Source organism: Taudactylus pleione, unplaced genomic scaffold, assembly GCF_031769625.1.
Source record: "Taudactylus pleione unplaced genomic scaffold, aTauple2 ptg000978l, whole genome shotgun sequence".
In the NCBI taxonomy this organism is placed as follows: Eukaryota; Metazoa; Chordata; class Amphibia; order Anura; family Myobatrachidae; genus Taudactylus; species Taudactylus pleione.
Window position 1 is genome coordinate 86034 of NW_028285379.1, and position 536467 is coordinate 622500.

The window sequence follows — 536467 nt, forward strand, 5'->3', positions numbered from 1 at the left end:
TGCATGCCTATGTTCTGTGTGTGTAACTGCGGGTGTATCTGCATGCCTATATTCTGTGTGTGACTGCGGGTGTATCTGCATGCCTATATTCTGTGTGTGACTGCTGGTGTATCTGCTCGCCTATATTCTGTGTGTGACTGCCGGTGTATCTGCACGCCTATATTCTGTGTGTGACTGCGGGTGTATCTGCATGCCTATATTCTGTGTGTGTGACTGCGGGTGTATCTGCATGCCTATATTCTGTGTGTGTGACTGCGGGTGTATCTGCATGCCTATATTCTGTGTGTGTGACTGCGGGTGTATCTGCAAGCCTATATTCTGTGTGTGTGACCGCGGGTGTATCTGCAAGCCTATATTCTGTGTGTGTGACTGCGGGTGTATCTGCACGCCTATATTCTGTGTGTGACTGCGGGTGTATCTGCATGCCTATATTCTGTGTGTGACTGTGGGAGTATCTGCACACCTATATTCTGTGTGTGACTGTGGGAGTATCTGCATGCCTATATTCTGTGTGTGTCTGTGGGAGTATCTGCTCGCCTATATTCTGTGTGTGACTGCGGGTGTATCTGCTCGCCTATATTCTGTGTGTGACTGCGGGTGTATCTGCATGCCTATATTCTGTGTGTGACTGCTGGTGTATCTGCTCGCCTATATTCTGTGTGTGACTGCCGGTGTATCTGCACGCCTATATTCTGTGTGTGACTGCGGGTGTATCTGCATGCCTATATTCTGTGTGTGTGACTGCGGGTGTATCTGCATGCCTATATTCTGTGTGTGTGACTGCGGGTGTATCTGCATGCCTATATTCTGTGTGTGTGACTGCGGGTGTATCTGCAAGCCTATATTCTGTGTGTGTGACCGCGGGTGTATCTGCAAGCCTATATTCTGTGTGTGTGACTGCGGGTGTATCTGCACGCCTATATTCTGTGTGTGACTGCGGGTGTATCTGCACGCCTATATTCTGTGTGTGACTGTGGGAGTATCTGCACACCTATATTCTGTGTGTGACTGTGGGAGTATCTGCATGCCTATATTCTGTGTGTGTAACTGTGGGTGTATCTGCACGCCTATATTCTGTGTGTGTGACTGCGGGTGTATCTGCACGCCTATATTCTGTGTGTGTGACTGCGGGTGTATCTGCACGCCTATATTCTGTGTGTGACTGCGGGTGTATCTGCATGCCTATATTCTGTGTGTGACTGCGGGTGTATCTGCATGCCTATATTCTGTGTGTTTGACTGCGGGTGTATCTGCATGCCTATATTCTGTGTGTGTGACTGCGGGTGTATCTGCATGCCTATATTCTGTGTGTGTGACTGCGGGTGTAACTGCAAGCCTATATTCTGTGTGTGTGACTGCGGGTGTATCTGCATGCCTATATTCTGTGTGTGACTGCGGGTGTATCTGCATGCCTATATTCTGTGTGTGTGACTACGGGTGTATCTGCATGCCTATATTTTGTGTGTGTGACTGCGGGTGTATCTGCATGCCTATATTCTGTGTGTGACTGCGGCTGTATCTGCATGCCTATGTTCTGTGTGTGACTGCAGGTGTAACTGCATGTCTATATTCTGTGTGTGACTGCGGGTGTTTCTGCATGTCTATATTCTGTCTGTGACTGTGGGTGTGTCTGCATGCCTTTGTTCTGTGTGTGTAACTGCGTGTGTATCTGCATGCCTATATTCTGTGTGTGTGACTGCGGGTGTATCTGCATGCCTATATTCTGTGTGTGACTGCGGGTGTTTCTGCACGCCTATATTCGGTGTGTGACTGCGGGTGTATCTGCATGCCTATATTCTGTGTGTGACTGCGGGTGTATCTGCATGCCTATATTCTGTGTGTGTGACTGCGGGTGTATCTGCATGCCTGTATTCTGTGTTTGTGACTGCACGTGTATCTGCATGCCTATATTCTCTGTGTGACTGCGGGTGTATCTGCACACCTATATTCTCTGTGTGCGACTGCAGGTGTATCAGCATGCCTGTATTCTGTGTGTGACTGCAGGTGTGTCTGCATGCCTATATTCTGTGTGTGTGACTGCGGGTGTATCTGCATGCCTGTATTCTGTGTGTGTGACTGCGTGTGTATCTGCATGCCTGTATTCTGTGTGTGTGACTGCAGGTGTATCTGCATGCCTGTATTCTGTGTGTGTGACTGCGGGTGTATCTGCATGCCTGTATTCTGTGTTTGTGACTGCGGGTGTATCTGCATGCCTGTATACTGTGTGTGTGACTGTGGGTGTATTTGCATGCCTGCATTCTGTTTGTGTGACTGTGGGTGTATCTGCATGCCTATATTCTGTGTGTGTAACTGCGGGTGTACCTGCATGCCTATATTCTGTGTTTCTGACTGCGGGTGTATCTGCATGCCTATATTCTGTGTGTGTGACTGCTGGTGTATCTTCATGTCTATATTCTGTGTGTGTGAGTGCAGCTGTAACTGCATGCCTATATTCTGTGTGTGTAACTGCGGGTGTATCTGCATGCCTATATTCTGTGTGTGTAACTGCGAGTGTATCTGCATGCCTATATTCAGTGTGTTTGACTGCGGGTATATCTGCATGCCTATATTCTGTGTGTGTGACTGCGGGTGTATCTGCATGCCTATATTCTGTGTGTGTGACTGCTGGTGTATCTGCATGCCTATATTCTGTGTTTGTGACTGAACGTGTATCTGCATGCCTATATTCTCTGTGTGACTGCGGGTGTATCTGCACAACTATATTCTCTGTGTGTGACTGCTGGTGTATCTGCATGCCTGTATTCTGTGTGTGACTGCAGGTGTATCTGCATGCCTATATTCTGTTTGTGTGACTGCGGGTGTATCTGCATGCCTATATTCTGTGTGTGTGCCTGCCGGTGTATCTGCATGCCTGTATTCTGTGTGTGACTGGGGGTATATCTGCATGCCTATATTCTGTGTGTGACTGCGGGTGTATCTGCATGCCTGTATTCTGTGTGTGTGACTGCGGGTGTATCTGCATGCCTGTATTCTGTGTGTGTGACTGCGGGTGTATCTGCATGCCTGTATTCTGTGTGACTGCGGGAGTATCTGCATGCCTGTATTCTGTGTGACTGCAGCTGTATCTGTATGCCTATGTTCTGTGTGTGTGACTGCGGGTGTATCTGCATGCCTATATTCTGTGTGTGTGACTGCGGGTGTATCTGCATGCCTATATTCTGTGTGTGTGACTGCGGGTGTATCTGCATGCCTGTATTCTGTGTGTGTGACTGCGGGTGTATCTGCATGCCTGTATTCTGTGTGACTGCGGGTGTATCTGCATGCCTGTATTCTGTGTGACTGCAGCTGTATCTGCATGCCTATATTCTGTGTGTGACTGCAGGTGTATCTGCATGCCTATATTCTGTGTGTGCAACTGCGGGTGTATCTGCATGCCTATATTCTGTGTGTGTAACTGCGTGTGTATCTGCATTCCTATATTCTGTGTGTGTGACTGCGGGTGTATCTGCATGCCTATATTCTGTGTGTGACTGCGGGTGTATCTGCATGTCTATATTCTGTGTGTGTAAATGCGGGTGTATCTGCACGCCTATGTTCTGTGTGTGTAACTGCGGGTGTATCTGCATGCCTATGTTCTGTGTGTGTGACTGCTGGTGTATCTGCACGCCTATATTCTGTGTGTGACTGCGGGTGTATCTGCATGCCTATATTCTGTGTGTGACTGTGGGAGTATCTGCATGCCTATATTCTGTGTGTGTGACTGCGGGTGTATCTGTATGCCTATATTCTGTGTGTGTAACTGCGTGTGTATCTGCATTCCTATATTCTGTGTGTGTGACTGCGGGTGTATCTGCATGCCTATATTCTGTGTGTGACTGCGGGTGTATCTGCATGCCTATATTCTGTGTGTGACTGCGGGTGTATCTGCATATCTATATTCTGTGTGTGTAACTGCGGGTGTATCTGCATGCCTGTATTCTGTGTGTGTGACTGCGGGTGTATCTGCATGCCTATATTCTGTGTGTGTGACTGCGGGTGTATCTGCACGCCTATATTCTGTGTGTGACTGCGGGTGTATCTGCATGCCTATATTCTGTGTGTGACTGCGGGTGTATCTGCATGCCTATATTCTGTGTGTTTGACTGCGGGTGTATCTGCATGCCTATATTCTGTGTGTGTGACTGCGGGTGTATCTGCATGCCTAAATTCTGTGTGTGTGACTGCGGGTGTATCTGCAAGCCTATATTCTGTGTGTGTGACTGCGGGTGTATCTGCATGCCTATATTCTGTGTGTGACTGCGGGTGTATCTGCATGCCTATATTCTGTGTGTGTGACTGCGTGTGTATCTGCATGCCTATATTTTGTGTGTGTGACTGCGGGTGTATCTGCATGCCTATATACTGTGTGTGACTGCGGCTGTATCTGCATGCCTATGTTCTGTGTTTGACTGCAGGTGTAACTGCATGTCTATATTCTGTGTCTGACTGCGGGTGTTTCTGCATGTCTATATTCTGTCTGTGACTGTGGGTGTGTCTGCATGCCTATGTTCTGTGTGTGTAACTGCGGGTGTATCTGCATGCCTATATTCTGTGTGTGTGACTGCGGGTGTATCTGCATGCCTATATTCTGTGTGTGACTGCGGGTGTATCTGCTCGCCTATATTCTGTGTGTGACTGCGGGTGTATCTGCATGCCTATATTCTGTGTGTGACTGCGGGTGTATCTGCATGCCTGTATTCTGTGTGTGTGACTGCGGGTGTATCTGCATGCCTGTATTCTGTGTGTGTGACTGCGGGTGTATCTGCATGCCTGTATTCTGTGTGACTGCGGGAGTATCTGCATGCCTGTATTCTGTGTGACTGCAGCTGTATCTGTATGCCTATGTTCTGTGTGTGTGACTGCGGGTGTATCTGCATGCCTATATTCTGTGTGTGTGACTGCGGGTGTATCTGCATGTCTATATTCTGTGTGTGTGACTGCGGGTGTATCTGCATGCCTGTATTCTGTGTGTGTGACTGCGGGTGTATCTGCATGCCTGTATTCTGTGTGACTGCGGGTGTATCTGCATGCCTGTATTCTGTGTGACTGCAGCTGTATCTGCATGCCTATATTCTGTGTGTGACTGCAGGTGTATCTGCATGCCTATATTCTGTGTGTGCAACTGCGGGTGTATCTGCATGCCTATATTCTGTGTGTGTAACTGCGTGTGTATCTGCATTCCTATATTCTGTGTGTGTGACTGCGGGTGTATCTGCATGCCTATATTCTGTGTGTGACTGCGGGTGTATCTGCATGTCTATATTCTGTGTGTGTAAATGCGGGTGTATCTGCACGCCTATGTTCTGTGTGTGTAACTGCGGGTGTATCTGCATGCCTATGTTCTGTGTGTGTGACTGCTGGTGTATCTGCACGCCTATATTCTGTGTGTGACTGCGGGTGTATCTGCATGCCTATATTCTGTATGTGACTGTGGGAGTATCTGCATGCCTATATTCTGTGTGTGTGACTGCGGGTGTATCTGTATGCCTATATTCTGTGTGTGTAACTGCGTGTGTATCTGCATTCCTATATTCTGTGTGTGTGACTGCGGGTGTATCTGCATGCCTATATTCTGTGTGTGACTGCGGGTGTATCTGCATGCCTATATTCTGTGTGTGACTGCGGGTGTATCTGCATATCTATATTCTGTGTGTGTAACTGCGGGTGTATCTGCATGCCTGTATTCTGTGTGTGTGACTGCGGGTGTATCTGCAAGCCTATATTCTGTGTGTGTGACTGCGGGTGTATCTGCATGCCTATATTCTGTGTGTGACTGCGGGTGTATCTGCATGCCTATATTCTGTGTGTGTGACTGCGTGTGTATCTGCATGCCTATATTTTGTGTGTGTGACTGCGGGTGTATCTGCATGCCTATATTCTGTGTGTGACTGCGGCTGTATCTGCATGCCTATGTTCTGTTTTTGACTGCAGGTGTAACTGCATGTCTATATTCTGTGTGTGTGACTGCGGGTGTATCTGCATGCCTATATTCTGTGTGTGTGACTGCGTGTGTATCTGCATGCCTATATTTTGTGTGTGTGACTGCGGGTGTATCTGCATGCCTATATTCTGTGTGTGACTGCGGCTGTATCTGCATGCCTATGTTCTGTTTTTGACTGCAGGTGTAACTGCATGTCTATATTCTGTGTGTGACTGCGGGTGTATCTGCATGCCTATATTCTGTGTGTGACTGCTGGTGTATCTGCTCGCCTATATTCTGTGTGTGACTGCGGGTGTATCTGCACGCCTATATTCTGTATGTGACTGCGGGTGTATCTGCATGCCTATATTCTGTGTGTGTGACTGCGGGTGTATCTTCATGCCTATATTCTGTGTGTGTGACTGCGGGTGTATCTGCAAGTCTATATTCTGTGTGTGTGACTGCGGGTGTATCTGCAAGCCTATATTCTGTGTGTGTGACTGCGGGTGTATCTGCACGCCTATATTCTGTGTGTAACTGCAGGTGTATCTGCATGCCTATATTCTCTGTGTGACTGTGGTAGTATCTGCATGCCTGTATTCTGTGTGTGTGACTGCGGGTGTATCTGTATGCCTATATTCTGTGTGATTGACTGCAAGTGTATCTGCATGACTATATTCTGTTTGTGACTGCGGGTGTATCTGCATGTCTATATTCTGTGTGTGTAACTGCGGGTGTATCTGCACGCCTATATTCTGTGTGTGTGACTGCGGGTGTATCTGCACGCCTATATTCTGTGTGTGTGACTGCGGGTGTATCTGCACGCCTATATTCTGTGTGTGACTGCGGGTGTATCTGCATGCCTATATTCTGTGTGTGACTGCGGGTGTATCTGCATGCCTATATTATGTGTGTTTGACTGCGGGTGTATCTGCATGCCTATATTCTGTGTGTGTGACTGCGGGTGTATCTGCATGCCTATATTCTGTGTGTGTGACTGCGGGTGTATCTGCAAGCCTATATTCTGTGTGTGTGACTGCGGGTGTATCTGCATGCCTATATTCTGTGTGTGACTGCGGGTGTATCTGCATGCCTATATTCTGTGTGTGTGACTACGGGTGTATCTGCATGCCTATATTTTGTGTGTGTGACTGCGGGTGTATCTGCATGCCTATATTCTGTGTGTGACTGCGGCTGTATCTGCATGCCTATGTTCTGTGTGTGACTGCAGGTGTAACTGCATGTCTATATTCTGTGTGTGACTGCGGGTGTTTCTGCATGTCTATATTCTGTCTGTGACTGTGTCTGCATGCCTTTGTTCTGTGTGTGTAACTGCGGGTGTATCTGCATGCCTGTATTCTGTGTGTGTGACTGCGGGTGTATCTGCATGCCTATATTCTGTGTGTGACTGCGGGTGTATCTGCACGCCTATATTCGGTGTGTGACTGCGGGTGTATCTGCACGCCTATATTCTGTGTGTGACTGCGGGTGTATCTGCATGCCTATATTCTGTGTGTGTGACTGCGGGTGTATCTGCATGCCTATATTCTGTGTGTGTGACTGCGGGTGTATCTGCATGCCTATATTCTGTGTGTGTGACTGTGGGTGTATCTGCAAGCCTGTATTCTGTGTGTGTGACTGCGGGTGTATCTGCATGCCTATATTCTGTGTGTGACTGCGGGTGTATCTGTATGCCTATATTCTGTGTGTGTGACTTCGGGTGTATCTGCATGCCTATATTTTGTGTGTGTGACTGCGGCTATATCTGCATGCCTATGTTCTGTGTGTGACTGCAGGTGTAACTGCATGTCTATAATCTGTGTGTGACTGCGGGTGTTTCTGCATGTCTGTATTCTGTCTGTGACTGTGGGTGTGTCTGCATGCCTATGTTCTGTGTGTGTAACTGCGGGTGTATCTGCATGCCTATATTCTGTGTGTGTGACTGCGGGTGTATCTGCATGCCTGTATTCTGTGTTTGTGACTGCACGTGTATCTGCATGCCTATATTCTCTGTGTTACTGCGGGTGTATCTGCACACCTATATTCTCTGTGTGCGACTGCAGGTGTATCGGCATGCCTGTATTCTGTGTGTGACTGCAGGTGTGTCTGCATGCCTATATTCTGTGTGTGTGACTGCGGGTGTATCTGCATGCCTGTATTCTGTGTGTGTGACTGCGTGTGTATCTGCATGCCTGTATTCTGTGTGTGTGACTGCAGGTGTATCTGCATGCCTGTATTCTGTGTGTGTGACTGCGGGTGTATCTGCATGCCTGTATTCTGTGTTTGTGACTGCGGGTGTATCTGCATGCCTGTATACTGTGTGTGTGACTGTGGGTGTATCTGCATGCCTGCATTCTGTTTGTGTGACTGTGGGTGTATCTGCATGCCTATATTCTGTGTGTGTAACTGCGGGTGTACCTGCATGCCTATATTCTGTGTTTCTGACTGCGGGTGTATCTGCATGCCTATATTCTGTGTGTGTGACTGCGGGTGTATCTTCATGCCTATATTCTATGTGTGTGAGTGCAGCTGTAACTGCATGCCTATATTCTGTGTGTGTAACTGCGGGTGTATCTGCATGCCTATATTCTGTGTGTGTAACTGCGAGTGTATCTGCATGCCTATATTCAGTGTGTTTGACTGCGGGTATATCTGCATGCCTATATTCTGTGTGTGTGACTGCGGGTGTATCTGCATGCCTATATTCTGTGTGTGTGACTGCTGGTGTATCTGCATGCCTATATTCTGTGTTTGTGACTGAACGTGTATCTGCATGCCTATATTCTCTGTGTGACTGCGGGTGTATCTGCACAACTATATTCTCTGTGTGTGACTGCGGGTGTATCTGCATGCCTGTATTCTGTGTGTGACTGCAGGTGTATCTGCATGCCTATATTCTGTTTGTGTGACTGCGGGTGTATCTGCATGCCTATATTCTGTGTGTGTGACTGCGGGTGTATCTGCATGCCTGTATTCTGTGTGTGACTGGGGGTATATCTGCATGCCTATATTCTGTGTGTGACTGCGGGTGTATTTGCATGCCTGTATTCTGTGTGTGTGACTGCGGGTGTATCTGCATGCCTGTATTCTGTGTGTGTGACTGCGGGTGTATCTGCATGCCTGTATTCTGTGTGACTGCGGGTGTATCTGCATGCCTGTATTCTGTGTGACTGCAGCTGTATCTGTATGCCTATGTTCTGTGTGTGTGACTGCGGGTGTATCTGCATGCCTATATTCTGTGTGTGTGACTGCGGGTGTATCTGCATGCCTATATTCTGTGTGTGTGACTGCGGGTGTATCTGCATGCCTGTATTCTGTGTGTGTGACTGCGGGTGTATCTGCATGCCTGTATTCTGTGTGACTGCGGGTGTATCTGCATGCCTGTATTCTGTGTGACTGCAGCTGTATCTGCATGCCTATATTCTGTGTGTGCAACTGCGGGTGTATCTGCATGCCTATATTCTGTGTGTGTAACTGCGTGTGTATCTGCATTCCTATATTCTGTGTGTGTGACTGCGGGTGTATCTGCATGCCTATATTCTGTGTGTGTAACTGCGTGTGTATCTGCATTCCTATATTCTGTGTGTGTGACTGCGGGTGTATCTGCATGCCTATATTCTGTGTGTGACTGCGGGTGTATCTGCATGTCTATATTCTGTGTGTGTAAATGCGGGTGTATCTGCACGCCTATGTTCTGTGTGTGTAACTGCGGGTGTATCTGCATGCCTATGTTCTGTGTGTGTGACTGCTGGTGTATCTGCACGCCTATATTCTGTGTGTGACTGCGGGTGTATCTGCATGCCTATATTCTGTGTGTGACTGTGGGAGTATCTGCATGCCTATATTCTGTGTGTGTGACTGCGGGTGTATCTGTATGCCTATATTCTGTGTGTGTAACTGCGTGTGTATCTGCATTCCTATATTCTGTGTGTGTGACTGCGGGTGTATCTGCATGCCTATATTCTGTGTGTGACTGCGGGTGTATCTGCATGCCTATATTCTGTGTGTGACTGCGGGTGTATCTGCATATCTATATTCTGTGTGTGTAACTGCGGGTGTATCTGCATGCCTGTATTCTGTGTGTGTGACTGCGGGTGTATCTGCATGCCTATATTCTGTGTGTGTGACTGCGGGTGTATCTGCACGCCTATATTCTGTGTGTGACTGCGGGTGTATCTGCATGCCTATATTCTGTGTGTGACTGCGGGTGTATCTGCATGCCTATATTCTGTGTGTTTGACTGCGGGTGTATCTGCATGCCTATATTCTGTGTGTGTGACTGCGGGTGTATCTGCATGCCTATATTCTGTGTGTGTGACTGCGGGTGTATCTGCAAGCCTATATTCTGTGTGTGTGACTGCGGGTGTATCTGCATGCCTATATTCTGTGTGTGACTGCGGGTGTATCTGCATGCCTATATTCTGTGTGTGTGACTGCGGGTGTATCTGCATGCCTATATTTTGTGTGTGTGACTGCGGGTGTATCTGCATGCCTATATTCTGTGTGTGACTGCGGCTGTATCTGCATGCCTATGTTCTGTGTTTGACTGCAGGTGTAACTGCATGTCTATATTCTGTGTGTGACTGCGGGTGTTTCTGCATGTCTATATTCTGGCTGTGACTGTGGGTGTGTCTGCATGCCTTTGTTCTGTGGGTGTAACTGCGGGTGTATCTGCATGCCTATATTCTGTGTGTGTGACTGCGGGTGTATCTGCATGCCTATATTCTGTGTGTGACTGCGGGTGTATCTGCACGCCTATATTCTGTGTGTGACTGCGGGTGTATCTGCACGCCTATATTCTGTGTGTGACTGCGGGTGTATCTGCATGCCTATATTCTGTGTGTGTGACTGCGGGTGTATCTGCATGCCTATATTCTGTGTGTGTGACTGCGGGTGTATCTGCATGCCTATATTCTGTGTGTGTGACTGCGGGTGTATCTGCAAGCCTGTATTCTGTGTGTGTGACTGCGGGTGTATCTGCATGCCTATATTCTGTGTTTGACTGCGGGTGTATCTGCATGCCTATATTCTGTGTGTGTGACTTCGGGTGTATCTGCATGCCTATATTTTGTGTGTGTGACTGCGGGTGTATCTGCATGCCTATATTCTGTGTTTGACTGCGGCTATATCTGCATGCCTATGTTCTGTGTGTGACTGCAGGTGTAACTGCATGTCTATATTCTGTCTGTGACTGTGGGTGTGTCTGCATGCCTATGTTCTGTGTGTGTAACTACGGGTGTATCTGCATGCCTATGTTCTGTGTGTGTGACTGCAGGTGTATCTGCATGCCTATGTTCTGTGTGTGTGACTGCGGGTGTATCTGCACGCCTATATTCTGTGTGTGACTGCGGGTGTATCTGCATGCCTATATTTTGTGTGTGACTGTGGGTGTATCTGCATGCCTATATTCTGTGTGTGTGACTGCGGGTGTATCTGCATGCCTGTATTCTGTGTTTGTGACTGCACGTGTATCTGCATGCCTATATTCTCTGTGTGACTGCAGGTGTATCTGCACACCTATATTCTCTGTGTGCGACTGCAGGTGTATCGGCATGCCTGTATTCTCTGTGTGACTGCAGGTGTGTCTGCATGCCTATATTCTGTGTGTGTGACTGCGGGTGTATCTGCATGCCTGTATTCTGTGTGTGTGACTGCGTGTGTATCTGCATGCCTATATTCTGTGTGTGTGACTGCAGGTGTATCTGCATGCCTGTATTCTGTGTGTGTGACTGCGGGTGTATCTGCATGCCTGTATTCTGTGTGTGTGACTGCGGGTGTATCTGCATGCCTGTATACTGTGTGTGTGACTGTGGGTGTATCTGCATGCCTGCATTCTGTTTGTGTGACTGTGGGTGTATCTGCATGCCTATATTCTGTGTGTGTAACTGCGGGTGTACCTGCATGCCTATATTCTGTGTTTCTGACTGCGGGTGTATCTGCATGCCTATATTCTGTGTGTGTGACTGTGGGTGTATCTTCATGCCTATATTCTGTGTGTGAGTGCGGCTGTAACTGCATGCCTATATTCTGTGTGTGTAATTGCGGGTGTATCTGCATGCCTATATTCTGTGTGTGTGACTGCGGGTGTATCTGCATGCCTATGTTCTGTGTGTGTGACTGCAGGTGTATCTGCATGCCTATATTCTGTGTGTGACTGCAGGTGTATCTGCATGCCTATATTCTGTGTGTGCAACTGCGGGTGTATCTGCATGCCTATATTCTGTGTGTGTAACTGCGTGTGTATCTGCATTCCTATATTCTATGTGTGTGACTGCGGGTGTATCTGCATGCCTATATTCTGTGTGTGACTGCGGGTGTATCTGCACGTCTATATTCTGTGTGTGTAAATGCGGGTGTATCTGCACGCCTATGTTCTGTGTGTGTAACTGCGGGTGTATCTGCATGCCTATGTTCTGTGTGTGTGACTGCTGGTGTATCTGCACGCCTATATTCTGTGTGTGACTGCGGGTGTATCTGCATGCCTATATTCTGTGTGTGACTGTGGGAGTATCTGCATGCCTATATTCTGTGTGTGTGACTGCGGGTGTATCTGTATGCCTATATTCTGTGTGTGTAACTGCGTGTGTATCTGCATTCCTATATTCTGTGTGTGTGACTGCGGGTGTATCTGCATGCCTATATTCTGTGTGTGACTGCGGGTGTATCTGCATGCCTATATTCTGTGTGTGACTGCGGGTGTATCTGCATATCTATATTCTGTGTGTGTAACTGCGGGTGTATCTGCATGCCTGTATTCTGTGTGTGTGACTGCGGGTGTATCTGCATGCCTATATTCTGTGTTTGACTGCGGCTATATCTGCATGCCTATGTTCTGTGTGTGACTGCAGGTGTAACTGCATGTCTATATTCTGTCTGTGACTGTGGGTGTGTCTGCATGCCTATGTTCTGTGTGTGTAACTACGGGTGTATCTGCATGCCTATGTTCTGTGTGTGTGACTGCAGGTGTATCTGCATGCCTATGTTCTGTGTGTGTGACTGCGGGTGTATCTGCACGCCTATATTCTGTGTGTGACTGCGGGTGTATCTGCATGCCTATATTTTGTGTGTGACTGTGGGTGTATCTGCATGCCTATATTCTGTGTGTGTGACTGCGGGTGTATCTGCATGCCTGTATTCTGTGTTTGTGACTGCACGTGTATCTGCATGCCTATATTCTCTGTGTGACTGCGGGTGTATCTGCACACCTATATTCTCTGTGTGCGACTGCAGGTGTATCGGCATGCCTGTATTCTCTGTGTGACTGCAGGTGTGTCTGCATGCCTATATTCTGTGTGTGTGACTGCGGGTGTATCTGCATGCCTGTATTCTGTGTGTGTGACTGCGTGTGTATCTGCATGCCTATATTCTGTGTGTGTGACTGCAGGTGTATCTGCATGCCTGTATTCTGTGTGTGTGACTGCGGGTGTATCTGCATGCCTGTATTCTGTGTGTGTGACTGCGGGTGTATCTGCATGCCTGTATACTGTGTGTGTGACTGTGGGTGTATCTGCATGCCTGCATTCTGTTTGTGTGACTGTGGGTGTATCTGCATGCCTATATTCTGTGTGTGTAACTGCGGGTGTACCTGCATGCCTATATTCTGTGTTTCTGACTGCGGGTGTATCTGCATGCCTATATTCTGTGTGTGTGACTGCGGGTGTATCTTCATGCCTATATTCTGTGTGTGAGTGCGGCTGTAACTGCATGCCTATATTCTGTGTGTGTAACTGCGGGTGTATCTGCATGCCTATATTCTGTGTGTGTGACTGTGGGTGTATCTGCATGCCTATGTTCTGTGTGTGTGACTGCAGGTGTATCTGCATGCTTATATTCTGTGTGTGACTGCAGGTGTATCTGCATGCCTATATTCTGTGTGTGCAACTGCGGGTGTATCTGCATGCCTATATTCTGTGTGTGTAACTGCGTGTGTATCTGCATTCCTATATTCTATGTGTGTGACTGCGGCTGTATCTGCATGCCTATATTCTGTGTGTGACGGCGGGTGTATCTGCACGTCTATATTCTGTGTGTGTAAATGCGGGTGTATCTGCACGCCTATGTTCTGTGTGTGTAACTGCGGGTGTATCTGCATGCCTATGTTCTGTGTGTGTGACTGCTGGTGTATCTGCACGCCTATATTCTGTGTGTGACTGCGGGTGTATCTGCATGCCTATATTCTGTGTGTGACTGTGGGAGTATCTGCATGCCTATATTCTGTGTGTGTGACTGCGGGTGTATCTGTATGCCTATATTCTGTGTGTGTAACTGCGTGTGTATCTGCATTCCTATATTCTGTGTGTGTGACTGCGGGTGTATCTGCATGCCTATATTCTGTGTGTGACTGCGGGTGTATCTGCATGCCTATATTCTGTGTGTGACTGCGGGTGTATCTGCATATCTATATTCTGTGTGTGTAACTGCGGGTGTATCTGCATGCCTGTATTCTGTGTGTGTGACTGCGGGTGTATCTGCATGCCTATATTCTGTGTGTGTGACTGCGGGTGTATCTGCACGCCTATATTCTGTGTGTGACTGTGGGTGTATCTGCATGCCTATATTCTGTGTGTGACTGCGGGTGTATCTGCATGCCTATATTCTGTGTGTTTGACTGCGGGTGTATCTGCATGCCTATATTCTGTGTGTGTGACTGCGGGTGTGTCTGCATGCCTATATTCTGTGTGTGTGACTGCGGGTGTATCTGCAAGCCTATATTCTGTGTGTGTGACTGCGGGTGTATCTGCATGCCTATATTCTGTGTGTGACTGCGGGTGTATCTGCATGCCTATATTCTGTGTGTGTGACTGCGGGTGTATCTGCATGCCTATATTTTGTGTGTGTGACTGCGGGTGTATCTGCATGCCTATATTCTGTGTGTGACTGCGGCTGTATCTGCATGCCTATGTTCTGTGTGTGACTGCAGGTGTAACTGCATGTCTATATTCTGTGTCTGACTGCGGGTGTTTCTGCATGTCTATATTCTGTCTGTGACTGTGGGTGTGTCTGCATGCCTATGTTCTGTGTGTGTAACTGCGGGTGTATCTGCATGCCTATATTCTGTGTGTGTGACTGCGGGTGTATCTGCATGCCTATATTCTGTGTGTGACTGCGGGTGTATCTGCTCGCCTATATTCTGTGTGTGACTGCGGGTGTATCTGCATGCCTATATTCTGTGTGTGACTGCTGGTGTATCTGCTCGCCTATATTCTGTGTGTGACTGCGGGTGTATCTGCACGCCTATATTCTGTGTGTGACTGCAGGTGTATCTGCATGCCTATATTCTGTGTGTGTGACTGCGGGTGTATCTGCATGCCTATATTCTGTGTGTGTGACTGCGGGTGTATCTGCATGCCTATATTCTGTGTGTGTGACTGCGGGTGTATCTGCAAGTCTATATTCTGTGTGTGTGACTGCGGGTGTATCTGCAAGCCTATATTCTGTGTGTGTGACTGCGGGTGTATCTGCACGCCTATATTCTGTGTGTAACTGCAGGTGTATCTGCATGCCTATATTCTGTGTGTGACTGTGGGAGTATCTGCATGCCTGTATTCTGTGTGTGTGACTGCGGGTGTATCTGTATGCCTATATTCTGTGTGATTGACTGCAAGTGTATCTGCATGACTATATTCTGTTTGTGACTGCGGGTGTATCTGCATGTCTATATTCTGTGTGTGTAACTGCGGGTGTATCTGCACGCCTATATTCTGTGTGTGTGACTGCGGGTGTATCTGCACGCCTATATTCTGTGTGTGTGACTGCGGGTGTATCTGCACGCCTATATTCTGTGTGTGACTGCGGGTGTATCTGCATGTCTATATTCTGTGTGTGACTGCGGGTGTATCTGCATGCCTATATTCTGTGTGTTTGACTGCGGGTGTATCTGCATGCCTATATTCTGTGTGTGTGACTGCGGGTGTATCTGCATGCCTATATTCTGTGTGTGTGACTGCGGGTGTATCTGCAAGCCTATATTCTGTGTGTGTGACTGCCGGTGTATCTGCATGCCTATATTCTGTGTGTGACTGCGGGTGTATCTGCATGCCTATATTCTGTGTGTGTGACTACGGGTGTATCTGCATGCCTATATTTTGTGTGTGTGACTGCGGGTGTATCTGCATGCCTATATTCTGTGTGTGACTGCGGCTGTATCTGCATGCCTATGTTCTGTGTGTGACAGCAGGTGTAACTGCATGTCTATATTCTGTGTGTGACTGCGGGTGTTTCTGCATATCTATATTCTGTCTGTGACTGTGGGTGTGTCTGCATGCCTTTGTTCTGTGTGTGTAACTGCGGGTGTATCTGCATGCCTGTATTCTGTGTGTGTGACTGCGGGTGTATCTGCATGCCTATATTCTGTGTGTGACTGCGGGTGTATCTGCACGCCTATATTCTGTGTGTGACTGCGGGTGTATCTGCATGCCTATATTCTGTGTGTGTGACTGCGGGTGTATCTGCATGCCTATATTCTGTGTGTGTGACTGCGGGTGTATCTGCATGCCTATATTCTGTGTGTGTGACTGTGTGTGTATCTGCAAGCCTGTATTCTGTGTGTGTGACTGCGGGTGTATCTGCATGCCTATATTCTGTGTGTGACTGCGGGTGTATCTGTATGCCTATATTCTGTGTGTGTGACTTCGGGTGTATCTGCATGCCTATATTTTGTGTGTGTGACTGCGGGTGTATCTGCATGCCTATATTCTGTGTGTGACTGCGGCTATATCTGCATGCCTATGTTCTGTGTGTGACTGCAGGTGTAACTGCATGTCTATAATCTGTGTGTGACTGCGGGTGTTTCTGCATGTCTGTATTCTGTCTGTGACTGTGGGTGTGTCTGCATGCCTATGTTCTGTGTGTGTAACTGCGGGTGTGTCTGCATGCCTATATTCTGTGTGTGTGACTGCGGGTGTATCTGCATGCCTGTATTCTGTGTTTGTGACTGCACGTGTATCTGCATGCCTATATTCTCTGTGTGACTGCGGGTGTATCTGCACACCTATATTCTCTGTGTGTGACTGCAGGTGTATCGGCATGCCTGTATTCTGTGTGTGACTGCAGGTGTGTCTGCATGCCTATATTCTGTGTGTGTGACTGCGGGTGTATCTGCATGCCTGTATTCTGTGTGTGTGACTGCGTGTGTATCTGCATGCCTGTATTCTGTGTGTGTGACTGCAGGTGTATCTGCATGCCTGTATTCTGTGTGTGTGACTGCGGGTGTATCTGCATGCCTGTATTCTGTGTTTGTGACTGCGGGTGTAGCTGCATGCCTGTATACTGTGTTTGTGACTGTGGGTGTATCTGCATGCCTGCATTCTGTTTGTGTGACTGTGGGTGTATCTGCATGCCTATATTCTGTGTGTGTAACTGCGGGTGTACCTGCATGCCTATATTCTGTGTTTCTGACTGCGGGTGTATCTGCATGCCTATATTCTGTGTGTGTGACTGCGGGTGTATCTTCATGCCTATATTCTGTGTGTGTGTGTGCAGCTGTAACTGCATGCCTATATTCTGTGTGTGTAACTGCGGGTGTATCTGCATGCCTATATTCTGTGTGTGTAACTGCGAGTGTATCTGCATGCCTATATTCAGTGTGTTTGACTGCGGGTATATCTGCATGCCTATATTCTGTGTGTGTGACTGCGGGTGTATCTGCATGCCTATATTCTGTGTGTGTGACTGCTGGTGTATCTGCATGCCTATATTCTGTGTTTGTGACTGAACGTGTATCTGCATGCCTATATTCTCTGTGTGACTGCGGGTGTATCTGCACAACTATATTCTCTGTGTGTGACTGCGGGTGTATCTGCATGCCTGTATACTGTGTGTGACTGCAGGTGTATCTGCATGCCTATATTCTGTTTGTGTGACTGCGGGTGTATCTGCATGCCTATATTCTGTGTGTGTGACTGCGGGTGTATCTGCATGCCTGTATTCTGTGTGTGACTGGGGGTATATCTGCATGCCTATATTCTGTGTGTGACTGCGGGTGTATCTGCATGCCTGTATTCTGTGTGTGTGACTGCGGGTGTATCTGCATGCCTGTATTCTGTGTGTGTGACTGCGGGTGTATCTGCATGCCTGTATTCTGTGTGACTGCGGGTGTATCTGCATGCCTGTATTCTGTGTGACTGCAGCTGTATCTGTATGCCTATGTTCTGTGTGTGTGACTGCGGGTGTATCTGCATGCCTATATTCTGTGTGTGTGACTGCGGGTGTATCTGCATGCCTATATTCTGTGTGTGTGACTGCGGGTGTATCTGCATGCCTGTATTCTGTGTGTGTGACTGCGGGTGTATCTGCATGCCTGTATTCTGTGTGACTGCGGGTGTATCTGCATGCCTGTATTCTGTGTGACTGCAGCTGTATCTGCATGCCTATGTTCTGTGTGTGTGACTGCAGGTGTATCTGCATGCCTATATTCTGTGTGTGACTGCAGGTGTATCTGCATGCCTATTTTCTGTGTGTGCAACTGCGGGTGTATCTGCATGCCTATATTCTGTGTGTGTAACTGCGTGTGTATCTGCATTCCTATTTTCTGTGTGTGTGACTGCGGGTGTATCTGCATGCCTATATTCTGTGTGTGACTGCGGGTGTATCTGCATGTCTATATTCTGTGTGTGTAAATGCGGGTGTATCTGCACGCCTATGTTCTGTGTGTGTAAATGCGGGTGTATCTGCACGCCTATGTTCTGTGTGTGTAACTGCGGGTGTATCTGCATGCCTATGTTCTGTGTGTGTGACTGCGGGTGTATCTGCATGCCTATATTCTGTGTGTGACTGCGGGTGTATCTGCATGCCTATATTCTGTGTGTTTGAGTGCGGGTGTATCTGCATGCCTATATTCTGTGTGTGTGACTGCGGGTGTATCTGCATGCCTATATTCTGTGTGTGTGACTGCGGGTGTATCTGCAAGCCTATATTCTGTGTGTGTGACTGCGGGTGTATCTGCATGCCTATATTCTGTGTGTGACTGCGGGTGTATCTGCATGCCTATATTCTGTGTGTGTGACTGCGGGTGTATCTGCATGCCTATATTTTGTGTGTGTGACTGCAGGTGTATCTGCATGCCTATATTCTGTGAGTGACTGCGGCTGTATCTGCATGCCTATGTTCTGTGTGTGACTGCAGGTGTAACTGCATGTCTATATTCTGTGTCTGACTGCGGGTGTTTCTGCATGTCTATATTCTGTCTGTGACTGTGGGTGTGTCTGCATGCCTATGTTCTGTGTGTGTAACTGCGGGTGTATCTGCATGCCTATATTCTGTGTGTGACTGCGGGTGTATCTGCATGCCTATATTCTGTGTGTGACTGCTGGTGTATCTGCTCGCCTATATTCTGTGTGTGACTGCCGGTGTATCTGCACGCCTATATTCTGTGTGTGACTGCGGGTGTATCTGCATGCCTATATTCTGTGTGTGTGACTGCGGGTGTATCTGCATGCCTATATTCTGTGTGTGTGACTGCGGGTGTATCTGCATGCCTATATTCTGTGTGTGTGACTGCGGGTGTATCTGCAAGCCTATATTCTGTGTGTGTGACCGCGGGTGTATCTGCAAGCCTATATTCTGTGTGTGTGACTGCGGGTGTATCTGCACGCCTATATTCTGTGTGTGACTGCGGGTGTATCTGCATGCCTATATTCTGTGTGTGACTGTGGGAGTATCTGCACACCTATATTCTGTGTGTGACTGTGGGAGTATCTGCATGCCTATATTCTGTGTGTGTCTGTGGGAGTATCTGCTCGCCTATATTCTGTGTGTGACTGCGGGTGTATCTGCTCGCCTATATTCTGTGTGTGACTGCGGGTGTATCTGCATGCCTATATTCTGTGTGTGACTGCTGGTGTATCTGCTCGCCTATATTCTGTGTGTGACTGCCGGTGTATCTGCACGCCTATATTCTGTGTGTGACTGCGGGTGTATCTGCATGCCTATATTCTGTGTGTGTGACTGCGGGTGTATCTGCATGCCTATATTCTGTGTGTGTGACTGCGGGTGTATCTGCATGCCTATATTCTGTGTGTGTGACTGCGGGTGTATCTGCAAGCCTATATTCTGTGTGTGTGACCGCGGGTGTATCTGCAAGCCTATATTCTGTGTGTGTGACTGCGGGTGTATCTGCACGCCTATATTCTGTGTGTGACTGCGGGTGTATCTGCACGCCTATATTCTGTGTGTGACTGTGGGAGTATCTGCACACCTATATTCTGTGTGTGACTGTGGGAGTATCTGCATGCCTATATTCTGTGTGTGTAACTGTGGGTGTATCTGCACGCCTATATTCTGTGTGTGTGACTGCGGGTGTATCTGCACGCCTATATTCTGTGTGTGTGACTGCGGGTGTATCTGCACGCCTATATTCTGTGTGTGACTGCGGGTGTATCTGCATGCCTATATTCTGTGTGTGACTGCGGGTGTATCTGCATGCCTATATTCTGTGTGTTTGACTGCGGGTGTATCTGCATGCCTATATTCTGTGTGTGTGACTGCGGGTGTATCTGCATGCCTATATTCTGTGTGTGTGACTGCGGGTGTAACTGCAAGCCTATATTCTGTGTGTGTGACTGCGGGTGTATCTGCATGCCTATATTCTGTGTGTGACTGCGGGTGTATCTGCATGCCTATATTCTGTGTGTGTGACTACGGGTGTATCTGCATGCTTATATTTTGTGTGTGTGACTGCGGGTGTATCTGCATGCCTATATTCTGTGTGTGACTGCGGCTGTATCTGCATGCCTATGTTCTGTGTGTGACTGCAGGTGTAACTGCATGTCTATATTCTGTGTGTGACTGCGGGTGTTTCTGCATGTCTATATTCTGTCTGTGACTGTGGGTGTGTCTGCATGCCTTTGTTCTGTGTGTGTAACTGCGTGTGTATCTGCATGCCTATATTCTGTGTGTGTGACTGCGGGTGTATCTGCATGCCTATATTCTGTGTGTGACTGCGGGTGTTTCTGCACGCCTATATTCGGTGTGTGACTGCGGGTGTATCTGCATGCCTATATTCTGTGTGTGACTGCGGGTGTATCTGCATGCCTATATTCTGTGTGTGTGACTGCGGGTGTATCTGCATGCCTGTATTCTGCGTTTGTGACTGCACGTGTATCTGCATGCCTATATTCTCTGTGTGACTGCGGGTGTATCTGCACACCTATATTCTCTGTGTGCGACTGCAGGTGTATCAGCATGCCTGTATTCTGTGTGTGACTGCAGGTGTGTCTGCATGCCTATATTCTGTGTGTGTGACTGCGGGTGTATCTGCATGCCTGTATTCTGTGTGTGTGACTGCGTGTGTATCTGCATGCCTGTATTCTGTGTGTGTGACTGCAGGTGTATCTGCATGCCTGTATTCTGTGTGTGTGACTGCGGGTGTATCTGCATGCCTGTATTCTGTGTTTGTGACTGCGGGTGTATCTGCATGCCTGTATACTGTGTGTGTGACTGTGGGTGTATCTGCATGCCTGCATTCTGTTTGTGTGACTGTGGGTGTATCTGCATGCCTATATTCTGTGTGTGTAACTGCGGGTGTACCTGCATGCCTATATTCTGTGTTTCTGACTGCGGGTGTATCTGCATGCCTATATTCTGTGTGTGTGACTGCTGGTGTATCTTCATGTCTATATTCTGTGTGTGTGAGTGCAGCTGTAACTGCATGCCTATATTCTGTGTGTGTAACTGCGGGTGTATCTGCATGCCTATATTCTGTGTGTGTAACTGCGAGTGTATCTGCATGCCTATATTCAGTGTGTTTGACTGCGGGTATATCTGCATGCCTATATTCTGTGTGTGTGACTGCGGGTGTATCTGCATGCCTATATTCTGTGTGTGTGACTGCTGGTGTATCTGCATGCCTATATTCTGTGTTTGTGACTGAACGTGTATCTGCATGCCTATATTCTCTGTGTGACTGCGGGTGTATCTGCACAACTATATTCTCTGTGTGTGACTGCTGGTGTATCTGCATGCCTGTATTCTGTGTGTGACTGCAGGTGTATCTGCATGCCTATATTCTGTTTGTGTGACTGCGGGTGTATCTGCATGCCTATATTCTGTGTGTGTGCCTGCCGGTGTATCTGCATGCCTGTATTCTGTGTGTGACTGGGGGTATATCTGCATGCCTATATTCTGTGTGTGACTGCGGGTGTATCTGCATGCCTGTATTCTGTGTGTGTGACTGCGGGTGTATCTGCATGCCTGTATTCTGTGTGTGTGACTGCGGGTGTATCTGCATGCCTGTATTCTGTGTGACTGCGGGAGTATCTGCATGCCTGTATTCTGTGTGACTGCAGCTGTATCTGTATGCCTATGTTCTGTGTGTGTGACTGCGGGTGTATCTGCATGCCTATATTCTGTGTGTGTGACTGCGGGTGTATCTGCATGCCTATATTCTGTGTGTGTGACTGCGGGTGTATCTGCATGCCTGTATTCTGTGTGTGTGACTGCGGGTGTATCTGCATGCCTGTATTCTGTGTGACTGCGGGTGTATCTGCATGCCTGTATTCTGTGTGACTGCAGCTGTATCTGCATGCCTATATTCTGTGTGTGACTGCAGGTGTATCTGCATGCCTATATTCTGTGTGTGCAACTGCGGGTGTATCTGCATGCCTATATTCTGTGTGTGTAACTGCGTGTGTATCTGCATTCCTATATTCTGTGTGTGTGACTGCGGGTGTATCTGCATGCCTATATTCTGTGTGTGACTGCGGGTGTATATGCATGTCTATATTCTGTGTGTGTAAATGCGGGTGTATCTGCACGCCTATGTTCTGTGTGTGTAACTGCGGGTGTATCTGCATGCCTATGTTCTGTGTGTGTGACTGCTGGTGTATCTGCACGCCTATATTCTGTGTGTGACTGCGGGTGTATCTGCATGCCTATATTCTGTGTGTGACTGTGGGAGTATCTGCATGCCTATATTCTGTGTGTGTGACTGCGGGTGTATCTGTATGCCTATATTCTGTGTGTGTAACTGCGTGTGTATCTGCATTCCTATATTCTGTGTGTGTGACTGCGGGTGTATCTGCATGCCTATATTCTGTGTGTGACTGCGGGTGTATCTGCATGCCTATATTCTGTGTGTGACTGCGGGTGTATCTGCATATCTATATTCTGTGTGTGTAACTGCGGGTGTATCTGCATGCCTGTATTCTGTGTGTGTGACTGCGGGTGTATCTGCATGCCTATATTCTGTGTGTGTGACTGCGGGTGTATCTGCACGCCTATATTCTGTGTGTGACTGCGGGTGTATCTGCATGCCTATATTCTGTGTGTGACTGCGGGTGTATCTGCATGCCTATATTCTGTGTGTTTGACTGCGGGTGTATCTGCATGCCTATATTCTGTGTGTGTGACTGCGGGTGTATCTGCATGCCTATATTCTGTGTGTGTGACTGCGGGTGTATCTGCAAGCCTATATTCTGTGTGTGTGACTGCGGGTGTATCTGCATGCCTATATTCTGTGTGTGACTGCGGGTGTATCTGCATGCCTATATTCTGTGTGTGTGACTGCGTGTGTATCTGCATGCCTATATTTTGTGTGTGTGACTGCGGGTGTATCTGCATGCCTATATTCTGTGTGTGACTGCGGCTGTATCTGCATGCCTATGTTCTGTGTTTGACTGCAGGTGTAACTGCATGTCTATATTCTGTGTCTGACTGCGGGTGTTTCTGCATGTCTATATTCTGTCTGTGACTGTGGGTGTGTCTGCATGCCTATGTTCTGTGTGTGTAACTGCGGGTGTATCTGCATGCCTATATTCTGTGTGTGTGACTGCGGGTGTATCTGCATGCCTATATTCTGTGTGTGACTGCGGGTGTATCTGCTCGCCTATATTCTGTGTGTGACTGCGGGTGTATCTGCATGCCTATATTCTGTGTGTGACTGCTGGTGTATCTGCTCGCCTATATTCTGTGTGTGACTGCGGGTGTATCTGCACGCCTATATTCTGTATGTGACTGCGGGTGTATCTGCATGCCTATATTCTGTGTGTGTGACTGCGGGTGTATCTGCATGCCTATATTCTGTGTGTGTGACTGCGGGTGTATCTGCAAGTCTATATTCTGTGTGTGTGACTGCGGGTGTATCTGCAAGCCTATATTCTGTGTGTGTGACTGCGGGTGTATCTGCACGCCTATATTCTGTGTGTAACTGCAGGTGTATCTGCATGCCTATATTCTCTGTGTGACTGTGGTAGTATCTGCATGCCTGTATTCTGTGTGTGTGACTGCGGGTGTATCTGTATGCCTATATTCTGTGTGATTGACTGCAAGTGTATCTGCATGACTATATTCTGTTTGTGACTGCGGGTGTATCTGCATGTCTATATTCTGTGTGTGTAACTGCGGGTGTATCTGCACGCCTATATTCTGTGTGTGTGACTGCGGGTGTATCTGCATGCCTATATTCTGTGTGTGTGACTGCGGGTGTATCTGCACGCCTATATTCTGTGTGTGACTGCGGGTGTATCTGCATGCCTATATTCTGTGTGTGACTGCGGGTGTATCTGCATGCCTATATTCTGTGTGTTTGACTGCGGGTGTATCTGCATGCCTATATTCTGTGTGTGTGACTGCGGGTGTATCTGCATGCCTATATTCTGTGTGTGTGACTGCGGGTGTATCTGCAAGCCTATATTCTGTGTGTGTGACTGCGGGTGTATCTGCATGCCTATATTCTGTGTGTGACTGCGGGTGTATCTGCATGCCTATATTCTGTGTGTGTGACTACGGGTGTATCTGCATGCCTATATTTTGTGTGTGTGACTGCGGGTGTATCTGCATGCCTATATTCTGTGTGTGACTGCGGCTGTATCTGCAAGCCTATGTTCTGTGTGTGACTGCAGGTGTAACTGCATGTCTATATTCTGTGTGTGACTGCGGGTGTTTCTGCATGTCTATATTCTGTCTGTGACTGTGTCTGCATGCCTTTGTTCTGTGTGTGTAACTGCGGGTGTATCTGCATGCCTGTATTCTGTGTGTGTGACTGCGGGTGTATCTGCATGCCTATATTCTGTGTGTGACTGCGGGTGTATCTGCACGCCTATATTCGGTGTGTGACTGCGGGTGTATCTGCACGCCTATATTCTGTGTGTGACTGCGGGTGTATCTGCATGCCTATATTCTGTGTGTGTGACTGCGGGTGTATCTGCATGCCTATATTCTGTGTGTGTGACTGCGGGTGTATCTGCATGCCTATATTCTGTGTGTGTGACTGTGGGTGTATCTGCAAGCCTGTATTCTGTGTGTGTGACTGCGGGTGTATCTGCATGCCTATATTCTGTGTGTGACTGCGGGTGTATCTGTATGCCTATATTCTGTGTGTGTGACTTCGGGTGTATCTGCATGCCTATATTTTGTGTGTGTGACTGCGGCTATATCTGCATGCCTATGTTCTGTGTGTGACTGCAGGTGTAACTGCATGTCTATAATCTGTGTGTGACTGCGGGTGTTTCTGCATGTCTGTTTTCTGTCTGTGACTGTGGGTGTGTCTGCATGCCTATGTTCTGTGTGTGTAACTGCGGGTGTATCTGCATGCCTATATTCTGTGTGTGTGACTGCGGGTGTATCTGCATGCCTGTATTCTGTGTTTGTGACTGCACGTGTATCTGCATGCCTATATTCTCTGTGTTACTGCGGGTGTATCTGCACACCTATATTCTCTGTGTGCGACTGCAGGTGTATCGGCATGCCTGTATTCTGTGTGTGACTGCAGGTGTGTCTGCATGCCTATATTCTGTGTGTGTGACTGCGGGTGTATCTGCATGCCTGTATTCTGTGTGTGTGACTGCGTGTGTATCTGCATGCCTGTATTCTGTGTGTGTGACTGCAGGTGTATCTGCATGCCTGTATTCTGTGTGTGTGACTGCGGGTGTATCTGCATGCCTGTATTCTGTGTTTGTGACTGCGGGTGTATCTGCATGCCTGTATACTGTGTGTGTGACTGTGGGTGTATCTGCATGCCTGCATTCTGTTTGTGTGACTGTGGGTGTATCTGCATGCCTATATTCTGTGTGTGTAACTGCGGGTGTACCTGCATGCCTATATTCTGTGTTTCTGACTGCGGGTGTATCTGCATGCCTATATTCTGTGTGTGTGACTGCGGGTGTATCTTCATGCCTATATTCTATGTGTGTGAGTGCAGCTGTAACTGCATGCCTATATTCTGTGTGTGTAACTGCGGGTGTATCTGCATGCCTATATTCTGTGTGTGTAACTGCGAGTGTATCTGCATGCCTATATTCAGTGTGTTTGACTGCGGGTATATCTGCATGCCTATATTCTGTGTGTGTGACTGCGGGTGTATCTGCATGCCTATATTCTGTGTGTGTGACTGCTGGTGTATCTGCATGCCTATATTCTGTGTTTGTGACTGAACGTGTATCTGCATGCCTATATTCTCTGTGTGACTGCGGGTGTATCTGCACAACTATATTCTCTGTGTGTGACTGCGGGTGTATCTGCATGCCTGTATTCTGTGTGTGACTGCAGGTGTATCTGCATGCCTATATTCTGTTTGTGTGACTGCGGGTGTATCTGCATGCCTATATTCTGTGTGTGTGACTGCGGGTGTATCTGCATGCCTGTATTCTGTGTGTGACTGGGGGTATATCTGCATGCCTATATTCTGTGTGTGACTGCGGGTGTATCTGCATGCCTGTATTCTGTGTGTGTGACTGCGGGTGTATCTGCATGCCTGTATTCTGTGTGTGTGACTGCGGGTGTATCTGCATGCCTGTATTCTGTGTGACTGCGGGTGTATCTGCATGCCTGTATTCTGTGTGACTGCAGCTGTATCTGTATGCCTATGTTCTGTGTGTGTGACTGCGGGTGTATCTGCATGCCTATATTCTGTGTGTGTGACTGCGGGTGTATCTGCATGCCTATATTCTGTGTGTGTGACTGCGGGTGTATCTGCATGCCTGTATTCTGTGTGTGTGACTGCGGGTGTATCTGCATGCCTGTATTCTGTGTGACTGCGGGTGTATCTGCATGCCTGTATTCTGTGTGACTGCAGCTGTATCTGCATGCCTATATTCTGTGTGTGACTGCAGGTGTATCTGCATGCCTATATTCTGTGTGTGCAACTGCGGGTGTATCTGCATGCCTATATTCTGTGTGTGTAACTGCGTGTGTATCTGCATTCCTATATTCTGTGTGTGTGACTGCGGGTGTATCTGCATGCCTATATTCTGTGTGTGACTGCGGGTGTATCTGCATGTCTATATTCTGTGTGTGTAAATGCGGGTGTATCTGCACGCCTATGTTCTGTGTGTGTAACTGCGGGTGTATCTGCATGCCTATGTTCTGTGTGTGTGACTGCTGGTGTATCTGCACGCCTATATTCTGTGTGTGACTGCGGGTGTATCTGCATGCCTATATTCTGTGTGTGACTGTGGGAGTATCTGTATGCCTATATTCTGTGTGTGTAACTGCGTGTGTATCTGCATTCCTATATTCTGTGTGTGTGACTGCGGGTGTATCTGCATGCCTATATTCTGTGTGTGACTGCGGGTGTATCTGCATGCCTATATTCTGTGTGTGACTGCAGGTGTATCTGCATATCTATATTCTGTGTGTGTAACTGCGGGTGTATCTGCATGCCTGTATTCTGTGTGTGTGACTGCGGGTGTATCTGCATGCCTATATTCTGTGTGTGTGACTGCGGGTGTATCTGCACGCCTATATTCTGTGTGTGACTGCGGGTGTATCTGCATGCCTATATTCTGTGTGTGACTGCGGGTGTATCTGCATGCCTATATTCTGTGTGTTTGACTGCGGGTGTATCTGCATGCCTATATTCTGTGTGTGTGACTGCGGGTGTATCTGCATGCCTATATTCTGTGTGTGTGACTGCGGGTGTATCTGCAAGCCTATATTCTGTGTGTGTGACTGCGGGTGTATCTGCATGCCTATATTCTGTGTATGACTGCGGGTGTATCTGCATGCCTATATTCTGTGTGTGTGACTGCGGGTGTATCTGCATGCCTATATTTTGTGTGTGTGACTGCGGGTGTATCTGCATGCCTATATTCTGTGTGTGACTGCGGCTGTATCTGCATGCCTATGTTCTGTGTTTGACTGCAGGTGTAACTGCATGTCTATATTCTGTGTCTGACTGCGGGTGTTTCTGCATGTCTATATTCTGTCTGTGACTGTGGGTGTGTCTGCATGCCTATGTTCTGTGTGTGTAACTGCGGGTGTATCTGCATGCCTATATTCTGTGTGTGTGACTGCGGGTGTATCTGCATGCCTATATTCTGTGTGTGACTGCGGGTGTATCTGCTCGCCTATATTCTGTGTGTGACTGCGGGTGTATCTGCATGCCTATATTCTGTGTGTGACTGCTGGTGTATCTGCTCGCCTATATTCTGTGTGTGACTGCGGGTGTATCTGCACGCCTATATTCTGTGTGTGACTGCGGGTGTATCTGCATGCCTATATTCTGTGTGTGTGACTGTGGGTGTATCTGCATGCCTATATTCTGTGTGTGTGACTGCGGGTGTATCTGCAAGTCTATATTCTGTGTGTGTGACTGCGGGTGTATCTGCAAGCCTATATTCTGTGTGTGTGACTGCGGGTGTATCTGCACGCCTATATTCTGTGTGTAACTGCAAGTGTATCTGCATGCCTATATTCTCTGTGTGACTGTGGTAGTATCTGCATGCCTGTATTCTGTGTGTGTGACTGCGGGTGTATCTGTATGCCTATATTCTGTGTGATTGACTGCAAGTGTATCTGCATGACTATATTCTGTTTGTGACTGCGGGTGTATCTGCATGTCTATATTCTGTGTGTGTAACTGCGGGTGTATCTGCACGCCTATATTCTGTGTGTGTGACTGCGGGTGTATCTGCACGCCTATATTCTGTGTGTGTGACTGCGGGTGTATCTGCACGCCTATATTCTGTGTGTGACTGCGGGTGTATCTGCATGCCTATATTCTGTGTGTGACTGCGGGTGTATCTGCATGCCTATATTCTGTGTGTTTGACTGCGGGTGTATCTGCATGCCTATATTCTGTGTGTGTGACTGCGGGTGTATCTGCATGCCTATATTCTGTGTGTGTGACTGCGGGTGTATCTGCAAGCCTATATTCTGTGTGTGTGACTGCGGGTGTATCTGCATGCCTATATTCTGTGTGTGACTGCGGGTGTATCTGCATGCCTATATTCTGTGTGTGTGACTACGGGTGTATCTGCATGCCTATATTTTGTGTGTGTGACTGCGGGTGTATCTGCATGCCTATATTCTGTGTGTGACTGCGGCTGTATCTGCATGCCTATGTTCTGTGTGTGACTGCAGGTGTAACTGCATGTCTGTATTCTGTGTGTGACTGCGGGTGTTTCTGCATGTCTATATTCTGTCTGTGACTGTGTCTGCATGCCTTTGTTCTGTGTGTGTAACTGCGGGTGTATCTGCATGCCTGTATTCTGTGTGTGTGACTCCGGGTGTATCTGCATGCCTATATTCTGTGTGTGACTGCGGGTGTATCTGCACGCCTATATTCGGTGTGTGACTGCGGGTGTATCTGCACGCCTATATTCTGTGTGTGACTGCGGGTGTATCTGCATGCCTATATTCTGTGTGTGTGACTGCGGGTGTATCTGCATGCCTATATTCTGTGTGTGTGACTGCGGGTGTATCTGCATGCCTATATTCTGTGTGTGTGACTGTGGGTGTATCTGCAAGCCTGTATTCTGTGTGTGTGACTGCGGGTGTATCTGCATGCCTATATTCTGTGTGTGACTGCGGGTGTATCTGTATGCCTATATTCTGTGTGTGTGACTTCGGGTGTATCTGCATGCCTATATTTTGTGTGTGTGACTGCGGGTGTATCTGCATGCCTATATTCTGTGTGTGACTGCGGCTATATCTGCATGCCTATGTTCTGTGTGTGACTGCAGGTGTAACTGCATGTCTATAATCTGTGTGTGACTGCGGGTGTTTCTGCATGTCTGTATTCTGTCTGTGACTGTGGGTGTGTCTGCATGCCTATGTTCTGTGTGTGTAACTGCGGGTGTATCTGCATGCCTATATTCTGTGTGTGTGACTGCGGGTGTATCTGCATGCCTGTATTCTGTGTTTGTGACTGCACGTGTATCTGCATGCCTATATTCTCTGTGTGACTGCGGGTGTATCTGCACACCTATATTCTCTGTGTGCGACTGCAGGTGTATCGGCATGCCTGTATTCTCTGTGTGACTGCAGGTGTGTCTGCATGCCTATATTCTGTGTGTGACTGCGGGTGTATCTGCATGCCTGTATTCTGTGTGTGTGACTGCGTGTGTATCTGCATGCCTGTATTCTGTGTGTGTGACTGCAGGTGTATCTGCATGCCTGTATTCTGTGTGTGTGACTGCGGGTGTATCTGCATGCCTGTATTCTGTGTTTGTGACTGCGGGTGTATCTGCATGCCTGTATACTGTGTGTGTGACTGTGGGTGTATCTGCATGCCTGCATTCTGTTTGTGTGACTGTGGGTGTATCTGCATGCCTATATTCTGTGTGTGTAACTGCGGGTGTACCTGCATGCCTGTATTCTGTGTTTCTGACTGCGGGTTTATCTGCATGCCTATATTCTGTGTGTGTGACTGCGGGTGTATCTTCATGCCTATATTCTATGTGTGTGAGTGCAGCTGTAACTGCATGCCTATATTCTGTGTGTGTAACTGCGGGTGTATCTGCATGCCTATATTCTGTGTGTGTAACTGCGAGTGTATCTGCATGCCTATATTCAGTGTGTTTGACTGCGGGTATATCTGCATGCCTATATTCTGTGTGTGTGACTGCGGGTGTATCTGCATGCCTATATTCTGTGTGTGTGACTGCTGGTGTATCTGCATGCCTATATTCTGTGTTTGTGACTGAACGTGTATCTGCATGCCTATATTCTCTGTGTGACTGCGGGTGTATCTGCACAACTATATTCTCTGTGTGTGACTGCGGGTGTATCTGCATGCCTGTATTCTGTGTGTGACTGCAGGTGTATCTGCATGCCTATATTCTGTTTGTGTGACTGTGGGTGTATCTGCATGCCTATATTCTGTGTGTGTGACTGCGGGTGTATCTGCATGCCTGTATTCTGTGTGTGACTGGGGGTATATCTGCATTCCTATATTCTGTGTGTGACTGCGGGTGTATCTGCATGCCTGTATTCTGTGTGTGTGACTGCGGGTGTATCTGCATGCCTGTATTCTGTGTGTGTGACTGCGGGTGTATCTGCATGCCTGTATTCTGTGTGACTGCGGGTGTATCTGCATGCCTGTATTCTGTGTGACTGCAGCTGTATCTGTATGCCTATGTTCTGTGTGTGTGACTGCGGGTGTATCTGCATGCCTATATTCTGTGTGTGTGACTGCGGGTGTATCTGCATGCCTATATTCTGTGTGTGTGACTGCGGGTGTATCTGCATGCCTGTATTCTGTGTGTGTGACTGCGGGTGTATCTGCATGCCTGTATTCTGTGTGACTGCGGGTGTATCTGCATGCCTGTATTCTGTGTGACTGCAGCTGTATCTGCATGCCTATATTCTGTGTGTGACTGCAGGTGTATCTGCATGCCTATATTCTGTGTGTGCAACTGCGGGTGTATCTGCATGCCTATATTCTGTGTGTGTAACTGCGTGTGTATCTGCATTCCTATATTCTGTGTGTGTGACTGCGGGTGTATCTGCATGCCTATATTCTGTGTGTGACTGCGGGTGTATCTGCATGTCTATATTCTGTGTGTGTAAATGCGGGTGTATCTGCACGCCTATGTTCTGTGTGTGTAACTGCGGGTGTATCTGCATGCCTATGTTCTGTGTGTGTGACTGCTGGTGTATCTGCACGCCTATATTCTGTGTGTGACTGCGGGTGTATCTGCATGCCTATATTCTGTGTGTGACTGTGGGAGTATCTGCATGCCTATATTCTGTGTGTGTGACTGCGGGTGTATCTGTATGCCTATATTCTGTGTGTGTAACTGCGTGTGTATCTGCATTCCTATATTCTGTGTGTGTGACTGCGGGTGTATCTGCATGCCTATATTCTGTGTGTGACTGCGGGTGTATCTGCATGCCTATATTCTGTGTGTGACTGCGGGTGTATCTGCATATCTGTATTCTGTGTGTGTAACTGCGGGTGTATCTGCATGCCTGTATTCTGTGTGTGTGACTGCGGGTGTATCTGCATGCCTATATTCTGTGTGTGTGACTGCGGGTGTATCTGCACGCCTATATTCTGTGTGTGACTGCTGGTGTATCTGCATGCCTATATTCTGTGTGTGACTGCGGGTGTATCTGCATGCCTATATTCTGTGTGTTTGACTGCGGGTGTATCTGCATGCCTATATTCTGTGTGTGTGACTGCGGGTGTATCTGCATGCCTATATTCTGTGTGTGTGACTGCGGGTGTATCTGCAAGCCTATATTCTGTGTGTGTGACTGCGGGTGTATCTGCATGCCTATATTCTGTGTGTGACTGCGGGTGTATCTGCATGCCTATATTCTGTGTGTGACTGCGGGTGTATCTGCATGCCTATATTTTGTGTGTGTGACTGCGGGTGTATCTGCATGCCTATATTCTGTGTGTGACTGCGGCTGTATCTGCATGCCTATGTTCTGTGTTTGACTGCAGGTGTAACTGCATGTCTATATTCTGTATCTGACTGCGGGTGTTTCTGCATGTCTATATTCTGTCTGTGACTGTGGGTGTGTCTGCATGCCTATGTTCTGTGTGTGTAACTGCGGGTGTATCTGCATGCCTATATTCTGTGTGTGTGACTGCGGGTGTATCTGCATGCCTATATTCTGTGTGTGACTGCGGGTGTATCTGCTCGCCTATATTCTGTGTGTGACTGCGGGTGTATCTGCATGCCTATATTCTGTGTGTGACTGCTGGTGTATCTGCTCGCCTATATTCTGTGTGTGACTGCGGGTGTATCTGCACGCCTATATTCTGTGTGTGACTGCGGGTGTATCTGCATGCCTATATTCTGTGTGTGTGACTGCGGGTGTATCTGCATGCCTATATTCTGTGTGTGTGACTGCGGGTGTATCTGCAAGTCTATATTCTGTGTGTGTGACTGCGGGTGTATCTGCAAGCCTATATTCTGTGTGTGTGACTGCGGGTGTATCTGCACGCCTATATTCTGTGTGTAACTGCAGGTGTATCTGCATGCCTATATTCTCTGTGTGACTGTGGTAGTATCTGCATGCCTGTATTCTGTGTGTGTGACTGCGGGTGTATCTGTATGCCTATATTCTGTGTGATTGACTGCAAGTGTATCTGCATGACTATATTCTGTTTGTGACTGCGGGTGTATCTGCATGTCTATATTCTGTGTGTGTAACTGCGGGTGTATCTGCACGCCTATATTCTGTGTGTGTGACTGCGGGTGTATCTGCACGCCTATATTCTGTGTGTGTGACTGCGGGTGTATCTGCACGCCTATATTCTGTGTGTGACTGCGGGTGTATCTGCATGCCTATATTCTGTGTGTGACTGCGGGTGTATCTGCATGCCTATATTCTGTGTGTTTGACTGCGGGTGTATCTGCATGCCTATATTCTGTGTGTGTGACTGCGGGTGTATCTGCATGCCTATATTCTGTGTGTGTGACTGCGGGTGTATCTGCAAGCCTATATTCTGTGTGTGTGACTGCGGGTGTATCTGCATGCCTATATTCTGTGTGTGACTGCGGGTGTATCTGCATGCCTATATTCTGTGTGTGTGACTACGGGTGTATCTGCATGCCTATATTTTGTGTGTGTGACTGCGGGTGTATCTGCATGCCTATATTCTGTGTGTGACTGCGGCTGTATCTGCATGCCTATGTTCTGTGTGTGACTGCAGGTGTAACTGCATGTCTATATTCTGTGTGTGACTGCGGGTGTTTCTGCATGTCTATATTCTGTCTGTGACTGTGTCTGCATGCCTTTGTTCTGTGTGTGTAACTGCGGGTGTATCTGCATGCCTGTATTCTGTGTGTGTGACTGCGGGTGTATCTGCATGCCTATATTCTGTGTGTGACTGCGGGTGTATCTGCACGCCTATATTCGGTGTGTGACTGCGGGTGTATCTGCACGCCTATATTCTGTGTGTGACTGCGGGTGTATCTGCATGCCTATATTCTGTGTGTGTGACTGCGGGTGTATCTGCATGCCTATATTCTGTGTGTGTGACTGCGGGTGTATCTGCATGCCTATATTCTGTGTGTGTGACTGTGGGTGTATCTGCAAGCCTGTATTCTGTGTGTGTGACTGCGGGTGTATCTGCATGCCTATATTCTGTGTGTGACTGCGGGTGTATCTGTATGCCTATATTCTGTGTGTGTGACTTCGGGTGTATCTGCATGCCTATATTTTGTGTGTGTGACTGCGGGTGTATCTGCATGCCTATATTCTGTGTGTGACTGCGGCTATATCTGCATGCCTATGTTCTGTGTGTGACTGCAGGTGTAACTGCATGTCTATAATCTGTGTGTGACTGCGGGTGTTTCTGCATGTCTGTATTCTGTCTGTGACTGTGGGTGTGTCTGCATGCCTATGTTCTGTGTGTGTAACTGCGGGTGTATCTGCATGCCTATATTCTGTGTGTGTGACTGCGGGTGTATCTGCATGCCTGTATTCTGTGTTTGTGACTGCACGTGTATCTGCATGCCTATATTCTCTGTGTGACTGCGGGTGTATCTGCACACCTATATTCTCTGTGTGCGACTGCAGGTGTATCGGCATGCCTGTATTCTGTGTGTGACTGCAGGTGTGTCTGCATGCCTATATTCTGTGTGTGTGACTGCGGGTGTATCTGCATGCCTGTATTCTGTGTGTGTGACTGCGTGTGTATCTGCATGCCTGTATTCTGTGTGTGTGACTGCAGGTGTATCTGCATGCCTGTATTCTGTGTGTGTGACTGCGGGTGTATCTGCATGCCTGTATTCTGTGTTTGTGACTGCGGGTGTATCTGCATGCCTGTATACTGTGTGTGTGACTGTGGGTGTATCTGCATGCCTGCATTCTGTTTGTGTGACTGTGGGTGTATCTGCATGCCTATATTCTGTGTGTGTAACTGCGGGTGTACCTGCATGCCTATATTCTGTGTTTCTGACTGCGGGTGTATCTGCATGCCTATATTCTGTGTGTGTGACTGCGGGTGTATCTTCATGCCTATATTCTATGTGTGTGAGTGCAGCTGTAACTGCATGCCTATATTCTGTGTGTGTAACTGCGGGTGTATCTGCATGCCTATATTCTGTGTGTGTAACTGCGAGTGTATCTGCATGCCTATATTCAGTGTGTTTGACTGCGGGTATATCTGCATGCCTATATTCTGTGTGTGTGACTGCGGGTGTATCTGCATGCCTATATTCTGTGTGTGTGACTGCTGGTGTATCTGCATGCCTATATTCTGTGTTTGTGACTGAACGTGTATCTGCATCCTTATATTCTCTGTGTGACTGCGGGTGTATCTGCACAACTATATTCTCTGTGTGTGACTGCGGGTGTATCTGCATGCCTGTATTCTGTGTGTGACTGCAGGTGTATCTGCATGCCTATATTCTGTTTGTGTGACTGCGGGTGTATCTGCATGCCTATATTCTGTGTGTGTGACTGCGGGTGTATCTGCATGCCTGTATTCTGTGTGTGACTGGGGGTATATCTTCATGCCTGTATTCTGTGTGTGTGACTGCGGGTGTATCTGCATGCCTGTATTCTGTGTGTGTGACTGTGGGTGTATCTGCATGCCTGTATTCTGTGTGACTGCGGGTGTATCTGCATGCCTGTATTCTGTGTGACTGCAGCTGTATCTGTATGCCTATGTTCTGTGTGTGTGACTGCGGGTGTATCTGCATGCCTATATTCTGTGTGTGTGACTGCGGGTGTATCTGCATGCCTATATTCTGTGTGTGTGACTGCGGGTGTATCTGCATGCCTGTATTCTGTGTGTGTGACTGCGGGTGTATCTGCATGCCTGTATTCTGTGTGACTGCGGGTGTATCTGCATGCCTGTATTCTGTGTGACTGCAGCTGTATCTGCATGCCTATGTTCTGTGTGTGTGACTGCAGGTGTATCTGCATGCCTATATTCTGTGTGTGACTGCAGGTGTATCTGCTTGCCTATTTTCTGTGTGTGCAACTGCGTGTGTATCTGCATTCCTATTTTCTGTGTGTGTGACTGCGGGTGTATCTGCATGCCTATATTCTGTGTGTGACTGCGGGTGTATCTGCATGTCTATATTCTGTGTGTGTAAATGCGGGTGTATCTGCACGCCTATGTTCTGTGTGTGTAACTGCGGGTGTATCTGCATGCCTATGTTCTGTGTGTGTGACTGCGGGTGTATCTGCACGCCTATATTCTGTGTGTGACTGCGGGTGTATCTGCATGCCTATATTCTGTGTGTGACTGTGGGAGTATCTGCATGCCTATATTCTGTGTGTGTGACTGCGGGTGTATCTGTATGCCTATATTCTGTGTGATTGACTGCGGGTGTATCTGCATGCCTATATTCTGTGTGTGACTGCGGGTGTATCTGCATATCTATATTCTGTGTGTGTAACTGCGGGTGTATCTGCATGCCTATATTCTGTGTGTGTGACTGCAGGTGTATCTGCATGCCTATATTCTGTGTGTGTGACTGCGGGTGTATCTGCACGCCTATATTCTGTGTGTGACTGCGGGTGTATCTGCATGCCTATATTCTGTGTGTGACTGCGGGTGTATCTGCATGCCTATATTCTGTGTGTTTGACTGCGGGTGTATCTGCATGCCTATATTCTGTGTGTGTGACTGCGGGTGTATCTGCATGCCTATATTCTGTGTGTGTGACTGCGGGTGTATCTGCAAGCCTATATTCTGTGTGTGTGACTGCGGGTGTATCTGCATGCCTATATTCTGTGTGTGACTGCGGGTGTATCTGCATGCCTATATTCTGTGTGTGTGACTGCGGGTGTATCTGCATGCCTATATTTTGTGTGTGTGACTGCGGGTGTATCTGCATGCCTATATTCTGTGAGTGACTGCGGCTGTATCTGCATGCCTATGTTCTGTGTGTGACTGCAGGTGTAACTGCATGTCTATATTCTGTGTCTGACTGCGGGTGTTTCTGCATGTCTATATTCTGTCTGTGACTGTGGGTGTGTCTGCATGCCTATGTTCTGTGTGTGTAACTGCGGGTGTATCTGCATGCCTATATTCTGTGTGTGTGACTGCGGGTGTATCTGCATGCCTATATTCTGTGTGTGACTGCGGGTGTATCTGCTCGCCTATATTCTGTGTGTGACTGCGGGTGTATCTGCATGCCTATATTCTGTGTGTGACTGCTGGTGTATCTGCTCGCCTATATTCTGTGTGTGACTGCGGGTGTATCTGCACGCCTATATTCTGTGTGTGACTGCGGGTGTATCTGCATGCCTATATTCTGTGTGTGTGACTGCGGGTGTATCTGCATGCCTATATTCTGTGTGTGTTACTGCGGGTGTATCTGCATGCCTATATTCTGTGTGTGTGACTGCGGGTGTATCTGCAAGCCTATATTCTGTGTGTGTGACCGCGGGTGTATCTGCAAGCCTATATTCTGTGTGTGTGACTGCGGGTGTATCTGCATGCCTATATTCTGTGTGTGACTGCGGGTGTATCTGCATGCCTATATTCTGTGTGTGACTGTGGGAGTATCTGCACACCTATATTCTGTGTGTGACTGTGGGAGTATCTGCATGCCTATATTCTGTGTGTGTAACTGTGGGTGTATCTGCACGCCTATATTCTGTGTGTGTGACTGCGGGTGTATCTGCACGCCTATATTCTGTGTGTGTGACTGCGGGTGTATCTGCACGCCTATATTCTGTGTGTGACTGCGGGTGTATCTGCATGCCTATATTCTGTGTGTGACTGCGGGTGTATCTGCATGCCTATATTCTGTGTGTTTGACTGCGGGTGTATCTGCATGCCTATATTCTGTGTGTGTGACTGCGGGTGTATCTGCATGCCTATATTCTGTGTGTGTGACTGCGGGTGTATCTGCAAGCCTATATTCTGTGTGTGTGACTGCGGGTGTATCTGCATGCCTATATTCTGTGTGTGACTGCGGGTGTATCTGCATGCCTATATTCTGTGTGTGTGACTGCGGGTGTATCTGCATGCCTATATTTTGTGTGTGTGACTGCGGGTGTATCTGCATGCCTATATTCTGTGTGTGACTGCGGCTGTATCTGCATGCCTATGTTCTGTGTGTGACTGCAGGTGTAACTGCATGTCTATATTCTGTGTCTGACTGCGGGTGTTTCTGCATGTCTATATTCTGTCTGTGACTGTGGGTGTGTCTGCATGCCTATGTTCTGTGTGTGTAACTGCGGGTGTATCTGCATGCCTATATTCTGTGTGTGTGACTGCGGGTGTATCTGCATGCCTATATTCTGTGTGTGACTGCGGGTGTATCTGCTCGCCTATATTCTGTGTGTGACTGCGGGTGTATCTGCATGCCTATATTCTGTGTGTGACTGGGGGTATATCTTCATGCCTGTATTCTGTGTGTGTGACTGCGGGTGTATCTGCATGCCTGTATTCTGTGTGTGTGACTGTGGGTGTATCTGCATGCCTGTATTCTGTGTGACTGCGGGTGTATCTGCATGCCTGTATTCTGTGTGACTGCAGCTGTATCTGTATGCCTATGTTCTGTGTGTGTGACTGCGGGTGTATCTGCATGCCTATATTCTGTGTGTGTGACTGCGGGTGTATCTGCATGCCTATATTCTGTGTGTGTGACTGCGGGTGTATCTGCATGCCTGTATTCTGTGTGTGTGACTGCGGGTGTATCTGCATGCCTGTATTCTGTGTGACTGCGGGTGTATCTGCATGCCTGTATTCTGTGTGACTGCAGCTGTATCTGCATGCCTATGTTCTGTGTGTGTGACTGCAGGTGTATCTGCATGCCTATATTCTGTGTGTGACTGCAGGTGTATCTGCTTGCCTATTTTCTGTGTGTGCAACTGCGTGTGTATCTGCATTCCTATTTTCTGTGTGTGTGACTGCGGGTGTATCTGCATGCCTATATTCTGTGTGTGACTGCGGGTGTATCTGCATGTCTATATTCTGTGTGTGTAAATGCGGGTGTATCTGCACGCCTATGTTCTGTGTGTGTAACTGCGGGTGTATCTGCATGCCTATGTTCTGTGTGTGTGACTGCGGGTGTATCTGCACGCCTATATTCTGTGTGTGACTGCGGGTGTATCTGCATGCCTATATTCTGTGTGTGACTGTGGGAGTATCTGCATGCCTATATTCTGTGTGTGTGACTGCGGGTGTATCTGTATGCCTATATTCTGTGTGATTGACTGCGGGTGTATCTGCATGCCTATATTCTGTGTGTGACTGCGGGTGTATCTGCATATCTATATTCTGTGTGTGTAACTGCGGGTGTATCTGCATGCCTATATTCTGTGTGTGTGACTGCAGGTGTATCTGCATGCCTATATTCTGTGTGTGTGACTGCGGGTGTATCTGCACGCCTATATTCTGTGTGTGACTGCGGGTGTATCTGCATGCCTATATTCTGTGTGTGACTGCGGGTGTATCTGCATGCCTATATTCTGTGTGTTTGACTGCGGGTGTATCTGCATGCCTATATTCTGTGTGTGTGACTGCGGGTGTATCTGCATGCCTATATTCTGTGTGTGTGACTGCGGGTGTATCTGCAAGCCTATATTCTGTGTGTGTGACTGCGGGTGTATCTGCATGCCTATATTCTGTGTGTGACTGCGGGTGTATCTGCATGCCTATATTCTGTGTGTGTGACTGCGGGTGTATCTGCATGCCTATATTTTGTGTGTGTGACTGCGGGTGTATCTGCATGCCTATATTCTGTGAGTGACTGCGGCTGTATCTGCATGCCTATGTTCTGTGTGTGACTGCAGGTGTAACTGCATGTCTATATTCTGTGTCTGACTGCGGGTGTTTCTGCATGTCTATATTCTGTCTGTGACTGTGGGTGTGTCTGCATGCCTATGTTCTGTGTGTGTAACTGCGGGTGTATCTGCATGCCTATATTCTGTGTGTGTGACTGCGGGTGTATCTGCATGCCTATATTCTGTGTGTGACTGCGGGTGTATCTGCTCGCCTATATTCTGTGTGTGACTGCGGGTGTATCTGCATGCCTATATTCTGTGTGTGACTGCTGGTGTATCTGCTCGCCTATATTCTGTGTGTGACTGCGGGTGTATCTGCACGCCTATATTCTGTGTGTGACTGCGGGTGTATCTGCATGCCTATATTCTGTGTGTGTGACTGCGGGTGTATCTGCATGCCTATATTCTGTGTGTGTTACTGCGGGTGTATCTGCATGCCTATATTCTGTGTGTGTGACTGCGGGTGTATCTGCAAGCCTATATTCTGTGTGTGTGACCGCGGGTGTATCTGCAAGCCTATATTCTGTGTGTGTGACTGCGGGTGTATCTGCATGCCTATATTCTGTGTGTGACTGCGGGTGTATCTGCATGCCTATATTCTGTGTGTGACTGTGGGAGTATCTGCACACCTATATTCTGTGTGTGACTGTGGGAGTATCTGCATGCCTATATTCTGTGTGTGTAACTGTGGGTGTATCTGCACGCCTATATTCTGTGTGTGTGACTGCGGGTGTATCTGCACGCCTATATTCTGTGTGTGTGACTGCGGGTGTATCTGCACGCCTATATTCTGTGTGTGACTGCGGGTGTATCTGCATGCCTATATTCTGTGTGTGACTGCGGGTGTATCTGCATGCCTATATTCTGTGTGTTTGACTGCGGGTGTATCTGCATGCCTATATTCTGTGTGTGTGACTGCGGGTGTATCTGCATGCCTATATTCTGTGTGTGTGACTGCGGGTGTATCTGCAAGCCTATATTCTGTGTGTGTGACTGCGGGTGTATCTGCATGCCTATATTCTGTGTGTGACTGCGGGTGTATCTGCATGCCTATATTCTGTGTGTGTGACTGCGGGTGTATCTGCATGCCTATATTTTGTGTGTGTGACTGCGGGTGTATCTGCATGCCTATATTCTGTGTGTGACTGCGGCTGTATCTGCATGCCTATGTTCTGTGTGTGACTGCAGGTGTAACTGCATGTCTATATTCTGTGTCTGACTGCGGGTGTTTCTGCATGTCTATATTCTGTCTGTGACTGTGGGTGTGTCTGCATGCCTATGTTCTGTGTGTGTAACTGCGGGTGTATCTGCATGCCTATATTCTGTGTGTGTGACTGCGGGTGTATCTGCATGCCTATATTCTGTGTGTGACTGCGGGTGTATCTGCTCGCCTATATTCTGTGTGTGACTGCGGGTGTATCTGCATGCCTATATTCTGTGTGTGACTGCTGGTGTATCTGCACGCCTATATTCTGTGTGTGACTGCGGGTGTATCTGCATGCCTATATTCTGTGTGTGTGACTGCGGGTGTATCTGCATGCCTATATTCTGTGTGTGTGACTGCGGGTGTATCTGCAAGTCTATATTCTGTGTGTGTGACTGCGGGTGTATCTGCAAGCCTATATTCTGTGTGTGTGACTGCGGGTGTATCTGCACGCCTATATTCTGTGTGTAACTGCAGGTGTATCTGCATGCCTATATTCTCTGTGTGACTGTGGGAGTATCTGCATGCCTGTATTCTGTGTGTGTGACTGCGGGTGTATCTGTATGCCTATATTCTGTGTGATTGACTGCAAGTGTATCTGCATGACTATATTCTGTTTGTGACTGCGGGTGTATCTGCATGTCTATATTCTGTGTGTGTAACTGCGAGTGTATCTGCACGCCTATATTCTGTGTGTGTGACTGCGGGTGTATCTGCACGCCTATATTCTGTGTGTGTGACTGCGGGTGTATCTGCACGCCTATATTCTGTGTGTGACTGCGGGTGTATCTGCATGCCTATATTCTGTGTGTGACTGCGGGTGTATCTGCATGCCTATATTCTGTGTGTTTGACTGCGGGTGTATCTGCATGCCTATATTCTGTGTGTGTGACTGCGGGTGTATCTGCATGCCTATATTCTGTGTGTGTGACTGCGGGTGTATCTGCAAGCCTATATTCTGTGTGTGTGACTGCGGGTGTATCTGCATGCCTATATTCTGTGTGTGACTGCGGGTGTATCTGCATGCCTATATTCTGTGTGTGTGACTACGGGTGTATCTGCATGCCTATATTTTGTGTGTGTGACTGCGGGTGTATCTGCATGCCTATATTCTGTGTGTGACTGCGGCTGTATCTGCATGCCTATGTTCTGTGTGTGACTGCAGGTGTAACTGCATGTCTATATTCTGTGTGTGACTGCGGGTGTTTCTGCATGTCTATATTCTGTCTGTGACTGTGGGTGTGTCTGCATGCCTTTGTTCTGTGTGTGTAACTGCGGGTGTATCTGCATGCCTGTATTCTGTGTGTGTGACTGCGGGTGTATCTGCATGCCTATATTCTGTGTGTGACTGCGGGTGTATCTGCACGCCTATATTCGGTGTGTGACTGCGGGTGTATCTGCACGCCTATATTCTGTGTGTGACTGCGGGTGTATCTGCATGCCTATATTCTGTGTGTGTGACTGCGGGTGTATCTGCATGCCTATATTCTGTGTGTGTGACTGCGGGTGTATCTGCATGCCTATATTCTGTGTGTGACTGCGGCTGTATCTGCATGCCTATGTTCTGTGTGTGACTGCAGGTGTAACTGCATGTCTATATTCTGTGTCTGACTGCGGGTGTTTCTGCATGTCTATATTCTGTCTGTGACTGTGGGTGTGTCTGCATGCCTATGTTCTGTGTGTGTAACTGCGGGTGTATCTGCATGCCTATATTCTGTGTGTGTGACTGCGGGTGTATCTGCATGCCTATATTCTGTGTGTGACTGCGGGTGTATCTGCTCGCCTATATTCTGTGTGTGACTGCGGGTGTATCTGCATGCCTATATTCTGTGTGTGACTGCTGGTGTATCTGCTCGCCTATATTCTGTGTGTGACTGCGGGTGTATCTGCATGCCTATATTCTGTGTGTGACTGCGGGTGTATCTGCATGCCTATATTCTGTGTGTGTGACTGCGGGTGTATCTGCATGCCTATATTCTGTGTGTGTGACTGTGGGTGTATCTGCATGCCTATATTCTGTGTGTGTGACTGCGGGTGTATCTGCAAGTCTATATTCTGTGTGTGTGACTGCGGGTGTATCTGCAAGCCTATATTCTGTGTGTGTGACTGCGGGTGTATCTGCACGCCTATATTCTGTGTGTGACTGCAGGTGTATCTGCATGCCTATATTCTGTGTGTAACTGTGGGAGTATCTGCATGCCTGTATTCTGTGTGTGTGACTGCGGGTGTATCTGTATGCCTATATTCTGTGGGATTGACTGCAAGTGTATCTGCATGCCTATATTCTGTTTGTGACTGCGGGTGTATCTGCATGTCTATATTCTGTGTGTGTAACTGCGGGTGTATCTGCACGCCTATATTCTGTGTGTGTGACTGCGGGTGTATCTGCACGCCTATATTCTGTGTGTGTGACTGCGGGTGTATCTGCACGCCTATATTCTGTGTGTGACTGCGGGTGTATCTGCATGCCTATATTCTGTGTGTGACTGCGGGTGTATCTGCATGCCTATTTTCTGTGTGTTTGACTGCGGGTGTATCTGCATGCCTATATTCTGTGTGTGTGACTGCGGGTGTATCTGCATGCCTATATTCTGTGTGTGTGACTGCGGGTGTATCTGCAAGCCTATATTCTGTGTGTGTGACTGCGGGTGTATCTGCATGCCTATATTCTGTGTGTGACTGCGGGTGTATCTGCATGCTTATATTCTGTGTGTGTGACTACGGGTGTATCTGCATGCCTATATTTTGTGTGTGTGACTGCGGGTGTATCTGCATGCCTATATTCTGTGTGTGACTGCGGCTGTATCTGCATGCCTATGTTCTGTGTGTGACTGCAGGTGTAGCTGCATGTCTATATTCTGTGTGTGACTGCGGGTGTTTCTGCATGTCTATATTCTGTCTGTGACTGTGGGTGTGTCTGCATGCCTTTGTTCTGTGTGTGTAACTGCGGGTGTATCTGCATGCCTATATTTGTGTGTGACTGCGGGTGTATCTGCATGCCTATATTCTGTGTGTGTGACTGCGGGTGTATCTGCATGCCTATATTCTGTGTGTGTGACTTCGGGTGTATCTGCATGCCTATATTTTGTGTGTGTGACTGCGGGTGTATCTGCATGCCTATATTCTGTGTGTGACTGCGGCTATATCTGCATGCCTATGTTCTGTGTGTGACTGCAGGTGTAACTGCATGTCTATAATCTGTGTGTGACTGCGGGTGTTTCTGCATGTCTGTATTCTGTCTGTGACTGTGGGTGTGTCTGCATGCCTATGTTCTGTGTATGTAACTGCGGGTGTATCTGCATGCCTATATTCTGTGTGTGTGACTGCGGGTGTATCTGCATGCCTGTGTTCTGTGTTTGTGACTGCACGTGTATCTGCATGCCTATATTCTCTTTGTGACTGCGGGTGTATCTGCACACCTATATTCTCTGTGTGCGACTGCAGGTGTATCGGCATGCCTGTATTCTGTGTGTGACTGCAGGTGTGTCTGCATGCCTATATTCTGTGTGTGTGACTGCGGGTGTATCTGCATGCCTGTATTCTGTGTATGTGACTGCGTGTGTATCTGCATGCCTGTATTCTGTGTGTGTGACTGCAGGTGTATCTGCATGCCTGTATTCTGTGTGTGTGACTGCGGGTGTATCTGCATGCCTGTATTCTGTGTTTGTGACTGCGGGTGTATCTGCATGCCTGTATACTGTGTGTGTGACTGTGGGTGTATCTGCATGCCTGCATTCTGTTTGTGTGACTGTGGGTGTATCTGCATGCCTATATTCTGTGTGTGTAACTGCGGGTGTACCTGCATGCCTATATTCTGTGTTTCTGACTGCGGGTGTATCTGCATGCCTATATTCTGTGTGTGTGACTGCGGGTGTATCTTCATGCCTATATTCTGTGTGTGTGAGTGCAGCTGTAACTGCATGCCTATATTCTGTGTGTGTAACTGCGGGTGTATCTGCATGCCTATATTCTGTGTGTGTAACTGCGAGTGTATCTGCATGCCTATATTCAGTGTGTTTGACTGCGGGTATATCTGCATGCCTATATTCTGTGTGTGACTGCGGGTGTATCTGCATGCCTATATTCTGTGTGTGTGACTGCTGGTGTATCTGCATGCCTATATTCTGTGTTTGTGACTGAACGTGTATCTGCATGCCTATATTCTCTGTGTGACTGCGGGTGTATCTGCACAACTATATTCTCTGTGTGTGACTGCGGGTGTATCTGCATGCCTGTATTCTGTGTGTGACTGCAGGTGTATCTGCATGCCTATATTCTGTTTGTGTGACTGCGGGTGTATCTGCATGCCTATATTCTGTGTGTGTGACTGCGGGTGTATCTGCATGCCTGTATTCTGTGTGTGACTGGGGGTATATCTGCATGCCTATATTCTGTGTTTGACTGCGGGTGTATCTGCATGCCTATATTCTGTGTGTGTGACTGCGGGTGTATCTGCATGCCTATATTCTGTGTGTGTGACTGCGGGTGTATCTGCAAGCCTATATTCTGTGTGTGTGACTGCGGGTGTATCTGCATGCCTATATTCTGTGTGTGACTGCGGCTGTATCTGCATGCCTATGTTCTGTGTGTGACTGCAGGTGTAACTGCATGTCTATATTCTGTGTCTGACTGCGGGTGTTTCTGCATGTCTATATTCTGTCTGTGACTGTGGGTGTGTCTGCATGCCTATGTTCTGTGTGTGTAACTGCGGGTGTATCTGCATGCCTATATTCTGTGTGTGTGACTGCGGGTGTATCTGCATGCCTATATTCTGTGTGTGACTGCGGGTTTATCTGCTCGCCTATATTCTGTGTGTGACTGCGGGTGTATCTGCATGCCTATATTCTGTGTGTGACTGCTGGTGTATCTGCTCGCCTATATTCTGTGTGTGACTGCGGGTGTATCTGCACGCCTATATTCTGTGTGTGACTGCGGGTGTATCTGCATGCCTATATTCTGTGTGTGTGACTGCGGGTGTATCTGCATGCCTATATTCTGTGTGTGTGACTGTGGGTGTATCTGCATGCCTATATTCTGTGTGTGTGACTGCGGGTGTATCTGCAAGTCTATATTCTGTGTGTGTGACTGCGGGTGTATCTGCAAGCCTATATTCTGTGTGTGTGACTGCGGGTGTATCTGCACGCCTATATTCTGTGTGTGACTGCAGGTGTATCTGCATGCCTATATTCTGTGTGTGACTGTGGGAGTATCTGCATGCCTGTATTCTGTGTGTGTGACTGCGGGTGTATCTGTATGCCTATATTCTGTGGGATTGACTGCAAGTGTATCTGCATGCCTATATTCTGTTTGTGACTGCGGGTGTATCTGCATGTCTATATTCTGTGTGTGTAACTGCGGGTGTATCTGCACGCCTATATTCTGTGTGTGTGACTGCGGGTGTATCTGCACGCCTATATTCTGTGTGTGTGACTGCGGGTGTATCTGCACGCCTATATTCTGTGTGTGACTGCGGGTGTATCTGCATGCCTATATTCTGTGTGTGACTGCGGGTGTATCTGCAAGCCTATATTCTGTGTGTGTGACTGCGGGTGTATCTGCATGCCTATATTCTGTGTGTGACTGCGGGTGTATCTGCATGCTTATATTCTGTGTGTGTGACTACGGGTGTATCTGCATGCCTATATTCTGTTTGTGTGACTGCGGGTGTATCTGCATGCCTATATTCTGTGTGTGTGACTGCGGGTGTATCTGCATGCCTGTATTCTGTGTGTGACTGGGGGTATATCTGCATGCCTATATTCTGTGTGTGACTGCGGGTGTATCTGCATGCCTATATTCTGTGTGTGTGACTGCGGGTGTATCTGCATGCCTATATTCTGTGTGTGTGACTGCGGGTGTATCTGCAAGCCTATATTCTGTGTGTGTGACTGCGGGTGTATCTGCATGCCTATATTCTGTGTGTGACTGCGGCTGTATCTGCATGCCTATGTTCTGTGTGTGACTGCAGGTGTAACTGCATGTCTATATTCTGTGTCTGACTGCGGGTGTTTCTGCATGTCTATATTCTGTCTGTGACTGTGGGTGTGTCTGCATGCCTATGTTCTGTGTGTGTAACTGCGGGTGTATCTGCATGCCTATATTCTGTGTGTGTGACTGCGGGTGTATCTGCATGCCTATATTCTGTGTGTGACTGCGGGTGTATCTGCTCGCCAATATTCTGTGTGTGACTGCGGGTGTATCTGCATGCCTATATTCTGTGTGTGACTGCGGGTGTATCTGCTCGCCTATATTCTGTGTGTGACTGCGGGTGTATCTGCACGCCTATATTCTGTGTGTGACTGCGGGTGTATCTGCATGCCTATATTCTGTGTGTGTGACTGCGGGTGTATCTGCATGCCTATATTCTGTGTGTGTGACTGTGGGTGTATCTGCATGCCTATATTCTGTGTGTGTGACTGCGGGTGTATCTGCAAGTCTATATTCTGTGTGTGTGACTGCGGGTGTATCTGCAAGCCTATATTCTGTGTGTGTGACTGCGGGTGTATCTGCAAGCCTATATTCTGTGTGTGACTGCAGGGGTATCTGCATGCCTATATTCTGTGTGTGACTGTGGGAGTATCTGCATGCCTGTATTCTGTGTGTGTGACTGCGGGTGTATCTGTATGCCTATATTCTGTGGGATTGACTGCAAGTGTATCTGCATGCCTATATTCTGTTTGTGACTGCGGGTGTATCTGCATGTCTATATTCTGTGTGTGTAACTGCGGGTGTATCTGCACGCCTATATTCTGTGTGTGTGACTGCGGGTGTATCTGCACGCCTATATTCTGTGTGTGTGACTGCGGGTGTATCTGCACGCCTATATTCTGTGTGTGACTGCGGGTGTATCTGCATGCCTATATTCTGTGTGTGACTGCGGGTGTATCTGCATGCCTATTTTCTGTGTGTTTGACTGCGGGTGTATCTGCATGCCTATATTCTGTGTGTGTGACTGCGGGTGTATCTGCATGCCTATATTCTGTGTGTGTGACTGCGGGTGTATCTGCAAGCCTATATTCTGTGTGTGTGACTGCGGGTGTATCTGCATGCCTATATTCTGTGTGTGACTGCGGGTGTATCTGCATGCTTATATTCTGTGTGTGTGACTACGGGTGTATCTGCATGCCTATATTTTGTGTGTGTGACTGCGGGTGTATCTGCATGCCTATATTCTGTGTGTGACTGCGGCTGTATCTGCATGCCTATGTTCTGTGTGTGACTGCAGGTGTAGCTGCATGTCTATATTCTGTGTGTGACTGCGGGTGTTTCTGCATGTCTATATTCTGTCTGTGACTGTGGGTGTGTCTGCATGCCTTTGTTCTGTGTGTGTAACTGCGGGTGTATCTGCATGCCTATATTTGTGTGTGACTGCGGGTGTATCTGCATGCCTATATTCTGTGTGTGTGACTGCGGGTGTATCTGCATGCCTATATTCTGTGTGTGACTGCGGGTGTATCTGCACGCCTATATTCGGTGTGTGACTGCGGGTGTATCTGCACGCCTATATTCTGTGTGTGACTGCGGGTGTATCTGCATGCCTATATTCTGTGTGTGTGACTGCGGGTGTATCTGCATGCCTATATTCTGTGTGTGTGACTGCGGGTGTATCTGCATGCCTATATTCTGTGTGTGTGACTGTGGGTGTATCTGCAAGCCTGTATTCTGTGTGTGTGACTGCGGGTGTATCTGCATGCCTATATTCTGTGTGTGACTGCGGGTGTATCTGTATGCCTATATTCTGTGTGTGTGACTTCGGGTGTATCTGCATGCCTATATTTTGTGTGTGTGACTGCGGGTGTATCTGCATGCCTATATTCTGTGTGTGACTGCGGCTATATCTGCATGCCTATGTTCTGTGTGTGACTGCAGGTGTAACTGCATGTCTATAATCTGTGTGTGACTGCGGGTGTTTCTGCATGTCTGTATTCTGTCTGTGACTGTGGGTGTGTCTGCATGCCTATGTTCTGTGTGTGTAACTGCGGGTGTATCTGCATGCCTATATTCTGTGTGTGTGACTGCGGGTGTATCTGCATGCCTGTATTCTGTGTTTGTGACTGCACGTGTATCTGCATGCCTATATTCTCTGTGTGACTGCGGGTGTATCTGCACACCTATATTCTCTGTGTGCGACTGCAGGTGTATCGGCATGCCTGTATTCTGTGTGTGACTGCAGGTGTGTCTGCATGCCTATATTCTGTGTGTGTGACTGCGGGTGTATCTGCATGCCTGTATTCTGTGTATGTGACTGCGTGTGTATCTGCATGCCTGTATTCTGTGTGTGTGACTGCAGGTGTATCTGCATGCCTGTATTCTGTGTGTGTGACTGCGGGTGTATCTGCATGCCTGTATTCTGTGTTTGTGACTGCGGGTGTATCTGCATGCCTGTATACTGTGTGTGTGACTGTGGGTGTATCTGCATGCCTGCATTCTGTTTGTGTGACTGTGGGTGTATCTGCATGCCTATATTCTGTGTGTGTAACTGCGGGTGTACCTGCATGCCTATATTCTGTGTTTCTGACTGCGGGTGTATCTGCATGCCTATATTCTGTGTGTGTGACTGCGGGTGTATCTTCATGCCTATATTCTGTGTGTGTGAGTGCAGCTGTAACTGCATGCCTATATTCTGTGTGTGTAACTGCGGGTGTATCTGCATGCCTATATTCTGTGTGTGTAACTGCGAGTGTATCTGCATGCCTATATTCAGTGTGTTTGACTGCGGGTATATCTGCATGCCTATATTCTGTGTGTGTGACTGCGGGTGTATCTGCATGCCTATATTCTGTGTGTGTGACTGCTGGTGTATCTGCATGCCTATATTCTGTGTTTGTGACTGAACGTGTATCTGCATGCCTATATTCTCTGTGTGACTGCGGGTGTATCTGCACAACTATATTCTCTGTGTGTGACTGCGGGTGTATCTGCATGCCTGTATTCTGTGTGTGACTGCAGGTGTATCTGCATGCCTATATTCTGTTTGTGTGACTGCGGGTGTATCTGCATGCCTATATTCTGTGTGTGTGACTGCGGGTGTATCTGCATGCCTGTATTCTGTGTGTGACTGGGGGTATATCTGCATGCCTATATTCTGTGTTTGACTGCGGGTGTATCTGCATGCCTTTATTCTGTGTGTGTGACTGCGGGTGTATCTGCATGCCTATATTCTGTGTGTGTGACTGCGGGTGTATCTGCAAGCCTATATTCTGTGTGTGTGACTGCGGGTGTATCTGCATGCCTATATTCTGTGTGTGACTGCGGGTGTATCTGCATGCCTATATTCTGTGTGTGTGACTACGGGTGTATCTGCATGCCTATATTTTGTGTGTGTGACTGCGGGTGTATCTGCATGCCTATATTCTGTGTGTGACTGCGGCTGTATCTGCATGCCTATGTTCTGTGTGTGACTGCAGGTGTAACTGCATGTCTATATTCTGTGTGTGACTGCGGGTGTTTCTGCATGTCTATATTCTGTCTGTGACTGTGGGTGTGTCTGCATGCCTTTGTTCTGTGTGTGTAACTGCGGGTGTATCTGCATGCCTATATTCTGTGTGTGTGACTGCTGGTGTATCTGCATGCCTATATTCTGTGTGTGACTGCGGGTGTATCTGCACGCCTATATTCTGTGTGTGACTGCGGGTGTATCTGCATGCCTATATTCTGTGTGTGACTGTGGGAGTATCTGCATGCCTATATTCTGTGTGTGTGACTGCGGGTGTATCTGTATGCCTATATTCTGTGTGTGTAACTGCGTGTGTATCTGCATTCCTATATTCTGTGTGTGTGACTGCGGGTGTATCTGCATGCCTATATTCTGTGTGTGACTGCGGGTGTATCTGCATATCTATATTCTGTGTGTGTAACTGCGTGTGTATCTGCATTCCTATATTCTGTGTGTGTGACTGCGGGTGTATCTGCATGCCTATATTCTGTGTGTGACTGCGGGTGTATCTGCATATCTATATTCTGTGTGTGTAACTGCGGGTGTATCTGCATGCCTGTATTCTGTGTGTGTGACTGCGGGTGTATCTGCATGCCTATATTCTGTGTGTGTGACTGCGGGTGTATCTGCACGCCTATATTCTGTGTGTGACTGCGGGTGTATCTGCATGCCTATATTCTGTGTGTGACTGCGGGTGTATCTGCATGCCTATATTCTGTGTGTTTGACTGCGGGTGTATCTGCATGCCTATATTCTGTGTGTGTGACTGCGGGTGTATCTGCATGCCTATATTCTGTGTGTGTGACTGCGGGTGTATCTGCAAGCCTATATTCTGTGTGTGTGACTGCGGGTGTATCTGCATGCCTATATTCTGTGTGTGACTGCGGGTGTATCTGCATGCCTATATTCTGTGTGTGTGACTGCGGGTGTATCTGCATGCCTATATTTTGTGTGTGTGACTGCGGGTGTATCTGCATACCTATATTCTGTGTGTGACTGCGGCTGTATCTGCATGCCTATGTTCTGTGTGTGACTGCAGGTGTAACTGCATGTCTATATTCTGTGTCTGACTGCGGGTGTTTCTGCATGTCTATATTCTGTCTGTGACTGTGGGTGTGTCTGCATGCCTATGTTCTGTGTGTGTAACTGCGGGTGTATCTGCATGCCTATATTCTGTGTGTGTGACTGCGGGTGTATCTGCATGCCTATATTCTGTGTGTGACTGCGGGTGTATCTGCTCGCCTATATTCTGTGTGTGACTGCGGGTGTATCTGCATGCCTATATTCTGTGTGTGACTGCTGGTGTATCTGCTCGCCTATATTCTGTGTGTGACTGCAGGTGTATCTGCACGCCTATATTCTGTGTGTGACTGCGGGTGTATCTGCATGCCTATATTCTGTGTGTGTGACTGCGGGTGTATCTGCATGCCTATATTCTGTGTGTGTGACTGTGGGTGTATCTGCATGCCTATATTCTGTGTGTGTGACTGCGGGTGTATCTGCAAGTCTATATTCTGTGTGTGTGACTGCGGGTGTATCTGCAAGCCTATATTCTGTGTGTGTGACTGCGGGTGTATCTGCACGCCTATATTCTGTGTGTGACTGCAGGTGTATCTGCATGCCTATATTCTGTGTGTGACTGTGGGAGTATCTGCATGCCTGTATTCTGTGTGTGTGACTGCGGGTGTATCTGTATGCCTATATTCTGTGGGATTGACTGCAAGTGTATCTGCATGCCTATATTCTGTTTGTGACTGCGGGTGTATCTGCATGTCTATATTCTGTGTGTGTAACTGCGGGTGTATCTGCACGCCTATATTCTGTGTGTGTGACTGCGGGTGTATCTGCACGCCTATATTCTGTGTGTGTGACTGCGGGTGTATCTGCACGCCTATATTCTGTGTGTGACTGCGGGTGTATCTGCATGCCTATATTCTGTGTGTGACTGAGGGTGTATCTGCATGCCTATTTTCCGTGTGTTTGACTGCGGGTGTATCTGCATGCCTATATTCTGTGTGTGTGACTGCGGGTGTATCTGCATGCCTATATTCTGTGTGTGTGACTGCGGGTGTATCTGCAAGCCTATATTCTGTGTGTGTGACTGCGGGTGTATCTGCATGCCTATATTCTGTGTGTGACTGCGGGTGTATCTGCATGCTTATATTCTGTGTGTGTGACTACGGGTGTATCTGCATGCCTATATTTTGTGTGTGTGACTGCGGGTGTATCTGCATGCCTATATTCTGTGTGTGACTGCGGCTGTATCTGCATGCCTATGTTCTGTGTGTGACTGCAGGTGTAGCTGCATGTCTATATTCTGTGTGTGACTGCGGGTGTTTCTGCATGTCTATATTCTGTCTGTGACTGTGGGTGTGTCTGCATGCCTTTGTTCTGTGTGTGTAACTGCGGGTGTATCTGCATGCCTATATTCTGTGTGTGTGACTGCGGGTGTATCTGCATGCCTGTATTCTGTGTGTGTGACTGCGGGTGTATCTGCATGCCTATATTCTGTGTGTGACTGCGGGTGTATCTGCACGCCTATATTCGGTGTGTGACTGCGGGTGTATCTGCACTCCTATATTCTGTGTGTGACTGCGGGTGTATCTGCATGCCTATATTCTGTGTGTGTGACTGCGGGTGTATCTGCATGCCTATATTCTGTGTGTGTGACTGCGGGTGTATCTGCATGCCTATATTCTGTGTGTGTGACTGTGGGTGTATCTGCAAGCCTGTATTCTGTGTGTGTGACTGCGGGCGTATCTGCATGCCTATATTCTGTGTGTGACTGCGGGTGTATCTGTATGCCTATATTCTGTGTGTGTGACTTCGGGTGTATCTGCATGCCTATATTTTGTGTGTGTGACTGCGGGTGTATCTGCATGCCTATATTCTGTGTGTGACTGCGGCTATATCTGCATGCCTATGTTCTGTGTGTGACTGCAGGTGTAACTGCATGTCTATAATCTGTGTGTGACTGCGGGTGTTTCTGCATGTCTGTATTCTGTCTGTGACTGTGGGTGTGTCTGCATGCCTATGTTCTGTGTGTGTAACTGCGGGTGTATCTGCATGCCTATATTCTGTGTGTGTGACTGCAGGTGTATCTGCATGCCTGTATTCTGTGTTTGTGACTGCACGTGTATCTGCATGCCTATATTCTCTGTGTGACTGCGGGTGTATCTGCACACCTATATTCTCTGTGTGCGACTGCAGGTGTATCGGCATGCCTGTATTCTGTGTGTGACTGCAGGTGTGTCTGCATGCCTATATTCTGTGTGTGTGACTGCGGGTGTATCTGCATGCCTGTATTCTGTGTATGTGACTGCGTGTGTATCTGCATGCCTGTATTCTGTGTGTGTGACTGCAGGTGTATCTGCATGCCTGTATTCTGTGTGTGTGACTGCGGGTGTATCTGCATGCCTGTATTCTGTGTTTGTGACTGCGGGTGTATCTGCATGCCTGTATACTGTGTGTGTGACTGTGGGTGTATCTGCATGCCTGCATTCTGTTTGTGTGACTGTGGGTGTATCTGCATGCCTATATTCTGTGTGTGTAACTGCGGGTGTACCTGCATGCCTATATTCTGTGTTTCTGACTGCGGGTGTATCTGCATGCCTATATTCTGTGTGTGTGACTGCGGGTGTATCTTCATGCCTATATTCTGTGTGTGTGAGTGCAGCTGTAACTGCATGCCTATATTCTGTGTGTGTAACTGCGGGTGTATCTGCATGCCTATATTCTGTGTGTGTAACTGCGAGTGTATCTGCATGCCTATATTCAGTGTGTTTGACTGCGGGTATATCTGCATGCCTATATTCTGTGTGTGTGACTGCGGGTGTATCTGCATGCCTATATTCTGTGTGTGTGACTGCTGGTGTATCTGCATGCCTATATTCTGTGTTTGTGACTGAACGTGTATCTGCATGCCTATATTCTCTGTGTGACTGCGGGTGTATCTGCACAACTATATTCTCTGTGTGTGACTGCGGGTGTATCTGCATGCCTGTATTCTGTGTGTGTTACTGCAGGTGTATCTGCATGCCTATATTCTGTTTGTGTGACTGCGGGTGTATCTGCATGCCTATATTCTGTGTGTGTGACTGCGGGTGTATCTGCATGCCTGTATTCTGTGTGTGACTGGGGGTATATCTGCATGCCTATATTCTGTGTTTGACTGCGGGTGTATCTGCATGCCTATATTCTGTGTGTGTGACTGCGGGTGTATCTGCATGCCTATATTCTGTGTGTGTGACTGCGGGTGTATCTGCAAGCCTATATTCTGTGTGTGTGACTGCGGGTGTATCTGCATGCCTATATTCTGTGTGTGACTGCGGGTGTATCTGCATGCCTATATTCTGTGTGTGTGACTACGGGTGTATCTGCATACCTATATTTTGTGTGTGTGACTGCGGGTGTATCTGCATGCCTATATTCTGTGTGTGACTGCGGCTGTATCTGCATGCCTATGTTCTGTGTGTGACTGCAGGTGTAACTGCATGTCTATATTCTGTGTGTGACTGCGGGTGTTTCTGCATGTCTATATTCTGTCTGTGACTGTGGGTGTGTCTGCATGCCTTTGTTCTGTGTGTGTAACTGCGGGTGTATCTGCATGCCTATATTCTGTGTGTGTGACTGCGGGTGTATCTGCATGCCTATATTCTGTGTGTGACTGCGGGTGTATCTGCACGCCTATATTCGGTGTGTGACTGCGGGTGTATCTGCACGCCTATATTCTGTGTGTGACTGCGGGTGTATCTGCATGCCTATATTCTGTGTGTGTGACTGTGGGTGTATCTGCATGCCTATATTCTGTGTGTGTGACTGCGGGTGTATCTGCATGCCTATATTCTGTGTGTGTGACTGTGGGTGTATCTGCAAGCCTGTATTCTGTGTGTGTGACTGCGGGTGTATCTGCATGCCTATATTCTGTGTGTGACTGCGGGTGTATCTGTATGCCTATATTCTGTGTGTGTGACTTCGGGTGTATCTGCATGCCTATATTTTGTGTGTGTGACTGCGGGTGTATCTGCATGCCTATATTCTGTGTGTGACTGCGGCTATATCTGCATGCCTATGTTCTGTGTGTGACTGCAGGTGTAACTGCATGTCTATAATCTGTGTGTGACTGCGGGTGTTTCTGCATGTCTGTATTCTGTCTGTGACTGCGGGTGTATCTGCATGCCTATATTCTGTGTGTGTGACTGCGGGTGTATCTGCAAGCCTATATTCTGTGTGTGTGACTGCGGGTGTATCTGCATGCCTATATTCTGTGTGTGACTGCGGGTGTATCTGCATGCCTATATTCTGTGTGTGTGACTACGGGTGTATCTGCATGCCTATATTTTGTGTGTGTGACTGCGGGTGTATCTGCATGCCTATATTCTGTGTGTGACTGCGGCTGTATCTGCATGCCTATGTTCTGTGTGTGACTGCAGGTGTAACTGCATGTCTATATTCTGTGTGTGACTGCGGGTGTTTCTGCATGTCTATATTCTGTCTGTGACTGTGGGTGTGTCTGCATGCCTTTGTTCTGTGTGTGTAACTGCGGGTGTATCTGCATGCCTATATTCTGTGTGTGTGACTGCGGGTGTATCTGCATGCCTATATTCTGTGTGTGACTGCGGGTGTATCTGCACGCCTATATTCGGTGTGTGACTGCGGGTGTATCTGCACGCCTATATTCTGTGTGTGACTGCGGGTGTATCTGCATGCCTATATTCTGTGTGTGTGACTGCGGGTGTATCTGCATGCCTATATTCTGTGTGTGTGACTGCGGGTGTATCTGCATGCCTATATTCTGTGTGTGTGACTGTGGGTGTATCTGCAAGCCTGTATTCTGTGTGTGTGACTGTGGGTGTATCTGCATGCCTATATTCTGTGTGTGACTGCGGGTGTATCTGTATGCCTATATTCTGTGTGTGTGACTTCGGGTGTATCTGCATGCCTATATTTTGTGTGTGTGACTGCGGGTGTATCTGCATGCCTATATTCTGTGTGTGACTGCGGCTATATCTGCATGCCTATGTTCTGTGTGTGACTGCAGGTGTAACTGCATGTCTATAATCTGTGTGTGACTGCGGGTGTTTCTGCATGTCTGTATTCTGTCTGTGACTGTGGGTGTGTCTGCATGCCTATATTCTGTGTGTGTGACTGCGGGTGTATCTGCAAGCCTATATTCTGTGTGTGTGACTGCGGGTGTATCTGCATGCCTATATTCTGTGTGTGACTGCGGGTGTATCTGCATGCCTATATTCTGTGTGTGTGACTACGGGTGTATCTGCATGCCTATATTTTGTGTGTGTGACTGCGGGTGTATCTGCATGCCTATATTCTGTGTGTGACTGCGGCTGTATCTGCATGCCTATGTTCTGTGTGTGACTGCAGGTGTAACTGCATGTCTATATTCTGTGTGTGACTGCGGGTGTTTCTGCATGTCTATATTCTGTCTGTGACTGTGGCTGTGTCTGCATGCCTTTGTTCTGTGTGTGTAACTGCGGGTGTATCTGCATGCCTATATTCTGTGTGTGTGACTGCGGGTGTATCTGCATGCCTATATTCTGTGTGTGACTGCGGGTGTATCTGCACGCCTATATTCGGTGTGTGACTGCGGGTGTATCTGCACGCCTATATTCTGTGTGTGACTGCGGGTGTATCTGCATGCCTATATTCTGTGTGTGTGACTGCGGGTGTATCTGCATGCCTATATTCTGTGTGTGTGACTGCGGGTGTATCTGCATGCCTATATTCTGTGTGTGTGACTGTGGGTGTATCTGCAAGCCTGTATTCTGTGTGTGTGACTGCGGGTGTATCTGCATGCCTATATTCTGTGTGTGACTGCGGGTGTATCTGTATGCCTATATTCTGTGTGTGTGACTTCGGGTGTATCTGCATGCCTATATTTTGTGTGTGTGACTGCGGGTGTATCTGCATGCCTATATTCTGTGTGTGACTGCGGCTATATCTGCATGCCTATGTTCTGTGTGTGACTGCAGGTGTAACTGCATGTCTATAATCTGTGTGTGACTGCGGGTGTTTCTGCATGTCTGTATTCTGTCTGTGACTGTGGGTGTGTCTGCATGCCTATGTTCTGTGTGTGTAACTGCGGGTGTATCTGCATGCCTATATTCTGTGTGTGTGACTGCGGGTGTATCTGCATGCCTGTATTCTGTGTTTGTGACTGCACGTGTATCTGCATGCCTATATTCTCTGTGTGACTGCGGGTGTATCTGCACACCTATATTCTCTGTGTGCGACTGCAGGTGTATCGGCATGCCTGTATTCTGTGTGTGACTGCAGGTGTGTCTGCATGCCTATATTTTGTGTGTGTGACTGCGGGTGTATCTGCATGCCTGTATTCTGTGTGTGTGACTGCGTGTGTATCTGCATGCCTGTATTCTGTGTGTGTGACTGCAGGTGTATCTGCATGCCTGTATTCTGTGTGTGTGACTGCGGGTGTATCTGCATGCCTGTATTCTGTGTTTGTGACTGCGGGTGTATCTGCATGCCTGTATACTGTGTGTGTGACTGTGGGTGTATCTGCATGCCTGCATTCTGTTTGTGTGACTGTGGGTGTATCTGCATGCCTATATTCTGTGTGTGTAACTGCGGGTGTACCTGCATGCCTATATTCTGTGTTTCTGACTGCGGGTGTATCTGCATGCCTATATTCTGTGTGTGTGACTGCGGGTGTATCTTCATGCCTATATTCTGTGTGTGTGAGTGCAGCTGTAACTGCATGCCTATATTCTGTGTGTGTAACTGCGGGTGTATCTGCATGCCTATATTCTGTGTGTGTAACTGCGAGTGTATCTGCATGCCTATATTCAGTGTGTTTGACTGCGGGTATATCTGCATGCCTATATTCTGTGTGTGTGACTGCGGGTGTATCTGCATGCCTATATTCTGTGTGTGTGACTGCTGGTGTATCTGCATGCCTATATTCTGTGTTTGTGACTGAACGTGTATCTGCATGCCTATATTCTCTGTGTGACTGCGGGTGTATCTGCACAACTATATTCTCTGTGTGTGACTGCGGGTGTATCTGCATGCCTGTATTCTGTGTGTGACTGCAGGTGTATCTGCATGCCTATATTCTGTTTGTGTGACTGCGGGTGTATCTGCATGCCTATATTCTGTGTGTGTGACTGCGGGTGTATCTGCATGCCTGTATTCTGTGTGTGACTGGGGGTATTTCTGCATGCCTATATTCTGTGTGTGACTGCGGGTGTATCTGCATGCCTGTATTCTGTGTGTGTGACTGCGGGTGTATCTGCATGCCTGTATTCTGTGTGTGTGACTGCGGGTGTATCTGCATGCCTGTATTCTGTGTGACTGCGGGTGTATCTGCATGCCTGTATTCTGTGTGACTGCAGCTGTATCTGTATGCCTATGTTCTGTGTGTGTGACTGCGGGTGTATCTGCATGCCTATATTCTGTGTGTGTGACTGCGGGTGTATCTGCATGCCTATATTCTGTGTGTTTGTGACTGCGGGTGTATCTGCATGCCTGTATTCTGTGTGTGTGACTGCGGGTGTATCTGCATGCCTGTATTCTGTGTGACTGCAGCTGTAATTGCATGCCTATGTTCTGTGTGTGTGACTGCAGGTGTATCTGCATGCCTATATTCTGTGTGTGACTGCAGGTGTATCTGCATGCCTATATTCTCTGTGTGACTGCGGGTGTATCTGCACACCTATATTCTGTGTGTGTAACTTCGGGTGTATCTGCATGCCTATATTCTGTGTGTGTGACTGCGGGTGTATCTGCATGCCTATATTCTGTGTGTGACTGCGGGTGTATCTGCACGCCTATATTCTGTGTGTGTGACTGTGGGTGTATCTGCACGCCTATGTTCTGTGTGTGTGACTGCAGGTGTATCTGCACGCCTATATTCTGTGTGGGACTGCGGGTGTATCTGCACGCCTATATTCTGTGTGAGACTGGGGGTTTATCTGCATGCCTATATTCTGTGTGTGACTGTGGGTGTATCTGCATGCCTATATTCTGTGTGTGTGACTGCGGGTGTATCTGCATGCCTATATTCTGTGTGATTGACTGCGGGTGTATCTGCATGCCTATATTCTGTGTGTGACTGCGGATGTATCTGCCTGTCTATATTCTGTGTGTGTAACTGCGGGTGTATCTGCATGCCTATATTCTGTGTGTGTAACTGCCTGTGTATCTGCATGCCTATATTCTGTGTGTGTGACTGCTGGTGTATCTGCATGCCTATATTCTGTGTGTGACTGCGGGTGTATCTGCATGCCTATATTCTGTGTGTGTGACTGTGGGTGTATCTGCACGCCTATGTTCTGTGTGTGTGACTGCGGGTGTATCTGCACGCCTATATTCTGTGTGTGACTGCGGGTGTATCTGCATGCCTATATTCTGTGTGAGACTGCGGGTTTATCTGCATGCCTATATTCTGTGTGTGACTGTGGGTGTATCTGCATGCCTATATTCTGTGTGTGTGACTGCGGGTGTATCTGCATGCCTATATTCTGTGTGATTGACTGCGGGTGTATCTGCATGCCTATATTCTGTGTGTGACTGGGGATGTATATGCATGCCTATATTCTGTTTGTGTGACTGCGGGTGTATCTGCATGCCAATATTCTGTGTGTGACTGCGGGTGTATCAGCATGCCTATATTCTGTGTGTGACTGCGGGTGTATCTGCATGCCTATATTCTGTGTGTGACTGCGGGTGTATCTGCATGCCTATATTCGGTGTGTGACTGCGGGTGTATCTGCACGCCTATATTCTGTGTGTGACTGCGGGTGTATCTGCATGCCTATATTCTGTGTGTGTGACTGCGGGTGTATCTGCATGCCTATATTCTGTGTGTGTGACTGCGGGTGTATCTGCATGCCTATATTCTGTGTGTGTGACTGTGGGTGTATCTGCAAGCCTGTATTCTGTGTGTGTGACTGCGGGTGTATCTGCATGCCTATATTCTGTGTGTGACTGCGGGTGTATCTGTATGCCTATATTCTGTGTGTGTGACTTCGGGTGTATCTGCATGCCTATATTTTGTGTGTGTGACTGCGGGTGTATCTGCATGCCTATATTCTGTGTGTGACTGCGGCTATATCTGCATGCCTATGTTCTGTGTGTGACTGCAGGTGTAACTGCATGTCTATAATCTGTGTGTGACTGCGGGTGTTTCTGCATGTCTGTATTCTGTCTGTGACTGTGGGTGTGTCTGCATGCCTATGTTCTGTGTGTGTAACTGCGGGTGTATCTGCATGCCTATATTCTGTGTGTGTGACTGCGGGTGTATCTGCATGCCTGTATTCTGTGTATGTGACTGCGTGTGTATCTGCATGCCTGTATTCTGTGTGTGTGACTGCAGGTGTATCTGCATGCCTGTATTCTGTGTGTGTGACTGCGGGTGTATCTGCATGCCTGTATTCTGTGTTTGTGACTGCGGGTGTATCTGCATGCCTGTATACTGTGTGTGTGACTGTGGGTGTATCTGCATGCCTGCATTCTGTTTGTGTGACTGTGGGTGTATCTGCATGCCTATATTCTGTGTGTGTAACTGCGAGTGTATCTGCATGCCTATATTCAGTGTGTTTGACTGCGGGTATATCTGCATGCCTATATTCTGTGTGTGTGACTGCGGGTGTATCTGCATGCCTATATTCTGTGTGTGTGACTGCTGGTGTATCTGCATGCCTATATTCTGTGTTTGTGACTGAACGTGTATCTGCATGCCTATATTCTCTGTGTGACTGCGGGTGTATCTGCACAACTATATTCTCTGTGTGTGACTGCGGGTGTATCTGCATGCCTGTATTCTGTGTGTGACTGCAGGTGTATCTGCATGCCTATATTCTGTTTGTGTGACTGCGGGTGTATCTGCATGCCTATATTCTGTGTGTGTGACTGCGGGTGTATCTGCATGCCTGTATTCTGTGTGTGACTGCAGGTGTATCTGCATGCCTATATTCTGTTTGTGTGACTGCGGGTGTATCTGCATGCCTATATTCTGTGTGTGTGACTGCGGGTGTATCTGCATGCCTGTATTCTGTGTGTGACTGGGGGTATATCTGCATGCCTATATTCTGTGTTTGACTGCGGGTGTATCTGCATGCCTATATTCTGTGTGTGTGACTGCGGGTGTATCTGCATGCCTATATTCTGTGTGTGTGACTGCGGGTGTATCTGCAAGCCTATATTCTGTGTGTGTGACTGCGGGTGTATCTGCATGCCTATATTCTGTGTGTGACTGCGGGTGTATCTGCATGCCTATATTCTGTGTGTGTGACTACGGGTGTATCTGCATGCCTATATTTTGTGTGTGTGACTGCGGGTGTATCTGCATGCCTATATTCTGTGTGTGACTGCGGCTGTATCTGCATGCCTATGTTCTGTGTGTGACTGCAGGTGTAACTGCATGTCTATATTCTGTGTGTGACTGCGGGTGTTTCTGCATGTCTATATTCTGTCTGTGACTGTGGGTGTGTCTGCATGCCTTTGTTCTGTGTGTGTAACTGCGGGTGTATCTGCATGCCTATATTCTGTGTGTGTGACTGCTGGTGTATCTGCATGCCTATATTCTGTGTGTGACTGCGGGTGTATCTGCACGCCTATATTCTGTGTGTGACTGCGGGTGTATCTGCATGCCTTTATTCTGTGTGTGACTGTGGGAGTATCTGCATGCCTATATTCTGTGTGTGTGACTGCGGGTGTATCTGTATGCCTATATTCTGTGTGTGTAACTGCGTGTGTATCTGCATTCCTATATTCTGTGTGTGTGACTGCGGGTGTATCTGCATGCCTATATTCTGTGTGTGACTGCGGGTGTATCTGCATATCTATATTCTGTGTGTGTAACTGCGTGTGTATCTGCATTCCTATATTCTGTGTGTGTGACTGCGGGTGTATCTGCATGCCTATATTCTGTGTGTGACTGCGGGTGTATCTGCATATCTATATTCTGTGTGTGTAACTGCGGGTGTATCTGCATGCCTGTATTCTGTGTGTGTGACTGCGGGTGTATCTGCATGCCTATATTCTGTGTGTGTGACTGCGGGTGTATCTGCACGCCTATATTCTGTGTGTGACTGCGGGTGTATCTGCATGCCTATATTCTGTGTGTGACTGCGGGTGTATCTGCATGCCTATATTCTGTGTGTTTGACTGCGGGTGTATCTGCATGCCTATATTCTGTGTGTGTGACTGCGGGTGTATCTGCATGCCTATATTCTGTGTGTGTGACTGCGGGTGTATCTGCAAGCCTATATTCTGTGTGTGTGACTGCGGGTGTATCTGCATGCCTATATTCTGTGTGTGACTGCGGGTGTATCTGCATGCCTATATTCTGTGTGTGTGACTGCGGGTGTATCTGCATGCCTATATTTTGTGTGTGTGACTGCGGGTGTATCTGCATACCTATATTCTGTGTGTGACTGCGGCTGTATCTGCATGCCTATGTTCTGTGTGTGACTGCAGGTGTAACTGCATGTCTATATTCTGTGTCTGACTGCGGGTGTTTCTGCATGTCTATATTCTGTCTGTGACTGTGGGTGTGTCTGCATGCCTATGTTCTGTGTGTGTAACTGCGGGTGTATCTGCATGCCTATATTCTGTGTGTGTGACTGCGGGTGTATCTGCATGCCTATATTCTGTGTGTGACTGCGGGTGTATCTGCTCGCCTATATTCTGTGTGTGACTGCGGGTGTATCTGCATGCCTATATTCTGTGTGTGACTGCTGGTGTATCTGCTCGCCTATATTCTGTGTGTGACTGCAGGTGTATCTGCACGCCTATATTCTGTGTGTGACTGCGGGTGTATCTGCATGCCTATATTCTGTGTGTGTGACTGCGGGTGTATCTGCATGCCTATATTCTGTGTGTGTGACTGTGGGTGTATCTGCATGCCTATATTCTGTGTGTGTGACTGCGGGTGTATCTGCAAGTCTATATTCTGTGTGTGTGACTGCGGGTGTATCTGCAAGCCTATATTCTGTGTGTGTGACTGCGGGTGTATCTGCACGCCTATATTCTGTGTGTGACTGCAGGTGTATCTGCATGCCTATATTCTGTGTGTGTGACTGCGGGTGTATCTGCATGCCTGTATTCTGTGTGTGTGACTGCGGGTGTATCTGTATGCCTATATTCTGTGGGATTGACTGCAAGTGTATCTGCATGCCTATATTCTGTTTGTGACTGCGGGTGTATCTGCATGTCTATATTCTGTGTGTGTAACTGCGGGTGTATCTGCACGCCTATATTCTGTGTGTGTGACTGCGGGTGTATCTGCACGCCTATATTCTGTGTGTGTGACTGCGGGTGTATCTGCACGCCTATATTCTGTGTGTGACTGCGGGTGTATCTGCATGCCTATATTCTGTGTGTGACTGAGGGTGTATCTGCATGCCTATTTTCCGTGTGTTTGACTGCGGGTGTATCTGCATGCCTATATTCTCTGTGTGTGACTGCGGGTGTATCTGCATGCCTATATTCTGTGTGTGTGACTGCGGGTGTATCTGCAAGCCTATATTCTGTGTGTGTGACTGCGGGTGTATCTGCATGCCTATATTCTGTGTGTGACTGCGGGTGTATCTGCATGCTTATATTCTGTGTGTGTGACTACGGGTGTATCTGCATGCCTATATTTTGTGTGTGTGACTGCGGGTGTATCTGCATGCCTATATTCTGTGTGTGACTGCGGCTGTATCTGCATGCCTATGTTCTGTGTGTGACTGCAGGTGTAGCTGCATGTCTATATTCTGTGTGTGACTGCGGGTGTTTCTGCATGTCTATATTCTGTCTGTGACTGTGGGTGTGTCTGCATGCCTTTGTTCTGTGTGTGTAACTGCGGGTGTATCTGCATGCCTATATTCTGTGTGTGTGACTGCGGGTGTATCTGCATGCCTGTATTCTGTGTGTGTGACTGCGGGTGTATCTGCATGCCTATATTCTGTGTGTGACTGCGGGTGTATCTGCACGCCTATATTCGGTGTGTGACTGCGGGTGTATCTGCACGCCTATATTCTGTGTGTGACTGCGGGTGTATCTGCATGCCTATATTCTGTGTGTGTGACTGCGGGTGTATCTGCATGCCTATATTCTGTGTGTGTGACTGCGGGTGTATCTGCATGCCTATATTCTGTGTGTGTGACTGTGGGTGTATCTGCAAGCCTGTATTCTGTGTGTGTGACTGCGGGCGTATCTGCATGCCTATATTCTGTGTGTGACTGCGGGTGTATCTGTATGCCTATATTCTGTGTGTGTGACTTCGGGTGTATCTGCATGCCTATATTTTGTGTGTGTGACTGCGGGTGTATCTGCATGCCTATATTCTGTGTGTGACTGCGGCTATATCTGCATGCCTATGTTCTGTGTGTGACTGCAGGTGTAACTGCATGTCTATAATCTGTGTGTGACTGCGGGTGTTTCTGCATGTCTGTATTCTGTCTGTGACTGTGGGTGTGTCTGCATGCCTATGTTCTGTGTGTGTAACTGCGGGTGTATCTGCATGCCTATATTCTGTGTGTGTGACTGCAGGTGTATCTGCATGCCTGTATTCTGTGTTTGTGACTGCACGTGTATCTGCATGCCTATATTCTCTGTGTGACTGCGGGTGTATCTGCACACCTATATTCTCTGTGTGCGACTGCAGGTGTATCGGCATGCCTGTATTCTGTGTGTGACTGCAGGTGTGTCTGCATGCCTATATTCTGTGTGTGTGACTGCGGGTGTATCTGCATGCCTGTATTCTGTGTATGTGACTGCGTGTGTATCTGCATGCCTGTATTCTGTGTGTGTGACTGCAGGTGTATCTGCATGCCTGTATTCTGTGTGTGTGACTGCGGGTGTATCTGCATGCCTGTATTCTGTGTTTGTGACTGCGGGTGTATCTGCATGCCTGTATACTGTGTGTGTGACTGTGGGTGTATCTGCATGCCTGCATTCTGTTTGTGTGACTGTGGGTGTATCTGCATGCCTATATTCTGTGTGTGTAACTGCGGGTGTACCTGCATGCCTATATTCTGTGTTTCTGACTGCGGGTGTATCTGCATGCCTATATTCTGTGTGTGTGACTGCGGGTGTATCTTCATGCCTATATTCTGTGTGTGTGAGTGCAGCTGTAACTGCATGCCTATATTCTGTGTGTGTAACTGCGGGTGTATCTGCATGCCTATATTCTGTGTGTGTAACTGCGAGTGTATCTGCATGCCTATATTCAGTGTGTTTGACTGCGGGTATATCTGCATGCCTATATTCTGTGTGTGTGACTGCGGGTGTATCTGCATGCCTATATTCTGTGTGTGTGACTGCTGGTGTATCTGCATGCCTATATTCTGTGTTTGTGACTGAACGTGTATCTGCATGCCTATATTCTCTGTGTGACTGCGGGTGTATCTGCACAACTATATTCTCTGTGTGTGACTGCGGGTGTATCTGCATGCCTGTATTCTGTGTGTGTTACTGCAGGTGTATCTGCATGCCTATATTCTGTTTGTGTGACTGCGGGTGTATCTGCATGCCTATATTCTGTGTGTGTGACTGCGGGTGTATCTGCATGCCTGTATTCTGTGTGTGACTGGGGGTATATCTGCATGCCTATATTCTGTGTTTGACTGCGGGTGTATCTGCATGCCTATATTCTGTGTGTGTGACTGCGGGTGTATCTGCATGCCTATATTCTGTGTGTGTGACTGCGGGTGTATCTGCAAGCCTATATTCTGTGTGTGTGACTGCGGGTGTATCTGCATGCCTATATTCTGTGTGTGACTGCGGGTGTATCTGCATGCCTATATTCTGTGTGTGTGACTACGGGTGTATCTGCATGCCTATATTTTGTGTGTGTGACTGCGGGTGTATCTGCATGCCTATATTCTGTGTGTGACTGCGGCTGTATCTGCATGCCTATGTTCTGTGTGTGACTGCAGGTGTAACTGCATGTCTATATTCTGTGTGTGACTGCGGGTGTTTCTGCATGTCTATATTCTGTCTGTGACTGTGGGTGTGTCTGCATGCCTTTGTTCTGTGTGTGTAACTGCGGGTGTATCTGCATGCCTATATTCTGTGTGTGTGACTGCGGGTGTATCTGCATGCCTATATTCTGTGTGTGACTGCGGGTGTATCTGCACGCCTATATTCGGTGTGTGACTGCGGGTGTATCTGCACGCCTATATTCTGTGTGTGACTGCGGGTGTATCTGCATGCCTATATTCTGTGTGTGTGACTGCGGGTGTATCTGCATGCCTATATTCTGTGTGTGTGACTGCGGGTGTATCTGCATGCCTATATTCTGTGTGTGTGACTGTGGGTGTATCTGCAAGCCTGTATTCTGTGTGTGTGACTGCGGGTGTATCTGCATGCCTATATTCTGTGTGTGACTGCGGGTGTATCTGTATGCCTATATTCTGTGTGTGTGACTTCGGGTGTATCTGCATGCCTATATTTTGTGTGTGTGACTGCGGGTGTATCTGCATGCCTATATTCTGTGTGTGACTGCGGCTATATCTGCATGCCTATGTTCTGTGTGTGACTGCAGGTGTAACTGCATGTCTATAATCTGTGTGTGACTGCGGGTGTTTCTGCATGTCTGTATTCTGTCTGTGACTGCGGGTGTATCTGCATGCCTATATTCTGTGTGTGTGACTGCGGGTGTATCTGCAAGCCTATATTCTGTGTGTGTGACTGCGGGTGTATCTGCATGCCTATATTCTGTGTGTGACTGCGGGTGTATCTGCATGCCTATATTCTGTGTGTGTGACTACGGGTGTATCTGCATGCCTATATTTTGTGTGTGTGACTGCGGGTGTATCTGCATGCCTATATTCTGTGTGTGACTGCGGCTGTATCTGCATGCCTATGTTCTGTGTGTGACTGCAGGTGTAACTGCATGTCTATATTCTGTGTGTGACTGCGGGTGTTTCTGCATGTCTATATTCTGTCTGTGACTGTGGGTGTGTCTGCATGCCTTTGTTCTGTGTGTGTAACTGCGGGTGTATCTGCATGCCTATATTCTGTGTGTGTGACTGCGGGTGTATCTGCATGCCTATATTCTGTGTGTGACTGCGGGTGTATCTGCACGCCTATATTCGGTGTGTGACTGCGGGTGTATCTGCACGCCTATATTCTGTGTGTGACTGCGGGTGTATCTGCATGCCTATATTCTGTGTGTGTGACTGCGGGTGTATCTGCATGCCTATATTCTGTGTGTGTGACTGCGGGTGTATCTGCATGCCTATATTCTGTGTGTGTGACTGTGGGTGTATCTGCAAGCCTGTATTCTGTGTGTGTGACTGCGGGTGTATCTGCATGCCTATATTCTGTGTGTGACTGCGGGTGTATCTGTATGCCTATATTCTGTGTGTGTGACTTCGGGTGTATCTGCATGCCTATATTTTGTGTGTGTGACTGCGGGTGTATCTGCATGCCTATATTCTGTGTGTGACTGCGGCTATATCTGCATGCCTATGTTCTGTGTGTGACTGCAGGTGTAACTGCATGTCTATAATCTGTGTGTGACTGCGGGTGTTTCTGCATGTCTGTATTCTGTCTGTGACTGTGGGTGTGTCTGCATGCCTATATTCTGTGTGTGTGACTGCGGGTGTATCTGCAAGCCTATATTCTGTGTGTGTGACTGCGGGTGTATCTGCATGCCTATATTCTGTGTGTGACTGCGGGTGTATCTGCATGCCTATATTCTGTGTGTGTGACTACGGGTGTATCTGCATGCCTATATTTTGTGTGTGTGACTGCGGGTGTATCTGCATGCCTATATTCTGTGTGTGACTGCGGCTGTATCTGCATGCCTATGTTCTGTGTGTGACTGCAGGTGTAACTGCATGTCTATATTCTGTGTGTGACTGCGGGTGTTTCTGCATGTCTATATTCTGTCTGTGACTGTGGCTGTGTCTGCATGCCTTTGTTCTGTGTGTGTAACTGCGGGTGTATCTGCATGCCTATATTCTGTGTGTGTGACTGCGGGTGTATCTGCATGCCTATATTCTGTGTGTGACTGCGGGTGTATCTGCACGCCTATATTCGGTGTGTGACTGCGGGTGTATCTGCACGCCTATATTCTGTGTGTGACTGCGGGTGTATCTGCATGCCTATATTCTGTGTGTGTGACTGCGGGTGTATCTGCATGCCTATATTCTGTGTGTGTGACTGCGGGTGTATCTGCATGCCTATATTCTGTGTGTGTGACTGTGGGTGTATCTGCAAGCCTGTATTCTGTGTGTGTGACTGCGGGTGTATCTGCATGCCTATATTCTGTGTGTGACTGCGGGTGTATCTGTATGCCTATATTCTGTGTGTGTGACTTCGGGTGTATCTGCATGCCTATATTTTGTGTGTGTGACTGCGGGTGTATCTGCATGCCTATATTCTGTGTGTGACTGCGGCTATATCTGCATGCCTATGTTCTGTGTGTGACTGCAGGTGTAACTGCATGTCTATAATCTGTGTGTGACTGCGGGTGTTTCTGCATGTCTGTATTCTGTCTGTGACTGTGGGTGTGTCTGCATGCCTATGTTCTGTGTGTGTAACTGCGGGTGTATCTGCATGCCTATATTCTGTGTGTGTGACTGCGGGTGTATCTGCATGCCTGTATTCTGTGTTTGTGACTGCACGTGTATCTGCATGCCTATATTCTCTGTGTGACTGCGGGTGTATCTGCACACCTATATTCTCTGTGTGCGACTGCAGGTGTATCGGCATGCCTGTATTCTGTGTGTGACTGCAGGTGTGTCTGCATGCCTATATTTTGTGTGTGTGACTGCGGGTGTATCTGCATGCCTGTATTCTGTGTGTGTGACTGCGTGTGTATCTGCATGCCTGTATTCTGTGTGTGTGACTGCAGGTGTATCTGCATGCCTGTATTCTGTGTGTGTGACTGCGGGTGTATCTGCATGCCTGTATTCTGTGTTTGTGACTGCGGGTGTATCTGCATGCCTGTATACTGTGTGTGTGACTGTGGGTGTATCTGCATGCCTGCATTCTGTTTGTGTGACTGTGGGTGTATCTGCATGCCTATATTCTGTGTGTGTAACTGCGGGTGTACCTGCATGCCTATATTCTGTGTTTCTGACTGCGGGTGTATCTGCATGCCTATATTCTGTGTGTGTGACTGCGGGTGTATCTTCATGCCTATATTCTGTGTGTGTGAGTGCAGCTGTAACTGCATGCCTATATTCTGTGTGTGTAACTGCGGGTGTATCTGCATGCCTATATTCTGTGTGTGTAACTGCGAGTGTATCTGCATGCCTATATTCAGTGTGTTTGACTGCGGGTATATCTGCATGCCTATATTCTGTGTGTGTGACTGCGGGTGTATCTGCATGCCTATATTCTGTGTGTGTGACTGCTGGTGTATCTGCATGCCTATATTCTGTGTTTGTGACTGAACGTGTATCTGCATGCCTATATTCTCTGTGTGACTGCGGGTGTATCTGCACAACTATATTCTCTGTGTGTGACTGCGGGTGTATCTGCATGCCTGTATTCTGTGTGTGACTGCAGGTGTATCTGCATGCCTATATTCTGTTTGTGTGACTGCGGGTGTATCTGCATGCCTATATTCTGTGTGTGTGACTGCGGGTGTATCTGCATGCCTGTATTCTGTGTGTGACTGGGGGTATATCTGCATGCCTATATTCTGTGTGTGACTGCGGGTGTATCTGCATGCCTGTATTCTGTGTGTGTGACTGCGGGTGTATCTGCATGCCTGTATTCTGTGTGTGTGACTGCGGGTGTATCTGCATGCCTGTATTCTGTGTGACTGCGGGTGTATCTGCATGCCTGTATTCTGTGTGACTGCAGCTGTATCTGTATGCCTATGTTCTGTGTGTGTGACTGCGGGTGTATCTGCATGCCTATATTCTGTGTGTGTGACTGCGGGTGTATCTGCATGCCTATATTCTGTGTGTTTGTGACTGCGGGTGTATCTGCATGCCTGTATTCTGTGTGTGTGACTGCGGGTGTATCTGCATGCCTGTATTCTGTGTGACTGCAGCTGTAATTGCATGCCTATGTTCTGTGTGTGTGACTGCAGGTGTATCTGCATGCCTATATTCTGTGTGTGACTGCAGGTGTATCTGCATGCCTATATTCTCTGTGTGACTGCGGGTGTATCTGCACACCTATATTCTGTGTGTGTAACTTCGGGTGTATCTGCATGCCTATATTCTGTGTGTGTGACTGCGGGTGTATCTGCATGCCTATATTCTGTGTGTGACTGCGGGTGTATCTGCACGCCTATATTCTGTGTGTGTGACTGTGGGTGTATCTGCACGCCTATGTTCTGTGTGTGTGACTGCAGGTGTATCTGCACGCCTATATTCTGTGTGGGACTGCGGGTGTATCTGCACGCCTATATTCTGTGTGAGACTGGGGGTTTATCTGCATGCCTATATTCTGTGTGTGACTGTGGGTGTATCTGCATGCCTATATTCTGTGTGTGTGACTGCGGGTGTATCTGCATGCCTATATTCTGTGTGATTGACTGCGGGTGTATCTGCATGCCTATATTCTGTGTGTGACTGCGGATGTATCTGCCTGTCTATATTCTGTGTGTGTAACTGCGGGTGTATCTGCATGCCTATATTCTGTGTGTGTAACTGCCTGTGTATCTGCATGCCTATATTCTGTGTGTGTGACTGCTGGTGTATCTGCATGCCTATATTCTGTGTGTGACTGCGGGTGTATCTGCATGCCTATATTCTGTGTGTGTGACTGTGGGTGTATCTGCACGCCTATGTTCTGTGTGTGTGACTGCGGGTGTATCTGCACGCCTATATTCTGTGTGTGACTGCGGGTGTATCTGCATGCCTATATTCTGTGTGAGACTGCGGGTTTATCTGCATGCCTATATTCTGTGTGTGACTGTGGGTGTATCTGCATGCCTATATTCTGTGTGTGTGACTGCGGGTGTATCTGCATGCCTATATTCTGTGTGATTGACTGCGGGTGTATCTGCATGCCTATATTCTGTGTGTGACTGGGGATGTATATGCATGCCTATATTCTGTTTGTGTGACTGCGGGTGTATCTGCATGCCAATATTCTGTGTGTGACTGCGGGTGTATCAGCATGCCTATATTCTGTGTGTGACTGCGGGTGTATCTGCATGCCTATATTCTGTGTGTGACTGCGGGTGTATCTGCACGCCTATATTCGGTGTGTGACTGCGGGTGTATCTGCACGCCTATATTCTGTGTGTGACTGCGGGTGTATCTGCATGCCTATATTCTGTGTGTGTGACTGCGGGTGTATCTGCATGCCTATATTCTGTGTGTGTGACTGCGGGTGTATCTGCATGCCTATATTCTGTGTGTGTGACTGTGGGTGTATCTGCAAGCCTGTATTCTGTGTGTGTGACTGCGGGTGTATCTGCATGCCTATATTCTGTGTGTGACTGCGGGTGTATCTGTATGCCTATATTCTGTGTGTGTGACTTCGGGTGTATCTGCATGCCTATATTTTGTGTGTGTGACTGCGGGTGTATCTGCATGCCTATATTCTGTGTGTGACTGAGGCTATATCTGCATGCCTATGTTCTGTGTGTGACTGCAGGTGTAACTGCATGTCTATAATCTGTGTGTGACTGCGGGTGTTTCTGCATGTCTGTATTCTGTCTGTGACTGTGGGTGTGTCTGCATGCCTATGTTCTGTGTGTGTAACTGCGGGTGTATCTGCATGCCTATATTCTGTGTGTGTGACTGCGGGTGTATCTGCATGCCTGTATTCTGTGTTTGTGACTGCACGTGTATCTGCATGCCTATATTCTCTGTGTGACTGCGGGTGTATCTGCACACCTATATTCTCTGTGTGCGACTGCAGGTGTATCGGCATGCCTGTATTCTGTGTGTGACTGCAGGTGTGTCTGCATGCCTATATTCTGTGTGTGTGACTGCGGGTGTATCTGCATGCCTGTATTCTGTGTGTGTGACTGCGTGTGTATCTGCATGCCTGTATTCTGTGTGTGTGACTGCAGGTGTATCTGCATGCCTGTATTCTGTGTGTGTGACTGCGGGTGTATCTGCATGCCTGTATTCTGTGTTTGTGACTGCGGGTGTATCTGCATGCCTGTATACTGTGTGTGTGACTGTGGGTGTATCTGCATGCCTGCATTCTGTTTGTGTGACTGTGGGTGTATCTGCATGCCTATATTCTGTGTGTGTAACTGCGGGTGTACCTGCATGCCTATATTCTGTGTTTCTGACTGCGGGTGTATCTGCATGCCTATATTCTGTGTGTGTGACTGCGGGTGTATCTTCATGCCTATATTCTGTGTGTGTGAGTGCAGCTGTAACTGCATGCCTATATTCTGTGTGTGTAACTGCGGGTGTATCTGCATGCCTATATTCTGTGTGTGTAACTGCGAGTGTATCTGCATGCCTATATTCAGTGTGTTTGACTGCGGGTATATCTGCATGCCTATATTCTGTGTGTGTGACTGCGGGTGTATCTGCATGCCTATATTCTGTGTGTGTGACTGCTGGTGTATCTGCATGCCTATATTCTGTGTTTGTGACTGAACGTGTATCTGCATGCCTATATTCTCTGTGTGACTGCGGGTGTATCTGCACAACTATATTCTCTGTGTGTGACTGCGGGTGTATCTGCATGCCTGTATTCTGTGTGTGACTGCAGGTGTATCTGCATGCCTATATTCTGTTTGTGTGACTGCGGGTGTATCTGCATGCCTATATTCTGTGTGTGTGACTGCGGGTGTATCTGCATGCCTGTATTCTGTGTGTGACTGGGGGTATATCTGCATGCCTATATTCTGTGTGTGACTGCTGGTGTATCTGCATGCCTGTATTCTGTGTGTGTGACTGCGGGTGTATCTGCATGCCTGTATTCTGTGTGTGTGACTGCGGGTGTATCTGCATGCCTGTATTCTGTGTGACTGCGGGTGTATCTGCATGCCTGTATTCTGTGTGACTGCAGCTGTATCTGTATGCCTATGTTCTGTGTGTGTGACTGCGGGTGTATCTGCATGCCTATATTCTGTGTGTGTGACTGCGGGTGTATCTGCATGCCTATATTCTGTGTGTTTGTGACTGCGGGTGTATCTGCATGCCTGTATTCTGTGTGTGTGACCGCGGGTGTATCTGCATGCCTGTATTCTGTGTGACTGCAGCTGTAATTGCATGCCTATGTTCTGTGTGTGTGACTGCAGGTGTATCTGCATGCCTATATTCTGTGTGTGACTGCAGGTGTATCTGCATGCCTATATTCTCTGTGTGACTGCGGGTGTATCTGCACACCTATATTCTGTGTGTGCAACTTCGGGTGTATCTGCATGCCTATATTCTGTGTGTGTGACTGCGGGTGTATCTGCATGCCTATATTCTGTGTGTTACTGCGGGTGTATCTGCACGCCTATATTCTGTGTGTGTGACTGTGGGTGTATCTGCACGCCTATGTTCTGTGTGTGTGACTGCAGGTGTATCTGCACGCCTATATTCTGTGTGGGACTGCGGGTGTATCTGCACGCCTATATTCTGTGTGAGACTGCGGGTTTATCTGCATGCCTATATTCTGTGTGTGACTGTGGGTGTATCTGCATGCCTATATTCTGTGTGTGTGACTGCGGGTGTATCTGCATGCCTATATTCTGTGTGATTGACTGCGGGTGTATCTGCATGCCTATATTCTGTGTGTGACTGCGGATGTATCTGCCTGTCTATATTCTGTGTGTGTAACTGCGGGTGTATCTGCATGCCTATATTCTGTGTGTGTAACTGCGGGTGTATCTGCATGCCTATATTCTGTGTGTGTGACTGCGGGTGTATCTGCATGCCTATATTCTGTGTGTGACTGCGGGTGTATCTGCACGCCTATATTCTGTGTGTGTGACTGTGGGTGTATCTGCACGCCTATGTTCTGTGTGTGTGACTGCGGGTGTATCTGCACGCCTATATTCTGTGTGTGACTGCGGGTGTATCTGCACGCCTATATTCTGTGTGAGACTGCGGGTTTATCTGCATGCCTATATTCTGTGTGTGACTGTGGGTGTATCTGCATGCCTATATTCTGTGTGTGTGACTGCGGGTGTATCTGCATGCCTATATTCTGTGTGATTGACTGCGGGTGTATCTGCATGCCTATATTCTGTGTGTGACTGGGGATGTATCTGCCTGTCTATATTCTGTGTGTGTAACTGCGGGTGTATCTGCATGCCTATATTCTGTGTGTGTGACTGCGGGTGTATCTGCATGCCTATATTCTGTGTGTGTGACTGCGGGTGTATCTGCATGCCTAAATTCTGTTGACTGCGGGTGTATCTGCACGCCTATATTCTGTGTGTGACTGCTTGTGTATCTGCATGCCTGTATTCTGTGTGTGTGACTGCGGGTGTATCTGCATGCCTATATTCTGTGTGACTGCGGGTGTATCTGCATGCCTATATTCTGTGTGTGTGACTGCGGGTGTATCTGCATGCCTATATTCTGTGTGTGACTGCGGGTGTATCTGCATGCCTATATTCTGTGTGTGTGACTGCGGGTGTATCTGCATGCCTATATTCTGTGTGATTGACTGCGGGTGTATCTGCATGCCTATATTCTGTGTGTGACTGGGGATGTATCTGCCTGTCTATATTCTGTGTGTGTGACTGCGGGTGTATCTGCATGCCTATATTCTGTGTGTGACTGCGGGTGTATCTGCATGCCTATATTCTGTGTGTGACTGGGGATGTATCTGCCTGTCTATATTCTGTGTGTGTAACTGCGGGTGTATCTGCATGCCTATATTCTGTGTGTGACTGGGGATGTATCTGCCTGTCTATATTCTGTGTGTGTAACTGCGGGTGTATCTGCATGCCTATATTCTGTGTGTGACTGCGGGTGTATCTGCACGCCTATATTCTGTGTGTGTGACTGCGGGTGTATCTGCATGCCTATATTCTGTGTGTGACTGCGGGTGTATCTGCATGCCTATATTTTGTGTGTGTGACTGTGGGTGTATCTGCATGCCTATATTCTGTGTGTGTGACTGCGGGTGTATCTGCATGCCTATATTCTGTGTGTGTGACTGCGGGTGTATCTGCATGCCTATATTCTGTGTGTGTGACTGCGGGTGTATCTGCAAGCCTATATTCTGTGTGTGTGACTGCGGGTGTATCTGCATGCCTATTTTCTGTGTGTGACTGCGGGTGTATCTGCATGCCTATATTCTGTGTGTGACTGCGGGTGTTTCTGCATGTCTATATTCTGTCTGTGACTGTGGGTGTGTCTGCAGGCCTATGTTCTGTGTGTGTAACTGCGGGTGTATCTGCATGCCTATGTTCTGTGTGTGTGACTGCTGGTGTATCTGGATGCCTATGTTCTGTGTGTGTGACTGCGGGTGTATCTGCACGCCTATGTTCTGTGTGTGACTGCGGGTGTATCTGCATGCCTATATTCTGTGTGTGACTGCAGGTGTATCTGCATGCCTATATTCTGTGTGTGTGACTGCTGGTGTATCTGCATGCCTATAATCTGAGTGTGTGACTGCGGGTGTATCTGCATGCCTGTATTCTTTGTGTGTGACTGCGGGTGTATCTGCATGCCTGTATTCTGTGTGACTGCAGCTGTATCTGCATGCCTATGTTCTGTGTGTGTGACAGCGGGTGAATCTGCATGACTATATTCTGTGTGTGTGACTGCGGGTGTATCTGCATGCCTATAATCTGAGTGTGTGACTGCGGGTGTATCTGCATGCCTGTATTCTGTGTGACTGCGGGTGTATCTGCATGCCTGTATTCTGTGTGACTGCAGCTGTATCTGCATGCCTATGTTCTGTGTGTGTGACTGCAGGTGTATCTGCATGCCTATATTCTGTGTGTGACTGCGGGTGTATCTGCATGCCTATATTCTGTGTGTGCAACTGCGGGTGTATCTGCATGCCTATATTCTGTGTGTGTAACTGTGGGTGTATCTGCATGCCTATATTATGTGTGTGTGACTGCGGGTGTATCTGCATGCCTATATTCTGTGTGTGACTGCGGGTGTATCTGCATGTCTATATTCTGTGTGTGTAACTGCGGGTGTATCTGCATGCCTATGTTCTGTGTGTGTAACTGCGGGTGTATCTGCATGCCTATGTTCTGTGTGTGTGACAGCTGGTGAATCTGCATGACTATATTCTGTGTGTGTGACTGCGGGTGTATCTGCATGCCTATAATCTGAGTGTGTGACTGCGGGTGTATCTGCATGCCTGTATTCTGTGTGACTGCGGGTGTATCTGCATGCCTGTATTCTGTGTGACTGCAGCTGTATCTGCATGCCTATGTTCTGTGTGTGTGACTGCAGGTGTATCTGCATGCCTATATTCTGTGTGTGACTGCGGGTGTATCTGCATGCCTATATTCTGTGTGTGCAACTGCGGGTGTATCTGCACGCCTATATTCTGTGTGTGACTGCGGGGGTATCTGCACGCCTATATTCTGTGTGTGACTGCGGGTGTATCTGCATGCCTATATTCTGTGTGTGACTGTGGGTGTATCTGCATGCCTATATCCTGTGTGTGTGACTGCGGGCGTATCTGCATGCCTTAATTCTGTGTGATTGACTGCGGGTGTATCTGCATGCCTATATTCTGTGTGTGACTGCGGGTGTATCTGCATGTCTATATTCTGTGTGTGTAACTGCGGGTGTATCTGCATGCCTAAATTCTGTGTGTGTGACTGCGGGTGTATCTGCATGCCTATATTCTGTGCGTCTGCGGGTGTATCTGCATACCTATATTCTGTGCGGGACTGCGGGTGTATCTGCATGCCTATATTCTGTGTGTGTGACTGCGGGTGTATCTGCAAGCCTATATTCTGTGTGTGTGACAGCGGGTGTATCTGCATGCCTATATTCTGTGTGTGACTGCGGGTGTATCTGCATGCCTATATTCTGTGTGTGTGACTGCGGGTGTATCTGCATGCCTGTATTTTGTGTGTGTGACTGCGGGTGTATGTGCATGCCTATATTCTGTGTGTGACTGCGGCTGTATCTGCATGCCTATGTTCTGTGTGTGACTGCAGGTGTAACTGCATGTCTATATTCTGTGTGTGACTGCGGGTGTTTCTGCATGTCTATATTCTGTCTGTGACTGTGGGTGTTTCTGCATGCCTATGTTCTGTGTGTGTAACTGCGAGTGTATCTGCATGCCTATGTTCTGTGTGTGTGACTGCGCGTGTATCTGCATGCCTTTGTTCTGTGTGTGTGACTGCGGGTGTATCTGCATGCCTTTATTCTGTGTGTGACTGCGGGTGTATCTGCACGCCTATATTCTGTGTGTGACTGCGGGTGTATCTGCATGCCTATATTCTGTGTGTGTAACTGCGGGTGTATCTGCATGCCTATATTCTGTGTGTGTGACTGCGGGTGTATCTGCATGCCTATATTCTGTGTGTGTGACTGCGGGTGTATCTGCATGCCTATATTCTGTGTGACTGCGGGTGTATCTGCATGCCTATATTCTGTGTGTGACTGCTTGTGTATCTGCATGCCTATATTCTGTGTGTGTGACTGCGGGTGTATCTGCATGCCTATATTCTGTGTGACTGCGGGTGTATCTGCATGCCTATATTCTGTGTGTGTGACTGCGGGTGTATCTGCATGCCTATATTATGTGTGTGTGACTGCGGGAGTATCTGCAAGCCTATATTCTGTGTGTGTGACTGCAGGTGTATCTGCATGCCTATATTCTGTGTGTGACTGCGGGTGTATCTGCATGCCTATATTCTGTGTGTGTGACTGCGGGTGTATCTGCATGCCTATATTTTGTGTGTGTGACTGTGGGTGTATCTGCATGCCTATATTCTGTGTGTGACTGCGGGTGTATCTGCATGCCTATATTCTGTGTGTGTGACTGCGGGTGTATCTGCATGCCTATATTCTGTGTGTGTGACTGCGGGTGTATCTGCAAGCCTATACTCTGTGTGTGTGACTGCGGGTGTATCTGCATGCCTATATTCTGTGTGTGACTGCGGGTGTATCTGCATGCCTATATTCTGTGTGTGTGACTGCGGGTGTATCTGCATGCCTATATTTTGTGTGTGTGACTGCGGGTGTATCTGCATGCCTATATTCTGTTTGTGACTGCGGCTGTATCTGCATGCCTATGTTGTGTGTGTGACTGCAGGTGTTTCTGCATGTCTATATTCTGTCTGTGACTGTGGGTGTGTCTGCAAACCTATGTTCTGTGTGTGTAACTGCGGGTGTATCTGCATGCCTATGTTCTGTGTGTGTGACTGCTGGTGTAACTGCATGCCTATGTTCTGTGTGTGTTACTGCAGGTGTATCTGCACGCCTATGTTCTGTGTGTGACTGCGGGTGTATCTGCATGCCTATATTCTGTGTGTGACTGTGGGTGTATCTGCATGCTTATATTCTGTGTGTGTGACTGCTGGTGTATCTGCATGCCTATAATCTGAGTGTGTGACTGCGGGTGTATCTGCATGCCTGTATTCTGTGTGTGTGACTGCGGGTGTATCTGCATGCCTGTATTCTGTGTGACTGCAGCTGTATCTGCATGCCTATGTTCTGTGTGTGTGACTGCGGGTGAATCTGCATGACTATATTCTGTGTGTGTGACTGCGGCTGTATCTGCATGCCTATAATCTGAGTGTGTGACTGCGGGTGTATCTGCATGCCTGTATTCTGTGTGACTGCGGGTGTATCTGCATGCCTGTATTCTGTGTGACTGCAGCTGTATCTGCATGCCTATGTTCTGTGTGTGTGACTGCAGGTGTATCTGCATGCCTATATTCTGTGTGTGACTGCGGGTGTATCTGCATGTCTATATTCTGTGTGTGTAACTGTGGGTGTATCTGCATGCCTATGTTCTGTGTGTGTAACTGCGGGTGTATCTGCACACCTATGTTCTGTGTGTGTGACTGCGGGTGTATCTGCACGCCTATATTCTGTGTGTGACTGCGGGTGTATCTGCACGCCTATATTCTGTGTGTGACTGCGGGTGTATCTGCATGCCTATATTCTGTGTGTGACTGTGGGTCTATCTGCATGCCTATATTCTGTGTGTGTGACTGCGGGTGTATCTGCATGCCTTAATTCTGTGTGATTGACTGCGGGTGTATCTGCATGCCTATATTCTGTGTGTGACTGCGGGTGTATCTGCATGTCTATATTCTGTGTGTGTAACTGCGGGTGTATCTGCATGCCTATATTCTGTGTGTGTTACTGCGGGTGTATCTGCATGCCTATATTCTGTGTGTGACTGCGGGTGTATCTGCATGCCTATATTCTGTGCTTGACTGCGGGTGTATCTGCATGCCTATATTCTCTGTGTGTGACTGCGGGTGTATCTGCAAGCCTATATTCTGTGTGTGTGACTGCGGGTGTATCTGCATGCCTATATTCTGTGTGTGACTGCGGGTGTATCTGCATGCCTTTATTCTGTGTGTGTGACTGCGGGTGTATCTGCATGCCTATATTTTGTGTGTGTGACTGCGGGTGTATGTGCATGCCTATATTCTGTGTGTGACTGCGGCTGTATCTGCATGCCTATGTTCTGTGTGTGACTGCAGGTGTAACTGCATGTCTATATTCTGTGTGTGTAACTGCGGGTGTATCTGCATGCCTATATTCTGTGTGTGTGACTGCGGGTGTATCTGCATGCCTATATTCTGTGTGTGACTGCGGGTGTATCTGCATACCTATATTCTGTGCTTGACTGCGGGTGTATCTGCATGCCTATATTCTGTGTGTGTGACTGCGGGTGTATCTGCAAGCCTATGTTCTGTGTGTGTGACTACGGGTGTATCTGCATGCCTATATTCTGTGTGTGACTGCGGGTGTATCTGCATGCCTATATTCTGTGTGTGTGACTGCGGGTGTATCTGCATGCCTATATTTTGTGTGTGTGACTGCGGGTGTATGTGCATGCCTATATTCTGTGTGTGACTGCGGCTGTATCTGCATGCCTATGTTCTGTGTGTGACTGCAGGTGTAACTGCATGTCTATATTCTGTGTGTGACTGCGGGTGTTTCTGCATGTCTATATTCTGTCTGTGACTGTGGGTGTGTCTGCATGCCTATGTTCTGTGTGTGTAACTGCGAGTGTATCTGCATGCCTATGTTCTGTGTGTGACTGCGGGTGTATCTGTATGCCTATGTTCTGTGTGTGTGACTGCGGGTGTATCTGCACACCTTTATTCTGTGTGTGACTGCGGGTGTATCTGCACGCCTATATTCTGTGTGTGACTGCGGGTGTATCTGCATGCCTATATTCTGTGTGTGACTGCGGGTGTATCTGCATGCCTATATTCTGTGTGTGTGACTGCGGGTGTATCTGCATGCCTATATTCTGTGTGTGTGACTGCGGGTGTATCTGCATGCCTATATTCTGTGTGTGACTGCGGGTGTATCTGCATGTCTATATTCTGTGTGTGTAACTGCGGGTGTATCTGCATGCCTATATTCTGTGTGTGTGACTGCGGGTGTATCTGCATGCCTATATCCTGTGTGTGTGACTGCGGGTTTATCTGCACGCCTATATTCTGTGTGTGACTGCAGGTGTATCTGCACGCCTATATTCTGTGTGTGACTGCGGGTGTATCTGCATGCCTATATTCTGTGTGTGTGACTGAGGGTGTATCTGCATGCCTATATTCTGTGTGTGACTACGGGTGTATCTGTATGCCTATATTCTGTGTGTGTGACTGCGGGTGTATCGGTATGCCTATATTCTGTGTGTGTGACTGCGGGTGTATCTGCCTGCCTATATTCTGTGTGTGTGACTGCGGGTGTATCTGCATGTCTACATTCTGTTTGTGTGACTGCAGGTGTATCTGCATGCCTATATTCTGTGTGTGTGACTGCAGGTGTATCTGCATGCCTATATTCTGTGTGTGACTGCGGGTGTGTCTGCATGCCTATATTCTGTGTGTGTGACTGCGGGTGTATCTGTATGCCTTAATTCTGTGTAATTGACTGCGGGTGTATCTGCATGCCTATATTCTGTGTGTTACTGCGGGTGTATCTGCATGTCTATATTCTGTGTGTGTAACTGCGGGTGTATCTGCATGCCTATATTCTGTGTGTGTGACTGCGGGTGTATCTGCATGCCTATATTCTGTGTGTGACTGCGCGTGTATCTGCATGCCTATATTCTGTGTGTGTGACTGCGGGTGTATCTGCATGCCTATATTCTGTGTGTGTGACTGCGGGTGTATCTGCAAGCCTATATTCTGTGTGTGTGACTGCGGGTGTATCTGCATGCCTATATTCTGTGTGTGACTGCGGGTGTATCTGCATGCCTATATTCTGTGTGTGTGACTGCGGGTGTATCTGCATGCCTATATTTTGTGTGTGTGACTGCGGCTTTATCTGCATGCCTATATTCTGTGTGTGACTGCCGCTGTATCTGCATGCCTATGTTCTGTGTGTGACTGCAGGTGTAACTGCATGTCTATGTTCTATGTGTGACTGCGGGTGTTTCTGCATGTCTATATTCTATCTGTGACTGTGGGTGTGCCTGTATGCCTATGTTCTGTGTGTGTAACTGCGGGTGTATCTGCATGCCTATGTTCTGTGTGTGTGACTGCGGGTGTATCTGCATGCCTATGTTCTGTGTGTGTGACTGCGGGTGTATCTGCATGCCTATATTCTGTGTGTGACTGCGGGTGTATCTGCACGCCTATATTCTGTGTGTGACTGCGGGTGTATCTGCATGCCTATATTCTGTGTGTGACTGCAGGTGTATCTGCATGCCTATATTCTGTGTGTGTGACTGCGGGTGTATCTGCGTGCCTATATTCTGTGTGTGTGGCTGCAGGTGTATCTGCATGCCTATATTCTGTGTGTGTGACTGCGGGTGTATCGTCATGCCTATATTCTGTGTGACTGTGGGTGTATCTGCATGCCTATATTCTGTGTGTGTGACTGCGGGTGTATCTGCATGCCTATATTCTGTGTGTGTGACTGCGGGTGTATCTGCAAGCCTATATTCTGTGTGTGTGACTGCGGGTGTATCTGCATGCCTATATTCTGTGTGTGACTGCGGGTGTATCTGCATGCCTATATTCTGTGTGTGTGACTGCGGGTGTATCTGCATGCCTATATTTTGTGTGTGTGACTGCGGCTGTATCTGCATGCCTATATTCTGTGTGTGACTGCGGCTGTATCTGCATCCCTATGTTCTGTGTGTGACTGCAGGTGTAACTGCATGTCTATGTTCTGTGTGTGACTGCGGGTGTTTCTGCATGTCTATATTCTATCTGTGACTGTGGGTGTGTCTGTATGCCTATGTTCTGTGTGTGTAACTGCGGGTGTATCTGCATGCCTATGTTCTGTGTGTGTGACTGCGTGTGTATCTGCATGCCTATGTTCTGTGTGTGTGACTGCGGGTGTATCTGCATGCCTATATTCTGTGTGTGACTGCGGGTGTATCTGTACGCCTATATTCTGTGTGTGACTGCGGGTGTATCTGCATGCCTATATTCTGTGTGTGACTGCAGGTGTATCTGCATGCCTATATTCTGTATGTGTGACTGCGGGTGTATCTGCGTGCCTATATTCTGTGTGTGTGACTGCAGGTGTATCTGCATGCCTATATTCTGTGTGTGTGACTGCGGGTGTATCTTCATGCCTATATTCTGTGTGACTGCGGGTGTATCTGCATGCCTATATTCTGTGTGTGTGACTGCGGGTGTATCTGCATGCCTATATTTTGTGTGTGTGACTGCGGGTGTATCTGCATGCCTATATTTTGTGTGTGTGACTGCGGGTGTATCTGCATGCCTATATTCTGTGTGTGTGACTGCGGGTGTATCTGCATGCCTGTATTTTGTGTGTGTGACTGCGGGTGTATCTGCATGCCTGTATTCTCTGTGTGACTGCGGGTGTATCTGCATGCCTATATTCTGTGTGTGACTGCGGGTGTATCTGCATGCCTATATTCTGTGTGTGTGACTGTGGGTGTATCTGCATGCCTATGTTCTGTGTGTGTGACTGCGGGTGTATCTGACGCCTATATTCTGTGTGTGACTGCGGGTGTATCTGCACGCCTATATTCTGTGTGTGACTGCGGGTGTATCTGCATGCCTATATTCTGTGTGTGACTGTGGGTGTATCTGCATGCCTATATTCTGTGTGTGTCACTGCGGGTGTATCTGCATGCCTGTATTCTGTGTGTGTGACTGCGGGTGTATCTGCATGCCTATATTCTGTGTGTGACTGCGGGTGTATCTGCATGCCTTAATTCTGTGAGATTGACTGCGGGTGTATCTGCATGCCTAAATCTGTGTGTGACTGCGGGTGTATCTGCATGTCTATATTCTGTGTGTGTAACTGCGGGTGTATCTGCATGCCTATATTCTGTGTGTGTGACTGCGGATGTATCTACATGCCTATATTCTGTGTGTGACTGCGGATGTATCTGCATGCCTATATTCTGTGCGTGACTGCGGGTGTATCTGCATGCCTATATTCTGTGTGTGTGACTACTGGTGTATCTGCAAGCCTATATTCTGTGTGTGTGACTGCGGGTGTATCTGCATGCCTATATTCTGTGTGTGACTGCGGGTGTATCTGCATGCCTATATTCTGTGTGTGTGACTACGGGTGTATCTGCATGCCTATATTTTGTGTGTGTGACTGCGGGTGTATGTGCATGCCTATATTCTGTGTGTGACTGCGGCTGTATCTGCTTGCCTATGTTCTGTGTGTGAATGCAGGTGTAACTGCATGTCTATATTCTGTGTGTGACTGCAGGTGTTTCTGCATGTCTATATTCTGTCTGTGACTGTGGGTGTGTCTGCATGCCTATGTTCTGTGTGTGTAACTGCGAGTGTATCTGCATGCCTATGTTCTGTGTGTGTGACTGCGGGTTTATCTGCATGCCTATGTTCTGTGTGTGTGACTGCGGGTGTATCTGCATGCCTTTATTCTGTGTGTGACTGCGGGTGTATCTGCATGCACACCTATATTCTGTGTGTGACTTCGGGTGTATCTGCATGCCTATATTCTGTGTGTGTGACTGAGGGTGTATCTGCATGCCTATATTCTGTGTGTGACTACGGGTGTATCTGTATGCCTATATTCTGTGTGTGTGACTGCGGGTGTATCTGTATGCCTTTATTCTGTGGGTGTGACTGCAGGTGTATCTGCCTGCCTATATTCTGTGTGTGTGACTGCGGGTGTATCTGCATGCCTATATTCTGTGTGTGACTGCGGGTGTATCTGCATGCCTATATTCTGTGTGTGTGACTGCGGGTGTATCTGCATGCCTTAATTCTGTGTAATTGACTGCGGGTGTATCTGCATGCCTATATTCTGTGTGTTACTGCTGGTGTATCTGCATGTCTATATTCTGTGTGTGTAACTGCGGGTGTATCTGCATGCCTATATTCTGTGTGTGTGACTGCGGGTGTATCTGCATGCCTATATTCAGTGTGTGACTGCGGGTGTATCTGCATGCCTATATTCTGTGTGTGTGACTGCGGGTGTATCTGCATGCCTATATTCTGTGTGTGTGACTGCGGGTGTATCTGCAAGCCTATATTCTGTGTGTGTGACTGCGGGTGTATCTGCATGCCTATATTCTGTGTGTGACTGCGGGTGTATCTGCATGCCTATATTCTGTGTGTGTGACTGCGGGTGTATCTGCATGCCTATATTTTGTGTGTGTGACTGCGGCTGTATCTGCATGCCTATATTCTGTGTGTGACTGCGGCTGTATCTGCATGCCTATGTTCTGTGTGTGACTGCAGGTGTAACTGCATGTCTATGTTCTGTGTGTGACTGCGGGTGTTTCTGCATGTCTATATTCTGTCTGTGACTGTGGGTGTGTCTGCATGCCTATGTTCTGTGTGTGTAACTGCGGGTGTATCTGCATGCCTATGTTCTGTGTGTGTGACTGCGGGTGTATCTGCATGCCTATGTTCTGTGTGTGTGACTGCGGGTGTATCTGCATGCCTATATTCTGTGTGTGACTGCGGGTGTATCTGCACGCCTATATTCTGTGTGTGACTGCGGGTGTATCTGCATGCCTATATTCTGTGTGTGACTGCAGGTGTATCTGCATGCCTATATTCTGTGTGTGTGACTGCGGGTGTATCTGCGTGCCTATATTCTGTGTGTGTGACTGCAGGTGTATCTGCATGCCTATATTCTGTGTGTGTGACTGCGGGTGTATCTTCATGCCTATATTCTGTGTGACTGCGGGTGTATCTGCATGCCTATATTCTGTGTGTGTGACTGCGGGTGTATCTGCATGCCTATATTTTGTGTGTGTGACTGCGGGTGTATCTGCATGCCTATATTTTGTGTGTGTGACTGCGGGTGTATCTGCATGCCTATATTCTGTGTGTGTGACTGCGTGTGTATCTGCATGCCTGTATTTTGTGTGTGTGACTGCGGGTGTATCTGCATGCCTGTATTCTCTGTGTGACTGCGGGTGTATCTGCATGCCTATATTCTGTATGTGACTGCGGGTGTATCTGCATGCCTATATTCTGTGTGTGTGACTGCGGGTGTATCTGCATGCCTATATTCTGTGTGTGTGACTGCGGGTGTATCTGCATGTCTATATTCTGTTTGTGTGACTGCGGGTGTATCTGCATGCCTATATTCTGTGTGTGTGACTGCGGGTGTATCTGCATGCCTATATTCTGTGTGTGACTGCGGGTGTATCTGCATGCCTATATTCTGTGTGTGTGACAGTGGGTGTATCTGCATGCCTATATTTTGTGTGTGTGACTGCGGGTGTATCTGCATGCCTATATTTTGTGTGTGTGACTGCGGGTGTATCTGCATGCCTATATTCTGTGTGTGTGACTGCGGTTGTATCTGCATGCCTATATTTTGTGTGTGTGACTTCAGGTGTATCTGCATGCCTATATTTTGTGTGTGTGATTGCGGGTGTATCTGCTTGTCTATATTCTGTGTGACTGCGGGTGTATCTGCATGCCTATATTCTTTGTGTGTGACTGCGGGTGTATCTGCATGCCTATATTTTATGTGTGTGACTGCCTATATTTTGTGTGTGACTGCGGGTGTATCTGCATGCCTATATTCTGTGTGTGTGACTGCGGGTGTATCTGCACGCCTATATTCTGTGTGTGACTGCGGGTGTATCTGCATGCCTATATTCTGTGTGTGTGACTGCGGGTGTATCTGCATGCCTATTTTCTGTGTGTGACTGCGGGTGTATCTGATTGCCTATATTTTGTGTGTGTGACTGCGGGTGTATCTGCATGCCTATATTCTGTGTGTGTGACAGCGGGTGTATCTGCATGCCTATATTATGTGTGTGTGACTGCGGCTGTATCTGCATGCCTATATTCTGTGTGTGTGACTGCGTTTGTATCTGCATGCCTATATTCTGTGTGTGACTGCGGGTGTATCTGCATGCCTATATTCTGTGTGTGTGACTGCGGGTGTATCTGCACGCCTATATTCTGTGTGTGACTGCGGGTGTATCTGCACGCCTATATTCTGTGTGTGACTGCGGGTGTATCTGCATGCCTATATTCTGTGTGTGACTGCGGGTGTATCTGCATGCCTATTTTCTGTGTGTGACTGCGGGTGTATCTGCATGCCTATATTCTGTGTGTGACTGCGGGTGTATCTGCATGCCTATATTCTGTGTGTGTGACTGCGGGTGTATCTGCATGCCTATATTTTGTGTGTGTGACTGCGGGTGTATCTGCATGCCTATATTCTGTGTGTGTGACTGCGGGTGTATCTGCATGCCTATATTATGTGTGTGTGACTGCGTCTGTATCTGCATGCCTATATTCTGTGTGTGTGACTGCGGTTGTATCTGCATGCCTATATTCTGTGTGTGACTGCGGATGTATCTGCATGCCTATATTCTGTGTGTGTGACTGCGGGTGTATCTGCATGCCTATATTTTGTGTGTGTGACTGCGGGTGTATCTGCATGCCTGTATTCTGTGTGTGACTGCGGGTGTATCTGCATGCCTATATTCTGTGTGTGACTGCGGGTGTATCTGCATGCCTATATTCTGTTTGTGTGACTGCGGGTGTATCTGCATGCCTATATTCTGTGTGTGACTGCGGGTGTATCTGCATGCCTATATTCTGTGTGTGACTGCGGGTGTATCTGCATGCCTATATTCTGTGTGTGTGACTGCGGGTGTATCTGCATGCCTATATTTTGTGTGTGTGACTGCGGGTGTATCTGCATGCCTATATTCTGTGTGTGACTGCGGGTGTATCTGCATGCCTATATTCTGTGTGTGTGACTGCGGGTGTATCTGCATGCCTGTATTTTGTGTGTGTGTGACTGCGGGTGTATCTGCATGCCTATATTCTCTGTGTGACTGCGGGTGTATCTGCATGCCTACATTCTGTGTGTGACTGCGGGTGTATCTGCATTCCTATATTCTGTGTGTGACTGCGGGTGTATCTGCATGCCTGTATTCTGTGTGTGTGACTGCGGGTGTATCTGCATGCCTATATTCTGTGTGTGTGACTGCGGGTGTATCTGCAAGCCTATATTCTATGTGTGTGACTGCGGCTGTATCTGCATGCCTATGTTCTGTGTGTGACTGCAGGTGTAACTGCATGTCTATGTTCTGTGTGTGACTGCGGGTGTTTCTGCATGTCTATATTCTATCTGTGACTGTAGGTGTGCCTGTATGCCTATGTTCTGTGTGTGTAACTGCGGGTGTATCTGCACGCCTATATTCTGTGTTTGACTGCGGGTGTATCTGCACGCCTATATTCTGTGTGTGACTGCGGGTGTATCTGCATGCCTATATTCTGTGTGTGACTGCAGGTGTTTCTGCATGTCTATATTCTATCTGTGACTGTGGGTGTGCCTGTATGCCTATGTTCTGTGTGTGTAACTGCGGGTGTATCTGCATGCCTATGTTCTGTGTGTGTGACTGCGGGTGTATCTGCATGCCTATGTTCTGTGTGTGTGACTGCGGGTGTATCTGCATGCCTATATTCTGTGTGTGACTGTGGGTGTATCTGCACGCCTATATTCTGTGTGTGACTGCGGGTGTATCTGCATGCCTATATTCTGTGTGTGACTGCAGGTGTATCTGCATGCCTATATTCTGTGTGTGTGACTGCGGGTGTATCTGCGTGCCTATATTCTGTGTGTGTGACTGCAGGTGTATCTGCATGCCTATATTCTGTGTGTGTGACTGCAGGTGTATCTTCATGCCTATATTCTGTGTGACTGCGGGTGTATCTGCATGCCTATATTCTGTGTGTGTGACTGCGGGTGTATCTGCACGCCTATATTCTGTGTGTGACTGCGGGTGTATCTGCATGCCTATATTCTGTGTGTGTGACTGCGGGTGTATCTGCATGCCTATTTTCTGTGTGTGACTGCGGGTGTATCTGATTGCCTATATTTTGTGTGTGTGACTGCGGGTGTATCTGCATGCCTATATTCTGTGTGTGTGACTGCGGGTGTATCTGCATGCCTATATTATGTGTGTGTGACTGCGGCTGTATCCGCATGCCTATATTCTGTGTGTGTGACTGCGGTTGTATCTGCATGCCTATATTCTGTGTGTGACTGCAGGTGTTTCTGCATGTCTATATTCTATCTGTGACTGTGGGTGTGCCTGTATGCCTATGTTCTGTGTGTGTAACTGCGGGTGTATCTGCATGCCTATGTTCTGTGTGTGTGACTGCGGGTGTATCTGCATGCCTATGTTCTGTGTGTGTGACTGCGGGTGTATCTGCATGCCTATATTCTGTGTGTGACTGTGGGTGTATCTGCACGCCTATATTCTGTGTGTGACTGCGGGTGTATCTGCATGCCTATATTCTGTGTGTGACTGCAGGTGTATCTGCATGCCTATATTCTGTGTGTGTGACTGCGGGTGTATCTGCGTGCCTATATTCTGTGTGTGTGACTGCAGGTGTATCTGCATGCCTATATTCTGTGTGTGTGACTGCAGGTGTATCTTCATGCCTATATTCTGTGTGACTGCGGGTGTATCTGCATGCCTATATTCTGTGTGTGTGACTGCGGGTGTATCTGCACGCCTATATTCTGTGTGTGACTGCGGGTGTATCTGCATGCCTATATTCTGTGTGTGTGACTGCGGGTGTATCTGCATGCCTATTTTCTGTGTGTGACTGCGGGTGTATCTGATTGCCTATATTTTGTGTGTGTGACTGCGGGTGTATCTGCATGCCTATATTCTGTGTGTGTGACTGCGGGTGTATCCGCATGCCTATATTATGTGTGTGTGACTGCGGCTGTATCCGCATGCCTATATTCTGTGTGTGTGACTGCGGTTGTATCTGCATGCCTATATTCTGTGTGTGACTGCGGGTGTATCTCCATGCCTATATTCTGTGTGTGTGACTGCGGGTGTATCTGCATGCCTATATTCTGTGTGTGACTGTGGGTGTATCTGCACGCCTATATTCTGTGTGTGACTGCGGGTGTATCTGCATGCCTATATTCTGTGTGTGACTGCGGGTGTATCTGCATGCCTATTTTCTGTGTGTGACTGCGGGTGTATCTGATTGCCTATATTTTGTGTGTGTGACTGCGGGTGTATCTGCATGCCTATATTCTGTGTGTGTGACTGTGGGTGTATCTGCATGCCTATATTATGTGTGTGTGACTGCGTCTGTATCTGCATGCCTATATTCTGTGTGTGTGACTGCGGTTGTATCTGCATGCCTATATTCTGTGTGTGACTGCGGATGTATCTGCATGCCTATATTCTGTGTGTGTGACTGCGGGTGTATCTGCATGCCTATATTTTGTGTGTGTGACTGCGGGTGTATCTGCATGCCTGTATTCTGTGTGTGACTACGGGTGTATCTGCATGCCTATATTCTGTGTGTGACTGCGGGTGTATATGCATGCCTATATTCTGTTTGTGTGACTGCGGGTGTATCTGCATGCCTATATTCTGTGTGTGACTGCGGGTGTATCTGCATGCCTATATTCTGTGTGTGACTGCGGGTGTATCTGCATGCCTATATTCTCTGTGTGACTGCGGGTGTATCTGCATGCCTACATTCTGTGTGTGACTGCGGGTGTATCTGATTGCCTATATTTTGTGTGTGTGACTGCGGGTGTATCTGCATGCCTATATTCTGTGTGTGTGACTGCGGGTGTATCTGCATGCCTATATTATGTGTGTGTGACTGCGGCTGTATCCGCATGCCTATATTCTGTGTGTGTGACTGCGGTTGTATCTGCATGCCTATATTCTGTGTGTGACTGCGGGTGTATCTGCATGCCTATATTCTGTGTGTGTGACTGCGGGTGTATCTGCATGCCTATATTCTGTGTGTGACTGCGGGTGTATCTGCACGCCTATATTCTGTGTGTGACTGCGGGTGTATCTGCATGCCTATATTCTGTGTGTGACTGTTGGTGTATCTGCATGCCTATTTTCTGTGTGTGACTGCGGGTGTATCTGATTGCCTATATTTTGTGTGTGTGACTGCGGGTGTATCTGCATGCCTATATTCTGTGTGTGTGACTGTGGGTGTATCTGCATGCCTATATTATGTGTGTGTGACTGCGTCTGTATCTGCATGCCTATATTCTGTGTGTGTGACTGCGGTTGTATCTGCATGCCTATATTCTGTGTGTGACTGCGGATGTATCTGCATGCCTATATTCTGTGTGTGTGACTGCGGGTGTATCTGCATGCCTATATTTTGTGTGTGTGACTGCGGGTGTATCTGCATGCCTGTATTCTGTGTGTGACTGCGGGTGTATCTGCATGCCTATATTCTGTGTGTGACTGCGGGTGTATATGCATGCCTATATTCTGTTTGTGTGACTGCGGGTGTATCTGCATGCCTATATTCTGTGTGTGACTGCGGGTGTATCTGCATGCCTATATTCTGTGTGTGACTGCGGGTGTATCTGCATGCCTATATTCTCTGTGTGACTGCGGGTGTATCTGCATGCCTACATTCTGTGTGTGACTGCGGGTGTATCTGCATGCCTATATTCTGTGTGTGACTGCGGGTGTATCTGCATGCCTATATTCTCTGTGTGACTGCGGGTGTATCTGCATGCCTACATTCTGTGTGTGACTGCGGGTGTATCTGCATTCCTATATTCTGTGTGTGACTGCGGGTGTATCTGCATGCCTGTATTCTGTGTGTGTGACTGCGGGTGTATTTGCATGCCTATATTCTGTGTGTGTGACTGCGGGTGTATCTGCAAGCCTATATTCTGTGTGTGTGACTGCGGGTGTATCTGCATGCCTATATTCTGTGTGTGACTGCGGGTGTATCTGCATGCCTATATTCTGTGTGTGTGACTGCGGGTGTATCTGCATGCCTATATTTTGTGTGTGTGACTGCGGGTGTATCTGCATGCCTATATTCTGTGTGTGTGACTGCGGGTGTATCTGCATGCCTATATTCTGTGTGTGTGACTGCGGTTGTATCTGCATGCCTATATTCTGTGTGTGACTGCGGATGTATCTGCATGCCTATATTCTGTGTGTGACTGCGGGTGTATCTGCATGCCTATATTCTGTGTGTGTGACTGCGGGTGTATCTGCATGCCTGTATTTTGTGTGTGTGTGACTGCGGGTGTATCTGCATGCCTATATTCTCTGTGTGACTGCGGGTGTATCTGCATGCCTACATTCTGTGTGTGACTGCGGGTGTATCTGCATTCCTATATTCTGTGTGTGACTGCGGGTGTATCTGCATGCCTGTATTCTGTGTGTGTGACTGCGGGTGTATCTGCATGCCTATATTCTGTGTGTGACTGCGGGTGTATCTGCAAGCCTATATTCTGTGTGTGTGACTGCGGGTGTATCTGCATGCCTATATTCTGTGTGTGACTGCGGGTGTATCTGCATGCCTATATTCTGTGTGTGTGACTGCGGGTGTATCTGCATGCCTATATTTTGTGTGTGTGACTGCGGCTGTATCTGCATGCCTATATTCTGTGTGTGACTGCGGCTGTATCTGCATGTCTATGTTCTGTGTGTGACTGCGGGTGTATCTGCACGCCTATATTCTGTGTGTGACTGCGGGTGTATCTGCATGCCTATATTCTGTGTGTGTGACTGCGGGTGTATCTGCATGCCTATTTTCTGTGTGTGACTGCGGGTGTATCTGATTGCCTATATTTTGTGTGTGTGACTGCGGGTGTATCTGCATGCCTATATTCTGTGTGTGTGACTGCGGGTGTATCTGCATGCCTATATTATGTGTGTGTGACTGCGGCTGTATCCGCATGCCTATATTCTGTGTGTGTGACTGCGGTTGTATCTGCATGCCTATATTCTGTGTGTGACTGCGGGTGTATCTGCATGCCTATATTCTGTGTGTGTGACTGCGGGTGTATCTGCATGCCTATATTCTGTGTGTGACTGCGGGTGTATCTGCACGCCTATATTCTGTGTGTGACTGCGGGTGTATCTGCATGCCTATATTCTGTGTGTGACTGTTGGTGTATCTGCATGCCTATTTTCTGTGTGTGACTGCGGGTGTATCTGATTGCCTATATTTTGTGTGTGTGACTGCGGGTGTATCTGCATGCCTATATTCTGTGTGTGTGACTGTGGGTGTATCTGCATGCCTATATTATGTGTGTGTGACTGCGTCTGTATCTGCATGCCTATATTCTGTGTGTGTGACTGCGGTTGTATCTGCATGCCTATATTCTGTGTGTGACTGCGGATGTATCTGCATGCCTATATTCTGTGTGTGTGACTGCGGGTGTATCTGCATGCCTATATTTTGTGTGTGTGACTGCGGGTGTATCTGCATGCCTGTATTCTGTGTGTGACTGCGGGTGTATCTGCATGCCTATATTCTGTGTGACTGCGGGTGTATATGCATGCCTATATTCTGTTTGTGTGACTGCGGGTGTATCTGCATGCCTATATTCTGTGTGTGACTGCGGGTGTATCTGCATGCCTATATTCTGTGTGTGACTGCGGGTGTATCTGCATGCCTACATTCTGTGTGTGACTGCGGGTGTATCTGCATTCCTATATTCTGTGTGTGACTGCGGGTGTATCTGCATGCCTGTATTCTGTGTGTGTGACTGCGGGTGTATTTGCATGCCTATATTCTGTGTGTGTGACTGCGGGTGTATCTGCAAGCCTATATTCTGTGTGTGTGACTGCGGGTGTATCTGCATGCCTATATTCTGTGTGTGACTGCGGGTGTATCTGCATGCCTATATTCTGTGTGTGTGACTGCGGGTGTATCTGCATGCCTATATTTTGTGTGTGTGACTGCGGGTGTATCTGCATGCCTATATTCTGTGTGTGTGACTGCGGGTGTATCTGCATGCCTATATTCTGTGTGTGACTGCGGTTGTATCTGCATGCCTATATTCTGTGTGTGACTGCGGATGTATCTGCATGCCTATATTCTGTGTGTGACTGCGGGTGTATCTGCATGCCTATATTCTGTGTGTGTGACTGCGGGTGTATCTGCATGCCTGTATTTTGTGTGTGTGTGACTGCGGGTGTATCTGCATGCCTATATTCTCTGTGTGACTGCGGGTGTATCTGCATGCCTACATTCTGTGTGTGACTGCGGGTGTATCTGCATTCCTATATTCTGTGTGTGACTGCGGGTGTATCTGCATGCCTGTATTCTGTGTGTGTGACTGCGGGTGTATCTGCATGCCTATATTCTGTGTGTGACTGCGGGTGTATCTGCAAGCCTATATTCTGTGTGTGTGACTGCGGGTGTATCTGCATGCCTATATTCTGTGTGTGACTGCGGGTGTATCTGCATGCCTATATTCTGTGTGTGTGACTGCGGGTGTATCTGCATGCCTATATTTTGTGTGTGTGACTGCGGCTGTATCTGCATGCCTATATTCTGTGTGTGACTGCGGCTGTATCTGCATGTCTATGTTCTGTGTGTGACTGCAGGTGTAACTGCATGTCTATATTCTGTCTGTGACTGTGGGTGTGCCTGTATGCCTATCAGGGCCGGATTAACAATGGGGCGGGTGGAGCTTCAGCTCCAGGCTGCCCATTAAAACAGGCCCATCATCACCTCACTGCTGTAGTGTGCTGATATATAGATAAAACAATTCCTGCTACAGCAGCTGTGTGCCGATGGCCGTCTGAGGCTTCGCCCCCAAACACATGCCCCTGCCGCGGGTCGCGATCCCCCTCCCCACAGTGATCATTGATACCTGATGCCAGATAATGAGAAGCAGGGAGTGTTGGCCCCATGTCTCCTGCATGTCGCTCCTCTCAGGTCTCCCCCTGGATAAGCTCCACTACAGATGCTCGGCCCCCAGCTCTCCTCTCCTGCTCCCCCTGGCCGGGCATAGTGTGGACTTGTACTGCACACAGAAGATGGCAATGTGGGTGAGACAGCGCTGCCATACACAGAGGTGGCCAAGGCCTTCTCTCCTGCCCCATCGCCCATTCCGACCTCTTCCCCCTCCCCATATATGAGCTTCTGCCCTCTCCTCTGTTGTTGTGCTCGTTACCATCTTTTCTTTGCCCCTTCCCCATATATGTGCCACTGCTGCTTCCCATTGCTATCACGAGGTGTTTTGGGTATTATTTTTAAACCTTACTTATTATAAGAAGAAATGGAATAATTCACACCAATACCAACTTTAAAATAAATGACAATGTTTTACTTAAAAAGCAAATTAATTATACATGTATTATTGTATTACTGACAAAGCAGAATGACAACATAAACAACAAGTTCAGTAGCAGTGACAAAATGATTATTTGCAATACCTAGCCTAGACCCACAAGGTGACAGTCAGCCATGTTTATACTTACACCCCAGCGCCCCGCGACTCTCTCCACCTACGATCTCTCCTGCTCAACCCGACTGACCGACCCCTCCCCATTTTTTATCAATCTTTTATACTTTTTTCCTCTCTGCTACTGACATATTCTAAAATGGCGAATATTAATTAATTCAATATTCATACGCACTAAACATTTCACTGATAATATATTTTAATCATAACAAAACCTATAATCTCCTTTCTATGTTCTCAAAATACTGGTGACCGCATATAGGCCAAGGCTGTCCTGATTATCTCCCTCCTTGTTTATATGGATCTGGGACCTACTGTCTCCTAGTCTGTTCATACTCAACTAACCCATTATCCTGTCTTGCTAGTGAATAGATGAGTTTTCCACAATTCTGATTTATACCTATTCCTGTAATAACACTTACACCTATTCCTGTAATAACACTTATACCTATTCCTGTAGTAACACTTATACCTATTCCTGTAATAACACTTATACCTAATCCTGTAATAACATTTATACCTATTCCTGTAATAACACTTATACCTATTTCTGTAATAACACTTACACCTATTTCTGTAATAACACTTACACCTATTTCTGTAATAACACTTACACCTATTCCTGTAATAACACTTACACCTATTCCTGTAATAACACTTACACCTATTTCTGTAATAACACTTACACCTATTTCTGTAATAACACTTACACCTATTTCTGTAATAACACTTACACCTTTTTCTGTAATAACACTTACACCTTTTTCTGTAATAACACTTACACCTATTTCTGTAATAACACTTACACCTATTCCTGTAATAACACTTACACCTATTTCTGTAATAACACTTACACCTATTCCTGTAATAACACTTACACCTATTCCTGTAATAACACTTACACCTATTCCTGTAATAACACTTACACCTATTTCTGTAATAACACTTACACCTATTTCTGTAATAACACTTACACCTATTCCTGTAATAACACATACCTATTTCTGTAATAACACTTACACCTATTCCCGTAATAACACTTATACCTATTCCTGTAATAACACTGATACCTTTTTCTGTAATAACACGTATACCTAATCCTGTAATAACACTTACACCTATTCCTGTAATAACACATTTACCTATTCCTGTAATAACACTTATACCTATTCCTGTAATAACACATACCTTTTTCTGTAATAACACTTATACCTATTCCTGTAATAACACTTATACCTATTCCTGTAATAACACTGATACCTTTTTCTGTAATAACACTTACACCTATTCCTGTAATAACACTTACACCTAATCCTGTAATAACACTTACACCTATTCCTGTAATAACACTTACACCTATTCCTGTAATAACACATTTACCTATTCCTGTAATAACACTTATACCTATTCCTGTAATAACACTTATACCTTTTTCTGTAATAACACTTACACCTATTCCTGTAATAACACTTACACCTAATCCTGTAATAACACTTACACCTATTCCTGTAATAACACATTTACCTATTCCTGTAATAACACTTATACCTATTCCTGTAATAACACTTATACCTATTCCTGTAATAACACTGATACCTTTTTCTGTAATAACACTGATACCTATTCCTGTAATAACACTGATACCTTTTTCTGTAATAACACTGATACCTATTCCTGTAATAACACATTTACCTATTCCTGTAATAACACTTATACCTATTCCTGTAATAACACTTATACCTATTCCTGTAATAACACTGATACCTTTTTCTGTAATAACACTTACACCTATTCCTGTAATAACACTTACACCTATTCCTGTAATAACACTTACACCTAATCCTGTAATAACACTTACACCTATTCCTGTAATAACACATTTACCTATTCCTGTAATAACACTTACACCTATTCCTGTAATAACACTTACACCTATTCCTGTAATAACACATTTACCTATTCCTGTAATAACACTTACACCTATTCCTGTAATAACACTTACACCTATTCCTGTAATAACACTTATACCTATTCCTGTAATAACACTGATACCTTTTTCTGTAATAACACTTATACCTATTCCTGTAATAACACTGATACCTATTTCTGTAATAACACTTATACCTATTCCTGTAATAACACTTATACCTTTTTCTGTAATAACACTTACACCTATTTCTGTAATAACACTTATACCTAATCCTGTAATAACACTTATACCTTTTAGATTAAACAATATTAAACAATAATAACTGCTGCGTCAGACACACACCTGCCTACTTTAGAGAGAGGGTAAACCTCATCTCTAGGCTTGAGGCCATTCCACATATGACGGTCTCCGCAACTTTCAACTAATATATATCCGGAATCATTTCTATATACTCTTAATTGCAATGAAAAATAATCAAATATATTTGTGAATTGCTGAAGGAATATGTACGGTCACATATTCCGGCGTTATCAGTTCCATCCTCATGAAATTTGAGGGGTTATAACTCCGAAAAAAGTTCATATCTCTCATAGATCGCGTCGTCTGATTTCTTCTTAATGCACTGGAAAATCTTCTTGAAGCATTTCACTAATATATAGAAAATCAACAACATCATCATGACAAAAAATATTACTCTTCCCAATGTGGACATAACATTGCTAAACCAATTTCCAACCCATGCAAACCACGTGCTGGGGTTCAACCAGGTGACCAGCTGTCAGGAATCGTACCATCATGTTTATTTATTCAACAAATTAATTTTTAACCTGAGTAATTTCATTTAACCTTTATTTTATTTCTTCATAAGAATTGGGAAGCATGTACAACACTTTAACTCATATACTGTTTGTAATGTGACACAATATCCAGAGTCACAGCTGTAAGTAGTGTGAGCTGCATTTTCATTCAGTGTTTTATTGCTTGAAACTCTCTTACCACAATGTCTGCGATAGTGTTTATTAATTCCCTATGTACCAAATCCTAAACCAACCTTATAACTTTGGGACAGTGTAAAGAGGTGCTTGTACTTTTCCATATACCATTTATATTTCTATTTACCATTCTTACACAGTAATTATTTCATGTTTCTTTTAGATTTTTCTGTTGTTACCTTTGCATCAGGTAGCAATGTTCTCATAAGACCCATTTCGAAAGAATTCACCGGTAACCATCTATAAGCCTTATGCCCACACATACAATATAACCCCCGTGGTAGTGCCATGGTTTATTAGACAATGTGTTAGAAAAGCATTATAAGGAACATTACAACGGGCGCCATTATCATCCACGCTTTCTTCTTGCTTGTTCCATTCTGCGATATGATGTCTGTATGTTTTATTGTACCCCAACATTCCTTCTGTTATTACACAGTTTATTAATGCACTCACATATAATACATTCTTATTAGGTTTTGTGTATTTAATAATTTCTAAAAGATCCCCAAACAAGTTTAATTCAGTAAGATTGTGTTACAAACACTGGTTCCCAAATAAGTACCTTCAGCTCCTGTACCATTTTGGTAATACACATGATATTGTTCTGATCATACCCTGGATACCTTGTTAATTTTAAACGTAGGGAACCTGTGACATAAGGTTCAAGTGTGAGAGTTCCTCATAGTGAGTGAAGTGTTGTTTGATTTGAGTGCAATGAGATAGACATTAGCACAACATCCCCTGAATGACATGGTGACTACATCCCCAACAATCAGCTATATTGTTCTTTCTATAAGCTCATGATAAGTTTCCAGGGAAGAAGTGTCAGTGTGTATAGAGGTGCTGTCTTTGCACCATTGTATACCCCTTTTCTGAATTTAAACCACAGTATTTACATATACACCTTGGAATCGTGAGACAACCCTTCACACCTTTACCTTACTGTAATGGCTCTTTTTCTCCTGATACTTCATCAGATGTATCTTGTACCTAGTACCAGTATGAGACCTTATTTACCTGTATTTTGTTACTTTAATGTATTTCTTTTTCAAACATTTTAATTATTTTGATATATGAGTTATTAAGAATTTTCCACCTTGGCCTTTTGACCATCCTCCGATGCGTACCTGTACCTGGGAGTATCAGTAGTAACATGAGTGTGTGCGTCTTTTATGACTCTTAATGTGATTAAAACCATATCCCTTATGATCATGAGTTTTAAAATAGGAGAGGAGTCTACCAATATGACCCCAGCAGTACCCCTAGGATAACTCTCCACACCGTCCTCACCAGTCACCACTAGGATAACTCTCCACACCGTCCTCATCAGTCACCCCTAGGATAACTCTCCACACCATCCTCACCAGTCACCACTAGGATAACTCTCCACACCGTCCTCATCAGTCACCCCTAGGATAACTCTCCACACCATCCTCACCAGTCACCACTAGGATAACTCTCCACACCGTCCTCATCAGTCACCCCTAGGATAACTCTCCACACCGTCCTCATCGGTCGCCACTAGGATAACTCTCCACACCGTCCTCATCAGTCACCAGTAGGATAACTCTCCACACCGTCCTCATCAGTCACCCCTAGGATAACTCTCCACACCGTCCTCACCAGTCACCACTAGGATAACTCTCCACACCGTCCTCACCAGTCACCCCTAGAGCCAAAATCACTCCGGAGCTTGCGGTTGAAAACCTCAACCACAGGCTCCGGCTCGCAAATTCGATGGTCGCGATGGTCTCGACCATCGCGACCATCACAATGCACGCTCGTATAGCCTGTGGGTGGTGACCCACAGCTATACGAGCGTCCAGGAGGACGCTCCATGAAAATGGAGCCCGGCCCTCATTCAGAGCGTGCGCTCTGCTCAGAGCGTACGGCTCTGAATGAGGGCCTAAGACAAAATGATTGTTGCTTTCAAAGCCTCCAAAACAGATTGGTTAAATGTGCCAGCCATGGGGAAATGACCAGAGGTCCATCCGGTCATCCCACCCCACCCTGCAACAAACCTCACACTCTCATCTCCGTACCTGTCTGTCATAACTACATACATACTGGTCATTCCTAATCACATATGCTTTTGTTTTATTATTATTCCTAGATCCCAGATTACGCTACCCTGATTCCCCATCCTCTGTTGCATAACTCTAAACATATATATATATTTTTTTAAATAACTACTCTCGTAACTCTTGGCAACTCACTCGATGCCATATTATAAAAATGTCTCTCTCTCGTTCTGCTGCAAAAATAAAACTGCATTTTTTTTTTCTCAAACAGCCAATCTCTATGACCTTCAAACGGGAACACTCTTCCAGCTCCTCAAATAAGCTTTTACACTTGCGATGAGAAACATTAATTCTTTCTTAAGTACAAGTTTTGTTAGTGGGATACTTATGCAATTTCATGGTAAACTACCCTGGCTTCAGATTTCCGTTTCACCAAACCAATTCCTTCTCACCTTCATTCAAACAACCATTACCATCCAGGTGCGTCACGCGCCATTCTCCCCATACTCTGTAGCTTATCAAGCTACAATCAACCTCTTCACCCTCAAATCACTTACTCTTACCTTCTATATATCACTTACAAGAACCACCTCCAATCCCATACAAGTACTGAGATAATGTTGCCTTTTAAAAATCAAATGATTAACTGATTCTTTCACTTTAAAATTGTGACACGTCTGCCAATATGAAAACTCAAAAAACTCCCCTAATCGTGTTTCCTGCCCTTCATTATCAGGCCAAACACATCTCAGGTACGATCTGACCTCGTTAACAGATTCAGTACTTCAATTATCTTGTGCCCCCTTTATTAGGGTTCTGGACATCTTTTGCATCACTTGTAACTACACAAATCTATTTATATACCTGTCTTCGTTATCAGGTATCTGTAAATTTATATCTAACCACGTGGATTTCTCTCTTTGTTTGCAATATTACCCCGCAATTCACATAACCAGATTCATGCTTCTCTACTCCACTTCTCATATAAGGCATACTACAGGGGAAAATGGGAAAAGCCAGCTCACCAAATGCCTCCCGTCCTAACCCCTTGCTGACATTTAATTTTTATAACCACAAAACCAACCACCAAAAAAACACAACAATACTGCCCCTAATATCTGGGGAAAAAAATTACTCAAATACAATTTAAAATTTCTGGAAACCAGAAAAAAAAAAACAATTCTAATGAAATGCTTCCATCGGAACCCAAGTCCAAAAACCGAATCAAATGACAAATCACTCTCTAACAACACTATTGGATCGAAATACTCAAACCTCAATTTCCCCCCCAAAAAAACAACAACATTGCATATGTCATAGAATATTAGGAAAAACCCATCTTTAGTAACCAAATCCTTTACTAAATTTAACACAGCAACACAAGCACAATTAAGACACATCAGGGGTCCCTATCAATGAAAGAGAAAGACAGAAGAATGAGGAAAGGTAATCGACAGTATGCACAACCTTTTTTTTTTTAAGAAAAAAGTTATAGTTCACTCACACAAGTTGCATACACTGCTGTCTACGTTTTTTTTTTATAGTGTCTTTTTTTCTTTTTGACACAAGACCCTAATCTAACCCCAGCTCCAAGCGGAAGCCGTAAGCGATACTTGGGTGGGCTTCTTACCAGACCCTGCTGCCGTGAAGGTCAGCTAAATATCCAAACACGTCATTCAACCAATCATACGTCACTCTTTCATACCGAGCAAGGAAGGAAGAAAAATGAAAAAGGAAAAAAAAAAACTGGTTTGCGCAAAAAATTTTTTAATGTCTCAGAGTGAGCAGAAAAAGAAAATAGAAGATATCAATAAAACCTCTTAAAAAAAACATCAGTCTACCAATAATTTTGGAAATCGATATATCAACTAACAAAAAATTCCAAGAAAATCACTTAACTTGCAAATTTAAAAATCCTCTCTATTCTACACTCAACATATTTCAGTGCACGGGGAAGGAGAAAAAAACCCCTCAGCAAATACCATTTACTTTATCTATTGGGCACACTGCCCAGACCAGAAAAGGAGGGGAGAATCCCTCCTCCTAACACCATTTCTCCAAAATACAAAACTTTCTTATACAAAACTACACAATGGAGAAAAACCTTATTTTTAAGAAACAAATCCTACCAACACAAAACAAATCCAAAACAATCAATACAGCACAATTTAACTTAACCACCATATCATAGACTGAGAGAGAGAGAAAAACAAAAACTGCACGTTTAAAAATAAAAATTATCTAATGAGCAAAATAACTCACTGCCGTGCACTTTCTCTAATTCACCGATACGGCAGGCATGAACAGGTGTATCTCGCTGGGGCCTCCATGATTGATATCACGAGGTGTTTTGGATATTATTTTTAAACCTTACTTATTATAAGAAGAAATGGAATAATTCACACCAATACCAACTTTAAAATAAATGACAATGTTTTACTTAAAAAGCAAATTAATTATACATGTATTATTGTATTACTGACAAAGCAGAATGACAACATAAACAACAAGTTCAGTAACAGTGACAAAATGATTATTTGCAATACCTAGCCTAGACCCACAAGGTGACAGTCAGCCATGTTTATACTTACACCCCAGCGCCCCGCGACTCTCTCCACCTACGATCTCTCCTGCTCAACCCGACTGACCGACCCCTCCCCATTTTTTATCAATCTTTTATACTTTTTTCCTCTCTGCTACTGACATATTCTAAAATGGCGAATATTAATTAATTCAATATTCATGCGCACTAAACATTTCACTGATAATATATTTTAATGATAACAAAACCTATAATCTCCTTTCTATGTTCTCAAAATACTGGTGACCGCATATAGGCCAAGGCTATCCTGATCAGCTCCCTCCTTGTTTATATGGATCTGGGACCTACTGTCTCCTAGTCTGTTCATACTCAACTAACCCATTATCCTGTCTTGCTAGTGAATAGATGAGTTTTCCACAATTCTGATTTATACCTATTTCTGTAATAACACTTATACCTATTCCTGTAATAACACTTATACCTATTCCTGTAATAACACTTACACCTATTTCTGTAATAACACTTACACCTATTTCTGTAATAACATTTATACCTATTCCTGTAATAACACTTATACCTATTCCTGTAATAACACTTACACCTATTTCTGTAATAACACTTACACCTATTCCTGTAATAACACTTATACCTAATCCTGTAATAACACTGATACCTAATCCTGTAATAACACTTATACCTATTTCTGTAATAACATTTATACCTATTCCTGTAATAACACTTATACCTATTTCTGTAATAACACTTATACCTATTTCTGTAATAACACTTATACCTATTTCTGTAATAACACTTATACCTATTTCTGTAATAACACACACCTATTTCTGTAATAACACATACCTATTCCTGTAATAACACTTATACCTATTTCTGTAATAACACTTATACCTATTTCTGTAATAACACTTATACCTATTCCTGTAATAACACTTACACCTATTCCTGTAATAACACTTACACCTATTTCTGTAATAACACTTACACCTATTCCTGTAATAACACTTATACCTATTCCTGTAATAACACATACCTATTTCTGTAATAACACTTATACCTTTTTCTGTAATAACACTTACACCTATTCCTGTAATAACACATACCTATTTCTGTAATAACACTTATACCTATTCCTGTAGTAACACTGATACCTTTTTCTGTAGTAACACTTATACCTATTCCTGTAATAACACATACCTATTTCTGTAATAACACTTACACCTATTCCTGTAATAACACATACCTATTCCTGTAATAACACTGATACCTATTCCTGTAATAACACTTACACCTTTTTCTGTAATAACACTTACACCTATTTCTGTAATAACACTTACACCTATTTCTGTAATAACACTTACACCTATTCCTGTAATAACACTTACACCTATTTCTGTAATAACACTTACACCTATTTCTGTAATAACACTTACACCTTTTTCTGTAATAACACTTACACCTATTTCTGTAATAACACTTACACCTTTTTCTGTAATAACACTTACACCTATTCCTGTAATAACACTTACACCTATTTCTGTAATAACACTTACACCTATTCCTGTAATAACACTTACACCTATTTCTGTAATAACACTTACACCTTTTTCTGTAATAACACTTACACCTATTCCTGTAATAACACTTACACCTATTTCTGTAATAACACTTACACCTATTTCTGTAATAACACTTACACCTATTTCTGTAATAACACTTACACCTATTCCTGTAATAACACATACCTATTTCTGTAATAACACTTACACCTATTCCTGTAATAACACATACCTATTTCTGTAATAACACTTATACCTATTCCTGTAATAACACTGATACCTTTTTCTGTAATAACACGTATACCTAATCCTGTAATAACACTTACACCTATTCCTGTAATAACACATTTACCTATTCCTGTAATAACACTTATACCTATTCCTGTAATAACACTTATACCTATTCCTGTAATAACACTTATACCTATTCCTGTAATAACACTTATACCTTTTTCTGTAATAACACTTATACCTATTCCTGTAATAACACTTATACCTATTCCTGTAATAACACTTATACCTATTCCTGTAATAACACTTATACCTATTCCTGTAATAACACTTATACCTATTCCTGTAATAACACATACCTATTCCTGTAATAACACTTATACCTATTCCTGTAATAACACTTATACCTATTCCTGTAATAACACTTATACCTATTCCTGTAATAACACATACCTATTCCTGTAATAACACTTACACCTATTCCTGTAATAACACTTACACCTATTCCTGTAATAACACTTACACCTATTTCTGTAATAACACTTACACCTATTCCTGTAATAACACTTACACCTATTCCTGTAATAACACTTACACCTATTCCTGTATAAAACACTTACACCTATTCCTGTAATAACACTTACACCTATTCCTGTAATAACACTTACACCTATTCCTGTAATAACACTTATACCTATTCCTGTAATAACACTTATACCTATTCCTGTAATATCACATACCTATTCCTGTAATAACACTTATACCTATTCCTGTAATAACACTTATACCTATTTCTGTAATAACACTTACACCTATTCCTGTAATAACACTTATACCTATTCCTGTAATAACACATACCTATTCCTGTAATAACACTTACACCTATTCCTGTAATAACACTTACACCTATTCCTGTAATAACACTTACACCTATTCCTGTAAGAACACTTATACCTATTCCTGTAATAACACAAACCTATTCCTGTAATAACACTTATACCTATTCCTGTAATAACACTTATACCTATTTCTGTAATAACACTTATACCTATTCCTGTAATAACACTTATACCTATTCCTGTAATAACACTTATACCTTTTAGGTTAAACAATAATAACTGCTGCGTCAGACACACACCTGCCTACTTTAGAGAGAGGGTAAACCTCATCTCTAGGTCTGAGGCCATTCCACATATGACGGTCCTCCGCAACTTACAACTAATATATATCCTGTATCATCTCTATATACTCTTAATTGCAATGAAAATAATAAAAGACATAATCATGCATATATTTGTGAATTGCTGAAGGAACATGTACGGTCACATATTCCGGCGTTATCACCATATCTGTGCCTCACTCACACTACCATATTTTTGTCTTTGCCCCTCCTTATATGTGCTTTACTGCCCCGTCCCCATACCTGTGCCTTTGCCCCATCCTCATATCTTTGCTTCTGCCCCCCCTCCTTTATATCTGTCCCTCTGTCCCCCTCTATGTATACTCCTGTTCCCTTTTCCCCTATGTGCCTCTTCCTATGTGTGCCTCTTCCCATGTGTGCCTCTGCCCCCTCACACAATAGCTGCTGGCTGCCGATCAGAAGAGACAAGATGGAACATAGAAGTGACCGCCAGGTAAGCACAATTTTCAATTATTAAGGATTATTCTCCATATAAAAGGAATGTTTTATTTCTTTTTAATTATTAAAAGTTTGAAAATATTTTTTTATCCACGTGCCAGCTCCTCTGCCCCCGCAGCTCCTCTGCCCCCGCAGCTCCACGCCCAATTTATCCCGATCACTGCCGGCTACAGTGGCCAAGCAGCCTAGCAACTCCCAGCAGCCACAGCTCCGCCCCTACTCACTGCTGGCCACAGTGATTGGACAGTGTTTGTGGGATGTACTCAGGAAGCCGACGGTCGAAATGCCGACCGCCAGCTTCCCGACAGTGAAAGCCTGGCATGGGACTAATGATAGGCGTCTAAATACTGACACCTATCGTTAGCCCAGGGACGTATCTATAATGGGTGCAGGGTGTGCAGTGCACACGGGCCCCAGGGTCCAGAGAGACCCTGCACCGCACACCCCGCACCGCACACCCTGCACCCATATTATCTAAACCTCACCCATCCATGGTCCCAAGTCGGGTGTCAGCACTGCACAGAACACTGGAAAATGGCCGCCGCAGCCATTTTTGCGGCGTTCTGCGCATGCGCGGTAGACTCTGGGCACACTTTAGTGCCCAGAGTCTACTGACTCTGCGGTGGCGGGCTAGCCACATCGGGTCCCCTCCCCTCTTAAGACACCCCTGCATTAGCCCCACGCCGAAATCCCAACACCCGGCATACCAAACGTAGGTAAGCTGGGCGCCGGGAGCTTATAGCCACAGGGGGGAGGGTTAGATTTAGGGACTCCCAGGGGGACAGTTAGGGTTAGGCTAGGGGAAGGGGGAGTTAGGGTTAGGCACCACCGGGGGGGAGGTTAAGTTTAGGCACGCCCCCGGGAGGGTTAGGTTTAGAGTGCGGGGAGGGGGTTAGGTTTAGGCACCCCTAAGGGAAGGTTAGGGTTAGTGGGGGGAAAGGGGAGGGTTATGGTAGTTACTCACCTCAGTTGGGAATCTTCATCTGCCGGCATTCCGGCGTCGGCATTTCATCCGCCAGGCTGAGGTCTGGTGGTCATATATACCGATTCATATATATGTATATACACACGCACTGGGTATGTATATATGTATACACGGTCATACTGTGGGTGTATGTGTACTGTGTCTATATACAGCGTTTATCCCTGCCCCCCATTCTGCCCTCCACACTGTCCTGCCGTGCCCCACCCACTATGCCACAACTCCACCCCGCCAACCCCCATCCTCGCCCCGCCTGGTCCACACTTCGTCTCTAATACAGTAAAGTTTTTTTTTTTTTTTTTTAAATATCGCATTATACAATAATAGCCATTTAAACTTGATTTTGTCTTTTTGTTAAAAAAAAAATATTGAATCAGGTTTAAATAGCTTCTTTTTACATCATTTGATTAAAAAAAAATCGACAATTTGGGGGATATTTTTGGAAAAATTTTAGCCAGTTAAATGGTTACATACTTTATCTGTTTATTTTTGGTGTGTGCGTGCATGCATATATATATATTATATTTTATTATATGTGTGTGTGTGTGTGTGTGTGCACCAAACCCCCAGAGCACTGGTCACACCCCCATCATGCTGGTCATGCCTCCTGCAGAAGTACACAATAGGCCCTTCATAAATTTCAGCTCCAGGCCCGTTTGGACCTTAATCTGGTACTGATGCCTATATTCTGTGTGTGTGACTGCGGGTGTATCTGCATGCCTATATTCTGTGTGTGACTGCGGGTGTATCTGCATGCCTATATTCTGTGTGTGACTGCGGGTGTGTCTGCATGCCTATATTCTGTGTGTGTGACTGCGGGTGTATCTGCATGCCTATATTCTGTGTGTGTGACTGCGGGTGTATCTGCATGCCTATATTCTGTGTGTGACTGCGGGTGTATCTGCATGCCTATATTCTGTGTGTGTGACTGCGGGTGTATCTGCATGCCTATATTCTGTATGTGACAGCGGCTGTATCTGCATGCGTATAGTCTGTGTGTGTGACTGTGGGTGTATCTGCATGCCTATATTCTGTGTGTGTGACTGCAGGTGTATCTGCATACCTATATTCTGTGTGTGTGACTGCGGGTGTATCTGCATGCCTATATTCTGTGTGTGACTGTGGGTGTATCTGCATGCCTGTATTCTGTGTGTATGACTGCGGGTGTATCTACATGCCTATATTCTGTGTGTGACTGCAGGTGTTTCTGCATGCCTGTATTATGTGACTGTGGGTGTATCTGCATGCCTATATTCTGTGTGTGTGACTGCGGGTGTATCTGCATGCCTATATTCTGTGTGTGACTGTGGGTGTATCTGCATGCCTGTATTCTGTGTGTATGACTGCGGGTGTATCTACATGCCTATATTCTGTGTGACTGCAGGTGTATCTGCATGCCTGTATTATGTGACTGTGGGTGTATCTGCATGCCTATATTCTGTGTGTGACTGCGGGTGTATCAGCATGCCTGAATTCTGTGTGTGACTACGGGTGTATCGGCATGCCTATATCCTGTGTGTGTGACTGCGGGTGTATCTGCATGCCTATATTCTGTGTGTGTGACTGCGGGTGTATCTGCATGCCTGTATTCTGTGTGTGACTGCGGGTGTATCTGCATGCCTATATTCTGTGTGTGACTGCGGGTGTGTCTGCATGTCTATATTCTGTGTGTGTGACTGCATGCCTATATTCTGTGTGTGTGACTGCGGGTGTATCTGCATGCCTATATTCTGTGTGTGACTGCGGGTGTACCTGCATGCCTGTATTCTGTGTGTGTGACTGCGGGTGTATCTGCATGCCTATATTCTGTGTGTGTGTCTGCGGGTGTATCTGCATGCCTATATTCTGTGTGTGTGACTGCAGGTGTATCTGCAAGCCTATATTCTGTGTGTGTGACTGCGGGTGTATCTGCATGCCTATATTCTGTGTGTGTGACTGCGGGTGTATCTGCATGCCTATATTCTGTGTGTGTGACTGCGGGTGTATCTGCATGCCTAAATTCTGTGTGTGACTGTGGGTGTATCTGCATGGCTATATTCTGTGTGTGTGCGACTGCGGGTGTATCTGCATGCCTGTATTCTGTGTGTGTGACTGCGGGTGTATCTGCATGCCTATATTCTGTGTGTGACTGTGGGTGTATCTGCATGCCTATATTCTGTGTGACTGTGGGTGTATCTGCATGCCTATATTCTGTGTGTGACTGTGGGTGTATCTGCATGCCTATATTCTGTGTGTGACTGCGGGTGTATATCTGCATACGTATAGTCTGTGTGTGTGACTGCGGGTGTATCTGCATGCCTATATTCTGTGTGTGTGACTGCGGGTGTACCTGCAAGCCTATATTCTGTGTGTGTGACTGCGGGTGTATCTGCATGCCTATATTCTGTGTGTGTGACTGCGGGTGTATCTGCATGCCTATATTCTGTGTGTGTGACTGCGGGTGTATCTGCATGCCTATATTCTGTGTGTGTGACTGCGGGTGTATCTGCATGCCTATATTCTGTGTGTGACTGTGGGTGTATCTGCATGCCTATATTCTGTGTGTGACTGCGGGTGTATCTGCATGCCTATATTCTGTGTGTGTGACTGCAGGTGTATCTGCATGCCTATATTCTGTGTGTGACTGTGGGTGTATCTGCATGCCTATATTCTGTGTGTGACTGTGGGTGCATCTGCATGGCTATATTCTGTGTGTGTGACTGCGGGTGTATCTGCATGCCTATATTCTGTGTGTGACTGCGGGTGTATCTGCATGCCTATATTCTGTGTGTGTGACTGCGGGTGTGTCTGCATGCCTGTATTCTGTGTGTGTGACTGCGGGTGACTCTGGGAGGCCCCATTTGCTCAGTAGGAGTTGAAAACCTCTTGGTGTAGAGACCATTCCCGGGATGCACGTCGTGACGGCTGAGGAAGTCTGCTTCCCAATTGAGAACTTCCGGAATGAACATGGCAGAGATGGCCAGGAGGTGACCGTCAGTCCATGTCAGAATGCATGCTACTTCTGTCAATGCTGCCTGACTTCGAGTGCCTCCTTGATGGTTGATGTAAGCCACTATTGTGGCATTGTCGGACTGTACCTGTACAGGTTTTCTTTGAAGTATGTCCTGGGCCAGTATGAGGACCCTGTAGACAGCTCGAAGTTCCAATATGTTGAGTGGCAGGGTTGATTCGACCGATATCCAACGGCCCTAAAAGGAGTGTGGACCAGTCACTGCACCTCAACCACGGAGACTGGCATCCATTGTTAGGAGTACCCAGTCCGGGATCCAAAAGGGGCGACCCATGGTTAGATGTATGTAGCCACCAAGATAGGGACAGACACACCTCCGGAGAGAGTACCATCATCTGAGCTTTGATCTGATGGACTAACCCATTCCACCTGGAGAGGATCAGCCTTTGCAAAAATCTGGAGTGAAACTGAGCATACTCCACCATGTCGAAGGTTGACACCATGGATCCCAGAACATGCATTGCTGAAGTGTGGAGATCTTGTCTGATGTCAGGAACATTCTCTGATCCTGAGAATCCAGCAGGGTTTCCAAATGAATCATTCTCTGTGAGGGAGTCAGGGAGGACTTTCTCCAGTTGATTAACCATCCGTGCTTGTGAAGGAAAGCAATGGTTAGCTGCAGATGGTGGTGAAGCACTTCTGGGGATCCTGCTGAAGAGCTGAAGAAGTCGGCCTCCAACGCTGGGATCCCCCAGAGGGAATCCTGTCCCGTCAGGTTGAGGGCTTATCCTTGGGCTTTGAAGCAGGGCGTCTGGTGGTCCAGGCCTGCTTGGTCCTGGGCTTGGCGGCCCTAGTGGAAGCCGACTGCCTAGGAAAAGACTGACCTTTAGGCTTTCCTTGAGGATGAAAGGATTTAAAAGATGTAGTCCGAGGCTTTGTAGCAGTAGTTGCTGAAGGCAGAAAAGCAGTTTTTGATGCCGACAACGTGGTTACAATCTTGTCAAGGTCTGGGCCAAACAAGATCTCCCCATTGTAGGGTAGCACTTCTAGGCCTTTCTTAGAATCCGCATCTGCCTTCCATGAGCGTAGCCACAGGGTACGGCGGGCAGACACTGCCGCGGCCGAGACTCTGGAGGTTAGGAGACTGGCATCCAACGTCGCTTCTCCAATATAGGAAGCTGCATCTCGTATGTGAGTGATGAAAGACATCTGATCCCTAGAAGCATCTGAGGGAAAAGAGTCTTCAAGTGCGTCAGCCCAGCTCTCTACAGCTTTAGCCACCCATGTAATAGCGATGGTCGGACGGGCAACAGCTCCTGAAAGAGAGTATATTGATTTAAGGCAAGATCCACCTTTCTATCCGTAAGACCCTTCAAAGAGGTTACTGTATGGATAGGTAACGTAGCGCTTTTAATTAGACGCGTAACATGTGACTCCACCGCAGGGAGAGTCTCCAATTTTGAACAATGAGCCAAAGGAAATGGATAAAAGGAGGTCAGACGTTTTTTGGGACTGAAACCACTTACCAGGCGACTGCCAGGCTACAGCCATGTGTTCAGCTAGATGATCCGATAGAGGGAATTCTGCTGAAGCCTCTTTCTGTCCTTTAAACAGTGGGTGTTTAGATTTAGGGGCTGGCTCGTCATCTTCTATGAGTAAGATGGATCTAACAGCTCGCACCAAGGCAGGAATATTTATTTTAGACTGATTCTCGTCCTCTCCCAGAGGGGAGTCAGCGTTAAGGGGCCTATCCATTAGCAGATAAATTTTAACAAAATATCGTTCAGTCGTTCAATTTATCTGTCATGGATAGGCCCTGAACAATGACAGATGCGCACTCCCGCCCCGACAAATTGTGTCTTTCATCTCTCCAACATGTTGGTCAATTATCGCTGACAGATATTAGAAATATCTGTCAGTTTATAAGCGGTAAACGCCGAACGATATTTTTAATGAAAATAGAAATGTAAAAAAAATCCACTCCCGGAATGATGTCATTCAATATCGTTCGTCATTTGCAAAAATCTGTCATGTACATGGCAGATATCTGTCACCGCAGCCCCAGGGATTTTCAAGGGATAAATCTTTTGTCTTTCATCGTAGAGAAAGATCTGCTAATGCACAGGTACTCAAACTCGGTCCTCACGACCCCAAACAGTGCATGTTTTCCAGGTCTCCTCACAGAATCACAAGTTAAATAATTATCTCCATCTGTAGATCTTTTTAAATGTGTCAGTGAGTAATGAATACACCTGTGCACCTGCTGGGTGACCAGCAAAACGTGAACTGTGTGGGGTCCTGAGGAACGCGTTTGAGAAGCACTGTGCTAATGGATAGGCCCCATTAGAGAGATCAGCATCTTCTGCCTCCTCAGATGACAGAGAGCTGCGTGGACTGTGATGATAACACAGGACACTTAGAAGGCTTACTGGATAGGGGCTTCTGACCTTGCAACATAGGGCCTGATTCAGAGCCGCTCGTAAGCGGCCGCTCATTCGCTCTGAGCGATGTTCGCACAACTGCGCATGCGTATGGGTCGCAATGTGCATGCGCAAACCAGTCATTGCGGTCGGAAATCGTGCGCTCGTAAAACAGCGAGGGGCTGCTAATTTGATTGACAGAATGTACCGTTTGTGGGTGGTAACAGGGGAAGGTGCTTGAAAACGGGGGAGTGGCGATCCGAACGCAGGCGTTCCAAATGGTGAGAAGGGCGTTTAATGGGAGTGCATAATTAGTAAAGCAGCGTCATCGGCCACGTCACTTGGTTGTCTTTTAGCCTGAACTGCTCGCAGTAATAGCGGTAAGAAAAACCTACCACAAGCACTGCGAGCAGTTCAGATGCCTTTCGATGTTCCCGATTAATCTAATAAATACCGGAGATGACATGTGATGCGAACGGCAAAGGGGCGTATTTACAGACTAGCGAGCGCATTTTTCGTTCGCTCGCTCGCTCAGACATATAGGCGTCAACAAACCTCAAAGAGCGAGCGCTCAATTTAAATAGCCGGCCCCTTTTTTGGAACGACCGTCCGCAAATAGTGTCCGGGTCTGAATCAGGCCCATAGTTTGAAAGGCTGTAGAGGTAGCCTTGTGGAGTATATATCAAATCCTCCTCACTTAAGCCTGCAGCACATAATGATAGCAGTATGGGTGCAGATTCTCGTTACCCTTGCCTTTGCTAGACATAGCTGTAGAGTAATATAGCACACAATATGGCACTGGGTATAATGCAACCACTGGGTATGTAGGATACAAGTAGGAATGCAATATACTGATCCTGTCTTATGCTTGGGCAAGCTGCAGGAGCGCACAGCACAAATATGGCACAGTGCAGTAACCAACTGTATGTGACAACCCTCACAAACACAAGAAATGTGAGGCACAGGAAACCCTGAATACACCTGTATGTTAGGGCAAAGATAAGAAAAAATGGACAGATATATACTGACAGTGTAGAGAAATATACAGACAGGCAGCGCTAGCATAAGTCACATACAATGCAGGAATACAATATAACTGCAGAATGGCGCTACAATCACCTACACAGATTCTGTGGTCAGAGACTCAGCGTCTGGTAAGCTATAGCGCTACATAACCTGACTCCAGGGAGATGTATATAGGGGGACCAGACCCTGCGTTTCCCTGTGAGAGCTCTGGCTGAGCCTGGAGAAAATGGCCGCCGGAGACCTCTGAGGAGGCGTGGTCAGAGAGCAGCTCAGGGAAGCGAGACTTCAGAGGAATGGCGCCCTGAGCTGAGGGGCCTCTTTAATGGGGAAAGCGGACCGCCCCATGCTGAATTTTAACCACCGGGACGCTGGATTCCCGCACCATATGTACCCTGGTGGTCTAGTGGATCACAATGGACGGAGCCTGTGTTCACACTCAGCGCCTCCAGTCTGTCCCCTGAGACCGGAGGTATGACTGCCAATGCGTGGTTCACCGCAAGCGATGACCCGCCTTACCTGTACACTTGCGTCCGGGCTGCAGTCTGGGCCCGCCAAAATCCCCAGCCGAAGCTGGCATTGCAGTGCCCGGAGGGGTGATGGAGCGGCAGCGCAGACGTCTTGTGGGCAAGAAAATCTAAAATAAACAAATCATAAAATAAAAGCTATTTGGGCTGCCTAAGCAGCGTAATGGTGACCCGACTCCGACGAAACTGAGGTGCCTCTGGCTCAGGGGTATAGGGAGATGAACCGATGCATCCTGGGAGCTGAAAGCTTTACCTGCATGGTGCCCTGTCCTCATCCACCACCTACACCCCAAGATCTCCCTGTGGAGCCCTATGGACCCTGAAGAAGAAATAATAATATCACTATCAGTATGATATACAGATAATATAATAATATCACTATCAGTATGATATACAGATAATATAATAATATCACTATCAGTATGATATACAGATAATATAATAATATCACTATCATATACAGATAATATAATAATATCACTATCATATACAGATCATATAATAATATCACTATCAGTATGATATACAGATAATATAATAATATCACTATCAGTATGATATACAGATAATATAATAATATCACTATCAGTATGATATACAGATAATATAATAATATCACTATCATATACAGATCATATAATAATATCACTATCAGTATGATATACAGATCATATAAAAATATCACTATCAGTATGATATACAGATAATATAATATCACTATCAGTATGATATACAGATAATATAATAATATCACTATCATATACAGATAATATAATAATATCACTATCAGTATGATATACAGATAATATAATAATATCACTATCAGTATGATATACAGATAATATAATAATATCACTATCATATACAGATCATATAATAATATCACTATCAGTATGATATACAGATCATATAATAATATCACTATCATATACAGATCATATAATAATATCACTATCAGTATGATATACAGATCATATAATAATATCACTATCAGTATGATATACAGATCATATAATAATATCACTATCAGTATGATATACAGATCATATAATAATATCACTATCATATACAGATAATATAATAATATCACTATCAGTATGATATACAGATAATATAATAATATCACTATCAGTATGATATACAGATCATATAATAATATCACTATCATATACAGATCATATAATAATATCACTATCAGTATGATATACAGATAATATAATAATATCACTATCAGTATGATATACAGATAATATAATATCACTATCATATACAGATAATATAATAATATCACTATCAGTATGATATACAGATGATATAATAATATCACTATCATATACAGATCATATAATAATATCACTATCAGTATGATATACAGATAATATAATAATATCACTATCAGTATGATATACAGATAATATAATATCACTATCATATACAGATAATATAATAATATCACTATCAGTATGATATACAGATAATATAATAATATCACTATCATATACAGATCATATAATAATATCACTATCAGTATGATACACAGATAATATAATAATATCACTATCAGTATGATATACAGATAATATAATAATACCACTATCAGTATGATATACAGATAATATAATATCACTATCATATACAGATCATATAATAATATCACTATCAGTATGATATACAGATAATATAATAATAACACTATCAGTATCATATACAGATCATATAATAATATCACTATCAGTATAATATACAGATATAATATCAGTAATGTATAATATACAGATATTGTGACCGGGCGCCTTTCACCTAGGCCGTCCCTGGTCACGGGTTAGCGCTTTCGGACTCCCACTCACCGTCAGTGACTGCCTGTCACTGACTCCGCCCACTGCGCCGTGGGCGTGTAACGATGCTGCCACCACCAAACTCTACCATCGGCGTTTGGAACCGCTTTTTACGTACAGTCAGGCTCCTGCCTAGGCACCTGGAACCACTTCTGCTGTGTATGCGTTTGACTAACTGCGGACACACCTCCTGTTTGGTGTTGGCTGTTCCCACCTGATCCCTCGCAATGGACTAGGGGCCTAATTCAGAGCTGCTCGTAAGCGGCCGCTCGTTCGTTCCGAGCAATGTTCGCACAACTGCGCATGCGTACGGATTGTAATACGCATGCGCGAACCAGTCAGTGCGGCCGAAAATCGTGTGCTCGCTAAATAGCGAATGCCTGCTAATTTGAGTGACAGAATGAGGCGATTGTGGGAGGTAACAGGGGAAGGTGCTTGAAAACGGGGAGTGGAGATCCGAACGCAGGCGTGCTTAAAGGTCAAAACGGGCGTTTTAAGGGTGTGCATAATTAATAAAGCAGCGTCTTCTACCACGTCACTTGGTTGTTTTATAGTCAGAACTGCTCGCATGATTGTGGTAGGAAAAACCAACCACAAGAATAGCGAGCAGTTCATATGCCGTCCGATGTACTCGATTAATCTAATAAATAGCGGACATGACGTATGATGCGAGCGGCCAGGGAGCTTTTTTTTTCAAAATTACGTTCGCATGTTTTGTTCGCTAGTTCAGACATAGAGGCGTGAACAGACCGCAAAGAGCGAACGGTTAATTTAAATAGCCAGCCCCTTTTTCTGGACGAGCGAGAGCAAATAGCGTCCGGCTCTGAATCAGGCCCTAGGTCTGCACGGTAGCTGGCAGAGGGCTTGAACTTGGAGACACAGAGCTCTTACCCAGAATAGCAGGAGAACGGAATAGCGTTTTGCGCAATTCTGTTGGTCGCAGGATACAGATATAGTAGAATTTAAAGGCAAAGGTGTTTATTGCTCTCAGTCTTAAAAAAGACCCTCCCTTCGGATTGAAGGGGAATAATCAGCATACAAGATGTTACAGGAATCATACAGCTGGTCTCCTCCACACAGGATTGTCAAAGATACAGGGCTCACAGGCCCTCTTTTTATGCCACTCTAACACACATTACCACAGGGGGTAAGCCCACCCTGTGGTTTCCAACCAATCATCATAAGTGCATGACCTGTGCATGTGCTGGCCACAGGCACGTTTATCATTGTCCCCTATGGACAGTGGGGAGTGGTCACTCCCCTGAGCCTGAGACTACATGGGGTTTTGGTCGCCACCCAGGAGTCGGCTCGTCTAGGGCCGGGGGAAGGTTTCCCTCCAAAACCCTACTTCCAGGAATCTGCTAAGGGACCAAGCTTCCTACTTCTGCCTGAATCTGAGCTCCAGAGGTGGGCAAGCAGGGTCCCCGGGCACGGTTTCCTGACCATGGAAGGGAAGCGATTTGAAGCTCCCTAAACCCACTTAGCTGGCTGCCTTAGCCAGCTCCCTATGCACCCCCTCATACCACTTCCAGGCATGAGGCTGCACAGGAGAACATTTTATTCCCCTAGGGAGGAGGCTGGGGGCCCCAGCGGCCCACAGAGAGCTCCGGATCCCCTTGGACCTCCACAGACCACAGGTAAGTGCACTTTTCTTAAATTATACATTAATCATATACATTTTATGTTAATACATATACACCAAGCCTGTGCCCTGCATCAGGCAGTTACACACTGCAGCACTGTAGTCCAGGGGGACTGCTGTCCTGGCTCAGTGCTGCACAAATCATTTTGAATGCATTTATTTTTATTTATTTCTTACACTGCCCAGCGCTCAGCGCTGGGCTCCCTTAGCCCTGCAGTCCTGGACTGCTGGGGATCTCTGCTGTATCCTACTCACAGCGCTGGGGGTCCAGGGAGCTGGCTCTCCCTGTCCCCCAGCGTGCAGCCACTTGGCCATGCTGCTGGGGCCCCCGGGAGCTAGGCTCCCTGTCCCCAGCGCACCCTCTAACGCTGCACAGGGAGCCGGCTAGCCCGGTCCCCCTGTGCGCCCTATCTTGGCCAGTCACGATGTGCTGGGAGCCGGCTTCTCCGGTCTCCCCGTGTGTGGCCTCTCCTCCGAGCACTGGGGTACCAGGAGCTAGTGCTCCTGACCCCCAGCATGCAGCTATGGCGGTTCTCCCCGAGGGTTAACTGCCAGCCCCGCTGCGTTGTACAGCTGGGGCGCCGGTCCCCAGCGATCAGCACCACCTGTGGGAGCCGGCTAGCCCGGTCCCCGCCCCTTGAGCCACTTAGCCCTGCAGTCCGGGACGATCGTATCCCGGCTGCAGTGGCTCCCTGCTGCCCTGGGCGCCAGGAGCTCTGCTCCTGGTCCCCAGCGGTCAGCATCCCGCCCTGCCCTCCGCTGCCTGGCCGCAGTAAGCAGCCGCCATGGAGGGACCAGCGGCATCCCTGTGGACCTGGGACGCCGGGAGTCACACTCCCGGGTCCCAGCGTGGAGCGCAGAGCGGCTCCCTGCCCTCCGTTCTCCCCCGGTGTGGCACACCGGGGGCTACCTCATCCCTGCCGCGGCCGCCAGAGCAGGGCTGGACCGCGGCAGGAAAATACATAAATTGAAACATTTAACTTAAAACCCTCGGCGCCTAGCGCCGTAAATACATTTTAAATATGGCGCCCAGCGCCTGTTGTCCAATTAAAAATGGCGCCGCAGCCTCCGGCCACAGATATAATATCACTCAGCATAATATAATAATATCACTATCAGTATAATATACAGATCATATAACATCACTATCAGTATAATATACAGATGATATAATAACATCACTATCAGTATAATATACAGATGATATAATAACATCACTATCGGTATAATATACAGATATAATAACATCACTATCGGTATAATATACAGATCATATAACATCACTATCAGTATAATATACAGATGATATAATAACATCACTATCGGTATAATATACAGATCATATAATAATATCACTATCTGTATGAGATACAGATCATAACAAGAGATATGGTAAGAACTTACCTTTGTTATCTCTGGGCCTGATTCAGACCCGGTCGCAAGCGCTGAGCGGTCGCAACCGGGTCGATGGTGGCCCAGAGCTCATGCGCATGATGGAGCCGGCTCCGTCGTGCGCATGCGCGAGACCCGGACAGCGACGGGCAATCCGTCGCTCCAGGTCTCACACCAAAGGGGGCGTGCTGTCGATGTTGAGTGACAGCACGCCCCCTTTGGTGGACGGGCCAGGGGGGTGGCTGCCCAGACGGAGGCGTTCCCATGAGAACGCCCACCACAAGTGATGTCAGTGGGAGAGCTTTCGGCTCTCTTTAAGCCGAAAGCTCTCTAGGGCTCTGTCCTGGTGAAAAATCAGAAAAGGGGGACGACAGGAAAGCACCTCCAATTCTGACACCCTTCTGGCTGAAGCAATTACCAGGAGAAAAACAGTCTTAAATGTCAACCACTTGAGTTCCACCGACTCAAGAGGCTCAAAAGGAGGACACTGCAAGGCCCAAATAACCACCGCTAAGTCCCAAGGAGCCACTGGAGGCACAAAGGGAGGCTGGATTCGAAGAACACCTTGGGAAAAGGTGTGAACATCAGGCAGTGTAGCGATCCGACGTTGGAACCATACAGACAGAGCCGATACATGAACCTTCAGGGAAGCAAGACGTAAGCCCAGGTCAAGACCTGACTGCAGAAAAGCCAAAATCCTAGAAACCCTGAACACCTGAGGATCAAAGTTTCTGGACTCACACTACTGAAAGTAAGTGTGCCACACTCTGTGGTAAATCCGTGCAGAGGCAGGCTTACGCGCCCTCAACATGGTACTGATGACAGAGTTAGAAAAACCCCGGGACCTTAAGACGGCTGTCTCAAGAGCCACGCCGTCAAAGACAGCCGACCCAGATCCGGGTAAAGGCAGGGCCCCTGAGACAGCAGGTCCCGACGCTGAGGTAAAAGGTACGGCACGTCGATGGACAAGCTCCTGAGATCGGAGTACCAAGGATGTCTGGGCCACGCTGGAGCCACCAGCAGAGACGTGCCTCCGTCCTGCTTGATCTTGCTTAGTACCCGAGGCAGCAGGGAGATCGGAGGAAACAGGTACGCTAGGTGATATGTCCACTTCACCGACAGCGCGTCCACCAGACTTGTGCCTGCGTCCCTTGTCCTTGAGCCGTAAACGGGCAACTTGTAGTTGTGACGGGAGGCCATCAGGTCCAACTCCGGCAGTCACCATCTGTCCACGAAAAGTTGAAACACCTCTGGGTGGAGCGACCATTCCCCTGGATGCACGTCGTGACGGCTGAGGAAGTCTGCCTCCCAATTGAGGACTCCCGGGATGAAGACTGCCGAAATTGCTAGAAGATGGCACTCCGCCCAAGCCAGGATCTGAGACACCTCCAACATCGCCGCTCGACTGCTAGTTCCTCCCTGGTGATTGATGTAGGCCACCGTGGTGGCGTTGTCAGATTGCACCTGAACCGCCCTTCCGTGAAGAGCGGTGCCTGAGGACAGCAGAGCTTTGTACATGGCCCGCAGCTCCAGAACGTTTATGGGAAAGACCGCTTCCTCCACCGACCAACGGCCCTGAAGAGACAACGAGCCGGTCACTGCCCCCCAACCCCAGAGACTGGCATCTGTCGTAAGCAGAACCCAGTCCGGGATCCAAAAGGGGCGACCCTCGATGAGATGAGCTGGCAGAAGCCACCACGCCAGAGACCGGCGCACTTCCGGGAACAAAACCAGCATCCGGTGAGGTAACCCATTCCACTCCGATAGAATCTGCCCCTGCAGGGGCCTGGAATGGAACCGGGCAAAATCCACCATGTCGAATGCCGACACCATGGACCCCAGGACTCTCATTGCCGAATGAACCGACTCCCTGTGACTGCTCAGACAACTGTGTATCCTCAGTTGTAGGGAGGACACCTTTTCCGGAGTCAAGAAAATCCTTTGTTGACAAGAATCCAGAAGGGCTCCCAGATGGACCATCCGTTGTGATGGGATCAGGAATGACTTCATCCAATTTATTAACCACCCGTGTGCTTGAAGACAAGCAATGGTCAGGTGCAGATGCCGAAGAAGTACCTCCGGGGAGCTTGCCAGCAGCAGAAGATCATCCAGGTACAGTAGCAGCCGTATACCCTGGTCCCGAAGGTGGGCAGCCATCACCTTGGTGAACACCCTCGGAGCCGTGGAAAGGCCAAAAGGCAACGCCCGAAACTGGTAATGACTTTGCAGGATAGCAAATCTCAGATATCGCTGATGTGCCGGTGCTATGGGTACATGGAGATAGGCGTCCTGGATGTCCAGGGAAACCATGCAATCTCCTGGCTCCATTGCCAGAATGATGAAACGTAACATTTCCTTCCTGAATTTGGGAACTCTGAGGAATTTGTTCAGAGACTTCAAATTCAGGATAGGGCAATGAGAACCATTTGGCTTCTGTACCAGAAACAGAGTAGAATAGTACCCCTTCCCGCGTTGAGACTGCGGAACGGGAACAATGACTCCTGCTTGTAGCAAGGAGTCTATAGCCACCTGAATCTGAGACGTTTTGGTCTTGTCCAGAGAAGGACTTATGCAAAAAAACTGCTGGGGCGGCCTGAACCGAAAAGACAGGGCGTACCCCTGAGAGACTACTTCTCGAACCCAGGCATCCGTGGTGGTATTGTGCCAGCACTGGGCGAATTTGAGAAGTTGGCCTCCCACTCTGAGGTCCCCCAGAGGGAGGCCCGTCCCATCAGGCAGCAGGTTTATCCTCCTGCTTGGAAGAAGGGCGCCGAGCACTCCATGCCTGCTTCTTGGGCTTGGGTGCGGATTTGGTTGCCGAATGTCTCGGGCAGGACTGACCCTTGGCCTTAACCTGAACCCAAAAGGACCGAAAGGCAGAGCTCCTCACCTTAGCCGGCGCTGAACCCGAAGGAAGGAAGGCCGACTTGGATTTAGCCAAGGTATCCACTATTTTGTCCAAGTCCGGACCAAATAGTAACTCACCATTAAAAGGCAATGCCTCCAGACCCTCTTTAGAGTCCGCATCTGCTCGCCAAGACCTCAGCCACAAGGACCGACGAGCAGACACAGCTGCAGCCGAAACCCTAGAGGTCAGCAGACTAGCATCCAATGAAGCTTCCCCGACATAGGAAGCGGCATCCCTCATTTGTCCAATTAACGCTCTTTGGATATTCGGAGCATCCTCTGGAAAAGTATCCTCCAAAGCGTTAGCCCAGCTCTCAATGGCCTTAGCCACCCATGAGATGGCCATGGACGGGCGCGCCACCGCCCCTGAAAGGGAGTAAATGGATTTCAAACAGATCTCGACCTTCCTATCTGTGGGATCCTTCAAAGAGGAGATAGACGGCAATGGGAGCGTAGCGCTCTTAGCCAAGCGGGTGAAATGAGAATCCACCGCCGGTGGAGTTTCCCACTTCCTGCAATGCGCTTCAGGAAAAGGATAATTAGATGCCAACCTCTTTTGTGGCTGGAATCTCTTACTGAGCAACTGCCAGGCCCCCGCCATATGATCCGTCAACTGGTCAGACAAGGGAAAGACACTCGACGTAACCTTAGCCTTTTTAAAGTTAGGGTACTTAGACTTCGGGGGCCGGTGCATCATCCTCTATATGAAGGATAGCGCGCACCGCCCTAACCGATGCCGGCACATTAATGGAGGACTTAGTCTCCATCTCCTGGGCCATGGCGTCTGAGTCAGTGTCCTCATGAACTTCTCCATCATCCGAAGACACATCCGAGTCTGACAGCTGCGCTGTTAGAGAACTCACAGCCTGACGCTTGGGCGCCTTAGGGGGCAAAAAAAGCCCTAAAAGGCACTGCAGCCGGCACTGCTAAACGGTCCGCACCTGGGAAAACATCGCTCAAGGAGGATCCTGCGATATAGGGGGTATAGAGGGGCCAGGTACCAGATGGCACCGCCCGTACAGACCATCCTGAGATAAATCCTCCCTATCAACTCCAGCAGAACAGCGTCTGCAGGAAAACAACACAGGAGCCACAGAGAGCTCAGTCTCCTCGTCAGACATGATACAGTAAATACTCAATCAATACGTATCACCAGAGGAATTACTGTGAAAAAAACACCCCCGCGCTCACAGCATGCAACACAAACAGCCCACAATATGGAACTGTGCAGCACACAACTGTATGTGACCGACCTCGCAAATACTTGATTTATACAAGCGAGGTCCACAGAAAAAAGCCCTTCCCCCACACACCTGTCGGGCCGTATGGAAAAGGAAAGGGATATGTACAAGCTGACAGTAAGTTAAAAATAAGTCACAGACAGCAGCACTAGCAAAAGTCACATACAATGCAGTAAGGATTTGACTCACTGCACATTCCGCTACAATCAACCTCCCAGATTCAGTGTCTGGGAGGGCTATAGCGCTGAATACACTGTCCCTTTGCAGAGGAGAGGTACACATGGGGACCCGTCCACGCACCGCCTGGGAGTCTTCGTTACAGCCTAGAAGATGGCCGCCGGAGGGCTCTGAGGAGGAGTGGCCGCATGAAGAACAGCTCAGCGACGCCAGCACACGAGAGAAGGCGCACTGAGCTGAGGGGAGGAGCCGCTAAACCAGGGAAGGCTGCCTCCCCTGGCTAGTGATTAATCCCAGGGACGCTGGTTCCCCTCTAGCTATTATTCCCTGGTGGTCCAGCGGACGCGCGGGGTATGCGGGGGATGGTACCCCCGGCGGGGTCCAGCCCGCCGCCGCTACTAGTGCCGCCGCCGCTACTAGTGCCGCGCTGATAGCGCTGCACGCGGCTTACCTTAATCCCCGTGAGCCCGGCAGCAGTCAGTGGGAGGTCCCGGAGCCACGCTAGTACTGACTCCGGGGTCCCGCTGCGATCCCCAGATCAGTACTGGTGTCGCAGCGCCAGCGGGGTTGTTGGAGCGGCAGCATGGACGTCCAGCTCTGAAGAGTAAAAAATTAAATAATAAAATCTATCTTCAAAAAAATAAAGCTTAGGGGCTGCTAAAAACAGCCCCACTGCAACAGGGTGACCAGACTCCGGGGTCACCCTGTATATTGTATATTATACTGATATCACTATCAGTATAATATACAGATGATAATATAATATCACTATCAGTATAATACACAGATAATATAATATCACTATCAGTATAATATACAGATAATAATATCACTATAATATACAGATAATATAATATCACTATCAGTATAATATACAGATGATAATATAATATCACTATCAGTATAACATACAGATAATATCACTATCAGTATAATATACAGATGATAATATAATATCACTATCCGTATAATACACAGATAATATAATATCACTATCAGTATAATATACAGATAATATAATATCACTATCAGTATAATATACAGATAATAATATCACTATAATATACAGATAATATAATATCACTATCAGTATAATATACAGATAATATCACTATCAGTATAATATACAGATGATAATATAATATCACTATCAGTATAACATACAGATAATATCACTATCAGTATAATATACAGATGATAATATAATATCACTATCAGTATAATATACAGATGATAATATAATATCACTATCAGTATAATATACAGATAATATCACTATCAGTATAATATACAGCTAATATAATATCACTATCAGTATAATATACAGATGATAATATAATATCACTATCAGTATAATATACAGATAATATAATATCACTATCAGTATAATATACAGATAATATCACTATCAGTATAATATACAGATGATAATATAATAATATCACTATCAGTATAATATACAGATAATATAATATCACTATCAGTATAATATACAGATAATATAATATCACTATCAGTATAATATACAGATGATAATATAATATCACTATCAGTATAATATACAGATAATATAATATCACTATCAGTATAATATACAGATAATATAATATCACTATCAGTATAATATACAGATAATATAATAATATCACTATCAGTATAATATACAGATAATATAATAATATCACTATCAGTATAATACACAGATAATATAATAATATCACTATCAGTATAATATACAGATAATATAATAATATCACTATCAGTATAATATACAGATAATATAATAATATCACTATCAGTATAATATACAGATAATATAATAATATCACTATCAGTATAATATACAGATAATATAATAATATCACTATCAGTATAATACACAGATAATATAATAATATCACTATCAGTATAATACACAGATAATATAATAATATCACTATCAGTATAATATACAGATAATATAATAATATCACTATCAGTATAATATACAGATAATATAATAATATCACTATCAGTATAATACACAGATAATATAATAATATCACTATCAGTATAATATACAGATAATATAATAATATCACTATCAGTATAATATACAGATAATATAATAATATCACTATCAGTATAATATACAGATAATATAATAATATCACTATCAGTATAATACACAGATAATATAATAATATCACTATCAGTATAATATACAGATAATATAATAATATCACTATCAGTATAATACACAGATAATATAATAATATCACTATCAGTATAATATACAGATAATATCACCACAGAGCAGCTGTTGCTGCTGTACTAAGTAACTGGCTGATGAAAGCTGACATCTGATTGGCTGCCCTGAGAGTGAAGCGTCAGATGACACACAGGACGTCACGTGATATTGGCACCCTCCTGCCCACACGAAGTCGTCACTTCCTTATCTTTTTTTTCCCTTTCTCTCGTACTGGTGCTTTCTGTCCTCATTTCGTCTCTATGGTCAAGTCTAGCCCAATCTCTCTCTATGATTAGTCTTCTCTATCCCTGTTTTGGCTTTCTATGGTTCGTTTTTTTATTCTCCTAATAAGCTTTATTGGCACGAACAAACACAGCTGAGTGTAACTGTAATAGTCATTACATAGAAATAGATGGAGTTGCTACTGTTCTCTGTGATCAGTCCCTGCAGTTGGTACCAGGGAACCCACTGAGACCCAGGACCAGGGAACCCACTGAGACCCAGGACCAGGGAACCCACTGAGACCCAGGACCAGGGACCACAGTGAGATTCAGGACCAGGGGACCCACTGAGACCCAGGACCAGGGAACCCACTGAACCAGGGACCACACTAAGACCCAGGACCAGGGGACCCACTGAGACTCAGGACCAGGGACCACACTGAGAGCCAGGACCAGGGAACACACTGAACCAGGGACCACACTGAGAGCCAGGACCAGGGACCACAATGAGAGCCAGGACCAGGGACCACACTGAGAGCCAGGACCAGGGACCACACTGAGAGCCAGGACCAGGGACCACACTGAGAGCCAGGACCAGGGACCACACTGAGAGCCAGGACCAGGGACCACACTGAGAGCCAGGACCAGGGAACACACTGAGACCCAGGACCAGGTATCACACTGAGACCCAGGACCAGGGACCACACTGATATCCAGGACCAGGAACCACACTGATATGTAGGACCAGGGACCACACTAATATCCAGGACCAGGGAACCCACTGAGACCCAGGACCAGGGAACACGCTGAGACCCAAGACCAGAGACCACACTGAGACCCAGGTCCAGGGACCACACTGAGACCCAGGTCCAGGGACCACACTGAGACCCAGGTCCAGGGACCACGCTGAGACCCAGGTCCAGGGACCACGCTGAGACCCAGGTCCAGGGACCACGCTGAGACCCAGGTCCAGGGACCACGCTGAGACCCAGCACCAGGGACCACGCTGAGATCCAGCACCAGGGACCACGCTGAGATCCAGGACCAGGGACCACGCTGAGATCCAGGACCAGGGACCACGCTGAGATCAAGGACAAGGGAACACACTGAGACCCAGGTCCAGGGAACACACTGAGACCCAGGACCAGGGAACACTGAGACCCAGGACCAGGGCATACATTGAGATTTAGAACCAGGGCCCAGAGAACACACTGAGATCCAGAACTAGGGACCAGAAAATACACTGAGATCCAGAACCAGAGAACACACTGAGATCCAGGACCAGGGAACACACTGAGATCCAAAACCAGGGACCAGAGAATACACTGAGATCTAAAACCAGGGACCAGATAACACACTGGGATCCAGGACCAGGGACCAGATAACACACTGAGATCCAGAACCAGGAATCAGAGAATACACACTGAGATCTGGGACAGGGGACTAGAGATTACACTAAGATCCAGGACCAGGGACCAGAGAACTCATTGACATCCAAGACCAGAGAAAGCACTGAGATCCAGAACCAGGGACCAGAGAACACAATGAGATCCTGGACCAGGGATCAGAGACTACACTGATATCCAGGACCAGGGATCCCTGAGATCCAGGACCAGGAACCAGAGACTGCATTGAGATCCAAGTCCAGGGACCGGATATTACACTGAGACCCAGGACCAGGGATCACACTGAGATCCAGGACCAGGAACCAGAGACTGCATTGAGACCCAGGACCAGGGACCAGAGAATACACTGAAATCCAGGACCAGGAAACACACTAAGATCCAGGACCAGGGACCAGAGATTACACTGAGATCCAGGACCAGTGACTACACTGTGATCCAGGACAAGGGACCAGAGACTAACTAAAATCCAGGAACAGGAACCAGAAAATACATTTTGATCCAGGACCAGGAACTAGAGAATACACTGAGATTGGAGACCATGAACCAGAGAATATACTGAAATCCAGGACTAGGGGACACACTTGGATCCAGGACCAGGGACCAGAGATTACACTGAGATCCAGGACCAGGGGAAACACCAAGATCCAGGACCAGGGACCAGAAAATATTTTAAACCAGGGCCAAGGACCAGAGAAAACACTGAGATTTAGGAACTGGGACCAGAAACTACACTGAGATCCGGGAACCACAGAATACACTGCGATCCGGGAACCAGAGAACAAATTGAGATCCAAAACCAGGAACCAGAGAACACACTGAGATTGGAGAACAACATAATACACTGCGATTCGGGTACCACAGAATACACTGCGATCCAGGAACCACAGAATACACTGCGATCCAGGAACCACAGAACACACTGCGATCCGGGAACCACAGAATACACTGCGATCCGGGAACCACAGAATACACTGCGATTCGGGAACCACAGAATACACTGCGATCCGGGAACCACAGAATACACTGCGATCCGGGAACCACAGAATACACTGCGATCCGGGAACCACAGAATACACTGCGATCCGGGGACCACAGAATACACTGAGATCCGGGAACCACAGAATACACTGAGATCCGGGAACCACAGAATACACTGAGATCCGGGAACCTCAGAATACACTGAGAACCAGAAAATTGACCAAATCTGAGCAGGAATGTGCAATCCTATATAAAGTGTAAAAGCCAAGACCTTGACTACAGCCTGACCTATTGTGGATGCAGGATCACCCAGGTGAGTTCTCAGGTCATAGTAATAATAATAAATTGCTAATAATAATAATATAAAGGTGAAGTCCGTATAGGAGTTAATGGTGTAGGATCCCTATTTCATGTGCCTGCAGATATCATACTTTGAAGTGTAAATATTCAAAGAATAATTTCATGGCGGGGTCAGCTCTCATTATTCTATCTCTGGAAACAGATTGAATAGAACATTTATCAATAGTTCCAGAGCCCTAATTTCTGCCACTATTGCAGATAAGCAATGAATTACCTGACATTTACATTCGTTATTTACTACTACTCAGGGTCTGCTAATCAGTCTCTACCCCTTTCACACTGCCAGCAAATAACCTGGGTTACTGTGTACTGTGAAAGGTTATACTGTCTGTGTTAGTTATAGAGCCAGTTATGGAGTGACTGTGGCGTATAGTACACAGGTAATCTCAGGGTCTGCTCATTAGTCTGTGTTAGTTATAGAGCCAGTTATGGAGTGACTGTGGCGTATAGTACACAGGTAATCTCAGGGTCTGCTCATTATTCTGTGTTAGTTATAGAGCCAGTTATGGAGTGACTGTGGCGTATAGTACACAGGTAATCTCAGGGTCTGCTCATTATTCTGTGTTAGTTATAGAGCCAGTTATGGAGTGACTGTGGCGTATATAGTACACAGGTAATCTCAGGGTCTGCTCATTAGTCTGTGTTAGTTATAGAGCCAGTTATGGAGTCACTGTGGCATATAGTACACAACTAATCTCAGGGTCTGCTCATTAGTCTGTGTTAGTTATAGAGCCAGTTATGGAGTGACTGTGGCGTATAGTACACAGATAATCTCAGGGTCTGCTCATTAGTCTATGTTAGTTATAGAGACAGTTATGGAGTGACTGTGGCGTATACTACACAGGTAATCTCAGGGTCCGCTCATTAGTCTGTGTTAGTTATAGAGCCAGTTATGGAGTGACTGTGGCGTATACTACACAGGTAACCTCAGGTTCCGCTCATTAGTCTGTGTTAGTTATAGAGCCAGTTATGGAGTGACTGTGGCGTATACTACACAGGTAATCTCAGGGTCCGCTCATTAGTCTGTGTTAGTGATAGAGCCAGTTATGGAGTGACTGTGGCATATAGTACACAGGTAATCTCAGGGTCTGCTCATTAGTCTGTGTTAGTAATAGAGCCAGTTATGGAGTGACTGTGGAGTGTAGTACACAGGTAATCTCAGGGTCTGCTCATTAGTCTGTGTTAGTTATAGAGCCAGTTATGGAGTGACTGTGGAGTATAGTACACAGGTAATCTCAGGGTCTGCTCATTAGTCTGTGTTAGTTATAGAGCTAGTTATGTAGTGACTGTGGCGTATAGTACACAGGTAATCTCAGGGTCTGCTCATTAGTCTGTTAGTTATAGAGCCAGTTATGGAGTGACTGTGGAGTATAGTACACAGGTAATCTCAGGGTCTGCTCATTAGTCTGGGTTGGTTATAGAGCCAGTTATGGAGTGACTGTGGCGTATAGTACACAGGTAAACTCAGGGTCTGCTCATTAGTCTGTGTTAGTTATAGAGCCAGTTACGGAGTGTCTGTGGCGTATAGTACACAAGTAATCTCAGGGTCTGCTCATTAGTCTGTGTTAGTTATAGAGCCAGTTATTGGGTGTCTGTGGCGTATAGTACACAGGTAATGTCAGGGTCTGCTCATTAGTCTGTGTTAGTTATAGAGCCAGTTATGGAGTGACTGTGGCGTATAGTACACAGGTAATCTCAGGGTCTGCTCATTAGTCTGTGTTAGTTATAGAGCCAGTTATGGAGTGACTGTGGCGTATAGTACACAGGTAATAATTTCCGGGTCTGCTCATTAGTCTGTGTTAGTTATAGAGCCAGTTATGGAGTAACTGTGGCGTATAGTACACCGGTAATAATTTCCGGGTCTGCTCATTAGTCTGTGTTAGTTATAGAGCCAGTTATGGAGTGACTGTGGCGTATAGTACACAGGAAATCTCATGGTCTGTTCATTAGTCTTTGTTAGTTATAGAGCCAGTTATGGAGTGACTGTGGCGTATAGTACACAGGTAATCTCAGGATCTGCTCATTAGTCTGTGTTAGTTATAGAGCCAGTTATGGAGTGACTGTGGCGTATAGTACACAGGTAATCTCAGGGTCTGCTCATTAGTCTGTGTTAGTTATAGAGCCAGTTATGGGGTGTCTGTAGCGTATCGTACACAGGTAATCTCATGGTCTGCTCATTAGTCTTTGTTAGTTATAGAGCCAGTTATGGAGTGACTGTGGCGTATAGTACATAGGTAATCTCATGGTCTGCTCATTAGTCTTTGTTAGTTATAGAGCCAGTTATGGAGTGACTGTGGCGTATAGTACACAGGTAATAATTTCCGGGTCTGCTCATTAGTCTGTGTTAGTTATAGAGCCAGTTATGGAGTGACTGTGGCGTATAGTACATAGGTAATCTCATGGTCTGCTCATTAGTCTTTGTTAGTTATAGAGCCAGTTATGGAGTGACTGTGGCGTATAGTACACTGGTAGTAATTTCCGGGTCTGCTCATTAGTCTGTGTTAGTTATAGAGCCAGTTATGGAGTGACTGTGGCGTATAGTACACAGGTAATCTCAGGGTCTGCTCATTAGTCTGTGTTAGTTATAGAGCCAGTTATGGAGTGACTGTGGCGTATAGTACACAGGTAATCTCAGGATCTGCTCATTAGTCTGTGTTAGTTATAGAGCCAGTTATGGAGTGACTGTGGCGTATAGTACACAGGTAATCTCAGGGTCTGCTCATTAGTCTGTGTTAGTTATAGAGCCAGTTATGGGGTGTCTGTAGCGTATCGTACACAGGTAATCTCATGGTCTGCTCATTAGTCTTTGTTAGTTATAGAGCCAGTTATGGAGTGACTGTGGCGTATAGTACACAGGTAATAATTTCCGGGTCTGCTCATTAGTCTGTGTTAGTTATAGAGCCAGTTATGGAGTGACTGTGGCTATAGTACACAGGTAATCTCAGGGTCCGCTCATTAGTCTGTGTTAGTTATAGAGCCAGTTATGTGGTGACTGTGCCGTATAGTACACAGGTAATCTCATGGTCTGCTCATTAGTCTGTGTTAGTTATAGAGCCAGTTATGGAGTGACTGTGGCGTATAGTACACAGGTAATAATTTCCGGGTCTGCTCATTAGTCTGTGTTAGTTATAGAGCCAGTTATGGAGTGACTGTGGCGTATAGTACACAGGTAATCTCAGGGTCTGCTCATTAGTCTGTGTTAGTTATAGAGCCAGTTATGGAGTGACTGTGGCGTATAGTACACAGGTAATAATCTCATGGTCTGCTCATTAGTCTTTGTTAGTTATAGAGCCAGTTATGGAGTGACTGTGGCGTATAGTACACAGGTAATCTCAGGGTCTGCTCATTTGTCTGTGTTTGTTATAGAGCCAGTTATGGAGTTACTGTGGCGTATAGTACATAGGTAATCTCAGGGTCTGCTCATTAGTCTCTGTTTGTTATAGAGCCAGTTAAGGAGTGACTGTGGCGTATAGTACACAGGTAATCTCAGGGTCTGCTCATTAGTCTGTGTTAGTTATAGAGCCAGTTATGGAGTGACTGTGGCGTATAGTACACAGGTAATCTCAGGGTCTGCTCATTAGTCTGTGTTAGTTATAGAGCCAGTTATGGAGTGACTGTGGCGTATAGTACATAGGTAATCTCAGGGTCTGCTCATTAGTCTGTGTTAGTTATAGAGCCAGTTATGGAGTGACTGTGGCGTATAGTACACAGGTAAGCTCAGGGTCTGCTCATTAGTCTGTGTTAGTTATAGAGCCAGTTATGGAGTGACTGTGGTGTATAGTACACAGGTAATCTCAGGGTATGCTCATTAGTCTGTGTTAGTTATAGAGCCAGTTATGGAGTGACTGTGGCGTATAGTACACAGGTAATCTCAGGGTCTGCTCTTTAGTCTGTGTTAGTTATAGAGCCAGTTATGGAGTGACTGTGACGTATAGTACACAGATAATCTCAGGGTCTGCTCATTAGTCTTTGTTAGTTATAGAGCCAGTTATGGAGTGACTGTGGCGTATGGTTCAATGGTAATAATTTCCGGGTCTGCTCATTAGTCTGTGTTAGTTATAGAGCCAGTTATGGAATGACTGTGGCGTATAGTACACAGGTAAACTCAGGGTCTGCTCATTAGTCTGTGTTAGTTAAAGAGCCAGTTATGGAGTGACTGTAGCGTATGGTACACAGATAATGTCAGGGTCTGCTCATTAGTCTGTGTTAGTTATAGAGCCAGTTATGGAGTGACTGTGGCGTATAGTACTCAGGTAATCTCAGGGTCTGCTTATTAGTCTGTGTTAGTTATAGAGCCAGTTATGGAGTGACTGTGGCGTATAGTACACAGGTAATCTCAGGGTCTGCTCATTATTCTGTGTTAGTTATAGAGCCAGTTATGGAGTGACTGTGGCGTATATAGTACACAGGTAATCTCAGGGTCTGCTCATTAGTCTGTGTTAGTTATAGAGCCAGTTATGGAGTGACTGTGGCATATAGTACACAGGTAATCTCATGGTCTGCTCATTAGTCTTTGTTAGTTATAGAGCCAGTTATGGAGTGACTGTGGTGTATAGTACACAGGTAACCTCAGGGTCTGCTCATTAGTCTGTGTTTGTTATAGAGCCAGTTATGGAGTGACTGTGGCGTATAGTACACAGGTAATCTCAGGGTCTGCTCATTAGTCTGTGTTAGTTATAGAGCCAGTTATGGAGTGAGTGTGGCATATAGTACACAGGTAATCTCAGGGTCTCCTCATTAGTCTGTGTTAGTTATAGAGCCAGTTATGGAGTGAGTGTGGCATATAGTACACAGGTAATCTCAGGGTCTGCTCATTAGTCTGTGTTAGTTATAGAGCCAGTTATGGAGTGAGTGTGGCATATAGTACACAGGTAATCTCAGGGTCCGCTCATTAGTCTATGTTAGTTACAGAGCCAGTTATGGAGTGACTGTGGCGTATAGTACACAGGTAATCTCAGGTTCTGCTCATTAGTCTGTGTTAGTAATAGAGACAGTTATGGAGTGACTGTGGCATATAGTACACAGATAATCTCAGGGTCTGCTCATTAGTCTGTGTTAGTTATAGAGCCAGTTATGGAATGACTGTGGCGTATAGTTCAAAGGTAATCTCAGGGTCTGCTCATTAGTCTGTGTTAGTTATAGAGCCAGTTATGGAGTGACTGTGGCGTATAGTACACAGGTAATCTCAGGGTCTGCTCATTAGTCTGTGTTAGTTATAGAGCCAGTTATGGAGTGACTGTGGCGTATAGTACACAAGTAATCTCAGGGTCTGCTCATTAGTCTGTGTTAACTATAGAGCCAGTTATGGAATGACTGTGGCGTATAGTTCAAAGGTAATCTCAGGGTCTGCTCATTAGTCTGTGTTAGTTATAGAGCCAGTTATGGAGTGACTGTGGCGTATAGTACACAGGTAATCTCAGGGTCTGCTCATTAGTCTGTGTTAGTTATAGAGCCAGTTATGGAGTGACTGTGGCGTATAGTACACAAGTAATCTCAGGGTCTGCTCATTAGTCTGTGTTAGTTATAGAGCCAGTAATGGAGTGACTGTCGCATATAGTACACAGGTAATCTCAGGGTCTGCTCATTAGTCTGTGTTAGTTATAGAGCCAGTTATGGTATGACTGTGGCATATAGTACACAGGTAATCTCAGGGTCTGCTCATTAGTCTGTGTTAGTTATAGAGCCAGTTATGGAGTGACTGTGGCGTATAGTACACAGGTAATCTCAGGGTCTGCTCATTAGTCTGTGTTAGTTATAGAGACAGTTATGGAGTGACTGTGGCGTATAGTACACAGGTAATCTCAGGGTCTGCTCATTAGTCTGTGTTAGTTATAGAGACAGTTATGGAGTGACTGTGGCGTATAGTACACAGGTAATCCCAGGGTCTGCTCATTAGTCTATGTTAGTTATAGAGCCAGTTATGGAGTGACTGTGGCGTATAGTACACAGGTAATCTCAGGGTCTGCTCATTAGTCTGTGTTAGTTATAGAGACAGTTATGGAGTGACTGTGGCATATAGTACACAGATAATCTCAGGGTCTGCTCATTAGTCTGTGTTAGTTATAGAGCCAGTTATGGAGTGACTGTGGCATATAGTTCAAAGGTAATTATTTCCGGGTCTTCTCATTAGTCTGTGTTAGTTATAGAGCCAGTTATGGAGTGACTGTGGCGTATAGTACACAGGTAATCTTAGGGTCTGGTCATTAGTCTGTGTTAGTTATAGAGCCAGTTATGGAGTGACTGTGGCGTATAGTAAATAGGTAATCTCAGGGTCTGCTCATTAGTCTGTGTTAGTTATAGATCCAGTTATGGAGTGAGTGTGGCGTATAGTAAACAGGTAATCTCAGGGTGTGCTCATTAGTGTGTGTTAGTTATAGATCCAGTTATGGAGTGAGTGTGGCGTATAGTACACAGGTAATCTCAGTGTCTGCTCATTAGTCTGTGTTAGTTATAGAGCCAGTTATGGTGTGACTGTGGCGTATAGTACACAGGTAATCTCAGGGTCTGCTCATTAGTCTGTGTTAGTTATAGAGCCAGTTATGGAGTTACTGTGGCGTATAGTAAATAGGTAATCTCAGGGTCTGCTCATTAGTCTGTGTTAGTTATAGATCCAGTTATGGAGTGACTGTAGCTTATAGTACACAGGTAATCTCAGGGTGTGCTCATTAGTCTGTGTTAGTTATAGCGTCTGTTATGGAGTGACTGTGGCGTATAGTACACAGGTAATCTCAGGGTCTGCTCATTATTCTGTGTTTGTTATAGAGCCAGTTATGGAGTGACTGTGGCGTATAGTACACAGGTAATCTCAGGGTCTGCTCATTAGTCTGTGTTAGTTATAGAGCCAGTTATGGAGTGACTGTGGCATATAGTACACAGATAATCTCAGGGTCTGCTCATTAGTCTGTGTTAGTTATAGAGCCAGTTATGGAGTGACTGTGGCGTATAGTACACAGGTAATCTCAGGGTCTGCTCATTAGTCTGTTAGTTATACAGCCAGTTATGGAGTGACTGTGGCGTATAGTACACAGGTAATCTCAGGGTTTGCTTATTAGTTTGTGTTAGTTATAGAGCCAGTTATGGAGTGACTGTGACGTATAGTACACAGGTAATCTTAGGGTCTGCTCATTAGTCTATGTTAGTTATAGAGCCAGTTATGGAGTGACTGTGGCGTATAGTACACAGGTAATCTCAGGGTCTGCTAATTAGTCTGTGTTATAGAGCCAGTTATGGAGTTACTGTGACGAATAGTACACACGTAGTCTCAGTGTCTGCTCATTAGTCTGTGTTAGTTATAGAGCCAGTTATGGAGCGACTGTGGCGTATAGTACACAGATAATCTCAGGGTCTGCTCATTAGTCGGTGTTAGTTATAGAGACAGTTATGGAGTGACTGTGGCGTATAGTTCAAAGGTAATCTCTGGGTCCGCTCATTAGTCTGTGTTAGTTATAGAGCCAGTTATGGAGTGACTGTGGCATATAGTACACAGGTAATCTCAGGGTCTGCTCATTAGTCTGTGTTAGTTATAGAGCCAGTTATGTAGTGACTGTGGCGTATAGTACACAGGTAATCTCAGGGTCTGCTCATTAGTCTGTGTTAGTTATAGAGCCAGTTATGTAGTGACTGTGGTGTATAGTACACAGGTAATCTCAGGGTCTGCTCATTAGTCTGTGTTAGTTATAGAGCCAGTTATAGAGTGACTGTAGCGTATGGTACACAGGTAATCTCAGGGTCTGCTCATTAGTCTGTGTTAGTTATAGAGCCAGTTATGGAGTGACTGTGGCGTATAGTACTCAGATAATCTCAGGGTCTGCTCATTAGTCTGTGTTAGTTATAGAGCCAGTTATGGAGTGACTGTGGCGTATAGTACACAGGTAATCTCAGGGTCTGCTCATTAGTCTGTGTTAGTTATAGAGCCAGTTATGGAGTGACTGTAGCGTATGGTACACAGATAATCTCAGGGTCTGCTCATTAGTCTGTGTTAGTTATAGAGCCAGTTATGGAGTGACTGTGGCGTATAGTACTCAGGTAATCTCAGGGTCTGCTCATTAGTCTGTGTTAGTTATAGAGCCAGTTATGGAGTGACTGTGGCGTATAGTACACAGGTAATCTCAGAGTCTGCTCATTAGTCTGTGTTAGTTATAGAGCCAGTTATGGAGTGACTGTGGCGTATAGAGTACACAGGTATTCTCAGGGTCTGCTCATTAGTCTGTGTTAGTTATAGAGCCAGTTATGGGGTGTCTGTAGCGTATCGTACACAGGTAATCTCATGGTCTGCTCATTAGTCTTTGTTAGTTTTAGAGCCAGTTATGGAGTAACTGTGGCGTATAGTACACCGGTAATAATTTCCGGGTCTGCTCATTAGTCTGTGTTAGTTATAGAGCCAGTTATGGAGTGACTGTGGCGTATAGTACACAGGTAATCTCAGGGTCTGCTCATTATTCTGTGTTTGTTATAGAGCCAGTTATGGAGTTACTGTGGCGTATAGTAAATAGGTAATCTCAGGGTCTGCTCATTAGTCTGTGTTAGTTATAGAGCCAGTTATGGAGTGACTGTGGCGTATAGTACACAGGTAATCTCAGGGTCTGCTCATTAGTCTGTGTTAGTTATAGAGACAGTTATGGAGTGACTGTGGCATATAGTACCCAGGTAATCTCAGGGTCTGCTCATTAGTCTGTGTTAGTTATAGAGCCAGTTATGGAGTGACTGTGGCGTATAGTACACAGGTAATCTCAGGGTCTGCTCATTAGTCTGTGTTAGTTATAGAGCCAGTTATGTGGTGACTGTGGCGTATAGTAGACAGGTAATCTCAGGGTCTGCTCATTAGTCTGTGTTAGCTATAGAGCCAGTTATGTGGTGACTGTGGCGTATAGTAGACAGGTAATCTCAGGGTCTGCTCATTAGTCTGTGTTAGCTATAGAGCCAGTTATGGAGTGACTGTGGTGTATAGTACACAGGTAATCTCAGGGTCTGCTCATTATTCTGTGTTTGTTATAGAGCCAGTTATGGAGTGACTGTGGCGTATAGTAAATAGGTAATCTCAGGGTCTGCTCATTAGTCTGTGTTAGTTATAGAGCCAGTTATGGAGTGACTGTGGCGTATAGTACACAGGTAATCTCAGGGTCTGCTCATTAGTCTGTGTTAGTTATAGAGCCAGTTATGGAGTGACTGTGGCGTATAGTACACAGGTAATCTCAGGGTCTGCTCATTAGTCTGTGTTAGTTATAGAGCCAGTTATGGAGTGACTGTGGCGTATAGTACACAGGTAATATCAGTGTCTGCTCATTAGTCTGTGTTAGTTATAGAGCCAGTTATGGAGTGACTGTGGCATATAGTACCCAGGTAATCTCAGGGTCTGCTCATTAGTCTGTGTTAGTTATAGAGCCAGTTATGGAGTGACTGTGGTGTATAGTACACAGGTAATCTCAGGGTGTGCTCATTAGTCTGTGTTAGTTATAGAGCCAGTTATGGAGTGACTGTGGCGTATAGTACACAAGTAATCTCAGGGTCTGCTCATTAGTCTGTGTTAATTATAGAGTCAGTTATGGAGTGACTGTGGCGTATAGTACACAGGTAATATCAGTGTCTGCTCATTAGTCTGTGTTAGTTATAGAGCCAGTTATCTAGTGACTGTGGCGTATAGTACACAGGTAATCTCAGGGTCTGCTCATTAGTCTGTGTTAGTTATAGAGCCAGTTATGGAGTGACTGTGGCGTATAGTACACAGGTAATCTCAGGGTCTGCTCATTAGTCTGTGTTAGTTATAGAGCCAGTTTTGGAGTGACTGTGGCGTATAGTACACACGTAGTCTCAGTGTCTGCTCATTAGTCTGTGTTAGTTATAGAGCCAGTTATGGAGTGACTGTGGCGTATAGTACACACGTAGTCTCAGTGTCTGCTCATTAGTCTGTGTTAGTTATAGAGCCAGTTATGGAGTGACTGTGGCGTATAGTACACAGGTAATCTCAGGGTCTGCTCATTAGTCTGTGTTAGTTATAGAGCCAGTTATGGAGTGACTGTGGCGTATAGTACACAGGTAATCTCAGGGTCTGCTCATTAGTCTGTGTTAGTTATAGAGCCAGTTATGGAGTGACTGTGGCGTATAGTACACAGGTAATCTCAGGGTCTGCTCATTAGTCTGTGTTAGTTATAGAGCCAGTTATGGAGTGACTGTGGCGTATAGTACACAGGTAATCTCAGGGTCTGCTCATTAGTCGGTGTTAGTTATAGAGACAGTTATGGAGTGACTGTGGCATATAGTACACAGGTAATCTCAGGGTCTGCTCATTAGTCTGTGTTAGTTATAGAGACAGTTATGGAGTGACTGTGGCATATAGTACACAGATAATCTCAGGGTCTGCTCATTAGTCTGTGTTAGTTATAGAGCCAGTTATGGAGTGACTGTGGCATATAGTTCAAAGGTAATTATTTCCGGGTCTTCTCATTAGTCTGTGTTAGTTATAGAGCCAGTTATGGAGTGACTGTGGCGTATAGTACACAGGTAATCTCAGGGTCTGCTCATTAGTCTGTGTTAGTTATAGAGCCAGTTATGTAGTGACTGTGGCGTATAGTACTCAGGTAATCTCAGGGTCTGCTCATTAGTCTGTGTTAGTTATAGAGCCAGTTATAGAGTGACTGTAGCGTATGGTACACAGATAATGTCAGGGTCTGCTCATTAGTCTGTGTTAGTTATAGAGCCAGTTATGGAGTGACTGTGGCGTATAGTACACAGGTAATCTCAGGGTCTGCTCATTAGTCTGTGTTAGTTATAGAGCTAGTTATGGAGTGACTGTGGCGTATAGTACACAGGTAATCTCAGGGTCTGCTCATTAGTCTGTGTTAGTTATAGAGCCAGTTATGGAGTTACTGTGGCGTATAGTAAATAGGTAATCTCAGGGTCTGCTCATTATTCTGTGTTTCTTATAGAGCCAGTTATGGAGTGACTGTGGCGTATAGTACACAGGTAATCTCAGGGTCTGCTCATTAGTCGGTGTTAGTTATAGAGATAGTTATGGAGTGACTGTGGCATATAGTACACAGATAATCTCAGGGTCTGCTCATTAGTCGGTGTTAGTTATAGAGACAGTTATGGAGTGACTGTGGCGTATAGTACACAGGTAATCTCAGGGTCTGGTCATTAGTCTGTTAGTTATAGAGGCAGTTATGGAGTGACTGTGGCGTACAGTACACAGGTAATATCAGGGTCTGCTCATTAGTCTGTGTTAATTATAGAGTCAGTTATGGAGTGACTGTGGCGTATAGTACACAGGTAATCTTAGGGTCTGCTCATTAGTCTATGTTAGTTATAGAGACAGTTATGGAGTGACTGTGGCGTATAGTACACAGGTAATCTCAGGGTCTGCTAATTAGTCTGTGTTATAGAGCCAGTTTTGGAGTGACTGTGGAGTATAGTACACAAGTAATCTCAGGGTCTGCTCAATTAGTCTGTGTTAGTTATAGAGCCAGTTGTGGAGTGACTGTGGCGTATAGTACACACGTAGTCTCAGTGTCTGCTCATTAGTCTGTGTTAGTTATAGAGCCAGTTATGGAGTGACTGTGGCGTATAGTACACAGGTAATAATCTCAGGATCTGCTCATTAGTCTGTGTTAGTTATAGAGCCAGTTATGGAGTGACTGTGGCGTATAGTACACAGGTAATCCCAGGGTCTGCTCATTAGTCTATGTTAGTTATAGAGCCAGTTATGGAGTGACTGTGGCGTATAGTACACAGGTAATCTCAGGGTCTGCTCATTATTCTGTGTTTGTTATAGAGCCAGTTATGGAGTTACTGTGGCGTATAGTAAATAGGTAATCTCAGGGTCTGCTCATTAGTCTGTGTTAGTTATAGAGCCAGTTATGGAGTGACTGTGGCGTATAGTACACAGGTAATCTCAGAGTCTGCTCATTAGTCTGTGTTACTTATAGAGACAGTTATGGAGTGACTGTGGCATATAGTACCCAGGTAATTTCAGGGTCTGCTCATTAGTCGGTGTTAGTTATAGAGCCAGTTATGGAGTGACTGTGGCGTATAGTACACAGGTAATCTCAGGGTCTGCTCATTAGTCGGTGTTAGTTATAGAGCCAGTTATGGAGTGACTGTGGCATACAGTACACAGGTAATCTCAGGGTTTGCTCATTATTCTGTGTTTGTTATAGAGCCAGTTATGGAGTTACTGTGGCGTATAGTAAATAGGTAATCTCAGGGTCTGCTCATTAGTCTGTGTTAGTTATAGAGCCAGTTATGGAGTGACTGTGGCGTATAGTACACAGGTAATCTCAGGATTTGCTCATTAGTCTGTGTTAGTTATAGAGACAGTTATGGAGTGACTGTGGCATATAGTACACAGGTAATCTCAGGGTCTGCTCATTAGTCGGTGTTAGTTATAGAGCCAGTTATGGAGTGACTGTGGCGTATAGTTCAAAGGTAATAATTTCCGGGTCTGCTCATTAGTCTGTGTTAGTTATAGAGCCAGTTATGGAGTGACTGTGGCGTATAGTACACAGGTAATCTCAGGGTCTGCTCATTAGTCTGTGTTAGTTATAGAGCCAGTTATAGAGTGACTGTAGCGTATGGTACACAGGTAATCTCAGGGTCTGCTCATTAGTCTGTGTTAGTTATAGAGCCAGTTATGGAGTGACTGTGGCGTATAGTACTCAGATAATCTCAGGGTCTGCTCATTAGTCTGTGTTAGTTATAGAGCCAGTTATGGAGTGACTGTGGCGTATAGTACACAGGTAATCTCAGGGTCTGCTCATTAGTCTGTGTTAGTTATAGAGCCAGTTATGGAGTGACTGTAGCGTATGGTACACAGATAATCTCAGGGTCTGCTCATTAGTCTGTGTTAGTTATAGAGCCAGTTATGGAGTGACTGTGGCGTATAGTACTCAGGTAATCTCAGGGTCTGCTCATTAGTCTGTGTTAGTTATAGAGCCAGTTATGGAGTGACTGTGGCGTATAGTACACAGGTAATCTCAGAGTCTGCTCATTAGTCTGTGTTAGTTATAGAGCCAGTTATGGAGTGACTGTGGCGTATAGAGTACACAGGTATTCTCAGGGTCTGCTCATTAGTCTTTGTTAGTTATAGAGCCAGTTATGGGGTGTCTGTAGCGTATCGTACACAGGTAATCTCATGGTCTGCTCATTAGTCTTTGTTAGTTTTAGAGCCAGTTATGGAGTAACTGTGGCGTATAGTACACCGGTAATAATTTCCGGGTCTGCTCATTAGTCTGTGTTAGTTATAGAGCCAGTTATGGAGTGACTGTGGCGTATAGTACACAGGTAATCTCAGGGTCTGCTCATTATTCTGTGTTTGTTATAGAGCCAGTTATGGAGTTACTGTGGCGTATAGTAAATAGGTAATCTCAGGGTCTGCTCATTAGTCTGTGTTAGTTATAGAGCCAGTTATGGAGTGACTGTGGCGTATAGTACACAGGTAATCTCAGGGTCTGCTCATTAGTCTGTGTTAGTTATAGAGACAGTTATGGAGTGACTGTGGCATATAGTACCCAGGTAATCTCAGGGTCTGCTCATTAGTCTGTGTTAGTTATAGAGCCAGTTATGGAGTGACTGTGGCGTATAGTACACAGGTAATCTCAGGGTCTGCTCATTAGTCTGTGTTAGTTATAGAGCCAGTTATGTGGTGACTGTGGCGTATAGTACACAGGTAATCTCAGGGTCTGCTCATTAGTCTGTGTTAGCTATAGAGCCAGTTATGGAGTGACTGTGGTGTATAGTACACAGGTAATCTCAGGGTCTGCTCATTATTCTGTGTTTGTTATAGAGCCAGTTATGGAGTGACTGTGGCGTATAGTAAATAGGTAATCTCAGGGTCTGCTCATTAGTCTGTGTTAGTTATAGAGCCAGTTATGGAGTGACTGTGGCGTATAGTACACAGGTAATCTCAGGGTCTGCTCATTAGTCTGTGTTAGTTATAGAGCCAGTTATGGAGTGACTGTGGCGTATAGTACACAGGTAATCTCAGGGTCTGCTCATTAGTCTGTGTTAGTTATAGAGCCAGTTATGGAGTGACTGTGGCGTATAGTACACAGGTAATATCAGTGTCTGCTCATTAGTCTGTGTTAGTTATAGAGCCAGTTATGGAGTGACTGTGGCATATAGTACCCAGGTAATCTCAGGGTCTGCTCATTAGTCTGTGTTAGTTATAGAGCCAGTTATGGAGTGACTGTGGTGTATAGTACACAGGTAATCTCAGGGTGTGCTCATTAGTCTGTGTTAGTTATAGAGCCAGTTATGGAGTGACTGTGGCGTATAGTACACAAGTCATCTCAGGGTCTGCTCATTAGTCTGTGTTAATTATAGAGTCAGTTATGGAGTGACTGTGGCGTATAGTACACAGGTAATATCAGTGTCTGCTCATTAGTCTGTGTTAGTTATAGAGCCAGTTATGGAGTGACTGTGGCGTATAGTACACAGGTAATCTCAGGGTCTGCTCATTAGTCTGTGTTAGTTATAGAGCCAGTTATGGAGTGACTGTGGCGTATAGTACACAGGTAATCTCAGGGTCTGCTCATTAGTCTGTGTTAGTTATAGAGCCAGTTTTGGAGTGACTGTGGCGTATAGTACACACGTAGTCTCAGTGTCTGCTCATTAGTCTGTGTTAGTTATAGAGCCAGTTATGGAGTGACTGTGGCGTATAGTACACACGTAGTCTCAGTGTCTGCTCATTAGTCTGTGTTAGTTATAGAGCCAGTTATGGAGTGACTGTGGCGTATAGTACACAGGTAATCTCAGGGTCTGCTCATTAGTCTGTGTTAGTTATAGAGCCAGTTATGGAGTGACTGTGGCGTATAGTACACAGGTAATCTCAGGGTCTGCTCATTAGTCTGTGTTAGTTATAGAGCCAGTTATGGAGTGACTGTGGCGTATAGTACACAGGTAATCTCAGGGTCTGCTCATTAGTCTGTGTTAGTTATAGAGCCAGTTTTGGAGTGACTGTGGCGTATAGTACACACGTAGTCTCAGTGTCTGCTCATTAGTCTGTGTTAGTTATAGAGCCAGTTATGGAGTGACTGTGGCGTATAGTACACACGTAGTCTCAGTGTCTGCTCATTAGTCTGTGTTAGTTATAGAGCCAGTTATGTAGTGACTGTAGCGTATAGTACACAGGTAATCTCAGAGTCTGCTCATTAGTCTGTGTTAGTTATAGAGCCAGTTATGGAGTGACTGTGGCGTATAGTACACAGGTAATCTCAGGGTCTGCTAATTAGTCTGTGTTAGTTATAGAGCCAGGTATGGAGTGACTGTGGCATATAGTACACAGATAATCTCAGGTTCTGCTCATTAGTCTGTGTTATAGAGCCAGTTATGGAGTGACTGTGGCGTATAGTACACAGGTAATCTCAGGGTCTGCTCATTAGTCGGTGTTAGTTATAGAGACAGTTATGGAGTGACTGTGGCATATAGTACACAGGTAATCTCAGGGTCTGCTCATTAGTCTGTGTTAGTTATAGAGACAGTTATGGAGTGACTGTGGCATATAGTACACAGATAATCTCAGGGTCTGCTCATTAGTCTGTGTTAGTTATAGAGCCAGTTATGGAGTGACTGTGGCATATAGTTCAAAGGTATTTATTTCCGGGTCTTCTCATTAGTCTGTGTTAGTTATAGAGCCAGTTATGGAGTGACTGTGGCGTATAGTACACAGGTAATCTCAGGGTCTGCTCATTAGTCTGTGTTAGTTATAGAGCCAGTTATGTAGTGACTGTGGCGTATAGTACTCAGGTAATCTCAGGGTCTGCTCATTAGTCTGTGTTAGTTATAGAGCCAGTTATAGAGTGACTGTAGCGTATGGTACACAGATAATGTCAGGGTCTGCTCATTAGTCTGTGTTAGTTATAGAGCCAGTTATGGAGTGACTGTGGCGTATAGTACACAGGTAATCTCAGGGTCTGCTCATTAGTCTGTGTTAGTTATAGAGCTAGTTATGGAGTGACTGTGGCGTATAGTACACAGGTAATCTCAGGGTCTGCTCATTAGTCTGTGTTAGTTATAGAGCCAGTTATGGAGTTACTGTGGCGTATAGTAAATAGGTAATCTCAGGGTCTGCTCATTATTCTGTGTTTCTTATAGAGCCAGTTATGGAGTGACTGTGGCGTATAGTACACAGGTAATCTCAGGGTCTGCTCATTAGTCGGTGTTAGTTATAGAGATAGTTATGGAGTGACTGTGGCATATAGTACACAGATAATCTCAGGGTCTGCTCATTAGTCGGTGTTAGTTATAGAGACAGTTATGGAGTGACTGTGGCGTATAGTACACAGGTAATCTCAGGGTCTGGTCATTAGTCTGTTAGTTATAGAGGCAGTTATGGAGTGACTGTGGCGTACAGTACACAGGTAATATCAGGGTCTGCTCATTAGTCTGTGTTAATTATAGAGTCAGTTATGGAGTGACTGTGGCGTATAGTACACAGGTAATCTTAGGGTCTGCTCATTAGTCTATGTTAGTTATAGAGACAGTTATGGAGTGACTGTGGCGTATAGTACACAGGTAATCTCAGGGTCTGCTAATTAGTCTGTGTTATAGAGCCAGTTTTGGAGTGACTGTGGCGTATAGTACACAAGTAATCTCAGGGTCTGCTCAATTAGTCTGTGTTAGTTATAGAGCCAGTTGTGGAGTGACTGTGGCATATAGTACACACGTAGTCTCAGTGTCTGCTCATTAGTCTGTGTTAGTTATAGAGCCAGTTATGGAGTGACTGTGGCGTATAGTACACAGGTAATAATCTCAGGATCTGCTCATTAGTCTGTGTTAGTTATAGAGCCAGTTATGGAGTGACTGTGGCGTATAGTACACAGGTAATCCCAGGGTCTGCTCATTAGTCTATGTTAGTTATAGAGCCAGTTATGGAGTGACTGTGGCGTATAGTACACAGGTAATCTCAGGGTCTGCTCATTATTCTGTGTTTGTTATAGAGCCAGTTATGGAGTTACTGTGGCGTATAGTAAATAGGTAATCTCAGGGTCTGCTCATTAGTCTGTGTTAGTTATAGAGCCAGTTATGGAGTGACTGTGGCGTATAGTACACAGGTAATCTCAGAGTCTGCTCATTAGTCTGTGTTACTTATAGAGACAGTTATGGAGTGACTGTGGCATATAGTACCCAGGTAATTTCAGGGTCTGCTCATTAGTCGGTGTTAGTTATAGAGCCAGTTATGGAGTGACTGTGGCGTATAGTACACAGGTAATCTCAGGGTCTGCTCATTAGTCGGTGTTAGTTATAGAGCCAGTTATGGAGTGACTGTGGCATACAGTACACAGGTAATCTCAGGGTTTGCTCATTATTCTGTGTTTGTTATAGAGCCAGTTATGGAGTTACTGTGGCGTATAGTAAATAGGTAATCTCAGGGTCTGCTCATTAGTCTGTGTTAGTTATAGAGCCAGTTATGGAGTGACTGTGGCGTATAGTACACAGGTAATCTCAGGATTTGCTCATTAGTCTGTGTTAGTTATAGAGACAGTTATGGAGTGACTGTGGCGTATAGTACACAGGTAATCTCAGGGTCTGCTCATTAGTCGGTGTTAGTTATAGAGCCAGTTATGGAGTGACTGTGGCGTATAGTTCAAAGGTAATAATTTCCGGGTCTGCTCATTAGTCTGTGTTAGTTATAGAGCCAGTTATGGAGTGACTGTGGCGTATCGTACACAGGTAATCTCAGGGTCTGCTCCTTAGTCTGTGTTAGTTATAGAGCCAGTTATGGAGTGACTGTGGCGTATAGTACACAGGTAATCTCAGGGTCTGCTCATTAGTCCGTGTTAGTTATAGAGCCAGTAATGGAGTGACTGTAGCGTATGGTACACAGATAATGTCAGGGTCTGCTCATTAGTCTGTGTTAGTTATAGAGCCAGTTATGGAGTGACTGTGGCGTATAGTACTCAGGTAATCTCAGGGTCTGCTCATTAGTCTGTGTTAGTTATAGAGCCAGTTATGGAGTGACTGTGGCGTATAGTACACAGGTAACTCAGAGTCTGCTCATTAGTCTGTGTTACTTATAGAGCCAGTTATGGAGTGACTGTGGCGTATATAGTACACAGGTAATCTCAGGGTCTGCTCATTAGTCTGTGTTAGTTATAGAGCCAGTTATGGGGTGTCTGTAGCGTATCGTACACAGGTAATCTCATGGTCTGCTCATTAGTCTTTGTTAGTTATAGAGCCAGTTATGGAGTAACTGTGGCGTATAGTACACCGGTAATAATTTCCGGGTCTGCTCATTAGTCTGTGTTAGTTATAGAGCCAGTTATGGAGTGACTGTGGCGTATAGTACACAGGTAATCTCAGCGTCTGCTCATTATTCTGTGTTTGTTATAGAGCCAGTTATGGAGTTACTGTGGCGTATAGTAAATAGGTAATCTCAGGGTCTGCTCATTAGTCTGTGTTAGTTATAGAGCCAGTTATGGAGTGACTGTGGCGTATAGTACACAGGTAATCTCAGGGTCTGCTCATTAGTCTGTGTTAGTTATAGAGACAGTTATGGAGTGACTGTGGCATATAGTACCCAGGTAATTTCAGGGTCTGCTCATTAGTCGGTGTTAGTTATAGAGCCAGTTATGGAGTGAATGTGGCATATAGTACCCAGGTAATCTCAGGGTCTGCTCATTAGTCTGTGTTAGTTATAGCGTCTGTTATGGAGTGACTGTGGCGTATAGTACACAGGTAATCTCAGGGTCTGCTCATTATTCTGTGTTTGTTATAGAGCCAGTTATGGAGTTACTGTGGCGTATAGTAAATAGGTAATCTCAGGGTCTGCTCATTAGTCTGTGTTAGTTATAGAGCCAGTTATGGAGTGACTGTGGCGTATAGTACACAGGTAATCTCAGGGTCTGCTCATTAGTCTGTGTTAGTTATAGAGACAGTTATGGAGTGACTGTGGCATATAGTACCCAGGTAATTTCAGGGTCTGCTCATTAGTCGGTGTTAGTTATAGAGCCAGTTATGGAGTGACTGTGGCGTATAGTACACAGGTAATCTCAGGGTCTGCTCATTAGTCGGTGTTAGTTATAGAGCCAGTTATGGAGTGACTGTGGCATACAGTACACAGGTAATCTCAGGGTTTGCTCATTCTGTGTTTGTTATAGAGCCAGTTATGGATTTACTGTGGCGTATAGTAAATAGGTAACCTCAGGGTCTGCTCATTAGTCTGTGTTAGTTATAGAGCCAGTTATGGAGTGACTGTGGCGTATAGTACACAGGTAATCTCAGGATTTGCTCATTAGTCTGTGTTAGTTATAGAGACAGTTATGGAGTGACTGTGGCGTATAGTACACAGGTAATCTCAGGGTCTGCTCATTAGTCGGTGTTAGTTATAGAGCCAGTTATGGAGTGACTGTGGCGTATAGTTCAAAGGTAATAATTTCCGGGTCTGCTCATTAGTCTGTGTTAGTTATAGAGCCAGTTATGGAGTGACTGTGGCGTATCGTACACAGGTAATCTCAGGGTCTGCTCATTAGTCTGTGTTAGTTATAGAGCCAGTTATGGAGTGACTGTGGCGTATAGTACACAGGTAATCTCATGGTCTGCTCATTAGTCTGTGTTAGCTATAGAGACAGTTATGGAGTGACTGTGGCGTATAGTACACAGGTAATCTCAGGGTCTGCTCATTAGTCTGTGTTAGTTATAGAGCCAGTTATGTAGTGACTGTGGCGTATAGTACACAGATAATCTCAGGGTCTGCTCATTAGTCTGTGTTAGTTATAGAGCCAGTTATGGAGTGACTGTGGCGTATAGTACACAGGTAATCTCATGGTCTGCTCATTAGTCTGTGTTAGCTATAGAGACAGTTATGGAGTGACTGTGGCGTATAGTACATAGTTAATCTCAGGGTCTGCTCATTAGTCTGTTAGTTATAGAGCCATTTATGGAGTGACTGTGGCGTATAGTACACAAGTAATCTCAGGGTCTGCTCATTAGTCTGTGTTAATTATAGAGTCAGTTATGGAGTGACTGTGGCGTATAGTACACAGATAATCTCGGAGTCTTCTCATTAGTCTGTGTTAGTTATAGGCCAGTTATGGATTGACTTTGGCGTATAGTACACAGGTAATCTCAGGGTCTGCTCATTAGTCTGTGTTATAGAGCCAGTTATGGAGTGACTGTGGCATATACTACACAGGTAATTATCTCAGGATCTGCTCATTAGTCTGTGTTAGTTATAGAGCCAGTTATGGAGTGACTGTGGCGTATAGTACACAGGTAATAATATCAGGGTCTGATCATTAGTCTGTGTTAGTTATAGAGCCAGTTATGGAGTGACTGTGGCGTATAGTACACAGGTAATCTCAGGGTCTGCTCATTAGTCTGTTAGTTATAGAGCCATTTATGGAGTGACTGTGGCGTATAGTACACAAGTAATCTCAGGGTCTGCTCATTAGTCTGTGTTAATTATAGAGTCAGTTATGGAGTGACTGTGTCGTATAGTACACAGATAATCTCAGGGTCTGCTCATTAGTCTGTGTTAGTTATAGGCCAGTTATGGAGTGACTGTGGCGTATAGTACACAGGTAATCTCAGGTTCTGCTCATTAGTCTGTGTTATAGAGCCAGTTATGGAGTGACTGTGGCATATAGTACACAGGTCATAATCTCAGGATCTGCTCATTAGTCTGTGTTAGTTATAGAGCCAGTTATGGAGTGACTGTGGCGTATAGTACACAGGTAATAATATCAGGGTCTGATCATTAGTCTGTGTTAGTTATAGAGCCAGTTATGGAGTGACTGTGGCGTATAGTACACAGGTAATCTCAGGGTCTGCTCATTAGTCTGTGTTAGTTATAGAGCCAGTTATGGAGTGACTGTGGCGTATAGTACACAGGTAATCTCAGGGTCTGCTCATTAGTCTGTGTTAGTTATAGAGCCAGTTATGGAGTGACTGTGGCGTATAGTACACAGGTAATCTCAGGATCTGCTAATTAGTCTGTGTTAGTTATAGAGCCAGTTATGGAGTGACTGTGGCGTATAGTACACAGGTAATCTCAGGGTCTGCTCATTAGTCTGTGTTAGTTGTAGAGCCAGTTATGGAGTGACTGTGGCGTTTAGTACACAGGTAATCTCAGGGTCTGCTCATTAGTCTGTGTTAGTTATAGAGACAGTTATGTAGTGACTGTGGCGTATAGTACACAGGTAATCTTAGGGTCTGCTCATTAGTCTGTGTTAGTTATAGAGCCAGTTATGGAATGACTGTGGCGTATAGTACACAGGTAATCTCAGGGTCTGCTCATTAGTCTGTGTTAGTTATAGAGCCAGTTATGGAGTGACTGTGGCGTATAGTACACAGGTAATCTCAGGGTCTGCTCATTAGTCTGTGTTAGTTGTAGAGCCAGTTATGGAGTGACTGTGGTATAGTGCACAGGTAATCTCAGGGTCTGCTCATTAGTCTGTGTTAGTTATAGAGCCAGTTAAGGAGTGACTGTGGCGTTTAGTACAAAGGTAATCTCAGGGTCTGCTCATTAGTCTGTGTTAGTTATAGAGCCAGTTATGGAGTGACTGTGGCGTATAGTACACAGGTAATCTCAGGGTCTGCTCATTAGTCTGTGTTAGTTATAGAGCCAGTTATGGAGTGACTGTGGCGTATAGTACACAGATAATCTCAGGGTCTGCTCATTAGTCTGTGTTAGTTATAGAGCCAGTTATGGAGTGACTGTGGCGTATAGTACACAGGTAATCTCAGGGTCTGCCCATTAGTCTGTGTTAGTTATAGAACCAGTTATGGAGTGACTGTGGCGTATAGTTCAAAGGTCATAATTTCCGGGTCTTCTCATTAGTCTGTGTTAGTCATAGAGCCAGTTATAGAGTGACTGTAGCATATGGTACACCGATAATGTCAGGGTCTGCTCATTAGTCTGTGTTAGTTATAGAGCCAGTTATGGAGTGACTGTGGCGTATAGTACTCAGATAATGTCAGGGTCTGCTCATTAGTCTGTGTTAGTTATAGAGCCAGTTATGGAGTGACTGTGGCGTATAGTACACAGGTAATCTCAGGGTCTGCTCATTAGTCTGTGTTACTTATAGAGCCAGTTATGGAGTGACTGTAGTGTATGGTACACAGATAATGTCAGGGTCTGCTCATTAGTCTGTGTTAGTTATAGAGCCAGTTATGGAGTGACTGTAGCGTATGGTACACAGATAATCTCAGGGTCTGCTCATTAGTCTGTGTTAGTTATAGAGCCAGTTATGGAGTGACTGTGGCGTATATTACTCAGGTAATCTCAGGGTCTGCTCATTAGTCTGTGTTAGTTATAGAGCCAGTTATGGAGTGACTGTGGCGTATAGTACACAGGTAATCTCAGAGTCTGCTCATTAGTCTGTGTTAGTTATAGAGCCAGTTATGGAGTGACTGTGGCGTATAGAGTACACAGGTATTCTCAGGGTCTGCTCATTAGTCTGTGTTAGTTATAGAGCCAGTTATGGGGTGTCTGTAGCGTATCGTACACAGGTAATCTCATGGTCTGCTCATTAGTCTTTGTTAGTTTTAGAGCCAGTTATGGAGTAACTGTGGCGTATAGTATACCGGTAATAATTTCCGGGTCTGCTCATTAGTCTGTGTTAGTTATAGAGCCAGTTATGGAGTGACTGTGGCGTATAGTACACAGGTAATCTCAGGGTCTGCTCATTATTCTGTGTTTGTTATAGAGCCAGTTATGGAGTTACTGTGGCGTATAGTAAATAGGTAATCTCAGGGTCTGCTCATTAGTCTGTGTTAGTTATAGAGCCAGTTATGGAGTGACTGTGGCGTATAGTACACAGGTAATCTCAGGGTCTGCTCATTAGTCTGTGTTAGTTATAGAGACAGTTATGGAGTGACTGTGGCGTATAGTACACAGGTAATCTCAGGGTCTGCTCATTAGTCTGTGTTAGTTATAGAGCCAGTTATGTGGTGACTGTGGCGTATAGTACACAGGTAATCTCAGGGTCTGCTCATTCGTCTGTGTTAGCTATAGAGCCAGTTATGGAGTGACTGTGGCGTATAGTACACAGGTAATCTCAGGGTCTGCTCATTATTCTGTGTTTGTTATAGAGCCAGTTATGGAGTGACTGTGGCGTATAGTAAATAGGTAATCTCAGGGTCTGCTCATTAGTCTGTGTTAGTTATAGAGCCAGTTATGGAGTGACTGTGGCGTATAGTACACATGTAATCTCAGGGTCTGCTCATTAGTCTGTGTTAGTTATAGAGACAGTTATGGAGTGACTGTGGCATATAGTACCCAGGTAATCTCAGGGTCTGCTCATTTGTCTGTGTTAGTTATAGAGCCAGTTATGGAGTGACTGTGGCGTATAGTACACAGGTAATCTCAGGGTCTGCTCATTAGTCTGTGTTAGTTATAGAGCCAGTTATGGAGTGACTGTGGCGTATAGTACACAGGTAATATCAGTGTCTGCTCATTAGTCTGTGTTAGTTATAGAGCCAGTTATGGAGTGACTGTGGCATATAGTACCCAGGTAATCTCAGGGTCTGCTAATTAGTCTGTGTTAGTTATAGAGCCAGTTATGGAGTGACTGTGGCGTATAGTACACAGGTAATCTCAGGGTGTGCTCATTAGTCTGTGTTAGTTATAGAGCCAGTTATGGAGTGACTTTGGCGTATAGTACACAGATAATCTCAGGGTCTGCTCATTAGTCTGTGTTAATTATAGAGTCAGTTATGGAGTGACTGTGGCGTATAGTACACAGGTAATATCAGTGTCTGCTCATTAGTCTGTGTTAGTTATAGAGCCAGTTATGGAGTGACTGTGGCGTATAGTACACACGTAGTCTCAGTGTCTGCTCATTAGTCTGTGTTAGTTATAGAGCCAGTTATGTAGTGACTGTAGCGTATAGTACACAGGTAATCTCAGAGTCTGCTCATTAGTCTGTGTTAGTTATAGAGCCAGTTATGGAGTGACTGTGGCGTATAGTACACAGGTAATCCCAGGGTCTGCTCATTAGTCTATGTTAGTTATAGAGCCAGTTATGGAGTGACTGTGGCGTATAGTACACACGTAATCTCAGGGTCTGCTCATTAGTCTGTGTTAGTTATAGAGCCAGGTATGGAGTGACTGTGGCATATAGTACACAGATAATCTCAGGGTCTGCTCATTAGTCTGTGTTAGTTATAGAGACAGTTATGGAGTGACTATGGCATATAGTACACAGGTAATCTCAGGGTCTGCTCATTAGTCGGTATTAGTTATAGAGACAGTTATGGAGTGACTGTGGCATATAGTACACAGGTAATCTCAGGGTCTGCTCATTAGTCTGTGTTAGTTATAGAGACAGTTATGGAGTGACTGTGGCATATAGTACACAGATAATCTCAGGGTCTGCTCATTAGTCTGTGTTAGTTATAGAGCCAGTTATGGAGTGACTGTGGCATATAGTTCAAAGGTAATTATTTCCGGGTCTTCTCATTAGTCTGTGTTAGTTATAGAGCCAGTTATGGAGTGACTGTGGCGTATAGTACACAGGTAATCTCAGGGTCTGCTCATTAGTCTGTGTTAGTTATAGAGCCAGTTATGTAGTGACTGTGGCGTATAGTACTCAGGTAATCTCAGGGTCTGCTCATTAGTCTGTGTTAGTTATAGAGCCAGTTATAGAGTGACTGTAGCGTATGGTACACAGATAATGTCAGGGTCTGCTCATTAGTCTGTGTTAGTTATAGAGCCAGTTATGGAGTGACTGTGGCGTATAGTACACAGGTAATCTCAGGGTCTGCTCATTAGTCTGTGTTAGTTATAGAGCTAGTTATGGAGTGACTGTGGCGTATAGTACACAGGTAATCTCAGGGTCTGCTCATTAGTCGGTGTTAGTTATAGAGTCAGTTATGGAGTGACTGTGGCGTATAGTACACAGGTAATAATCCCAGGGTCTGCTCATTAGTCTGTGTTAGTTATAGAGCCAGTTATGGAGTGACTGTGGCGTATAGTACACAGGTAATCTTAGGGTCTGGTCATTAGTCTGTGTTAGTTATAGAGCCAGTTATGGAGTTACTGTGGCGTATAGTAAATAGGTAATCTCAGGGTCTGCTCATTATTCTGTGTTTCTTATAGAGCCAGTTATGGAGTGACTGTGGCGTATAGTACACAGGTAATCTCAGGGTCTGCTCATTAGTCAGTGTTAGTTATAGAGATAGTTATGGAGTGACTGTGGCATATAGTACACAGATAATCTCAGGGTCTGCTCATTAGTCGGTGTTAGTTATAGAGACAGTTATGGAGTGACTGTGGCGTATAGTACACAGGTAATCTCAGGGTCTGGTCATTAGTCTATGTTAGTTATAGAGGCAGTTATGGAGTGACTGTGGCGTACAGTCCACAGGTAATATCAGGGTCTGCTCATTAGTCTGTGTTAATTATAGAGTCAGTTATGGAGTGACTGTGGCGTATAGTACACAGGTAATCTTAGGGTCTGCTCATTAGTCTATGTTAGTTATAGAGACAGTTATGGAGTGACTGTGGCGTATAGTACACAGGTAATCTCAGGGTCTGCTAATTAGTCTGTGTTATAGAGCCAGTTTTGGAGTGACTGTGGCGTATAGTACACAAGTAATCTCAGGGTCTGCTCAATTAGTCTGTGTTAGTTATAGAGCCAGTTGTGGAGTGACTGTGGCGTATAGTACACAAGTAATCTCAGTGTCTGCTCATTAGTCTGTGTTAGTTATAGAGCCAGTTATGGAGTGACTGTGGCGTATAGTACACAGGTAATAATCTCAGGATCTGCTCATTAGTCTGTGTTAGTTATAGAGCCAGTTATGGAGTGACTGTGGCGTATAGTACACAGGTAATCCCAGGGTCTGCTCATTAGTCTATGTTAGTTATAGAGCCAGTTATGGAGTGACTGTGGCGTATAGTACACAGGTAATCTCAGGGTCTGCTCATTAGTCTGTGTTAGTTATAGAGCCAGTTATAGAGTGACTGTAGCGTATGGTACACAGATAATGTCAGGGTCTGCTCATTAGTCTGTGTTAGTTATAGAGCCAGTTATGGAGTGACTGTGGCGTATAGTACACAGGTAATTTCAGGGTCTGCTCATTAGTCTGTGTTAGTTATAGAGCTAGTTATGGAGTGACTGTGGCGTATAGTACACAGGTAATCTCAGGGTCTGCTCATTAGTCTGTGTTAGTTATAGAGTCAGTTATGGAGTGACTGTGGCGTATAGTACACAGGTAATATCAGGGTCTGCTCATTAGTCTGTGTTAGTTATAGAGCCAGTTATGGAGTGACTGTGGCGTATAGTACACAGGTAATAATCCCAGGGTCTGCTCATTAGTCTGTGTTAGTTATAGAGCCAGTTATGGAGTGACTGTGGCGTATAGTACACAGGTAATCTTAGGGTCTGGTCATTAGTCTGTGTTAGTTATAGAGCCAGTTATGGAATGATTGTAGCGTATAGTACACAGGTAATCTCACTGTCTGCTCATTAGTGTGTGTTAGTTATAGAGCCAGTAATGGAATTACTGTGGCGTATAGTAAATAGGTAATCTCAGGGTCTGCTCATTATTCTGTGTTTGTTATAGAGCCAGTTATGGAGTGACTGTGGCGTATAGTACACAGGTAATCTCAGGGTCTGCTCATTAGTCGGTGTTAGTTATAGAGACAGTTATGGAGTGACTGTGGCATATAGTACACAGATAATCTCAGGGTCTGCTCATTAGTCGGTGTTAGTTATAGAGACAGTTATGGAGTGACTGTGGCGTATAGTACACAGGTAATCTCAGGGTCTGCTCATTAGTCTGTGTTAGTTATAGAGGCAGTTATGGAGTCACTGTGGTGTATAGTACACAGGTAGTCTCAGGGTCTGCTCATTAGTGTGTGTTAGTTATAGAGCCAGTTATGGAGTGACTGTGGCGTATAGTACACAGGTAATCTCAGTGTCTGCTCATTAGTCTGTGTTAGTTATAGAGCCAGTTATGGAGTGACTGTGGCGTATAGTACACAGGTAATCTCAGGGTCCGCTCATTAGTCTGTGTTAGTTACAGAGCCAGTTATGGAGTGACTGTGGCATACAGTACACAGGTAATCTCAGGGTCTGCTCATTAGTCTGTGTTAGTTGTAGAGCCAGTTATGGAGTGACTGTGGTGTATAGTACACAGGTAATCTCAGTGTCTGCTCATTAGTCTGTGTTAGTTATAGAGCCAGTTATGGAGTGACTGTGGCGTATAGTACACAGGTAATCTCAGGGTCCGCTCATTAGTCTGTGTTAGTTACAGAGCCAGTTATGGAGTGACTGTGGCATACAGTACACAGGTAATCTCAGGGTCTGCTCATTAGTCTGTGTTAGTTGTAGAGCCAGTTATGGGGTGACTGTGGCGTATAGTACACAGGTAATCTCAGGGTCTGCTCATTAGTCTGTGTTAGTTATAGAGCCAGTTATGGAGTGACTGTGGCGTTTAGTACACAGGTAATCTCAGGGTCTGCTCATTAGTCTGTGTTAGTTATAGAGCCAGTTATGGAGTGACTGTGGTCTATAGTACACAGGTAATCTCAGGGTGTGCTCATTAGTCTGTGTTAGTTATAGAGCCAGTTATGTAGTGACTGTGGCGTATAGTACACAGGTAATCTCAGGATCTGCTCATTAGTGTGTGTTAGTTATAGAGCCAGTTATGGAGTGACTGTGGCGTATAGTACATAGGTAATCTCAGGGTCTGCTCATTAGTCTGTGTTAGTTATAGAGCTAGTTATGGAGTGACTGTGGCGTATAGTACACAGGTAATCTCAGGGTCTGCTCATTCGTCTGTGTTAGTTATAGAGCCAGTTATGGAGTGACTGTGGCGTATAGTACATAGGTAATCTCAGGGTCTGCTCATTAGTCTGTTAGTTATAGAGCCAGTTATGGAGTGACTGTGGCATATAGTACACAGGTAATCTCAGGGTCTGGTCATTAGTCGGTGTTAGTTATAGAGACAGTTATGGAGTGACTGTGGCATATAGTACACAGGTAAGCTCAGGGTCTGCTCATTAGTCTGTGTTAGTTATAGAGCCAGTTATGGAGTGACTGTGGCGTATACTACATAGGTAATCTCAGGGTTTGCTCATTTGTCTGTGTTAGTTATAGAGACAGTTATGGAGTGACTGTGGCGTATAGTACACAGGTAATCTCAGGGTTTGCTCATTTTTCTGTGTTAGTTATAGAGACAGTTATGGAGTGACTGTGGCGTATAGTACACAGGTAATCTCAGGGTCTGCTCATTTGTCTCTGTTAGTTATAGAGACAGTTATGGAGTGACTGTGGCGTATAGTACACAGGTAATCTCAGGGTTTGCTCATTTGTCTGTGTTAGTTATAGAGACAGTTATGGAGTGACTGTGGCGTATAGTACACAGGTAATCTCAGGGTTTGCTCATTTGTCTGTGTTAGTTATAGAGACAGTTATGGAGTGACTGTGGCGTATAGTACACAGGTAATCGCAGGGTCTGCTCATTAGTCTGTGTTAGTTATAGAGCCAGTTTTGGAGTGACTGTGGCGTATAGTACACAGGTAATCTCAGGGTCTGCTCATTAGTCTTATGTTAGTTATAGAGGCAGTTATGGAGTCACTGTGGTGTATAGTACACAGGTAGTCTCAGGGTCTGCTCATTAGTGTGTGTTAGTTATAGAGCCAGTTATGGAGTGACTGTGGTGTATAGTACACAGGTAATCTCAGGGTCTGCTCATTAGTCTGTGTTAGTAATAGAGCCAGTTATGGAGTGACTGTGGCGTATAGAACACAGGTAATCTCTGGGTCTGCTCATTAGTCTGTGTTAGTTATAGAGCCAGTTATGGATTGACTGTGGCGTATAGTACACAGGTAATCTCAGGGTCCGCTCATTAGTCTGTGTTAGTTACAGAGCCAGTTATGGAGTGACTGTGGCATAGAGTACACAGGTAATCTCTGGGTCTGTTCATTAGTCTGTGTTAGTTGTAGAGCCAGTTATGGAGTGACTGTGGCGTATAGTACACAGGTAATCTCAGGGTCTGCGCATTAGTCTGTGTTAGTTATAGAGCCAGTTATGGAGTGACTGTGGCGTTTAGTACACAGGTAATCTCAGGGTCTGCTCATTAGTCTGTGTTAGTTATAGAGCCAGTTATGGAGTGCCTGTGGCGTATAGTACACAGGTAATCTCAGGGTGTGCTCATTAGTCTCTGTTAGTTATAGAGCCAGTTATGTAGTGACTGTGGCGTATAGTACACAGGTAATCTCAGGGTCTGCTCATTAGTGTGTGTTAGTTATAGAGCCAGTTATGGAGTGACTGTGGCGTATAGTACATAGGTAATCTCAGGGTCTGCTCATTAGTCTGTGTTAGTTATAGAGCTAGTTATGGAGTGACTGTGGCGTATAGTACACAGGTAATCTCAGGGTCTGCTCATTAGTCTGTGTTAGTTATAGAGCCAGTTTTGGAGTGACTGTGGCATATAGTACACAGGTAATCTCAGGGTATTCTCATTAGTCTGTGTTAGTTATAGAGCCAGTTATGGAGTGACTGTGGCGAATAGTACACAGGTAATCTTAGGGTCTGCTCATTTGTCTCTGTTAGTTATAGAGACAGTTATGGAGTGACTGTGGTGTATAGTACACAGGTAATCTCAGGGTTTGCTCATTTGTCTGTGTTAGTTATAGAGACAGTTATGGAGTGACTATGGCGTATAGTACACAGGTAATCTCAGGGTTTGCTCATTTGTCTGTGTTAGTTATAGAGACAGTTATGGAGTGACTGTGGCGTATAGTACACAGGTAATCGCAGGGTCTGCTCATTAGTCTGTGTTAGTTATAGAGCCAGTTTTGGAGTGACTGTGGCGTATAGTACACAGGTAATCTCAGGGTGTGCTCATTAGTCTGTGTTAGTTATAGAGCCAGTTATGTAGTGACTGTGGCGTATAGTACACAGGTAATCTCAGGGTCTTCTCATTAGTGTGTGTTAGTTATAGAACCAGTTATGGAGTGACTGTGGCGTATAGTACATAGGTAATCTCAGGGTCTGCTCATTAGTCTGTGTTAGTTATAGAGCTAGTTATGGAGTGACTGTGGCGTATAGTACACAGATAATCTCAGGGTCTGCTCATTAGTCTGTGTTAGTTATAGAGCCAGTTATGGAGTGACTGTGGCGTATAGTACACAGGTAATCTCAGGGTCTGCTCATTAGTCTGTGTTAGTTATAGAGCCAGTTATGTAGTGACTGTGGCGTATAGTACACAGGTAATCTCAGGGTCTGCTCATTAGTCTGTGTTAGTTATAGAGCCAGTTATGGAGTGACTGTAGCGTATGGTACACAGATAATGTCAGGGTCTGCTCATTAGTCTGTGTTAGTTATAGAGCCAGTTATGGAGTGACTGTAGCATATGGTACACAGATAATGTCAGGGTCTGCTCATTAGTCTGTGTTAGTTATAGAGCCAGTTATGGAGTGACTGTGGCGTATAGTACTCAGGTAATCTCAGGGTCTGCTCATTAGTCTGTGTTAGTTATAGAGCCAGTTATGGAGTGACTGTGGCGTATAGTACACAGGTAAGAATCTCAGGGTCTGCTCATTAGTCTGTGTTAGTGATAGAGCCAGTTATGGAGTGACTGTGGCGTATAGTACACAGGTAATCTCAGGGTCTGCTCATTAGTCTGTGTTAGTTATAGAGCTAGTTATGTAGTGACTGTGGCGTATAGTACACAGGTAATCTCAGGGTCTGCTCATTAGTCTCTGTTAGTTATAGAGCCAGTTATGGAGTGACTGTGGCATATAGTACACAGATAATCTCAGGGTCTGCTCATTAGTCTGTTAGTTATAGAGCCAGTTATGGAGTGACTGTGGCGTATAGTACACAGGTAATCTCAGGGTCTGCTCATTAGTCTGTGTTAGTAATAGAGACAGTTATGGAGTGACTGTGGCGTATAGTACATAGGTAATCTCGGGGTCTGCTCATTAGTCTGTTAGTTATAGAGCCAGTTATGGAGTGACTGTGGCATATAGTACACAGGTAACCTCAGGGTCTGCTCATTAGTGTGTGTTAGTTATAGAGCCAGTTATGGAGTGACTGTGGCGTATAGTACATAGGTAATCTCAGGGTCTGCTCATTAGTCTGTGTTAGTTATAGAGCCAGTTATGGAGTGACTGTGGCGTATAGTACACAGGTAATCTCATGGTCTGCTCATTAGTCTGTGTTAGTTATAGAGCCAGTTATGGAGTGACTGTGGCGTATAGTACACAGGTAATCTCAGGGTCTGCTCATTAGTCTGTGTTAGTTATAGAGCCAGTTATGGAGTGACTGTGGCGTATAGTACACAGGTAATCTCAGTGTCTGCTCATTAGTCTGTGTTAGTTATAGAGCCAGTTATGGAGTGTCTGTGGCGTATGGTACACAGGTAACCTCAGGGTCTGCTCGTTAGTCTGTGTTAGTTATAGAGCCAGTTATGGAGTGACTGTAGCGTATTGTACACAGGTAATCTCGGTCTGCTCATTTGTCTGTGTCAGTTATAGAGCCAGTTATGGAGTGACTGTGGCGTATAGTACACAGGTAATCTCAAGGTCTGCTCATTAGTCTGTGTTAGTTATAGAGCCAGTTATGGAGTGACTGTGGCGTATAGTACACAGGTAATAATCTCAGGGTCTGCTCATTAGGCTGTGTTAGTGATAGAGCCAGTTATGGAGTGACTGTAGCGTATAGTACACAGGTAATCTCAGGGTCTGCTCATTAGTCTGTGTTAGTTATAGAGCCAGTTATGCAGTGACTGTGGCTTATAGTACACAGGTAATCTCAGGGTCTGCTCGTTAGTCTGTGTTAGTTATAGAGCCAGTTATGTAGTGACTGTGGCGTATGGTACACAGGTAACCTCAGGGTCTGCTCATTAGTCTGTGTTAGTTATAGAGCCAGTTATGGAGTGACTGTAGCGTATGGTACACAGATAATGTCAGGGTCTGCTCAATAGTCTGTGGTAGTTACAGAGCCAGTTATGGAGTAACTGTGGCTTATAGTACACCGGTAATAATTTCCGGGTCTGCTCATTAGTCTGTGTTAGTTATAGAGCCAGTTATGGAGTTACTGTGGCGTATAGTACATAGGTAATCTCAGGGTGTGCTCATTAGTCTGTGTTAGTTATAGAGCCAGTTCTGGAGTGACTGTGGCGTATAGTACACAGGTAATCTCAGGGTCTGCTCATTAGTCTGTGTTAGTTATAGCGTCTGTTAAGGAGTGACTGTGGCGTATAGTACACAGGTAATCTCAGGGTCTGCTCATTAGTCTGTGTTAGTTATAGAGACAGTTATGGAGTGACTGTGGCATATAGTACACAGATAATCTCAGGGTCTGGTCATTAGTCTGTGTTAGTTATAGAGCCAGTTATGGAGTGACTGTGGCGTATAGTACACAGGTAATCTCAGGGTCTTCTCATTAGTGTGTGTTAGTTATAGAACCAGTTATGGAGTGACTGTGGCGTATAGTACATAGGTAATCTCAGGGTCTGCTCATTAGTCTGTGTTAGTTATAGAGCTAGTTATGGAGTGACTGTGGCGTATAGTACACAGATAATCTCAGGGTCTGCTCATTAGTCTGTGTTAGTTATAGAGCCAGTTATGGAGTGACTGTAGCGTATGGTACACAGATAATGTCAGGGTCTGCTCATTAGTCTGTGTTAGTTATAGAGCCAGTTATGGAGTGACTGTAGCATATGGTACACAGATAATGTCAGGGTCTGCTCATTAGTCTGTGTTAGTTATAGAGCCAGTTATGGAGTGACTGTGGCGTATAGTACTCAGGTAATCTCAGGGTCTGCTCATTAGTCTGTGTTAGTTATAGAGCCAGTTATGGAGTGACTGTGGCGTATAGTACACAGGTAAGAATCTCAGGGTCTGCTCATTAGTCTGTGTTAGTGATAGAGCCAGTTATGGAGTGACTGTGGCGTATAGTACACAGGTAATCTCAGGGTCTGCTCATTAGTCTGTGTTAGTTATAGAGCTAGTTATGTAGTGACTGTGGCGTATAGTACACAGGTAATCTCAGGGTCTGCTCATTAGTCTCTGTTAGTTATAGAGCCAGTTATGGAGTGACTGTGGCATATAGTACACAGATAATCTCAGGGTCTGCTCATTAGTCTGTTAGTTATAGAGCCAGTTATGGAGTGACTGTGGCGTATAGTACACAGGTAATCTCAGGGTCTGCTCATTAGTCTGTGTTAGTAATAGAGACAGTTATGGAGTGACTGTGGCGTATAGTACATAGGTAATCTCGGGGTCTGCTCATTAGTCTGTTAGTTATAGAGCCAGTTATGGAGTGACTGTGGCATATAGTACACAGGTAACCTCAGGGTCTGCTCATTAGTGTGTGTTAGTTATAGAGCCAGTTATGGAGTGACTGTGGCGTATAGTACATAGGTAATCTCAGGGTCTGCTCATTAGTCTGTGTTAGTTATAGAGCCAGTTATGGAGTGACTGTGGCGTATAGTACACAGGTAATCTCATGGTCTGCTCATTAGTCTGTGTTAGTTATAGAGCCAGTTATGGAGTGACTGTGGCGTATAGTACACAGGTAATCTCAGGGTCTGCTCATTAGTCTGTGTTAGTTATAGAGCCAGTTATGGAGTGACTGTGGCGTATAGTACACAGGTAATCTCAGTGTCTGCTCATTAGTCTGTGTTAGTTATAGAGCCAGTTATGGAGTGTCTGTGGCGTATGGTACACAGGTAACCTCAGGGTCTGCTCGTTAGTCTGTGTTAGTTATAGAGCCAGTTATGGAGTGACTGTAGCGTATTGTACACAGGTAATCTCGGTCTGCTCATTTGTCTGTGTCAGTTATAGAGCCAGTTATGGAGTGACTGTGGCGTATAGTACACAGGTAATCTCAAGGTCTGCTCATTAGTCTGTGTTAGTTATAGAGCCAGTTATGGAGTGACTGTGGCGTATAGTACACAGGTAATAATCTCAGGGTCTGCTCATTAGGCTGTGTTAGTGATAGAGCCAGTTATGGAGTGACTGTAGCGTATAGTACACAGGTAATCTCAGGGTCTGCTCATTAGTCTGTGTTAGTTATAGAGCCAGTTATGCAGTGACTGTGGCTTATAGTACACAGGTAATCTCAGGGTCTGCTCGTTAGTCTGTGTTAGTTATAGAGCCAGTTATGTAGTGACTGTGGCGTATGGTACACAGGTAATCTCAGGGTCTGCTCATTAGTCTGTGTTAGTTATAGAGCCAGTTATGGAGTGACTGTAGCGTATGGTACACAGATAATGTCAGGGTCTGCTCAATAGTCTGTGGTAGTTACAGAGCCAGTTATGGAGTAACTGTGGCTTATAGTACACCGGTAATAATTTCCGGGTCTGCTCATTAGTCTGTGTTAGTTATAGAGCCAGTTATGGAGTTACTGTGGCGTATAGTACATAGGTAATCTCAGGGTGTGCTCATTAGTCTGTGTTAGTTATAGAGCCAGTTCTGGAGTGACTGTGGCGTATAGTACACAGGTAATCTCAGGGTCTGCTCATTAGTCTGTGTTAGTTATAGCGTCTGTTAAGGAGTGACTGTGGCGTATAGTACACAGGTAATCTCAGGGTCTGCTCATTAGTCTGTGTTAGTTATAGAGACAGTTATGGAGTGACTGTGGCATATAGTACACAGATAATCTCAGGGTCTGGTCATTAGTCTGTGTTAGTTATAGAGCCAGTTATGGAGTGACTGTGGCGTATACTACACAGGTAATCTCAGGGTCTGCTCATTAGTCTGTGTTAGTTATAGAGCCAGTTATGGAGTGACTGTGGCGTATAGTACACAGGTAATCTCAGGGTCTGCTCATTAGTCTGTGTTAGTTATAGAGACAGTTATGGAGTGACTGTGGCATATAGTACACAGATAATCTCAGGGTCTGGTCATTAGTCTGTGTTAGTTATAGAGCCAGTTATGGAGTGACTGTGGTGTATACTACACAGGTAATCTCAGGGTCTGCTCATTAGTCTGTGTTAGTTATAGAGCCTGTTATTGAGTGACTGGCGTATAGTACACAGGTAATCTCAGGATCTGCTCATTAGTCTGTGTTAGTTATAGAGCCACTTATGTAGTGACTGTGGTGTATAGTACACAGGTAATCTCAGAGTCTGCTCATTAGTCTGTGTTAGTTATAGAGCCAGTTATGGAGTGTGTGTGGCGTATGGTACACAGGTAATCTCAGGGTCTGCTCATTAGTCTGTGTTAGTTATAGAGCCAGTTATGGAGTGACTGTAGCGTATTGTACACAGGTAATCTCTGTCTGCTCATTTGTCTGTGTCAGTTATAGAGCCAGTTATGGAGTGACTGTGGCGTATAGTACACAGGTAATCTCAGGGTCTGCTCATTAGTCTGTGTTAGTAATAGAGCCAGTTATGGAGTGACTGTGGCGTATAGTACACAGGTAAGAATCTCAGGATCTGCTCATTAGTCTGTGTTAGTGATAGAGCCAGTTATGGAGTGACTGTGGCGTATAGTACACAGGTATTCTCAGGGTCTGCTCATTAGTCTGTTAGTTATAGAGCCAGTTACGGAGTGACTGTGGTTTATAGTACACAGGTAATCTCAGGGTGTGCTCATTAGTCTGTGTTAGTTATAGAGCCAGTTATGTAGTGACTGTGGCGTATAGTACACAGGTAATCTCAGGGTCTGCTCATTAGTGTGTGTTAGTTATAGAGCCAGTTATGGAGTGACTGTGGCGTATAGTACATAGGTAATCTCAGGGTCTGCTCATTAGTCTTATGTTAGTTATAGAGGCAGTTATGGAGTCACTGTGGTGTATAGTACACAGGTAGTCTCAGGGTCTGCTCATTAGTGTGTGTTAGTTATAGAGCCAGTTATGGAGTGACTGTGGCGTATAGTACACAGTTAATCTCAGGGTCTGCTCATTAGTCTGTGTTAGTTATAGAGCCAGTTTTGGAGTGACTGTGGCGTATAGTACACAGGTAATCTCAGGGTCTGCTCATTAGTCTTATGTTAGTTATAGAGGCAGTTATGGAGTCACTGTGGTGTATAGTACACAGGTAGTCTCAGGGTCTGCTCATTAGTGTGTGTTAGTTATAGAGCCAGTTATGGAGTGACTGTGGCGTATAGTACACAGGTAATCTCAGGGTCTGCTCATTAGTCTGTGTTAGTTATAGAGCCAGTTATGGATTGACTGTGGCGTATAGTACACAGGTAATCTCAGGGTCCGCTCATTAGTCTGTGTTAGTTACAGAGCCAGTTATGGAGTGACTGTGGCATAGAGTACACAGGTAATCTCTGGGTCTGCTCATTAGTCTGTGTTAGTTGTAGAGCCAGTTATGGAGTGACTGTGGCGTATAGTACACAGGTAATCTCAGGGTCTGCGCATTAGTCTGTGTTAGTTATAGAGCCAGTTATGGAGTGACTGTGGCGTTTAGTACACAGGTAATCTCAGGGTCTGCTCATTAGTCTGTGTTAGTTATAGAGCCAGTTATGGAGTGCCTGTGGCGTATAGTACACAGGTAATCTCAGGGTGTGCTCATTAGTCTGTGTTAGTTATAGAGCCAGTTATGTAGTGACTGTGGCGTATAGTACACAGGTAATCTCAGGGTCTGCTCATTAGTCTGTGTTAGTTATAGAGACAGTTATGGAGTGACTGTGGCGTATAGTACATAGGTAATCTCAGGGTCTGCTCATTAGTCTGTGTTAGTTATAGAGCTAGTTATGGAGTGACTGTGGCGTATTGTACACAGGTAATCTCAGGGTCTGCTCATTAGTCTGTGTTAGTTATAGAGCCAGTTTTGGAGTGACTGTGGCATATATAGTACACAGGTAATCTCAGGGTATGCTCATTAGTCTGTGTTAGTTATAGAGACAGTTATGGAGTGACTGTGGCGAATAGTACACAGGTAATCTTAGGGTCTGCTCATTTGTCTCTGTTAGTTATAGAGACAGTTATGTAGTGACTGTGGCGTATAGTACACAGGTAATCTCAGGGTTTGCTCATTTGTCTGTGTTAGTTATAGAGACAGTTATGGAGTGACTATGGCGTATAGTACACAGGTAATCTCAGGGTTTGCTCATTTGTCTGTGTTAGTTATAGAGACAGTTATGGAGTGACTGTGGCGTATAGTACACAGGTAATCGCAGGGTCTGCTCATTAGTCTGTGTTAGTTATAGAGCCAGTTTTGGAGTGACTGTGGCGTATAGTACACAGGTAATCTCAGGGTCTGCTCATTAGTCTTATGTTAGTTATAGAGGCAGTTATGGAGTCACTGTGGTGTATAGTACACAGGTAGTCTCAGGGTCTGCTCATTAGTGTGTGTTAGTTATAGAGCCAGTTATGGAGTGACTGTGGCGTATAGTACACAGGTAATCTCAGGGTCCGCTCATTAGTCTGTGCTAGTTACAGAGCCAGTTATGGAGTGACTGTGGCATACAGTACACAGGTAATCTCAGGGTCTGCTCATTAGTCTGTGTTAGTTGTAGAGCCAGTTATGGGGTGACTGTGGCGTATAGTACACAGGTAATCTCAGGGTCTGCTCATTAGTCTGTGTTAGTTATAGAGCCAGTTATGGAGTGACTGTGGCGTTTAGTACACAGGTAATCTCAGGGTCTGCTCATTAGTCTGTGTTAGTTATAGAGCCAGTTATGGAGTGACTGTGGTCTATAGTACACAGGTAATCTCAGGGTGTGCTCATTAGTCTGTGTTAGTTATAGAGCCAGTTATGTAGTGACTGTGGCGTATAGTACACAGGTAATCTCAGGGTCTGCTCATTAGTGTGTGTTAGTTATAGAGCCAGTTATGGAGTGACTGTGGCGTATAGTACATAGGTAATCTCAGGGTCTGCTCATTAGTCTGTGTTAGTTATAGAGCTAGTTATGGAGTGACTGTGGCGTATAGTACACAGGTAATCTCAGGGTCTGCTCATTCGTCTGTGTTAGTTATAGAGCCAATTATGGAGTGACTGTGGCGTATAGTACATAGGTAATCTCAGGGTCTGCTCATTAGTCTGTTAGTTATAGAGCCAGTTATGGAGTGACTGTGGCATATAGTACACAGGTAATCTCAGGGTCTGGTCATTAGTCGGTGTTAGTTATAGAGACAGTTATGGAGTGACTGTGGCATATAGTACACAGGTAAGCTCAGGGTCTGCTCATTAGTCTGTGTTAGTTATAGAGCCAGTTATGGAGTGACTGTGGCGTATACTACATAGGTAATCTCAGGGTTTGCTCATTTGTCTGTGTTAGTTATAGAGACTGTTATGGAGTGACTGTGGCGTATAGTACACAGGTAATCTCAGGGTTTGCTCATTTGTCTGTGTTAGTTATAGAGACAGTTATGGAGTGACTGTGGCGTATAGTACACAGGTAATCTCAGGGTTTGCTCATTTGTCTGTGTTAGTTATAGAGACAGTTATGGAGTGACTGTGGCGTATAGTACACAGGTAATCGCAGGGTCTGCTCATTAGTCTGTGTTAGTTATAGAGCCAGTTTTGGAGTGACTGTGGCGTATAGTACACAGGTAATCTCAGGGTCTGCTCATTAGTCTTATGTTAGTTATAGAGGCAGTTATGGAGTCACTGTGGTGTATAGTACACAGGTAGTCTCAGGGTCTGCTCATTAGTGTGTGTTAGTTATAGAGCCAGTTATGGAGTGACTGTGGTGTATAGTACACAGGTAATCTCAGGGTCTGCTCATTAGTCTGTGTTAGTAATAGAGCCATTTATGGAGTGACTGTGGCGTATAGTACACAGGTAATCTCAGGGTCTGCTCTTTAGTCTGTGTTAGTTATAGAGCCAGTTATGGATTGACTGTGGCGTATAGTACACAGGTAATCTCAGGGTCCGCTCATTAGTCTGTGTTAGTTACAGAGCCAGTTATGGAGTGACTGTGGCGTATAGTACACAGGTAATCTCAGGGTCTGCGCATTAGTCTGTGTTAGTTATAGAGCCAGTTATGGAGTGACTGTGGCGTATAGTACACAGGTAATCTCAGGGTCTGCGCATTAGTCTGTGTTAGTTATAGAGCCAGTTATGGAGTGACTGTGGCGTTTAGTACACAGGTAATCTCAGGGTCTGCTCATTAGTCTGTGTTAGTTATAGAGCTAGTTATGGAGTGACTGTGGTGTATAGTACACAGGTAATCTCAGGGTCTGCTCATTAGTCTGTGTTAGTTATAGAGCCAGTTTTGGAGTGACTGTGGCGTATAGTACACAGGTAATCTCAGGGTCTTCTCATTAGTCTGTGTTAGTTATAGAGCCAGTTATGGAGTGACTGTGGCGTATAGTACACAGGTAATAATCCCAGGGTCTGCTCATTAGTCTGTGTTAGTTATACAGCCAGTTATGGAGTGACTGTGGCGTATAGTACACAGGTAATCTTAGGGTCTGGTCATTAGTCTGTGTTAGTTATAGAGCCAGTAATGGAGTGACTGTGGCGTATAGTACACAGGTAATCTCAGGGTCTGCTCATTAGTCTGTATTAGTTATAGAGTCAGTTATGGAGTGACTGTGGCGTATAGTACACAGGTAATAATCCCAGGGTCTGCTCATTAGTCTGTGTTAGTTATAGAGCCAGTTATGGAGTGACTGTGGCGTATAGTACACAGGTAATGTTAGGGTCTGGTCATTAGTCTGTGTTAGTTATAGAGCCAGTTATGGAGTGACTGTAGCGTATAGTACAGAGGTAATGTCAGGGTCTGCTCATTAGTCTGTGTTAGTTATAGAGCCAGTTATGGAGTGACTGTGGCGTATAGTCCACAGGTAATCTCATGGTCTGCTCATTAGTCTTTGTTAGTTATTGAGCCAGTTATGGAGTGACTGTGGCGAATAGTACACAGGTAATCTCAGGGTCTGCTCATTTGTCTCTGTTAGTTATAGAGACAGTTATGGAGTGACTGTGGCGTATAGTACACAGGTAATCTCAGGGTTTGCTCATTTGTCTGTGTTAGTTATAGAGACAGTTATGGAGTGACTGTGGCGTATAGTACACAGGTAATCTCAGGGTTTGCTCATTTGTCTGTGTTAGTTATAGAGACAGTTATGGAGTGACTGGCGTATAGTACACAGGTAATCGCAGGGTCTGCTCATTAGTCTGTGTTAGTTATAGAGCCAGTTTTGGAGTGACTGTGGCGTATAGTACACAGGTAATCTCAGGGTCTGCTCATTAGTCTTATGTTAGTTATAGAGGCAGTTATGGAGTCACTGTGGTGTATAGTACACAGGTAGTCTCAGGGTCTGCTCATTAGTGTGTGTTAGTTATAGAGCCAGTTATGGAGTGACTGTGGCGTATAGTACACAGGTAATCTCAGGGTCTGCTCATTAGTCTGTGTTAGTTATAGAGCCAGTTATGGAGTGACTGTGGCGTATAGTACACAGGTAATCTCAGGGTCCGCTCATTAGTCTGTGTTAGTTACAGAGCCAGTTATGGAGTGACTGTGGCATACAGTACACAGGTAATCTCAGGGTCTGCTCATTAGTCTGTGTTAGTTGTAGAGCCAGTAATGGAGTGACTGTGGTGTATAGTACACAGGTAATCTCAGTGTCTGCTCATTAGTCTGTGTTAGTTATAGAGCCAGTTATGGAGTGACTGTGGCGTATAGTACACAGGTAATCTCAGGGTCCGCTCATTAGTCTGTGCTAGTTACAGAGCCAGTTATGGAGTGACTGTGGCATACAGTACACAGGTAATCTCAGGGTCTGCTCATTAGTCTGTGTTAGTTGTAGAGCCAGTTATGGGGTGACTGTGGCGTATAGTACACAGGTAATCTCAGGGTCTGCTCATTAGTCTGTGTTAGTTATAGAGCCAGTTATGGAGTGACTGTGGCGTTTAGTACACAGGTAATCTCAGGGTCTGCTCATTAGTCTGTGTTAGTTATAGAGCCAGTTATGGAGTGACTGTGGTCTATAGTACACAGGTAATCTCAGGGTGTGCTCATTAGTCTGTGTTAGTTATAGAGCCAGTTATGTAGTGACTGTGGCGTATAGTACACAGGTAATCTCAGGGTCTGCTCATTAGTGTGTGTTAGTTATAGAGCCAGTTATGGAGTGACTGTGGCGTATAGTACATAGGTAATCTCAGGGTCTGCTCATTAGTCTGTGTTAGTTATAGAGCTAGTTATGGAGTGACTGTGGCGTATAGTACACAGGTAATCTCAGGGTCTGCTCATTCGTCTGTGTTAGTTATAGAGCCAGTTATGGAGTGACTGTGGCGTATAGTACATAGGTAATCTCAGGGTCTGCTCATTAGTCTGTTAGTTATAGAGCCAGTTGTGGAGTGACTGTGGCATATAGTACACAGGTAATCTCAGGGTCTGGTCATTAGTCGGTGTTAGTTATAGAGACAGTTATGGAGTGACTGTGGCATATAGTACACAGGTAAGCTCAGGGTCTGCTCATTAGTCTGTGTTAGTTATAGAGCCAGTTATGGAGTGACTGTGGCGTATACTACATAGGTAATCTCAGGGTTTGCTCATTTGTCTGTGTTAGTTATAGAGACTGTTATGGAGTGACTGTGGCGTATAGTACACAGGTAATCTCAGGGTTTGCTCATTTGTCTGTGTTAGTTATAGAGACAGTTATGGAGTGACTGTGGCGTATAGTACACAGGTAATCTCAGGGTCTGCTCATTTGTCTCTGTTAGTTATAGAGACAGTTATGGAGTGACTGTGGCGTATAGTGCACAGGTAATCTCAGGGTTTGCTCATTTGTCTGTGTTAGTTATAGAGACAGTTATGGAGTGACTGTGGCGTATAGTACACAGGTAATCTCAGGGTTTGCTCATTTGTCTGTGTTAATTATAGAGACAGTTATGGAGTGACTGTGGCGTATAGTACACAGGTAATCGCAGGGTCTGCTCATTAGTCTGTGTTAGTTATAGAGCCAGTTTTGGAGTGACTGTGGCGTATAGTACACAGGTAATCTCAGGGTCTGCTCATTAGTCTTATGTTAGTTATAGAGGCAGTTATGGAGTCACTGTGGTGTATAGTACACAGGTAGTCTCAGGGTCTGCTCATTAGTGTGTGTTAGTTATAGAGCCAGTTATGGAGTGACTGTGGTGTATAGTACACAGGTAATCTCAGGGTCTGCTCATTAGTCTGTGTTAGTAATAGAGCCATTTATGGAGTGACTGTGGCGTATAGTACACAGGTAATCTCAGGGTCTGCTCATTAGTCTGTGTTAGTTATAGAGCCAGTTATGGATTGACTGTGGCGTATAGTACACAGGTAATCTCAGGGTCCGCTCATTAGTCTGTGTTAGTTACATAGCCAGTTATGGAGTGACTGTGGCATAGAGTACACAGGTAATCTCTGGGTCTGCTCATTAGTCTGTGTTAGTTGTAGAGCCAGTTATGGAGTGACTGTGGCGTATAGTACACAGGTAATCTCAGGGTCTGCGCATTAGTCTGTGTTAGTTATAGAGCCAGTTATGGAGTGACTGTGGCGTTTAGTACACAGGTAATCTCAGGGTCTGCTCATTAGTCTGTGTTAGTTATAGAGCTAGTTATGGAGTGACTGTGGCGTATAGTACACAGGTAATCTCAGGGTCTGCTCATTAGTCTGTGTTAGTTATAGAGCCAGTTTTGGAGTGACTGTGGCATATAGTACACAGGTAATCTCAGGGTATGCTCATTAGTCTGTGTTAGTTATAGAGCCAGTTATGGAGTGACTGTGGCGAATAGTACACAGGTAATCTTAGGGTCTGCTCATTTGTCTCTGTTAGTTATAGAGACAGTTATGGAGTGACTGTGGTGTATAGTACACAGGTAATCTCAGGGTTTGCTCATTTGTCTGTGTTAGTTATAGAGACAGTTATGGAGTGACTATGGCGTATAGTACACAGGTAATCTCAGGGTTTGCTCATTTGTCTGTGTTAGTTATAGAGACAGTTATGGAGTGACTGTGGCGTATAGTACACAGGTAATCGCAGGGTCTGCTCATTAGTCTGTGTTAGTTATACAGCCAGTTATGGAGTGACTGTGGCGTATAGTACACAGGTAATCTCAGGGTCCCCTTATTAGTCTGTGTTAGTTATAGAGCCAGTTATGGAGTGACTGTGGTGTATAGTACACAGGTAATCTCAGGGTCTGCTCATTAGTCTGTATTAGTTATAGAGTCAGTTGTGGAGTGACTGTGGTGTATAGTACACAGGTAATCTCAGGGTCTGCTCATTAGTCTGTGTTAGTTATAGAGCCAGTTATGGAGTGACTGTGGCGTATAGTACACAGGTAATCTCAGGGTCCCCTTATTAGTCTGTGTTAGTTATAGAGCCAGTTATGGAGTGACTGTGGTGTATAGTACACAGGTAATCTCAGGGTCTGCTCATTAGTCTGTATTAGTTATAGAGTCAGTTATGGAGTGACTGTGGCGTATAGTACACAGGTAATCTCAGGGTCTTCTCATTAGTCTGTGTTAGTTATAGAGCCAGTTATGGAGTGACTGTGGCGTATAGTACACAGGTAATAATCCCAGGGTCTGCTCATTAGTCTGTGTTAGTTATACAGCCAGTTATGGAGTGACTGTGGCGTATAGTACACAGGTAATCTTAGGGTCTGGTCATTAGTCTGTGTTAGTTATAGAGCCAGTAATGGAGTGACTGTGGCGTATAGTACACAGGTAATCTCAGGGTCTGCTCATTAGTCTGTATTAGTTATAGAGTCAGTTATGGAGTGACTGTGGCGTATAGTACACAGGTAATCTCAGAGTCTGCTCATTAGTCTGTGTTAGTTATAGAGCCAGTTATGGAGTGACTGTGGCATATAGTACACAGTTAATAATCTCAGGGTCTGCTCATTAGTCTGTGTTAGTTATAGAGCCAGTTATGGTGTAACTGTGGCGTGTAGTACACAGGTAATCTTAGGGTCTGCTCATTAGTCTGTGTTAGTTATAGAGACAGTTATGGAGTGACTGTGGCGTATAGTACACAGGTAATAATCTCAGGATCTGCTCATTAGTCTGTGTTTGTTATAGAGCCAGTTATGGAGTGACTGTGGCGTTTAGTACACAGGTAATCTCAGGGTCTGCTCATTAGTCTGTGTTAGTTATAGAGCCAGTTATGGAGTGACTGTGGTCTATAGTACACAGGTAATCTCAGGGTGTGCTCATTAGTCTGTGTTAGTTATAGAGCCAGTTATGTAGTGACTGTGGCGTATATAGTACACAGGTAATCTCAGGGTCTTCTCATTAGTGTGTGTTAGTTATAGAGCCAGTTATGGAGTGACTGTGGCGTATAGTACATAGGTAATCTCAGGGTCTGCTCATTAGTCTGTGTTAGTTATTGAGCTAGTTATGGAGTGACTGTGGCGTATAGTACACAGGTAATCTCAGGGTCTGCTCATTCGTCTGGGTTAGTTGTAGAGCCAGTTATGGAGTGACTGTGGCGTATAGTACATAGGTAATCTCAGGGTCTGTTAGTTATAGAGCCAGTTATGGAGTGACTGTGGCATATAGTACACAGGTAATCTCAGGGTCTGGTCATTAGTCGGTGTTAGTTATAGAGACAGTTATGGAGTGACTGTGGCATATAGTACACAGGTAATCTCAGGGTCTGCTCATTAGTCTGTGTTAGTTATAGAGCCAGTTATGGAATGACTGTGGCTTATAGTACACAGGTAATCTCAGGGTCTGCTCATTAGTCTGTGTTAGTTATAGAGCCAGTTATGGAGTGACTGTGGCGTATAGTACACAGGTAATCTCAGGGTCTGCTCATTAGTCTGTGTTATAGAGCCAGTTATGGAGTGACTGTGGCGTATAGTACACAGGTAATCTCGGGGTCTGCTCTTTAGTCTGTGTTAGTTATAGAGCCAGTTATGGAGTGACTGTGGCGTATAGTACACAGGTAATCTCAGGGTCTGCTCATTAGTCTGTGTTAGTTATAGAGCCAGTTATGGAGTGTCTGTGGGGTATAGTACACAGGTAATCTCAGGGTCTGCTCATTAGTCTGTGTTAGTTACAGAGCCAGTTATGGAGTGACTGTGGCATACAGTACACAGGTAATATCGGGGTCTGCTCATTAGTCTGTGTTAGTTATAGAGCCAGTTATGGAGTGACTGTGGCGTATAGTACACAGGTAATCTCAGGGTTTGCTTATTAGTCTGTGTTAGTTATAGAGCCAGTTATGGATTGACTGTGGCGTATAGTACACAGGTAATCTCAGTGTCTGCACATTAGTCTGTGTTAGTTATAGAGCCAGTTATGGAGTGACTGTGGCATACAGTACACAGGTAATCTCAGGGTCTGCTCATTAGTCTGTGCTAGTTGTAGAGCCAGTTATGGAGTGACTGTGGCGTTTAGTACACAGGTAATCTCAGGGTCTGCTCATTAGTCTGTGTTAGTTATAGAGCCAGTTATGGAGTGACTGTGGCGTATAGTACGCAGGTAATCTCAGGGTCTGCTCATTAGTCTGTGTTAGTTATAGAGCCAGTTATGGAGTGACTGTGGCGTATAGTACGCAGGTAATCTCTGGGTCTGCTCATTCGTCTGTGTTAGTTATAGAGCCAGTTATGGAGTGACTGTGGCGTATAGTACATAGGTAATCTCAGGGTCTGCTCATTAGTCTGTTAGTTATAGAGCCAGTTATGGAGTGACTGTGGCGTATAGTTCAAAGGTAATCTCAGGGTCTGCTCATTAGTCTGTGTTAGTTATAGAGCCAGTTATGGAATGACTGTGGCTTATAGTACACAGGTAATCTCAGGGTCTGCTCATTAGTCTGTGTTAGTTATAGAGCCAGTTATGGAGTGACTGTGTCTTATAGTACACAGGTAATAATATCAGGGTCTGCTCATTAGTCTATTAGTTATAGAGTCAGTTATGGAGTGACTGTGGCATATAGTACACAAGTAATCTCAGGGTCTGCTCATTAGTCTATGTTAGTTATAGAGACAGTTATGGAGTGACTGTGTCTTATAGTACACAGGTAATCTCAGGGTTTGCTCGTTAGTCTGTGTTAGTTATAGAGCCAGTTATGGAGTGACTGTGGGGTATAGTACACAAGTAATCTCAGGGTCTGCTCATTAGTCTATGTTAGTTATAGAGACAGTTATGGAGTGACTGTGTCTTATAGTACACAGGTAATCTCAGGGTTTGCTCGTTAGTCTGTGTTAGTTATAGAGCCAGTTATGGAGTGACTGTGGGGTATAGTACACAGGTACTCTCATTAGTCTGCTCATTAGTCTGTATTAGTTATAGAGCCAGTTATAGAGTGACTGTGGCGTATAGTACACAGGTAATCTGAGGGTCTGCTCATTAATCTGTTAGTAATAGAGCCAGTTATGGTGTGACTGTGGCGTATAGTACACAGGTAATCTCAGAGTCTGCTCATTAGTCTGTGTTAGTTATAGAGCCAGTTATGTAGTGACTGTGGCGAATAGTACACATTTAATCTCATGGTCTGCTCATTAGTCTGTGTTAGTTATAGAGCCAGCTATGGAGTGACTGTGGCATATAGTACACAGGTAATCTCAGGGTCTGCTCATTAGTCTGTTAGTTATAGAGCCAGTTATGGAGTGACCGTGGCATATAGTACACAGGTAATAATCCCAGGGTCTGCTCATTAGTCTGTGTTAGTGATAGAGCCAGTTATGGAGTGACTGTGGCATATAGTACACAGGTAATCTCAGGGTCTGCTCATTAGTCTCTGTTAGTTATAGAGCCAGTTATGGAGTGACTGTGGCATATAGTACACAGGTAATCTCAGGGTCTGCTCATTAGTCTCTGTTAGTTATAGAGCCAGTTATGGATTGACTGTGGCGTATAGTACACAGGTAATCTCAGGGTCTGCTCATTAGTCTGTGTTAGTTATAGAACCAGTTATGGAGTTACTGTGACGTATAGTACACAGGTAATCTCAGGGTCTGCTTATTAGTCTCTGTTAGTTATAGAGCCAGTTATGGAGTGACTGTGGCATATAGTATACAGGTAATCTCAGGGTCTGCTCATTAGTCTGTGTTAGTTATAGAGCCAGTTATGGAGTGACTGTAGCGTATAGTACACAGGTAATCTCAGGATTTGCTCATTAGTCTGTGTTAGTTATAGAGCCAGTTATGGAGTGTCTGTAGCGTATAGTACACAGGTAATCTTAGGGTCTGCTCATTAGTCTGTGTTAGTTATAGAGCCAGATATGGAGTGTCTGTAGCGTATAGTACACAGGTAATAATCTCAGGGTCTGCTCATTAGTCTGTGTTAGTTATAGAGCCAGTTATGGATTGACTGTGGCGTATAGTACACAATTAATAATCTCAGGGTCTGCTCATTAGTCTTTGTTAGTTATAGAGCCAGTTATGGAGTGACTGTAGCGTATAGTACACAGGTAATCTCAGGATTTGCTCATTAGTCTGTGTTAGTTATAGAGCCAGTTATGGAGTGTCTGTAGCGTATAGTACACAGGTAATCTTAGGGTCTGCTCATTAGTCTGTGTTAGTTATAGAGCCAGATATGGAGTGACTGAGGCGTATAGTACACAGGTAATAATCTCAGGATCTGCTCATTAGTCTGTGTTAGTTATAGAGCCAGTTATGGAGTGACTGTGGCGTATAGTACACAGGTAATCTCAGGGTCTGCTCATTTGTCTGTGTTAGTTATAGAGCCAGTTATGGAATGACTGTGGCGTATAGTACACAGGTAATCTCAGGGTCTGCTCATTAGTCTGTGTTAGTTATAGAGCCAGTTATGGAGTGACTGAGGCGTATAGTACACAGGTAATAATCTCAGGATCTGCTCATTAGTCTGTGTTAGTTATAGAGCCAGTTATGGAATGACTGTGGCGTATAGTACACAGGTAATCTCAGGGTCTGCTCATTAGTCTGTGTTAGTTATAGAGCCACTTATGGAGTGACTGTGGCGTACAGTACACATGTAATCTCAGGGTCTGCTCATTAGTCTGTGTTAGTTATAGAGCTAGTTTTGGAGTGACTGTGGCGTATAGTACACAGGTAATCTCAGGGTCTGCTCATTAGTCTGTGTTAGTTATAGAGACAGTTATGGAGTGACTGTGGCGTATAGTACACAGGTAATCTCAGGTTTTGCTCATTAGTCTGTGTTAGTTATAGAGCCTGTTATGGAGTGACTGTGGCGTATAGTACACAGGTAATCTCAGGGTCTGCTCATTCGTCTGTGTTAGTTATAGAGACAGTTATGGTGTGACTGTGTCTTATAGTACACAGTTAATCTCAGGGTCTGCTCATTAGTCTGTGTTAGTTATAGAGCCAGTTATGGAGTGACTGTGGCGTATAGTACACAGGTAATCTCAGTGTCTGCTCATTAGTCTGTGTTAGTTATAGAGCCAGTTATGGAGTGACTGTGGCATATAGTACACAGGTAATCTCAGGGTCTGCTCATTAGTCTGTGTTAGTTATAGAGCCAGTTATGGAGTGACTGTGGCGTATAGTACGCAGGTAATCTCAGGGTCTGCTCATTAGTCTGTGTTAGTTATAGAGCCAGTTATGGAGTGACTGTGGCGTATAGTACACAGGTAATCTCAGGGTCTGCTCATTAGTCTGTGTTAGTTATAGAGCCAGTTATGGAGTGACTGTGTCTTATAGTACACAGGTAATCTCAGGTTTTGCTCATTAGTCTGTGTTAGTTATAGAGCCAGTTATGGAGTGACTGTGGCGTATAGTACACAGGTAATCTCAGGTCTTCTCATTAGTCTGTGTTGGTTATAAAGCTAGTTATGGAGTGACTGTGGCGTATAGTACACAGGTAATCTCAGGGTCTGCTCATTAGTCTGTGTTATAGAGCCAGTTATGGATTGACTGTGGCGTATAGTACACAGGTAATCTCGGGGTCTGCTCATTAGTCTGTGTTAGTTATAGAGCCAGTTATGGAGAGACTGTGGCGTATAGTACACAGGTAATCTCAGGGTCTGCTCATTAATCTGTTAGTTATAGCGTCTGTTATGGAGGGACTGTGGGGTATAGTACACAGGTAATAATCTCAGGGTCTGCTCATTAGTCTGTGTTAGTTATAGAGCCAGTTATGGAGTGACTGTGGCATATACTACACAGGTAATCTCAGGGTCTGCTCATTAGTCTGTGTTAGTTATAGAGCCAGTTATGGAGTGACTGTGGCGTATAGTACACAGGTAATCTCAGGGTCTGCTCATTAGTCTGTGTTAGTTATAGAGCCAGTTATGGAGTGACTGTGGCGTATAGTACGCAGGTAATCTCAGGGTCTGCTCATTAGTCTGTGTTAGTTATAGAGCCAGTTATGGAGTGACTGTGGCGTATAGTACACAGGTAATCTCAGGGTCTGCTCATTCATCTGTGTTAGTTATAGAGCCAGTTATGGAGTGACTGTGGCATATAGTACACAGGTAATAATCTCAGGATCTGCTCATTAGTCTGTGTTAGTTATAGAGCCAGTTATGTGGTGACTGTGGCGTATAGTACACAGGTAATCTCAGGGTCAGCACATTAGTCTGTGTTAGTTACAGAGCCAGTTATGGAGTGACTGTGGCGTATAGTACACAGGTAATCTCAGGGTCTGCTCATTAGTCTGTGTTATAGAGCCAGTTATGGATTGACTGTGGCGTATAGTACACAGGTAATCTCGGGGTCTGCTCATTAGTCTGTGTTAGTTATAGAGCCAGTTATGGAGTGACTGTGGCGTATAGTACACAGGTAATCTCAGGGTCTGCTCATTAATCTGTTAGTTATAGCGTCTGTTATGGAGGGACTGTGGGGTATAGTACACAGGTAATAATCTCAGGGTCTGCTCATTAGTCTGTGTTAGTTATAGAGCCAGTTATGGAGTGACTGTGGCGTATAGTACACAGGTAATCTCAGGGTCTGCTCATTAGTCGGTGTTAGTTATAGAGACAGTTATGGAGTGACTGTGGCATATAGTACACAGATAATCTCAGGGTCTGGTCATTAGTCTGTGTTAGTTATAGAGCCAGTTATGGAGTGACTGTGGCGTATAGTACACAGGTAATCTCAGGGTCTGCTCATTAGTCTGTGTTAGTTATAGAGCCAGTTATGGAGTGACTGTGGCGTATAGTACACAGGTAATAATCTCAGGGTCTGCTCATTAGTCTGTGTTAGTTATAGAGACAGTTATGGAGTGACTGTGGCATATACTACACAGGTAATCTCAGGGTCTGCTCATTAGTCTGTGTTAGTTATAGAGCCAGTTATGGAGTGACTGTGGCGTATAGTACACAGGTAATCTCAGGGTCTGCTCATTAGTCTGTGTTAGTTATAGAACCTGTTATTGAGTGACTGGCGTATAGTACACAGGTAATCTCAGGATCTGCTCATTAGTCTGTGTTAGTTATAGAGCCAGTTATGGAGTGACTGTGGCGTATAGCACACAGGTAATCTCAGGGTCTGCTCATTAGTCTGTGTTAGTTATACAGCCAGTTATGGAGTGACTGTGGCGTATAGTACACAGGTAATCTCAGGGTCCGCTCATTAGTCTGTGTTAGTTATAGAGCCAGTTATGGAGTGACTGTGGCGTATAGTACACAGGTAATCTCAGGGTCTGCTCATTAGTCTGTGTTAGTTATAGAGCCAGTTATGGAGTGACTGTGTCTTATAGTACACAGGTAATCTCAGGTTTTGCTCATTAGTCTGTGTTAGTTATAGAGCCAGTTATGGAGTGACTGTGGCGTATAGTACACAGGTAATCTCAGGTTTTGCTCATTAGTCTGTGTTAGTTATAGAGACAGTTATGGAGTGACTGTGGCGTATAGTACACAGGTAATCTCAGGGTCTGCTCATTCGTCTGTGTTAGTTATAGAGACAGTTATGTAGTGACTGTGTCTTATAGTACACAGTTAATCTCAGGGTCTGCTCATTAGTCTGTGTTAGTTATAGAGCCAGTTATGGAGTGACTGTGGCGTATAGTACACAGGTAATCTCAGTATCTGCTCATTAGTCTGTGTTAGTTATAGAGCCAGTTATGGAGTGACTGTGGCGCATAGTACACAGGTAATCTCAGGGTCTGCTCATTAGTCTGTGTTAGTTATAGAGCCAGTTATGGAGTGACTGTGGCGTATAGTACACAGGTAATCTCAGGGTCTGCTCATTAGTCTGTGTTAGTTATAGAGGCAGTTATGGAGTGACTGTGGCGTATAGTACACAGGTAAACTCAGGTTTTGCTCATTAGTCTGTGTTAGTTATAGAGCCAGTTATGGAGTGACTGTGGCGTATAGTACACAGGTAATCTCAGGGTCTGCTCATTAGTCTGTGTTATAGAGCCAGTTATGGAGTGACTGTGGCATATAGTACACAGGTAATCTCAGGGTCTGCTCATTAGTCTGTGTTAGTTATAGACCCAGTTATGGAGTGACTGTGGCGTATAGTACACAGGTAATCTCAGGGTCTGCTCATTAGTCTGTGTTAGTTATAGAGCCAGTTATGGAGTGACTGTGGCGTATAGTACGCAGGTAATCTCAGGGTCTGCTCATTAGTCTGTGTTAGTTATAGAGCCAGTTATGGAGTGACTGTGGCGTATAGTACACAGGTAATCTCAGGGTCTGCTCATTCATCTGTGTTAGTTATAGAGCCAGTTATGGAGTGACTGTGGCATATAGTACACAGGTAATAATCTCAGGATCTGCTCATTAGTCTGTGTTAGTTATAGAGCCAGTTATGGAGTGACTGTGGCGTATAGTACACAGGTAATCTCAGGGTCAGAACATTAGTCTGTGTTAGTTACAAAGCCAGTTATGGAGTGACTGTGGCGTATAGTACACAGGTAATCTCAGGGTCTGCTCATTAGTCTGTGTTATAGAGCCAGTTATGGATTGACTGTGGCGTATAGTACACAGGTAATCTCGGGGTCTGCTCATTAGTCTGTGTTAGTTATAGAGCCAGTTATGGAGTGACTGTGGCGTATAGTACACAGGTAATCTCAGGGTCTGCTCATTAATCTGTTAGTTATAGCGTCTGTTATGGAGGGACTGTGGGGTATAGTACACAGGTAATAATCTCAGGGTCTGCTCATTAGTCTGTGTTAGTTATAGAGCCAGTTATGGAGTGACTGTGGCGTATAGTACACAGGTAATCTCAGGGTCTGCTCATTAGTCGGTGTTAGTTATAGAGACAGTTATGGAGTGACTGTGGCATATAGTACACAGATAATCTCAGGGTCTGGTCATTAGTCTGTGTTAGTTATAGAGCCAGTTATGGAGTGACTGTGGCGTATAGTACACAGGTAATCTCAGGGTCTGCTCATTAGTCTGTGTTAGTTATAGAGCCAGTTATGGAGTGACTGTGGCGTATAGTACACAGGTAATCTCAGGGTCTGCTCATTAGTCTGTGTTAGTTATAGAACCTGTTATTGAGTGACTGGCGTATAGTACACAGGTAATCTCAGGATCTGCTCATTAGTCTGTGTTAGTTATAGAGCCAGTTATGTAGTGACTGTGGCGTATAGTACACAGGTAATCTCAGGGTGTGCTCATTAGTCTGTGTTAGTTATAGAGCCAGTTATGGAGTGACTGTGGCGTATAGTACGCAGGTAATCTCAGTGTCTGCTCATTAGTCTGTGTTAGTTATAGAGCCAGTTATGGAGTGACTGTGGCGTATAGTACACAGGTAATCTCAGGGTGTGCTCATTAGTCTGTGTTAGTTATAGAGCCAGTTATGGAGTGACTGTGGCGTATAGTACGCAGGTAATCTCAGGGTCTGCTCATTAGTCTGTGTTAGTTATAGAGCCAGTTATGGAGTGATTGTAGCGTATAGTACACAGGTAATCTCACTGTCTGCTCATTAGTGTGTGTTAGTTATAGAGCCAGTTATGCAATGACTGTAGCGTATAGTACAGAGGTAATGTCAGGGTCTGCTCATTAGTCTGTGTTAGTTATAGAGCCAGTTATGGGGTGTCTGTAGCGTATCGTACACAGGTAATGTCATGGTCTGCTCATTAGTCTTTGTTAGTTATAGAGCCAGTTATGGAGTGACTGTGGCGTATAGTACACAGGTAATCTCAGGGTCTGCTCATTAGTCTGTGTTAGTTATAGAGCCAGTTATGGAGTGACTGTGGCGTATAGTACACAGGTAATCTCAGGGTCTGCTCATTCATCTGTGTTAGTTATAGAGCCAGTTATGGAGTGACTGTGGCATATAGTACACAGGTAATAATCTCAGGATCTGCTCATTAGTCTGTGTTAGTTATAGAGCCAGTTATGGAGTGACTGTGGCGTATATTACGCAGGTAATCTCAGGGTCTGCTCATTAGTCTGTGTTAGTTATAGAGCCAGTTATGGAGTGACTGTGGCGCATAGTACACAGGTAATCTCAGGGTCTGCTCATTAGTCTGTGTTAGTTATAGAGCCAGTTATGGAGTGACTGTGGCGTATAGTACACAGGTAATCTAAGAGTCTGCTCATTAGTCTGTGTTATAGAGCCAGTTATGGAGTGACTGTGGCATATAGTACACAGGTAATCTCAGGGTCTGCTCATTAGTTTGTGTTAGTTATAGAGCCAGTTATGGAGTGACTGTGGCGTATAGTACACAGGTAATCTCAGGGTCTGCTCATTAGTCTGTGTTAGTTATAGAGCCAGTTATGGAGTGACTGTGGCGTATAGTACGCAGGTAATCTCAGGGTCTGCTCATTAGTCTGTGTTAGTTATAGAGCCAGTTATGGAGTGATTGTGGCGTATAGTACACAGGTAATCTCAGGGTCTGCTCATTCATCTGTGTTAGTTATAGAGCCAGTTATGGAGTGACTTTGGCGTATAGTACACAGGTAATAATCTCAGGATCTGCTCATTAGTCTGTGTTAGTTATAGAGCCAGTTATGTGGTGACTGTGGCGTATAGTACACAGGTAATCTCAGGGTCAGCACATTAGTCTGTGTTAGTTACAGAGCCAGTTATGGAGTGACTGTGGCGTATAGTACACAGGTAATCTCAGGGTCTGCTCATTAGTCTGTGTTATAGAGCCAGTTATGGATTGACTGTGGCGTATAGTACACAGGTAATCTCGGGGTCTGCTCATTAGTCTGTGTTAGTTATAGAGCCAGTTATGGAGTGACTGTGGCGTATAGTACACAGGTAATCTCAGGTCTTCTCATTAGTCTGTGTTGGTTATAAAGCTAGTTATGGAGTGACTGTGGCGTATAGTACACAGGTAATCTCAGGGTCTGCTCATTCGTCTGTGTTAGTTATAGAGACAGTTATGTAGTGACTGTGTCTTATAGTACACAGTTAATCTCAGGGTCTGCTCATTAGTCTGTGTTAGTTATAGAGCCAGTTATGGAGTGACTGTGGCGTATAGTACACAGGTAATCTCAGTGTCTGCTCATTAGTCTGTGTTAGTTATAGAGCCAGTTATGGAGTGACTGTGGCGCATAGTACACAGGTAATCTCAGGGTCTGCTCATTAGTCTGTGTTAGTTATAGAGCCAGTTATGGAGTGACTGTGGTGTATAGTACACAGGTAATCTCAGGGTCTGCTCATTAGTCTGTGTTAGTTATAGAGCCAGTTATGGAGTGACTGTGGCGTATAGTACACAAGTAATCTCAGGTTTTGCTCATTAGTCTGTGTTAGTTATAGAGCCAGTTATGGAGTGACTGTGGCGTATAGTACACAGGTAATCTCAGGTTTTGCTCATTAGTCTGTGTTAGTTATAGAGCCAGTTATGGAGTGACTGTGGCGTATAGTACACAGGTAATCTCAGGGTCTGCTCATTAGTCTGTGTTATAGAGCCAGTTATGGAGTGACTGTGGCATATAGTACACAGGTAATCTCAGGGTCTGCTCATTAGTCTGTGTTAGTTATAGAGCCAGTTATGGAGTGACTGTGGCGTATAGTACACAGGTAATCTCAGGGTCTGCTCATTAGTCTGTGTTAGTTATAGAGCCAGTTATGGAGTGACTGTGGCGTATAGTACGCAGGTAATCTCAGGGTCTGCTCATTATTCTGTGTTAGTTATAGAGCCAGTTATGGAGTGACTGTGGCGTATAGTACACAGGTAATCTCAGGGTCTGCTCATTCATCTGTGTTAGTTATAGAGCCAGTTATGGAGTGACTGTGGCATATAGTACACAGGTAATAATCTCAGGATCTGCTCATTAGTCTGTTAGTTATAGAGCCAGTTATGTGGTGACTGTGGCGTATAGTACACAGGTAATCTCAGGGTCAGCACATTAGTCTGTGTTAGTTACAGAGCCAGTTATGGAGTGACTGTGGCGTATAGTACACAGGTAATCTCAGGGTCTGCTCATTAGTCTGTGTTATAGAGCCAGTTATGGATTGACTGTGGCGTATAGTACACAGGTAATCTCGGGGTCTGCTCATTAGTCTGTGTTAGTTATAGAGCCAGTTATGGAGTGACTGTGGCGTATAGTACACAGGTAATCTCAGGGTCTGCTCATTAGTCGGTGTTAGTTATAGAGACAGTTATGGAGTGACTGTGGCATATAGTACACAGATAATCTCAGGGTCTGCTCGTTAGTCTGTGTTAGTTATAGAGCCAGTTATGGAGTGACTGTGGCGTATAGTACACAGGTAATAATCTCAGGGTCTGCTCATTAGTCTGTGTTAGTTATAGAGACAGTTATGGAGTGACTGTGGCGTATAGTACACAGGTAATCTCAGGGTCTGCTCATTAGTCTGTGTTAGTTATAGAACCTGTTATTGAGTGACTGGCGTATAGTACACAGGTAATCTCAGGGTCCGCTCATTAGTCTGTGTTAGTTATAGAGCCAGTTATGCAATGACTGTAGCGTATAGTACAGAGGTAATGTCAGGGTCTGCTCATTAGTCTGTGTTAGTTATAGAGCCAGTTATGGAGTGACTGTGGCGTATTGTACACAGGTAATCTCAGGGTCTGCTCATTAGTCTTTGTTAGTTATTGAGCCAGTTATGGAGTGACTGTGGCGTATAGTACACAGGTAATCTCAGGGTCTGCTCATTAGTCTGTGTTAGTTATAGAGCCAGTTATGGAGTGACTGTGGCGTATAGTACACAGGTAATCTCAGGGTCTGCTCATTCATCTGTGTTAGTTATACAGCCAGTTATGGAGTGACTGTGGCATATAGTACACAGGTAATAATCTCAGGATCTGCTCATTAGTCTGTGTTAGTTATAGAGCCAGTTATGGAGTGACTGTGGCGTATAGTACACAGGTAATCTCAGGGTCAGCACATTAGTCTGTGTTAGTTACAGAGCCAGTTATGGAGTGACTGTGGCGTATAGTACACAGGTAATCTCAGGCTCTGCTCATTAGTCTGTGTTATAGAGCCAGTTATGGATTGACTGTGGCGTATAGTACACAGGTAATCTCGGTGTCTGCTCATTAGTCTGTGTTAGTTATAGAGCCAGTTATGGAGTGACTGTGGCGTATAGTACACAGGTAATCTCAGGGTCTGCTCATTAATCTGTTAGTTATAGCGTCTGTTATGGAGGGACTGTGGGGTATAGTACACAGGTAATAATCTCAGGGTCTGCTCATTAGTCTGTGTTAGTTATAGAGCCAGTTATGGAGTGACTGTGGCGTATAGTACACAGGTAATCTCAGGGTCTGCTCATTAGTCGGTGTTAGTTATAGAGACAGTTATGGAGTGACTGTGGCATATAGTACACAGATAATCTCAGGGTCTGGTCATTAGTCTGTGTTAGTTATAGAGCCAGTTATGGAGTGACTGTGGCGTATAGTACACAGGTAATAATCTCAGGGTCTGCTCATTAGTCTGTGTTAGTTATAGAGACAGTTATGGAGTGACTGTGGCGTATAGTACACAGGTAATCTCAGGGTCTGCTCATTAGTCTGTGTTAGTTATAGAGCCAGTTATGGAGTGACTGTGGCGTATAGTACACAGGTAATCTCAGGGTCTGCTCATTAGTCTGTGTTAGTTATAGAGCCAGTTATGGAGTGACTGTGGCGTATAGTACACAGGTAATCTCAGGATCTGCTCATTAGTCTGTGTTAGTTATAGAGCCAGTTATGGAGTGACTGTGGCGTATAGCACACAGGTAATCTCAGGGTCTGCTCATTAGTCTGTGTTAGTTATACAGTCAGTTATTAAGTGACTGTGGCGTATAGTACACAGGTAATCTCAGGGTCTGCTCATTAGTCTGTGTTAGTTATAGAGCCAGTTATGGAGTGACTGTGGCGTATAGTACACAGGTAATCTCAGGGTCTGCTCATTAGTCTGTGTTAGTTATAGAGCCAGTTATGGAGTGACTGTGTCTTATAGTACACAGGTAATCTCAGGTTTTGCTCATTAGTCTGTGTTAGTTATAGAGCCAGTTATGGAGTGACTGTGGCGTATAGTACACAGGTAATCTCAGGTCTTCTCATTAGTCTGTGTTGGTTATAAAGCTAGTTATGGAGTGACTGTGGCGTATAGTACACAGGTAATCTCAGTGTCTGCTCATTAGTCTGTGTTAGTTATAGAGCCAGTTATGGAGTGACTGTGGCGCATAGTACACAGGTAATCTCAGGGTCTGCTCATTAGTCTGTGTTAGTTATAGAGCCAGTTATGGAGTGACTGTGGCGTATAGTACACAGGTAATCTCAGGGTCTGCTCATTAGTCTGTGTTAGTTATAGAGCCAGTTATGGAGTGACTGTGGCGTATAGTACACAGGTAATCTCAGAGTCTGCTCATTAGTCTGTGTTATAGAGCCAGTTATGGAGTGACTGTGGCATATAGTACACAGGTAATCTCAGGGTCTGCTCATTAGTCTGTGTTAGTTATAGAGCCAGTTATGGAGTGACTGTGGCGTATAGTACACAGGTAATCTCAGGGTCTGCTCATTAGTCTGTGTTAGTTATAGAGCCAGTTATGGAGTGACTGTGGCGTATAGTACGCAGGTAATCTCAGGGTCTGCTCATTAGTCTGTGTTAGTTATAGAGCCAGTTATGGAGTGACTGTGGCGTATAGTACACAGGTAATCTCAGGGTCTGCTTATTCATCTGTGTTAGTTATAGAGCCAGTTATGGAGTGACTGTGGCATATAGTACACAGGTAATAATCTCAGGATCTGCTCATTAGTCTGTGTTAGTTATAGAGCCAGTTATGTGGTGACTGTGGCGTATAGTACACAGGTAATCTCAGGGTCAGCACATTAGTCTGTGTTAGTTACAGAGCCAGTTATGGAGTGACTGTGGCGTATAGTACACAGGTAATCTCAGGGTCTGCTCATTAGTCTGTGTTATAGAGCCAGTTATGGATTGACTGTGGCGTATAGTACACAGGTAATCTCGGGGTCTGCTCATTAGTCTGTGTTAGTTATAGAGCCAGTTATGGAGTGACTGTGGCGTATAGTACACAGGTAATCTCAGGGTCTGCTCATTAATCTCTTAGTTATAGCGTCTGTTATGGAGGGACTGTGGGGTATAGTACACAGGTAATAATCTCAGGGTCTGCTCATTAGTCTGTGTTAGTTATAGAGCCAGTTATGGAGTGACTGTGGCGTATAGTACACAGGTAATCTCAGGGTCTGCTCATTAGTCGGTGTTAGTTATAGAGACAGTTATGGAGTGACTGTGGCGTATAGTACACAGGTAATCTCAGGGTCTGCTCATTAGTCTGTGTTAGTTATAGAGCCAGTTATGGAGTGACTGTGGCGTATAGTACACAGGTAATCTCAGGGTCCGCTCATTAGTCTGTGTTAGTTATAGAGCCAGTTATGGAGTGACTGTGGCGTATAGTACACAGGTAATCTCAGGGTCTGCTCATTAGTCTGTGTTAGTTATAGAGCCAGTTATGGAGTGACTGTGGCGTATAGTACACAGGTAATCTCAGGGTCTGCTCATTAGTCTGTGTTAGTTATAGAGCCAGTTATGGAGTGACTGTGGCGTATAGTACACAGGTAATCTCAGGGTCCGCTCATTAGTCTGTGTTAGTTATAGAGCCAGTTATGGAGTGACTGTGGCGTATAGTACACAGGTAATCTCAGGGTCTGCTCATTAGTCTGTGTTAGTTATAGAGCCAGTAATGGAGTGTCTGTGGCGTATAGTACACAGGTAATAATATCAGGGTCTGATCATTAGTTTGTGTTAGTTATAGAGCCAGTTATGGAGTGACTGTGGCGTATAGTACACAGGTAATCTCAGTGTCTGCTCATTAGTCTGTGTTAGTTATAGAGCCAGTTATGGAGTGACTGTGGCGTATAGTACACAGGTAATCTCAGGGTGTGCTCATTAGTCTGTGTTAGTTATAGAGCCAGTTATGGAGTGATTGTAGCGTATAGTACACAGGTAATCTCAGGGTCTGCTCATTAGTCTGTGTTAGTTATAGAGCCAGTTATGGAGTGACTGTGGCGTATAGTACACAGGTAATCTCAGGGTCTGCTCATTAGTCTGTGTTAGTTATACAGCCAGTTATGGAGTGACTGTGGCATATAGTACAGAGGTAATGTCAGGGTCTGCTCATTAGTCTGTTTTAGTTATAGAGCCAGTTATGGGGTGTCTGTAGCGTATCGTACACAGTCAATCTCATGGTCTGCTCATTAGTCTTTGTTAGTTATTGAGCCAGTTATGGAGTGACTGTGGCGTATAGTTCAAAGGTAATCTCAGGGTCTGCTCATTAGTCTGTGTTAGTTATAGATCCAGTTATGGAGTGACTGTGGCGTATAGTTCAAAGGTAATCTCAGGGTCTGCTCATTAGTCTGTGTTAGTTATAGAGCCAGTTATGGAGTGACTGTGGCGTATAGTTCAAAGGTAATCTCAGGGTCTGCTCATTAGTCTGTGTTAGTTATAGAGCCAGTTATGGAGTGACTGTGGCGTATAGTTCAAAGGTAATCTCAGGGTCTGCTCATTAGTCTGTGTTAGTTATAGAGCCAGTTATGGAGTGACTGTGGTGTATAGTTCACAGGTAATCTCAGGGTCTGCTCATTAGTCTGTGTTAGTTATAGAGCCAGTAATGGAGTGTCTGTGGCGTATAGTACACAGGTAATAATATCAGGGTCTGATCATTAGTTTGTGTTAGTTATAGAGCCAGTTATGGAGTGACTGTGGCGTATAGTACACAGGTAATCTCAGGGTCTGCTCATTAGTCTGTGTTAGTTATAGAGCCAGTTATGGAGTGACTGTGGCGTATAGTTCACAGGTAATCTCAGGGTCTGCTCATTAGTCTATGTTTGTTATAAAGGCAGTTATGGAGTGACTGTGGCGTATAGTACACAGGTAATGTCAGGGTCTGCTCACTAGTCTGTGTTAGCTATAGAGACAGTTATGGAGTGACTGTGGCGTATAATACATAGGTAATCTCAGGGTATGCTCATTAGTCTGTGTTAGTTATAGAGCCAGTTATGGAGTGACTGTGGCGAATAGTACACAGGTAATCTTAGGGTCTGCTCATTAGTCTGTGTTAGTTATAGAGCCAGTTTTGGAGTGACTGTGGCATATAGTATACAGGTAATCTCAGGGTATGCTCATTTGTCTGTGTTAGTTATAGAGCCATTTATGGAGTGACTGTGGCGTATAGTACACAGGTATTCTCAGGGTTTGCTCATTTGTCTGTGTTAGTTATAGAGACAGTTGTGGAGTGACTGTGGCGTATAGTACACAGGTAATCGCAGGGTCTGCTCATTAGTCTGTGTTAGTTATAGAGCCAGTTATGGAGTGACTGTGGCGTATAGTTCACAGGTAATCTCAGGGTCTGCTCATTAGTCTATGTTTGTTATAAAGGCAGTTATGGAGTGACTGTGGCGTATAGTACACAGGTAATGTCAGGGTCTGCTCACTAGTCTGTGTTAGCTATAGAGACAGTTATGGAGTGACTGTGGCGTATAATACATAGGTAATCTCAGGGTATGCTCATTAGTCTGTGTTAGTTATAGAGCCAGTTATGGAGTGACTGTGGCGAATAGTACACAGGTAATCTTAGGGTCTGCTCATTAGTCTGTGTTAGTTATAGAGCCAGTTATGGAGTGACTGTGGCGTATAGTACACAGGTAATCTCAGGGTGTGCTCATTAGTCTGTGTTAGTTATAGAGCCAGTTATGGAGTGATTGTAGCGTATAGTACACAGGTAATCTCAGGGTCTGCTCATTAGTCTGTGTTAGTTATAGAGCCAGTTATGGAGTGACTGTGGCGTATAGTACACAGGTAATCTCAGGGTCTGCTCATTAGTCTGTGTTAGTTATACAGCCAGTTATGGAGTGACTGTGGCATATAGTACAGAGGTAATCTCAGGGTGTGCTCATTAGTCTGTGTTAGTTATAGAGCCAGTTATGGAGTGATTGTAGCGTATAGTACACAGGTAATCTCAGGGTCTGCTCATTAGTCTGTGTTAGTTATAGAGCCAGTTATGGAGTGACTGTGGCGTATAGTACACAGGTAATCTCAGGGTCTGCTCATTAGTCTGTGTTAGTTATACAGCCAGTTATGGAGTGACTGTGGCATATAGTACAGAGGTAATGTCAGGGTCTGCTCATTAGTCTGTTTTAGTTATAGAGCCAGTTATGGGGTGTCTGTAGCGTATCGTACACAGTCAATCTCATGGTCTGCTCATTAGTCTTTGTTAGTTATTGAGCCAGTTATGGAGTGACTGTGGCGTATAGTTCAAAGGTAATCTCAGGGTCTGCTCATTAGTCTGTGTTAGTTATAGAGCCAGTTATGGAGTGACTGTGGCGTATAGTACACAGGTAATCTCAGGGTCCGCTCATTAGTCTGTGTTAGTTATAGAGCCAGTTATGGAGTGACTGTGGCGTATAGTACACAGGTAATCTCAGGGTCTGCTCATTAGTCTGTGTTAGTTATAGAGCCAGTTATGGAGTGACTGTGGCGTATAGTACACAGGTAATCTCAGGGTCTGCTCATTAGTCTGTGTTAGTTATAGAGCCAGTTATGGAGTGACTGTGGCGTATAGTACACAGGTAATCTCAGGGTCCGCTCATTAGTCTGTGTTAGTTATAGAGCCAGTTATGGAGTGACTGTGGCGTATAGTACACAGGTAATCTCAGGGTCTGCTCATTAGTCTGTGTTAGTTATAGAGCCAGTAATGGAGTGTCTGTGGCGTATAGTACACAGGTAATAATATCAGGGTCTGATCATTAGTTTGTGTTAGTTATAGAGCCAGTTATGGAGTGACTGTGGCGTATAGTACACAGGTAATCTCAGTGTCTGCTCATTAGTCTGTGTTAGTTATAGAGCCAGTTATGGAGTGACTGTGGCGTATAGTACACAGGTAATCTCAGGGTGTGCTCATTAGTCTGTGTTAGTTATAGAGCCAGTTATGGAGTGATTGTAGCGTATAGTACACAGGTAATCTCAGGGTCTGCTCATTAGTCTGTGTTAGTTATAGAGCCAGTTATGGAGTGACTGTGGCGTATAGTACACAGGTAATCTCAGGGTCTGCTCATTAGTCTGTGTTAGTTATACAGCCAGTTATGGAGTGACTGTGGCATATAGTACAGAGGTAATGTCAGGGTCTGCTCATTAGTCTGTTTTAGTTATAGAGCCAGTTATGGGGTGTCTGTAGCGTATCGTACACAGTCAATCTCATGGTCTGCTCATTAGTCTTTGTTAGTTATTGAGCCAGTTATGGAGTGACTGTGGCGTATAGTTCAAAGGTAATCTCAGGGTCTGCTCATTAGTCTGTGTTAGTTATAGATCCAGTTATGGAGTGACTGTGGCGTATAGTTCAAAGGTAATCTCAGGGTCTGCTCATTAGTCTGTGTTAGTTATAGAGCCAGTTATGGAGTGACTGTGGCGTATAGTTCAAAGGTAATCTCAGGGTCTGCTCATTAGTCTGTGTTAGTTATAGAGCCAGTTATGGAGTGACTGTGGCGTATAGTTCAAAGGTAATCTCAGGGTCTGCTCATTAGTCTGTGTTAGTTATAGAGCCAGTTATGGAGTGACTGTGGCGTATAGTTCACAGGTAATCTCAGGGTCTGCTCATTAGTCGGTGTTAGTTATAGAGACAGTTATGGAGTGACTGTGGCGTATAGTACACAGGTAATCTCAGGGTCTGCTCATTAGTCTGTGTTAGTTATAGAGCCAGTTATGGAGTGACTGTGGCGTATAGTTAAAAGGTAATCTCAGGGTCTGCTCATTAGTCTGTGTTAGTTATAGAGCCAGTTATGGAGTGACTGTGGCGTATAGTTCACAGGTAATCTCAGGGTCTGCTCATTAGTCTATGTTTGTTATAAAGGCAGTTATGGAGTGACTGTGGCGTATAGTACACAGGTAATGTCAGGGTCTGCTCACTAGTCTGTGTTAGCTATAGAGACAGTTATGGAGTGACTGTGGCGTATAATACATAGGTAATCTCAGGGTATGCTCATTAGTCTGTGTTAGTTATAGAGCCAGTTATGGAGTGACTGTGGCGAATAGTACACAGGTAATCTTAGGGTCTGCTCATTAGTCTGTGTTAGTTATAGAGCCAGTTTTGGAGTGACTGTGGCATATAGTATACAGGTAATCTCAGGGTATGCTCATTTGTCTGTGTTAGTTATAGAGCCATTTATGGAGTGACTGTGGCGTATAGTACACAGGTATTCTCAGGGTTTGCTCATTTGTCTGTGTTAGTTATAGAGACAGTTGTGGAGTGACTGTGGCGTATAGTACACAGGTAATCGCAGGGTCTGCTCATTAGTCTGTGTTAGTTATAGAGCCAGTTATGGAGTGACTGTGGCGTATAGTTCACAGGTAATCTCAGGGTCTGCTCATTAGTCTATGTTTGTTATAAAGGCAGTTATGGAGTGACTGTGGCGTATAGTACACAGGTAATGTCAGGGTCTGCTCACTAGTCTGTGTTAGCTATAGAGACAGTTATGGAGTGACTGTGGCGTATAATACATAGGTAATCTCAGGGTATGCTCATTAGTCTGTGTTAGTTATAGAGCCAGTTATGGAGTGACTGTGGCGAATAGTACACAGGTAATCTTAGGGTCTGCTCATTAGTCTGTGTTAGTTATAGAGCCAGTTTTGGAGTGACTGTGGCGTATAGTACACAGGTAATCTCAGGGTTTGCTCATTTGTCTGTGTTAGTTATAGAGCCATTTATGGAGTGACTGTGGCGTATAGTACACAGGTATTCTCAGGGTGTGCTCATTAGTCTGTGTTAGTTATAGAGCCAGTTATGGAGTGACTGTGGCGTATAGTTCACAGGTAATCTCAGGGTCTGCTCATTAGTCGGTGTTAGTTATAGAGACAGTTATGGAGTGACTGTGGCGTATAGTTAAAAGGTAATCTCAGGGTCTGCTCATTAGTCTGTGTTAGTTATAGAGCCAGTTATGGAGTGACTGTGGCGTATAGTTCACAGGTAATCTCAGGGTCTGCTCATTAGTCTATGTTTGTTATAAAGGCAGTTATGGAGTGACTGTGGCGTATAGTACACAGGTAATGTCAGGGTCTGCTCACTAGTCTGTGTTAGCTATAGAGACAGTTATGGAGTGACTGTGGCGTATAATACATAGGTAATCTCAGGGTATGCTCATTAGTCTGTGTTAGTTATAGAGCCAGTTATGGAGTGACTGTGGCGAATAGTACACAGGTAATCTTAGGGTCTGCTCATTAGTCTGTGTTAGTTATAGAGCCAGTTTTGGAGTGACTGTGGCATATAGTATACAGGTAATCTCAGGGTATGCTCATTTGTCTGTGTTAGTTATAGAGCCATTTATGGAGTGACTGTGGCGTATAGTACACAGGTATTCTAAGGGTTTGCTCATTTGTCTGTGTTAGTTATAGAGACAATTGTGGAGTGACTGTGGCGTATAGTACACAGGTAATCGCAGGGTCTGCTCATTAGTCTGTGTTAGTTATAGAGCCAGTTATGGAGTGACTGTGGCGTATAGTTCACAGGTAATCTCAGGGTCTGCTCATTAGTCTATGTTTGTTATAAAGGCAGTTATGGAGTGAGTGTGGCGTATAGTACACAGGTAATGTCAGGGTCTGCTCACTAGTCTGTGTTAGCTATAGAGACAGTTATGGAGTGACTGTGGCGTATAATACATAGGTAATCTCAGGGTATGCTCATTAGTCTGTGTTAGTTATAGAGCCAGTTATGGAGTGACTGTGGCGAATAGTACACAGGTAATCTTAGGGTCTGCTCATTAGTCTGTGTTAGTTATAGAGCCAGTTTTGGAGTGACTGTGGCGTATAGTACACAGGTAATCTCAGGGTTTGCTCATTTGTCTGTGTTAGTTATAGAGCCATTTATGGAGAGACTGTGGCGTATAGTACACAGGTATTCTCAGGGTGTGCTCATTAGTCTGTGTTAGTTATAGAGCCAGTTATGGAGTGACTGTGGCGTATAGTACACAGGTAATCGCAGGGTCTGCTCATTAGTCTGTGTTAGTTATAGAGACAGTTATGGAGTGACTGTGGCGTATAGTACATAGGTAATCTCAGGGTCTGCTCATTAGTCTGTGTTAGTTATAGAGCCAGTTATGGAGTGACTGTGGCGTATAGTACACAGGTAATCTCAGGGTATGCTCATTAGTCTGTGTTAGTTATAGAGACAGTTATGGAGTGACTGTGGCGTATAGTACACAGGTAATCTCAGGGTATGCTCATTTGTCTGTGTTAGTTATAGAGCCATTTATGGAGTGACTGTGGCGTATAGTACACAGGTAATCGCAGGGTCTGCTCATTAGTCTGTGTTAGTTATAGAGACAGTTATGGAGTGACTGTGGCGTATAGTACACAGGTAATCTCAGGGTCTGCTCATTAGTCTTATGTTAGTTATAGAGGCAGTTATGGAGTCACTGTGGTGTATAGTACACAGGTAGTCTCAGGGTCTGCTCATTAGTGTGTGTTAGTTATAGAGCCAGTTATGGAGTGACTGTGGCGTATAGTACACAGGTAATCGCAGGGTCTGCTCATTAGTCTGTGTTAGTTATAGAGACAGTTATGGAGTGACTGTGGCGTATAGTACACAGGTAATCTCAGGGTCTGCTCATTAGTCTTATGTTAGTTATAGAGGCAGTTATGGAGTCACTGTGGTGTATAGTACACAGGTAGTCTCAGGGTCTGCTCATTAGTCTGTGTTAGTTATAGAGCCAGTTATGGAGTGACTGTGGCGTATGGTACACAGGTAATCTCAGGGTTTGCTTATTAGTCTGTGTTAGTTATAGAGCCAGTTATGGATTGACTGTGGCGTATAGTACACAGGTAATCTCAGGGTCCGCTCATTAGTCTGTGTTAGTTACAGAGCCAGTTATGGAGTGACTGTGGCGTATAGTACACAGGTAGTCTCAGGGTCTGCTCATTAGTCTGTGTTATTTATAGAGCCAGTTATGGAGTGACTGTGGCATATAGTACACAGGTAATCTCAGGGTCTGCTCATTAGTGTGTGTTAGTTATAGAGCCAGTTATGGAGTGACTGTGGCGTATAGTACACAGGTAATCTCAGGGTGTGCTCATTAGTCTGTGTTAGTTGTAGGGCCAGTTATGGAGTGACTGTGGCGTATAGTACACAGGTAGTCTCAGGGTCTGCTCATTAGTGTGTGTTATTTATAGAGCCAGTTATGGAGTGACTGTGGCATATAGTACACAGGTAATCTCAGGGTCTGCTCATTAGTCTGTGTTAGTTATAGAGCCAGTTATGTAGTGACTGTGGCGTATAGTACAGAGGTAATGTCAGGGTCTGCTCATTAGTGTGTGTTAGTTATAGAGCCAGTTATGGAGTGACTGTGGCGTATAGTACACAGGTAATCTCAGGGTGTGCTCATTAGTCTGTGTTAGTTGTAGGGCCAGTTATGGAGTGACTGTGGCGTATAGTACACAGGTAGTCTCAGGGTCTGCTCATTAGTGTGTGTTAGTTATAGAGCCAGTTATGGAGTGACTGTGGCGTATAGTACACAGGTAATCTCAGGGTTTTCTTATTAGTCTGTGTTAGTTATAGAGCCAGTTATGGATTGACTGTGGCGTATAGTACACAGGTAATCTCAGGGTCTGCTCATTAGTCTGTGTTAGTTGTAGGGCCAGTTATGGAGTGACTGTGGAGTATAGTACGCAGGTAATCTCAGGGTCTGCTCATTAGTCTGTGTTAGTTATAGAGCCAGTTATGGAGTGACTGTGGCGTATAGTACACAGGTAATCTCAGGGTCTGCTCATTAGTCTGTGTTAGTTATAGAGCCAGTTATGGAGTGACTGTGGCGTATAGTACACAGGTAATCTCAGGGTCTGCTCATTAGTCTGTGTTAGTTATAGAGCTAGTTATGGAGTGACTGTGGCGTATAGTACTCAGGTAATCTCAGGGTCTGCTCATTCGTCTGTGTTAGTTATAGAGCCAGTTATGGAGTGACTGTGGCGTATAGTACATAGGTAATCTCAGGGTCTGCTTATTAGTCTGTTAGTTATAGAGACAGTTATGGAGTGACTGTGGCATATAGTACACAGGTAATCTCAGGGTCTGGTCATTAGTCGGTGTTAGTTATAGAGACAGTTATGGAGTGACTGTGGCATATAGTACACAGGTAATATCAGGGTCTGCTCATTAGTCTGTGTTAGTTATAGAGCCAGTTATGGAGTGACTGTGGCATATAGTACACAGGTAATCTCAGGGTCTGCTCTTTAGTCTGTGTTTGTTATAGAGCCAGTTATGGAGTGACTGTGGCGTATAGTACAAAGGTAATAATTTCCGGGTCTGCTCATTAGTCTGTGTTATTTATAGAGCCAGTTATGGAATGACTGTGGTTTATAGTACACAGGTAATCTCAGCGTGTGCTCATTAGTCTGTGTTAGTTATAGAGCCAGTTATGGAGTGACTGTGGCGTATAGTACACAGGTAATAATTTCCGGGTCTGCTCATTAGTCTGTGTTAGTTATAGAGCCAGTTATGGAGTGACTGTGGCGTATAGTACACAGGTAATCTCAGGGTCTGCTCATTAGTCTGTGTTATAGAGCCAGTTATGGATTGACTGTGGCGTATAGTACACAGGTAATCTCAGGGTCTGCTCATTAGTCTGTGTTAGTTATAGAGCCAGTTATGGAGTGACTGTGGCGTATAGTACACAGGTAATCTCAGGATCTGCTCATTAGTCTGTGTTAGTTATAGAACCAGTTATGGAGTGACTGTGGCGTATAGTACACAGGTAATCTCAGGGTCTGCTCATTAGTCTGTGTTAGTTATAGAACCAGTTATGGAGTGACTGTGGCGTATAGTTCAAAGGTAATAATTTCCGGGTCTTCTCATTAGTCTGTGTTAGTTATAGAGCCAGTTATGGAGTGACTGTGGCATATAGTACACAGGTAATCTCAGGATCTGCTCATTAGTCTGTGTTAGTTATAGAGCCAGTTATGGAGTGACTGTGGCGTATACTACACAGGTAATCTCAGGGTCTGCTCATTAGTCTGTGTTAGTTATAGAGCCAGTTATTGAGTGACTGTGGCGTATAGTACACAGGTAATAATCTCAGGGTCTGCTCATTAGTCTGTGTTAGTTATAGAGCCAGTTATGGAGTGACTGTGGCGTATAGTACACAGGTAATCTCAGGATCTGCTCATTAGTCTGTGTTAGTTATAGAGCCGTTTATGGAGTGACTGTGGCGTATAGTACACAGGAAATCTCAGGGTCTGCTCATTAGTCTGTGTTAGTTATAGAGACAGTTATGGAGTGACTGTGTCTTATAGTACACAGGTAATCTCAGGTTTTGCTCATTAGTCTGTGTTTGTTATAGAGCCAGTTATGGAGTGACTGTGGCGTATAGTACACAGGTAATCTCAGGGTCTGCTCATTAGTCTGTGTTGGTTATAGAGCTAGTTATGGAGTGACTGTGGCGTATACTACACAGGTAATCTCAGGGTCTGCTCATTCGTCTGTGTTAGTTATAGAGCCAGTTATGTAGTGACTGTGTCTTATAGTACACAGTTAATCTCAGGGTCTGCTCATTAGTCTGTGTTAGTTATAGAGCCAGTTATGGAGTGACTGTGGCATATAGTACATAGGTAATCTCAGGTTTTCTCATTAGTCTGTGTTAGTTATAGAGCCAGTTATGGAGTGACTGTGGCGTATAGTACACAGGTAATCTCAGGGTCTGCTCATTAGTCTGTGTTATAGAGCCAGTTATGGAGTGACTGTGGCGTATAGTACACAGGTAATCTCAGGGTCTGCTCATTAGTCTGTGTTAGTAATAGAGCCAGTTATGGAGTGACTGTGGCGTATAGTACACAGGTAATCTCAGGGTCTGCTCATTAGTCTGTGTTAGTTAAAGAGCCAGTTATGGAGTGTCTGTGGGGTATAGTACACAGGTAATCTCAGGGTCCGCTCATTAGTCTGTGTTAGTTACAGAGCCAGTTATGGAGTGACTGTGGCATACAGTACACAGGTAATCTCGGGGTCTGCTCATTAGTCTGTGTTAGTTATAGAGCCAGTTATGGAGTGACTGTGGCGTATAGTACACAGGTAATCTCAGGGTTTGCTTATTAGTTTGTGTTAGTTATAGAGCCAGTTATGGATTGACTGTGGCGTATAGTACACAGGTAATCTCAGGGTCTGCTCATTAGTCTGTGTTAGTTATAGAGCCAGTTATGGAGGGACTGTGGCATACAGTACACAGGTAATCTCAGGGTCTGCTCATTAGTCTGTGTTAGTTGTAGAGCCAGTTATGGAGTGACTGTGGCGTTTAGTACACAGGTAATCTCAGGGTCTGCTCATTAGTCTGTGTTAGTTATAGAGCCAGTTATGGAGTGACTGTGGCGTATAGTACACAGGTAATCTCGGGGTCTGCTCATTAGTCTGTGTTAGTTATAGAGCCAGTTATGGAGTGACTGTGGCGTATAGTACACAGGTAATCTCGGGGTCTGCTCATTAGTCTGTGTTAGTTATAGAGCCAGTTATGGAGTGACTGTGGCGTATAGTACACAGGTAATCTCAGGGTCTGCTCATTAGTCTGTGTTAGTTATAGAGCCAGTAATGGAGTGTCTGTGGCGTATAGTTCAAAGGTAATAATTTCCGGGTCTTCTCATTAGTCTGTGTTAGTTATAGAGCCAGTTATGGAGTGACTGTGGCGTATAGTTCAAAGGTAATAATTTCCGGGTCTTCTCATTAGTCTGTGTTAGTTATAGAGCCAGTTATGGAGTGACTGTGGCGTATAGTACACAGGTAATCTCAGGATCTGCTCATTAGTCTGTATTAGTTATAGAGCCAGTTATGGAGTGACTGTGGCGTATAGTACACAGGTAATCTCAGGGTCTGCTCATTAGTCTTATGTTAGTTATAGAGGCAGTTATGGAGTCACTGTGGTGTATAGTACACAGGTAGTCTCAGGGTCTGCTCATTAGTGTGTGTTAGTTATAGAGCCAGTTATGGAGTGACTGTGGCGTATGGTACACAGGTAATCTCAGGGTTTGCTTATTAGTCTGTGTTAGTTATAGAGCCAGTTATGGATTGACTGTGGCGTATAGTACACAGGTAATCTCAGGGTCCGCTCATTAGTCTGTGTTAGTTATAGAGCCAGTTATGGAGTGACTGTGGCTTATAGTACACAGGTAATCTCAGGGTCTGCTCATTAGTGTGTGTTAGTTATAGAGCCAGTTATGGAGTGACTGTGGCGTATAGTACACAGGTAATCTCAGGGTGTGCTCATTAGTCTGTGTTAGTTGTAGGGCCAGTTATGGAGTGACTGTGGCGTATAGTACACAGGTAGTCCCAGGGTCTGCTCATTAGTGTGTGTTATTTATAGAGCCAGTTATGGAGTGACTGTGGCGTATAGTACACAGGTAATCTCAGGGTTTGCTTATTAGTCTGTGTTAGTTATAGAGCCAGTTATGGATTGACTGTGGCGTATAGTACACAGGTAATCTCAGGGTCCGCTCATTAGTCTGTGTTAGTTACAGAGCCAGTTATGGAGTGACTGTGGCATACAGTACACAGGTAATCTCAGGGTCTGCTCATTAGTCTGTGTTAGTTGTAGGGCCAGTTATGGAGTGACTGTGGCGTATAGTACACAGGTAATCTCAGGGTCTGCTCATTAGTCTGTGTTATTTATAGAGCCAGCTATGGAGTGACTGTGGCGTATAGTACACAGGTAATCTCAGGGTCTGCTCATTAGTCTGTGTTAGTTATAGAGCCAGTTATGTAGTGACTGTGGCGTATAGTACACAGGTAATCTCAGGGTCTGCTCATTAGTGTGTGTTAGTTATAGAGCCAGTTATGGAGTGACTGTGGCGTATAGTACACAGGTAATCTCAGGGTGTGCTCATTAGTCTGTGTTAGTTATAGAGCCAGTTATGGAGTGACTGTAGCGTATAGTACACAGGTAATAATCTCAGGGTCTGCTCATTAGTCTGTGTTAGTTATAGAGCCAGTTATGGAGTGACTGTGGCGTATAGTACACAGGTAATCTCAGGGTCTGCTCATTCGTCTGTGTTAGTTATAGAGCCAGTTATGGAGTGACTGTGGCGTATAGTACATAGGTAATCTCAGGGTCTGGTCATTAGTCGGTGTTAGTTATAGAGACAGTTATGGAGTGACTGTGGCATATAGTACACAGGTAATCTCATGGTCTGCTCTTTAGTCTGTGTTTGTTATAGAGCCAGTTATGGAGTGACTGTGGCGTATAGTACAAAGGTAATAATTTCTGGGTCTGCTCATTAGTCTGTGTTATTTATAGAGCCAGTTATGGAATGACTGTGGTTTATAGTACACAGGTAATCTCAGCGTGTGCTCATTAGTCTGTGTTAGTTATAGAGCCAGTTATGGAGTGACTGTGGCGTATAGTACACAGGTAATAATTTCCGGGTCTGCTCATTAGTCTGTGTTAGTTATAGAGCCAGTTATGGAGTGACTGTGGCGTATAGTACACAGGTAATCTCAGGGTCTGCTCATTAGTCTGTGTTATAGAGCCAGTTATGGATTGACTGTGGCGTATAGTACACAGGTTATCTCAGGGTCTGCTCATTAGTCTGTGTTAGTTATAGAGCCAGTTATGGAGTGACTGTGGCGTATAGTACACAGGTAATCTCGGGGTCTGCTCATTAGTCTGTGTTAGTTATAGAGCCAGTTATGGAGTGACTGTGGCGTATAGTACACAGGTAATCTCAGGGTCTGCTCATTAGTCTGTGTTAGTTATAGAACCAGTTATGGAGTGACTGTGGCGTATAGTTCAAAGGTAATAATTTCCGGGTCTTCTCATTAGTCTGTGTTAGTTATAGAGCCAGTTATGGAGTGACTGTGGCGTATAGTACACAGGTAATCTCTGGATCTGCTCATTAGTCTGTGTTAGTTATAGAGCCAGTTATGGAGTGACTGTGGCGTATACTACACAGGTAATCTCAGGGTCTGCTCATTAGTCTGTGTTAGTTATAGAGCCAGTTATTGAGTGACTGTGGCGTATAGTACACAGGTAATAATCTCAGGGTCTGCTCATTAGTCTGTGTTAGTTATAGAGCCAGTTATGGAGTGACTGTGGCGTATAGTACACAGGTAATCTCAGGGTCTGCTCATTAGTCTGTGTTAGTTATAGAGTCAGTTATGGAGTGACTGTGGCGTATAGTACTCAGGTAATCTCAGGGTCTGCTCATTAGTCTGTTAGTAATAGAGCCAGTTATGGAGTGACTGTGTCGTATAGTACACAGGTAATCTCAGGGTCTGCTCATTAGTCTGTGTTAGTTATAGAGCCAGTTATGGAGTGACTGTGGCGTATAGTACACAGGTAATCTCAGGGTCTGCTCATTAGTCTGTGTTATAGAGCCAGTTATGGATTGACTGTGGCGTATAGTACACAGGTAATAATCTCAGGGTCTGCTCATTAGTCTGTGTTAGTTATAGAGCCAGTTATGGAGTGACTGTGGCGTATAGTACACAGGAAATCTCAGGGTCTGCTCATTAGTCTGTGTTAGTTATAGAGCCAGTTATGGAGTGACTGTAGCGTATAGTACACAGGTAATAATCTCAGGATCTGCTCATTAGTCTGTGTTAGTTATAGAGCCGTTTATGGAGTGACTGTGGCGTATAGTACACAGGAAATCTCAGGGTCTGCTCATTAGTCTGTGTTAGTTATAGAGACAGTTATGGAGTGACTGTGTCTTATAGTACACAGGTAATCTCAGGTTTTGCTCATTAGTCTGTGTTAGTTATAGAGCCAGTTATGGAGTGACTGTGGCGTATAGTACACAGGTAATCTCAGGGTCTGCTCATTCGTCTGTGTTAGTTATAGAGCCAGTTATGGAGTGACTGTGGCGTATAGTACATAGGTAATCTCAGGGTCTGCTCATTAGTCTGTTAGTTATAGAGCCAGTTATGGAGTGACTGTGGCATATAGTACACAGGTAATCTCAGGGTCTGGTCATTAGTCAGTGTTAGTTATAGAGACAGTTATGGAGTGACTGTGGCATATAGTACACAGGTAATCTCATGGTCTGCTCTTTAGTCTGTGTTTGTTATAGAGCCAGTTATGGAGTGACTGTGGCGTATAGTACAAAGGTAATAATTTCCGGGTCTGCTCATTAGTCTGTGTTATTTATAGAGCCAGTTATGGAATGACTGTGGTTTATAGTACACAGGTAATCTCAGCGTGTGCTCATTAGTCTGTGTTAGTTATAGAGCCAGTTATGGAGTGACTGTGGCGTATAGTACACAGGTAATAATTTCCGGGTCTGCTCATTAGTCTGTGTTAGTTATAGAGCCAGTTATGGAGTGACTGTGGCGTATAGTACACAGGTAATCTCAGGGTCTGCTCATTAGTCTGTGTTAGTTATAGAGCCAGTTATGGAGTGACTGTGGCGTATAGTACACAGGTAATCTCAGGGTCTGCTCATTAGTCTGTGTTAGTTATAGAGCCAGTTATGGAGTGACTGTGGCGTATAGTACACAGGTAATCTCGGGGTCTGCTCATTAGTCTGTGTTAGTTATAGAGCCAGTTATGGAGTGACTGTGGCGTATAGTACACAGGTAATCTCAGGGTTTGCTCATTAGTCTGTGTTAGTTATAGAACCAGTTATGGAGTGACTGTGGCGTATAGTTCAAAGGTAATAATTTCCGGGTCTTCTCATTAGTCTGTGTTAGTTATAGAGCCAGTTATGGAGTGACTGTTGCGTATAGTACACAGGTAATCTCTGGATCTGCTCATTAGTCTGTGTTAGTTATAGAGCCAGTTATGGAGTGACTGTGGCGTATACTACACAGCTAATCTCAGGGTCTGCTCATTAGTCTGTGTTAGTTATAGAGCCAGTTATTGAGTGACTGTGGCGTATAGTACACAGGTAATAATCTCAGTGTCTGCTCATTAGTCTGTGTTAGTTATAGAGCCAGTTATGGAGTGACTGTGGCGTATAGTACACAGGTAATCTCAGGGTCTGCTCATTAGTCTGTGTTAGTTATAGAGTCAGTTATGGAGTGACTGTGGCGTATAGTACTCAGGTAATCTCAGGGTCTGCTCATTAGTCTGTTAGTAATAGAGCCAGTTATGGAGTGACTGTGTCGTATAGTACACAGGTAATCTCAGGGTCTGCTCATTAGTCTGTGTTAGTTATAGAGCCAGTTATGGAATGACTATGGCGTATAGTACACAAGAAATCTCAGGGTCTGCTCATTAGTCTGTGTTAGTTATAGAGCCAGTTATGGAGTGACTGTGGCATATAGTACACAGGTAATCTCAGGGTCTGCTCATTAGTCTGTGTTAGTTATAGAGCCAGTTATGGAATGACTATGGCGTATAGTACACAAGAAATCTCAGGGTCTGCTCATTAGTCTGTGTTAGTTATAGAGACAGTTATGGAGTGACTGTGGCATATAGTACACAGGTAATAATCTCAGGGTCTGCTCATTAGTCTGTGTTAGTTATAGAGCCAGTTATGGAGTGACTGTGGCGTATAGTACACAGGAAATCTTAGGGTCTGCTCATTAGTCTGTGTTAGTTATAGAGCCAGTTATGGAGTGACTGTAGCGTATAGTACACAGGTAATAATCTCAGGATCTGCTCATTAGTCTGTGTTAGTTATAGAGCCGTTTATGGAGTGACTGTGGCGTATAGTACACAGGAAATCTCAGGGTCTGCTCATTAGTCTGTGTTAGTTATAGAGACAGTTATGGAGTGACTGTGTCTTATAGTACACAGGTAATCTCAGGTTTTGCTCATTAGTCTGTGTTAGTTATAGAGCCAGTTATGGAGTGACTGTGGCGTATAGTACACAGGTAATCTCAGGGTCTGCTCATTAGTCTGTGTTGGTTATAGAGCTAGTTATGGAGTGACTGTGGCGTATAGTACACAGGTAATCTCAGGGTCTGCTCATTCGTCTGTGTTAGTTATAGAGCCAGTTATGTAGTGACTGTGTCTTATAGTACACAGTTAATCTCTGGGTCTGCTCATTAGTCTGTGTTAGTTATAGAGCCAGTTATGGAGTGACTGTGGCATATAGTACATAGGTAATCTCAGGTTTTCTCATTAGTCTGTGTTAGTTATAGAGCCAGTTATGGAGTGACTGTGGCGTATAGTACACAGGTAATCTCAGGGTCTGCTCATTAGTCTGTGTTATAGAGCCAGTTATGGAGTGACTGTGGCGTATAGTACACAGGTAATCTCAGGCTCTGCTCATTAGTCTGTGTTAGTTATAGAGCCAGTTATGGAGTGACTGTGGCGTATAGTACACAGGTAATCTCAGGGTCTGCTCATTAGTCTGTGTTAGTTAAAGAGCCAGTTATGGAGTGTCTGTGGGGTATAGTACACAGGTAATCTCAGGGTCCGCTCATTAGTCTGTGTTAGTTACAGAGCCAGTTATGGAGTGACTGTGGCATACAGTACACAGGTAATCTCGGGGTCTGCTCATTAGTCTGTGTTAGTTATAGAGCCAGTTATGGAGTGACTGTGGCGTATAGTACACAGGTAATCTCAGGGTTTGCTTATTAGTTTGTGTTAGTTATAGAGCCAGTTATGGATTGACTGTGGCGTATAGTACACAGGTAATCTCAGGGTCTGCTCATTAGTCTGTGTTAGTTATAGAGCCAGTTATGGAGGGACTGTGGCATACAGTACACAGGTAATCTCAGGGTCTGCTCATTAGTCTGTGTTAGTTGTAGAGCCAGTTATGGAGTGACTGTGGCGTTTAGTACACAGGTAATCTCAGGGTCTGCTCATTAGTCTGTGTTAGTTATAGAGCCAGTTATGGAGTGACTGTGGCGTATAGTACACAGGTAATCTCGGGGTCTGCTCATTAGTCTGTGTTAGTTATAGAGCCAGTTATGGAGTGACTGTGGCGTATAGTACACAGGTAATCTCAGGGTCTGCTCATTAGTCTGTGTTAGTTATAGAACCAGTTATGGAGTGACTGTGGCGTATAGTTCAAAGGTAATAATTTCCGGGTCTTCTCATTAGTCTGTGTTAGTTATAGAGCCAGTTATGGAGTGACTGTGGCGTATAGTACACAGGTAATCTCAGGATCTGCTCATTAGTCTGTGTTAGTTATAGAGCCAGTTATGGAGTGACTGTGGCGTATACTACACAGGTAATCTCAGGGTCTGCTCATTAGTCTGTGTTAGTTATAGAGCCAGTTATTGAGTGACTGTGGCGCATAGTACACAGGTAATAATCTCAGGGTCTGCTCATTAGTCTGTGTTAGTTATAGAGCCAGTTATGGAGTGACTGTGGCGTATAGTACACAGGTAATCTCAGGGTCTGCTCATTAGTCTGTGTTAGTTATAGAGTCAGTTATGGAGTGACTGTGGCGTATAGTACTCAGGTAATCTCAGGGTCTGCTCATTAGTCTGTTAGTAATAGAGCCAGTTATGGAGTGACTGTGTCGTATAGTACACAGGTAATCTCAGGGTCTGCTCATTAGTCTGTGTTAGTTATAGAGCCAGTTATGGAATGACTATGGCGTATAGTACACAAGAAATATCAGGGTCTGCTCATTAGTCTGTGTTAGTTATAGAGCCAGTTATGGAGTGACTGTGGCGTATAGTACACAGGTAATCTCAGGGTCTGCTCATCAGTCTGTGTTAGTTATAGAGCCAGTTATGGAATGACTATGGCGTATAGTACACAAGAAATCTCAGGGTCTGCTCATTAGTCTGTGTTAGTTATAGAGACAGTTATGGAGTGACTGTGGCATATAGTACACAGGTAATAATCTCAGGGTCTGCTCATTAGTCTGTGTTAGTTATAGAGCCAGTTATGGAGTGACTGTGGCGTATAGTACACAGGAAATCTTAGGGTCTGCTCATTAGTCTGTGTTAGTTATAGAGCCAGTTATGGAGTGACTGTAGCGTATAGTACACAGGTAATAATCTCAGGATCTGCTCATTAGTCTGTGTTAGTTATAGAGCCGTTTATGGAGTGACTGTGGCGTATAGTACACAGGAAATCTCAGGGTCTGCTCATTAGTCTGTGTTAGTTAAAGAGACAGTTATGGAGTGACTGTGTCTTATAGTACACAGGTAATCTCAGGTTTTGCTCATTAGTCTGTGTTAGTTATAGAGCCAGTTATGGAGTGACTGTGGCGTATAGTACACAGGTAATCTCAGGGTCTGCTCATTAGTCTGTGTTGGTTATAGAGCTAGTTATGGAGTGACTGTGGCGTATAGTACACAGGTAATCTCAGGGTCTGCTCATTCGTCTGTGTTAGTTATAGAGCCAGTTATGTAGTGACTGTGTCTTATAGTACACAGTTAATCTCAGGGTCTGCTCATTAGTCTGTGTTAGTTATAGAGCCAGTTATGGAGTGACTGTGGCATATAGTACATAGGTAATCTCAGGTTTTCTCATTAGTCTGTGTTAGTTATAGAGCCAGTTATGGAGTGACTGTGGCGTATAGTACACAGGTAATCTCAGGGTCTGCTCATTAGTCTGTGTTATAGAGCCAGTTATGGAGTGACTGTGGCGTATAGTACACAGGTAATCTCAGGGTCTGCTCATTAGTCTGTGTTAGTTATAGAGCCAGTTATGGAGTGACTGTGGCGTATAGTACACAGGTAATCTCAGGGTCTGCTCATTAGACTGTGTTAGTTAAAGAGACAGTTATGGAGTGTCTGTGGGGTATAGTACACAGGTAATCTCAGGGTCCGCTCATTAGTCTGTGTTAGTTACAGAGCCAGTTATGGAGTGACTGTGGCATACAGTACACAGGTAATCTCGGGGTCTGCTCATTAGTCTGTGTTAGTTATAGAGCCAGTTATGGAGTGACTGTGGCGTATAGTACACAGGTAATCTCAGGGTTTGCTTATTAGTTTGTGTTAGTTATAGATCCAGTTATGGATTGACTGTGGCGTATAGTACACAGGTAATCTCAGGGTCTGCTCATTAGTCTGTGTTAGTTATAGAGCCAGTTATGGAGGGACTGTGGCATACAGTACACAGGTAATCTCAGGGTCTGCTCATTAGTCTGTGTTAGTTGTAGAGCCAGTTATGGAGTGACTGTGGCGTTTAGTACACAGGTAATCTCAGGGTCTGCTCATTAGTCTGTGTTAGTTATAGAGCCAGTTATGGAGTGACTGTGGCGTATAGTACACAGGAAATCTTAGGGTCTGCTCATTAGTCTGTGTTAGTTATAGAGCTAGTTATGGAGGGACTGTGGCATACAGTACACAGGTAATCTCAGGGTCTGCTCATTAGTCTGTGTTAGTTGTAGAGCCAGTTATGGAGTGACTGTGGCGTTTAGTACACAGGTAATCTCAGGGTCTGCTCATTAGTCTGTGTTAGTTATAGAGCCAGTTATGGAGTGACTGTGGCGTATAGTACATAGGTAATCTCAGGGTCTGCTCATTAGTCTGTGTTAGTTATAGAGCTAGTTATGGAGTGACTGTGGCGTATAGTACACAGGTAATCTCAGGGTCTGCTCATTCGTCTGTGTTAGTTATAGAGCCAGTTATGGAGTGACTGTGGCGTATAGTACATAGGTAATCTCAGGGTCTGCTCATTAGTCTGTTAGTTATAGAGCCAGTTATGGAGTGACTGTGGCATATAGTACACAGGTAATCTCAGGGTCTGGTCATTAGTCGGTGTTAGTTATAGAGACAGTTATGGAGTGACTGTGGCGTATAGTACACAGGTAATCTCAGGGTCTGCTCATTAGTCTGTGTTAGTTATAGAGCCAGTTATGGAGTGACTGTGGCGTATAGTACACAGGTAATCTCGGGGTCTGCTCATTAGTCTGTGTTAGTTATAGAGCCAGTTATGGAGTGACTGTGGCGTATAGTACACAGGTAATCTCGGGGTCTGCTCATTAGTCTGTGTTAGTTATAGAGCCAGTTATGGAGTGACTGTGGCGTATAGTACACAGGTAATCTCAGGGTCTGCTCATTAGTCTGTGTTAGATATAGAACCAGTTATGGAGTGACTGTGGCGTATAGTTCAAAGGTAATAATTTCCGGGTCTTCTCATTAGTCTGTGTTAGTTATAGAGCCAGTTATGGAGTGACTGTGGCGTATAGTACACAGGTAATCTCAGAATCTGCTCATTAGTCTGTGTTAGTTATAGAGCCAGTTATGGAGTGACTGTGGCGTATAGTACACAGGTAATCTCAGGGTCTGCTCATTAGTCTTATGTTAGTTATAGAGGCAGTTATGGAGTCACTGTGGTGTATAGTACACAGGTAGTCTCAGGGTCTGCTCATTAGTGTGTGTTAGTTATAGAGCCAGTTATGGAGTGACTGTGGCGTATGGTACACAGGTAATCTCATGGTTTGCTTATTAGTCTGTGTTAGTTATAGAGCCAGTTATGGATTGACTGTGGCGTATAGTACACAGGTAATCTCAGGGTCCGCTCATTAGTCTGTGTTAGTTATAGAGCCAGTTATGGAGTGACTGTGGCATATAGTACACAGGTAATCTCAGGGTCTGCTCATTAGTGTGTGTTAGTTATAGAGCCAGTTATGGAGTGACTGTGGCGTATAGTACACAGGTAATCTCAGGGTGTGCTCATTAGTCTGTGTTAGTTGTAGGGCCAGTTATGGAGTGACTGTGGCGTATAGTACACAGGTAGTCTCAGGGTCTGCTCATTAGTGTGTGTTATTTGTAGAGCCAGTTATGGAGTGACTGTGGCATATAGTACACAGGTAATCTCAGGGTCTGCTCATTAGTCTGTGTTAGTTATAGAGCCAGTTATGTAGTAACTGTGGCGTATAGTACACAGGTAATCTCAGGGTCTGCTCATTAGTGTGTGTTAGTTATAGAGCCAGTTATGGAGTGACTGTGGCGTATAGTACACAGGTAATCTCAGGGTCTGCTCATTAGTCTGTGTTAGTTGTAGGGCCAGTTATGGAGTGACTGTGGCGTATAGTACACAGGTAGTCTCAGGGTCTGCTCATTAGTGTGTGTTAGTTATAGAGCCAGTTATGGAGTGACTGTGGCGTGTAGTACACAGGTAATCTCAGGGTTTGCTTATTAGTCTGTGTTAGTTATAGAGCCAGTTATGGATTGACTGTGGCGTATAGTACACAGGTAATCTCAGGGTCCGCTCATTAGTCTGTGTTAGTTACAGAGCCAGTTATGGAGTGACTGTGGCATACAGTACACAGGTAATCTCAGGGTCTGCTCATTAGTCTGTGTTAGTTGTAGGGCCAGTTATGGAGTGACTGTGGCGTATAGTACACAGGTAATCTCAGGGTCTGCTCATTAGTCTGTGTTATTTATAGAGCCAGTTATGGAGTGACTGTGGCGTATAGTACACAGGTAATCTGCTCATTAGTCTGTGTTAGTTATAGAGCCAGTTATGTAGTGACTGTGGCGTATAGTACACAGGTAATCTCAGGGTCTGCTCATTAGTGTGTGTTAGTTATAGAGCCAGTTATGGAGTGACTGTGGCGTATAGTACACAGGTAATCTCAGGGTGTGCTCATTAGTCTGTGTTAGTTATAGAGCCAGTTATGGAGTGACTGTAGCGTATAGTACACAGGTAATAATCTCAGGGCCTGCTCATCAGTCTGTGTTAGTTATAGAGCCAGTTATGGAGTGACTGTGGCGTATAGTACACAGGTAATCTCAGGGTCTGCTCATTAGCCTGTGTTAGTTATAGAGCTAGTTATGGAGTGACTGTGGCGTATAGTACACAGGTAATCTCAGGGTCTGCTCATTCGTCTGTGTTAGTTATAGAGCCAGTTATGGAGTGACTGTGGCGTATAGTACATAGGTAATCTCAGGGTCTGCTCATTAGTCTGTTAGTTATAGAGCCAGTTATGGAGTGACTGTGGCATATAGTACACAGGTAATCTCAGGGTCTGGTCATTAGTCGGTGTTAGTTATAGAGACAGTTATGGAGTGACTGTTGCATATAGTACACAGGTAATCTCAGGGTCTGCTCTTTAGTCTGTGTTTGTTATAGAGCCAGTTATGGAGTGACTGTGGCGTATAGTACAAAGGTAATAATTTCCGGGTCTGCTCATTAGTCTGTGTTATTTATAGAGCCAGTTATGGAATGACTGTGGTTTATAGTACACAGGTAATCTCAGCGTGTGCTCAGTCTGTGTTAGTTATAGAGCCAGTTATGGAGTGACTGTGGCGTATAGTACACAGGTAATCTCAGGGTCTGCTCATTAGTCTGTGTTATAGAGCCAGTTATGGATTGACTGTGGCATATAGTACACAGGTAATCTCAGGGTCTGCTCATTAGTCTGTGTTTGTTATAGAGCCAGTTATGGAGTGACTGTGGCGTATAGTACACAGGTAATCTCGGGGTCTGCTCATTAGTCTGTGTTAGTTATAGAGCCAGTTATGGAGTGACTGTGGCGTATAGTACACAGGTAATCTCAGGGTCTGCTCATTAGTCTGTGTTAGTTATAGAGTCAGTTATGGAGTGACTGTGGCGTATAGTACTCAGGTAATCTCAGGGTCTGCTCATTAGTCTGTTAGTAATAGAGCCAGTTATGGAGTGACTGTGTCGTATAGTACACAGGTAATCTCAGGGTCTGCTCATTAGTCTGTGTTAGTTATAGAGCCAGTTATGGAATGACTATGGCGTATAGTACACAAGAAATCTCAGGGTCTGCTCATTAGTCTGTGTTAGTTATAGAGCCAGTTATGGAGTGACTGTGGCATATAGTACACAGGTAATCTCAGGGTCTGCTCATTAGTCTGTGTTAGTTATAGAGCCAGTTATGGAATGACTATGGCGTATAGTACACAAGAAATCTCAGGGTCTGCTCATTAGTCTGTGTTAGTTATAGAGACAGTTATGGAGTGACTGTGGCATATAGTACACAGGTAATAATCTCAGGGTCTGCTCATTAGTCTGTGTTAGTTATAGAGCCAGTTATGGAGTGACTGTGGCGTATAGTACACAGGAAATCTTAGGGTCTGCTCATTAGTCTGTGTTAGTTATAGAGCCAGTTATGGAGTGACTGTAGCGTATAGTACACAGGTAATAATCTCAGGATCTGCTCATTAGTCTGTGTTAGTTATAGAGCCGTTTATGGAGTGACTGTGGCGTATAGTACACAGGAAATCTCAGGGTCTGCTCATTAGTCTGTGTTAGTTATAGAGACAGTTATGGAGTGACTGTGTCTTATAGTACACAGGTAATCTCAGGTTTTGCTCATTAGTCTGTGTTAGTTATAGAGCCAGTTATGGAGTGACTGTGGCGTATAGTACACAGGTAATCTCAGGGTCTGCTCATTAGTCTGTGTTGGTTATAGAGCTAGTTATGGAGTGACTGTGGCGTATAGTACACAGGTAATCTCAGGGTCTGCTCATTCGTCTGTGTTAGTTATAGAGCCAGTTATGTAGTGACTGTGTCTTATAGTACACAGTTAATCTCTGGGTCTGCTCATTAGTCTGTGTTAGTTATAGAGCCAGTTATGGAGTGACTGTGGCATATAGTACATAGGTAATCTCAGGTTTTCTCATTAGTCTGTGTTAGTTATAGAGCCAGTTATGGAGTGACTGTGGCGTATAGTACACAGGTAATCTCAGGGTCTGCTCATTAGTCTGTGTTATAGAGCCAGTTATGGAGTGACTGTGGCGTATAGTACACAGGTAATCTCAGGCTCTGCTCATTAGTCTGTGTTAGTTATAGAGCCAGTTATGGAGTGACTGTGGCGTATAGTACACAGGTAATCTCAGGGTCTGCTCATTAGTCTGTGTTAGTTAAAGAGCCAGTTATGGAGTGTCTGTGGGGTATAGTACACAGGTAATCTCAGGGTCCGCTCATTAGTCTGTGTTAGTTACAGAGCCAGTTATGGAGTGACTGTGGCATACAGTACACAGGTAATCTCGGGGTCTGCTCATTAGTCTGTGTTAGTTATAGAGCCAGTTATGGAGTGACTGTGGCGTATAGTACACAGGTAATCTCAGGGTTTGCTTATTAGTTTGTGTTAGTTATAGAGCCAGTTATGGATTGACTGTGGCGTATAGTACACAGGTAATCTCAGGGTCTGCTCATTAGTCTGTGTTAGTTATAGAGCCAGTTATGGAGGGACTGTGGCATACAGTACACAGGTAATCTCAGGGTCTGCTCATTAGTCTGTGTTAGTTGTAGAGCCAGTTATGGAGTGACTGTGGCGTTTAGTACACAGGTAATCTCAGGGTCTGCTCATTAGTCTGTGTTAGTTATAGAGCCAGTTATGGAGTGACTGTGGCGTATAGTACACAGGTAATCTCGGGGTCTGCTCATTAGTCTGTGTTAGTTATAGAGCCAGTTATGGAGTGACTGTGGCGTATAGTACACAGGTAATCTCAGGGTCTGCTCATTAGTCTGTGTTAGTTATAGAACCAGTTATGGAGTGACTGTGGCGTATAGTTCAAAGGTAATAATTTCCGGGTCTTCTCATTAGTCTGTGTTAGTTATAGAGCCAGTTATGGAGTGACTGTGGCGTATAGTACACAGGTAATCTCAGGATCTGCTCATTAGTCTGTGTTAGTTATAGAGCCAGTTATGGAGTGACTGTGGCGTATACTACACAGGTAATCTCAGGGTCTGCTCATTAGTCTGTGTTAGTTATAGAGCCAGTTATTGAGTGACTGTGGCGCATAGTACACAGGTAATAATCTCAGGGTCTGCTCATTAGTCTGTGTTAGTTATAGAGCCAGTTATGGAGTGACTGTGGCGTATAGTACACAGGTAATCTCAGGGTCTGCTCATTAGTCTGTGTTAGTTATAGAGTCAGTTATGGAGTGACTGTGGCGTATAGTACTCAGGTAATCTCAGGGTCTGCTCATTAGTCTGTTAGTAATAGAGCCAGTTATGGAGTGACTGTGTCGTATAGTACACAGGTAATCTCAGGGTCTGCTCATTAGTCTGTGTTAGTTATAGAGCCAGTTATGGAATGACTATGGCGTATAGTACACAAGAAATATCAGGGTCTGCTCATTAGTCTGTGTTAGTTATAGAGCCAGTTATGGAGTGACTGTGGCGTATAGTACACAGGTAATCTCAGGGTCTGCTCATTAGTCTGTGTTAGTTATAGAGCCAGTTATGGAATGACTATGGCGTATAGTACACAAGAAATCTCAGGGTCTGCTCATTAGTCTGTGTTAGTTATAGAGACAGTTATGGAGTGACTGTGGCATATAGTACACAGGTAATAATCTCAGGGTCTGCTCATTAGTCTGTGTTAGTTATAGAGCCAGTTATGGAGTGACTGTGGCGTATAGTACACAGGAAATCTTAGGGTCTGCTCATTAGTCTGTGTTAGTTATAGAGCCAGTTATGGAGTGACTGTAGCGTATAGTACACAGGTAATAATCTCAGGATCTGCTCATTAGTCTGTGTTAGTTATAGAGCCGTTTATGGAGTGACTGTGGCGTATAGTACACAGGAAATCTCAGGGTCTGCTCATTAGTCTGTGTTAGTTAAAGAGACAGTTATGGAGTGACTGTGTCTTATAGTACACAGGTAATCTCAGGTTTTGCTCATTAGTCTGTGTTAGTTATAGAGCCAGTTATGGAGTGACTGTGGCGTATAGTACACAGGTAATCTCAGGGTCTGCTCATTAGTCTGTGTTGGTTATAGAGCTAGTTATGGAGTGACTGTGGCGTATAGTACACAGGTAATCTCAGGGTCTGCTCATTCGTCTGTGTTAGTTATAGAGCCAGTTATGTAGTGACTGTGTCTTATAGTACACAGTTAATCTCAGGGTCTGCTCATTAGTCTGTGTTAGTTATAGAGCCAGTTATGGAGTGACTGTGGCATATAGTACATAGGTAATCTCAGGTTTTCTCATTAGTCTGTGTTAGTTATAGAGCCAGTTATGGAGTGACTGTGGCGTATAGTACACAGGTAATCTCAGGGTCTGCTCATTAGTCTGTGTTATAGAGCCAGTTATGGAGTGACTGTGGCGTATAGTACACAGGTAATCTCAGGGTCTGCTCATTAGTCTGTGTTAGTTATAGAGCCAGTTATGGAGTGACTGTGGCGTATAGTACACAGGTAATCTCAGGGTCTGCTCATTAGACTGTGTTAGTTAAAGAGACAGTTATGGAGTGTCTGTGGGGTATAGTACACAGGTAATCTCAGGGTCCGCTCATTAGTCTGTGTTAGTTACAGAGCCAGTTATGGAGTGACTGTGGCATACAGTACACAGGTAATCTCGGGGTCTGCTCATTAGTCTGTGTTAGTTATAGAGCCAGTTATGGAGTGACTGTGGCGTATAGTACACAGGTAATCTCAGGGTTTGCTTATTAGTTTGTGTTAGTTATAGATCCAGTTATGGATTGACTGTGGCGTATAGTACACAGGTAATCTCAGGGTCTGCTCATTAGTCTGTGTTAGTTATAGAGCCAGTTATGGAGGGACTGTGGCATACAGTACACAGGTAATCTCAGGGTCTGCTCATTAGTCTGTGTTAGTTGTAGAGCCAGTTATGGAGTGACTGTGGCGTTTAGTACACAGGTAATCTCAGGGTCTGCTCATTAGTCTGTGTTAGTTATAGAGCCAGTTATGGAGTGACTGTGGCGTATAGTACACAGGAAATCTTAGGGTCTGCTCATTAGTCTGTGTTAGTTATAGAGCTAGTTATGGAGGGACTGTGGCATACAGTACACAGGTAATCTCAGGGTCTGCTCATTAGTCTGTGTTAGTTGTAGAGCCAGTTATGGAGTGACTGTGGCGTTTAGTACACAGGTAATCTCAGGGTCTGCTCATTAGTCTGTGTTAGTTATAGAGCCAGTTATGGAGTGACTGTGGCGTATAGTACATAGGTAATCTCAGGGTCTGCTCATTAGTCTGTGTTAGTTATAGAGCTAGTTATGGAGTGACTGTGGCGTATAGTACACAGGTAATCTCAGGGTCTGCTCATTCGTCTGTGTTAGTTATAGAGCCAGTTATGGAGTGACTGTGGCGTATAGTACATAGGTAATCTCAGGGTCTGCTCATTAGTCTGTTAGTTATAGAGCCAGTTATGGAGTGACTGTGGCATATAGTACACAGGTAATCTCAGGGTCTGGTCATTAGTCGGTGTTAGTTATAGAGACAGTTATGGAGTGACTGTGGCGTATAGTACACAGGTAATCTCAGGGTCTGCTCATTAGTCTGTGTTAGTTATAGAGCCAGTTATGGAGTGACTGTGGCGTATAGTACACAGGTAATCTCGGGGTCTGCTCATTAGTCTGTGTTAGTTATAGAGCCAGTTATGGAGTGACTGTGGCGTATAGTACACAGGTAATCTCGGGGTCTGCTCATTAGTCTGTGTTAGTTATAGAGCCAGTTATGGAGTGACTGTGGCGTATAGTACACAGGTAATCTCAGGGTCTGCTCATTAGTCTGTGTTAGATATAGAACCAGTTATGGAGTGACTGTGGCGTATAGTTCAAAGGTAATAATTTCCGGGTCTTCTCATTAGTCTGTGTTAGTTATAGAGCCAGTTATGGAGTGACTGTGGCGTATAGTACACAGGTAATCTCAGGATCTGCTCATTAGTCTGTGTTAGTTATAGAGCCAGTTATGGAGTGACTGTGGCGTATAGTACACAGGTAATCTCAGGGTCTGCTCATTAGTCTTATGTTAGTTATAGAGGCAGTTATGGAGTCACTGTGGTGTATAGTACACAGGTAGTCTCAGGGTCTGCTCATTAGTGTGTGTTAGTTATAGAGCCAGTTATGGAGTGACTGTGGCGTATGGTACACAGGTAATCTCATGGTTTGCTTATTAGTCTGTGTTAGTTATAGAGCCAGTTATGGATTGACTGTGGCGTATAGTACACAGGTAATCTCAGGGTCCGCTCATTAGTCTGTGTTAGTTATAGAGCCAGTTATGGAGTGACTGTGGCATATAGTACACAGGTAATCTCAGGGTCTGCTCATTAGTGTGTGTTAGTTATAGAGCCAGTTATGGAGTGACTGTGGCGTATAGTACACAGGTAATCTCAGGGTGTGCTCATTAGTCTGTGTTAGTTGTAGGGCCAGTTATGGAGTGACTGTGGCGTATAGTACACAGGTAGTCTCAGGGTCTGCTCATTAGTGTGTGTTATTTGTAGAGCCAGTTATGGAGTGACTGTGGCATATAGTACACAGGTAATCTCAGGGTCTGCTCATTAGTCTGTGTTAGTTATAGAGCCAGTTATGTAGTAACTGTGGCGTATAGTACACAGGTAATCTCAGGGTCTGCTCATTAGTGTGTGTTAGTTATAGAGCCAGTTATGGAGTGACTGTGGCGTATAGTACACAGGTAATCTCAGGGTGTGCTCATTAGTCTGTGTTAGTTGTAGGGCCAGTTATGGAGTGACTGTGGCGTATAGTACACAGGTAGTCTCAGGGTCTGCTCATTAGTGTGTGTTAGTTATAGAGCCAGTTATGGAGTGACTGTGGCGTATAGTACACAGGTAATCTCAGGGTTTGCTTATTAGTCTGTGTTAGTTATAGAGCCAGTTATGGATTGACTGTGGCGTATAGTACACAGGTAATCTCAGGGTCCGCTCATTAGTCTGTGTTAGTTACAGAGCCAGTTATGGAGTGACTGTGGCATACAGTACACAGGTAATCTCAGGGTCTGCTCATTAGTCTGTGTTAGTTGTAGGGCCAGTTATGGAGTGACTGTGGCGTATAGTACACAGGTAATCTCAGGGTCTGCTCATTAGTCTGTGTTATTTATAGAGCCAGTTATGGAGTGACTGTGGCGTATAGTACACAGGTAATCTGCTCATTAGTCTGTGTTAGTTATAGAGCCAGTTATGTAGTGACTGTGGCGTATAGTACACAGGTAATCTCAGGGTCTGCTCATTAGTGTGTGTTAGTTATAGAGCCAGTTATGGAGTGACTGTGGCGTATAGTACACAGGTAATCTCAGGGTGTGCTCATTAGTCTGTGTTAGTTATAGAGCCAGTTATGGAGTGACTGTAGCGTATAGTACACAGGTAATAATCTCAGGGCCTGCTCATCAGTCTGTGTTAGTTATAGAGCCAGTTATGGAGTGACTGTGGCGTATAGTACACAGGTAATCTCAGGGTCTGCTCATTAGCCTGTGTTAGTTATAGAGCTAGTTATGGAGTGACTGTGGCGTATAGTACACAGGTAATCTCAGGGTCTGCTCATTCGTCTGTGTTAGTTATAGAGCCAGTTATGGAGTGACTGTGGCGTATAGTACATAGGTAATCTCAGGGTCTGCTCATTAGTCTGTTAGTTATAGAGCCAGTTATGGAGTGACTGTGGCATATAGTACACAGGTAATCTCAGGGTCTGGTCATTAGTCGGTGTTAGTTATAGAGACAGTTATGGAGTGACTGTTGCATATAGTACACAGGTAATCTCAGGGTCTGCTCTTTAGTCTGTGTTTGTTATAGAGCCAGTTATGGAGTGACTGTGGCGTATAGTACAAAGGTAATAATTTCCGGGTCTGCTCATTAGTCTGTGTTATTTATAGAGCCAGTTATGGAATGACTGTGGTTTATAGTACACAGGTAATCTCAGCGTGTGCTCAGTCTGTGTTAGTTATAGAGCCAGTTATGGAGTGACTGTGGCGTATAGTACACAGGTAATCTCAGGGTCTGCTCATTAGTCTGTGTTATAGAGCCAGTTATGGATTGACTGTGGCATATAGTACACAGGTAATCTCAGGGTCTGCTCATTAGTCTGTGTTTGTTATAGAGCCAGTTATGGAGTGACTGTGGCGTATAGTACACAGGTAATCTCGGGGTCTGCTCATTAGTCTGTGTTAGTTATAGAGCCAGTTATGGAGTGACTGTGGCGTATAGTACACAGGTAATCTCAGGGTCTGCTCATTAGTCTGTGTTAGTTATAGAACCAGTTATGGAGTGACTGTGGCGTATAGTTCAAAGGTAATAATTTCCGGGTCTTCTCATTAGTCTGTGTTAGTTATAGAGCCAGTTATGGAGTGACTGTGGCGTATAGTACACAGGTAATCTCTGGATCTGCTCATTAGTCTGTGTTAGTTATAGAGCCAGTTATGGAGTGACTGTGGCGTATACTACACAGGTAATCTCAGGGTCTGCTCATTAGTCTGTGTTAGTTATAGAGACAGTTATTGAGTGACTGTGGCGTATAGTACACAGGTAATAATCTCAGGGTCTGCTCATTAGTCTGTGTTAGTTATAGAGCCAGTTATGGAGTGACTGTGGCGTATAGTACACAGGTAATCTCAGGGTCTGCTCATTAGTCTGTATTAGTTATAGAGTCAGTTATGGAGTGACTGTGGCGTATAGTACTCAGGTAATCTCAGGGTCTGCTCATTAGTCTGTTAGTAATAGAGCCAGTTATGGAGTGACTGTGTCGTATAGTACACAGGTAATCTCAGGGTCTGCTCATTAGTCTGTGTTAGTTATAGAGTAGTTATGGAATGACTATGGCGTATAGTACACAAGAAATCTCAGGGTCTGCTCATTAGTCTGTGTTAGTTATAGAGCCAGTTATGGAGTGACTGTGGCGTATAGTACACAGGTAATCTCAGGGTCTGCTCATTAGTCTGTGTTAGTTATAGAGCCAGTTATGGAATGACTATGGCGTATAGTACACAAGAAATCTCAGGGTCTGCTCATTAGTCTGTGTTAGTTATAGAGACAGTTATGGAGTGACTGTGGCATATAGTACACAGGTAATAATCTCAGGGTCTGCTCATTAGTCTGTGTTAGTTATAGAGCCAGTTATGGAGTGACTGTGGCGTATAGTACACAGGAAATCTTAGGGTCTGCTCCTTAGTCTGTGTTAGTTATAGAGCCAGTTATGGAGTGACTGTAGCGTATAGTACACAGGTAATAATCTCAGGATCTGCTCATTAGTCTGTGTTAGTTATAGAGCCGTTTATGGAGTGACTGTGGCGTATAGTACACAGGAAATCTCAGGGTCTGCTCATTAGTCTGTATTAGTTATAGAGCCACTTATGGAGTGACTGTGGCGTATAGTACACAGGTAATCTCAGGGTCTGCTCATTAGTCTGTGTTGGTTATAGAGCTAGTTATGGAGTGACTGTGGCGTATAGTACACAGGTAATCTCAGGGTCTGCTCATTCGTCTGTGTTAGTTATAGAGCCAGTTATGTAGTGACTGTGTCTTATAGTACACAGTTAATCTCTGGGTCTGCTCATTAGTCTGTGTTAGTTATAGAGCCAGTTATGGAGTGACTGTGGCATATAGTACATAGGTAATCTCAGGTTTTCTCATTAGTCTGTGTTAGTTATAGAGCCAGTTATGGAGTGACTGTGGCGTATAGTACACAGGTAATCTCAGGGTCTGCTCATTAGTCTGTGTTATAGAGCCAGTTATGGAGTGACTGTGGCGTATAGTACACAGGTAATCTCAGGGTCTGCTCATTAGTCTGTGTTAGTTATAGAGCCAGTTATGGAGTGACTGTGGCGTATAGTACACAGGTAATCTCAGGGTCTGCTCATTAGTCTGTGTTAGTTAAAGAGCCAGTTATGGAGTGTCTGTGGGGTATAGTACACAGGTAATCTCAGGGTTCGCTCATTAGTCTGTGTTAGTTACAGAGCCAGTTATGGAGTGACTGTGGCATACAGTACACAGGTAATCTCGGGGTCTGCTCATTAGTCTGTGTTAGTTATAGAGACAGTTATGGAGTGACTGTGGCGTATAGTACACAGGTAATCTCAGGGTTTGCTTATTAGTTTGTGTTAGTTATAGAGCCAGTTATGGATTGACTGTGGCGTATAGTACACAGGTAATCTCAGGGTCTGCTCATTAGTCTGTGTTAGTTATAGAGCCAGTTATGGAGGGACTGTGGCATACAGTACACAGGTAATCTCAGGGTCTGCTCATTAGTCTGTGTTAGTTGTAGAGCCAGTTATGGAGTGACTGTGGCGTTTAGTACACAGGTAATCTCAGGGTCTGCTCATTAGTCTGTTTTAGTTATAGAGCCAGTTATGGAGTGACTGTGGCGTATAGTACACAGGTAATCTCGGGGTCTTCTCATTAGTCTGTGTTAGTTATAGAGCCAGTTATGGAGTGACTGTGGCGTATAGTACACAGGTAATCTCGGGGTCTGCTCATTAGTCTGTGTTAGTTATAGAGCCAGTTATGGAGTGACTGTGGCGTATAGTACACAGGTAATCTCAGGGTCTGCTCATTAGTCTGTGTTAGTTATAGAACCAGTTATGGAGTGACTGTGGCGTATAGTTCAAAGGTAATAATTTCCGGGTCTTCTCATTAGTCTGTGTTAGTTATAGAGCCAGTTATGGAGTGACTGTGGCGTATAGTACACAGGTAATCTCAGGATCTGCTCATTAGTCTGTGTTAGTTATAGAGCCAGTTATGGAGTGACTGTGGCGTATTCTACACAGGTAATCTCAGGGTCTGCTCATTAGTCTGTGTTAGTTATAGAGCCAGTTATTGAGTGACTGTGGCGTATAGTACACAGGTAATAATCTCAGGGTCTGCTCATTAGTCTGTGTTAGTTATAGAGCCAGTTATGGAGTGACTGTGGCGTATAGTACACAGGTAATCTCAGGGTCTGCTCATTAGTCTGTGTTAGTTATAGAGTCAGTTATGGAGTGACTGTGGCGTATAGTACTCAGGTAATCTCAGGGTCTGCTCATTAGTCTGTTAGTAATAGAGCCAGTTATGGAGTGACTGTGTCGTATAGTACACAGGTAATCTCAGGGTCTGCTCATTAGTCTGTGTTAGTTATAGAGCCAGTTATGGAATGACTATGGCGTATAGTACACAAGAAATCTCAGGGTCTGCTCATTAGTCTGTGTTAGTTATAGAGCCAGTTATGGAGTGACTGTGGCGTATAGTACACAGGTAATCTCAGGGTCTGCTCATTAGTCTGTGTTAGTTATAGAGCCAGTTATGGAATGACTATGGCGTATAGTACACAAGAAATCTCAGGGTCTGCTCATTAGTCTGTGTTAGTTATAGAGACAGTTATGGAGTGACTGTGGCATATAGTACACAGGTAATAATCTCAGGGTCTGCTCATTAGTCTGTGTTAGTTATAGAGCCAGTTATGGAGTGACTGTGGCGTATAGTACACAGGAAATCTTAGGGTCTGCTCATTAGTCTGTGTTAGTTATAGAGCCAGTTATGGAGTGACTGTAGCGTATAGTACACAGGTAATAATCTCAGGATCTGCTCATTAGTCTGTGTTAGTTATAGAACCGTTTATGGAGTGACTGTGGCGTATAGTACACAGAAAATCTCAGGGTCTGCTCATTAGTCTGTGTTAGTTATAGAGACAGTTATGGAGTGTCTGTGTCTTATAGTACACAGGTAATCTCAGGTTTTGCTCATTAGTCTGTGTTAGTTATAGAGCCAGTTATGGAGTGACTGTGGCGTATAGTACACAGGTAATCTCAGGGTCTGCTCATTAGTCTGTGTTGGTTATAGAGCTAGTTATGGAGTGACTGTGGCGTATAGTACACAGGTAATCTCAGGGTCTGCTCATTCGTCTGTGTTAGTTATAGAGCCAGTTATGGAGTGACTGTGTCTTATAGTACACAGTTAATCTCAGGGTCTGCTCATTAGTCTGTGTTAGTTATAGAGCCAGTTATGGAGTGACTGTGGCATATAGTACATAGGTAATCTCAGGTTTTCTCATTAGTCTGTGTTAGTTATAGAGCCAGTTATGGAGTGACTGTGGCGTATAGTACACAGGTAATCTCAGGGTCTGCTCATTAGTCTGTGTTATAGAGCCAGTTATGGAGTGACTGTGGCGTATAGTACACAGGTAATCTCAGGGTCTGCTCATTAGTCTGTGTTAGTTATAGAGCCAGTTATGGAGTGACTGTGGCGTATAGTACACAGGTAATCTCAGGGTCTGCTCATTAGTCTGTGTTAGTTAAAGAGCCAGTTATGGAGTGTCTGTGGGGTATAGTACACAGGTAATCTCAGGGTCCGCTCATTAGTCTGTGTTAGTTACAGAGCCAGTTATGGAGTGACTGTGGCATACAGTACACAGGTAATCTCGGGGTCTGCTCATTAGTCTGTGTTAGTTATAGAGCCAGTTATGGAGTGACTGTGGCGTATAGTACACAGGTAATCTCAGGGTTTGCTTATTAGTTTGTGTTAGTTATAGAGCCAGTTATGGATTGACTGTGGCGTATAGTACACAGGTAATCTCAGGGTCTGCTCATTAGTCTGTGTTAGTTATAGAGCCAGTTATGGAGGGACTGTGGCATACAGTACACAGGTAATCTCAGGGTCTGCTCATTAGTCTGTGTTAGTTGTAGAGCCAGTTATGGAGTGACTGTGGCGTTTAGTACACAGGTAATCTCAGGGTCTGCTCATTAGTCTGTGTTAGTTATAGAGCCAGTTATGGAGTGACTGTGGCGTATAGTACACAGGTAATCTCAGGGTCTGCTCATTAGTCTGTGTTAGTTATAGAGCTAGTTATGGAGTGACTGTGGCGTATAGTACACAGGTAATCTCAGGGTCTGCTCATTCGTCTGTGTTAGTTATAGAGCCAGTTATGGAGTGACTGTGGCGTATAGTACATAGGTAATCTCAGGGTCTGCTCATTAGTCTGTTAGTTATAGAGCCAGTTATGGAGTGACTGTGGCATATAGTACACAGGTAATCTCAGGGTCTGGTCATTAGTCGGTGTTAGTTATAGAGACAGTTATGGAGTGACTGTGGCATATAGTACAAAGGTAATCTCAGGGTCCGCTCATTAGTCTGTGTTAGTTATAGAGCCAGTTATGGAGTGACTGTGGCATATAGTACACAGTTAATAATCTCAGGGTCTGCTCATTAGTCTGTGTTAGTTATAGAGCCAGATATGGAGTGACTGTGGCGTGTAGTACACAGGTAATCTTAGGGTCTTCTCATTAGTCTGTATTAGTTATAGAGCCAGTTATGGAGTGACTGTGGCGTGTAGTACACAGGTAATCTTAGGGTCTTCTCATTAGTCTGTGTTAGTTATAGAGCCAGTTATGGAGTGACTGGGGTCTAGTACACAGGTAATAATCTCAGGATCTGCTCATTAGTCTGTGTTAGTTATAGAGCCAGTTATGGTGTCACTGTGGCGTATAGTACACAGGTAATCTCAGGGTCTGCTCATTTGACGGTGTTAGTTATAGAGCCAGTTATGGAGTGACTGTGGCGTATAGTACATAGGTAATCTCAGGGTCTGCTCATTAGTCTGTTAGTTATAGAGCCAGTTATGGAGTGACTGTGGCATATAGTACACAGGTAATCTCAGGGTCTGGTCATTAGTCGGTGTTAGTTATAGAGACAGTTATGGAGTGACTATGGCATATAGTACACAGGTAATCTCAGCGTCCGCTCATTAGTCTGTGTTAGTTATAGAGCCAGTTATGGAGTGACTGTGGCATATAGTACACAGTTAATAATCTCAGGGTCTGCTCATTACTCTGTGTTAGTTATAGAGCCAGTTATGGTGTGACTGTGGCGTGTAGTACACAGGTAATCTTAGGGTCTGCTCATTAGTCTGTGTTAGTTATAGAGCCAGTTATGGAGTGACTGGGGTATAGTACACAAGTAATAATCTCAGGATCTGCTCATTAGTCTGTGTTAGTTATAGAGCCAGTTATGGTGTGACTGTGGCGTATAGTACACAGGTAATCTCAGGGTCTGCTCATTAGTCGGTGTTAGTTATAGAGCCAGTTATGGAGTGACTGTGGCGTATATTACACAGGTAATAATATCAGGGTCTGCTCATTAGTCTCTGTTAGTTATAGAGCCAGTTATGGAGTGACTCTGGCGTATAGTACAGAAGTAATAATCTCAGGGTCTGCTCATTAGTCGGTGTTAGTTATAGAGACAGTTATGGAGTGACTGTGGCATATAGTACACAGGTAATCTCAGGGTCCGCTCATTAGTCTGTGTTAGTTATAGAGCCAGTTATGGAGTGACTGTGGCGTATAGTACACAGGTAATCTCAGGGTCTGCTCATTAGTCTGTGTTATTTATAGAGCCAGTTATGGAGTGACTGTGGCGTATAGTACACAGGTAATCTCAGGGTTTGCTTATTAGTTTGTGTTAGTTATAGAGCCAGTTATGGATTGACTGTGGCGTATAGTACACAGGTAATCTCAGGGTCTGCTCATTAGTCTGTGTTAGTTATAGAGCCAGTTATGGAGGGACTGTGGCATACAGTACACAGGTAATCTCAAGGTCTGCTCATTAGTCTGTGTTAGTTGTAGAGCCAGTTATGGAGTGACTGTGGCATACAGTACACAGGTAATCTCGGGGTCTGCTCATTAGTCTGTGTTAGTTATAGAGCCAGTTATGGAGTGACTGTGGCGTATAGTACACAGGTAATCTCAGGGTTTGCTTATTAGTTTGTGTTAGTTATAGAGCCAGTTATGGATTGACTGTGGCGTATAGTACACAGGTAATCTCAGGGTCTGCTCATTAGTCTGTGTTAGTTATAGAGCCAGTTATGGAGGGACTGTGGCATACAGTACACAGGTAATCTCAGGGTCTGCTCATTAGTCTGTGTTAGTTGTAGAGCCAGTTATGGAGTGACTGTGGCGTTTAGTACACAGGTAATCTCAGGGTCTGCTCATTAGTCTGTGTTAGTTATAGAGCCAGTTATGGAGTGACTGTGGCGTATAGTACATAGGTAATCTCAGGGTCTGCTCATTAGTCTGTGTTAGTTATAGAGCTAGTTATGGAGTGACTGTGGCGTATAGTACACAGGTAATCTCAGGGTCTGCTCATTCGTCTGTGTTAGTTATAGAGCCAGTTATGGAGTGACTGTGGCGTATAGTACATAGGTAATCTCAGGGTCTGCTCATTAGTCTGTTAGTTATAGAGCCAGTTATGGAGTGACTGTGGCATATAGTACACAGGTAATCTCAGGGTCTGGTCATTAGTCGGTGTTAGTTATAGAGACAGTTATGGAGTGACTGTGGCATATAGTACAGAGATAATCTCAGGGTCCGCTCATTAGTCTGTGTTAGTTATAGAGCCAGTTATGGAGTGACTGTGGCATATAGTACACAGTTAATAATCTCAGGGTCTGCTCATTAGTCTGTGTTAGTTATAGAGCCAGTTATGGTGTGACTGTGGCGTGTAGTACACAGGTAATCTTAGGGTCTGCTCATTAGTCTGTGTTAGTTATAGAGCCAGTTATGGAGTGACTGGGGTATAGTACACAGGTAATAATCTTAGGATCTGCTCATTAGTCTGTGTTAGTTATAGAGCCAGTTATGGTGTGACTGTGGCGTATAGTACACAGGTAATCTCAGGGTCTGCTCATTAGTCGGTGTTAGTTATAGAGCCAGTTATGGAGTGACTGTGGCGTATAGTACATAGGTAATCTCAGGGTCTGCTCATTAGTCTGTTAGTTATAGAGCCAGTTATGGAGTGACTGTGGCATATAGTACACAGGTAATCTCAGGGTCTGGTCATTAGTCGGTGTTAGTTATAGAGACAGTTATGGAGTGACTGTGGCATATAGTACACAGGTAATCTCAGGGTCCGCTCATTAGTCTGTGTTAGTTATAGAGCCAGTTATGGAGTGACTGTGGCATATAGTACACAGTTAATAATCTCAGGGTCTGCTCATTACTCTGTGTTAGTTATAGAGCCAGTTATGGTGTGACTGTGGCGTGTAGTACACAGGTAATCTTAGGGTCTGCTCATTAGTCTGTGTTAGTTATAGAGCCAGTTATGGAGTGACTGGGGTATAGTACACAGGTAATAATCTCAGGATCTGCTCATTAGTCTGTGTTAGTTATAGAGCCAGTTATGGTGTGACTGTGGCGTATAGTACACAGGTAATCTCAGGGTCTGCTCATTAGTCGGTGTTAGTTATAGAGCCAGTTATGGAGTGAATGTGGCGTATATTACACAGGTAATAATATCAGGGTCTGCTCATTAGTCTCTGTTAGTTATAGAGCCAGTTATGGAGTGACTCTGGCGTATAGTACAGAAGTAATAATCTCAGGGTCTGCTCATTAGTCTGTGTTAGTTTTAGAGCCAGTTATGGAGTGACTGTGGCGTATATTACACAGGTAATAATATCAGGGTCTGCTCATTAGTCTGTGTTAGTTATAGAGCCAGTTATGGAGTGACTCTGGCATATAGTACAGAAGTAATAATCTCAGGATCTGCTCATTAGTGTGTTAGTTATAGAGTCAGTTATGGAGTGACTGTGGTGTATAGTACACAGGTAATCTCAGTGTCTGCTCATTAGTCTGTGTTAGTTATAGAGCCAGTTATGGAGTGACTGTGTCTTATAGTACACAGGTAATAATATCAGGGTCTGCTCATTAGTCTATTAGTTATAGAGCCAGTTATGGAGTGACTGTGGCATATAGTACACAAGTAATCTCAGGGTCTGCTCATTAGTCTGTGTTAGTTATAGAGCCAGTTATGGAGTGACTGTGGCGTATATTACACAGGTAATAATATCAGGGTCTGCTCATTAGTCTGTATTAGTTATAGAGCCAGTTATGGAGTGACTGTGGGTATAGTACACAGGTAATCTGAGGGTCTGCTCATTAGTCTGTTAGTAATAGAGCCAGTTATGGTGTGACTGTGGCGTATAGTACACAAGTAATCTCAGAGTCTGCTCATTAGTCTGTGTTAGTTATAGAGCCAGTTATGGAGTGACCGTGGCATATAGTACACAGGTAATAATCCCAGGGTCTGCTCATTAGTCTGTGTTAGTTATAGAGCCAGTTATGGATTGACTGTGGCGTATAGTACACAGGTAATCTCATGGTCTGCTCATTAGTCTGTGTTAGTTATAGAGCCAGCTATGGAGTGACTGTGGAATATAGTACACAGGTAATCTCAGGGTCTGCTCATTAGTCTGTTAGTAATAGAGCCAGTTATGCAGTGACTGTGGCGTATAGTACACAGGTAATCTCAGGGTCTGCTCATTAGTCTGTGTTAGTGATAGAGCCAGTTATGGAGTGACTGTGGCGTATAGTACACAGGTAATCTCAGGGTCTGCTCATTAGTCTGTGTTAGTGATAGAGCCAGTTATGGAGTGACTGTGGCGTATACTACACAGGTAATCTCAGGGTCTGCTCATTAGTCTGTGTTAGTTATAGAGCCAGTTATGGAGTGTCTGTGGGGTATAGTACACAGGTAATCTCAGGGTCCGCTCATTAGTCTGTGTTAGTTATAGAGCCAGTTATGGAGTGACTGTGGCATATAGTACACAGTTAATAATCTCAGGGTCTGCTCATTAGTCTGTGTTAGTTATAGAGCCAGTTATGGTGTGACTGTGGCGTGTAGTACACAGGTAATCTTAGGGTCTGCTCATTAGTCTGTGTTAGTTATAGAGCCAGTTATGGAGTGACTTGGGTATAGTACACAGGTAATAATCTCAGGATCTGCTCATTAGTCTGTGTTAGTTATAGAGCCAGTTATGGTGTGACTGTGGCGTATAGTACACAGGTAATCTCAGGGTCTGCTCATTAGTCGGTGTTAGTTATAGAGCCAGTTATGGAGTGACTGGGGCGTATATTACACAGGTAATAATATCAGGGTCTGCTCATTAGTCTCTGTTAGTTATAGAGCCAGTTATGGAGTGACTCTGGCGTATAGTACAGAAGTAATAATCTCAGGGTCTGCTCATTAGTCTGTGTTAGTTATAGAGCCAGTTATGGAGTGACTGTGGCGTATATTACACAGGTAATAATATCAGGGTCTGCTCATTAGTCTGTGTTAGTTATAGAGCCAGTTATGGAGTGACTCTGGCATATAGTACAGAAGTAATAATCTCAGGATCTGCTCATTAGTGTGTTAGTTATAGAGTCAGTTATGGAGTGACTGTGGTGTATAGTACACAGGTAATCTCAGTGTCTGCTCATTAGTCTGTGTTAGTTATAGAGCCAGTTATGGAGTGACTGTGTCTTATAGTACACAGGTAATAATATCAGGGTCTGCTCATTAGTCTATTAGTTATAGAGCCAGTTATGGAGTGACTGTGGCATATAGTACACAAGTAATCTCAGGGTCTGCTCATTAGTCTGTGTTAGTTATAGAGCCAGTTATGGAGTGACTGTGGCGTATATTACACAGGTAATAATATCAGGGTCTGCTCATTAGTCTGTATTAGTTATAGAGCCAGTTATGGAGTGACTGTGGGTATAGTACACAGGTAATCTGAGGGTCTGCTCATTAGTCTGTTAGTAATAGAGCCAGTTATGGTGTGACTGTGGCGTGTAGTACACAGGTAATCTTAGGGTCTGCTCATTAGTCTGTGTTAGTTATAGAGCCAGTTATGGAGTGACTGGGGTATAGTACACAAGTAATAATCTCAGGATCTGCTCATTAGTCTGTGTTAGTTATAGAGCCAGTTATGGTGTGACTGTGGCGTATAGTACACAGGTAATCTCAGGGTCTGCTCATTAGTCGGTGTTAGTTATAGAGCCAGTTATGGAGTGACTGTGGCGTATATTACACAGGTAATAATATCAGGGTCTGCTCATTAGTCTCTGTTAGTTATAGAGCCAGTTATGGAGTGACTCTGGCGTATAGTACAGAAGTAATAATCTCAGGGTCTGCTCATTAGTCGGTGTTAGTTATAGAGACAGTTATGGAGTGACTGTGGCATATAGTACACAGGTAATCTCAGGGTCCGCTCATTAGTCTGTGTTAGTTATAGAGCCAGTTATGGAGTGACTGTGGCGTATAGTACACAGGTAATCTCAGGGTCTGCTCATTAGTCTGTGTTATTTATAGAGCCAGTTATGGAGTGACTGTGGCGTATAGTACACAGGTAATCTCAGGGTTTGCTTATTAGTTTGTGTTAGTTATAGAGCCAGTTATGGATTGACTGTGGCGTATAGTACACAGGTAATCTCAGGGTCTGCTCATTAGTCTGTGGTAGTTATAGAGCCAGTTATGGAGGGACTGTGGCATACAGTACACAGGTAATCTCAAGGTCTGCTCATTAGTCTGTGTTAGTTGTAGAGCCAGTTATGGAGTGACTGTGGCATACAGTACACAGGTAATCTCGGGGTCTGCTCATTAGTCTGTGTTAGTTATAGAGCCAGTTATGGAGTGACTGTGGCGTATAGTACACAGGTAATCTCAGGGTTTGCTTATTAGTTTGTGTTAGTTATAGAGCCAGTTATGGATTGACTGTGGCGTATAGTACACAGGTAATCTCAGGGTCTGCTCATTAGTCTGTGTTAGTTATAGAGCCAGTTATGGAGGGACTGTGGCATACAGTACACAGGTAATCTCAGGGTCTGCTCATTAGTCTGTGTTAGTTGTAGAGCCAGTTATGGAGTGACTGTGGCGTTTAGTACACAGGTAATCTCAGGGTCTGCTCATTAGTCTGTGTTAGTTATAGAGCCAGTTATGGAGTGACTGTGGCGTATAGTACATAGGTAATCTCAGGGTCTGCTCATTAGTCTGTGTTAGTTATAGAGCTAGTTATGGAGTGACTGTGGCGTATAGTACACAGGTAATCTCAGGGTCTGCTCATTCGTCTGTGTTAGTTATAGAGCCAGTTATGGAGTGACTGTGGCGTATAGTACATAGGTAATCTCAGGGTCTGCTCATTAGTCTGTTAGTTATAGAGCCAGTTATGGAGTGACTGTGGCATATAGTACACAGGTAATCTCAGGGTCTGGTCATTAGTCGGTGTTAGTTATAGAGACAGTTATGGAGTGACTGTGGCATATAGTACAGAGGTAATCTCAGGGTACGCTCATTAGTCTGTGTTAGTTATAGAGCCAGTTATGGAGTGACTGTGGCATATAGTACACAGTTAATAATCTCAGGGTCTGCTCATTAGTCTGTGTTAGTTATAGAGCCAGTTATGGTGTGACTGTGGCGTGTAGTACACAGGTAATCTTAGGGTCTGCTCATTAGTCTGTGTTAGTTATAGAGCCAGTTATGGAGTGACTGGGGTATAGTACACAGGTAATAATCTCAGGATCTGCTCATTAGTCTGTGTTAGTTATAGAGCCAGTTATGGTGTGACTGTGGCGTATAGTACACAGGTAATCTCAGGGTCTGCTCATTAGTCGGTGTTAGTTATAGAGCCAGTTATGGAGTGACTGTGGCGTATAGTACATAGGTAATCTCAGGGTCTGCTCATTAGTCTGTTAGTTATAGAGCCAGTTATGGAGTGACTGTGGCATATAGTACACAGGTAATCTCAGGGTCTGGTCATTAGTCGGTGTTAGTTATAGAGACAGTTATGGAGTGACTGTGGCATATAGTACACAGGTAATCTCAGGGTCCGCTCATTAGTCTGTGTTAGTTATAGAGCCAGTTATGGAGTGACTGTGGCATATAGTACACAGTTAATAATCTCAGGGTCTGCTCATTACTCTGTGTTAGTTATAGAGCCAGTTATGGTGTGACTGTGGCGTGTAGTACACAGGTAATCTTAGGGTCTGCTCATTAGTCTGTGTTAGTTATAGAGCCAGTTATGGAGTGACTGGGGTATAGTACACAGGTAATAATCTCAGGATCTGCTCATTAGTCTGTGTTAGTTATAGAGCCAGTTATGGTGTGACTGTGGCGTATAGTACACAGGTAATCTCAGGGTCTGCTCATTAGTCGGTGTTAGTTATAGAGCCAGTTATGGAGTGAATGTGGCGTATATTACACAGGTAATAATATCAGGGTCTGCTCATTAGTCTCTGTTAGTTATAGAGCCAGTTATGGAGTGACTCTGGCGTATAGTACAGAAGTAATAATCTCAGGGTCTGCTCATTAGTCTGTGTTAGTTATAGAGCCAGTTATGGAGTGACTCTGGCATATAGTACAGAAGTAATAATCTCAGGATCTGCTCATTAGTGTGTTAGTTATAGAGTCAGTTATGGAGTGACTGTGGTGTATAGTACACAGGTAATCTCAGTGTCTGCTCATTAGTCTGTGTTAGTTATAGAGCCAGTTATGGAGTGACTGTGTCTTATAGTACACAGGTAATAATATCAGGGTCTGCTCATTAGTCTATTAGTTATAGAGCCAGTTATGGAGTGACTGTGGCATATAGTACACAAGTAATCTCAGGGTCTGCTCATTAGTCTGTGTTAGTTATAGAGCCAGTTATGGAGTGACTGTGGCGTATATTACACAGGTAATAATATCAGGGTCTGCTCATTAGTCTGTATTAGTTATAGAGCCAGTTATGGAGTGACTGTGGGTATAGTACACAGGTAATCTGAGGGTCTGCTCATTAGTCTGTTAGTAATAGAGCCAGTTATGGTGTGACTGTGGCGTATAGTACACAAGTAATCTCAGAGTCTGCTCATTAGTCTGTGTTAGTTATAGAGCCAGTTATGGAGTGACCGTGGCATATAGTACACAGGTAATAATCCCAGGGTCTGCTCATTAGTCTGTGTTAGTTATAGAGCCAGTTATGGATTGACTGTGGCGTATAGTACACAGGTAATCTCATGGTCTGCTCATTAGTCTGTGTTAGTTATAGAGCCAGCTATGGAGTGACTGTGGAATATAGTACACAGGTAATCTCAGGGTCTGCTCATTAGTCTGTTAGTAATAGAGCCAGTTATGCAGTGACTGTGGCGTATAGTACACAGGTAATCTCAGGGTCTGCTCATTAGTCTGTGTTAGTGATAGAGCCAGTTATGGAGTGACTGTGGCGTATAGTACACAGGTAATCTCAGGGTCTGCTCATTAGTCTGTGTTAGTGATAGAGCCAGTTATGGAGTGACTGTGGCGTATACTACACAGGTAATCTCAGGGTCTGCTCATTAGTCTGTGTTAGTTATAGAGCCAGTTATGGAGTGTCTGTGGGGTATAGTACACAGGTAATCTCAGGGTCCGCTCATTAGTCTGTGTTAGTTATAGAGCCAGTTATGGAGTGACTGTGGCATATAGTACACAGTTAATAATCTCAGGGTCTGCTCATTAGTCTGTGTTAGTTATAGAGCCAGTTATGGTGTGACTGTGGCGTGTAGTACACAGGTAATCTTAGGGTCTGCTCATTAGTCTGTGTTAGTTATAGAGCCAGTTATGGAGTGACTTGGGTATAGTACACAGGTAATAATCTCAGGATCTGCTCATTAGTCTGTGTTAGTTATAGAGCCAGTTATGGTGTGACTGTGGCGTATAGTACACAGGTAATCTCAGGGTCTGCTCATTAGTCGGTGTTAGTTATAGAGCCAGTTATGGAGTGACTGGGGCGTATATTACACAGGTAATAATATCAGGGTCTGCTCATTAGTCTCTGTTAGTTATAGAGCCAGTTATGGAGTGACTCTGGCGTATAGTACAGAAGTAATAATCTCAGGGTCTGCTCATTAGTCTGTGTTAGTTATAGAGCCAGTTATGGAGTGACTGTGGCGTATATTACACAGGTAATAATATCAGGGTCTGCTCATTAGTCTGTGTTAGTTATAGAGCCAGTTATGGAGTGACTCTGGCATATAGTACAGAAGTAATAATCTCAGGATCTGCTCATTAGTGTGTTAGTTATAGAGTCAGTTATGGAGTGACTGTGGTGTATAGTACACAGGTAATCTCAGTGTCTGCTCATTAGTCTGTGTTAGTTATAGAGCCAGTTATGGAGTGACTGTGTCTTATAGTACACAGGTAATAATATCAGGGTCTGCTCATTAGTCTATTAGTTATAGAGCCAGTTATGGAGTGACTGTGGCATATAGTACACAAGTAATCTCAGGGTCTGCTCATTAGTCTGTGTTAGTTATAGAGCCAGTTATGGAGTGACTGTGGCGTATATTACACAGGTAATAATATCAGGGTCTGCTCATTAGTCTGTATTAGTTATAGAGCCAGTTATGGAGTGACTGTGGGTATAGTACACAGGTAATCTGAGGGTCTGCTCATTAGTCTGTTAGTAATAGAGCCAGTTATGGTGTGACTGTGGCGTATAGTACACAAGTAATCTCAGAGTCTGCTCATTAGTCTGTGTTAGTGATAGAGCCAGTTATGGAGTGACTGTGGCGTATACTACACAGGTAATCTCAGGGTCTGCTCATTAGTCTGTGTTAGTTATAGAGCCAGTTATGGAGTGTCTGTGGGGTATAGTACACAGGTAATCTCTTGGTCCGCTCATTAGTCTGTGTTAGTTATAGAGCCAGTTATGGAGTGACTGTGGCATATAGTACACAGTTAATAATCTCAGGGTCTGCTCATTAGTCTGTGTTAGTTATAGAGCCAGTTATGGTGTGACTGTGGCGTGTAGTACACAGGTAATCTTAGGGTCTGCTCATTAGTCTGTGTTAGTTATAGAGCCAGTTATGGAGTGACTTGGGTATAGTACACAGGTAATAATCTCAGGATCTGCTCATTAGTCTGTGTTAGTTATAGAGCCAGTTATGGTGTGACTGTGGCGTATAGTACACAGGTAATCTCAGGGTCTGCTCATTTAGTCGGTGTTAGTTATAGAGCCAGTTATGGAGTGACTGTGGCGTATATTACACAGGTAATAATATCAGGGTCTGCTCATTAGTCTCTGTTAGTTATAGAGCCAGTTATGGAGTGACTCTGGCGTATAGTACAGAAGTAATAATCTCAGGGTCTGCTCATTAGTCTGTGTTAGTTATAGAGCCAGTTATGGAGTGACTGTGGCGTATATTACACAGGTAATAATATCAGGGTCTGCTCATTAGTCTGTGTTAGTTATAGAGCCAGTTATGGAGTGACTCTGGCATATAGTACAGAAGTAATAATCTCAGGATCTGCTCATTAGTGTGTTAGTTATAGAGTCAGTTATGGAGTGACTGTGGTGTATAGTACACAGGTAATCTCAGTGTCTGCTCATTAGTCTGTGTTAGTTATAGAGCCAGTTATGGAGTGACTGTGTCTTATAGTACACAGGTAATAATATCAGGGTCTGCTCATTAGTCTATTAGTTATAGAGCCAGTTATGGAGTGACTGTGGCATATAGTACACAAGTAATCTCAGGGTCTGCTCATTAGTCTGTGTTAGTTATAGAGCCAGTTATGGAGTGACTGTGGCGTATATTACACAGGTAATAATATCAGGGTCTGCTCATTAGTCTGTATTAGTTATAGAGCCAGTTATGGAGTGACTGTGGGTATAGTACACAGGTAATCTGAGGGTCTGCTCATTAGTCTGTTAGTAATAGAGCCAGTTATGGTGTGACTGTGGCGTATAGTACACAAGTAATCTCAGAGTCTGCTCATTAGTCTGTGTTAGTTATAGAGCCAGTTATGGAGTGACCGTGGCATATAGTACACAGGTAATAATCCCAGGGTCTGCTCATTAGTCTGTGTTAGTTATAGAGCCAGTTATGGATTGACTGTGGCGTATAGTACACAGGTAATCTCATGGTCTGCTCATTAGTCTGTGTTAGTTATAGAGCCAGCTATGGAGTGACTGTGGAATATAGTACACAGGTAATCTCAGGGTCTGCTCATTAGTCTGTTAGTAATAGAGCCAGTTATGCAGTGACTGTGGCGTATAGTACACAGGTAATCTCAGGGTCTGCTCATTAGTCTGTGTTAGTGATAGAGCCAGTTATGGAGTGACTGTGGCGTATAGTACACAGGTAATCTCAGGGTCTGCTCATTAGTCTGTGTTAGTGATAGAGCCAGTTATGGAGTGACTGTGGCGTATACTACACAGGTAATCTCAGGGTCTGCTCATTAGTCTGTGTTAGTTATAGAGCCAGTTATGGAGTGTCTGTGGGGTATAGTACACAGGTAATCTCAGGGTCCGCTCATTAGTCTGTGTTAGTTATAGAGCCAGTTATGGAGTGACTGTGGCATATAGTACACAGTTAATAATCTCAGGGTCTGCTCATTAGTCTGTGTTAGTTATAGAGCCAGTTATGGTGTGACTGTGGCGTGTAGTACACAGGTAATCTTAGGGTCTGCTCATTAGTCTGTGTTAGTTATAGAGCCAGTTATGGAGTGACTTGGGTATAGTACACAGGTAATAATCTCAGGATCTGCTCATTAGTCTGTGTTAGTTATAGAGCCAGTTATGGTGTGACTGTGGCGTATAGTACACAGGTAATCTCAGGGTCTGCTCATTAGTCGGTGTTAGTTATAGAGCCAGTTATGGAGTGACTGGGGCGTATATTACACAGGTAATAATATCAGGGTCTGCTCATTAGTCTCTGTTAGTTATAGAGCCAGTTATGGAGTGACTCTGGCGTATAGTACAGAAGTAATAATCTCAGGGTCTGCTCATTAGTCTGTGTTAGTTATAGAGCCAGTTATGGAGTGACTGTGGCGTATATTACACAGGTAATAATATCAGGGTCTGCTCATTAGTCTGTGTTAGTTATAGAGCCAGTTATGGAGTGACTCTGGCATATAGTACAGAAGTAATAATCTCAGGATCTGCTCATTAGTGTGTTAGTTATAGAGCCAGTTATGGAGTGACTGTGGCATATAGTATACAGGTAATAATATCAGGGTCTGCTCATTAGTCTATTAGTTATAGAGCCAGTTATGGAGTGACTGTGGCATATAGTATACAGGTAATAATATCAGGGTCTGATCATTAGTTTGTGTTAGTTATAGAGCCAGTTATGGAGAGACTGTGGCATATAGTACACAAGTAATCTCAGGGTCTGCTCATTAGTCTGTGTTAGTTATAGAGCCAGTTATGGAGTTACTGTGGCGTATATTACACAGGTAATAATATCAGGGTCTGCTCATTAGTCTGTATTAGTTATAGAGCCAGTTATGGAGTGACTGTGGGTATAGTACACAGGTAATCTGAGAGTCTGCTCATTAGTCTGTTAGTAATAGAGCCAGTTATGGTGTGACTGTGGCGTATAGTACACAAGTAATCTCAGAGTCTGCTCATTAGTCTGTGTTAGTTATAGAGCCAGTTATGGAGTGACCGTGGCATATAGTACACAGGTAATAATCCCAGGGTCTGCTCATTAGTCTGTGTTAGTTATAGAGCCAGTTATGGATTGACTGTGGCGTATAGTACACAGGTAATCTCATGGTCTGCTCATTAGTCTGTGTTAGTTATAGAGCCAGCTATGGAGTGACTGTGGAATATAGTACACAGGTAATCTCAGGGTCTGCTCATTAGTCTGTGTTAGTTATAGAGCCAGTTATGGAGTGACTGTGGCCTATAGTACACAGGTAATCTCAGGGTCTGCTCATTAGTCTGTGTTAGTTATAGAGCCAGTTATGGAGTGACTGTGGCCTATAGTACACAGGTAATCTCAGGGTCTGCTCATTAGTCTCTGTTAGTTATAGAGCCAGTTATGGAGTGACTGTGGGGTATAGTATACAGGTAATCTCAGGGTCTGCTCATTAGTCTGTGTTAGTTATAGAGCCAGTTATGGATTGACTGTGGCGTATAGTACACAATTAATAATCTCAGGGTCTGTTCATTAGTCTGTGTTAGTTATAGCGCCAGTTATGGAGTGTCTGTAGCGTATAGTACACAGGTAATCTCAGGATTTGCTCATTAGTCTGTGTTAGTTATAGAGCCAGTTATGGAGTGTCTGTAGCGTATTGTACACAGGTAATCTTAGGGTCTGCTCATTAGTCTGTGTTAGTTATAGAGCCAGATATGGAGTGACTCTGGCGTATAGTACACAAGTAATCTCAGGGTCTGCTCATTAGTCTGTGTTAGTTATAGAGCCAGTTATGGAGTGACTGTGGCGTATAGTACACAGGTAATAATCTCAGGATCTGCTCATTAGTTTGTGTTAGTTATAGAGCCAGTTATGGAATGACTGTGGCGTATAGTACACAAGTAATCTCAGGGTCTGCTTATTAGTCTGTGTTAGTTATAGAGCCAGTTATGGAGTGACTGTGGCGTATAGTACACAGGTAATCTCTGGGTCTGCTCATTAGTTTGTGTTAGTTATAGAGCCAGTTATGGAGTGACTGTGGCGTATAGTACACCTGTAATCTCAGGGTCTGCTCATTAGTCTGTGTTAGTTATAGAGCCAGATATGGAGTGTCTGTAGCGTATAGTACACAGGTAATCTTAGGGTCTGCTCATTAGTCTGTGTTAGTTATAGAGCCAGATATGGAGTGTCTGTAGCGTATAGTACACAGGTAATAATCTCAGGATCTGCTCATTAGTTTGTGTTAGTTATAGAGCCAGTTATGGAATGACTGTGGCGTATAGTACACAAGTAATCTCAGGGTCTGCTCATTAGTCTGTGTTAGTTATAGAGCCAGTTATGGAGTGACTGTGGCGTATAGTACACAGGTAATAATCTCTGGGTCTGCTCATTAGTCTGTGTTAGTTATAGAGCCAGTTATGGAGTGACTGTGGCGTATAGTACACAATTAATCTCAGGGTCTGCTCATTAGCCTGTGTTCGTTATAGAGCCAGTTATGGAGTGACTGTGGCGTATAGTACACAGGTAATCTCAGGGTCTGCTCATTAGTCTGTGTTAGTTATAGAGCCACTTATGGAGTGACTGTGGCGTATAGTACACAGGTAATCTCAGTGTCTGCTCATTAGTCTGTGTTAGTTATAGAGCCAGTTATGGAGTGACTGTGGCGTATAGTACACAGGTAATCTCAGGGTCTGCTCATTAGTCTGTGTTAGTTATAGAGCCAGTTATGGAGTTACTGTGGCGTATAGTACACAGGTAATAATCTCAGGGTCTGCTCATTAGTCTGTGTTAGTTATAGAGCCAGTTATGGAGTGACTGTGACGTATAGTACACAGGTAATCTCATGGTCTGCTCATTAGTCTGTGTTAGTTATAGAGCCAGTTATGGAGTGACTGTGGCGTATAGTACACAGGTAATCTCAGTGTCTGCTCATTAGTCTGTGTTAGTTACAGAGCCAGTTATGGAGTGACTGTGGCGTATAGTACACAGGTATTCTCAGGGTCTGCTCATTAGTCTGCGTTAGTTATAGAGTCAGTTATGGAGTGACTGTGGCGTATAGTACACAGGTATTCTCAGGGTCTGCTCATTAGTCTGTGTTAGTTATAGAGCTAGTTATGGAGTGACTGTGGCCTATAGTACACAGGTAATCTCAGGGTCTGCTCATTAGTCTCTGTTAGTTATAGAGCCAGTTATGGAGTGACTGTGGGGTATAGCATACAGGTAATCTCAGGGTCTGCTCATTAGTCTGTGTTAGTTATAGAGCCAGTTATGGATTGACTGTGGCGTATAGTACACAATTAATAATCTCAGGGTCTGCTCATTAGTCTGTGTTAGTTATAGAGCCAGTTATGGAGTGACTGTAGCGTATAGTACACAGGTAATCTCAGGATTTGCTCATTAGTCTGTGTTAGTTATAGAGCCAGTTATGGAGTGTCTGTAGCGTATTGTACACAGGTAATCTTAGGGTCTGCTCATTAGTCTGTGTTAGTTATAGAGCCAGATATGGAGTGTCTGTAGCGTATAGTACACAGGTAATAATCTCAGGATCTGCTCATTAGTTTGTGTTAGTTATAGAGCCAGTTATGGAATGACTGTGGCGTATTGTACACAAGTAATCTCAGGGTATGCTCATTAGTCTGTGTTAGTTATAGAGCCAGTTATGGAGTGACTGTAGCGTATAGTACACAGGTAATAATCTCAGGATCTGCTCATTAGTTTGTGTTAGTTATAGAGCCAGTTATGGAATGACTGTGGCGTATAGTACACAAGTAATCTCAGGGTATGCTCATTCGTCTGTGTTAGTTATAGAGCCAGTTATGGAGTGACTGTGGCGTATAGTACACAGGTAATATTCTCTTGGTCTGCTCATTAGTCTGTGTTAGTTATAGAGCCAGTTATGGAGTGACTGTGGCGTATAGTACACAGGTAATCTCAGGGTCTGCTCATTAGTCTGTGTTCGTTATAGAGCCAGTTATGGAGTGACTGTGGCGTATAGTACACAGGTAATCTCAGGGTCTGCTCATTAGTCTGTGTTAGTTATAGAGCCACTTATGGAGTGACTGTGGCGTATAGTACACATGTAATCTCAGGGTCTGCTCATTAGTCTGTGTTAGTTATAGAGCCAGTTATGGAGTGACTGTGGCGTATAGTACACAGGTAATCTCAGTGTCTGCTCATTAGTCTGTGTTAGTTATAGAGCCAGTTATGGAGTGACTGTGGCGTATAGTACACAGGTAATCTCAGGGTCTGCTCATTAGTCTGTGTTAGTTACAGAGCCAGTTATGGAGTGACTGTGGCGTATAGTACACAGGTAATCTCAGGGTCTGCTCATTAGTTTGTGTTAGTTATAGAGCCACTTATGGAGTGACTGTGGCGTATAGTACACCTGTAATCTCAGGGTCTGCTCATTAGTCTGTGTTAGTTATAGAGCCAGATATGGAGTGTCTGTAGCGTATAGTACACAGGTAATCTTAGGGTCTGCTCATTAGTCTGTGTTAGTTATAGAGCCAGATATGGAGTGTCTGTAGCGTATAGTACACAGGTAATAATCTCAGGATCTGCTCATTAGTTTGTGTTAGTTATAGAGCCAGTTATGGAATGACTGTGGCGTATAGTACACAAGTAATCTCAGGGTATGCTCATTAGTCTGTGTTAGTTATAGAGCCAGTTATGGAGTGACTGTGGCGTATAGTACACAGGTAATAATCTCTGGGTCTGCTCATTAGTCTGTGTTAGTTATAGAGCCAGTTATGGAGTGACTGTGGCGTATAGTACACAGGTAATCTCAGTGTCTGCTCATTAGTCTGTGTTCGTTATAGAGCCAGTTATGGAGTGACTGTGGCGTATAGTACACAGGTAATCTCAGGGTCTGCTCATTAGTCTGTGTTAGTTATAGAGCCACTTATGGAGTGACTGTGGCGTATAGTACACAGGTAATCTCAGTGTCTGCTCATTAGTCTGTGTTAGTTATAGAGCCACTTATGGAGTGACTGTGGCGTATAGTACACAGGTAATCTCAGGGTCTGCTCATTAGTCTGTGTTAGTTATAGAGCCAGTTATGGAGTTACTGTGGCGTATAGTACACAGGTAATAATCTCAGGGTCTGCTCATTAGTCTGTGTTAGTTATAGAGCCAGTTATGGAGTGACTGTGACGTATAGTACACAGGTAATCTCATGGTCTGCTCATTAGTCTGTGTTAGTTATAGAGCCAGTTATGGAGTGACTGTGGCGTATAGTACACAGGTAATCTCAGTGTCTGCTCATTAGTCTGTGTTAGTTACAGAGCCAGTTATGGAGTGACTGTGGCGTATAGTACACAGGTATTCTCAGGGTCTGCTCATTAGTCTGTGTTAGTTATAGAGTCAGTTATGGAGTGACTGTGGCGTATAGTACACAGGTATTCTCAGGGTCTGCTCATTAGTCTGTGTTAGTTATAGAGCTAGTTATGGAGTGACTGTGGCCTATAGTACACAGGTAATCTCAGGGTCTGCTCATTAGTCTCTGTTAGTTATAGAGCCAGTTATGGAGTGACTGTGGGGTATAGCATACAGGTAATCTCAGGGTCTGCTCATTAGTCTGTGTTAGTTATAGAGCCAGTTATGGATTGACTGTGGCGTATAGTACACAATTAATAATCTCAGGGTCTGCTCATTAGTCTGTGTTAGTTATAGAGCCAGTTATGGAGTGACTGTAGCGTATAGTACACAGGTAATCTCAGGATTTGCTCATTAGTCTGTGTTAGTTATAGAGCCAGTTATGGAGTGTCTGTAGCGTATTGTACACAGGTAATCTTAGGGTCTGCTCATTAGTCTGTGTTAGTTATAGAGCCAGATATGGAGTGTCTGTAGCGTATAGTACACAGGTAATAATCTCAGGATCTGCTCATTAGTTTGTGTTAGTTATAGAGCCAGTTATGGAATGACTGTGGCGTATTGTACACAAGTAATCTCAGGGTCTGCTCATTAGTCTGTGTTAGTTATAGAGCCAGTTATGGAGTGACTGTGGCGTATAGTACACAGGTAATCTCAGGGTCTGCTCATTAGTCTGTGTTAGTTATAGAGCCAGTTATGGAGTGACTGTAGCGTATAGTACACAGGTAATAATCTCTGGGTCTGCTCATTAGTCTGTGTTAGTTATAGAGCCAGTTATGGAGTGACTGTGGCGTATAGTACACAGGTAATCTCAGAGTCTGCTGATTAGTCTGTGTTCGTTATAGATCCAGTTATGGAGTGACTGTGGCGTATAGTACACAGGTAATCTCAGGGTCTGCTCATTAGTCTGTGTTAGTTATAGAGCCAGTTATGGAGTGACTGTGGCGTATAGTACACATGTAATCTCAGGGTCTGCTCATTAGTCTGTGTTAGTTATAGAGTCAGTTATGGAGTGACTGTGGCGTATAGTACACAGGTAATCTCAGGGTCTGCTCATTAGTCTGTGTTAGTTATAGAGTCAGTTATGGAGTGACTGTGGCGTATAGTACACAGGTAATAATCTCAGGATCTGCTCATTAGTTTGTGTTAGTTATAGAGCCAGTTATGGAATGACTGTGGCGTATAGTACACAAGTAATCTCAGGGTATGCTCATTCGTCTGTGTTAGTTATAGAGCCAGTTATGGAGTGACTGTGGCGTATAGTACACAGGTAATAATCTCTTGGTCTGCTCATTAGTCTGTGTTAGTTATAGAGCCAGTTATGGAGTGACTGTGGCGTATAGTACACAGGTAATCTCAGGGTCTGCTCATTAGTCTGTGTTCGTTATAGAGCCCGTTATGTAGTGACTGTGCGTATAGTACACAGGTAATCTCAGGGTCTGCTCATTAGTCTGTGTTAGTTATAGAGCCACTTATGGAGTGACTGTGGCGTATAGTACACATGTAATCTCAGGGTCTGCTCATTAGTCTGTGTTAGTTATAGAGCCAGTTATGGAGTGACTGTGGCGTATAGTACACAGGTAATCTCAGTGTCTGCTCATTAGTCTGTGTTAGTTATAGAGCCAGTTATGGAGTGACTGTGGCGTATAGTACACAGGTAATCTCAGGGTCTGCTCATTAGTCTGTGTTAGTTATAGAGCCAGTTATGGAGTTACTGTGGCGTATAGTACACAGGTATTCTCAGGGTCTGCTCATTAGTCTGTGTTAGTTATAGAGTCAGTTATGGAGTGACTGTGGCATATAGTACTCAGGTAATCTCAGGGTCTGCTCATTAGTCTGTTAGTTATAGAGACAGTTATGGAGTGACTGTGGCGTATAGTACACAGGTATTCTCAGGGTCTGCTCATTAGTCTGTGTTAGTTATAGAGTCAGTTATGGAGTGACTGGCGTATAGTACACAGGTAATCTCAGGGTCTGCTCATTAGTCTGTGTTAGTTATAGAGCCAGTTATGAAGTGACTGGCGTATAGTACACATGAAATCTCAGGGTCTGCACATTAGTCTGTGTTAGTTATAGAGCCAGTTATGGAGTAACTGTGGCGTATAGTACACTGGAAATCTTAGGGTCTGCTCATTAGTCTGTGTTAGTTATAGAGCCAGATATGGAGTGACTGTAGCGTATAGTACACAGGTAATAATCTCAGGATCTGCTCATTAGTCTGTGTTAGTTATAGAGCCATTTATGGAGTGACTGTGGCGTATAGTACACAGGAAATCTCAGGGTCTGCTCATTAGTCTGTGTTAGTTATAGAGACAGTTATGGAGTGACTGTGTCTTATAGTACACAGGTAATCTCAGGGTCTGCTCATTAGTCTGTGTTAGTTATAGAGCCAGTTATGGAGTGACTGTGGCGTATAGTACACAGGTAATCTCAGGGTCTGCTCATTAGTCTGTGTTAGTTATAGAGCCAGTTATGGAGTGACTGTGGCGTATAGTACACACGTAATCTCAGGTTTTGCTCATTAGTCTGTGTTAGTTATAGAGCCAGTTATGAAGTGACTGTGGCGTATAGTACACAGGTAATCTCAGGGTCTTCTCATTAGTCTGCTTTAGTTATAGAGACAGTTATGTAGTGACTGTGTCTTATAGTACACAGGTAATCTCAGGGTCTGCTCATTAGTCTGTGTTAGTTATAGAGCCAGTTATGGTGTGACTGTGGCGTATAGTACACAGGTAATCTCAGGGTCTGCTTATTAGTCTGTGTTAGTTATAGAGCCAGTTATGGAGTGACTGTGGCGTATATTACACAGGTAATAATATCAGGGTCTGCTCATTAGTCTGTGTTAGTTATAGAGCCAGTTATGGAGTGACTCTGGCGTATAGTACAGAAGTAATAATCTCAGGGTCTGCTCATTAGTCTGTGTTAGTTATAGAGCAAGTTATGGAGTGACTGTGGTGTATATTACACAGGTAATAATATCAGGGTCTGCTCATTAGTCTGTGTTAGTTATAGAGCCAGTTATGGAGTGACTGTGGCGTATAGTACACAGGTAATAATATCAGGGTCTGCTCATTAGTCTATTAGTTATAGAGCCAGTTATGGAGTGACTGTGGCGTATAGTACATAGGTAATCTCAGGGTCTTCTCATTAGTCTATTAGTTATAGAGCCAGTTATGGAGTGACTGTGGCATATAGTACAGAAGTAATAATATCAGGGTCTGATCATTAGTTTGTGTTAGTTATAGAGCCAGTTATGGAGAGACTGTGGCGTATAGTACACAGGTAATCTCAGGGTCTGCTCATTAGTCTGTGTTAGTTATAGAGCCAGTTATGGAGTGACTGTGGCGTATAGTACACAGGTAATCTCAGAGTCTGCTCATTAGTCTGTGTTAGTTATAGAGCCAGTTATGGAGTGACCGTGGCATATAGTACACAGGTAATAATCCCAGGGTCTGCTCATTAGTCTGTGTTAGTTATAGAGCCAGTTATGGATTGACTGTGGCGTATAGTACACAGGTAATCTTAGGGTCTGCTCATTAGTCTATGTTAGTTATAGAGACAGTTATGGAGTGTCTGTAGCGTATAGTACACAAGTAATCTGAGGGTCTGCTCATTAGTCTGTTAGTAATAGAGCCAGTTATGGAGTGACCGTGGCATATAGTACACAGGTAATAATCCCAGGGTCTGCTCATTAGTCTATGTTAGTTATAGAGCCAGTTATGGAGTGACTGTGGAATATAGTACACAGGTAATCTCAGGGTCTGCTCATTAGTCTGTTAGTAATAGAGCCAGTTATGCAGTGACTGTGGCGTAAAGTACACAGGTAATCTCAGGGTCTGCTCGTTAGTCTGTGTTAGTGATAGAGCCAGTTATGGAGTGACTGTGGCGTATAGTACACAGGTAATCTCAGGGTCTTCTCATTAGTCTGTGTTAGTGATAGAGCCAGTTATGGAGTGACTGTGGCGTATACTAAACAGGTAATCTCAGGGTCTGCTCATTAGTCTGTGTTAGTTATAGAGCCAGTTATGGAGTGTCTGTGGGGTATAGTACACAGGTAATATCAGGGTCTGCTCATTAGTCTGTGTTAGTGATAGAGCCAGTTATGGAGTGACTGTGGCGTATACTACACAGGTAATCTCAGGGTCTGCTCATTAGTCTGTGTTAGTTATAGAGCCAGTTATGGAGTGTCTGTGGCGTATAGTACACAGGTAATAATATCAGGGTCTGCTCATTAGTCTATTAGTTATAGAGCCAGTTATGGAGTGACTGTGGCATATAGTATACAGGTAATCTCATGGTCTGCTCATTAGTCTGTGTTAGTTATAGAGCCAGTTATGGTGTGACTGTGGCGTATAGTACACAGGTAATCTCAGAGTCTGCTCATTAGTCTGTGTTAGTTATAGAGCCAGTTATGGAGTGACTGTGGCGTATATTACACAGGTAATAATATCAGGGTCTGCTCATTAGTCTGTGTTAGTTATAGAGCCAGTTATGGAGTGACTCTGGCGTATAGTACAGAAGTAATAATCTCAGGATCTGCTCATTAGTGTGTTAGTTATAGAGTCAGTTATGGAGTGACTGTGGCGTATAGTACAAAGGTAATCTCAGGGTCTGCTCATTAGTCTGTGTTAGTTATAGAGCCAGTTATGTAGTGACTGTGGCGTATAGTACACAGGTAATCTCAGTGTCTGCTCATTAGTCTGTGTTAGTTATAGAGCCAGTTATGGAGTGACTGTGGCTTATAGTACACAGGTAATCTCACTGTCTGCTCATTAGTCTGTGTTAGATAGAGAGACTGTTATGGAGTGACTGTGTCTTATAGTACACAGGTAATCTCAGGGTTTGCTCATTAGTCTGTGTTAGTTATAGAGCCAGTTATGGAGTGACTGTGGCATATAGTACACAGGTAATCTCAGGGTCTGCTCATTAGTCTGTGTTAGTTATAGAGCCAGTTATGGAGTGACTGTGGGGTATAGTACACAGGTAATCTCAGGGTCTGCTCATTAGTCTGTATTAGTTATAGAGCCAGTTATGGAGTGACTGTGGCGTATAGTACACAGGTAATCTGAGGGTCTGCTCATTAGTCTGTTAGTAATAGAGCCAGTTATGGTGTGACTGTGGCGTATAGTACACAGGTAATCTCAGAGTCTGCTCATTAGTCTGTGTTAGTTATAGAGCCAGTTATGGAGTGACCGTGGCATATAGTACACAGGTAATAATCCCAGGGTCTGCTCATTAGTCTGTGTTAGTTATAGAGCCAGTTATGGATTGACTGTGGCGTATAGTACACATTTAATCTCATGGTCTGCTCATTAGTCTGTGTTAGTTATAGAGCCAGCTATGGAGTGACTGTGGAATGTAGTACACAGGTAATCTCAGGGTCTGCTCATTAGTCTGTTAGTAATAGAGCCAGTTATGCAGTGACTGTGGCGTATAGTACACAGGTAATCTCAGGGTCTGCTCGTTTGTCTGTGTTAGTGATAGAGCCAGTTATGGAGTGCCTGTGGCGTATAGTACACAGGTAATCTCAGGGTCTTCTCATTAGTCTGTGTTAGTGATAGAGCCAGTTATGGAGTGACTGTGGCGTATACTACACAGGTAATCTCAGGGTCTGCTCATTAGTCTGTGTTAGTTATAGAGCCAGTTATGGAGTGTCTGTGGGGTATAGTACACAGGTAATATCAGGATCTGCTCATTAGTCTGTGTTAGTTATAGAGCCAGTTATGGAGTGACTATGGCCTATAGTACACAGGTAATCTCAGGGTCTGCTCATTAGTCTGTGTTAGTTATAGAGCCAGTTATGGAGTGACTGTGGCCTATAGTACACAGGTAATCTCAGGGTCTGCTCATTAGTCTGTGTTAGTTATAGAGCCAGTTATGGAGTGACTGTGGCGTATAGTACACAGGTAATCTTAGGGTCTGCTCATTAGTCTGTGTTAGTTATAGAACCAGTTATGGAGTGACTGTGGCGTATAGTACACAGGTCATCTCAGGGTCTGCTTATTAGTCTCTGTTAGTTATAGAGCCAGTTATGGAGTGACTGTGGGGTATAGTATACAGGTAATCTCAGGGTCTGCTCATTAGTCTGTCTTAGTTATAGAGCCAGTTATGGATTGACTGTGGCGTATAGTACACAATTAATAATCTCAGGGTCTGCTCAATAGTCTGTGTTAGTTATAGAGCCAGTTATGGAGTGACTGTGGCGTATAGTACACAGGAAATCTCTGGATTTGCTCATTAGTCTGTGTTAGTTATAGAGCCAGTTATGGAGTGTCTGTAGCGTATAGTACACAGGTAATCTTAGGGTCTGCTCATTAGTCTGTGTTAGTTATAGAGCCAGATATGGAGTGTCTGTAGCGTATAGTACACAGGTAATAATCTCAGGATCTGCTCATTAGTCTGTGTTCGTTATAGAGCCAGTTATGGAGTGACTGTGGCGTATAGTACACAGGTAATCTCAGGGTCTGCTCATTAGTCTGTGTTCGTTATAGAGCCAGTTATGGAGTGACTGTGGCGTATAGTACACAGGTAATCTCAGGGTCTGCTCATTAGTCTGTGTTAGTTATAGAGCCACTTATGGAGTGACTGTGGCGTATAGTACACAGGTAATCTCAGGGTCTGCTCATTAGTCTTATGTTAGTTATAGAGGCAGTTATGGAGTGACTGTGGCGTATAGTACACAGGTAATAATCTTAGGGTCTGCTCATTAGTCTGTGTTAGTTATAGAGCCACTTATGGAGTGACTGTGGCGTATAGTACACAGGTAATCTCAGGGTCTGCTCATTAGTCTTATGTTAGTTATAGAGGCAGTTATGGAGTGACTGTGGCGTATAGTAGACAGGTAATAATCTCAGGGTCTGCTCATTAGTCTTATGTTAGTTATAGAGCCACTTATGGAGTCACTGTGGCGTATAGTACACAGGTAATCTCAGGGTCTGCTCATTAGTCTTATGTTAGTTATAGAGCTAGTTTTGGAGTGACTGTGGCATATAGTACACAGGTAATCTCAGGGTCTGCTCATTAGTCTGTGTTAGTTATAGAGCCAGTTATGTAGTGACTGTGGCGTATAGTACATAGGTAATCTCGGGGTCTGCTCATTAGTCTGTGTTAGTTATAGAGCCAGTTATGGAGTGACTGTGGCGTATAGTACACAGGTAATCTCAGGGTCTGCTCATTAGTCTGTTAGTAATAGAGCCAGTTATGGAGTGACTGTGTCGTATAGTACACAGGTAATCTCAGGGTCTGCTCATTAGTCTGTGTTCGTTATAGAGCCAGTTATGGAGTGACTGTGGCGTATAGTACACAGGTATTCTCAGGGTCTGCTCATTAGTCTGTGTTAGTTATAGAGCCAGTTATGGAGTGACTGTGTCGTATAGTACACAGGTAATCTCAGGGTCTGCTCATTAGTCTGTGTTAGTTATAGAGCCAGTTATGGAGTGACTGTGTCGTATAGTACACAGGTAATCTCAGGGTCTGCTCATTAGTCTGTGTTAGTTATAGATCCAGTTATGGAGTGACTGTGGCGTATAGTACACAGGTAATCTCAGGGTCTGCTCATTAGTCTGTGTTAGTTATAGAGCCAGTTATGGAGTGACTGTGTCGTATAGTACACAGGTAATCTCAGGGTCTGCTCATTAGTCTGTGTTAGTTATAGATCCAGTTAGGGAGTGACTGTGGCGTATAGTACACAGGTAATAATCTCAGGATCTGCTCATTAGTCTGTGTTGGTTATAGAGCCAGTTATGGAGTGACTGTGGCGTATACTAAACAGGTAATCTCAGGGTCTGCTCATTAGTCTGTGTTAGTTATAGAGCCAGTTATGGAGTGTCTGTGGGGTATAGTACACAGGTAATATCAGGGTCTGCTCATTAGTCTGTGTTAGTGATAGAGCCAGTTATGGAGTGACTGTGGCGTATACTACACAGGTAATCTCAGGGTCTGCTCATTAGTCTGTGTTAGTTATAGAGCCAGTTATGGAGTGTCTGTGGCGTATAGTACACAGGTAATAATATCAGGGTCTGCTCATTAGTCTATTAGTTATAGAGCCAGTTATGGAGTGACTGTGGCATATAGTATACAGGTAATCTCATGGTCTGCTCATTAGTCTGTGTTAGTTATAGAGCCAGTTATGGTGTGACTGTGGCGTATAGTACACAGGTAATCTCAGAGTCTGCTCATTAGTCTGTGTTAGTTATAGAGCCAGTTATGGAGTGACTGTGGCGTATATTACACAGGTAATAATATCAGGGTCTGCTCATTAGTCTGTGTTAGTTATAGAGCCAGTTATGGAGTGACTCTGGCGTATAGTACAGAAGTAATAATCTCAGGATCTGCTCATTAGTGTGTTAGTTATAGAGTCAGTTATGGAGTGACTGTGGCGTATAGTACAAAGGTAATCTCAGGGTCTGCTCATTAGTCTGTGTTAGTTATAGAGCCAGTTATGTAGTGACTGTGGCGTATAGTACACAGGTAATCTCAGTGTCTGCTCATTAGTCTGTGTTAGTTATAGAGCCAGTTATGGAGTGACTGTGGCTTATAGTACACAGGTAATCTCACTGTCTGCTCATTAGTCTGTGTTAGATAGAGAGACTGTTATGGAGTGACTGTGTCTTATAGTACACAGGTAATCTCAGGGTTTGCTCATTAGTCTGTGTTAGTTATAGAGCCAGTTATGGAGTGACTGTGGCATATAGTACACAGGTAATCTCAGGGTCTGCTCATTAGTCTGTGTTAGTTATAGAGCCAGTTATGGAGTGACTGTGGGGTATAGTACACAGGTAATCTCAGGGTCTGCTCATTAGTCTGTATTAGTTATAGAGCCAGTTATGGAGTGACTGTGGCGTATAGTACACAGGTAATCTGAGGGTCTGCTCATTAGTCTGTTAGTAATAGAGCCAGTTATGGTGTGACTGTGGCGTATAGTACACAGGTAATCTCAGAGTCTGCTCATTAGTCTGTGTTAGTTATAGAGCCAGTTATGGAGTGACCGTGGCATATAGTACACAGGTAATAATCCCAGGGTCTGCTCATTAGTCTGTGTTAGTTATAGAGCCAGTTATGGATTGACTGTGGCGTATAGTACACATTTAATCTCATGGTCTGCTCATTAGTCTGTGTTAGTTATAGAGCCAGCTATGGAGTGACTGTGGAATGTAGTACACAGGTAATCTCAGGGTCTGCTCATTAGTCTGTTAGTAATAGAGCCAGTTATGCAGTGACTGTGGCGTATAGTACACAGGTAATCTCAGGGTCTGCTCGTTAGTCTGTGTTAGTGATAGAGCCAGTTATGGAGTGACTGTGGCGTATAGTACACAGGTAATCTCAGGGTCTTCTCATTAGTCTGTGTTAGTGATAGAGCCAGTTATGGAGTGACTGTGGCGTATACTACACAGGTAATCTCAGGGTCTGCTCATTAGTCTGTGTTAGTTATAGAGCCAGTTATGGAGTGTCTGTGGGGTATAGTACACAGGTAATATCAGGGTCTGCTCATTAGTCTGTGTTAGTTATAGAGCCAGTTATGGAGTGACTATGGCCTATAGTACACAGGTAATCTCAGGGTCTGCTCATTAGTCTGTGTTAGTTATAGAGCCAGTTATGGAGTGACTGTGGCCTATAGTACACAGGTAATCTCAGGGTCTGCTCATTAGTCTCTGTTAGTTATAGAGCCAGTTATGGAGTGACTGTGGCGTATAGTACACAGGTAATCTTAGGGTCTGCTCATTAGTCTGTGTTAGTTATAGAACCAGTTATGGAGTGACTGTGGCGTATAGTACACAGGTCATCTCAGGGTCTGCTTATTAGTCTCTGTTAGTTATAGAGCCAGTTATGGAGTGACTGTGGGGTATAGTATACAGGTAATCTCAGGGTCTGCTCATTAGTCTGTCTTAGTTATAGAGCCAGTTATGGATTGACTGTGGCGTATAGTACACAATTAATAATCTCAGGGTCTGCTCAATAGTCTGTGTTAGTTATAGAGCCAGTTATGGAGTGACTGTGGCGTATAGTACACAGGAAATCTCTGGATTTGCTCATTAGTCTGTGTTAGTTATAGAGCCAGTTATGGAGTGTCTGTAGCGTATAGTACACAGGTAATCTTAGGGTCTGCTCATTAGTCTGTGTTAGTTATAGAGCCAGATATGGAGTGTCTGTAGCGTATAGTACACAGGTAATAATCTCAGGATCTGCTCATTAGTCTGTGTTCGTTATAGAGCCAGTTATGGAGTGACTGTGGCGTATAGTACACAGGTAATCTCAGGGTCTGCTCATTAGTCTGTGTTCGTTATAGAGCCAGTTATGGAGTGACTGTGGCGTATAGTACACAGGTAATCTCAGGGTCTGCTCATTAGTCTGTGTTAGTTATAGAGCCACTTATGGAGTGACTGTGGCGTATAGTACACAGGTAATCTCAGGGTCTGCTCATTAGTCTTATGTTAGTTATAGAGGCAGTTATGGAGTGACTGTGGCGTATAGTACACAGGTAATAATCTTAGGGTCTGCTCATTAGTCTGTGTTAGTTATAGAGCCACTTATGGAGTGACTGTGGCGTATAGTACACAGGTAATCTCAGGGTCTGCTCATTAGTCTTATGTTAGTTATAGAGGCAGTTATGGAGTGACTGTGGCGTATAGTAGACAGGTAATAATCTCAGGGTCTGCTCATTAGTCTTATGTTAGTTATAGAGCCACTTATGGAGTCACTGTGGCGTATAGTACACAGGTAATCTCAGGGTCTGCTCATTAGTCTTATGTTAGTTATAGAGCTAGTTTTGGAGTGACTGTGGCATATAGTACACAGGTAATCTCAGGGTCTGCTCATTAGTCTGTGTTAGTTATAGAGCCAGTTATGTAGTGACTGTGGCGTATAGTACATAGGTAATCTCGGGGTCTGCTCATTAGTCTGTGTTAGTTATAGAGCCAGTTATGGAGTGACTGTGGCGTATAGTACACAGGTAATCTCAGGGTCTGCTCATTAGTCTGTTAGTAATAGAGCCAGTTATGGAGTGACTGTGTCGTATAGTACACAGGTAATCTCAGGGTCTGCTCATTAGTCTGTGTTCGTTATAGAGCCAGTTATGGAGTGACTGTGGCGTATAGTACACAGGTATTCTCAGGGTCTGCTCATTAGTCTGTGTTAGTTATAGAGCCAGTTATGGAGTGACTGTGTCGTATAGTACACAGGTAATCTCAGGGTCTGCTCATTAGGCTGTGTTAGTTATAGAGCCAGTTATGGAGTGACTGTGTCGTATAGTACACAGGTAATCTCAGGGTCTGCTCATTAGTCTGTGTTAGTTATAGATCCAGTTATGGAGTGACTGTGGCGTATAGTACACAGGTAATCTCAGGGTCTGCTCATTAGTCTGTGTTAGTTATAGAGCCAGTTATGGAGTGACTGTGTCGTATAGTACACAGGTAATCTCAGGGTCTGCTCATTAGTCTGTGTTAGTTATAGATCCAGTTAGGGAGTGACTGTGGCGTATAGTACACAGGTAATAATCTCAGGATCTGCTCATTAGTCTGTGTTGGTTATAGAGCCAGTTATGGAGTGACTGTGGCGTATAGTACACAGGTAATAATCTTAGGATCTGCTCATTAGTCTGTGTTAGTTATAGAGCCAGTTATGGAGTGACTGTGGCGTATAGTACACAGGAAATCTCAGGGTCTGCTCATTAGTCTGTGTTAGTTATAGAGCCAGTTATGGAGTGACTGTAGCGTATAGTACACAGGTAATAATCTCAGGATCTGCTCATTAGTCTGTGTTAGTTATAGAGCCAGTTATGGTGTGACTGTGGCGTATAGTACACAGGTAATCTCAGTGTCTGCTCATTAGTCTGTGTTAGTTATAGAGCCAGTTATGGAGTGACTGTGGCGTATAGTACACAGGCAATCTCAGGGTCTGCTCATTAGTCTGTGTTAGTTATAGAGCCAGTTATGGAGTGACTGTGGCGTATAGTACACAGGTAATCTCAGGGTCTGCTCATTAGTCTGTGTTAGTTATAGAGCCAGTTATGGAGTGACTGTGGCGTATAGTACACAGGTAATCTCAGGTTTTGCTCATTAGTCTGTGTTAGTTATAGAGCCAGTTATGGAGTGACTGTGGCGTATAGTACACAGGTAATCTCAAGGTCTGCTCATTAGTCTGTGTTATAGAGCCAGTTATGGAGTGACTGTGGCGTATAGTACACAGGTAATCTCAGGGTCTGCTCATTAGTCTGTGTTAGTTATAGAGCCAGTTATGGAGTGACTGTGGCGTATAGTACACAGGTAATCTCAGGGTCTGCTCATTAGTCTGTGTTAGTTATAGAGCCAGTTATGGTGTGACTGTGGCGTATAGTACGCAGGTAATCTCAGGGTCTGCTCATTAGTCTGTGTTAGTTATAGAGCCAGTTATGGAGTGACTGTGGCGTATAGTACACAGGTAATCTCAGGGTCTGCTCATTCATCTGTGTTAGTTTTAGAGCCAGTTATGGAGTGACTGTGGCATATAGTACACAGGTAATAATCTCAGGATCTGCTCATTAGTCTGTGTTAGTTACAGAGCCAGTTATGGAGTGACTGTGGCGTATAGTACACAGGTAATCTCAGGGTCTGCTCATTAGTCTGTGTTATAGAGCCAGTTATGGATTGACTGTGGCGTATAGTACACAGGTAATCTCGGGGTCTGCTCATTAGTCTGTGTTAGTTATAGAGCCAGTTATGGAGTGACTGTGGCGTATAGTACACAGGTAATCTCAGGGTCTGCTCATTAGTCTGTGTTAGTTATAGAGCCAGTTATGGAGTGTCTGTGGGGTATAGTACACAGGTAATCTCAGGGTCCGCTCATTAGTCTGTGTTAGTTACAGAGCCAGTTATGGAGTGACTGTGGCGTATAGTACACAGGTAATCTCAGGGTCCGCTCATTAGTCTGTGTTAGTTATAGAGCCAGTTATGGAGTGACTGTGGCATACAGTACACAGGTAATCTCGGGGTCTGCTCTTTAGTCTGTGTTAGTTATAGAGCCAGTTATGGAGTGACTGTGGCGTATAGTACACAGGTAATCTCAGGGTTTGCTTATTAGTCTGTGTTAGTTATAGAGCCAGTTATGGATTGACTGTGGCGTATAGTACACAGGTAATCTCAGGGTCCGCTCATTAGTCTGTGTTAGTTATAGAGCCAGTTATGGAGTGACTGTGGCGTATAGTACACAGGTAATCTCGTGGTTTGCTTATTAGTCTGTGTTAGTTATAGAGCCAGTTATGGATTGACTGTGGCGTATAGTACACAGGTAATCTCAGGGTCTGCTCATTAGTCTGTGTTAGTTATAGAGCCAGTTATGGAGTGACTGTGGCATACAGTACACAGGTAATCTCAGGGTCTGCTCATTAGTCTCTGTTAGTTATAGAGCCAGTTATGGAGTGACTGTGGCGTTTAGTACACAGGTAATCTCAGGGTCTGCTCATTAGTCTGTGTTAGTTATAGAGCCAGTTATGGAGTGACTGTGGCGTATAGTACATAGGTAATCTCAGGGTCTGCTCATTAGTCTGTGTTTGTTATAGAGCTAGTTATGGAGTGACTGTGGCGTATAGTACACAGGTAATCTCAGGGTCTGCTCATTCGTCTGTGTTTGTTATAGAGCCAGTTATGGAGTGACTGTGACATATAGTACACTGGTAATCTCAGGGTCTGGTCATTAGTCTGTGTTAGTTATAGAGACAGTTATGGAGTGACTGTGGCGTATAGTACACAGGTAATCTCAGGGTCTGCTCATTAGTCTGTGTTAGTTATAGAGCCAGTTATGGAGTGACTGTGGCGTATAGTTCAAAGGTAATAATTTCCGGGTCTGCTCATTAGTCTGTGTTAGTTATAGAGCCAGTTATGGAATGACTGTGGCTTATAGTACACAGGTAATCTCAGGGTCTGCTCATTAGTCTGTGTTAGTTATAGAGCCAGTTATGGAGTGACTGTGGCGTATAGTACACAGGTAATCTCAGGGTCTGCTCATTAGTCTGTGTTAGTTATAGAGCCAGTTATGGAGTGACTGTGGCGTATAGTACACAGGTAATCTCAGGGTCTGCTCATTAGTCTGTGTTAGTTATAGAGCTAGTTATGGAGAGACTGTGGCGTATAGTACACACGTAATCTCAGGGTCTGCTCATTAGTCTGTGTTAATTATAGAGTCAATTATGGAGTGACTGTGTCTTATAGTACACAGGTAATATCAGAGTCTCCTCATTAGTCTGTGTTAGTTATAGAGCCAGTTATGGAGTGACTGTGGCGTATAGTACACAGGTAATCTCAGGGTCTGCTTATTAGTCTGTGTTAGTTATAGAGCCAGTTATGGAGTGACTGTGGCATATAGTACACAGTTAATAATCTCAGGGTCTGCTCATTAGTCTGTGTTAATTATAGAGCCAGTTATGGTGTGACTGAGGCGTGTAGTACACAGGTAATCTTAGGGTCTGCTCATTAGTCTGTGTTAGTTATAGAGCCAGTTATGGAGTGACTGTGGTATAGTGCACAGGTAATAATCTCAGGATCTGCTCATTAGTCTGTGTTAGTTATAGAGCCAGTTATGGAGTGACTGTGGCGTATAGTACACAGGTAATCTCGGTGTCTGCTCATTAGTCTGTGTTAGTTATAGAGCCAGTTATGGAGTGACTGTGGGGTATAGTACACAGATAATAATCTCAGGGTCTGCTCATTAGTCTGTATTAGTTATAGAGCCAGTTATGGAGTGACAGTGGCGTATAGTACACAGGTAATCTGAGGGTCTGCTCATTAGTCTGTTAGTAATAGAGCCAGTTATGGTGTGACTGTGGCGTATAGTACACAGGTAATCTCAGAGTCTGCTCATTAGTCTGTGTTAGTTATAGAGCCAGTTATGGAGTGACTGTGGCGTATAGCACACAGGTAATAATCCCAGGGTCTGCTCATTAGTCTGTGTTAGTTATAGAGCCAGTTATGGAGTGACTGTGGCGTATAGTACACATTTAATCTCAGGGTCTGCTCATTAGTCTGTGTTAGTTATAGAACCAGTTATGGAGTGACTGTGGCGTATAGTACACAGGTAATCTCAGGGTCTGCTCATTAGTCTCTGTTAGTTATAGAGCCAGTTATGGAGTGACTGTAGCGTATAGTACACAGGTAATCTCAGGGTCTGCTCATTAGTCTGTGTTAGTTATAGAGCCAGTTATGGAGTGACTGTAGCGTATAGTACACAGGTAATCTCAGGATTTGCTCATTAGTCTGTGTTAGTTATAGAGCCAGTTATGGAGTGTCTGTAGCGTATAGTACACAGGTAATCTTAGGGTCTGCTCATTAGTCTGTGTTAGTTATAGAGCCAGATATGGAGTGTCTGTAGCGTATAGTACACAGGTAATAATCTCAGGATCTGCTCATTAGTCTGTGTTAGTTATAGAGCCAGTTATGGAGTGACTGAGGCGTATAGTAAACAGGTAATAATCTCAGGATATGCTCATTAGTCTTTGTTAGTTATAGAGCCAGTTATGGAGTGACTGTGGCGTATAGTACACAGGTAATCTCAGGGTCTGCTCATTAGTCTGTGTTAGTTATAGAGCCAGTTATGGGTGACTGTGGCGTATAGTACACAGGTAATCTCAGGGTATGCTCATTAGTCTGTGTTAGTTATAGAGCCAGTTATGGAGTGACTGTGGCGTATAGTACACAGGTAATCTCAGGGTCTGCTCATTAGTCTGTGTTAGTTATAGAGCCAGTTATGGAGTGACTGTGGCGTATAGTACACAGGTAATAATCTCTGGATCTGCTCATTAGTCTGTGTTAGTTATAGAGCCAGTTATGGAGTGACTGTGGCGTATAGTACACAGGTAATCTCAGGGTCTGCTCATTCGTCTGTGTTAGTTATAGAGCCAGTTATGTAGTGACTGTAGCGTATAGTACACAGGTAATAATCTCAGGATCTGCTCATTAGTCTGTGTTAGTTATAGAGCCAGTTATGTGGTGACTGTGGCGTATAGTACACAGGTAATCTCAGGGTCTGCTCATTAGTCTGTGTTAGTTACAGAGCCAGTTATGGAGTGACTGTGGCGTATAGTACACAGGTAATCTCAGGGTCTGCTCATTAGTCTGTGTTATAGAGCCAGTTATGGATTGACTGTGGCGTATAGTACACAGGCAATCTCGGGGTCTGCTCATTAGTCTGTGTTAGTTATAGAGCCAGTTATGGAGTGACTGTGTCTTATAGTACACAGGTAATAATCTCAGGATCTGCTCATTAGTCTGTGTTAGTTATAGAGCCAGTTATGGAGTGACTGTGGCGTATATTACACAGGTAATAATATCAGGGTCTGCTCATTAGTCTGTGTTAGTTATAGAGCCAGTTATGGAGTGACTCTGGCGTATAGTACAGAAGTAATAATCTCAGGATCTGCTCATTAGTGTGTTAGTTATAGAGTCAGTTATGGAGTGACTGTGGCGTATAGTACAAAGGTAATCTCAGGGTCTGCTCATTAGTCTGTGTTAGTTATAGAGCCAGTTATGTAGTGACTGTGGCGTATAGTACACAGGTAATCTCAGTGTCTGCTCATTAGTCTGTGTTAGTTATAGAGCCAGTTATGGAGTGACTGTGGCTTATAGTACACAGGTAATCTCACTGTCTGCTCATTAGTCTGTGTTAGTTATAGAGACTGTTATGGAGTGACTGTGTCTTATAGTACACAGGTAATCTCAGGGTTTGCTCATTAGTCTGTGTTAGTTATAGAGCCAGTTATGGAGTGACTGTGGCGTATAGTACACAGGTAATCTCAGGGTCTGCTCATTAGTCTGTGTTAGTTATAGAGCCAGTTATGGAGTGACTGTGGGGTATAGTACACAGGTAATCTCAGGGTCTGCTCATTAGTCTGTATTAGTTATAGAGCCAGTTATGGAGTGACTGTGGCGTATAGTACACAGGTAATCTGAGGGTCTGCTCATTAGTCTGTTAGTAATAGAGCCAGTTATGGTGTGACTGTGGCGTATAGTACACAGGTAATCTCAGAGTCTGCTCATTAGTCTGTGTTAGTTATAGAGCCAGTTATGGAGTGACCGTGGCATATAGTACACAGGTAATAATCCCAGGGTCTGCTCATTAGTCTGTGTTAGTTATAGAGCCAGTTATGGATTGACTGTGGCGTATAGTACACATTTAATCTCATGGTCTGCTCATTAGTCTGTGTTAGTTACAGAGCCAGCTATGGAGTGACTGTGGAATATAGTACACAGGTAATCTCAGGGTCTGCTCATTAGTCTGTTAGTAATAGAGCCAGTTATGCAGTGACTGTGGCGTATAGTACACAGGTAATCTCAGGGTCTGCTCGTTAGTCTGTGTTAGTGATAGAGCCAGTTATGGAGTGACTGTGGCGTATAGTACACAGGTAATCTCAGGGTCTTCTCATTAGTCTGTGTTAGTTATAGAGCCAGTTATGGAGTGACTGTGGGGTATAGTACACAGATAATAATCTCAGGGTCTGCTCATTAGTCTGTATTAGTTATAGAGCCAGTTATGGAGTGACAGTGGCGTATAGTACACAGGTAATCTGAGGGTCTGCTCATTAGTCTGTTAGTAATAGAGCCAGTTATGGTGTGACTGTGGCGTATAGTACACAGGTAATCTCAGAGTCTGCTCATTAGTCTGTGTTAGTTATAGAGCCAGTTATGGAGTGACTGTGGCGTATAGCACACAGGTAATAATCCCAGGGTCTGCTCATTAGTCTGTGTTAGTTATAGAGCCAGTTATGGAGTGACTGTGGCGTATAGTACACATTTAATCTCAGGGTCTGCTCATTAGTCTGTGTTAGTTATAGAACCAGTTATGGAGTGACTGTGGCGTATAGTACACAGGTAATCTCAGGGTCTGCTCATTAGTCTCTGTTAGTTATAGAGCCAGTTATGGAGTGACTGTAGCGTATAGTACACAGGTAATCTCAGGGTCTGCTCATTAGTCTGTGTTAGTTATAGAGCCAGTTATGGAGTGACTGTAGCGTATAGTACACAGGTAATCTCAGGATTTGCTCATTAGTCTGTGTTAGTTATAGAGCCAGTTATGGAGTGTCTGTAGCGTATAGTACACAGGTAATCTTAGGGTCTGCTCATTAGTCTGTGTTAGTTATAGAGCCAGATATGGAGTGTCTGTAGCGTATAGTACACAGGTAATAATCTCAGGATCTGCTCATTAGTCTGTGTTAGTTATAGAGCCAGTTATGGAGTGACTGAGGCGTATAGTAAACAGGTAATAATCTCAGGATATGCTCATTAGTCTTTGTTAGTTATAGAGCCAGTTATGGAGTGACTGTGGCGTATAGTACACAGGTAATCTCAGGGTCTGCTCATTAGTCTGTGTTAGTTATAGAGCCAGTTATGGGTGACTGTGGCGTATAGTACACAGGTAATCTCAGGGTATGCTCATTAGTCTGTGTTAGTTATAGAGCCAGTTATGGAGTGACTGTGGCGTATAGTACACAGGTAATCTCAGGGTCTGCTCATTAGTCTGTGTTAGTTATAGAGCCAGTTATGGAGTGACTGTGGCGTATAGTACACAGGTAATAATCTCTGGATCTGCTCATTAGTCTGTGTTAGTTATAGAGCCAGTTATGGAGTGACTGTGGCGTATAGTACACAGGTAATCTCAGGGTCTGCTCATTCGTCTGTGTTAGTTATAGAGCCAGTTATGTAGTGACTGTAGCGTATAGTACACAGGTAATAATCTCAGGATCTGCTCATTAGTCTGTGTTAGTTATAGAGCCAGTTATGTGGTGACTGTGGCGTATAGTACACAGGTAATCTCAGGGTCTGCTCATTAGTCTGTGTTAGTTACAGAGCCAGTTATGGAGTGACTGTGGCGTATAGTACACAGGTAATCTCAGGGTCTGCTCATTAGTCTGTGTTATAGAGCCAGTTATGGATTGACTGTGGCGTATAGTACACAGGCAATCTCGGGGTCTGCTCATTAGTCTGTGTTAGTTATAGAGCCAGTTATGGAGTGACTGTGTCTTATAGTACACAGGTAATAATCTCAGGATCTGCTCATTAGTCTGTGTTAGTTATAGAGCCAGTTATGGAGTGACTGTGGCGTATATTACACAGGTAATAATATCAGGGTCTGCTCATTAGTCTGTGTTAGTTATAGAGCCAGTTATGGAGTGACTCTGGCGTATAGTACAGAAGTAATAATCTCAGGATCTGCTCATTAGTGTGTTAGTTATAGAGTCAGTTATGGAGTGACTGTGGCGTATAGTACAAAGGTAATCTCAGGGTCTGCTCATTAGTCTGTGTTAGTTATAGAGCCAGTTATGTAGTGACTGTGGCGTATAGTACACAGGTAATCTCAGTGTCTGCTCATTAGTCTGTGTTAGTTATAGAGCCAGTTATGGAGTGACTGTGGCTTATAGTACACAGGTAATCTCACTGTCTGCTCATTAGTCTGTGTTAGTTATAGAGACTGTTATGGAGTGACTGTGTCTTATAGTACACAGGTAATCTCAGGGTTTGCTCATTAGTCTGTGTTAGTTATAGAGCCAGTTATGGAGTGACTGTGGCGTATAGTACACAGGTAATCTCAGGGTCTGCTCATTAGTCTGTGTTAGTTATAGAGCCAGTTATGGAGTGACTGTGGGGTATAGTACACAGGTAATCTCAGGGTCTGCTCATTAGTCTGTATTAGTTATAGAGCCAGTTATGGAGTGACTGTGGCGTATAGTACACAGGTAATCTGAGGGTCTGCTCATTAGTCTGTTAGTAATAGAGCCAGTTATGGTGTGACTGTGGCGTATAGTACACAGGTAATCTCAGAGTCTGCTCATTAGTCTGTGTTAGTTATAGAGCCAGTTATGGAGTGACCGTGGCATATAGTACACAGGTAATAATCCCAGGGTCTGCTCATTAGTCTGTGTTAGTTATAGAGCCAGTTATGGATTGACTGTGGCGTATAGTACACATTTAATCTCATGGTCTGCTCATTAGTCTGTGTTAGTTACAGAGCCAGCTATGGAGTGACTGTGGAATATAGTACACAGGTAATCTCAGGGTCTGCTCATTAGTCTGTTAGTAATAGAGCCAGTTATGCAGTGACTGTGGCGTATAGTACACAGGTAATCTCAGGGTCTGCTCGTTAGTCTGTGTTAGTGATAGAGCCAGTTATGGAGTGACTGTGGCGTATAGTACACAGGTAATCTCAGGGTCTTCTCATTAGTCTGTGTTAGTTATAGAGCCGTTTATGGAGTGACTGTGGCGTATAGTACACAGGAAATCTCAGGGTCTGCTCATTAGTCTGTGTTAGTTATAGAGACAGTTATGGAGTGACTGTGTCTTATAGTACACAGGTAATCTCAGGTTTTGCTCATTAGTCTGTGTTAGTTATAGAGCCAGTTATGGAGTGACTGTGGCGTATAGTACACAGGTAATCTCAGGGTCTGCTCATTAGTCTGTGTTGGTTATAGAGCTAGTTATGGAGTGACTGTGGCGTATAGTACACAGGTAATCTCAGGGTCTGCTCATTCGTCTGTGTTAGTTATAGAGCCAGTTATGTAGTGACTGTGTCTTATAGTACACAGTTAATCTCTGGGTCTGCTCATTAGTCTGTGTTAGTTATAGAGCCAGTTATGGAGTGACTGTGGCATATAGTACATAGGTAATCTCAGGTTTTCTCATTAGTCTGTGTTAGTTATAGAGCCAGTTATGGAGTGACTGTGGCGTATAGTACACAGGTAATCTCAGGGTCTGCTCATTAGTCTGTGTTATAGAGCCAGTTATGGAGTGACTGTGGCGTATAGTACACAGGTAATCTCAGGCTCTGCTCATTAGTCTGTGTTAGTTATAGAGCCAGTTATGGAGTGACTGTGGCGTATAGTACACAGGTAATCTCAGGGTCTGCTCATTAGTCTGTGTTAGTTAAAGAGCCAGTTATGGAGTGTCTGTGGGGTATAGTACACAGGTAATCTCAGGGTCCGCTCATTAGTCTGTGTTAGTTACAGAGCCAGTTATGGAGTGACTGTGGCATACAGTACACAGGTAATCTCGGGGTCTGCTCATTAGTCTGTGTTAGTTATAGAGCCAGTTATGGAGTGACTGTGGCGTATAGTACACAGGTAATCTCAGGGTTTGCTTATTAGTTTGTGTTAGTTATAGAGCCAGTTATGGATTGACTGTGGCGTATAGTACACAGGTAATCTCAGGGTCTGCTCATTAGTCTGTGTTAGTTATAGAGCCAGTTATGGAGGGACTGTGGCATACAGTACACAGGTAATCTCAGGGTCTGCTCATTAGTCTGTGTTAGTTGTAGAGCCAGTTATGGAGTGACTGTGGCGTTTAGTACACAGGTAATCTCAGGGTCTGCTCATTAGTCTGTGTTAGTTATAGAGCCAGTTATGGAGTGACTGTGGCGTATAGTACACAGGTAATCTCGGGGTCTGCTCATTAGTCTGTGTTAGTTATAGAGCCAGTTATGGAGTGACTGTGGCGTATAGTACACAGGTAATCTCAGGGTCTGCTCATTAGTCTGTGTTAGTTATAGAACCAGTTATGGAGTGACTGTGGCGTATAGTTCAAAGGTAATAATTTCCGGGTCTTCTCATTAGTCTGTGTTAGTTATAGAGCCAGTTATGGAGTGACTGTGGCGTATAGTACACAGGTAATCTCAGGATCTGCTCATTAGTCTGTGTTAGTTATAGAGCCAGTTATGGAGTGACTGTGGCGTATACTACACAGGTAATCTCAGGGTCTGCTCATTAGTCTGTGTTAGTTATAGAGCCAGTTATTGAGTGACTGTGGCGCATAGTACACAGGTAATAATCTCAGGGTCTGCTCATTAGTCTGTGTTAGTTATAGAGCCAGTTATGGAGTGACTGTGGCGTATAGTACACAGGTAATCTCAGGGTCTGCTCATTAGTCTGTGTTAGTTATAGAGTCAGTTATGGAGTGACTGTGGCGTATAGTACTCAGGTAATCTCAGGGTCTGCTCATTAGTCTGTTAGTAATAGAGCCAGTTATGGAGTGACTGTGTCGTATAGTACACAGGTAATCTCAGGGTCTGCTCATTAGTCTGTGTTAGTTATAGAGCCAGTTATGGAATGACTATGGCGTATAGTACACAAGAAATATCAGGGTCTGCTCATTAGTCTGTGTTAGTTATAGAGCCAGTTATGGAGTGACTGTGGCGTATAGTACACAGGTAATCTCAGGGTCTGCTCATTAGTCTGTGTTAGTTATAGAGCCAGTTATGGAATGACTATGGCGTATAGTACACAAGAAATCTCAGGGTCTGCTCATTAGTCTGTGTTAGTTATAGAGACAGTTATGGAGTGACTGTGGCATATAGTACACAGGTAATAATCTCAGGGTCTGCTCATTAGTCTGTGTTAGTTATAGAGCCAGTTATGGAGTGACTGTGGCGTATAGTACACAGGAAATCTTAGGGTCTGCTCATTAGTCTGTGTTAGTTATAGAGCCAGTTATGGAGTGACTGTAGCGTATAGTACACAGGTAATAATCTCAGGATCTGCTCATTAGTCTGTGTTAGTTATAGAGCCGTTTATGGAGTGACTGTGGCGTATAGTACACAGGAAATCTCAGGGTCTGCTCATTAGTCTGTGTTAGTTAAAGAGACAGTTATGGAGTGACTGTGTCTTATAGTACACAGGTAATCTCAGGTTTTGCTCATTAGTCTGTGTTAGTTATAGAGCCAGTTATGGAGTGACTGTGGCGTATAGTACACAGGTAATCTCAGGGTCTGCTCATTAGTCTGTGTTGGTTATAGAGCTAGTTATGGAGTGACTGTGGCGTATAGTACACAGGTAATCTCAGGGTCTGCTCATTCGTCTGTGTTAGTTATAGAGCCAGTTATGTAGTGACTGTGTCTTATAGTACACAGTTAATCTCAGGGTCTGCTCATTAGTCTGTGTTAGTTATAGAGCCAGTTATGGAGTGACTGTGGCATATAGTACATAGGTAATCTCAGGTTTTCTCATTAGTCTGTGTTAGTTATAGAGCCAGTTATGGAGTGACTGTGGCGTATAGTACACAGGTAATCTCAGGGTCTGCTCATTAGTCTGTGTTATAGAGCCAGTTATGGAGTGACTGTGGCGTATAGTACACAGGTAATCTCAGGGTCTGCTCATTAGTCTGTGTTAGTTATAGAGCCAGTTATGGAGTGACTGTGGCGTATAGTACACAGGTAATCTCAGGGTCTGCTCATTAGACTGTGTTAGTTAAAGAGACAGTTATGGAGTGTCTGTGGGGTATAGTACACAGGTAATCTCAGGGTCCGCTCATTAGTCTGTGTTAGTTACAGAGCCAGTTATGGAGTGACTGTGGCATACAGTACACAGGTAATCTCGGGGTCTGCTCATTAGTCTGTGTTAGTTATAGAGCCAGTTATGGAGTGACTGTGGCGTATAGTACACAGGTAATCTCAGGGTTTGCTTATTAGTTTGTGTTAGTTATAGATCCAGTTATGGATTGACTGTGGCGTATAGTACACAGGTAATCTCAGGGTCTGCTCATTAGTCTGTGTTAGTTATAGAGCCAGTTATGGAGGGACTGTGGCATACAGTACACAGGTAATCTCAGGGTCTGCTCATTAGTCTGTGTTAGTTGTAGAGCCAGTTATGGAGTGACTGTGGCGTTTAGTACACAGGTAATCTCAGGGTCTGCTCATTAGTCTGTGTTAGTTATAGAGCCAGTTATGGAGTGACTGTGGCGTATAGTACACAGGAAATCTTAGGGTCTGCTCATTAGTCTGTGTTAGTTATAGAGCTAGTTATGGAGGGACTGTGGCATACAGTACACAGGTAATCTCAGGGTCTGCTCATTAGTCTGTGTTAGTTGTAGAGCCAGTTATGGAGTGACTGTGGCGTTTAGTACACAGGTAATCTCAGGGTCTGCTCATTAGTCTGTGTTAGTTATAGAGCCAGTTATGGAGTGACTGTGGCGTATAGTACATAGGTAATCTCAGGGTCTGCTCATTAGTCTGTGTTAGTTATAGAGCTAGTTATGGAGTGACTGTGGCGTATAGTACACAGGTAATCTCAGGGTCTGCTCATTCGTCTGTGTTAGTTATAGAGCCAGTTATGGAGTGACTGTGGCGTATAGTACATAGGTAATCTCAGGGTCTGCTCATTAGTCTGTTAGTTATAGAGCCAGTTATGGAGTGACTGTGGCATATAGTACACAGGTAATCTCAGGGTCTGGTCATTAGTCGGTGTTAGTTATAGAGACAGTTATGGAGTGACTGTGGCGTATAGTACACAGGTAATCTCAGGGTCTGCTCATTAGTCTGTGTTAGTTATAGAGCCAGTTATGGAGTGACTGTGGCGTATAGTACACAGGTAATCTCAGGGTCTGCTCATTAGTCTGTGTTATAGAGCCAGTTATGGATTGACTGTGGCATATAGTACACAGGTAATCTCAGGGTCTGCTCATTAGTCTGTGTTTGTTATAGAGCCAGTTATGGAGTGACTGTGGCGTATAGTACACAGGTAATCTCGGGGTCTGCTCATTAGTCTGTGTTAGTTATAGAGCCAGTTATGGAGTGACTGTGGCGTATAGTACACAGGTAATCTCAGGGTCTGCTCATTAGTCTGTGTTAGTTATAGAACCAGTTATGGAGTGACTGTGGCGTATAGTTCAAAGGTAATAATTTCCGGGTCTTCTCATTAGTCTGTGTTAGTTATAGAGCCAGTTATGGAGTGACTGTGGCGTATAGTACACAGGTAATCTCTGGATCTGCTCATTAGTCTGTGTTAGTTATAGAGCCAGTTATGGAGTGACTGTGGCGTATACTACACAGGTAATCTCAGGGTCTGCTCATTAGTCTGTGTTAGTTATAGAGACAGTTATTGAGTGACTGTGGCGTATAGTACACAGGTAATAATCTCAGGGTCTGCTCATTAGTCTGTGTTAGTTATAGAGCCAGTTATGGAGTGACTGTGGCGTATAGTACACAGGTAATCTCAGGGTCTGCTCATTAGTCTGTATTAGTTATAGAGTCAGTTATGGAGTGACTGTGGCGTATAGTACTCAGGTAATCTCAGGGTCTGCTCATTAGTCTGTTAGTAATAGAGCCAGTTATGGAGTGACTGTGTCGTATAGTACACAGGTAATCTCAGGGTCTGCTCATTAGTCTGTGTTAGTTATAGAGTAGTTATGGAATGACTATGGCGTATAGTACACAAGAAATCTCAGGGTCTGCTCATTAGTCTGTGTTAGTTATAGAGCCAGTTATGGAGTGACTGTGGCGTATAGTACACAGGTAATCTCAGGGTCTGCTCATTAGTCTGTGTTAGTTATAGAGCCAGTTATGGAATGACTATGGCGTATAGTACACAAGAAATCTCAGGGTCTGCTCATTAGTCTGTGTTAGATATAGAACCAGTTATGGAGTGACTGTGGCGTATAGTTCAAAGGTAATAATTTCCGGGTCTTCTCATTAGTCTGTGTTAGTTATAGAGCCAGTTATGGAGTGACTGTGGCGTATAGTACACAGGTAATCTCAGGATCTGCTCATTAGTCTGTGTTAGTTATAGAGCCAGTTATGGAGTGACTGTGGCGTATAGTACACAGGTAATCTCAGGGTCTGCTCATTAGTCTTATGTTAGTTATAGAGGCAGTTATGGAGTCACTGTGGTGTATAGTACACAGGTAGTCTCAGGGTCTGCTCATTAGTGTGTGTTAGTTATAGAGCCAGTTATGGAGTGACTGTGGCGTATGGTACACAGGTAATCTCATGGTTTGCTTATTAGTCTGTGTTAGTTATAGAGCCAGTTATGGATTGACTGTGGCGTATAGTACACAGGTAATCTCAGGGTCCGCTCATTAGTCTGTGTTAGTTATAGAGCCAGTTATGGAGTGACTGTGGCATATAGTACACAGGTAATCTCAGGGTCTGCTCATTAGTGTGTGTTAGTTATAGAGCCAGTTATGGAGTGACTGTGGCGTATAGTACACAGGTAATCTCAGGGTGTGCTCATTAGTCTGTGTTAGTTGTAGGGCCAGTTATGGAGTGACTGTGGCGTATAGTACACAGGTAGTCTCAGGGTCTGCTCATTAGTGTGTGTTATTTGTAGAGCCAGTTATGGAGTGACTGTGGCATATAGTACACAGGTAATCTCAGGGTCTGCTCATTAGTCTGTGTTAGTTATAGAGCCAGTTATGTAGTAACTGTGGCGTATAGTACACAGGTAATCTCAGGGTCTGCTCATTAGTGTGTGTTAGTTATAGAGCCAGTTATGGAGTGACTGTGGCGTATAGTACACAGGTAATCTCAGGGTGTGCTCATTAGTCTGTGTTAGTTGTAGGGCCAGTTATGGAGTGACTGTGGCGTATAGTACACAGGTAGTCTCAGGGTCTGCTCATTAGTGTGTGTTAGTTATAGAGCCAGTTATGGAGTGACTGTGGCGTATAGTACACAGGTAATCTCAGGGTTTGCTTATTAGTCTGTGTTAGTTATAGAGCCAGTTATGGATTGACTGTGGTTTATAGTACACAGGTAATCTCAGGGTCCGCTCATTAGTCTGTGTTAGTTACAGAGCCAGTTATGGAGTGACTGTGGCATACAGTACACAGGTAATCTCAGGGTCTGCTCATTAGTCTGTGTTAGTTGTAGGGCCAGTTATGGAGTGACTGTGGCGTATAGTACACAGGTAATCTCAGGGTCTGCTCATTAGTCTGTGTTATTTATAGAGCCAGTTATGGAGTGACTGTGGCGTATAGTACACAGGTAATCTGCTCATTAGTCTGTGTTAGTTATAGAGCCAGTTATGTAGTGACTGTGGCGTATAGTACACAGGTAATCTCAGGGTCTGCTCATTAGTGTGTGTTAGTTATAGAGCCAGTTATGGAGTGACTGTGGCGTATAGTACACAGGTAATCTCAGGGTGTGCTCATTAGTCTGTGTTAGTTATAGAGCCAGTTATGGAGTGACTGTAGCGTATAGTACACAGGTAATAATCTCAGGGCCTGCTCATCAGTCTGTGTTAGTTATAGAGCCAGTTATGGAGTGACTGTGGCGTATAGTACACAGGTAATCTCAGGGTCTGCTCATTAGCCTGTGTTAGTTATAGAGCTAGTTATGGAGTGACTGTGGCGTATAGTACACAGGTAATCTCAGGGTCTGCTCATTCGTCTGTGTTAGTTATAGAGCCAGTTATGGAGTGACTGTGGCGTATAGTACATAGGTAATCTCAGGGTCTGCTCATTAGTCTGTTAGTTATAGAGCCAGTTATGGAGTGACTGTGGCATATAGTACACAGGTAATCTCAGGGTCTGGTCATTAGTCGGTGTTAGTTATAGAGACAGTTATGGAGTGACTGTTGCATATAGTACACAGGTAATCTCAGGGTCTGCTCTTTAGTCTGTGTTTGTTATAGAGCCAGTTATGGAGTGACTGTGGCGTATAGTACAAAGGTAATAATTTCCGGGTCTGCTCATTAGTCTGTGTTATTTATAGAGCCAGTTATGGAATGACTGTGGTTTATAGTACACAGGTAATCTCAGCGTGTGCTCAGTCTGTGTTAGTTATAGAGCCAGTTATGGAGTGACTGTGGCGTATAGTACACAGGTAATCTCAGGGTCTGCTCATTAGTCTGTGTTATAGAGCCAGTTATGGATTGACTGTGGCATATAGTACACAGGTAATCTCAGGGTCTGCTCATTAGTCTGTGTTTGTTATAGAGCCAGTTATGGAGTGACTGTGGCGTATAGTACACAGGTAATCTCGGGGTCTGCTCATTAGTCTGTGTTAGTTATAGAGCCAGTTATGGAGTGACTGTGGCGTATAGTACACAGGTAATCTCAGGGTCTGCTCATTAGTCTGTGTTAGTTATAGAACCAGTTATGGAGTGACTGTGGCGTATAGTTCAAAGGTAATAATTTCCGGGTCTTCTCATTAGTCTGTGTTAGTTATAGAGCCAGTTATGGAGTGACTGTGGCGTATAGTACACAGGTAATCTCTGGATCTGCTCATTAGTCTGTGTTAGTTATAGAGCCAGTTATGGAGTGACTGTGGCGTATACTACACAGGTAATCTCAGGGTCTGCTTATTAGTCTGTGTTAGTTATAGAGACAGTTATTGAGTGACTGTGGCGTATAGTACACAGGTAATAATCTCAGGGTCTGCTCATTAGTCTGTGTTAGTTATAGAGCCAGTTATGGAGTGATTGTGGCGTATAGTACACAGGTAATCTCAGGGTCTGCTCATTAGTCTGTATTAGTTATAGAGTCAGTTATGGAGTGACTGTGGCGTATAGTACTCAGGTAATCTCAGGGTCTGCTCATTAGTCTGTTAGTAATAGAGCCAGTTATGGAGTGACTGTGTCGTATAGTACACAGGTAATCTCAGGGTCTGCTCATTAGTCTGTGTTAGTTATAGAGTAGTTATGGAATGACTATGGCGTATAGTACACAAGAAATCTCAGGGTCTGCTCATTAGTCTGTGTTAGTTATAGAGCCAGTTATGGAGTGACTGTGGCGTATAGTACACAGGTAATCTCAGGGTCTGCTCATTAGTCTGTGTTAGTTATAGAGCCAGTTATGGAATGACTATGGCGTATAGTACACAAGAAATCTCAGGGTCTGCTCATTAGTCTGTGTTAGTTATAGAGACAGTTATGGAGTGACTGTGGCATATAGTACACAGGTAATAATCTCAGGGTCTGCTCATTAGTCTGTGTTAGTTATAGAGCCAGTTATGGAGTGACTGTGGCGTATAGTACACAGGAAATCTTAGGGTCTGCTCCTTAGTCTGTGTTAGTTATAGAGCCAGTTATGGAGTGACTGTAGCGTATAGTACACAGGTAATAATCTCAGGATCTGCTCATTAGTCTGTGTTAGTTATAGAGCCGTTTATGGAGTGACTGTGGCGTATAGTACACAGGAAATCTCAGGGTCTGCTCATTAGTCTGTATTAGTTATAGAGCCACTTATGGAGTGACTGTGGCGTATAGTACACAGGTAATCTCAGGGTCTGCTCATTAGTCTGTGTTGGTTATAGAGCTAGTTATGGAGTGACTGTGGCGTATAGTACACAGGTAATCTCAGGGTCTGCTCATTCGTCTGTGTTAGTTATAGAGCCAGTTATGTAGTGACTGTGTCTTATAGTACACAGTTAATCTCTGGGTCTGCTCATTAGTCTGTGTTAGTTATAGAGCCAGTTATGGAGTGACTGTGGCATATAGTACATAGGTAATCTCAGGTTTTCTCATTAGTCTGTGTTAGTTATAGAGCCAGTTATGGAGTGACTGTGGCGTATAGTACACAGGTAATCTCAGGGTCTGCTCATTAGTCTGTGTTATAGAGCCAGTTATGGAGTGACTGTGGCGTATAGTACACAGGTAATCTCAGGGTCTGCTCATTAGTCTGTGTTAGTTATAGAGCCAGTTATGGAGTGACTGTGGCGTATAGTACACAGGTAATCTCAGGGTCTGCTCATTAGTCTGTGTTAGTTAAAGAGCCAGTTATGGAGTGTCTGTGGGGTATAGTACACAGTTAATCTCAGGGTCTGCTCATTAGTCTGTGTTAGTTATAGAGCCAGTTATGGAGTGACTGTGGCATATAGTACATAGGTAATCTCAGGTTTTCTCATTAGTCTGTGTTAGTTATAGAGCCAGTTATGGAGTGACTGTGGCGTATAGTACACAGGTAATCTCAGGGTCTGCTCATTAGTCTGTGTTATAGAGCCAGTTATGGAGTGACTGTGGCGTATAGTACACAGGTAATCTCAGGGTCTGCTCATTAGTCTGTGTTAGTTATAGAGCCAGTTATGGAGTGACTGTGGCGTATAGTACACAGGTAATCTCAGGGTCTGCTCTTTAGTCTGTGTTAGTTAAAGAGCCAGTTATGGAGTGTCTGTGGGGTATAGTACACAGGTAATCTCAGGGTCCGCTCATTAGTCTGTGTTAGTTACAGAGCCAGTTATGGAGTGACTGTGGCATACAGTACACAGGTAATCTCGGGGTCTGCTCATTAGTCTGTGTTAGTTATAGAGCCAGTTATGGAGTGACTGTGGCGTATAGTACACAGGTAATCTCAGGGTTTGCTTATTAGTTTGTGTTAGTTATAGAGCCAGTTATGGATTGACTGTGGCGTATAGTACACAGGTAATCTCAGGGTCTGCTCATTAGTCTGTGTTAGTTATAGAGCCAGTTATGGAGGGACTGTGGCATACAGTACACAGGTAATCTCAGGGTCTGCTCATTAGTCTGTGTTAGTTGTAGAGCCAGTTATGGAGTGACTGTGGCGTTTAGTACACAGGTAATCTCAGGGTCTGCTCATTAGTCTGTGTTAGTTATAGAGCCAGTTATGGAGTGACTGTGGCGTATAGTACACAGGTAATCTCAGGGTCTGCTCATTAGTCTGTGTTAGTTATAGAGCTAGTTATGGAGTGACTGTGGCGTATAGTACACAGGTAATCTCAGGGTCTGCTCATTCGTCTGTGTTAGTTATAGAGCCAGTTATGGAGTGACTGTGGCGTATAGTACATAGGTAATCTCAGGGTCTGCTCATTAGTCTGTTAGTTATAGAGCCAGTTATGGAGTGACTGTGGCATATAGTACACAGGTAATCTCAGGGTCTGGTCATTAGTCGGTGTTAGTTATAGAGACAGTTATGGAGTGACTGTGGCATATAGTACAAAGGTAATCTCAGGGTCCGCTCATTAGTCTGTGTTAGTTATAGAGCCAGTTATGGAGTGACTGTGGCATATAGTACACAGTTAATAATCTCAGGGTCTGCTCATTAGTCTGTGTTAGTTATAGAGCCAGATATGGAGTGACTGTGGCGTGTAGTACACAGGTAATCTTAGGGTCTTCTCATTAGTCTGTATTAGTTATAGAGCCAGTTATGGAGTGACTGTGGCGTGTAGTACACAGGTAATCTTAGGGTCTTCTCATTAGTCTGTGTTAGTTATAGAGCCAGTTATGGAGTGACTGGGGTCTAGTACACAGGTAATAATCTCAGGATCTGCTCATTAGTCTGTGTTAGTTATAGAGCCAGTTATGGTGTGACTGTGGCGTATAGTACACAGGTAATCTCAGGGTCTGCTCATTTGACGGTGTTAGTTATAGAGCCAGTTATGGAGTGACTGTGGCGTATAGTACATAGGTAATCTCAGGGTCTGCTCATTAGTCTGTTAGTTATAGAGCCAGTTATGGAGTGACTGTGGCATATAGTACACAGGTAATCTCAGGGTCTGGTCATTAGTCGGTGTTAGTTATAGAGACAGTTATGGAGTGACTATGGCATATAGTACACAGGTAATCTCAGCGTCCGCTCATTAGTCTGTGTTAGTTATAGAGCCAGTTATGGAGTGACTGTGGCATATAGTACACAGTTAATAATCTCAGGGTCTGCTCATTACTCTGTGTTAGTTATAGAGCCAGTTATGGTGTGACTGTGGCGTGTAGTACACAGGTAATCTTAGGGTCTGCTCATTAGTCTGTGTTAGTTATAGAGCCAGTTATGGAGTGACTGGGGTATAGTACACAAGTAATAATCTCAGGATCTGCTCATTAGTCTGTGTTAGTTATAGAGCCAGTTATGGTGTGACTGTGGCGTATAGTACACAGGTAATCTCAGGGTCTGCTCATTAGTCGGTGTTAGTTATAGAGCCAGTTATGGAGTGACTGTGGCGTATATTACACAGGTAATAATATCAGGGTCTGCTCATTAGTCTCTGTTAGTTATAGAGCCAGTTATGGAGTGACTCTGGCGTATAGTACAGAAGTAATAATCTCAGGGTCTGCTCATTAGTCGGTGTTAGTTATAGAGACAGTTATGGAGTGACTGTGGCATATAGTACACAGGTAATCTCAGGGTCCGCTCATTAGTCTGTGTTAGTTATAGAGCCAGTTATGGAGTGACTGTGGCGTATAGTACACAGGTAATCTCAGGGTCTGCTCATTAGTCTGTGTTATTTATAGAGCCAGTTATGGAGTGACTGTGGCGTATAGTACACAGGTAATCTCAGGGTTTGCTTATTAGTTTGTGTTAGTTATAGAGCCAGTTATGGATTGACTGTGGCGTATAGTACACAGGTAATCTCAGGGTCTGCTCATTAGTCTGTGTTAGTTATAGAGCCAGTTATGGAGGGACTGTGGCATACAGTACACAGGTAATCTCAAGGTCTGCTCATTAGTCTGTGTTAGTTGTAGAGCCAGTTATGGAGTGACTGTGGCATACAGTACACAGGTAATCTCGGGGTCTGCTCATTAGTCTGTGTTAGTTATAGAGCCAGTTATGGAGTGACTGTGGCGTATAGTACACAGGTAATCTCAGGGTTTGCTTATTAGTTTGTGTTAGTTATAGAGCCAGTTATGGATTGACTGTGGCGTATAGTACACAGGTAATCTCAGGGTCTGCTCATTAGTCTGTGTTAGTTATAGAGCCAGTTATGGAGGGACTGTGGCATACAGTACACAGGTAATCTCAGGGTCTGCTCATTAGTCTGTGTTAGTTGTAGAGCCAGTTATGGAGTGACTGTGGCGTTTAGTACACAGGTAATCTCAGGGTCTGCTCATTAGTCTGTGTTAGTTATAGAGCCAGTTATGGAGTGACTGTGGCGTATAGTACATAGGTAATCTCAGGGTCTGCTCATTAGTCTGTGTTAGTTATAGAGCTAGTTATGGAGTGACTGTGGCGTATAGTACACAGGTAATCTCAGGGTCTGCTCATTCGTCTGTGTTAGTTATAGAGCCAGTTATGGAGTGACTGTGGCGTATAGTACATAGGTAATCTCAGGGTCTGCTCATTAGTCTGTTAGTTATAGAGCCAGTTATGGAGTGACTGTGGCATATAGTACACAGGTAATCTCAGGGTCTGGTCATTAGTCGGTGTTAGTTATAGAGACAGTTATGGAGTGACTGTGGCATATAGTACAGAGATAATCTCAGGGTCCGCTCATTAGTCTGTGTTAGTTATAGAGCCAGTTATGGAGTGACTGTGGCATATAGTACACAGTTAATAATCTCAGGGTCTGCTCATTAGTCTGTGTTAGTTATAGAGCCAGTTATGGTGTGACTGTGGCGTGTAGTACACAGGTAATCTTAGGGTCTGCTCATTAGTCTGTGTTAGTTATAGAGCCAGTTATGGAGTGACTGGGGTATAGTACACAGGTAATAATCTTAGGATCTGCTCATTAGTCTGTGTTAGTTATAGAGCCAGTTATGGTGTGACTGTGGCGTATAGTACACAGGTAATCTCAGGGTCTGCTCATTAGTCGGTGTTAGTTATAGAGCCAGTTATGGAGTGACTGTGGCGTATAGTACATAGGTAATCTCAGGGTCTGCTCATTAGTCTGTTAGTTATAGAGCCAGTTATGGAGTGACTGTGGCATATAGTACACAGGTAATCTCAGGGTCTGGTCATTAGTCGGTGTTAGTTATAGAGACAGTTATGGAGTGACTGTGGCATATAGTACACAGGTAATCTCAGGGTCCGCTCATTAGTCTGTGTTAGTTATAGAGCCAGTTATGGAGTGACTGTGGCATATAGTACACAGTTAATAATCTCAGGGTCTGCTCATTACTCTGTGTTAGTTATAGAGCCAGTTATGGTGTGACTGTGGCGTGTAGTACACAGGTAATCTTAGGGTCTGCTCATTAGTCTGTGTTAGTTATAGAGCCAGTTATGGAGTGACTGGGGTATAGTACACAGGTAATAATCTCAGGATCTGCTCATTAGTCTGTGTTAGTTATAGAGCCAGTTATGGTGTGACTGTGGCGTATAGTACACAGGTAATCTCAGGGTCTGCTCATTAGTCGGTGTTAGTTATAGAGCCAGTTATGGAGTGAATGTGGCGTATATTACACAGGTAATAATATCAGGGTCTGCTCATTAGTCTCTGTTAGTTATAGAGCCAGTTATGGAGTGACTCTGGCGTATAGTACAGAAGTAATAATCTCAGGGTCTGCTCATTAGTCTGTGTTAGTTTTAGAGCCAGTTATGGAGTGACTGTGGCGTATATTACACAGGTAATAATATCAGGGTCTGCTCATTAGTCTGTGTTAGTTATAGAGCCAGTTATGGAGTGACTCTGGCATATAGTACAGAAGTAATAATCTCAGGATCTGCTCATTAGTGTGTTAGTTATAGAGTCAGTTATGGAGTGACTGTGGTGTATAGTACACAGGTAATCTCAGTGTCTGCTCATTAGTCTGTGTTAGTTATAGAGCCAGTTATGGAGTGACTGTGTCTTATAGTACACAGGTAATAATATCAGGGTCTGCTCATTAGTCTATTAGTTATAGAGCCAGTTATGGAGTGACTGTGGCATATAGTACACAAGTAATCTCAGGGTCTGCTCATTAGTCTGTGTTAGTTATAGAGCCAGTTATGGAGTGACTGTGGCGTATATTACACAGGTAATAATATCAGGGTCTGCTCATTAGTCTGTATTAGTTATAGAGCCAGTTATGGAGTGACTGTGGGTATAGTACACAGGTAATCTGAGGGTCTGCTCATTAGTCTGTTAGTAATAGAGCCAGTTATGGTGTGACTGTGGCGTATAGTACACAAGTAATCTCAGAGTCTGCTCATTAGTCTGTGTTAGTTATAGAGCCAGTTATGGAGTGACCGTGGCATATAGTACACAGGTAATAATCCCAGGGTCTGCTCATTAGTCTGTGTTAGTTATAGAGCCAGTTATGGATTGACTGTGGCGTATAGTACACAGGTAATCTCATGGTCTGCTCATTAGTCTGTGTTAGTTATAGAGCCAGCTATGGAGTGACTGTGGAATATAGTACACAGGTAATCTCAGGGTCTGCTCATTAGTCTGTTAGTAATAGAGCCAGTTATGCAGTGACTGTGGCGTATAGTACACAGGTAATCTCAGGGTCTGCTCATTAGTCTGTGTTAGTGATAGAGCCAGTTATGGAGTGACTGTGGCGTATAGTACACAGGTAATCTCAGGGTCTGCTCATTAGTCTGTGTTAGTGATAGAGCCAGTTATGGAGTGACTGTGGCGTATACTACACAGGTAATCTCAGGGTCTGCTCATTAGTCTGTGTTAGTTATAGAGCCAGTTATGGAGTGTCTGTGGGGTATAGTACACAGGTAATCTCAGGGTCCGCTCATTAGTCTGTGTTAGTTATAGAGCCAGTTATGGAGTGACTGTGGCATATAGTACACAGTTAATAATCTCAGGGTCTGCTCATTAGTCTGTGTTAGTTATAGAGCCAGTTATGGTGTGACTGTGGCGTGTAGTACACAGGTAATCTTAGGGTCTGCTCATTAGTCTGTGTTAGTTATAGAGCCAGTTATGGAGTGACTTGGGTATAGTACACAGGTAATAATCTCAGGATCTGCTCATTAGTCTGTGTTAGTTATAGAGCCAGTTATGGTGTGACTGTGGCGTATAGTACACAGGTAATCTCAGGGTCTGCTCATTAGTCGGTGTTAGTTATAGAGCCAGTTATGGAGTGACTGGGGCGTATATTACACAGGTAATAATATCAGGGTCTGCTCATTAGTCTCTGTTAGTTATAGAGCCAGTTATGGAGTGACTCTGGCGTATAGTACAGAAGTAATAATCTCAGGGTCTGCTCATTAGTCTGTGTTAGTTATAGAGCCAGTTATGGAGTGACTGTGGCGTATATTACACAGGTAATAATATCAGGGTCTGCTCATTAGTCTGTGTTAGTTATAGAGCCAGTTATGGAGTGACTCTGGCATATAGTACAGAAGTAATAATCTCAGGATCTGCTCATTAGTGTGTTAGTTATAGAGTCAGTTATGGAGTGACTGTGGTGTATAGTACACAGGTAATCTCAGTGTCTGCTCATTAGTCTGTGTTAGTTATAGAGCCAGTTATGGAGTGACTGTGTCTTATAGTACACAGGTAATAATATCAGGGTCTGCTCATTAGTCTATTAGTTATAGAGCCAGTTATGGAGTGACTGTGGCATATAGTACACAAGTAATCTCAGGGTCTGCTCATTAGTCTGTGTTAGTTATAGAGCCAGTTATGGAGTGACTGTGGCGTATATTACACAGGTAATAATATCAGGGTCTGCTCATTAGTCTGTATTAGTTATAGAGCCAGTTATGGAGTGACTGTGGGTATAGTACACAGGTAATCTGAGGGTCTGCTCATTAGTCTGTTAGTAATAGAGCCAGTTATGGTGTGACTGTGGCGTGTAGTACACAGGTAATCTTAGGGTCTGCTCATTAGTCTGTGTTAGTTATAGAGCCAGTTATGGAGTGACTGGGGTATAGTACACAAGTAATAATCTCAGGATCTGCTCATTAGTCTGTGTTAGTTATAGAGCCAGTTATGGTGTGACTGTGGCGTATAGTACACAGGTAATCTCAGGGTCTGCTCATTAGTCGGTGTTAGTTATAGAGCCAGTTATGGAGTGACTGTGGCGTATATTACACAGGTAATAATATCAGGGTCTGCTCATTAGTCTCTGTTAGTTATAGAGCCAGTTATGGAGTGACTCTGGCGTATAGTACAGAAGTAATAATCTCAGGGTCTGCTCATTAGTCGGTGTTAGTTATAGAGACAGTTATGGAGTGACTGTGGCATATAGTACACAGGTAATCTCAGGGTCCGCTCATTAGTCTGTGTTAGTTATAGAGCCAGTTATGGAGTGACTGTGGCGTATAGTACACAGGTAATCTCAGGGTCTGCTCATTAGTCTGTGTTATTTATAGAGCCAGTTATGGAGTGACTGTGGCGTATAGTACACAGGTAATCTCAGGGTTTGCTTATTAGTTTGTGTTAGTTATAGAGCCAGTTATGGATTGACTGTGGCGTATAGTACACAGGTAATCTCAGGGTCTGCTCATTAGTCTGTGGTAGTTATAGAGCCAGTTATGGAGGGACTGTGGCATACAGTACACAGGTAATCTCAAGGTCTGCTCATTAGTCTGTGTTAGTTGTAGAGCCAGTTATGGAGTGACTGTGGCATACAGTACACAGGTAATCTCGGGGTCTGCTCATTAGTCTGTGTTAGTTATAGAGCCAGTTATGGAGTGACTGTGGCGTATAGTACACAGGTAATCTCAGGGTTTGCTTATTAGTTTGTGTTAGTTATAGAGCCAGTTATGGATTGACTGTGGCGTATAGTACACAGGTAATCTCAGGGTCTGCTCATTAGTCTGTGTTAGTTATAGAGCCAGTTATGGAGGGACTGTGGCATACAGTACACAGGTAATCTCAGGGTCTGCTCATTAGTCTGTGTTAGTTGTAGAGCCAGTTATGGAGTGACTGTGGCGTTTAGTACACAGGTAATCTCAGGGTCTGCTCATTAGTCTGTGTTAGTTATAGAGCCAGTTATGGAGTGACTGTGGCGTATAGTACATAGGTAATCTCAGGGTCTGCTCATTAGTCTGTGTTAGTTATAGAGCTAGTTATGGAGTGACTGTGGCGTATAGTACACAGGTAATCTCAGGGTCTGCTCATTCGTCTGTGTTAGTTATAGAGCCAGTTATGGAGTGACTGTGGCGTATAGTACATAGGTAATCTCAGGGTCTGCTCATTAGTCTGTTAGTTATAGAGCCAGTTATGGAGTGACTGTGGCATATAGTACACAGGTAATCTCAGGGTCTGGTCATTAGTCGGTGTTAGTTATAGAGACAGTTATGGAGTGACTGTGGCATATAGTACAGAGGTAATCTCAGGGTACGCTCATTAGTCTGTGTTAGTTATAGAGCCAGTTATGGAGTGACTGTGGCATATAGTACACAGTTAATAATCTCAGGGTCTGCTCATTAGTCTGTGTTAGTTATAGAGCCAGTTATGGTGTGACTGTGGCGTGTAGTACACAGGTAATCTTAGGGTCTGCTCATTAGTCTGTGTTAGTTATAGAGCCAGTTATGGAGTGACTGGGGTATAGTACACAGGTAATAATCTCAGGATCTGCTCATTAGTCTGTGTTAGTTATAGAGCCAGTTATGGTGTGACTGTGGCGTATAGTACACAGGTAATCTCAGGGTCTGCTCATTAGTCGGTGTTAGTTATAGAGCCAGTTATGGAGTGACTGTGGCGTATAGTACATAGGTAATCTCAGGGTCTGCTCATTAGTCTGTTAGTTATAGAGCCAGTTATGGAGTGACTGTGGCATATAGTACACAGGTAATCTCAGGGTCTGGTCATTAGTCGGTGTTAGTTATAGAGACAGTTATGGAGTGACTGTGGCATATAGTACACAGGTAATCTCAGGGTCCGCTCATTAGTCTGTGTTAGTTATAGAGCCAGTTATGGAGTGACTGTGGCATATAGTACACAGTTAATAATCTCAGGGTCTGCTCATTACTCTGTGTTAGTTATAGAGCCAGTTATGGTGTGACTGTGGCGTGTAGTACACAGGTAATCTTAGGGTCTGCTCATTAGTCTGTGTTAGTTATAGAGCCAGTTATGGAGTGACTGGGGTATAGTACACAGGTAATAATCTCAGGATCTGCTCATTAGTCTGTGTTAGTTATAGAGCCAGTTATGGTGTGACTGTGGCGTATAGTACACAGGTAATCTCAGGGTCTGCTCATTAGTCGGTGTTAGTTATAGAGCCAGTTATGGAGTGACTGTGGCGTATATTACACAGGTAATAATATCAGGGTCTGCTCATTAGTCTCTGTTAGTTATAGAGCCAGTTATGGAGTGACTCTGGCGTATAGTACAGAAGTAATAATCTCAGGGTCTGCTCATTAGTCTGTGTTAGTTATAGAGCCAGTTATGGAGTGACTCTGGCATATAGTACAGAAGTAATAATCTCAGGATCTGCTCATTAGTGTGTTAGTTATAGAGTCAGTTATGGAGTGACTGTGGTGTATAGTACACAGGTAATCTCAGTGTCTGCTCATTAGTCTGTGTTAGTTATAGAGCCAGTTATGGAGTGACTGTGTCTTATAGTACACAGGTAATAATATCAGGGTCTGCTCATTAGTCTATTAGTTATAGAGCCAGTTATGGAGTGACTGTGGCATATAGTACACAAGTAATCTCAGGGTCTGCTCATTAGTCTGTGTTAGTTATAGAGCCAGTTATGGAGTGACTGTGGCGTATATTACACAGGTAATAATATCAGGGTCTGCTCATTAGTCTGTATTAGTTATAGAGCCAGTTATGGAGTGACTGTGGGTATAGTACACAGGTAATCTGAGGGTCTGCTCATTAGTCTGTTAGTAATAGAGCCAGTTATGGTGTGACTGTGGCGTATAGTACACAAGTAATCTCAGAGTCTGCTCATTAGTCTGTGTTAGTTATAGAGCCAGTTATGGAGTGACCGTGGCATATAGTACACAGGTAATAATCCCAGGGTCTGCTCATTAGTCTGTGTTAGTTATAGAGCCAGTTATGGATTGACTGTGGCGTATAGTACACAGGTAATCTCATGGTCTGCTCATTAGTCTGTGTTAGTTATAGAGCCAGCTATGGAGTGACTGTGGAATATAGTACACAGGTAATCTCAGGGTCTGCTCATTAGTCTGTTAGTAATAGAGCCAGTTATGCAGTGACTGTGGCGTATAGTACACAGGTAATCTCAGGGTCTGCTCATTAGTCTGTGTTAGTGATAGAGCCAGTTATGGAGTGACTGTGGCGTATAGTACACAGGTAATCTCAGGGTCTGCTCATTAGTCTGTGTTAGTGATAGAGCCAGTTATGGAGTGACTGTGGCGTATACTACACAGGTAATCTCAGGGTCTGCTCATTAGTCTGTGTTAGTTATAGAGCCAGTTATGGAGTGTCTGTGGGGTATAGTACACAGGTAATCTCAGGGTCCGCTCATTAGTCTGTGTTAGTTATAGAGCCAGTTATGGAGTGACTGTGGCATATAGTACACAGTTAATAATCTCAGGGTCTGCTCATTAGTCTGTGTTAGTTATAGAGCCAGTTATGGTGTGACTGTGGCGTGTAGTACACAGGTAATCTTAGGGTCTGCTCATTAGTCTGTGTTAGTTATAGAGCCAGTTATGGAGTGACTTGGGTATAGTACACAGGTAATAATCTCAGGATCTGCTCATTAGTCTGTGTTAGTTATAGAGCCAGTTATGGTGTGACTGTGGCGTATAGTACACAGGTAATCTCAGGGTCTGCTCATTAGTCGGTGTTAGTTATAGAGCCAGTTATGGAGTGACTGGGGCGTATATTACACAGGTAATAATATCAGGGTCTGCTCATTAGTCTCTGTTAGTTATAGAGCCAGTTATGGAGTGACTCTGGCGTATAGTACAGAAGTAATAATCTCAGGGTCTGCTCATTAGTCTGTGTTAGTTATAGAGCCAGTTATGGAGTGACTGTGGCGTATATTACACAGGTAATAATATCAGGGTCTGCTCATTAGTCTGTGTTAGTTATAGAGCCAGTTATGGAGTGACTCTGGCATATAGTACAGAAGTAATAATCTCAGGATCTGCTCATTAGTGTGTTAGTTATAGAGTCAGTTATGGAGTGACTGTGGTGTATAGTACACAGGTAATCTCAGTGTCTGCTCATTAGTCTGTGTTAGTTATAGAGCCAGTTATGGAGTGACTGTGTCTTATAGTACACAGGTAATAATATCAGGGTCTGCTCATTAGTCTATTAGTTATAGAGCCAGTTATGGAGTGACTGTGGCATATAGTACACAAGTAATCTCAGGGTCTGCTCATTAGTCTGTGTTAGTTATAGAGCCAGTTATGGAGTGACTGTGGCGTATATTACACAGGTAATAATATCAGGGTCTGCTCATTAGTCTGTATTAGTTATAGAGCCAGTTATGGAGTGACTGTGGGTATAGTACACAGGTAATCTGAGGGTCTGCTCATTAGTCTGTTAGTAATAGAGCCAGTTATGGTGTGACTGTGGCGTATAGTACACAAGTAATCTCAGAGTCTGCTCATTAGTCTGTGTTAGTGATAGAGCCAGTTATGGAGTGACTGTGGCGTATACTACACAGGTAATCTCAGGGTCTGCTCATTAGTCTGTGTTAGTTATAGAGCCAGTTATGGAGTGTCTGTGGGGTATAGTACACAGGTAATCTCTTGGTCCGCTCATTAGTCTGTGTTAGTTATAGAGCCAGTTATGGAGTGACTGTGGCATATAGTACACAGTTAATAATCTCAGGGTCTGCTCATTAGTCTGTGTTAGTTATAGAGCCAGTTATGGTGTGACTGTGGCGTGTAGTACACAGGTAATCTTAGGGTCTGCTCATTAGTCTGTGTTAGTTATAGAGCCAGTTATGGAGTGACTTGGGTATAGTACACAGGTAATAATCTCAGGATCTGCTCATTAGTCTGTGTTAGTTATAGAGCCAGTTATGGTGTGACTGTGGCGTATAGTACACAGGTAATCTCAGGGTCTGCTCATTAGTCGGTGTTAGTTATAGAGCCAGTTATGGAGTGACTGGGGCGTATATTACACAGGTAATAATATCAGGGTCTGCTCATTAGTCTCTGTTAGTTATAGAGCCAGTTATGGAGTGACTCTGGCGTATAGTACAGAAGTAATAATCTCAGGGTCTGCTCATTAGTCTGTGTTAGTTATAGAGCCAGTTATGGAGTGACTGTGGCGTATATTACACAGGTAATAATATCAGGGTCTGCTCATTAGTCTGTGTTAGTTATAGAGCCAGTTATGGAGTGACTCTGGCATATAGTACAGAAGTAATAATCTCAGGATCTGCTCATTAGTGTGTTAGTTATAGAGTCAGTTATGGAGTGACTGTGGTGTATAGTACACAGGTAATCTCAGTGTCTGCTCATTAGTCTGTGTTAGTTATAGAGCCAGTTATGGAGTGACTGTGTCTTATAGTACACAGGTAATAATATCAGGGTCTGCTCATTAGTCTATTAGTTATAGAGCCAGTTATGGAGTGACTGTGGCATATAGTACACAAGTAATCTCAGGGTCTGCTCATTAGTCTGTGTTAGTTATAGAGCCAGTTATGGAGTGACTGTGGCGTATATTACACAGGTAATAATATCAGGGTCTGCTCATTAGTCTGTATTAGTTATAGAGCCAGTTATGGAGTGACTGTGGGTATAGTACACAGGTAATCTGAGGGTCTGCTCATTAGTCTGTTAGTAATAGAGCCAGTTATGGTGTGACTGTGGCGTATAGTACACAAGTAATCTCAGAGTCTGCTCATTAGTCTGTGTTAGTTATAGAGCCAGTTATGGAGTGACCGTGGCATATAGTACACAGGTAATAATCCCAGGGTCTGCTCATTAGTCTGTGTTAGTTATAGAGCCAGTTATGGATTGACTGTGGCGTATAGTACACAGGTAATCTCATGGTCTGCTCATTAGTCTGTGTTAGTTATAGAGCCAGCTATGGAGTGACTGTGGAATATAGTACACAGGTAATCTCAGGGTCTGCTCATTAGTCTGTTAGTAATAGAGCCAGTTATGCAGTGACTGTGGCGTATAGTACACAGGTAATCTCAGGGTCTGCTCATTAGTCTGTGTTAGTGATAGAGCCAGTTATGGAGTGACTGTGGCGTATAGTACACAGGTAATCTCAGGGTCTGCTCATTAGTCTGTGTTAGTGATAGAGCCAGTTATGGAGTGACTGTGGCGTATACTACACAGGTAATCTCAGGGTCTGCTCATTAGTCTGTGTTAGTTATAGAGCCAGTTATGGAGTGTCTGTGGGGTATAGTACACAGGTAATCTCAGGGTCCGCTCATTAGTCTGTGTTAGTTATAGAGCCAGTTATGGAGTGACTGTGGCATATAGTACACAGTTAATAATCTCAGGGTCTGCTCATTAGTCTGTGTTAGTTATAGAGCCAGTTATGGTGTGACTGTGGCGTGTAGTACACAGGTAATCTTAGGGTCTGCTCATTAGTCTGTGTTAGTTATAGAGCCAGTTATGGAGTGACTTGGGTATAGTACACAGGTAATAATCTCAGGATCTGCTCATTAGTCTGTGTTAGTTATAGAGCCAGTTATGGTGTGACTGTGGCGTATAGTACACAGGTAATCTCAGGGTCTGCTCATTAGTCGGTGTTAGTTATAGAGCCAGTTATGGAGTGACTGGGGCGTATATTACACAGGTAATAATATCAGGGTCTGCTCATTAGTCTCTGTTAGTTATAGAGCCAGTTATGGAGTGACTCTGGCGTATAGTACAGAAGTAATAATCTCAGGGTCTGCTCATTAGTCTGTGTTAGTTATAGAGCCAGTTATGGAGTGACTGTGGCGTATATTACACAGGTAATAATATCAGGGTCTGCTCATTAGTCTGTGTTAGTTATAGAGCCAGTTATGGAGTGACTCTGGCATATAGTACAGAAGTAATAATCTCAGGATCTGCTCATTAGTGTGTTAGTTATAGAGCCAGTTATGGAGTGACTGTGGCATATAGTATACAGGTAATAATATCAGGGTCTGCTCATTAGTCTATTAGTTATAGAGCCAGTTATGGAGTGACTGTGGCATATAGTATACAGGTAATAATATCAGGGTCTGATCATTAGTTTGTGTTAGTTATAGAGCCAGTTATGGAGAGACTGTGGCATATAGTACACAAGTAATCTCAGGGTCTGCTCATTAGTCTGTGTTAGTTATAGAGCCAGTTATGGAGTTACTGTGGCGTATATTACACAGGTAATAATATCAGGGTCTGCTCATTAGTCTGTATTAGTTATAGAGCCAGTTATGGAGTGACTGTGGGTATAGTACACAGGTAATCTGAGAGTCTGCTCATTAGTCTGTTAGTAATAGAGCCAGTTATGGTGTGACTGTGGCGTATAGTACACAAGTAATCTCAGAGTCTGCTCATTAGTCTGTGTTAGTTATAGAGCCAGTTATGGAGTGACCGTGGCATATAGTACACAGGTAATAATCCCAGGGTCTGCTCATTAGTCTGTGTTAGTTATAGAGCCAGTTATGGATTGACTGTGGCGTATAGTACACAGGTAATCTCATGGTCTGCTCATTAGTCTGTGTTAGTTATAGAGCCAGCTATGGAGTGACTGTGGAATATAGTACACAGGTAATCTCAGGGTCTGCTCATTAGTCTGTGTTAGTTATAGAGCCAGTTATGGAGTGACTGTGGCCTATAGTACACAGGTAATCTCAGGGTCTGCTCATTAGTCTGTGTTAGTTATAGAGCCAGTTATGGAGTGACTGTGGCCTATAGTACACAGGTAATCTCAGGGTCTGCTCATTAGTCTCTGTTAGTTATAGAGCCAGTTATGGAGTGACTGTGGGGTATAGTATACAGGTAATCTCAGGGTCTGCTCATTAGTCTGTGTTAGTTATAGAGCCAGTTATGGATTGACTGTGGCGTATAGTACACAATTAATAATCTCAGGGTCTGTTCATTAGTCTGTGTTAGTTATAGCGCCAGTTATGGAGTGTCTGTAGCGTATAGTACACAGGTAATCTCAGGATTTGCTCATTAGTCTGTGTTAGTTATAGAGCCAGTTATGGAGTGTCTGTAGCGTATTGTACACAGGTAATCTTAGGGTCTGCTCATTAGTCTGTGTTAGTTATAGAGCCAGATATGGAGTGACTCTGGCGTATAGTACACAAGTAATCTCAGGGTCTGCTCATTAGTCTGTGTTAGTTATAGAGCCAGTTATGGAGTGACTGTGGCGTATAGTACACAGGTAATAATCTCAGGATCTGCTCATTAGTTTGTGTTAGTTATAGAGCCAGTTATGGAATGACTGTGGCGTATAGTACACAAGTAATCTCAGGGTCTGCTTATTAGTCTGTGTTAGTTATAGAGCCAGTTATGGAGTGACTGTGGCGTATAGTACACAGGTAATCTCTGGGTCTGCTCATTAGTTTGTGTTAGTTATAGAGCCAGTTATGGAGTGACTGTGGCGTATAGTACACCTGTAATCTCAGGGTCTGCTCATTAGTCTGTGTTAGTTATAGAGCCAGATATGGAGTGTCTGTAGCGTATAGTACACAGGTAATCTTAGGGTCTGCTCATTAGTCTGTGTTAGTTATAGAGCCAGATATGGAGTGTCTGTAGCGTATAGTACACAGGTAATAATCTCAGGATCTGCTCATTAGTTTGTGTTAGTTATAGAGCCAGTTATGGAATGACTGTGGCGTATAGTACACAAGTAATCTCAGGGTCTGCTCATTAGTCTGTGTTAGTTATAGAGCCAGTTATGGAGTGACTGTGGCGTATAGTACACAGGTAATAATCTCTGGGTCTGCTCATTAGTCTGTGTTAGTTATAGAGCCAGTTATGGAGTGACTGTGGCGTATAGTACACAATTAATCTCAGGGTCTGCTCATTAGCCTGTGTTCGTTATAGAGCCAGTTATGGAGTGACTGTGGCGTATAGTACACAGGTAATCTCAGGGTCTGCTCATTAGTCTGTGTTAGTTATAGAGCCACTTATGGAGTGACTGTGGCGTATAGTACACAGGTAATCTCAGTGTCTGCTCATTAGTCTGTGTTAGTTATAGAGCCAGTTATGGAGTGACTGTGGCGTATAGTACACAGGTAATCTCAGGGTCTGCTCATTAGTCTGTGTTAGTTATAGAGCCAGTTATGGAGTTACTGTGGCGTATAGTACACAGGTAATAATCTCAGGGTCTGCTCATTAGTCTGTGTTAGTTATAGAGCCAGTTATGGAGTGACTGTGACGTATAGTACACAGGTAATCTCATGGTCTGCTCATTAGTCTGTGTTAGTTATAGAGCCAGTTATGGAGTGACTGTGGCGTATAGTACACAGGTAATCTCAGTGTCTGCTCATTAGTCTGTGTTAGTTACAGAGCCAGTTATGGAGTGACTGTGGCGTATAGTACACAGGTATTCTCAGGGTCTGCTCATTAGTCTGCGTTAGTTATAGAGTCAGTTATGGAGTGACTGTGGCGTATAGTACACAGGTATTCTCAGGGTCTGCTCATTAGTCTGTGTTAGTTATAGAGCTAGTTATGGAGTGACTGTGGCCTATAGTACACAGGTAATCTCAGGGTCTGCTCATTAGTCTCTGTTAGTTATAGAGCCAGTTATGGAGTGACTGTGGGGTATAGCATACAGGTAATCTCAGGGTCTGCTCATTAGTCTGTGTTAGTTATAGAGCCAGTTATGGATTGACTGTGGCGTATAGTACACAATTAATAATCTCAGGGTCTGCTCATTAGTCTGTGTTAGTTATAGAGCCAGTTATGGAGTGACTGTAGCGTATAGTACACAGGTAATCTCAGGATTTGCTCATTAGTCTGTGTTAGTTATAGAGCCAGTTATGGAGTGTCTGTAGCGTATTGTACACAGGTAATCTTAGGGTCTGCTCATTAGTCTGTGTTAGTTATAGAGCCAGATATGGAGTGTCTGTAGCGTATAGTACACAGGTAATAATCTCAGGATCTGCTCATTAGTTTGTGTTAGTTATAGAGCCAGTTATGGAATGACTGTGGCGTATTGTACACAAGTAATCTCAGGGTATGCTCATTAGTCTGTGTTAGTTATAGAGCCAGTTATGGAGTGACTGTGGCGTATAGTACACAGGTAATAATCTCTGGGTCTGCTCATTAGTCTGTGTTAGTTATAGAGCCAGTTATGGAGTGACTGTGGCATACAGTACACAGGTAATCTCAGGGTCTGCTGATTAGTCTGTGTTCGTTATAGAGCCAGTTATGGAGTGACTGTGGCGTATAGTACACAGGTAATCTCAGGGTCTGCTCATTAGTCTGTGTTAGTTATAGAGCCAGATATGGAGTGTCTGTAGCGTATAGTACACAGGTAATCTTAGGGTCTGCTCATTAGTCTGTGTTAGTTATAGAGCCAGATATGGAGTGACTGTAGCGTATAGTACACAGGTAATAATCTCAGGATCTGCTCATTAGTTTGTGTTAGTTATAGAGCCAGTTATGGAATGACTGTGGCGTATAGTACACAAGTAATCTCAGGGTATGCTCATTCGTCTGTGTTAGTTATAGAGCCAGTTATGGAGTGACTGTGGCGTATAGTACACAGGTAATATTCTCTTGGTCTGCTCATTAGTCTGTGTTAGTTATAGAGCCAGTTATGGAGTGACTGTGGCGTATAGTACACAGGTAATCTCAGGGTCTGCTCATTAGTCTGTGTTCGTTATAGAGCCAGTTATGGAGTGACTGTGGCGTATAGTACACAGGTAATCTCAGGGTCTGCTCATTAGTCTGTGTTAGTTATAGAGCCACTTATGGAGTGACTGTGGCGTATAGTACACATGTAATCTCAGGGTCTGCTCATTAGTCTGTGTTAGTTATAGAGCCAGTTATGGAGTGACTGTGGCGTATAGTACACAGGTAATCTCAGTGTCTGCTCATTAGTCTGTGTTAGTTATAGAGCCAGTTATGGAGTGACTGTGGCGTATAGTACACAGGTAATCTCAGGGTCTGCTCATTAGTCTGTGTTAGTTACAGAGCCAGTTATGGAGTGACTGTGGCGTATAGTACACAGGTAATCTCAGGGTCTGCTCATTAGTTTGTGTTAGTTATAGAGCCACTTATGGAGTGACTGTGGCGTATAGTACACCTGTAATCTCAGGGTCTGCTCATTAGTCTGTGTTAGTTATAGAGCCAGATATGGAGTGTCTGTAGCGTATAGTACACAGGTAATCTTAGGGTCTGCTCATTAGTCTGTGTTAGTTATAGAGCCAGATATGGAGTGTCTGTAGCGTATAGTACACAGGTAATAATCTCAGGATCTGCTCATTAGTTTGTGTTAGTTATAGAGCCAGTTATGGAATGACTGTGGCGTATAGTACACAAGTAATCTCAGGGTATGCTCATTAGTCTGTGTTAGTTATAGAGCCAGTTATGGAGTGACTGTGGCGTATAGTACACAGGTAATAATCTCTGGGTCTGCTCATTAGTCTGTGTTAGTTATAGAGCCAGTTATGGAGTGACTGTGGCGTATAGTACACAGGTAATCTCAGTGTCTGCTCATTAGTCTGTGTTCGTTATAGAGCCAGTTATGGAGTGACTGTGGCGTATAGTACACAGGTAATCTCAGGGTCTGCTCATTAGTCTGTGTTAGTTATAGAGCCACTTATGGAGTGACTGTGGCGTATAGTACACAGGTAATCTCAGTGTCTGCTCATTAGTCTGTGTTAGTTATAGAGCCACTTATGGAGTGACTGTGGCGTATAGTACACAGGTAATCTCAGGGTCTGCTCATTAGTCTGTGTTAGTTATAGAGCCAGTTATGGAGTTACTGTGGCGTATAGTACACAGGTAATAATCTCAGGGTCTGCTCATTAGTCTGTGTTAGTTATAGAGCCAGTTATGGAGTGACTGTGACGTATAGTACACAGGTAATCTCATGGTCTGCTCATTAGTCTGTGTTAGTTATAGAGCCAGTTATGGAGTGACTGTGGCGTATAGTACACAGGTAATCTCAGTGTCTGCTCATTAGTCTGTGTTAGTTACAGAGCCAGTTATGGAGTGACTGTGGCGTATAGTACACAGGTATTCTCAGGGTCTGCTCATTAGTCTGTGTTAGTTATAGAGTCAGTTATGGAGTGACTGTGGCGTATAGTACACAGGTATTCTCAGGGTCTGCTCATTAGTCTGTGTTAGTTATAGAGCTAGTTATGGAGTGACTGTGGCCTATAGTACACAGGTAATCTCAGGGTCTGCTCATTAGTCTCTGTTAGTTATAGAGCCAGTTATGGAGTGACTGTGGGGTATAGCATACAGGTAATCTCAGGGTCTGCTCATTAGTCTGTGTTAGTTATAGAGCCAGTTATGGATTGACTGTGGCGTATAGTACACAATTAATAATCTCAGGGTCTGCTCATTAGTCTGTGTTAGTTATAGAGCCAGTTATGGAGTGACTGTAGCGTATAGTACACAGGTAATCTCAGGATTTGCTCATTAGTCTGTGTTAGTTATAGAGCCAGTTATGGAGTGTCTGTAGCGTATTGTACACAGGTAATCTTAGGGTCTGCTCATTAGTCTGTGTTAGTTATAGAGCCAGATATGGAGTGTCTGTAGCGTATAGTACACAGGTAATAATCTCAGGATCTGCTCATTAGTTTGTGTTAGTTATAGAGCCAGTTATGGAATGATTGTGGCGTATTGTACACAAGTAATCTCAGGGTCTGCTCATTAGTCTGTGTTAGTTATAGAGCCAGTTATGGAGTGACTGTGGCGTATAGTACACAGGTAATCTCAGGGTCTGCTCATTAGTCTGTGTTAGTTATAGAGCCAGTTATGGAGTGACTGTGGCGTATAGTACACAGGTAATAATCTCTGGGTCTGCTCATTAGTCTGTGTTAGTTATAGAGCCAGTTATGGAGTGACTGTGGCGTATAGTACACAGGTAATCTCAGAGTCTGCTGATTAGTCTGTGTTCGTTATAGAGCCAGTTATGGAGTGACTGTGGCGTATAGTACACAGGTAATCTCAGGGTCTGCTCATTAGTCTGTGTTAGTTATAGAGCCAGTTATGGAGTGACTGTGGCGTATAGTACACATGTAATCTCAGGGTCTGCTCATTAGTCTGTGTTAGTTATAGAGTCAGTTATGGAGTGACTGTGGCGTATAGTACACAGGTAATCTCAGGGTCTGCTCATTAGTCTGTGTTAGTTATAGAGTCAGTTATGGAGTGACTGTGGCGTATAGTACACAGGTAATAATCTCAGGATCTGCTCATTAGTTTGTGTTAGTTATAGAGCCAGTTATGGAATGACTGTGGCGTATAGTACACAAGTAATCTCAGGGTATGCTCATTCGTCTGTGTTAGTTATAGAGCCAGTTATGGAGTGACTGTGGCGTATAGTACACAGGTAATAATCTCTTGGTCTGCTCATTAGTCTGTGTTAGTTATAGAGCCAGTTATGGAGTGACTGTGGCGTATAGTACACAGGTAATCTCAGGGTCTGCTCATTAGTCTGTGTTCGTTATAGAGCCCGTTATGTAGTGACTGTGGCGTATAGTACACAGGTAATCTCAGGGTCTGCTCATTAGTCTGTGTTAGTTATAGAGCCACTTATGGAGTGACTGTGGCGTATAGTACACATGTAATCTCAGGGTCTGCTCATTAGTCTGTGTTAGTTATAGAGCCAGTTATGGAGTGACTGTGGCGTATAGTACACAGGTAATCTCAGTGTCTGCTCATTAGTCTGTGTTAGTTATAGAGCCAGTTATGGAGTGACTGTGGCGTATAGTACACAGGTAATCTCAGGGTCTGCTCATTAGTCTGTGTTAGTTATAGAGCCAGTTATGGAGTTACTGTGGCGTATAGTACACAGGTATTCTCAGGGTCTGCTCATTAGTCTGTGTTAGTTATAGAGTCAGTTATGGAGTGACTGTGGCATATAGTACTCAGGTAATCTCAGGGTCTGCTCATTAGTCTGTTAGTTATAGAGACAGTTATGGAGTGACTGTGGCGTATAGTACACAGGTATTCTCAGGGTCTGCTCATTAGTCTGTGTTAGTTATAGAGTCAGTTATGGAGTGACTGGCGTATAGTACACAGGTAATCTCAGGGTCTGCTCATTAGTCTGTGTTAGTTATAGAGCCAGTTATGAAGTGACTGGCATATAGTACACATGAAATCTCAGGGTCTGCACATTAGTCTGTGTTAGTTATAGAGCCAGTTATGGAGTAACTGTGGCGTATAGTACACTGGAAATCTTAGGGTCTGCTCATTAGTCTGTGTTAGTTATAGAGCCAGATATGGAGTGACTGTAGCGTATAGTACACAGGTAATAATCTCAGGATCTGCTCATTAGTCTGTGTTAGTTATAGAGCCATTTATGGAGTGACTGTGGCGTATAGTACACAGGAAATCTCAGGGTCTGCTCATTAGTCTGTGTTAGTTATAGAGACAGTTATGGAGTGACTGTGTCTTATAGTACACAGGTAATCTCAGGGTCTGCTCATTAGTCTGTGTTAGTTATAGAGCCAGTTATGGAGTGACTGTGGCGTATAGTACACAGGTAATCTCAGGGTCTGCTCATTAGTCTGTGTTAGTTATAGAGCCAGTTATGGAGTGACTGTGGCGTATAGTACACACGTAATCTCAGGTTTTGCTCATTAGTCTGTGTTAGTTATAGAGCCAGTTATGAAGTGACTGTGGCGTATAGTACACAGGTAATCTCAGGGTCTTCTCATTAGTCTGCTTTAGTTATAGAGACAGTTATGTAGTGACTGTGTCTTATAGTACACAGGTAATCTCAGGGTCTGCTCATTAGTCTGTGTTAGTTATAGAGCCAGTTATGGTGTGACTGTGGCGTATAGTACACAGGTAATCTCAGGGTCTGCTTATTAGTCTGTGTTAGTTATAGAGCCAGTTATGGAGTGACTGTGGCGTATATTACACAGGTAATAATATCAGGGTCTGCTCATTAGTCTGTGTTAGTTATAGAGCCAGTTATGGAGTGACTCTGGCGTATAGTACAGAAGTAATAATCTCAGGGTCTGCTCATTAGTCTGTGTTAGTTATAGAGCAAGTTATGGAGTGACTGTGGTGTATATTACACAGGTAATAATATCAGGGTCTGCTCATTAGTCTGTGTTAGTTATAGAGCCAGTTATGGAGTGACTGTGGCGTATAGTACACAGGTAATAATATCAGGGTCTGCTCATTAGTCTATTAGTTATAGAGCCAGTTATGGAGTGACTGTGGCGTATAGTACATAGGTAATCTCAGGGTCTTCTCATTAGTCTATTAGTTATAGAGCCAGTTATGGAGTGACTGTGGCATATAGTACAGAAGTAATAATATCAGGGTCTGATCATTAGTTTGTGTTAGTTATAGAGCCAGTTATGGAGAGACTGTGGCGTATAGTACACAGGTAATCTCAGGGTCTGCTCATTAGTCTGTGTTAGTTATAGAGCCAGTTATGGAGTGACTGTGGCGTATAGTACACAGGTAATCTCAGAGTCTGCTCATTAGTCTGTGTTAGTTATAGAGCCAGTTATGGAGTGACCGTGGCATATAGTACACAGGTAATAATCCCAGGGTCTGCTCATTAGTCTGTGTTAGTTATAGAGCCAGTTATGGATTGACTGTGGCGTATAGTACACAGGTAATCTTAGGGTCTGCTCATTAGTCTATGTTAGTTATAGAGACAGTTATGGAGTGTCTGTAGCGTATAGTACACAAGTAATCTGAGGGTCTGCTCATTAGTCTGTTAGTAATAGAGCCAGTTATGGAGTGACCGTGGCATATAGTACACAGGTAATAATCCCAGGGTCTGCTCATTAGTCTATGTTAGTTATAGAGCCAGTTATGGAGTGACTGTGGAATATAGTACACAGGTAATCTCAGGGTCTGCTCATTAGTCTGTTAGTAATAGAGCCAGTTATGCAGTGACTGTGGCGTAAAGTACACAGGTAATCTCAGGGTCTGCTCGTTAGTCTGTGTTAGTGATAGAGCCAGTTATGGAGTGACTGTGGCGTATAGTACACAGGTAATCTCAGGGTCTTCTCATTAGTCTGTGTTAGTGATAGAGCCAGTTATGGAGTGACTGTGGCGTATACTAAACAGGTAATCTCAGGGTCTGCTCATTAGTCTGTGTTAGTTATAGAGCCAGTTATGGAGTGTCTGTGGGGTATAGTACACAGGTAATATCAGGGTCTGCTCATTAGTCTGTGTTAGTGATAGAGCCAGTTATGGAGTGACTGTGGCGTATACTACACAGGTAATCTCAGGGTCTGCTCATTAGTCTGTGTTAGTTATAGAGCCAGTTATGGAGTGTCTGTGGCGTATAGTACACAGGTAATAATATCAGGGTCTGCTCATTAGTCTATTAGTTATAGAGCCAGTTATGGAGTGACTGTGGCATATAGTATACAGGTAATCTCATGGTCTGCTCATTAGTCTGTGTTAGTTATAGAGCCAGTTATGGTGTGACTGTGGCGTATAGTACACAGGTAATCTCAGAGTCTGCTCATTAGTCTGTGTTAGTTATAGAGCCAGTTATGGAGTGACTGTGGCGTATATTACACAGGTAATAATATCAGGGTCTGCTCATTAGTCTGTGTTAGTTATAGAGCCAGTTATGGAGTGACTCTGGCGTATAGTACAGAAGTAATAATCTCAGGATCTGCTCATTAGTGTGTTAGTTATAGAGTCAGTTATGGAGTGACTGTGGCGTATAGTACAAAGGTAATCTCAGGGTCTGCTCATTAGTCTGTGTTAGTTATAGAGCCAGTTATGTAGTGACTGTGGCGTATAGTACACAGGTAATCTCAGTGTCTGCTCATTAGTCTGTGTTAGTTATAGAGCCAGTTATGGAGTGACTGTGGCTTATAGTACACAGGTAATCTCACTGTCTGCTCATTAGTCTGTGTTAGATAGAGAGACTGTTATGGAGTGACTGTGTCTTATAGTACACAGGTAATCTCAGGGTTTGCTCATTAGTCTGTGTTAGTTATAGAGCCAGTTATGGAGTGACTGTGGCATATAGTACACAGGTAATCTCAGGGTCTGCTCATTAGTCTGTGTTAGTTATAGAGCCAGTTATGGAGTGACTGTGGGGTATAGTACACAGGTAATCTCAGGGTCTGCTCATTAGTCTGTATTAGTTATAGAGCCAGTTATGGAGTGACTGTGGCGTATAGTACACAGGTAATCTGAGGGTCTGCTCATTAGTCTGTTAGTAATAGAGCCAGTTATGGTGTGACTGTGGCGTATAGTACACAGGTAATCTCAGAGTCTGCTCATTAGTCTGTGTTAGTTATAGAGCCAGTTATGGAGTGACCGTGGCATATAGTACACAGGTAATAATCCCAGGGTCTGCTCATTAGTCTGTGTTAGTTATAGAGCCAGTTATGGATTGACTGTGGCGTATAGTACACATTTAATCTCATGGTCTGCTCATTAGTCTGTGTTAGTTATAGAGCCAGCTATGGAGTGACTGTGGAATGTAGTACACAGGTAATCTCAGGGTCTGCTCATTAGTCTGTTAGTAATAGAGCCAGTTATGCAGTGACTGTGGCGTATAGTACACAGGTAATCTCAGGGTCTGCTCGTTTGTCTGTGTTAGTGATAGAGCCAGTTATGGAGTGACTGTGGCGTATAGTACACAGGTAATCTCAGGGTCTTCTCATTAGTCTGTGTTAGTGATAGAGCCAGTTATGGAGTGACTGTGGCGTATACTACACAGGTAATCTCAGGGTCTGCTCATTAGTCTGTGTTAGTTATAGAGCCAGTTATGGAGTGTCTGTGGGGTATAGTACACAGGTAATATCAGGATCTGCTCATTAGTCTGTGTTAGTTATAGAGCCAGTTATGGAGTGACTATGGCCTATAGTACACAGGTAATCTCAGGGTCTGCTCATTAGTCTGTGTTAGTTATAGAGCCAGTTATGGAGTGACTGTGGCCTATAGTACACAGGTAATCTCAGGGTCTGCTCATTAGTCTGTGTTAGTTATAGAGCCAGTTATGGAGTGACTGTGGCGTATAGTACACAGGTAATCTTAGGGTCTGCTCATTAGTCTGTGTTAGTTATAGAACCAGTTATGGAGTGACTGTGGCGTATAGTACACAGGTCATCTCAGGGTCTGCTTATTAGTCTCTGTTAGTTATAGAGCCAGTTATGGAGTGACTGTGGGGTATAGTATACAGGTAATCTCAGGGTCTGCTCATTAGTCTGTCTTAGTTATAGAGCCAGTTATGGATTGACTGTGGCGTATAGTACACAATTAATAATCTCAGGGTCTGCTCAATAGTCTGTGTTAGTTATAGAGCCAGTTATGGAGTGACTGTGGCGTATAGTACACAGGAAATCTCTGGATTTGCTCATTAGTCTGTGTTAGTTATAGAGCCAGTTATGGAGTGTCTGTAGCGTATAGTACACAGGTAATCTTAGGGTCTGCTCATTAGTCTGTGTTAGTTATAGAGCCAGATATGGAGTGTCTGTAGCGTATAGTACACAGGTAATAATCTCAGGATCTGCTCATTAGTCTGTGTTCGTTATAGAGCCAGTTATGGAGTGACTGTGGCGTATAGTACACAGGTAATCTCAGGGTCTGCTCATTAGTCTGTGTTCGTTATAGAGCCAGTTATGGAGTGACTGTGGCGTATAGTACACAGGTAATCTCAGGGTCTGCTCATTAGTCTGTGTTAGTTATAGAGCCACTTATGGAGTGACTGTGGCGTATAGTACACAGGTAATCTCAGGGTCTGCTCATTAGTCTTATGTTAGTTATAGAGGCAGTTATGGAGTGACTGTGGCGTATAGTACACAGGTAATAATCTTAGGGTCTGCTCATTAGTCTGTGTTAGTTATAGAGCCACTTATGGAGTGACTGTGGCGTATAGTACACAGGTAATCTCAGGGTCTGCTCATTAGTCTTATGTTAGTTATAGAGGCAGTTATGGAGTGACTGTGGCGTATAGTAGACAGGTAATAATCTCAGGGTCTGCTCATTAGTCTTATGTTAGTTATAGAGCCACTTATGGAGTCACTGTGGCGTATAGTACACAGGTAATCTCAGGGTCTGCTCATTAGTCTTATGTTAGTTATAGAGCTAGTTTTGGAGTGACTGTGGCATATAGTACACAGGTAATCTCAGGGTCTGCTCATTAGTCTGTGTTAGTTATAGAGCCAGTTATGTAGTGACTGTGGCGTATAGTACATAGGTAATCTCGGGGTCTGCTCATTAGTCTGTGTTAGTTATAGAGCCAGTTATGGAGTGACTGTGGCGTATAGTACACAGGTAATCTCAGGGTCTGCTCATTAGTCTGTTAGTAATAGAGCCAGTTATGGAGTGACTGTGTCGTATAGTACACAGGTAATCTCAGGGTCTGCTCATTAGTCTGTGTTCGTTATAGAGCCAGTTATGGAGTGACTGTGGCGTATAGTACACAGGTATTCTCAGGGTCTGCTCATTAGTCTGTGTTAGTTATAGAGCCAGTTATGGAGTGACTGTGTCGTATAGTACACAGGTAATCTCAGGGTCTGCTCATTAGTCTGTGTTAGTTATAGAGCCAGTTATGGAGTGACTGTGTCGTATAGTACACAGGTAATCTCAGGGTCTGCTCATTAGTCTGTGTTAGTTATAGATCCAGTTATGGAGTGACTGTGGCGTATAGTACACAGGTAATCTCAGGGTCTGCTCATTAGTCTGTGTTAGTTATAGAGCCAGTTATGGAGTGACTGTGTCGTATAGTACACAGGTAATCTCAGGGTCTGCTCATTAGTCTGTGTTAGTTATAGATCCAGTTAGGGAGTGACTCTGGCGTATAGTACAGAAGTAATAATCTCAGGATCTGCTCATTAGTGTGTTAGTTATAGAGTCAGTTATGGAGTGACTGTGGCGTATAGTACAAAGGTAATCTCAGGGTCTGCTCATTAGTCTGTGTTAGTTATAGAGCCAGTTATGTAGTGACTGTGGCGTATAGTACACAGGTAATCTCAGTGTCTGCTCATTAGTCTGTGTTAGTTATAGAGCCAGTTATGGAGTGACTGTGGCTTATAGTACACAGGTAATCTCACTGTCTGCTCATTAGTCTGTGTTAGATAGAGAGACTGTTATGGAGTGACTGTGTCTTATAGTACACAGGTAATCTCAGGGTTTGCTCATTAGTCTGTGTTAGTTATAGAGCCAGTTATGGAGTGACTGTGGCATATAGTACACAGGTAATCTCAGGGTCTGCTCATTAGTCTGTGTTAGTTATAGAGCCAGTTATGGAGTGACTGTGGGGTATAGTACACAGGTAATCTCAGGGTCTGCTCATTAGTCTGTATTAGTTATAGAGCCAGTTATGGAGTGACTGTGGCGTATAGTACACAGGTAATCTGAGGGTCTGCTCATTAGTCTGTTAGTAATAGAGCCAGTTATGGTGTGACTGTGGCGTATAGTACACAGGTAATCTCAGAGTCTGCTCATTAGTCTGTGTTAGTTATAGAGCCAGTTATGGAGTGACCGTGGCATATAGTACACAGGTAATAATCCCAGGGTCTGCTCATTAGTCTGTGTTAGTTATAGAGCCAGTTATGGATTGACTGTGGCGTATAGTACACATTTAATCTCATGGTCTGCTCATTAGTCTGTGTTAGTTATAGAGCCAGCTATGGAGTGACTGTGGAATGTAGTACACAGGTAATCTCAGGGTCTGCTCATTAGTCTGTTAGTAATAGAGCCAGTTATGCAGTGACTGTGGCGTATAGTACACAGGTAATCTCAGGGTCTGCTCGTTAGTCTGTGTTAGTGATAGAGCCAGTTATGGAGTGACTGTGGCGTATAGTACACAGGTAATCTCAGGGTCTTCTCATTAGTCTGTGTTAGTGATAGAGCCAGTTATGGAGTGACTGTGGCGTATACTACACAGGTAATCTCAGGGTCTGCTCATTAGTCTGTGTTAGTTATAGAGCCAGTTATGGAGTGTCTGTGGGGTATAGTACACAGGTAATATCAGGGTCTGCTCATTAGTCTGTGTTAGTTATAGAGCCAGTTATGGAGTGACTATGGCCTATAGTACACAGGTAATCTCAGGGTCTGCTCATTAGTCTGTGTTAGTTATAGAGCCAGTTATGGAGTGACTGTGGCCTATAGTACACAGGTAATCTCAGGGTCTGCTCATTAGTCTCTGTTAGTTATAGAGCCAGTTATGGAGTGACTGTGGCGTATAGTACACAGGTAATCTTAGGGTCTGCTCATTAGTCTGTGTTAGTTATAGAACCAGTTATGGAGTGACTGTGGCGTATAGTACACAGGTCATCTCAGGGTCTGCTTATTAGTCTGTGTTAGTTATAGAGCCAGTTATGGAGTGACTGTGGGGTATAGTATACAGGTAATCTCAGGGTCTGCTCATTAGTCTGTCTTAGTTATAGAGCCAGTTATGGATTGACTGTGGCGTATAGTACACAATTAATAATCTCAGGGTCTGCTCAATAGTCTGTGTTAGTTATAGAGCCAGTTATGGAGTGACTGTGGCGTATAGTACACAGGAAATCTCTGGATTTGCTCATTAGTCTGTGTTAGTTATAGAGCCAGTTATGGAGTGTCTGTAGCGTATAGTACACAGGTAATCTTAGGGTCTGCTCATTAGTCTGTGTTAGTTATAGAGCCAGATATGGAGTGTCTGTAGCGTATAGTACACAGGTAATAATCTCAGGATCTGCTCATTAGTCTGTGTTCGTTATAGAGCCAGTTATGGAGTGACTGTGGCGTATAGTACACAGGTAATCTCAGGGTCTGCTCATTAGTCTGTGTTCGTTATAGAGCCAGTTATGGAGTGACTGTGGCGTATAGTACACAGGTAATCTCAGGGTCTGCTCATTAGTCTGTGTTAGTTATAGAGCCACTTATGGAGTGACTGTGGCGTATAGTACACAGGTAATCTCAGGGTCTGCTCATTAGTCTTATGTTAGTTATAGAGGCAGTTATGGAGTGACTGTGGCGTATAGTACACAGGTAATAATCTTAGGGTCTGCTCATTAGTCTGTGTTAGTTATAGAGCCACTTATGGAGTGACTGTGGCGTATAGTACACAGGTAATCTCAGGGTCTGCTCATTAGTCTTATGTTAGTTATAGAGGCAGTTATGGAGTGACTGTGGCGTATAGTAGACAGGTAATAATCTCAGGGTCTGCTCATTAGTCTTATGTTAGTTATAGAGCCACTTATGGAGTCACTGTGGCGTATAGTACACAGGTAATCTCAGGGTCTGCTCATTAGTCTTATGTTAGTTATAGAGCTAGTTTTGGAGTGACTGTGGCATATAGTACACAGGTAATCTCAGGGTCTGCTCATTAGTCTGTGTTAGTTATAGAGCCAGTTATGTAGTGACTGTGGCGTATAGTACATAGGTAATCTCGGGGTCTGCTCATTAGTCTGTGTTAGTTATAGAGCCAGTTATGGAGTGACTGTGGCGTATAGTACACAGGTAATCTCAGGGTCTGCTCATTAGTCTGTTAGTAATAGAGCCAGTTATGGAGTGACTGTGTCGTATAGTACACAGGTAATCTCAGGGTCTGCTCATTAGTCTGTGTTCGTTATAGAGCCAGTTATGGAGTGACTGTGGCGTATAGTACACAGGTATTCTCAGGGTCTGCTCATTAGTCTGTGTTAGTTATAGAGCCAGTTATGGAGTGACTGTGTCGTATAGTACACAGGTAATCTCAGGGTCTGCTCATTAGTCTGTGTTAGTTATAGAGCCAGTTATGGAGTGACTGTGTCGTATAGTACACAGGTAATCTCAGGGTCTGCTCATTAGTCTGTGTTAGTTATAGATCCAGTTATGGAGTGACTGTGGCGTATAGTACACAGGTAATCTCAGGGTCTGCTCATTAGTCTGTGTTAGTTATAGAGCCAGTTATGGAGTGACTGTGTCGTATAGTACACAGGTAATCTCAGGGTCTGCTCATTAGTCTGTGTTAGTTATAGATCCAGTTAGGGAGTGACTGTGGCGTATAGTACACAGGTAATAATCTCAGGATCTGCTCATTAGTCTGTGTTGGTTATAGAGCCAGTTATGGAGTGACTGTGGCGTATAGTACACAGGTAATAATCTTAGGATCTGCTCATTAGTCTGTGTTAGTTATAGAGCCAGTTATGGAGTGACTGTGGCGTATAGTACACAGGAAATCTCAGGGTCTGCTCATTAGTCTGTGTTAGTTATAGAGCCAGTTATGGAGTGACTGTAGCGTATAGTACACAGGTAATAATCTCAGGATCTGCTCATTAGTCTGTGTTAGTTATAGAGCCAGTTATGGTGTGACTGTGGCGTATAGTACACAGGTAATCTCAGTGTCTGCTCATTAGTCTGTGTTAGTTATAGAGCCAGTTATGGAGTGACTGTGGCGTATAGTACACAGGCAATCTCAGGGTCTGCTCATTAGTCTGTGTTAGTTATAGAGCCAGTTATGGAGTGACTGTGGCGTATAGTACACAGGTAATCTCAGGGTCTGCTCATTAGTCTGTGTTAGTTATAGAGCCAGTTATGGAGTGACTGTGGCGTATAGTACACAGGTAATCTCAGGTTTTGCTCATTAGTCTGTGTTAGTTATAGAGCCAGTTATGGAGTGACTGTGGCGTATAGTACACAGGTAATCTCAAGGTCTGCTCATTAGTCTGTGTTATAGAGCCAGTTATGGAGTGACTGTGGCGTATAGTACACAGGTAATCTCAGGGTCTGCTCATTAGTCTGTGTTAGTTATAGAGCCAGTTATGGAGTGACTGTGGCGTATAGTACACAGGTAATCTCAGGGTCTGCTCATTAGTCTGTGTTAGTTATAGAGCCAGTTATGGTGTGACTGTGGCGTATAGTACGCAGGTAATCTCAGGGTCTGCTCATTAGTCTGTGTTAGTTATAGAGCCAGTTATGGAGTGACTGTGGCGTATAGTACACAGGTAATCTCAGGGTCTGCTCATTAGTCTGTGTTATAGAGCCAGTTATGGATTGACTGTGGCGTATAGTACACAGGTAATCTCGGGGTCTGCTCATTAGTCTGTGTTAGTTATAGAGCCAGTTATGGAGTGACTGTGGTGTATAGTACACAGGTAATCTCAGGGTCTGCTCATTAGTCTGTGTTAGTTATAGAGCCAGTTATGGAGTGTCTGTGGGGTATAGTACACAGGTAATCTCAGGGTCCGCTCATTAGTCTGTGTTAGTTACAGAGCCAGTTATGGAGTGACTGTGGCGTATAGTACACAGGTAATCTCAGGGTCCGCTCATTAGTCTGTGTTAGTTATAGAGCCAGTTATGGAGTGACTGTGGCATACAGTACACAGGTAATCTCGGGGTCTGCTCTTTAGTCTGTGTTAGTTATAGAGCCAGTTATGGAGTGACTGTGGCGTATAGTACACAGGTAATCTCAGGGTTTGCTTATTAGTCTGTGTTAGTTATAGAGCCAGTTATGGATTGACTGTGGCGTATAGTACACAGGTAATCTCAGGGTCCGCTCATTAGTCTGTGTTAGTTATAGAGCCAGTTATGGAGTGACTGTGGCGTATAGTACACAGGTAATCTCGTGGTTTGCTTATTAGTCTGTGTTAGTTATAGAGCCAGTTATGGATTGACTGTGGCGTATAGTACACAGGTAATCTCAGGGTCTGCTCATTAGTCTGTGTTAGTTATAGAGCCAGTTATGGAGTGACTGTGGCATACAGTACACAGGTAATCTCAGGGTCTGCTCATTAGTCTCTGTTAGTTATAGAGCCAGTTATGGAGTGACTGTGGCGTTTAGTACACAGGTAATCTCAGGGTCTGCTCATTAGTCTGTGTTAGTTATAGAGCCAGTTATGGAGTGACTGTGGCGTATAGTACATAGGTAATCTCAGGGTCTGCTCATTAGTCTGTGTTTGTTATAGAGCTAGTTATGGAGTGACTGTGGCGTATAGTACACAGGTAATCTCAGGGTCTGCTCATTCGTCTGTGTTTGTTATAGAGCCAGTTATGGAGTGACTGTGACATATAGTACACTGGTAATCTCAGGGTCTGGTCATTAGTCTGTGTTAGTTATAGAGACAGTTATGGAGTGACTGTGGCGTATAGTACACAGGTAATCTCAGGGTCTGCTCATTAGTCTGTGTTAGTTATAGAGCCAGTTATGGAGTGACTGTGGCGTATAGTTCAAAGGTAATAATTTCCGGGTCTGCTCATTAGTCTGTGTTAGTTATAGAGCCAGTTATGGAATGACTGTGGCTTATAGTACACAGGTAATCTCAGGGTCTGCTCATTAGTCTGTGTTAGTTATAGAGCCAGTTATGGAGTGACTGTGGCGTATAGTACACAGGTAATCTCAGGGTCTGCTCATTAGTCTGTGTTAGTTATAGAGCCAGTTATGGAGTGACTGTGGCGTATAGTACACAGGTAATCTCAGGGTCTGCTCATTAGTCTGTGTTAGTTATAGAGCTAGTTATGGAGAGACTGTGGCGTATAGTACACACGTAATCTCAGGGTCTGCTCATTAGTCTGTGTTAATTATAGAGTCAATTATGGAGTGACTGTGTCTTATAGTACACAGGTAATATCAGAGTCTCCTCATTAGTCTGTGTTAGTTATAGAGCCAGTTATGGAGTGACTGTGGCGTATAGTACACAGGTAATCTCAGGGTCTGCTTATTAGTCTGTGTTAGTTATAGAGCCAGTTATGGAGTGACTGTGGCATATAGTACACAGTTAATAATCTCAGGGTCTGCTCATTAGTCTGTGTTAATTATAGAGCCAGTTATGGTGTGACTGAGGCGTGTAGTACACAGGTAATCTTAGGGTCTGCTCATTAGTCTGTGTTAGTTATAGAGCCAGTTATGGAGTGACTGTGGTATAGTGCACAGGTAATAATCTCAGGATCTGCTCATTAGTCTGTGTTAGTTATAGAGCCAGTTATGGAGTGACTGTGGCGTATAGTACACAGGTAATCTCGGTGTCTGCTCATTAGTCTGTGTTAGTTATAGAGCCAGTTATGGAGTGACTGTGGGGTATAGTACACAGATAATAATCTCAGGGTCTGCTCATTAGTCTGTATTAGTTATAGAGCCAGTTATGGAGTGACAGTGGCGTATAGTACACAGGTAATCTGAGGGTCTGCTCATTAGTCTGTTAGTAATAGAGCCAGTTATGGTGTGACTGTGGCGTATAGTACACAGGTAATCTCAGAGTCTGCTCATTAGTCTGTGTTAGTTACAGAGCCAGTTATGGAGTGACTGTGGCGTATAGCACACAGGTAATAATCCCAGGGTCTGCTCATTAGTCTGTGTTAGTTATAGAGCCAGTTATGGAGTGACTGTGGCGTATAGTACACATTTAATCTCAGGGTCTGCTCATTAGTCTGTGTTAGTTATAGAACCAGTTATGGAGTGACTGTGGCGTATAGTACACAGGTAATCTCAGGGTCTGCTCATTAGTCTCTGTTAGTTATAGAGCCAGTTATGGAGTGACTGTAGCGTATAGTACACAGGTAATCTCAGGGTCTGCTCATTAGTCTGTGTTAGTTATAGAGCCAGTTATGGAGTGACTGTAGCGTATAGTACACAGGTAATCTCAGGATTTGCTCATTAGTCTGTGTTAGTTATAGAGCCAGTTATGGAGTGTCTGTAGCGTATAGTACACAGGTAATCTTAGGGTCTGCTCATTAGTCTGTGTTAGTTATAGAGCCAGATATGGAGTGTCTGTAGCGTATAGTACACAGGTAATAATCTCAGGATCTGCTCATTAGTCTGTGTTAGTTATAGAGCCAGTTATGGAGTGACTGAGGCGTATAGTACACAGGTAATAATCTCAGGATATGCTCATTAGTCTTTGTTAGTTATAGAGCCAGTTATGGAGTGACTGTGGCGTATAGTACACAGGTAATCTCAGGGTCTGCTCATTAGTCTGTGTTAGTTATAGAGCCAGTTATGGGTGACTGTGGCGTATAGTACACAGGTAATCTCAGGGTATGCTCATTAGTCTGTGTTAGTTATAGAGCCAGTTATGGAGTGACTGTGGCGTATAGTACACAGGTAATCTCAGGGTCTGCTCATTAGTCTGTGTTAGTTATAGAGCCAGTTATGGAGTGACTGTGGCGTATAGTACACAGGTAATAATCTCTGGATCTGCTCATTAGTCTGTGTTAGTTATAGAGCCAGTTATGGAGTGACTGTGGCGTATAGTACACAGGTAATCTCAGGGTCTGCTCATTCGTCTGTGTTAGTTATAGAGCCAGTTATGTAGTGACTGTAGCGTATAGTACACAGGTAATAATCTCAGGATCTGCTCATTAGTCTGTGTTAGTTATAGAGCCAGTTATGTGGTGACTGTGGCGTATAGTACACAGGTAATCTCAGGGTCTGCTCATTAGTCTGTGTTAGTTACAGAGCCAGTTATGGAGTGACTGTGGCGTATAGTACACAGGTAATCTCAGGGTCTGCTCATTAGTCTGTGTTATAGAGCCAGTTATGGATTGACTGTGGCGTATAGTACACAGGCAATCTCGGGGTCTGCTCATTAGTCTGTGTTAGTTATAGAGCCAGTTATGGAGTGACTGTGTCTTATAGTACACAGGTAATAATCTCAGGATCTGCTCATTAGTCTGTGTTAGTTATAGAGCCAGTTATGGAGTGACTGTGGCGTATATTACACAGGTAATAATATCAGGGTCTGCTCATTAGTCTGTGTTAGTTATAGAGCCAGTTATGGAGTGACTCTGGCGTATAGTACAGAAGTAATAATCTCAGGATCTGCTCATTAGTGTGTTAGTTATAGAGTCAGTTATGGAGTGACTGTGGCGTATAGTACAAAGGTAATCTCAGGGTCTGCTCATTAGTCTGTGTTAGTTATAGAGCCAGTTATGTAGTGACTGTGGCGTATAGTACACAGGTAATCTCAGTGTCTGCTCATTAGTCTGTGTTAGTTATAGAGCCAGTTATGGAGTGACTGTGGCTTATAGTACACAGGTAATCTCACTGTCTGCTCATTAGTCTGTGTTAGTTATAGAGACTGTTATGGAGTGACTGTGTCTTATAGTACACAGGTAATCTCAGGGTTTGCTCATTAGTCTGTGTTAGTTATAGAGCCAGTTATGGAGTGACTGTGGCGTATAGTACACAGGTAATCTCAGGGTCTGCTCATTAGTCTGTGTTAGTTATAGAGCCAGTTATGGAGTGACTGTGGGGTATAGTACACAGGTAATCTCAGGGTCTGCTCATTAGTCTGTATTAGTTATAGAGCCAGTTATGGAGTGACTGTGGCGTATAGTACACAGGTAATCTGAGGGTCTGCTCATTAGTCTGTTAGTAATAGAGCCAGTTATGGTGTGACTGTGGCGTATAGTACACAGGTAATCTCAGAGTCTGCTCATTAGTCTGTGTTAGTTATAGAGCCAGTTATGGAGTGACCGTGGCATATAGTACACAGGTAATAATCCCAGGGTCTGCTCATTAGTCTGTGTTAGTTATAGAGCCAGTTATGGATTGACTGTGGCGTATAGTACACATTTAATCTCATGGTCTGCTCATTAGTCTGTGTTAGTTACAGAGCCAGCTATGGAGTGACTGTGGAATATAGTACACAGGTAATCTCAGGGTCTGCTCATTAGTCTGTTAGTAATAGAGCCAGTTATGCAGTGACTGTGGCGTATAGTACACAGGTAATCTCAGGGTCTGCTCGTTAGTCTGTGTTAGTGATAGAGCCAGTTATGGAGTGACTGTGGCGTATAGTACACAGGTAATCTCAGGGTCTTCTCATTAGTCTGTGTTAGTGATAGAGCCAGTTATGGAGTGACTGTGGCGTATACTACACAGGTAATCTCAGGGTCTGCTCATTAGTCTGTGTTAGTTATAGAGCCAGTTATGGAGTGTCTGTGGGGTATAGTACACAGGTAATATCAGGGTCTGCTCATTAGTCTGTGTTAGTTATAGAGCCAGTTATGGAGTGACTATGGCCTATAGTACACAGGTAATCTCAGGGTCTGTTCATTAGTCTGTGTTAGTTATAGAGCCAGTTATGGAGTGACTGTGGCCTATAGTACACAGGTAATCTCAGGGTCTGCTCATTAGTCTCTGTTAGTTATAGAGCCAGTTATGGAGTGACTGTGGCGTATAGTACACAGGTAATCTTAGGGTCTGCTCATTAGTCTGTGTTAGTTATAGAACCAGTTATGGAGTGACTGTGGCGTATAGTACACAGGTCATCTCAGGGTCTGCTTATTAGTCTCTGTTAGTTATAGAGCCAGTTATGGAGTGACTGTGGGGTATAGTATACAGGTAATCTCAGGGTCTGCTCATTAGTCTGTGTTAGTTATAGAGCCAGTTATGGATTGACTGTGGCGTATAGTACACAATTAATAATCTCAGGGTCTGCTCATTAGTCTGTGTTAGTTATAGAGCCAGTTATGGAGTGACTGTGGCGTATAGTACACAGGAAATCTCTGGATTTGCTCATTAGTCTGTGTTAGTTATAGAGCCAGTTATGGAGTGTCTGTAGCGTATAGTACACAGGTAATCTTAGGGTCTGCTCATTAGTCTGTGTTAGTTATAGAGCCAGATATGGAGTGTCTGTAGCGTATAGTACACAGGTAATAATCTCAGGATCTGCTCATTAGTCTGTGTTCGTTATGGAGCCAGTTATGGAGTGACTGTGGCGTATAGTACACAGGTAATCTCAGGGTCTGCTCATTAGTCTGTGTTCGTTATAGAGCCAGTTATGGAGTGACTGTGGCGTATAGTACACAGGTAATCTCAGGGTCTGCTCATTAGTCTGTGTTAGTTATAGAGCCACTTATGGAGTGACTGTGGCGTATAGTACACAGGTAATCTCAGGGTCTGCTCATTAGTCTTATGTTAGTTATAGAGGCAGTTATGGAGTGACTGTGGCGTATAGTACACAGGTAATAATCTCAGGGTCTGCTCATTAGTCTGTGTTAGTTATAGAGCCACTTATGGAGTGACTGTGGCGTATAGTACACAGGTAATCTCAGGGTCTGCTCATTAGTCTTATGTTAGTTATAGAGGCAGTTATGGAGTGACTGTGGCGTATAGTAGACAGGTAATAATCTCAGGGTCTGCTCATTAGTCTTATGTTAGTTATAGAGTCACTTATGGAGTGACTGTGGCGTATAGTACACAGGTAATCTCAGGGTCTGCTCATTAGTCTTATGTTAGTTATAGAGCTAGTTTTGGAGTGACTGTGGCATATAGTACACAGGTAATCTCGGGGTCTGGTCATTAGTCTGTGTTAGTTATAGAGCCAGTTATGTAGTGACTGTGGCGTATAGTACATAGGTAATCTCGGGGTCTGCTCATTAGTCTTATGTTAGTTATAGAACCAGTTATGGAGTGACTGTGGAGTATAGTACACAGGTAATCTCAGGGTCTGCTCATTAGTCTGTTAGTAATAGAGCCAGTTATGGAGTGACTGTGTCGTATAGTACACAAGGTAATCTCAGGGTCTGCTCATTAGTCTGTGTTCGTTATAGAGCCAGTTATGGAGTGACTGTGGCGTATAGTACACAGGTAATCTCAGGGTCTGCTCATTAGTCTGTGTTAGTTATAGAGCCAGTTATGGAGTGACTGTGTCGTATAGTACACAGGTAATCTCAGGGTCTGCTCATTAGTCTGTGTTAGTTATAGAGCCAGTTATGGAGTGACTGTGGAGTATAGTACACAGGTAATCTCAGGGTCTGCTCATTAGTCTGTGTTAGTTATAGAGCCAGTTATGTAGTGACTGTGGCGTATAGTACATAGGTAATCTCGGGGTCTGCTCATTAGTCTGTGTTAGTTATAGAGCCAGTTATGGAGTGACTGTGGCGTATAGTACACAGGTAATCTCAGGGTCTGCTCATTAGTCTGTTAGTAATAGAGCCAGTTATGGAGTGACTGTGTCGTATAGTACACAGGTAATCTCAGGGTCTGCTCATTAGTCTGTGTTCGTTATAGAGCCAGTTATGGAGTGACTGTGGCGTATAGTACACAGGTAATCTCAGGGTCTGCTCATTAGTCTGTGTTAGTTATAGAGCCAGTTATGGAGTGACTGTGTCGTATAGTACACAGGTAATCTCAGGGTCTGCTCATTAGTCTGTGTTAGTTATAGATCCAGTTATGGAGTGACTGTGGCGTATAGTACACAGGTAATCTCAGGGTCTGCTCATTAGTCTGTGTTAGTTATAGAGCCAGTTATGGAGTGACTGTGGAGTATAGTACACAGGTAATCTCAGGGTCTGCTCATTAGTCTGTGTTAGTTATAGATCCAGTTATGGAGTGACTGTGGCGTATAGTACACAGGTAATCTCAGGGTCTGCTCATTAGTCTTATGTTAGTTATAGAACCAGTTATGGAGTGACTGTGGAGTATAGTACACAGGTAATCTCAGGGTCTGCTCATTAGTCTGTGTTAGTTATAGAGCCAGTTATGTAGTGACTGTGGCGTATAGTACATAGGTAATCTCGGGGTCTGCTCATTAGTCTGTGTTAGTTATAGAGCCAGTTATGGAGTGACTGTGGCGTATAGTACACAGGTAATCTCAGGGTCTGCTCATTAGTCTGTTAGTAATAGAGCCAGTTATGGAGTGACTGTGTCGTATAGTACACAGGTAATCTCAGGGTCTGCTCATTAGTCTGTGTTCGTTATAGAGCCAGTTATGGAGTGACTGTGGCGTATAGTACACAGGTATTCTCAGGGTCTGCTCATTAGTCTGTGTTAGTTATAGAGCCAGTTATGGAGTGACTGTGTCGTATAGTACACAGGTAATCTCAGGGTCTGCTCATTAGTCTGTGTTAGTTATAGAGCCAGTTATGGAGTGACTGTGTCGTATAGTACACAGGTAATCTCAGGGTCTGCTCATTAGTCTGTGTTAGTTATAGATCCAGTTATGGAGTGACTGTGGCGTATAGTACACAGGTAATCTCAGGGTCTGCTCATTAGTCTGTGTTAGTTATAGAGCCAGTTATGGAGTGACTGTGTCGTATAGTACACAGGTAATCTCAGGGTCTGCTCATTAGTCTGTGTTAGTTATAGATCCAGTTATGGAGTGACTGTGGCGTATAGTACACAGGTAATAATCTCAGGATCTGCTCATTAGTCTGTGTTGGTTATAGAGCCAGTTATGGAGTGACTGTGGCGTATAGTACACAGGTAATAATCTCAGGATCTGCTCATTAGTCTGTGTTAGTTATAGAGCCAGTTATGGAGTGACTGTGGCGTATAGTACACAGGAAATCTCAGGGTCTGCTCATTAGTCTGTGTTAGTTATAGAGCCAGTTATGGAGTGACTGTAGCGTATAGTACACAGGTAATAATCTCAGGTTCTGCTCATTAGTCTGTGTTAGTTATAGAGCCAGTTATGGTGTGACTGTGGCGTATAGTACACAGGTAATCTCAGGGTCTGCTCATTAGTCTGTGTTAGTTATAGAGCCAGTTATGGAGTGACTGTGTCGTATAGTACACAGGTAATCTCAGGGTCTGCTCATTAGTCTGTGTTAGTTATAGATCCAGTTATGGAGTGACTGTGGCGTATAGTACACAGGTAATCTCAGGGTCTGCTCATTAGTCTGTGTTAGTTATAGAGCCAGTTATGGAGTGACTGTGGCGTATAGTACACAGGTAATCTCAGGGTCTGCTCATTAGTCTGTGTTAGTTATAGATCCAGTTATGGAGTGACTGTGGCGTATAGTACACAGGTAATCTCAGGGTCTGCTCATTAGTCTTATGTTAGTTATAGAACCAGTTATGGAGTGACTGTGGAGTATAGTACACAGGTAATCTCAGGGTCTGCTCATTAGTCTGTGTTAGTTATAGAGCCAGTTATGTAGTGACTGTGGCGTATAGTACATAGGTAATCTCGGGGTCTGCTCATTAGTCTGTGTTAGTTATAGAGCCAGTTATGGAGTGACTGTGGCGTATAGTACACAGGTAATCTCAGGGTCTGCTCATTAGTCTGTTAGTAATAGAGCCAGTTATGGAGTGACTGTGTCGTATAGTACACAGGTAATCTCAGGGTCTGCTCATTAGTCTGTGTTCGTTATAGAGCCAGTTATGGAGTGACTGTGGCGTATAGTACACAGGTATTCTCAGGGTCTGCTCATTAGTCTGTGTTAGTTATAGAGCCAGTTATGGAGTGACTGTGTCGTATAGTACACAGGTAATCTCAGGGTCTGCTCATTAGTCTGTGTTAGTTATAGAGCCAGTTATGGAGTGACTGTCATATAGTACACAGGTAATCTCAGGGTCTGCTCATTAGTCTGTGTTAGTTATAGAGCCAGTTATGGAGTGACTGTGTCGTATAGTACACAGGTAATCTCAGGGTCTGCTCATTAGTCTGTGTTAGTTATAGATACAGTTATGGAGTGACTGTGGCGTATAGTACACAGGTAATAATCTCAGGATCTGCTCATTAGTCTGTGTTGGTTATAGAGCCAGTTATGGAGTGACTGTGGCGTATAGTACACAGGTAATAATCTCAGGATCTGCTCATTAGTCTGTGTTGGTTATAGAGCCAGTTATGGAGTGACTGTGGCGTATAGTACACAGGTAATAATCTCAGGATCTGCTCATTAGTCTGTGTTAGTTATAGAGCCAGTTATGGAGTGACTGTGGCGTATAGTACACAGGAAATCTCAGGGTCTGCTCATTAGTCTGTGTTAGTTATAGAGCCAGTTATGGAGTGACTGTAGCGTATAGTACACAGGTAATAATCTCAGGATCTGCTCATTAGTCTGTGTTAGTTATAGAGCCAGTTATGGTGTGACTGTGGCGTATAGTACACAGGTAATCTCAGTGTCTGCTCATTAGTCTGTGTTAGTTATAGAGCCAGTTATGGAGTGACTGTGGCGTATAGTACACAGGCAATCTCAGGGTCTGCTCATTAGTCTGTGTTAGTTATAGAGCCAGTTATGGAGTGACTGTGGCGTATAGTACACAGGTAATCTCAGGGTCTGCTCATTAGTCTGTGTTAGTTATAGAGCCAGTTATGGAGTGACTGTGGCGTATAGTACACAGGTAATCTCAGGTTTTGCTCATTAGTCTGTGTTAGTTATAGAGCCAGTTATGGAGTGACTGTGGCGTATAGTACACAGGTAATCTCAAGGTCTGCTCATTAGTCTGTGTTATAGAGCCAGTTATGGAGTGACTGTGGCGTATAGTACACAGGTAATCTCAGGGTCTGCTCATTAGTCTGTGTTAGTTATAGAGCCAGTTATGGAGTGACTGTGGCGTATAGTACACAGGTAATCTCAGGGTCTGCTCATTAGTCTGTGTTAGTTATAGAGCCAGTTATGGTGTGACTGTGGCGTATAGTACGCAGGTAATCTCAGGGTCTGCTCATTAGTCTGTGTTAGTTATAGAGCCAGTTATGGAGTGACTGTGGCGTATAGTACACAGGTAATCTCAGGGTCTGCTCATTCATCTGTGTTAGTTTTAGAGCCAGTTATGGAGTGACTGTGGCGTATAGTACACAGGTAATAATCTCAGGATCTGCTCATTAGTCTGTGTTAGTTACAGAGCCAGTTATGGAGTGACTGTGGCGTATAGTACACAGGTAATCTCAGGGTCTGCTCATTAGTCTGTGTTATAGAGCCAGTTATGGATTGACTGTGGCGTATAGTACACAGGTAGTCTCGGGGTCTGCTCATTAGTCTGTGTTAGTTATAGAGCCTGTTATGGAGTGACTGTGGCGTATAGTACACAGGTAATCTCAGGGTCTGCTCATTAGTCTGTGTTAGTTATAGAGCCAGTTATGGAGTGTCTGTGGGGTATAGTACACAGGTAATCTCAGGGTCCGCTCATTAGTCTGTGTTAGTTACAGAGCCAGTTATGGAGTGACTGTGGCGTATAGTACACAGGTAATCTCAGGGTCCGCTCATTAGTCTGTGTTAGTTATAGAGCCAGTTATGGAGTGACTGTGGCGTATAGTACACAGGTAATCTCGGGGTCTGCTCATTAGTCTGTGTTAGTTATAGAGCCAGTTATGGAGTGACTGTGGCGTATAGTACACAGGTAATCTCAGGGTTTGCTCATTAGTCTGTGTTAGTTATAGAGCCAGTTATGGAGTGACTGTGGCGTATAGTACACAGGTAATCTCAGGGTCTGCTCATTCATCTGTGTTAGTTTTAGAGCCAGTTATGGAGTGACTGTGGCGTATAGTACACAGGTAATAATCTCAGGATCTGCTCATTAGTCTGTGTTAGTTACAGAGCCAGTTATGGAGTGACTGTGGCGTATAGTACACAGGTAATCTCAGGGTCTGCTCATTAGTCTGTGTTATAGAGCCAGTTATGGATTGACTGTGGCGTATAGTACACAGGTAGTCTCGGGGTCTGCTCATTAGTCTGTGTTAGTTATAGAGCCAGTTATGGAGTGACTGTGGCGTATAGTACACAGGTAATCTCAGGGTCTGCTCATTAGTCTGTGTTAGTTATAGAGCCAGTTATGGAGTGTCTGTGGGGTATAGTACACAGGTAATCTCAGGGTCCGCTCATTAGTCTGTGTTAGTTACAGAGCCAGTTATGGAGTGACTGTGGTGTATAGTACACAGGTAATCTCAGGGTCCGCTCATTAGTCTGTGTTAGTTATAGAGCCAGTTATGGAGTGACTGTGGCATACAGTACACAGGTAATCTCGGGGTCTGCTCATTAGTCTGTGTTAGTTATAGAGCCAGTTATGGAGTGACTGTGGCGTATAGTACACAGGTAATCTCAGGGTTTGCTTATTAGTCTGTGTTAGTTATAGAGCCAGTTATGGATTGACTGTGGCGTATAGTACACAGGTAATCTCAGGGTCCGCTCATTAGTCTGTGTTAGTTATAGAGCCAGTTATGGAGTGACTGTGGCGTATAGTACACAGGTAATCTCGTGGTTTGCTTATTAGTCTGTGTTAGTTATAGAGCCAGTTATGGATTGACTGTGGCGTATAGTACACAGGTAATCTCAGGGTCTGCTCATTAGTCTGTGTTAGTTATAGAGCCAGTTATGGAGTGACTGTGGCATACAGTACACAGGTAATCTCAGGGTCTGCTCATTAGTCTCTGTTAGTTATAGAGCCAGGTATGGAGTGACTGTGGCGTTTAGTACACAGGTAATCTCAGGGTCTGCTCATTAGTCTGTGTTAGTTATAGAGCCAGTTATGGAGTGACTGTGGCGTATAGTACATAGGTAATCTCAGGGTCTGCTCATTAGTCTGTGTTTGTTATAGAGCTAGTTATGGAGTGACTGTGGCGTATAGTACACAGGTAATCTCAGGGTCTGCTCATTCGTCTGTGTTTGTTATAGAGCCAGTTATGGAGTGACTATGGCGTATAGTACATAGGTAATCTCAGGGTCTGCTCATTAGTCTGTTAGTTATAGAGCCAGTTATGGAGTGACTGTGGCATATAGCACACAGGTAATCTCAGGGTCTGGTCATTAGTCGGTGTTAGTTATAGAGACAGTTATGGAGTGACTGTGGCGTATAGTACACAGGTAATCTCAGGGTCTGCTCATTAGTCTGTGTTAGTTATAGAGCCAGTTATGGAGTGACTGTGGCGTATAGTTCAAAGGTAATAATTTCCGGGTCTGCTCATTAGTCTGTGTTAGTTATAGAGCCAGTTATGGAATGACTGTGGCTTATGGTACACAGGTAATCTCAGGGTCTGCTCATTAGTCTGTGTTAGTTATAGAGCCAGTTATGGAGTGACTGTGGCGTATAGTACACAGGTAATCTCAGGGTCTGCTCATTAGTCTGTGTTAGTTATAGAGCCAGTTATGGAGTGACTGTGGCGTATAGTACACAGGTAATCTCAGGGTCTGCTCATTAGTCTGTGTTAGTTATAGAGCTAGTTATGGAGAGACTGTGGCGTATAGTACACACGTAATCTCAGGGTCTGCTCATTAGTCTGTGTTAATTATAGAGTCAATTATGGAGTGACTGTGTCTTATAGTACACAGGTAATATCAGAGTCTCCTCATTAGTCTGTGTTAGTTATAGAGCCAGTTATGGAGTGACTGTGGCGTATAGTACACAGGTAATTCAGGGTCTGCTTATTAGTCTGTGTTAGTTATAGAGCCAGTTATGGAGTGACTGTGGCATATAGTACACAGTTAATAATCTCAGGGTCTGCTCATTAGTCTGTGTTAATTATAGAGCCAGTTATGGTGTGACTGAGGCGTGTAGTACACAGGTAATCTTAGGGTCTGCTCATTAGTCTGTGTTAGTTATAGAGCCAGTTATGGAGTGACTGTGGTATAGTGCACAGGTAATAATCTCAGGATCTGCTCATTAGTCTGTGTTAGTTATAGAGCCAGTTATGGAGTGACTGTGGCGTATAGTACACAGGTAATCTCGGTGTCTGCTCATTAGTCTGTGTTAGTTATAGAGCCAGTTATGGAGTGACTGTGGGGTATAGTACACAGGTAATCTCAGGGTCTGCTCATTAGTCTGTATTAGTTATAGAGCCAGTTATGGAGTGACAGTGGTGTATAGTACACAGGTAATCTGAGGGTCTGCTCATTAGTCTGTTAGTAATAGAGCCAGTTATGGTGTGACTGTGGCGTATAGTACACAGGTAATCTCAGAGTCTGCTCATTAGTCTGTGTTAGTTATAGAGCCAGTTATGGAGTGACTGTGGCGTATAGCACACAGGTAATAATCCCAGGGTCTGCTCATTAGTCTGTGTTAGTTATAGAGCCAGTTATGGAGTGACTGTGGCGTATAGTACACATTTAATCTCAGGGTCTGCTCATTAGTCTGTGTTAGTTATAGAACCAGTTATGGAGTGACTGTGGCGTATAGTACACAGGTAATCTCAGGGTCTGCTCATTAGTCTCTGTTAGTTATAGAGCCAGTTATGGAGTGACTGTAGCGTATAGTACACAGGTAATCTCAGGGTCTGCTCATTAGTCTGTGTTAGTTATAGATCCAGTTATGGAGTGACTGTGGCGTATAGTACACAGGTAATAATCTCAGGATCTGCTCATTAGTCTGTGTTGGTTATAGAGCCAGTTATGGAGTGACTGTGGCGTATAGTACACAGGTAATAATCTCAGGATCTGCTCATTAGTCTGTGTTAGTTATAGAGCCAGTTATGGAGTGACTGTGGCGTATAGTACACAGGAAATCTCAGGGTCTGCTCATTAGTCTGTGTTAGTTATAGAGCCAGTTATGGAGTGACTGTAGCGTATAGTACACAGGTAATAATCTCAGGATCTGCTCATTAGTCTGTGTTAGTTATAGAGCCAGTTATGGTGTGACTGTGGCGTATAGTACACAGGTAATCTCAGTGTCTGCTCATTAGTCTGTGTTAGTTATAGAGCCAGTTATGGAGTGACTGTGGCGTATAGTACACAGGCAATCTCAGGGTCTGCTCATTAGTCTGTGTTAGTTATAGAGCCAGTTATGGAGTGACTGTGGCGTATAGCACACAGGTAATCTCAGGGTCTGCTCATTAGTCTGTGTTAGTTATAGAGCCAGTTATGGAGTGACTGTGGCGTATAGTACACAGGTAATCTCAGGTTTTGCTCATTAGTCTGTGTTAGTTATAGAGCCAGTTATGGAGTGACTGTGGCGTATAGTACACAGGTAATCTCAAGGTCTGCTCATTAGTCTGTGTTATAGAGCCAGTTATGGAGTGACTGTGGTGTATAGTACACAGGTAATCTCAGGGTCTGCTCATTAATCTGTGTTAGTTATAGAGCCAGTTATGGAGTGACTGTGGCGTATAGTACACAGGTAATCTCAGGGTCTGCTCATTAGTCTGTGTTAGTTATAGAGCCAGTTATGGTGTGACTGTGGCGTATAGTACGCAGGTAATCTCAGGGTCTGCTCATTAGTCTGTGTTAGTTATAGAGCCAGTTATGGAGTGACTGTGGCGTACAGTACACAGGTAATCTCAGGGTCTGCTCATTCCTCTGTGTTAGTTTTAGAGCCAGTTATGGAGTGACTGTGGCGTATAGTACACAGATAATAATCTCAGGATCTGCTCATTAGTCTGTGTTAGTTACAGAGCCAGTTATGGAGTGACTGTGGCGTATAGTACACAGGTAATCTCAGGGTCTGCTCATTAGTCTGTGTTATAGAGCCAGTTATGGATTGACTGTGGCGTATAGTACACAGGTAATCTCGGGGTCTGCTCATTAGTCTGTGTTAGTTATAGAGCCAGTTATGGAGTGACTGTGGCGTATAGTACACAGGTAATCTCAGGGTCTGCTCATTAGTCTGTGTTAGTTATAGAGCCAGTTATGGAGTGTCTGTGGGGTATAGTACACAGGTAATCTCAGGGTCCGCTCATTAGTCTGTGTTAGTTACAGAGCCAGTTATGGAGTGACTGTGGCGTATAGTACACAGGTAATCTCAGGGTCCGCTCATTAGTCTTTGTTAGTTATAGAGCCAGTTATGGAGTGACTGTGGCATACAGTACACAGGTAATCTCGGGGTCTGCTCATTAGTCTGTGTTAGTTATAGAGCCAGTTATGGAGTGACTGTGGCGTATAGTACACAGGTAATCTCAGGGTTTGCTTATTAGTCTGTGTTAGTTATAGAGCCAGTTATGGATTGACTGTGGCGTATAGTACACAGGTAATCTCAGGGTCCGCTCATTAGTCTGTGTTAGTTATAGAGCCAGTTATGGAGTGACTGTGGCGTATAGTACACAGGTAATCTCGTGGTTTGCTTATTAGTCTGTGTTAGTTATAGAGCCAGTTATGGATTGACTGTGGCGTATAGTACACAGGTAATCTCAGGGTCTGCTCATTAGTCTGTGTTAGTTATAGAGCCAGTTATGGAGTGACTGTGGCATACAGTACACAGGTAATCTCAGGGTCTGCTCATTAGTCTCTGTTAGTTATAGAGCCAGTTATGGAGTGACTGTGGCGTTAAGTACACAGGTAATCTCAGGGTCTGCTCATTAGTCTGTGTTAGTTATAGAGCCAGTTATGGAGTGACTGTGGCGTATAGTACATAGGTAATCTCAGGGTCTGCTCATTAGTCTGTGTTTGTTATAGAGCTAGTTATGGAGTGACTGTGGCGTATAGTACACAGGTAATCTCAGGGTCTGCTCATTCGTCTGTGTTTGTTATAGAGCCAGTTATGGAGTGACTATGGCGTATAGTACATAGGTAGTCTCAGGGTCTGCTCATTAGTCTGTTAGTTATAGAGCCAGTTATGGAGTGACTGTGGCATATAGTACACAGGTAATCTCAGGGTCTGGTCATTAGTCGGTGTTAGTTATAGAGACAGTTATGGAGTGACTGTGGCGTATAGTACACAGGTAATCTCAGGGTCTGCTCATTAGTCTGTGTTAGTTATAGAGCCAGTTATGGAGTGACTGTGGCGTATAGTTCAAAGGTAATAATTTCCGGGTCTGCTCATTAGTCTGTGTTAGTTATAGAGCCAGTTATGGAATGACTGTGGTTTATAGTACACAGGTAATCTCAGGGTCTGCTCATTAGTCTGTGTTAGTTATAGAGCCAGTTATGGAGTGACTGTGGCGTATAGTACACAGGTAATCTCAGGGTCTGCTCATTAGTCTGTGTTAGTTATAGAGCCAGTTATGGAGTGACTGTGGCGTATAGTACACAGGTAATCTCAGGGTCTGCTCATTAGTCTGTGTTAGTTATAGAGCTAGTTATGGAGAGACTGTGGCGTATTGTACACACGTAATCTCAGGGTCTGCTCATTAGTCTGTGTTAATTATAGAGTCAATTATGGAGTGACTGTGTCTTATAGTACACAGGTAATATCAGAGTCTCCTCATTAGTCTGTGTTAGTTTTAGAGCCAGTTATGGAGTGACTGTGGCGTATAGTACACAGGTAATCTCAGGGTCTGCTTATTAGTCTGTGTTAGTTATAGAGCCAGTTATGGAGTGACTGTGGCATATAGTACACAGTTAATAATCTCAGGGTCTGCTCATTAGTCTGTGTTAATTATAGAGCCAGTTATGGTGTGACTGAGGCGTGTAGTACACAGGTAATCTTAGGGTCTGCTCATTAGTCTCTGTTAGTTATAGAGCCAGTTATGGAGTGACTGTGGTATAGTGCACAGGTAATAATCTCAGGATCTGCTCATTAGTCTGTGTTAGTTATAGAGCCAGTTATGGAGTGACTGTGGCGTATAGTACACAGGTAATCTCGGTGTCTGCTCATTAGTCTGTGTTAGTTATAGAGCCAGTTATGGAGTGACTGTGGGGTATAGTACACAGGTAATCTCAGGGTCTGCTCATTAGTCTGTATTAGTTATAGAGCCAGTTATGGAGTGACAGTGGCGTATAGTACACAGGTAATCTGAGGGTCTGCTCATTAGTCTGTTAGTAATAGAGCCAGTTATGGTGTGACTGTGGCGTATAGTACACAGGTAATCTCAGAGTCTGCTCATTAGTCTGTGTTAGTTATAGAGCCAGTTATGGAGTGACTGTGGCGTATAGCACACAGGTAATAATCCCAGGGTCTGCTCATTAGTCTGTGTTAGTTATAGAGCCAGTTATGGAGTGACTGTGGCGTATAGTACACATTTAATCTCAGGGTCTGCTCATTAGTCTGTGTTAGTTATAGAACCAGTTATGGAGTGACTGTGGCGTATAGTACACAGGTAATCTCAGGGTCTGCTCATTAGTCTCTGTTAGTTATAGAGCCAGTTATGGAGTGACTGTAGCGTATAGTACACAGGTAATCTCAGGGTCTGCTCATTAGTCTGTGTTAGTTATAGAGCCAGTTATGGAGTGACTGTAGCGTATAGTACACAGGTAATCTCAGGATTTGCTCATTAGTCTGTGTTAGTTATAGAGCCAGTTATGGAGTGTCTGTAGCGTATAGTACACAGGTAATCTTAGGGTCTGCTCATTAGTCTGTGTTAGTTATAGAGCCAGATATGGAGTGTCTGTAGCGTATAGTACACAGGTAATAATCTCAGGATCTGCTCATTAGTCTGTGTTAGTTATAGAGCCAGTTATGGGTGACTGTGGCGTATAGTACACAGGTAATCTCAGGGTATGCTCATTAGTCTGTGTTAGTTATAGAGCCAGTTATGGAGTGACTGTGGCGTATAGTACACAGGTAATCTCAGGGTCTGCTCATTAGTCTGTGTTAGTTATAGAGCCAGTTATGGAGTGACTGTGGCGTATAGTACACAGGTAATAATCTCTGGATCTGCTCATTAGTCTGTGTTAGTTATAGAGCCAGTTATGGAGTGACTGTGGCGTATAGTACACAGGTAATCTCAGGGTCTGCTCATTCGTCTGTGTTAGTTATAGAGCCAGTTATGTAGTGACTGTAGCTTATAGTACACAGGTAATAATCTCAGGATCTGCTCATTAGTCTGTGTTAGTTATAGAGCCAGTTATGTGGTGACTGTGGCGTATAGTACACAGGTAATCTCAGGGTCTGCTCATTAGTCTGTGTTAGTTACAGAGCCAGTTATGGAGTGACTGTGGCGTATAGTACACAGGTAATCTCAGGGTCTGCTCATTAGTCTGTGTTATAGAGCCTGTTATGGATTGACTGTGGCGTATAGTACACAGGCAATCTCGGGGTCTGCTCATTAGTCTGTGTTAGTTATAGAGCCAGTTATGGAGTGACTGTGTCTTATAGTACACAGGTAATAATCTCAGGATCTGCTCATTAGTCTGTGTTAGTTATAGAGCCAGTTATGGAGTGACTGGCGTATAGTACACAGTTAATCTCAGGGTCTGCTCATTAGTCTGTGTTAGTTATAGAGCCAGTTATGGAGTGACTGTGGCGTATAGTACACAGTTAATAATCTCAGGGTCTGCTCATTAGTCTGTGTTAGTTATAGAGCCAGTTATGGAGTGACTGTGGCGTATAGTACACAGGTAATCTCAGGGTCTGCTCATTAGTCTGTGTTAGTTATAGAGCCAGTTTATGGAGTGACTGTGGCGTATAGTACACAGGTAATCTCAGGGTCTGCTCATTAGTCTGTGTTAGTTATAGAGCCAGATATGGAGTGACTGTAGCATACAGTACACAGGTAATAATCTCAGGATCTGCTCATTAGTCTGTGTTAGTTATAGAGCCAGTTATGGAGTGACTGTGGCGTATAGTACACAGGAAATCTCAGGGTCTGCTCATTAGTCTGCGTTAGTTATAGAGACAGTTATGGAGTGACTGTGTCTTATAGTACACAGGTAATCTCAGGTTTTGCTCATTAGTCTGTGTTAGTTATAGAGCCAGTTATGGAGTGACTGTGGCGTATAGTACACAGGTAATCTCAGGGTCTGCTCATTAGTCTGTGTTAGTTATAGAGCTAGTTATGGAGTGACTGTGGCGTATAGTACACAGGTAATCTCAGGGTCTGCTCATTCGTCTGTGTTAGTTATAGAGACAGTTATGTAGTGACTGTGGCGTATAGTACACAGGTAATCTCAGTGTCTGCTCATTAGTCTGTGTTAGTTATAGAGCCAGTTATGGAGTGACTGTGGCGTATAGTACACAGGTAATCTCAGTGTCTGCTCATTAGTCTGTGTTAGTTATAGAGCCAGTTATGGAGTGACTGTGGCGTATAGTACACAGGTAATCTCAGGGTCTGCTAATTAGTCTGTGTTAGTTATAGAGCCAGTTATGGAGTGACTGTGGCGTATAGTACACAGGTAATCTAAGGTTTTGCTCATTAGTCTGTGTTAGTTATAGAGCCAGTTATGGAGTGACTGTGTCTTATAGTACACAGGTAATCTCAGGTTTTGCTCATTAGTCTGCGTTAGTTATAGAGCCAGTTATGGAGTGACTGTGGCGTATAGTACACAGGTAATCTCAGGGTCTGCTCATTAGTCTGTGTTAGTTATAGAGCCAGTTATGGAGTGACTGGCGTATTGTACACAGTTAATCTCAGGGTCTGCTCATTAGTCTGTGTTAGTTATAGAGCCAGTTATGGAGTGACTGTGGCGTATAGTACACAGTTAATAATCTCAGGGTCTGCTCATTAGTCTGTGTTAGTTATAGAGCCAGTTATGGAGTGACTGTGGCGTATAGTACACAGGTAATGTCAGGGTCTGCTCATTAGTCTGTGTTAGTTATTGAGCCAGTTATGGAGTGACTGTGGCGTATAGTACACAGGTAATCTCAGGGTCTGCTCTTTAGTCTGTGTTAGTTATAGAGCCAGATATGGAGTGACTGTAGCGTACAGTACACAGGTAATAATCTCAGGATCTGCTCATTAGTCTGTGTTAGTTATAGAGCCAGTTATGGAGTGACTGTGGCGTATAGTACACAGGAAATCTCAGGGTCTGCTCATTAGTCTGTGTTAGTTATAGAGACAGTTATGGAGTGACTGTGTCTTATAGTACACAGGTAATCTCAGGTTTTGCTCATTAGTCTGTGTTAGTTATAGAGCCAGTTATGGAGTGACTGTGGCGTATAGTACACAGGTAATCTCAGGGTCTGCTCATTAGTCTGTGTTAGTTATAGAGCTAGTTATGGAGTGACTGTGGCGTATAGTACACAGGTAATCTCAGGGTCTGCTCATTCGTCTGTGTTAGTTATAGAGACAGTTATGTAGTGACTGTGGCGTATAGTACACAGGTAATCTCAGTGTCTGCTCATTTGTCTGTGTTAGTTATAGAGCCAGTTATGGAGTGACTGTGGCGTATAGTACACAGGTAATCTCAGGGTCTGCTCATTAGTCTGTGTTAGTTATAGAGCCAGGTATGGAGTGACTGTGGCGTATAGTACACAGGTAATCTCAGGGTCTGCTCATTAGTCTGTGTTAGTTATAGAGCCAGTTATGGAGTGACTGTGGCGTATAGTACACAGGTAATCTCAGTGTCTGCTCATTAGTCTGTGTTAGTTATAGAGCCAGTTATGGAGTGACTGTGGCGTATAGTACACAGGTAATCTCAGGGTCTGCTAATTAGTCTGTGTTAGTTATAGAGCCAGTTATGGAGTGACTGTGGCGTATAGTACACAGGTAATCTAAGGTTTTGCTCATTAGTCTGTGTTAGTTATAGAGCCAGTTATGGAGTGACTGTGTCTTATAGTACACAGGTAATCTCAGGTTTTGCTCATTAGTCTGCGTTAGTTATAGAGCCAGTTATGGAGTGACTGTGGCGTATAGTACACAGGTAATCTCAGGGTCTGCTCATTAGTCTGTGTTAGTTATAGAGCCAGTTATGGAGTGACTGTGGCGTATAGTACACAGGTAATCTCAGGGTCTGCTCTTTCGTCTGTGTTAGTTATAGAGACAGTTATGGAGTGACTGTGTCTTATAGTACACAGGTAATCTCAGTGTCTGCTCATTAGTCTGTGTTAGTTATAGATCTAGTTATGGAGTGACTGTGGCGTATAGTACACAGGTAATCTCAGGGTCTGCTCATTAGTCTGTGTTAGTTATAGAGCCAGTTATGGAGTGACTGTGGCGTATAGTACACAGGTAATCTCAGGGTCTGCTCATTCGTCTGTGTTAGTTATAGAGACAGTTATGTAGTGACTGTGGCGTATAGTACACAGGTAATCTCAGTGTCTGCTCATTAGTCTGTGTTAGTTATAGAGCCAGTTATGGAGTAACTGTGGCGTATAGTACACAGGTAATCTCAGTGTCTTCTCATTAGTCTGTGTTAGTTATAGAGCCAGTTATGGAGTGACTGTGGCGTATAGTACACAGGTAATCTCAGGGTCTTCTCATTAGTCTGTGTTAGTTATAGAGCCAGTTATGGAGTGACTGTGGCATATAGTAAATAGGTAATCTCAGGGTCTGCTCATTAGTCGGTGTTAGTTATAGAGCCAGTTATGGAGTGACTGTGGCGTATAGTAAATAGGTAATCTCAGGGTCTGCTCATTAGTCGGTGTTAGTTATAGAGCCAGTTATGGAGTGACTGTGGCGTATAGTACACAGGTAATCTCAGGGTCTGCTCATTAGTCGGTGTTAGTTATAGAGCCAGTTATGGAGTGACTGTGGCGTATAGTACACAGGTAATCTCAGGGTCTGCTCATTAGTCGGTGTTAGTTATAGAGCCAGTTATGGAGTGACTGTGGCGTATAGTACACAGGTAATCTCAGGGTCCGCTCATTAGTCTGTGTTAGTTATAGAGCCAGTTATGGAGTGACTGTGGCATACAGTACACAGGTAATCTCGGGGTCTGCTCATTAGTCTGTGTTAGTTATAGAGCCAGTTATGGAGTGACTGTGGCGTATAGTACACAGTTAATCTCAGGGTTTGCTCATTCGTCTGTGTTTGTTATAGAGCCAGTTATGGAGTGACTATGGAGTATAGTACATAGGTAATCTCAGGGTCTGCTCATTAGTCTGTTAGTTATAGAGCCAGTTATGGAGTGACTGTGGCATATAGTACACAGGTAATCTCAGGGTCTGGTCATTAGTCGGTGTTAGTTATAGAGACAGTTATGGAGTGACTGTGGCATATAGTACACAGGTAATCTCAGGATCTGCTCATTAGTCTGTGTTAGTTATAGAGCCAGTTATGGAGTGACTGTGGCGTATAGTTCAAAGGTAATAATTTCCGGGTCTGCTCATTAGTCTGTGTTAGTTATAGAGCCAGTTATGGAATGACTGTGGCTTATAGTACACAGGTAATCTCAGGGTCTGCTCATTAGTCTGTGTTAGTTATAGAGCCAGTTATGGAGTGACTGTGGCGTATAGTACACAGGTAATCTCAGGGTCTGCTCATTAGTCTGTGTTAGTTATAGAGCCAGTTATGGAGTGACTGTGGCGTATAGTACACAGGTAATCTCAGGGTCTGCTCATTAGTCTGTGTTAGTTATAGAGCTAGTTATGGAGAGACTGTGGCGTATTGTACACACGTAATCTCAGGGTCTGCTCATTAGTCTGTGTTAATTATAGAGTCAATTATGGAGTGACTGTGTCTTATAGTACACAGGTAATATCAGAGTCTCCTCATTAGTCTGTGTTAGTTTTAGAGCCAGTTATGGAGTGACTGTGGCGTATAGTACAGAGGTAATCTCAGGGTCTGCTTATTAGTCTGTGTTAGTTATAGAGCCAGTTATGGAGTGACTGTGGCATATAGTACACAGTTAATAATCTCAGGGTCTGCTCATTAGTCTGTGTTAATTATAGAGCCAGTTATGGTGTGACTGAGGCGTGTAGTACACAGGTAATCTTAGGGTCTGCTCATTAGTCTGTGTTAGTTATAGAGCCAGTTATGGAGTGACTGTGGTATAGTGCACAGGTAATAATCTCAGGATCTGCTCATTAGTCTGTGTTAGTTATAAAGCCAGTTATGGAGTGACTGTGGCGTATAGTACACAGGTAATCTCGGTGTCTGCTCATTAGTCTGTGTTAGTTATAGAGCCAGTTATGGAGTGACTGTGGGGTATAGTACACAGGTAATCTCAGGGTCTGCTCATTAGTCTGTATTAGTTATAGAGCCAGTTATGGAGTGACAGTGGCGTATAGTACACAGGTAATCTGAGGGTCTGCTCATTAGTCTGTTAGTAATAGAGCCAGTTATGGTGTGACTGTGGCGTATAGTACACAGGTAATCTCAGAGTCTGCTCATTAGTCTGTGTTAGTTATAGAGCCAGTTATGGAGTGACTGTGGCGTATAGCACACAGGTAATAATCCCAGGGTCTGCTCATTAGTCTGTGTTAGTTATAGAGCCAGTTATGGAGTGACTGTGGCGTATAGTACACATTTAATCTCAGGGTCTGCTCATTAGTCTGTGTTAGTTATAGAACCAGTTATGGAGTGACTGTGGCGTATAGTACACAGGTAATCTCAGGGTCTGCTCATTAGTCTCTGTTAGTTATAGAGCCAGTTATGGAGTGACTGTAGCGTATAGTACACAGGTAATCTCAGGGTCTGCTCATTAGTCTGTGTTAGTTATAGAGCCAGTTATGGAGTGACTGTAGCGTATAGTACACAGGTAATCTCAGGATTTGCTCATTAGTCTGTGTTAGTTATAGAGCCAGTTATGGAGTGTCTGTAGCGTATAGTACACAGGTAATCTTAGGGTCTGCTCATTAGTCTGTGTTAGTTATAGAGCCAGATATGGAGTGTCTGTAGCGTATAGTACACAGGTAATAATCTCAGGATCTGCTCATTAGTCTGTGTTAGTTATAGAGCCAGTTATGGAGTGACTGAGGCGTATAGTACACAGGTAATAATCTCAGGATCTGCTCATTAGTCTTTGTTAGTTATAGAGCCAGTTATGGAGTGACTGTGGCGTATAGTACACAGGTAATCTCAGGGTCTGCTCATTAGTCTGTGTTAGTTATAGAGCCAGTTATGGGTGACTGTGGCGTATAGTACACAGGTAATCTCAGGGTATGCTCATTAGTCTGTGTTAGTTATAGAGCCAGTTATGGAGTGACTGTGGCATATAGTACACAGGTAATCTCAGGGTCTGCTCATTAGTCTGTGTTAGTTATAGAGCCAGTTATGGAGTGACTGTGGCGTATAGTACACAGGTAATAATCTCTGGATCTGCTCATTAGTCTGTGTTAGTTATAGAGCCAGTTATGGAGTGACTGTGGCGTATAGTACACAGGTAATCTCAGGGTCTGCTCATTCGTCTGTGTTAGTTATAGAGCCAGTTATGTAGTGACTGTAGCGTATAGTACACAGGTAATAATCTCAGGATCTGCTCATTAGTCTGTGTTAGTTATAGAGCCAGTTATGTGGTGACTGTGGCGTATAGTACACAGGTAATCTCAGGGTCTGCTCATTAGTCTGTGTTAGTTACAGAGCCAGTTATGGAGTGACTGTGGCGTATAGTACACAGGTAATCTCAGGGTCTGCTCATTAGTCTGTGTTATAGAGCCAGTTATGGATTGACTGTGGCGTATAGTACACAGGCAATCTCGGGGTCTGCTCATTAGTCTGTGTTAGTTATAGAGCCAGTTATGGAGTGACTGTGTGTTATAGTACACAGGTAATAATCTCAGGATCTGCTCATTAGTCTGTGTTAGTTATAGAGCCAGTTATGGAGTGACTGGCGTATAGTACACAGTTAATCTCAGGGTCTGCTCATTAGTCTGTGTTAGTTATAGAGCCAGTTATGGAGTGACTGTGGCGTATAGTACACAGTTAATAATCTCAGGGTCTGCTCATTAGTCTGTGTTAGTTATAGAGCCAGTTATGGAGTGACTGTGGCGTATAGTACACAGGTAATCTCAGGGTCTGCTCATTAGTCTGTGTTAGTTATAGAGCCAGTTTATGGAGTGACTGTGGCGTATAGTACACAGGTAATCTCAGGGTCTGCTCATTAGTCTGTGTTAGTTATAGAGCCAGATATGGAGTGACTGTAGCATACAGTACACAGGTAATAATCTCAGGATCTGCTCATTAGTCTGTGTTAGTTATAGAGCCAGTTATGGAGTGACTGTGGCGTATAGTACACAGGAAATCTCAGGGTCTGCTCATTAGTCTGCGTTAGTTATAGAGACAGTTATGGAGTGACTGTGTCTTATAGTACACAGGTAATCTCAGGTTTTGCTCATTAGTCTGTGTTAGTTATAGAGCCAGTTATGGAGTGACTGTGGCGTATAGTACACAGGTAATCTCAGGGTCTGCTCATTAGTCTGTGTTAGTTATAGAGCTAGTTATGGAGTGACTGTGGCGTATAGTACACAGGTAATCTCAGGGTCTGCTCATTCGTCTGTGTTAGTTATAGAGACAGTTATGTAGTGACTGTGGCGTATAGTACACAGGTAATCTCAGTGTCTGCTCATTAGTCTGTGTTAGTTATAGAGCCAGTTATGGAGTGACTGTGGCGTATAGTACACAGGTAATCTCAGTGTCTGCTCATTAGTCTGTGTTAGTTATAGAGCCAGTTATGGAGTGACTGTGGCGTATAGTACACAGGTAATCTCAGGGTCTGCTAATTAGTCTGTGTTAGTTATAGAGCCAGTTATGGAGTGACTGTGGCGTATAGTACACAGGTAATCTAAGGTTTTGCTCATTAGTCTGTGTTAGTTATAGAGCCAGTTATGGAGTGACTGTGTCTTATAGTACACAGGTAATCTCAGGTTTTGCTCATTAGTCTGCGTTAGTTATAGAGCCAGTTATGGAGTGACTGTGGCGTATAGTACACAGGTAATCTCAGGGTCTGCTCATTAGTCTGTGTTAGTTATAGAGCCAGTTATGGAGTGACTGGCGTATTGTACACAGTTAATCTCAGGGTCTGCTCATTAGTCTGTGTTAGTTATAGAGCCAGTTATGGAGTGACTGTGGCGTATAGTACACAGTTAATAATCTCAGGGTCTGCTCATTATTCTGTGTTAGTTATAGAGCCAGTTATGGAGTGACTGTGGCGTATAGTACACAGGTAATGTCAGGGTCTGCTCATTAGTCTGTGTTAGTTATTGAGCCAGTTATGGAGTGACTGTGGCGTATAGTACACAGGTAATCTCAGGGTCTGCTCTTTAGTCTGTGTTAGTTATAGAGCCAGATATGGAGTGACTGTAGTGTACAGTACACAGGTAATAATCTCAGGATCTGCTCATTAGTCTGTGTTAGTTATAGAGCCAGTTATGGAGTGACTGTGGCGTATAGTACACAGGAAATCTCAGGGTCTGCTCATTAGTCTGTGTTAGTTATAGAGACAGTTATGGAGTGACTGTGTCTTATAGTACACAGGTAATCTCAGGTTTTGCTCATTAGTCTGTGTTAGTTATAGAGCCAGTTATGGAGTGACTGTGGCGTATAGTACACAGGTAATCTCAGGGTCTGCTCATTAGTCTGTGTTAGTTATAGAGCTAGTTATGGAGTGACTGTGGCGTATAGTACACAGGTAATCTCAGGGTCTGCTCATTCGTCTGTGTTAGTTATAGAGACAGTTATGTAGTGACTGTGGCGTATAGTACACAGGTAATCTCAGTGTCTGCTCATTAGTCTGTGTTAGTTATAGAGCCAGTTATGGAGTGACTGTGGCGTATAGTACACAGGTAATCTCAGGGTCTGCTCATTAGTCTGTGTTAGTTATAGAGCCAGGTATGGAGTGACTGTGGCGTATAGTACACAGGTAATCTCAGGGTCTGCTCATTAGTCTGTGTTAGTTATAGAGCCAGTTATGGAGTGACTGTGGCGTATAGTACACAGGTAATCTCAGTGTCTGCTCATTAGTCTGTGTTAGTTATAGAGCCAGTTATGGAGTGACTGTGGCGTATAGTACACAGGTAATCTCAGGGTCTGCTAATTAGTCTGTGTTAGTTATAGAGCCAGTTATGGAGTGACTGTGGCGTATAGTACACAGGTAATCTAAGGTTTTGCTCATTAGTCTGTGTTAGTTATAGAGCCAGTTATGGAGTGACTGTGTCTTATAGTACACAGGTAATCTCAGTGTCTGCTCATTAGTCTGTGTTAGTTATAGATCTAGTTATGGAGTGACTGTGGCGTATAGTACACAGGTAATCTCAGGGTCTGCTCATTAGTCTGTGTTAGTTATAGAGCCAGTTATGGAGTGACTGTGGCGTATAGTACACAGGTAATCTCAGGGTCTGCTCATTCGTCTGTGTTAGTTATAGAGACAGTTATGTAGTGACTGTGGCGTATAGTACACAGGTAATCTCAGTGTCTGCTCATTAGTCTGTGTTAGTTATAGAGCCAGTTATGGAGTGACTGTGGCGTATAGTACACAGGTAATCTCAGTGTCTGCTCATTAGTCTGTGTTAGTTATAGAGCCAGTTATGGAGTGACTGTGGCTTATAGTACACAGGTAATCTCAGGGTCTGCTCATTAGTCTGTGTTAGTTATAGAGCCAGTTATGAAGTGACTGTGGCATATAGTACACAGGTAATCTCAGGTTTTGCTCATTAGTCTGTGTTAGTTATAGAGCCAGTTATGGAGTGACTGTGGCGTATAGTACACAGGTAATCTCAGGGTCTGCTCATTAGTCTGTGTTAGTTATAGAGCCAGTTATGGAGTGACTGTGGCATATAGTACACAGGTAATCTCAGGGTCTTCTCATTAGTCTGTGTTAGTTATAGAGCCAGTTATGGAGTGACTGTGGCGTATAGTACACAGGTAATCTCAGGGTCTTCTCATTAGTCTGTGTTAGTTATAGAGCCAGTTATGGAGTGACTGTGGCATATAGTAAATAGGTAATCTCAGGGTCTGCTCATTAGTCGGTGTTAGTTATAGAGCCAGTTATGGAGTGACTGTGGCGTATAGTAAATAGGTAATCTCAGGGTCTGCTCATTAGTCGGTGTTAGTTATAGAGCCAGTTATGGAGTGACTGTGGCGTATAGTACACAGGTAATCTCAGGGTCTGCTCATTAGTGTGTGTTAGTTATAGAGCCAGTTATGGAGTGACTGTGGCGTATAGTACACAGGTAATCTCAGGGTGTGCTCATTAGTCGGTGTTAGTTATAGAGCCAGTTATGGAGTGACTGTGGCGTATAGTACACAGGTAATCTCAGGGTCCGCTCATTAGTCTGTGTTAGTTATAGAGCCAGTTATGGAGTGACTGTGGCATACAGTACATAGGTAATCTCGGGGTCTGCTCATTAGTCTGTGTTAGTTATAGAGCCAGTTATGGAGTGACTGTGGCGTATAGTACACAGTTAATCTCAGGGTTTGCTCATTCGTCTGTATTTGTTATAGAGCCAGTTATGGAGTGACTATGGCGTATAGTACATAGGTAATCTCAGGGTCTGCTCATTAGTCTGTTAGTTATAGAGCCAGTTATGGAGTGACTGTGGCATATAGTACACAGGTAATCTCAGGGTCTGGTCATTAGTCGGTGTTAGTTATAGAGACAGTTATGGAGTGACTGTGGCATATAGTACACAGGTAATCTCAGGATCTGCTCATTAGTCTGTGTTAGTTATAGAGCCAGTTATGGAGTGACTGTGGCGTATAGTTCAAAGGTAATAATTTCCGGGTCTGCTCATTAGTCTGTGTTAGTTATAGAGCCAGTTATGGAATGACTGTGGCTTATAGTACACAGGTAATCTCAGGGTCTGCTCATTAGTCTGTGTTAGTTATAGAGCCAGTTATGGAGTGACTGTGGCGTATAGTACACAGGTAATCTCAGGGTCTGCTCATTAGTCTGTGTTAGTTATAGAGCCAGTTATGGAGTGACTGTGGCGTATAGTACACAGGTAATCTCAGGGTCTGCTCATTAGTCTGTGTTAGTTATAGAGCTAGTTATGGAGAGACTGTGGCGTATAGTACACACGTAATCTCAGGGTCTGCTCATTAGTCTGTGTTAATTATAGAGTCAATTATGGAGTGACTGTGGCGTATAGTACACAGGTAATATCAGGGTCTCCTCATTAGTCTGTGTTAGTTATAGAGCCAGTTATGGAGTGACTGTGGCGTATAGTACACAGGTAATCTCAGGGTCTGCTTATTAGTCTGTGTTAGTTATAGAGCCAGTTATGGAGTGACTGTGGTATAGTGCACAGGTAGTAATCTCAGGATCTGCTCATTAGTCTGTGTTAGTTATAGAGCCAGTTATGGAGTGACTGTGGCGTATAGTACACAGGTAATCTCAGTGTCTACTCATTAGTCTGTGTTAGTTATAGAGCCAGTTATGGAGTGACTGTGTCTTATAGTACACAGGTAATAATATCAGGGTCTGCTCATTAGTCTATTAGTTATAGAGCCAGTTATGGAGTGACTGTGGCATATAGTACACAGTTAATAATCTCAGGGTCTGCTCATTAGTCTGTGTTAATTATAGAGCCAGTTATGGTGTGACTGTGGCGTGTAGTACACAGGTAATCTTAGGGTCTGCTCATTAGTCTGTGTTAGTTATAGAGCCAGTTATGGAGTGACTGTGGTATAGTGCACAGGTAATAATCTCATGATCTGCTCATTAGTCTGTGTTAGTTATAGAGCCAGTTATGGAGTGACTGTGGCGTATAGTACACAGGTAATCTCAGTGTCTGCTCATTAGTCTGTGTTAGTTATAGAGCCAGTTATGGAGTGACTGTGTCTTATAGTACACAGGTAATAATATCAGGGTCTGCTCATTAGTCTATTAGTTATAGAGCCAGTTATGGAGTGACTGTGGCATATAGTACACAGGTAATAATATCAGGGTCTGATAATTAGTTTGTGTTAGTTATAGAGCCAGTTATGGAGAGACTGTGGCGTATAGTACACAAGTAATCTCAGGGTCTGCTCATTAGTCTGTGTTAGTTATAGAGACAGTTATGGAGTGACTGTGTCTTATAGTACACAGGTAATCTCAGGGTTTGCTCATTAGTCTGTGTTAGTTATAGAGCCAGTTATGGAGTGACTGTGGCGTATAGTACACAGGTAATCTCAGGGTCTGCTCATTAGTCTGTGTTAGTTATACAGCCAGTTATGGAGTGACTGTGGCGTATAGTACACAGGTAATCTCAGGGTCTGCTCATTAGTCTGTGTTAGTTATAGAGCCAGTTATGGAGTGACTGTGGCGTATAGTACTCAGGTAATCTCAGGGTCTGCTCATTAGTCTGTGTTAGTTATAGAGCCAGTTATGGAGTGGCTGTGGGGTATAGTACACAGGTAATCTCAGGGTCTGCTCATTAGTCTGTGTTAGTTATAGAGCCAGTTATGGAGTGACTGTGGGGTATAGTACACAGGTAATCTCAGGGTCTGCTCATTAGTCTGTATTAGTTATAGAGCCAGTTATGGAGTGACTGTGGCATATAGTACACAGGTAATAATCCCAGGGTCTGCTCATTAGTCTGTGTTAGTTATAGAGCCAGTTATGGAGTGACTGTGGCGTATAGTACACAGGTAATCTCAGGGTCTGCTTATTAGTCTCTGTTAGTTATAGAGCCAGTTATGGAGTGACTGTAGCGTATAGTACACAGGTAATCTCAGGGTCTGCTCATTAGTCTGCGTTAGTTATAGAGGCAGTTATGGAGTCACTGTGGCGTATAGTACACAATTAATAATCTCAGGGTCTGCTCATTAGTCTGCGTTAGTTATAGAGGCAGTTATGGAGTGACTGTGGCGTATAGTACACAATTAATAATCTCAGGGTCTGCTCATTAGTCTGCGTTAGTTATAGAGACAGTTATGGAGTGTCTGTAGCGTATAGTACACAGGTAATCTCAGGGTCTGCTCATTAGTCTGTGTTAGTTATAGAGCCAGATATGGAGTGTCTGTAGCGTATAGTACACAGGTAATCTCAGGTTTTGCTCATTAGTCTGTGTTAGTTATAGAGCCAGTTATGGAGTGACTGTGGCATATAGTACACAGGTAATCTCAGGTTTTGCTCATTAGTCTGTGTTAGTTATAGAGCCAGTTATGGAGTGACTGTGGCGTATAGTACACAGGTAATCTCAGGGTCTGCTTATTAGTCTGTGTTAGTTATAGAGCCAGTTATGGAGTGACTGTGGTATAGTGCACAGGTAATAATCTCAGGATCTGCTCATTAGTCTGTGTTAGTTATAGAGCCAGTTATGGAGTGACTGTGGCGTATAGTACACAGGTAATCTCAGTGTCTACTCATTAGTCTGTGTTAGTTATAGAGCCAGTTATGGAGTGACTGTGTCTTATAGTACACAGGTAATAATATCAGGGTCTGCTCATTAGTCTATTAGTTATAGAGCCAGTTATGGAGTGACTGTGGCATATAGTACACAGTTAATAATCTCAGGGTCTGCTCATTAGTCTGTGTTAATTATAGAGCCAGTTATGGTGTGACTGTGGCGTGTAGTACACAGGTAATCTTAGGGTCTGCTCATTAGTCTGTGTTAGTTATAGAGCCAGTTATGGAGTGACTGTGGTATAGTGCACAGGTAATAATCTCATGATCTGCTCATTAGTCTGTGTTAGTTATAGAGCCAGTTATGGAGTGACTGTGGCGTATAGTACACAGGTAATCTCAGTGTCTGCTCATTAGTCTGTGTTAGTTATAGAGCCAGTTATGGAGTGACTGTGTCTTATAGTACACAGGTAATAATATCAGGGTCTGCTCATTAGTCTATTAGTTATAGAGCCAGTTATGGAGTGACTGTGGCATATAGTACACAGGTAATAATATCAGGGTCTGATAATTAGTTTGTGTTAGTTATAGAGCCAGTTATGGAGAGACTGTGGCGTATAGTACACAAGTAATCTCAGGGTCTGCTCATTAGTCTGTGTTAGTTATAGAGACAGTTATGGAGTGACTGTGTCTTATAGTACACAGGTAATCTCAGGGTTTGCTCATTAGTCTGTGTTAGTTATAGAGCCAGTTATGGAGTGACTGTGGCGTATAGTACACAGGTAATCTCAGGGTCTGCTCATTAGTCTGTGTTAGTTATACAGCCAGTTATGGAGTGACTGTGGCGTATAGTACACAGGTAATCTCAGGGTCTGCTCATTAGTCTGTGTTAGTTATAGAGCCAGTTATGGAGTGACTGTGGCGTATAGTACTCAGGTAATCTCAGGGTCTGCTCATTAGTCTGTGTTAGTTATAGAGCCAGTTATGGAGTGGCTGTGGGGTATAGTACACAGGTAATCTCAGGGTCTGCTCATTAGTCTGTGTTAGTTATAGAGCCAGTTATGGAGTGACTGTGGGGTATAGTACACAGGTAATCTCAGGGTCTGCTCATTAGTCTGTATTAGTTATAGAGCCAGTTATGGAGTGACTGTGGCATATAGTACACAGGTAATATTCCCAGGGTCTGCTCATTAGTCTGTGTTAGTTATAGAGCCAGTTATGGAGTGACTGTGGCGTATAGTACACAGGTAATCTCAGGGTCTGCTTATTAGTCTCTGTTAGTTATAGAGCCAGTTATGGAGTGACTGTAGCGTATAGTACACAGGTAATCTCAGGGTCTGCTCATTAGTCTGCGTTAGTTATAGAGGCAGTTATGGAGTGACTGTGGCGTATAGTACACAATTAATAATCTCAGGGTCTGCTCATTAGTCTGCGTTAGTTATAGAGGCAGTTATGGAGTGACTGTGGCGTATAGTACACAATTAATAATCTCAGGGTCTGCTCATTAGTCTGCGTTAGTTATAGAGACAGTTATGGAGTGTCTGTAGCGTATAGTACACAGGTAATCTCAGGGTCTGCTCATTAGTCTGTGTTAGTTATAGAGCCAGATATGGAGTGTCTGTAGCGTATAGTACACAGGTAATCTCAGGTTTTGCTCATTAGTCTGTGTTAGTTATAGAGCCAGTTATGGAGTGACTGTGGCTTATAGTACACAGGTAATCTCAGGGTCTGCTCATTAGTCTGTGTTAGTTATAGAGCCAGTTATGGAGTGACTGTGGCATATAGTACACAGGTAATCTCAGGTTTTGCTCATTAGTCTGTGTTAGTTATAGAGCCAGTTATGGAGTGACTGTGGCGTATAGTACACAGGTAATCTCAGGGTCTGCTTATTAGTCTGTGTTAGTTATAGAGCCAGTTATGGAGTGACTGTGGTATAGTGCACAGGTAATAATCTCAGGATCTGCTCATTAGTCTGTGTTAGTTATAGAGCCAGTTATGGAGTGACTGTGGCGTATAGTACACAGGTAATCTCAGTGTCTACTCATTAGTCTGTGTTAGTTATAGAGCCAGTTATGGAGTGACTGTGTCTTATAGTACACAGGTAATAATATCAGGGTCTGCTCATTAGTCTATTAGTTATAGAGCCAGTTATGGAGTGACTGTGGCATATAGTACACAGTTAATAATCTCAGGGTCTGCTCATTAGTCTGTGTTAATTATAGAGCCAGTTATGGTGTGACTGTGGCGTGTAGTACACAGGTAATCTTAGGGTCTGCTCATTAGTCTGTGTTAGTTATAGAGCCAGTTATGGAGTGACTGTGGTATAGTGCACAGGTAATAATCTCATGATCTGCTCATTAGTCTGTGTTAGTTATAGAGCCAGTTATGGAGTGACTGTGGCGTATAGTACACAGGTAATCTCAGTGTCTGCTCATTAGTCTGTGTTAGTTATAGAGCCAGTTATGGAGTGACTGTGTCTTATAGTACACAGGTAATAATATCAGGGTCTGCTCATTAGTCTATTAGTTATAGAGCCAGTTATGGAGTGACTGTGGCATATAGTACACAGGTAATAATATCAGGGTCTGATAATTAGTTTGTGTTAGTTATAGAGCCAGTTATGGAGAGACTGTGGCGTATAGTACACAAGTAATCTCAGGGTCTGCTCATTAGTCTGTGTTAGTTATAGAGACAGTTATGGAGTGATTGTGTCTTATAGTACACAGGTAATCTCAGGGTTTGCTCATTAGTCTGTGTTAGTTATAGAGCCAGTTATGGAGTGACTGTGGCGTATAGTACACAGGTAATCTCAGGGTCTGCTCATTAGTCTGTGTTACTTATACAGCCAGTTATGGAGTGACTGTGGCGTATAGTACACAGGTAATCTCAGGGTCTGCTCATTAGTCTGTGTTAGTTATAGAGCCAGTTATGGAGTGACTGTGGCGTATAGTACTCAGGTAATCTCAGGGTCTGCTCATTAGTCTGTGTTAGTTATAGAGCCAGTTATGGAGTGGCTGTGTGGTATAGTACACAGGTAATCTCAGGGTCTGCTCATTAGTCTGTGTTAGTTATAGAGCCAGTTATGGAGTGACTGTGGGGTATAGTACACAGGTAATCTCAGGGTCTGCTCATTAGTCTGTATTAGTTATAGAGCCAGTTATGGAGTGACTGTGGCATATAGTACACAGGTAATAATCCCAGGGTCTGCTCATTAGTCTGTGTTAGTTATAGAGCCAGTTATGGAGTGACTGTGGCGTATAGTACACAGGTAATCTCAGGGTCTGCTTATTAGTCTCTGTTAGTTATAGAGCCAGTTATGGAGTGACTGTAGCGTATAGTACACAGGTAATCTCAGGGTCTGCTCATTAGTCTGCGTTAGTTATAGAGGCAGTTATGGAGTGACTGTGGCGTATAGTACACAATTAATAATCTCAGGGTCTGCTCATTAGTCTGCGTTAGTTATAGAGGCAGTTATGGAGTGACTGTGGCGTATAGTACACAATTAATAATCTCAGGGTCTGCTCATTAGTCTGCGTTAGTTATAGAGACAGTTATGGAGTGTCTGTAGCGTATAGTACACAGGTAATCTCAGGGTCTGCTCATTAGTCTGTGTTAGTTATAGAGCCAGATATGGAGTGTCTGTAGCGTATAGTACACAGGTAATCTCAGGTTTTGCTCATTAGTCTGTGTTAGTTATAGAGCCAGTTATGGAGTGACTGTGGCTTATAGTACACAGGTAATCTCAGGGTCTGCTCATTAGTCTGTGTTAGTTATAGAGCCAGTTATGGAGTGACTGTGGCATATAGTACACAGGTAATCTCAGGTTTTGCTCATTAGTCTGTGTTAGTTATAGAGCCAGTTATGGAGTGACTGTGGCGTATAGTACACAGGTAATCTCAGGGTCTGCTCATTAGTCTGTGTTAGCTATAGAGCCAGTTATGGAGTGACTGTGGCGTATAGTACACAGGTAATCTCAGGGTCTGCTCATTCGTCTGTGTTAGTTATAGAGACAGTTATGTAGTGACTGTGGCGTATAGTACACAGGTAATCTCAGTGTCTGCTCATTAGTCTGTGTTAGTTATAGAGCCAGTTATGGAGTGACTGTGGCTTATAGTATACAGGTAATCTCAGGGTCTGCTCATTAGTCTGTGTTAGTTATAGAGCCAGTTATGGAGTGACTGTGGCATATAGTACACAGGTAATCTCAGGTTTTGCTCATTAGTCTGTGTTAGTTATAGAGCCAGTTATGGAGTGACTGTGGCGTATAGTACACAGGTAATCTCAGGGTCTGCTCATTAGTCTGTGTTAGTTATAGAGCCAGTTATGGAGTGACTGTGGCATATAGTACACAGGTAATCTCAGGGTCTGCTCATTAGTCTGTGTTAGTTATAGAGCCAGTTATGGAGTGACTGTGGCATATAGTACACAGGTAATCTCAGGGTCTTCTCATTAGTCTGTGTTAGTTATAGAGCCAGTTATGGAGTGACTGTGGCATATAGTAAATAGGTAATCTCAGGGTCTGCTCATTAGTCGGTGTTAGTTATAGAGCCAGTTATGGAGTGACTGTGGCGTATAGTAAATAGGTAACTCAGGGTCTGCTCATTAGTCGGTGTTAGTTATAGAGCCAGTTATGGAGTGACTGTGGCGTATAGTACACAGGTAATCTCAGGGTCTGCTCATTAGTGTGTGTTAGTTATAGAGCCAGTTATGGAGTGACTGTGGCGTATAGTACACAGGTAATCTCAGGGTCTGCTCATTAGTCGGTGTTAGTTATAGAGCCAGTTATGGAGTGACTGTGGCGTATATTCCCCCAGTAATCTCAGGGTCTGCTCATTAGTCGGTGTTAGTTATAGAGCCAGTTATGGAGTGACTGTGGCGTATAGTACACAGGTAATCTCAGGGTCTGCTCATTAGTCTGTGTTAGTTATAGAGCCAGTTATGGAGTGACTGTGGCGTATAGTTCAAAGGTAATAATTTCCGGGTCTGCTCATTAGTCTGTGTTAGTTATAGAGCCAGTTATGGAGTGACTGTGGCGTATAGTACACAGGTAATCTCAGGGTCTGCTCATTAGTCTGTTAGTTATAGAGCCAGTTATGGAGTGACTGTGGCATATAGTACACAGGTAATCTCAGGGTCTGGTCATTAGTCGGTGTTAGTTATAGAGACAGTTATGGAGTGACTGTGGCATATAGTACACAGGTAATCTCAGGGTCTGCTCATTAGTCTGTGTTAGTTATAGAGCCAGTTATGGAGTGACTGTGGCGTATAGTTCAAAGGTAATAATTTCCGGGTCTGCTCATTAGTCTGTGTTAGTTATAGAGCCAGTTATGGAATGACTGTGGCTTATAGTACACAGGTAATCTCAGGGTCTGCTCATTAGTCTGTGTTAGTTATAGAGCCAGTTATGGAGTGACTGTGGCGTATAGTACACAGGTAATCTCAGGGTCTGCTCATTAGTCTGTGTTAGTTATAGAGCCAGTTATGGAGTGACTGTGGCGTATAGTACACAGGTAATCTCAGGGTCTGCTCATTAGTCTGTGTTAGTTATAGAGCTAGTTATGGAGAGACTGTGGCGTATAGTACACATGTAATCTCAGGGTCTGCTCATTAGTCTGTGTTAATTATAGAGTCAATTATGGAGTGACTGTGGCGTATAGTACACAGGTAATATCAGGGTCTCCTCATTAGTCTGTGTTAGTTATAGAGCCAGTTATGGAGTGACTGTGGCGTATAGTACACAGGTAATCTCAGGGTCTGCTTATTAGTCTGTGTTAGTTATAGAGCCAGTTATGGAGTGACTGTGGTATAGTGCACAGGTAATAATCTCAGGATCTGCTCATTAGTCTGTGTTAGTTATAGAGCCAGTTATGGAGTGACTGTGGCGTATAGTACACAGGTAATCTCAGTGTCTGCTCATTAGTCTGTGTTAGTTATAGAGCCAGTTATGGAGTGACTGTGTCTTATAGTACACAGGTAATAATATCAGGGTCTGCTCATTAGTCTATTAGTTATAGAGCCAGTTATGGAGTGACTGTGGCATATAGTACACAGTTAATAATCTCAGGGTCTGCTCATTAGTCTGTGTTAATTATAGAGCCAGTTATGGTGTGACTGTGGCGTGTAGTACACAGGTAATCTTAGGGTCTGCTCATTAGTCTGTGTTAGTTATAGAGCCAGTTATGGAGTGACTGTGGTATAGTGCACAGGTAATAATCTCAGGATCTGCTCATTAGTCTGTGTTAGTTATAGAGCCAGTTATGGAGTGACTGTGGCGTATAGTACACAGGTAATCTCAGTGTCTGCTCATTAGTCTGTGTTAGTTATAGAGCCAGTTATGGAGTGACTGTGTCTTATAGTACACAGGTAATAATATCAGGGTCTGCTCATTAGTCTATTAGTTATAGAGCCAGTTATGGAGTGACTGTGGCATATAGTACACAGGTAATAATATCAGGGTCTGATAATTAGTTTGTGTTAGTTATAGAGCCAATTATGGAGAGACTGTGGCGTATAGTACACAAGTAATCTCAGGGTCTGCTCATTAGTCTGTGTTAGTTATAGAGACAGTTATGGAGTGACTGTGTCTTATAGTACACAGGTAATCTCAGGGTTTGCTCATTAGTCTGTGTTAGTTATAGAGCCAGTTATGGAGTGACTGTGGCGTATATTACACAGGTAATCTCAGGGTCTGCTCATTAGTCTGTGTTAGTTATACAGCCAGTTATGGAGTGACTGTGGCGTATAGTACACAGGTAATCTCAGGGTCTGCTCATTAGTCTGTGTTAGTTATAGAGCCAGTTATGGAGTGACTGTGGCGTATAGTACTCAGGTAATCTCAGGGTCTGCTCATTAGTCTGTGTTAGTTATAGAGCCAGTTATGGAGTGGCTGTGGGGTATAGTACACAGGTAATCTCAGTGTCTGCTCATTAGTCTGTGTTAGTTATAGAGCCAGTTATGGAGTGACTGTGGGGTATAGTACACAGGTAATCTCAGGGTCTGCTCATTAGTCTGTATTAGTTATAGAGCCAGTTATGGAGTGACTGTGGCATATAGTACACAGGTAATTATCCCAGGATCTGCTCATTAGTCTGTGTTAGTTATAGAGCCAGTTATGGAGTGACTGTGGCGTATAGTACACAGGTAATCTCAGGGTCTGCTTATTAGTCTCTGTTAGTTATAGAGCCAGTTATGGAGTAACTGTAGCGTATAATACACAGGTAATCTCAGGGTCTGCTCATTAGTCTACGTTAGTTATAGAGGCAGTTATGGAGTGACTGTGGCGTATAGTACACAATTAATAATCTCAGGGTCTGCTCATTAGTCTGCGTTAGTTATAGAGGCAGTTATGGAGTGACTGTGGCGTATAGTACACAATTAATAATCTCAGGGTCTGCTCATTAGTCTGCGTTAGTTATAGAGACAGTTATGGAGTGTCTGTAGCGTATAGTACACAGGTAATCTCAGGGTCTGCTCATTAGTCTGTGTTAGTTATAGAGCCAGATATGGAGTGTCTGTAGCGTATAGTACACAGGTAATAATCTCAGGATCTGCTCATTAGTCTGTGTTAGTTATAGAGCCAGTTATGGAGTGACTGTGGCGTATAGTACACAGGTAATAATCTCAGGATCTGCTCATTAGTCTTTGTTAGTTATAGAGCCAGTTATGGAGTGACTGTAGCGTATAGTACACAGGTAATCTCAGGGTCTGCTCATTAGTCTGTGTTAGTTATAGAGCCAGTTATGGGTGACTGTGGCGTATAGTACACAGGTAATCTCAGGGTATGCTCATTAGTCTGTGTTAGTTATAGAGCCAGTTATGGAGTGACTGTGGCGTATAGTACACAGGTAATCTCAGGGTCTGCTCATTAGTCTGTGTTAGTTATAGAGCCAGTTATGGAGTGACTGTGGCGTATAGTACACAGGTAATCTCAGGGTCTGCTCATTAGTCTGTATTAGTTATAGAGCCAGTTATGGAGTGACTGTGGCATATAGTACACAGGTAATTATCCCAGGATCTGCTCATTAGTCTGTGTTAGTTATAGAGCCAGTTATGGAGTGACTGTGGCGTATAGTACACAGGTAATCTCAGGGTCTGCTTATTAGTCTCTGTTAGTTATAGAGCCAGTTATGGAGTAACTGTAGCGTATAATACACAGGTAATCTCAGGGTCTGCTCATTAGTCTACGTTAGTTATAGAGGCAGTTATGGAGTGACTGTGGCGTATAGTACACAATTAATAATCTCAGGGTCTGCTCATTAGTCTGCGTTAGTTATAGAGGCAGTTATGGAGTGACTGTGGCGTATAGTACACAATTAATAATCTCAGGGTCTGCTCATTAGTCTGCGTTAGTTATAGAGACAGTTATGGAGTGTCTGTAGCGTATAGTACACAGGTAATCTCAGGGTCTGCTCATTAGTCTGTGTTAGTTATAGAGCCAGATATGGAGTGTCTGTAGCGTATAGTACACAGGTAATAATCTCAGGATCTGCTCATTAGTCTGTGTTAGTTATAGAGCCAGTTATGGAGTGACTGTGGCGTATAGTACACAGGTAATAATCTCAGGATCTGCTCATTAGTCTTTGTTAGTTATAGAGCCAGTTATGGAGTGACTGTAGCGTATAGTACACAGGTAATCTCAGGGTCTGCTCATTAGTCTGTGTTAGTTATAGAGCCAGTTATGGGTGACTGTGGCGTATAGTACACAGGTAATCTCAGGGTATGCTCATTAGTCTGTGTTAGTTATAGAGCCAGTTATGGAGTGACTGTGGCGTATAGTACACAGGTAATCTCAGGGTCTGCTCATTAGTCTGTGTTAGTTATAGAGCCAGTTATGGAGTGACTGTGGCGTATAGTACACAGGTAATCTCAGGGTCTGCTCATTCGTCTGTGTTAGTTATAGAGCCAGTTATGGAGTGACTGTGGCGTATAGTACACAGTTAATCTCAGGGTCTGCTCATTAGTCTGTGTTAGTTATAGAGCCAGTTATGTGGTGACTGTGGCGTATAGTACACAGGTAATCTCAGGGTCTGCTCATTAGTCTGTGTTAGTTATAGAGCCAGTTATGTGGTGACTGTGGCGTATAGTACACAGGTAATAATCTCAGGATCTGCTCATTAGTCTGTGTTAGTTATAGAGCCAGTTATGTGGTGACTGTGGCGTATAGTACACAGGTAATCTCAGGGTCTGCTCATTCGTCTGTGTTAGTTATAGAGACAGTTATGGAGTGACTGTGTCTTATAGTACACAGGTAATCTCAGGGTCTGCTCATTAGTCTGTGTTAGTTATAGAGCCAGTTATGGAGTGACTGTGGAGTATAGTACACAGGTAATCTCAGGGTCTGCTCATTAGTCTGTGTTAGTAATAGAGCTAGTTATGGAGTGACTGTGGCGTATAGTACACAGGTAATCTCAGGGTCTGCTCATTAGTCTGTGTTAGTTATAGAGCCAGTTATGGAGTGACTGTGGCGTATAGTACACAGGTAATCTCAGGGTCTGCTCATTAGTCTGTGTTAGTTATAGAGCCAGTTATGGAGTGACTGTAGCGTATAGTACACAGGTAATCTCAGGGTCTGCTCATTAGTCTGTGTTAGTTATAGAGCCAGTTATGGAGTGACTGTGGCGTATAGTACACAGGTAATCTCAGGTTCCGCTCATTAGTCTGTGTTAGTTATAGAGCCAGTTATAGAGTGACTGTGGCGTATAGTACAAAGGTAATCTCAGGGTCTGCTCATTAGTCTGTGTTAGTTATAGAGCCAGTTATGGAGTGACTGTGGCGTATAGTACACAGGTAATCTCAGGGTCTTCTCATTAGTCTGTGTTAGTTATAGAGCCAGTTATGGAGTGACTGTGGCGTATAGTACACAGGTAATCTCAGGGTCTGCTCATTAGTCTGTGTTAGTTATAGAGCCAGTTATGGAGTGACTGTGGTGTATAGTACACAGGTAATCTCAGGGTCTGCTCATTAGTCTGTGTTAGTTATAGAGCCAGTTATGGAGTGACTGTGGCATATAGTACACAGGTAATCTCATGGTCTGCTCATTAGTCTGTGTTAGTTATAGAGCCAGTTATGGAGTGACTGGCGTATAGTACACAGGTAATCTCAGGGTCTGCTCATTAGTCTGTGTTAGTTATAGAGCCAGTTATGGAGTGACTGTGGCGTATAGTACACAGGTAATCTCATGGTCTGCTCATTAGTCTGTGTTAGTTATAGAGCCAGTTATGGAGTGACTGTGGCGTATAGTACACAGGTAATCTCAGGGTCTGCTCATTAGTATGTGTTAGTTATAGCCTCTGTTTGGAGTGACTGTGGCGTATAGTACATAGGTAATCTCCGGGTCTGCTCATTAGTCTGTGTTAGTTATAGAGCCAGTTATGGAGTGACTGTGGCGTATAGTACACAGGTAATCTCAGGGTCTGCTCATTAGTGTGTGTTAGTTATAGAGACAGTTATGGAGTGACTGTGGCGTATAGTACACAGGTAATCTCAGGGTCTGCTCATTAGTGTGTGTTAGTTATAGAGGCAGTTATGGAGTGACTGTGGCGTATAGTACACAGGTAATCTCAGGGTCTGCTCATTAGTCTGTGTTAGTTACAGAGCCAGTTATGGAGTGACTGTGGCGTATAATACACAGGTAATCTCAGGGTCTGCTCATTAGTCTGTGTTATAGAGCCAGTTATGGATTGACTGTTGCGTATAGTACACAGGTAATCTCAGTGTCTGCTCATTAGTCTGTGTTAGTTATAGAGCCAGTTATGGAGTGACTGTGGCGTATAGTACACAGGTAATCTCAGGGTCTGCTCATTAGTCTGTGTTAGTTATAGAGCCAGTTATGGAGTGACTGTGGCGTATAGTACAAAGGTAATCTCAGGGTCTGCTCATTAGTCTGTGTTAGTTATAGAGCCAGTTATGGAGTGACTGTGGCGTATAGTACACAGGTAATCTCAGGGTCTTCTCATTAGTCTGTGTTAGTTATAGAGCCAGTTATGGAGTGACTGTGGCGTATAGTACACAGGTAATCTCAGGGTCTGCTCATTAGTCTGTGTTAGTTATAGAGCCAGTTATGGAGTGACTGTGGCGTATAGTACACAGGTAATCTCAGGGTCTGCTCATTAGTCTGTGTTAGTTATAGAGCCAGTTATGGAGTGACTGTGGCATATAGTACACAGGTAATCTCATGGTCTGCTCATTAGTCTGTGTTAGTCATAGAGCCAGTTATGGAGTGACTGTGGCGTATAGTACACAGGTAATCTCAGGGTCTGCTCATTAGTCTGTGTTAGTTATAGAGCCAGTTATGGAGTGACTGTGGCGTATAGTACACAGGTAATCTCATGGTCTGCTCATTAGTCTGTGTTAGTTATAGAGCCAGTTATGGAGTGACTGTGGCGTATAGTACACAGGTAATCTCAGGGTCTGCTCATTAGTATGTGTTAGTTATAGCCTATGTTTGGAGTGACTGTGGCGTATAGTACATAGGTAATCTCTGGGTCTGCTCATTAGTCTGTGTTAGTTATAGAGCCAGTTATGGAGTGACTGTGGCGTATAGTACACAGGTAATCTCAGGGTCTGCTCATTAGTGTGTGTTAGTTATAGAGACAGTTATGGAGTGACTGTGGCGTATAGTACACAGGTAATCTCAGGGTCTGCTCATTAGTCTGTGTTAGTTACAGAGCCAGTTATGGAGTGACTGTGGCGTATAGTACACAGGTAATCTCAGGGTCTGCTCATTAGTCTGTGTTATAGAGCCAGTTATGGATTGACTGTGGCGTATAGTACACAGGCAATCTCGGGGTCTGCTCATTAGTCTGTGTTAGTTATAGAGGCAGTTATGGAGTGACTGTGTCTTATAGTACACAGGTAATAATCTCAGGATCTGCTCATTAGTCTGTGTTAGTTATAGAGCCAGTTATGGAGTGACTGGCGTATAGTACACAGTTAATCTCAGGTTTTGCTCATTAGTCTGTGTTAGTTATAGAGCCAGTTATGGAGTGACTGTGGCGTATAGTACACAGGTAATCTCAGGGTCTGCTCATTAGTCTGTGTTAGTTATAGAGCCAGTTATGGAGTGACTGTGGCGTATAGTACACAGGTTATCTCAGGGTCTGCTCATTCGTCTGTGTTAGTTATAGAGACAGTTATGTAGTGACTGTGGCGTATAGTACACAGGTAATCTCAGTGTCTGCTCATTAGTCTGTGTTAGTTATAGAGCCAGTTATGGAGTGACTGTGGCGTATAGTACACAGGTAATCTCAGTGTCTGCTCATTAGTCTGTGTTAGTTATAGAGCCAGTTATGGAGTGACTGTGGCGTATAGTACACAGGTAATCTCAGGGTCTGCTCATTAGTCTGTGTTAGTTATAGAGCCAGTTATGGAGTGACTGTGGTGTATAGTACACAGGTAATCTCAGGGTCTGCTCATTAGTCTGTGTTAGTTATAGAGCCAGTTATGGAGTGACTGTGGCGTATAGTACACAGGTAATCTCAGGGTCTGCTCATTAGTCTGTGTTAGTTATAGAGCTAGTTATGGAGAGACTGTGGCGTATAGTACACACGTAATCTCAGGGTCTGCTCATTAGTCTGTGTTAATTATAGAGTCAATTATGGAGTGACTGTGGCGTATAGTACACAGGTAATATCAGGGTCTCCTCATTAGTCTGTGTTAGTTATAGAGCCAGTTATGGAGTGACTGTGGCGTATAGTACACAGGTAATCTCAGGGTCTGCTTATTAGTCTGTGTTAGTTATAGAGCCAGTTATGGAGTGACTGTGGTATAGTGCACAGGTAATAATCTCAGGATCTGCTCATTAGTCTGTGTTAGTTATAGAGCCAGTTATGGAGTGACTGTGGCGTATAGTACACAGGTAATCTCAGTGTCTACTCATTAGTCTGTGTTAGTTATAGAGCCAGTTATGGAGTGACTGTGTCTTATAGTACACAGGTAATAATATCAGGGTCTGCTCATTAGTCTATTAGTTATAGAGCCAGTTATGGAGTGACTGTGGCATATAGTACACAGTTAATAATCTCAGGGTCTGCTCATTAGTCTGTGTTAATTATAGAGCCAGTTATGGTGTGACTGTGGCGTGTAGTACACAGGTAATCTTAGGGTCTGCTCATTAGTCTGTGTTAGTTATAGAGCCAGTTATGGAGTGACTGTGGTATAGTGCACAGGTAATAATCTCATGATCTGCTCATTAGTCTGTGTTAGTTATAGAGCCAGTTATGGAGTGACTGTGGCGTATAGTACACAGGTAATCTCAGTGTCTGCTCATTAGTCTGTGTTAGTTATAGAGCCAGTTATGGAGTGACTGTGTCTTATAGTACACAGGTAATAATATCAGGGTCTGCTCATTAGTCTATTAGTTATAGAGCCAGTTATGGAGTGACTGTGGCATATAGTACACAGGTAATAATATCAGGGTCTGATAATTAGTTTGTGTTAGTTATAGAGCCAGTTATGGAGAGACTGTGGCGTATAGTACACAAGTAATCTCAGGGTCTGCTCATTAGTCTGTGTTAGTTATAGAGACAGTTATGGAGTGACTGTGTCTTATAGTACACAGGTAATCTCAGGGTTTGCTCATTAGTCTGTGTTAGTTATAGAGCCAGTTATGGAGTGACTGTGGCGTATAGTACACAGGTAATCTCAGGGTCTGCTCATTAGTCTGTGTTAGTTATACAGCCAGTTATGGAGTGACTGTGGCGTATAGTACACAGGTAATCTCAGGGTCTGCTCATTAGTCTGTGTTAGTTATACAGCCAGTTATGGAGTGACTGTGGCGTATAGTACACAGGTAATCTCAGGGTCTGCTCATTAGTCTGTGTTAGTTATAGAGCCAGTTATGGAGTGACTGTGGCGTATAGTACACAGGTAATCTCAGTGTCTGCTCATTAGTCTGTGTTAGTTATAGAGCCAGTTATGGAGTGACTGTGGCGTATAGTACACAGGTAATCTCAGGGTCTGCTCATTAGTCTGTGTTAGTTATAGAGCCAGTTATGGAGTGACTGTGGCGTATAGTACACAGGTAATCTCAGGGTCTGCTCATTAGTCTGTGTTAGTTATAGAGCCAGTTATGGAGTGACTGTGGCGTATAGTACACAGGTAATCTCAGGGTCTGCTCATTAGTCTGTGTTAGTTATAGAGCTAGTTATGGAGAGACTGTGGCGTATAGTACACACGTAATCTCAGGGTCTGCTCATTAGTCTGTGTTAATTATAGAGTCAATTATGGAGTGACTGTGGCGTATAGTACACAGGTAATATCAGGGTCTCCTCATTAGTCTGTGTTAGTTATAGAGCCAGTTATGGAGTGACTGTGGCGTATAGTACACAGGTAATCTCAGGGTCTGCTTATTAGTCTGTGTTAGTTATAGAGCCAGTTATGGAGTGACTGTGGTATAGTGCACAGGTAATAATCTCAGGATCTGCTCATTAGTCTGTGTTAGTTATAGAGCCAGTTATGGAGTGACTGTGGCGTATAGTACACAGGTAATCTCAGTGTCTACTCATTAGTCTGTGTTAGTTATAGAGCCAGTTATGGAGTGACTGTGTCTTATAGTACACAGGTAATAATATCAGGGTCTGCTCATTAGTCTATTAGTTATAGAGCCAGTTATGGAGTGACTGTGGCATATAGTACACAGTTAATAATCTCAGGGTCTGCTCATTAGTCTGTGTTAATTATAGAGCCAGTTATGGTGTGACTGTGGCGTGTAGTACACAGGTAATCTTAGGGTCTGCTCATTAGTCTGTGTTAGTTATAGAGCCAGTTATGGAGTGACTGTGGTATAGTGCACAGGTAATAATCTCATGATCTGCTCATTAGTCTGTGTTAGTTATAGAGCCAGTTATGGAGTGACTGTGGCGTATAGTACACAGGTAATCTCAGTGTCTGCTCATTAGTCTGTGTTAGTTATAGAGCCAGTTATGGAGTGACTGTGTCTTATAGTACACAGGTAATAATATCAGGGTCTGCTCATTAGTCTATTAGTTATAGAGCCAGTTATGGAGTGACTGTGGCATATAGTACACAGGTAATAATATCAGGGTCTGATAATTAGTTTGTGTTAGTTATAGAGCCAGTTATGGAGAGACTGTGGCGTATAGTACACAAGTAATCTCAGGGTCTGCTCATTAGTCTGTGTTAGTTATAGAGACAGTTATGGAGTGACTGTGTCTTATAGTACACAGGTAATCTCAGGGTTTGCTCATTAGTCTGTGTTAGTTATAGAGCCAGTTATGGAGTGACTGTGGCGTATAGTACACAGGTAATCTCAGGGTCTGCTCATTAGTCTGTGTTAGTTATACAGCCAGTTATGGAGTGACTGTGGCGTATAGTACACAGGTAATCTCAGGGTCTGCTCATTAGTCTGTGTTAGTTATAGAGCCAGTTATGGAGTGACTGTGGCGTATAGTACACAGGTAATCTCAGGGTCTGCTCATTAGTCTGTGTTAGTTATAGAGCTAGTTATGGAGAGACCGTGGCGTATAGTACACACGTAATCTCAGGGTCTGCTCATTAGTCTGTGTTAATTATAGAGTCAATTATGGAGTGACTGTGGCGTATAGTACACAGGTAATATCAGGGTCTCCTCATTAGTCTGTGTTAGTTATAGAGCCAGTTATGGAGTGACTGTGGCGTATAGTACACAGGTAATCTCAGGGTCTGCTTATTAGTCTGTGTTAGTTATAGAGCCAGTTATGGAGTGACTGTGGTATAGTGCACAGGTAATAATCTCAGGATCTGCTCATTAGTCTGTGTTAGTTATAGAGCCAGTTATAGAGTGACTGTGGCGTATAGTACACAGGTAATCTCAGTGTCTACTCATTAGTCTGTGTTAGTTATAGAGCCAGTTATGGAGTGACTGTGTCTTATAGTACACAGGTAATAATATCAGGGTCTGCTCATTAGTCTATTAGTTATAGAGCCAGTTATGGAGTGACTGTGGCATATAGTACACAGTTAATAATCTCAGGGTCTGCTCATTAGTCTGTGTTAATTATAGAGCCAGTTATTGTGTGACTGTGGCGTGTAGTACACAGGTAATCTTAGGGTCTGCTCATTAGTCTGTGTTAGTTATAGAGCCAGTTATGGAGTGACTGTGGTATAGTGCACAGGTAATAATCTCATGATCTGCTCATTAGTCTGTGTTAGTTATAGAGCCAGTTATGGAGTGACTGTGGCGTATAGTACACAGGTAATCTCAGTGTCTGCTCATTAGTCTGTGTTAGTTATAGAGCCAGTTATGGAGTGACTGTGTCTTATAGTACACAGGTAATAATATCAGGGTCTGCTCATTAGTCTATTAGTTATAGAGCCAGTTATGGAGTGACTGTGGCATATAGTACACAGGTAATAATATCAGGGTCTGATAATTAGTTTGTGTTAGTTATACAGCCAGTTATGGAGAGACTGTGGCGTATAGTACACAAGTAATCTCAGGGTCTGCTCATTAGTCTGTGTTAGTTATAGAGACAGTTATGGAGTGACTGTGTCTTATAGTACACAGGTAATCTCAGGGTTTGCTCATTAGTCTGTGTTAGTTATAGAGCCAGTTATGGAGTGACTGTGGCGTATAGTACACAGGTAATCTCAGGGTCTGCTCATTAGTCTGTGTTAGTTATACAGCCAGTTATGGAGTGACTGTGGCGTATAGTACACAGGTAATCTCAGGGTCTGCTCATTAGTCTGTGTTAGTTATAGAGCCAGTTATGGAGTGACTGTGGCGTATAGTACTCAGGTAATCTCAGGGTCTGCTCATTAGTCTGTGTTAGTTATAGAGCCAGTTATGGAGTGGCTGTGGGGTATAGTACACAGGTAATCTCAGGGTCTGCTGATTAGTCTGTGTTAGTTATAGAGCCAGTTATGGAGTGACTGTGGGGTATAGTACACAGGTAATCTCAGGGTCTGCTCATTAGTCTGTATTAGTTATAGAGCCAGTTATGGAGTGACTGTGGCATATAGTACACAGGTAATAATCCCAGGGTCTGCTCATTAGTCTGTGTTAGTTATAGAGCCAGTTATGGAGTGACTGTGGCGTATAGTACACAGGTAATCTCAGGGTCTGCTTATTAGTCTCTTTTAGTTATAGAGCCAGTTATGGAGTGACTGTAGCGTATAGTACACAGGTAATCTCAGGGTCTGCTCATTAGTCTGCGTTAGTTATAGAGGCAGTTATGGAGTGACTGTGGCGTATAGTACACAATTAATAATCTCAGGGTCTGCTCATTAGTCTGCGTTAGTTATAGAGGCAGTTATGGAGTGACTGTGGCGTATAGTACACAATTAATAATCTCAGGGTCTGCTCATTAGTCTGCGTTAGTTATAGAGACAGTTATGGAGTGTCTGTAGCGTATAGTACACAGGTAATCTCAGGGTCTGCTCATTAGTCTGTGTTAGTTATAGAGCCAGATATGGAGTGTCTGTAGCGTATAGTACACAGGTAATCTCAGGTTTTGCTCATTAGTCTGTGTTAGTTATAGAGCCAGTTATGGAGTGACTGTGGCTTATAGTACACAGGTAATCTCAGGGTCTGCTCATTAGTCTGTGTTAGTTATAGAGCCAGTTATGGAGTGACTGTGGCATATAGTACACAGGTAATCTCAGGTTTTGCTCATTAGTCTGTGTTAGTTATAGAGCCAGTTATGGAGTGACTGTGGCGTATAGTACACAGGTAATCTCAGGGTCTGCTCATTAGTCTGTGTTAGCTATAGAGCCAGTTATGGAGTGACTGTGGCGTATAGTACACAGGTAATCTCAGGGTCTGCTCATTCGTCTGTGTTAGTTATAGAGACAGTTATGTAGTGACTGTGGCGTATAGTACACAGGTAATCTCAGTGTCTGCTCATTAGTCTGTGTTAGTTATAGAGCCAGTTATGGAGTGACTGTGGCGTATAGTACACAGGTAATCTCAGTGTCTGCTCATTAGTCTGTGTTAGTTATAGAGCCAGTTATGGAGTGACTGTGGCTTATAGTACACAGGTAATCTCAGGGTCTGCTCATTAGTCTGTGTTAGTTATAGAGCCAGTTATGGAGTGACTGTGGCATATAGTACACAGGTAATCTCAGGTTTTGCTCATTAGTCTGTGTTAGTTATAGAGGCAGTTATGGAGTGACTGTGGCGTATAGTACACAGGTAATCTCAGGGTCTGCTCATTAGTCTGTGTTAGTTATAGAGCCAGTTATGGAGTGACTGTGGCATATAGTACACAGGTAATCTCAGGGTCTGCTCATTAGTCTGTGTTAGTTATAGAGCCAGTTATGGAGTGACTGTGGCATATAGTACACAGGTAATCTCAGGGTCTTCTCATTAGTCTGTGTTAGTTATAGAACCAGTTATGGAGTGACTGTGGCATATAGTAAATAGGTAATCTCAGGGTCTGCTCATTAGTCGGTGTTAGTTATAGAGCCAGTTATGGAGTGACTGTGGCGTATAGTAAATAGGTAACTCAGGGTCTGCTCATTAGTCGGTGTTAGTTATAGAGCCAGTTATGGAGTGACTGTGGCGTATAGTACACAGGTAATCTCAGGGTCTGCTCATTAGTGTGTGTTAGTTATAGAGCCAGTTATGGAGTGACTGTGGCGTATAGTACACAGGTAATCTCAGGGTCTGCTCATTAGTCGGTGTTAGTTATAGAGCCAGTTATGGAGTGACTGTGGCGTATATTCCCCCAGTAATCTCAGGGTCTGCTCATTAGTCGGTGTTAGTTATAGAGCCAGTTATGGAGTGACTGTGGCGTATAGTACACAGGTAATCTCAGGGTCTGCTCATTAGTCTGTGTTAGTTATAGAGCCAGTTATGGAGTGACTGTGGCGTATAGTACACAGTTAATCTCAGGGTCTGCTCATTAGTCTGTGTTAGTTATAGAGCCAGTTATGGTGTGACTGTGGCGTATAGTACGCAGGTAATCTCAGGGTCTGCTCATTAGTCTGTGTTAGTTATAGAGCCAGTTATGAAGTGACTGTGGCGTATAGTACACAGGTAATCTCAGGGTCTGCTCATTCATCTGTGTTAGTTTTAGAGCCAGTTATGGAGTGACTGTGGCGTATAGTACACAGGTAATAATCTCAGGATCTGCTCATTAGTCTGTGTTAGTTACAGAGCCAGTTATGGAGTGACTGTGGCGTATAGTACACAGGTAATCTCAGGGTCTGCTCATTAGTCTGTGTTATAGAGCCAGTTATGGATTGACTGTGGCGTATAGTACACAGGTAATCTCGGGGTCTGCTCATTAGTCTGTGTTAGTTATAGAGCCAGTTATGGAGTGACTGTGGCGTATATAACACAGGTAATCTCAGGGTCTGCTCATTAGTCTGTGTTAGTTATAGAGCCAGTTATGGAGTGTCTGTGGGGTATAGTACACAGGTAATCTCAGGGTCCGCTCATTAGTCTGTGTTAGTTATAGAGCCAGTTATGGGTGACTGTGGCGTATAGTACACAGGTAATCTCAGGGTATGCTCATTAGTCTGTGTTAGTTATAGAGCTAGTTATGGAGTGACTGTGGCGTATAGTACACAGGTAATCTCAGGGTCTGCTCATTCGTCTGTGTTAGTTATAGAGACAGTTATGTAGTGTCTGTGGCGTATAGTACACAGGTAATCTCAGTGTCTGCTCATTAGTCTGTGTTAGTTATAGAGCCAGTTATGGAGTGACTGTGGCGTATAGTACACAGGTAATCTCAGTGTCTGCTCATTAGTCTGTGTTAGTTATAGAGCCAGTTATGGAGTGACTGTGGCGTATAGTACACAGGTAATCTCACGGTCTGCTAATTAGTCTGTGTTAGTTATAGAGCCAGTTATGGAGTGACTGTGGCGTATAGTACACAGGTAATCTAAGGTTTTGCTCATTAGTCTGTGTTAGTTATAGAGCCAGTTATGGAGTGACTGTGTCTTATAGTACACAGGTAATCTCAGGGTCTGCTCATTAGTCTGTATTAGTTATAGAGCCAGTTATGGAGTGACTGTGGCATATAGTACACAGGTAATAATCCCAGGGTCTGCTCATTAGTCTGTGTTAGTTATAGAGCCAGTTATGGAGTGACTGTGGCGTATAGTACACAGGTAATCTCAGGGTCTGCTTATTAGTCTCTGTTAGTTATAGAGCCAGTTATGGAGTGACTGTAGCGTATAGTACACAGGTAATCTCAGGGTCTGCTCATTAGTCTGCGTTAGTTATAGAGGCAGTTATGGAGTGACTGTGGCGTATAGTACACAATTAATAATCTCATTGTCTGCTCATTAGTCTGCGTTAGTTATAGAGGAAGTTATGGAGTGACTGTGGCGTATAGTACACAATTAATAATCTCAGGGTCTGCTCATTAGTCTGCGTTAGTTATAGAGACAGTTATGGAGTGTCTGTAGCGTATAGTACACAGGTAATCTCAGGGTCTGCTCATTAGTCTGTGTTAGTTATAGAGCCAGATATGGAGTGTCTGTAGCGTATAGTACACAGGTAATCTCAGGTTTTGCTCATTAGTCTGTGTTAGTTATAGAGCCAGTTATGGAGTGACTGTGGCGTATAGTACACAGGTAATCTCAGGGTCTGCTCATTAGTCGGTGTTAGTTATAGAGCCAGTTATGGAGTGACTGTGGCGTATATTCCCCCAGTAATCTCAGGGTCTGCTCATTAGTCGGTGTTAGTTATAGAGCCAGTTATGGAGTGACTGTGGCGTATAGTACACAGGTAATCTCAGGGTCTGCTCATTAGTCTGTGTTAGTTATAGAGCCAGTTATGGAGTGACTGTGGCGTATAGTACACAGTTAATCTCAGGGTCTGCTCATTAGTCTGTGTTAGTTATAGAGCCAGTTATGGTGTGACTGTGGCGTATAGTACGCAGGTAATCTCAGGGTCTGCTCATTAGTCTGTGTTAGTTATAGAGCCAGTTATGAAGTGACTGTGGCGTATAGTACACAGGTAATCTCAGGGTCTGCTCATTCATCTGTGTTAGTTTTAGAGCCAGTTATGGAGTGACTGTGGCGTATAGTACACAGGTAATAATCTCAGGATCTGCTCATTAGTCTGTGTTAGTTACAGAGCCAGTTATGGAGTGACTGTGGCGTATAGTACACAGGTAATCTCAGGGTCTGCTCATTAGTCTGTGTTAGTTATAGAGCCAGTTATGGAGTGACTGTGGCGTATAGTACACAGGTTATCTCAGGGTCTGCTCATTCGTCTGTGTTAGTTATAGAGACAGTTATGTAGTGACTGTGGCGTATAGTACACAGGTAATCTCAGTGTCTGCTCATTAGTCTGTGTTAGTTATAGAGCCAGTTATGGAGTGACTGTGGCGTATAGTACACAGGTAATCTCAGTGTCTGCTCATTAGTCTGTGTTAGTTATAGAGCCAGTTATGGAGTGACTGTGGCGTATAGTACACAGGTAATCTCAGGGTCTGCTCATTAGTCTGTGTTAGTTATAGAGCCAGTTATGGAGTGACTGTGGTGTATAGTACACAGGTAATCTCAGGGTCTGCTCATTAGTCTGTGTTAGTTATAGAGCCAGTTATGGAGTGACTGTGGCGTATAGTACACAGGTAATCTCAGGGTCTGCTCATTAGTCTGTGTTAGTTATAGAGCTAGTTATGGAGAGACTGTGGCGTATAGTACACACGTAATCTCAGGGTCTGCTCATTAGTCTGTGTTAATTATAGAGTCAATTATGGAGTGACTGTGGCGTATAGTACACAGGTAATATCAGGGTCTCCTCATTAGTCTGTGTTAGTTATAGAGCCAGTTATGGAGTGACTGTGGCGTATAGTACACAGGTAATCTCAGGGTCTGCTTATTAGTCTGTGTTAGTTATAGAGCCAGTTATGGAGTGACTGTGGTATAGTGCACAGGTAATAATCTCAGGATCTGCTCATTAGTCTGTGTTAGTTATAGAGCCAGTTATGGAGTGACTGTGGCGTATAGTACACAGGTAATCTCAGTGTCTACTCATTAGTCTGTGTTAGTTATAGAGCCAGTTATGGAGTGACTGTGTCTTATAGTACACAGGTAATAATATCAGGGTCTGCTCATTAGTCTATTAGTTATAGAGCCAGTTATGGAGTGACTGTGGCATATAGTACACAGTTAATAATCTCAGGGTCTGCTCATTAGTCTGTGTTAATTATAGAGCCAGTTATGGTGTGACTGTGGCGTGTAGTACACAGGTAATCTTAGGGTCTGCTCATTAGTCTGTGTTAGTTATAGAGCCAGTTATGGAGTGACTGTGGTATAGTGCACAGGTAATAATCTCATGATCTGCTCATTAGTCTGTGTTAGTTATAGAGCCAGTTATGGAGTGACTGTGGCGTATAGTACACAGGTAATCTCAGTGTCTGCTCATTAGTCTGTGTTAGTTATAGAGCCAGTTATGGAGTGACTGTGTCTTATAGTACACAGGTAATAATATCAGGGTCTGCTCATTAGTCTATTAGTTATAGAGCCAGTTATGGAGTGACTGTGGCATATAGTACACAGGTAATAATATCAGGGTCTGATAATTAGTTTGTGTTAGTTATAGAGCCAGTTATGGAGAGACTGTGGCGTATAGTACACAAGTAATCTCAGGGTCTGCTCATTAGTCTGTGTTAGTTATAGAGACAGTTATGGAGTGACTGTGTCTTATAGTACACAGGTAATCTCAGGGTTTGCTCATTAGTCTGTGTTAGTTATAGAGCCAGTTATGGAGTGACTGTGGCGTATAGTACACAGGTAATCTCAGGGTCTGCTCATTAGTCTGTGTTAGTTATACAGCCAGTTATGGAGTGACTGTGGCGTATAGTACACAGGTAATCTCAGGGTCTGCTCATTAGTCTGTGTTAGTTATACAGCCAGTTATGGAGTGACTGTGGCGTATAGTACACAGGTAATCTCAGGGTCTGCTCATTAGTCTGTGTTAGTTATAGAGCCAGTTATGGAGTGACTGTGGCGTATAGTACACAGGTAATCTCAGTGTCTGCTCATTAGTCTGTGTTAGTTATAGAGCCAGTTATGGAGTGACTGTGGCGTATAGTACACAGGTAATCTCAGGGTCTGCTCATTAGTCTGTGTTAGTTATAGAGCCAGTTATGGAGTGACTGTGGCGTATAGTACACAGGTAATCTCAGGGTCTGCTCATTAGTCTGTGTTAGTTATAGAGCCAGTTATGGAGTGACTGTGGCGTATAGTACACAGGTAATCTCAGGGTCTGCTCATTAGTCTGTGTTAGTTATAGAGCTAGTTATGGAGAGACTGTGGCGTATAGTACACACGTAATCTCAGGGTCTGCTCATTAGTCTGTGTTAATTATAGAGTCAATTATGGAGTGACTGTGGCGTATAGTACACAGGTAATATCAGGGTCTCCTCATTAGTCTGTGTTAGTTATAGAGCCAGTTATGGAGTGACTGTGGCGTATAGTACACAGGTAATCTCAGGGTCTGCTTATTAGTCTGTGTTAGTTATAGAGCCAGTTATGGAGTGACTGTGGTATAGTGCACAGGTAATAATCTCAGGATCTGCTCATTAGTCTGTGTTAGTTATAGAGCCAGTTATGGAGTGACTGTGGCGTATAGTACACAGGTAATCTCAGTGTCTACTCATTAGTCTGTGTTAGTTATAGAGCCAGTTATGGAGTGACTGTGTCTTATAGTACACAGGTAATAATATCAGGGTCTGCTCATTAGTCTATTAGTTATAGAGCCAGTTATGGAGTGACTGTGGCATATAGTACACAGTTAATAATCTCAGGGTCTGCTCATTAGTCTGTGTTAATTATAGAGCCAGTTATGGTGTGACTGTGGCGTGTAGTACACAGGTAATCTTAGGGTCTGCTCATTAGTCTGTGTTAGTTATAGAGCCAGTTATGGAGTGACTGTGGTATAGTGCACAGGTAATAATCTCATGATCTGCTCATTAGTCTGTGTTAGTTATAGAGCCAGTTATGGAGTGACTGTGGCGTATAGTACACAGGTAATCTCAGTGTCTGCTCATTAGTCTGTGTTAGTTATAGAGCCAGTTATGGAGTGACTGTGTCTTATAGTACACAGGTAATAATATCAGGGTCTGCTCATTAGTCTATTAGTTATAGAGCCAGTTATGGAGTGACTGTGGCATATAGTACACAGGTAATAATATCAGGGTCTGATAATTAGTTTGTGTTAGTTATAGAGCCAGTTATGGAGAGACTGTGGCGTATAGTACACAAGTAATCTCAGGGTCTGCTCATTAGTCTGTGTTAGTTATAGAGACAGTTATGGAGTGACTGTGTCTTATAGTACACAGGTAATCTCAGGGTTTGCTCATTAGTCTGTGTTAGTTATAGAGCCAGTTATGGAGTGACTGTGGCGTATAGTACACAGGTAATCTCAGGGTCTGCTCATTAGTCTGTGTTAGTTATACAGCCAGTTATGGAGTGACTGTGGCGTATAGTACACAGGTAATCTCAGGGTCTGCTCATTAGTCTGTGTTAGTTATAGAGCCAGTTATGGAGTGACTGTGGCGTATAGTACACAGGTAATCTCAGGGTCTGCTCATTAGTCTGTGTTAGTTATAGAGCTAGTTATGGAGAGACCGTGGCGTATAGTACACACGTAATCTCAGGGTCTGCTCATTAGTCTGTGTTAATTATAGAGTCAATTATGGAGTGACTGTGGCGTATAGTACACAGGTAATATCAGGGTCTCCTCATTAGTCTGTGTTAGTTATAGAGCCAGTTATGGAGTGACTGTGGCGTATAGTACACAGGTAATCTCAGGGTCTGCTTATTAGTCTGTGTTAGTTATAGAGCCAGTTATGGAGTGACTGTGGTATAGTGCACAGGTAATAATCTCAGGATCTGCTCATTAGTCTGTGTTAGTTATAGAGCCAGTTATAGAGTGACTGTGGCGTATAGTACACAGGTAATCTCAGTGTCTACTCATTAGTCTGTGTTAGTTATAGAGCCAGTTATGGAGTGACTGTGTCTTATAGTACACAGGTAATAATATCAGGGTCTGCTCATTAGTCTATTAGTTATAGAGCCAGTTATGGAGTGACTGTGGCATATAGTACACAGTTAATAATCTCAGGGTCTGCTCATTAGTCTGTGTTAATTATAGAGCCAGTTATTGTGTGACTGTGGCGTGTAGTACACAGGTAATCTTAGGGTCTGCTCATTAGTCTGTGTTAGTTATAGAGCCAGTTATGGAGTGACTGTGGTATAGTGCACAGGTAATAATCTCATGATCTGCTCATTAGTCTGTGTTAGTTATAGAGCCAGTTATGGAGTGACTGTGGCGTATAGTACACAGGTAATCTCAGTGTCTGCTCATTAGTCTGTGTTAGTTATAGAGCCAGTTATGGAGTGACTGTGTCTTATAGTACACAGGTAATAATATCAGGGTCTGCTCATTAGTCTATTAGTTATAGAGCCAGTTATGGAGTGACTGTGGCATATAGTACACAGGTAATAATATCAGGGTCTGATAATTAGTTTGTGTTAGTTATACAGCCAGTTATGGAGAGACTGTGGCGTATAGTACACAAGTAATCTCAGGGTCTGCTCATTAGTCTGTGTTAGTTATAGAGACAGTTATGGAGTGACTGTGTCTTATAGTACACAGGTAATCTCAGGGTTTGCTCATTAGTCTGTGTTAGTTATAGAGCCAGTTATGGAGTGACTGTGGCGTATAGTACACAGGTAATCTCAGGGTCTGCTCATTAGTCTGTGTTAGTTATACAGCCAGTTATGGAGTGACTGTGGCGTATAGTACACAGGTAATCTCAGGGTCTGCTCATTAGTCTGTGTTAGTTATAGAGCCAGTTATGGAGTGACTGTGGCGTATAGTACTCAGGTAATCTCAGGGTCTGCTCATTAGTCTGTGTTAGTTATAGAGCCAGTTATGGAGTGGCTGTGGGGTATAGTACACAGGTAATCTCAGGGTCTGCTGATTAGTCTGTGTTAGTTATAGAGCCAGTTATGGAGTGACTGTGGGGTATAGTACACAGGTAATCTCAGGGTCTGCTCATTAGTCTGTATTAGTTATAGAGCCAGTTATGGAGTGACTGTGGCATATAGTACACAGGTAATAATCCCAGGGTCTGCTCATTAGTCTGTGTTAGTTATAGAGCCAGTTATGGAGTGACTGTGGCGTATAGTACACAGGTAATCTCAGGGTCTGCTTATTAGTCTCTTTTAGTTATAGAGCCAGTTATGGAGTGACTGTAGCGTATAGTACACAGGTAATCTCAGGGTCTGCTCATTAGTCTGCGTTAGTTATAGAGGCAGTTATGGAGTGACTGTGGCGTATAGTACACAATTAATAATCTCAGGGTCTGCTCATTAGTCTGCGTTAGTTATAGAGGCAGTTATGGAGTGACTGTGGCGTATAGTACACAATTAATAATCTCAGGGTCTGCTCATTAGTCTGCGTTAGTTATAGAGACAGTTATGGAGTGTCTGTAGCGTATAGTACACAGGTAATCTCAGGGTCTGCTCATTAGTCTGTGTTAGTTATAGAGCCAGATATGGAGTGTCTGTAGCGTATAGTACACAGGTAATCTCAGGTTTTGCTCATTAGTCTGTGTTAGTTATAGAGCCAGTTATGGAGTGACTGTGGCTTATAGTACACAGGTAATCTCAGGGTCTGCTCATTAGTCTGTGTTAGTTATAGAGCCAGTTATGGAGTGACTGTGGCATATAGTACACAGGTAATCTCAGGTTTTGCTCATTAGTCTGTGTTAGTTATAGAGCCAGTTATGGAGTGACTGTGGCGTATAGTACACAGGTAATCTCAGGGTCTGCTCATTAGTCTGTGTTAGCTATAGAGCCAGTTATGGAGTGACTGTGGCGTATAGTACACAGGTAATCTCAGGGTCTGCTCATTCGTCTGTGTTAGTTATAGAGACAGTTATGTAGTGACTGTGGCGTATAGTACACAGGTAATCTCAGTGTCTGCTCATTAGTCTGTGTTAGTTATAGAGCCAGTTATGGAGTGACTGTGGCGTATAGTACACAGGTAATCTCAGTGTCTGCTCATTAGTCTGTGTTAGTTATAGAGCCAGTTATGGAGTGACTGTGGCTTATAGTACACAGGTAATCTCAGGGTCTGCTCATTAGTCTGTGTTAGTTATAGAGCCAGTTATGGAGTGACTGTGGCATATAGTACACAGGTAATCTCAGGTTTTGCTCATTAGTCTGTGTTAGTTATAGAGGCAGTTATGGAGTGACTGTGGCGTATAGTACACAGGTAATCTCAGGGTCTGCTCATTAGTCTGTGTTAGTTATAGAGCCAGTTATGGAGTGACTGTGGCATATAGTACACAGGTAATCTCAGGGTCTGCTCATTAGTCTGTGTTAGTTATAGAGCCAGTTATGGAGTGACTGTGGCATATAGTACACAGGTAATCTCAGGGTCTTCTCATTAGTCTGTGTTAGTTATAGAACCAGTTATGGAGTGACTGTGGCATATAGTAAATAGGTAATCTCAGGGTCTGCTCATTAGTCGGTGTTAGTTATAGAGCCAGTTATGGAGTGACTGTGGCGTATAGTAAATAGGTAACTCAGGGTCTGCTCATTAGTCGGTGTTAGTTATAGAGCCAGTTATGGAGTGACTGTGGCGTATAGTACACAGGTAATCTCAGGGTCTGCTCATTAGTGTGTGTTAGTTATAGAGCCAGTTATGGAGTGACTGTGGCGTATAGTACACAGGTAATCTCAGGGTCTGCTCATTAGTCGGTGTTAGTTATAGAGCCAGTTATGGAGTGACTGTGGCGTATATTCCCCCAGTAATCTCAGGGTCTGCTCATTAGTCGGTGTTAGTTATAGAGCCAGTTATGGAGTGACTGTGGCGTATAGTACACAGGTAATCTCAGGGTCTGCTCATTAGTCTGTGTTAGTTATAGAGCCAGTTATGGAGTGACTGTGGCGTATAGTACACAGTTAATCTCAGGGTCTGCTCATTAGTCTGTGTTAGTTATAGAGCCAGTTATGGTGTGACTGTGGCGTATAGTACGCAGGTAATCTCAGGGTCTGCTCATTAGTCTGTGTTAGTTATAGAGCCAGTTATGAAGTGACTGTGGCGTATAGTACACAGGTAATCTCAGGGTCTGCTCATTCATCTGTGTTAGTTTTAGAGCCAGTTATGGAGTGACTGTGGCGTATAGTACACAGGTAATAATCTCAGGATCTGCTCATTAGTCTGTGTTAGTTACAGAGCCAGTTATGGAGTGACTGTGGCGTATAGTACACAGGTAATCTCAGGGTCTGCTCATTAGTCTGTGTTATAGAGCCAGTTATGGATTGACTGTGGCGTATAGTACACAGGTAATCTCGGGGTCTGCTCATTAGTCTGTGTTAGTTATAGAGCCAGTTATGGAGTGACTGTGGCGTATATAACACAGGTAATCTCAGGGTCTGCTCATTAGTCTGTGTTAGTTATAGAGCCAGTTATGGAGTGTCTGTGGGGTATAGTACACAGGTAATCTCAGGGTCCGCTCATTAGTCTGTGTTAGTTATAGAGCCAGTTATGGGTGACTGTGGCGTATAGTACACAGGTAATCTCAGGGTATGCTCATTAGTCTGTGTTAGTTATAGAGCCAGTTATGGAGTGACTGTGGCGTATAGTACACAGGTAATCTCAGGGTCTGCTCATTAGTCTGTGTTAGTTATAGAGCCAGTTATGGAGTGACTGTGGCGTATAGTACACAGGTAATAATCTCTGGATCTGCTCATTAGTCTGTGTTAGTTATAGAGCCAGTTATGGAGTGACTGTGGCGTATAGTACACAGGTAATCTCAGGGTCTGCTCATTCGTCTGTGTTAGTTATAGAGCCAGTTATGTAGTGACTGTAGCGTATAGTACACAGGTAATAATCTCAGGATCTGCTCATTAGTCTGTGTTAGTTATAGAGCCAGTTATGTGGTGACTGTGGCGTATAGTACACAGGTAATCTCAGGGTCTGCTCATTAGTCTGTGTTAGTTACAGAGCCAGTTATGGAGTGACTGTGGCGTATAGTACACAGGTAATCTCAGGGTCTGCTCATTAGTCTGTGTTATAGAGCCAGTTATGGATTGACTGTGGCGTATAGTACACAGGCAATCTCGGGGTCTGCTCATTAGTCTGTGTTAGTTATAGAGCCAGTTATGGAGTGACTGTGTCTTATAGTACACAGGTAATAATCTCAGGATCTGCTCATTAGTCTGTGTTAGTTATAGAGCCAGTTATGGAGTGACTGGCGTATAGTACACAGTTAATCTCAGGGTCTGCTCATTAGTCTGTGTTAGTTATAGAGCCAGTTATGGAGTGACTGTGGCGTATAGTACACAGTTAATAATCTCAGGGTCTGCTCATTAGTCTGTGTTAGTTATAGAGCCAGTTATGGAGTGACTGTGGCGTATAGTACACAGGTAATCTCAGGGTCTGCTCATTAGTCTGTGTTAGTTATAGAGCCAGTTTATGGAGTGACTGTGGCGTATAGTACACAGGTAATCTCAGGGTCTGCTCATTAGTCTGTGTTAGTTATAGAGCCAGATATGGAGTGACTGTAGCGTACAGTACACAGGTAATCTCAGGGTCTGCTCATTAGTCTGTGTTAGTTATAGAGCCAGTTATGGAGTGACTGTGGCATATAGTACACAGGTAATCTCAGGGTCTTCTCATTAGTCTGTGTTAGTTATAGAGCCAGTTATGGAGTGACTGTGGCATATAGTAAATAGGTAATCTCAGGGTCTGCTCATTAGTCGGTGTTAGTTATAGAGCCAGTTATGGAGTGACTGTGGCGTATAGTAAATAGGTAACTCAGGGTCTGCTCATTAGTCGGTGTTAGTTATAGAGCCAGTTATGGAGTGACTGTGGCGTATAGTACACAGGTAATCTCAGGGTCTGCTCATTAGTGTGTGTTAGTTATAGAGCCAGTTATGGAGTGACTGTGGCGTATAGTACACAGGTAATCTCCGGGTCTGCTCATTAGTCGGTTAGTTATAGAGCCAGTTATGGAGTGACTGTGGCGTATATTCCCCCAGTAATCTCAGGGTCTGCTCATTAGTCGGTGTTAGTTATAGAGCCAGTTATGGAGTGACTGTGGCGTATAGTACACAGGTAATCTCAGGGTCTGCTCATTAGTCTGTGTTAGTTATAGAGCCAGTTATGGAGTGACTGTGGCGTATAGTACACAGGTAATCTCAGGGTCTGCTCATTAGTCTGTGTTAGTTATAGAGCCAGTTATGGTGTGACTGTGGCGTATAGTACGCAGGTAATCTCAGGGTCTGCTCATTAGTCTGTGTTAGTTATAGAGCCAGTTATGGAGTGACTGTGGCGTATAGTACACAGGTAATCTCAGGGTCTGCTCATTCATCTGTGTTAGTTTTAGAGACAGTTATGGAGTGACTGTGGCGTATAGTACACAGGTAATAATCTCAGGATCTGCTCATTAGTCTGTGTTAGTTACAGAGCCAGTTATGGAGTGACTGTGGCGTATAGTACACAGGTAATCTCAGGGTCTGCTCATTAGTCTGTGTTATAGAGCCAGTTATGGATTGACTGTGGCGTATAGTACACAGGTAATCTCGGGGTCTGCTCATTAGTCTGTGTTAGTTATAGAGCCAGTTATGGAGTGACTGTGGCGTATAGTACACAGGTAATCTCAGGGTCTGCTCATTAGTCTGTGTTAGTTATAGAGCCAGTTATGGAGTGTCTGTGGGGTATAGTACACAGGTAATCTCAGGGTCCGCTCATTAGTCTGTGTTAGTTACAGAGCCAGTTATGGAGTGACTGTGGCGTATAGTACACAGGTAATCTCAGGGTCCGCTCATTAGTCTGTGTTAGTTATAGAGCCAGTTATGGAGTGACTGTGGCATACAGTACACAGGTAATCTCGGGGTCTGCTCATTAGTCTGTGTTAGTTATAGAGCCAGTTATGGAGTGACTGTGGCGTATAGTACACAGGTAATCTCAGGGTTTGCTTATTAGTCTGTGTTAGTTATAGAGCCAGTTATGGATTGACTGTGGCGTATAGTACACAGGTAATCTCAGGGTCCGCTCATTAGTCTGTGTTAGTTATAGAGCCAGTTATGGAGTGACTGTGGCGTATAGTACACAGGTAATCTCGTGGTTTGCTTATTAGTCTGTGTTAGTTATAGAGCCAGTTATGGATTGACTGTGGCGTATAGTACACAGGTAATCTCAGGGTCTGCTCATTAGTCTGTGTTAGTTATAGAGCCAGTTATGGAGTGACTGTGGCATACAGTACACAGGTAATCTCAGGGTCTGCTCATTAGTCTCTGTTAGTTATAGAGCCAGTTATGGAGTGACTGTGGCGTTTAGTACACAGGTAATCTTAGGGTCTGCTCATTAGTCTGTGTTAGTTATAGAGCCAGTTATGGAGTGACTGTGGCGTATAGTACATAGGTAATCTCAGGGTCTGCTCATTAGTCTGTGTTTGTTATAGAGCTAGTTATGGAGTGACTGTGGCGTATAGTACACAGGAAATCTCAGGGTCTGCTCATTCGTCTGTGTTTGTTATAGAGCCAGTTATGGAGTGACTATGGCGTATAGTACATAGGTAATCTCAGGGTCTGCTCATTAGTCTGTTAGTTATAGAGCCAGTTATGGTGTGACTGTGGCATATAGTACACAGGTAATCTCAGGGTCTGGTCATTAGTCGGTGTTAGTTATAGAGACAGTTATGGAGTGACTGTGGCGTATAGTACACAGGTAATCTCAGGGTCTGCTCATTAGTCTGTGTTAGTTATAGAGCCAGTTATGGAGTGACTGTGGCGTATAGTTCAAAGGTAATAATTTCCGGGTCTGCTCATTAGTCTGTGTTAGTTATAGAGCCAGTTATGGAATGACTGTGGCTTATAGTACACAGGTAATCTCAGGGTCTGCTCATTAGTCTGTGTTAGTTATAGAGCCAGTTATGGAGTGACTGTGGCGTATAGTACACAGGTAATCTCAGGGTCTGCTCATTAGTCTGTGTTAGTTATAGAGCCAGTTATGGAGTGACTGTGGCGTATAGTACACAGGTAATCTCAGGGTCTGCTCATTAGTCTGTGTTAGTTATAGAGCTAGTTATGGAGAGACTGTGGCGTATAGTACACACGTAATCTCAGGGTCTGCTCATTAGTCTGTGTTAATTATAGAGTCAATTATGGAGTGACTGTGTCTTATAGTACACAGGTAATATCAGAGTCTCCTCATTAGTCTGTGTTAGTTTTAGAGCCAGTTATGGAGTGACTGTGGCGTATAGTACACAGGTAATCTCAGGGTCTGCTTATTAGTCTGTGTTAGTTATAGAGCCAGTTATGGAGTGACTGTGGCATATAGTACACAGTTAATAATCTCAGGGTCTGCTCATTAGTCTGTGTTAATTATAGAGCCAGTTATGGTGTGACTGAGGCGTGTAGTACACAGGTAATCTTAGGGTCTGCTCATTAGTCTGTGTTAGTTATAGAGCCAGTTATGGAGTGACTGTGGTATAGTGCACAGGTAATAATCTCAGGATCTGCTCATTAGTCTGTGTTAGTTATAGAGCCAGTTATGGAGTGACTGTGGCGTATAGTACACAGGTAATCTCGGTGTCTGCTCATTAGTCTGTGTTAGTTATAGAGCCAGTTATGGAGTGACTGTGGGGTATAGTACACAGGTAATCTCAGGGTCTGCTCATTAGTCTGTATTAGTTATAGAGCCAGTTATGGAGTGACAGTGGCGTATAGTACACAGGTAATCTGAGGGTCTGCTCATTAGTCTGTTAGTAATAGAGCCAGTTATGGTGTGACTGTGGCGTATAGTACACAGGTAATCTGAGTCTGCTCATTAGTCTGTGTTAGTTATAGAGCCAGTTATGGAGTGACTGTGGCGTATAGCACACAGGTAATAATCCCAGGGTCTGCTCATTAGTCTGTGTTAGTTATAGAGCCAGTTATGGAGTGACTGTGGCGTATAGTACACATTTAATCTCAGGGTCTGCTCATTAGTCTGTGTTAGTTATAGAACCAGTTATGGAGTGACTGTGGCGTATAGTACACAGGTAATCTCAGGGTCTGCTCATTAGTCTCTGTTAGTTATAGAGCCAGTTATGGAGTGACTGTAGCGTATAGTACACAGGTAATCTCAGGGTCTGCTCATTAGTCTGTGTTAGTTATAGAGCCAGTTATGGAGTGACTGTAGCGTATAGTACACAGGTAATCTCAGGATTTGCTCATTAGTCTGTGTTAGTTATAGAGCCAGTTATGGAGTGTCTGTAGCGTATAGTACACAGGTAATCTTAGGGTCTGCTCATTAGTCTGTGTTAGTTATAGAGCCAGATATGGAGTGTCTGTAGTGTATAGTACACAGGTAGTAATCTCAGGATCTGCTCATTAGTCTGTGTTAGTTATAGAGCCAGTTATGGAGTGACTGAGGCGTATAGTACACAGGTAATAATCTCAGGATCTGCTCATTAGTCTTTGTTAGTTATAGAGCCAGTTATGGAGTGACTGTGGCGTATAGTACACAGGTAATCTCAGGGTCTGCTCATTAGTCTGTGTTAGTTATAGAGCCAGTTATGGGTGACTGTGGCGTATAGTACACAGGTAATCTCAGGGTATGCTCATTAGTCTGTGTTAGTTATAGAGCCAGTTATGGAGTGACTGTGGCGTATAGTACACAGGTAATCTCAGGGTCTGCTCATTCGTCTGTGTTAGTTATAGAGCCAGTTATGTAGTGACTGTAGCGTATAGTACACAGGTAATAATCTCAGGATCTGCTCATTAGTCTGTGTTAGTTATAGAGCCAGTTATGTGGTGACTGTGGCGTATAGTACACAGGTAATCTCAGGGTCTGCTCATTAGTCTGTGTTAGTTACAGAGCCAGTTATGGAGTGACTGTGGCGTATAGTACACAGGTAATCTCAGGGTCTGCTCATTAGTCTGTGTTATAGAGCCAGTTATGGATTGACTGTGGCGTATAGTACACAGGCAATCTCGGGGTCTGCTCATTAGTCTGTGTTAGTTATAGAGCCAGTTATGGAGTGACTGTGTCTTATAGTACACAGGTAATAATCTCAGGATCTGCTCATTAGTCTGTGTTAGTTATAGAGCCAGTTATGGAGTGACTGGCGTATAGTACACAGTTAATCTCAGGGTCTGCTCATTAGTCTGTGTTAGTTATAGAGCCAGTTATGGAGTGACTGTGGCGTATAGTACACAGTTAATAATCTCAGGGTCTGCTCATTAGTCTGTGTTAGTTATAGAGCCAGTTATGGAGTGACTGTGGCGTATAGTACACAGGTAATCTCAGGGTCTGCTCATTAGTCTGTGTTAGTTATAGAGCCAGTTTATGGAGTGACTGTGGCGTATAGTACACAGGTAATCTCAGGGTCTGCTCATTAGTCTGTGTTAGTTATAGAGCCAGATATGGAGTGACTGTAGCGTACAGTACACAGGTAATAATCTCAGGATCTGCTCATTAGTCTGTGTTAGTTATAGAGCCAGTTATGGAGTGACTGTGGCGTATAGTACACAGGAAATCTCAGGGTCTGCTCATTAGTCTGCGTTAGTTATAGAGACAGTTATGGAGTGACTGTGTCTTATAGTACGCAGGTAATCTCAGGTTTTGCTCATTAGTCTGTGTTAGTTATAGAGCCAGTTATGGAGTGACTGTGGCGTATAGTACACAGGTAATCTCAGGGTCTGCTCATTAGTCTGTGTTAGCTATAGAGCCAGTTATGGAGTGACTGTGGCGTATAGTACACAGGTAATCTCAGGGTCTGCTCATATGTCTGTGTTAGTTATAGAGACAGTTATGTAGTGACTGTGGCGTATAGTACACAGGTAATCTCAGTGTCTGCTCATTAGTCTGTGTTAGTTATAGAGCCAGTTATGGAGTGACTGTGGCGTATAGTACACAGGTAATCTCAGTGTCTGCTCATTAGTCTGTGTTAGTTATAGAGCCAGTTATGGAGTGACTGTGGCTTATAGTACACAGGTAATCTCAGGGTCTGCTCATTAGTCTGTGTTAGTTATAGAGCCAGTTATGGAGTGACTGTGGCATATAGTACACAGGTAATCTCAGGTTTTGCTCATTAGTCTGTGTTAGTTATAGAGCCAGTTATGGAGTGACTGTGGCGTATAGTACACAGGTAATCTCAGGGTCTGCTCATTAGTCTGTGTTAGTTATAGAGCCAGTTATGGAGTGACTGTGGCATATAGTACACAGGTAATCTCAGGGTCTGCTCATTAGTCTGTGTTAGTTATAGAGCCAGTTATGGAGTGACTGTGGCATATAGTACACAGGTAATCTCAGGGTCTTCTCATTAGTCTGTGTTAGTTATAGAGCCAGTTATGGAGTGACTGTGGCATATAGTAAATAGGTAATCTCAGGGTCTGCTCATTAGTCGGTGTTAGTTATAGAGCCAGTTATGGAGTGACTGTGGCGTATAGTAAATAGGTAACTCAGGGTCTGCTCATTAGTCGGTGTTAGTTATAGAGCCAGTTATGGAGTGACTGTGGCGTATAGTACACAGGTAATCTCAGGGTCTGCTCATTAGTGTGTGTTAGTTATAGAGCCAGTTATGGAGTGACTGTGGCGTATAGTACACAGGTAATCTCCGGGTCTGCTCATTAGTCGGTTAGTTATAGAGCCAGTTATGGAGTGACTGTGGCGTATATTCCCCCAGTAATCTCAGGGTCTGCTCATTAGTCGGTGTTAGTTATAGAGCCAGTTATGGAGTGACTGTGGCGTATAGTACACAGGTAATCTCAGGGTCTGCTCATTAGTCTGTGTTAGTTATAGAGCCAGTTATGGAGTGACTGTGGCGTATAGTACACAGGTAATCTCATGGTCTGCTCATTAGTCTGTGTTAGTTATAGAGCCAGTTATGGTGTGACTGTGGCGTATAGTACGCAGGTAATCTCAGGGTCTGCTCATTAGTCTGTGTTAGTTATAGAGCCAGTTATGGAGTGACTGTGGCGTATAGTACACAGGTAATCTCAGGGTCTGCTCATTCATCTGTGTTAGTTTTAGAGACAGTTATGGAGTGACTGTGGCGTATAGTACACAGGTAATAATCTCAGGATCTGCTCATTAGTCTGTGTTAGTTACAGAGCCAGTTATGGAGTGACTGTGGCGTATAGTACACAGGTAATCTCAGGGTCTGCTCATTAGTCTGTGTTATAGAGCCAGTTATGGATTGACTGTGGCGTATAGTACACAGGTAATCTCGGGGTCTGCTCATTAGTCTGTGTTAGTTATAGAGCCAGTTATGGAGTGACTGTGGCGTATAGTACACAGGTAATCTCAGGGTCTGCTCATTAGTCTGTGTTAGTTATAGAGCCAGTTATGGAGTGTCTGTGGGGTATAGTACACAGGTAATCTCAGGGTCCGCTCATTAGTCTGTGTTAGTTACAGAGCCAGTTATGGAGTGACTGTGGCGTATAGTACACAGGTAATCTCAGGGTCCGCTCATTAGTCTGTGTTAGTTATAGAGCCAGTTATGGAGTGACTGTGGCATACAGTACACAGGTAATCTCGGGGTCTGCTCATTAGTCTGTGTTAGTTATAGAGCCAGTTATGGAGTGACTGTGGCGTATAGTACACAGGTAATCTCAGGGTTTGCTTATTAGTCTGTGTTAGTTATAGAGCCAGTTATGGATTGACTGTGGCGTATAGTACACAGGTAATCTCAGGGTCCGCTCATTAGTCTGTGTTAGTTATAGAGCCAGTTATGGAGTGACTGTGGCGTATAGTACACAGGTAATCTCGTGGTTTGCTTATTAGTCTGTGTTAGTTATAGAGCCAGTTATGGATTGACTGTGGCGTATAGTACACAGGTAATCTCAGGGTCTGCTCATTAGTCTGTGTTAGTTATAGAGCCAGTTATGGAGTGACTGTGGCATACAGTACACAGGTAATCTCAGGGTCTGCTCATTAGTCTCTGTTAGTTATAGAGCCAGTTATGGAGTGACTGTGGCGTTTAGTACACAGGTAATCTTAGGGTCTGCTCATTAGTCTGTGTTAGTTATAGAGCCAGTTATGGAGTGACTGTGGCGTATAGTACATAGGTAATCTCAGGGTCTGCTCATTAGTCTGTGTTTGTTATAGAGCTAGTTATGGAGTGACTGTGGCGTATAGTACACAGGTAATCTCAGGGTCTGCTCATTCGTCTGTGTTTGTTATAGAGCCAGTTATGGAGTGACTATGGCGTATAGTACATAGGTAATCTCAGGGTCTGCTCATTAGTCTGTTAGTTATAGAGCCAGTTATGGTGTGACTGTGGCATATAGTACACAGGTAATCTCAGGGTCTGGTCATTAGTCGGTGTTAGTTATAGAGACAGTTATGGAGTGACTGTGGCGTATAGTACACAGGTAATCTCAGGGTCTGCTCATTAGTCTGTGTTAGTTATAGAGCCAGTTATGGAGTGACTGTGGCGTATAGTTCAAAGGTAATAATTTCCGGGTCTGCTCATTAGTCTGTGTTAGTTATAGAGCCAGTTATGGAATGACTGTGGCTTATAGTACACAGGTAATCTCAGGGTCTGCTCATTAGTCTGTGTTAGTTATAGAGCCAGTTATGGAGTGACTGTGGCGTATAGTACACAGGTAATCTCAGGGTCTGCTCATTAGTCTGTGTTAGTTATAGAGCCAGTTATGGAGTGACTGTGGCGTATAGTACACAGGTAATCTCAGGGTCTGCTCATTAGTCTGTGTTAGTTATAGAGCTAGTTATGGAGAGACTGTGGCGTATAGTACACACGTAATCTCAGGGTCTGCTCATTAGTCTGTGTTAATTATAGAGTCAATTATGGAGTGACTGTGTCTTATAGTACACAGGTAATATCAGAGTCTCCTCATTAGTCTGTGTTAGTTTTAGAGCCAGTTATGGAGTGACTGTGGCGTATAGTACACAGGTAATCTCAGGGTCTGCTTATTAGTCTGTGTTAGTTATAGAGCCAGTTATGGAGTGACTGTGGCATATAGTGCACAGTTAATAATCTCAGGGTCTGCTCATTAGTCTGTGTTAATTATAGAGCCAGTTATGGTGTGACTGAGGCGTGTAGTACACAGGTAATCTTAGGGTCTGCTCATTAGTCTGTGTTAGTTATAGAGCCAGTTATGGAGTGACTGTGGTATAGTGCACAGGTAATAATCTCAGGATCTGCTCATTAGTCTGTGTTAGTTATAGAGCCAGTTATGGAGTGACTGTGGCGTATAGTACACAGGTAATCTCGGTGTCTGCTCATTAGTCTGTGTTAGTTATAGAGCCAGTTATGGAGTGACTGTGGGGTATAGTACACAGGTAATCTCAGGGTCTGCTCATTAGTCTGTATTAGTTATAGAGCCAGTTATGGAGTGACAGTGGCGTATAGTACACAGGTAATCTGAGGGTCTGCTCATTAGTCTGTTAATAATAGAGCCAGTTATGGTGTGACTGTGGCGTATAGTACACAGGTAATCTGAGTCTGCTCATTAGTCTGTGTTAGTTATAGAGCCAGTTATGGAGTGACTGTGGCGTATAGCACACAGGTAATAATCCCAGGGTCTGCTCATTAGTCTGTGTTAGTTATAGAGCCAGTTATGGAGTGACTGTGGCGTATAGTACACATTTAATCTCAGGGTCTGCTCATTAGTCTGTGTTAGTTATAGAACCAGTTATGGAGTGACTGTGGCGTATAGTACACAGGTAATCTCAGGGTCTGCTCATTAGTCTCTGTTAGTTATAGAGCCAGTTATGGAGTGACTGTAGCGTATAGTACACAGGTAATCTCAGGGTCTGCTCATTAGTCTGTGTTAGTTATAGAGCCAGTTATGGAGTGACTGTAGCGTATAGTACACAGGTAATCTCAGGATTTGCTCATTAGTCTGTGTTAGTTATAGAGCCAGTTATGGAGTGTCTGTAGCGTATAGTACACAGGTAATCTTAGGGTCTGCTCATTAGTCTGTGTTAGTTATAGAGCCAGATATGGAGTGTCTGTAGTGTATAGTACACAGGTTGTAATCTCAGGATCTGCTCATTAGTCTGTGTTAGTTATAGAGCCAGTTATGGAGTGACTGAGGCGTATAGTACACAGGTAATAATCTCAGGATCTGCTCATTAGTCTTTGTTAGTTATAGAGCCAGTTATGGAGTGACTGTGGCGTATAGTACACAGGTAATCTCAGGGTCTGCTCATTAGTCTGTGTTAGTTATAGAGCCAGTTATGGGTGACTGTGGCGTATAGTACACAGGTAATCTCAGGGTATGCTCATTAGTCTGTGTTAGTTATAGAGCCAGTTATGGAGTGACTGTGGCGTATAGTACACAGGTAATCTCAGGGTCTGCTCATTAGTCTGTGTTAGTTATAGAGCCAGTTATGGAGTGACTGTGGCGTATAGTACACAGGTAATAATCTCTGGATCTGCTCATTAGTCTGTGTTAGTTATAGAGCCAGTTATGGAGTGACTGTGGCGTATAGTACACAGGTAATCTCAGGGTCTGCTCATTCGTCTGTGTTAGTTATAGAGCCAGTTATGTAGTGACTGTAGCGTATAGTACACAGGTAATAATCTCAGGATCTGCTCATTAGTCTGTGTTAGTTATAGAGCCAGTTATGTGGTGACTGTGGCGTATAGTACACAGGTAATCTCAGGGTCTGCTCATTAGTCTGTGTTAGTTACAGAGCCAGTTATGGAGTGACTGTGGCGTATAGTACACAGGTAATCTCAGGGTCTGCTCATTAGTCTGTGTTATAGAGCCAGTTATGGATTGACTGTGGCGTATAGTACACAGGCAATCTCGGGGTCTGCTCATTAGTCTGTGTTAGTTATAGAGCCAGTTATGGAGTGACTGTGTCTTATAGTACACAGGTAATAATCTCAGGATCTGCTCATTAGTCTGTGTTAGTTATAGAGCCAGTTATGGAGTGACTGGCGTATAGTACACAGTTAATCTCAGGGTCTGCTCATTAGTCTGTGTTAGTTATAGAGCCAGTTATGGAGTGACTGTGGCGTATAGTACACAGTTAATAATCTCAGGGTCTGCTCATTAGTCTGTGTTAGTTATAGAGCCAGTTTATGGAGTGACTGTGGCGTATAGTACACAGGTAATCTCAGGGTCTGCTCATTAGTCTGTGTTAGTTATAGAGCCAGATATGGAGTGACTGTAGCGTACAGTACACAGGTAATAATCTCAGGATCTGCTCATTAGTCTGTGTTAGTTATAGAGCCAGTTATGGAGTGACTGTGGCGTATAGTACACAGGAAATCTCAGGGTCTGCTCATTAGTCTGCGTTAGTTATAGAGACAGTTATGGAGTGACTGTGTCTTATAGTACGCAGGTAATCTCAGGTTTTGCTCATTAGTCTGTGTTAGTTATAGAGCCAGTTATGGAGTGACTGTGGCGTATAGTACACAGGTAATCTCAGGGTCTGCTCATTAGTCTGTGTTAGTTATAGAGCTAGTTATGGAGTGACTGTGGCGTATAGTACACAGGTAATCTCAGGGTCTGCTCATTCGTCTGTGTTAGTTATAGAGACAGTTATGTAGTGACTGTGGCGTATAGTACACAGGTAATCTCAGTGTCTGCTCATTAGTCTGTGTTAGTTATAGAGCCAGTTATGGAGTGACTGTGGCGTATAGTACACAGGTAATCTCAGTGTCTGCTCATTAGTCTGTGTTAGTTATAGAGCCAGTTATGGAGTGACTGTGGCGTATAGTACACAGGTAATCTCAGGGTCTGCTAATTAGTCTGTGTTAGTTATAGAGCCAGTTATGGAGTGACTGTGGCGTATAGTACACAGGTAATCTAAGGTTTTGCTCATTAGTCTGTGTTAGTTATAGAGCCAGTTATGGAGTGACTGTGTCTTATAGTACACAGGTAATCTCAGGTTTTGCTCATTAGTCTGCGTTAGTTATAGAGCCAGTTATGGAGTGACTGTTGCGTATAGTACACAGGTAATCTCAGGGTCTGCTCATTAGTCTGTGTTAGTTATAGAGCCAGTTATGGAGTGACTGGCGTATTGTACACAGTTAATCTCAGGGTCTGCTCATTAGTCTGTGTTAGTTATAGAGCCAGTTATGGAGTGACTGTGGCGTATAGTACACAGTTAATAATCTCAGGGTCTGCTCATTAGTCTGTGTTAGTTATAGAGCCAGTTATGGAGTGACTGTGGCGTATAGTACACAGGTAATCTCAGGGTCTGCTCATTAGTCTGTGTTAGTTATAGAGCCAGTTATGGAGTGACTGTGGCGTATAGTACACAGGTAATCTCAGGGTCTGCTCTTTAGTCTGTGTTAGTTATAGAGCCAGATATGGAGTGACTGTAGCGTACAGTACACAGGTAATAATCTCAGGATCTGCTCATTAGTCTGTGTTAGTTATAGAGCCAGTTATGGAGTGACTGTGGCATATAGTGCACAGTTAATAATCTCAGGGTCTGCTCATTAGTCTGTGTTAATTATAGAGCCAGTTATGGTGTGACTGAGGCGTGTAGTACACAGGTAATCTTAGGGTCTGCTCATTAGTCTGTGTTAGTTATAGAGCCAGTTATGGAGTGACTGTGGTATAGTGCACAGGTAATAATCTCTGGATCTGCTCATTAGTCTGTGTTAGTTATAGAGCCAGTTATGGAGTGACTGTGGCGTATAGTACACAGGTAATCTCGGTGTCTGCTCATTAGTCTGTGTTAGTTATAGAGCCAGTTATGGAGTGACTGTGGGGTATAGTACACAGGTAATCTCAGGGTCTGCTCATTAGTCTGTATTAGTTATAGAGCCAGTTATGGAGTGACAGTGGCGTATAGTACACAGGTAATCTGAGGGTCTGCTCATTAGTCTGTTAATAATAGAGCCAGTTATGGTGTGACTGTGGCGTATAGTACACAGGTAATCTGAGTCTGCTCATTAGTCTGTGTTAGTTATAGAGCCAGTTATGGAGTGACTGTGGCGTATAGCACACAGGTAATAATCCCAGGGTCTGCTCATTAGTCTGTGTTAGTTATAGAGCCAGTTATGGAGTGACTGTGGCGTATAGTACACATTTAATCTCAGGGTCTGCTCATTAGTCTGTGTTAGTTATAGAACCAGTTATGGAGTGACTGTGGCGTATAGTACACAGGTAATCTCAGGGTCTGCTCATTAGTCTCTGTTAGTTATAGAGCCAGTTATGGAGTGACTGTAGCGTATAGTACACAGGTAATCTCAGGGTCTGCTCATTAGTCTGTGTTAGTTATAGAGCCAGTTATGGAGTGACTGTAGCGTATAGTACACAGGTAATCTCAGGATTTGCTCATTAGTCTGTGTTAGTTATAGAGCCAGTTATGGAGTGTCTGTAGCGTATAGTACACAGGTAATCTTAGGGTCTGCTCATTAGTCTGTGTTAGTTATAGAGCCAGATATGGAGTGTCTGTAGTGTATAGTACACAGGTTGTAATCTCAGGATCTGCTCATTAGTCTGTGTTAGTTATAGAGCCAGTTATGGAGTGACTGAGGCGTATAGTACACAGGTAATAATCTCAGGATCTGCTCATTAGTCTTTGTTAGTTATAGAGCCAGTTATGGAGTGACTGTGGCGTATAGTACACAGGTAATCTCAGGGTCTGCTCATTAGTCTGTGTTAGTTATAGAGCCAGTTATGGGTGACTGTGGCGTATAGTACACAGGTAATCTCAGGGTATGCTCATTAGTCTGTGTTAGTTATAGAGCCAGTTATGGAGTGACTGTGGCGTATAGTACACAGGTAATCTCAGGGTCTGCTCATTAGTCTGTGTTAGTTATAGAGCCAGTTATGGAGTGACTGTGGCGTATAGTACACAGGTAATAATCTCTGGATCTGCTCATTAGTCTGTGTTAGTTATAGAGCCAGTTATGGAGTGACTGTGGCGTATAGTACACAGGTAATCTCAGGGTCTGCTCATTCATCTGTGTTAGTTATAGAGCCAGTTATGTAGTGACTGTAGCGTATAGTACACAGGTAATAATCTCAGGATCTGCTCATTAGTCTGTGTTAGTTATAGAGCCAGTTATGTGGTGACTGTGGCGTATAGTACACAGGTAATCTCAGGGTCTGCTCATTAGTCTGTGTTAGTTACAGAGCCAGTTATGGAGTGACTGTGGCGTATAGTACACAGGTAATCTCAGGGTCTGCTCATTAGTCTGTGTTATAGAGCCAGTTATGGATTGACTGTGGCGTATAGTACACAGGCAATCTCGGGGTCTGCTCATTAGTCTGTGTTAGTTATAGAGCCAGTTATGGAGTGACTGTGTCTTATAGTACACAGGTAATAATCTCAGGATCTGCTCATTAGTCTGTGTTAGTTATAGAGCCAGTTATGGAGTGACTGGCGTATAGTACACAGTTAATCTCAGGGTCTGCTCATTAGTCTGTGTTAGTTATAGAGCCAGTTATGGAGTGACTGTGGCGTATAGTACACAGTTAATAATCTCAGGGTCTGCTCATTAGTCTGTGTTAGTTATAGAGCCAGTTATGGAGTGACTGTGGCGTATAGTACACAGGTAATCTCAGGGTCTGCTCATTAGTCTGTGTTAGTTATAGAGCCAGTTTATGGAGTGACTGTGGCGTATAGTACACAGGTAATCTCAGGGTCTGCTCATTAGTCTGTGTTAGTTATAGAGCCAGATATGGAGTGACTGTAGCGTACAGTACACAGGTAATAATCTCAGGATCTGCTCATTAGTCTGTGTTAGTTATAGAGCCAGTTATGGAGTGACTGTGGCGTATAGTACACAGGAAATCTCAGGGTCTGCTCATTAGTCTGCGTTAGTTATAGAGACAGTTATGGAGTGACTGTGTCTTATAGTACGCAGGTAATCTCAGGTTTTGCTCATTAGTCTGTGTTAGTTATAGAGCCAGTTATGGAGTGACTGTGGCGTATAGTACACAGGTAATCTCAGGGTCTGCTCATTAGTCTGTGTTAGTTATAGAGCTAGTTATGGAGTGACTGTGGCGTATAGTACACAGGTAATCTCAGGGTCTGCTCATTCGTCTGTGTTAGTTATAGAGACAGTTATGTAGTGACTGTGGCGTATAGTACACAGGTAATCTCAGTGTCTGCTCATTAGTCTGTGTTAGTTATAGAGCCAGTTATGGAGTGACTGTGGCGTATAGTACACAGGTAATCTCAGTGTCTGCTCATTAGTCTGTGTTAGTTATAGAGCCAGTTATGGAGTGACTGTGGCGTATAGTACACAGGTAATCTCAGGGTCTGCTAATTAGTCTGTGTTAGTTATAGAGCCAGTTATGGAGTGACTGTGGCGTATAGTACACAGGTAATCTAAGGTTTTGCTCATTAGTCTGTGTTAGTTATAGAGCCAGTTATGGAGTGACTGTGTCTTATAGTACACAGGTAATCTCAGGTTTTGCTCATTAGTCTGCGTTAGTTATAGAGCCAGTTATGGAGTGACTGTGGCGTATAGTACACAGGTAATCTCAGGGTCTGCTCATTAGTCTGTGTTAGTTATAGAGCCAGTTATGGAGTGACTGGCGTATTGTACACAGTTAATCTCAGGGTCTGCTCATTAGTCTGTGTTAGTTATAGAGCCAGTTATGGAGTGACTGTGGCGTATAGTACACAGTTAATAATCTCAGGGTCTGCTCATTAGTCTGTGTTAGTTATAGAGCCAGTTATGGAGTGACTGTGGCGTATAGTACACAGGTAATCTCAGGGTCTGCTCATTAGTCTGTGTTAGTTATAGAGCCAGTTATGGAGTGACTGTGGCGTATAGTACACAGGTAATCTCAGGGTCTGCTCTTTAGTCTGTGTTAGTTATAGAGCCAGATATGGAGTGACTGTAGCGTACAGTACACAGGTAATAATCTCAGGATCTGCTCATTAGTCTGTGTTAGTTATAGAGCCAGTTATGGAGTGACTGTGGCGTATAGTACACAGGAAATCTCAAGGTCTGCTCATTAGTCTGTGTTAGTTATAGAGACAGTTATGGAGTGACTGTGTCTTATAGTACACAGGTAATCTCAGGTTTTGCTCATTAGTCTGTGGTAGTTATAGAGCCAGTTATGGAGTGACTGTGGCGTATAGTACACAGGTAATCTCAGGGTCTGCTCATTTGTCTGTGTTAGTTATAGAGCCAGTTATGGAGTGACTGTGGCGTATAGTACACAGGTAATCTCAGGGTCTGCTCATTAGTCTGTGTTAGTTATAGAGCCAGGTATGGAGTGACTGTGGCGTATAGTACACAGGTAATCTCAGGGTCTGCTCATTAGTCTGTGTTAGTTATAGAGCCAGTTATGGAGTGACTGTGGCGTATAGTACACAGGTAATCTCAGTGTCTGCTCATTAGTCTGTGTTAGTTATAGAGCCAGTTATGGAGTGACTGTGGCGTATAGTACACAGGTAATCTCAGGGTCTGCTAATTAGTCTGTGTTAGTTATAGAGCCAGTTATGGAGTGACTGTGGCGTATAGTACACAGGTAATCTAAGGTTTTGCTCATTAGTCTGTGTTAGTTATAGAGCCAGTTATGGAGTGACTGTGTCTTATAGTACACAGGTAATCTCAGGTTTTGCTCATTAGTCTGCGTTAGTTATAGAGCCAGTTATGGAGTGACTGTGGCGTATAGTACACAGGTAATCTCAGGGTCTGCTCATTAGTCTGTGTTAGTTATAGAGCCAGTTATGGAGTGACTGTGGCGTATAGTACACAGGTAATCTCAGGGTCTGCTCATTCGTCTGTGTTAGTTATAGAGACAGTTATGGAGTGACTGTGTCTTATAGTACACAGGTAATCTCAGTGTCTGCTCATTAGTCTGTGTTAGTTATAGAGCCAGTTATGGAGTGACTGTGGCGTATAGTACACAGGTAATCTCAGGGTCTGCTCATTAGTCTGTGTTAGTTATAGAGCCAGTTATGGAGTGACTGTGGCGTATAGTACACAGGTAATCTCAGGGTCTGCTCATTCGTCTGTGTTAGTTATAGAGACAGTTATGTAGTGACTGTGGCGTATAGTACACAGGTAATCTCAGTATCTGCTCATTAGTCTGTGTTAGTTATAGAGCCAGTTATGGAGTGACTGTGGCGTATAGTACACAGGTAATCTCAGTGTCTGCTCATTAGTCTGTGTTAGTTATAGAGCCAGTTATGGAGTGACTGTGGCTTATAGTACACAGGTAATCTCAGGGTCTGCTCATTAGTCTGTGTTAGTTATAGAGCCAGTTATGAAGTGACTGTGGCATATAGTACACAGGTAATCTCAGGTTTTGCTCATTAGTCTGTGTTAGTTATAGAGCCAGTTATGGAGTGACTGTGGCGTATAGTACACAGGTAATCTCAGGGTCTGCTCATTAGTCTGTGTTAGTTATAGAGCCAGTTATGGAGTGACTGTGGCATATAGTACACAAGTAATCTCAGGGTCTTCTCATTAGTCTGTGTTAGTTATAGAGCCAGTTATGGAGTGACTGTGGCGTATAGTACACAGGTAATCTCAGGGTCTTCTCATTAGTCTGTGTTAGTTATAGAGCCAGTTATGGAGTGACTGTGGCATATAGTAAATAGGTAATCTCAGGGTCTGCTCATTAGTCGGTGTTAGTTATAGAGCCAGTTATGGAGTGACTGTGGCGTATAGTAAATAGGTAATCTCAGGGTCTGCTCATTAGTCGGTGTTAGTTATAGAGCCAATTATGGAGTGACTGTGGCGTATAGTACACAGGTAATCTCAGGGTCTGCTCATTAGTGTGTGTTAGTTATAGAGCCAGTTATGGAGTGACTGTGGCGTATAGTACACAGGTAATCTCAGGGTCTGCTCATTAGTCGGTGTTAGTTATAGAGCCAGTTATGGAGTGACTGTGGCGTATAGTACACAGGTAATCTCAGGGTCCGCTCATTAGTCTGTGTTAGTTATAGAGCCAGTTATGGAGTGACTGTGGCATACAGTACACAGGTAATCTCGGGGTCTGCTCATTAGTCTGTGTTAGTTATAGAGCCAGTTATGGAGTGACTGTGGCGTATAGTACACAGTTAATCTCAGGGTTTGCTCATTCGTCTGTGTTTGTTATAGAGCCAGTTATGGAGTGACTATGGCGTATAGTACATAGGTAATCTCAGGGTCTGCTCATTAGTCTGTTAGTTATAGAGCCAGTTATGGAGTGACTGTGGCATATAGTACACAGGTAATCTCAGGGTCTGGTCATTAGTCGGTGTTAGTTATAGAGACAGTTATGGAGTGACTGTGGCATATAGTACACAGGTAATCTCAGGGTCTGCTCATTAGTCTGTGTTAGTTATAGAGCCAGTTATGGAGTGACTGTGGCGTATAGTTCAAAGGTAATAATTTCCGGGTCTGCTCATTAGTCTGTGTTAGTTATAGAGCCAGTTATGGAATGACTGTGGCTTATAGTACACAGGTAATCTCAGGGTCTGCTCATTAGTCTGTGTTAGTTATAGAGCCAGTTATGGAGTGACTGTGGCGTATAGTACACAGGTAATCTCAGGGTCTGCTCATTAGTCTGTGTTAGTTATAGAGCCAGTTATGGAGTGACTGTGGCGTATAGTACACAGGTAATCTCAGGGTCTGCTCATTAGTCTGTGTTAGTTATAGAGCTAGTTATGGAGAGACTGTGGCGTATAGTACACACGTAATCTCAGGGTCTGCTCATTAGTCTGTGTTAATTATAGAGTCAATTATGGAGTGACTGTGGCGTATAGTACACAGGTAATATCAGGGTCTCCTCATTAGTCTGTGTTAGTTATAGAGCCAGTTATGGAGTGACTGTGGCGTATAGTACACAAGTAATCTCAGGGTCTGCTTATTAGTCTGTGTTAGTTATAGAGCCAGTTATGGAGTGACTGTGGTATAGTGCACAGGTAATAATCTCAGGATCTGCTCATTAGTCTGTGTTAGTTATAGAGCCAGTTATGGAGTGACTGTGGCGTATAGTACACAGGTAATCTCAGTGTCTGCTCATTAGTCTGTGTTAGTTATAGAGCCAGTTATGGAGTGACTGTGTCTTATAGTACACAGGTAATAATATCAGGGTCTGCTCATTAGTCTATTAGTTATAGAGCCAGTTATGGAGTGACTGTGGCATATAGTACACAGTTAATAATCTCAGGGTCTGCTCATTAGTCTGTGTTAATTATATAGCCAGTTATGGTGTGACTGTGGCGTGTAGTACACAGGTAATCTTAGGGTTTGCTCATTAGTCTGTGTTTGTTATAGAGCCAGTTATGGAGTGACTGTGGTATAGTGCACAGGTAATAATCTCAGGATCTGCTCATTAGTCTGTGTTAGTTATAGAGCCAGTAATGGAGTGACTGTGGCGTATAGTACACAGGTAATCTCAGTGTCTGCTCATTAGTCTGTGTTAGTTATAGAGCCAGTTATGGAGTGACTGTGTCTTATAGTACACAGGTAATAATATCAGGGTCTGCTCATTAGTCTATTAGTTATAGAGCCAGTTATGGAGTGACTGTGGCATATAGTACACAGGTAATAATATCAGGGTCTGATAATTAGTTTGTGTTAGTTATAGAGCCAATTATGGAGAGACTGTGGCGTATAGTACAAAAGTAATCTCAGGGTCTGCTCATTAGTCTGTGTTAGTTATAGAGACAGTTATGGAGTGACTGTGTCTTATAGTACACAGGTAATCTCAGGGTTTGCTCATTAGTCTGTGTTAGTTATAGAGCCAGTTATGGAGTGACTGTGGCGTATAGTACACAGGTAATCTCAGGGTCTGCTCATTAGTCTGTGTTAGTTATACAGCCAGTTATGGAGTGACTGTGGCGTATAGTACACAGGTAATCTCAGGGTCTGCTCATTAGTCTGTGTTAGTTATAGAGCCAGTTATGGAGTGACTGTGGCGTATAGTACTCAGGTAATCTCAGGGTCTGCTCATTAGTCTGTGTTAGTTATAGAGCCAGTTATGGAGTGGCTGTGGGGTATAGTACACAGGTAATCTCAGTGTCTGCTCATTAGTCTGTGTTAGTTATAGAGCCAGTTATGGAGTGACTGTGGGGTATAGTACACAGGTAATCTCAGGGTCTGCTCATTAGTCTGTATTAGTTATAGAGCCAGTTATGGAGTGACTGTGGCATATAGTACACAGGTAATAATCCCAGGGTCTGCTCATTAGTCTGTGTTAGTTATAGAGCCAGTTATGGAGTGACTGTGGCGTATAGTACACAGGTAATCTCAGGGTCTGCTTATTAGTCTCTGTTAGTTATAGAGCCAGTTATGGAGTAACTGTAGCGTATAATACACAGGTAATCTCAGGGTCTGCTCATTAGTCTGCGTTAGTTATAGAGGCAGTTATGGAGTGACTGTGGCGTATAGTACACAATTAATAATCTCAGGGTCTGCTCATTAGTCTGCGTTAGTTATAGAGGCAGTTATGGAGTGACTGTGGCGTATAGTACACAATTAATAATCTCAGGGTCTGCTCATTAGTCTGCGTTAGTTATAGAGACAGTTATGGAGTGTCTGTAGCGTATAGTACACAGGTAATCTCAGGGTCTGCTCATTAGTCTGTGTTAGTTATAGAGCCAGATATGGAGTGTCTGTAGCGTATAGTACACAGGTAATAATCTCAGGATCTGCTCATTAGTCTGTGTTAGTTATAGAGCCAGTTATGGAGTGACTGTGGCGTATAGTACACAGGTAATAATCTCAGGATCTGCTCATTAGTCTTTGTTAGTTATAGAGCCAGTTATGGAGTGACTGTAGCGTATAGTACACAGGTAATCTCAGGGTCTGCTCATTAGTCTGTGTTAGTTATAGAGCCAGTTATGGGTGACTGTGGCGTATAGTACACAGGTAATCTCAGGGTATGCTCATTAGTCTGTGTTAGTTATAGAGCCAGTTATGGAGTGACTGTGGCGTATAGTACACAGGTAATCTCAGGGCCTGCTCATTGGTCTGTGTTAGTTATAGAGCCAGTTATGGAGTGACTGTGGCGTATAGTACACAGGTAATCTCAGGGTCTGCTCATTCGTCTGTGTTAGTTATAGAGCCAGTTATGGAGTGACTGTGGCGTATAGTACACAATTAATCTCAGGGTCTGCTCATTAGTCTGTGTTAGTTATAGAGCCAGTTATGTGGTGACTGTGGCGTATAGTACACAGGTAATCTCAGGGTCTGCTCATTAGTCTGTGTTAGTTATAGAGCCAGTTATGTGGTGACTGTGGCGTATAGTACACAGGTAATAATCTCAGGATCTGCTCATTAGTCTGTGTTAGTTATAGAGCCAGTTATGTGGTGACTGTGGCGTATAGTACACAGGTAATCTCAGGGTCTGCTCATTCGTCTGTGTTATATATAGAGACAGTTATGGAGTGACTGTGTCTTATAGTACACAGGTAATCTCAGGGTCTGCTCATTAGTCTGTGTTAGTTATAGAGCCAGTTATGGAGTGACTGTGGAGTATAGTACACAGGTAATCTCAGGGTCTGCTCATTAGTCTGTGTTAGTTATAGAGCTAGTTATGGAGTGACTGTGGCGTATAGTACACAGGTAATCTCAGGGTCTGCTCATTAGTCTGTGTTAGTTATAGAGCCAGTTATGGAGTGACTGTGGCGTATAGTACACAGGTAATCTCAGGGTCTGCTCATTAGTCTGTGTTAGTTATAGAGCCAGTTATGGAGTGACTGTAGCGTATAGTACACAGGTAATCTCAGGGTCTGCTCATTAGTCTGTGTTAGTTATAGAGCCAGTTATGTAGTGACTGTGGCGTATAGTTCACAGGTAATCTCAGTGTCTGCTCATTAGTCTGTGTTAGTTATAGAGCCAGTTATGGAGTGACTGTGGCTTATAGTACACAGATAATCTCACTGTCTGCTCATTAGTCTGTGTTAGTTATAGAGCCAGTTATGGAGTGACTGTGGCGTATAGTACACAGGTAATCTCAGTGTCTGCTCATTAGTCTGTGTTAGTTATAGAGCCAGTTATGGAGTGACTGTGGCGTATAGTACACAGGTAATCTCAGGGTCTGCTCATTAGTCTGTGTTAGTTATAGAGCCAGTTATGGAGTGACTGTGGCGTATAGTACACAGGTAATCTCAGGTTTTGCTCATTAGTCTGTGTTAGTTATAGAGCCAGTTATGGAGTGACTGTGGCGTATAGTACACAGGTAATCTCAGGGTCTGCTCATTAGTCTGTGTTAGTTATAGAGCCAGTTATGGAGTGACTGTGGCATATAGTACACAGGTAATCTCAGGGTCTTCTCATTAGTCTGTGTTAGTTATAGAGCTAGTTATGGAGTGACTGTGGCGTATAGTACACAGGTAATCTCAGGTTCCGCTCATTAGTCTGTGTTAGTTATAGAGCCAGTTATGGAGTGACTGTGGCGTATAGTACAAAGGTAATCTCAGGGTCTGCTCATTAGTCTGTGTTAGTTATAGAGCCAGTTATGGAGTGACTGTGGCGTATAGTACACAGGTAATCTCAGGGTCTTCTCATTAGTCTGTGTTAGTTATAGAGCCAGTTATGGAGTGACTGTGGCGTATAGTACACAGGTAATCTCAGGGTCTGCTCATTAGTCTGTGTTAGTTATAGAGCCAGTTATGGAGTGACTGTGGCGTATAGTACACAGGTAATCTCAGGGTCTGCTCATTAGTCTGTGTTAGTTATAGAGCCAGTTATGGAGTGACTGTGGCATATAGTACACAGGTAATCTCAGGGTCTGCTCATTAGTCTGTGTTAGTTATAGAGCCAGTTATGGAGTGACTGTGGCGTATAGTACACAGGTAATCTCATGGTCTGCTCATTAGTCTGTGTTAGTTATAGAGCCAGTTATGGAGTGACTGTGGCGTATAGTACACAGGTAATCTCAGGGTCTGCTCATTAGTATGTGTTAGTTATAGCCTCTGTTTGGAGTGACTGTGGCGTATAGTACATAGGTAATCTCAGGGTCTGCTCATTAGTCTGTGTTAGTTATAGAGCCAGTTATGGAGTGACTGTGGCGTATAGTACACAGGTAATCTCAGGGTCTGCTCATTAGTGTGTGTTAGTTATAGAGACAGTTATGGAGTGACTGTGGCGTATAGTACACAGGTAATCTCAGGGTCTGCTCATTAGTGTGTGTTAATTATAGAGACAGTTATGGAGTGACTGTGGCGTATAGTACACAGGTAATCTCAGGGTCTGCTCATTAGTCTGTGTTAGTTACAGAGCCAGTTATGGAGTGACTGTGGCGTATAGTACACAGGTAATCTCAGGGTCTGCTCATTAGTCTGTGTTATAGAGCCAGTTATGGATTGACTGTGGCGTATAGTACACAGGCAATCTCGGGGTCTGCTCATTAGTCTGTGTTAGTTATAGAGCCAGTTATGGAGTGACTGTGTCTTATAGTACACAGGTAATAATCTCAGGATCTGCTCATTAGTCTGTGTTAGTTATAGAGCCAGTTATGGTGTGACTGGCGTATAGTACACAGTTAATCTCAGGTTTTGCTCATTAGTCTATGTTAGTTATAGAGCCAGTTATGGAGTGACTGTGGCGTATAGTACACAGGTAATCTCAGGGTCTGCTCATTAGTCTGTGTTAGTTATAGAGCCAGTTATGGAGTGACTGTGGCGTATAGTACACAGTTAATCTCAGGGTCTGCTCATTAGTCTGTGTTAGTTATAGAGCCAGTTATGGAGTGACTGTAGCGTATAGTACACAGGTAATCTCAGGGTCTGCTCATTAGTCTGTGTTAGTTATAGAGCCAGTTATGTAGTGACTGTGGCGTATAGTTCACAGGTAATCTCAGTGTCTGCTCATTAGTCTGTGTTAGTTATAGAGCCAGTTATGGAGTGACTGTGGCTTATAGTACACAGATAATCTCACTGTCTGCTCATTAGTCTGTGTTAGTTATAGAGCCAGTTATGGAGTGACTGTGGCGTATAGTACACAGGTAATCTCAGTGTCTGCTCATTAGTCTGTGTTAGTTATAGAGCCAGTTATGGAGTGACTGTGGCGTATAGTACACAGGTAATCTCAGTGTCTGCTCATTAGTCTGTGTTAGTTATAGAGCCAGTTATGGAGTGACTGTGTCTTATAGTACACAGGTAATAATATCAGGGTCTGCTCATTAGTCTATTAGTTATAGAGCCAGTTATGGAGTGACTGTGGCATATAGTACACAGGTAATAATATCAGGGTCTGATAATTAGTTTGTGTTAGTTATAGAGCCAGTTATGGAGAGACTGTGGCGTATAGTACACAAGTAATCTCAGGGTCTGCTCATTAGTCTGTGTTAGTTATAGAGACAGTTATGGAGTGACTGTGTCTTATAGTACACAGGTAATCTCAGGGTTTGCTCATTAGTCTGTGTTAGTTATAGAGCCAGTTATGGAGTGACTGTGGCGTATAGTACACAGGTAATCTCAGGGTCTGCTCATTAGTCTGTGCTAGTTATACAGCCAGTTATGGAGTGACTGTGGCGTATAGTACACAGGTAATCTCAGGGTCTGCTCATTAGTCTGTGTTAGTTATAGAGCCAGTTATGGAGTGACTGTGGTGTATAGTACTCAGGTAATCTCAGGGTCTGCTCATTAGTCTGTGTTAGTTATAGAACCAGTTATGGAGTGGCTGTGGGGTATAGTACACAGGTAATCTCAGGGTCTGCTCATTAGTCTGTGTTAGTTATAGAGCCAGTTATGGAGTGACTGTGGGGTATAGTACACAGGTAATCTCAGGGTCTGCTCATTAGTCTGTATTAGTTATAGAGCCAGTTATGGAGTGACTGTGGCATATAGTACACAGGTAATAATCCCAGGGTCTGCTCATTAGTCTGTGTTAGTTATAGAGCCAGTTATGGAGTGACTGTGGCGTATAGTACACAGGTAATCTCAGGGTCTGCTTATTAGTCTCTGTTAGTTATAGAGCCAGTTATGGAGTGACTGTAGCGTATAGTACACAGGTAATCTCAGGGTCTGCTCATTAGTCTGCGTTAGTTATAGAGGCAGTTATGGAGTGACTGTGGCGTATAGTACACAATTAATAATCTCAGGGTCTGCTCATTAGTCTGCGTTAGTTATAGAGGCAGTTATGGAGTGACTGTAGCGTATAGTACACAGGTAATCTCAGGTTTTGCTCATTAGTCTGTGTTAGTTATAGAGCCAGTTATGGAGTGACTGTGGCTTATAGTACACAGGTAATCTCAGGGTCTGCTCATTAGTCTGTGTTAGTTATAGAGCCAGATATGGAGTGTCTGTAGCGTATAGTACACAGGTAATCTCAGGTTTTGCTCATTAGTCTGTGTTAGTTATAGAGCCAGTTATGGAGTGACTGTGGCTTATAGTACACAGGTAATCTCAGGGTCTGCTCATTAGTCTGTGTTAGTTATAGAGCCAGTTATGGAGTGACTGTGGCATATAGTACACAGGTAATCTCAGGTTTTGCTCATTAGTCTGTGTTAGTTATAGAGCCAGTTATGGAGTGACTGTGGCGTATAGTACACAGGTAATCTCAGGGTCTGCTCATTAGTCTGTGTTAGCTATAGAGCCAGTTATGGAGTGACTGTGGCGTATAGTACACAGGTAATCTCAGGGTCTGCTCATTCGTCTGTGTTAGTTATAGAGACAGTTATGTAGTGACTGTGGCGTATAGTACACAGGTAATCTCAGTGTCTGCTCATTAGTCTGTGTTAGTTATAGAGCCAGTTATGGAGTGACTGTGGCGTATAGTACACAGGTAATCTCAGTGTCTGCTCATTAGTCTGTGTTAGTTATAGAGCCAGTTATGGAGTGACTGTGGCTTATAGTACACAGGTAATCTCAGGGTCTGCTCATTAGTCTGTGTTAGTTTTAGAGCCAGTTATGGAGTGACTGTGGCATATAGTACACAGGTAATCTCAGGTTTTGCTCATTAGTCTGTGTTAGTTATAGAGCCAGTTATGGAGTGACTGTGGCGTATAGTACACAGGTAATCTCAGGGTCTGCTCATTAGTCTGTGTTAGTTATAGAGCCAGTTATGGAGTTACTGTGGCATATAGTACACAGGTAATCTCAGGGTCTGCTCATTAGTCTGTGTTAGTTATAGAGCCAGTTATGGAGTGACTGTGGCATATAGTACACAGGTAATCTCAGGGTCTTCTCATTAGTCTGTGTTAGTTATAGAGCCAGTTATGGAGTGACTGTGGCATATAGTAAATAGGTAATCTCAGGGTCTGCTCATTAGTCGGTGTTAGTTATAGAGCCAGTTATGGAGTGACTGTGGCGTATAGTAAATAGGTAACTCAGGGTCTGCTCATTAGTCGGTGTTAGTTATAGAGCCAGTTATGGAGTGACTGTGGCGTATAGTACACAGGTAATCTCAGGGTCTGCTCATTAGTGTGTGTTAGTTATAGAGCCAGTTATGGAGTGACTGTGGCGTATAGTACACAGGTAATCTCAGGGTCTGCTCATTAGTCGGTGTTAGTTATAGAGCCAGTTATGGAGTGACTGTGGCGTATAGTACACAGGTAATAATCTCAGGATCTGCTCATTAGTCTTTGTTAGTTATAGAGCCAGTTATGGAGTGACTGTAGCGTATAGTACACAGGTAATCTCAGGGTCTGCTCATTAGTCTGTGTTAGTTATAGAGCCAGTTATGGGTGACTGTGGCGTATAGTACACAGGTAATCTCAGGGTATGCTCATTAGTCTGTGTTAGTTATAGAGCCAGTTATGGAGTGACTGTGGCGTATAGTACACAGGTAATCTCAGGGCCTGCTCATTGGTCTGTGTTAGTTATAGAGCCAGTTATGGAGTGACTGTGGCGTATAGTACACAGGTAATCTCAGGGTCTGCTCATTCGTCTGTGTTAGTTATAGAGCCAGTTATGGAGTGACTGTGGCGTATAGTACACAATTAATCTCAGGGTCTGCTCATTAGTCTGTGTTAGTTATAGAGCCAGTTATGTGGTGACTGTGGCGTATAGTACACAGGTAATCTCAGGGTCTGCTCATTAGTCTGTGTTAGTTATAGAGCCAGTTATGTGGTGACTGTGGCGTATAGTACACAGGTAATAATCTCAGGATCTGCTCATTAGTCTGTGTTAGTTATAGAGCCAGTTATGTGGTGACTGTGGCGTATAGTACACAGGTAATCTCAGGGTCTGCTCATTCGTCTGTGTTATATATAGAGACAGTTATGGAGTGACTGTGTCTTATAGTACACAGGTAATCTCAGGGTCTGCTCATTAGTCTGTGTTAGTTATAGAGCCAGTTATGGAGTGACTGTGGAGTATAGTACACAGGTAATCTCAGGGTCTGCTCATTAGTCTGTGTTAGTTATAGAGCTAGTTATGGAGTGACTGTGGCGTATAGTACACAGGTAATCTCAGGGTCTGCTCATTAGTCTGTGTTAGTTATAGAGCCAGTTATGGAGTGACTGTGGCGTATAGTACACAGGTAATCTCAGGGTCTGCTCATTAGTCTGTGTTAGTTATAGAGCCAGTTATGGAGTGACTGTAGCGTATAGTACACAGGTAATCTCAGGGTCTGCTCATTAGTCTGTGTTAGTTATAGAGCCAGTTATGTAGTGACTGTGGCGTATAGTTCACAGGTAATCTCAGTGTCTGCTCATTAGTCTGTGTTAGTTATAGAGCCAGTTATGGAGTGACTGTGGCTTATAGTACACAGATAATCTCACTGTCTGCTCATTAGTCTGTGTTAGTTATAGAGCCAGTTATGGAGTGACTGTGGCGTATAGTACACAGGTAATCTCAGTGTCTGCTCATTAGTCTGTGTTAGTTATAGAGCCAGTTATGGAGTGACTGTGGCGTATAGTACACAGGTAATCTCAGGGTCTGCTCATTAGTCTGTGTTAGTTATAGAGCCAGTTATGGAGTGACTGTGGCGTATAGTACACAGGTAATCTCAGGTTTTGCTCATTAGTCTGTGTTAGTTATAGAGCCAGTTATGGAGTGACTGTGGCGTATAGTACACAGGTAATCTCAGGGTCTGCTCATTAGTCTGTGTTAGTTATAGAGCCAGTTATGGAGTGACTGTGGCATATAGTACACAGGTAATCTCAGGGTCTTCTCATTAGTCTGTGTTAGTTATAGAGCTAGTTATGGAGTGACTGTGGCGTATAGTACACAGGTAATCTCAGGTTCCGCTCATTAGTCTGTGTTAGTTATAGAGCCAGTTATGGAGTGACTGTGGCGTATAGTACAAAGGTAATCTCAGGGTCTGCTCATTAGTCTGTGTTAGTTATAGAGCCAGTTATGGAGTGACTGTGGCGTATAGTACACAGGTAATCTCAGGGTCTTCTCATTAGTCTGTGTTAGTTATAGAGCCAGTTATGGAGTGACTGTGGCGTATAGTACACAGGTAATCTCAGGGTCTGCTCATTAGTCTGTGTTAGTTATAGAGCCAGTTATGGAGTGACTGTGGCGTATAGTACACAGGTAATCTCAGGGTCTGCTCATTAGTCTGTGTTAGTTATAGAGCCAGTTATGGAGTGACTGTGGCATATAGTACACAGGTAATCTCAGGGTCTGCTCATTAGTCTGTGTTAGTTATAGAGCCAGTTATGGAGTGACTGTGGCGTATAGTACACAGGTAATCTCATGGTCTGCTCATTAGTCTGTGTTAGTTATAGAGCCAGTTATGGAGTGACTGTGGCGTATAGTACACAGGTAATCTCAGGGTCTGCTCATTAGTATGTGTTAGTTATAGCCTCTGTTTGGAGTGACTGTGGCGTATAGTACATAGGTAATCTCAGGGTCTGCTCATTAGTCTGTGTTAGTTATAGAGCCAGTTATGGAGTGACTGTGGCGTATAGTACACAGGTAATCTCAGGGTCTGCTCATTAGTGTGTGTTAGTTATAGAGACAGTTATGGAGTGACTGTGGCGTATAGTACACAGGTAATCTCAGGGTCTGCTCATTAGTGTGTGTTAGTTATAGAGACAGTTATGGAGTGACTGTGGCGTATAGTACACAGGTAATCTCAGGGTCTGCTCATTAGTCTGTGTTAGTTACAGAGCCAGTTATGGAGTGACTGTGGCGTATAGTACACAGGTAATCTCAGGGTCTGCTCATTAGTCTGTGTTATAGAGCCAGTTATGGATTGACTGTGGCGTATAGTACACAGGCAATCTCGGGGTCTGCTCATTAGTCTGTGTTAGTTATAGAGCCAGTTATGGAGTGACTGTGTCTTATAGTACACAGGTAATAATCTCAGGATCTGCTCATTAGTCTGTGTTAGTTATAGAGCCAGTTATGGTGTGACTGGCGTATAGTACACAGTTAATCTCAGGTTTTGCTCATTAGTCTATGTTAGTTATAGAGCCAGTTATGGAGTGACTGTGGCGTATAGTACACAGGTAATCTCAGGGTCTGCTCATTAGTCTGTGTTAGTTATAGAGCCAGTTATGGAGTGACTGTGGCGTATAGTACACAGTTAATCTCAGGGTCTGCTCATTAGTCTGTGTTAGTTATAGAGCCAGTTATGGAGTGACTGTAGCGTATAGTACACAGGTAATCTCAGGGTCTGCTCATTAGTCTGTGTTAGTTATAGAGCCAGTTATGTAGTGACTGTGGCGTATAGTTCACAGGTAATCTCAGTGTCTGCTCATTAGTCTGTGTTAGTTATAGAGCCAGTTATGGAGTGACTGTGGCTTATAGTACACAGATAATCTCACTGTCTGCTCATTAGTCTGTGTTAGTTATAGAGCCAGTTATGGAGTGACTGTGGCGTATAGTACACAGGTAATCTCAGTGTCTGCTCATTAGTCTGTGTTAGTTATAGAGCCAGTTATGGAGTGACTGTGGCGTATAGTACACAGGTAATCTCAGTGTCTGCTCATTAGTCTGTGTTAGTTATAGAGCCAGTTATGGAGTGACTGTGTCTTATAGTACACAGGTAATAATATCAGGGTCTGCTCATTAGTCTATTAGTTATAGAGCCAGTTATGGAGTGACTGTGGCATATAGTACACAGGTAATAATATCAGGGTCTGATAATTAGTTTGTGTTAGTTATAGAGCCAGTTATGGAGAGACTGTGGCGTATAGTACACAAGTAATCTCAGGGTCTGCTCATTAGTCTGTGTTAGTTATAGAGACAGTTATGGAGTGACTGTGTCTTATAGTACACAGGTAATCTCAGGGTTTGCTCATTAGTCTGTGTTAGTTATAGAGCCAGTTATGGAGTGACTGTGGCGTATAGTACACAGGTAATCTCAGGGTCTGCTCATTAGTCTGTGCTAGTTATACAGCCAGTTATGGAGTGACTGTGGCGTATAGTACACAGGTAATCTCAGGGTCTGCTCATTAGTCTGTGTTAGTTATAGAGCCAGTTATGGAGTGACTGTGGTGTATAGTACTCAGGTAATCTCAGGGTCTGCTCATTAGTCTGTGTTAGTTATAGAACCAGTTATGGAGTGGCTGTGGGGTATAGTACACAGGTAATCTCAGGGTCTGCTCATTAGTCTGTGTTAGTTATAGAGCCAGTTATGGAGTGACTGTGGGGTATAGTACACAGGTAATCTCAGGGTCTGCTCATTAGTCTGTATTAGTTATAGAGCCAGTTATGGAGTGACTGTGGCATATAGTACACAGGTAATAATCCCAGGGTCTGCTCATTAGTCTGTGTTAGTTATAGAGCCAGTTATGGAGTGACTGTGGCGTATAGTACACAGGTAATCTCAGGGTCTGCTTATTAGTCTCTGTTAGTTATAGAGCCAGTTATGGAGTGACTGTAGCGTATAGTACACAGGTAATCTCAGGGTCTGCTCATTAGTCTGCGTTAGTTATAGAGGCAGTTATGGAGTGACTGTGGCGTATAGTACACAATTAATAATCTCAGGGTCTGCTCATTAGTCTGCGTTAGTTATAGAGGCAGTTATGGAGTGACTGTGGCGTATAGTACACAATTAATAATCTCAGGGTCTGCTCATTAGTCTGCGTTAGTTATAGAGACAGTTATGGAGTGTCTGTAGCGTATAGTACACAGGTAATCTCAGGGTCTGCTCATTAGTCTGTGTTAGTTATAGAGCCAGATATGGAGTGTCTGTAGCGTATAGTACACAGGTAATCTCAGGTTTTGCTCATTAGTCTGTGTTAGTTATAGAGCCAGTTATGGAGTGACTGTGGCTTATAGTACACAGGTAATCTCAGGGTCTGCTCATTAGTCTGTGTTAGTTATAGAGCCAGTTATGGAGTGACTGTGGCATATAGTACACAGGTAATCTCAGGTTTTGCTCATTAGTCTGTGTTAGTTATAGAGCCAGTTATGGAGTGACTGTGGCGTATAGTACACAGGTAATCTCAGGGTCTGCTCATTAGTCTGTGTTAGCTATAGAGCCAGTTATGGAGTGACTGTGGCGTATAGTACACAGGTAATCTCAGGGTCTGCTCATTCGTCTGTGTTAGTTATAGAGACAGTTATGTAGTGACTGTGGCGTATAGTACACAGGTAATCTCAGTGTCTGCTCATTAGTCTGTGTTAGTTATAGAGCCAGTTATGGAGTGACTGTGGCGTATAGTACACAGGTAATCTCAGTGTCTGCTCATTAGTCTGTGTTAGTTATAGAGCCAGTTATGGAGTGACTGTGGCTTATAGTACACAGGTAATCTCAGGGTCTGCTCATTAGTCTGTGTTAGTTTTAGAGCCAGTTATGGAGTGACTGTGGCATATAGTACACAGGTAATCTCAGGTTTTGCTCATTAGTCTGTGTTAGTTATAGAGCCAGTTATGGAGTGACTGTGGCGTATAGTACACAGGTAATCTCAGGGTCTGCTCATTAGTCTGTGTTAGTTATAGAGCCAGTTATGGAGTTACTGTGGCATATAGTACACAGGTAATCTCAGGGTCTGCTCATTAGTCTGTGTTAGTTATAGAGCCAGTTATGGAGTGACTGTGGCATATAGTACACAGGTAATCTCAGGGTCTTCTCATTAGTCTGTGTTAGTTATAGAGCCAGTTATGGAGTGACTGTGGCATATAGTAAATAGGTAATCTCAGGGTCTGCTCATTAGTCGGTGTTAGTTATAGAGCCAGTTATGGAGTGACTGTGGCGTATAGTAAATAGGTAACTCAGGGTCTGCTCATTAGTCGGTGTTAGTTATAGAGCCAGTTATGGAGTGACTGTGGCGTATAGTACACAGGTAATCTCAGGGTCTGCTCATTAGTGTGTGTTAGTTATAGAGCCAGTTATGGAGTGACTGTGGCGTATAGTACACAGGTAATCTCAGGGTCTGCTCATTAGTCGGTGTTAGTTATAGAGCCAGTTATGGAGTGACTGTGGCGTATATTCCCCCAGTAATCTCAGGGTCTGCTCATTAGTCGGTGTTAGTTATAGAGCCAGTTATGGAGTGACTGTGGCGTATAGTACACAGGTAATCTCAGGGTCTGCTCATTAGTCTGTGTTAGTTATAGAGCCAGTTATGGAGTGACTGTGGCGTATAGTTCAAAGGTAATAATTTCCGGGTCTGCTCATTAGTCTGTGTTAGTTATAGAGCCAGTTATGGAGTGACTGTGGCGTATAGTACACAGGTAATCTCAGGGTCTGCTCATTAGTCTGTTAGTTATAGAGCCAGTTATGGAGTGACTGTGGCATATAGTACACAGGTAATCTCAGGGTCTGGTCATTAGTCGGTGTTAGTTATAGAGACAGTTATGGAGTGACTGTGGCATATAGTACACAGGTAATCTCAGGGTCTGCTCATTAGTCTGTGTTAGTTATAGAGCCAGTTATGGAGTGACTGTGGCGTATAGTTCAAAGGTAATAATTTCCGGGTCTGCTCATTAGTCTGTGTTAGTTATAGAGCCAGTTATGGAATGACTGTGGCTTATAGTACACAGGTAATCTCAGGGTCTGCTCATTAGTCTGTGTTAGTTATAGAGCCAGTTATGGAGTGACTGTGGCGTATAGTACACAGGTAATCTCAGGGTCTGCTCATTAGTCTGTGTTAGTTATAGAGCCAGTTATGGAGTGACTGTGGCGTATAGTACACAGGTAATCTCAGGGTCTGCTCATTAGTCTGTGTTAGTTATAGAGCTAGTTATGGAGAGACTGTGGCGTATAGTACACACGTAATCTCAGGGTCTGCTCATTAGTCTGTGTTAATTATAGAGTCAATTATGGAGTGACTGTGGCGTATAGTACACAGGTAATATCAGGGTCTCCTCATTAGTCTGTGTTAGTTATAGAGCCAGTTATGGAGTGACTGTGGCGTATAGTACACAGGTAATCTCAGGGTCTGCTTATTAGTCTGTGTTAGTTATAGAGCCAGTTATGGAGTGACTGTGGTATAGTGCACAGGTAATAATCTCAGGATCTGCTCATTAGTCTGTGTTAGTTATAGAGCCAGTTATGGAGTGACTGTGGCGTATAGTACACAGGTAATCTCAGTGTCTGCTCATTAGTCTGTGTTAGTTATAGAGCCAGTTATGGAGTGACTGTGTCTTATAGTACACAGGTAATAATATCAGGGTCTGCTCATTAGTCTATTAGTTATAGAGCCAGTTATGGAGTGACTGTGGCATATAGTACACAGTTAATAATCTCAGGGTCTGCTCATTAGTCTGTGTTAATTATAGAGCCAGTTATGGTGTGACTGTGGCGTGTAGTACACAGGTAATCTTAGGGTCTGCTCATTAGTCTGTGTTAGTTATAGTGCCAGTTATGGAGTGACTGTGGTATAGTGCACAGGTAATAATCTCAGGATCTGCTCATTAGTCTGTGTTAGTTATAGAGCCAGTTATGGAGTGACTGTGGCGTATAGTACACAGGTAATCTCAGTGTCTGCTCATTAGTCTGTGTTAGTTATAGAGCCAGTTATGGAGTGACTGTGTCTTATAGTACACAGGTAATAATATCAGGGTCTGCTCATTAGTCTATTAGTTATAGAGCCAGTTATGGAGTGACTGTGGCATATAGTACACAGGTAATAATATCAGGGTCTGATAATTAGTTTGTGTTAGTTATAGAGCCAATTATGGAGAGACTGTGGCGTATAGTACACAAGTAATCTCAGGGTCTGCTCATTAGTCTGTGTTAGTTATAGAGACAGTTATGGAGTGACTGTGTCTTATAGTACACAGGTAATCTCAGGGTTTGCTCATTAGTCTGTGTTAGTTATAGAGCCAGTTATGGAGTGACTGTGGCGTATAGTACACAGGTAATCTCAGGGTCTGCTCATTAGTCTGTGTTAGTTATACAGCCAGTTATGGAGTGACTGTGGCGTATAGTACACAGGTAATCTCAGGGTCTGCTCATTAGTCTGTGTTAGTTATAGAGCCAGTTATGGAGTGACTGTGGCGTATAGTACTCAGGTAATCTCAGGGTCTGCTCATTAGTCTGTGTTAGTTATAGAGCCAGTTATGGAGTGGCTGTGGGGTATAGTACACAGGTAATCTCAGTGTCTGCTCATTAGTCTGTGTTAGTTATAGAGCCAGTTATGGAGTGACTGTGGGGTATAGTACACAGGTAATCTCAGGGTCTGCTCATTAGTCTGTATTAGTTATAGAGCCAGTTATGGAGTGACTGTGGCATATAGTACACAGGTAATAATCCCAGGGTCTGCTCATTAGTCTGTGTTAGTTATAGAGCCAGTTATGGAGTGACTGTGGCGTATAGTACACAGGTAATCTCAGGGTCTGCTTATTAGTCTCTGTTAGTTATAGAGCCAGTTATGGAGTAACTGTAGCGTATAATACACAGGTAATCTCAGGGTCTGCTCATTAGTCTGCGTTAGTTATAGAGGCAGTTATGGAGTGACTGTGGCGTATAGTACACAATTAATAATCTCAGGGTCTGCTCATTAGTCTGCGTTAGTTATAGAGGCAGTTATGGAGTGACTGTGGCGTATAGTACACAATTAATAATCTCAGGGTCTGCTCATTAGTCTGCGTTAGTTATAGAGACAGTTATGGAGTGTCTGTAGCGTATAGTACACAGGTAATCTCAGGGTCTGCTCATTAGTCTGTGTTAGTTATAGAGCCAGATATGGAGTGTCTGTAGCGTATAGTACACAGGTAATAATCTCAGGATCTGCTCATTAGTCTGTGTTAGTTATAGTGCCAGTTATGGAGTGACTGTGGCGTATAGTACACAGGTAATAATCTCAGGACCTGCTCATTAGTCTTTGTTAGTTATAGAGCCAGTTATGGAGTGACTGTAGCGTATAGTACACAGGTAATCTCAGGGTCTGCTCATTAGTCTGTGTTAGTTATAGAGCCAGTTATGGGTGACTGTGGCGTATAGTACACAGGTAATCTCAGGGTATGCTCATTAGTCTGTGTTAGTTATAGAGCCAGTTATGGAGTGACTGTGGCGTATAGTACACAGGTAATCTCAGGGTCTGCTCATTCGTCTGTGTTAGTTATAGAGCCAGTTATGGAGTGACTGTGGCGTATAGTACACAGTTAATCTCAGGGTCTGCTCATTAGTCTGTGTTAGTTATAGAGCCAGTTATGTGGTGACTGTGGCGTATAGTACACAGGTAATCTCAGGGTCTGCTCATTAGTCTGTGTTAGTTATAGAGCCAGTTATGTGGTGACTGTGGCGTATAGTACACAGGTAATAATCTCAGGATCTGCTCATTAGTCTGTGTTAGTTATAGAGCCAGTTATGTGGTGACTGTGGCGTATAGTACACAGGTAATCTCAGGGTCTGCTCATTCGTCTGTGTTAGTTATAGAGACAGTTATGGAGTGACTGTGTCTTATAGTACACAGGTAATCTCAGGGTCTGCTCATTAGTCTGTGTTAGTTATAGAGCCAGTTATGGAGTGACTGTGGAGTATAGTACACAGGTAATCTCAGGGTCTGCTCATTAGTCTGTGTTAGTTATAGAGCTAGTTATGGAGTGACTGTGGCGTATAGTACACAGGTAATCTCAGGGTCTGCTCATTAGTCTGTGTTAGTTATAGAGCCAGTTATGGAGTGACTGTGGCGTATAGTACACAGGTAATCTCAGGGTCTGCTCATTAGTCTGTGTTAGTTATAGAGCCAGTTATGGAGTGACTGTAGCGTATAGTACACAGGTAATCTCAGGGTCTGCTCATTAGTCTGTGTTAGTTATAGAGCCAGTTATGTAGTGACTGTGGCGTATAGTTCACAGGTAATCTCAGTGTCTGCTCATTAGTCTGTGTTAGTTATAGAGCCAGTTATGGAGTGACTGTGGCTTATAGTACACAGATAATCTCACTGTCTGCTCATTAGTCTGTGTTAGTTATAGAGCCAGTTATGGAGTGACTGTGGCGTATAGTACACAGGTAATCTCAGTGTCTGCTCATTAGTCTGTGTTAGTTATAGAGCCAGTTATGGAGTGACTGTGGCGTATAGTACACAGGTAATCTCAGGGTCTGCTCATTAGTCTGTGTTAGTTATAGAGCCAGTTATGGAGTGACTGTGGCGTATAGTACACAGGTAATCTCAGGTTTTGCTCATTAGTCTGTGTTAGTTATAGAGCCAGTTATGGAGTGACTGTGGCGTATAGTACACAGGTAATCTCAGGGTCTGCTCATTAGTCTGTGTTAGTTATAGAGCCAGTTATGGAGTGACTGTGGCATATAGTACACAGGTAATCTCAGGGTCTTCTCATTAGTCTGTGTTAGTTATAGAGCTAGTTATGGAGTGACTGTGGCGTATAGTACACAGGTAATCTCAGGTTCCGCTCATTAGTCTGTGTTAGTTATAGAGCCAGTTATGGAGTGACTGTGGCGTATAGTACAAAGGTAATCTCAGGGTCTGCTCATTAGTCTGTGTTAGTTATAGAGCCAGTTATGGAGTGACTGTGGCGTATAGTACACAGGTAATCTCAGGGTTTTCTCATTAGTCTGTGTTAGTTATAGAGCCAGTTATGGAGTGACTGTGGCGTATAGTACACAGGTAATCTCAGGGTCTGCTCATTAGTCTGTGTTAGTTATAGAGCCAGTTATGGAGTGACTGTGGCGTATAGTACACAGGTAATCTCAGGGTCTGCTCATTAGTCTGTGTTAGTTATAGAGCCAGTTATGGAGTGACTGTGGCATATAGTACACAGGTAATCTCATGGTCTGCTCATTAGTCTGTGTTAGTTATAGAGCCAGTTATGGAGTGACTGTGGCGTATAGTACACAGGTAATCTCAGGGTCTGCTCATTAGTCTGTGTTAGTTATAGAGCCAGTTATGGAGTGACTGTGGCGTATAGTACACAGGTAATCTCATGGTCTGCTCATTAGTCTGTGTTAGTTATAGAGCCAGTTATGGAGTGACTGTGGCGTATAGTACACAGGTAATCTCAGGGTCTGCTCATTAGTATGTGTTAGTTATAGCCTCTGTTTGGAGTGACTGTGGCGTATAGTACATAGGTAATCTCAGGGTCTGCTCATTAGTCTGTGTTAGTTATAGAGCCAGTTATGGAGTGACTGTGGCGTATAGTACACAGGTAATCTCAGGGTCTGCTCATTAGTGTGTGTTAGTTATAGAGACAGTTATGGAGTGACTGTGGCGTATAGTACACAGGTAATCTCAGGGTCTGCTCATTAGTGTGTGTTAGTTATAGAGACAGTTATGGAGTGACTGTGGCGTATAGTACACAGGTAATCTCAGGGTCTGCTCATTAGTCTGTGTTAGTTACAGAGCCAGTTATGGCGTGACTGTGGCGTATAGTACACAGGTAATCTCAGGGTCTGCTCATTAGTCTGTGTTATAGAGCCAGTTATGGATTGACTGTGGCGTATAGTACACAGGCAATCTCGGGGTCTGCTCATTAGTCTGTGTTAGTTATAGAGCCAGTTATGGAGTGACTGTGTCTTATAGTACACAGGTAATAATCTCAGGATCTGCTCATTAGTCTGCGTTAGTTATAGAGCCAGTTATGGAGTGACTGGCGTATAGTACACAGTTAATCTCAGGTTTTGCTCATTAGTCTGTGTTAGTTATAGAGCCAGTTATGGAGTGACTGTGGCGTATAGTACACAGGTAATCTCAGGGTCTGCTCATTAGTCTGTGTTAGTTATAGAGCCAGTTATGGAGTGACTGTGGCGTATAGTACACAGGTAATCTCAGGGTCTGCTCATTAGTCTGTGTTAGTTATAGAGCCAGTTATGGAGTGACTGTAGCGTATAGTACACAGGTAATCTCAGGGTCTGCTCATTAGTCTGTGTTAGTTATAGAGCCAGTTATGTAGTGACTGTGGCGTATAGTTCACAGGTAATCTCAGTGTCTGCTCATTAGTCTGTGTTAGTTATAGAGCCAGTTATGGAGTGACTGTGGCTTATAGTACACAGATAATCTCACTGTCTGCTCATTAGTCTGTGTTAGTTATAGAGCCAGTTATGGAGTGACTGTGGCGTATAGTACACAGGTAATCTCAGTGTCTGCTCATTAGTCTGTGTTAGTTATAGAGCCAGTTATGGAGTGACTGTGGCGTATAGTACACAGGTAATCTCAGGGTCTGCTCATTAGTCTGTGTTAGTTATAGAGCCAGTTATGGAGTGACTGTGGCGTATAGTACACAGGTAATCTCAGGTTTTGCTCATTAGTCTGTGTTAGTTATAGAGCCAGTTATGGAGTGACTGTGGCGTATAGTACACAGGTAATCTCAGGGTCTGCTCATTAGTCTGTGTTAGTTATAGAGCCAGTTATGGAGTGACTGTGGCATATAGTACACAGGTAATCTCAGGGTCTTCTCATTAGTCTGTGTTAGTTATAGAGCTAGTTATGGAGTGACTGTGGCGTATAGTACACAGGTAATCTCAGGTTCCGCTCATTAGTCTGTGTTAGTTATAGAGCCAGTTATGGAGTGACTGTGGCGTATAGTACAAAGGTAATCTCAGGGTCTGCTCATTAGTCTGTGTTAGTTATAGAGCCAGTTATGGAGTGACTGTGGCGTATAGTACACAGGTAATCTCAGGGTCTTCTCATTACTCTGTGTTAGTTATAGAGCCAGTTATGGAGTGACTGTGGCGTATAGTACACAGGTAATCTCAGGGTCTGCTCATTAGTCTGTGTTAGTTATAGAGCCAGTTATGGAGTGACTGTGGCGTATAGTACACAGGTAATCTCAGGGTCTGCTCATTAGTCTGTGTTAGTTATAGAGCCAGTTATGGAGTGACTGTGGCATATAGTACACAGGTAATCTCATGGTCTGCTCATTAGTCTGTGTTAGTCATAGAGCCAGTTATGGAGTGACTGTGGCGTATAGTACACAGGTAATCTCAGGGTCTGCTCATTAGTCTGTGTTAGTTATAGAGCCAGTTATGGAGTGACTGTGGCGTATAGTACACAGGTAATCTCAGGGTCTGCTCATTAGTATGTGTTAGTTATAGCCTCTGTTTGGAGTGACTGTGGCGTATAGTACATAGGTAATCTCTGGGTCTGCTCATTAGTCTGTGTTAGTTATAGAGCCAGTTATGGAGTGACTGTGGCGTATAGTACACAGGTAATCTCAGGGTCTGCTCATTAGTGTGTGTTAGTTATAGAGACAGTTATGGAGTGACTGTGGCGTATAGTACACAGGTAATCTCAGGGTCTGCTCATTAGTCTGTGTTAGTTACAGAGCCAGTTATGGAGTGACTGTGGCGTATAGTACACAGGTAATCTCAGGGTCTGCTCATTAGTATGTGTTATAGAGCCAGTTATGGATTGACTGTGGCGTATAGTACACAGGCAATCTCGGGGTCTGCTCATTAGTCTGTGTTAGTTATAGAGGCAGTTATGGAGTGACTGTGTCTTATAGTACACAGGTAATAATCTCAGGATCTGCTCATTAGTCTGTGTTAGTTATAGAGCCAGTTATGGAGTGACTGGCGTATAGTACACAGTTAATCTCAGGTTTTGCTCATTAGTCTGTGTTAGTTATATAGCCAGTTATGGAGTGACTGTGGCGTATAGTACACAGGTTATCTCAGGGTCTGCTCATTCGTCTGTGTTAGTTATAGAGACAGTTATGTAGTGACTGTGGCGTATAGTACACAGGTAATCTCAGTGTCTGCTCATTAGTCTGTGTTAGTTATAGAGCCAGTTATGGAGTGACTGTGGCGTATAGTACACAGGTAATCTCAGTGTCTGCTCATTAGTCTGTGTTAGTTATAGAGCCAGTTATGGAGTGACTGTGGCGTATAGTACACAGGTAATCTCAGGGTCTGCTCATTAGTCTGTGTTAGTTATAGAGCCAGTTATGGAGTGACTGTGGCGTATAGTACACAGGTAATCTCAGGGTCTGCTCATTAGTCTGTGTTAGTTATAGAGCCAGTTATGGAGTGACTGTGGCGTATAGTACACAGGTAATCTCAGGGTCTGCTCATTAGTCTGTGTTAGTTATAGAGCTAGTTATGGAGAGACTGTGGCGTATAGTACACACGTAATCTCAGGGTCTGCTCATTAGTCTGTGTTAATTATAGAGTCAATTATGGAGTGACTGTGGCGTATAGTACACAGGTAATATCAGGGTCTCCTCATTAGTCTGTGTTAGTTATAGAGCCAGTTATGGAGTGACTGTGGCGTATAGTACACAGGTAATCTCAGGGTCTGCTTATTAGTCTGTGTTAGTTATAGAGCCAGTTATGGAGTGACTGTGGTATAGTGCACAGGTAATAATCTCAGGATCTGCTCATTAGTCTGTGTTAGTTATAGAGCCAGTTATGGAGTGACTGTGGCGTATAGTACACAGGTAATCTCAGTGTCTACTCATTAGTCTGTGTTAGTTATAGAGCCAGTTATGGAGTGACTGTGTCTTATAGTACACAGGTAATAATATCAGGGTCTGCTCATTAGTCTAAGTTATAGAGCCAGTTATGGAGTGACTGTGGCATATAGTACACAGTTAATAATCTCAGGGTCTGCTCATTAGTCTGTGTTAATTATAGAGCCAGTTATGGTGTGACTGTGGCGTGTAGTACACAGGTAATCTTAGGGTCTGCTCATTAGTCTGTGTTAGTTATAGAGCCAGTTATGGAGTGACTGTGGTATAGTGCACAGGTAATAATCTCATGATCTGCTCATTAGTCTGTGTTAGTTATAGAGCCAGTTATGGAGTGACTGTGGCGTATAGTACACAGGTAATCTCAGTGTCTGCTCATTAGTCTGTGTTAGTTATAGAGCCAGTTATGGAGTGACTGTGTCTTATAGTACACAGGTAATAATATCAGGGTCTGCTCATTAGTCTATTAGTTATAGAGCCAGTTATGGAGTGACTGTGGCATATAGTACACAGGTAATAATATCAGGGTCTGATAATTAGTTTGTGTTAGTTATAGAGCCAGTTATGGAGAGACTGTGGCGTATAGTACACAAGTAATCTCAGGGTCTGCTCATTAGTCTGTGTTAGTTATAGAGACAGTTATGGAGTGACTGTGTCTTATAGTACACAGGTAATCTCAGGGTTTGCTCATTAGTCTGTGTTAGTTATAGAGCCAGTTATGGAGTGACTGTGGCGTATAGTACACAGGTAATCTCAGGGTCTGCTCATTAGTCTGTGTTAGTTATACAGCCAGTTATGGAGTGACTGTGGCGTATAGTACACAGGTAATCTCAGGGTCTGCTCATTAGTCTGTGTTAGTTATAGAGCCAGTTATGGAGTGACTGTGGCGTATAGTACACAGGTAATCTCAGGGTCTGCTCATTAGTCTGTGTTAGTTATAGAGCTAGTTATGGAGAGACTGTGGCGTATAGTACACACGTAATCTCAGGGTCTGCTCATTAGTCTGTGTTAATTATAGAGTCAATTATGGAGTGACTGTGGCGTATAGTACACAGGTAATATCAGGGTCTCCTCATTAGTCTGTGTTAGTTATAGAGCCAGTTATGGAGTGACTGTGGCGTATAGTACACAGGTAATCTCAGGGTCTGCTTATTAGTCTGTGTTAGTTATAGAGCCAGTTATGGAGTGACTGTGGTATAGTGCACAGGTAATAATCTCAGGATCTGCTCATTAGTCTGTGTTAGTTATAGAGCCAGTTATGGAGTGACTGTGGCGTATAGTACACAGGTAATCTCAGTGTCTACTCATTAGTCTGTGTTAGTTATAGAGCCAGTTATGGAGTGACTGTGTCTTATAGTACACAGGTAATAATATCAGGGTCTGCTCATTAGTCTATTAGTTATAGAGCCAGTTATGGAGTGACTGTGGCATATAGTACACAGTTAATAATCTCAGGGTCTGCTCATTAGTCTGTGTTAATTATAGAGCCAGTTATGGTGTGACTGTGGCGTGTAGTACACAGGTAATCTTAGGGTCTGCTCATTAGTCTGTGTTAGTTATAGAGCCAGTTATGGAGTGACTGTGGTATAGTGCACAGGTAATAATCTCATGATCTGCTCATTAGTCTGTGTTAGTTATAGAGCCAGTTATGGAGTGACTGTGGCGTATAGTACACAGGTAATCTCAGTGTCTGCTCATTAGTCTGTGTTAGTTATAGAGCCAGTTATGGAGTGACTGTGTCTTATAGTACACAGGTAATAATATCAGGGTCTGCTCATTAGACTTTTAGTTATAGAGCCAGTTATGGAGTGACTGTGGCATATAGTACACAGGTAATAATATCAGGGTCTGATAATTAGTTTGTGTTAGTTATAGAGCCAGTTATGGAGAGACTGTGGCGTATAGTACACAAGTAATCTCAGGGTCTGCTCATTAGTCTGTGTTAGTTATAGAGACAGTTATGGAGTGACTGTGTCTTATAGTACACAGGTAATCTCAGGGTTTGCTCATTAGTCTGTGTTAGTTATAGAGCCAGTTATGGAGTGACTGTGGCGTATAGTACACAGGTAATCTCAGGGTCTGCTCATTAGTCTGTGTTAGTTATACAGCCAGTTATGGAGTGACTGTGGCGTATAGTACACAGGTAATCTCAGGGTCTGCTCATTAGTCTGTGTTAGTTATAGAGCCAGTTATGGAGTGACTGTGGCGTATAGTACTCAGGTAATCTCAGGGTCTGCTCATTAGTCTGTGTTAGTTATAGAGCCAGTTATGGAGTGGCTGTGGGGTATAGTACACAGGTAATCTCAGGGTCTGCTCATTAGTCTGTGTTAGTTATAGAGCCAGTTATGGAGTGACTGTGGGGTATAGTACACAGGTAATCTCAGGGTCTGCTCATTAGTCTGTATTAGTTATAGAGCCAGTTATGGAGTGACTGTGGCATATAGTACACAGGTAATAATCCCAGGGTCTGCTCATTAGTCTGTGTTAGTTATAGAGCCAGTTATGGAGTGACTGTGGCGTATAGTACACAGGTAATCTCAGGGTCTGCTTATTAGTCTCTGTTAGTTATAGAGCCAGTTATTGAGTGACTGTAGCGTATAGTACACAGGTAATCTCAGGGTCTGCTCATTAGTCTGCGTTAGTTATAGAGGCAGTTATGGAGTGACTGTGGCGTATAGTACACAATTAATAATCTCAGGGTCTGCTCATTAGTCTGCGTTAGTTATAGAGGCAGTTATGGAGTGACTGTGGCGTATAGTACACAATTAATAATCTCAGGGTCTGCTCATTAGTCTGCGTTAGTTATAGAGACAGTTATGGAGTGTCTGTAGCGTATAGTACACAGGTAATCTCAGGGTCTGCTCATTAGTCTGTGTTAGTTATAGAGCCAGATATGGAGTGTCTGTAGCATATAGTACACAGGTAATCTCAGGTTTTGCTCATTAGTCTGTGTTAGTTATAGAGCCAGTTATGGAGTGACTGTGGCTTATAGTACACAGGTAATCTCAGGGTCTGCTCATTAGTCTGTGTTAGTTATAGAGCCAGTTATGGAGTGACTGTGGCATATAGTACACAGGTAATCTCAGGTTTTGCTCATTAGTCTGTGTTAGTTATAGAGCCAGTTATGGAGTGACTGTGGCGTATAGTACACAGGTAATCTCAGGGTCTGCTCATTAGTCTGTGTTAGCTATAGAGCCAGTTATGGAGTGACTGTGGCGTATAGTACACAGGTAATCTCAGGGTCTGCTCATTCGTCTGTGTTAGTTATAGAGACAGTTATGTAGTGACTGTGGCGTATAGTACACAGGTAATCTCAGTGTCTGCTCATTAGTCTGTGTTAGTTATAGAGCCAGTTATGGAGTGACTGTGGCGTATAGTACACAGGTAATCTCAGTGTCTGCTCATTAGTCTGTGTTAGTTATAGAGCCAGTTATGGAGTGACTGTGGCTTATAGTACACAGGTAATCTCAGGGTCTGCTCATTAGTCTGTGTTAGTTATAGAGCCAGTTATGGAGTGACTGTGGCATATAGTACACAGGTAATCTCAGGTTTTGCTCATTAGTCTGTGTTAGTTATAGAGCCAGTTATGGAGTGACTGTGGCGTATAGTACACAGGTAATCTCAGGGTCTGCTCATTAGTCTGTGTTAGTTATAGAGCCAGTTATGGAGTGACTGTGGCATATAGTACACAGGTAATCTCAGGGTCTGCTCATTAGTCTGTGTTAGTTATAGAGCCAGTTATGGAGTGACTGTGGCATATAGTACACAGGTAATCTCAGGGTCTTCTCATTAGTCTGTGTTAGTTATAGAGCCAGTTATGGAGTGACTGTGGCATATAGTAAATAGGTAATCTCAGGGTCTGCTCATTAGTCGGTGTTAGTTATAGAGCCAGTTATGGAGTGACTGTGGCGTATAGTAAATAGGTAACTCAGGGTCTGCTCATTAGTCGGTGTTAGTTATAGAGCCAGTTATGGAGTGACTGTGGCGTATAGTACACAGGTAATCTCAGGGTCTGCTCATTAGTGTGTGTTAGTTATAGAGCCAGTTATGGAGTGACTGTGGCGTATAGTACACAGGTAATCTCAGGGTCTGCTCATTAGTCGGTGTTAGTTATAGAGCCAGTTATGGAGTGACTGTGGCGTATATTCCCCCAGTAATCTCAGGGTCTGCTCATTAGTCGGTGTTAGTTATAGAGCCAGTTATGGAGTGACTGTGGCGTATAGTACACAGGTAATCTCAGGGTCTGCTCATTAGTCTGTATTAGTTATAGAGCCAGTTATGGAGTGACTGTGGCATATAGTACACAGGTAATAATCCCAGGGTCTGCTCATTAGTCTGTGTTAGTTATAGAGCCAGTTATGGAGTGACTGTGGCGTATAGTACACAGGTAATCTCAGGGTCTGCTTATTAGTCTCTGTTAGTTATAGAGCCAGTTATGGAGTAACTGTAGCGTATAATACACAGGTAATCTCAGGGTCTGCTCATTAGTCTGCGTTAGTTATAGAGGCAGTTATGGAGTGACTGTGGCGTATAGTACACAATTAATAATCTCAGGGTCTGCTCATTAGTCTGCGTTAGTTATAGAGGCAGTTATGGAGTGACTGTGGCGTATAGTACACAATTAATAATCTCAGGGTCTGCTCATTAGTCTGCGTTAGTTATAGAGACAGTTATGGAGTGTCTGTAGCGTATAGTACACAGGTAATCTCAGGGTCTGCTCATTAGTCTGTGTTAGTTATAGAGCCAGATATGGAGTGTCTGTAGCGTATAGTACACAGGTAATAATCTCAGGATCTGCTCATTAGTCTGTGTTAGTTATAGAGCCAGTTATGGAGTGACTGTGGCGTATAGTACACAGGTAATAATCTCAGGATCTGCTCATTAGTCTTTGTTAGTTATAGAGCCAGTTATGGAGTGACTGTAGCGTATAGTACACAGGTAATCTCAGGGTCTGCTCATTAGTCTGTGTTAGTTATAGAGCCAGTTATGGGTGACTGTGGCGTATAGTACACAGGTAATCTCAGGGTATGCTCATTAGTCTGTGTTAGTTATAGAGCCAGTTATGGAGTGACTGTGGCGTATAGTACACAGGTAATCTCAGGGTCTGCTCATTAGTCTGTATTAGTTATAGAGCCAGTTATGGAGTGACTGTGGCGTATAGTACACAGGTAATCTCAGGGTCTGCTCATTCGTCTGTGTTAGTTATAGAGCCAGTTATGGAGTGACTGTGGCGTATAGTACACAGTTAATCTCAGGGTCTGCTCATTAGTCTGTGTTAGTTATAGAGCCAGTTATGTGGTGACTGTGGCGTATAGTACACAGGTAATCTCAGGGTCTGCTCATTAGTCTGTGTTAGTTATAGAGCCAGTTATGTGGTGACTGTGGCGTATAGTACACAGGTAATAATCTCAGGATCTGCTCATTAGTCTGTGTTAGTTATAGAGCCAGTTATGTGGTGACTGTGGCGTATAGTACACAGGTAATCTCAGGGTCTGCTCATTCGTCTGTGTTAGTTATAGAGACAGTTATGGAGTGACTGTGTCTTATAGTACACAGGTAATCTCAGGGTCTGCTCATTAGTCTGTGTTAGTTATAGAGCCAGTTATGGAGTGACTGTGGAGTATAGTACACAGGTAATCTCAGGGTCTGCTCATTAGTCTGTGTTAGTTATAGAGCTACTTATGGAGTGACTGTGGCGTATAGTACACAGGTAATCTCAGGGTCTTCTCATTAGTCTGTGTTAGTTATAGAGCCAGTTATGGAGTGACTGTGGCGTATAGTACACAGGTAATCTCAGGGTCTGCTCATTAGTCTGTGTTAGTTATAGAGCCAGTTATGGAGTGACTGTGGCGTATAGTAAACAGGTAATCTCAGGGTCTGCTCATTAGTCTGTGTTAGTTATAGAGCCAGTTATGGAGTGACTGTGGCGTATAGTACACAGGTAATCTCATGGTCTGCTCATTAGTCTGTGTTAGTTATAGAGCCAGTTATGGAGTGACTGTGGCGTATAGTACACAGGTAATCTCAGGGTCTGCTCATTAGTATGTGTTAGTTATAGCCTCTGTTTGGAGTGACTGTGGCGTATAGTACATAGGTAATCTCAGGGTCTGCTCATTAGTCTGTGTTAGTTATAGAGCCAGTTATGGAGTGACTGTGGCGTATAGTACACAGGTAATCTCAGGGTCTGCTCATTAGTGTGTGTTAGTTATAGAGACAGTTATGGAGTGACTGTGGCGTATAGTACACAGGTAATCTCAGGGTCTGCTCATTAGTGTGTGTTAGTTATAGAGACAGTTATGGAGTGACTGTGGCGTATAGTACACAGGTAATCTCAGGGTCTGCTCATTAGTCTGTGTTAGTTACAGAGCCAGTTATGGAGTGACTGTGGCGTATAGTACACAGGTAATCTCAGGGTCTGCTCATTAGTCTGTGTTATAGAGCCAGTTATGGATTGACTGTGGCGTATAGTACACAGGCAATCTCGGGGTCTGCTCATTAGTCTGTGTTAGTTATAGAGCCAGTTATGGAGTGACTGTGTCTTATAGTACACAGGTAATAATCTCAGGATCTGCTCATTAGTCTGTGTTAGTTATAGAGCCAGTTATGGAGTGACTGGCGTATAGTACACAGTTAATCTCAGGTTTTGCTCATTAGTCTGTGTTAGTTATAGAGCCAGTTATGGAGTGACTGTGGCGTATAGTACACAGGTAATCTCAGGGTCTGCTCATTAGTCTGTGTTAGTTATAGAGCCAGTTATGGAGTGACTGTGGCGTATAGTACACAGGTAATCTCAGGGTCTGCTCATTAGTCTGTGTTAGTTATAGAGCCAGTTATGGAGTGACTGTAGCGTATAGTACACAGGTAATCTCAGGGTCTGCTCATTAGTCTGTGTTAGTTATAGAGCCAGTTATGTAGTGACTGTGGCGTATAGTTCACAGGTAATCTCAGTGTCTGCTCATTAGTCTGTGTTAGTTATAGAGCCAGTTATGGAGTGACTGTGGCTTATAGTACACAGATAATCTCACTGTCTGCTCATTAGTCTGTGTTAGTTATAGAGCCAGTTATGGAGTGACTGTGGCGTATAGTACACAGGTAATCTCTGTGTCTGCTCATTAGTCTGTGTTAGTTATAGAGCCAGTTATGGAGTGACTGTGGCATATAGTACACAGGTAATCTCAGTGTCTGCTCATTAGTCTGTGTTAGTTATAGAGCCAGTTATGGAGTGACTGTGTCTTATAGTACACAGGTAATAATATCAGGGTCTGCTCATTAGTCTATTAGTTATAGAGCCAGTTATGGAGTGACTGTGGCATATAGTACACAGGTAATAATATCAGGGTCTGATAATTAGTTTGTGTTAGTTATAGAGCCAGTTATGGAGAGACTGTGGCGTATAGTACACAAGTAATCTCAGGGTCTGCTCATTAGTCTGTGTTAGTTATAGAGACAGTTATGGAGTGACTGTGTCTTATAGTACACAGGTAATCTCAGGGTTTGCTCATTAGTCTGTGTTAGTTATAGAGCCAGTTATGGAGTGACTGTGGCGTATAGTACACAGGTAATCTCAGGGTCTGCTCATTAGTCTGTGTTAGTTATACAGCCAGTTATGGAGTGACTGTGGCGTATAGTACACAGGTAATCTCAGGGTCTGCTCATTAGTCTGTGTTAGTTATAGAGCCAGTTATGGAGTGACTGTGGTGTATAGTACTCAGGTAATCTCAGGGTCTGCTCATTAGTCTGTGTTAGTTATAGAGCCAGTTATGGAGTGGCTGTGGGGTATAGTACACAGGTAATCTCAGGGTCTGCTCATTAGTCTGTGTTAGTTATAGAGCCAGTTATTGAGTGACTTTTGGTATAGTACACAGGTAATCTCAGGGTCTGCTCATTAGTCTGTATTAGTTATAGAGCCAGTTATGGAGTGACTGTGGCATATAGTACACAGGTAATAATCCCAGGGTCTGCTCATTAGTCTGTGTTAGTTATAGAGCCAGTTATGGAGTGACTGTGGCGTATAGTACACAGGTAATCTCAGGGTCTGCTTATTAGTCTCTGTTAGTTATAGAGCCAGTTATGGAGTGACTGTAGCGTATAGTACACAGGTAATCTCAGGGTCTGCTCATTAGTCTGCGTTAGGTATAGAGGCAGTTATGGAGTGACTGTGGCGTATAGTACACAATTAATAATCTCAGGGTCTGCTCATTAGTCTGCTTTAGTTATAGAGGCAGTTATGGAGTGACTGTGGCGTATAGTACACAATTAATAATCTCAGGGTCTGCTCATTAGTCTGCGTTAGTTATAGAGACAGTTATGGAGTGTCTGTAGCGTATAGTACACAGGTAATCTCAGGGTCTGCTCATTAGTCTGTGTTAGTTATAGAGCCAGATATGGAGTGTCTGTAGCGTATAGTACACAGGTAATCTCAGGTTTTGCTCATTAGTCTGTGTTAGTTATAGAGCCAGTTATGGAGTGACTGTTGCTTATAGTACACAGGTAATCTCAGGGTCTGCTCATTAGTCTGTGTTAGTTATAGAGCCAGTTATGGAGTGACTGTGGCATATAGTACACAGGTAATCTCAGGTTTTGCTCATTAGTCTGTGTTAGTTATAGAGCCAGTTATGGAGTGACTGTGGCGTATAGTACACAGGTAATCTCAGGGTCTGCTGATTAGTCTGTGTTAGCTATAGAGCCAGTTATGGAGTGACTGTGGCGTATAGTACACAGGTAATCTCAGGGTCTGCTCATTCGTCTGTGTTAGTTATAGAGACAGTTATGTAGTGACTGTGGCGTATAGTACACAGGTAATCTCAGTGTCTGCTCATTAGTCTGTGTTAGTTATAGAGCCAGTTATGGAGTGACTGTGGCGTATAGTACACAGGTAATCTCAGTGTCTGCTCATTAGTCTGTGTTAGTTATAGAGCCAGTTATGGAGTGACTGTGGCTTATAGTACACAGGTAATCTCAGGGTCTGCTCATTAGTCTGTGTTAGTTTTAGAGCCAGTTATGGAGTGACTGTGGCATATAGTACACAGGTAATCTCAGGTTTTGCTCATTAGTCTGTGTTAGTTATAGAGCCAGTTATGGAGTGACTGTGGCGTATAGTACACAGGTAATCTCAGGGTGTGCTCATTAGTCTGTGTTAGTTATAGAGCCAGTTATGGAGTGACTGTGGCATATAGTACACAGGTAATCTCAGGGTCTGCTCATTAGTCTGTGTTAGTTATAGAGCCAGTTATGGAGTGACTGTGGCATATAGTACACAGGTAATCTCAGGGTCTTCTCATTAGTCTGTGTTAGTTATAGAGCCAGTTATGGAGTGACTGTGGCATATAGTAAATAGGTAATCTCAGGGTCTGCTCATTAGTCGGTGTTAGTTATAGAGCCAGTTATGGAGTGACTGTGGCATATAGTAAATAGGTAACTCAGGGTCTGCTCATTAGTCGGTGTTAGTTATAGAGCCAGTTATGGAGTGACTGTGGCGTATAGTACACAGGTAATCTCAGGGTCTGCTCATTAGTGTGTGTTAGTTATAGAGCCAGTTATGGAGTGACTGTGGCGTATAGTACACCGGTAATCTCAGGGTCTGCTCATTAGTCGGTGTTAGTTATAGAGCCAGTTATGGAGTGACTGTGGCGTATATTCCCCCAGTAATCTCAGGGTCTGCTCATTAGTCGGTGTTAGTTATAGAGCCAGTTATGGAGTGACTGTGGCGTATAGTACACAGGTAATCTCAGGGTCTGCTCATTAGTCTGTGTTAGTTATAGAGCCAGTTATGGAGTGACTGTGGCGTATAGTTCAAAGGTAATAATTTCCGGGTCTGCTCATTAGTCTGTGTTAGTTATAGAGCCAGTTATGGAGTGACTGTGGCGTATAGTACACAGGTAATCTCAGGGTCTGCTCATTAGTCTGTTAGTTATAGAGCCAGTTATGGAGTGACTGTGGCATATAGTACACAGGTAATCTCAGGGTCTGGTCATTAGTCGGTGTTAGTTATAGAGACAGTTATGGAGTGACTGTGGCATATAGTACACAGGTAATCTCAGGGTCTGCTCATTAGTCTGTGTTAGTTATAGAGCCAGTTATGGAGTGACTGTGGCGTATAGTTCAAAGCTAATAATTTCCGGGTCTGCTCATTAGTCTGTGTTAGTTTTAGAGCCAGTTATGGAATGACTGTGGCTTATAGTACACAGGTAATCTCAGGGTCTGCTCATTAGTCTGTGTTAGTTATAGAGCCAGTTATGGAGTGACTGTGGCGTATAGTACACAGGTAATCTCAGGGTCTGCTCATTAGTCTGTGTTAGTTATAGAGCCAGTTATGGAGTGACTGTGGCGTATAGTACACAGGTAATCTCAGGGTCTGCTCATTAGTCTGTGTTAGTTATAGAGCTAGTTATGGAGAGACTGTGGCGTATAGTACACACGTAATCTCAGGGTCTGCTCATTAGTCTGTGTTAGTTATAGAGCCAGTTATGGAGTGACTGTGGGGTATAGTACACAGGTAATCTCAGGGTCTGCTCATTAGTCTGTATTAGTTATAGAGCCAGTTATGGAGTGACTGTGGCATATAGTACACAGGTAATAATCCCAGGGTCTGCTCATTAGTCTGTGTTAGTTATAGAGCCAGTTATGGAGTGACTGTGGCGTATAGTACACAGGTAATCTCAGGGTCTGCTTATTAGTCTCTGTTAGTTATAGAGCCAGTTATGGAGTAACTGTAGCGTATAATACACAGGTAATCTCAGGGTCTGCTCATTAGTCTGCGTTAGTTATAGAGGCAGTTATGGAGTGACTGTGGCGTATAGTACACAATTAATAATCTCAGGGTCTGCTCATTAGTCTGCGTTAGTTATAGAGGCAGTTATGGAGTGACTGTGGCGTATAGTACACAATTAATAATCTCAGGGACTGCTCATTAGTCTGCGTTAGTTATAGAGACAGTTATGGAGTGTCTGTAGCGTATAGTACACAGGTAATCTCAGGGTCTGCTCATTAGTCTGTGTTAGTTATAGAGCCAGATATGGAGTGTCTGTAGCGTATAGTACACAGGTAATAATCTCAGGATCTGCTCATTAGTCTGTGTTAGTTATAGAGCCAGTTATGGAGTGACTGTGGCGTATAGTACACAGGTAATAATCTCAGGATCTGCTCATTAGTCTTTGTTAGTTATAGAGCCAGTTATGGAGTGACTGTAGCGTATAGTACACAGGTAATCTCAGGGTCTGCTCATTAGTCTGTGTTAGTTATAGAGCCAGTTATGGGTGACTGTGGCGTATAGTACACAGGTAATCTCAGGGTATGCTCATTAGTCTGTGTTAGTTATAGAGCCAGTTATGGAGTGACTGTGGCGTATAGTACACAGGTAATCTCAGGGTCTGCTCATTAGTCTGTGTTAGTTATAGAGCCAGTTATGGAGTGACTGTGGCGTATAGTACACAGGTAATCTCAGGGTCTGCTCATTCGTCTGTGTTAGTTATAGAGCCAGTTATGGAGTGACTGTGGCGTATAGTACACAGTTAATCTCAGGGTCTGCTCATTAGTCTGTGTTAGTTATAGAGCCAGTTATGTGGTGACTGTGGCGTATAGTACACAGGTAATCTCAGGGTCTGCTCATTAGTCTGTGTTAGTTATAGAGCCAGTTATGTGGTGACTGTGGCGTATAGTACACAGGTAATAATCTCAGGATCTGCTCATTAGTCTGTGTTAGTTATAGAGCCAGTTATGTGGTGACTGTGGCGTATAGTACACAGGTAATCTCAGGGTCTGCTCATTCGTCTGTGTTAGTTATAGAGACAGTTATGGAGTGACTGTGTCTTATAGTACACAGGTAATCTCAGGGTCTGCTCATTAGTCTGTGTTAGTTATAGAGCCAGTTATGGAGTGACTGTGGTATAGTGCACAGGTAATAATCTCAGGATCTGCTCATTAGTCTGTGTTAGTTATAGAGCCAGTTATGGAGTGACTGTGGCGTATAGTACACAGGTAATCTCAGTGTCTACTCATTAGTCTGTGTTAGTTATAGAGCCAGTTATGGAGTGACTGTGTCTTATAGTACACAGGTAATAATATCAGGGTCTGCTCATTAGTCTATTAGTTATAGAGCCAGTTATGGAGTGACTGTGGCATATAGTACACAGTTAATAATCTCAGGGTCTGCTCATTAGTCTGTGTTAATTATAGAGCCAGTTATGGTGTGACTGTGGCGTGTAGTACACAGGTAATCTTAGGGTCTGCTCATTAGTCTGTGTTAGTTATAGAGCCAGTTATGGAGTGACTGTGGTATAGTGCACAGGTAATAATCTCATGATCTGCTCATTAGTCTGTGTTAGTTATAGAGCCAGTTATGGAGTGACTGTGGCGTATAGTACACAGGTAATCTCAGTGTCTGCTCATTAGTCTGTGTTAGTTATAGAGCCAGTTATGGAGTGACTGTGTCTTATAGTACACAGGTAATAATATCAGGGTCTGCTCATTAGTCTATTAGTTATAGAGCCAGTTATGGAGTGACTGTGGCATATAGTACACAGGTAATAATATCAGGGTCTGATAATTAGTTTGTGTTAGTTATAGAGCCAGTTATGGAGAGACTGTGGCGTATAGTACACAAGTAATCTCAGGGTCTGCTCATTAGTCTGTGTTAGTTATAGAGACAGTTATGGAGTGACTGTGTCTTATAGTACACAGGTAATCTCAGGGTTTGCTCATTAGTCTGTGTTAGTTATAGAGCCAGTTATGGAGTGACTGTGGCGTATAGTACACAGGTAATCTCAGGGTCTGCTCATTAGTCTGTGTTAGTTATACAGCCAGTTATGGAGTGACTGTGGCGTATAGTACACAGGTAATCTCAGGGTCTGCTCATTAGTCTGTGTTAGTTATAGAGCCAGTTATGGAGTGACTGTGGCGTATAGTACACAGGTAATCTCAGGGTCTGCTCATTAGTCTGTGTTAGTTATAGAGCTAGTTATGGAGAGACTGTGGCGTATAGTACACACGTAATCTCAGGGTCTGCTCATTAGTCTGTGTTAATTATAGAGTCAATTATGGAGTGACTGTGGCGTATAGTACACAGGTAATATCAGGGTCTCCTCATTAGTCTGTGTTAGTTATAGAGCCAGTTATGGAGTGACTGTGGCGTATAGTACACAGGTAATCTCAGGGTCTGCTTATTAGTCTGTGTTAGTTATAGAGCCAGTTATGGAGTGACTGTGGTATAGTGCACAGGTAATAATCTCAGGATCTGCTCATTAGTCTGTGTTAGTTATAGAGCCAGTTATGGAGTGACTGTGGCGTATAGTACACAGGTAATCTCAGTGTCTACTCATTAGTCTGTGTTAGTTATAGAGCCAGTTATGGAGTGACTGTGTCTTATAGTACACAGGTAATAATATCAGGGTCTGCTCATTAGTCTATTAGTTATAGAGCCAGTTATGGAGTGACTGTGGCATATAGTACACAGTTAATAATCTCAGGGTCTGCTCATTAGTCTGTGTTAATTATAGAGCCAGTTATGGTGTGACTGTGGCGTGTAGTACACAGGTAATCTTAGGGTCTGCTCATTAGTCTGTGTTAGTTATAGAGCCAGTTATGGAGTGACTGTGGTATAGTGCACAGGTAATAATCTCATGATCTGCTCATTAGTCTGTGTTAGTTATAGAGCCAGTTATGGAGTGACTGTGGCGTATAGTACACAGGTAATCTCAGTGTCTGCTCATTAGTCTGTGTTAGTTATAGTGCCAGTTATGGAGTGACTGTGTCTTATAGTACACAGGTAATAATATCAGGGTCTGCTCATTAGACTATTAGTTATAGAGCCAGTTATGGAGTGACTGTGGCATATAGTACACAGGTAATAATATCAGGGTCTGATAATTAGTTTGTGTTAGTTATAGAGCCAGTTATGGAGAGACTGTGGCGTATAGTACACAAGTAATCTCAGGGTCTGCTCATTAGTCTGTGTTAGTTATAGAGACAGTTATGGAGTGACTGTGTCTTATAGTACACAGTTAATCTCAGGGTCTGCTCATTAGTCTGTGTTAGTTATACAGCCAGTTATGGAGTGACTGTGGCGTATAGTACACAGGTAATCTCAGGGTCTGCTCATTAGTCTGTGTTAGTTATACAGCCAGTTATGGAGTGACTGTGGCGTATAGTACACAGGTAATCTCAGGGTCTGCTCATTAGTCTGTGTTAGTTATAGAGCCAGTTATGGAGTGGCTGTGGGGTATAGTACACAGGTAATCTCAGGGTCTGCTCATTAGTCTGTGTTAGTTATAGAGCCAGTTATGGAGTGACTGTGGGGTATAGTACACAGGTAATCCCAGGGTCTGCTCATTAGTCTGTATTAGTTATAGAGCCAGTTATGGAGTGACTGTGGCATATAGTACACAGGTAATAATCCCAGGGTCTGCTCATTAGTCTGTGTTAGTTGTAGAGCCAGTTATGGAGTGACTGTGGCGTATAGTACACAGGTAATCTCAGGGTCTGCTCATTAGTCTGTGTTAGTTATAGAGCCAGTTATGGAGTGACTGTGGCGTATAGTACACAGGTAATCTCAGGGTCTGCTCATTCGTCTGGGTTAGTTATAGAGCCAGTTATGGAGTGACTGTGTCGTATAGTACACAGGTAATCTCAGGGTCTGCTCATTAGTCTGTGTTAGTTATAGAGCCAGTTATGGAGTGACTGTGGCATATAGTACACAGGTAATCTCAGGGTCTGCTCATTAGTCTGTGTTAGTTATAGAGCCAGTTATGGAGTGTCTGTAGCGTATCGTACACAGGTAATCTCATGGTCTGCTCATTAGTCTGTGTTAGTTATAGAGCCAGTTATGGAGTGACTGTGGCGTATAGTACACAGGTAATCTCAGGGTCTGCTCATTCGTCTGGGTTAGTTATAGAGCCAGTTATGGAGTGACTGTGGCGTATAGTACACAGATAATGTCAGGGTCTGCTCATTAGTCTGTGTTAGTTATAGAGCCAGTTATGTAGTGACTGTGGCGTATAGTACACAGGTAATCTCAGTGTCTGCTCATTAGTCTGTGTTAGTTATAGAGCCAGTTATGGAGTGACTGTGGCGTATAGTACACAGGTAATCTCAGTGTCTGCTCATTAGTCTGTGTTAGTTATAGAGCCAGTTATGGAGTGACTGTGGCTTATAGTACACAGGTAATCTCAGGGTCTGCTCATTAGTCTGTGTTAGTTATAGAGCCAGTTATGGAGTGACTGTGGCGTATAGTACACAGGTAATCTCAGGGTCTGCTCATTAGTCTGTGTTAGTTATAGAGCCAGTTATGGAGTGACTGTGGCGTATAGTACACAGGTAATCTCAGGGTCTGCTCATTAGTCTGTGTTAGTTATAGAGCCAGTTATGGAGTGACTGTGGCGTATAGTACTCAGGTAATCTCAGGGTCTGCTCATTAGTCTGTGTTAGTTATAGAGCCAGTTATGGAGTGGCTGTGGGGTATAGTACACAGGTAATCTCAGGGTCTGCTCATTAGTCTGTGTTAGTTATAGAGCCAGTTATGGAGTGACTGTGGGGTATAGTACACAGGTAATCCCAGGGTCTGCTCATTAGTCTGTATTAGTTATAGAGCCAGTTATGGAGTGACTGTGGCATATAGTACACAGGTAATAATCCCAGGGTCTGCTCATTAGTCTGTGTTAGTTGTAGAGCCAGTTATGGAGTGACTGTGGCGTATAGTACACAGGTAATCTCAGGGTCTGCTCATTAGTCTGTGTTAGTTATAGAGCCAGTTATGGAGTGACTGTGGCGTATAGTACACAGGTAATCTCAGGGTCTGCTCATTCGTCTGGGTTAGTTATAGAGCCAGTTATGGAGTGACTGTGTCGTATAGTACACAGGTAATCTCAGGGTCTGCTCATTAGTCTGTGTTAGTTATAGAGCCAGTTATGGAGTGACTGTGGCATATAGTACACAGGTAATCTCAGGGTCTGCTCATTAGTCTGTGTTAGTTATAGAGCCAGTTATGGAGTGTCTGTAGCGTATCGTACACAGGTAATCTCATGGTCTGCTCATTAGTCTGTGTTAGTTATAGAGCCAGTTATGGAGTGACTGTGGCGTATAGTACACAGGTAATCTCAGGGTCTGCTCATTCGTCTGGGTTAGTTATAGAGCCAGTTATGGAGTGACTGTGGCGTATAGTACACAGATAATGTCAGGGTCTGCTCATTAGTCTGTGTTAGTTATAGAGCCAGTTATGTAGTGACTGTGGCGTATAGTACACAGGTAATCTCAGGGTTTGCTCATTAGTCTGTGTTAGTTATAGAGACAGTTATGGAGTGACTGTGTCGTATAGTACATAGGTAATCTCAGGGTCTGCTCATTTGTCTCTGTTAGTTATAGAGACAGTTATGGAGTGACTGTGGCGTATAGTACACAGGTAATCTTAGGGTCTGGTCATTAGTCGGTGTTAGTTATAGAGCCAGTTATGGAGTGACTGTGGCATACAGTACACAGGTAATCTCAGGGTCTGCTCATTAGTCTGTGTTAGTTATAGAGCCAGTTATGGAGTGACTGTGGCGTATAGTACACAGGTAATCTCAGGGTCTTCTCATTAGTCTGTGTTAGTTATAGAGCCAGTTATGGAGTGACTGTGTCGTATAGTACACAGGTAATCTCAGAGTCTGCTCATTAGTCTGTGTTAGTTATAGAGCCAGTTATGGAGTGACTGTGGCGTATAGTACTCAGGTAATAATCTCGGTATAGGTAGAGAGTTCATTTCTCAAGCGACAATCAGTAACACTCCATATGTTGAGTCTGAAAAGGAGGATGTTTGGGTGTGGTTTTTGGTCTTTGGTTATAGTAAGGGCCATTGCCCGGGAGGTCAGCTCTGCCCATTGGCAGATAATAATATAATAATAATAATAATATAATGTGTCCTCTGTCTCTGCGTTGCAGGTCCTCCCCTGCATGATGGGTCCCAGGCGTTACTTGGTGCTGCTGGGCTTCCTGCGGCCTGCACTTCCTATAATCCTGGGGCTGTCCTTAGGATGCAGTTTGAGCCTTCTGCGAGTCTCCTGGATACAGGGCGAGGAAAGCTCTTGTGTGGAACGTCCCCAGACCGAGCGACTCAACTCCCAAATGAAAGACCTAAAGCCCAGAATAATTCCGTATGTCCGTAAGCTGCACGTCCCCCACAAGAAGGTCCTGAGGTTCGTATTCTGAGTATTGCTGCCTGTGAGCTGGGTAATTAGCCTTTATGTCAGGAAACAGCGTGAGAATGGTCCCTCTGTATGTATCCAAGCGTGTATGGAACGTCTTACTGACACAGAGCTAACGTAGGTAGGTGTCTGTGCATGTACGTGTGCGTGTGTGGGATATGTACACCGTGAGTTACCAATACTCAGATTTTACTGCTGCACTAAGAATATTAAACCAAAACATAAATGGAATCACCACACAAAGAGCCAGCATGTGTGATACCCTGACTCTGATAGTGCCAGTAACTGTGCCCCTGGGTAACACCATGCTGCACTGCAGGGGGCAGATGTACAATGTGCAGAGAGTTAGATGTGGGAGGGACGTGTCCTAGCTCAGAGCTACATTACAGTGTAAGGATAAAGCTGCCCAGCATGTGTGATACCCTGACTCTGATAGTGCCAGTAACTGTGCCCCTGGGTAACACCGTGCTGCACTGCAGGGGGCAGATGTACAATGTGCAGAGAGTTAGATGTGGGAGGGACGTGTCCTAGCTCAGAGCTACATTACAGTGTAAGGATAAAGCTGCCCAGCATGTGTGATACCCTGACTCTGATAGTGCCAGTAACTGTGCCCCTGGGTAACACCATGCTGTACTGCAGGGGGCAGATGTACAATGTGCAGAGAGTTAGATGTGGGAGGGACGTGTCCTAGCTCAGAGCTACATTACAGTGTAAGGATAAAGATGCCCAGCACGTGTGATACCCTGACTCTGATAGTGCCAGTAACTGTGCCCCTGGGTAACACCATGCTGCACTGCAGGGGGCAGATGTACAATGTGCAGAGAGTTAGATGTAGGAGGGACGTGTCCTAGCTCAGAGCTACATTACAGTGTAAGGATAAAGCTGCCCAGCATGTGTGATACCCTGACTCTGATAGTGCCAGTAACTGTGCCCCTGGGTAACACCATGCTGCACTGCAGGGGGCAGATGTACAATGTGCAGAGAGTTAGATGTGGGAGGGACGTGTCCTAGCTCAGAGCTACATTACAGTGTAAGGATAAAGCTGCCCAGCATGTGTGATACCCTGACTCTGATAGTGCCAGTAACTGTGCCCCTGGGTAACACCGTGCTGCACTGCAGGGGGCAGATGTACAATGTGCAGAGAGTTAGATGTGGGAGGGACGTGTCCTAGCTCAGAGCTACATTACAGTGTAAGGATAAAGCTGCCCAGCATGTGTGATACCCTGACTCTGATAATGCCAGTAACTGTGCCCCTGGGTAACACCGTGCTGCACTGCAGGGGGCAGATGTACAATGTGCTGAAAGTTAGATGTGGGAGGGACGTGTGCTAGCTCAGAGTTACATTACAGTGTAAGGATAAAGCTGCCCAGCATGTGTGATACCCTGACTCTGATAGTGCCAGTACCTGTGCCCCTGGGTAACACCATGCTGCACTGCAGGGGGCAGATGTACAATGTGCAGAGAGTTAGATGTGGGAGGGACGTGTCCTAGCTCAGAGCTACATTACAGTGTAAGGATAAAGCTGCCCAGCATGTGTGATACCCCGACTCTGATAGTGCCAGTAACTGTGCCCCTGGGTAACACCGTGCTGTACTGCAGGGGGCAGATGTACAATGTGCAGAGAGTTAGATGTGGGAGGGACGTGTCCTAGCTCAGAGCTACATTACAGTGTAAGGATAAAGCTGCCCAGCATGTGTGATACCCCGACTCTGATAGTGCCAGTAACTGTGCCCCTGGGTAACACTGTGCTGTACTGCAGGGGGCAGATGTACAATGTGCAGAGAGTTAGATGTGGGAGGGACGTGTCCTAGCTCAGAGCTACATTACAGTGTAAGGATAAAGCTGCCCAGCATGTGTGATACCCTGACTCTGATAGTGCCAGTAACTGTGCCCCTGGGTAACACCATGCTGCACTGCAGGGGGCAGATGTACAATGAGCAGAGAGTTAGATGTGGGAGGGACGTGTCCTAGCTCAGAGCTACATTACAGTGTAAGGATAAAGCTGCCCAGCATGTGTGATACCCTGACTCTGATAGTGCCAGTAACTGTGCCCCTGGGTAACACCATGCTGCACTGCACGGGGCAGATGTACAATGTGCAGAGAGTTAGATGTGGGAGGGACGTGTCCTAGCTCAGAGCTACATTACAGTGTAAGGATAAAGCTGCCCTGCATGTGTGATACCCTGACTCTGATAGTGCCAGTAACTGTGCCCCTGGGTAACACCGTGCTACACTGCAGGGGGCAGATGTACAATGTGCAGAGAGTTAGATGTGGGAGGGACGTGTCCTAGCTCAGAGCTACATTACAGTGTAAGGATAAAGCTGCCCAGCATGTGTGATACCCTGACTCTGATAGTGCCAGTAACTGTGCCCCTGGGTAACACTGTGCTGCACTGCAGGGGGCAGATGTACAATGTACAGAGAGTTATATGTGGGAGGGACGTGTCCTAGCTCAGAGCTACATTACAGTGTAAGGATAAAGCTGCCCAGCATGTGTGATACCCCGACTATGATAGTGCCAGTAACTGTGCCCCTGGGAAACACCATGCTGCACTGCAGGGGGCAGATGTACAATGTGCAGAGAGTTAGATGTGGGAGGGACGTGTCCTAGCTCAGAGCTACATTACAGTGTAAGGATAAAGCTGCCCAGCATGTGTGATACCCTGACTCTGATAGTGCCAGTAACTGTGCCCCTGGGTAACACCGTGCTGCACTGCAGGGGGCAGATGTATAATGTGCAGAGAGTTATATGTGGGGGGGACGTGTCCTAGCTCAGAGCTACATTACAGTGTAAGGATAAAGCTGCCCAGCATGTGTGATATCCTGACTCTGATACTGCCAGTAACTGTGCCCCTGGGTAACACCGTGCTGCACTGCAGGGGGCAGATGTACAATGTGCAGAGAGTTAGATGTGGGAGGGACGTGTCCTAGCTCAGAGCTACATTACAGTGTAAGGATAAAGCTGCCCAGCATGTGTGATACCCTGACTCTGATAGTGCCTGTAACTGTGCCCCTGGGTAACACCATGCTGCGCTGCAGGGGGCAGATGTACAATGTGGAGAGAGTTAGATGTGGGAGGGACGTGTCCTAGCTCAGAGCTACATTACAGTGTAAGGATAAAGCTGCCCAGCATGTGTGATACCCTGACTCTGATAGAGCCAGTAACTGTGCCCCTGGGTAACACCGTGCTGCACTGCAGGGGGCAGATGTACAATGTGCAGAGAGTTAGATGTGGGAGGGACGTGTCCTAGCTCAGAGCTACATTACAGTGTAAGGATAAAGCTGCCCAGCATGTGTGATACCCTGACTCTGATAGTGCCAGTAACTGTGCCCCTGGGTAACACCGTGCTGTACTGCAGGGGGCAGATGTACAATGTACAGAGAGTTATATGTGGGGGGGACGTGTCCTAGCTCAGAGCTACATTACAGTGTAAGGATAAAGCTGCCCAGCATGTGTGATACCCTGACTCTGATACTGCCAGTAACTGTGCCCCTGGGTAACACCGTGCTGCACTGCAGGGGGCAGATGTACAATGTGCAGAGAGTTAGATGTGGGAGGGACGTGTCCTAGCTCAGAGCTACATTACAGTGTAAGGATAAAGCTGCCCAGCATGTGTGATACCCTGACTCTGATAGTGCCAGTAACTGTCCCCTGGGTAACACCATGCTGCACTGCAGGGGGCAGATGTACAATGTGGAGAGAGTTAGATGTGGGAGGGACGTGTCCTAGCTCAGAGCTACATTACAGTGTAAGGATAAAGCTGCCCAGCATGTGTGATACCCTGACTCTGATAGTGCCAGTAACTGTGCCCCTGGGTAACACCATGCTGCGCTGCAGGGGGCAGATGTACAATGTGGAGAGAGTTAGATGTGGGAGGGACGTGTCCTAGCTCAGAGCTACATTACAGTGTAAGGATAAAGCTGCCCAGCATGTGTGATACCCTGACTCTGATAGAGCCAGTAACTGTGCCCCTGGGTAACACCATGCTGCACTGCAGGGGGCAGATGTACAATGTGCAGAGAGTTAGATGTGGGAGGGACGTGTCCTAGCTCAGAGCTACATTACAGTGTAAGGATAAAGCTGCCCAGCATGTGTGATACCCTGACTCTGATAGTGCCAGTAACTGTGCCCCTGGGTAACACCATGCTGCGCTGCAGGGGGCAGATGTACAATGTGGAGAGAGTTAGATGTGGGAGGGACGTGTCCTAGCTCAGAGCTACATTACAGTGTAAGGATAAAGCTGCCCAGCATGTGTGATACCCTGACTCTGATAGTGCCAGTAACTATGCCCCTGGGTAACACCATGCTGCACTGCAGGGGGCAGATGTACAATGTGCAGAGAGTTAGATGTGGGGGGGACGTGTCCTAGCTCAGAGCTACATTACAGTGTAAGGATAAAGCTGCCCAGCATGTGTGATACCCTGACTCTGATAGTACCAATAACTATGCCCCTGGGTAACACCATGCTGTACTGCAGGGGGCAGATGTACAATGTGCAGAGAGTTATATGTGGGAGGGACGTGTCCTAGCTCAGAGTTACATTACAGTGTAAGGATAAAGCTGCCCAGCATGTGTGATACCCTGACTCTGATAGTGCCAGTATCTGTGCCCCTGGGTAACACCATACTGCACTGCAGGGGGCAGATGTATAATGTGCAGAGAGTTAGATGTGGGAGGGACGTGTCCTAGCTCAGAGCTACATTACAGTGTAAGGATAAAGCTGCCCAGCATGTGTGATACCCTGACTCTGATAGTGCCAGTATCTGTGCCCCTGGGTAACACCATGCTGCACTGCAGGGGGCAGATGTATAATGTGCAGAGAGTTAGATGTGGGAGGGACGTGTCCTAGCTCAGAGCTACATTACAGTGTAAGGATAAAGCTGCCCAGCATGTGTGATACCCTGACCCTGATAGTGCCAGTAACTGTGCCCCTGGGTAACACCGTGCTGTACTGCAGGGGGCAGATGTACAATGTGCAGAGAGTTAGATGTGGGAGGGACGTGTCCTAGCTCAGAGCTACATTACAGTGTAAGGATAAAGCTGCCCAGCATGTGTGATACCCTGACTCTGATAGTGCCAGTAACTGTGCCCCTGGGTAACACCGTGCTGCACTGCAGGGGGCAGATGTACAATGTGCAGAGAGTTAGATGTGGGAGGGACGTGTCCTAGCTCAGAGCTACATTACAGTGTAAGGATAAAGCTGCCCAGCATGTGTGATACCCTGACTCTGATAGTGCCAGTAACTGTGCCCCTGGGTAACACCATGCTGTACTGCAGGGGGCAGATGTACAATGTGCAGAGAGTTAGATGTGGGAGGGACGTGTCCTAGCTCAGAGCTACATTACAGTGTAAGGATAAAGATGCCCAGCACGTGTGATACCCTGACTCTGATAGTGCCAGTAACTGTGCCCCTGGGTAACACCATGCTGCACTGCAGGGGGCAGATGTACAATGTGCAGAGAGTTAGATGTAGGAGGGACGTGTCCTAGCTCAGAGCTACATTACAGTGTAAGGATAAAGCTGCCCAGCATGTGTGATACCCTGACTCTGATAGTGCCAGTAACTGTGCCCCTGGGTAACACCATGCTGCACTGCAGGGGGCAGATGTACAATGTGCAGAGAGTTAGATGTGGGAGGGACGTGTCCTAGCTCAGAGCTACATTACAGTGTAAGGATAAAGCTGCCCAGCATGTGTGATACCCTGACTCTGATAGTGCCAGTAACTGTGCCCCTGGGTAACACCGTGCTGCACTGCAGGGGGCAGATGTACAATGTGCAGAGAGTTAGATGTGGGAGGAACGTGTCCTAGCTCAGAGCTACATTACAGTGTAAGGATAAAGCTGCCTAGCATGTGTGATACCCTGACTCTGATAGTGCCAGTAACTGTGCCCCTGGGTAACACCGTGCTGCACTGCAGGGGGCAGATGTACAATGTGCAGAGAGTTATATGTGGGAGGGACGTGTCCTAGCTCAGAGCTACATTACAGTGTAAGGATAAAGCTGCCCAGCATGTGTGATACCCTGACTCTGATAATGCCAGTAACTGTGCCCCTGGGTAACACCGTGCTGCACTGCAGGGGGCAGATGTACAATGTGCTGAAAGTTAGATGTGGGAGGGACGTGTGCTAGCTCAGAGTTAAATTACAGTGTAAGGATAAAGCTGCCCAGCATGTGTGATACCCTGACTCTGATAGTGCCAGTACCTGTGCCCCTGGGTAACACCATGCTGCACTGCAGGGGGCAGATGTACAATGTGCAGAGAGTTAGATGTGGGAGGGACGTGTCCTAGCTCAGAGCTACATTACAGTGTAAGGATAAAGCTGCCCAGCATGTGTGATACCCCGACTCTGATAGTGCCAGTAACTGTGCCCCTGGGTAACACCGTGCTGTACTGCAGGGGGCAGATGTACAATGTGCAGAGAGTTAGATGTGGGAGGGACGTGTCCTAGCTCAGAGCTACATTACAGTGTAAGGATAAAGCTGCCCAGCATGTGTGATACCCCGACTCTGATAGTGCCAGTAACTGTGCCCCTGGGTAACACTGTGCTGTACTGCAGGGGGCAGATGTACAATGTGCAGAGAGTTAGATGTGGGAGGGACGTGTCCTAGCTCAGAGCTACATTACAGTGTAAGGATAAAGCTGCCCAGCATGTGTGATACCCTGACTCTGATAGTGCCAGTAACTGTGCCCCTGGGTAACACCATGCTGCACTGCAGGGGGCAGATGTACAATGAGCAGAGAGTTAGATGTGGGAGGGACGTGTCCTAGCTCAGAGCTACATTACAGTGTAAGGATAAAGCTGCCCAGCATGTGTGATACCCTGACTCTGATAGTGCCAGTAACTGTGCCCCTGGGTAACACCATGCTGCACTGCACGGGGCAGATGTACAATGTGCAGAGAGTTAGATGTGGGAGGGACGTGTCCTAGCTCAGAGCTACATTACAGTGTAAGGATAAAGCTGCCCTGCATGTGTGATACCCTGACTCTGATAGTGCCAGTAACTGTGCCCCTGGGTAACACCGTGCTACACTGCAGGGGGCAGATGTACAATGTGCAGAGAGTTAGATGTGGGAGGGACGTGTCCTAGCTCAGAGCTACATTACAGTGTAAGGATAAAGCTGCCCAGCATGTGTGATACCCTGACTCTGATAGTGCCAGTAACTGTGCCCCTGGGTAACACTGTGCTGCACTGCAGGGGGCAGATGTACAATGTACAGAGAGTTATATGTGGGAGGGACGTGTCCTAGCTCAGAGCTACATTACAGTGTAAGGATAAAGCTGCCCAGCATGTGTGATACCCCGACTATGATAGTGCCAGTAACTGTGCCCCTGGGAAACACCATGCTGCACTGCAGGGGGCAGATGTACAATGTGCAGAGAGTTAGATGTGGGAGGGACGTGTCCTAGCTCAGAGCTACATTACAGTGTAAGGATAAAGCTGCCCAGCATGTGTGATACCCTGACTCTGATAGTGCCAGTAACTGTGCCCCTGGGTAACACCGTGCTGCACTGCAGGGGGCAGATGTATAATGTGCAGAGAGTTATATGTGGGGGGGACGTGTCCTAGCTCAGAGCTACATTACAGTATAAGGATAAAGCTGCCCAGCATGTGTGATATCCTGACTCTGATACTGCCAGTAACTGTGCCCCTGGGTAACACCGTGCTGCACTGCAGGGGGCAGATGTACAATGTGCAGAGAGTTAGATGTGGGAGGGACGTGTCCTAGCTCAGAGCTACATTACAGTGTAAGGATAAAGCTGCCCAGCATGTGTGATAACCTGACTCTGATAGTGCCTGTAACTGTGCCCCTGGGTAATACCATGCTGTACTGCAGGGGGCAGATGTATAATGTGCAGAGAGTTAGATGTGGGAGGGACATGTCCTAGCTCAGAGCTACATTACAGTGTAAGGATAAAGCTGCCCAGCATGTGTGATACCCTGACTCTGATACTGCCAGTAACTGTGCCCCTGGGTAACACCATGCTGCACTGCAGGGGGCAGATGTACAATGTGCAGAGAGTTAGATGTGGGAGGGACGTGTCCTAGCTCAGAGCTACATTACAGTGTAAGGATAAAGCTGCCCAGCATGTGTGATACCCTGACTCTGATAGTGCCAGTAACTGTGCCCCTGGGTAACACCATGCTGCACTGCAGCGGGCAGATGTACAATGTGCAGAGAGTTAGATGTGGGAGGGACGTGTCCTAGCTCAGAGCTACATTACAGTGTAAGGATAAAGCTGCCCAGCATGTGTGATACCCCGACTATGATAGTGCCAGTAACTGTGCCCCTGGGTAACACCGTGCAGCACTGCAGGGGGCAGATGTACAATGTGCAGAGAGTTAGATGTGGGAGGGACGTGTCCTAGCTCAGAGCTACATTACAGTGTAAGGATAAAGCTGCCCAGCATGTGTGATACCCTGACTCTGATAGTGCCAGTAACTGTGCCCCTGGGTAACACCATGCTGCACTGCAGGGGGCAGATGTACAATGTGCAGAGAGTTAGATGTGGGAGGGACGTGTCCTAGCTCAGAGCTACATTACAGTGTAAGGATAAAGCTGCCCAGCATGTGTGATACCCTGACTCTGATAGAGCCAGTAACTGTGCCCCTGGGTAACACCATGCTGCGCTGCAGGGGGCAGATGTACAATGTGGAGAGAGTTAGATGTGGGAGGGACGTGTCCTAGCTCAGAGCTACATTACAGTGTAAGGATAAAGCTGCCCAGCATGTGTGATACCCTGACTCTGATAGTGCCAGTAACTATGCCCCTGGGTAACACCATGCTGCACTGCAGGGGGCAGATGTACAATGTACAGAGAGTTAGATGTGGGAGGGACGTGTCCTAGCTCAGAGCTACATTACAGTGTAAGGATAAAGCTGCCCAGCATGTGTGATACCCTGACTCTGATAGAGCCAGTAACTGTGCCCCTGGGTAACACCATGCTGCACTGCAGGGGGCAGATGTACAATGTGCAGAGAGTTAGATGTGGGAGGGACGTGTCCTAGCTCAGAGCTACATTACAGTGTAAGGATAAAGCTGCCCAGCATGTGTGATACCCTGACTCTGATAGAGCCAGTAACTGTGCCCCTGGGTAACACCATGCTGCACTGCAGGGGGCAGATGTATAATGTGCAGAGAGTTAGATGTGGGAGGGACGTGTCCTAGCTCAGAGCTACATTACAGTGTAAGGATAAAGCTGCCCAGCATGTGTGATACCCTGACTCTGATAGTGCCAGTAACTGTGCCCCTGGGTAACACCATGCTGCACTGCAGGGGGCAGTTGTACAATGTGCAGAGAGTTAGATGTGGGAGGGACGTGTCCTAGCTCAGAGCTACATTACAGTGTAAGGATAAAGCTGCCCAGCATGTGTGATACCCTGACTCTGATAGTGCCAGTAACTGTGCCCCTGGGTAACACCGTGCTGCACTGCAGGGGGCGGATGTACAATGTGCAGAGAGTTAGATGTGGGAGGGACGTGTCCTAGCTCAGAGCTACATTACAGTGTAAGGATAAAGCTGCCCAGCATGTGTGATACCCTGACTCTGATAGTGCCAGTAACTATGCCCCTGGGTAACACCATGCTGCACTGCAGGGGGCAGATGTACAATGTGCAGAGAGTTAGATGTGGGGGGGACGTGTCCTAGCTCAGAGCTACATTACAGTGTAAGGATAAAGCTGCCCAGCATGTGTGATACCCTGACTCTGATAGTACCAATAACTATGCCCCTGGGTAACACCATGCTGTACTGCAGGGGGCAGATGTACAATGTGCAGAGAGTTATATGTGGGAGGGACGTGTCCTAGCTCAGAGTTACATTACAGTGTAAGGATAAAGCTGCCCAGCATGTGTGATACCCTGACTCTGATAGTGCCAGTATCTGTGCCCCTGGGTAACACCATACTGCACTGCAGGGGGCAGATGTATAATGTGCAGAGAGTTAGATGTGGGAGGGACGTGTCCTAGCTCAGAGCTACATTACAGTGTAAGGATAAAGCTGCCCAGCATGTGTGATACCCTGACTCTGATAGTGCCAGTATCTGTGCCCCTGGGTAACACCATGCTGCACTGCAGGGGGCAGATGTATAATGTGCAGAGAGTTAGATGTGGGAGGGACGTGTCCTAGCTCAGAGCTACATTACAGTGTAAGGATAAAGCTGCCCAGCATGTGTGATACCCTGACCCTGATAGTGCCAGTAACTGTGCCCCTGGGTAACACCGTGCTGTACTGCAGGGGGCAGATGTACAATGTGCAGAGAGTTAGATGTGGGAGGGACGTGTCCTAGCTCAGAGCTACATTACAGTGTAAGGATAAAGCTGCCCAGCATGTGTGATACCCTGACTCTGATAGTGCCAGTAACTGTGCCCCTGGGTAACACCATGCTGCACTGCAGGGGGCAGATGTACAATGTGCAGAGAGTTAGATGTGGGAAGGACGTGTCCTAGCTCAGAGCTACATTACAGTGTAAGGATAAAGCTGCCCAGCATGTGTGATACCCTGACTCTGATAGTGCCAGTAACTGTGCCCCTGGGTAACACCGTGCTGTACTGCAGGGGGCAGATGTACAATGTGCAGAGAGTTAGATGTGGGAGGGACGTGTCCTAGCTCAGAGCTACATTACAGTGTAAGGATAAAGCTGCCCAGCATGTGTGATACCCTGACTCTGATAGTGCCAGTAACTGTGCCCCTGGGTAACACCATGCTGCACTGCAGGGGGCAGATGTACAATGTGCAGAGAGTTAGATGTAGGAGGGACGTGTCCTAGCTCAGAGCTACATTACAGTGTAAGGATAAAGCTGCCCAGCATGTGTGATACCCTGACTCTGATAGTGCCAGTAACTGTACCCCTGGGTAACACCATGCTGCACTGCAGGGGGCAGATGTACAATGTGCAGAGAGTTAGATGTGGGAGGGACGTGTCCTAGCTCAGAGCTACATTACAGTGTAAGGATAAAGCTGCCCAGCATGTGTGATACCCTGACTCTGATAGTGCCAGTAACTGTGCCCCTGGGTAACACCGTGCTGCACTGCAGGGGGCAGATGTACAATGTGCAGAGAGTTAGATGTGGGAGGGACGTGTCCTAGCTCAGAGCTACATTACAGTGTAAGGATAAAGCTGCCCAGCATGTGTGATACCCTGACTCTGATAGTGCCAGTAACTGTGCCCCTGGGTAACACCATGCTGCACTGCAGGGGGCAGATGTACAATGTGCAGAGAGTTAGATGTGGGCGGGACGTGTCCTAGCTCAGAGCTACATTACAGTGTAAGGATAAAGCTGCCCAGCATGTGTGATACCCTGACTCTGATAGTGCCAGTAACTGTGCCCCTGGGTAACACCATGCTGCACTGCAGGGGGCAGATGTACAATGTGCAGAGAGTTAGATGTGGGAGGGACGTGTCCTAGCTCAGAGCTACATTACAATGTAAGGATAAAGCTGCCCAGCATGTGTGATACCCTGACTCTGATAGAGCCAGTAATTGTGCCCCTGGGTAACACCATGCTGCACTGCAGGGGGCAGATGTACTATGTGCAGAGAGTTAGATGTGGGAGGGACGTGTCCTAGCTCAGAGCTACATTACAGTGTAAGGATAAAGCTGCCCAGCATGTGTGATACCCTGACTCTGATAGTGCCTGTAACTGTGCCCCTGGGTAATACCATGCTGTACTGCAGGGGGCAGATGTATAATGTGCAGAGAGTTAGATGTGGGAGGGACGTGTCCTAGCTCAGAGCTACATTACAGTGTAAGGATAAAGCTGCCCAGCATGTGTGATACCCTGACTCTGATAGTGCCAGTAACTGTGCCCCTGGGTAACACCATGCTGCACTGCAGGGGGCAGTTGTACAATGTGCAGAGAGTTAGATGTGGGAGGGACGTGTCCTAGCTCAGAGCTACATTACAGTGTAAGGATAAAGCTGCCCTGCATGTGTGATACCCTGACTCTGATAGTGCCAGTAACTGTGCCCCTGGGTAACACCATGCTGTACTGCAGGGGGCGGATGTACAATGTGCAGAGAGTTAGATGTGGGAGGGACGTGTCCTAGCTCAGAGCTACATTACAGTGTAAGGATAAAGCTGCCCAGCATGTGTGATACCCTGACTCTGATAGTGCCAGTAACTGTGCCCCTGGGTAACACCGTGCTGCACTGCAGGGGGCAGATGTACAATGTGCAGAGAGTTAGATATAGGAGGGACGTGTCCTAGCTCGGAGCTACATTACAGTGTAAGGATAAAGCTGCCCAGCATGTGTGATACCCTGACTCTGATAGAGCCAGTAACTGTGCCCCGGGGTAACACCGTGCTGCACTGCAGGGGGCAGATGTACAATGTGCAGAGAGTTAGATGTGGGAGGGACGTGTCCTAGCTCAGAGCTACATTACAGTGTAAGGATAAAGCTGCCCAGCATGTGTGATACCCTGACTCTGATAGTGCCAGTAACTGTGCCCCTGGGTAACACCGTGCTGCACTGCAGGGGGCAGATGTACAATGTGCAGAGAGTTAGATATAGGAGGGACGTGTCCTAGCTCGGAGCTACATTACAGTGTAAGGATAAAGCTGCCCAGCATGTGTGATACCCTGACTCTGATAGAGCCAGTAACTGTGCCCCGGGGTAACACCGTGCTGCACTGCAGGGGGCAGATGTATAATGTGCAGAGAGTTAGATGTGGGAGGGACGTGTCCTAGCTCAGAGCTACATTACAGTGTAAGGATAAAGCTGCCCAGCATGTGTGATACCCTGACTCTTGATAGTGCCAGTAACTGTGCCCCTGGGTAACACCGTCCTATACAGCAGGGGGCAGATGTACAATGTGCAGAGAGTTAGATGTGGGACGGACGTGTCCTAGCTCAGAGCTACATTACAGTGTAAGGATAAAGCTGCCCAGCATGTGTGATACCCTGAGTCTGATAGTGCCAGTAACTGTGCCCCTGGGTAACACCGTGCTGCACTGCAGGGGGCAGATGTACAATGTGCAGAGAGTTAGATGTGGGAGGGACGTGTCCTAGCTCAGAGCTACATTACAGTGTAAGGATAAAGCTGCCCAGCATGTGTGATACCCTGACTCTGATAGTGCCAGTAACTGTGCCCCTGGGTAACACCATACTGTACTGCAGGGGGCAGATGTACAATGTGCAGAGAGTTAGATGTGGGAGGGACGTGTCCTAGCTCAGAGCTACATTACAGTGTAAGGATAAAGCTGCCCAGCATGTGTGATACCCCGACTCTGATAGTGCCAGTAACTGTGCCCCTGGGTAACACCATGCTGCACTGCAGGGGGCAGATGTACAATGTGCAGAGAGTTAGATGTGGGAGGGACGTGTCCTAGCTCAGAGCTACATTACAGTGTAAGGATAAAGCTGCCCAGCATGTGTGATACCCTGACTCTGATAGTGCCAGTAACTGTGCCCCTGGGTAACACCATGCTGCATTGCAGGGGGCAGATGTACAATGTGCAGAGAGTTAGATGTGGGAGGGACGTGTCCTAGCTCAGAGCTACATTACAGTGTAAGGATAAAGCTGCCCAGCATGTGTGATACCCCAACTCTGATAGTGCCAGTAACTGTGCCCCTGGGTAACACCATGCTGCACTGCAGGGGGCAGATGTACAATGTGCAGAGAGTTAGATGTGGGAGGGACGTGTCCTAGCTCAGAGCTACATAACAGTGTAAGGATAAAGCTGCCCAGCATGTGTGATACCCTGACTCTGATAGTGCCAGTAACTGTGCCCCTGGGTAACACCGTGCTGCACTGCAGGGGGCAGATGTACAATGTGCAGAGAGTTAGATGTGGGAGGGACGTGTCCTAGCTCAGAGCTACATTACAGTGTAAGGATAAAGCTGCCCAGCATGTGTGATACCCTGACTCTGATAGTGCCAGTAACTGTGCCCCTGGGTAACACCGTGCTGCACTGCAGGGGGCAGATGTACAATGTGCAGAGAGTTAGATGTGGGAGGGACGTGTCCTAGCTCAGAGCTACATTACAGTGTAAGGATAAAGCTGCCCAGCATGTGTGATACCCTGACTCTGATAGTGCCAGTAACTGTGCCCCTGGGTAACACCGTGCTGTACTGCAGGGGGCAGATGTACAATGTACAGAGAGTTATATGTGGGGGGGACGTGTCCTAGCTCAGAGCTACATTACAGTGTAAGGATAAAGCTGCCCAGCATGTGTGATACCCTGACTCTGATACTGCCAGTAACTGTGCCCCTGGGTAACACCGTGCTGCACTGCAGGGGGCAGATGTACAATGTGCAGAGAGTTAGATGTGGGAGGGACGTGTCCTAGCTCAGAGCTACATTACAGTGTAAGGATAAAGCTGCCCAGCATGTGTGATACCCTGACTCTGATAGTGCCAGTAACTGTGCCCCTGGGTAACACCATGCTGCACTGCAGGGGGCAGATGTACAATGTGCAGAGAGTTAGATGTGGGAGGGACGTGTCCTAGCTCAGAGCTACATTACAGTGTAAGGATAAAGCTGCCCAGCATGTGTGATACCCTGACTCTGATAGTGCCAGTAACTGTGCCCCTGGGTAACACCATGCTGTACTGCAGGGGGCAGATGTACAATGTGCAGAGAGTTAGATGTGGGAGGGACGTGTCCTAGCTCAGAGCTACATTACAGTGTAAGGATAAAGGTGCCCAGCATGTGTGATACCCTGACTCTGATAGTGCCAGTAACTGTGCCCCTGGGTAACACCATGCTGCACTGCACGGGGCAGATGTACAATGTGCAGAGAGTTAGATGTAGGAGGGACGTGTCCTAGCCCAGAGCTACATTACAGTGTAAGGATAAAGCTGCCCAGCATGTGTGATACCCCGACTATGATAGTGCCAGTAACTGTGCCCCTGGGTAACACCGTGCTGCACTGCAGGGGGCAGATGTACAATGTGCAGAGAGTTAGATGTGGGAGGGACGTGTCCTAGCTCAGAGCTACGTTACAGTGTAAGGATAAAGCTGCCCAACATGTGTGATACCCTGACTCTGATAGTGCCAGTAACTGTGCCCCTGGGTAACACCATGCTGCACTGCAGGGGGCAGATGTACTATGTGCAGAGAGATAGATGTGGGAGGGACGTGTCCTAGCTCAGAGCTACATTACAGTGTAAGGATAAAGCTGCCCAGCATGTGTGATACCCTGACTCTGATAGTGCCAGTAACTGTGCCCCTGGGCAACACCATGCTGCACTGCAGGGGGCAGATGTACTATGTGCAGAGAGATAGATGTGGGAGGGACGTGTCCTAGCTCAGAGCTACATTACAGTGTAAGGATAAAGCTGCCCAACATGTGTGATACCCTGACTCTGATAGTGCCAGTAACTGTGCCCCTGGGCAACACCATGCTGCACTGCAGGGGGCAGATGTACTATGTGCAGAGAGATAGATGTGGGAGGGACGTGTCCTAGCTCAGAGCTACATTACAGTGTAAGGATAAAGCTGCCCAACATGTGTGATACCCTGACTCTGATAGTGCCAGTAACTGTGCCCCTGGGCAACACCATGCTGCACTGCAGGGGGCAGATGTACTATGTGCAGAGAGATAGATGTGGGAGGGACGTGTCCTAGCTCAGAGCTACATTACAGTGTAAGGATAAAGCTGCCCAGCATGTGTGATACCCTGACTCTGATAGTGCCAGTAACTGTGCCCCTGGGTAACACCATGCTGCACTGCAGGGGGCAGATGTACAATGTGCAGAGAGTTAGATGTGGGAGGGACGTGTCCTAGCTCAGAGCTACATTACAGTGTAAGGATAAAGCTGCCCAGCATGTGTGATACCCTGACTCTGATAGTGCCAGTAACTGTGCCCCTGGGTAACACCGTGCTGCACTGCAAGGGGCAGATGTACAATGTGCAGAGAGTTAGATGTGGGAGGGACGTGTCCTAGCTCAGAGCTACATTACAGTGTAAGGATAAAGCTGCCCAGCATGTGTGATACCCTGACTCTGATAGTGCCAGTATCTGTGCCCCTGGGTAACACCATGCTGCACTGCCGGGGGCAGATGTACAATGTGCAGAGAGTTAGATGTGGGAGGGACGTGTCCTAGCTCAGAGCTACATTACAGTGTAAGGATAAAGCTGCCCAGCATTTGTGATACCCTGACTCTGATAGTGCCAGTAACTGTGCCCCTGGGTAACACCATGCTGCAGTGCAGGGGGCAGATGTACAATGTGCAGAGAGATAGATGTGGGAGGGACGTGTCCTAGCTCAGAGCTACATTACAGTGTAAGGATAAAGCTGCCCAGCGTGTGTGATACCCCGACTATGATAGTGCCAGTAACTGTGCCCCTGGGTAACACCATGCTGCACTGCAGGGGGCAGATGTACAATGTGCAGAGAGTTAGATGTGGGAGGGACGTGTCCTAGCTCAGAGCTACATTACAGTGTAAGGATAAAGCTGCCCAGCATGTGTGATACCCCGACTATGATAGTGCCAGTAACTGTGCCCCTGGGTAACACCGTGCTGCCCTGCAGGGGGCAGATGTACAATGTGCAGAGAGTTAGATGTGGGAGGGACGTGTCCTAGCTCAGAGCTACATTACAGTGTAAGGATAAAGCTGCCCAGCATGTGTGATACCCTGACTCTGATAGTGCCAGTAACTGTGCCCCTGGGTAACACCATGCTGCACTGCAGGGGGCAGATGTATAATGTGCAGAGAGTTAGATGTGGGAGGGACGTGTCCTAGCTCAGAGCTACATTACAGTGTAAGGATAAAGCTGCCCAGCATGTGTGATACCCTGACTCTGATAGTGCCAGTAACTGTGCCCCTGGGTAACACCATGCTGCACTGCAGGGGGCAGATGTACAATGTGCAGAGAGTTAGATGTGGGAGGGACGTGTCCTAGCTCAGAGCTACATTACAGTGTAAGGATAAAGCTGCCCAGCATGTGTGATACCCTGACTCTGATAGTGCCAGTAACTGTGCCCCTGGGTAACACCGTGCTGCACTGCAAGGGGCAGATGTACAATGTGCAGAGAGTTAGATGTGGGAGGGACGTGTCCTAGCTCAGAGCTACATTACAGTGTAAGGATAAAGCTGCCCAGCATGTGTGATACCCTGACTCTGATAGTGCCAGTATCTGTGCCCCTGGGTAACACCATGCTGCACTGCCGGGGGCAGATGTACAATGTGCAGAGAGTTAGATGTGGGAGGGACGTGTCCTAGCTCAGAGCTACATTACAGTGTAAGGATAAAGCTGCCCAGCATTTGTGATACCCTGACTCTGATAGTGCCAGTAACTGTGCCCCTGGGTAACACCATGCTGCAGTGCAGTGGGCAGATGTACAATGTGCAGAGAGATAGATGTGGGAGGGACGTGTCCTAGCTCAGAGCTACATTACAGTGTAAGGATAAAGCTGCCCAGCATGTGTGATACCCCGACTATGATAGTGCCAGTAACTGTGCCCCTGGGTAACACCATGCTGCACTGCAGGGGGCAGATGTACAATGTGCAGAGAGTTAGATGTGGGAAGGACGTGTCCTAGCTCAGAGCTACATTACAGTGTAAGGATAAAGCTGCCCAGCATGTGTGATACCCTGACTCTGATAGTGCCAGTAACTATGCCCCTGGGTAACACCATGCTGCACTGCAGGGGGCAGATGTACAATGTACAGAGAGTTAGATGTGGGAGGGACGTGTCCTAGCTCAGAGCTACATTACAGTGTAAGGATAAAGCTGCCCAGCATGTGTGATACCCCGACTATGATAGTGCCAGTAACTGTGCCCCTGGGTAACACCATGCTGCCCTGCAGGGGGCAGATGTACAATGTGCAGAGAGTTAGATGTGGGAGGGACGTGTCCTAGCTCAGAGCTACATTACAGTGTAAGGATAAAGCTGCCCAGCATGTGTGATACCCTGACTCTGATAGTGCCAGTAACTGTGCCCCTGGGTAACACCATGCTGCACTGCAGGGGGCAGATGTACAATGTGCAGAGAGTTAGATGTGGGAGGGATGTGTCCTAGCTCAGAGCTACATTACAGTGTAAGAATAAAGCTGCCCAGCATGTGTGATACCCTGACTCTGATAGTGCCAGTATCTGTGCCCCTGGGTAACACCGTGCTGCACTGCACGGGGCAGATGTACAATGTGCAGAGAGTTAGATGTGGGAGGGACGTGTCCTAGCTCAGAGCTACATTACAGTGTAAGGATAAAGCTGCCCAGCATGTGTGATACCCTGACTCTGATAGTGCCAGTAACTGTGCCCCTGGGTAACACCATGCTGCACTGCAGGGGGCAGATGTACAATGTGCAGAGAGTTAGATGTGGGAGGGATGTGTCCTAGCTCAGAGCTACATTACAGTGTAAGGATAAAGCTGCCCAGCATGTGTGATACCCTGACTCTGATAGTGCCAGTAACTGTGCCCCTGGGTAACACCGTGCTGCACTGCAGGGGGCAGATGTACAATGTGCAGAGAGTTAGATGTGGGAGGGACGTGTCCTAGCTCAGAGCTACATTACAGTGTAAGGATAAAGCTGCCCAGCATGTGTGATACCCTGACTCTGATAGTGCCAGTAACTGTGCCCCTGGGTAACACCATGCTGCACTGCAGGGGGCAGATGTACAATGTGTAGAGAAATAGATGTGGGAGGGACGTGTCCTAGCTCAGAGCTACATTACAGTGTAAGGATAAAGCTGCCCAGCATGTGTGATACCCTGACTCTGATAGTGCCAGTAACTGTGCCCCTGGGTAACACCATGCTGTACTGCAGGGGGCAGATGTACAATGTGCAGAGAGTTAGATGTGGTAGGGACGTGTCCTAGCTCAGAGCTACATTACAGTGTAAGGATAAAGCTGCCCAGCATGTGTGATACCCTGATAGTGCCAGTAACTGTGCCCCTGGGTAACACCATGCTGCACTGCAGGGGGCAGATGTACAATGTGCAGAGAGTTAGATGTGGGAGGGACGTGTCCTAGCTCAGAGCTACATTACAGTGTAAGGATAAAGCTGCCCAGCATGTGTGATACCCTGACTCTGATAGTGCCAGTAACTGTGCCCCTGGGTAACACCATGCTGTACTGCAGGGGGCAGATGTACAATGTGCAGAGATTTAGATGTGGGAGGGACGTGTCCTAGCTCAGAGCTACATTACAGTGTAAGGATAAAGCTGCCCAGCATGTGTGATACCCTGACTCTGATAGTGCCAGTAACTGTGCCCCTGGGTAACACCGTGCTGTACTGCAGGGGGCAGATGTACAATGTGCAGAGAGTTAGATGTGGGGAGGGACGTGTCCTAGCTCAGAGCTACATTACAGTGTAAGGATAAAGCTGCCCAGCATGTGTGATACCCTGACTCTGATAGTGCCAGTAACTGTGCCCCTGGGTAACACCGTGCTGCACTGCAGGGGGCAGATGTACAATGTGCAGAGAGTTAGATGTGGGAGGGACGTGTCCTAGCTCAGAGCTACATTACAGTGTAAGGATAAAGCTGCCCAGCATGTGTGATACCCTGACTCTGATAGAGCCAGTAACTGTGCCCCTGGGTAACACCGTGCTGCACTGCAGGGGGCAGATGTACAATGTGCAGAGAGTTAGATGTGGGAAGGACGTGTCCTAGCTCAGAGCTACGTTACAGTGTAAGGATAAAGCTGCCCAGCATGTGTGATACCCTGACTCTGATAGTGCCAGTAACTGTGCCCCTGGGTAACACCGTGCAGCACTGCAGGGGGCAGATGTATAATGTGCAGAGAGTTAGATGTGGGAAGGACGTGTCCTAGCTCAGAGCTACATTACAGTGTAAGGATAAAGCTGCCCAGCATGTGTGATACCCTGACTCTGATAGTGCCAGTAACTGTGCCCCTGGGTAACACCGTGCTGCACTGCAGGGGGCAGATGTACAATGTGCAGAGAGTTAGATGTGGGAGGGACGTGTCCTAGCTCAGAGTTACATTACAGTGTAAGGATAAAGCTGCCCAGCATGTGTGATACCCTGACTCTGATAGTGCCAGTAACTGTGCCCCTGGGTAACACCATGCTGCACTGCAGGGGGCAGATGTACAATGTGCAGAGAGTTAGATGTGGGAGGGACGTGTCCTAGCTCAGAGCTACATTACAGTGTAAGGATAAAGCTGCCCAGCATGTGTGATACCCTGACTCTGATAGTGCCAGTAACTGTGCCCCTGGGTAACACCATGCTGCACTGCAGGGGGCAGATGTACAATGTGCAAAGAGTTAGATGTGGGAGGGACGTGTCCTAGCTCAGAGCTACGTTACAGTGTAAGGATAAAGCTGCCCAGCATGTGTGATACCCTGACTCTGATAGTGCCAGTAACTGTGCCCCTGGGTAACACCATGCTGCACTGCAGGGGGCAGATGTACAATGTGCAGAGAGTTAGATGTGGGAGGGACGTGTCCTAGCTCAGAGCTACATTACAGTGTAAGGATAAAGCTGCCCAGCATGTGTGATACCCTGACTCTGATAGTGCCAGTAACTGTGCCCCTGGGTAACACCGTGCTGCACTGCAGGGGGCAGATGTACAATGTGCAGAGAGTTAGATGTGGGAGGGACGTGTCCTAGCTCAGAGCTACATTACAGTGTAAGGATAAAGCTGCCCAGCATGTGTGATACCCTGACTCTGATAGTGCCAGTAACTGTGCCCCTGGGTAACACCATGCTGTACTGCAGGGGGCAGATGTACAAAGTGCAGAGAGTTAGATGTGGGAGGGACGTGTCCTAGCTCAGAGCTACATTACAGTGTAAGGATAAAGCTGCCCAGCATGTGTGATACCCTGACTCTGATAGTGCCAGTAACTGTGCCCCTGGGTAACACCGTGCTGCACTGCAGGGGGCAGATGTACAATGTGCAGAGAGTTAGATGTGGGAGGGACGTGTCCTAGCTCAGAGCTACATTACAGTGTAAGGATAAAGCTGCCCAGCATGTGTGATACCCTGACTCTGATAGTGCCAGTAACTGTGCCCCTGGGTAACACCGTGCTGCACTGCAGGGGGCAGATGTACAATGTGCAGAGAGTTATATGTGGGAGGGACGTGTCCTAGCTCAGAGCTACATTACAGTGTAAGGATAAAGCTGCCCAGCTTGTGTGATACCCTGACTCTGATAGTGCCAGTAACTGTGCCCCTGGGTAACACCGTGCTGCACTGCAGGGGGCAGATGTACAATGTGCAGAGAGTTAGATGTGGGAGGGACGTGTCCTAGCTCAGAGCTACATTACAGTGTAAGAATAAAGCTGCCCAGCATGTGTGATACCCTGACTCTGATAGTGCCAGTAACTGTGCCCCTGGGTAACACCGTGCTGCACTGCAGGGGGCAGATGTACAATGTGCAGAGAGTTAGATGTGGGAGGGACGTGTCCTAGCTCAGAGCTACATTACAGTGTAAGGATAAAGCTGCCCAGCATGTGTGATACCCTGACTCTGATAGTGCCGGTAACTGTGCCCCTGGGTAACACCATGCTGTACTGCAGGGGGCAGGTGTATAATGTGCAGAGAGTTAGATGTGGGAGGGACGTGTCCTAGCTCAGAGCTACATTACAGTGTAAGGATAAAGCTGCCCAGCATGTGTGATACCCTGACTCTGATAGTGCCAGTAACTGTGCCCCTGGGTAACACCATGCTGCACTGCAGGGGGCAGATGTACAATGTGCAGAGATTTAGATGTGGGAGGGACGTGTCCTAGCTCAGAGCTACATTACAGTGTAAGGATAAAGCTGCCCAGCATGTGTGATACCCTGACTCTGATAGTGCCAGTAACTGTGCCCCTGGGTAACACCATGCTGCACTGCAGGGGGCAGATGTACAATGTGCAGAGAGTTAGATGTGGGAGGGACGTGTCCTAGCTCAGAGCTACATTACAGTATAAGGATAAAGCTGCCCAGCATGTGTGATACCCTGACTCTGATAGTGCCAGTAACTGTGCCCCTGGGTAACACCGTGCTGTACTGCAGGGGGCAGATGTACAATGTGCAGAGAGTTATATGTGGGGGGGACGTGTCCTAGCTCAGAGCTACATTACAGTGTAAGGATAAAGCTGCCCAGCATGTGTGATACCCTGACTCTGATAGTGCCAGTAACTGTGCCCCTGGGTAACACCATGCTGCACTGCAGGGGGCAGATGTACAATGTGCAGAGAGTTAGATGAGGGAGGGACGTGTCCTAGCTCAGAGCTACATTACAGTGTAAGGATAAAGCTGCCCAGCATGTGTGATACCCTGACTCTGATACTGCCAGTAACTGTGCCCCTGGGTAACACCATGCTGCACTGCAGGGGTCAGATGTACAATGTGCAGAGAGTTAGATGTGGGAGGGACGTGTCCTAGCTCAGAGCTACATTACAGTGTAAGGATAAAGCTGCCCAGCATGTGTGATACCCTGACTCTGATAGTGCCAGTAACTGTGCCCCTGGGTAACACCATGCTGCACTGCAGGGGGCAGATGTACAATGTGCAGAGAGTTAGATGTGGGAGGGACGTTTCCTAGCTCAGAGCTACATTACAGTGTACGGATAAAGCTGCCCAGCATGTGTGATACCCTGACTCTGATAGTGCCAGTAACTGTGCCCCTGGGTAACACCATGCTGCACTGCAGGGGGCAGATGTACAATGTGCAGAGAGTTAGATGTGGGAGGGACGTGTCCTAGCTCAGAGCTACATTACAGTGTAAGGATAAAGCTGCCCAGCATGTGTGATACCCTGACTCTGATAGTACCAATAACTATGCCCCTGGGTAACACCATGCTGTACTGCAGGGGGCAGATGTACAATGTGCAGAGAGTTAGATGTAGGAGGGACGTGTCCTAGCTCAGAGCTACATTACAGTGTAAGGATAAAGCTGCCCAGCATGTGTGATACCCTGACTCTGATAGTGCCAGTAACTGTGCCCCTGGGTAACACCATGCTGCACTGCAGGGGGCAGATGTACAATGTGCAGAGAGTTAGATGTGGGAGGGACGTGTCCTAGCTCAGAGCTACATTACAGTGTAAGGATAAAGCTGCCCAGCATGTGTGATACCCTGACTCTGATAGTGCCAGTAACTGTGCCCCTGGGTAACACAATGCTGCACTGCAGGGGGCAGATGTACAATGTGCAGAGAGTTAGATGTGGGAGGGACGTGTCCTAGCTCAGAGCTACGTTACAGTGTAAGGATAAAGCTGCCCAGCATGTGTGATACCCTGACTCTGATAGTGCCAGTAACTGTGCCCCTGGGTAACACCGTGCTGTACTGCAGGGGGCAGATGTACAATGTGCAGAGAGTTAGATGTGGGAGGGACGTGTCCTAGCTCAGAGCTACATTACAGTGTAAGGATAAAGCTGCCCAGCATGTGTGATACCCTGACTGTGATAGTGCCAGTAACTGTGCCCCTGGGTAACACCGTGCTGTACTGCAGGGGGCAGATGTACAATGTGCAGAGAGTTAGATGTGGGAGGGACGTGTCCTAGCTCAGAGCTACATTACAGTGTAAGGATAAAGCTGCCCAGCATGTGTGATACCCTGACTCTGATAGTGCCAGTAACTGTGCCCCTGGGTAACACCATACTGCACTGCAGGGGGCAGATGTACAATGTGCAGAGAGTTAGATGTGGGAGGGACGTGTCCTAGCTCAGAGCTACATTACAGTGTAAGGATAAAGCTGCCCAGCATGTGTGATACCCTGACTCTGATAGTGCCAGTAACTGTGCCCCTGGGTAACACCGTGCTGCACTGCAGGGGGCAGATGTACAATGTGCAGAGAGATAGATGTGGGAGGGACGTGTCCTAGCTCAGAGCTACATTACAGTGTAAGGATAAAGCTGCCCAGCATGTGTGATACCCTGACTCTGATAGTGCCTGTAACTGTGCCCCTGGGTAACACCGTGCTGCACTGCAGGGGGCAGATGTACAATGTGCAGAGAGTTAGATGTGGGAGGGACGTGTCCTAGCTCAGAGCTACATTACAGTGTAAGGATAAAGCTGCCCAGCATGTGTGATACCCTGACTCTGATAGTGCCAGTAACTGTGCCCCTGGGTAACACCGTGCTGCACTGCAGGGGGCAGATGTACAATGTGCAGAGAGTTAGATGTGGTAGGGACGTGTCCTAGCTCAGAGCTACATTACAGTGTAAGGATAAAGCTGCCCAGCATGTGTGATACCCTGACTCTGATAGTGCCAGTAACTGTGCCCCTGGGTTAACACCATGCTGCACTGCAGGGGGCAGATGTACAATGTGCAGAGAGTTAGATGTGGGAGGGACGTGTCCTAGCTCAGAGCTACATTACAGTGTAAGGATAAAGCTGCCCAGCATGTGTGATACCCCGATTATGATAGAGCCAGTAACTGTGCCCCTGGGTAACACCGTGCTGCACTGCAGGGGGCAGATGTACAATGTGCAGAGAGTTAGATGTGGGAGGGACGTGTCCTAGCTCAGAGCTTCATTACAGTGTAAGGATAAAGCTGCCCAGCATGTGTGATACCCTGACTCTGATAGTGCCAGTAACTGTGCCCCTGGGTAACACCGTGCTGCACTGCAGGGGGCAGATGTACAATGTGCAGAGAGTTAGATGTGGGAGGGACGTGTCCTAGCTCAGAGCTACATTACAGTGTAAGAATAAAGCTGCCCAGCATGTGTGATACCCTGACTCTGATAGTGCCAGTAACTGTGCCCCTGGGTAACACCGTGCTGCACTGCAGGGGGCAGATGTACAATGTGCAGAGAGTTAGATGTGGGAGGGACGTGTCCTAGCTCAGAGCTACATTACAGTGTAAGGATAAAGCTGCCCAGCATGTGTGATACCCTGACTCTGATAGTGCCAGTAACTGTGCCCCTGGGTAACACCGTGCTGTACTGCAGGGGGCAGATGTACAATGTGCAGAGAGTTAGATGTGGGAGGGACGTGTCCTAGCTCAGAGCTACATTACAGTGTAAGGATAAAGCTGCCCAGCATGTGTGATACCCTGACTCTGATAGTGCCAGTAACTGTGCCCCTGGGTAACACCATGCTGCACTGCAGGGGGCAGATGTACAATGTGCAGAGAGTTAGATGTGGGAAGGACGTGTCCTAGCTCAGAGCAACATTACAGTGTAAGAATAAAGCTGCCCAGCATGTGTGATACCCTGACTCTGATAGTGCCAGTAACTGTGCCCCTGGGTAACACCGTGCTGCACTGCAGGGGGCAGATGTACAATGTGCAGAGAGTTAGATGTGGGAGGGACGTGTCCTAGCTCAGAGCTACATTACAGTGTAAGGATAAAGCTGCCCAGCATGTGTGATACCCTGACTCTGATAGTGCCAGTAACTGTGCCCCTGGGTAACACCGTGCTGTACTGCAGGGGGCAGATGTACAATGTGCAGAGAGTTAGATGTGGGAGGGACGTGTCCTAGCTCAGAGCTACATTACAGTGTAAGGATAAAGCTGCCCAGCATGTGTGATACTCTGACTCTGATAGTGCCAGTAACTGTGCCCCTGGGTAACACCATGCTGCACTGCAGGGGGCAGATGTACAATGTGCAGAGAGTTAGATGTGGGGAGGGACGTGTCCTAGCTCAGAGCTACATTACAGTGTAAGAATAAAGCTGCCCAGCATGTGTGATACCCTGACTCTGATAGTGCCAGTAACTGTGCCCCTGGGTAACACCGTGCAGCACTGCAGGGGGCAGATGTACAATGTGCAGAGAGTTAGATGTGGGAGGGACGTGTCCTAGCTCAGAGCTACATTACAGTGTAAGGATAAAGCTGCCCAGCATGTGTGATACCCTGACTCTGATAGTGCCAGTAACTGTGCCCCTGGGTAACACCGTGCTGCACTGCAGGGGGCAGATGTACAATGTGCAGAGAGTTAGATGTGGGAGGGACGTGTCCTAGCTCAGAGCTACATTACAGTGTAAGGATAAAGCTGCCCAGCATGTGTGATACCCTGACTCTGATAGTGCCAGTAACTGTGCCCCTGGGTAACACCATGCTGCACTGCAGGGGGCAGATGTACAATGTGCAGAGAGTTATATGTGGGAGGGACGTGTCCTAGCTCAGAGCTACATTACAGTGTAAGGATAAAGCTGCCCAGCATGTGTGATACCCTGACTCTGATAGTGCCAGTAACTGTGCCCCTGGGTAACACCGTGCTGCACTGCAGGGGGCAGATGTACAATGTGCAGAGAGTTATATGTGGGAGGGACGTGTCCTAGCTCAGAGCTACATTACAGTGTAAGGATAAAGCTGCCCAGCATGTGTGATACCCTGACTCTGATAGTGCCAGTAACTGTGCCCCTGGGTAACACCGTGCTGCACTGCAGGGGGCAGATGTACATTGTGCAGAGAGTTAGATGTAGGAGGGACGTGTCCTAGCTCAGAGCTACATTACAGTGTAAGGATAAAGCTGCCCAGCATGTGTGATACCCCGACTCTGATAGTGCCTGTAACTGTGCCCCTGGGTAACACCATGCTGCACTGCAGGGGGCAGATGTATAATGTGCAGAGAGTTAGATGTGATTCCTGCTGCCTCCATTCCCCTCCTCACATCCTGTCTCTGCCCCTGTCACATGCAGCCCTGTCCTCACTATCACATTCCTCATCTCCTGATATACTCTGTGCTGCTGGGGACCCTGCTCCTCCCACTATATAACTCTCAGACTGTGACTTCCTGCTGCCTCCATTCCCCCCCTCACATCATGTTACTGCCCCTGTCACATGCAGCCCTGTCCTCACTGACACATCGCTCATCACCTGATATACTCTGTACTGCTGGGGACCCTGCTCCTCCCACTATATAACTCTTAGTCTGTGACTTCCTGCTGCCACCATTCCCCTCCTCACATCCTGTCACTGCCCCTGTCACATGCAGCCCTATCCTCACTAACAGATCACTCATCTCCTGATATACTCTGTGCTGCTGGGGTTGCTGCTTCTCCCACTATATAACTCTCAGTCTGTCGCTTCCTGCTGCCTCCATTCCCCTCCTCATATCATGTCACTGCACCTGTCACATGTAGCCCTGTCCTCACTGATTGATCACTCATCTCCTGATATACTCTGTGCTGCTGGGGACCCTGCTCCTCCCACTATATAACTCTCAGTCTGTGGCTTCCTACTGCCTCCATTCCCCTCCTCACATCCTGTCACTGCCCCTTTCACATGCAGCCCTATCCTCACTAACACATCACTCATCTCCTGATATACTCTGTTCTGCTGGGGAGCCTGCTCATCCCACTATATAACTCTCAGTCTGTGGCTTCCTGCTGCCTCCATTCCCCTCCTCACATCCTGTCACTGCCCCTGTCACATGCAGCCCTATCCTCACTAACACATCACTCATCTCCTGATATACTCTGTGCTGCTGGGGACCCTGCTCCTCCCACTATATAACTCTTAGTCTGTGACTTCCTTCTGCATCCATTCCCCTCCTCACATCATATCACTGCCCCTGTCATATGCAGTCCTGTCCTCACTGACACATCACTCATCTCCTGATATACTCTGTGCTGCTGGGAACCCTGCTCCTCCCACTATATAACTCTCAGTCTGTGGCTTCCTGCTGCCTCCATTCCCCTCCTCACATCCTGTCACTGCCCCTGTCACATGCAGCCCTATCCTCACTAACATATCACTCATCTCCTGATATACTCTGTGCTGCTGGGTACCCTGCTCCTCCCACTATTTACCTCTCAGTCTGTGGCTTCCTGCTGCCTCCATTCCCCTCCTCACATCATGTCACTGCCCCTGTCACATGCAGCCCTGTCCTCACTAACACATCACTCATCTCCTGATATACTCTGTGCTGCTGGGGACCCTGCTCCTCCCACTATATAACTCTCAGTCTGTGATTTCCTGCTGCCCCCATTCCCCTCCTAACATCTTGTCACTGCCCCTGTCACATGCAGCCCTGTCCTCACTAACACATCCCTCATCTCCTGATATACTCTGTGTTGCTGGGGACCCTGCTCCTCCCACTATATAACTCTCAGTCTATGGCTTCCTGCTGCCTCTATTCCCCTCCTCACATCATGTCACTGCCCCTGTCACATGCAGCCCTGTCCTCACTGACACATCACTCATCTCCTGATATACTCTGTGCTGCTGGGGTTGCTGCTTCTCCCACTATATAACTCTCAGTCTGTCGCTTCCTGCTGCCTCCATTCCCCTGCTCACATCATGTCACTGCACCTGTCACATGTAGCCCTGTCCTCAATGATACATCACTCATCTCCTGATATACTCTGTGCTGCTGGGGACCCTGCTCCTCCCACTATATAACTCTCAGTCTGTGACTTCCTGCTGCCTCCATTCCCCTCCTCACATCATGTCACTGCCCCTGTCACATGCAGCCCTGTCCTCACTGACACATCACTCATCTCCTGATATACTCTGTGCTGCTGGGGATGCTGCTTCTCCCACTATATAATACTCTCAGTCTGTGGCTTCCTGCTGCCTCCATTCCCCTCCTCACATCCTGTCACTGCACCTGTCACATGTAGCCCTGTCCTCACTGATAGATCACTCATCTCCTGATATACTCTGTGCTGCTGGGGACCCTGCTCCTCCCACTATATAACTCTCAGTCTGTGGCTTCCTACTGCCTCCATTCCCCTCCTCACATCCTGTCACTGCCCCTGTCACATGCAGCCCTATCCTCACTAACACATCACTCATCTCCTGATATACTCTGTGCTGCTGGGGACCCTGCTCATCCCACTATATAACTCTCAGTCTGTGGCTTCTTGCTGCCTCCATTCCCCTCCTCACATCCTGTCACTGCCCCTGTCACATGCAGCCCTATCCTCACTAACACATCACTCATCTCCTGATATACTCTGTGCTGCTGGGGACCCTGCTCCTCCCACTATATAACTCGTAGTCTGTGACTTCCTGCTGCCTCCATTCCCCTCCTCACATCATGTCACTGCCCCTGTCACATGCAGCCCTGTCCTCACTGACACATCACTCATCTCCTGATGTACTCTGTGCTGCTGGGGACCCTGCTCCTCCCACTATATAACTCTCAGTCTGTGGCTTCCTGCTGCCTCCATTCCCCTCCTCACATCCTGTCACTGCCCCTGTCACATGCAGCCCTGTCCTCGCTAACACATCACTCATCTCCTGATATACTCTGTGCTGCTGGGGACCCTGCTTCTCCCACTATATAACTCGTAGTCTGTGACTTCCTGCTGCCTCCATTCCCCTCCTCACATCATGTCACTGCCCCTGTCACATGCAGCCCTGTCCTCACTGATACATCGCTCATCACCTGATATACTCTGTACTGCTGGGGACCCTGCTCATCCCACTATATAACTCTCAGTCTGTGGCTTCTTGCTGCCTCCATTCCCCTCTTCACATCTTGTCACTGCCCCTGTCACATGCAGCCCTGTCCTCACTGACACATCACTCATCTCCTGATATACTCTGTGCTGCTGGGGACCCTGCTCCTCCCACTATATAACTCTCAGTCTATGGCTTCCTGCTGCCTCCATTCCCCTCCTCACATCATGTTACTGCCCCTGTCACATGCAGCCCTGTCCTCTCTAACACATCCCTCATCTCCTGATATACTCTGTGCTGCTGGGGACCCTGCTCCTCCCACTATATAACTCTCAGTCTATGGCTTCCTGCTGCCTCCATTCCCCTCCTCACATCATGTCACTGCCCCTGTCACATACAGCTCTGTCCTCACTAACACATCACTCATCTCCTGATATACTCTGTGCTGCTGGGGACCCTGCTCCTCCCACTATATAACTCGTAGTCTGTGACTTCCTGCTGCCTCCATTCTCCTCCTCACATCATGTCACTGCCCCCGTCACATGCAGCCCTGTCCTCTCTAACACATCCCTCATCTCCTGATATACTCTGTGCTGCTGGGGACCCTGCTCCTCCCACAATATAACTCTCAGGCTATGGCTTCCTGCTGCCTCCTTTCCCCTCCTCACATCATGTCACTGCCCTTGTCACATGCAGCCTTGTCCACTCTAACACTTCACTCATCTCCTGATATACTCTGTGCTGCTGGGGACACTGCTTCTCCCACTATATAACTCGTAGTCTGTGACTTCCTGCTGCCTCCATTCCCCTCCTCACATCATGTCACTGCCCCTGTCACATGCAGCCCTGTCCTCACTGACACATCACTCATCTCCTGATATACTCTGTGCTGCTGGGGACCCTGCTCCTCCCACTATATAACTCTCAGTCTGTGACTTCCTGCTGCCTCCATTCCCCTCCTCACATCATGTCACTGCCCTTGTCACATGCAGCCCTGTCCTCACTGATACATCGCTCATCACCTGATATACTCTGTACTGCTGGGGACCCTGCTCATCCCACTATATAACTCTCAGCCTGTGGCTTCCTGCTGCCTCCATTCCCCTCCTCACATCATGTCACTGCCCCTGTCACATGCAACCCTGTCCTCACTAACACATCCCTCATCTCCTGATATACTCTGTGCTGCTGGGGACACTGCTCATCCCACTATATAATTCTCAGCCTGTGGCTTCCTGCTGCCTCCATTCCCCTCCTCACATCATGTCACTGCCCCTGTCATATGCAGCCCTGTCCTAACTAACATATCCCTCATCTCCTGATATACTCTGTGCTGCTGGGGACCCTGCTCCTCCCACTATATAACTCTCAGTCTGTGGCTTCCTGCTGCCTCCATTCCCCTCCTCACATCATGTCACTGCCCTTGTCACATGCAGCCCTGTCCACTCTAACACATCACTCATCTCCTGATATACTCTGTGCTGCTGGGGACCCTGCTCCTCCCACTATATAACTCTCAGTCTGTGGCTTCCTGCTGCCTCCATTCCCCTGCTCACATCATGTCACTGCCCCTGTCACATACAGCCCTGTCCTCACTGACACATCACTCATCTCCTGATATACTCTGTGCTGCTGGGGACCCTGCTCCTCCCACTATATAACTCTGTCTGTGACTTCCTGCTGCCTCCATTCCCCTCCTCACATCATGTCACTGCCCCTGTCACATACAGCCCTGTCCTCACTGACACATCACTCATCTCCTGATATACTCTGTGCTGCTGGGGACTCTGCTCCTCCCACTATATAACTCTCAGTCTGTGGCTTCCTGCTGCCTCCATTCCCCTCCTCACATCATGTCACTGCCCCTGTCACATGCAGCCTTGTCCACTCTAACACATCACTCATCTCCTGATATACTCTGTGCTGCTGGGGACCCTACTCCTCCCACGATATAACTCTCAGTCTATGGCTTCCTGCTGCCTCCATTCCCCTCCTCACATCATGTCACTGCCCCTGTCACATGCAGCCCTGTCCTCACTAACACATCTCTCATCTCCTGATATACTCTGTGCTGCTGAGGACCCTGCTCCTCCCACTATATAACTCTCAGTCTGTGACTTCCTGCTGCCTCCATTCCCCTCCTCACATCATGTCACTGCCCCTGTCACATGCAGCCCTGTCCTCACTAACACATCACTCATCTCCTGATATACTCTGTGCTGCTGGGGACCCTGCTCCTCCCACTATATAACTCTCAGTCTGTGGCTTCCTGATGCCTCCATTCCCCTCCTCACATCATGTCACTGCCCCTGTCACATGCAGCCCTGTCCTCACTATCACATCACTCATCTCCTGATATACTCTGTGCTGCTGGGGACCCTACTCCTCCCACTATATAACTCGTAGTCTGTGACTTCCTGCTGCCTCCATTCCCCTCCTCACATCCTGTCACTGCCCCTGTCACATGCAGCCCTGTCCTCACTGACACATCACTCATCTCCTGATATACTCTGTGCTGCTGGGTACCCTGCTCCTCCCACTATATAACTCGTAGTCTGTGACTTCCTGCTGCCTCCATTCCCCTCCTCACATCATGTCACTGCCCCTGTCACATGCTGCCCTGTCCTCACTGACACATCCCTCATCTCCTGATATACTCTGTGCTGCTGGGGACCCTCCTCCAGAACCCCCTCCTCAGCTTTACCTGACACCTCACGTCTGTGGCGCTAATGAGGGGACTGTACATGTGGAACACGGTGCCAGGCTCGGGGGGTGAGCATTATATACCATACAGGGGGCATATTGAGGGGGAAGGGGTGCGATGTGTGCCGTAGCGAGCCCTCACAATCTTGTCTGTGTCATCCATAGGACTCGGTATATCCAGTCAGAGCTTGGATTCAGAGAGCGCCTCCTGGTGGTGGTCTTGTCTTCTCGCTCCACGCTGAGCTCCCTCGGGGTGGCTGTAAATCGCACTCTCTCCTCCCATGTCAGCCGCCTATTATTTTTCACCGGTTCTCGCAGTCCTAAGGTTCTCCCCGGAATGGAAGTGGTGTCCCATGGAGACGAGCGCCCGGCGTGGCTGATGTACCATACCTTACGCCATGTGGAGACCCACCTTCTGTCCGGCTATGACTGGTTTTATGTTACCCAGGACGACTCTTACACCAATGGATACCATCTGCAGGACCTTGCCAATCACCTGAGCCCTGGGCCAGCCCTTTACATTGGCCAGCCCATGGAGTTCATAGGTGGCCAGGAGGACTGGAGATATTGCCATGGAGGCTCTGGCTACCTGCTCTCTAGGGCCCTTCTGCTCAGCCTGGGGCCACATTTGGATTTCTGTTGCTCTGACATACTTGGTTCGCGGCCGGACGAATGGTTGGGGCGCTGCCTGCAGGACACCCTGGGCATTGCATGTGTGCCAAAATATCAGGTAATACGTGTACCAAGGAGCAGGATAGAGCTGTACTGGGGAAGCATTCTAGCTGTTAGCATTAGAAGGAACAAAAGGAACACGTATGTAACACATATGTAGGACAGGATAGAGCTGTACTGGGGAAACATTCGAGCTGTTAGCATTAGAAGGAACACGTATGTAACACGTATATAGGACAAGAAAGAGCTGTATTGGGGAAGCATTCTAGCTGTTAGCATTAGAAGGAACAAAAGGAACATGTATGTAACACGTATATAGGACAGGATAGAGCTGTATTGGGGAAACATTCTAGCTGTTAGCTTTAGAAGAAACAAAAGGAACACGTATGTAACACGTATATAGGACAGGATAGAGCTGTATTGGGGAAGCATTCTAGCTGTTAGCTTTAGAAGGATCAAAAGGAACACGTATGTAACACGTATATAGGACAGGACAGAGCTGTATTGGGGAAACATTCGAGCTGTTAGCATTAGAAGGAACACGTATGTAACACGTATGTAGGACAGGATAGAGCTGTATTGGTGAAACATTTGAGCTGTTTGCATTAGAAGGAACATGCATGTAACACGTATGTAGGACAGGATAGAGCTGTATTGGGGAAACATTCGAGCTTTTAGCATTAGAAGGAACAAAAGGAACACGTATGTAGGACAGGATAGAGCTGTATTGGGGAAACATTCTAGCTGTTAGCATTTGAAGGAACATGTATGTAACACGTATGTAGGACAGGATAGAGCTGTATTGGGGAAGCATTCTAGCTGTTAGCATTTGAAGGATCATGTATGTAACACGTATGTAGGACAGGATAGAGCTGTTTTGGGGAAGCATTCTAGCTGTTAGCATTTGAAGGAACATGTATGTAACACGTATGTAGGACAGGATAGAGCTGTATTGGGGAAGCATTCTAGCTGTTAGCATTAGAAGGAACACGTATGTAGGACAGGATAGAGCTGTATTGGAGAAGCATTCTAGCTGTTAGCATTTGAAGGAACATGTATGTAACACGTATATTTGACAGGATAAAGCTGTATTGGGGAAGCATTCTAGCTGTTAGCATTTGAAGGAACACGTATGTAACGCGTATGAAGGACAGGATAGAGCTGTATTGGAGAAGCATTCTAGCTGTTAGCATTTGAAGGAACACTTATGTAACACATATGTAGGACAGGATAGAGCTGTATTGGGGAAGCATTCTAGCTGTTAGCATTTGAAGGAACATGTATGTAACACATATGTAGGACAGGATACAGCTGTATTGGGGAAACATTCGAGCTTTTAGCATTAGAAGGAACAAAAGGAACACGTATGTAGGACAGGATAGAGCTGTATTGGGAAACATTCTAGCTGTTAGCATTTGAAGGAACACGTATGTAACACGTATGTAGGACATGATAGAGATGTATTGGGGAAGCATTCTAGCTGTGTTAGCATTTGAAGGAACACGTATGTAACATGTATGTAGGAGAGGATAGAGCTGTATTGGAGAAGCAGTCTAGCTGTTAGCATTTGAAGGAACACATATGTAACACGTATGTAGTACAGGATAGAGCTGTATTGGGGAAGCATTCTAGCTGTTAGCATTTGAAGGAACACGTACGTAACACGTATGTAGGACAGAATAGAGCTGTATTGGGGAAGCATTCTAGCTGTTAGCATTTGAAGGAACACGTATGTAACGCGTATGAAGGACAGGATAGAGCTGTATTGGAGAAGCATTCTAGCTGTTAGCATTTGAAGGAACACTTATGTAACACATATGTAGGACAGGATAGAGCTGTATTGGGGAAGCATTCTAGCTGTTAGCATTTGAAGGAACATGTATGAAACACGTATGTAGGACAGGATAGAGCTGTATTGGGGAAGCATTCTAGCTGTTAGCATTTGAAGGAACATGTATGTAACGTATGTAGGACAGGATAGAGCTGTATTGGGGAAGCATTCTAGCTGTTAGCATTCGAAGGAACATGTATGTAACACGTATGTACGCCAGGATAGAGCTGTATTGGGGAAGCATTCTAGCTGTTAGCATTTGAATGAACACTTATGTAACACGTATGTAGGACAGGATAGAGCTGTATTGGGGAAGCATTCTAGCTGTTAGCTTTTGAAGGAACATGTATGTAACACGTATGTAGGACAGGATAGAGCTGTATTGGGGAAGCATTCTAGCTGTTAGCATTTGAAGGAACATGTATGTAACACATATGTAGGACAGGATAGAGCTGTATTGGGGAAGCATTCTAGCTGTTAGCATTTGAAGGAACATGTATGCAACACGTATGTAGGACAGGATAGAGCTGTTTTGGGGAAGCATTCTAGCTGTGTTAGCAGTTGAAGGAACACGTATGTAACATGTATGTAGGACAGGATAGAGCTGTATTGGAGAAGCAGTCTAGCTGTTAGCATTTGTAGGAACACATTTGTAACACATATGTAGTACAGGATAGAGCTGTATTGGGGAAGCATTCTAGCTGTTAGCATTTGAAGGAACATGTATGTAACACGTATGTAGGACAGGATAGAGCTGTATTGGGGAAGCATTCTAGCTGTTAGCATTTGAAGGAACATGTATGTAACACGTATGTAGGACAGGATAGAGCTGTTTTGGGGAAGCATTCTAGCTGTCAGCATTTGAAGGAACACGTATGTAACACATATGTAGGACAGGATAGAGCTGTTTTGGAGAAGCATTCTAGCTGTTAGCATTTGAAGGAACACGTATGTAACACGTATGTAGGACAGGATAAAGCTGTATTGGGGAAGCATTCTAGCTGTTAGCATTTGAAGGAACACGTATGTAACATGTATGTAGGACAGGATAGAGCTGTAATGGGGTAGCATTCTAGCTGTTAGCATTTGAAGGAACATGTATGTAACATGTATGTAGGACAGGATAAAGCTGTATTGGGGAAGCATTCTAGCTGTTAGCATTTGAAGGAACATGTATGTAACACGTATGTAGGACAGGATAGAGCTGTTTTGGGGAAGCATTCTAGCTGTTAGCATTTGAAGGAACTTGTATGTAACACGTATGTAGGACAGGATAGAGCTGTATTGGAGAAGCATTCTAGCTGTTAGCATTTGAAGGAACACATATGTAACACGTATGTAGGACAGGATAGAGCTGTATTGGGGAAGCATTCTAGCTGTTAGCATTCGAAGGAACATGTATGTAACACGTATGTATGCCAGGATAGAGCTGTATTGGGGAAACATTCTAGCTGTTAGCATTTGAAGGAACACTTATGTAACACGTATGTAGGACAGGATAGAGCTGTATTGGGGAAGCATTCTAGCTGTTAGCATTTGAAGGAACATATATGTAACACGTATGTAGGACAGGATAGAGCTGTATTGGGGAATCATTCTAGCTGTTAGCATTTGAAGGAACACGTATATAACACGTATGTAGGACAGGAGAGAGCTGTATTGGGGAAGCATTCTAGCTGGTAGCATTTGAAGGAACACGTATGTAACACGTATGTAGGACAGGATAGAGCTGTATTGGGGAAGCATTCTAGGTGGAGGGTTAAGGGGTGAGAGGGGGAGGGTTAAGGGGGGAGAGGGGGAGAGTTAGGGGGGGGAGAGGGGAGGGTTAGGGTACTTACCAGCCCCTTTTGGGATTTTGAAGATCGACATGGCGCCGTCAGTCTTCATACCGATTCCCTTGTTAAGGCGACGCAGGAAGTAGTAACGCAGAGATGTATAATCACCCCGGCCTCAGGAGTAAGGGACAGAAAACGTTCCCTCCGGCGATATGTGCAAGACCCACTGTGCATCAGCCTAGCGCTAGCTGTGTGTTATCTCCTGGCCGGCCCCACTGTGCATCAGCCTAGCGCTAGCTGTGTGTTATCTCCTGGCCGGCCCCACTGTGCATCAGCCTAGCGCTAGCTGTGTGTTATCTCCTGGCCGGCCTCACTGTGCATCAGCCTAGCGCTAGCTGTGTCTCATCTCCTGGCCGGCCTCACTGTGCATCAGCCTAGCGCTAGCTGTGTCTTTTCTCGTGGCCGGCCTCACTGTGCATCAGCCTAGCGCTAGCTGTGTGTTATCTCCTGGCCGGCCTCACTGTGCATCAGCCTAGCGCTAGCTGTGTCTTACCTCCTGGCCGGCCTCACTGTGCATCAGCCTAGCGCTAGCTGTGTCTTATCTCCTGGCCGGTCCCACTGTGCATCGGCCTTGCGCTAGCTGTGTCTTATCTCCTGGCCGGCCTCACTGTGCATCGGCCTAGCGCTAGCTGTGTGTCATCTCCTGGCCGGCCTCACTGTGCATCGGCCTAGCGCTAGCTGTGTCTCATCTCCTGGCCGGCCTCACTGTGCATCGTTCTAGCGCTAGCTGTGTCTTATCTCCTGGCCGGCCACACTGTGCATCAGCCTAGCGCTAGCTGTGTCTTATCTCCTGGCCGGCCTCACTGTGCATCATCCTAGCGCTAGCTGTGTCTTATCTCCTGGCCGGCCCCACTGTGCATCAGCCTAGCGCTAGCTGTGTGTTATCTCCTGGCCGGCCTCACTGTGCATCAGCCTAGCGCTAGCTGTGTCTTATCTCCTGGCCGGCCTCACTGTGCATCAGCCTAGCGCTAGCTGTGTCTTATCTCCTGGCCGGTCCCACTGTGCATCAGCCTAGCGCTAGCTGTGTGTTATCTCCTGGCCGGTCCCACTGTGCATCAGCCTAGCGCTAGCTGTGTGTTATCTCCTGGCCGGCCTCACTGTGCATCAGCCTAGCGCTAGCTGTATGTTATCTCCTGGCCGGCCTCACTGTGCATCAGCCTAGCACTAGCTGTGTGTTACCTCCTGGCCGGTCTCACTGTGCATCAGCCTAGCGCTAGCTGTGTGTTATCTCCTGGCCGACCTCACTGTGCATCAGCCTAGTGCTAGCTGTGTCTTATCTCCTGGCCGGCCCCACTGTGCATCAGCCTAGCGCTAGCTGTGTGTTATCTCCTGTCCGGCCTCACTGTGCATCATCCTAGCGCTAGCTGTGTCTTATCTCCTGGCCGGTCCCACTGTGCATCAGCCTAGCGCTAGCTGTGTCTTATCTCCTGGCCGGCCTCACTGTGCATCAGCCTAGCGCTAGCTGTGTCTTATCTCCTGGCCGACCTCACTGTGCATCAGCCTAGCACTAGCTGTGTGTTATCTCCTGGCCGGCCTCACTGTGCATCAGCCTAGCGCTAGCTGTGTATTATCTCCTGGCCGACCTCACTGTGCATCATCCTAGCGCTAGCTGTGTCTCATCTCCTGGCCGGCCTCACTGTGCATCAGCCTAGCGCTAGCTGTGTCTCATCTCCTGGCCGGCCTCACTGTGCATCAGCCTAGCGCTAGCTGTGTGTTATCTACTGGCCGGCCTCACTGTGCATCAGCCTAGCGCTAGCTGTGTCTTATCTCCTGGCCGGTCCCACTGTGCATCATCCTAGCGCTAGCTGTGTCTTATCTCCTGGCTGGCCTCACTGTGCGTCAGCCTAGCGCTAGCTGTGTCTTATCTCCTGGCAGGCCTCACTGTGCATCAGCCTCCTGGCAGGCCTCACTGTGCATCAGCCTAGCGCTAGCTGTGTCTTATCTCCTGGCTGGCCTCACTGTGCATCAGCCTAGCGCTAGCTGTGTCTTACCTCCTGGCCGGCCTCACTGTGCGTCAGCCTAGCGCTAGCTGTGTGTTACCTCCTGGCCGGCCTCACTGTGCATCAGCCTTGCGCTAGCTGTGTCTTATCTACTGGCCGGCCTCACTGTGCATCAGCCTAGCGCTAGCTGTGTCTTACCTCCTGGCCGGCCTCACTGTGCGTCAGCCTAGCGCTAGCTGTGTGTTACCTCCTGGCCGGCCTCACTGTGCATCAGCCTAGCGCTAGCTGTGTGTTATCTCCTGGCCGGCCTCACTGTGCATCAGCCTAGCGCTAGCTGTGTGTTACCTCCTGGCCGGCCTCACTGTGCATCAGCCTTGCGCTAGCTGTGTGTTATCTCCTGGCCGGCCTCACTGTGCATCAGCCTTGCGCTAGCTGTGTGTTATCTCCTGGCCGGCCTCACTGTGCATCATCCTAGCGCTAGCTGTGTGTTACCTCCGGGTCGACCTCACTGTGCATCAGCCTAGCGCTAGCTGTGTCTTACCTCCTGGCCGGCCTCACTGTGCATCATCCTAGCGCTAGCTGTGTTTTACCTCCTGGCCGGCCTCACTGTGCATCAGCCTAGCGCTAGCTGTGTCTTACCTCCGTGCCGACCTCACTGTGCATCAGCCTAGCGCTAGCTGTGTCTTATCTCCTGGCCGGTCCCACTGTGCATCAGCCTAGCGCTAGCTGTGTGTTATCTCCTGGCCGGTCCCACTGTGCATCATCCTAGCGCTAGCTGTGTCTTATCTCCTGGCCGGTCCCACTGTGCATCATCCTAGCGCTAGCTGTGTCTTACCTCCTGGCCGGCCTCACTGTGCATCATCCTAGCGCTAGCTGTGTCTTACCTCCTGGCCGGCCTCACTGTGCATCAGCCTAGCGCTAGCTGTGTGTTATCTCCTGGCCGGCCTCACTGTGCATCAGCCTAGCGTTAGCTGTGTCTTACCTCCGGGCCGACCTCACTGTGCATCAGCCTAGCGCTAGCTGTGTCTTATCTCCTGGCCGGTCCCACTGTGCATCAGCCTAGCGCTAGCTGTGTGTTATCTCCTGGCCGGTCCCACTGTGCATCATCCTAGCGCTAGCTGTGTGTTACCTCCTGGCCGGCCTCACTGTGCATCAGCCTAGCGCTAGCTGTGTGTTACCTCCTGGCCGGCCTCACTGTGCATCTGCCTAGCGCTAGCTGTGTCTTATCTCCTGGCCGGCCTCACTGTGCATCAGCCTAGCGCTAGCTGTGTCTTATCACCTGGCCGGCCTCACTGTGCATCAGCCTAGCGCTAGCTGTGCGTTACCTCCTGGCCGCCCTCAGTGTGCGTCATCCTAGCGCTAGCTGTGTCTTATCTCCTGGCCGGTCCCACTGTGCATCAGCCTAGCGCTAGCTGTGTGTTACCTCCTGGACGGCCTCACTGTGCATCAGCCTAGCGCTAGCTGTGTGTTATCTCCTGGCCGGCCTCACTGTGCATCAGCCTAGCGCTAGCTGTGTGTTACCTCCTGGTCGGCCTCACTGTGCATCATCCTAGCGCTAGCTGTGTGTTACCTCCTGGCCGGCCTCACTGTGCATCAGCCTAGCGCTAGCTGTGTGTTATCTCCTGGCCGGTCCCACTGTGCATCAGCCTAGCGCTAGCTGTGTCTTATCTCCTGGCCGACCTCACTGTGCATCATCCTAGCACTAGCTGTGTGTTACCTCCTGGCCGGCCTCACTGTGCATCATCCTAGCGCTAGCTGTGTGTTACCTCCTGGCCGACCTCACTGTGCATCAGCCTAGCGCTAGCTGTGTCTTATCTCCTGGCCGGCCTCACTGTGCATCAGCCTAGCGCTAGCTGTGTGTTATCTCCTGGCCGGCCTCACTGTGCATCAGCCTAGCGCTAGCTGTGTGTTACCTCCTGGCCGACCTCACTGTGTATCAGCCTAGCGCTAGCTGTGTCTTATCTCCTGGCCGGCCTCACTGTGCATCAGCCTAGCGCTAGCTGTGTGTTATCTCCTGGCCGGCCTCACTGTGTATCAGCCTAGCGCTAGCTGTGTCTTATCTCCTGGCCGGCCTCACTGTGCATCAGCCTAGCGCTAGCTGTGTGTTATCTCCTGGCCGGCCTCACTGTGCATCAGCCTAGCGCTAGCTGTGTCTTATCTCCTGGCCGGCCTCACTGTGCATCAGCCTAGCGCTAGCTGTGTCTTATCTCCTGGCCGGCCTCACTGTGCATCAGCCTAGCGCTTGCTGTGTGTTATCTCCTGGCCGGCCCCACTGTGCATCAGCCTAGCGCTAGCTGTGTCTAATCTCCTGGCCGGCCTCACTGTGCATCAGCCTAGCGCTAGTTGTGTCTTTTCTCGTGGCCGGCCTCACTGTGCATCAGCCTAGCGCTAGCTGTGTGTTATCTCCTGGCCGGCCTCACTGTGCATTATCCTAGCGCTTGCTGTGTCTTATCTCCTGGCCGGTCTCACTGTGCATCAGCCTAGCGCTAGCTGTGTGTTACCTCCTGGCCGGCCTCACTGTGCATCAGCCTAGCGCTAGCTGTGTCTTATCTCCTGGCCGGCCTCACTGTGCATCAGCCTAGCGCTAGCTGTGTCTTATCTCCTGGCCGACGTCACTGTGCATCAGCCTAGCGCTAGCTGCGTCTTACCTTCTGGCCGGTCCCACTGTGCATCAGCCTAGCGCTAGCTGTGTGTTACCTCCTGGCCGGCCTCACTGTGCATCAGCCTAGCGCTAGCTGTGTGTTATCTCCTGGCCGGCCTCACTGTGCATCATCCTAGCGCTAGCTGTGTGTTACCTCCTGGCCGGCCTCACTGTGCATCAGCCTAGCGCTAGCTGTGTGTTATCTCCTGGCCGGCCTCACTGTGCATCATCCTAGCGCTTGCTGTGTCTTATCTCCTGGCCGGTCCCACTGTGCATCATCCTAGCACTTGCTGTGTCTTATCTCCTGGCCGGTCCCACTGTGCATCAGCCTAGCGCTAGCTGTGTCTTATCTCCTGGCCGGCCTCACTGTGCATCGGCCTAGCGCTAGCTGTGTGTCATCTCCTGGCCGGCCTCACTGTGCATCGGCCTAGCGCTAGCTGTGTCTCATCTCCTGGCCGGCCTCACTGTGCATCGGCCTAGCGCTAGCTGTGTCTTATCTCCTGGCCGGCCTCACTGTGCATCGGCCTAGCGCTAGCTGTGTCTCATCTCCTGGCCGGCCTCACTGTGCATCAGCCTAGCGCTAGCTGTGCCTTATCTCCTGGCCGGTCCCACTGTGCATCAGCCTAGCGCTAGCTGTGTGTTACCTCCTGGCCGACCATACTGTGCATCAACCTAGCGCTAGCTGTGTATTATCTCCTGGCCGACCTCACTGTGCATCGGCCTAGCGCTAGCTGTGTCTTATCTCCTGGCCGGTCCCACTGTGCATCAGCCTAGCGCTAGCTGTGTGTTACCTCCTCGCCGGCCTCACTGTGCATCAACCTAGCGCTAGCTGTGTCTTATCTCCTGGCCGGCCTCACTGTGCGTCAGCCTAGCGCTAGCTGTGTGTTATCTCCTGGCCGGCCTCACTGTGCATCAGCCTAGCGCTAACTGTGTGTTACCTCCTCGCCGGCCTCACTGTGCATCAGCCTAGCGCTAGCTGTGTCTTACCTCCTGGCCGACCTCACTGTGCATCAGCCTAGCGCTAGCTGTGTGTTATCTCCTGGCCGGCCTCACTGTGCATCAGCCTAGCGCTAGCTGTGTGTTATCTCCTGGCCGGCCTCACTGTGCATCAGCCTAGCCCTAGCTGTGTCTTATCTCCTGGCCGACCTCACTGTGCATCAGCCTAGCGCTAGCTGTGTCTTATCTCCTGGCCGGCCCCACTGTGCATCAGCCTAGCGCTAGCTGTATGTTATCTCCTGGCCGGCCTCACTGTGCATCAGCCTAGCGCTAGCTGTGTGTTATCTCCTGGCCGGCCTCACTGTGCATCAGCCTAGCGCTAGCTGTGTGTTACCTCCTTGCCGGCCTCACTGTGCATCAGCCTAGCGCTAGCTGTGTGTTACCTCCTGGCCGGCCTCACTGTGCATCAGCCTAGCGCTAGCTGTGTCTTACCTCCTGGCCGGCCTCACTGTGCATCAGCCTTGCGCTAGCTGTGTGTTATCTCCTGGCCGGCCTCACTGTGCATCAGCCTAGCGCTAGCTGTGTCTTACCTCCTGGCCGACCTCACTGTGCATCAGCCTAGCGCTAGCTGTGTGTTATCTCCTGGCCGGCCTCACTGTGCATCAGCCTAGCGCTAGCTGTGTCTTACCTCCTGGCCGGCCTCACTGTGCATCAGCCTAGCGCTAGCTGTGTCTTACCTCCTGGCCGGCCTCACTGTGCATCAGCCTAGCGCTAGCTGTGTGTTACCTCCTTGCCGGCCTCACTGTGCATCAGCATAGCGCTAGCTGTGTGTTACCTCCTGGCCGGCCTCACTGTGCATCAGCCTAGCGCTAGCTGTGTCTTACCTCCTGGCCGGCCTCACTGTGCATCAGCCTAGCGCTAGCTGTGTGTTACCTCCTTGCCGGCCTCACTGTGCATCAGCATAGCGCTAGCTGTGTGTTACCTCCTGGCCGGCCTCACTGTGCATCAGCCTAGCGCTAGCTGTGTCTTACCTCCTGGCCGGCCTCACTGTGCATCAGCCTAGCGCTAGCTGTGTCTTATCTCCTGGCCTGCCTCACTGTGCTTCAGCCTAGCGCTAGCTGTGTGTTATCTCCTGGCCGGCCTCACTGTGCATCAGCCTAGCGCTAGCTGTGTCTTATCTCCTGGCTGGCCTCACTGTGCATCATCCTAGCGCTAGCTGTGTGTTATCTCCTGGCCGGCCTCACTGTGCATCAGCCTAGCGCTAGCTGTGTCTTATCTCCTGGCCGGCCCCACTGTGCATCAGCCTAACGCTAGCTGTGTGTTATCTCCTGGCCGGCCTCACTGTGCATCAGCCTAGCGCTAGCTGTGTGTTATCTCCTGGCCGGCCTCACTGTGCATCAGCCTAGCGCTAGCTGTGTGTTTTCTCCTGGCCGGCCCCACTGTGCATCAGCCTAGCGCTAGCTGTGTGTTATCTCCTGGCCGGCCTCACTGTGCATCAGCCTAGCGCTAGCTGTGTGTTACCTCCTAGCCGACCTCACTGTGCATCAGCCTAGCTCTAGCTGTGTGTTACCTCCTGGCCGGCCTCACTGTGCATCAGCCTAGCGCTAGCTGTGTGTTATCTCCTGACCGGCCTCACTGTGCATCAGCCTAGCGCTAGCTGTGTCTTATCTCCTGGCCGACCTCACTGTGTATCAGCCTAGCGCTAGCTGTGTGTTATCTCCTGACCGGCCTCACTGTGCATCAGCCTAGCACTAGCTGTGTCTTATCTCCTGGCCGACCTCACTGTGTATCAGCCTAGCGCTAGCTGTGTCTTATCTCCTGGCCGACCTCACTGTGTATCAGCCTAGCGCTAGCTGTGTGTCATCTCCTGGCCGGCCTCACTGTGCATCGGCCTAGCGCTAGCTGTGTCTTATCTCCTGGCCGACCTCACTGTGCATCAGCCTAGCGCTAGCTGTGTGTTACCTCCTGGCCGACCTCACTGTGCATCAGCCTAGCGCTAGCTGTGTCTTACCTCCTGGCCGGCCTCACTGTGCATCAGCCTAGCGCTAGCTGTGTCTTATCTCCTGGCCGGCCTCACTGTGCATCAGCCTAGCGCTAGCTGTGTCTTACCTCCTGGCCGGCCTCACTGTGCATCAGCCTAGCGCTAGCTGTGTCTTATCTCCTGGCCGGCCTCACTGTGCATCAGCCTAGCGCTAGCTGTGTGTTATCACCTGGCCGGCCTCACTGTGCATCAGCCTAGCGCTAGCTGTATGTTATCTCCTGGCCGGCCTCACTGTGCATCAGCCTAGCGCTAGCTGTGTCTTAGCTCCTGGCCGGCCTCACTGTGCATCAGCCTAGCGCTAGCTGTGTGTCACCTCCTGGCCGGCCTCACTGTGCATCAGCCTAGCGCTAGCTGTGTCTTACCTCCTGGCCGGCCTCACTGTGCATCAGCCTAGCGCTAGCTGTGTGTTATCTCCTGGCCGGCCTCACTGTGCATCGTCCTAGCGCTAGCTGTGTCTTACCTCCTTGCCGGCCTCACTGTGCATCATCCTAGCGCTAGCTGTGTCTTATCTCCTGGCCGGCCCCACTGTGCATCAGCCTAGCGCTAGCTGTGTCTTATCTCCTGGCCGGCCTCACTGTGCATCAGCCTAGCGCTAGCTGTGTGTTATCTCTTGGCCGGCCTCACTGTGCATCAGCCTAGCGCTAGCTGTGTGCTATCTCCTGGCCGGCCTCACTGTGCATCAGCCTAGCGCTAGCTGTGTCTTATCTCCTGGCCGGCCCCACTGTGCATCAGCCTAGCGCTAGCTGTGTCTTATCTCCTGGCCGGCCCCACTGTGCATCAGCCTAGCGCTAGCTGTGTCTTATCTCCTGGCCGGTCCCACTGTGCATCAGCCTAGCGCTAGCTGTGTGTTATCTCCTGGCCGGTCCCACTGTGCATCATCCTAGCGCTAGCTGTGTCTTATCTCCTGGCCGGTCCCACTGTGCATCATCCTAGCGCTAGCTGTGTCTTACCTCCTGGCCGGCCTCACTGTGCATCATCCTAGCGCTAGCTGTGTCTTACCTCCTGGCCGGCCTCACTGTGCATCAGCCTAGCGCTAGCTGTGTGTTATCTCCTGGCCGGCCTCACTGTGCATCAGCCTAGCGTTAGCTGTGTCTTACCTCCGGGCCGACCTCACTGTGCATCAGCCTAGCGCTAGCTGTGTCTTATCTCCTGGCCGGTCCCACTGTGCATCAGCCTAGCGCTAGCTGTGTGTTATCTCCTGGCCGGTCCCACTGTGCATCATCCTAGCGCTAGCTGTGTCTTACCTCCTGGCCGGCCTCACTGTGCATCAGCCTAGCGCTAGCTGTGTGTTACCTCCTGGCCGGCCTCACTGTGCATCTGCCTAGCGCTAGCTGTGTCTTATCTCCTGGCCGGCCTCACTGTGCATCAGCCTAGCGCTAGCTGTGTCTTATCACCTGGCCGGCCTCACTGTGCATCAGCCTAGCGCTAGCTGTGCGTTACCTCCTGGCCGGCCTCAGTGTGCGTCATCCTAGCGCTAGCTGTGTCTTATCTCCTGGCCGGTCCCACTGTGCATCAGCCTAGCGCTAGCTGTGTCTTATCTCCTGGCCGGCCCCACTGTGCATCAGCCTAGCGCTAGCTGTGTGTTATCTCCTGGCCGGCCTCACTGTGCATCAGCCTAGCGCTAGCTGTGTGTTATCTCCTGGCCGGCCTCACTGTGCATCAGCCTAGCGCTAGCTGTGTGTTTTCTCCTGGCCGGCCCCACTGTGCATCAGCCTAGCGCTAGCTGTGTGTTATCTCCTGGCCGGCCTCACTGTGCATCAGCCTAGCGCTAGCTGTGTGTTACCTCCTAGCCGACCTCACTGTGCATCAGCCTAGCTCTAGCTGTGTGTTACCTCCTGGCCGGCCTCACTGTGCATCAGCCTAGCGCTAGCTGTGTGTTATCTCCTGACCGGCCTCACTGTGCATCAGCCTAGCGCTAGCTGTGTCTTATCTCCTGGCCGACCTCACTGTGTATCAGCCTAGCGCTAGCTGTGTGTTATCTCCTGACCGGCCTCACTGTGCATCAGCCTAGCGCTAGCTGTGTCTTATCTCCTGGCCGACCTCACTGTGTATCAGCCTAGCGCTAGCTGTGTCTTATCTCCTGGCCGACCTCACTGTGTATCAGCCTAGCGCTAGCTGTGTGTCATCTCCTGGCCGGCCTCACTGTGCATCGGCCTAGCGCTAGCTGTGTCTTATCTCCTGGCCGACCTCACTGTGCATCAGCCTAGCGCTAGCTGTGTGTTACCTCCTGGCCGACCTCACTGTGCATCAGCCTAGCGCTAGCTGTGTCTTACCTCCTGGCCGGCCTCACTGTGCATCAGCCTAGCGCTAGCTGTGTCTTATCTCCTGGCCGGCCTCACTGTGCATCAGCCTAGCGCTAGCTGTGTCTTACCTCCTGGCCGGCCTCACTGTGCATCAGCCTAGCGCTAGCTGTGTCTTATCTCCTGGCCGGCCTCACTGTGCATCAGCCTAGCGCTAGCTGTGTGTTATCACCTGGCCGGCCTCACTGTGCATCAGCCTAGCGCTAGCTGTATGTTATCTCCTGGCCGGCCTCACTGTGCATCAGCCTAGCGCTAGCTGTGTCTTAGCTCCTGGCCGGCCTCACTGTGCATCAGCCTAGCGCTAGCTGTGTGTCACCTCCTGGCCGGCCTCACTGTGCATCAGCCTAGCGCTAGCTGTGTCTTACCTCCTGGCCGGCCTCACTGTGCATCAGCCTAGCGCTAGCTGTGTGTTATCTCCTGGCCGGCCTCACTGTGCATCGTCCTAGCGCTAGCTGTGTCTTACCTCCTTGCCGGCCTCACTGTGCATCATCCTAGCGCTAGCTGTGTCTTATCTCCTGGCCGGCCCCACTGTGCATCAGCCTAGCGCTAGCTGTGTCTTATCTCCTGGCCGGCCTCACTGTGCATCAGCCTAGCGCTAGCTGTGTGTTATCTCTTGGCCGGCCTCACTGTGCATCAGCCTAGCGCTAGCTGTGTGCTATCTCCTGGCCGGCCTCACTGTGCATCAGCCTAGCGCTAGCTGTGTCTTATCTCCTGGCCGGCCCCACTGTGCATCAGCCTAGCGCTAGCTGTGTCTTATCTCCTGGCCGGCCCCACTGTGCATCAGCCTAGCGCTAGCTGTGTCTTATCTCCTGGCCGGTCCCACTGTGCATCAGCCTAGCGCTAGCTGTGTGTTATCTCCTGGCCGGTCCCACTGTGCATCATCCTAGCGCTAGCTGTGTCTTATCTCCTGGCCGGTCCCACTGTGCATCATCCTAGCGCTAGCTGTGTCTTACCTCCTGGCCGGCCTCACTGTGCATCATCCTAGCGCTAGCTGTGTCTTACCTCCTGGCCGGCCTCACTGTGCATCAGCCTAGCGCTAGCTGTGTGTTATCTCCTGGCCGGCCTCACTGTGCATCAGCCTAGCGTTAGCTGTGTCTTACCTCCGGGCCGACCTCACTGTGCATCAGCCTAGCGCTAGCTGTGTCTTATCTCCTGGCCGGTCCCACTGTGCATCAGCCTAGCGCTAGCTGTGTGTTATCTCCTGGCCGGTCCCACTGTGCATCATCCTAGCGCTAGCTGTGTGTTACCTCCTGGCCGGCCTCACTGTGCATCAGCCTAGCGCTAGCTGTGTGTTACCTCCTGGCCGGCCTCACTGTGCATCTGCCTAGCGCTAGCTGTGTCTTATCTCCTGGCCGGCCTCACTGTGCATCAGCCTAGCGCTAGCTGTGTCTTATCACCTGGCCGGCCTCACTGTGCATCAGCCTAGCGCTAGCTGTGCGTTACCTCCTGGCCGGCCTCAGTGTGCGTCATCCTAGCGCTAGCTGTGTCTTATCTCCTGGCCGGTCCCACTGTGCATCAGCCTAGCGCTAGCTGTGTGTTACCTCCTGGACGGCCTCACTGTGCATCAGCCTAGCGCTAGCTGTGTGTTATCTCCTGGCCGGCCTCACTGTGCATCAGCCTAGCGCTAGCTGTGTGTTACCTCCTGGTCGGCCTCACTGTGCATCATCCTAGCGCTAGCTGTGTGTTACCTCCTGGCCGGCCTCACTGTGCATCAGCCTAGCGCTAGCTGTGTGTTATCTCCTGGCCGGTCCCACTGTGCATCAGCCTAGCGCTAGCTGTGTCTTATCTCCTGGCCGACCTCACTGTGCATCATCCTAGCACTAGCTGTGTGTTACCTCCTGGCCGGCCTCACTGTGCATCATCCTAGCGCTAGCTGTGTGTTACCTCCTGGCCGACCTCACTGTGCATCAGCCTAGCGCTAGCTGTGTCTTATCTCCTGGCCGGCCTCACTGTGCATCAGCCTAGCGCTAGCTGTGTGTTATCTCCTGGCCGGCCTCACTGTGCATCAGCCTAGCGCTAGCTGTGTGTTACCTCCTGGTCGGCCTCACTGTGCATCATCCTAACGCTAGCTGTGTGTTACCTCCTGGCCGACCTCACTGTGTATCAGCCTAGCGCTAGCTGTGTCTTATCTCCTGGCCGGCCTCACTGTGCATCAGCCTAGCGCTAGCTGTGTGTTATCTCCTGGCCGGCCTCACTGTGTATCAGCCTAGCGCTAGCTGTGTCTTATCTCCTGGCCGGCCTCACTGTGCATCAGCCTAGCGCTAGCTGTGTGTTATCTCCTGGCCGGCCTCACTGTGCATCAGCCTAGCGCTAGCTGTGTCTTATCTCCTGGCCGGCCTCACTGTGCATCAGCCTAGCGCTAGCTGTGTCTTATCTCCTGGCCGGCCTCACTGTGCATCAGCCTAGCGCTTGCTGTGTGTTATCTCCTGGCCGGCCCCACTGTGCATCAGCCTAGCGCTAGCTGTGTCTAATCTCCTGGCCGGCCTCACTGTGCATCAGCCTAGCGCTAGCTGTGTCTCATCTCCTGGCCGGCCTCACTGTGCATCAGCCTAGCGCTAGCTGTGTCTCATCTCCTGGCCGGCCTCACTGTGCATCAGCCTAGCGCTAGTTGTGTCTTTTCTCGTGGCCGGCCTCACTGTGCATCAGCCTAGCGCTAGCTGTGTGTTATCTCCTGGCCGGCCTCACTGTGCATTATCCTAGCGCTTGCTGTGTCTTATCTCCTGGCCGGTCTCACTGTGCATCAGCCTAGCGCTAGCTGTGTGTTACCTCCTGGCCGGCCTCACTGTGCATCAGCCTAGCGCTAGCTGTGTCTTATCTCCTGGCCGGCCTCACTGTGCATCAGCCTAGCGCTAGCTGTGTCTTATCTCCTGGCCGACGTCACTGTGCATCAGCCTAGCGCTAGCTGCGTCTTACCTTCTGGCCGGTCCCACTGTGCATCAGCCTAGCGCTAGCTGTGTGTTACCTCCTGGCCGGCCTCACTGTGCATCAGCCTAGCGCTAGCTGTGTGTTATCTCCTGGCCGGCCTCACTGTGCATCATCCTAGCGCTAGCTGTGTGTTACCTCCTGGCCGGCCTCACTGTGCATCAGCCTAGCGCTAGCTGTGTGTTATCTCCTGGCCGGCCTCACTGTGCATCATCCTAGCGCTTGCTGTGTCTTATCTCCTGGCCGGTCCCACTGTGCATCATCCTAGCACTTGCTGTGTCTTATCTCCTGGCCGGTCCCACTGTGCATCAGCCTAGCGCTAGCTGTGTCTTATCTCCTGGCCGGCCTCACTGTGCATCGGCCTAGCGCTAGCTGTGTGTCATCTCCTGGCCGGCCTCACTGTGCATCGGCCTAGCGCTAGCTGTGTCTCATCTCCTGGCCGGCCTCACTGTGCATCGGCCTAGCGCTAGCTGTGTCTTATCTCCTGGCCGGCCTCACTGTGCATCGGCCTAGCGCTAGCTGTGTCTCATCTCCTGGCCGGCCTCACTGTGCATCAGCCTAGCGCTAGCTGTGCCTTATCTCCTGGCCGGTCCCACTGTGCATCAGCCTAGCGCTAGCTGTGTGTTACCTCCTGGCCGACCATACTGTGCATCAACCTAGCGCTAGCTGTGTATTATCTCCTGGCCGACCTCACTGTGCATCGGCCTAGCGCTAGCTGTGTCTTATCTCCTGGCCGGTCCCACTGTGCATCAGCCTAGCGCTAGCTGTGTGTTACCTCCTCGCCGGCCTCACTGTGCATCAACCTAGCGCTAGCTGTGTCTTATCTCCTGGCCGGCCTCACTGTGCGTCAGCCTAGCGCTAGCTGTGTGTTATCTCCTGGCCGGCCTCACTGTGCATCAGCCTAGCGCTAACTGTGTGTTACCTCCTCGCCGGCCTCACTGTGCATCAGCCTAGCGCTAGCTGTGTCTTACCTCCTGGCCGACCTCACTGTGCATCAGCCTAGCGCTAGCTGTGTGTTATCTCCTGGCCGGCCTCACTGTGCATCAGCCTAGCGCTAGCTGTGTGTTATCTCCTGGCCGGCCTCACTGTGCATCAGCCTAGCCCTAGCTGTGTCTTATCTCCTGGCCGACCTCACTGTGCATCAGCCTAGCGCTAGCTGTGTCTTATCTCCTGGCCGGCCCCACTGTGCATCAGCCTAGCGCTAGCTGTATGTTATCTCCTGGCCGGCCTCACTGTGCATCAGCCTAGCGCTAGCTGTGTGTTATCTCCTGGCCGGCCTCACTGTGCATCAGCCTAGCGCTAGCTGTGTGTTACCTCCTTGCCGGCCTCACTGTGCATCAGCCTAGCGCTAGCTGTGTGTTACCTCCTGGCCGGCCTCACTGTGCATCAGCCTAGCGCTAGCTGTGTCTTACCTCCTGGCCGGCCTCACTGTGCATCAGCCTTGCGCTAGCTGTGTGTTATCTCCTGGCCGGCCTCACTGTGCATCAGCCTAGCGCTAGCTGTGTCTTACCTCCTGGCCGACCTCACTGTGCATCAGCCTAGCGCTAGCTGTGTGTTATCTCCTGGCCGGCCTCACTGTGCATCAGCCTAGCGCTAGCTGTGTCTTACCTCCTGGCCGGCCTCACTGTGCATCAGCCTAGCGCTAGCTGTGTCTTACCTCCTGGCCGGCCTCACTGTGCATCAGCCTAGCGCTAGCTGTGTGTTACCTCCTTGCCGGCCTCACTGTGCATCAGCATAGCGCTAGCTGTGTGTTACCTCCTGGCCGGCCTCACTGTGCATCAGCCTAGCGCTAGCTGTGTCTTACCTCCTGGCCGGCCTCACTGTGCATCAGCCTAGCGCTAGCTGTGTGTTACCTCCTTGCCGGCCTCACTGTGCATCAGCATAGCGCTAGCTGTGTGTTACCTCCTGGCCGGCCTCACTGTGCATCAGCCTAGCGCTAGCTGTGTCTTACCTCCTGGCCGGCCTCACTGTGCATCAGCCTAGCGCTAGCTGTGTCTTATCTCCTGGCCTGCCTCACTGTGCATCAGCCTAGCGCTAGCTGTGTGTTATCTCCTGGCCGGCCTCACTGTGCATCAGCCTAGCGCTAGCTGTGTCTTATCTCCTGGCTGGCCTCACTGTGCATCATCCTAGCGCTAGCTGTGTGTTATCTCCTGGCCGGCCTCACTGTGCATCAGCCTAGCGCTAGCTGTGTCTTATCTCCTGGCCGGCCCCACTGTGCATCAGCCTAGCGCTAGCTGTGTGTTATCTCCTGGCCGGCCTCACTGTGCATCAGCCTAGCGCTAGCTGTGTGTTATCTCCTGGCCGGCCTCACTGTGCATCAGCCTAGCGCTAGCTGTGTGTTTTCTCCTGGCCGGCCCCACTGTGCATCAGCCTAGCGCTAGCTGTGTGTTATCTCCTGGCCGGCCTCACTGTGCATCAGCCTAGCGCTAGCTGTGTGTTACCTCCTGGCCGGCCTCACTGTGCATCAGCCTAGCGCTAGCTGTGTGTTATCTCCTGACCGGCCTCACTGTGCATCAGCCTAGCGCTAGCTGTGTCTTATCTCCTGGCCGACCTCACTGTGTATCAGCCTAGCGCTAGCTGTGTGTTATCTCCTGACCGGCCTCACTGTGCATCAGCCTAGCGCTAGCTGTGTCTTATCTCCTGGCCGACCTCACTGTGTATCAGCCTAGCGCTAGCTGTGTCTTATCTCCTGGCCGACCTCACTGTGTATCAGCCTAGCGCTAGCTGTGTGTCATCTCCTGGCCGGCCTCACTGTGCATCGGCCTAGCGCTAGCTGTGTCTTATCTCCTGGCCGACCTCACTGTGCATCAGCCTAGCGCTAGCTGTGTGTTACCTCCTGGCCGACCTCACTGTGCATCAGCCTAGCGCTAGCTGTGTCTTACCTCCTGGCTGGCCTCACTGTGCATCAGCCTAGCGCTAGCTGTGTCTTATCTCCTGGCCGGCCTCACTGTGCATCAGCCTAGCGCTAGCTGTGTCTTACCTCCTGGCCGGCCTCACTGTGCATCAGCCTAGCGCTAGCTGTGTCTTATCTCCTGGCCGGCCTCACTGTGCATCAGCCTAGCGCTAGCTGTGTGTCACCTCCTGGCCGGCCTCACTGTGCATCAGCCTAGCGCTAGCTGTGTCTTACCTCCTGGCCGGCCTCACTGTGCATCAGCCTAGCGCTAGCTGTGTGTTATCTCCTGGCCGGCCTCACTGTGCATCGTCCTAGCGCTAGCTGTGTCTTACCTCCTTGCCGGCCTCACTGTGCATCATCCTAGCGCTAGCTGTGTCTTATCTCCTGGCCGGCCCCACTGTGCATCAGCCTAGCGCTAGCTGTGTCTTATCTCCTGGCCGGCCTCACTGTGCATCAGCCTAGCGCTAGCTGTGTGTTATCTCTTGGCCGGCCTCACTGTGCATCAGCCTAGCGCTAGCTGTGTGCTATCTCCTGGCCGGCCTCACTGTGCATCAGCCTAGCGCTAGCTGTGTCTTATCTCCTGGCCGGCCCCACTGTGCATCAGCCTAGCGCTAGCTGTGTCTTATCTCCTGGCCGGCCCCACTGTGCATCAGCCTAGCGCTAGCTGTGTCTTATCTCCTTGCCGGCCTCACTGTGCATCAGCCTAGCGCTAGCTGTGTGTTATCTCTTGGCCGGCCTCACTGTGCATCAGCCTAGCGCTAGCTGTGTCTTATCTCCTTGCCGGCCTCACTGTGCATCAGCCTAGCGCTAGCTGTGTGTTATCTCTTGGCCGGCCTCACTGTGCATCAGCCTAGCGCTAGCTGTGTCTTATCTCCTGGCCGGCCCCACTGTGCATCAGCCTAGCGCTAGTTGTGTCTTATCTCCTTGCCGGCCTCACTGTGCATCAGCCTAGCGCTAGCTGTGTGTTATCTCTTGGCCGGCCTCACTGTGCATCAGCCTAGCGCTAGCTGTGTCTTATCTCCTTGCCGGCCTCACTGTGCATCAGCCTAGCGCTAGCTGTGTGCTATCTCTTGGCCGGCCTCACTGTGCATCAGCCTAGCGCTAGCTGTGTGCTATCTCCTGGCCGGCCTCACTGTGCATCAGCCTAGCGCTAGTTGTGTCTTATCTCCTTGCCGGCCTCACTGTGCATCAGCCTAGCGCTAGCTGTGTGCTATCTCTTGGCCGGCCTCACTGTGCATCAGCCTAGCGCTAGCTGTGTGCTATCTCCTGGCCGGCCTCACTGTGCATCAGCCTAGCGCTAGCTGTGTCTTATCTCCTGGCCGGCCCCACTGTGCATCAGCCTAGCGCTAGCTGTGTCTTATCTCCTGGCCGGCCCCACTGTGCATCAGCCTAGCGCTAGCTGTGTCTTATCTCCTTGCCGGCCTCACTGTGCATCAGCCTAGCGCTAGCTGTGTGTTATCTCTTGGCCGGCCTCACTGTGCATCAGCCTAGCGCTAGCTGTGTCTTATCTCCTTGCCGGCCTCACTGTGCATCAGCCTAGCGCTAGCTGTGTGTTATCTCTTGGCCGGCCTCACTGTGCATCAGCCTAGCGCTAGCTGTGTCTTATCTCCTGGCCGGCCCCACTGTGCATCAGCCTAGCGCTAGTTGTGTCTTATCTCCTTGCCGGCCTCACTGTGCATCAGCCTAGCGCTAGCTGTGTGTTATCTCTTGGCCGGCCTCACTGTGCATCAGCCTAGCGCTAGCTGTGTCTTATCTCCTTGCCGGCCTCACTGTGCATCAGCCTAGCGCTAGCTGTGTGCTATCTCTTGGCCGGCCTCACTGTGCATCAGCCTAGCGCTAGCTGTGTGCTATCTCCTGGCCGGCCTCACTGTGCATCAGCCTAGCGCTAGTTGTGTCTTATCTCCTTGCCGGCCTCACTGTGCATCAGCCTAGCGCTAGCTGTGTGCTATCTCTTGGCCGGCCTCACTGTGCATCAGCCTAGCGCTAGCTGTGTGCTATCTCCTGGCCGGCCTCACTGTGCATCAGCCTAGCGCTAGCTGTGTGTTATCTCCTGGCCGGCCTCACTGTGCATCAGCCTAGCGCTAGCTGTGTCTTATCTCCTGGCCGGCCTCACTGTGCATCAGCCTAGCGCTAGCTGTGTCTTATCTCCTGGCCGGCCTCACTGTGCATCAGCCTAGCGCTAGCTGTGTCTTATCTCCTGGCCGGCCTCACTGTGCATCAGCCTAGCGCTAGCTGTGTGTTACAGATGTGTGTACATACATCTAACCTCCTTGCGCGTTAGACAGCCCCTCTAGTCCCGCCATGACCCAGTGGCGCTGAGCTCTTTTCATGTTACTTTTTACCTTCAAATTCCTCTTATTTGCACAGAAATACGTTATGTGATGCACAAGCTGCTTCTGCTGAGTAAAATGATATACGGCATGAATATATGGCGGGTGTATCTGTACGCGAAATGCTACGTTACAGCGTCAGTGGCATTAATCGGTCCTGACACGCCTATATTTGCCTAAACCTCCCGTTACCTCCCCAAAACACTGACTACCCATCACTCACTTTGCGAATATTGCTCCTCTGTGTGGGCGTAATCGCAAGACAATCAGTTCGCGTGTGAATATCGGCATTGCGCACATGACTGAATCAGGGCCGTTATGCACTTGTCACCTCTTCTTACATCCCACCCAAAGATGGTTCTAGAGTCTCCCATGGGGGGTGCACATGAATCCGCCATGGCGCAGAGCATTGGTCTGCATTTTTTCTTCAGGGTCCATAGGCTCCACAGGGAGACCTTGGGGTGTAGGTGATGGCTTGGACATCTGGGCACCACGCAGTTAAAATTTTGCTCCCAGGATGCACCGTGCCACTCTCCCTATACCCCGCTCCCGAGCCAGGGGCACCTCAGTTTTGTGCCCGGCCGGAGTTGGGTCACTGTAGACGCATCGGGGCAGAACAGATTTGGGGATCGCGGTGGAAGCTCAGGGTCTTTGCTAGCCAGACCTCGCGGGACTCCCAGGATTGCGGCCGGACGTACGGCGATCATGTAAGGTGGATAACTGCTTGCGGTGATCGGCGTGATAGCAGTCCTTTCCTCCGGATCTCAGGGAACAGACCGGGGATGACAGCAGTGGAGCCAGGCCATATACCCTGCGCTTCCACTAGACCACCAGGGACTCGAAGCTGGACAGGAACCGGAGTCCCAGGGGTTAATTTCCGGCCAGGGGAGGCAGCCTTCCCTGTTTAGCGGCTCCTCCCCTCAGCTCAGCGCCTCTCCGCTAAGGTCTGGCTCTGCTGAAGCGACTCTCCTCCCATGGGCACGCCCCCTCTGAGGTCCCTGGCGGCCATTTTCTCTCACTGGCAAGTCACCGCTCTCAGGAGGTCACGGAGTCCGGTCCCCCTACATACATCACCTCCTGGTCAGCGTATGTGGCACTATAGCCTGCCAGGCACTGAGTCTGCGTAGTTACATTGTAGTGCCATAGTGCAGGTGTTTTCTCTGCATTATATGTGACTTGTGCTAGCGCTGTCTGTGGCTCTAAGTCATCCTGTCAGACATATTATAATACCTTTGCTTTTTATCTACTGCGCTAACAGTACATGGTGTTGTCAGGGTCATTTCTGATCCCTCACATTTATTGCAAACCTTTGTGTGGTCTGTCACATACACTGCGCCATTTTTGAGCCGGTGGTTAGCCAGGAATAGTATTTTGGCTCCCGCCTAGTGTGTGACATACTCAGGGGTTGCATTATACTTCCTGCTGTCATGGAAGTCATATGCGGCAGGTTTAGGTGAGGAGGAGATGGTACAAGATAGATTATGTGTGAAATGCTATAATCCTCCAGGCCCTTCTAATGTCTCGGTCCCTATGCAGGATCCCCCCTGGGCTTCCTTTGCTCAGGTATTGACATCTATTGCGGACCGTTTGGTAGTACCAACTGTTTTCCCCCCTATAGGGTTCCCACAGCAGTCTTATTCCCTCACAGGGGTTGCATCAACAGGTAACAGCCGTGCAGGTACCTCCTGTGCCTCCACCATGGGTGGATACCCTCTCTAGCTCAGTGCAGAGCCTGGCGGCCGCCTCTACTGCTTTCCAAGCAACGTTTGCAGTCATCTCAGTCTACACTACATACCAATGCTGAGATGTCATCTGATGACGGAGAGATTGTGCCTGACGCTGACTCTCCGCAGGAGGCGGAGACTCGGTCTAAGATCAATATTCCTGCTCTGATACGAGCTGTGCGTTTAGCCTTAGTCATTGAGGAGGACGAACCACCAGCACCACGGTCCAAACATGCTCTGTTCAAAGAAATAAGGGTTCTGCAGAATTTCCTTTATCTGATCAGCTAGTGGATCATATGACGGCGGCTTGGCAATCACCTGGGAAGCGTTACCAGCCTCAGAAACACCTAGCCTTCCTGAGGAACACTTTGCTAATTAGGAGACACCTCCTGCGGTGGCTTCTTATGTTATGCGCTTAATTAAGAATGCTACATTACCTATGCCATCCAAATCTTCCCTTAGAGAACCTACGGATAGGAAGGTAGAACTTTGCCTGAAATCGATTTAGTCTCTTTCAGGGGCAACCGCCAGGCCGTCCATGGCTATCTCCTGGGTGGCCAAGGCTATAGAATTTTGGGCAGAATCCCTTGAGGACTCTTTTCCTGCAGATGTTTCCAGAGATCAGGTAACATTAGTGGGAAACCTCCGTGATGCAGCTGCATATATTAACAAAGCTGCTTTGGATGTCAGTCTGTTGACTTCCAGGATTTCGTCTGCTGCTGTGTCACCTCGCTGTTCCTTGTGGCTTGTTTGGTCCGGACTTACCAGCTGCCAATGTCTCCACAATCTGGTCTAATCAGCATTTCTGCCATCTGCTTCTACGGGACCACGGACCTTGTCCTTTCGGCCTAAAGGTCAAGCCTTTCCTCTGCAGTCAGTCCCCAGAAAGACTGCCAAGCTCAAGAAACAGGCCTGGAGTACAAGACGTCCAACTTCCAAGTCAGAAGATAAACCCTCAGCCTGACGGGACGGGCCTCCCTCTGGGGGATCCCCGAGTGGGAGGCCGACTTCTTCAGTTCACCCAGTGCTGGTGTCAGACCATCACAGACACTTGGGTAAGAGAAGTGGTCTCCCACGGGTACGCCCTCTCGTTTCGCAGAAGGCCTCCCCACCAGTTTTTCTGCACATGCCCTCCTTCAGACAAGGCCTTGCAGATCCAGAAAGCCATTCAGTCCTTCCTGCAAGCAGGGGTCATTATACCAGTTCCGTTACCCCAGAGAGAGACGGGTTATTTTTCCTCTCTCTTTCTGGTCCAGAAGCCGAACGGATCTCATCGGCCTATACTCAATCTCAAATCCCTGAACAAATTCCTCAGGATACCTCAATTCCGGATGGAAACCCTACCCTCAATCATAGTGACTATGGGACCTGGGGATTTTATAGGTATCACTGGATATTCAGGACGCATGTACCCATTGCGCCCTCTCACCAGCGTAGGCTATACAACAGCAGCACTTCCAGTTTCGGGCTCTGCCTTTTGGCCTGTCTACTGCACCTCGGGTGTTTACCAAAGTTATGGCTATCATGGCGGCCCACCTGCGGGGACAAGGTGTCGGACTGCTACCTTACCCGGACGGCCTTCTATTGTTGGCAGGGTCTCCAGAAGTACTCCACCACCATCTGCAGCTAACAATTTCTGTTCTCCAGACACACGGGTGGTTAATCAATTGGAAGAAGTCATCCCTGACTCCATCCCAGAGGATGCTCCTTCTGGTTAGCCCTGTTGGATTCCCAACAGCAGAGGATCTTTCTGACTGCAGACAAGATCTCCAGTTTACAGATGCGAGTACGCAGATGTCTCCACAGTTGCCGAGTGTCAATCAACTCAGCAATGCAAGTTCTGTGTTCCATGGTCTCGACATTTGACATGGTGGAATATGCCCAGTTTCATTCCAGGCCTCTGCAGAAACTGATCCTATCCAGGTGGAACGGATTACCCCATCAGATAAAAGCACAGACGAGGGTGCTCTCTCCGGAGGTGCGTCTGTCTCTTACCTGGTGGTTGCTGACAGACCGTCTCACCAAGGGACCCCCCTTTTGGATCCCGGACCGGGTTGGGGCGCAGTGACCGGCACACTCTTTTCAGGGTCATTGGACAGTGGTGGAAGCGGCCCTGCCAATCAACATATTGGAACTTTGGGCTGTCTTCCGAGCTCTCAAGCTGGCTTACATCAACCATCAAGGAGGAACTCGAAGTCAGGCGGCAATGGCAGAAGTGTCACGCATTCTGACATAGGCGGAAGGTTATCTCCCAGCCATATCGGCAGTGTTCATACCAGGAGTTCTCAATTGGGAAGCTGACTTCCTCAGCCGTCACGACGTGCATCTAGTGGAATGGTCTCTTCATCAAGAAGTGTTTCAGCTCCTAGTGGACAAGTGGGGCCTTCCGTACGTGGACCTCATGGCCTCTCGACAAATTTACAAACTGCCAGTGTACGGGTCCAGAACAAGAGATGCCGAGGCGATCTTGGTAGACGCCCCGTCAGTATAGTGGACCTTCCAGTTGCGTACCTGTTTACTCCAGTCTCCCTTCTTCCTCGAGTCATTCGGAAGTTCAAACAAGAAGAAGGTGCGGTCCTGCTGGTGGCTCCAGCGTGGCCCAGGCGTCATTGGTACTCAGATATTCGAAGTCTCTCCATCGACACTCCATTCCTGCTGCCTCAACATCCGGACCTGTTGTCTCAAGGTCCTTGCCTTTACCCGGACCTGGGTCGTCTGGCTTTGACAAGGGATTCTCCAGCTCTGTAGTAAACACCATGCTCAGAGCGTGTAAGCCAGTCTCTGCTCGGATCTATCACAGAGTGTGGCAGACCTATTTTCAGTGGGGAAACAAAAGAAAAATAGATTCAGGCACCAAGCTCTATTGGTGTAAGAGAAACTTAATGCTGCTCCCTCATCATGGGTGATCAGTATTTTCAGTGGTGTCGTCCCAGAGGTTATGATCCTCTGGTGTTTCGAATACCTAGGATTTTGGCTGGATCTCGGTCTCCGCCTAGCCTCACTGAAGGTGCATGTCTCTTCCCTTTCAGTTTGGTTCCAACGCAGGATTGCTCCTCTTCTAGATATTCGCACTTTCCTACAAGGTGTCCTCTGGATTCAGCCTCCCTTTGTTCCTCCAGTGGCTCCTTGGGATTTGGCTGTGGTCTTTCGGGCTCTCCAGGCCCCTCCATTTGAACCCCGGACTTACTGGATCTAAAATGTTTTTCTTCTGGCCATAGCTTCCGCTAGAAGAGTGTCAGAATTAGGGGCGCTCTCCTGTCGCTCCCTATTTCTGATATTTCACCAGGACAGGGTGGTACTTCGGACTTGCCCTGGGTTCCTTCCTAAGGTGGTTTCTAGTTTCCACATTAATGAGGAAATGATTGTACCGGCCTTTCAGTCTCCAGGCCTCTCGGCAGGTGAGGCCTCATTGGATGTGGGTCTATGTAGACCGTACCAGTTCCCTTCGGAAATCAGACTCCTTGTTTGTCCTCTATGGATTCCACAAGAAGGGATGGCCAGCCAATAAACAGACATTGGCTAGATGGATTCGTATGACGATCTCTGAGGCTTAAACTCATGAGGGCCTTCCAGTGCCGCCCTCTGTAACTGCTCATTCTACTCGGTCTGTGGGTCCCTTGTGGGCAGCTCACCGTGGCGCCTCGGCTGTTCAGCTTTGTAAGGTGGCCACATGGTCTTCTGTCCAGACCTTTCTAAGGTTTTGTGCCTGTGATACCTTTGCCTCTCAGGATGCTTCCTTTGGGCGGCGGATTCTCCTCTCAGCGCAGGAGCGTCCCCACTCTTAAAAGGACTGCTTTGGGACATCCCCCAAGATCTCCCTGTGGAGCCTATGGACCCTGAAGAAGAAAATGAGAGTTATGGTAAGAACTTACGTTTGTAAACTCTTTCTTCGAAGTCCATAGGGTCCACAGGGGACCCACCCTGACGCACCTGGCTTCAGATGGGCTTCATTCTGGTCACCAGTTTTCCGTCTCCTGCCATGTGAGAATGTGATTCTTGTGTGTTCTAGACTTCCTTCTCTCTCTCTTTTATCCTCCTCCGGCCTTTGACTTATTACGAACTGAGGTGCCTCTGGCTCGGGGGCGGGGTATAGGGAGAGTGGCCCGGTGCATCCTGGGAGCAAAAATTCAACTGCGTGGTGCCCGGATGTTCAAGCCATCACCTACACCCCGAGGTCTCCCTGTGGACCCTATGGACTTCGAAGAATGAGAGTTAACAATGGTAAGCTTTTACCATAACTCTCATTATATCGGAACCCTTTACTCACCCAATGAACCATAAATGAGGAGTCACAGGGCAAAGCGCTGCGGCTAGATGTATAAAGTTCCGCTGGCATATGCCCCTATCCAGTAAAATTCAAATGGAGAGCGGTGATGAGGGGCAATTGTCGAGCATCAAAAAAGGGTTAAAGTGCAGATTTAATCCAGGTTTTCTGCTGATAGTTTACAATGGTTGTAGACTATTTCTGTGATGGGTACAGTGATGTCTCTGTTCCCTCTCTGTGGTGTCCCAGTAACCCTCTTCATCTCTTGCTAGGGTTTGCGGTACGTGTCATTTGCCCTCCCAAGAAATGCGGTTGTAGAAAATATAGATGGCGCGGTATTGGGTGCCTGCATGTCTGTTCATCCTGTGAGGGATGCTGGACTCATGTACAGACTACAGCGTAAACTCAGCCAGATCCGGCTGCACAGGACGTACAGCAAGATCCACCGACTCCAGGTAATCGGCACCTCTCGGGGTTCTCTCTTGGCTGAGACGGACCCTTTTCTGTCCTCTCATACCCATCTCTTCTCCGCACCTTCTCTGTCCTCTCATACCCATCTCTTCTTTGTCCTCTCATACCCGTCTCTTCTCCGCACCTTCTCTGTCCTCTCATACCCATCTCTTCTCTGTCCTCTCATACCCATCTCTTCTCCACACCTTCTCTGTCCCCTCATACCCGTCTCTTCTCCGCACATTCTCTGTCCTCTCATAACCGTCTCTTCTCTGTCCCCTCATACCTATCTCTTCTCTGTCCTCTCATACCTGTCTCTTCTCTGTCCCCTCATACCCATCTCTTCTCTCCACCTTCTCTGTCCTCTCATACCCATCTCTTCTCTGTCCCCTCATACCCGTCTCTTCTCCGCACCTTCTCTGTCCTCTCATACCCGTCTCTTCTCCGCACCTTCTCTGTCCTCTCATACCCGTCTCTTCTCTGTCCCCTCACACCCATCTCTTCTCTGTCCTCTCATACCCGTCTCTTCTCTGTCCCCTCATACCCATCTCTTCTCTGCACCTTCTCTGTCCTCTCATACCCATCTCTTCTCTGTCCTCTCATACCTGTCTCTTCTCCGCACCTTCTCTGTCCTCTCATACCCGTCTCTTCTCTATCCTCTCATACCCGTCTCTTCTCCGCACCTTCTCTGTCCTCTCATATCCATCTCTTCTCTGTCCTCTCATACCCATCTCTTCTCTGTCCTCTCATACCCGTCTCTTCTCTGTCCTCTCATACCCGTCTCTTCTCCGCACCTTCTCTGTCCTCTCATACCCGTCTCTTCTCTGTCCTCTCATACCCATCTCTTCTCCGCACCTTCTCTGTCCTCTCATACCCGTCTCTTCTCTGTCCTCTCATACCCATCTCTTCTCCGCACCTTCTCTGTCCTCTCATATCCATCTCTTCTCTGTCCTCTCATACCCGTCTCTTCTCCGCACCTTCTCTGTCCTCTCATACCCATCTCTTCTCTGTCATCTAATACCCGTCTCTTCTCCGCACCATCTCTGTCCTCTCATACCCGTCTCTTCTCTGTCCCCTCATAACCATCTCTTCTCTGTCCTCTCATACCCGTCTCTTCTCTGTCCCCTCATACCCATCTCTTCTCTGCACCTTCTCTGTCCTCTCATACCCGTCTCTTCTCTGTCCCCTCATACCCATCTCTTCTCTGCACCTTCTCTGTCCTCTCATACCCATCTCTTCTCTGTCCTCTCATACCAGTCTCTTCTCCGCACCTTCTCTGTCCTCTCATATCCATCTCTTCTCTGTCCTCTAATACCCGTCTCTTCTCCGCACCATCTCTGTCCTCTCATACCCGTCTCTTCTATGTCCCCTCATACCCATCTCTTCTCTGCACCTTCTCTGTCCTCTCATACCCATCTCTTCTCTGTCCTCTCATACCAGTCTCTTCTCCGCACCTTCTCTGTCCTCTCATACCCGTCTCTTCTCTGTCTTCTCATACCCGTCTCTTCTCCGCACCTTCTCTGTCCTCTCATACCCGTCTCTTCTCTGACCTCTCATACCCGTCTCTTCTCTGCACCATCTCTGTCCTCTCATACCCGTTTCTTCTCTGCACCTTCCCTGTCCTCTCATACCCGTCTCTTCTCTGCACCTTCTCTGTCCTCACATACCCGTCTCTTCTCTGCACCTTCTCTGTACTCTCATACAAGTCTCTTCTCTGTCCTCTCATACCCGTCTCTTCTCTGTCCCCTCATACCCATCTCTTATTTGTCCTCTCATACCCGTCTCTTCTCTGTCCCCTCATACCCATCTCTTCTCCGCACCTTCTCTGTCTTCTCATACCCATCTCTTCTCTGTCCTCTCATACCCATCTCTTCTCTGTCCTCTCATACCCATCTCTTCTCCGCACCTTCTCTGTCCTCTCATACCCATCTCTTCTCTGTCCTCTCATACCCGTCTCTTCTCCGCACCTTCTCTGTCCTCTCATACCCATCTCTTCTCTGTCCTCTCATACCCATCTCTTCTCTGTCCTCTAATACCCGTCTCTTCTCCGCACCATCTCTGTCCTCTCATACCCGTCTCTTCTCTGTCCCCTCATACCCATCTCTTCTCTGTCCTCTCATACCCGTCTCTTCTCTGTCCCCTCATACCCATCTCTTCTCTGCACCTTCTCTGTCCTCTCATACCCGTCTCTTCTCTGTCCCCTCATACCCATCTCTTCTCCGCACCTTCTCTGTCCTCTCATACCAATCTCTTCTCTGTCCTCTCATACCCGTCTCTTCTCTGTCCCCTCATACCCATCTCTTCTCTGTCCTCTCATACCCGTCTCTTCTCTGTCCCCTCATACCCATCTCTTCTCCGCACCTTCTCTGTCCTCTCATACCCGTCTCTTCTCTGTCCCCTCATACCCATCTCTTCTCTGTCCTCTCATACCCGTCTCTTCTCTGTCCCCTCATACCCATCTCTTCTCTGCACCTTCTCTGTCCTCTCATGCCCATCTCTTCTCTGTCCTCTCATACCAGTCTCTTCTCCGCACCTTCTCTGTCCTCTCATACCCGTCTCTTCTCCGCACCTTCTCTGTCCTCTCATACCCGTCTCTTCTCTGTGCTCTCATACCCATCTCTTCTCTGTCCTCTCATACCCATCTCTTCTCCGCACCTTCTCTGTCCTCTCATACCTGTCTCTTCTCTGTCTTCTCATACCCGTCTCTTCTCCGCACCTTCTCTGTCCTCTCATACCCGTCTCTTCTCTGTCCTCTCATACCTGTCTCTTCTCTGTCCTCTCATACCCATCTCTTCTCCGCACCTTCTCTGTCCTCTCATATCTATCTCTTCTCTGTCCTCTCATACCCGTCTCTTCTCTGTCCCCTCATACCCATCTCTTCTCTGTCCTCTCATACCCATCTCTTCTCTGCACCTTCTCTGTCCTCTCATACCCGTCTCTTCTCTGTCATCTCATACCCGTCTCTTCTCCGCACCTTCTCTGTCCTCTCATACCCGTCTCTTCTCTGTCCTCTCATACCCGTCTCTTCTCTGTCCTCTCATACCCGTCTCTTCTCCGCACCTTCTCTGTCCTCTCATACCCGTCTCTTCTCCGCACCTTCTCTGTCCTCTCATACCTGTCTCTTCTCTGTCCCCTCATACCCATCTCTTCTCTGTCCTCTCATACCCATCTCTTCTCTGTCCCCTCATACCCATCTCTTCTCTGCACCTTCTCTGTCCTCTCATACCCATCTCTTCTCTGTCCTCTCATACCAGTCTCTTCTCCGCACCTTCTCTGTCCTCTCATACCCGTCTCTTCTCTGTCATCTCATACCCGTCTCTTCTCCGCACCTTCTCTGTCCTCTCATACCCGTCTCTTCTCTGTCCTCTCATACCCGTCTCTTCTCTGTCCTCTCATACCCGTCTCTTCTCCGCACCTTCTCTGTCCTCTCATATCTATCTCTTCTCTGTCCTCTCATACCCGTCTCTTCTCTGTCCCCTCATACCCATCTCTTCTCTGTCCTCTCATACCCATCTCTTCTCTGCACCTTCTCTGTCCTCTCATACCCGTCTCTTCTCTGTCCTCTCATACCCGTCTCTTCTCTGTCCTCTCATACCCGTCTCTTCTCCGCACCTTCTCTGTCCTCTCATACCCGTCTCTTCTCCGCACCTTCTCTGTCCTCTCATATCTATCTCTTCTCTGTCCTCTCATACCCGTCTCTTCTCCGCACCTTCTCTGTCCTCTCATACCTGTCTCTTCTCTGTCCCCTCATACCCATCTCTTCTCTGTCCTCTCATACCCATCTCTTCTCTGTCCCCTCATACCCATCTCTTCTCTGCACCTTCTCTGTCCTCTCATACCCATCTCTTCTCTGTCCTCTCATACCAGTCTCTTCTCCGCACCTTCTCTGTCCTCTCATACCCGTCTCTTCTCTGTCATCTCATACCCGTCTCTTCTCCGCACCTTCTCTGTCCTCTCATACCCGTCTCTTCTCTGTCCTCTCATACCCGTCTCTTCTCTGTCCTCTCATACCCATCTCTTCTCCGCACCTTCTCTGTCCTCTCATACCCATCTCTTCTCTGTCCTCTCATACCCGTCTCTTCTCTGTCCCCTCATACCCATCTCTTCTCTGTCCTCTCATACCCGTCTCTTCTCTGTCCCCTCATACCCATCTCTTCTCCGCACCTTCTCTGTCCTCTCATACCCGTCTCTTCTCTGTCCCCTCATACCCATCTCTTCTCTGTCCTCTCATACCCGTCTCTTCTCTGTCCCCTCATACCCATCTCTTCTCTGCACCTTCTCTGTCCTCTCATACCCATCTCTTCTCTGTCCTCTCATACCAGTCTCTTCTCCGCACCTTCTCTGTCCTCTCATACCCGTCTCTTCTCTGTCTTCTCATACCCATCTCTTCTCCGCACCTTCTCTGTCCTCTCATATCCATCTCTTCTCCGCACCTTCTCTGTCCTCTCATATCTATCTCTTCTCTGTCCTCTCATACCCGTCTCTTCTCTGACCTCTCATACCCGTCTCTTCTCTGACCTCTCATACCCGTCTCTTCTCTGACCTCTCATACCCATCTCTTCTCTGTCCTCTCATAGCTGTCTCTTCTCTGTACTCTCTCCCTCATAGCCGTCTCTTCTCTGCTCCCTCATAGCTGTCTCTTCTCTGTAATCTCTCCCTCATAGCCGTCTCTTCTCTGCTCCCTCATAGCTGTCTCTTCTCTGTACTCTCTCTCTCATAGCCGTCTCTTCTCTGCTCCCTCATAGCTGTCTCTTCTCTGTCCTCTCTCTCTCATAGCCGTCTCTTCTCTGCTCCCTCATAGCTGTCTCTTCTCTGTCCTCTCTGTCTAATAGCTGTCTCTTCTCTGTCCTCTCTCTCATAGCCATCTCTTCTCTGCTCCCTCATAGCTGTCTCTTCTCTGTCCTCTCTCATAGCCGTCTCTTCTCTGCTCCCTCATAGCTGTCTCTTCTCTGTCCTCTCTGTCTCATAGCTGTCTCTTCTCTGTCCTCTCTCTCTCTCATTGCCGTCTCTTCTCTGCTCCCTCATAGCTGTCTCTTCTCTGTCCTCTATCTCTCATAGCTGTCTCTTCTCTGCTCCTATAGCTGCCTCTTCTCTGTACTCTCTCCCTCATAGCCGTCTCTTCTCTGCTCCCATATAGCTGTCTCTTCTCTGTCCTCTCTGTCTCATAGCTGTCTCTTCTCTCTCCTCTCTCTCTCATAGCGTCTCTTCTCTGCTCCCTCATAGCTGTCTCTTCTCTGTCCTCTCTCTCTCATAGCTGTCTCTTCTCTGCTCCTATAGCTGCCTCTTCTCTGTACTCTCTCCCTCATAGCCGTCTCTTCTCTGCTCCCATATAGCTGTCTCTTCTCTGGCCTCTCTCTCATAGCTGTCTCTTCTCTGTTCTCTCTCTCTCATAGCCGTCTCTTCTCTGCTCCCATATAGCTGTCTCTTCTCTGTCCTCTCTGTCTCATAGCTGTCTCTTCTCTCTCCTCTCTCTCTCATAGCGTCTCTTCTCTGCTCCCTCATAGCTGTCTCTTCTCTGTCCTCTCTCCCTCATAGCTGTCTCTTCTCTGTAATCTCTCCCTCATAGCCGTCTCTTCTCTGCTCCCATATAGCTGTCTCTTCTCTGTACTCTCTCCCTCATAGCTGTCTCTTCTCTGCTCCCTCATAGCTGTCTCTTCTCTGTCCTCTCTCTCTCATAGCTGTCTTTTCTCTGCTCCCATATAGCTGTCTCTTCTCTGGCCTCTCTCATAGCTGTCTCTTCTCTGTTCTCTCTCTCTCATAGCTGTCTCTTCTCTGTCCTCTCTCTCTCATAGCTGTCTCTTCTCTGTCCTCTCTCTCTCATAGCTGTCTCTTCTCTGTCCTCTCTCTCATAGCTGTCTCTTCTCTGTCCTCTCTCTCATAGCTGTCTCTTCTCTGTTCTCTCTCTCTCATAGCTGTCTCTTCTCTGTCCTCTCTCTCTCATAGCTGTCTCTTCTCTGTCCTCTCTCTCATAGCTGTCTCTTCTCTGTTCTCTCTCTCTCATAGCTGTCTCTTCTCTGTCCTCTCTCCCTCATAGCTGTCTCTTCTCTGTTCTCTCTCTCATAGCTGTCTCTTCTCTGTCCTCTCTCTCTCATAGCTGTCTCTTCTCTGTCCTCTCTCTCTCATAGCTGTCTCTTCTCTGTTCTCTCTCTCTCATAGCCGTCTCTTCTCCTCACTTACCACAGAACTGATCTGTCTCCACTTTCTTCTTCTTTATCCCTCATCATTTCTGTTTCATGATTGTGTTACAGAGCGAGATTCGGAACCTTTCCTCTCTGACCCCAAATGGAGAACCCGGTCTCCTGTGGCCGTTTGGTATAAATCCACCTTTCAACCCTACATCCCGTTTTGACGTGTTGACGTGGGAATATTTCACAGAGAGCCACATGTTCTCCTGCCCTGATGGTGCTCCCAAGTGCCCTTTACACGGAGTATGGCGGCTGGATGTACAACAGGTCCTGGAGGAAGCTATGGATCAGCTGAACCACCGATACCACCCATGGCTCCGCTTTAAAATGCATCGCCTGCTGAATGGGTATAGACGCTTTGACCCTACTCGGGGTATGGAGTACACACTTGACCTTTTGCTGGAGGCTACCACTGAGAGGGACCATGTCGGAGTGATAACCAAACGCCTTAGTCTCCTGCGGCCCCTTGGCCTTGTAGAAATTCTTCCTATGCCTTATGTGACTGAGATCACAGGAGTCCAGGTGGTCTTACCGCTGATGCCCGCCGATGTTAGTCATGTTGCAGGTTTTCTTGATGCCTTTGCATCAAACCTTCTTGACCTGCAGGAGAATGTGGCCCTGACTGTACTGCTTGTTTATGACATGGGCTCCTCTGGGCAAGAGAAGGATGTCTTTGCGGATGTACGGGGCATGGTGTCGGAGTTGGAGAGGAGGTATTCATTCCTGCGCTTGGAATTGTCCATTGTCCACACTGAGTTGCCTTCTCAGGTCCGGCTCATGGAGTTGGTATCCAAAAAACATCCAATGGACACTCTTTTCTTTCTGGTGAGTGTTTGGAGCGAAGTGACGACAGGCGCACTGAACCGTTGCCGGATGAACGCCATTAGTGCCTGGCAGGTCTTCTCCCCAATCCATTATCAGGAATACAGCCCTGATGTACCACGACCCAGCTTCTCCGCCCCGCCTCCAGCAGAGTTTCTGCGCGATGGCCACTTTGACCGTCTGTCTTCCTCCGAGTTCTGCTTCTATAACTCTGACTTCATGGGGGCAAGAAGCAGGATGGTGGCAGAGGTGGGTGTGCAGGAGGAGGAGGATGAGGACAATGGCAACATAGAACTTCTGGAACTTTTTCTGCGACACTCGGAGCTGCACGTTTTCAGGGCGTTAGAGCCAGCATTAGCGCAGAGGTTCTTCTTGAGAAAGTGCAGTACCCACCTCTCAGGTGACGGTTACCACCGCTGTGTGCTCAACAACCTGGAGGCAGTGAGCTCCCGCATCCACCTCGCTACGGCTCTGTTTGGCCACGACCAGAATAACAGTACGTAGGCCGGCACCCAAGCAACAGCAAGTCCCACAAACATGTAATAAAGTGTCCATATGCAATGTGCCAGGACCATGAGATGTGTTTATATATATATATATATATATATATTAATACATCAAAGGGCCACAGTATAACATGACATTTATTTTGACCTCTTGTAAATATGCATATAAAAAATTATGTTGTCTGAAAATGGATTGTCACTTGTACAGAATGTTTGTTTGTGTGTGTGGGAATCGGTATGAATTACCGCTGGACCCCTGGCCGGCTGTACAAATCCCGACAGTGGCTGGCTGACAGAGGAAGAAATCCTGATCGTCCCTAGGTAAGTATAAACTAACCTATTTTTTCCCCCTAACACCTCCTTTAGGATGCCTAACCCCAACCCCCACCCCTCTGCCTATCCCTAATCCTCCCTCTAAGTGCCTACACCTAACTCCCCCTTCCCTGATGCCTAACCCTAACCACCCCCCGTGGGTGCCTAACCCTCCCTCCCCCTAGCCTAACCCTCTCCTCCCCGGGAACCCTAAACGTCCCCCCCGTGGCTGTCCGCTGCGGCGCCCGGCATCCACTCAATCGGTCTCCCAGCATCGGTAAAATGATAAGCGTCTAGATTTAGACGCCTGTCATTCGTCCCTCATCGGGATTAAATTGTCATACAATCAACCTAATATACGGATCTGTACTGGTCCTCGGCAAATCCCCAGCCTGGCGTGCTGGCCTATCTGTATTTTCAGTGCAACCCTGTTTTCTTGTCTTCTCCATCTTTCATCCACTAATGATCCCCGGTTCTTCTGCATGGAACACTGACCGTTATATCACTTACACACAGTTATATTACCTTAGTTATTATATCTTATACTACACACGCTGTCATATTACCTCATCTCCTGCCTCACACACCGCTCAGTTATTATATCACTTATACTACACACACTGTCATATTACCTCATCTCCTGCCTCACACACCGCTCAGTTATTATATGACTAATACTACACACTGTCATATTACCTCATCTCCTGCCTCACACACCGCTCAGTTATTATATCACTTATACTACACACACTGTCATATTACCTCATCTCCTGCCTCACACACCGCTCAGCTATTATATCACTTATACTACACACGCTGTCATATTACCTCATCTCCTGCCTCACACACCGCTCAGTTATTATATCACTTATACTACACACACTGTCATATTACCTCAGTTATTATATCACTTATACTACACACACTGTCATATTACCTCATCTCCTGCCTCACACACCGCTCAGTTATTATATCACGTTTACTACACACACTGTCATAATAACTGAGCTGTGTGTGAGGCAGGAGATGAGGTAATATGACAGTGTGTGTAGTATAAGTGATATAATAACTGAGCGGTGTGTGAGGCACGAGATGAGGTAATATGACAGTGTGTGTAGTATAAGATATAACTGAGCGGTGTGTGAGGCAGGAGATGAGGTAATATATCACTTATACTACACACACTGTCATATTACCTCATCTCCTGCCTCACACACCGTTCAGTTATTATATCATTTATACTACACACTGTCATATTACCTCAGTTATTATATCACTTATACTACACACTGTCATATTACCTCATCTCCTGCCTCCCACACCACTCAGTTATTATATCACTTATACTACACACGCTGTCATATTACCTCATCTCCTGCCTCACACACCGCTCAGTTATTATATCACTTATGATACACACACTGTCATATTACCTCATCTCCTGCCTCACACACCGCTCAGTTATTATATCACTTATACTACACACGGTGTCATATTACCTCATCTCCTGCCTCACACACCGCTCAGTTATTATATCACTTATACTACACACTGTCATATTACCTCATCTCCTGCCTCACACACCGCTCAGTTATTATATCATTTGTACTACACACTGTCATATTACCTCATCTCCTGCCTCACACACCGCTCAGTTATTATATCACTTATACTACACACTGTCATATTACCTCATCTCCTGCCTCACACACCGCTCAGTTATTATATCATTTATACTACACACTGTCATATTACCTCAGTTATTATATCACTTATACTACAAACTGTCATATTACCTCATCTCCTGCCTCACACACCACTCAGTTATTATATCACTTATACTACACACACTGTCATAATAACTGAGCTGTGTGTGAGGCAGGAGATGAGGTAATATGACAGTGTGTAGTATAAGTGATATAATAACTGAGCGGTGTGTGAGGCAGGAGATGAGGTAATATGATAGTATGTAGTATAAGTGATATAATAGCTGAGCAGTGTGTGAGGCAGGAGATGAGGTAATATATCACTTATACTACACACACTGTCATATTACCTCATCTCCTGCCTCACACACCGCTCAGCTATTATATCACTTATACTACACACAGTCATATTACCTCATCTCCTGCCTCACACACTGCTCAGTTATTATATCACTTATAATACCCACACTGTCATATTACCTCATCTCCTGCCTCCCACACCGCTCAGTTATTATATCACTTATACTACATACTATCATATTACCTCAGTTATTATATCACTTATACTACACACTGTCATATTACCTCAGTTATTATATCACTTATACTACACACTGTCATATTACCTCATCTCCTGCCTCCCACACCACTCAGTTATTATATCACTTATACTACACACGCTGTCATATTACCTCAGTTATTATATCACTAATACTACACACAGTCATATTACCTCATCTCCTGCCTCACACACCGCTCAGTTATTATATCACTTATACTACATACTATCATATTACCTCAGTTATTATATCACTTATACTACACACTGTCATATTACCTCAGTTATTATATCACTTATACTACACACTGTCATATTACCTCATCTCCTGCCTCACACCGCTCAGTTATTATATCATACTACACACTGTCATATTACCTCATCTCCTGCCTCACACACCGCTCAGTTATTATATCATTTATACTACACACTGTCATATTACCTCAGTTATTATATCACTTATACTACACACTGTCATATTACCTCATCTCCTGCCTCACACCGCTCAGTTATTATATCATACTACACACTGTCATATTACCTCATCTCCTGCCTCACACACTGCTCAGTTATTATATCACTTATACTACACACGCTGTCATATTACCTGTTATGATATCACTTATACTACACACTGTCATATTACCTCATCTCCTGCCTCACACACCGCTCAGTTATATCTTATATTACACACACTGTCATTTTACTTCATCTCCTGCCTCACACACCGCTCAGTTATTATATCACTTATACTACACACTGTCATTTTACCTCAGTTATTATATCACTTATACAACACACACTGTCATATTACCTCAGTTATTATATCACTTATACTACACACGCTGTCATATTACCTCATCTCCTGCCTCACACACCGCTCAGTTATTATATCACTTATACTACATACTATCATATTACCTCAAGTGATATAATAGCTGAGCAGTGTGTGAGGCAGGAGATGAGGTAATATATCACTTATACTACACACACTGTCATATTACCTCATCTCCTGCCTCACACACCGCTCAGCTATTATATCACTTATACTACACACAGTCATATTACCTCATCTCCTGCCTCACACACTGCTCAGTTATTATATCACTTATAATACCCACACTGTCATATTACCTCATCTCCTGCCTCACACACTGCTCAGTTATTATATCACCTATACTACACACACTGTCATATTACCTCATCTCCTGCCTCCCACACCGCTCAGTTATTATATCACTAATACTACACACAGTCATATTACCTCATCTCCTGCCTCCCACACCGCTCAGTTATTATATCACTTATACTACACACTGTCATATTACCTCATCTCCTGCCTCACACACCGCTCAGTTATTCTATCACTTATACTACACACACTGTCATATTACCTCAGTTATTATATCACTAATACTACACACAGTCATATTACCTCATCTCCTGCCTCACACACCGCTCAGTTATTATATCACTTATACTACATACTATCATATTACCTCAGTTATTATATCACTTATACTACACACTGTCATATTACCTCAGTTATTATATCACTTATACTACACACTGTCATATTACCTCATCTCCTGCCTCACACACCACTCAGTTATTATATCACTTATACTACATACACTGTCATAATAACTGAGCTGTGTGTGAGGCAGGAGATGAGGTAATATGACAGTGTGTAGTATAAGTGATATAATAACTGAGCGGTGTGTGAGGCAGGAGATGAGGTAATATGATAGTATGTAGTATAAGTGATATAATAGCTGAGCAGTGTGTGAGGCAGGAGATGAGGTAATATATCACTTATACTACACACACTGTCATATTACCTCATCTCCTGCCTCACAAACCGTTCAGTTATTATATCATTTATACTACACACTGTCATATTACCTCATCTCCTGCCTCACACACCGCTCAGTTATTATATCACTTATACTACACACACTGTTATATTACCTCATCTCCTGCCTCACACACCGCTCAGCTATTATATCACTAATACTACACACTGTCATATTACCTCATCTCCTGCCTCACACACCGCTCAGTTATTATATCACTTATACTACACACGCTGTCATATTACCTCATCTCCTGCCTCACACACCGCTCAGTTATTATATCACTTATACTACATACTGTCATATTACCTCATCTCCTGCCTCACACACCGCTCAGTTATTATATCACTTATACTACACACACTGTCATATTACCTCATCTCCTGCCTCACACACCGCTCAGTTATTATATCACTTATACTACACACGCTGTCATATTACCTCATCTCCTGCCTCACACACCACTCAGTTATTATAGCATTTATACTACACACTGTCATATTACCTCATCGCCTGCCTCACACACCGCTCAGTTATTATATCACTTATACTACACACACTGTCATATTACCTCATCTCCTGCCTCCCACACCGCTCAGTTATTATATCACTTATACTACACACAGTCATATTACCTCATCTCCTGCCTCCCACACCGCTCAGTTATTATATCACTTATACTACACACTGTCATATTACCTCATCTCCTGCCTCCCACACCGCTCAGTTATTATATCACTTATACTACACACAGTCATATTACCTCATCTCCTGCCTCCCACACCACTCAGTTATTATATCACTTATACTACACACACTGTCATATTACCTCATCTCCTGCCTCACACACCGCTCAGTTATATCTTATACGACACACTGTCATATTCCCTCAGTTATTATATCACTAATACTACACACTGTCATATTACCTGTTATTATATCACTTATACTACACACTGTCATATTATCTCATCTCCTGCCTCACACACCACTCAGTTATTATATCATTTATACTACACACTGTCATATTACCTCATCTCCTGCCTCACACACCGCTCAGTTATTCTATCACTTATACTACACACACTGTCATATTACCTCAGTTATTATATCACTAATACTACACACAGTCATATTACCTCATATCCTGCCTCACACACCGCTCAGTTATTATATCACTTATACTACATACTATCATATTACCTCAGTTATTATATCACTTATACTACACACTGTCATATTACCTCATCTCCTGCCTCACATACCGCTCAGTTATTATATCATACTACACACTGTCATATTACCTCATCTCCTGCCTCACATACCGCTCAGTTATTATATCATACTACACACTGTCATATTACCTCATCTCCTGCCTCACACACCGCTCAGTTATTATATCATATATACTACACACTGTCATATTACCTGTTATGATATCACTTATACTACACACTGTCATATTACCTCATCTCCTGCCTCACACACCGCTCAGTTATTATATCACTTATACTACACACACTGTCATATTACCTCAGTTATTATATCACTTATACACACACTGTCATATTACCTCATCTCCTGCCTCACACACCGCTCAGCTATTATATCACTAATACTACACACTGTCATATTACCTCATCTCCTGCCTCACACACCGCTCAGTTATTATATCACTTATACTACACACGCTGTCATATTACCTCATCTCCTGCCTCACACACCGCTCAATTATATCATTTATACTACACACTGTCATATTACCTCATCTCCTGCCTCACACACCGCTCAGTTATTATATCACTTATACTACACACACTGTCATATTACCTCATCTCCTGCCTCACACACCGCTCAGTTGTTATATCACTTATACTACACACTGTCATATTACCTCATCTCCTGCCTCCCACACCGCTCAGTTATTATATCACTTATAATAACTGAGATAATATGACAGTGTGTGTAGTATAAGTGATATAATAACTGAGCAGTGTGTGAGGCAGGAGATGAGGTAATATGACAGTGTGTAGTATAAGTGATATAACAACTGAGCGGTGTGTGAGGCAGGAGATGAGGTAATATGACAGTGTGTAGTATAAGTGATATAACAACTGAGCGGTGTGTGAGGCAGGAGATGAGGTAATATGACAGTGTGTGTAGTATAAGTGATATAATAACTGAGCGGTGTGTGAGGCAGGAGATGAGGTAATATGACAGTGTGTAGTATAAATGATATAATTGAGCGGTGTGTGAGGCAGGAGATGAGGTAATATGACAGCGTGTGTAGTATAAGTGATATAATAACTGAGCGGTGTGTGAGGCAGGAGATGAGGTAATATGACAGTGTGTAGTATTAGTGATATAATAGCTGAGCGGTGTGTGAGGCAGGAGATGAGGTAATATGACAGTGTGTGTAGTATAAGTGATATAATAACTGAGGTAATATGATAGTATGTAGTATAAGTGATATAATAACTGAGCGGTGTGTGAGGCAGGAGATGAGGTAATATGACTGTGTGTAGTATTAGTGATATAATAACTGAGGTAATATGACAGTGTGTGTAGTATAAGTGATATAATAACTGAGCGGTGTGTGAGGCAGGAGATGAGGTAATATGACAGTGTGTAGTATAAGTGATATCATAACAGGTAATATGACAGCGTGTGTAGTATAAGTGATATAATAACTGAGCAGTGTGTGAGGCAGGAGATGAGGTAATATGACAGTGTGTAGTATATATGATATAATAACTGAGCGGTGTGTGAGGCAGGAGATGAGGTAATATGACAGTGTGTAGTATGATATAATAACTGAGCGGTATGTGAGGCAGGAGATGAGGTAATATGACAGTGTGTAGTATGATATAATAACTGAGCGGTATGTGAGGCAGGAGATGAGGTAATATGACAGTGTGTAGTATGATATAATAACTGAGCGGTATGTGAGGCAGGAGATGAGGTAATATGACAGTGTGTAGTATAAGTGATATAATAACTGAGGTAATATGATAGTATGTAGTATAAGTGATATAATAACTGAGCGGTGTGTGAGGCAGGAGATGAGGTAATATGACTGTGTGTAGTATTAGTGATATAATAACTGAGGTAATATGACAGTGTGTGTAGTATAAGTGATAGAATAACTGAGCGGTGTGTGAGGCAGGAGATGAGGTAATATGACAGTGTGTAGTATTAGTGATATAATAGCTGAGCGGTGTGTGAGGCAGGAGATGAGGTAATATGACAGTGTGTGTAGTATAAGTGATATAATAACTGAGGTAATATGATAGTATGTAGTATAAGTGATATAATAACTGAGATAATATGACAGTGTGTGTAGTATATCACTTATACTACACACTGTCATATTACCTCATCTCCTGCCTCACACACCGCTCAGTTATATCTTATACGACACACTGTCATATTACCTCAGTTATTATATCACTAATACTACACACTGTCATATTACCTCATCTCCTGCCTCACACACCGCTCAGTTATTATATCACTTATACTACACACTGTCATATTACCTCAGTTATTATATCACTAATACTACACACTGTTATATTACCTCATCTCCTGCCTCACACACCGCTCAGTTATTATATCACTTATACAACACACTGCCATATTACCTCATCTCCTGCCTCCCACACCGCTCAGTTATTTTCTACTTCAGGGTCCATAGGGTCCCACAGGATACCTTGGGTATAGGTGATGACGTCAGTCTTCAGGCACCACAGAGTTAAAGTTTTCAGCCTCCCAGGATGCATCTGGGTCCCTCTCCTATACCCCACCCCCGGCCAAGGCATCCCAGTTTCGTCGGTGCCTGGCCAGAGTCGGAGGCACTGTGCAGAGGGGGGCTGTGAAGAGCCCCTGAAGTTTCTTTTAAAGGCAGCGCTGGCTGCACATCTGGGAGTACAGCATGGACAGTCAGTCCTGACGTCCATGCCGTCTCCCCTACACCCCGCCGGTACCAGAACGCCGGTACTGATCCGGGGATGCTGGTAGACATCTGAGGTCACGGCTAGCGGTGCCCCCAGATGTCTTGGACCATGGCCGGATCCCAGGGGATAGCAGGTAAGCAGCGGGGTCCCGCGGTGGGTCCCCGCTGGTCACATGGTCCTGAGTCCCCAGGCAGGGGGCTCCCTGGGGACTGGCTGCAGCGTGGAGCCAGGCGACCAACCTGCGCTTCCACTACCCCCTGGGACAGCGGGCCGCTGCGGCGTCCCAGGGGTTAAATGCATGCCAGGGAAGCGCGCTTTCCCTGTCTCACGGCCGGCGCCTCCCCTGCTGCACACAGCGTCTCTGCTCTGTCTGATTGGCCACAGTGTGTCAGCTGTCCTCCCCAGGCCGGCCTCCTTCATCCTCTGCTCCTCGGTGGCCATCTTTAAAGCATGGTGAACGCTGCTGGAAGCCTGTGAGCGGTGGCATTGCGGTCTGGGTCCCCCAGCTTACCTCTCCTCTGTTTGTTACAGGTCAGTGTATGCAGCGCTGAGTCCTACCAGGCTGAGGGTCTGGTAGTTGAGAACCAGCGCTAATAGTGCAGGGATTTCTTTCTTCTGCATTGTATGTGACTAATCTGCTAGCCTGCTGTCTGTACTTTCACTTTCTACTGTCAGCCATATTACTGTCCCTGATCTTGCTCTGCTCAAAGCCCTTGCGGTGCGCGGTGTGCAGGGCGTTATTCACACTATACCAATACGTATAGGTGTGAGTGTCACATACTTACCATCATGTCTGAGACTGACTTTCCTCTCCAGCTCATGTGTACTAAATGTAAGGTACCAATAGCGGAGGGGGAGGGTAACGCGGAGGGGTTATGTCCCCAGTGCCTGGCACTGTCACGGCCGATTATGGTCCCGGTACAGGAACCTCCCTGGGCTTGTTTCGCTAAGGCGCTTACAACCCTTGTGGGCCAGCTAGCTCCGCCACCTGGGTTTACCCAGACGGGTTTGTCCCAGCAGTCAGTGGTGTCGTCACCCATGCGGGAGTTCCCGAGACAATTGATGGTACCTCACAGTCTCCCTGTCCCTTCCCAGGTTTCTCCGGAGCCTGCGTGGGTTAATACTCTAACTACATCGGTTCCGCATTTGTCCGATGTTTTACAGGGGGAGTCTGTGTTGCGGCCTCATAACGGCCGGTGGCGTCTTTATCTGCTCCTAATGGGGATGACGATGAGACGTCAGATGATGGGGAGATTCTGGATCTATCTGACCAAGAACCTCTCCGTACCAAAGAGCCGGACGCTAAGTCCACGGTGTATATCCCTGGTCTTATTCGAGCGGTCCGCTCGGCTTTAGTTATTGGGGATATTGATCCTTCGGTGGCCACATTCATATATGCCTTTTTAAGGATATTAAGGGTGAGGCTACGGTGTTCCCTCTTTCTGATCAATTAGTGGATCATTTAGAGGAGGCGTGGAAAAATCCAGGTAAACGGTTTCAGCCCCAGAGGCACTTAGCCGTGGCTTATCCGTTTGCGGACAATTATTTTTCTAAGTGGATTCACATGTCACACGCCTAGTCAAAAGTGCCACGTTGCCTATGCCTTCGATGTCATCCTTGAAGGATGTCACTGACCGCAAGGTGGAGATCTACCTCAAATCCGTTTATTCCCTTACAGGGAAGCATCCAGACCGGCTCTGGCCGTGTGTTGGGTAGCCAGAGCTATGGAGCGCTGGGGGGATAATTTGGAGGCATCTTTGGACTCTGACTGTTCGGCTGAACAGACCGAGTTGGTGGGCAATCTCCGAGACTCGGCCACTTACATTAATGAAGCGGCCTTAGATATTTGTATGCTCACCTCTAGGATCTCCTCTGCAGCCGTGGCTGCTCGTCGCACCTTATGGTTGCGTTCTTGGAAAGCGGACGCGGATTCCAAAAAGGGATTAGAAGGTCTGGACAGGTACTATTTGGTCCAGATCTGGACAAAATTGTAGTTACGTTGGCAGCAGCAAAATCTGCATGTCTTCCATCTGCTACGATTCCTTCTAGTGCTGGTGGGTCGTCCTTTTCGGCCTCACAGGGCCCAAGGTAGGCCTAAAGTACAGTCCTTTCCACGGCAGGCTGGGACCAAGAAATTGTCCAAGCCCAAGAAACAGGTCTGGAGTACCAGACGTCCGGCTCCTAGGTCAGATAACAAACCTGCGGCCTGACGGTCCAGGCCTCCCTTTGGGGGACCCCAAAGTGGGGGGCGCCTGCTTCAGTTCGCCCAGTGCTGGTCGAGGACTACGACAGACACTTGGGTTCAGGAGGTGGTCTCTCACGGGTATGCCCTCTCCTTTCGGGACAGGCCTTCCGCTAGACCGGAGCAAAGCCTCGGAACTGCGGAAGGTTTTGCACATTATGCTCCAGGCCGGAGTTTCAGTGCATGTTCCAATTTCCCAGAGGGGCCTGGGTTTCTATTCCATTCTATTTTTGGTACAGAAACCCAATGGGTCTTACTACTAAACCTAAAGGCCCTCAACAAGTCCTTGAGGGTGCCTCTGTTTCGGATGGAGACCCTGCGGTCCATTATTCTGGCACTGGAACCTGGGGACTACATGGTGTCATTGGACATCCAGGACGCTTACCTGCATGTCCCTATTCTTTTGCGCCATCAGCAGTTCCTCAGATTGGCAATCTGCAACGAACATTTCCAGTTCCGGGCACTGCCTTTTGGCCTGGTGACTGCTCCACGGGTATTCACCAAGGTCATGGCGGCTCTCCTGCGTACGCAGGGAGTCCGACTGTTGCCTTATCTGGACGACCTCCTGTTGATAGCGGGGTCTCCAGAGTTTTTTTTACACCATCTGGATCTGACGATTGCGGTACTGCAACGTCACGGCTGGTTGACAAACTGGCAGAGGTCCACTCTCACCCCGTCTCAGAGGATCCTGCACCTCGGGGCCTTATTGGACTCCAGGCAGCAGTGGATCTTTGTGACGGAGGAAAAGATCCTTGCTTTGTAGTTGAGGGTGCGCAGTTGTCTGCAGTGTCGTCGAGTGTCGATACACTCGGCAATGAGGTTATTGGGCTCAATGGTGTCGGTATTTGACATGGTGGAGTACGCCCAATTTCACTCCAAACCTCTGCTGCTATTGATCTAGTCCAGATGGAATGGATTGCCTCAGTGTCTCAAGTCCCAGACAATGGGGCTCACTCCGGACGTTCGCCTGTCTCTAACCTGGTGTTTGCAGACGACCCACCTCAACAAGGGTTGCCCGTTCTGGGTGGCGAACTGGGTCCTGTTAACAACGGACGCCAGTCTCCGGGGCTGGGGAGCTGTCACGGGTCCACACTTGTTTCAGGGCAGGTGGACTCGGGCGGAAGCGGAGCTTCCAATAAACATTTTGGAGCTCCATGCGGTGTCAAGAGCTCTCCAGCTGGCACAGCCGGTTCTCCAGGGTCACCCTGTGCAGGTTCCGTCGGACAACGCCACCACGGTGGCCTATTTCAACCAGCAAGGAGGAACTCAAAGTCGGGCAGCACTCGCAGAAGTGTTCCGTATTCTGGTCTGGGCGGAGCGCAATCTCCCAGCATTATCAGCAGTGTTCATCCCGGGAGTCCTCAACTGGGAAGCGGATTTTCTCAGCAGGCAGGACGTGTATCCGGGAGAGTGGTCTTTACACCAGAACGTCTTTCGGAGTCTGGTGGACAAGTGGGGTCTTCCAGAGATAGACCTCATGGCGTCCCGGCACAACAACAAGTTGCCGGTGTACGGGTCTCGAACAAGAGACGAAAAGGCGTCTCTGGTGTATGCCCTGTCCGTCCAGTAGACGTTCCAGTTTGCCTACCTTTTCCCTCCGTTTTCCCTTCTTCCGCGGGTAATACGGAAATTCAAATCAAGAAGGATGTACGCTACTGTTGATAGCTCCCGAGTGGCCCAGACGGCAGTGGTTCTCCGACCAACAGAGTCTGTCAGTAGACGTTCCTCTGAGGTTACCATTACGACCGAATCTGCTGTCACAGGGTCCTTGTCTTCACCCGGACCTGACTCGGTGTGGCTGTTGAAACGGTCATGCTAAGGTCCAGAGGGTTTTTCTGGCTACGTGGTGCAAACCATACTAAGAGCTCGTAAACCTTCCTCGGAAAGAATCTACCATCGTGTGTGGCATACTTTCTTCCGGTGGTGTAGACCTAGAGGGTATTCCCTTAGGGAGTTCCGCCTGCCTAGGGTGTTGGCTTTCCTACAGGCTGGACTGGATCATGGGCTTCGCCTGGCTTCTCTGAAAGTGCAGGGGTCTGCCCTGTCAGTCTGGTTTCATCGTAGGATTGCTGCGCTCTCTGATGTGCACACCTTTATGCGAGGTGTTCTACGCATTCAGCCACCTTTTGTTCCACCGGTGGCGCCTTGGAATTGGGCTGTGGTCCTGGGAGTTCTCCAGGGACCGCCGTTTGAACCACTGGACTCAGTGGACTTTAAATGGCTTACAGCTAAAACCATATTCCTTCTGGCCATTGCCTCGACCAGAAGGGTTTCGGATTTAGGGGTTCTCTCTTGTAGACCCTCTTTTCTGATTTTTCATAGGAATAGGGCGGTGCTTCGCAGTCGTCCGGGATTCCTTCCCGAAGTGGTATCCAGTTTTCACATCAATGAAGAAATTGTTGTTTCCCGGCTTTCAATTCACCTGGACTTTCAGTGGGTGACGCCACTTGGGATGTTGTGCGGGCATTGAGAATTTATGTTGACCGCACTTCTTTTTTAAGGAAGTCGGACAACTTGTTTGTCCTCTATGGCTTCCGTAAAAAGGGTTGGCCTGCTTCAAAGTAGACTTTGGCAGGCTGGATTCGTAAAGCAATTTCAGAAGCTTATCTTCATGAAGGTCTTCCAGTTCCCTCCTTGGTGAGGGCTCATTCCACTAGGTCTGTGGGTCCTTCGTGGGCAGCTAGACGTGGTGCCTCTGCAGTTCAGTTCTGCAAGGCTGCTACGTAGTCTTCTGTCCATACCTTTGTGAGGTATTACGCTTTTGACACCTTTGCCTCTCAGGATGCCTCCTTCGGGCGGCGGATTCTCCTCTCAGCACAGGAGCGTCCCCACCCTTAAAGGATACTGCTTTGGGACATCCCCAAGGTTTCCTGTGGATAACCTATGGACCCTGAAGTAGAAAATATGATATGGTAAGAACTTACCCTTGTTATCTCTATTTCTACGAAGTCCATAGGGTTCCACAGGACTCCCGCCCTGTCGCACCTGTACTGCAGATGGGCTTTATTCTGGTCACCTGTTTTTCCGTCTCCCTCTGGTGAGAGTGTGATTCTTGTGAGTGTCCAGATTTTTTCTTCTCCTCCTCCGGCCTATGGCTTGTGACGTAACTGAGATGCCTTGGCCCGGGGGCGGGGTATAGGAGAGGGACCCAGATGCATCCTGGGAGGCTGAAAACTTTAACTCTGTGGTGCCTGAAGACTGACGTCATCACCTATACCCAAGGTATCCTGTGGAACCCTATGGACTTCGTAGAAATAGAGATAACAAGGGTAATTTCGTACCATATCTCATATTATATCACTTATACTACACACTGTCATTTTACCTCATCTCCTGCCTCACACACCGCTCAGTTATTATATCACTTATACTACACACTGTCATATTACCTCATCTCCTGCCTCACACACCGCTCAGTTATTATATCACTTATACTACACACACTGTCATATTACCTCATCTCCTGCCTCACACACCGCTCAGTTATTATGACAGTGTGTAGTATAAGTGATATAATAACTGAGCGGTGTGTGAGGCAGGAGATGATTTAATATGACAGTGTGTAGTATAAGTGATATAATAACTGAGCGGTGTGTGAGCCAGGAGATGAGGTAATATATCACTTATACTACACACACTGTCATATTACCTCATCTCCTACCTCACACACAGCTCAGTTATTATGACAGTGTGTAGTATAAGTGATATAATAACTGAGCGGTGTGTGAGGCAGGAGATGAGGTAATATGACTGCGTGTGTAGTATAAGTGATATAATAACTGAGCGGTGTGTGAGGCAGGAGATGAGGTAATATGACAGTGTGTGTAGTATAAGTGATATAATAACTGAGGTAATATGACAGTGTGTAGTATAAGTGATATAATAACTGAGGTAATATGACAGTGTGTAGTATAAGTGATATAATAACTGAGCGGTGTGTGAGGCAGGAGATGAGGTAATATATCACTTATACTACACACTGTCATATTACCTCATCTCCTGCCTCACACACCGCTCAGTTATTATATCACTTATACTACACACTGTCATAATAACTGAGCGGTGTGTGAGGCAGGAGATGAGGTAATATGACAGTGTGTGTAGTATAAGTGATATAATAACTGAGCGGTGTGTGAGGCAGGAGATGAGGTAATATGACAGTGTGTAGTATAAGTGATATAATAACTGAGCGGTGTGTGAGGCAGGAGATGAGGTAAAATGACACTTATACTACACACTGTCATATTACCTCATCTCCTGCCTCACACACCGCTCAGTTATTATATCACTTATACTACACACACTGTCATATTACCTCATCTCCTGCCTCACACACCGCTCAGTTATTATATCACTTATTCTACACACACTGTCATATTACCTCATCTCCTGCCTCACACACCGCTCAGTTATTATATCACTTATTCTACACACACTGTCATATTACCTCATCTCCTGCCTCACACACCGCTCAGTTATATCTTATACTACACACTGTCATATTACCTGTTATTATATCACTAATACTACACACTGTCATATTACCTCATCTCCTGCCTCACACACCGCTCAGTTATTATATCACTTATACTACACACTGTCATATTACCTCATCTCCTGCCTCACACACCGCTCAGTTATTATATCACTTATACTACACACTGTCATATTACCTCAGTTATTATATCACTTATACTACACACTGTCATATTACCTCAGTTATTATATCACTTATACTACACACTGTCATATTACCTCATCTCCTGTCTCACACACCGCTCAGTTATTATATCACTTATTCTACACACACTGTCATATAATAACTGAGCGGTGTGTGAGGCAGGAGATGAGGTTATATGACAGTGTGTGTAGAATAAGTGATATAATAACTGAGCGGTGTGTGAGGCAGGAGATGAGGTAATATATCACTTATACTACACACACTGTCATATTACCTCATCTCCTGCCTCACACACCGCTCAGTTATTATATCACTTATACTACACACGCAGTCATATTACCTCATCTCCTGCCTCACACACCGCTCAGTTATTATATCACTTATACTACACACTGTCATAATAACTGAGCTGTGTGTGAGGTAGGAGATGAGGTAATATGACAGTGTGTGTAGTATAAGTGATATATTACCTCATCTCCTGGCTCACACACCGCTCAGTTATTATATCACTTATACTACACACTGTCATATTAAATCATCTCCTGCCTCACACACCGCTCAGTTATTATATCACTTATACTACACACTGTCATATTACCTCATCTCCTGCCTCACACACCGCTCAGTTATATCTTATACTACACACTGTCATATTACCTCAGTTATTATATCACTTATACTACACACACTGTCATATTATCTCAGTTATTATATAATTTATACCACACACTGTCATATTACCTTATCTCCTGCCTCACACACCACTCAGTTATTATATCATTTATACTACACACTGTCATATTACCTCATCTCCTGCCTCACACACAGCTCAGTTATTATGACAGTGTGTGTAGTATATGTGATATAATAACTGAGCGGTGTGTGAGGCAGGAGATGAGGTTATATGACAGTGTGTGTAGAATAAGTAATATAATAACTGAGCGGTGTGTGAGGCAGGAGATGAGGTAATATGACAGTGTGTGTAGTATAAGTGATATATTACCTCGTCATATTACCTCATCTCCTGCCTCACACACCGCTCAGTTATTATATCAACAATACTACACACACCGTCATATTACCTCATCTCCTGCCTCACACACCGCTCAGTTATTATATCACTTATACTACACACACTGTCATATTACCTCATCTCCTGCCTCACACACCGCTCAGTTATTATATCACTTATACTACACACACTGTCATATTACCTCAGTTATTATATCACTTATACTACACACACTGTCATATTACCTCATCTCCTGCCTCACACACCGCTCAGTTATTATATCACCTATACTACACACACTGTCATATTACCTCATCTCCTGCCTCACACACCGCTCAGTTATTATATCACAGTATACTACACACTGTCATATTACCTCATCTCCTGCCTCACACACCGCTCAGTTATTATATCACTTATACTACACACACTGTCATAATAACTGAGCTGTGTGTGAGGCAGGAGATGAGGTAATATGACAGTGTGTGTAGTATAAGTGATATAATAACTGAGCGGTGTGTGAGGCAGGAGATGAGGTAATATGACAGTGTGTGTAGTATAAGTGGTATAATAACTGAGCGGTGTGTGAGGCAGGAGATGAGGTAATATGACAGTGTGTGTAGTATAAGTGATATAATAACTGAGCGGTGTGTGAGGCAGGAGATGAGGTAATATGACAGTGTGTAGTATTAGTGATATAATAACTGAGCGGTGTGTGAGGCAGGAGATGAGGTAATATGACAGTGTGTAGTATTAGTGATATAATAACTGAGGTAATATGACAGTGTGTAGTATAAGTGATATAATAACTGAGCGGTGTGTGAGGCAGGAGATGAGGTAATATGACAGTGTGTGTAGTATAAATGATATAATAACTGAGCGGTGTGTGAGGCAGGAGATGAGGTAATATGGCAGTGTGTGTAGTATAAGTGATATATTACCTCATCTCCTGCCTCACACACCGCTCAGTTATATCTTATATTACACACACTGTCATATAACCTCATCTCCTGCCTCACACACAGCTCAGTTATTATGACAGTGTGTGTAGTATAAGTGATATAATAACTGAGTGGTGTGTGAGGCAGGAGATGAGGTAATATGACAGTTTGTAGTATAAGTGATATAATAACTGAGGTAATATGACAGTGTGTAGTATAAATGATATAATAACTGAGCGGTGTGTGAGGAAAGAGATGAGGTAATATGGCAGTGTGTAGTATAAGTGATATAATAACTGAGCGGTGTGTGAGGCAGGAGATGAGGTAATATGACAGTGTGTGTAGTATAAGTGATATATTACCTCATCACCTGCCTCACACACCGCTCAGTTATTAGATCACTTATACTACACACACTGTCATAATAACTGAGCTGTGTGTGAGGCAGGAGATGAGGTAATATGACAGTGTGTGTAGTATAAGTGATATATTACCTCATCTCCTGCCTCATACACCGCTCAGTTATTAGATCACTTATACTACACACACTGTCATATTACCTCATCTCCTGCCTCACACACCGCTCAGTTATTATATCACTTATACTACACACACTGTCATAATAACTGAGCTGTGTGTGAGGCAGGAGATGAGGTAATATGACAGTGTGTGTAGTATAAGTGATATATTACCTCATCTCCTGCCTCACACACCGCTCAGTTATTATATGACAGTGTGTGTAGTATAAGTGATATAATAACTGAGGTAATATGACAGTGTGTGTAGTATAAGTGATATAATAACTGAGCGGTGTGTGAGACAGGAGATGAGGTAATATGACAGTGTGTGTAGTATAAGTGATATAATAACTGAGCGGTGTGGGAGGCAGGAGATGAGGTAATATGACAGTGTGTGTAGTATAAGTGATATAATAACTGAGCGGTGTGTGAGGCAGGAGATGAGGTAATATGACAGTGTGTGTAGTATAAGTGATATAATAACTGAGCGGTGTGTGAGGCAGGAGATGAGGTAATATGACAGTGTGTGTAGTATAAGTGATATAACAACTGAGCGGTGTGTGAGGCAGGAGATGAGGTAATATGACAGTGTGTGTAGAATAAGTGATATAATAACTGAGCGGTGTGTGAGGCAGGAGATGAGGTAATATGACTGTGTGTAGTATAAGTGATATAATAACTGAGCGGTGTGTGAGGCAGGAGATGAGGTAATATGACAGTATGTAGTATATGTGATATAATAACTGAGCGGTGTGTGAGGCAGGAGATGAGGTAATATGACAGTGTGTAGTATAAGTGATATAATAACTGAGATAATATGACAGTGTGTGTAGTATATCACTTATACTACACACTGTCATATTACCTCATCTCCTGCCTCACACACCGCTCAGTTATTATATCACTTATACTACACACGCTGTCATATTACCTCATCTCCTGCCTCACACACCGCTCAGTTATTATATCATTTATACTATAACTGAGCGGTGTGTGAGGCAGTAGATGAGGTAATATGACAGTGTGTAGTATAAGTGATATAATAACTGAGGTAATATGACAGTGTGTAGTATAAGTGATATAATAACTGAGGTAATATGACAGTGTGTGTAGTATAAATGATATAATAACTGAGCGGTGTGTGAGGCACGAGATGAGGTAATATGACAGCGTGTGTAGTATAAGTGATATATCACCTCATCTCCTGCCTCACACACCGCTCAGTTATATCTTATATTACACACACTGTCATATTACCTCATCTCCTGCCTCACACACCGCTCAGTTATTATATCATTTATACTACACACACTGTCATATTACCTCAGTTATTATATCACTAATACTACACACTGTCATATTACCTCATCTCCTGCCTCACACACCGCTCAGTTATTATATCACTTATACTACACACATTGTCATAATAACTGAGCTGTGTGTGAGGCAGGAGATGAGGTAATATGACAGTGTGTGTAGTATAAGTGATATAATAACTGAGCGGTGTGTGAGGCAGGAGATGAGGTAATATGACAGTGTGTAGTATAAGTGATATAATAACTGAGCGGTGTGTGAGGCAGGAGATGAGGTAATATGACAGCGTGTGTAGTATAAGTGATATAATAACTGAGCGGTGTGTGAGGCAGGAGATGAGGTAATATGACAGTGTGTAGTATTAGTGATATAATAACTGAGGTAATATGACAGTGTGTGTAGTATAAATGATATAATAACTGAGCGGTGTGTGAGGCAGGAGATGAGGTAATATGACAGTGTGTGTAATATAAGATATAACTGAGCGGTGTGTGAGGCAGGAGATGAGGTGATATATCACTTATACTACACACACTGTCATATTACCTCATCTCCTGCCTCATACACCGCTCAGTTATTATATCACTTATACTACACACTGTCATATTACCTCATCTCCTGCCTCACACACCGCTCAGTTATTATATCACAGTATACTACACACACTGTCATATTACCTCATCTCCTGCCTCACACACCGCTCAGTTATTATATCACTTATACTACACACTGTCATATTACCTCATCTCCTGCCTCACACACCGCTCAGTTATTATATCACTTATACTACACACACTGTCATATTACCTCATCTCCTGCCTCCCACACCGCTCAGTTATTATATCACTTATACTACACACACTGTCATATTACCTCATCTCCTGCCTCACACACCGCTCAGTTATTATATCACTTATTCTACACACACTGTCATATTACCTCAGTTATTATATCACTTATACTACACACACTGTCATATTACCTCATCTCCTGCCTCACACACCGCTCAGTTATTATATCACTTATACTACACACGCTGTCATATTACCTCATCTCCTGCCTCACACACCGCTCAGTTATTATATCACTTATACTACACACACTGTCATATTACCTCATCTCCTGCCTCACACACCGCTCAGTTATTATATCACTTATACTGCACACACTGTCATATTACCTCATCTCCTGCCTCACACACCGCTCAGTTATTATATCACTTATTCTACATACTGTCATATTACCTCATCTCCTGCCTCACACACCGCTCAGTTATTATATCACTTATACTACACACACTGTCATATTACCTCATCTCCTGCCTCCCACACCGCTCAGTTGTTATATCACTTATACTACACACACTGTCATATTACCTCATCTCCTGCCTCACACACCGCTCAGTTATTATATCACTTATACTACACACACTGTCATATTACCTCATCTCCTGCCTCACACACCGCTCAGTTATTATATCACAGTATACTACACACACTGTCATATTACCTCATCTCCTGCCTCCCACACCGCTCAGTTATTATATCACTTATACTACACACTGTCATATTACCTCATCTCCTGCCTCCCACACCGCTCTTGGATCATATCGGGGTTTTAGGTGACGTCTGGTAAATCTTTATCTGTGCCTCAAACATGCCATTTAAACACAGTTTCTACAGGACACAGTAATGAAGGACTAATACATAGGTAGAAAGTACATTTATTTCAATTTCATATTGTGACTACACACATAGCAGCTACAACAGTACTATACAGTGCTAAACACAGATACATCTACCCTCCCAGTACTAACACCCCAACTACCCCCCTTTGCTAACCAGAGCCCACTCACTCACAGACCAGGAAGGCACCCATTAACATGAAGAGACATTTAGTTCACCCACATGGGCCGTACCTTGTAGGGAGCAGTGTCGTGTAATTCCGCCACATGGGCGGTACCTTGTAGGGAGCAGTGACGTGTAATTCCGCCACATGGGCGGTACCTTGTAGGGTTCAGTGACGTGTAATTCCGCCACATGGGCGGTACCTTGTAGGGATCATTGACGTGTATTTCCGCCACATGGGCGGTACCTTGTAGGGAGCAGTGTCGTGTAATTCCACTACATGGGCCGTACCTTGTAGGGAGCAGTGTCGTGTAATTCCACTACATGGGTGGTACCTTGTAGGAAGCAGTGTCGTGTAATTCCACTACATGGGTGGTACCTTGTAGGAAGCAGTGTCGTGTAATTCCACTACATGGGTGGTACCTTGTAGGAAGCAGTGTCGTGTAATTCCACTACATGGGCCGTACCTTGTAGGGAGCAGTGACGTGTAATTCCGCCACATGGGCGGTACCTTGTAGGAAGCAGTGTCGTGTAATTCCGCCACATGGGCCATACCTTGTAGGGAGCAGTGACGTGTAATTCCGCCACATGGGTGGTATCTTGTAGGAAGCAGTGTCGTGTAATTCCACTACATGGGCCGTACCTTGTAGGGAGCAGTGTCGTGTAATTCCACTACATGGGTGGTACCTTGTAGGAAGCAGTGTCGTGTAATTCCACTACATGGGCGGTACCGTGTAGGGAGCAGTGTCGTGTAATTCAGCCACATGGGTGGTACCTTGTAGGGAGCAGTGACGTTTTATTAACAGACATGGGCCGTACCTTTAGTTTGCAGAGTTGGACGCATTTTACGTGTGTATTCTGAGTCAGACACGGCAATAGGAGCATTTGCGCCAGGAGATGCAGCTTCGCAGTGTTAGTAGTAAATGCAGACGTAATACTACAAGGATAGGTGATATGTATAACACAGAATCGTGTCTGCACAGTCTTAGTAATAGAGGCGAAAGTCACATTTACCATGTAAAATGCTATAAAAAACAAACTGGAACATCCCTAACGTCCGTGGTGTGAACGCACATATCCGCTAAGTAGCGTGAATAGACGTGCCGTCATATAATATAGCAGCTACACCCATGATTTATACGCAGTCTGTTTATCAGGAAGATATACTCCTCCTGACAGGCTCATGTGTTTCTGTGGCCATTCCGTGTCCTGGGTCGCGTGGCCTGCGTTCCTCTGCTACGTCCAACCTCTGTTCCACCTGAGCGCAGAGAGCCGTAAGCATACGGTACTACCAAATCTGCGCAGGCATAACAAGGTCCAGCTCCGGATGTACCTTTATTCTGACGCAAGCTACTGCTCTCTTTTATCAGTCTCTTTTGTAGTGAAAGCAGGCTGTCTGCAGTGCCTTGTGCTGGGATTACTGAGGACGTCTATCCGGTCACTTACACACCTGTGTGACTACACCTATGTACGTACGCACGCACGCACGCCGTGAATGGTTCTAGTAATTCTATTCTCATTTTAAAAAAATGTAGGATTTGGTTCTGTGGACTTGTATGGCAGAAAGTACATGAAGTACTAGGCTAGCAGTGACCTAGGTGCATTGGATTGTAAGCTCTATAGGTTAGACAGGTCACTGCACACAATAATACTGAAATGAGGGACAATATTGGCACTACATGATCCCCCTGCATAGTCCTCCTCTTTGTTACAGACGTGCCCCCTATAATACATGAGTTACTCAGTTACAGGCCAGGTGCTGATCACTAATATTATCGGTTAGTTGGCACAGTCACTAGTCAGAGGCTGAAGCGCTTGTTGAGGGGCGTGTGACGAGTTGGAGAGGACGGGTCAGGATGGTCGCCGGGGAGGAGCGACATCCTCCGTACAGCATGCAGGAGCCTCACACCAGAGGCAGCACCAGCAGTATCTGAGGAGTGGTCCTGTGACTGTACCATGAGGGAGGTCGGGGGCCACACGTCAGCAGAGGACAGTAACACTGACTGTGACGAGAAGGGACTCTAGAAATTACGTGTTCCGGACCCCCAGAGATTGTTCCAGCTCTTGTCTTCTCTGCTGGATCTGCAAAACAAGTCATCAACAGCAACATTATAACCAACCATGATACCAAGCACGTTCCATGAGACAAAGGACCTCATTCAGAGTCACTCACTGGGAGCGATATTCGCACATCTGCGCATGCGTATAATTCGCAGTGCGCGTGCGCAAGTCATTCGTTGCGATCTGATTATGGTAGCTTGCAAGCCACTTTCAGGTTGCTGCTTTGAGTGACAGATTGCGCCGTTTGTGGGTGGTAACGGGAAGGTGCTTATGAACGGGGGAGTGGTTGTGCGAACGCAGGCATGTCTAACCGTCAGAACGGCGTTTAATGGGTGTGCATAATTAGCAAAGTAGCGTCATTGCACACGTGACTTGGTTGTTTTTTAGCCTGTACTGCTCCCAGTGCTTGGGGTAGGTTAGGTCAACCCCAAGCGCTGCGAGCAGCTCCGATGGCCCTCGATGCTCCCGATTAATCAGACACTTCCCGAAGATGACGCGTGCTGCGAGTGACAGGTGGGAGGTTTGATAGTCCAGTGTATTTGGGCTAGGAAACGCGTCATTAATTCTGTGCAGGACCAGACTTCATTGTCCAAACAATAATTGTTAAATAATAAAGCTGACAAATAGGAATAACGGGAATAAAATGAGATTATTAAGTGCTGAAGGCGCGAGGGCAGGATGGCAGACAGATGGCGGCAACATTACAAATAATGGAAATTTTATACCAACATTAAGGACCTCATTCAGAGTCTCTCGCTAGATGCGATCGCTGGCCCCCAGCATATGCAAATTTGTCAAAGTGACGCCACGGGAAGCGATCGCTCGCCAAGGCATTAGCACGCCCACCATGTCTTAGTGAGCGACCAGCGTACGCCCAATCGCACAGGCAGAGCCGCCCACCAGCACACGTCATCTCCATTAAGTGTATTAATACATTGGTACATCGAGGACAAATCGGAAGTGATCGCAGCGCTTGTGGTTGTCTTACCCTACTGCAAGCACTGAGAGGACTTCAGTGTAAAAAAAAGGCATGCGACGTGTACTATGACGCTGCGTATTACTTATGCACGCCTCTAAAATGGCGGTGATACACTCAGGCACGCCTGCGTTCGCACCTCCACACCCGTTATTACTGTCCTGCCCGTTACCACCCACAAACGGCCGCTCCTGTCACTCATTTCACTGGGCTGTCTTTGCTGGGCGAGCGGGCGGCCTGCGATCGCTTAGAGTAGTTCGCGCACGCGCAGAACGAAGCGTGTGCATACGCAAACCATCGGGCTGCTTGCGAGCGCACAGCGCTAGCGAGAGACTCTGAGGTCCTAAATCCTTTTCTCTAATTCCAGTGGAGAACATTGAACCCTGGAGATGACCCAAAGCTCACAGGGTTTCCATATGCATCACCCTACACCCGAAACTAACTGCGCAGACCTGAGGCTCTCACCGACCCGTACACTATAAGGAACGGGATTTCCCTGCCCCCAATTTACGCGCGTGATCCTGATAACAATAGATTGCTTGGACCAAACCCTTTCGTAGGACCAGACACAAATACGATTTTCTGACATCCCGGGATAAATATACGACATGGCGCTTCCCAAAGTGCTTTGTATTGAATATTACTGCCCCTGTAAATCGAGCGGCCGAGGAGGAGGTAAATTTAGTCCATCATGTCCTCGCGACTAGCTGCCTGGCAATGACTAAAGACATCCTTCTTCCTCTGTAGATGGAGCCATTGCTGGAATTACAATGTCTGCAATTAAATGGAACTTCAGTGGAAAACACAACTTTGTATTAATAGCAGCATAAAACTTTCATGAAAGGTAAATATTGGGGGTTTGCAGTATAGAGCCGCCGGCTCGGACACCGTCTGGGTCATGGAAATAGCCCAAAACAAACATTTTCCATACCAGCAACTTTAACAAGCTATTTATTCACGTAGTTGAAAACCATATTATGCAAATGACGCCAACGCTAAATTCACATCCTAAAGGTCTAGAGGAGGGCGGAGTATAGATCACACATGCGCTACACCCTGCTCTCACGTCTGTACTTCCAGAGTAAGTGCTACAGTCTCCGGGAAGAAAACACAGAGGGCTCAAACTTGAATCGTTAAGGAACTGAGGACCTGATGCAGACCCGCTCGCTAGATGCGTATGGAAAATTCGGGAAGGCAGGCGATCGCACAGCAAGGCATTAGCACGCTCACTATGTCTTGGCGTGCGATCGCTTTGTGTATACAGGCGCCCACCAGCCTGTCTTAAGATGCCCACTTGCGCACATCATCTCCAGGAAGTGTATGCAACCATCGGTACATCAGGTAACATCGGATACGATCGCAGCGCTTGTAGCTGACCATACCCTACCGCAAGCACTTCAGTGTAAAAACCAGCCAGGTGACGTGTCATATGACGCTGTCTATAAATGATGTACGCCTCCACTCCCCCGTTTTCAATGGCCAGCCCTTGTCACCACCCACAAATGGCTTCTCCTGTCACTCACTCTGCTGGGCTGTCTATGCGCAGCGAGCAAACGCTTCCTGATCTCTCGCACTGCGATGCGTACACATGCACACAATGCGAAAACCGGCCAGCTACGAGCGAGCGCATCCTAGCGAGCGGGTCTGAATCAGGTCCTTAACCACTGAACTAAACCATGCCGGGAAACATAATCACAATAGAAACTGAAGACAATGAAAACTTCTTCCTCTCACACCATCCAGCAAAAGTCTTCTCAGCTCTGAAATAGTAACTTGGCTGAAACATGTTTCCTGGCCCGAGGGTCTTGTACACAACACTGTCAGTGCCAGGATCATTCCTTCAACAGCCACCATGTTTATATCAGTTACACTAATCCCTGATGGTGCAATTGTCCCTGAGATAGACAAGTCCCGTCTTTGAAGAAGATGCCCCAACAAATCAACTGGCATCCTGGGAATGTCCGTGTATCACCGCTGACTTGGCCAGTCTGGTGCTACTAACAGAGCGGGACCCCCCTCCTGTATTATCTTTTTGAGGATACACGGCTGCATCGCCACCAGAGGAAAAAGATATTTTAGAAGAAATTTCCACAGGACCATCCTGATGTCAACAAGGAACATCAGCAGATCCCTAGTCTTTGAGCAACAGAGCTCCATCCTGTTGTTCAACCGGGATGCCATCGTGTCGAGATCTGGTTGATGCCACCTCTCTACAATCAGGTGGAAGATGTCCAGGCGGTGGTGGAATCAGTTTCTGGTGTGCATGATGCACCTGCTGAGGTTATGGGCCTCCCAAATTTTCTATCTGTGGCATGAATACAGCTGGTATAGCCCCAAAGCATGATCCTCCTGGTCTCCTTCAATGCACGGGAGCTTCTTGTGCCTCCCTGTTATATGCCGCTGCGGTGGCATTAGCGGATTGAAGTCGTATAGGGTGACCATGAATTAGAGAGTTTAATTCCAGAACATTTATGAGAAGCTCTGCATCCAGTGTGCACCGCAGACCCTGGAACCCGACAGGGAAAGACGGCAGCCTCCCCCACCCCTGGGGTCTTGCTACTGTTGTCACTATTAGCCAATTCCAAATGGAAATGAGATGGCCCCATATGAAGCTGTCCGACTCCAGGAAGGCCTGTGAACGGAATCATCAGTTGAATGTCTAGACCACCTTCCCCACTGATGACCATCTGAGACCCAATAGACAGGGTACAAGATATTGTAAAGAGGCAATCTATTAAACGGCTGAGTGTTGGACACGAGACCCAGATAGAGCAGCCTCTGAGGAGGGACCAGATTTGATTCTTGGGCGTTGATGTAATCGCAGTATTTGCAATGCGCCCAAGCAAAGTCGGAGCCTTGATCTGATTGGTCATCATTAATCTAGACCTGAGGAGAACCACCATGACTGCCGCGATCTTTGTACATACCTGGCCCATTCAGCAGAGCATGAAACTGGAAATGGAGGAACTGAATTGCAAACATTGGCCTTGGTGTTGGTGACCTTCCCTAATTGGACCATGCAGGTAAGCATCCTCCACACCCATGGGTGTGATTTCTGTTCCATACCACTACTACAGATACCACCAATGTCATTGTACTGGCACACGTATAATCTCTGCTGCGCTGAGTAATGTAAATAGGACAGAACTGCGAGGAGATCGATGATGTCTTCCAAACAGTAAATTTCCTCACCCAGGAACTGACCCACTTATCCCAGTAGAGTAACAGGCAGGCTCCGGGCGCAGCTTCCAGCCTGCCGGCAGAGTGAGCTGCCATGAAGACTGTTTGTTCATAGACCAAGTATTTACCTCTTTGCTTACCAGCACTGGGAGATGAGAATGGCCATATCGACCCCTGACCTCCTACGTTACCGATAATGCAAAACAACAGAAAACAAATATTACCCGCTAGGAAGAAACAATTACTATGGGCCAGTTATGAACAAGTATGGGCAAACATCTGGCTAATAATCTCATCCAACTCGGGGAAAATCTAAAATAGGGACTTCAGGGTTCCTTATGTCTCTGCACCCGCCTTCCAAATCTCGTGCCAGAGGGCTGGACAAGCAGAGACCACGGATGCTGATATCTCTGCACCAATCGGGCAGCGATCACCCCCTACTGTAGATATACATGGGCGGCCCTACTGACATCAGCAGTGATGTCATTAGGTAGCTTCCAGCTCTTTTACAGCAGGGAGCTACCTGGGGCTTGCGGGAGACGAGACCTGACCCCCAAGGGTCTCGACCATCACCTGGTCACTCGCTAAAGCTGTGGGTGGTCACCCACAGCTTAGCGAGCGGCCAGGAGGCCGGCTTTTAAAGAAGAAGTGGACGCTCTCAGTCAGAGCGAGCGTCCTTAATGTAGTATTCAGTTTGCGATCCATACAGTCTTTACAAGCTACGTGATGTGGAATTACTGGCTTTTTGTTAAAATTGCACCATTGGGCCATCCGCTGTAGCTGTATCCTCTCCCGGTAATGGATAAGGGCCCTGATTCAGAGCCATTCGCTATTTGCGTTCGTTCAAAAACAAGGGGTGGCTATACAAATGAACCGTTCGCTGTTTGCGGTCTGTTCACGCCTCTAGGTCTGAACGAGCGAACAAAACTTGCGTTCGTTTTTTGGAAAAATACGCCCACTGGCCGCTCGCATCCTACGTCATGTCCGCTATTTATTAGATTAATCGAGTACATCGACCAGGGTATGAACTGCTCGCTATTCTTGTGGTTGGTTTTTGCTACCACAATTTTGCGAGCAGTTCTGACTATAAAAAAACCAAGTGACGTGGTCATTGACGCTGCTATATTAATTATGCACACCCATAAAACGCCCATTTTGACCTTTAAGCACGCCTGCGTTCGGATCTCCACTCCCCGTTTTCAAGCACCTTCCCCTGTTTCCACCCACATACGCCTCATTCTGTCACTCAAAATAGCAGGCACTCGCTATATTGCGTACAAATTATTTTCGGCCGCACTGACTGGTTCGCGCATGCGTACTAAAAACCGTACGCATGCGCAGATGTGCGAACATCGCTCGGAACGAGCGTACTGCCGATAGCGAGTGGCTCTGAATGAGGGCCAAAGTGTCTGTAACTGCATGTAAGGGGCCTCATACATCTGCCGAGGATTGTCGCCATCGGGGCCAGGGGATCATGGATATTCAGCTTCCCCGATCCCAACCCAAAAATGGTCAGAATTGGGAGAGTCTGGGATTTTTAACATGTTGAATCATAACGATCGCCGATCATTGATGGTTGTCGATTGGCGGATCAGGTCATCTTCGGCAGAACAGGGAATCGCGGCTTGTGTGTATGGGGCCCTATACCTGAAACTTATGTTTCGGATTGGCCCACATCTTGTCAATCAAACAGCGCACGACCAGGCTCCCGAATATCTAGAATGTGTAGTGCCTACTTGCGACTGGATGGGCATACTGCCAGCCGTGGGGTCTATGGATACCTTACGATCAGTTACTGTATGTTATTGACCCTCCTACTACTTTGTGAGAGGCTTAGTTTTAACCAGCACCTAGAACTGTTCACTTGTGGATGTTTGTGTGGTCACGCTGCTGCTGCAGCACCTCCTGGATGGTGACGGCTAACTCCTCACTGACCACTTACTATGGGCCAGTTATGATTTGGTACCGAGCTCAGAGCTAGTGGGCTCCCTCAGGACAGCCAGAGGATTACTGGAGCTTATCCGGTGGTCACAGGATACAGAGCAGATGCCAGCGACTTGGAAGTATGTCAATGTGGATTGTCTCCCATGAAATGTCCTGAACATGAGAGTATTCACAAAGGAATTGGGAATATGCAGCATGCAGATGTTCAGACAATACTCACATTACATGGGATCACAGAGCTCCTCATATACAATACACCTTAGGTAGGAAACATGCACCTTATACCTACATTGTAACTAGAGGGCAGAAGGCCCTGACAACAGCCCTCAGGCTGCTGGTACCGTTGCCCTGTGCTGGGCGAGTGCAAACATCAGCATTAGCTGAATAAAATAATCATCTCACACAGAGTACACCATCGGTTCTGTCTGTGTTCTCACCAAAAACATCAAGGAAGGATCTCTACCACAATGGCTACTGTTAGAGGCCAACTTCTCCTGCGCGCCACTGACAAGAGAAGATGACTTCCGCAACAAAGCTGATGTGTCCACATAAATCATCAGGGACAAAACTACATCAAGCAGGGACAAGTCATCCCCACTGCCTGAGTCCCAATACAATGTCCTGAATCACGTGCAACCTGGGCACCACTTTAGGCTGAAAAGCAGGATGCTGCCTACTTCTAAGCCATATAAAGGAAACGGATTACTATTGGCTCCGGTGGGCTGCTGGGATGTAGAGGGTTTTAGCTACAAACTTAGTTTGATGTGCCAGCTCCTCACAGTGTCCTTTACACCTCATGGTTAGTAGTATGCCCCAGATAGGAAGCCAGAGAAACTGTGGTCAGAGAGTCAACAATCCAAGATGACACTAGACATGGAGCAGAAGTTAGAGAAGGATAATGGAGTGTCCATCATAGTGGGTGGGAGATGAAGTTCCCTGGGAGACCAGAGGAGGAGAAAGGTAAGGGGCAGCAGAGATGAGTATGGGAGCAGGTCAGCGATAGGATATGAAATATATACGTGAATCAGGCAGCAATAGTTATCTCAGGAAACTGGTTGTGTGAGTGACATCAACACGCAGGTGAAGCAAAGAATGCAGAGGAGAGGGAGGGTTTCGGGAATGAGGAGAAAGTAGGATTCCCCACATTGCTGGTCCCCAGGTCTAAGAGTGCAGAGGAGAGCGAGGGTTCTGGGAATGAGGAGAAAGTAGGATCTCCCACATTGCTGGTCCCCAGGTCTGAGAGTGCAGAGGAGAGCGAGGGTTCCAGGAATGAGGAGAAAGTAGGATTTCCCACATTGCTGGTCCCCAGGTCTGAGAGTGTAGAGGAGAGGTAGGGTTCCGGGAATGAGGAGAAAGTAGGATCTCCCACATTGCTGGTCCCCAAGTCTAAGAGTGCAGAGGAAAGCGAGGGTTCCAGGAATGAGGAGAAAGTAGGACCCCCCACATTGCTGGTCCCCAAGTCTAAGAGTGGAGAGGAGAGCGAGGGTTCTGGGAATGAGGAGAAAGTAGGATCCCCCACATTGCTGGTCCCCAGGTCTAAGAGTGTAGAGGAGAGGGAGGGTCCTGGGAATGAGAAAGTAGAACCCTCCACATTGCTGGTCCCCAGGTCTGAGAGTGCAGAGGAGAGCGAGGGTTCCAGGAATGAGGAGAAAGTAGGATCTCCCACATTGCTGGTCCCCAGGTCTGAGAGTGTAGAGGAGAGGTAGGGTTCCCGGGAATGAGGAGAAAGTAGGATCTCCCACATTGCTGGTCCCCAAGTCTAAGAGTGCAGAGGAAAGCGAGGGTTCCAGGAATGAGGAGAAAGTAGGACCCCCCACATTGCTGGTCCCCAAGTCTAAGAGTGGAGAGGAGAGCGAGGGTTCTGGGAATGAGGAGAAAGTAGGATCCCCCACATTGCTGGTCCCCAGGTCTGAGAGTGTAGAGGAGAGGAAGGGTCCTGGGAATGAGAAAGTAGAACCCTCCACATTGCTGGTCCCCAGGTCTGAGTGTGTAGAGGAGAGGTAGGGTATCGGGAATGAGGAGAAAGTAGGATTCCCCATATTGCTGGTTCCCAGGTCTAAGAGTGTAGAGGAGAGGGAGGGTTCCAGGAATGAGGAGAAAGTAGGATCCCCCACATTGCTGGTCCCCAGGTCTAAGAGTGTAGAGGAGAGGGAGGGTTCCAGGAATGAGGAGAAAGTAGGATCTCCCACATTGCTAGTCTCCAGGTCTGAGAGTGTAGAGGAGAGGGAGGGTTCCAGGAATGAGGAGAAAGTAGGACCCCCCACATTGCTGGTCCCCAGGTCTGAGAGTGTAGAGGAGAGGGAGGGTTCTGGGAATGAGGAGAAAGTAGGATCCCCCACATTGCTGGTCCCCAGGTCTGAGAGTGTAGAGGAGAGGGAGGGTTCCGGGAATGAGGAGAAAGTAGGATCCCCCACATTGCTGGTCCCCAGGTCTGGGAGTGTAGAGGAGAGGTAGGGTTCCAGGAATGAGGAGAAAGTAGGATCCCCCACATTGCTAGTCTCCAGGTCTGAGAGTGTAGAGGAGAGGGAGGGTTCCAGGAATGAGGAGAAAGTAGGACCCCCCACATTGCTGGTCCCCAGGTCTGAGAGTGTAGAGGAGAGGGAGGGTCCTGGGAATGAGAAGAAAGTAGGACCCCCCCACATTGCTGGTCCCCAGGTCTGAGAGTGTAGAGGAGAGGGAGGGTTCTGGGAATGAGGAGAAAGTAGGATCCCCCACATTGCTGGTCCCCAGGTCTGAGAGTGTAGAGGAGAGGGAGGGTTCCGGGAATGAGGAGAAAGTAGGATCCCCCACATTGCTGGTCCCCAGGTCTGGGAGTGTAGAGGAGAGGTAGGGTTCCAGGAATGAGGAGAAAGTAGGATCCCCCACATTTCTGGTCCCCAAGTCTAAGAGTGTAGAGGGGAGGGAGGGTTCCAGGAATGAGGAGAAAGTAGGACCCCCCACATTGCTGGTCCCCAGGTCTGAGAGTGTAGAGGAGAGGGAGGGTCCTGGGAATGAGGAGAAAGTAGGACCCCCCCACATTGCTGGTCCCCAGGTCTGAGAGTGTAGAGGAGAGGGAGGGTTCTGGGAATGAGGAGAAAGTAGGATCCCCCACATTTCTGGTCCCCAAGTCTAAGAGTGTAGAGGGGAGGGAGGGTTCCGGGAATGAGGAGAAAGTAGGACCCCCCACATTACTGGTCCCCAGGTCTAAGAGTGTAGAGGAGAGGGAGGGTTCCAGGAATGAGGAGAAAGTAGGATCTCCCACATTGCTGGTCCCCAGGTCTGAGAGTGTAGAGGAGAGGTAGGGTTCCGGGAATGAGGAGAAAGTAGGATCTCCCACATTGCTGGTCCCCAAGTCTAAGAGTGTAGAGAAGAGGGAGGGTTCCGCAAATGAGGAGAAAGTAGGACCCCCCACATTGCTGGTCCCCAAGTCTAAGAGTGTAGAGGAGAGGTAGGGTATCGGGAATGAGGAGAAAGTAGGACCCCCCACATTGCTAGTCCCCAGGTCTGAGAGTGTAGAGAGGGAGGGTTCCGGGAATGAGGAGAAAGTAGAACCCCCCACATTGCTGGTCCCCAGATCTGAGAGTGTAGAGGAGAGGAAGGGTATCGGGAATGAGAAAGTAGAACCCTCCACATTGCTGGTCCCCAGGTCTGAGTGTGTAGAGGAGAGGGAGGGTTCCGGGAATGAGGAGAAAGTAGGATTCTCCACATTGCTGGTCCCCAGGTCTGAGTGTGTATAGGAGAGGTAGGGTATCGGGAATGAGGAGAAAGTAGGATTCCCCATATTGCTGGTTCCCAGGTCTAAGAGTGTAGAGGAGAGGGAGGGTATCGGGAATGAGGAGAAAGTAGGATTCCCCAGATTGCTGGTCCCCAGGTCTGAGTGTGTATAGGAGAGGTAGGGTATCGGGAATGAGGAGAAAGTAGGATTCCCCACATTGCTGGTCCCCAGGTCTGAGAGTGTAGAGGAGAGGTAGGGTTCCAAGAATGAGGAGAAAGTAGGATCCCCCACATTTCTGGTCCCCAAGTCTAAGAGTGTAGAGGGGAGGGAGGGTTCCGGGAATGAGGAGAAAGTAGGACCCCCCACATTACTGGTCCCCAAGTCTAAGAGTGTAGAGAAGAGGGAGGGTTCCGCAAATGAGGAGAAAGTAGGACCCCCTACATTGCTGGTCCCCAGGTCTGAGAGTGTAGAGGAGAGGGAGGGTTCTGGGAATGAGGAGAAAGTAGGACCCCCCATATTGCTGGTCCCCAGGTCTGAGTGTGTAGCTCTGGCATATGGGGGAGGTACGCCAGGCTCTGGGAGAAGTAGAGGGACTGAGGTCATGGATGAATGTACAGGAATAGGGGGATACGTGGATATTAGAAACCATTGTTGTTGCAAATGGTTCTTTACCGTCTTCTCCAGTGTATGTTGCCTGATGTACTAATTATTGCCCTTTATGGCGATAGATACTGAATTTTGTACGCAGGGCCTGACGCAGAGCTGGAAGTAAATGAGACCTGTTACTCCATAGAAGCATAAATGGAAAGACTGCATAGAATATCCCGTATGCAGAGTTGTGCCCACCCCTATGTCTCTTCCAACGTAACTGCAGGTGCCACGTACAGCTCTGCATGGCCCATACGCCATGCACTCATTTCTGGAACATACACATACATGTCACATACATGTCACATACAGGTCCCTGGCTGCTCACCTTGCAGTAGAAGTATCGGCTCACGGCCTCCTGAGACCATGGCTCTTGGTAGAAGTCCGCTCTCCTCTCTTGTTCCGGGTTTCCCACCACATCTGTCATAATCTAATAAGAGAGAACCAGCAGCCGCCATTACTGAGTGTATGAGAGCAGGGAGGATCATGGGATGTGTGACATGGGGGGTGGATAGGGACAAACGCACAGAGGAGTAATGGAGGCAGACGCGCGTTATGTCGCTACAAACACTGCGATTACCTTGAGGTCTCGGCTCTGAGATAACAGCCAGTCCTGGATATAACCCTTCGGATCTCTAGAGAAGCTCAGCATGAAATCTCGTTGTATCTTCAGCTGATTAATTGATTCGATCGTCTCATGGATCTAAGGTCGGAGATGAAGAATTGGGGAACCACAGATACATCAGCGCAGGGAGCGACACAAGCTGAGGCTTATTACACACGAGGGGCCGGAATCGGCCGCTTGCGTCTCTGCAACAAGACTGCCCACTGACATGGTACCGGTGATATGATATGAGTCCGGCTCCGGGTACCTGTGATCCGGGTAAGATCAGGCCACTAGGTGGGACACAAGACCACTAAGCTCCCCCAACCCACTGTAATACTGTAGCAGGGGAGGACGGTCACATGGCCACAGAATCATTACACCTAACCCTAGGAATTGTGGGTAGAGGGGTGTGTACCACCAGCAATGAATATACCTACCCAGAACCCTTAGGGGCAGGACCAATATCACCTTCCAGATCTGTGTGTACTGCTGGGTACATATCTGTCGGTTTAGATCGTTCAAATCACCGAACGATTTATCGTCAGTGCATCTGAAAGATATATCGGTGCATATGTGTACGGGCGACCCGCCAACCGCCTGTACTCTGGCTGCGGGCACCGCCAACACGGCATCACAACGGACATGTCAGCCCAGACATATTGAGAAGCCCAGACATATTGGTAAGTGTTTATAGCTTATTAATCGGTCGGCGACTGGTCTTTATTTGACACAACAAGAAGAATCTAAATGTATTTGTAAAGCAACATAAGACAGAGAATGAGGACATCAATCTGCCGTATATACCTTATGTACCAATATATACCTGTAGGATATACCCGGTTATGTGCCCCTATATACCTGTAGTATATACCTGGTTATGTACCCCTATATGCCTGTAGGATATACCTTGTTATGTACCCCTATATGCCTGTAGTATATACCTGGTTATGTACCCCTATATGCCTGTAGGATATACCTTGTTATGTACCCCTATATGCCTGTAGGATATACCCGGTTATGTACCCCTATATGCCTGTAGGATATACCCGGTTATGTACCCCTATATGCCTGTAGGATATACCCGGTTATGTGCCCCTATATGCCTGTCGGATATACCCGGTTATGTACCCCTATATGCCTGTAGGATATACCCGGTTATGTGCCCCTATATGCCTGTAGGATATACCCGGTTATGTACCCCTATATGCCTGTAGGATATACCCGGTTATGTGCCCCTATATGCCTGTCGGATATACCCGGTTATGTGCCCCTATATGCCTGTAGGATATACCCGGTTATGTGCCCCTATATGCCCCTATATGCCTGTCGGATATACCCGGTTATGTACCCCTATATGCCTGTAGGATATACCCGGTTATGTGCCCCTATATGCCCCTATATGCCTGTCGGATATACCCGGTTATGTACCCCTATATGCCTGTAGGATATACCCGGTTATGTACCCCTATATGCCTGTAGGATATACCCGGTTATGTACCCCTATATGCCTGTAGGATATACCCAGTTATGTACCCCTATATGCCTGTAGGATATACCCGGTTATGTACCCCTATATGCCTGTAGGATATACCTGGTTATGTACCCCTATATGCCTGTAGGATATACCCGGTTATGTACCCCTATATGCCTGTAGGATATACCTGGTTATGTACCCCTATATGCCTGTAGGATATACCTTGTTATCCAGTGTAGAGATTTCTTGCTGGTTGGCTGTGGACAGCAGAAAACTGCTCATCTGACTCTTGAGAGGATCCTCTACCTCCACGTCAATGTCATAGCAAGCTGTCTTCTTCTGGTCGGTGGGGTCCACACTGCAAGGACAGGCAGATCAGTCATGTAATGACCCAGAGAGAGATTCACAACCAGTCCTGGCAATAATGAGGGTGACGTTGCAGAGATATGTACATAGGACATAGGTAGAAGGTTGTAGGTGTCGAAGTTGGATAATTGGCTGAGACAAGATCAGCTTAAAATTAGATCGTAACGACGCCATCTTGCGACTGGCCGCAAGACGCCATCTTGGAAATGAGATCGCAATACGCCATTTTGAGAATGGACGCTCAGCGCCATTTTAGCTAAACTCACACTTAAGTACATGTGGCGATATTACTATTAGCATCATGCGATTGCATCTTTCACTATTCCTCATACACACATAAATACGCACAATTGCGCTGTTAACTAGTCGCACATTAGCGAATGCGTAAGGTCCTGTATGAAAACGCTGTTTATTAGCCTCCTGCGCACGCATCTGCCCCAAGTTAACTAGCGTCTTTACATCAAACCCCACATACTCACACATTACATATTTACATACAAGGTTCTATAAGCTTTAAAAGTATAAGATTCAAGTTTGTTCATTTATTATAATTGCTGTGAAATAAAGGTTATTTGGTAGCTAAGATTTTATACGTGGTAAGTAAGCCATGCTTGGTATTATACTGATCTGCACTCTTTCAACAGCATTACGGTATCGTCAGTGTGAAGATCGCAACATGCATTCTCAACTTATGGACCGCAGAAACTTAAAGCACCGAAATGTACATTATATGACCAACTGTTAGGATTTGCATGAGGTGGGAAACGGGGGCATCCAGCTGTCGGAGGCTGGACTGTGTCAACCTGTTAAATGCTTTGTAACAGATGCATCTTCCTTGGGAACCAATGGCATTAGCGACAAGCCTCTCTATTGTTTTGTCTGTTTCTGTGAGGGTATAAATGTGCGTGTAGTGACCCCAGTCGAGAGTCTTCTTGCTGATTGCTGATTGACGGAGGTTTCTTGCAGATGCCGGTATCTGGTCCAGAAGCGCATGCGTATGTATAACTGTACTTGGGTCTGTATAATTTCTTTGCGCTAAATTGTACTTAGATCATAGCGTGTAACTGACTGTACTTTTACTTGAATATTACTTTGTGCTTTGGAAACACAGGTTCAAGGTCTGGAGTCTATTTACTGTATGACTGCGTACGCAAATAGTGACATCCTTAGGGGTTTATAGGCAGGATATTAGAAGGTATAGGCAGGAGTGTATAGAGGTTCAAATTCAGTATCATTATAGAAAACAGGTGAGTGGGTGTAGGAGGCAGGTGAGTGGGTGTAGGAGGCAGGTGAGTGGGTGTAGGAGATGGTGAGTGGGTGTAGGAGACAGGTGAGTAGGTGTAGGAGACAGGTGAGTAGGTGTAGGAGACAGGTGAGTAGGTGTAGGAGACAGGTGAGTAGGTGTAGGAGATAGGTGAGTAGGTGTAGGAGATAGGTGAGTAGGTGTAGGAGATGGTGAGTGGGTGTAGGAGACAGGTGAGTGGGTGTAGGAGACAGGTGAGTAGATGTAGAACATAGGTGAGTAGGTTTAGGAGACAGGTGAGTGGGTGTAGGAGACAGGTGAGTGGGTGTAGGAGACAGGTGAGTGGGTGTAGGAGACAGGTGAGTGGGTGTAGGAGACAGGTGAGTGGGTATAGGAGACAGGGTAGTAGATGTAGGAGACAGGTGAGTAGGTGTAGGAGACAGGTGAGTGGGTGTAGGAGACAGGTGAGTGGGTGTAGGAGACAGGTGAGTGGGTATAGGAGACAGGGTAGTAGATGTAGGAGACAGGTGAGTGGGTGTAGGAGAGAGGTGAGTGGGTGTAGGAGACAGGTGAGTGGGTGTAGGAGACAGGTGAGTGGGTATAGGAGACAGGGTAGTAGATGTAGGAGACAGGTGAGTAGGTGTAGGAGACAGGTGAGTGGGTGTAGGAGACAGGTGAGTGGGTGTAGGAGACAGGTGAGTGGGTGTAGGAGACAGGTGAGTGGGTATAGGAGACAGGTGAGTGGGTATAGGAGACAGGGTAGTAGATGTAGGAGACAGGTGAGTAGGTGTAGGAGACAGGTGAGTGGGTGTAGGAGACAGGTGAGTGGGTGTAGGAGATGGTGAGTGGGTGTAGGAAATGGTGAGTGGGTGTAGGAGACAGGTGAGTGGGTGTAGGAGACAGGGTAGTAGATGTAGGAGATAGGTGAGTAGGTGTAGGAGATGGTGAGTGGGTGTAGGAGACAGGTGAGGGGGGGCATGGTAGTAGATGTAGGAGACAGGTGAGTAGGTGTAGGAGACAGGTGAGTGGGTGTAGGAGACAGGTGAGTGGGTGTAGGAGATAGACGAGTAGGTGTAGGACATAGGTGAAAGAGTGTAGGAGATAAGTGAGAGAATCTAGGAGATAGCTGAGATGGTGTAAGAGACATTTGAGTGGGTGTAGGAGATAAGTGAATGGGTGTAGGAGGGGATGCGGTCAATATCCCAACCGCGGTGCTCAGAATGCCGGCGCCGGAATCCTGGCACCTGTCATGATCCCGGTGCTAGCATCCCAACCGCCGGAATCACAAAGGTAAGTAGCGGGGTTAGGGGGAGGGTTAGCATTAGGGTTTAGGCACTAGAGGGGGGTATTAGTGTTAGGCACTAAGGGGGGAGGTTAGGTTCAGGCACCGGGGAGGGAGAGGTAGGGAGAGGAGGAGGGTTAGGATAAATACCGACAGGTGTCGGTATCCTAACACTGTCGGGAATTCTGAGCGCCGGCATACCGTACCCATCACTGTAGAAAATAGTTGAGTGGGTGTGGGAGACAGGTGAGTGGGTGTAGGAGATGAGTGGGTGCAGGATATAGCGAAGACAGTGCAGGATATTGCTGAGATGGTGTAGAACATAGGTTAGACGGTGTAGGAGTTAGTTGAAATGGTATAGAACATAGGTTAGACGGTATAGGAGATAGGTGAGACAGTGCAGGAGTTACAGTAGTTGAGATGGTATAGAACATAGGTTAGCCGTTGTAGGAGTTAGGTGAGATGGTATAGAACAGGAGTAGCCAACCCTGGTCCTCGAGAGCTGCCAACAGTGCATGTTTTCTAGGTCTCCGCACAGAATCATAGGAGAAATAATTAGCTTCACTTATGGATCTTTTCAAATGCGTTAGTGAGTAATGACTACACCTGTGCACCAACTAGGTGGTCTGGAAAACGTGAGCTGTTAGTAGCTCTCTAGGACCGAGGTTGGTATAGAACATAGGTTAGATGGTGCAGGACATCGCTGAGATGGTATAGAACATAGGTTAGATGGTATAGGAGATAAGTGAGATTGTGTAGGAGTTAGGCGAGATGGTATAGAACATAGGTTAGACGGTGCAGGACATCGCGGAGATGGTATAGGAGATAGGTGAGATGGTGTAGAACATAGGTTAGATGGTGTAGGAGATAGGTGAGACGGTGTAGGAGATAGGTGAGATGGTGTAGAACATAGATTAGATGGTGTAGGAGTTAGGTGAGATGGTGTAGAACATAGGTTAGATGGTGTAGGAGATAGGTGAGACGGTGTAGGAGTTAGGTGAGATGGTGTAGAACATAGGTTAGACGGTATAGGAGATAGATGAGATGGTATAGAACATAGGTTAAATGGTGTAGGAGATAGGTTAGATGGTATAGAACATAGGTTAGACCAGGGGTGGGGAACCTATTTTCTGCCGCGGGCCATTTTGATATATATAACATTATTCGCGGGCCTGGTGCAGGCCACACCCCCTCAATATGATGTCACATGGGGGCGGGGCTACAATCACCGGTGATTACAGCAATGCTCGGAGCATCCCGAGGATGCTCCGGGGAGGTGTAAGGGCAGTAGTGTGACTGTCTGAAGCGTCCTAAGGACACTCCTGGTGGCACTGCTGCATAGATTCTAGTTGCAATTTGCCATTCTAGACACCCTGCATGCCAGATGAGGCTAGCAGAAAAAAGCTCAGAGGTCCAGACCAAATGATACCGAGGGCCTTATACGGCCCCCGGGCCTGAGGTTTCCCATCCCTGGGTTAGATGGTGCAGGACATCGCTGAGATGGTATAGAACATAGGTTAGACGGTGTAGGAGTTAGGTTAGATGTTGTAGGAGATAGGTGAGACGGTGTAGGAGATAGGTGAGATGGTGTAGGACAGTGTTGGCTAACCTTGACACTCCAGCTGTTATGGAACTACATAACCCAGCATGCACTGCTACAGTTTTGCTATTAGGGCATGCTAAAACTGTGGCAGGGCATGCTGGGATATATAGTTATACAACAGCTGGAGTGTCAAGGTTAGCCAACACTGGTGTAGGAGATAGGTGAGATGGTATAGAACATAGGTTAGATGGTGCAGGACATTGCTGAGATGGTATAGAACATAGGTTAGATGGTGCAGGACATTGCTGAGATGGTATAGAACATAGGTTAGATGGTGCAGGACATCGCTGAGATGGTATAGAACATAGGTGAGATGGTGTAGGAGCAGGGGCTGGCTGGCAACTTTTAGCGTGGGGGGCAAATGGATGCAGGCGGCCCTGGCAGAGGAGTAGCGTGTAGCCAGGGAGCCCGGAGCACGTGCATGCTACAGCGCCCCCCCCCCCCCACCTCAAGTATTCCAGGGAGGAGGCAGGTCCTTATGGGATTAATGTAAAGCAAAGATAAAGATTAGTGACAGCCCCCTGTAGTGGTGCCCATATGCAGTGCCCCCCTGTGCCACAGGAGAGGACCCCCTTATGCAGGGCTCCAGTAGTGCCCTCAGTAGTGATCCCCCCTATGCAGTGCCCCTTATACAGTGCCTCCAGTAGTGGTCCCCCCAGTAGTAAGCCCCTTATATAGTGCCCCCAGTAGTGGTCCCCCTGTGCAGTGCCCCTTGTGCCCCCAGTAGTAAGCCCCTTACATAGTGCCCCCAGTAGCAGTCCACCCCCATGCAGTGCCCCCAATAGTGGTAACCCTTATGCAGTGCCCCCAATAGTGGTAACCCTTATGCAGTGCCCCTTAAATAGTGGCCCCAGTTGTAGTCTCCCCCTATGCAGTACCCCCAGTATTGACCTTTATATAGAGCCCCCAGCAGTGGTCCCCCGATGCAGTGCCCCCAGTGGTAGTCCCCTCCCCCCTATGCAGTGCCCCTAGTAGTAGTCCCCTCCCCCTATGCAGTGCCCCTAGTAGTAGTCCCCTCCCTTGTAGTGCCTCTAGTAGTAGTCCCCCTTGTAGTGCCGCTAGCAGTAGTCCCCCCCTTGTAGTGCCCCCAGTAGTAGTCCCTCCAATTGTAGTCCCCCCCTTGTAGTGACCCCAGTAGTGGTCTCCCCTCTTGTAGTGCCCCCAGTAGTAGTCTCCACCTTGTAGGGCCCCCAGTAGTAGTTCTCACCCCTTGTAGGACCCCAGTAGTAGTCCTCCCCCCCTTGTAGGGCCCCCAGTAGTAGTCCTCCCCCCTTGTAGGGCCCCCAGTAGTAGTCCTCCCCCCTTGTAGTGCCCCCAGTAGTAGCCCCCCCTTGTAGTGCCCCCAGTAGTAGCCCCCCCCTTGTAGTGCCCCCAGTAGTGGTCTCCCCCCTTGTAGGGCCCCCAGTAGTGGTCTCCCCCCTTGTAGGGCCCCCAGTAGTGGTCTCCCCCCTTGTAGGGCCCCCAGTAGTGGTCTCCCCCCTTGTAGGGCCCCCAGTAGTAGTCCCCCCCCTTGTAGGGCCCCCAGTAGTAGTCCCCCCCCTTGTAGGGCCCCCAGTAGTAGCCCCCCCTTGTAGTGCCCCCAGTAGTAGTCCCCCCCCATGTAGGGCCCCCAGTAGTAGTCCCCCCCTTGTAGGGCCCCCAGTAGTAGTCCTCCCCTCTTGTAGTTACCCCAGTAGTAGTCCCCCCCCTTGTAGTGCCCCCAGTAGTAGTCTCCCCCCCTTGTAGGGGCCCCAGTAGTAGTCCCCTCCCCCCCCTTGTAGTAACCGCAGCAGTAGTCCCCCCCCCTTGTAGAGCCCCCAGCAGTAGTCCCCACCTTGTAGTGCCCCCAGTAGTAGTCCCCCCCTTGTAGTGCCCCCCCCAGTAGACACACATCATGAAAAAAACAAAACACCTGAATCCCCGCTTCCGTCGCCGCTAGCCGCTCCTCCGTCTGTCCTCCCAGGCCGGCCCGCTCTGCATTATGGGAGAGATATCATGACGTCTCTCCCATTACCCACTGCAGGAGCCGGAAGATGGAGTGGCTCCTGCAGTGGGCGCAGCAGCAGTCAGTGATAGTGATAGTCTCATTGGCTGCTACTTAAAGCAAACACACAGCTGCCGGCGCCGTTGGCTGTGTGTTTGTCAGACACTGTGTAGCGCTGACTGAACTCCGTCCGGTCAGCGCTATGCACGCGGTGCAGGCAGCTGTGTCACAGAGACACAGACTGCCCATGGCCCGCAGAGGTGAGACGGTGTAGGAGTTAGGTGAGATGGTATAGAACATAAGTTAGACGGTATAGGAGATAGGTGAGATGGTATAGAACATAAGTTAGATGGTGTATGAGGTAGGTGAGATGGTGTAGGAGTTCGGTGAGATGGTATAGAACATAGGTTAGATGGTGTAGGAGATAGGTGAGACGGTGTAGGAGTTAGGTGAGATGGTATAGAACATAAGTTAGATGGTTAGGAGATAGGGGAGATGGTATATAACATAGGTTAGATGGTATAGGAGATAGGTGAGATGGTATAGAACATAGGTAATACGGTGCAGGACATCGCTAAGATGGTATAGAACATAGGTTGGATGGTGTAGGAGTTAGGTGAGATGGTATAGAAGATAGGTTAGACGTTGTAGGAGATAGGTGAGATGGTATAGAACATAGGTTAGACAGTGTAGGAGATAGGTGAGATGCTGTAGGAGTTAGGTGAGATGGTATAGAACATAGGTTAGATGGTGTAGGAGATTGGTGAGATGGTGTAGGAGATAGGTGAGATGGTGTAGAACATAAGTTAGACGGTGTAGGAGATACAGTAGGTGAGAAGCTGTAGGAGTTAGGTGAGATGGTATAGAACATAGGTTAGATGGTGTAGGAGATTGGTGAGATGGTGTAGGAGATAGGTGAGATGGTGTAGAACATAAGTTAGACGGTGTAGGATATAGGTGAGATGCTGTAGGAGTTAGGTGAGATTGTATAGAACATAGGTTAGATGGTGTAGGAGATAGGTGAGATGGTATAAAACATAAGTTAGACGGTGTAGGAGATAGGTGAGATGGTATAGAACATAGGTTAGACGGTGTAGGAGATAGGTGAGATGGTATAGAACATAGGTTAGATGGTGTAGAACATACAGTAGGTTAGACGGTGCAGGGCATCACTGAGATGGTGTAGAACATAGGTTAGATGGTATAGGAGATAGGTGAGATGGTATAGAACATACTGTAGGTTAGACGGTATAGGAGACAGGTGAGATGGTGTAGGAGTTAGGTGAGATGGTATAGAACATAGGTGAGATGGTGTAGAACATAGGTTAGATGGTGCAGGGCATCACTGAGATGGTGTAGAACATAGGTTAGATGGTATAGGAGATAGGTGAGATGGTATAGAACATACTGTAGGTTAGACGGTATAGGAGATAGGCGAGATGGTATAGAACATAGGTTAGACGATAAAGGAGATAGGTGAGATGGTGTAGAACATAATGTAGGTTAGACAGTATAGGAGATAGGTGAGATGGTGTAGGAGATAGGTGAGATGGTGTAGGAGTTAGGTGAGATGGTAAAGAACATAGGTTAGATGGTGTAGAACATACAGTAGGTTAGACGGTGCAGGACATCGCTGAGATGGTGTAGAACATACTGTAGGTTAGACGGTATAGGAGATAGGTGAGATGGTATAGAACATAATGTAGGTAAGACGGTAAAGGAGATAGGTGAGATGGTGTAGAACATAGGATAGACGGACTCCTCGATGGATACCAGGTTTTTAACATTTTCCTCATTAATCAATGGGATAAATGACTGACATCGAATTTATGCCATTATATGCTTTTCATATAATTTATTTATAATATTGGATTTGATATCTGGATTGTTTTTTGAAATTCAAACATTTATCAATGAAAAGTCGCCTCAGTCGTGATTTTTGGTAACTGTGGTTGGAGGATTGTCCATGTGACGGCCTAAGTGCCCCCCTAACATCTTACACCCAGCTACTGGGCCCGTCCCAAAATCGTGTACTTGTTATATATATGAAATAGCTGTTTCTCCGGTGCAGCTCCCCTGCATGTGTGTCAGTGTATAAGGGCAGGAGGGGAAATAGCTGTTTCTCCTGTGCAGCACCCCCGCATGTGTGTCAGTGTATAAGGGCAGGAGGGGGAATAGCTGTTTCTCCTGTGCAGCACCCCAGCATTTTTGTCAGTGTATAAGGGCAGGAGGGGGAATAGCTGTTTCTCCTGTGCAGCACCCCTGCATGTGTGTCAGCTATTTCCCCCTCCTGCCCTTATACACTGACACACATGCAGGGGTGCTGCATACCACACACAGCCCCCCCTCTCTAAGCTGAAGACAAGAAGCTATAATCAGCTGGAAGGCCTCTGACATCACAGATGAGAAGAAGGGGTAACAGGGACTCCTCCTATAGCCCCAGGGGATTCAGCCCCCGTATAAATATGGTTAAGTTGCTTTGTAGTAGCGGCCTGTGTGCGAGAGGAACCGGCACCTGAAATCCATAGGGGGAATGACATGCTCACCAACTGCTCAGTACCCAGCCCCTGCGTTCAGACCACCCAATACCAGGGCTCAGGGGTGTCACCTAACCGTGGGAACATCAGAGGCTTCATAATGCCAACCGCAGGGGTTATTAGGGAGCCTGGTCTGAGGAGTGGAGTTCCTAGCCGGAGGGGCAGGACACAGGCAGAGCTGGGTACAGGAGTCAGGAGATCCTGCCAGCCTGCCATCCCCGGACCTGGCTATACGGAGGAGGTCTGGCGAAAGATACGCAGCCAACGCGTATGCTCCCAGTGGAGCTGTCCCAGGTGTGCGGCAGGGGTGTTGGCTGGAGCCAGGTGACTGGTCGGCATGCCCTGCTCCTGGTGGGCAGAGGACAATCAGGCCGAGCACGGACGGAGAAGCCATCTCCCTGAGAAGCGTGGAGCACACAGCGGCCTGATTCAGGTGTAGCGTCCCCCCAGCCCAGGAGGGTAAGTGTGGTGCAGTAACTGTTCCCATTTCTAATACTAAGGGGCCTCTGCTGTAGGAACATGTGTGTGGGGTCCCCAAACTGTAGCTAATATACTGGCATTCCTGTATATACTGTATAATAGTGTGTGATAGTGTGTAATAGTGTGTAATACTGTATAATAGTGTGTGATAGTGTGTGATAGTGTATAATAGTGTATAATAGTGTGTGATACTGTATAATAGTGTATAATAGTGTATAATAGTGTATAATAGTGTGTAATAGTGTGTAATAGTGTATAATAGTGTGTAATAGTGTATAATAGTGTGTAATAGTGTGTAATAGTGTATAATAGTGTGTAATAGTGTATAATAGTGTGTGATAGTGTGTAATACTGTATAATAGTGTGTAAGTGTATAATAGTGTATAATAGTGTGTGATAGTGTGTAATAGTGTGTAATAGTGTGTAATAGTGTGTAATAGTGTGTGATAGTGTATAATAGTGTGTGATAGTGTGTAATACTGTGTAATAGTGTGTAATAGTGTGTAATAGTGTGTAATAGTGTGTAATAGTGTGTAATAGTGTGTAATAGTGTGTGATAGTGTATAATAGTGTGTGATAGTGTGTAATAGTGTATAATAGTGTGTGATAGTGTATAATAGTGTGTAATAGTGTGTAATAGTGTATAATAGTGTGTAATAGTGTGTGATAGTGTATAATAGTGTGTGATAGTGTATAATAGTGTGTAATAGTGTGTAATAGTGTATAATAGTGTGTAATAGTGTGTGATAGTGTGTGATAGTGTGTGATAGTGTATAATAGTGTGTGATAGTGTGTAATACTGTATAATAGTGTATAATAGTGTGTAATAGTGTGTAATAGTGTGTAATAGTGTGTAATAGTGTGTAATAGTGTATAATAGTGTGTAATAGTGTGTAATACTGTATAATAGTGTGTAATAGTGTGTGATAGTGTGTGATAGTGTATAATAGTGTGTGATAGTGTGTAATAGTGTGTAATAGTGTGTAATAGTGTGTAATACTGTGTAATAGTGTGTAATACTGTATAATAGTGTGTAATAGTGTGTAATAGTGTGTAATACTGTATAATAGTGTATGATAGTGTATGATAGTGTGTGATAGTGTGTGATAGTGTGTGATAGTGTATAATAGTGTGTGATAGTGTATAATAGTGTGTAATAGTGTGTAATAGTGTATAATAGTGTGTGTAATAGTGTGTAATAGTGTGTAATAGTGTGTAATAGTGTGTAATAGTGTATAATAGTGTGTAATAGTGTATAATAGTGTGTAATAGTGTATAATAGTGTGTGATAGTGTATAATAGTGTGTAATAGTGTGTAATAGTGTGTGATAGTGTGTGATAGTGTGTAATAGTGTGTAATAGTGTGTAATAGTGTGTAATAGTGTATAATAGTGTGTGATAGTGTGTGATAGTGTGTGATAGTGTGTAATAGTGTATAATAGTGTGTAATAGTGTATAATAGTGTATAATAGTGTGTAATAGTGTGTAATAGTGTGTAATACTGTATAATAGTGTGTGATAGTGTATAATAGTGTATAATAGTGTGTGATAGTGTGTAATACTGTATAATAGTGTGTAATAGTGTATAATAGTGTGTGATAGTGTGTAATAGTGTATAATAGTGTGTAATACTGTATAATAGTGTGTAATAGTGTGTAAGTGTGTAATAGTGTATAATAGTGTGTGATAGTGTGTAATAGTGTATAATAGTGTGTAATAGTGTATAATAGTGTGTAATAGTGTATAATACTGTGTGATAGTGTATAATAGTGTGTGATAGTGTATAATAGTGTGTGATAGTGTGTAATACTGTATAATAGTGTGTAAGTGTGTAATAGTGTATAATAGTGTGTGATAGTGTGTGATAGTGTGTAATAGTGTATAATAGTGTATAATAGTGTGTAATAGTGTGTAATAGTGTGTAATAGTGTGCAGTTGCTGTGTTACATGTAGAATTAGTGTGTATGTAAATAAAGGTAACGTCGTACCTCTGCTATTGTGTCATTTCCTGTGCGATCTACAGGGACTCATAAAGGAACCAGGGTACTGTGCTAGGCGTGACGGGCGACAGGGCGGAAATAATGCACGCATAAACCCGGTGTCAGGGTGGGGCTTCCACTCCTACAGGGGCGTGGCTTCTACTACTACAGGGGCGTGGCTTCCACTCCTACAGGGGCGTGGCTTCTACTACTACAGGGGCGTGGCTTCCACTCCTACAGGGGCGTGGCTTCTACTACTACAGGGGCTCATAAAAGAACCGGGTACTGTGCTAGGCACACACAGCCCCCCCTCTCTAAGCTGATACCACACACAGCCCCCCCCTCTCTAAGCTGATACCACACACAGCCCCCCTCTCTCTAAGCTGATACCACACACAGCCCCCCCCTCTCTAAGCTGATACCACACACAGCCCCCCCCTCTCTAAGCTGATACCACACACAGCCCCCCTCTCTCTAAGCTGATACCACACACAGACCCCCTCTCTCTAAGCTGATACCACACACAGCCCCCCCTCTCTAAGCTGATACCACACACAGGCCCCCCCTCTCTAAGCTGATACCACACACAGCCCCCCCTCTCTAAGCTGATACCACACACAGCCCCACCCTCTCTAAGCTGATACCACACACAGCCCCCCTCTCTAAGCTGATACCACACACAGCCCCCCTCTCTCTAAGCTGATACCACACACAGCCCCCCTCTCTCTAAGCTGATACCACACACAGCCCCTCTCTCTCTAAGCTGATACCACACACAGCCCCCCTCTGTCTAAGCTGATACCACACACAGCCCCCCTCTCTCTAAGCTGATACCACACACAGCCCCCCTCTCTCTAAGCTGATACCACACACAGCCCCCCCTCTCTAAGCTGAAGACAAGAAGCTATAATCAGCTGGAAGGCCTCTGACATCACAGATGAGAAGAAGGGGTAACAGGGACTCCTCCTATAGCCCCAGGGGATTCAGCCCCCGTATAAATATGGTTAAGTTGCTTTGTAATAGCGTCCTGTGTGCGAGAGGAACCGGCACCTGAAATCCATAGGGGGAATGACATGCTCACCAACTGCTCAGTACCCAGCCCCTGCGTTCAGACCACCCAATACCAGGGCTCAGGGGTGTCACCTAACCGTGGGAACATCAGAGGCTTCATAATGCCAACCGCAGGGGTTATTAGGGAGCCTGGTCTGAGGAGTGGAGTTCCTAGCCCGAGGGGCAGGACACAGGCAGAGCTGGGTACAGGAGTCAGGAGATCCTGCCAGCCTGCCATCCCCGGACCTGGCTATACGGAGGAGGTCTGGCGAAAGATACGCAGCCAACGCGTATGCTCCCAGTGGAGCTGTCCCAGGTGTGCGGCAGGGGTGTTGGCTGGAGCCAGGTGACTGGTCGGCATGCCCTGCTCCTGGTGGGCAGAGGACAATCAGGCCGAGCACGGACGGAGAAGCCATCTCCCTGAGAAGCGTGGAGCACACAGCGGCCTGATTCAGGTGTAGCGTCCCCCCAGCCCAGGAGGGTAAGTGTGGTGCAGTAACTGTTCCCATTTCTAATACTAAGGGGCCTCTGCTGTAGGAACATGTGTGGGGTCCCCAAACTGTAGCTAATATACTGGCATTCCTGTATATACTGTATAATAGTGTGTGATAGTGTGTAATAGTGTGTAATAGTGTGTAATAGTGTATAATAGTGTATAATAGTGTGTGATAGTGTATAATAGTGTGTGATACTGTATAATAGTGTATAATAGTGTATAATAGTGTGTAATACTGTATAATAGTGTGTAATAGTGTGTAATAGTGTATAATAGTGTGTGATAGTGTATAATAGTGTATAATAGTGTGTGATAGTGTGTAATACTGTATAATAGTGTGTAAGTGTATAATAGTGTATAATAGTGTGTGATAGTGTGTAATAGTGTGTAATAGTGTATAATAGTGTGTGATAGTGTGTAATACTGTATAATAGTGTGTAATACTGTATAATAGTGTGTAATAGTGTGTAATACTGTATAATAGTGTGTAATAGTGTGTGATAGTGTATAATAGTGTGTAATAGTGTGTAATAGTGTATGATAGTGTGTGATAGTGTGTGATAGTGTGTGATAGTGTGTAATAGTGTGTAATAGTGTGTAATAGTGTGTAATAGTGTGTAATACTGTGTAATACTGTGTAATAGTGTGTGATAGTGTGTGATAGTGTGTGATACTGTATAATAGTGTGTAATAGTGTGTAATAGTGTGTGATAGTGTGTGATAGTGTGTAATAGTGTGTAATAGTGTATAATAGTGTGTAATACTGTGTGATAGTGTGTGATAGTGTGTGATAGTGTATAATAGTGTGTGATAGTGTATAATAGTGTGTGATAGTGTGTAATACTGTATAATAGTGTGTAATAGTGTGTAAGTGTGTAATAGTGTATAATAGTGTGTGATAGTGTGTAATAGTGTATAATAGTGTGTAATAGTGTATAATACTGTGTGATAGTGTATAATAGTGTGTGATAGTGTATAATAGTGTGTGATAGTGTGTAATACTGTATAATAGTGTGTAAGTGTGTAATAGTGTATAATAGTGTGTGATAGTGTGTAATAGTGTATAATAGTGTGTAATAGTGTATAATACTGTGTGATAGTGTATAATAGTGTGTGATAGTGTATAATAGTGTGTGATAGTGTGTAATACTGTATAATAGTGTGTAAGTGTATAATAGTGTGTAATAGTGTATAATAGTGTGTAATAGTGTGCAGTTGCTGTGTTACATGTAGAATTAGTGTGTATGTAAATAAAGGTAACGTCGTACCTCTGCTATTGTGTCATTTCCTGTGCGATCTACAGGGACTCATAAAGGAACCAGGGTACTGTGCTAGGCGTGACGGGCGACAGGGCGGAAATAATGCACGCATAAACCCGGTGTCAGGGTGGGGCTTCCACTCCTACAGGGGCGTGGCTTCTACTACTACAGGGGCGTGGCTTCCACTCCTACAGGGGCGTGGCTTCTACTACTACAGGGGCTCATAAAAGAACCGGGTACTGTGCTAGGCACTGACAGGCGACAGGGCGAAAATAATGCACGCATAAAACCGGTGCCCTCGCAGTCCACATAGAGCTCAGAAAGAAACCTGAGTCTCCTATTAACAGTGTGAGTTGGGGTACACCTGTTTTCCAAAAAGATACCTCGATATGTCTCTCCATATCTCATCCACTGGAAGTGGGGTGCGTGTTTGCCTTTTGGGGAATCCACAAAGATACCTTTATGTGTGCTTTACCCGTATCATTGTGAGTACGGTATGTCCCCTCTTTCGCCATCTTTAAAGGTAGAGGATCAGACATTATCTAAATCATCCTATTTATACGTCTGACAACACCAAGGGTGGACTATATTATAAAGGTTCTAGACCCACTTCATCATTGCAATTATTCTTCATCACCCTGAGCCGTACAAGGGGAGGACCTCACCCTGAGCCGGAAAGGGGAGGACCTCACCCCGAGCCGTACAAGGGGAGGACCTCACCCCGAGCCGTACAAGGGGAGGACCTCACCCCGAGCCGTACAAGGGGAGGACCTCACCCCGAGCCGTACAAGGGGAGGACCTCACCCCGAGCTGTACAAGGGGAGCACCTCACCCTGAGCCGGAAAGGGGAGGACCTCACCCTCAGCCATACAAGGGGAGGACCTCACCCTCAGCCATACAAGGGGAGGA

The 536467-nt window shown here is 45.3% G+C and overlaps 2 protein-coding genes across 7 annotated transcripts in view; one reads left to right on the plus strand and one right to left on the minus strand.

The window, feature by feature from the left end:
* Window positions 1-125628: 125628 nt before the first annotated feature.
* LOC148454563 (chondroitin polymerizing factor 2, non-catalytic subunit-like) lies at window positions 125629-485930 on the plus strand. The gene is made up of 5 exons (XM_088460764.1): window positions 125629-128266; window positions 417317-417570; window positions 449646-450210; window positions 478082-478264; window positions 484508-485930. The coding sequence occupies exons 2-5, from the start codon at window positions 417329-417331 to the stop codon at window positions 485768-485770; spliced, it is 2253 nt and encodes a 750-aa protein (XP_088316890.1). The 5' UTR covers window positions 125629-128266; window positions 417317-417328; the 3' UTR covers window positions 485771-485930.
* A 20646-nt stretch (window positions 485931-506576) lies between these two features.
* The window catches only part of SMARCD3 (SWI/SNF related BAF chromatin remodeling complex subunit D3), a 137279-nt gene continuing 107388 nt past the window's right edge, over window positions 506577-536467 (minus strand). For all 6 annotated transcript variants that reach the window (XM_088460768.1, XM_088460766.1, XM_088460769.1 and 3 more), the window contains 4 exons: window positions 521523-521658; window positions 519800-519922; window positions 519548-519649; window positions 506577-508798 (listed from right to left, as the gene is read on the minus strand). In XM_088460768.1, the coding sequence (XP_088316894.1) occupies window positions 508745-508798; window positions 519548-519649; window positions 519800-519922; window positions 521523-521658 (415 nt within the window). In that variant the 3' untranslated portion in view covers window positions 506577-508744. The remainder of the gene's footprint in view (window positions 508799-519547; window positions 519650-519799; window positions 519923-521522; window positions 521659-536467) is intronic.

Coding starts and splice junctions, on each gene's coding strand:
- LOC148454563 (XM_088460764.1), top strand. CDS start 417,329: ATGATGGGTCCCAGGCGTTACTTGGTGCTGCTGGGCTTCCTGCGGCCT. Junction 417,571..449,645: donor CCCCACAAGAAGGTCCTGAG/GTTCGTATTCTG, acceptor TGTCATCCATAG/GACTCGGTATATCCAGTCAG. Junction 450,211..478,081: donor CATGTGTGCCAAAATATCAG/GTAATACGTGTA, acceptor ATCTCTTGCTAG/GGTTTGCGGTACGTGTCATT.